Raw genomic sequence first — 461,229 nt, forward strand, 5'->3', positions numbered from 1 at the left:
TACACGTAATTCAACACAGACGAACATCTCGTGGCAAGCTCGAGAAATACAGATAAATGCAGGGGAATTTCTGGGGTGTTACTTGTTGGCCAATCTCGCTATCATCCTTTTTTCCTTTCAAATTTAGGGGCCGGGGTCAGGCAGGGACCTCCCGGTGTATGCCCACTCTGCCATTTGAAAACAAGAGCCCTCTCACCCATCGTCCATCAGGTTGCAAATCTGGGGTGTGGGCAACTACCACCCATGGACCAAAGGTGACCTCCCCCTGTATTCTGTAAACAAAGCGTGGCTGGAACACAGCCACACACATTAGTTATGTGCGGTCTGTGGCTGCTTTCGAGCCACAGTGCGAGAGTGGAGTCGTTGTCCGAGAGACCACATGGATTGCAACACCTAACAGAAAATCTTTACAGAAGACGTTACAGAAAACTCTGTGCCGATCCCTGTTCTAAAGATGATATTATCACGTCACTCCTTTGAATAGAACGTAGAGCCTTCTGGGTTAAATCTCATTTCTTTAAGCCCATAGGCAAGGACTTCCATCATTTTAGCCAGACCTCCATATCCATCCCCCTCTGTTTATACCTTTAACGGCACATCTACATGTCTGCAGCACAGTGGGAATTCGCTGTAGTTTACATGGTAGTGATGGTCAGAGACGGAGGTGTGAGTGTGAGCGTGTGAGTGTGAGCACGTGTTCACTGTTTGCTAGCCACGGTATGCAAGTAGAATACAATACAGTAGCAGGCTTTCTGTCTCACAGTAACGGCCACGTTATGTGGTTACGTAATGATATCAGAAGGAATCCACCTTCACAGAACAAACTTCATGTGGGAGGACTCTCAAATCCCTTGTCCTGGGCACCATGCTCCACCGAGGCTGGGGGCACACAGAGGGACAGAGACTCACCCTGCCCATCAGGGTTTTGAAGGATGCCTGCTGTTCCAGGACAAAAGATCCCAAAACCATTCATCTACCTGTCATCCAGCCAGGCAGCTGCGAGTACTCCCAGCAGAAAGGACAGACCGAGAGACAACGAATGACAGCATGGTGTGAAAATGCCACTACAGGGGGTGCTCAGGAGGACTGGGGGTGTGCAGGGTCGGCAGAGCAGGGGGCAGGGGGACCAGGAATGTTCCAGGAGGATGGTCACAGCTGTGTCACTACAGGGGGTGCTCAGGAGGACTGAGGGTATGCAGGGTCGGCAGAGCAAGGGGCAGGGGGACCGGGAACGCTCCAGGAGGATGGTCACAGTTATATCTTTGTGTGGTTACATGTGTCAGTGTGACCGCGCATTGGCCAGACTGGAAATGACAAGGCCAGAGAGGGCGGTGTCACTGAAGAGTTGAACAGGCACCAGGAAAAAGCAACTGCTGTCCTGGCCCAAGACTTCAGCCAGCACCTTGGGATCACCCAGGTCTGCTCTGGCCCTCTGTTCCCCCTGTACCACCATCCGCCATGACAGCTCTGGGCAAAACTGTGTCACCAACCTCCCACCCTCTGCCCCACTCACCTCAGGCCTGGCCAGACCCAGACCACCAGGGACGCCTACCATCCTTGCAGTGAGAGACCAAAGGCTGTAAGTCCCTCCGAGCTGGCCAGCCCTCTGGGGTTCCCCACACACACCCCTGATGGTGGTGAAGGAAGTACGGCTGGAATCTGCTCATCTCACCTTCACTGAGAAGAAACGGATCCTACCCACGAGACATACTTTACATTTACACTCTAAAAAACACGTTTTCTTAGGCACTTTCACGCCAAACTGTCTGCTGCAAGGCAAAAGGTCAGTGACGAGATTTCCTTCAGTACGCTTTCATTGTACATGCTTATATGAGTCCCTAAAGCTGGGTGTGTGTGACATGAGGTATGCAGTTTCCCATTTCCTTCAAGTCTGAGCTACCGAGGGCTGAGCACACTTAGTATGTATTTTTGTTGCTTTCACAGTATGATGACTTTTCTCACCTTTATCTCCGGACCCAAGGACAGGGAACAAAGGCAACACAGATCTGCACACTTTGACATGTCATCAGAACCCTGAAAACCCAGGTTCTCACAGGAGCTGAAGGTTAAGGACCACGGTGACAGAAAGGGGAGGCAGATAGCAAGTAACCAAAAGAAAATGTCATGTGTCCACAAGTGGCCACCTTCTCTACCTGTCGGAAGCAAGCCATGCCTGACAGGAGGGAGCCACAGCTGGACCTGGTCCCTCCGTGTGGGCTGCCCTTGAGCACAGCAGAGGACGTGCTGAGCTGGGTGTGGGTGCATCAGGGAGATGGGCAGCTGGCCACAGAGGCCACCTGCCAAGTACCCATAGGACAAGCTCCCGGTCCTCAGCTAAGGCTAAACAATAATTATGTTTATTTACATATTTACTGAGACAGGTAAGGTGCTCAGTGCTTTGAGTGACTATATTCTCTCCCATTTTATTTTCTAAAAATACACTTTATAGAGGTATGATTGACATACAAAAAGCTTTAATTAATGCATGCAACTTGACCCGAACCCTAATATCTAGTTAAGATATATTCTGATTTAGAATACGGCTCATAAATTATTTGATGGTTTTTAGGAGTTAGGGGATCCAGGGACCAAACTTATTCTATCTTACTCTCCCTTGAATTTGACAGGTTGAAACACCCTCTGCCACATGCAATCTGGAGAGTGGCTCACGGGGACAACAGTGAATACACATTAGCGCAAACAGCGCTCAGAAAGAGGAATGCGCCCCGAATCGCCAAGGAACTGTTGAAAAGGAAAAACAAAGCTGGGGGCATCATGATGCTGGATTTCGAGCTGTACTACAAAGCTGTGATCACAAAGACAGCATGGTACTGGCACAAAAACAGACACATAGACCAATGGAACAGAATAGAGAACCCAGAAATGGACCCTCGGCTCTTTGGGCAACTAATCTTTGATAAAGCAGGAAAAAACAGTCAGTGGAAAAAAGACAGTCTCTTCAATAAATGGTGCTGGAAAATTGGACAGCTACATGCAAAAGAGTGAAACTTGACCACTATCTCACACCATACACAAAAATAAACTCCAAATGGATGAAAGACCTCGATGTGAGACAGGAATCCATCAAAATCCTAGAGGAGAACATAGGCAGCAACCTCTACAACATCGGCCAAAGCAACCTTTTTCATGACACATCCCCAAAGGCAAGAGAAACAAAAGATAAAATGAACTTATGGGACTTCATCAAGATTAAAAGCTTCTGCATGGCCAAGGAAACAGTCAAAAAAACTAAGGGGAATGGGAGAATATATTTGCAAATGATGCTACAGATAAAAGGCTGTTATCCAAGATCTACAAAGAACTTCTCAAACTCAATACGTGAGAAACAAACAAATCATAAAATGGGCAGAAGATATGAACAGACACTTTTCCAATGAAGACATACAAATGGCTAATAGACACATGAAAAAATGTTCAAAATCATTAGCCATCAGGGAAATTCAAATGAAAACCACACTAAGATACCACCTTATGCCAGTTAGAATGGCAAAAATTGACAAAGCAAGAAACAACAATTGCTGGAGAGGATGTGGAGAAAGGGGATCCCTCCTGCATTGTTGGTGGGAATGCAAGTTGGTACAGCCACTCTGGAAAACAGTGTGGAGGTCCCTTAAAAAGTTAAAAATTGAGCTACCCTATGACCCAGCCATTGCACTACTGGGTATTTACCCCAAAGATACAGACGTAGTGAAGGGAAGGGCCATATGCACCCCGATGTTCATAGCAGCATTGTCCACAATAGCTAAATCGTGGAAGGAGCCGAGATGCCCTTCAACAGATGACTGGATTAAGAAGATGTGGTCCATATATACAATGGAATATTACTCAGCTATCAGAAAGAACGATTTCTCAACATTTGCTGCAACATGGATGGCACTGGAGGAGATAATGCTAAGTGAAATAAGTCAAGCAGAGAAAGACAACTATCATATGATTTCTCTCATCTATGGAACATAAGAACTAGGATGATCGGTAGGGGAAGAAAGGGATAAAGAAAGGGGGGTAATCAGAAGGGGGAATGAAGCATGAGAGACTATGGAGTATGAGAAACAAACTGAGGGCTTCAGAGGGGAGGGGGTGGGGGAATGGGATAGACCGGTGATGGGTAGTAAGGAGGGCACGTATTGCATGGTGCACTGGGTGTTATACGCAACTAATGAATCATCGAGCCTTACATCGGAAACCGGGGATGTACTGTATGGTGACTAACAAAATATAATAAAAAATCATTAAAAAAAAAAAAAAAAGAAAAGAAAGAAAGAGGAATGGGAGTTCGGAGCAGCCGGCCGGAGTAGTCGGGGCTCGGGGTGTCTCGTGGAGGAAGTGACCAGGAGACTCGTCACTGGTTACTACAGTGCAGCATCAGCGTATGCGCTCTGCCTGACCCGCGACCCCAGGGGCATTGGGGGCGTTCTAGCTCCAGACGATCTACAGCCTGCAAATCAGCCCGAGCTCAGCCTCCGCGGTCTGTGTTCTTTGCCCCTGGGTGTGGCTCTTTCTCTGATTCTTGTTTTGTTTTCCTCTGAACTGCACTATTTTGTGTGGCTTCGGTCCTGTTAACTGACACAAATTCTTTCTGAAAATAAGTGGAATATCAGTCATACTTGTTTCCCAGGTTATTCAATAGTAACAGCCTTTTCCGGACCCCCTGGGCCTTCATCTGCTCTCCCTAACACCAACTCCGAGAATTTTAAAAACAAATTATACTTTCAACAGTTTAAAAGAATTTGTTTTTTTAAAAATTCAACGAAGTCACACTTTAATCTATAAAATGGTCTATAAACATTGAATGAGCAAGGTTTTACAGGATGAAGGAACAAGTCAAGGTCAGGGATGGGATTAGGGTGTGTGAGGCTGAGGCTCAGGGTTAAGTGTGCAGGGTCATGGTCAAGGTGAGGGTCAAGAGCAGTGTCAGCGGGGGGTTGGTCAGCGTCCCTGCTGCACCCCCCAGCGCCAGGTGCAGCTTGGGCAGGCACCACCTCCTGAAACGCTCTCGCGCGCTGGGCTGGAGGTCTAGCTCCCTCACCTCTTGGAGTCGTCGGTGCTGCCTAGCCCTCCCTGCCCACTCCACGGGCATGCACCTGTCACCAAGGCAGCGCCCTTGGAACAGAATGTTCTGTACGCCGATGGGCTCCAAGCGCTCAGAACATCTGTGGCACAGAGTAGTGCTCAATCGAAAGCTTGTTTCATAAGCAACGAGTATCCCCTAAGGTATTTCTGGAGGGAAAAAGTACATCTGGAAATAAACTGTTCACAGTAGTTCTCTCCGTGGAAGAATTACAAGAGTCTTTCATGGTTGACTTGACACATGTCCATTTGTTTCAAATTTTAAAAATTAATGTTGATTATTTTATAATGACCAAAAACGGATTTTTCCACTCTGAGAGAAAACAAAGAACTCCAGGTAAAGTTCCTGATAAGGTGACAAGACACTCATTGCACTGGAGCTATTACCCAAGGCTCAAACAACTGGCAGCCTTTTGGGAGCCTTGGAGCACCCTCGAAGAAACCCTACTCTAGTTCTCTTCTCTAAGGAGGAAAGACAAACCAAGGGGCAAGACAGCACGGAAGGTCTATTTACTCAACAGCAGCTTTGAAAAGGAATCCTCTTGGGGCGCCTGGGTGGCACAGCGGTTAAGCGCCTGCCTTCGGCTCAGGGCGTGATCCCAGCGTTATGGGATCGAGCCCCACATTAGGCTCTTCCGCTATGAGCCTGCTTCTTCCTCTCCCGCTCCCCCTGCTTGTGTTCCTTCTCTCGCTGGCTGTCTCTATCTCTGTCAAATAAATAAATAAAATCTTTAAAAAAAAAAAAAGGAATCCTCGTGAGACAGTGAGGGGATGTATTTCCTCATTCTACTTCACTCCTTTCCCACACGTTTCTGTCCTTCCCAGGCTAGAGCCTGATGCAAAAAACTGTCTTAGGTGTACTTATACACGACCTTGGAGGGCACAGTCTGGAGGTGCAGACAGACGGGACGTTTGTAACAGGGGGACAGCAGAGTCTCACTGTAGCCCACCAGCAAGTGGAACTTGTGTGCAGGCAGCTGCCTCAGGACCAGGGCAGAGACCTCCAACTGGTGAGCCCGGCGCTTTAGGATCCGCGGGTCGGACAGACACACTGGGAAGGTGCCCAGCATGAACTTTTGAAGGAAAACATCCTCCACCGTTTGCTCTGCAGCATGGTCCTCCCCGTACAGGTTACCTGAAAGGAGAAGGGCACCTCGAAGACTTAGCAGAAACTCCAGAGGTAACATCCAAGAGCACTGGGCACTCAATTCCGCCCCCACCCTGGCTGCTTCTCTCTTCTTCTACAGGTGGAATAAAAAGAACAACACTTTGAAGTTCAAAGTACATTATTTCATTACATTCGCAAACAAATCCTGTGAAGTAGGTATTCTCAATTATCCTGGTTTTACACAAGGGAAGACTGGGGCCTTAGCAGGGCATAGAACTCAGATGATCCTTTCCTGTCTAGCCCTTTCCCACTTTTTCTGGACCACTTATAGAAGCACTGGCCATCCTTTGGCCCAGAGAGATGAGGCCACCAGCTACTTCTGAGACTAGGGACACGAGCTTTCTCACCGACCAGGGCCGTGGCCTCAACCAGTGGATCTTCAGTGTAGATGCTGAAACTCCCACAGCAGAGCCTCCGCTCCCATCCCCAGATCCCCGGATCCTGAAACTCCCACAGCTCGCACAGTGTGCGTGAAGAGCCTCCGCTCCCATCCCCAGACCTTAGAACCAGAACCTGAAAAGGGTGGGGGACAGGAATCTGTATTTTAAGGTCTCTAGACAGATGGATCTCAAAACACCGAGGTTGAGAAGCCTCATACTGAACAAAACACAGCTGATTCTCACTAGTTCCCGGTAGTTATGCTCTATGACGTCACCATGGACAATGAGGGACACTCACCCCTCGCTCCTAGGGGAAACACAGGGTTAAGTTTCTGCATGCCCTGGGTTAAGACAGTTTGATCAACACATCAATATATAACTGTTTCATGTGTGTTTCTGCTTAAAGACCCCTTGTTTGATACACATGGCCGCTGAGCGCTGAGCTCTGCCAGCAGCACTGTACCTCGTGCCTGAAGGAAGCTCACCTAACACGCACTTTCTCCCCAGTGTACGTCACACCCTTCTGGTGCCTCACACTCCAGCATTAGGGCCATTTTAAGGCAGCGAAGTCACTGACAAAAAGCACAAAACTGTAAACATGGGGCACTAGTGGATCTTGAAAAGAACACTCCTTTACAATCTGAGCAGAAACAAGAAGCCAGTGTCCTCTGCAGGGAAGGGTGTGGGGGATGGCTGCTCACCCACGTCCCACAGTGATTCCCGAATATGAAATCCATGAATGAAAACCTTGAATACGCAGTTGAATCAAGCCCCTCATACGTGTTTATCTGGTGTTTGTGTGATAGCCATGGCTGAGAACTTCATCTTCAGGGCCCCCTGCACCGCAGCCCCTCACCTGTGTGCAGAGACAGCCGGCCCTTGTGGTGGGCAATGTAGCGTGGCCCGTGAGCCTCCTCATAGGTCACTGACTTGTCCCCCTTGCCCACTCTGACTCCGAGGAGCCCAGTTCTAGGAGCAGAAAGGGGCCGTGACTCTGCATGCCCACCGACCCAAGCCAAGGTCCCCTCACGCCCCTGGCCCCTGCACCTTCTGCCCTGGGACATCCATACCCAGCCCATGATCCTGGCCCATCCACCCTGGATTCTCCAACCCCCATCCCCTCCCACCCTGTTCCCCAGGCCTCATGTCCAGGGTTCCTGCCCCCAAACCTCAGACCCTAAGGTCCCCCGCCCCTGGGCCCCCGGGTCCCTACACTCTCGGTCCTCAGCACTGGGACCCTAACCCACACATTCAGTGCCCCCCTGAACACAGACCCTAAGACTGATCCTCGCCCTATCCCTCCCCATCTAATCAGCCCTCTGGGGAGGACTCAACACTGCTGCCAGATAGGACTCTCCAAGCTCCTAGGCCCTAACCCTAACTCTAGTCAAGGCTCTGGCACTACCAGTTCCAAAGCCTACTTCTGAAAAACAGAGGATTGGGGACACCAGACCAACACCAGAATATTCAGCCAAGCACATAGAAGGATATTGTGCCATTTCAAAGACAGGAATGGAGCTACCGTAGAAGGATTCTGAATGAAAACCTAAGTCAACCCACATATTCAACCCCTCCCTGAACAAAATCCCTAAGCTTGACCCTCACCCTAACCCTCACCCTCAACTCAGCCCTCTGGGAAGGTCTCCACACTGCCAGCAGATAGGGCCCTCCAACTCCTGGGGTCTAACCCAAACCCTAGTCATGGCTCTGGCACAACCCAGGGCCAAACCATAGGTCTGAAAAACAAGGGATTTGACACCTGACCAACTCCAGAAAAAGCAGCCATTAGCATAGGAAGAAATTGTGCCAACAGAAGACCAGATGGGACTACAGCAGGATGATTCTGAATGAAACCCTAAGCCAACCCACACTATTAGCCCCTGCCTGAACACTAACTCTAACCCTAACCCTCACCCTAACCATTGCCCTCAACTCAGGCCTCCTGGCAACATCCTAACTGCTGGCAGATAGGACGCTCCAGCTCCTGGAGCCTAACCCAGTCATGGCTCTGACACAATAAGGAAATTATACCATTGGAAATACCAAATGAGACTAGTGCAAAGGATACTGAATGAAAACTGAGGCCAAATGACACATGCAGCCCCCTCCTGACACAAAACCTTAACCTGACCCTAACCCTAACCCACGCCCAAAATTTAGACCTCCAGGGAGGTCTCCACACAACCGAGAGATTGAACCCTCCATGCTCCTGGATCCTAACCCTATGCCCAAGCCTAACACTAACATTAACTACCCCTACCCCTAATCCTCATCCTAGTCTGTAACCTGTAACCGCTAACCCTCACCCGTAAACCTCATGATCACCCCTAACCCTCACTATTACTCTAACCCCTAACCTCTAACCCCTCGCTCTCACCTTAACCCTAACCCTAACCTCCAATTCTAACCCCCAACCCTAACTCCCAATTCTAACCCCTAACCCTAACCCTAACCCCCAATTCTAACCCCTAACCCTAACCCTAACCCCCAATTCTAACCCCTAACCCTAACCCCCAATTCTAACCCCTAACCCTAACCCTAGCCCCAATACAGCTGCATTTCTCAAGCTTCTATCATTCCCATCCCTGGGATCCGCACTGCTGCAGCCATGAGATGGGTGACAATAAGTCCCCACGTGTGTTTACTCCATGCTGAAGTCCTGAGCTCCTGCAGCAACAAAGGCTCCCAGGTCTTATTGAAGGTACCATGATCAGCATGCTGGAATTAGTCTTTGCAAGGCTTCAGATTCCTCCAGCTCTGTCTTCAATGAGTTCACACATATTTTTGTAGATTTGTGCTGGAAATAGGCAGTTGTCGTGTACCCCAGTAACCCATTCCTGTGAAACAGCCTCTCTAGACATTTGCCTTGAACCGGGCGGGGTGTGTGTGTGTGTGTGCGCGCGCGTGCGCACAGTGGGTATCCTCCAGGCCTGTGGAGCTTCGGTTGGTTCCAAACTATCTGCATAGCCTCCAGGCCAGTGGGAAATCACCACCCAAAAATCTTTCTGAGACCCATCTTTCAATGGTCCAAGCTCAGTCCTGGTCCAGGGTTTACCAGTAATTAAAGCTCCCAGGTGTCTTAGTGAGGGTTACTCATGCAGCCCAACAGGCTGTGTCCTCACAAAGCAGTCCAACCTCCTCCAGCTGTACCTTTGAGAGAATATGCATTTTGTGTAAGGCAGGGTTTGGAATAGGCAGGTGTCTTGTACCCCCAACAGCCCACTCCTGAGACCCAGCTTCTCAAGATACTTGCCCCATTCCAGGTTGCTACCTGGACCTCTGTAGCTTGTGTATACGCAGTATGCATCTCATCAGCCTGCCACGGGCAGCTGAGGCCTTCCAGGCCTGTGGAGGGCCAGTAGGTCCCAAAACAACCTGCCTAGCCACCTGACCATAGGGATCAAAACCCTGCAAATATTTCTGTGGCAGCAGCTTTAAACTCATGAAAATCAGTCCCAATTTGGCCTGGCTGCCTGTTTAAATCCCCAGCGTCTTCAGCGCTCAAGGCTCCCACCCCACCCCCACCCCCGGGTGTCTCTCAGGAAGTTAACAAAACCAGTCAATCCAGCTGCACCCCAGCAAGGAGGTCCACTCTCCTCCAGCTCAGCTTCAAAGGAAATAGGTATATTTGTGTTGGTTCAGGCTTGAAAATGGGTGGACTCTGCATACCCTCAGCAGTCTGCTCCTGAGACCAGGCTTCTCCTGAACTTCTCGCTCTAAGGATTCCTGGCTAAATCAAACTGTGTGGGACGTGCGTGTGTGCAGTATGCACTGACCAACCAGCCTTGCGTGCCCAGGGCCCTACAAGCCAATGGAGTTTGGTCTATCACAACAAAGTGTATGACCTTTTGAAAGTAGGGAGCGCACCCTGAAAATCACTCTACGGTGGCACATTTGGACTGACTGCATGCTGGGGATCCTGACTTGCACAGAAATCAATACTCCCAGCAGTTCTATTGGAAGATACCCCAGCAAGTCTAAGGAGCCCCATAATGGCAAGGCCATGCAGTTTCCTCTGGCTCTTCCTTCAGAGACAATATGTACTATTTGAGTAGGTGAGTCTGGAATTAGGCAGACAGCAGGTGTACCAAATAGCCTGTTCCTGGAATATGGCCTCTCCCTACCGCTGCCCTGTTCCAGGTCCATTGATCTCTTACACATCTCTACAAACTGCTTTGGCTCACTAAGGGTACCCAGCAGCCTACAAGTATGTGGAACCAGGGCTAGTCTCAAACCAACCTGTATATACCCCAGAGGGTCGAGGTATATGCCCCAGCGACTACAGACTTACAAGGTCAGACTATATTTGGACTGGCAGCCTCATGGGGTCCCCAGCTGCTACAGCAATCAATAACCCTGGATTTCTCTTCTTGAAAGATAGTCTGGATTCCCTAACCCTAGCTGTAAACCTAACCCTAACCCTGGCCCTGCACCCAACCCTGAACTTGACCCTGATCCCAATCCTAAGCCCTAACCCTAACCCTAACCCTTGCCCTCAGCCTCACCCTCTCCTGTAGCTTACCACCACACCAACAGGGCTCCAATATACTAACAGTGGATTGCAAATAAAATAGCTCTAGGACACACACTCTAGAAAAACCTATAAACAAGGGACAAAAATAAGGACACCACAGACATGCCAAAAGGTAAAAACACACTGTGAAGGGACAAGGCACTAAAAGAACCAGACGCAGATAAAAAGCAGATATTGCCATTATCAGAAAGGAAATTTAAAATAACTAAGATTAATATGTTAAGAGCTCTGCTGGAAAAATTAATGTGCAAGAAAAGATGGGTACTGTAAATAGAGTCCTGCAACCTCTGAAAAATATCAAAAATATTTGCTAGAAATGAAAAAATGCACTAACAGAAATGAAGACATCTTGCAACAGGCTCATCAGGATACTCAACTTGGCCAAGGAAAGAATCAAAACAGTTGGAAAATATGTCAACAGAAATTCCCAAGCTGAAATACAATGAGAAATAAAAAAAGAAATCCAGAACGCCCAAAAACTGTGGACCAACATGAAAAAATTAACTATACATGGACTTGGAATAGCAGGAGAAAGAGAAAACGGAACAGAATAAATATTTGAAGTAATAATAGCTAAGAACTTTCCAAGACGAACAACAAACACCAAACCATATGTCCAGGAAACTCAGAGAATGAGGATAAACACCAAGCACAACAATTATAGGTATATCATAATAATATTTTAAAAAGACAAAGAGAAAATCTTGAAAGAAGCCAGAGAAATACAACACACCTATGCAGGAATAAAGACAAGAATTACAGTGGACTTCTCATCAGAAACCATGCAAGTGAGCAAGAAGATAGTGGAATGAAATATGTAATGTGTTGAAAGGAAAACCATATACAGTGAAATTATCCTTCAAAAGTGATCGAGAAACACTGTCTCAGACAAAAACTGATGTCATTAGTTGCCAGCAGACCTGTCCTAAAAAGTATTAAAAGAGTTCTTATTTACTTCAGAAATTTAGATCTCCCTAAGAAATGAAGAACACCAATGCAGAAACTAAGTGAAGGTAAAAGAATCTGTTATTTGTTGGTGTTAATCTCAAACTGCTTATTTGTAGGGTCAGTGACAGCAATAAGTTGGGTGATTACAGCATCTGTAAAATGCAGGAGAGCAATGCCACAAGGGGTGGAAAACTCTGGTATAAGGTACCTGCACTCCATGTCACATAGTATCGTTTCATTTAAAGGTGGGCTTCGTTTAAAATGTATATTGCAAGTTCACAGGCAACCACTAAAATATTTTTTAAAGACATTTAAAGGGAAAGAATGCCTGGGTGACTCATTTGGCTGGGCGGCCAACTCTTGATTTTGGCTCAGGTCATGATCTTAGGGTCCTGGGATCAAGCCCCGTGTCAGGCTCCAGGCTCAGCGTGGAGTCTGCTCAAGAGTCTCTCTCTGTCCCTTCCCCTCCCCCATCCCGGCTCACACTCCCTCTCTCTTAAAATAAGTAAATGTTTAAAAATAAAATAAAAGACATTTAAGGGAGGGATAAAATGGACTCATTAAATGCTCAATTAAAACTAGAGAAGGCAGAGGCACCTGGGTGGCTCAGTTGGTTAAGTGTCTGCCTTTGGCTCAGGTCATGATCCCAGGGTTCTGGGATCGAGCCCCACATCGGGCTCCCTGCTTGGTGGGAAGCCTGCTTCTTTCTCTCCCCACCCCCCGCTTGTGCTCTCTCTCACTATCTTTCTCTCTCTTTCAAATAAATAAAATCTTAAAAAAAAAAAAAACTAGAGAAGGCAAAAAAAAGATGGAATCACAGAACTGCAAAGAATGGACATCAGTAACAAATATGATACATATTAATCTGATTAGATCAATAATATCTTTAAATACACCAATTAAAAAACAGAGATTGTGAAAATGGATAAAGGAATACGATCCAACATCGTGAACTACAAGGAATCCACATTAAACACAACAATTCATAGTTATAAGTAAAGGGATGGAGAAAGATCTACCATGCTAACACTAACCAAAAAATAAGCTGGCATAAATCTATTAATTTCAGACAAAGCAGATATTCAGAACAAGGAAGACATTAAGAGATAAGGGGCACTAAATAATAAGAGGGTCAGTCTTCCAAGAAGGCATAACAATCTAAATGTATATGTGTGTAACAAAACTGTCAAACCGTATGAGACAGAAACTCCCAGAACTGAAAGGAGAAATATATAAATCAATGATTACAATTGGAGACATCAACATTCCTTTGTCAGTAATGACAATATACCATAGAGAGAAGGGAGAATATTGAGAATGGAAAAGAGAGAGATCAGTTGATATTCTGGATCTAGACTAGGACACAGATCAGTCACCAAGAAGGTATACAGGGTCCAAACAAGACAAGCTGATAATTCCTATGGAATGGGCACTGTGCTGAGTTCTTTAAATGCATTACTTCATGTAATACAATCCTATAAGGTATATACAGTTATCCCAATTACATAAATCAGGAAACCAAAGTGTAAGGAAGTACCATGAGCCACCTGTAAATGCCAGCAATGAGCCTCAGACCTCACCATTTTGACTTCAGACCCCAAGCTCTGAACCATTGTATTATACTACTGCACACTGACGTATCTCATAGACATACCATACAAAGTACGCACAGACAGCCAAGATATGCACAGACACGTGGCCCAAGGAGCTTCTACAACATCAGAACTTTCCAGTAAAAATGTGTTCATTTGGGTTGTGGAAATGGTGACTAGGAATGTATATCATATATTCAAAAAGGTTTTATTGAGCAGCAACTCTGGGTCATTCAGGCTGCTGGAGCCCAGATACAAAGATGAATTAAACCAGGTCCCTGCCCTTCAAAGGGGCTTACAGTCTACTAAGACAGGCACCCAACTCTAATACAATGTAACAAGGACTATAATCGAGGTATAGTGTTGAGGAATCATAAGGGCAAACTAGGGCAATAAAAAAAACACTAAGAAGGAGTCATGTTGAAAATATTAACGGTTAGAGGCCAGAGAATAGCTAGAAATCTAATAGCAATATCTACTGGGAACACACCTAAGATTAAGACTTAGTTAATTTCCATTAACTAAGAATGGAAAATCAATAGGAGGAACCAGACACAAAATGACCAGAAAGTAAGACTGAAGTAGAAGTGGTAAATACCAAATGAGGATACAGTCAAGCAAAACAGGTTCCCAAAGTACAAAATAGGTCAGCACAACTAGTTTAGGTAGCAACTGCCCCAACAGTGAGTCTAAAGGCCTAATGATATTTTGAAGGTAGCTAGTTCCCAGTTCCACTTGGGCTTTTTCTGCTCATGCTGAGGAACAATGGTTTTTAATGCCATTTCTACCTTGAATTCTGCCCCAAGAATGTACCAAGGCAGAGGGTAGGTTGATTACCAGTGATGAAAAGCCACTATGAGTTACAGAGTCTAGAAGTGGGAAACTAGATCCCAGGTTTGAGCTTTGGACCCAGTCTAACAAGAATCCAAGTCAGCCAACTTGATGCTGAGTTGAAATGTGTATGAATGATAAATTTCTTAATCTCTGACTAATGCATGATGGCAGGATTGAACATAAATGAATGGTAAGGTCACCCTTGAACAGAAAGGCATGTATGGAAAATACAGTGGATTCTGGAAGACTGGAAGATGCAGGCAGTCGTTAAGACTTGTTTTGGAGTCCTAAAAGACCAATGAACTTTCTCAGTGGTCCAATCTTTTAGATGATCAGGGTGAAAGAACGGTGGATAAATAAACCAAATTGCCACTGTGGAACAATTCCCATGACACTGTATTCTGTTATTCATATTTCATCTCGGACTGACGAACCAATGGCACTTTGGGCCAGTGTATCTGGGAAATATGGCTGAATATATTAAAGACTCCCATAATTGTTTTAACATTGAGGAATCCCTGAAATAAAAGATAAATTAGGACCTGAATTTGATTCGGAAGCCTCTGGTGACAGAAAACAGCCTTTCATTTTAGGTGTTTTATAAAATGGATTAAGACTTAGAGGAGACTCCCAGGGAGATGGCAGTATCAACCACACAGCTCCCAGACAGATATATGGAAGTTGCTATACTCTATTGAAACTGCTGTTTACAACAGCTTTGGTGTGAGGACTGAAATTAGAAATAGTATGTAATGTTTTACTTTCTCCCAGGAGTACAACCTTCCTATACATTATAACTTTAAACAGAGGAGTGGGCAACATGGTAAGAGACCTATGATCAAAAAGTAAGAGTAGGTCATGAAAGGATGAAGTAGTCTATGAAATTATAACATCATTAGCATAACTCTAAAATGTGGAGCTGCTGGTGTCTGATCAGGACTGAGCTGTTACCAAATGCTTTTCCACATTTATTACATTTAAAGGGCTTCTCTCCAGTATGAATTTTCTGATGTTGAATAACATGAATGCTCTGGCTAAAAGCTTTACCACATTCATTACATTCATAGGGTTTCTCTCCAGTATGAATTTGCTGATGTTTAGTAAGGGATGAGTTTCCAGGGAAGCCTTTCCCACATTCACAGCATGTATACGGTTTTTCCCAGTGTGAATCCTTTGATGTTGGGTAAAAGTTGGTTGGGCAGTGAAAGCTTTTCCACATTCATTACATTTATAAGGCTTTTCCCCAGTATGAGTTCTCTGATGCTGGGTAAGGTGTGTACTTCTTCTGAATGCCTTCCCACAATCCTTACATTTATAGGGTTTCACTCCAGTGTGAATTCTCTGATGTTGTGTAAGAGATGAGGTATCAGTGAAGGACTTCCCACAAACAATACATTCATAGGGTTTCTCTCCACTATGAATTCTTTGATGTTGAATAAATGATGAGTAGTCACTGAAGGCTTTCCCACATTCATCACATTTATAAGGTTTTTCCCCAGTATGAATTCTCTGGTGTTGAGTAAGAGATGAATTTACAGTGAACGCTTTTCCACAGACTTTACATTTATAGGGTTTTTCTCCAGTATGAGTTCTCTGATGTTCAGTAAGAGATGAACTCTGACTAAATGCTTTTCCACAGACGTCACATTTATAAGGTTTCTCACCAGTATGAATTCTCTGATGACGGAAAAAGTTTGAACGGTCACTGAAATTTTTTCCACATTCACTACAGTTATAAGTTTTCTTTTTAGAATTTCTTTTGTCTTTTCACTGAAGACAAGTTCCATTTGATACTTTTCCCAAATGGATCAAATATAAGTGATTTTTCTTCTAAATGAGTAATAGGCTGTGGAATAAGTTTAGACTTTAGATCAAATCTTCTCCCAAATTCACTGAAATTATGCCCAATTTCCTGAAAGGCTATTTCCTCATGGGCAACTACCACTTGCTGAAAAACAGTATTTTCAGCAAGGCATTTGTTTGAAAGGTTGCTTACAGACTCTTCCCTTTGCTTTTCTACTCTGGCCCCACATTCACAGACTTCTTCAAATAAATATTCTTGGGACGCATCCCTTCTGAGGCTTTCCATGATGACAGTGATGGAGCTGCCCACTCATAAGTATATTCTAATGGTCTTCTCTGTGGTAACTGCTCTGGCCTTCAAATCTGAAAAGAATAAAAATTACAATATGTTGTCTGTGTTGGGATAAGGGAAACACCACTCAGGAGAAAGAAAACAACTTTACTAAAACAAATGCATATTAGAATACACACTCTCATAATCTGGGAAAATAATAAGAGTCAGTGGAGTAGAGATAAGTAGAGGTAGGAGTGGTAGGAAAGAGAATGGCCCGACTGGAATTGTTACAAAGACTCTTAAAGCTGGAAAAAATGCTTTAAGGATATAAAGGTTTAACCTCATTTCAAAGATGAACAAGTTTAGAACTGCAGAGATTATGTCATTTAAAGATACAGAGATTATTAATAGGACAGTGAGAAATAGAACTTAGGCTTTGCCCACTACACTACCAGAGTAATCTAGAGGCTAAACAGAACTTAAATGACAGAATGGACAAGTACCCAGTCATACCCAAATAATGAAGGTGACACACAGCAATAGCAGAAAAATGAGCAACAAGAAGAAATGCCAGAGTGACAGGCCATAGAGAGAAGCTACTGAGGAATGTAAAAACAGCACCTGGAAAAGCAATGCAGAAAGGAGTAGCCAATGAATAGGTCGAAAAGCTGAACACCGGAATAGCGGAATTTAAGGCATTAAGGAGAGCTCCCTGGACAACACTGTGAAGATTCCACTCCTCCTGAACGATCACCCTTAAGTCGCACATACAGATTTATCCCTCACCCGAACGAGCGCCCCAGAGACCTCAATATCTCACAGGATCTCCAAAACACTGTCCTGGGCAAAGACTAATTTTAGAAACTGAGAGTCTTGCTCATGGGAGGGGGGGGGTGGAATATACAACAAAGTCAATACTGTTGTTACTTAAATGTAATATTTTGACATTTCTAGAGCCCAGTACTACCAACTTTTAAAGCATTTAATCTGAGTCTCCCAACAGTCCTTCTGTTGGAGGGCAAAGACTTACCGAATGCTCCAGGCAACAGAGAAGAAAAAACAGACACCAGAGAAGACACACCGGGAGACTTGGAGAGAGGTGTTACTGGAGTGTCTGGGAAAGGCAGCGCGGTCTTCTAAAGTGGTCTCAGATCAGAGTCAACGTTTGGGTGGAAATACTAACAAGCCGGAGATGTTCTGGTACAAAGAGAAATGCTGAGGGAAGGCAATGCAGAACGTTCCTCTTTCCTTTTTAACAAATAGAAGAACCCTCTCAGAATCGCAAATGAGCAGTCACTTAAATTGCGGAAGCCACTACTTCGCTTCCTTAACTAAACAAACATCTACCTACTCCAATTTTCAGCAAGTGTTAAGAAAACCTTGCAAAGGTGTGAGTTACCGGGTAAGGAGAAAGGCAAGTCCTCCACAAACCCTCCACAGACACAACGGTTTCAAGTCAAATTTGGGGTCTCCAAGCAAACATTTTAGCAGAGATTCGCCAGCTGGGGGCCGCGGGGGGCAGGCCCTAGATTTAAATCTGGCCCGCCGCACCCAAGCTGCCGTCGCGGACAGCACGGAGACGCGGGCTCCGTTCAGGCGCCCCTCTAAGAGCTCTTTTCTCCTTCCGCCTCCCACTTCCTCCGCGCTGGGGGTGCTGCGGCCCTTCGCGGCCTCCGAGGGACGCGGGGGTCCCGCTCCCGACCGGCCACAGCTCGGAGAGCCCGCGGCTCCCGGCCGGAGCGCAGGTACGAGAGCAGGGCCGGGCTCTCTGCGCTGCGTCCCCGTGCCGCACCGACCTCACGAGAAACCAGGTTCCACTCAGCCCTCCCGGGACGGCGGCGACCAACCCGCAACTCCCGGGCTACTGGGCCGCAGTATCCGAAAGCACCCGACGACGAACTGCCACTCCCAGAATGCCTCGGGGTGCGTCACTTCCGCTTCCTTTCTCAAGGACTTTCCTTTTCCCAGAAGTCCCCGGGAAATCTCGGCCTCTCCGTACCCCTCCCGCTGGGCTGAACGGAAGAGGTGGGGCCCGGAGTGTCTCAGCCAATCAGGACCGCACACCGGAATCTCCATGGTTACCGCCGCCGCCGGTTACCTCGTCCCGCGCCAGTAGTCGCTGCGGAAGCGTGGGTCCTGGGTTCGGGGTGCCGGCAGCTTTCTGCTTCGGAACACAGGCGTGCTCAGCCTGCGGCCTCGCGGCGCCGGACCGCACAGGCCCTGGGGGGAAGGACAGTATAAAAAATGTACAGACGGTAGAGGACTCTACGGTCCTTCGGTAACAAGCAATATGAGACCATCGGGCAGAGTAGATAACACTAAGGAATTATTGTGATTGCACGTCACACGTGACATTTCTCAGCAGAAATTGCAAAAACCATCTAGAGGTCGGCTGTGCACGTATCATAAATGCACAGCTTGGTGAATTATCTCAAAATGAACACACCTCTATTCACTACCACCTGAATCAAAAAATGGAATATTACCATAGCTCCAAAAGACTCCTTCCTAATTACCACCCCAATCAAAGGTAACCATTCTGCCTTCCAACTCCGTGGGTTCATTTCGCCTGCTTTTGAACTTTGTGGAGATGGAATCGTAACGTGCTTTGTTTGTTTGTTTGACTTCTTTCACTCAACACAACTATTAGACTCATTAGGATATATGTTGTTGTATATATCAGTTTGGCCCTTTGTGTTGCAGAGCTGTGTTCTATTGTAAAAATATGCCACAATATTTTTAAGCATTTTATGTTCGTGGACATTTGCATGATAGGTTTTTGGTTATTCCAAGTAGTGATGCCTTGAACATTCTTGAACGCGCTTTTGGGTGTACATATGTAAGCATTTTCACTGGGCATGTATCTAGGAGTGGAATTGCTGGATGATAGCATGTGCCTTCTCACTAACACTTGGGCTTCTCAGTCTTTCCAATAGTAGTCATTCTGAGAGGTGTGTAATGCTATATCATTTGGGTTTTTATTTTCGTTTCCCTGATAACAAAGCTGAACACTTTTTCATGTATTTTCTGACCATTTGGATTTCTGACTTGATTTATAGGGGTTCTTTATATATTCTGGATATGAGCCCTATCATTTGCTTTGCAAATATTTTTTCCCACAGTGTGACTTGACTTCTCACTGTCCTTATGGTGTGTTTTGGTGGATTAGAGTTCTCAGTGTTAATGGAATCTATTGATTCATCTTTTACTTTACGAGTAGTGATTTCTATGCCCTATATAAGACATCTTTTTCTAATCCAAGATGATGAAGATTTTATCCTATATCATCTACTAGAAGTTTCATTGTTTTACCCTTTACATTTAGATTTTAAATCCCACTAAAAAATAACTTTTTTGTGCATATGTTGTGAGGTAAAGATCAGGTTTCTTTGTGGAGATACAACTTAACTAGGATTGTGTGTTACAATGTTAATCTTTCCAATGCCATCTTTGTCATAAGGCAGGTTTCTTGATTCTGTTTCATTGGTCTCTTTCGGGAGTCAGCAAACTTCTTCTGAAAGGGCCAGATGTGAATTATTTCAGACTTTGCAGACCACACGGTCTCTAACACAGCTACTCCACTCTGCCACTGAGCGTGAAAGCAGCCGTAGGAAGTACATAAGCAAGTGGACATGGCTTCCTTAACAGTCCACTCAGTAAGACTACTTATGGCCACTGACATTTGAATGTCGTGTAATTTTCATGTGTCATGAAATATTCTTCTTTTTATTATTTTCAACCATTTAAAAATGTAAAAACCAGTCTTGGTTTGTGACCCACAGAAAGGCAGAGAGTAGGCCAGACTCAGTCCGTGGGCAGGCCAATGTTTGCTGACCCTTGGTCTCTTTATTTCTCCATGAACCAATAAGATACTGTCTTTATCAGGCTTTACCAAAAGTCCTGATATCTGATAGGGTAATTTCTCCCATTCTTGTTCCTTTTAAAACATATCATGGCCTTTCTTAGCCCTTTGCCTTTCCATATGCATGTTAGAATTAGTTTGCTGATTTCCACCCCCAAAAAAGCCTAGTATAATTTTAGTGAGGTAACGAGGGCTGAAGGAGGAATTAGAGGAGAAACAAAGCTTGAAAACTGGTTTTCAGAAGGGATTGCAATGCAATATATCCCATTTTATCATCTCACAAAACCTTCTCTCACATAAAAAACCACCTGGACTCTTAGAGATAAGTTCCCTTTAAGGCTAAGAGGAGGACAGGAGCCAGGTGCAAGGGTGGGGGAGAGAGCCACGTTCTGACTGTGTGCAGGGGCAGGACAGAGATGTCACCGTCCACTTTGCTGCAGGGTTGGGGGATACCCCGGATGGTGTCAGCCACATTATGGGTGGGAGTGTTCCTCTCTCGTGTACCATAGTCATGCTTAGTGTGGCATATACCTCCCCTCTCTGATGGTGGAGAAGCAAAAAACTGATGGAGACGGGGCTGGTGTTATTTGCCCTACCAGCCCTCTTGGCCTCTGTAACCATTCGTTCCTCCAACAGCCTCATAAAATCATATAATTTGAGTCCCCATAGCTCCAAAACGGGTAGGAATGCTAGCAGACATGGTCATCAGTTGTCACCCCTCCTGCCAAATAGCCACACAGATGTCACTGCCTTCACTCCCACCTCTCCAGGGACAGCTCCTGCCAGGAGTTCTCTCCCTGCATCCTAGGCAGGGACACACGACTGGAACCAATCATACACTCACACTGCAGCCCTTCCTCTGTAACCTCCGACCTGTGGGCAGTCTCCACACCCAGGCAGCACAGCATGGGGAACCAACCCTCCCCCCTCCCCCCGGAAATATATTCTACACTACCATTCACTGCTCCCCCAACTCTGCCAAACAAGGGACAGATGGGGTCCAGAAAAGACTTCAGATTTTGAAGTGAGACCAAATCCCGTTTGAATGTTGGTTCTGCACTTCCCTTCTGTAGAACCGTGGCTCCTCAGAAATTTTCTCTGAACCTCGACCTTCTTATCTACAACAGACAGAACAGCAATTACCGGCAGCCATGAGGATACACAGTTGGCCTACAGGCACTGTGGCAGGACAGGTCAGCAGGTGCAAGGACCAGGAGCCTCCAGATCCAGAAGGGAGTCCCAGGACCCTTGAATTTCCTGGTGGGTACACACTTCCTGCCATCCTCCCAAACTTCAGTTAAAGTTTGTTGTGTGCTGTAGCAAGAGCACAGATGCCCTGGGGAGGTAAGTGGAGGCATGCAGAAAGAGAGTCACAAACCCAGAAAAGAGGACTCCCAGGGAAGACTGCCCCACACCCTACTTTCCTGGCGAATTGGTTATAGGATCCAATTACAATGTGGGGGAATTTCTCCCACACATCCACCAAGCAATTCTCTGTGGTACCAGCTGGGTGTCCTACAATTTAACTCAATTCTGACACTATCTACCTAGAGATAGCGGTCAGATACCACAGGTTAAGGGCTCCATCCTACAAGAGTGCTCCCACCCTCCTCCAGACACCAATGGCAAGTAGTAGGTCCCCAGGTTACCACAACCTTCTGTCTGCTTTGCTACAAATCAGAGGTTCCCATAGCCCTTCTTGTCAGGTATGATTACTTTGTTAGAGCAGATCACAGAACTTAGGGAAACACTTACTTAAATTTACCAGTTTATTTAAGGATATGATACAGGGTATAGATGAACACCCAGAAGAAGAGATACACATTGCAAGATCTGGGAGGATCCTGAGCTCAGAAGCTTCTGTCCCTGTGAAGGTGGGACATGTTACCCTCCCAGTGTGGATGTGCTCACCAACATGGAAGCTCTCAGAACCCTGCGCTTTTAGCATTTTACTGAGGCTTTGTCAAGTAGGCATGCTTGATCATTAACTCCAGTTTTAGCCTTCTCAAGAGAATGGGGGGTGAGGCTAAAACTTCTAAGCTTCCAATCATGGCTTGGTCTTTCTGGTGGCCAGCCACCATCTAGGAGCCACCAGGAACTGCCTCATTAGGACAAAGGATACTCTCATCCTTCAGGAAATTCTAAGGGATTGAGGACCTTATGGTCAGGAACCAGGGATAGAGACCAACACATATTTTTGTTATTATTTCACGCCCACTGACAGTGTCCCAACCAGCTCTAATCAGCAGTTCCTTCCTTCTCAACAGTAGGTTGCTCCTGGGCCCCTTCTCTTCTTTGTCCACCTCATTCTCCTGGGCTCTATCCAGCCTATGGCTTCATCTGTAAGTTAACAACCCCAACTTTACATCCCCAGGCTGATCTCTCCCCTGACCTCAGCTCGTGGGTCCACTTGCCACTCAATATGTCCTCTTGAACATTCATGGGCAGAACTGAGCTCCTGACGATCTCCATGAGCTACTCCTCTGATCTTACATCTCATGGAGGGCAGCTGCATCCTTTCAGGAGCTCAGGCCACAATCCTGGAGCTACCTGCTCTTTCTCTCCACCCCACACCTAGTCTATCAGGAAGTCCTGCCATGTGAGCCCTGATCCACATCCTGCTGGATCACTTTGTTCTATCTCCTCCACCACCCCCAGGGCCCACTTCCCTTCTCCAGGGTGGTTGCAGAAGCCTCTTGCTGGCACCTCAGTCCATTCTCACACACAGCTGGGACGATCTGCTCACACTCAAGTCACCCGCTCCCCTTCTATTCCCACAGTACTCAGTGGAGGAGCCAACGTGCTCCTGTGAGCCCTCCAGTCCTGCAGAGACCTCACCACCCCATCTCCTCTGGACTCCTCCCAACTGAATTAGCTGCCCCTGGGGAGCCCCTCAGGCTCTGGCTGTTCCCTCTGCCTGGGAACCGCTCTCCACACACAGCTGCCCAGCTGGCTCTGCTCTTCCAGGCCTTTGCACAAATGCCTACTTCTCAGTGGGGGCTCCAGAGACTAGGCTGTGTCTGGCATATAGTAGGTGCTCAACAAACATTAGATGAAGGAGTGAACCTGCAGGTTGGACCAAGGAGACCTCTGTCCCCCAGAGGAACCTGGTTTGGAGTCCCAACAATCCTGGGCACCACCATTCATAGGTAATAACAACAAGAGCAAAACTCTGCCAGTTCAGTCAGTGAAAATGCAGTCTTGTTGCTATAATTTGTCTTTACTTTTTTTCTTTAAGTACAAGTTATTTGAACATATTTTCACATGTCGTTGGCTGCTTATTCATTTAGAGAACATACAAAGTGCCAGCAATGGTTTTCTGGGTCCCTCATCAAATTTGGACCATGTCACCTGCCATCTCTTTAGGGCACAAACCCTTACATACAAAGGGTTTAGACTTTTCATTCTGGGACAAATATTGCAAATAATTTTGCAATTTACATTTTGACTTTTAATTTTGTTCATGAATAATTTAAATTGTTATGAATGTGTGTCAAAAATAACTTTTTCTTTATGGTTTCTGACTTTAATTTTGTGCCACAAGGGCCTTTTCTCCTCCAATGGCAGAGAAATATTGACCAATACAGTCACAGTCTTATTTTTTATATTTAAACTTTACTCCAACTGGGGGTACATTTTAGTGAATGCCCTATTTGAGGCAAGTTTCTAAAGTAATTCCTTTCTCAAAAGGCTAGGTGGGTAGATGGCAAAAAATATATGCCCACAAATTGTTCCCAAACCTCTCATGTACCTTTTCCCTCCTCTCCTGAAGAGATGGGGTCCATATTTCCACCCCTGAATCTGGGCTAAGCCATGCGACTTGCTTTGGCCAATGAGATATTACAAATGTGATGGACTGAGGCTGAAAAGTGTTTGTTCATAAAAACTTGATCTCTCTTGCTGCTTTTAGAGACCAGCTATCATTTGAAGGAGCCAGAACCAAGCTGCTGCATGCTGGAGAAATGTGAGTCAACCTACCACTTGCTGGGGCAATGTGATCATGTTGCCGTTGTCATTTAGCCAACTAACAGATAGGTGAGCTCAGGTGAAACCACAAAATCACTGTCCTATTGAGCCAGACCAAATTGTCCACCCACAGATCCATGAGCACCTAAATGACTGTGTTAAGCCCATAAGCTTCGGAGTGTTTTGTTAAAGAGCAAAAGCTGAAGTAGCAATCATTTCTCCCAAAGCTGTTTATCAAGCCTTAGGCCCCTTCTCCCATAGATATGAAATGACCCCACTATATCTCTTCTGTTTTTATAGAATCAAGAATCTGTGCTTGGATTTCTGTTCTGGTCCCACCCAGGCAGCTTTGTAACCCTCTGGCCACATCCCAGCTGCAGGAGCCTTCAGTAGGGAAGTGTTTGCCCCTCACCCTTGAGCCTCAGGAATTCAAGGCTTGGAGTGCAGACACCACTCCCGATCTAAAACTTAGGTTCCTCGGTCTTCTGAAAAGAGGGTCTTTCCTGGAACTTGTCATGGCTGCTTTCAAAAACTTGGGCCACATTTAAGCAGATGCCCAAAGGGTTACTTGACACCAAAAATGTGAGCTGAGGCTGAAAGAAACTGATGCAGTTCTGGTCAGACTCTCCGTAGGGCGCTGGGTGGCAGCAGAGGAGAGCAAATTAACTCTTCCTTCTGTGCGTCTCTTCTGTGTTTCAGCAAATTAACTCTGGGTTCTGTGTGTTGCTGTGATTTACTGGCTTGCGCTGTTCTGTTTCTCGTGCTAGAAGCTTCATCAGGGAAGGCTTTGGACCAGAACTCTTGGCCTCAAAGGGGATCAGGATCCCTGACAGGCAAAAACATTAACACATACAGCGCCTAGCGCACAGTGGGCGATGGGCCAGAAATAGGAGTCCCTTTCTTTCCCCGCACCACACCCCTCCTGGAACTGTGCCCATCACACAGCAAAAAGAACAAACTCCCTGGCAGACTCCTGCTCCACAAAGTTGTCACTTGGGGGTGTAGTGGGGGGACAATCATGAAATGCCTAGTTGTACCGTTTGTGCAGAAGCAACACAGCTAGCCCCAGCGGCCTGGACAGTGCCTGTCTCAGGGCTACAGAAATCTGCTCACCGCACTCAGGCATGCAGGCACCAGGCTGGCAGGAGCAACCCCTCAGCACACACTGTCCACACTTGCAGCAGAGGAAAGTTTTGCTCTCTGCACAATTCCAGCAAGTCACACAGCAAGTCACCAGGGCAGAGGTGGGGAACTGAACACCTGAGGGCAGTCATTCCCATGGGGGGGAGGTTGCACCTCCCACAGTGAGGCCCAGGCAGATGAGGGAATTTGTTGCTACCTGATCGAGGCCCCCCCCCAGCATGTGTAGGGGAGCCAGGTGCAGCAGGGAAGACCCCTTCCTTTTTTCTTTTGTTTTGTTTTTTTGGTTTTTGTCTTAAACAGTGTTTTCTTTAATATCTGTTATTCGTTACAAATTAATAGTAAAGTTATTTAAAAGAATTAAGGGTCTGGGGTGTATTTAATGTCAATTTTGGAGGTTTTAGAATTAAATTGAGAAAGTATTTAACATATCACTTGTGACTAATTTTCAGACCTACTTAGTTATTTAAAATGACCAATTATGGTTAGGATTAACATATACAAGTGCAACCAAAAATTCGAATGTGCAACAAAAGATTTCCTATAAAAAAAAGGACAAAACTAAATACATAAAATTGTATTATAAATATCAGGAAACTTCAACCATCCACAGTGATTATCTTTTTCACATAGAAAAGTAGCAATCTCTTCCCCACACACACTTTCGGAAAAGAGCGCCAGTGCGTGGAACTCTACCCCGAACTGCTGGTCTAACACCAGCTTCTTTGCAGAGCTGCCCAGTCCTTCCTTCCAGACACAGCGTGTTGCAGGAGCCTCTGGCCAAGGGCCTTGCTGGGGCATGCCTGGACCATGAAGGGCACCTTGCCATGAGGTCAAAGAGGGATTTGAGTGAAAGAAAAGAGGGTCTGTGAAGAGGGCAGGTGGGGCTTCATGTACAAAGGTCTGGTTCCTGAGGGAGCAGCCGGGTGGCCTGTGCAGAACAGAGGGTTAGGGACACAGGCTCCTAACTTTGAGGCTGGCAGCATCTCCACCCTGAGGTCCTGGCCATTCACTAATTTATTCATAACTCATGTTACTGAGCACCACCTGTGTGCTAACCACCACTCCAGGTGCTGGGAAGACAAGGCCCCTGTGTCCCAAGAGCTTTGGTTTTTGCAGAGACAGATCATGGACAAGAGAATGAGACGCGAGCAGAGGTGTGAATGAAGTGAGGGCCGGCTACGCCCGTGCCGGGGGAAGAGCGTTCCAGCAGATGAACAGGGTGTACAAAGGTCCTGAGGTAGGGGTGCATGGTTGAGGGGAGCCAGAGCCCAGAGTATCTGGAGGACAGCAAGGATGGTGAGGACAAAGGGCCACTGCACATGGGGAAGCACGGTGAAGACTTTGGGTTTCATTAGAAACGAGATATGAGAGAGGAACACCATGACCTGGTCTTTTCAAAATAATCTTTTTGGCTGGTTGGAGAAGAAAAGACCGTGGGCAGGCAGGAGGACAGCAGGGACTGTTGGGAGACTACGGTAATGCCGGTCCCGGTGACGTGGCTTCCACCAGCAGAGGGCAGGTGGTGGATTGGGAATATGCTGTAAACTCCGGGCCATCAGGAATTCAAGGGTGGATGTGGGGCTCCTGAGGAAAAGCTGCATTGAGATGATGCCGGGATTTTGCCCTAAGCATCTGGAAAACAGAGATTTCAGGGGTGGCTGGAGGGCTTTGTTTTGGATGTCCTGGGAGAGGAGCTGGGGGTGGGGGAGACCACCCAAGGCAGCGAGCCTGGGGACACCTCAACATCCAGAAGTGGGGGAGTGGGTACCTGTGGTACAGGAGACTGAGGAGGAGCCAAGAGACCCTGTGAGGAAGCATTGGGAGCCTGGTGCTGGGCTGTCCTGCTCAAGGCACAGAGCTGAAGCTTGTCCTGCCTCCTCTTGTCTGCTCCCCGCCCCCGTGTCTCTGCCCCTGAGGGCCTCAGAGAATGGTACCCTGTGGGGTCTACTGCCTCCCTTCTCCCCTTTGCCCGCCCTGGCCCTCCCCGCTCTGACATACTGAGTTTCTGGCTGCCTCCTGGGCCACCCAAACGGGACAAGCAGGAAAAACTGGCTTGGTCCTGAGGCACAGTTCCAGCTTTGCTTCTGGCCTGTAAGGGGGGTTCACAGGCCTTCCCTCGGGGGGCTTTCCTCCAGGAAACTGTCCCCCACCTGTTATCTGAGAGCTTCTGTCTGCAGTGCCTTGCAGGGCTCAGCCTCCTCCAGGAACACTTTTCTGTGGAAAGATTCCAGTAGGACACAATCCGTGAAGGGCAAATTAATTTGTTGTCTGGATTCTCCTGTTGAGAAAGAAGACAAGATGTAGCCTGGTGCTCACGTCCTTCAGAAGCAAGCACACGTGGACCATATGTGTGTTCTACAATGCCGCACAACCTGACCAATAGATCTGTTCGGGGCTGCGGTCCGTCAGGGCAGAGGGGACTCGGGCGGGAGCTCTGTGCTGGAACAGGAAGGGGGGCAGAAAAGAAGGCATTGGCAGAGAGGGGGTATAGAAGACAGTAGCTCACATGCCCCCCAAGTAGCAGAGCAGGGGCCAGAGATGGGGAGACAGGGCTCAGGATGGAGGAAGTCGGAGAGACTGAGGCACCAAGCCACACACACAGGACACGGCATGTCCTCTGTGGCAGGTTCCTTGACCTGTCTTAGGGGGGAAAAAAGCGCTAAAAAAAAAAAGCATAAAGCATAAAGTTGAACCAAATTCCAATGGCTGCGCTAACCCTTCAACAAGGCTCGATTTTAAAGTAACCTTTTTTGTCCTTTCCACAAACCTCCCCTCTTCCCTTCTTAGCTTTTGTTTCAGGAACCTGGTAGCACCCTGAAAACAACTAACGAAGAGGGCAGCTCATACACAATTGCTGGATCTCCCTGTAAAGCCCCCAGCCCCTTCCTCAGGGCGGGCGGGGTGGTGGTGCAGTCCTTTGGAGGCCGGAGTCCGCTGCAGCCTCCTTTGCCTGGCGGAGCGATGAAGCTCCTGGTCCTCTTTATCCCAAACTCTGTCTTCGTATTGTATTTTGGCTCCAAAGCACAGAGGTCTGTTTTTGACAGTAGTTACCTATTTAATCAGTTACCTCCACTTAACTCCCTATAAAACAGGTCACTGTGTGGGTGACAAGGGTGCCCTCTTGGGGCAAGGGCCAAACTCTGGTCAGGCTCTCTCGCACTCTCTTCCTACCTAGGCCACATTCTCGGTCTGCTGAGCTGTCTTAGCAAGGAATCCGCCACCCCAACCCTGACCAACCTCCTCTCCCTAATTCTCCATTCCCATCCTCTCCTGCCCATTGGGTATGAATCCCCACTGCTCCCTGTTATTTCAGGGCTTGAATTCAGTCTCTCCCCACTATTGCCAAAGTCTTGAATAAAGTCTTTCTTGCACTTTCCAGCAAGTGTTTGGTGAATAATTTCCTTACCAAGGGCTGCGAGGGAAAGTGCCATGAGTGCCCGGCCGTGCAGGAGAACACCCAGCCCCTGTCTGCTTGCTGCTCTCAATGACTGGCACTCCAGTGGTGCGTCTGGCCCCAAGAGGGCCACAGACACATGCACGAACCTTGAAACAAAGGGCTGATGTCCCCGGACAGACACCCTCCGGTGGCAGCAGCGTGAAGGACTTCCGTGGGGTAGCAGCAGGCAAAGTCCTTAGATGCCAGGTGTGCTTTTTGAACTTTAGGCAAATGTGGAAATATCACCTCTTGGTACAAGTCCCATGGAAAAATAAGTGGAGGGTCAGATCTCCCACCTCTGATGCAGAAAGAGGGGACTCATGGCAACTGACGTGTGCAAAGGCAAAAGGCTGCTCTCCTCTTGAGGCCTCTTAGCACAGGCATTGTTAGGTCTTGTGAACGTCCCAAGCCTCCAATTTCAGCGGCCTGTTGGGCAGCGGTCAGGGGTTGCAAGAGCATTTACACCCTGGCCCACCCAGCTAACCTACTCTCACAAGAAAAGAATGCAGATTAATCATTAGGAATCACGATAGAAGCAAATATCTGGTGACTTGTGTATTTATCGACTTGTAGAATAAGGGTCTGGATACCTGCTGGGCCTTGTAGCACGCTCAGACCTAAAGTGTAGGTGTCGGAAACTCCAGGCCTAAAGTCCAGACGGTAGAAAGACGATTCTTCATGCTGCAGGTCGCTGAGAACCCTGCGGCTGAGGGTGATGGAGCCAACCTGGCGATCTGTGTTTACAGAGCAGGGACAGCAGCCGCTGACAGCCCCGATGGGGTCGCAGCTCCTGCCTGAAACTGGAAAGCCGTGTGCACACACTCACACACACAAACCATCGCTTGTCCAGGTGCATGCAGCGGTCGGAATCCCCGGAGGACGTCTAATAGCAGCCCCGAGTAGGTGCCAGGAAGTGCTGTTTGAGTTAATGAACACTGCACTTTACTCACGTAAGTTGCCCTGAGGGACTTAGCAATGAAAAGACAAGGGAATAGTCCCTAAATGTCCACAAGAAAGAAAGGACTTGCCCGTTTAAGTCAGCACCCCTAGTGTGCTCCTAAGGAAACTTACTCAATGAGTGATGAGCAGAGAACCCTTGCATCCCACAGGCTGCAGTCCTCACCAGCCAGGACAGCCAGAGCTGAGCTTCCCTTGCCCACTCGGAAGTGGGGTGACCCCCAGAAGGGCTCTGTCAGATGCAAGTGCAAGACAGTTTTCAAAACAGTTTTCTGTTCAGAGTGTGGTTTAACCGTTCAGGGAGAGAGTTCAAAGGAGAACGACTGTGAGGAAGCCGGTGAGGAAGACGCATGAGGGGTCGGGGCGCCCTTTCACACCAGCCTCAGGTCTGACTCAGGAGGGGATAGTGGGTCTCTCCTCCCACGTTCTGCAGGGAGGACCAGGGCAGCTCAGCGAACCACAAACAGAAGGGCACCTGGAGCTGCAAGCTGCCAGCTTCCCAAGTAAGTGATGAGGTAGGCTAAAGGCAAACAGCCTCACGAGGACGGAAGCAGGGCAGCCTACGGTTGGTGTTTGGACAGGAAGGGACAGGGCCGCCCTCTCCCACCCTCCCCTCTCTGGCCGTAGCTCCCAGACGTGTGCACGCACTCACACACACACGCCCATCGATCTACTCCACGTGTGACGTGACACAGAGGCACGGAAACAGCAGCACAAGGAGAGAAGACGAAAGGAACAAGAACGAGCCAGCCAGCAGATCCCCTAACAAACGTGAGAGAGGGCCAGGGAGCAGCAGCGTCTACTGCACACCGTTGGCGCCACCTGCTTGCAGAGACACAGCTAGTGGCCAAGCGGAAGGAGCGTTTCAATCACCCCAGACTCCTATATCGAGTGGCACAAATCCCGAGGAAGGGTGGACGCCAACAAGGTGGGAGCGAGTCGGCCTGTTAAGAAAATGCTGCGACATCTGTTTCTGCATTAAAATATCAATTTCAAATAAAGACGTTAGATTATGCCATTACTACAATCAAAAGTAGAAAATGTACAAAGAGTTCAGTAATGTAGGTTGTTTAAAAATAGGACATTCCACCTCTTTCTAGAATTTGTGAGGTTAGTACGGTGGCATGTAAAAGCCATGTCTGTGTAGAGCCCACAGAAAGGGCCAAACGGCAAGGAGCCCGCAAAGGAGGAGGGGGTGAGGCCCACTGTCACACAGATGCTGGCATCGCGCGTCTGGAGGCTGAGACGCAGCTCCCAGGAAGGAGTGCAGAGACGCCCAGGGACAAGGTGGAGCCTTGTAGAGGGACACACCGCTCCAAGAGCTTCCCACCAGCAGCTATTGTTTTCTGATGTGGTGTTTCACTACTGAATTATTTTATAGGAAAAAGCCATTCTAAAGATTCGGATATGTGTTTGCCCTTAGCGCCATCTGGAGCAAGCCCCCTGCTCATGCACCAAGGCCAGGCTCAGCGCTGCAGGAGCGGGGAGCTCGGAGCCCCTGGCTGGAGAGCTTCACACGGCGGGACTCACTGCCACCGGATGTCCGCACTGCTTCTCGCAGCGGAACAGGAGCTGAGAACCAGGAACCTGGCGAGCATGAGGGAGCCAGGAGTCAGGATGCACAGAGCAGTGGCATCTAAACGCGGTGACCACGACCCCGGTCAGAAAGGGTCCACGCACGCACAAGCACACGTACACCTGCACGCAACACTCGCACACGGGAACACATACATATGCACGCACAACACACGCAAGTGCACACATGTGCCTGCCCAAGTAACAGAATGGCTCATCCTTGCTACCAGAGGCAGGTGCCATCTAATAACTGATGGGAATGTTCCCTCTGATGTGCTCTGTGCGTTTTGGTGAGAACAGGCGTCGCGTGCAGGTGTGGGCAGCTCTCCCACGCATCTTCATGGAGTGAGGGTCAATGATGTCAGCTCCTTCACGAGCACCCACCTGTACCTGGTGCCAGGCCCTTCGCCGAGCTGAGCTCACCTGCTCCTGACTTACAGAGGATGAAGCCCAGGCTCAGAGAGACAGCCCTGGCTGCCTCCACGTTCCTGAATCTCTGTGCAGTGTTGGATTGCCTTGGAGTAGGACACGGTCCTGGGGTGTGCCATGACTTATTCAATAAGCCTTTTGCTTCACATAAACAGAAGTTATCGTGCCCAACTTTTTCTTTATCGTAAAGAATGTTAAAGGAAGTACCTCTGCCCAACTCTTTCCATACACATTAGAATCCTTCAGATAAAGCCCCAGAAGTGGAGGGGCTCCATCGAAGGGTAGGTGTTTCTGATTCCCTTGCAGTGTGTTGCTGACTTGCTCTCCAGAACGCCTGGGCCCATTCACCTTCCAGTGGCAGGTGGGATTGGCCATCCCACCCACCTTTGCAGCCCGGGGTCCTGACATCCTCTCTATCTCTGCCATTGCTCAACCCACATTCAAAGCTGAGCCAGGTCAGTTCAGGCAGTGTAAAGGCAGCCCGGGCCTTGGCATCAGGCACGTCTGGAACTGAGGCCAACTGACCTTCCCCTCAGTTTTCTTATGTGGAAACAGGTGGAGGTTTGGAGCTGAGCACGGCCAGCACTAAGCTCACGTCAACCGTGGCTGTTGTGCAGACCCCCCTATGGCTCAGCTGGGCTTGTTGCTGCTGAGGCCCACCAGATGGGAGCCCTGGGAGGGCAGACACCTCCCAGACGCCTGGTGCTCCTCAGAGTACCTCATGCGGGAGGCTTGGTTAAAACAAAGCCACACTTTCATTCTTGGATGCTGGGCTGCTGTAGGCACGTGAGGGTGTGAGTGTGCACAGGTCACTGCTGGTGTGCCTGCACCCTGGGGCAGGGGCCCTAAGTGGAAGGCTGTTGTCGAATTCCCCAGCTGCCTCCACTGGGTGCTGCAGGGCAGGGGTGGGTGGGGAGGGGCATCACTGGTGCTGAGCTGGGGGGTGTGGCATGGCCAGTGCCAGCTGCACAGATGTTGCTCTAAGGACGCCCTGCAGAGCCTCAGATGCACTCCAGAGAAGAGTGGGGTGCCTGTGCGGCCATGGAGCTTGATTTGCAGACGAGTTGCTGAAGGAGACCTGGGGTGTGGGGACAAAAAACTGACCCTCTAGTGTCCACACATTGGGAAGGACTCTAGGCTCCAACAGCCATCCTCTCCTCCTTCCTCCAAATTCAACAAACATTCTGAATTCCAAAATGCCTCTGTTCCCAAGGGTTTTGCAGGAAGGACTGTGGCCCTCAGTAACATCGGGTAGTGGAAGGGCTATGGTTCTGAGGCGAGGCTTCGCAGGTGAGAAAGGGGGCAGCGTCCTCGAGGCCCCTCAGAGTCCTCTTGGCCAGCACAGAGGTGGTCCACATCTGCCCAGTGTGGGCTGGGAATTGGTCACTGCAGCTGGAGGCACTCTGACAAATGAGCTCTGCCCACGCCACACAATTCCGCAGTAAGGCACACCCCAGGCACTCCCTAGCCTGCTGAACTGGTCACCAGGGTGAGGAGGGTTTAGCGTTCATAAACTGAAATGGGTCACTGGAATTACTGGGGCTTTGAGTCTATATCAGCCTTACAATCTGGCTGCCACGCATCTCTTAACGCACTGGCACACACAAATCACACACGCTTATGCACGCCCACATGCCCAGCTCCACACACAGAGGCGCACACTCACACATGCGTACACAGCCCTCACACACAGGACGCAGTGACGCTAACAGGCGTAGGACACAATGTTTCCTGGAGCCCTCGCGTCCATTCCTCCTTCAGTCTGTGACCGTCTCTCATTCTTTCTTGGTTTTTCAACCTTTGACAACTTTGAAGAGAACTGCTCAGGTACTTTGTGGAAATACCTGATGTTTTCTCCTGTTTCGATTGGGATTATGGATTTGGGGAAGAATACCGCAGAGACGAAGGGCCCTTCTCATACATCGCGCCGGGACGTGTGATACTATCACGACTTACCACAGAGATGCTGACCTTTGCCGCCTGGCTCCCCACCGAGAAGCCGCTCTGCTGTTCCCGTTCCGTCCGTCAGAAGCAAGTCACGAAGTGTAGCGCACACACATGTGGGCAGTGGTGACTGGGCTCTGTCCCCTAGAGGAGGACCATCAGGGGGGCTCAGTCGGTTAAGGGTCAGAGTTGGGCTCAGGTCATGATCTCAGGGTCCTGGGATCGAGCCCCGCGTAGGACAACCTGCTCAGCGGGGAGTCTGCTTCTTCCTCTGCCTCTGTCCCTCCGCCTGCTCATGGGCTCCCTCTCTCTCAAATAAATAAATAAAATCTTTTTTAAAAATTAAAAAAGAAATCCTTCTACATAAATTAATGATATTTAGGGGAGATTCTTTGAGCCTATGCAAATATCCGGTTTCTCCTAAAGTTTTGCAAACTAATTTTAACATTCATTTGTGGATCTGTGGCATTATTACGACAGGGGTCTGACGGTCGTTTTCTGTTTCCCTTCTACATTGCTGTTCTACTTTACAGGATTTCTATTTCCCCTCTACATTTTTCGTTTCTTTCAACACTTATTATTTGCAATCTGTCTGTAAGAAAGATGAGCCCCTTTCTCCTAGTTTCTATTTGTCCAACCATGTATTTGTAGTGGCACAAATAAAATAAATGTATTGTATTTTTTGGGTTATAGTCCAGTACTTTTTAATCTTTTTATTATTATTTTTTGGCATGTCCTTACTTTCTAGGCCTGCGAGACCCTCCAGGCTCACCCTCATTTTCTCTGCCTCAGCCCTAGTGTCAGGCATTTCTCCGAGGAACCTGTGTCCTTCTACTGAAGGTGCTGTTTAGAAACTAAGTTCTGGGCATAAAGTATTCTTGCTGCCAGTGGGGTGTTTTGTGCTTCCAGGCATCTCAGAGGGCAAAGCTAGAAAATTCGGGTATGGTACTAACCCACGTGCACACGCACATCGACGTTGACTTTTTATCTCTCGGCCTCTCTGTGAGGAAAGCGTGAGTCCATACTGACCTGAGCAATTACAGCTGAGTGCCCGAGTGTTCCTTCTGGCCTTCTCCCCACACTTACCCGAAACCCCCTCGTCCAGCTGTGAGAAGCCCGCTCCTGTTCTCTCCAGTGTGTTTACTTGTGAGACCCTCACTACATGTGAAGTGGTTCAGAGCTGCCAACCTGTGGGACATAAATTTACCCACCAGAGTTCAGTGTTTGTGTACAGGTGTTCTGCGAAGTTGCCCAGGTCAGCTCCTTTATGTTGGCTCTCTCCACGAGGGTGGGTCCTCCACCTAATACTCCAGGCCCCACTCAGCCTGCACTTGCCTGGGGAACCCCCACACCTCAGCTGCCCTTGGTCTTGTTCACATATGCAGGGTTACCCTTTGTGGTGTCCTTTGGGGTTTCTCAAGTGTGTGGAGTCATGTACCGCCATCACAGAACCACACAGAACAATTTCATGACCCTAAAACTTCCCTTCGTCAACCCCTGACAACCACTGTTCTGTTTTCTGTCCTTATAATTATGCCTAACCCAGAAAAAAAAAAAAGAATCAGTTAAAACCGCACATGTGGTAGTGAGGCGCATCTCCCTACTGACCCTAGAAAGTGGCACAAGCTGGGGAGGCGGACAATAGGGGCCCAGAGGGAAGACGTCCACACTGCCCACACAGCTGAGATCCAGTGGGTGAACCCCCAGGACAGGCAGCACACCGCAGCAATGGCAGACATCCAGAAACACCGTCGGCTAGACGTGGAAGCAGCGAGAGGCAGCACCAGGCCGGGTCGGGACAAGCCCATCTGGACAGGAGGAGTAGCTCCCCAGGCAGGGTTGTGCTGGGTGAAGCCTGGGGTCCCTTAGGACCCACCACCGGCCCCAGTTCCCGGAAGGGCTTGCTCAGCCTCTCTCCCCTCCACCTCTCCCGTTTTCCTTGCTTCCCTCTCACTGTTGCAGCAGGGACCAGGCTGTTTTTCCTTTGCTGGGGTTTATCCAGTTCCGGGTTCTAGACTTTAAAAGCAGATGCAGGAAATCTGTGGCTTGTGTCACTCAGAAATGTGACTGACACAAATTACTTTTCACTGATGTGGCCTCTGGTGTTTTCCGCTGGGTTTCTGGACCTTGTAGACAAAGCCAGCCCCTCACCTGACTGACCTCTGATGTGTTTCTGCGGCACACAGACCCAGGGAAGGTGTTTAAGGTCTGAAGCACGGGCTCACCAATCCCTCAACGTCCCTCTGAAACAGTGCAGTGGAGCCATCAGTCATGGCGGCTGAACTGGCCCTGCCTCCAGGAGTGAGCTCTGGTTGAGTGAGGTGGATGGAGCTGCCCTGGCCTTGGGTCCTCCACCCCCCTGCTCTGGCCCAGCGCCTCGTGGCAAGAGCCTATGGTCTCGTGGGAGTCACTGTTGAGCGTTGGGGCTTGGGGTGCCCATCGGCCCAGTTCACAAGGGAGAAACAGAGTGGTTTCTGCTGCCCCGTGGAGTCTGAAGTCTGGCCTGGAAAGGAGAACGGAGCAGACCAGAGCGACGGGGAAAGGGGCAAGGTGGGGGTGGGGAGGCAAGGAAGACAGAGAAAAGAGGGAGGGGCGGCAGACAGAGCCTCTTGAGGTCACTCTCTGTGCCTCAGCTGTGCTCACATGCTGACCCTTCACCCCAGCCACCCCGGCCCCCACAGAGGGTCATCAGCCACCCACCCCTTCAAGGTCATCCCCATCTTGCGCCTCCTTTCTCCCTTCCATGACTTCATCCTCTGTCCTGCTCCTACTGACCCCCTTCCGCCTACCTTGCCTCTCCAATCCCACGCCAGCGCTGGCAAAAATAACCTGGAAAAATATTCACACTGGCCCACCTTTTCCCCTTCCCCTCAGTCAGGATGCAGTCTGGTAGTGGAGCCCCAGACCCCCTCAGTCCACCCTGCACACTCCCCTCGCCTTAGATGCTGGGAAGTCCTCACTAACCCTCCGGCAACAGTATTTGTGAGAGCAAACAGCAGGCGTCCCTTGCTTCATGGGTTAGACCCTAGTGAGAGTGACTGGCAGGGGGCAGCCGGGCAGAGGCCGGTCTGTACAGAAAGCACAGTTTGAAGAGGCTGGGCCCTGCACAAGAGACAGGCTGGGGTCTGCGCCTGAGCAGGGAGGGGAGCTCTCGGAGGAGGCGGAGCCCGACCTTGCAGGTGAGGACTCTCGTCTAGAGCACCTGGAACGCCACTGGGGGTTTTAAATAGGGGAAGCCATTAACTACTGTCTGTATCTCTCAATGATAAGAGAAAAAACCGGACATCAACATGCAAAAAATGAACCTTGACTTAAACCTCACACTTTACATGAGAATTGGGGGCAAAATGGATCAGAGATTTAAATGTAAAGTGATAAAACCTTTAGAAGAAAACAGAAAATCTTCACGAACTCGGGTTAGGCGGAGTTCCTAGCCGTGACATCGAAAGCACAATCCATAAATGAAGTCGCAGACTGATTTCATCAAAATTACAAACTTTACAAAAGACAATGTGAAGAGAATGGAAACAGAAGACAAAAACTAGGAGAAAATATTTCCAAATTACATATCTGACAAAGGAATTGTACCCAGAATACATAAGGAACTCTCAGAAACCAATAGTAAAAAGACAAATCACCCAGTTAGGACCTGGGGCAAGGCCTTGAGCAGGTGGAAGAGGCTTCCAGTCACCACCCACCCACGTGGCTGCAGCGACCCGTGGTCGCACTGAGCGCCGGCAGGAGCACGGCACAGGAATTCTCGTTCACAGCTGGGGAGAACGCAGAGTGCCCGGCCGCCTTCGCAGACAGCTCAGCGCTCCCGCTTCTGCGTGTGGACCCACGTTCACACAGAAATCTGCACACAAACGTCCGTGGATCCGATACACCCAGAACTGGAGACAACCCAAATACCCTTCAGTCAAGTCAGCGCATAAACCAACGGGGGTGCTTGCCTCGAATCACGGGCTGAGCAGTTGGTACGCCCCAGCACCCTGAGGGTCTCCGTCCCGACCAGTGGCTGGGGCCCATCACAAAGGTCCAACGCCGTGTGAGTCCATGTGCAGAAAAAACACCGTGGGGATGTTGCCAAGGGTTAGGTGGGGGATGGTGTGACTCTACAAATTATTTTTGAGGAGAGGCAGCTGTTTTGTACCCAAAATGTTGTTACATGAATCTCTCACTGTGTTGAATTCACAGAACTTTACACCAAAGGACTGTGATTTGACTGAATGTTAATTAAACAACTAATTTCTAAAATGACAACAGCAACTTTATGGTAAAGCCCAACCTCGTTCCCCACAGAACACCCTGGTCAGGGGCACCGAGGGTGTGTTCACGACAGCCCAGGGCACGCTCCCAGAGGGTTCCACTCAGGCCGCTCTGCCAGGGCTGGCTGGCAGCGGGGGAGAGCTGGGTGCTCCTGGGGGGCCTGCCCCAGGGCAGCCTCCTCTGACCCCCCCAGCGAAGGTTTGGGATGCATTTGGAACACTTCCTTCCAGGACTCTCTATGGAGAGTAAAAGAACTCAAGGCTTTGGATAGAAAAGTCCTGGGTCAGAGGCTGAGGGAGGGCACGTTATGGAGACAGAAAGGCTCTCCCAGGGCACACAGCCCACTTATGGAAAATCCTGGTCCTGACTCAGTGATTCCCACAAGAGGGGTCAACTGGAGACTTGTTTCCTTGTGCCACGTCAGGCCGGCAGGACTGAGCCACGCTGCCCAGAGTCAGATTTTCCTGGGCATCAGGGGAGCAGCCTGTGGTTTAGGACTGGCTTCTGGCGGGATCTATCTTTCATAAGGCTGTGAAGGGTGATAGGCAGGGTGAGGAGGAGGGATCTGGGTGAATTTGCAGGACAAAGGATTGGAGCCTGGAAGGGACAAAGTCAGTGAGGGCTGGGAAGTGGGAAATGAGGGTTTCAAAGACCTCACATGCTCACCTGGAAGAAAGAAAGGGAAGTACAAGAGAACACCCGCATCCTTGGAGCCTCCCACCCCTTGTGAACACAGGGAGAGAATGGGGAGCGGCCCCCTGCGTCTGCTTCAGGCATCAACTGCTCCAGGCTCCCTCGAGGGACGTCCAGCCCCAGGCTCTCCTGGGATGAGAAGGCCCTGACAGAAGAGCTCAGGGCAGCCTTGCACCCCCTCAGAGACCATGAAGCCTTGGCAGGGCTGGGGCCCTGGCTGCCTAAGCACTTCCCGCCCCGTGCCAGATCCCCCGGGAAAGCCTCCTGGTGGGGGCTGCATACCAGGCAGGTGACCCAAACCAGAGATAGCATCTCTCGAAAATCCTGCTACAATCCAGTACTCAATACCAGAGACACCCAGCTCGTCAAGAGTTCCTTGTAGCACGTGGTGTCAGTACTGGTGTACGAGATTTACTTTACTGTGTTCTTTATCTTATCTCTCTTGCAGATTGAGAAAGGTTGGGGAAGAGCTCGGGAAGGAGAGTGAAGCAGGCAGATGCTGACAAAAGGGAGTTAATTCTGAAAGAGGAGGAGAGGGAGGGGTGGAGGGGGAAGGAGGAGACACTCTTCCTTGCAGGTGGGTGTGTGGGGGCCACATGGGGCGTCCACAGAACCATCAGAATAACGTTTGTTTTGTTCAGGCCCCAGCAGCTGTCAGCCACAAAAGAGGCACCAAAGTGCCTCCTCTTTCTCCTCCTGGGCCCTCATCTCAGGGAAAAGGGCGCTGTCGGCTCTCAGGCCCAACACCCTGTTTACTGGGGGTGAGTTCAAGGACTTGTGGGGCCCTCACATCTGTCCCCATTCCCACACTACAGGTTCAGGCCTGGCTCAGCGGCCAATGATCTCTATCCGCCCGTCTATCTGTCATCTATCTGTCCTCTATCTATCCATCTATTATCTGTCTGTCCTCTATCTGTCATCTATCCATCCATCTATTATCTATCCATCTGTCTGTCCTCTATCCATCCATCTATTATCTATCATCAAACATCATCCATCCATCCATCCATCCATCCATCCATCCATCCATCCATCTATCTCTGTATCAATCGGGTATCTATCACGTGTCTGTGAGCATGGCTAAGCCAACAGGCTTTAAAGTCACATCGTCACATGGCATGTTTTGTAGTCGTGGGCATGTGAGTGAGTGAGAGAGAGGAGGGGAGCTGGAAGAGAAAAGACAAAGGAACTGTGTTAGATGGGGCTTTGTCTTGCCCGCTCCAAGGGCTTCTGTTCCCTCTGCTCTACAACAGAGTGCTTCCAGGAGTAGGAGGCACCTCCTGGCCTTCCGGGGGTGGGTGAGGGGGCTCTCTCTGGGAGACCAGCTGGCAAGAGAGGCTTATACACCAACCACTGACCTGAGTAACCAGCAAGTGTCAGAGCAAAGAAGCCAGTCTGCAGCAGAGAGTGAAATTTGGGATTTTTTACCTCCAAGAGGAATTCCAGGTAAGGGGGAAACGCTCTCGCTGGGGCTGGGTTGAGGAAGTAAGTGGCTAAAGTAAGGGGTAGAAACCGACTCTGCAGACTGTCCACTTGTGGCAGAGACCTGGAGGTCGGAGATCAGGCTCAAATGTCTGTATTTTTTTAGGTGAAGTGTTACTTTCACACTGTTGGTTTCAGTTAGAGTTAGCTTTTCTAGACAACTACACCAAGCTCCTGAAGAACAGGATGAAGGAGCAAGACCCAGGAAGGCCCCCAGTGCAGGGGTGGCCACTGTCACCCGGGTCTGAGGGGGCTTGTGGAGCAGGCGGGGATGCAGGGAGTGACAGGGGTCCAGGCAGAAAGGCCAGAAAAGATCAGAGGCAGAGACACTGAGCAGCTTGGTGAAAAAGAAATGCACCGACTTGAGTGGTCGTCAAAGCCTACACTTAGAAACCACACAAATTTGTAACAGTTTCCTCAAAGTATTTATTTTCCATGCTCTGCAGCCTGGTCACTGAAGGTCCTACTGAGGGTCACTCCATGAGACTGGAGCTCAGGCCACTCACCCCTTCCTCTGAGCTCCTGGAGTGTCTGTAGCATTGACTGGACCACCCGGTGGGAACCTATGTGTCATGGCTCACAAAACCCATAGGAGGATGCTTCCTGCAAAGGGAAGGGGCTAGGGGAGGGCAGATGGAGAGCTGGACAGGTCACCAGGGCTCAGCATCCAGCTCTCCAGCACCTGTCCACTTGCAAAAGTAGGTTTGGGATGGAGCCCAGCACCTGGCACCAAACCTTTGCTTCTGTCTTTCCTGACTCTCTAGAAATTGGTGGCCAGATTCCTGGCCTTGGCAGCCTACACCCGACCTGGACCTGTCGTCTGAACCCATCCTGGGGATTTGCAAGCCCTGGGTCTGGGGAGCCACCCAGGGCTGGTGCCTGGCCACACCGAGGCTCCCCACAGCCAGCAGGCGGCACTGCAGTAGTGATCAAGAGGCAGCAGCCTGGGCGTTCAACCAGTGGGACCCCCACCCACACAGCCCTGGCTGGAGCCCCTTGCAAGCGAAATTCCTCCCCTCCCCTCTGCTTTCAGAAGCAGCAGTAACTTTGCTCACATTCAGCAGAAAGCCAAGCTGCCTCAGTTTGGAGGTCATGTGGCCAGGCTTCCTGGAGCCAGAGCGTGACTCAGCTCCAGAAAGCTCTGAGTTGTACCCCACCCACCCACAGCCCCTGGAGGCCAGACATGCTGCGGGTGTGCCTGGCCCAGCACGCACATTCTGTTCCTTAGCTGCCTCGCCTGACCTCCCCAGGACACGTTGCCACCAGCTGCCCTTACCAGGGTGCTCCCAGCACCTCGCAGCCTTTGAGAAACACAGGGAATGGAGGATGGAGCCTGCAAAGCACCCCCACAGGTGATTAGGACAAGATGGGCACTAGCAGCAGCTGACTCAGCCTCCCTCCCTAAGGAGCCAGACAGACAATACCATATTCTGACACACCAAACCCTCCGGGCGTCTCTTGGTAAAGCACAGGAGCGGTGGGCACTTGCCTCTCAAGGGATGAGAGAGAAGGAGCTGGAGGCCACAGACACAAGATCAAGGGGCCATGGAGCCCAACAAGGCGGCTGGCCTCTCCTGGGATTCCTGATACCCTAACACACAGATGGTGTCCCTGCAAACTGTGTAGGACAGCAGATCAGAGCTGCAGGCACTGGTCAGCCTGTAATGAGAGATGTTTGAAAATATAGAACGGAAGAAAGGTGAGGGAAAGAAGTTCCAGGTAGACCCTGCTATGAGAGAGGACCCTGGATGTGTGTTCACAGAACCAGGCTTGATGAGGATAGGCCAAGAGCAGAAACCTGAGCAAGACCGAGTCCTGCCAGCACGCCCAGAAAGTGAAACTTGAGGGTGGCCCAGGCCGCCCCCAAATGTGCCTGGTGGGTAGCAAGGAGGCCGTGGGCACCCCGTATGCCCACAATGGGACTGCCTCCTCAGATCTCAGACTTCATCTGCTCTCAGGACAGGGCTGAGCCCAAACTTGCCTGTCTGGTCATTCCAGGAGAGGGTCCAGAGCTCTGCGCAGAACGTGAGTGGGAGAACAGCACCCACCCCCCCAGACCTCCACCCAACCCGGATCCCCTCACTCACACCTCTCCCTGCCCAGACCCTTGCCCTGCCTAGACCATCACCTATACCCTCTTGGGGGGGGGGGTTCTCTCCAGTGGCTCCGGCTACACATCCTGCCTGCCAGCCCAGCTCGAGGTACCTCACCTCAACCAGGTGGCATTGGGGAAGCTGCTCTCTGGGGAATGCAGGAAGGAGTGTTTGAGCCCACAGTGCACCCCCTCCTCTGTACTGATGAGAAAACTGCTGCCCCATTGGAACAGGGCTCTGTGTTCCCAGGACCTAGGAAGCCACCCCTGGCCTATGGGAAGATCTACCTTCCCCTCCGCCTCACACCGCCCCCGCCCCCAGCCAGTGTCTGCTCAGGGAGCCCAAAATGACGCCCAGCACGGACACCATCTCCATCAGGCCAACAGAAGTCAGTGCTGCGGGCCTACCCCTTCTTACAGGAGCACGGGTGGGGATATTGGTGAGAAATGCACCCTCTGCTTTCTAGTCAATGCCATCGCTCCACGAGAACTCAGCAGGAACAAGCTGCACCCTGTTGAAGACAGAATGAGATGTCCAGGTGTACCCTGCAGACCCTACACCAAGAGCTTCTAGCCCCCTGTGCTGAAAGCAGGATACCACCCCCACGCCCAGGCTGCTCTGGCTTTGGGGGTCCCTGGCTACCCTCCAGGCGTCTAGGGCCCTGCAGAGGAAGCTGGGGTCAGCACAGTGAGCCCTGCTCCTTCTGGGCTGTGAAGTTCCCGAGAGCTCTGCGATAGCAGGGGAGGGGCCGGCCACCCCCCCTGCAGCCTCCCTACCAGCACTGCCTTGACCTGCCACTGCCCTGAGTCCAAGCCCTCTTTGCTGACAAATAGCCATTCCCATGCCCAGCCCTAATCTAGCTCCAGCTAAAGAGACTAGAGGAAGAACGTGTGCTTTGACTGAATGGCCCTGTTGGTGGCAGGGCCCAAAGGCATGCTCACTTGTGGGCCACCCAGGGGCCCTTCCTCAATTTGCAAAAGGTGCCTCTGAGAGTTGCAGCCACTCCATACAGAAACAGAACACCTACAGGTCACCTCTGCAGGCTCCAGTCACTGCCCTCCTGCACAGCCAGAGAGAAGATGCTGGAAGCAGCAAGTACTGCCAGAGGGATGGAGGAGGGGCAAGGGGAGGGATGGGGAGGGATGGAGGGGGCAGTGGGGGAGATGGAGGAAGGGCAGGAGGAGGGATAGGGGAGGGATGGAGGGGGCAGCGGGGGAGATGGAGGAAGGGCAGGAGGAGGGATAGGGGAGGGATGGAGGGGGCAGCGGGGGAGATGGAGGAAGGGCAGGAGGAGGGATGGGGAGGGATGGAGGGGGCAGCGGGGGAGATGGAGGAAGGGCAGGAGGAGGGATAGGGGAGGGATGGAGGGGGCAGCGGGGGAGATGGAGGAAGGGCAGGAGGAGGGATGGGGAGGGATGGAGGGGGCAGCGGGGGAGATGGAGGAAGGGCAGGAGGAGGGATAGGGGAGGGATGGAGGGGGCAGCGGGGGAGATGGAGGAAGGGCAGGAGGAGGGATAGGGGAGGGATGGAGGGGGCAGCGGGGGAGATGGAGGAAGGGCAGGAGGAGGGATAGGGGAGGGATGGAGGGGGCAGCGGGGGAGATGGAGGAAGGGCAGGAGGAGGGATGGGGAGGGATGGAGGGGGCAGCGGGGGAGATGGAGGAAGGGCAGGAGGAGGGATAGGGGAGGGATGGAGGGGGGCAGCGGGGGAGATGGAGGAAGGGCAGGAGGAGGGATGGGGAGGGATGGAGGGGGCAGCGGGGGAGATGGAGGAAGGGCAGGAGGAGGGATAGGGGAGGGATGGAGGGGACAGCGGGGGAGATGGAGGAAGGGCAGGAGGAGGGATAGGGGAGGGATGGAGGGGGCAGCGGGGGAGATGGAGGAAGGGCAGGAGGAGGGATGGGGAGGGATGGAGGGGGCAGCGGGGGAGATGGAGGAAGGGCAGGAGGAGGGATGGGGAGGGATGGAGGGGGCAGCGGGGGAGATGGAGGAAGGGCAGAAGGAGGGATAGGGGAGGGATGGAGGGGGCAGCGGGGGAGATGGAGGAAGGGCAGGAGGAGGGATGGGGAGGGATGGAGGGGGCAGCGGGGGAGATGGAGGAAGGGCAGGAGGAGGGATAGGGGAGAGGTGGAGGAGGGGCAGCATTCTCCTAAGAGGTTGAGGGTTGGGGGTCTGCCCAGGTAGCCTGGAGAGGATCTCTTCCATCAGGAAAACCGTCTCTCGGTGGAGTTCCAGCTTCTGGAGGCAACAGTGGGGGAGTTACAGTTGGGGCAAGGGTCATCCCAGCCTTGCCCATCCACTTCACCTACTGTGATGCTCCTGGCCACTCTGGGTGGGCTGGGGACCGTGATGCTATCTCATAGCCCCTAACCAGGAGCCAGGCGGGTCCTGCCCTTATAGGATGGTCAGGCAGCATGAGCAGTGCCAAGCTTACTTTGGCTGGGCCTGTCCTGACTCTGAAGGCTTCTGTGCCATCGTATTCCCTGCTGTGCGGCCTTAGACGAGTTCCTCCACTTCTATTCCTGTTTCTTCAGCTGCAGGATGGGTGCCTTCAGAGGATCGGACACGATGCCCCAGGACCTGTCAAATGCGCAGCACAGGGCCTGGTGTGAGCTCGTCCTTCCTGGAGCCGGGCAGGGTTGTACACCCTAAGAAGTCTCTGCCCTGAACTTTCGTCCTTTTGTGCATCTGCAGATTGGCACAGAAACAGTCAGTGCTGCAAGGATCTAGGTGATAAAGGTTTGACTTTGGGGCAGCGACCGAGCTGGTCCCTGAGGACACACAGGAAGAGGCCCACCTGGCATGGGCAGGTGTGGGTCTGGCAATCTGGAAACTATGGAGGAATAGATGCCAAGGAAGAAAGGGCCCCCCTTGCTCTCTCATGACTGTGCAGCCTGCAGTCTCATTTTACCAAGCAAAGTTGGTGCTGCTTAAAAACCCTCCCCAGGTGGTGGTGCCTGGGACTGGGTTCTGAGCTGCGAGGCCTCTCCGTGAGCTGTCGGCTGGGAGCCAAAAGCCTGGGGAAGCATTCCATGGTTGATAAGTGTGCTCAGATGCTGTGCTATGCCATTAAGACTTTTTAAAAAGAAAGCCATCCATCCATATACTTACCATATGGTGAAGTCCACGGCCAGACGGGCATCATGGACAAGCAGGGACAGGAGAGAGCTGTGAAGTATGGGGCAGGAGTGGATGACATTTACATGCTTCATGAAGCTCCGTGCTCATTTGCAGTTTAGTCAAAGATTTGAAAAGAGCAAGCCACTTTGCCAAGCTCAAACACACATTTCCATTGCCAGGTCAGAAAGGCTCTTTGCTGACACCAGGCCCAGGAGGGGCCTAACAAGTATGCAATAGGGAGAGCTTGCCAGGAGCAGGTCCCGGCACTTGCCCTGCCCAACACTACACAGCAGGAGGGACTGGAGGAGATGTGACCCCCTCGCAATGCTTTTCAACCCATCACAGATGCTGGGGGGACAGTGGCACCATCCAAACGCCAACTGACCAAGGGATTGTCCCCAGTCAGCCAAACTGTGTGTGTACCCCAAAAGCCCTCACTCATCCAGAGTCTCTGGGTAGATGCAGCTACCTGGGCTTGGAATATTTAGAGCAGTAACACCCTATGTCCCTGAAGATGCCCTCTACATCCAGGGGCCAAGCACAGGTGCCCTTCCCTGAGCTCAGACCATTCAAGATGTTTGCACTCAAAGACCCAGGGAGGAGCGTGAGAGGAGATCAAGGGTGAGAAACTGGACATCGGCAACCCATCCAATGGATCCAGTTCTGGGTACTGGGGAGGGTGCCTCATGGCACAAGGGGTGAGAGGACAGAAAGAAGTCTGCACCTGGAGGTGGGGGCAGAGGAGAAGGGTCTGACTGACTCAGGACCAGCTGCCCGCTGACGGGCATACCCTGCCTCGCCCCGGGGGGGCCACAGCCGGCCTGGACCCCAGGGAGCACTGGGAGCAGGAGCGGTGGGATGGGGTGGGGGACCCCAGGAGCGGGAGCTGGAGGCACAGCCGTCACTCCTCCCAGGGAGACCCCGCTGTGTGTGCCCACACACGTGCCCTAGGCAAGGCTGTGCGTGTACACGTGTGTGCAGACCCGCAGATGTGCGTATGTGCACACAGGTGGGTGTGCATGTGTACACACGCGTGTGCTCATGTGTAAGAGCGATTGTGCTGAGCATGCAGAGCCTGGGCTGCTCTTTCTCCTGGTTCACGTCCAGGCCAGGCCAAGCAAACAAGGGCAGGCTCTTCTCCCTCGCTCTGAGGACCTCTCTCCAGGAGGGCAGGTCTGGATATTCCTTGTTCCTTTAGCCATCAGACCCTAAAGTCAGAGCACAAAGCTCTCAAGGTTTTTGCTTTTTTAAGGATCTATGAAAATGTTGAAACTGGGGGGGGGTGCGGGGAATACCTTTTATTAGATCCAAAATATGAAAAGAAAATTGCTTTTGAGTCTCTAGGCTACTTTCTAAGGACACCCCAAGGTGTTTTTTTTAGGGATTTCTTGGGAAGGGCATGTTCCCAAACACGCTTCCGCCACAGCCAAGGATTCTTCTCCTCGCCCCCCCTTCCCCAGGCAGAGTGGCCCAACTCGGGCTGGCCCACCTCCTCTGCGCCTTCCCACTGAGCTGACCCGGATGTCCGGGAGAGATGCCTGGGATGAGCTGGACCCCCACCAGCCTCCACAGCCAAGGGCCTCAGACTGAGAGGCCAGCAGGGAGCCTCATCCTTCCTGTTCAGGCTGGGGCTTGGGAGGAGGTCCAGCCCAGCTTATGTCCTCCAGGCAGGTGCCCCACCCCAGGCAACGGGGGGTGGGGGGGGTGGCAAGGGTGGAAAATAGTCGGACTTCATCAGTGCTTGCTGGCCTGGTTTATGTGTCCCCTTAGGGACCTTTTAGTCCACTCTGAGCTGAGTTTTTCTGAGGTTCACATTCAACACTGACTTAGACTCTTGAGACAGTGATTGCCTGCCTGCCCTGCAGCTAACCGGCTGCTGTTGGGTGGCCTTAACCCTCCCTGGGCTCGCCCACCTTGACCCCCCCACCCAACACGGGAGGGACCTGTGGTCAGTTGGTGCTAAGGGCCCTTGGGCTTGTGCTGTGACAATACTCACCAGCCTCGTCCCTAGTGCCCCTTGAGGACCCTGGCGCACACCCTGTAGTGTTCCTCCTGGTAACCTGGGACCACGTTCTGGGTCACCCGGCCTCCAGAGGCTACCACGGCCTCAGCCCCTGCTTCTCTGCAGCTTCCGGTGCTGCAGTGGGGGCTCTGAGGGGCTCGGATAGTGCTTTGCCATCGGCAGTGCCGACACCCTGGGTCTCCAGTGTCTCCATAGGACGGGTGTGAAATTTCCGTGTGGCACTAGCGTGGCCACATGGGTGTTCACCTTCACCAGGAAGCCAGAGGCCTTGCTGTGCCCAAGGTGATGGCCCGGCAGGCGTGGGCCCCACAGCTGTTAACAGCCCACCGGGAGGACCAGCCTGAATGTCCACCAGCTGCGCTGGGTCCCCAGGGAGGGGTGTCCCTGGGCCGGGTGGACTGGCAAGGCCCTTGTACGTGCGTCTTAGGGCTGCTCCTATGGTTGGTAAGGAGGTCCAAACCAGGAAATAAGCACCCAGCAAGGAGCTATGCAGGTAGGAGCACAGCCGGCCAGGTTTGTGCCATCCTTCTGGCGGCCCCTGCCTGGGCCAGGTGCGAGGTGGAGCCAGAGGGCCTCCCTGAGTCCCCTGAGGAGGGGCCCAAAGACATGGACTCTGCCTCCACTTTCCTGTTCGTGGGGATGAGCCTGATTCATGTGCTTCCTGTGACAGCCACGACATCATCACATCCGCTCAGGGAACTATTTTTAACTGATTTATGTATTTCATATATGAGGAAGACATCAACTTCTGTTTTAGTTCGTTTTACAGGAAAGTGTTGCAACCGTGCTCAGCTCAGCACTATTAATCACCACAGAGCAGCAGGGGAAGCCCATCTCAGCAACACAGTGTGACAAAAATTAATAAAGTTGGAAATGTCAGGCAGGCTCGAGGCCACTCATTTCGTAAAGGGGGAAACTCAGTATTACCTCCTTCTGGGGGACCCAACAAGCCCATTTGGAGAAAGAGCATTCCCTCTGCTGCTGCTGCCAGCCTTCCAGCACTGACCGTGACGTTTCTGCACTTTGGAACCCTGGCCGTGGGGACTGGCAGGGCTGCTGGGTAACCACGGGGCCAAGGGCCACCTTTAGTGCCCCTCCTTGAGGCAAGGGTCTCTTCAGGACCCTCTGGGCAGCCAGCCCATCTCCCCTCTTTCACACAAGGAGAGGCTCAGGGAAGGGGTCCCGCCAGGTGGTTTGGATCTGTGGCTCCTGCTTCGTGATCAAGCTCTGTCCCCCAGCAGCCCAGGTCGACCTGGCTCCAAGCAATGGTGGCCTGTGAGGGTCCTCACTCAGTCCCTACAACTCACGCATGCTTAGCTCCCACTTTTTTTTTTTAGAGACAGCCAGCGAGAGAGGGAACACAGCAGGGGGAGTGGGAGATGAAGAAGCAGGCTCATAGCGGAGGAGCCTGATGTGGGGCTCGATCCCATAACGCTGGGATCACGCCCTGAGCCGAAGGCAGACGCTTAACCGCTGTGCCACCCAGGCGCCCCTTAGCTCCCACTCTTAGTCTGGACTCCACTTCTCTTACTTTTCTTAACCTCTCCCCTTACTCATTTGAGCCCAAATTAACAACCACTTTTTTTCTTTTTCTTTTTCTTTTTTTTTTTTTTTTTTTTTACCACTTTCTTAGCCCCAGACTTCCTTACACAGTCTTTCACCAGCAAGTGCCGGGCCGCTGGGCAGCTCTGAGCAGGGAAATGGCAAGCAGCTGAAGCAGCAGGGGAAGAGGAGATGGAGGGAGGCAGAGAGGCACAGGGGCCAGTCCCAGAGTCTGTCTGGAGAGCAAAGAGCATGTTCTCAGGGAAAGAGGCAAGATGCAAAATGTGGAGGATTAGGGTTAGGGTCACAAAGGTCAGCCCCAGGGCAGCCCCAGTGGACCTGGGCTAGAGGCTGCCACATAGCTGGGAGTCAGGCCAGACTGTGAGGGGCCAGAGCCCAGGGGAGTGTGCTTCCAGCCCCCAGAGCTTCTCCCCCAAGGGCTAGCGATTACCTGTGCCAGCCTGTGGGACGCTTTCCCCTCTCGGTGCATGCCTGTGCTGCCTGCCCCGGCTTTCACAGATGAGAAGGCTTGACCCTGGGGTATCAGTCGAAGGACACCTAGCAGCCCCGTTTCTTCTCCTAGCTCCATGCTCTCTCCTCAGCAGACGCATGAACTAACACGCACTTCCAGATCTCAGGACCTCTCCAGACTTGTCAGAACATGGCTGGGCACGACCACATTGCGACTGTTTTCTCCTCAGAAGCCACCAGCAGTGGGGATGTCTCTATCCCGAGGTCAACAGGGCACACAGGAGTTTGTCTCACTCACCTGGAGGTTGCCGATCTTCTTCCCTTCCAAGCAGTACCCCACCCTCCTCCTCTCTTCTGAAGGAAGCAGGAAGAGGTGCGACTCCAGGGTCTGGGAATTGCTTGGAGGCTGGGAAGACCCCAGGAGCTGATGCAGGCTCTGTCAGACCACCTGACTCTTTCCCAAGTGGTTTACACAAAAGTGCGTGTTCCCGCTGCACACGAACCCTTTTGGAGAAGAGGAAACTGAGGCTGGAACAGTCTCAGTAAGTGGCCAGCACCCCCGCTGTGTGGGGCAGGGCATGGATTCCAGCCCAGGAAGCCCGGCTCCAGAGCCTGTGCTCCAAGCCCCTACGCTATAATTTGTGTCCTCCAGGGCTCCTGATATCTCGGATTTAATGTGGAAAAATGGTTCCACTCTGTCTCACCCCATACCCAAAATAAACTCAGATAGATTAAAGACAAAAAGTATAATTATAAAAGAACTGGAAGAGAAGAGAAAAGTGCACACTCCCAGAAAAACAGGCAAGATGCAAAATCTAAGCCTTAAGGAAACAACTGACAGATTTGACTATAAGAAATCCAAGGACTTGTATGTGATGGAGAAAATACCACTAGAAAGCTAAAATGTTAAGCAAGAGACTGGGAGCAAGTATCTGCAAGGTAAGCATAAGTGTTGAGATTTATCATATGTAAAGAGCACCCACAAGTCAGTAAGAAGAAACGAACAACCCAATACAAAAGCAGCAAAGGAAAACAAAAGATACATAAAATGTCTTAATAAACACAACAAATTATTCAGTCTCCATTAATCACAGAAATGAGGAGTTGAAAAACATTTGATGACCAGATCCAGTGTTGGTAAGGTGAGGAAAAGGGGCATATTCACAAACCATGTGCAAGGGTATAAAGCAGTGATTTGGAACCTCTACTGGAAATTTAAATGCACATATCCTGAGACCCCAGCCCCATGTAAAGATGTCTGTGTTGGGATGTTTTAAGGCATACTTCTGGACACAGCAAAGTCCTGAGAACAGCCCCTTGGGGACAAGCCCCAAGCTTTCACCTTCTGGGAAAACCAGGTATCATGGAGAACTCAGAGCTTGTCTGAGAGCCTGGAGGTCCACCTTGGGCTGGGCACCTGGGAGGGGGTGTCGTCCCCACCTGCAGACCCCATATTCAGCTGCCCTGAGGGGCTATGGAGGCATGCCTGGGATGTGGTGGCCTGCCCTGGACTCTAAGGGACCACTGTTGAGTCTGGAGACGGAAGTTGGGCAGCAGGGACAAGTTCCTGCAGACAGGGCAGTAGGACCTGACCATCCTGGTCTTGGGGAGCTGTGTGTCCCTCTGTAGCACCCCACTATCAGGGCAGGCGTCCCTTTCTGTTTTGTTTCAAGGTCCCCCACCCTACCTGGCCCCTCCAGGCCTGGCTCCCATCCTAGTCCTTCACTGATGGGCCTCACTCTATCTCCTCCCCCCAGCCTTCCTGTGACCACCCATCTGGCCACTGTGTGTCCTCTGTCCCTGATGTCCTGGACCTTCCCAGAGAGCTGCCCTCTCCTCACTGCCCCAGCCAGGGCCTCCGTGCGGTCTCTGCTCAGCTCTCACAAGGACCTGACAAGGAGATGGAGGCCCAGAGAGGGTAAGAGACTCGGTGAGCTCACACAGTGAGGAGGCGACAGATGAAGAGACACACCCGCCTGGCCACGCGGGCAGCAGACTCTTAGGGGTTGGCTTGGAGCCCGGCCACAGTGAGGGCTCAGGGTGCTGGCTCGGCTGTGCTCTGCAAGCAGGTCCCCCATCCCCCACACCCTGGCACTCTGAGGTCTGTCACTTGCTCCTCCCTCTACGGGCAGGGCTCTGTGGCCACTGGGCCAGAGCTTGCGTGGGCAGCTTCATGACCCTTCTCTCTGGGCTGATTTTAAATCTCAGGGAGCCATGGCTCCTGCTGCATGCATCACATTGGAATGAACTGCGGTGGCTCTGCCTTCCGGAGACTTCCGTCTCTGATTTATACACGCTATCAGGCAGTTATCCGATCCAGATGCCTGAAATGCGCTTTGCACTCTGACCATCCTGGACAGGGGTGGGCGGCCTGGGCAGGGTTCCCGTCTCATGAATCAGGGAGCAGGGTCTGGGGAGGGGCAGCCCCCCTTCCCTGGGAAATAGTGTGGGACTTGTTCCAGGTGCTTTTCCAGCCCCGGTGCCTCTGGGCCCCAGGGAAGGCGTGTGGAGCTAGTGGTGGGGTGTGGGGGCGGGGCCGCCGTCCAGCCTCCCTCCAGCCTCAGGTTCCTGACCTACACACGGGTACTGCCTGTCCCTCCTCACTCACCCAAGTACCATGGGGCCCAATCAGCCCAGAAAGGACCCTCTGCCCACCAAGAGCTTATGAGGCCATGGGCCAAGTACTCAGTGGTGGGTGGATATGGGACGGTCTTGGGACAATTGGCCACATTGGGCCCTCCTGCTGAGACCACCCCTGTGTGGGGCCCTGGTGTGTGACATGGTGCTACAGGGCCACCCTGTACTCCTGTTCCCTCTATTTCCAACCTGGACCTCTGAACACTTCCAGAAGCTGCCCCTTCCCTCCACCCTTACCTATCGTCTCTCTCCTGGCGGCCCCCATAAGGTACTCTCCATGGGGAAGCCACAGGGACACTGTGAACACCTGGGCCAGATGGCATCTCCTGTGTTGGCTTCTTCCCAAGGCACCCAGTTCAGGGTCAAAGCCACACCCTCTACGGCCCAGCACCTCGCCAGATCGCACACATCCCCCATGGGCCTACAGCACCCCACACATCCCCCTGGGGCTCAGGGGCCTACATGACTACCCCTCTCACGGCATTGACCAGGCCTGGTCTTCATGGCACAGCCAGGTTTGAGAAGGACAAACGGAGGCTACTTCCCTCTGGCCGTCATGGAAGCTGACCGGGACCATCATGGTGCCGCCACAACTTGGTGGCCTGGGAACCTGCCCCCTGCACACACTCATCAGCTGGAGGCCCCAAGGGTGCCAGTGCCCTGATGGCCTGGGCCTCCCTCATCCAGGACCCACCCACCTGAGCCTCCCTCCCTCCCTTTCTCCCACTGTGGGTCTACTGCCTGGCCTGCTCCTGCTCACCGGGCAGATGAGACTGCCCCCACCCCGCCCCTCACAAGCAGCCCTGGGCCAGTCCTTGAATGACACCACCACTGCCCGGATCATGGAATCGTGGCGTGAATTCCTGGATGGGCTGCCGAAGAGCCCACTGTGTGCCCACACCTGGTCAGACAAAGATGGAGGGGGATCCCCAAGGGGAGGGAGGGTGTCAGAAGAGGTGACCCAGCAGGCAGGGACATAGAGTGGGGCACTCGCCCACCCACATGCCCACCCCAGCCCTGCCCAGCAGAAGGCACAGTCCTTCCCACTGGGTGATGCCAGGTGCCCACCCCTCTGCAGAGCAGCCTCAGTGAGTGAGGGGTACCTGGCCTCCCGTCCACCCCCAAGTCAGGGCACCCCAGGCGACCTTACCTGGTGTTCTCAGATGAGCCAAATCTCAGAGCCTCCAAGGGCAGGCAGGATTTGGCCGGGCCTCAGATACGGTCCCGGAACTTCAAGAGTAAAATACCATTTAGGTTAACACAGACCAGAGCCCATTTCCCACCCCAAACCAAGGTTGAAGGCGACCTCTCATCCCCAGCTAGGAGTGTGTCTGCAAAGAATGACCACAAACTGCGGTCATGTCCCAAAGACATAGGCCCCAGTTTCCTCCAATGGCGTGACCACAGGGCCTGGGGGAGGGGCTGGGAGGACTCCCCAGGCCGGGGGCGGGGGGGTGTCCTGCTGGGAATGAGGCAGGGTCTGGGTGTTGGGGGACCTGGCCACCGAGATCCCTTTCTGAGGCCGCGTGGGTCCCTCCATATTCACCAGCTGCTGGAGCTTCTGCAGCTTCAGTCCTCCTTCCTCACGGGCTCGGACCAGCCCTGCCCTGTGGGAGGAGCCCGCACTGGCAGACTGCCCTGCCAGGCCAGGCAACACTGGCCCACGGTCCTGAATTCCATCAAAGAACAACAAACTGACATTCCAGCTGAACCCAAACTTGCCTAAATTCCAACCCTGGAGCCCATCTCAGGTTCCCTGTCCCTAGAGGAAGGTGCCGGCCTCCACGCAGAAACAAAGACCCCTGACTGGCAGGGTCTCTGTCCTGAGGCCATACCTGGCCCCCACCCAGGACCCCAGCCCATGCCCTAACCCTCCACCCAGGCTCTTCCTGCACCTCACAAGGGCCTCACCATCCTCCCTGGGCTTGTGACCCACAATCAGGCAAGTTTTTCAGCAGCCCTGACACAATCTATAGTAGGGCTGGGGTCTCCCAACCCTGCCCCACCCAGGAAGCAGGTGTTTCCCCAACTTGCCTAGCCATTCTTGCAAACCTTGCTTCTCATGCCCAAGGTGAATGACCCCCTGAAATTTAGAGGGTCTTTCGGGATTTGTGCCCTGACCTTGACCTCAAATCTCATACCGCAGCCAGAAAACCCCCTCCTCTCCCATGCCCTGCCCAGCCCCAGAAGGCCTCCAGCCTCACCTGAGTCAGATCTCTTCCTGGCTCAATGGAATGGTGGTCATGCCCAGCTCATCCGAGAGGTGCCCAGGCTGAGAGGGGTGCAGGCTTACTGGGAAGTGGCTTTTAACCTCATCCCAAAGGGTGTGCCCTTGGATCTGCTGGACCTGGCCACACTGTCATGTCCATCACCTGGGTTGGGCGGGGCAGATACTGGACTCTGCCAATGTTTGAAAGCAGCTGAGGCCTCAGGAGGCCACGGGGCCCCCAGGCCCTGCTTGGGAACCTTGCCAGGCCTACCCAGGCCCCAGGGATGGGCGTGGTGCCAGAGAAGGTACCCCTTGTCACCATGGCAGTGCCCACGCACAGTGTGCTGACTCCAGAATGCCCTTGGGGGTGAGGCACAACCCGGCCCCCTGCCCCAACTTCTACCGTTGTAGCTGCAGCCCTGCCCACCTACCCTGCACCTGTGGGCCATGCTCTGCCACCCCTGCTCTGAGGCCCTCAAGTGCACCGTGGGCCTCCTCATTCTTTGGCCTCTACTCCGTCCTGAACTCAGAAGCCCCCAGCTCCAGCCGAGGCCATGCTCCAGGCAGAAACTGATCCTCCCAGCATTACGTGGGGGTTTGGGGACGTGCACAGACAGAGCTCACAGGGGGCCTCAGGTCCTTCCCATCTGTGCAGGAGCCAGGGTCTGAATGCCAATTGCCAGAGCACAGAGCAAGGCCTGGCTGACAAGGAGCCAGCTGGAGCTCCAGTGCTGTCTTTGGAACCTCTGAGGAGAGTATCTATCCTCAGGACTCCTCCAAGGGTGATGTTGGTCAAGAAATCCAATCCTAAAGCATGAGGGCCTCTGTTGCCACCCTTTGCCTCCTGACTTGGGTAGCACCAAGTCCCGGGCTCCCGGGGCAGCTCCTCCAGAGGTCCTGAGAAGACGTTCAGGGAACCAGACAGCGAGGAGGCCAAGTGAGCCTGGGATCTGGGCACTTTGCAGGGGGCTGCTAGGGAAAGACCCTCGTCAGAGTCTCCACCCCCCGAGGCAGGGCTGACAGAGGATGGGCTGTCCGGACTGGACCATGAAGGGCAGACAGGGAAGGACGCAGTCACATGGCTGGGGGAGCACCCCTGTTTCCAGGACAAGAAGATGGTTTCAATCCCGGCAATCCTGTTCACTCTCATGGGGACCTCACAGTTTTTTATTTCAGGACATTCACATGTGTTAAAACAGGAAATAAAGTATGTGAGAAACAGCATCCCCCACACACTCCCGGGGCCGTAGGCTCTTCCTGCAGCCTCAGCCCCACCCGCCTCCACACAGCCCTGGGGAGGGACCCCCAGGCATAGCCCACGTCCTGTCCAACCCCTGCATTCCTGGGCTGCTTGTTCTCTGAAGCATTTTAACACGTGCACAGACGCACACATACGCACACACACGTATGGGCACACACATACATGCTTGCATACACGCACCAGGGCTGGGCTCCGAGGTCCTGTGTAGCAGCCGGCACTGTGTGGGCTCACAGGGCACAGTGGTAAAGGTGGGGGGTTGTGGTTGGAGTTTTGAGCAATTCTGGCCAGGGCTCGTGTGCAGTGCATGACGCTTCCCAGGCCGGGATCCCACCCATAGCTGCCATCCCGACACACAGAGGGGCAGAGGTCTGCCCAGGGTCCCACAGCTGGTGAGCACAGGTCTGTCCCACTCTGCAGCTGGGTGTCTGGGACCAGCCTGGTGGAGAAATGTGATCCATAAGTTTCCATCTTTCTTAGACCCACTCAGGCCTGGGTGTGACTGTACAGTTGAGGTCGGTCACAAATGTTGGGGGTCTGTCGTCACCCTCTGTGGAGCTGACCCTAGTCGTCTCACCTCCCCTTCTATTTGGGAAACACAGTCATAAGTGCCACTTGCCTCTTTCCGGGACCATGTTGTTGAAGCAGCTGGCATGGCCACAGTGCTGTCCGAAACCCACACTGACCACGGTGTCTGTCCCAGAGAGGGCTCCGGTCCCCCCTGACGCTCCAAGTGGCCGGTGTGATGGGCCAGGGTGTCGCAGGCCTCAGGAGGCAGTATGTTTTGACTACCTGTTCCAATTCCAACTCGATCATCCTGGAGGCTCTGAGGCCTCTGACTGAGGTCAGGCTGCCCAGGAACTCTTGGGCACTGGTGGACTTGGGTAGGTGGCTTTTGTGGACTCACCTCCCTGGCAGCTGCCCTGTGTTATGCCCCCACTGCCCACCACCCTTGCCACATGGAAGTGCCCCAGCCGGCTTATGGCCCCAGGAATGGCTATCCCTGGAGCCTGTCCTCTCCTCTTCCTGTCCCAGCAGGGCCTGGTTTTCCCCCCTTGCGGCCTCAGCATCTGGCACCTCCATGCGCCTCTGTAGGTGGAAGAGATTTTAAGGAGGATGGACAGGGAGGGAAATGACCAGAGGTGGGGGGACATCCCTCGGTCACAGGACCCCCCCGTCCCCCTAGCCCACTGTTGAGGACCTCTCTCCAGAAAGCGTACTGCTTCAGGAACACCCTGTCAAGGCCAGCTAGAGTAAGGAGGACAGAAGCTCCCCCAGACCAGAAGCTCACCTTAAGGCCTTAACATCAAACACACAAAATGGCTTTATTTGTGCTTTCCACAAAGGCTGTTTCTGCACCAGAAAAGGAATGAGGTTGACTTCAGAAGTTCAGTACAACTCAAATACGTGACAGAAGTCACGTGCCAATGTTTTAATCCATTCAAAGGAGCCCCCCCCTCCGCCGTGGCTGCCCTTGGAAGACCCCTGTCCCCCAAGTGCCACCATGTCGGCCAGCTAGCTGTTCCAGGACTCACAACCAGCTGGTGCTATGCAAGTGAGTCGGGACCCGGGATCAGGGCCCAATGCTTTCATCCCAAGAGAGACAAAGAGAGGCCCCACAGAGGGCTGTGGCAAACACAGCGAGGCCGAGATGCAAACTCCTCTCTTCTGTTACTGCCACCTTCAACCTTGCCGTGCACGGAAGTTATCAGAAGGGTCTCATCCTCTTCAGTTACATCCATCCACCCCTTGCAGATAAGTGGCCACCTTCAGCAGGGTCGTGAAGGGGCCTTACGGGTTGGTGTATTTTATATGGCTCGGGGGGACCATCTCTGGGATGGTGACCCGCAGGGATGGGCTCCAAAGTGAAATTCTCATCCTCCTGGCACTGAGTGAGTGGAGCCATCAAAAAGGGAACACGAGAAGGAGCCGGAAGGCATGGCAGACAGGGATGGCCATCCCGAGGGCTCGAGCAGACATGGGGGCAGGGGCAGCTTAGGACAGGTGGAAGCAAGCACCTTCAAGGACTGAGGGGTGTGTGTGTATGTCTATGTACCTCATTGTATGGTAGATGGGTGGACAGATCATAGGGTAGATAGATGATAGTTTGAGAGATGTGTAGGTATGGGTGTAGACGTCGTGGATGGCTGGACAGACAGACAGACAGAAAGACAGAGAAGTTGAGATAGATAGTGTATGGGTTGTGTTGTGTGTGTGTTAGGGTTCCATAGTGGTTGAAACCATGGGCTTTGAAACCCAACAGACCTGCGTTTGAGTGTCAGACCTACTGATCACTGTCCATAGGACCATGAACGCTCATGCAGACTTAGTTTCCTTACTTCCCAAGTGACCCACGTGTGTAGTGTGTATGCATGTTTATAATGCCATGACCCATTTGTCAGTGAGGAGCCAAGTTTGCTATGTGACTTCTTATTATTATCTGTGGGCCAGGCACCGTTCTAGTGCCTAATCCATAAAACAGACACAGACCCCTGTCCATAAGGACACCTTCCAGCAGGGAGACAACAGCACGATCAAGAGGCCGTTCACAGATTGTCCTGTCGAACTCAGGCCAGGGCAGGTTGGGCCAGCAGGTGCCAAGTGGCCTCAGTGACAAGGATACCATGGAAGAGCATTCCAGGTTCCTGGCCCTAGCAAGGAAGAGGAGAAGGAAGGAGGCCAGGGTAGGGAAGACACAGAATCCAAAATTTCCTCAAGACCAGGCAGGGGCACCCCAAGTGCCTGAAATACACTTTTATACTATCTCAGGGGAAACAGGGCTCCAAATTGGAGTCAGCTTCATAAAAAAACAAACACACAAAAAGCTATGCCCTGTCTTGGTCGCTGGAGATGCAGTGAGAGAGGCACGGCATGTGGAAGGGTCTGCTCTGATGAGAAGCAACGAGAGAAACCAGAAGACCCACCCAAGGGCTCTCAAAGGCAGACAGACAGAGGGACAAAGGAAGGCTCGGGGGCTTCTGGTCTCCAAACATCTGAACACACAGAGAACACAGACACCGACACAACTTACCAAGGACATGACAGAAGGGAATGGAGCTACTGGTTCCTGGGATTTCTGTCTGAGGAGCGAGGGATCGCAGAGTGGCAGGTGGAAGCCTGTTTACAGCCGTCAGCCCCAGGGCTGCTGCCCCTGAGTCAAAGTGTGAAATACCCATCACCAATGCTTTAAAAACACAGCACTGTGGCAGCTTGCGTGGGCTGTGACCAAACAATCCCAACCTTATTTTCCACAAGCACCAACAGATGTTTAAACTTGGGGTGGAATGTCTAGGACCGAAACATTTCTCAAGCGGGGCCCCTGGAGCAGCTCCAGGGGGCTCAGGCCCATCGGCCTGCGCTGCTGTTCTAAGCCCGCCCTTCACACGTCAGGAATGTCAAACAGAGCTGACCTCAGCGCTGTGGAGAGCCCCACTCCAAACAGCCCTCGGCCGGCCCTCCAGCAGCAGGCAGGCTCGGGGTGTTTGTCTAATTCAAAGCAAACTAGTTGGGCGGTATATTATTTCTCCAACCCAACAGGATCGAAGCTGCATGTACCGTGTGTTACTATTGCTTCCTGCCGAGCTCTGGGGCTCGGCCGAGCGCACGCCTTCCTCAAGCCCGCTCAGCACATTTAACAAGTGAAAACGAGAGGGTTGTTTCCGCTGTCGCTCAGGCAATCAGCGGACAGCTTCCGCGAGTAACTCTGCCACACGCCACCCCCGCCAGCAACCACCGCAGCCGGCCCTGCCGTGCCCGCGAGGCCCTCCGTCTCTTGAGGACGAGACCCCGGTAATTCTCCCCTGCTCCCCTCCACTGGGCCACTTAGCAGCGCTTGCCCCGGCCCACCCCCACAGCCCCGCGGCCACGACGACGGACTTACAGTCCTAACCATGAGCCCCTCGGAGCTGTCCTGCCAGCTCCATTTCCTCTCCTCCTGACCTCTCCGGAGTACTCTCCGGCCGGGCCTTTATCTCCCCTGGCCCACCAAAAATGCTCTTACTCAGTCAACGACCGTCACTGTGCTAAATCCAGGGGGTCAATCTCCAGCCCTCGTCCTGGAGGGTCAGCAGCATGGGTACAGAGTGGCACCCCCCATTCAGGAGCCGTGCTGGTCCTGGGGCTCCTGCGACACCCACTTCCCGGCCCCCGGCCCCCCCCCCCCAGCTGTCGTGCTGCCTCACTGTTGCCTTGGCTGGTCTCCCCATCAGCATGGCTCCTGTATTAGTTTCCTATTGCTGCTGTAATCAATTACCACAATTTTCATGCTTTAAAACAACACAATTTCATCATCGTACAGTTCTGGAGATCAGAAGTCCAAAATGGGTTTCACGGGCTACATCAGGTGTCAACAAGATGGCCTCCTTCCGGAGACCACAGTGCACTCCCTTGCCTTTCCCAGCTTGCATTGACCCGGTCCCCCTCCCCTCCCTCACCTTCGAATCCGCCATCTTGTCCCTGGCGTTGCTTGCGTCCTCACATCTCCCCTCCCTCTTATGCGGACTCTCAGACTGCATTGGGCCCACCTGGGTAATCAGGCAGTCTCGCAGTCTCAAAGTCCTTCATTTCATCACAGCTGCACAACTCCCTCTGACACAGACTACAGAAGCAGATTCACAGGTTTGGGGGACGAAGACGTGGACATCTGTGGTAGCTATTTTTCTCCTGACCGCAGTCTCCCCTCTGGCCTCCAAAGATTCCCATGCAAACCCTCACATGTAAAATACATTCACCCCATCCCACTATCCCTAGAAGTCTTACACGTTACAATATCAAGTTGAAATCCCCCCAAAAAAACCCCAAAACCTCATTTGAATCTAATCAATTCAAAAGTCCCAAATCCCAAATAAGAAATCCCTTCTGATACATACTTCCTCTCCATCTATAAACATGTACAAGTCAAGAACAAGTTATCCGCTCCCAAAATACAGTGTTGGAACAGGCATATGTTGACGATTAGAGACATTCCCATTCAAAAAGGGAGAAAACAAAGAGAAAAGGGAGCCACCAGTTCCAAACAATTTCAAAACCCGGCAGGCAAATATTACATTTCCAGGCCTGAGTGTATTCATGTCTTTGGTTCCTGCTCTGCCCTCTGGGCTCACGGCCCCCCTCTTGGATTACCCTTCCTCTTTTCATGAAGGGGAGCATGTCTGCAGCTAAGCAGTTTTTTTTTTGTTTTTTTTTTTTTGTTTTTTTTTTTTAATAATTTTTTATTATATTATGTTAGTCACCATACAGTACATCCCCGGTTTCCGATGTAAGGCTCGATGATTCATTAGTTGTGTATAACACCCAGTGCACCATGCAATACGTGCCCTCCTTACTAGCCATCACCAGTCTATCCCAGTCCCCCACCCCCCTCCCCTCTGAAGTCCTCAGTTTGTTTCTCATAGTCCATAGTCTCTCATGTTTCATTCCCCCTTCTGATTATCCCCCCCCTTTCTTTATCCCTTTCTTCCCCTACTGATCATCCTAGTTCTTATGTTCCATAGATGAGAGAAATCATATGATAGTTGTCTTTCTCTGCTTGACTTATTTCACTTAGCATTATCTCCTCCAGTGCTGTCCATGTTGTAGCAAATATTGAGAACTCGTTCTTTCTGATAGCTGAGTAATATTCCATCGTATATATGGACCACAGCTTCTTAATCCAGTCATCTGTTGAAGGGCATCTCGGCTCCTTCCACGATTTAGCTATTGTGGACATTGTGCAGCTAAGCAGTTTTATCTGCCTGCTTCCTGCCTGCAGAATTATGAGAAGTTCAAAAATCTGCTTTCACCTTTCATGTTATCGTCTCAGTTCCAAATGCTGTGTTCCTGCTGACGTCACCTTCTCAAGAACTCTGTGAGCCTCCCGTCTATGTCACAGGGCCTCGCACCACCTGACGCGAGCGTCCGCTATGGGTCTTTCCTGGACAACCCCGTTTCCGCTGTGGGCTTCTGCTGAGATTGCTGCGGGTCCTGGAGTCATGCACTCGTCTCTCCAGAGAGGCTCTGTGGTCGAATATTCTGCTGGTTCCTTCCAACGTACCAGCATAGGGCTGTCCAGCCACACCCTTGGCTTTCATTCTGGAGCTCAAAGACACACATCCTGCACACATATATACACACGGCCACAGCACACACACGCACACGCATGCACACACGTACACGGTACTGTCTGTGATCACACACGCACACACACACTGCTCCTTGTGCACACACAAGCCTCAGAACACGCGTGGACACACAGCATTGCAAGCACACATCCTGCACACATATACATACATGGCTACAGCACACACACGCACACGCATGCACACACGTACACGGTACTGTCTGTGATCACACACGCACACACACACTGCTGCATGTGCGCACACAAGCCTCAGAACACACATGGACACACAGCATTGCAAGCACACATCCTGCACACATATACATACATGGCCACAGCACACACACGCACACGCATGCACACACGTACACGGTACTGTCTGTGATCACACACGCACACACACACTGCTCCTTGTGCACACACAAGCCTCAGAACACGCGTGGACATACAGCATTGCAAGCACACATCCTGCACACATATACATACATGGCTACAGCACACACACGCACACGCATGCACACACATACACGGTACTGTCTGTGATCACACACGCACACACACACTGCTGCATGTGCACACACAAGCCTCAGAACACGCGTGGACACACAGCATTGCAAGCACACATCCTGCACACATATACATACATGGCCACAGCACACACACGCACACAGGTTGCCCAACCAATGGTGCACTCCGTGGCTTGTGGCTGCACCCCCCCACCCCTGCTCTGCCTCCATGTGGCTTCTCCTATCTGAAATCTCCTCCCCTCTTTTGTAAGGACACATGCCACTGACTCAGATAATCCAGGATGTTCTCATCTCCAGACCCTTAACTTCATTACACCTGCAAAGACCCATTTGCTAAGTAAGGTCCCATCCAGATTCTGGGAATTAAGAAAGGGTTGCATCTTTCTGGGGCCAAGTCAGCCTACCACAGACAGTGTGCTGAATGCTGCTTATGGAAATGTCCAGCACAACAAGCAAGGACATGAGAAGGCAGCTGCAGGTGTAGTAATAAGAGCTGTTGGTTGTTTCTAGAGCCTGTGAGCTCCACAGGGCAGGGATATGTCCTGCCATCATTGACACCCAGACCCCAGCCTGCCTGGGGGTGGCTAGCTGGACGCTTCTCTGGCTCCCTGAGGCTGGGTTGCTCAGGCTGCAGCCTTCCACCTGCACCTCTGCTTGCCCAGATCCAGTGTCTCCCTTGAGATGTGCGATGCGAGGGACATGAGAGTGCGTCCATGACTAGCACTCAGTACCGAGGACCGTGCTGGATTCAGTGCCCCTGCACCCACCCAGATGGAGGGGCAACAAAGGCTTGAGATGTGGTGTCTGTCAGTGTCTCTCTCAAGGCAAGCACTTCGAGGACAGGCCATCTGTCTATCCTGGGTGCCCGAGGGGGATGCCCCCCTCCCATGCCACAGCAGAGAGAGATGCAGCTCGGGGCCTCTGAGGAGCAGCCTGCCGGGACAGTTCATGAGAGCAGGTAAGTGGTGATGCCAGGCTGGCCCAGCCCTGCACTCCATCCTTCCACCTGGGCTCTGCAAACCAAGGGCTTCAGGACCAGAGGGACAGGGCCACCTTGAGGCCATGGCTTTGGAAAACCTCATCTCGAGCTAAGCCTTCGCCCTTTAGCCCATCCTGCAGCCCATCCTGCGGCAGATGGCTTCCCCCCTGGCTGCCCCACTGCCCCGGCTTGTGGAGTGTCGGCAGAAGGCTGGTGAAGCAGTTCTGAACACAGGTTTCAGATGCAAGACGTGCTTCTGCTCATCCTCTTGTACCCCTGGCCTGCTCCACGAGAAGGACATGTCAAGGGGAGCTGGTGGCTCTCCATCCGGGTCCCGGAGAGACAAGGAGCAGACCTGAACCCCACCTGTGGCCTGAGGCAGACTCTGCCCGTCGATACAAACGTGTAATTGAGAAACAAACATTTCTTCTAAACCACTGGCATTGGTGGGTCCTTCACCACACAGAGCTAGGTACCAAAATGCTGCCACGATAAAGCCTGAAACATATGGGCGTGGCTGACGGGCTCATGGAGAAGAAGGTGTTTTAGGAAGCTGCAAAACGACAACTCTGTGTTACGTAATTGTGACAAAACCAGGGAGACTGGTTCCTGCAATAAACCCAGGAAACAGGAAACACACCTAACACAATCCTGCTTCGGGCAAAGAGCTTTCCAAGCAAAATATCACCAGGGTAAATTAGTTGTTACCACTGCATTTGATAAAGTATCTCAAGAGAAAAATGAGCTCAGAAAGGAATGGGCAAACTTACAGCAGAATTGAGAGGAAATGCAGGGAGCCCAGAAATCCTGGCACTTGCAAGATTAAACATCGAGGCTGTTTTTCAACCAATTATGAATAAAATGGAGACTGGAGACTCAGCATCGGGGGTGGGGGAACCCGGCACAGACCCCGGCCTCTAGGCCAGTCTGCTCTGGATGACATTCCCAAACGGCTGCTGGCTGCTGTCCAAGGCGCCTGAAAACAGGGGCCACTCTGATGAGTGGGTGCCTCTGCCACCCGGGGGTTTTGCCATCAGGGCTCCTCTCTGTGTTTTCGGCAACTGGAACAGCCCTGAGCCGCGGCCGTGTCCGCCATCCTGTTATGAAGGAAATACGCCCAGGGGAAGGGGTGTGAGCTGATGCAGAGACAATAAACAGAGGTGTGCCAAGAGGGCAGCGGGATGCACAGGGCGGGGAAAGTCGCTGCCCACAGACACCAGCATCTCTGTCAGCGAGGGCTTTCATTCCACGCCCACCTTAGCCAGGCCACGGGAAGCAGGATGGGGCAGGAGGGTGTCCACCCTGGATCCAGGAGCCTTCTGCCCCTACTCTTGTCAGGAGACCTTCTGTGGCCTCCGCCCCCTAGACCTGCCAGGAACCCGGCGTCCCACACATATGCTGAGCCAGCCCTGTGAACAGGGCTCATCCTAGGAAGGGAGGCGCTTCTGGGAGCCGTGGCCACCACTTCCAGTCTGAGGAAGGCTTCGTGGAAAGCAAAAGAAAGTCTGGGATTTGGAACCAGATCTGGTTCAAATCCTGCTCAGTCCCTTCCTAACTGTGTGGCCCTGGGCCAGTCACTTCACTCTGAGCCTCGATACCGCGGGAGAGAACCAGAAACGCTAGGACGGCGAGGCTCAGAACGCCACGGAGGCGGAGAGGAGCGCACGCTTGCTGGCAGACGGCCTGAACGGCAGTGGCTCCTGAGAAGCCTCCGGAGGTGGCGGTGGGCGGCGAAGAGCGGTGGGAGGCAGACGGCGCCTTCGTTGCTAGCGGGGAGGCCGGTGCCCGTGGGCGTGACCACGTGCGGGCGGGCGTGTCACACTCCGTCCTGGCCGGAGCCAGCCGGGATGCTGGGGAGCCTGCGCAGCCCCGGGTGTCGCCACAGCGGCGCTTTGCTGAAAGAAGGGGAGACCCCGGAAGCCAGCGCCGCCCAGGCCGACCCGAGATGGAGCGCGAGCTCGCCCAGGAGCTGAATGCGGACACGACAGCCCTGAAACACGAGGAGGCCGAGTGTCAGGACATGTGTGAGGAGACCCAGCCCTTGACCTCAAATGAGCAACAGCAGCGTCGATTACCATTTGGAGAAACACGAAACTTCTCTTTTCCAGCATATGGTGCTCACCGCTGAGCCAGCATTTCTCTCTGCTTGGAAAACAAGCTTTTAATCAGTTTTGATGTCAGCAACACAATTTTAATATTCATATTTTGCATAGCAAATCAGTCCCTCTGCTTCTAATGCCTAACACAAAAGATAAACTCCAATTCACTTTTGTCCAAATTATCATAAATTCAAGGGGAAGCAGATAGGATTTAGATTTATAGGCTTTTCCTTTTCCCGGGGTTCCCATGCCCAAATGGTGGACGAACACCCCCCACCTCTCTCACCATGGCACTTCCCTGAGGGCCCGGCCTGGGGCCTTCCCAGAGGGCAGGGTCGCTTCGCCAAGCACAGCGGCCCACCTGGTCCTGCCTGGAGCCGGTGTCCTTGCTCCCTGTGTGCACAAGGGGGCTGGATGGCAAGGGACCACGTGCTGTGAGACTCTTCCCAGCGGAAGTGCAAAGCCATTCCCACGGGACTCACACTCCCTGCGCAGCTTGGGGTGGCTTGTCTCTGCCTGGATGGACCAAGGCCCTCAAACTGAATGGACTTCCGTTGGGGCCACACAGGCCTTGTGCATTTCTTCCTGATGTTTTTTGTCAACAACCACTTCTTGGAGGGACCCACATCTTGAAATCATCCCGGTGCAGGAAAGGCTAGAATGCCATGTTGGCCCTGGGGCACGGGGCAGATGATGACAACCGCCACTGGGAGATGTGCAGGTCAGGGCAGCTCTCCACACCTTCAGGTGACCCCCAAGTGTCCTCCAGGGATGCCATAAAGGTCACATCACACAGGAAACCAGGCCCACTCCCCACACCCAGGTTAACCCTCCTCAGCACAGGTCAGCTCGAGAGGCTAGTTTGTCTTCAAGCGACCCTGCAGGGCAAGAGTCTGGGCTCTGATGCCAAAAAGGGTAAAGGCTGCATGCACATTGGGGTGCCTGAAGAAGGGAGGGGCCCCACTGGGCTGGGATGTTTGGGGCCCCAAGGGGGCATCTGCACACAGGCCTAGGGAAGTGGAGGCTTGGCATCCTGGCTCCAGAATCTCAAAAAAGCCCCAAGCCTTGGTGTGGCATGAGCGAAGTAAGGACGGGTGACCAGTGGGGGTCGACAGGACCCACAGCTGTCAGAGACAAGACCAGGGGCCTCCCCATGCTTTAGGGTTTGCAGCGACCCCCAGCGATATCTCCCAGCACACAAATGAGACCCATCTCTGTCCTTTGGAAACTGACCCCTCGCAGTGTCATCCAGTTATGTGAATAAGAACTTCAGAGACCAAGGGCATCCCTCTACTCTCTGTACCCCACATGGACCAGCCCCAAGCCAGTCCCACCCCAGTCCCTCTTGAAAGTGCTCCAGTTCCCCACCTCCCCTGCCCGGGGCACCACAGGCTAAGCACTGTGCCACGGCCAGCACTGACTGCGTTCACCTCTGCCCTCCACTCAGGGACAGGCCAGATCCATCTACATGCCTCCTAAGACCTTAACCTCATGGCCCAATTTCCTGTCTCAGTACCGACTCTGGCCCCTTTCCATGTCAGTGTCTAAGTTCCAGACTCTCAGAAACACAGGAGGTCCCTGTCACTCATCCTGCCTCTGCCGTTCGCACCAGGACAGGCACTTCCCCCCTCTCTCTTTTTTCTGCGGGGCAGGGGTACCCAAGCTCACCATGCTTGGTTCTAGACAAGGTGGTCAGCACTGGCCTCTCTACTGCATAGGCCCTTTAGTCCCACTGCCCAGGCCCATTGCTCTTTCCTGCCCAAAGTCAACTGCTCTGACGTGCTTGCTGCAAAATGTGGACAGCCGTTGTGAATGCACATTTTTAACTAAGAGAAGCAGAGTCGTGCTATCTGTGCTCCTGCTGTTTTCTGCTTCCCCGCAGATGCTGTGGGAGGCCTGCACTGACACCCTAGCTGCCCAATGTGCTCCTTCCTGCAAACTTCGGCCTGGTCTTGCTGGACCCTCCTGCTTGGGCTGGACCAACACAGGGCTCAACTGCACTGTCACTCTCTCAGGAGGGGAGTAAACCCAGCCCTGCTCTTCACCTTGGGCAGAAATGGGGGCTTTGGCTCTCTGTGGTGTGTAACTCTGGGTCTGGCAGAGCCACATCCCTCGCTGGCGGACCATTCTCACAGCGCACGCGCTCCCGCCACAGGGGTCACACACCCGCCCTGCGCCCTAGTTCAAAGCCCTGGATAACCGCCGTGTCTGAGGCTCAGTCATTGCTTTCGGCCCTTCTGCAAACTGCCTGTTTATGCCATTTGCCCATTTTCCATTGGAGTTTCCGTCTTTTTCTTGCGGACAAGAAGGAGTTTCTTGTGCGTTCACTGTATCAGCCCCTAACTGGTGTCAGAAGCTGTAGACTCCTTGTCCTGCTCTGTCTCATCAGTTAATTCTGTGGCAACACCTCCACAACCACCCTATTGGATCCCAATGAGTAAATAAAGGAGGCGCCATCCCTAAGTTCACTTTGCAAATGAAAACCTGAAGACCGGAGATCTGAACACCTGCTCCAGGCTCCAGGCCCATCGGGGGGGAGGCAGGGTTCAGACTCAGGCCTTCTGGTGCAACTCTGCGGGTCCCAGCTCTGGCCTGTCTCTATGGGACATGACTGCATGTCTGTCTCCCTAACAGCGAGTACCCCGGAGCTCTGGGGCCACGCTGGTGTCTCCACGTGAGGTCTCTGCAGGAGATGTCAGTGTTTGTTGAATCCGGTTTCTGGCATTATGAAAGAGGCCTTGCGTTCACTGAAATGACAAAACGGTTAAATTCAGTCAAACCGCTTCAAAAGGTTCTATCTGGTGTCATGGGACTGGCAAACCAAGGCATTCTGCCACGGCAGCCTCAGTGACCTGTCAAGCAGGCTGAAGTCACCCTGTGGCCTGTCCCAGGGTCTGTGCCCCCTACCCTTCCCTGGGGAGCCTGGGCAGACCCAAGTGCGAAGGAGCCCTCCCCAGGCAGAAGGACAGAGTCTGCCTGGTCTGACCTCCAGCCGTTCGGGCAAGGCATTGGAGCAAGCTGCTTTGCACTGGAGCGTTGCTTCCCTGTGTCCCCTTGCCCACGGTCCAGTCATCAGGGTGGGTCCTGACCCCGGGCCCCTGGGGGGAAGCCATGCCAGGCAGTGACCTACAGTGTGTGCAGGGGGCAGTCAGCTCAGACTCATCGCGTTCAGTGGCCAGTTGGGCGTGGCTCTTACGGAAGAAAGGGAACCTCTGGATGAACTTGAGCCCCGTGGGGCTCCTGAGCCAGATGGATCCACAAGCTGCAAGTGAGGACACAGGCCTGTCTGGGCCTCAAAGCCAAGACCAGCTTTCATGTCCTGTTTTCTCCAAAGGTTGGCGCTTGAAAGTAGGGTCACCTCCCAGAAAGCAAATGTTTTCCACGATGCTGACAAAATGAAATAATGAGCCTGGCACTCGGGCCTGCGCCCGGCCTGGTTGCTGGCTGCCGGAACCGAGGGCGGGCTGGGGAACCAGGGTGGAGAGCAGGGCCGAGCACCAGGCACCAGCAGGCTGCGTGAGGCACTTGTCAGACTGTTGCTAAACATGTTTAAATAATAATAATAATTAAAAGCCTTGCAAGAAGGAGACGAAGAGAGCTGCACCGGAAGAATCTGGAAAATTCCACCTCGTCTCTCCTTGGCCATTTAGAGAAAGAGAAACAAGAAATCCAAGGGTCCAACAATAAAAATACTTCCGAGTCAGCATAGCTGTGTTAAGGGTTTCTGTCAGGAAACAGCATACACACGTGGACAGAAGGGGCAGGCAGAAGCCTCCTCTCAGCCCCCACCCCGAGCCCCGCTCAGCCTTCCCGGCGTGGACCTGAGGGCAGTCACCCCTGGCCATCCAGCCTGGAAGCAGTGCTGTAGCAGAGAGGAGGCCGGGGCTGGAGCTCCTGGCTGAGTCCTGCCTGTCTGAGGCCATAATAATCCGAGGTGGCCTGGAGGGGCACAAGGCTGTGAGCGCTGCCGGGGCGACGCCAGGCCCTCCCGTGTGGTGTGCTGCCCCCTCTCCCTGAGACATGTGCGTCTCCTGTCCGATGGGTCCTGCCCCATCCCTGGACTGTCGGTCACTCCAGGGACAACCTGATCCAGGCGGCAAATGTTGACACAAGGCTGCTTACCATGGGCCAGGCTCTGTTCTAAGCTCTTCACATTTGTCTGCTAACCTAATTCCCACCAAAGCTCCATGAGGCGTGGCCAGGCTGAGTAGAGGACCCAGGGTCTGCACCGCAGCTCAGCCCTGGGACCCACAAATGGACACCACATCTGGGCAGGCACAAGGAATTCTGGGCAAACCAGAGCCCCCAGCCCATTCCTTTCCCACCAGGGACTCCAGCAACTGGGTGACACCACAGCTGAAACCCAAGGTCCCAAAGGGGAGGTGGGGGGTAAGGCCATAGCTCTGAGCATGGGGATGACTTGGGAGCGTGTAAAGGGTCCCTCCACTAAGAGATGAACTGCCTAAGGGTAGCTGTGAGCTCTTCCCCAGGGGAGGGTCTAAGGCCAGCGCAGTCTTGGCCTCTAGGGTCCCATCTATGCTGGTGTCCTAGCAGCCAGGAGCCCAGAGCCCAACTGGGGGCCTCAGTTATATCCTTCTCAGCCCACCTTCTCCACAGAGCACTTCCTCTTAAACAAAGTACATCTTTACTTCACTCAGAGTGTACATGCTACATACTGCATTTGGAATTGGGCAAATAGCTATTATAAATTCTATCAAAAAAGGGGCCAAGTGGAAAATAAGCCAGGTCCAGCACCTGCCAAGTCACTCCTGTGCCCAGTCCTGCAAAGCTGAAAAGCAATCCCACCCAGACCCTCCGTGCCTGCTGTCCTGTGCTGCAGGAGCAGAGTTCCCTCCACACCTGGGATTCTGTGCTCACGTGCAGGCTTTCGGCAGGCTCCTGCTGCACTTGCATCCTGGGCAGCCGGCCTGGGCCCTGCTGCCCAACCTCCGCCCCACCACGCAGTGACCCGGAGAAGCCCCGGTTTCCTCATCTGTGCCCCTGAAGCCTGGAGCACGGTGACCAACGGAGCTCCTGTCCTCCACAGACATCTCAGGAGTGGGGACTCAGAGTCGGAGCCCCGAAGGAAACGGTCCCTCCTTATGCCACGAAGTGTCCCGCGTGTGTCCCGGAGGTCTGGGTTGTCCTGTACCACAGCACACAGGCCTTTGTTCTCAAAAGTGGGTCCACGGAGGGACGGGCTAGATAGGCTGAAAGGGCCAGGGGCCACGGAGGATGCGAAGGCAGTGCCTCTGGGAGTTCCTGGAGGCCCCATGGTGATGGCTGACATCCAGAGTGACCGGGAAAAATCAAGACCCGTGACTTTGCCACACGCCTGAACTCACGGAGTTACTGCCTCAGGAGTGAGAAGCAGCAGGGAACTTCCAGCTGCTGGCCCCGGTGAGGCTGGATGGGGCCCTCCGTGTCCCCCAGACCCGTCCCTGTTTTCCTGTGAACTGGGCAGGGCACTGGGCGGCCTGCTGTCACAGCTGCCGGTTTTGCTAGAGCAGCCCCCCACCAAGGGGATTTTCCAGTCTTGACAGTGGGCTGCAGGCTGTACCAGGAGCCGTAGCAGACTCCTCCCCGGACATGATGACGGGTGAGGTCTTTCCCAAACACGGAGGACAGAGACCACTTGGCAGGAGCGTCCTAAGCCTTCACGTCACTGTCTAGCCAAAGGAGACTTTTCTGATGAGCCACCTACATGGAAAGACCAGTCCTTGGCTGCTCTGTAAATATATTCTCTCTGGATATGGACCCCAGCCCTGGCCCTATGTGAGATTTGATATCTTCTTCGATAGAAGGGTCTGCATTCAGAAATGTCCCCTCTCACAAGCTGGTATTTCACCATTAGAGATTCATTCCTTTGTCAGAATTATGTCAATATTTCCTATGAAATTCAGGTATCTGGACATAGAGGGCACTGGTGTGTTATCAAGCACCAGCCCTTCTGTGGGCTTCGTTTGGCTGATTCCATGCCATGGCGAGGGGACCCACGGGCAGAGGCAGATAGAGTGGTATGGCGGCTGGGAGGAAGCCCAATACTCCATGCAGAAAATAGTGACAGTAATAGACACCTTTCAGGTCAATAGAGAGACCCTCACCACGTAGGAGAGAGGCAGGAGTCAGCTGTGGTCCCACCAGGCAGGGAAGGCAGGCAGAGCTGACAGAGCCCCACGCACCCCCGTCCCCCAGCCTTCGCTCCAAGGCATCTGTGCGGCCCAAAGCTGCCAAGACTCCCCAGGGACCCTCGCTCAGCTGACAGGAGGTCACAGCCCACGTGGCACGGCCACAGAGGCATCCAGCCGCAGCTGTGTCTTTCAGCACCGTCTCCATGAGCACATCTGCGGAGCCAACAGGGAGGGTTTCCAATGGCCAGAGGAGGGCGGGCCGTTTGCACAGGGTTTAGGGTTTTAAGCAGCCAAAGTAAACCCACGTGTGAGCTGTTATGTAACCTGCTCAGCCAGCCTGACTGCCCTCCCTCCCTCCCCTCCTGGACAGCGGGAGACGAGCCTGGGCACCGCGTGCACCTTTACCTGCCCTCGTAGGCCGAGTGGTGGGAGGTTGCCCCTCCTGACCCTCTTGTGTGGAAGAGTTAGGTCCTCCTCTGGGTTTGGTGCGAGGACGCCGAGGCTGCTGGGATTCACAGGTGTCTAGAGAGGGCAAACCCCGCCCGCGAGCAAAGGCCAGTGATGCTCCAGTGGGAGCTGCTGCGGGAGACGTTGTCAGGCACCTGAGTGCGGGGCTGAGGGACCAGCACAGAAGGCCTGAGCCCACGCCAACCAGGCGAAACTTGAGACAGGGTCCTGGTTTGCACACTCTAAACCCTGGTGAGACCTGAGTGCACACCCACGCCAGACGAGACACACAGACAGAGAACCGGACACCTAGCCAGAGCTGGTCCCCCTCTGGGCCCTGACCCACTGTTCTAAAACCATTTTTTCATTTCAGGTAAATAGGACTCCTGGCTCGCAAAGGACAAATTCGGGACCCTTTCTGCCTACTCACTGAAGCTCCGACCCCCCACCCCCACCCCCACACGGTCCAGGAACCAGCGTGGTTCCACCAACCTGGCTCCCTGGGTCTGTCCATGTCAGCCTCATGTGGACACAGTGTGGCAGAGGAAGACCTGTGTGATGGAAGATGCCCCCCAGCCCCTCCCAGCCCCTAACAGCGCCTCCCAGCACCCAGCAGGAAGGGCCTCAATGCTTTCAACCATCTGGGGGCTTCAACTCTAAGAGTTTGGTCTGTCCTGCCTGAGGATTCCCTGAATTCTTCCTTCTTCATTTCTTCTGCGGGTACTTCCAGAGCCTCCAGCTAAGGCAGGCCTGCAGCGTCTGGATGAAGCCTGTGCCCATAGGGTTAATGAGGTTGAGGCAGAGGGGGATGGGCAGACCCTGCTCTCCCAGCCTTCTTCACTGCAGGCCTAGAGCACAGCAGGCAGTGTATTGGGCAGAGGGCCCATCCCACCCAGAAGGCACCTCAGCCCTGGCCTGGCCCAGTGTCCACCCTAGTCCATCTGTCTCTGACGGCACAGGTGTATTTGAGAGCTCATGGTGCGCCCTAGGCTGTAAGTAAATACAGAGAGGTATTAACACAAAAACCTCCATTCTGAAAAAAAACACCCTCCCCCCTTGGCATAACACAAGATGACCATGGGCCAGCATATCTTCTTGGAGGCCCTGTGTCTACCTTGAACTGGGTCCCCAGCAGACAGAGAAACCCAACAGAACCTCAGCCTCTGACTCAGAGAGCCACCCGCAGCGAAGTCCACCGTACTCGGCCTGACCCGCAGGCATCACGGGCTCCCTGCTGCTCCCGCTGTCCACCGTGTGCACCCATCTTGAGTCTCAGGCCAGAGGAGCTGAGGCAGAGACACCATCTCATCCGAGTGGGGAGAGCGAGGCCCTAGCAGGAAGGCCAGGAGGTGACATTGGGGGAACGGGTAAATGGCCTGTGGGCCATCCCTCCCTCCCCCTGTGGTCCAGCCCTTCTAACCCTCCTGATATCACCTCCTTCGCGGCCTCCCCAGCATTCACAAAGAAACTGGTGTTGTTCCGCTTAGTACCAAAGAGCAAACATTTATTCAACAAACATTAAATACTTAACACGTGAGAAAACAAAACAGTAACACCCTTGGTGGTAAGAGCTCATGTGTGCTGAGCTGGGCACCCTGAGGAAAGACCTTAACCCAGGTCGGCCCAACCCCAACTGGGCCGCAGGAGGTGCAGGGCACTAGGGGCCTGGAGCATCTGAGGGCAAGATTTGAGGGGAGCCCACGGGCTCCATGGTCTGGCTCTGGCCTGGAGGTGGGTGGGCACTGGAGGGACAGATGGGAGCAGACCGAGAAGCCAGTATGCTGGTCAGGGTCAGAGCAGGCAGCATTCAGCTTGGGAAACAAGGGAGTGAGGCTGTTAGGTGGGGATCAGGAGTGGGGACATTCAGGGAATGGGGAGGGGATGGGTTTCGGTGGTTTGCGTAGGCGAGAAGTAAATGAGGGTTCAGGGATCTCGGGAACATGTGTTGGAATCAGTGATTACCAGGATATGGAGCTGGGCTTCAATCCCACAGACAGGAGCAGTCAGAGATCCTTGGGAAAAGCAGTTGCAGGAAGAAAACGGTCCCTGAAGCCAGTTGTCTTCATTGGAGGGTGGAGGCTGCACCAGAGGGCCAGGCCCGGTGGGTGGGGCCAGGAGGAGAGATGTGGCCAAGGTCGGAAGTGCAGACAAGGGAAGCAGAGGTCAGAGCAACTTTAAAACCAAGACTGAGGCACACAAATTGTCCTTCATTTTACCTTAAAGCTAATCTTACTCTGTATCATAATCTGTTAAGAGAAAGCAGACAAAAGGAAGGAAGACAGGGAGAAAGACAGCAGGGGTTGGGAAGACACGGGGAACCAAGGAGGGATGCAGGGCAGGAGCCCAGGAGGTAGGGCCAGCTCAGGGTAGGGGGGACGGCGTCCGCCCACTCAGCCAGGCAGCAGCCCCAGGTGCTCTGACCCCTGGAACACGGCATGGCTTATCCTCTGTAGAGTTTTCTACTTTTCATTATTTTAGGTAAACGTTTTTTTCTGGGCGTAGAGGTTTTCCATGCCTGTATTCATTTCCTAGGGTTGTTCTAACAGCTGACCACAAACCGGAGAGGCTTAAGACAACTGAAATCATCCTCTCCCAGGTTTGGAGACCAGAAGCCTGACATGAAGGTGTTGGCAGGACCCCCCTCCGTCCAGATGCTCTAGGGAAGGGCTTTTCTGTGATTCTCCCGGCTACTGGGGACTCCAGGCGTCCCTGGGCTGAATCACTGCATCTCCGTCTTCTTCATCACATGGCTTCCCCTCTGTGTCTCTCCTCTTCTGTCCCTTATGAGGACACTCGTTATCCGGTTTAGGACCCACCCAGTGGCCCAAGATGTTCTCATCTTAAGATCTTATTTACTCCTGCAAAGATCCTTTTCCAAATAAGGTCACAGTCACAGGCCTAGGTGTTAGAACATGGACATGTCTGGAAGGAGATGCATTATTCAACCCACAACAATGCAGAAAACTGAAGTCTGAAGAAGAAAATACCCACTTCCCCAGGCCCCACCATCCCCAAAGGACCATTAGGGTATTTAGGGATATTTCCTTTGCCTTTTTCCTATGTTTTATAATGTGGGGGGAAGTTCCACATGGAATTTTACACTACATATTTTGAATTGACTTTGGTAAGGCATAATTAACATACGTAACACAGATACATAATAATACATAATACATAATACAATGTACAGATCTTAAGTGCAGTTCTGTGAATTTTGATGAATGCATGCGCTCTGGCCACCACCCCATCAACATACAGATGCTTCCCTCCTGCCCTTGGCAACGCTCTCCAACGCAGGCAGGATTTTCCCATCATGCTTTTTATTGTCACGGCCACCTCCCTAATCTTCGGACTGCATCCCACCTGTTGTTATGTGCTGCCTATGTTCCATCATTCATAGACACGCCGTCTGCTCCCTTGCAGCTGAAACCATGGCCAGAGGCATAGGAACCGACTCGGCTGTGCTTCTGGCACTGGGCACACTAACTCGTATCTCTCTCCTTATAAACAAGGCTGTGAGAACATGTTGGTGCCTAAGTTTTGTCCACTTCTGTTTTCTTCGAGATGGCTTATCCAGAGTAGAAGGCACAGGTCCAAAGGTGTGCACTTTCTCAAGGACACGGGCAGACTTCTTCCCTGAAAATGGCACAGGACCAGACTCTCAGTGACCACAACCTCCAGCACACAGTATAAGATGAAAGGCCTTGGGGCGCCTGAGGGGCTCAGTCGGTGACGCGTCTGCCTTCGGCTCAGGTCCTGATCCCGGGGTCCTGGGTTCGAGCCCCACAGCGGGCTCCCTGCTCGGTAGGGAGTCTGCTTCTCCCTCTCCCTCTGCTGCTCCCCCTGCTTGTGTGCACGCTCTCTTGCTCTCTCTCAAATAAATAACATTTTTAAAGGTGTAAAGGCCTAGCTGGTTTGCTCTGTGGCTCTTTGATCACAGGTGAGACCATTTTTTCCATATACTTATTAGCCTTTTGGATTCTCACAATTCTGAACTACCTGCTTATGACCTTGACCCATTCGTCTATTGGGAAAACACTGTGATCAAGGGGAAAGCAGCTTTGCTCCCAGGAAGGGAAACTGTCTCTGGGCTGTGTCCCCAAGGCCCCAGGCGAGGCCGGGTGCCCGCTAGGCCTGGGCCTCCTTCATCCCCGGCACCACTGACGGGTCGCTGAGGAAACAGCACTTGGCTCTGCTTCCCAGGGGCCACCCACTGAGAACATTTCTTCCTGCAGTAGCAACCTTGCGTGCAAAGGAACAAGGAGTGTGGTGCAGATCTGCTGTCAGTAGGACAATGCGAACGCTGAGAAGTGCACTGACTGAGCTGAAGGCCCAGCCTTTGGGTCCCAAGAACCCTCGCTCCCAGTCTTAGGAGCGTTGCAGCCACGGGGAGGCTTCTGCTGCAGGGCTAGCAGCTGGCAGGGTCTGGCCCTCACCGCCCAGAGAACTGCAGATTGGAGAATCCACACGTGGAATAAACAGACGAGTGATCAGAACCCGAACGGGGAAAAGGAAGAGAAGGGAGAGCCGCTCCTGGATCTGGCGTTGAGCTGGCAGAGCTGCGGGCTGAGGCTGGGCCCGACTCTCGCCCTCGGGCGCAGGACACCAGACACCCCGCTTGCACAGCAGTTCCCAGGCTCACGGGCGGCTGCTGAGCCCAAGGGAGCATTGCAGGTGCAATCCACACCCCAACAGTGTGGATCTGGGCAACCCCCTCTGACAGAGGCAGAATCGTGGAAAGTGGTGGGTTTGGAGACACCAGGGTAAGTGCACCGTGGGCCCTGAGAACAGAGAGCGGCTAGAACCACCCAGCACACAGTGGTGCTTACTAAGTGTTAACACACTGGAGGGGGCTGGGGTCATTGGGGCCAGAATGGGAAGCTCGGAGGAGGTGTAGTGCTCTCAGGACCGCCCTCCGGCCTCTGCAGCACAGGGAGAAGGGGAGGCTGAGTGAGAGGCACGCATCCCTGCCAGAGTCAGCGGGAAAGCTGTGCAGAGATGGCCCCTCTGCTGGCTCTGTCCCTTTCAACCGCAGCCTCCACCCCCACCCCTCTTCATGCGCCTGATTCTTTCTTCCCCAGAACCTTCTATCACTAAGCTTATAGCCCACCCCTCCCCAATATTACAACCCATTCAAATGTAGGCTTAAAGAAGGTAGATGTTTTTCAAGGACATTTTTCCAGCACCTAGAAACTTCCGGACACGTACTAGATGCTCGATAAATGTGTACTGAGTGAGTGAAACACAAGGCAGGGAAGCTTGCCCTACAGGGCGTCAGACCTATAACCAAGCTGTAGAGACCAGGGTGCCGTGGCACTGGCCACCGGGGCGAACACAGAGCCCAGAAGCAGCCCCACGAGCAGATGGAACCCTGGCGCCTGACGGGGCTCAAGTGCACGTCAGCAAACGGTGCCGGGGAGCTGGTCACGCACATTAAAAAGTGAAACTGGATCCCTACCTTGAACCAAACACAAAGAAGATTGCTTCCAGATGGATAAGCGCTCGTATGTGAAAAGCAAGATTTTGAATATCTTTACACATTCAAGCCCAGGAAGGGTTGGTTAGGGCACACACGGGGACATCATAAAGGGAAAAAGGCAGGCGAATTCCACTGCATTCCAATTAAGAACTTCATCAAAGACAAGAGACAGGTCCCGAACTCAGAGAAAAATACCACACAGACGAGGCAGGGTCCCCACAGAGAAATCGCCGGGCATTGGCTCAGGCACCACAGGACACCCGCTCAAGGTGGGTAGAGGCTGGCGCACGCCGAAGGGAGCTGGCATGGCCGGGAAGTGTGCGGGAAGACAGCACTTTCATTAATAATCAGGGAAACTAAAAATAAAACCACAGCCAGAGACCATGTTAGACTCACCAGATCCACAAACAGGAAGGGTCCGGAGCACGTGGAGCACCGTGCAGGGCGGTCCAGGGTCCGTTCACACCGCCTCCCCGCCGTGCCAGTGGGTGGGAGCACAGGGGGCGTTCCAGTCTTCTTCGAACTCTGTGTGCCTGGGGGAATGCGCTATCTTGCATATATGACAAATTTTTAATAAATAGCAAATTTCATTCTTCTGATTAAAGAAAAATGAGCTGTAAAAAGGGTTCAGATCTCTAATCTCTGTAGTTTTAAAGTATTTTATGTTCTGTTTTGCTTTTCCTTAAAGATGAGGATTATGTCTTATTTATATATTTATTCTCAGTACTTGCTGCGTGATAGAGACACTGAAAAGAATGGAGAATAAATTCCCCAAAAGCCAAGGATCTGAAGGGAATGGAGGCTGGGGCCACACTGTCACTAGGTGTCTGAGGGGGCCTCTAACATAAGGGCAGATCTGGGTACCAAAATGTTTGCAACATGGGTGCTCCTGGGGATTGGGGGGGCTCTGAGAGTGTTGGGGTAAGAAAGGCATTTTCCTTAAGCAGCAGGGGTGAGCCTTGGGGATATGTCAAGGATGGTGAGGAGCCAATATTCTTCTTTGCAAACAAGAGGAGGGTGTGAAAAACCTGCCCAGCCCCTGCCCAGTGCAGAGGGTGCCACCTGGACCCCATGGTTCCCATTGCTCCTGGGGAGAGGACAAACTCCAGGGACTCTAGTTGGTGATTCTCTGAGAACAAGTCTCTGGACTGAGTCCCAAAGGCTCTGGAAGGCTCCTTCACACATCCTAAATCCTGGGACTCCCAGCAACATAGGGGCACAGGGGACCCCACTCTTGCCCCAGGGTAGAGACCACTCTTGACCCTTTGGAGAGCAGAGTGGGTACTGGCCAGCAAATGGTGAGGCCCATGACCGCCTTGTGGCAGGTACAGGAGTAGGGAGCCCATGGAGGGTGTATGGGGGAGTTGACAGAGACAGGGTGAGGGTCAGGTCCTGCCAGGCCCACTGATATCCCCAGTCCCCACGGGAGGACAATGGGCACACATAGGCAGGGACCTGACAGGCACTGGACCGCATCCAGCCTTGCCTCTCGTGGGCCTCTTCTTGACCCAGGCCTCGGCAGGCAGTGCCCCCAGAGCCACAAAGCCATCCAGGTCCAACATCCCGGGAAGAAGGCAGGACAAGCAGGGCGGTCACGGGAAGGGCGGGGGTGGAATGGGAAGTAGGGGAGAAGCAGCAGGACAGCATGTCCCCTCCATGCCCATGGGTCTCCCAGGGCAGTGCCGCAGGCAGGTATGGGGACCCCACAGCCTCAACCCCCGAGACTGAGGACAGGAGTGCCGGTTGCTGATGTCGCCCGGCAACAGGGCCAGCTGCTCGCACGCATACTTGTGAAATGAGGTATTTAATAACTGAAGCAGCGCAGCCAGAATCAAGGGCATAAGAAGGGGTAAGAGGAAGAAGCAAACCCAAAGTTAACAAGAAGTGGTGAGAAAAGAGGGAACAGAGAAAGTGGGGGTGCAGCTGAACATCTAAGTCTCCAATTAGCCTTTGGTGGCAACACTTTGGGGAACGTGACAGTGACAGAGAGCGTAGTGCGGCTAGAAAAGGAGCCAACGGGGTAGTGAGCAAATGTGTCTTGTAAACATAATGATTTGCTTCTAACATTTTAAAAGAGCTCTTATTTTAGATCATAATGGAGAAAACCCTTTTGAAAGTGCCCACCCCATGAAGGCATCAGGGGCACGGGGACAGAGTGCAGAAAATCCCCAGGATTCACTCAGCCAGCACCTGAGTGTGGGGTGTCTGCCTCCTTCTCCCCACGTGGACCTCAGCCGAACTCAGAGCAGCCAGGCCTCCTCTGTGGAGCAGAGTCCCGACTGGGCCTCAGTCCCACCCTGAGACCGAGTCCACTTTCCCACACCCCATGGTCTTGGTGTGCTGGGGGTCCCCGGGATGCAGCCCCTAGCAGTCTCTTGCTCTGGGCCGACCCCCTGAAAACACCAGGTTCCTGCCCCTCAGCGCACAGCTGTCCAGCTGGGGCTTTCCTCTTCCAGACGTGAGATGTCTCCTCATTTGGCCATCGGCTTCCCCCCATGTTGCCAGCCCATGGGTGCCTCCCTCGCCCTCGCCTGATCCCCTGCTGGGCCCAAGGGCACCCTCCCCAGGCACAGCCCCCAAAACACGTGCCTGCTTCCTGAGCCAAACCCAATTGCTCTGACCATACCCATCTGGGCCCCACGTCACACTGACTTCAAGGTTGACCCTGCTGGTTTTGCTCTGAGTTCCATGCCCCAAATTGCATCCTGACACACCAGGGAGCTCCTTCCAGCACCAGGTGTCCCACCTGCCTGCCCCTCCCCACTGTGCACCCTCCCCAGGGACCTGCTTGGAGCCTCACCACCCAATAAAAATTCATGCACACAAATGAGGTCAGACTTGCCTGGGTATAAGGGAAACCCAGTAGCCGAGCTTCATCTGTCTGCCATTTGTAAAGGCCTGGGGAGCCTGGCCCACCTCCTCCTTACCCCTCTCTTGCTCACCCTCCAGACAGAGTCCACAATCCCCTCCTGTGTTTGCCGCACCCTGACCCTCATCTGCTGGCTTCTCTCTCCCTCCTTTCCCATCTGGCTGCTCCCCCCTTTACCTTTCTCAGCTGGCAGTTTCCTGACCTTGCTGAATAGCCAAACACTCTCTCAGATGCTTTCCAGGCAGAGCTCCCTGAGTCCCTCCTCCTGAGGCCCCTTCACCCAGAGTGGGAGACATCCAGGACCGAGACAGAGTGTGTCCCCTGTCCCGTGCCCAGAGGGACCAGGAGAGGAAAATGGAACCAGCCTCCCACACCCTGGTTCTCACCCACGAGTCCATGGAGGTGTGTTGACCATCTGGATATCCCAGGCCTGTCAGCCCTGCAGGCCAGCCCTGCAGACACCTCCCCTCAACCCTCCAGGACCCACGGTCCCAGTTTTGCATGGGAGGGCGGGACACCCCATCTCTAAGGTCAGCCAATGCCTTCTGCACCCTTTGTTCCATCCACCCTCCTGCACGAAGCCCCCAGTCCAAGGCCGACGGTGGCTGCATGGACGGTGCAGGGCGGGGGTGGGGGTGGGGGATGTCTGAACTTCATGTGGGTCTCTGCTCCCAAGTTTCCAACAATTTAAGGAATGTTGGAGGCCTGGGGTCAGAATGTAAACAAGGCTTCTCACAGAATCAGTGAGGGCAGTGACCTCACCATGAACGGCAGGGTGTCCCTGACGCCTCAGACGACCCACCACGTGTGTGTCTTTTTGGTCTCATGGAAACACGACAGCTTGGCTCTTACAAATGTGAAGTTTGTGCCTTAAGCCAACAGCTTTTAAACTCCAGAAAAATTGCCTATTTATCATTTTTCTCATTGTGTTTCTTCTCCCCTTATGAGCGTAGCTTGGACGACATGGACCACCTCTGCCTCACGGCCTCGGTTGTGTGAGGGTCAACGACCCCGCTGTGACTTCCTTCTCTGTCCCGGATGGAGGGACAGCAGCCCCGCACCAGGGCACGCAGGACTGGTGTCTGCCCCGGAAGAACTGCGCTCCCCGGCCTCAGCCCAGAGGCAGAGAGAGACGGCAACGTCGCACAGGGGCTGCTCTCGTAGCAGGGCCCACCGCGGGGAGAGGCGTGCACATCGCCAGGGCGGAGAAGAAGTGGGCTGTGTAGGAAGACATTCCCTAGAAGACAGGGGGATTATTTGAGATCTGGGATGAGAAACAGAAGCTCGGATAGAAAAATATATACATAAGGGCATGCAGAGTGCTCACTGAAGATATGGCACGGGGAAGGGGAGAGCAGACTCTACCCCCCAGGGACTCTCAGACTGCTCCCATTTTTTTTGGAGCCCCACTCGGGGCTTGAACTCACGACCCTGAGACAGAGAACCAAGCTGAGATCAAGAGTCGAATGCTTAACTGACTGAGCCCCCCAGGCGCCCCTAGACTGCTTTCACTTTTTTTTTTTTTTTTTTAGCATACTTACGTATTCTTCATAGAAACACCTGATACAGGAAGGGAGCAATGCCATGCCTGAGGGCTGAGCGTGAAAGCTGAGAGCGCGTGGGGCAGCTTGTCGCGCTGCAGGTCCCAATGCTACCCGGAGCACCATTGCTCAGGCCGTGGGCGGAGACCACAGTGACCATCTTGTTTCACCTCCTGGCTGCGGCTGTCCCCACCCGCCCTCCTCAGGGAAGCCCTCCCTTCCATAGCCCCCCGGGGGAGGGAGGGGCCTGGGGTTGGGGCCTCAGAGGCTGTGTCCGTCCATGTGGGGTGCAGTACCCACACCTTTATCAGAGGGGCTGCCCTGATCACAGAGCCGGGTTTGATGAGAGAGAAGAAAGGGAGTAGAGTGAATTCTAGAACAGGGGTAATGGCTCCAAGGGAAACGAGCGCTCAGGGTCCAGGCCTGCTGAGGAGGACTCCATCCCTGTCCTTGAGGGAGGGTGGTTCGGGGCCATTCGGTGGGTGTTCCGGGGTGTCCGACTGCTCACGCCTGCACTTCTGGGCAGCGCTCTGTGCAGGGACCCATGTCAGAGTGGAGGCCTGACTTCCTGTGCAGGCCCCCAGGGTGGGGCCACAACGTCCCTGTGCGAAAGCCACCCTCCCAGGGAGGAAGGACCGAGCAGGCGGCCTGCTTGAGGCTGGCTGGACAGCCAACGGGCCACATCATTGTGTGAGGGATAGAGGGGAAGCTCCGCCTGGTCCCCCCAGAGGCCACGGAAGCAGCCGCGTGAGCCGAGAGGGGAACGCAATGCTACCTGCCCTGCTGGGGTCCCGGAGCCCAGAGCACGTGGGACCCAGGGAGGGTGGGGGAACCAGAACGGCCCCCACTCGCTGCTGACCCCACCTGGGCCACCCAGAAAGGTGTCCCTGGGCTGCAGTGGGCTCCAGGAGGACAGGACCTGGACGGCTGGGGTCAGTAACCCTTTGGGAGCATCGCTTCAGCTCTGTGGGGCTCCAAGCAAGACTCTGGGTGGGATGTAACAGAGGTAAGAGCCCCGAATACTTCCAGAGCAGCTCTCCAAAGGCAGGGTACCTGAGAGCTCTGGTCCTGCGTCTGTCTCTGTCCTCCTCCGTGTGTCAGATGACCCTGTTTCTTACCTGGACCCATGATGTAATCCGTGCACGCAGCAACAGTGCCAAACCCAGGGGTCAAGAGACTTCAGCCTGTGACTATAACAGCTTCTACTTTTTTATAGTTTATTATAATTAATTTATGAAGTTAATAGGAAACACTCTATGAGACGCTGCGTAGGTGGTATGGAAACCAGGGATCTGGATGGGGGTTGAGGGGTGGACACAAGACCAGTCTCCAGTCTCTGAGTCTGGGACCCTCGCCTGAGGACCCAGCAAGGCTCAGGGAGCATGACACCCTAGCTGTGTTCGGACAGCAGCTGACATGCAAGCCGGAACCTGTGGGTAGCCAGCCTCCTCCCCTGTTCATACCCTCTCCTCCTCCAGCCTCCGGAAGAGCCTCTGACCACCACAGCTCCAGGCTCACTTCCCTCTCCAGCCGGCTGGTCCCATGTCCACCACTGCCGGGATCACCCCTCTACCCCAGGGCCCCACCCCTGCCTGGGACCCTCCCCTGTACCACACAACTTCCTGGGGCCTCTCTGCATGGGGTGGAGGTGGGGGAGTATGTTGAACCCAGGCTCCGGGTAATAGTGTTTGTTGACTGAGTGGACAAGACCACCACAGGCAGCCCAGTTCCTTGGGCCCCTCAGGAGGAGCCGTGGGGTCCAAGTAAAGGGGAGGGAACGCCACTCTCCAGTCACATGAGGAGGGAGGAGAGAGTGATTCTAGAACAGTGTCCGTGAGGCATCAGGGCCCTTCAGCATCCCAGACTAATGTCGCGTTTGTCTGGCTCTGCCTCGACATTCTTAGGGCGTAAGTCATCCGACAGAGCACCGGTCACCAGGAAGAGTGCGCCCTGCTCGGGGTGGCTGCACTGCCCCCCAACCCCTGTGAGTCCTTGGCTCTTCAACCACACAAGTCACAGAAGGGGAGTGTGAGTGAGGGGTAGGGTGGGGGGCTTCCCGCCCTGTGTGGACCCTCCCCCTGCCCAGGCAAATTCCCACTCTGTCCTCCGGCCAAAACCCCACCAGCACAGATGAAAACTTACGGATCTTAAGCTTGGTGTTTTCCTTTTCAAGGAATTGTCGTCACGACCGAGTTCTCCCTGCCCGACAACGGAGAAGTGAGACAAGATCAGTTCTACACGAAGCAAGGAGTGCGATGGCCCGTCTTTCCATCTCAAATCACTGTCGCTTCGGGCGTCCCGGGCTGACACAGCGCAGCTACGATACTCAGGCATCCCCGTTCTGACAGAAATCACAGCACACGTAGGACAGGCAGGAGTCTCTGTTTATTAAACGTGTATTTTCGGGGAGTAACTTAAATGGAGTGACGTGTTTCTGGAGAGAGACCCTCTCAGGCCATACGTGCTGGAATGCGGCTCCGTCCAAGGCTCTGTGCGTTACCCTGGTGACGCGTGCACGTCAGCGCTTCCCGGGACGGCTTGCAGGACCAGCTTGCTGAGGAGGGCCTCCGCTGACTTAACAGGCTTGCTCTCACTGACCCCACATGACCCAGCCCCCCAGCCCCCCCAGCGGGCGTCCCACAGCCTCGACCGAAGACCACAGGCAAACTTCAGACACCGGGGTGGGTGGTTTGCCTGGACTGCACCATGAGGAGATGGCGCTTTTGGCCGCCGTGGCACATTGAGTCCAGCAGGGACATGGGTTTGCTCTGTCCCACCTGGACCTGTGCCCGTCTGGGTAGAAGGTGGGGATGCAGAGAACTCATGGCCCCCACAGCTGCTGCAGGCCCACATACCTGCTCACCTAAGCAATGTCGGAAGCCGGCTGGGGAAACGGGGCAGGGTGGGAGCGCTTGCTGGCTTTCTAGAGTCCCCTAGCAGAAGACCAATACCCCGAGCAGGAAAAGCGACGAGCCACTAACATATCCAAGGGGTTTGTTGACCAGGAGTTGGGGAAAGGGAAGGAGAGAGATTCTGAGAGGTGCCAGGAGGAGAGGGACTTTGGAGAGAATGACCAATCTCACCTGCTCCACATTTTGCTCAGCAGGGGCCCTGGTGAGCAGAGTGTGGGACGTTGAGGGTGCCGGGAGAATGGGTCGAGGACTAGGGAGGGCCCCACGGACACTTCCCAGTGCCAGGAGATGGCAGGACTGTCGCCAGCACACCTCTGGGCTATAGCTACCTGCAAGGTGGACTCCCAGAGAAGCAAAAGGAGGTACTGGCAAGACACGACGTCACAAGCCAGCTGGTCTAGGGATTAGACGAAGCTGTGTGAGCACGCAGCTCGCCTTGGATGAGTGTTAGTGATGCACGGACGCTTCCAGAATCCACAACGCCCCTCAACTCAGTTGCGGAGCCTGGGGACCCAAGAAGCAGCACCAGTTCTGCCTCCTGGTGCTCAGAGCTCCGTTGGGCAGATAAGGATACAAAATGCTTCACTGCAGCTCATTACAGATGCTTGAGAAGGCAGAGTGGTCTGCCCGGGGTCAGGAAGGTCTCAGGCAGAGTGACACAAGCAGGTGATACGTGCTCCCAGGTGAGAAACAGCAGGACATACCCGGGCAACGAAGAGGCAAGGAGCAACCCCATTTCTGCCAAGCACTGGGCGCTGCGGTGGAGCGGGGAAGGACCAGGAACTTCATCTCAGGTCAAAGACCAACCTAGCAAAACTCTAACGAAAAACTTGCTCCTCGCCAAGGTGAGTATCTCAGCCAGTGCTGCCGCACGGTGCCCCTGTGAGCCCCGGATAACGTGGTAGCTCTCGAGATTTGAGCACACACATAAGTCTTGGACATCTTGTCCTCTAGACATTCCTGCTCAGCTCGCCCAGGGAGGAAGAGGGGACACTGACAGGTGGTCGCAGAGGTGGTAGTTGTGGGCAGAGCCATCTGGCGACGGGACTTGGGGGGAGAGCAGCTCTCCAAAACTTGATCTGCAGCACGGGGATGCGACAGGCACGAGGGGCCTACATCCCGGCACATGCGTCACCAGATGCACGGGACAGATCCCAGTCCAGAACACACCCACACACACGGGGTGCTGGGGCATGGGAAAGGCATCACACTACAGATAGCAGCATTCAAACGACCAGTCAAGCACCGTAGTTCAGGCACACAGCTCACCAGACACCAGCACGGTCCTACAAGGGTTGGAAGCGTAAATGGTAAGGGGCAAGACCCTAACAGCACTGGAAGAACATACAGGAAAGCCTTTTATAGCCTACAAATTCCAGAGGCCATAAAAGAAAAGACGAACATTTTTCCTTAAAAATTCATGGCCAAAACAACTACCGCACAAACAAAAAGACAGACGACACACAGACTACTCACACCACAGTTGAAGGGCTGGTCCTTACACACGAGCTCTGGACCATCAGTGAACAAACAGGCCACTGAAGAAGGAAATGCCAGGTCCTTGATCATAGGAGATGCTTAAACTCATCCGGAAAAAGAGATGAGTGTCAAAACTACACCGAGAAACTGTCATTGTTCATAGATCTGCTTAGCAAAAGCCAAGAGTTTGGCAATGCTCTGGTGGGCAAGGCTGGGGCACCCCACTCACTGCTGGCGGGCACAGGAAGTGGCATGAACTCTGACCTGACAATTCCACTTCTAACAACTTGTCAACCAGTGTAAGAACTAATGCTTAGAAAGTATGTATGTTCAATTCTATCTACACCCTAAATGCATATCAAGGAGAAAACTGGTCAAATCCCTTATGCCAGGGACAAGGGACAGAATACCACCCTGGTACAAAAAGAATCCCAAGCTCTTTTTGTACCAACGTGAACAGATGCCCAGGAAACAGCATTAGCCTAAAAGGAAACATGCATCCTTTTTACGTCTAAGTTTTTTAATTTAAATCATCTCTACACTCAACGTGGGGCTCAACTCACGACCCTGAGGACCAGACTGAGCCAGCCAGGCGCCCCAAGAAATGTGCACCCTTAAGAGTGGGCTGTGCGTAGTGATTTCTTCCCAAAGGGAGCAGGGTGGAAAGGGGAGAAAACGTAACTCCACAGCAGAAACACCTGGCCTCCACTCGCTGGGGGGCCTCACGGGGCCGGCAGCCAACTGACGCTCCGGGCACCCTGTGCCATTGCCCACGACTCTTTGCAGTGACCCAGGTCCAAGAACCCAGCGTCTGGGGAGCAGGTCAGGAAGCTGGACAAGAGTAGCTGAGCGGAGTGCACGGCCACAGGCCAACACACAGGCACCAGGATGCACTCCTCACAGGTCCCCTCGCTGCCGGATGCTGGGATCCAGAAAACCACAGCATAGCGTCCTTGGAAAACTCTCACAACTGTTGGTCAATTCTAATGCAACTGTGGTCACCATAGCAGAATTCTGAGGCTTCGGAGGTGAAGGGACCCTCCCTCCACTCCCCTCAGGTCCCGGATCTCCTCCTTTGCACTGTGGCACCTCTTCCCTGAAGTGGCCTAAGACACAGCATGCAAGGTTGTTGGGAAACTGGAGAAAGCTTCAGTTGATGGTGTCAGTCTTACAAGATGAATAATACCACAACTAGGGTTAGTCAACGGTGACCCTGAAGCTCCTCACTAGGGTGTCCACTTCCCAGAAACACGTGTTCGACCAGCACGTGGCCAGCATGTTCCATTTAAGAGTATCAACAATAATAGTAAGACTTAACAAATATGGGTCATACAGCTGTTCTGGAACCCTGGAACACCTCCAGGGCCTTGGTGGTCAGCTGTGGGACCACCCTTAGGAGGGTCACCCCCAGACCTCACCCTTCTAGGGCAGCAGAGACCCCTGCCCCAGACAGCTGCAGGGGACAGTCTCACTGAGAGAAGGGTGGGGGCCAGAGTGACTGCCCCCAGCAGGAGCTTGGGCTCCTCTACCATGACAGAGGCCTGGCCCCGACCCACCCCAGAGGACAGTGGGCAGGCCACGACCCACCGTGGAGCAGCTTTCAGGAGCAGGCCCCTGAGTGAGCAATGACAGGAGTGACAGGGTCTTGCCCGGGAGCGACCCAGCAACCCTGTCATTGCAGGCAGCTCCTTGGACGACACAGAGCATGTGCTGAGCATCCTTCCCTCAGGCCTTTCTCACTGTGAGGACAAAGGGTCTGCAAGGAGCTTCCAGGCCTCATGCCTAAACATGCTACGGACCAGCACCCACACTCAGGGCCTGGCCACTGTCCACTGCTGTCCAGGGACAAAGGGCAGAGCCATACGTCCCTGCCAGTGAGGGCTGCTGGCAGCCTCGGTGGGCAGCACCCTTTATTCGCAGACATTTTCCTCCCTCATTTCGTTCACTTCTCTTACGTGATGATAATGGTAGTGTTTGCCATTGCTTGCTTTATTTTTTTTTTAAAGATTTATTTATTTATTCGACAGAGAGAGAGACAGCCAGCGAGAGAGGGAACACAAGCAGGGGGAGTGGGAGAGGAAGAAGCAGGCTCATAGTGGAGGAGCCTGATGTGGGGCTCGATCCCATAACGCCGGGATCACGCCCTGAGCTGAAGGCAGACGCTTAACCACTGTGCCACCCAGGCGCCCCTGCTTTGCTTTATTTTTTAATTTTTTGGGAAAATTAAAAGTCAATAAGCTTCAATTAGTCTTCAGGTTGTGGGGGGAACATTTTACTGGCTGATGAAACTCAAAGCCAAAGAGTTGGTTTTCTGGATTTCTGGTCGAAGCTTATTCCCCTCAAGGACCTGGTTCTCATGTGTGCATCTGCGAAGCAGACCCAGTGATAAGCCCAGAGCATCAATATCTGAGAACCAGGCCATTTCCATAGGAATCGAGGCCCAGACATCCATCATAACCAGGGCAGTGTTACTTGGAAGAGAACAGGCCCTGGGAAGCTGGCCGTTTCCACGAGGCTAGAACCCTCTACTTTCTTTTTACAAATGCCCGAAACAGTAAATCTCACTGTTTTGTGTTCCGAGAGATGAACTGGGGTGAGCCACAAACTTCTATGTGATTGACTAAACCCAAGCCAGCTGGCTGCAGTCATACCTGGTCCTGAACTCTGACCCACATACTCCACCACTGAGTTCCTGGAGGTGACACGAGCTCCCAACGACCGTCCATGGCAAGGGTTGTGGATAAGGGGACATGCATGGAGTCCGATGGCCATCAGCTTGGCTCCGAGACCTGAGGTCAGATGTGGGTGCGGGTCCAGCTGAATCACACAGCCCTGAGTGGCCCCAGCCACATCAGTCACTTCATCATCTAGCCCTCAGTTTCTGATCTGTGAAATGGGAGCAAGGGGTTGTTTCGAGGAGTAGATCTTCCCTGGCCACACTGCTCAGGCCTGACTGTCTCCTATAGCTATGGGGTCAACATGTTGGCCAGAGTTGCCTCAGTTATCCCCAGTGTCCAGCAGAACATGGGGTGGAAAGTGGGAACCTAAGGAGCTCATTTTGCATAAACAGATGAATCCATCTGGAGACCTAAGGAAGCCCTTCTCAAACTGCGCAGAGTCGAGCGTAACCCTTACTTACCATTCACAGGGTAGGGAGCCTCTGACCACAGCCCAAAACTCCTTGAGAGATGGAGCTTCCTGCAGGAGCCTCAGCCCACTTGCCCCTGAGTGAGAGGACTGGGATCAGATCCTGTGTGGCCCACAGGGTAGCCTCCTGGCCCGCCCCTCTCAGGTTCCACTGCAGGGAACCCTCCCCAGAGGACCCACCTGTTGCGGGTGCTGGGGCAAGGAGCACAGGCACAGATCTGGCTCTCCCGGTGCGGCCTGTGCTGCCCACCCCACCCAGATGTTTCCTGCTGATGCCTGCACATTTCTGCTTTAATGCAATGCCTTCATGGCACTGAGCACAAGCTGAAAATATGCCGACACAGCCCATGTACCTCACTGTGTTGCAATTTATTCTCTCAGCAAATTTCCAGCTAAGGCCTCCAGAGCCACCGAGACTGAGCTAGATTCAGTTCTCCAAGGTCCTGGGCTGCCCGGAACCCAGGGGTGCGGCAGGAAAAGCGGCTGGGAGTGACGCATCGAGGGCCCAGGGGAGCCGTCTGCTAGCAAGTGGTCTGACCGCAGTCATTCAGATGTGAAATTGTCTTTGCACAGAAATATTCCTGGGCTTGTTCAGGAAGCCAACGAGCTGCGGCTGCCTCTTCTCAGACTGCTCTTTCCGCAGCCCTGTTCCTGCACAGGTGGGAAGGAGCTAAAGGCCCTGTGCCGTTGGCTTTATCCTGCCCTGGGCATTGTGGGAGGGGAGCGCGTGCTGGTCACAGGCCCAGAAGAGGACACTGCCACAGTGGGGGTCGTCAGGGGGACCCAGAGAGGCAGGCGGGGACACTTTGTAGGCTGGTTCCCCTGAGTATGACCCCGAGGGTCCCCAGCAGCTTCCAAATGAGGCCCATCTTCCTTGGACTTCCCCAAATTAGCTCCAAACACACACCTGCCACCATCAGCTCTGCCTGGTTCACTGGCTGAACTCTGGTCAGCTGGTCTTCCTTGGCCTTGATCAAAACCCCCAGAGGTGTCACGCCTGCCCACGCACGCCGGGGGCTCCACGTCCCACCCACCTGAAGGCTGAGGTCTCTCCAGGAGCAGCACACGGCTCCCCTAGGCCCTGGGCCACTCCGGTCCCAGCCCCCGCCCCTGGAGGCCCAGCTCCTCAGCCAGACTGCTTCTCAGCCCCCACCCCGCATGTCTCAGCAAGAAACCCCCTAGAAATCCCCTACATACCTCCCTTGTTTTCATCGACTACACTGTTTTCTTATTGGCCTCACAAACATGCACAGAACACTGGAATGTAAGCTCCATGGGGGCATCCACGTTTGAATGTTTTTATTATGGAAAATTTCCAGCAAAAGCTGAGAAAACAGTGTCATGAACCCCAACATTCCCATTACCCAATGTCAATAATTACCAGTTTGCGGCCTGTCCCCTGTCTACGCCCCCTCCCTCCCCGTGCTGTGAAGCGAAGCCCACATATCACGTAATGCGTCTGTAAAGCTGTTAAGGTCAGGACTCGTGAGGACTTGAAGCGCAGAACCGTTATCACCAAAACGTTCAGCAGCCCTAAAGCCGGTGGGTCAATGTCCAGAGTTCCCAGGTGTCTAACCCTCACGAGGTCTATAAACAGCAATTTGTTAACACGTCCCAACCATATGAATAACACTCTCCTCCCTCTTTTTTCTTTTTCTTGCTGAAGGAGCTGGGCTGCTTGCCCTGCAGACTTCCCCACACCCTGGCTTCGGCCAGCTGCCTGAGAGACCCCAGTCGGCTTTGTGTTTCGGCAAAAGCATGTCCTCAGCGGGCTGTGGGCTTCCCGGCCTTGCCGCCCTCGCGCTGTCTGCTGCCGGATCTCCCTCTAGGAAGCACCTTCTTGGCAACCGTTTGATTACAACTCACCCAGGAAAGGCAGGATAAATACCTGCTTTTTACTTTATTGGCCCATTTCTTGAATAACGAGAACAGTGCCATCTTCCAGAGGTGACTGGGAGCTTTTTTCCGTTTTGTTTTTTGGATGTTTGAGGACTCATGAAATGTAACTCATTTAACATGTTCCAGCCCATTTCAGTCGTTAGTCTCTCTGATGGTCAGCCAGGGGCGCCAACTGACCAGGACCCTGGAGGCAAGTCAGGAAGGTCTGGGCTCTCGAGGAAGGCTGCAGGTGTGTGTCCCGCACAGCCAGAACACCGGGTGACAGGAGTCAATACACACATCGGAATTCTGTTTCCAGACAAGACTGCCCAGCCACCTCCCAGCTTCTCCCTCTGCAGAGTCCGGGACTTCCCATCAGGGGCCCGCGGGCGCCCTTCCATCCAGGTTAACAGTGCACGTGCCGCAGCCTCAGCACCTTCTTCCTTCCTTTGCAGCAGGTGCCGGAGCCCAGTCCCGTTTCTCTGGTTGTTACAGGGGTTTCCGCCCCGAGGGTCCACGGCCTCTAACCCTGGATCAAGCAAGCGCCTACACACTGCCCTCCCATACCAGCCCCAAAGCACGCACTCCACACTCAGTGTGTCCAGGCTCCTGAAATTCTTCTACGATTACAGCAGTCCCTGAATCAGCGATTCTCCCTTGATGCTGTCACGATGTGTCTACTGCCCTGGCATTAACTTCTCCCGCGTGCGCCACGATTCCACGTTCCTCCACCCTCCCCTCTCGGTCCTTCTTGATTCCTTTCTGGGCTCAGCCCTCCAAGAGCACTGGGGTGTGCTGGGGGCCATGTGGCTCAGAACAATCCCTTGCTTCTTTTCCTTCCTGTTCCCCGTTGACTCCCGTACTTTCTGTATCTGAGTGTGCTCTGGCCACCACCCACCCACGGTCAGTGACAGACCTTGCCCTCCCTCCTATTCCCATCCCCCTCCCCAAAGCAAAATAACATCTTCCCATCACCTGCCACACCACCTCGGACAGGGAGGAGTGCCTCATCCGAGTCCTTACACTACGTCCCCCGTTTGCTTTGTGGGAAGGCCACACACAGTCAGAAAGAGAACTTTCCACCTCCTCTTTTAAATCCAAAATAGTCCAAGAGCTGGGATATATGGGATAGCTTTGGAGCACCATCATCGCTTTGGTCAAACAAAATGCCCCAACACATGTGCATGGGCGTGGCTTCCTTATCTGCTGACTGGTGGGGAGAGCCCCAAACCTGTCCTGCACGCAGAGGCAGGCTTCCGCTGTCCCCTGAGTGGGGCTGCCCAGGCCGTGGCCGCCCATCTGCACCCCTCCTCTGTGCTGTTTGTGTCACATGTTCCTGTTTTCAGTTGCAGGTCTACCTGGACTCCGGCTCAGCAAAAGCTTCCTCTTCCTCTTTTCCTTCCCTTTTGACATCTGCCTCTCTCTTTGTGAAACAGCTCCATTGAGAAAATTCACACACCGTAGAATCCACTCATCGGAAGCGTAAGACTCAGTGGTCTCTAGTGCACTCACAGAGGGTGCAGCCATCACCGCTAACTCTAGAGCATTTCATCCCACGAAAGGGAAACCCTGTACCACCAGCGTCGCTCCCCAGCCCGCCCCCAGCCCCCTGAAACCACGCGTCTACTTTCCTCTCCCGTGGATTCACCTGTCCTGGACACATAGGAACAGAGCCCCAAGTATGTGGTCCTTTGCGTCTGGCCTCTCCCACCCAGCACATTTTTCAGGGTTCACCCACATAGTCACGCCTGACAGCACCTCATTTCTTTGCTGAATAATCTTCCATGGTGTGCATGGGCCATGTTTTGTCTGTCTCACTACAGATGCACGTTGGGGTTGTTCCTACTTTTTGGCAATTATGAATAATGCGATGTACAAGTTTCTGTGTGGACATATGTTTTCATTTCTCTTGGGTTCATGCTTAGGGGTGGAATTGCTGTGCTGTACGTGAGTCTGTGTTTAATATTCTGAGGAACCGCCAGGTTTCCACAGTGGCACACCGTGTTACAGCCCAGCAGCGGTGCTGAGAGCTCCAGTCTCCTCGCTCACCGGCACTTGTCAGTATGTGTTACAGCCATCCACGTGGTTCAGCATCTGTCTGTGCTACAGCCGTCCACGTGGTTCAGTGTCTGTCTGTTACAGCCATCCATGTAGTTCAGCGTCTGTCTGTCTGTGCTACAGCCGTCCACATGGTTCAGCGTCTGTCTGTGCTACAGCCGTCCATGTAGTTCAGCGTCTGTCTGTGTTACAGCCGTCCATGTGGTTCAGCATCTGTCTGTCTGTGTTACAGCCGTCCATGTGGTTCAGCATCTGTCTGTCTGTGATACAGCCATCCACGTGGTTCAGTGTCTGTCTGTGCTACAGCCGTCCATGTAGTTCAGCGTCTGTCTGTCTGTGATACAGCCGTCCACATGGTTCAGCGTCTGTCTGTGCTACAGCCGTCCATGTGGTTCAGCATCTGTCTGTGTTACAGCCGTCCACGTGGTTCAGCATCTGTCTGTCTGTGCTACAGCCGTCCACGTGGTTCAGCATCTGTCTGTCTGTGATACAGCCACCCACGTGGTTCAGCGTCTGTCTGTCTGTGCTACAGCCGTCCACGTGGTGAGCACTCGGGTGTGCTCTGCTCTTCTGGTGCTTTCTCTCCCAATGGACCTGTGCTCGGCTCTCCCGAGTTGGGGCTTCCTCCTCATTGGACCTGAGCATCTCTGCTTCTCTGACTTTCTGACCAGCATCCCTGCACTCTTTCTGCCCTTCTTACTCTGGGGTCTAGGGGAGCTGTTCTGCCAGTCCTGGGGCCTCCATACAATGGCAAACTTTTTCTCATCTCTTTGTTAAAATTTTTAGTAATAAATAGTAGGAACAAACTGAGGGCTTCAGAGGGGAGGGAGTGGGAGAATGGGATAGGCCGGTGATGGGTATTAAGGAGGGCACATATTGCATGGTGCACTGGGTGTTGTATGCAAGTAATGAATCATGGAACTTTACATCAAAAACTAGGGATGTACTGTATGGTGACTAACATAATATAATAAAAAAGTATTATAAAAAATAAAAAATAAAAATAAAGTTTTAAGTGCAAAAAAAGAATATTTACATCCATATCCATAAATGGATATAAATCCAAAATTTGTATTTTCCTGATGTGTACAAAATTATATTTGCTTCATAAAAAAGAAAAAAAATAGTAGGAACATGCTTTTATATTAAATGCACTGATGGTCGGCCACACAAGCATGAGCGAAGGTTAATGTCATCCATACGGAGCAGCACAGGGGGGCGAAGGTGTGAGCGGTTTGCAAGAGCACAGCTTACCCCCCCCAGCCCCGTCTGCCTGAACCCACACGTGACGAGCACCGTCTCAGCACAGCTGGGAGGACGGATGCGGTGAATCCTGGACACGAACTACTGTTCCAGCGCCCCATCTTACGCACTACCGCCTCCAGCCCTCACACCCTTGCTGTCGCGAGGCTCCTCCGATTCCTCACTGGCTCTTTGTCATCATGCCATGCCCGACAATCTCCTACACACACCCCCACCACTTCCACGGGAACAAAACCCAAACCTCTGTGCCAGGTCTGCAGGGTACGGCAGAGCAAGACAGTGACTTACAACAATAAAGAACATTCACTAGCCTCACGGTTTCCACGGGTCAGGAATTTGGGAGCTCAAGGCTCTTGTGAGGGTTAGGGCTGTGCTGTCAGTCCAGGCTGCCGAGGGGGGCGGGGGCTCCCCAGCCACAGCAGCTCTTCACGTGGCTGGGTGTTGGTGGGAGGCCTCGGGCCAACCCAATACGAGCCTCCCACAGGCTACCTGAGCCTTCTACGACGTGGCAGCTGATCCAAGAGGCAGGCGAAAGCTGCCCTTTCTCTGACCTAGCCCCAGCGGGCACAGAGCACCACATTCCACTCACTAGCACCGGATCACTAAGCCTAGCCCATATCCAGGGGAGGGGAATTAGGCTCCACTTTTCAGAGGGAGTGGTGTCAATCCGCAAAAATATTCTAAAACCATCGTGCCAGGCCTCACAGCCTGTCTCAGCCCAGCCTCCCTGTTGCTTAAGGGGACTCACAAAGAACATTTGCACGTTGAAGTCTCTGACAAGTCCTTCAGGTTAGAATCGGCTCAGTTTTGTTCAATCCCTATGAACACACGGAAGACACAGAGCCACATGTCAAGGGCCCGGGTTCTGTGGACAGTAGTTGAAGAAGCTGGTGGCAAGCACTTCAGGGGCAGAGCTGACATGGCACACGCAGAAACTCCTGATACGTATCCAGGGAGTAAACACGGCCTCGACAAGATGGTGCTTTCCCTCCGCACATCTAGGTCACATTTTAAATGGGGAGTGTCTTGTAGCAGAGATTCCGGGCCTCTCTTACACCAAGTCACATCGCCAGGTTTTCGTAGCTAGCTCTGACCCAGGTGTCACACAGGGCTTCCAAAAGAACATATGACCAGCTAAATGTGGGAAGTACCCACCTGCAGGCCCTTCCTGATTCCTCTTCCCCGTTGTTTGTGTCCTTTGTGGGCCAGGGTCACGTGGGCAGATACCCACATACCGGGTGAGGCTGTAAGACAGCTCACCGTCATAGTTCCTCAACCTTGGGCACTAGGAAAAGTGGGCCATCTTGCTGAGCGGTGCCAAGTGTGTTGGCCTTTCTGCTTAGTGAGCTCTTTTCCAGGCTGTGAGTCCTAGGTTTCTCTTTGTCACTCCTTTGGCATCATCCCATGACTTTTGAATGCTTTGCTTTCAATCTTCCAAGTCTAAGCCATCATCCCAGAAGACCCGTTGCCCACCAGACGAGGCCTGTTCCAGACAGCACCCCATGTCTGTGCAGGCCTTGACAGTGCCTTTACTATTTTCCTGTGTTGACATTCTCCCAGCCTGTCTTCTCTGGGACAAGCCCTCAGTTCCGGCCCAGGGTGACAACCATGACATCTGGCCCCTAGAATTACCCCCGGGGATGGCTGTGGCCTCCCGGAGAGAGTGCCCACTCACCGCTGTCCTCTCTGAGGTATGCAGAGTTGGGGTCTGAGGCTGGTGGAAGCAGGCCGATTGGGACTGCTATGGGACTAGTGCAGGAACCTTCAGCTTCCACAGGAGACAGTGCCCGTCCCGGATGGTGAGTGGTGCTGTTTCCAGCTGATTTCCCCCAGTCAGCGTGGGAAGCCCCAAGCCAGGGCCCAGCGAGAGCTGGGGTCAGCAGGCCTGCTGTTTGCCCTTTGTAGCCTTTTCTCAGGCTTGCTGCCTTTTTTTCCCCATTTGGTCAACAATCCTCTACCCCATCACAATTTTCTTGGTGTTTGCCCACTGGGGCTGCCTGTCAGCTGTAAGAGGGCCAACAAAGCCGCCCGGCCCCGTGAGGGCACAATCGTCCAGGGGTCCCGGCTGGCCTCTGCATCACACACTCATTCTTCACCCGCCTTTAATTTACTTCTGACACCAGGAGTCTGAAGTCTCTGGCCTCAGCCGCCTTGTGGGTCCAGCTCCACGGCAACCCCCAACAGTTCCCTCAAACTAATGAGGACTCTGAAGTGGCATCAGGAGGGGTCGCTGCCGTGGAGACAGCCCGCGGTCACCCAGTTACCACGGCACCGGGCAGAGTCCTGGGGTCGGCTGCAGGAGGCTTCCATCATCTGGAAATATCCTGTTTGCTAGACTCTCTGTCTTGTTGGCACAGAAGCTCTGGGCTGAGCCCCTTGGCTGGCTCCGCAGCCTCTGTCCAGCCTCACTGGATGTCCCCTGAGCACGACGACCCCACTGTGGGCTCCTAGCATCCTCCCGTCCACAGGGCCCACCCCAGCCAGCTCCTGAGGACGGCATCATTGTGCACATTGTGGCCCTCTCGGCACCCAGCCCCCCACAAGGACACTTTCAAACAAGGAGGGAGAGTGGCCAAAAGGAAGGTACAGGGGCTGCACAGTGAAGGGAGTGATGTGATGAAAGTCTACTGCACGCCAAACTCAGCTCCCTGAGGAGGAGGTCTCTTCACTGAGGCCCAGAGAAGCTGGGCGACTTGTCCACAGTCAAACAGCCTGTGAACGGCAGCCAAGAGGTGAGCTAGGAACCAGCCTTTCTGACTTGTCCCCATGGAGAGTGTTTAAGAAGGCCGGACGCTCACCTTGAAAACACGAACCTGCCAGGTGTCCCCACCACTTACACATGAGGGGTGTCAATTCTCTGAGACTTGCTGGGACAGGTGCCAGCAGCATCAGGCGATGCAACCCAGATTTGCTGGGCCTCAGAGCAGGTTGGCTGCACTCTACCACTGCCCCCCCTGGTCAAGATGCCATTTAGAATCAAAGACACTGCATTTTCAAAAGTATCCCACTGGAAGACAATATTTAGGTGCAAAGGCTTCAGGCCCCTTTGTGGCCTGTTGGAGCTGTGTCCAGGCTCTGTCACCATTGGAACTTTGGCAGTTTATCACTGAGCAGGGACAGAGCATGGGAGCCATGCCAGCCAGGGCCTTTTCACCCTTGAACTTCTAGCAAGTTCATAACACAGCTCATGACCCTGAAAGCTGTCCTCACCATTGGAAAGAAGAGAATTTCCAAAGCTGAAAAGATTTTCTTCACCATTCTCATACGTTTTGTGATTTCTAATTTCACTGTGCAAAAACTGAATGGGGTCTCAGGTCCAGGATAACCCAGCCCTGAGTAAGACTTGGACAAACTCACAGAAATGCAGATCCTTGAGTTGGCCTAAGCCTCCAGGGTCCTACAAAAGACACCAGGCTCCTACCTGTACTCAAGTCTCAGCTACTCAGGTGTTCAGACTGTGTCCAACTGGCCCCAGGGCCCCAGAAAACCAGCGTTGAAGGGCTGGGGCGAGTGGGAGGAGGCCGAGTAGGACCCTGGCCACCATCTCAGTAGGAGGGTCGTTTCCGATGAGCACACGCTGCTTGTCTCAAGTTCCTTAGGGAGGAAAGGGTGGTCTGGAGAAAGTGGCTGCAAGGAATTGGGGGAGGTACTGATTGAGGAGGGGACTCTTCCGTTTTGTTATCTCTTCCCTCCTCTAGCTCCCTCTGCAAGTCACGACACAGGAAAAATGTGAGTTTTCAGGTCAGAGTTCACAAGGGTGTGGCGTGTCACCTACAAGGCCATTTTGCAGAGTCCTGCTGAAGCCCACTGGTGCGCATGTCCCTGCAGCAATACAAGGCTGCCTGCACAGCCCTTCAGGATGGAGCCATGGGCTGTTGGTGGCCTTTCCCTGCACCTGCCACTCTTGCTTGTCCCTTGACACTGCAGCACCAGGGTGCCAAGAGTCCCCAACACTCATCAACTCTTCCTTTTCAAGCTGAAGGGACTCTTCTCCCATGGCAGGGTCATGGAGAGCCCTGGGCTCCTCGTGGACGACATCTGCGGAGGAGGAGAAGAAAAAGTCTCATGTGCTCGCAGAGCACTGGGGTCCTCGGTTCAGGGGCTGCGTGGAGAAAGGGGCGTTCTCTACCAGTACTGCTGGGAGTCTTGTGAGCACCAACATACAAATAACACAGTTGCTTATAATCGGTTGTTAAATGTCTGAAACGCAATCTGCCAGGTGTTGAAATCCAGCTTAGCCCAAAGTGTCTGACCTCCGGCTTAGCCAGGACGTGTGCACTCAACCTGTTTGGGTTCAAACCAGGGAAATGCCACAGTGGTTTGGCAACTGACCAGCTTCCAGTCTGGCTAAGCCTGCACCCTGCTGCCCGTTTCAGAGGTGAAAGCCCATTCACACAAGGCTGTGCAATCCAAAGGAGAAGAGGGAGCTGGAGGGATATTTGGCTGTCAAGCTGGATTATTTTTGCTCTGAGGAAAAGGGACTGGGACTCCCAGACTCTTCTAGAACTCTGCAGAAAGCTCCCTACAAACCAGGCAGGGATTGAAATATCACCCTATGCTTATCCGCCAGGGCTCCAAGTCCTTGTCACATAGCACCCAATGGCAAGGCAGTGAAATGGTTCTCACTATTTGCATTTGCAAGCTCAGAACAAAAGTCCTGATTTCTCCTGGGTACCTGGCCTGCAACAGAACAGGTGGTCATAGGGTGGATGGGGCTGCCAGGCTTGGCTTTGTGGCTCAAACAGCCAGGGCTCCCAAAGTTAGGGGCCATGCCCTGAAAAGGTAAACCAAGCCCCTTACATGACCTACTGAAGGAGAACTTTTGCTTCTGGGATGTGGGGCAGTGGAAGCTGTCATGCCCTGAGCTGTCCCTAGGCCCTGGAAGTGACTCAGGCTCACCCCCAGCTCTAACCCGTATGGTTCCCTCCCCTTTCCAAGCCTGACTACATTCCTATCTCTTCCGAAGACCTTGGAGGCAGCCCTAGTCCTCTTGGTCCTCCCATGACCCCCACCCCACACTTCAGACTTAACCACGTCCCATCAGGGTACATCTGGACGATTTAACTGGGTGGTCGTTTGAGTGAGAGCACTGTTGGTTCTGCCTGTGCCTCTCACAAGTCAGCTCCAGGTGGGAAGACAGAGCGCCGGACAAGGCAGCTGCAAGGGTGGGCACTCCAACGTGAGTGCAAATGAACGGACATGCTTTTGTAACTCAGGAAGAGCTGTTTATGAAAACAACATAGCATAATTTTTAGAAATGAAATAGTCACCTTAAACCTGGGAAATATTACAAGAAGATCCCTGATCAAAGCTCCATACCTTTCTCACTGTCTCAGCTCCTCCTCCCTCCTGGTTCCACCTCCTTCCTTCCTGACTCCACCCCCTCCTGTCCTGGTCCCGCCTCCTCCAAACGTGGTTCCACCTCCTCCCAACCTGGCTCCACCTCCTTTTGTCTTGGCTCCGCCCACTCCCCGCATGGCCCCACCCCCTTCCTTCCTGGCTCCACCTCTTCCCGTCCTGGTCCCGCCTCCTCCTTTCCTGGCCCCGCCCCCTCTTGTCCTGGCTCTGCCTCCTCGCGTCTGGGTCCACCTCTTGGGAGGGTCAGTGCCGGAGGGGAAAGGGTGTATTCCAATGTTGCAGCCTAAGCCTGAGGTTCTCTCTGGTGTCCAGCAAACAAAGGAGAGGTGGGCAGCCCTGGGGGCTTCGGAACTTTGGCCCCAGGGAACTCTGCAAACAGCTTTTCTTTCTAATTGAGGTAAAATCCACATATAAGATTAACTTTTAACCATTTAAAAGTGTACAATTCACGATGATGCGCAACCATCATCTTTCTAGTCCCAAAACTGTCATCACCCAAAAGGAAAGCCTATACTCATTAGCACTCAACCCTCATCCCCCACTCCCCAGCCCCAGGCAGCCACGGGCCTGCTTCCCTCTCCAGATGTCCCTGCTTTGGACCCTTCACATCAGTGGGATTGCGTGACATGTGGCCTTTCGTGTCTGGCTTCTACTTAACAGTGTATTTTCAAGGTTAACCGTGCTGTGACAGGTACCAGTGTGCCGCTCCTTCTTAGGGCCAGGCAGCGCTGTGTCCTGTGGAAGCCTCATGTTTTGTTTATGGGAGCAGCTGGTTTCACCCTGGGACAGCCCGCGGCCCACCTGTTTGGCTCTGCTGCGTGTCTGGCCCGTCAGGGAGGGAGCAGGGTCTGTGTGAACTGGGGCAGGCAGGGAGGGTCTGACCCTTAGGGTCTGGGCATCAGACTTCCATCATTTCGCCATGCAGCCACCGGCCACTCTGCCGAGGGATGCGATCCATCCTGAGAGAGCTCGAGAGCTGTTGTCTGGTGCTCATGACGATGTTATGGAGACCACTAGCTCTCAGGCACGGAATGGACTAGAATCTGTCCTTGGTTGTGCCCTTGGCCTGCTAATGAATAAAGGACAAAAAAACGTACATTTAATTGTGTGCGAAAAAAATCAGAGCAAAATCTTCCTAAAATAAGTGCACAAACACTAACGCCTTGAAAAGAAAACAACTTTGGAGGCTCTTCCAGACCCGTGGTTTCCAAGCGTGACTCACATGACGCGTTCATTTCTCGGGTATCCCTCAGCAGCCAGAGAGAAGGCTGGAGAAGGCATTTCCTCCCAGGAGCATGAGCAGACACTAGGGTCACACCACCTTCCTGGCCGCCCATCCAAGAGTCCTGTGCAGGGACCACGTGCCTCAGGCTCTGGAGGCTTCTCCTCCCCGCCGAAAACCCTGCCACGCGCCTAGGTCTTAGATGGGCGTGGGCCTGGACCGGCCCCCTCTCAAGGAGAATGAGCCTCTGTGCGTCTCACCCCCAGCTAGCCTCTCCCTCTGGAAGAAGCTCAGACACTCTGCCGGCAGCCTTCGTGGGGTCATGCTGCCCACGGGTGGGGGAGCTGCATTTGAGGTCACCCTGACCTGCATGAATAGCTTTTTATGCTCACCCCACGCCGGACTCAGCCAGAATGTCAGATGGTAATTAGCAGCAGACCTGGCTCTGTCCCTGGCGATATTATCATCAGACTTCTTGGGTTTCAAAGTGAGCAGCCGAATTGAAACGGCAGCAGATTGGCCTCTGTGATGGACCCGGTGGGGTCTGAACAGTCTGGGGCCCAGGATGCCCAGAGCTGGGGCAGCCAGGAGGGGAGAGGAGGCCCCTCGTGTGGAGCAGGCGAGGCTGAAGGGGCGCCACAGGGCTCTGGGGATCTGGAAGTGACCAGTGTGATGCCTCTGGGCCCTTAGTCTGGTTATGACCCAGCCCTCACCCCCTTTCAGTGGCCTGTCACACAGCAACCTCATGGCAGCTCTCCTTCCCCTCAGGCTGGCGGGGGGCAGGGACTCTGTGTGTGTTCCTCTGGTTCTAGTTTCCTTGTTATTAAGATAGCAGTGTCAGGAGCATCGGCTCATGCCCTCGCTCAGGCAGAGGCTGTGGCCATGACGTGGAAGAGGCTTTGGCAGAAAAGAAGCCAGAGCCACACTCCAGTGGGTGCATGGGGGAGAGCAGGCCCTGCCCGCATGCGTGGTGAGAGCGGGTGCGACCTGAGAGCCCATGTTCCCACCCCTTCCTCTCTAGACCCTTCCTGTAGACCAGGAAAGGGCCTTACATCTCAGAAGTGTTGCTACAAGTCCTGACCCCTTCGGGGGCCCAGAGCACCAGACCCCACCAGCCCCCGCCTTTGGGAGCCAGCAGACTGGGGCCACGTCCCTCCCCCTTGGGCACCAAGGGCTGACACTCTGGGGTCCGTACGAAGGAAGGGATGAGAAGAGCAAGACGTTCACAGTGGTATTATTTATAATTCAAGGAAAAGAGGAAATTTAAACTCTAAACGTCCATCAACTGTTTGGCAAAATAAAATCCCATGCAACCATTAGCCTTCATTCATGGTCATGGAAATCTGTTGAAAGAAATTAAATTTTAGGGACCCCTGCATGGTGCAGTTGGTTAAGCGTGTGTCCCTTGATTTCAGCTAGGTCATGATCTCAGGGTCGTGAGATCAAGCCCCATATCGGGCTCCACGCTAGGCAAGGAGCCTGCTTAAGGTTCTCTCTCCTTCTCCCTCTGCCCCTCCCTCTCTTGCTCTCTCTCTCTCTCTAAAATAAATAAATAATTTTTTTAAAAAAATTGCATTTCAGGGGGCGCCTGGGTGGCACAGTCGTTAAGCGTCTGCCTTCAGCTCAGGGCGTGATCGCAGTGTTCTGGGATCGACCCCACATCAGGCTCCTCTGCTGGGAACCTGCTTCCTCCTCTCCCACTCCCCCTGCTTGTGTTCCCTCTCTCGCTGGCTGTCTTTCTCTGTCAGATTAATAAATAAAATCCTTAAAAAAAAAATTAAATTTCAGAGATCAATCCAGATAACAGTATATATACTGTGATCCTAACTCTGAAAAGCCTGAAAACATAACTATATGTGTTTACGAGTAGAGAAAGTCATCTACACCAGAAGATTAAAATAGATCATCCCTGGGTCATGAACAATGGGTACTTTGATAAGCAGCACAACAATAGTCATTTTGTGATTTTAAAAACCAAGCTCCTCAAAATCTATTCTCAAAAGTGGTTTAAGGAGGGGTCTCCCACCCCCTAACCCAGGGCAGACCAAGCCACACCCTTCTGGAGACTCACAGGCCAGAGTCACATTCCAGCATCCCACAGGAGGCCCATCATGGGAGTGGGGAGAAGAGACCCTCTGAGGGTCCGCACAGGTTCCTCCAGGGCGCCTGCAGCTCTGGCAGCTCTCAGGGCCAGGTCTGGACTCCCTGGCTCCCCATTCCCGCCCTGCCAGGCACCAGCCCAGGTGCAGACCCCGTGGGCTTCTCCCCAGAGCCCCTGCTGCAAGCATCCTGGCCCTGTCCACCTTCAAAGCACAACTTGTTTTCCTGCTGGGTTAGACTTTGGAAACTTTGCTAATGCCTGGCTACTTGTACTTCTACCAGTTAGGAGAAGAAAGGGCAATCAATCCCCATCGAGAACTCACTGCTCCAAGAGTGCAGACCCCAAAGAAACAAACATGGCGCATGTGGTCGAGCCATGCTGGAGGGGTCAGAGGCCCTGGACCCTGGCCTGTGGCCCTGGAAAATAAGAGAAGCCCCGGCCTTGACTGACCCAGGAAGAGCCTCCTTCTCCCACAGGTCCCGGCTCAGTAGTGGAGCCTTTGCCTTCTCCTGCTCGCTCTCGTCAGGCCAGGAGAGGAAACTGCAGCACCTGTCTCTCTGTCAGGGGGGTCTGTGGGCCCAGAGCGCAAGTGGACGGAGGCGGCGTGCCCCCACGGAGGAGTGGGGTTTGCACTGACAGGACTGAGTGGTCGCTTGTTGTCAGAGAAAAGAAACTTGGACTCAGGGCGGCGAGGCTAGAGGGACCCTGGCCCTCCAAAGGTGAAGGCTTAAGGACCCTGGCACGCCTCTAGCTCTCCCAGATCCTGAGTCCATGGTATTCAACAGGAAAATGAGAACATTTTGGAAGAGAGCAAAGGTGTGCTGTTTTGTTTTGAACGAAACAATATGCGGTATTAGCACGTTTTTGCAGCACCGTTATTCACACTGGAAACAGCCCAGCGTCCGAACGAACGTGCGACTTCATTCTGTGCGGTATGACTCAGCCGTGACACGGGGGCGTTCTGACGCGCGCTGCCATGTGGGCGGACACGAGGGCGCGATGCGGAGGGCAGCGGCCAGCCACGGACGAGCACCCTGCGTGGCCCCCTCCCGTGAGGCCCCTCCAGGAGTCAGCCGGTCGACGGTGCGCACGCACCAGGGCGGGGGCGGGGGGGCCGGTGTTTAACGGGGAAGAGTTTCCATTTCACCAGATGAAGATTCTGGAGCTGTCGGTGCTGGCCGCACGGCAAGGCCAGCGAACTGTGCACTCAAACATGGTTAAAATGGTCCACTTTGTGTGACGTGCACTTCACCACAATGGAAGTTGTAGAATACAGACGTGGCCGCAGGTACGTGGGTGCGTGCACACATACAGGAGCACCGGCCTACGCGATTCTGGGAGAAACGCGCCCGGAGGTCGATGGTGTCGGCTCTGGGGCTGAGCTACTGCTCTCCCTGCTTGGCCGGGACCCCCAAGTTTTCTAACAGGGGCCGGCAGCGCTCTCACAGAGGAGCGCAAGTTCCGAGATGCACATCTCTCCCCTGGGCCTGCCGCGCTGCCCTTTCGGCCTGCTCCACACAGTGGGGTCATTCAGGCAGCGCCCTGCTTCCCTCTGCCATCAAGCAGCCTGCTGTTGAGCACCGCCCTGGGCCACCGCCTCCTTCCTCCTGTCACGCCCGCCCAGGCCCCTGGACGACAGTGACTGAATCAAGGCAGGGCTGGGGCCCAGCCCGAGACCCTCATCTCCGGAAGGGACGGCCGCTCTGCCAGCTGTGGTGCTTCGCTGCCGCCCCGGCGCTCAGTCAGGCAAACAGAATCGGTGGCATCCCCTGGCTCGATGACGCATATTCCCCAAACGCACAATTATCTCCCTGCAAGGCACATTCTTGGTGTCTGGCCATGCCTGTGTGCCAGAACCCCAGACCACCCTCCCGCATTCCTGGACTGTGACACCACCCCTTGCTGCCCGTGGCCAGATGTGTGCGGAGCTGCCCACCACACCCGGCCGGGCTTCGGGCAGGATGGGCGTTCAGGCGGGGACAGAAGCTGCAGGGGCAATGGGGTCCCCTAGTCCACCACCGGTTGGAGACTCCAGAGCCCAGGCTCGACCCTTCCTGCCTATGGCAGAACCAGGCCCCGTGGTGGTCACTGTCCCGAGGGCCCTGGGGTGACCGCCTTATTTCCTGTTCTGCAGAAGACAGGCCCCACTAGGCCTGGGGTCTGAGGGCAGCCAGCAGGGCTGAGGCAGTCCCCTCCTCCTGGCTCTGAGCTCTGTTGTGAAGGGCCATCCAAGGGCTCTGTGCGTGAAACCAGAAGGGTAAAAACGTACTCCCCTTCAGTCTGCTACGGCCCGTGGATCGGGGACCTCTGGGCAAAAGGCTATCGGGACCAGCTGTGTGGCCTTGGGCTGCCGGCACACCCCTACGGACGTGGCTTCTTGTCTCGTGGAACAAGGGTGCCGATGGCGCATGTCTCCTTGGCTGGTTGTGCTGCAGTCAGAATGGGGGTCTCCAGCGTGCACCCGGCATGACAGCAGCTCACGCAGAAATCCCCTTTGCACAAATGAAACTCCGGTGGTGGAGAAGAGGGCTGCCTTCCTCAACGACCCTGCTTGTGGGAGCATGGAGTCCCAGGCCCGCACCCCCAGGCCGCCATGCTGGCCTCGTCCTCCTTCCAGAACACCAGCTCCATCACTAAATTTACTGTCCAGAACTTCCCTAGGAAGCAAGAGAAGGCTCACATGGACTCGGGGTGCCCAGAGCCCTTGCTTCACCAAGGTGTAATCTCACGTCCATGTTTGTCTCACAGGGAGGGGTTATGGCTCATTTTCCTTTCTTTTATTTTTCAGTTTTCTGACCTTTGCAATTTTTCTCTCACAGCATATTTTCATATGTGGTTTCAGATGTGTCCTATTTAAAAACTGTCAGCACCCCCTATGCCCTCTCCTTAGCACATCTTCCTCTACTCTGGTCAGCCTGGCCCAGGCACTGCCCCCAACACTCAGTCCATGCCCCCACCTCTGCTTGGGCTGCCCACCGTCCCACCTTCCATCTTGCACCGACACTGCTCACCCCTCTGTCTGGGGGCTCTCCCTACACAGCTGAGCTCACCTGGAGCGTTCCTCAGTCTCCGTGGGGCTCCCTGGAGGGGCAACAGGTGACAGCAAAGGAAGAAAACCAGGGCTGAGTGAGAAATTTCATCCCACGATCTCCAGGCCTCCCCTCCTTTCTGACTTGGACATCCTTCATCACCCATCATTGGACCCTGAGTCTTCTGAGCCCTGCCCACAGGAGAAGCCCCCAGGAAAAGCCCCAGAAGGAGCTCCAAAGAGCAGAGTGAGAGAAGGCAGAGGGGACTGCAAGCAGCAAGCATTCAAGGAGGGAAGGAGGTGGCCACCGAGCCCCCTTCAGGCTCTCAGAGCTGTAAACCCATCCCTCAGTGGTTTCCATTTGGGCCAACATTCCTGTGGCTGTGACCCTGGGCCAGCGGTCAGTCATGCTCCCGCCCGGTCCAGTTTGCCAGGTCCCCCCGCAAGGGCTTTGAGTCCTGTGCCTGGTCCCCAAAGTGCCTCGTGCTGGGCCTCAGACATCAGTGCTCAGATGAGAGAGTAGGAGGTTATGCCTCCCAGCTGCACAGCATCTGGGTGTCTGGGGGTTGACCCATGTCCTACACCCCCACCACGTATCAGGGGTCCTCGCGTCTCCTGTGCCCCCCCACGCCTGGACCAGTGCACACCCCCCTTGATCTGCAGCTGGCGCCCATGGAGGCTCCTCTGGGGGGTGGCGGGCAGTTGCCAGTGCCCAGCTGCCAAGAAAAACAAGAAGACAGCAGAGCTCACCTCCCTGGCCCTGCCCCCGGCCTCCCCCAGAGGGCCAGGCACACGTGACAGGAAGCAGTGCATCTGATAGCTGGACCTGCTCACCCACAACTAGCCAGCCGCTGTCTCACCAGCAAACGCCAGCCAAGCCTTCTTCAATTTCAACTTCTTCTCCATGCGTGGAGGCAGAAACATGTCTCCTGGGCCCTGGAAAAGTGCTTCCACCTGGGGACTGGAAGGAGCGTCTGGCCAAGGGCTCCCCTGACTCTTCCTCTCACCCTTGGCTCAGGAGAGGCGCCAACTCTCACCTCACGGTGTGGAGTTTTATAAGCTCATAACCCGAGACGCCAACGGCTCACACATGTGTGGTCAGCATGCGTCCTGCTTTTTTTCCTTGACTCCCTGTCAAGTGGTAATATAGGTGGGTATTTGGTGGCTGGGAGCTGGAGAGGGACAGCTGTCCCCTCTGCACACCTAGTGGGGGGCGAGGGGGCAGAGGTCACATGGTTTTCATTAAGGATGGTTCCTTTGCGTGGCACAGAGGGGTCCATTGCCCTGAGGACAGACTGGCGGAAAGCATGGGATCTTTCCCTGTTTTCTTTTGCAAAGGCTGCCCTTCCAGACCCCCAGAAACCAGCCCTCCTGGGAGAGCCAGAGGGCAAACAGAAGAGACTGCCTGGGACCCAAGTGACCAGTGCTGATTCCTGCTCCCACCCACAAAAGTGGAGAGACTGAGGCACAGATGGGCAGGGATTCCCGGGCCATGAATAGCACCACAAGCAGAGCCTACCCTCCCCAGGTACCAGCCTCCCGCAGGCGTGGACGCTGCTTGGCTGCACTTGGGGTCCTTCAGGAGAGACCAGGGTGGGTGAAGGAGCTCCTGGAGGGGCACAGCCCTGAGGAGACCCCTAACCCCGCTGGAGGCAGCCAGTCTGGGGATTTCCTCCCTCCACTGCCTGCAGGAGGACCAGCCACAGCTGTCCCCAGCAGGACTTGTGGGGCCTGGATCTCATTCCGGACTTGGCATCTGTACGTGGCTCCCAAGTCCACAAGAGACCCCTGGATAGGCTGCAGGTTCAGCAAGTGCCTGCCCTCCCCTGAAGCTGGGCACGTGGCCACATTGGAAAGGGAACCATACAGTTCTCAGGGCGGGGGACTTCATCACCACCCCAAGGAGCCACAGGTGAAGGACCTCACAGGCCCTCCACCAGCCCAAATACTCCCCCAGTGGGCCTCCCAGGCTGCCTGGTGCTCGCAGGGCACGTCAGTGATATAGGCCCAGAGCCACACACAGACCACCCTCAGCAGGGATGGTCCTTTGTGTCTTGGCCCTGGTCCATCCTCAACACTGCCCCGCAGCACCACGGGCAAAGGCCACGCCACATTGTGGTCGTATTGGGCCACCTGCTCTGGGGGCTGCAGTGGCATTGCCCGGGGGTGGTCCTCTCACCACCGGGCCACTGGCCACTTGCCTTGGAAGTCCCCTTCTCTCGCTCTGGCTGCTCTGGCTGGGTGAGCGCCCACCGCTGGAGCCCCTTGAGCTGGCCAGGCCTGGAGACTGGATCTGAACTGCCAATCACATGGGAGAACCTTCGCAGAAACCCAGCCAGCAAAGGAGACACGTGGATACAAACAATGCGGCAGCAGAAAAATGGCACCCCCATTGAGGGCTTTTTATTTGGAGTGGCCATGGTGTCTGCAGGGGAAGCCCTGGGCAGGAGGGAATGACACCCACCCCACACCTTTCCCCTCCCCATGTGGCACCCCCATTGAGGGCTTTTTATTTGGAGTGGCCATGGTGTCTGCAGGGGAAGCCCTGGGCAGGAGGGAATGACACCCACCCCACACCTTTCCCCTCCCCATGTGGGTTTGTTCTCTAATTCTTTGTTATCCACACGAAGTCATAAGTACCTAATGAAAGTTTAAACCATAGACGGTTCTCAGGTCCTCCCGAGGGCCTGGGTCCAGCCATGCCAGGGGGCCTCTCATACCATGGGGCCAGCCCAGAGAGCCCTACGTGCGAGGCTGGCCGGCAGGTTCCTCTGGGAGCTGTCCTGAGGCCAGTGTGGCTTCATCCACCCCTCACCTTTGCTGGCATGAACTAGCCCATCCTAACTGGAGTGTGGCGGAAACGCCAGGGTCCAGACCACCCTCCCCCCACCAAGGCTACACCACCGCAGACCTACCCCTTTGACTTGGGCCTTCAGGTGATCACACTGCCAGACCCCGGAGGAGATGGGCACGCTGAACCGTGGGGCAACCAGCCGAGGAGGCGGGGGATGGGGAAGAGAGAGCAGCAGGCCCCCGAGGGAAGGCCGTGGGGTCCCAGGACAAAGCTTGGTGTGTCCCCAGTCAGACCTCATCTCCTTCCAGCCATCCCTCTTCCCGAGCTCCTGGGCCTAGATCAGGCCACAGAGAGGATTTTTGTCAGGTGGCTTCCCCTCTGACAGGTACCACAAGAGGGCAGGCCTCAGCGCCCCCCCCCTCCCCGCCCCGGCTGGAGACCCCTCCAAGGTGTAGGCACCAACCAGGAATCCCAGGACCCCAGCCCAGCGGCAAGCCAATGGAGCAGGACTGAGGACTGTAGGCCACGGCTTTGGAGGGCCAGACAAGACCCCCAGAGAGCTAGGACCAGGGCACCTTCCCAGCCGCCACACACCCTGTGGGAACAGAACCAAAGCAGCCCCTGCAAACGTCAAGAAGGAGGAGCCCAGCCCAGGATCAGGGGAAGCACAACCTGGGTGGGCTTTCACCGAGCCGCAGCTGGGGCTGAATGGGCACTGAGGAGGCCGTCGTGGAAGTGTGGGGTCCCCAACCTAAGCCCTTGCGGGTGGAGCCTTGCAGACACGGGGCCCTCGAGGCGGTCACAGGTGGCCACGCCTGCGTGCCTCTGGAAGCCAGGAGTGGTCAGCACAGAGGGTGCCGGCCGGGGCCTGTTTCCTTCCACCTGTGTCTGAGTTCCTGAGGCTGATGGAGATGATGCCCCTGGACAGGGGTGGGTGGGTGCTGCCCGCCAGACCCTGACTGGGCCCTGTCCGAACACCTCTCCCTCTTCATGAGCTTCTTCTCAGAGGGTCCTTCAAGCCCCCCGCCCACCCCAGACGCAATGGCCCTTGTCGGTCTTCCTGCCCTGACCCACTTCAGGCCCCAGTCACTGTCCCCGTGACTGCGGGAGCCTCAGGGCCAGAGAAGCCACACAGCCCATAGATGGACACACTGACCTGTGGCCAAATACCAGGTCTCTTGCCTATTTTTACACCATCTGTATTTTCATTTCCCTCTGTTTTCAATAGAGCCCCTTTTTGGACATTTTAGTCCACTCAGCAGTGTTAAAAGGGGAAAGCAAGGGGCCTTTGCTCTTTCTGAGCTGGAGCCGGGCAGAGGGCCCTGTGCTCTGTGCCAGGGTTGGGAGGGGCTTGGGGGCCATGAGGACCCCTCTCTCTCACTGCCCCCAGTCCTTGGTGCACAGGAGCATGGAGGACTTGGGCTAGGGGATCTGACACTTAGATCATGGAGGCCGCTGGGGGTTCGGGTGTGGGAGACGACACCGGACATGCACAGAATTCACAGACACGCAGGCACAGCCTCCTTGATGCCTACCGCCTTGCTGGCACAGAGATCCTGTTTCTCTGCCTCCCCCTCCCCACCCTTCACACACAGCCCTCGGGGGTGTTTTGTTTTTTGTTTTCTTAGCATTTTTTCTTCTTGCCCGTGATCGAATTGATGACCAGGAAGTGTGTGGCTTGGTTAGCAAAATGCTTCTGAAGACGGAATTCCAAAGCCCCCGGCAGCCGTGACCTCACCACAGGGATATGCACCAAACCACGGCTGTTTTTGTAAATCGCCACCCGCCCGGGGGCCGTGCACAATGGCCGGTGTTGACACTGAATTCCGCACGTTCTCCGTGGCCCCCACCCTCACGTGGCTCCTGCATGGGGTGCTGCGGTCCCTGAACAGCCTGGTTTCCACCCCTTGAAGCCCCTCACAGCCCCGTGTTGGCACACGTCTGTCCCCCACCCACAGACCTGAACCCCTCCCCTCTCTCACCTGTGACTGCGGTGCTGGCCCCAGCCCAGGCGGCTCTTCGGAGGGAACAGGACCCGAGCGTCTACTCTGTGCCAGGCCCTGCCTGCTGCACTGGGAACAGAGGCCCTGCCCTCCTCCCAAGACTCAAAGCATCCACATCCCACATCTAGGGTTGACGTTGTCCTGGTGGGAAGGTACCTGGGGGGGAGGGGGAGGGATGGGTGTTCATGGCCCAGGGCTTTGGCAGCTATCCCTCCCCTGGAGGACTCCCAGAACCCCTCGGGCCTGTTTCCCTTGGCCTGTGCTCAGGGCCGACCCCATAGGTACACACTCCCCGTTCACTTCTCTTCACAGCACTTCACCACCCACCATCCGGAGCCGAGTCTGTGAGCAGGCAGGGCCCCTGTGGGGCCACGCACAGTAGGCCGTCACCCAGCACGCATTCGAAGCGTTGTCAGTGCAGAACTCCAGGGTCTCAAAGCTCCCCTGGGATCTCCCCCGTTGCGACCGCACGAAGCAGCTGGAGAAGGGGCAGCATGACTGATCTCACTGATTAACGTGGTTCCCAGTCACATGACGCCTAGAGCGACTGCCGACGCAGAAAGCTGCCCCACATTTTACCCTGACAGCCTAGCTGGGCCAGTTCCCACCACACAGGCCTGAACTGAACAGTTTAATCAATTAGTGGGGTGGATGCCTCATGTCAGCTGCAGCTCTAATGAGGGGGTCCCAGCCCCCACCCGTGGGACACACCGCCTTCTCCCCAGGCCCCTCACCAGGGCCAGACTTGGCCCCTGTCTTCCCCACGAGGGTCTGGGAACCTGGCCCTCAGGTCCAGCTGGACACTCAGCCATGGGGTGCCAGGCCCTCCCTGCAGCCAGCTTTCCTTCCAAACCCAAGTGGCAGAGCCAGCAAGGGATGGAGGGCTTACATCACAGTTTCCGCTTACGGACAAGGATGAGGACACAGTACCCGTGAGGACACTGGACATGATCTGGCGGTAGTGAGGTCACAGAGACCCCATGCCCCTGGCCAACTTCCTCAGCCTTGCACAAACATGCACGCCCACAGATACACATACAGACCCCACACTTCAGTTTCTGTCTGGGGTGGGGGGGATGTTCATTCCCAAAGCACTGGCACCGGGAGGCACAGCTAAGGCCAAGGCCCAGCCTGCAGAGACTCAGAACTGGGGCCTCCCCTACTCTGTCCGGAGGGTCAGGGTCAGGGTCAGTGTGGTGCATGCGTGCATGTGTGCGAGTGTGTGCACAAGCATACGTGTGAGGGCAGTGCACGTCTGAGAGTACTGTGTGAGAACGTGTGTGTGAGCACTGTGCACGTGTGCAAGCGAGCACGTGTATGGGGGGGCCAGTACATGTGCACTGTGTGAGTGTGTGCATGTGTGTGCAAGCACATGTGTGTGGGTGTGAGCATGCATGCAAGCGAGCACATGTGTGTGGGTGTGAGCATGCGTGCACACGTGCAAGCGAGCACATGTATGTGTGTGAGTGTAGGCTGGCACATGGGCATGTGTGTAAGCATGTGTGTGCAAGTACATGTACACTTGAGAGTGTGAGTGTGTGGAAAGCGTGTGTGCAAACATGTGAGCAGGTGTGCAAGCATGTGTGTGCAAGCAGTGTGCGAGTATAGCGCGCGTGCGTGTGTGTGTCTGGGTTTGCGTGTCTGGGTTCCACGGTCTCTGCCCCCATTTCGCCCCCTTCGCAACGTCCAAAGTGTGAGTGACCCACTCCCTCTCTGCCATGGCCTCCCCTGAGTGGCTTTGGGCACAACCACACCAGCTCCGTGTGTCCTGACAATTGCCAGCCTGCCTGCAGTTAACGGCCCTTCTTCACAGCACGAGGAGACCCAGCCCCTGAGGGCAACCGGAAGGCTGCTCACATACTGACGGCCAGGAGCCTGGACATTTCAAAGCCGGGCTTCAGTGAGTGGGAAAGACCGGCTGGAAATAAAGCAAACCTTAGCCTGGCCTCATGTCCTCTGACCTTCTTTCTAAAAACGGATGGGGCTACAGGTAGGCAGCTTCAGACACTGATCCCAGCAGTCACGTGGTGTATCTTCTCAGTTCCACATGCTCTGGGGTGAAAACCTGCCAAGGGGGTCCACAAGCGTGGGGTCCACAAGCGTGGAGTCCAGAGTGGGCCCCGGCTGCGTGCTCACCCCGTGAGCCCCGGCGTCCCCTGACCCAGTGGGCAGACCCGCAGCACCGCAGGGCCCACAGCCTCCAAGCCCTGGGGTCTGCGAAGCATGTGACTCAGGAGAAAGCCCGCTAAATCGGGCAGGCAGGCTCCGCCCTCCGCGGAGGAAGGGCACGGCGGTCACGCGTGCAGAACATCGACCACGCTCCCCAGCGTGCTCCCATCTCCGTACGCGGCCCTTTATCCATGAAGGGGTTGTCTGCTCAGGTGGACAGTGGCCCTGACTGGGGGTCTAAGAAACCAAGGCTGCGGCACTGACATGTCTACCTCGTCCTCCAAAGCACAGAGGGCCATGGGGGCCGGGGTGTGGGTGTAGGCTGCCCTCAGCCTGCCTGCGCCCTGGGGACAGACCTGCAGGGGAGCCCTCGCCCAGCCTCCTGGGTCCTGAGCCCAGTAGACAGGAGGGACAGGAGGAGGACCCTCGTCTCCTTCCTTCGTGGGTGGTGGGGATGAAGGGCTGAGGGGCTACCAGAGGGGCGCTGTCCTGGAAAAGTCTCATCAGCACTTGGTGCACGTTGGCGAGGGGTTGCAGGGTTTGGGGAAAGTCCTGGGCTAGAGCTCCCCAACAGCCCTTCTGAATGGAGCTCTAACGGGGGGGGTGTTGACTCTGAGCCCCAGTGTCCTTGCTGTGTGGGGGAGCACTGCAGGAGCAAAACCAGCCAAGACCACAGCAAGCACCTCCCTTTGTGAGTGGTCCTTGTGGGCCAGCGAGGACCGAGGGAGCCCAGGCCCGGCACCCCAGGGCTGTGCCCACACCTGCCCCAGTGCGGCTGCTCGGGCCAGGCCTTCTCCCTCCGCTGGACACCTTCTGACATGTCTGTGTCAGGTGCCAGTGAGCAGAGCCCTGGCAGCCTGGGCATGGCCAAAATGCAGGGCAGGTGGGGCACCTCCTGGTGACAGGCAAGGTGCTGCTATCCAGCCACAGATGAAGAGGATCTGGGGACGGGGGTCCGCACATCTGGGGTGTGTCCTGCAGACCAGAGAGAATGACAGGAGGGCCCAGGAGCCTTTCGGCACACGTACAAGCCATGAGGTGCCACCAGGAAGAGGGTCTCGGGCACTGGAGGAGGAGGCCACAGCTGGGCTGGGGAGGGGTAGGGAGTCACTGAGGCTGGTGACAGTGAGTGCCAGAGGACTCCGCCCTCATGTCTGGACGGAGAAGGTGACTTACGACAGGTGAGCCCGGGTGTGGACTGGCACAGCTCCCCACAGAGCTGGCACCACACCTGGAAGCAGGCAGCTCCCAGCAGGCAGGCAGCAAGTTAGTCGGCAAAGGGGAAGAACTACCTGAGACAAGGGGAGGGACACAGAGAGACAGAGACAGAGGGAAAGACGGGGAGACCGGAGGGGTGGGGAAAGGGCACGATCCCCCAGAGATCAGTCAGAGAAACCACACGTGCCCCGTACTCTCCACCCATGTGGAGTCATATTCCTGACCTTGAGATTTTGATAAAAGTTGGGAGCCTGTTTTCTAAAAATGCAAGTAGACGTATAACACAGCATCTTATACACAACTTTAGGGGAGTCATGAGCACCCGGTGCCACCTGGGGACCGCAGGTAAGAGGGTACATAGCTGCTGGGACAAATCACGAACTTACCATGGCCTCAAACAACCCAAGTTTATTATCACACAGCTCTGCAGGCTTCGGTCCCACCAGACTCACACTGGCCTGAGGTCCAGGTGTGGGCAGGGCAGCGTCCCTCGGGAGGCCCCAGGGGGAGACCAGAGTCCTCACAGCCGGCAGCCTCGGGCCGAGTCCTCAAGCTGCGTCTCCTGGTTCTCTCTCTTCTGCATCCCTCTCCCACTTTTAAGGACCCCTGACGACATTAGGGCCAGCAGATGATCCAGAATAATCTCCCCGCCTTACCAGCAATTTGACTCTATGTACGGCTTTAGTCCCACTTTGCTGTGTGAGGGAGCATAGCTGTAGGTCAGGGTTAGGGTGAGGACGTCTTTGGAGGCCACTGTTCTGTTGACCACCACAGGTAAAGGGTGTAATCAATGACAGAACAGATAGGAGTGCATACATGGAAATAGAGCACATGCAACAAGGAATCAAAAATATATAAGCTGCCAACCCAAGATCCTTTTCCTCAGTCTCACGGGCCAAATGACAGGAGAAAGCAAGAGGGATTTGCTGAAAACTCTTTAAAAGTCATCTGGTGCTCTGTCCCTTCCACTGGCCTCCTACCCCTCCTACCCTGAGGCCATTGCACGCACATTTGACCCTCCCAGACTCCTGCCTCCCCAAGGCCCTGCCGCACAGACCAGAGTTGAAACTGCAGTTCAGCTGCCCCACCCACCCAACTCTCCACCCCCTTGGCACCGGCGGCCGCCTCACACCAGTATGACTCACAGCCACCCACTCCTCTGGAGGGCAGGGTCCCGGTGCTGGAGCTGGAAGGGCAGCCCTGCCGTGCAGCCGACTCCAGGCTCCATCCTCACCCGGAGCTGACAGGGCGTGTCAGGCCAGCCAGCCTGGTCTGGGGTGTCTGCTAGGGCCCCTCGCCTGGGGGTCCAGCTCACCACCAGAGGCCAGGGCAGGAGTACCCGCACATGGCAGTCGTGAGGTTCCCCTGGGTCTCAACGGGCCGCCTGGGCAGGTGTGAGCTGTGGCCAGACCCCGACTGAGCACATGACCCCCACAGCTACAGTCTGTCCCACCCCAGCTCCTCCAGACAGGTACCCCGATGCCTGAAACTAGGCCCAGGGCATTACCAGAGGCCTCCAGCTGGAGGCCACAGGGTCAGCCTGACTCCCCAAGCAGTCAACATGGGGTGGGTGGCTCGTGAGCATTGGAGTGCCAGGGCCCGAGCATTGGAGTGCCAGGGCCCGAGCCCTTGGGGAGCCCAAACCAGCAGGAGGACAGGTCTGAGGCCATCCCTGTGTGTCCCATCTGGGATGGCAGAGGAGAGAAGGAGAAAACACTGAGGCACAGCAGGGCAGTCTGTAAACACAAGAGCATGCCACCCACAGATACCGTGGTCTGCAGAGCAGCTCGGAAAGCATGTTTTTCTTATCTCGGTGTCATGAGACAGGCCCAGACCTTAGCTCCTGCCACCAGCACGTTCGAGAGAAGTGCTGAGAAAGGGTGTCCAACGTCACTGGGGCCAAGAGAGTAAGGATGTCCCTTGGGGCCTGCTAGGAGGAGGAGGAATGTCCGGGGCCAGGCCGGGGTCCTGGCTGACCCGGGGAGGGTGGGGGTCTGGGACCCGTGGCTCTCTGGGGAAACACACAAGGAGGAGGCGAAGGCTCCCTACAAGTCTAGCAGGGAGAGGAAGAGACAGGGGCAGGCAGAGCCTTTGTTGTGCTGGGAGGCCCTGGCTGCTTCTTAGAGAAGACCACACAATGGCAAGGGACATTGGGGGGTGAAGTTTGGCAGGGGGAAGGAGGGCTTGGGTCACACCTCCCCTTCAACCTCTGGACAGAGCCGAAGAAAGGTGCCCGCAGCTCCGTCCCGCACGGGGACCAGGACTGACCTCAGCCGAGACGGGGACATTAGGCAGCCAGAAGGACCCTCTGGAGACCCTCTGAGTGCCTCTCCCGGCCCCTCAGGGCTCCGTGGTGTGGGGACTTCCCTGAGGATGGATGTGGGAGAGCAACAATTCCAGTGTCACAGAGCGAGCTGGGCACATAGTGGCCTCAGGTGTCCACAGGCGGTTCTGGGCAGCAGGAGGGCAGGGCTCTCAGAAATGGTGACCCTTCCAGCCCCTCCCACCTCCAAGCAGCCTTGGACTGCCGGGGGCTGCTCTGTTTGGTATCCAGCTCACACGCCACGGAAAGCGAGGGTCATGTGTGCCGGCAGCAGGCACCCATCTCTAGGGCTGGACCCTCAGCACCAAACCCCACCCTCTCCCCCCACAACTGCAGCACCCTCGGAACAAAGGCAGACCCCGGGGGGGGTACCTCCCCACCTGCTGGCCCTGCTCTCTCTCCAGACTCCCACTAAGAAGACTTCTTCCCTGGGCCAGCTCTCACCAGCTGCCACGGCACTTCTTTGTAAAAAGCTGAAGCCATACGCGGAGTGGAAGCTGCTATCCAGCCCTGAGGTCGCACATGGGGTCAGGTGCCCGGCTCCTCCCAGGGTCCCTGTACTGCCAGCAGGAAGAAGGCCAGCCCTGAAACCGAAACCCAAACCCGACATTCTGGTTCTGCCGCATCTGCACGCCCTGTGGCATCCTCCCGCGTCAGAGTCAACACCCAGAGCACCGCGGAGCATGAACCCAGCAACAGGGTCGCGGGGTCCTGGCCCATCTGCTGCCCCAGCGCATCCTCCCGGCATAACATCGAAACTCTTAGCCACGGGAGGACCTGTCCCCGTCACCAACCCTGCTGCTTCAGGGGATCGCCCTGCTGCTTGCTGGGCAGGTGTGGAGCACCTGCTGCTTGCTGTGACCTGCAGGAGCCCACAGACCTGAGCCAGCACGTGCCTGAGCTGGGGCATGCCTGAGCCAGTCCACTCCTACCTGACGCAGGGCACACCTGAGCCAGCACACGGCACCTACCTGTGGCCACAGTGTGCCTGAGTCTTGGATGCAGCTGGTACAGTGCTCACTGACCAGTGTCCTCTCCTAGAGCCCCCTCCAGTCTCAGCAGCTGCTTGGGAGAAATCACCTGATCATAGATGTGGATGCAGGCTTACGTCTGATTCATGGCACCCAGTGACCCCTATAGTGGGATGACCAGTGTCCTCCCAAATTCCCATCTACTTAGAACCTGTGACGGTGAACTTATCTGGAAATAGGGTCTTTGCAGGTGTAATCAACCAAGATGAGGTTGTACTGGCCCTAACCCTGTAACTGGTGTCCGTGTAAGAGGAGGGATTCGAACACAGACACGCAGAGGGAAGAAGGTGGCAGAGTCTGGAATAACGCTTCTACGGCCAAGGACTGTCGGCAGCCACCAGAAGCTGGAAGAGCCGGGAAACCTCCCCTAGCACCTCCAGAGCGAGGCTGGGCCTGCCCACACCTTGATTTGTACTCTGGCCTCCAGAATAACGGGATTGTATGTTGTTGAAGCCGCCAGCCTGTGGTCGTTCGTTACAGCAGCTGCGGGGTGCTTGCTCACCCTCGAGGGAGTGGAGGTCACCAGCCCAGGGCAGACCAGCCCCCCGGCTGTCCAGACCTGCCGTGGCCTGGGGCATTTTGGGGAAGCTGGGGTCAAAGGGCAGGATCTGGGTTAACAGGAAGGGGAGGGCAGATGCTAAAGAGGACAGAGGTGGAAGGAGGAGGCGCAGTCTGACTGAGGCCGAGCGGTGTGAGCATAACAGCTGCACTTATAGCTGGGCCCAGAGGGAAAGGCCCGGAGCAGGGCTGTGGGGCTCCCTCAGGTGTGCCGACCTCAGGAGAGGCCCTGCCACCAGCGAAGCGCCATGCACGCACGACCGGGGCTGCAGACAGAGGTGCCACCGTTCTATCAGATGCTGGTCTTTATTCTCTGGAACGGAAGCAGCCTGCAGCCCAAAAATGGCCACGGCCAGCAAGCATATTCTTTGAAAAGCAAAAGCAAAACAAAAGTAAGTATTTGGCTCCCTAAATTTCCGTCATAAGAAACAACTCTGAATGGTACCCAAGCTTCGTACAAAGCCTGGTGCCCTCCGTGGGCTACGGCCCCAGCATGTCACCCAACACACCAGCCGAGCACAAGGACGTCAGGTGCTTTTGAAAAACAGTATGAAATGGCACACAAGGCATTTAAGACACTGGAGTTTGTTTCCTATGGACTTTTCTTTTTTAAAAAAAAAATATAATAACTTAGTTTGCATTGTACAACATTTCCCACCAGTCAGGGAGCCCTTGGCCAGGACCTCGCGGCGTGTGCCTCCATGGCTTGAGCACCAGGGAGCCCCCGATCCGAGCACACACTGTGGCAGCGGCGGGGTCACCCACAGTCACTCCGTGCCCATCTCGCAGGGGTTCAGGCCCCTCTCCTCGGCGTCCCTGTATGTCCTCTGGAAGTCCTTGAAGCGTGGGGCACAGCCAAGCCGGGCCTCCCCAAAGTGCATGTGGCCGGTGAAGAGAAACTCCCCACGCCCAGGCCTCACACCGCACTGCAGCAGCGTGGTAACGCGCCCCCGCCAGCCGCCGCCCTCTGGGGCCGGCCGGAAGACCCTGCTCTTCTGCCGGTAGAGCCGGCTTACGTGCAGGTGGATGGCGGACTCCTGCTGCTCTGGTGCGTGGGTGACGTTCTGGATGGAGCCTCGGACGACTGCGGAGGCAAGGAGATGGGGTCAGTGGGGTCGCCGGGGGCATCTGTGCCAGGTCGGACCCTGAATTCTGCATTCCAGAAATCCCATTAAAAATAACAATTCACATGCATGAGGCCTTCTGGGGATAAAGATAATTTTCTACAGCCATATAAGTGGGGAAAACAGGAGATAGAAACCACGCCGTGCATCAGCTTTTCAAGTTAGAACAAGACAAGTGACCATAGTTAGCGCACAAGACCTGCGGCAGGTCTGTACCAAGGGGGGACAGACACCGTGGGGCTCGGAGGGGAGGAGGCCCTGGGGGACAGCTCAGGCCCACACCCAGGATGCTGCCCAGCCCCCAGTCCTCGCTACGCAGCACCACTGCCCTCAGAGCCGGAGGCACTCAGAGCCGGGCGCAGCCGTGCTGGCTTCCTGTCCGGCACCAGCACCATGGCAGACTGCTTCCATCCTCTGCCTGAGAGTGTTGGTGCCAACGTCACGAGCAGGCCGGGGAGTCCCTGACCTCAGCCCCAGGCCCCCCGGGCTCCCTGGACCCTCGGACCAGGAGCTCCTGCTGTAGTATCCACAGGGGACCCAGATGACACAGGGCTCCGAGGTGAGGCAGCACCCGCGTTTGGAGGAAAATGCTCAGTGACCACCCTAAGCAGGATGCCTGACCCTCTCCCCACCTTCCAGACAGGTCCCTCCCCCGGGTAGAGGGACTGTCACTCTGCTGCACAGAAAGGGAAGCATTTTCCTGTTACTACAATTGGTGGCGGGGGGGCCCCAAGCCCCGTGTCCTCGGCAGTCTGCTCCCCAAGCTCAGTTCCAGCACTGGAAGGCCCTCCCAGGCCCCGTGGGGCTCCTGACACGTGGCAGGAACATGAGGACACTTACCGAAGTCGCTGGTGCAGACCGCCAGCAGCACTTCTGCGTCACTGCAAGGGCGGCATGGGGCTGCAGGGAGAGAACGGGTTAGGGGCGGGGTCTGCAGGACACAGGCCCACATCCACGCCCACCAGGTCCTGTAGAGCTCTGACCCTGGGAAGCAGGACAGAGAGCCCGACCTCGGCCGTGCAAGTGGGGGGCTGACCGATGCAGGGGACACCCCGAGCTCCAGATGTGGCTGTGAAGGGCACACACCCCGAGGGAGAGCTGGCCTTGGTGCTTGTCCCCACTTAGCTTGCCGGCCCAGCAAATCTCGCCCATGCCCGTCACCCATGCGAACCAACCCGAGCTGGTCTGAAGCTGCGTCCCCTACACCAGCCCGGCTGAGAGTCGCCTGCATTCCAACCTCCACACCTGCACCCCAAATGTTGTGACCGCCCACTCACACATCCCCTGCTCCCCAGGCCCCTGTCTGCTGCCAAGACTGGAGGGTCAGGGCACTGCCCAGGACCGCCAAGGCTGCTGAAGGTGCCTGCGAGCGTGCAGGAACGCAGCTGCATGCACAGCCCCTCCCCCAGACCCCGCCTGGACCTCAGACCGCGTCACTGCCTGCAAACACCAACCACAGCAAGCCCAGTTCACAGAAGCCCCAAACCCCCACAGCCTGGGTGGGGCTGGCTTCCTCCAGCCAAGCCAGGCCTCACCCGGTGAACTTCTGCCCCAGCCCGGCCCTCACCCCGCCCTTCACCCTCACTTCCTCAGATGGGGTGAAGCTCCAGAAAGATTGGGGGGGGCGGAACAGAGCCTCTGGTCCTGGCAACCCTCCCCCCCAGACCACGGCACCGCTCCTGACCCAGCACTGGATTTGGGAGAACACAACACTAGGCCCTCACTGCACCTTTCAAGGCCTCGGACTCTTGGATGCAGAGTCTCTAGGGTTTGGCACAAATTCTCCCAGGTCAGGGAAAGGTTAGTATAAAGTCTTGCTGGAACAAGGCCTTTCACTTTCTCAAGGCCCCAGAACATCCATAGTTTGGGCACCTGCTGGGCCTGGACAAAGCTAACCCTGTCTGCACACTGACCAGTCACCTTCCCAAACCCTGAACTGGGTGAGCAGTCAGGGGCAGGACCAGGTACCAAGGAGCAGGAGCTGGGAGAGGCCTTCTGGGGCCCAGGCCATGGGGCCAGCAGGGTCTGCGCCACCCGGAGCAGCACAGGGTCTCTGTGGACCCTGTGGGGTGGACATGAGTTTCCAAGCACTGGCCCTCGTCATCCTGCTTGGGCAGGGGTGGATGTTTGCGCCCCAGGCCAGCTCAGGAGGGCCTGACTCACTGGCCCTCCCACCACCTGCTGCTTCTATCAGGTCGTCAGGAAGCAGGAGACGCCGCAGGACAAGCACAGCCTGTTGGACGCGTCCCATCCGGCCCATTGGGAGATCGGGCACCCACCCAGCTCGAAATCCCAAAGACTGCTGCCCACCTGCGCCACTCAGGTTCCATGTGTAGACCCCCAGTCTCAAGGCCTTTCTTCAAAAAGAGGGTGGCCCACTGGGGGTCCCCTACCCTGCTCACCCATCGGGGACGTGCTGCCCCCACGGGGCCGGACAGGCCACACAGGTCAGGAGGGATGAGGCAGGGCACACAGCACTGCAGGGGCAGGGGTCTTCAGCTGCACTGAGCGGCAGCATTTTATTGTAGCCCTTATGGCAAGGGGCACGTGGCGGAGGTGGGACCTCCCATCCTAGCCGGCACTCCCTAGCGCCCAAGGGGTCAGAGGCCCCACCTGGGTGCCCTTGCGGGTGGGAGAAGGTGGGTCAGCAGTCCGTCCCGTGGTGGCCATGGCCCGCCTGTGGGTGCCCCTCCTGGAGCACTCACCCAGGGGGGAGGAGCCACAGCCGGGCCCCTGGGGCCCGGCCACGCAGTGTTCCAAGCAAGCGTGGGCGGGAGGCCCAGGTCCACACAAGCTCTCCAGAAGCACATCTCAGCTTCTGAGTCGGCTGAGCCAGGCCACAAAGGCAGCAGGGTGGCAGTGACTGGCCCAGGCCACACCCCGTGTTCAGAGCCCCGGCCTGGTGGCGCACGGTTCACCAAGTCCAAGAGCTTCGCCCTCCGTGTGGACATAGGCCCCGGGACCTCGGCTGACAGCTGAGGGGAAAGGTGGCAAGGAGCCGGCCCTGTGTGCCCGCCAGCTCCCACCCCACAGCACCGCAGGCGTGGGGATGCCGGGGACCGAGGGGAGGGCGGTCAGCAGCCTGCGGAACCCTCCTGCCAGAAGCCTCCACAAGCCGACACCACCACAGCCGGGCTACTAAAGTGCCGCCCTGGAGACTCTTCTCGTAATTCTGAGTTTTACGACGCGTAGGTCACCTTCTTGGAAAATCCGGTCTGTGGACGCCAAGAGAAGCAATCTGGAAACAATTATCAATCAGAGTTGGGCTCATAAAGGCTCTGGAACGCGCTGGTTTCGGACACATCGAATCTCGTTTCCTTGCAGGGGAAGATGAGGAGGGGGCGGCCAATAGGCCAGTTGGGACTATGGTTCTCGGAGAGGGGGTGGCTGAGGTATGGACATCCTAGGGAGATTACCCCGGAATGTGCATACGAGGAACTGAAGAAGGAAAACACAGGGTCAGGGAGACCAGAGGGGGCTACTGTGGGGACCCAGGTGAGGAGGGCAGGTGCAGGCCCTCGCCAGGGAGAGGTTCAAGATGGCCGCATACTGTTCTGATGGGCAGGGCAGCCTGGGTGAGGATGACCAGGTGGACGCATGCAATTCCAAAGGGAAAGCTGTGCATGAGGGCACCCGCCAGCGCCTTCACGGCGGCCAGTGCCGGGGGCAAGGGGACACAGCTGGAGCGGGGCTGGTGTGAGCTGAGGCCCACTTACGGTTCTGGAGCCTCCCTGGACTGTCACCACAGCCAGCCGCAGGCTGGTGTCGCCCCGAGATGGCCCCACGGGACGTGGCCCGGGCTGGTCGGCTGCCCCCAGGTCCCGTCTCTTATGCGCTGGGAACTCTCAAGCTCACCAGCTTCTCCTCCTCACCTGTTCCCATCCCTCCCTCTTCCTGGTGAGGACGCAGGTGGAGGCCACACCCTTCCACCCCAAAAGGCCAGAGATGGGCAAGATGAGAAATAATTACCCAGTAATTACAGTGGCCAGAGAAGCCAGGCAGGAAACAAAATGATCCATAGAAAAAAATTCAGTTCTCTCTCCTTCTCTGTCTCCAGGACATGATAAGGGTTCCTTTACTTTTTCTGAACTTTGCTAGTCATTCCCCACAGCCCAGCCCAGCCCCTCAGAGCCACCACCAAACTCTGAGCGGGAAAGGCTCCCCAGTGGAGGGCTCTGTACCCACCTGGCCCACCCCTTGGGCATCACTCACCCCCTAGCTCATCAAACAGGGCAGGTTTTAACAGGGTCGAGTGATGATGCCCATTGGAAACTGTGGGACCCAGGCGGCCCTCACCACAAGGTTCCCCGCGAGCAATGGGAGTAACTTTTATGTGTTCAGAGCCAGCACCCTCCCCTCTAGCTGTGGGCCTAAAATGCCACTGTCTTCCCCTTTTATCTGTTCAAGGAAGCCTGCTCTGGGCAGGCACTGCATGGAGCCCAAACCCCAAACCCCAGACACTGGATGTGGCCAAGCCAGTGAGCCCCTGCTGTTCAGCTCCCTGAGAAGTAAAAGAACAGACTGGAATCAGAAGCCCACCTGGGCTGCCCCAGCCAAACCAAGGAGAAGGAAGTCTGTCTCTGCCCCCTATTTTATTTTATTTTTTTTTAAAGATTTTATTTTTATTTTTTTGAAGAGATAGAGACAGCCAGCGAGAGAGGGAACACAAGCAGGGGGAGTGGGAGAGGAAGAAGCAGGCTCATAGTGGAGGAGCCTGACGTGGGGCCCGATCCCGTAACGCCGGGATCACACCCTGAGCCGAAGGCAGACGCTTAACCGCTGTGCCACCCAGGCGCCCCTGTCTCTGCCCCCTAGAACCAGACAGAGCAACCCCCAGCCACCCTTCCCTGGCCAGCGCCACACACCCCCAACCCTACTGGACAATGCGGGCTCCCGGTGGTGCCCGTTTTCCCAAGTATGCTGGGACTCTGGGGAGCATGGCCCCCAGACTGCCCGGCTGGGCTCCACTGGGAGACCTCAGCACATGCTCCAGGCGCGGCCCCAGACCTTCACCCATCAGTTCCCTAGATCTGGCCACTTGCCCACTGTTCGTGTCCTGCCAGATTTTTTCAGCACCAGAGGTGAACCTCATTACCCCACAGGGAAGGAGGAGGGCACGGGGCAGGGTGGGGGGAAGCGAGTCCCACCCTGCCAGCTGTGTGGCGGGTAGATCCTGAGTCCCTCAGCCCACAGGCTGGGGTCACCGCCCACCACCCATGCCTTGATCTGCACCTGGAGGAGCAGTCTGCCTCTCCATTCCGGCCTCTTCTTGGCTGTCCGAGCTTCTCGGTTCACACCAGGAAGCACACTAGATGACCACATCACGACAAACACTCCCAGAAACGTCCAGGGCCGCAAGGCTCACACACACATCGGCCGTCCGGGAGCCTCTCCTTTCTCAAGTCTGCACGAACTAGAACCTGTGACTCATCGGGGAGGGAGAAGGCTCGTGGAGCTCCCCGCCGCCAGGAGACATGGCCCAAGGGCATGTGCACACCTCCACACCACAGGTGCTCCCGCCTCATCGAGGCTCCTGCAGCCACGCCGGGGGCAGAGCAGGAGAAGCCGGGAGCCACGCGCTACCATCAGAGAGCCCGCCTGGCCTGGTGGACGTCACCGCCGCCAGATGGCTGGTGCTGACATTCCACATTACGTACCCATTCCTCTGGCATTAAGGGCTTAGGGGCCCATCCCCTGATGAAAGGCAAGCATCCTGGGGAGAAGGGACGCACTGGCGTCCCCGGGCCCCTGCTGCCCCTCGTCTCCCTCAAGATGTCAACAAGTCCCCAACGTCTCCTCCCCTCAGCCAGCTATCACCAGTCAGAAACACCAAATTCAGGGACTGGGTTTTTTCACACTTTGTTTTTATCGTGAGTTTATTTCTAGGTCCCCCAGCGTGAGGCTGGGGTCCCCTCCCCCAGCTCTCCCACCCACCCTATAGCTGGTGATCAAGATAAAGACTGTTGCGGTTAAAATTTCATTCAGGTCTGAGATTTACAGCAGCTTTCACTGTCACCTTCCTGAACGGGAGACCTGGCCGGGCGTCTGGACCGGGGGAGGGGGGTGCAGCAGGGAACCACCCGGGCAGTCAGGCACTTGGGGGGGTCCCACCTGGGCAATCCTACACAGAAGTTCTCTAAGAAACGAGCTGACTTCGAGAGACACTGAAGTTTTGCACACTGATCTGAGCCAAGAATGCAGAACAGTAAAATGTGGATTCCCATTCAGGAGGAAAGTCTGCATTTCAAAACCTAGCAGAGGTCTTTCCCCCGGTCCAATCTTTTATTTACTAAAGCGCGGAGCTGATACTATTCTTCAAACCGGTACTTCTGCCTTACACTGCTGACACCTGTTGGAACTGCCCTCGGCACTGTGGGATGTTAGCAGCATCCCTGCCTGGCCGGCACGCTCAGTGATTACCAGTGATTACGGCACCCCCACCGGACCATCATCCGGGCTGGCTGGTCTCCTGGGCAGTGGCCTTCCTGGAACTTGCTCACACTTCCCCCTCGCTGGAAGGCATCTTGCTACCAACCAGCTTTGGAATTGATACGGATGGTGTCCTCACACACTTGGACCCCATGAGATCATCTGTGTCTTGGAGCAAGGGGGAGACGCTTGGCCTGGGTGCCTCTAAAAGACAAGGACTTCTGCACCTGGGCAGTCAGGCAATGGGCTGGTGGGGGGGCACAAGGGGTGAGACCTGGCCATGTGAGAGCTCTGGAGGCCACTCACTTCTCCTTGGTCTCTGCCTCTGGAACTCTTTGGGGACCAACACTACCCTCCACACAGGGCCCTGCAAAGCTGTCTGTTTGCCTCAAAAGTAAAAACGAAGGACAATGTAAAGCCAACTTACGATCTCCCTGTGCACACACACACCCTCGGCTGCTGAGAACCTCCCTCCAGAACTATACCCTAGGAGGGCCCTGCAATGGAGGGGGCTCCTCGAGGGCTGGCCTCGTGGGACCCCCAGGTGAGTCCCTGCCCTGCCTGGTTCCTCTATCCACAGCCCCTCTCCTGGCACACGGCTGGTGTCTCCACTCCGCACGGGGTTATCCTTAGACCACCCACCCACAAAATACCTCCAGAACTGGGGACCAGCCCCACATTTCAGGTCATCAAGGCTCTGCACTACTCTGGAGTGTGCATCAGTCTTGGCTCCCACCCAAAACTTGCCATGTCAGATGTCGAAAACACTCAGCTAATCCATACATCAGGAGAAATGCCAGGGACACACATTTCCAGTTACAGCCCCAACGGCACACAGAAGACGAGCACGTCAGGGAGCTGGGACCACGGTCCATCCGGCCTGTGGCCATTCCCAGGGCACACTCGATCCTTGTGCTGAGACACAGTTCCTGAGAACTACTGGGGCACCACACGTCCAATACCCCCTACACCCAGGGGGCCGTCTGCTAGCGCCACCATGCCTGCGGCCGCCCACGAAACCACCCAGAAGTCCCCACCCTGCTGCCCTTCCCACCACCAGGGCACGCCACCCACCTGACAGAGCATGCAGGTCCGACCCCGCGTGCCGGCTGGTCAGCTCGTACTGGAAGCCCGTGGTCCTCCTGCTGATGTCCTGCTGGGGCGCAGCCTCCACGAAAAGGCCACCGTGCTCGAAGCCAAAGCAGAGCACCTGGCCAGGCCCGCGGTCCCCGTCCCGCACCAGCAGCTTCAGTTCTCCAGTTCTTTCCAAATAAATATTGGCCCCCGAGGAGTCCCTGAGGGGCTTGATGCAGAGAGTCAGGTGTCGAGACGGCGGGAAGGTGTTGGGCCGCACGTTGACGATGAGCGCCCCGGTCGGGTACATCCACTCCACGGAGCCCGCGGAGCATCGCAGGTACACCTGCTCCACCTCCTTCCTGTGGGCCTCGTGCGTCAGCCCGCTGCGGGGGGGGGGGGGGACACGCGTCAGCCAGGGCCCGCCCCACACGCGCCCCTGCCTGGGGGACACCCACCTACCACGCACTGGCTTCTGCAGCCCCTCACCCCCATGCGGGCTGCTCCCACCTCGGCCCTGCTGCAGGAGGCCGTTTCCAGGGAGGGGCAGCCACATGGCCCCGCATCCAGGCCCCTCTGACGGGCCTACCCCAGAGAGTCGCGGTGAGACAGGCTGTGACCTGCACAGGCAACGTGCGTCTCAGACCCTCTCAGCACCTCGAGGCTTGCATCTGCTGGCCTTCAAGGCTGCAGCCCTGGGCGCCCGTGTCCTTGAGGCTCCTTGCATCGGGGAGGCAATGGGTCCGTGGAGGCAAGGACCACGGAAGGGTAGATCTTCTGGAACATGGTCAAGGACACACCCACAGGACCCTGCCTCCAACCCAAGTTCCAGGTGACCTACTGAGGGCCGGGAATGATGGCAGAGTCCCTCTGTGTGTGAAAACGAGGAGAGAATCACTTGGTCCAGAGAGTAGCTTTTAAACCAATTAGGAATGTAAGCAATTTGGGGTGTTGGAGATTGTGGGTGAGTTTTGTCTTCCCGAGAGGCATTTTGTGTTTTCCTTAAAGTGATGACTTGATGGCTTTTTCATTTGCAAACCTTGGGACGCTTGGGTGGCTCCGTGGGTTGCTGAGTCTGCCCTTGGCTCAGGTCATGATCTCGGGGTCCTGGGATGGAGCCCCCCCCCCCCCCGCAGGCTCCCTGCTCAGTGGGGAGTCTGCTTCTCCCTCTCCCTCTCCCTCTGCCATTCCCCGGCTCTAAGATTTTATTTATTTATTTGAGAGAGTGAGCAAGAGAGAAAGCACCACACACAAGCAGGGGGAGCTGCAGAGGGAGAGGGAGAAGCGGACTCCCCCCGCCCCACCCCGCAGAGCAGGGAGCCTAATGAGGGGCTGGATCCCAGGACCCCAGAATCACGACCTGAGCCAAAGGCAGACGCTTACCTGAGCCACCCAGACTCCCTCAAATAAATAAATAAATAAGATTTAAAAATTAACCCTGAAGACTCTGCATTGCCAATTGTATTTTTAAAAATAAACTCAAATAACATCAAAGCAAGATAGAAAAGTAAGGTAAAGGTCCTCCACAGGGGAGAGACACGACAGGCAATGCGTGGAGAAGCCACAGGGACAGACAGACACAAGCAGTAAGTAGACACTTCATCTTCCCAAGGAGAAGTTTTGGAGCGCCAAGTTAGTCTCACCCCTAATAAAGACTAAATAGGAAAAAATGAAGTGGGCTACACTCTTGGTGAAACAGGTCTGGAGTAAAGTCACTTCGTTATGTTTTCAAGAGATTGAAACCACCAAAAATGGTGAAGCTTCCCCTACCCCAAATTTCCACGTGAATGTCAGCTTGTGCTAATGTTACGTCATAGCCACCAAGCAGCCTTGGGTCCCCACCAGTGACTCCGACCAAGTGCTCTATTACACGAAAGTTGGTTCTGATCAGATCTCAGACAGGTTCACCCACATTCTTAGGATTTTTCTGTGTAATAAACAATGCTATATTCAGTGCCCTGGCCTGAGTGAGTTACCAGAAACCCTTTCTACAGAGGAGAAAACACGTAACATATGGTTTGCATTTACTGGTGGTGACTCATGCTCCAGGCTCCAAAAAACCTCACTTTTCATACGACGGCCAGCTGCAGGCCGGGGCTGCACAGTCATCCTGCAGACCACATCAGAGGGAGGTGTCAAGGAGGTGACCCCCCTCCTAACCCCGCTCCCTGCCCCCGCAAGGCCCGGGGTCACTAGCAGCCAGCCCAGCCTCAGACGCCTACCAGGGCCGCACACGCAGAACAGACTTACAAATTACAGTCAAATAAAACTCGTATAAGCGCATCTGACACGTATGTGTGGACGCGCGTAATTACAGCGCTGTGGGAAAAATTAGACTAAATGGAGAGTGGCTGACACAGATGACTATAATCAGCTCTGCTCTTATGCAGCCAACACGAACTTTATCATAGTGTCCCTCCTCTCCTGTCTCCAGCCTCAAGGGGCAGCTGGACACTTGCCCCACACCCAGACACCAATCCTTAAAGCTCTCTCCCATAAAAACCATCCTGTCCAATTCTTCACTTTCCTCTCTGTGGAGGAAGGGGGAGGCTCAAGGGAAAGGAAAGCCCATACCAGAGGCTTTGGACCCCCTCACTAAGTCACCTAATCCAAACAGTGGAGGGAGACATGGGGAGGTCCACCCCTACCCACATCTGGGGCAGGGACAGAGGGAGCGTTTGTGGGGACATATCACCCCGGACACCTTGTGCAGTACACCTGGCTCCATTTATTCGTAAGTCACTCTACTGAAAGCGGGCCAGGAACAACGTGAAGGTGGGCATAGAAGAAACAGACACCCCGTTACCTCACCCATTACCTAATGTCTTCACTGGCCACCAGGAAAGGGTCTACACCCACCCCAGGGTCCACGGCCAGCATGCAGCTCTACTCTGCCTCTCCCCTCATATTCTCCTAAAGCATTGAGGCCACCAAGAGTCCAACCACGCGCTCAACACGGATGTTGACATGAAGGTCAGTAGCGCGTGCTATGCAAGACATCGACCCAGTCCAGCAGACCCACCAGTCTCCCAGCCTGGGACCCCGCTGGGTCTTTAATGAAGTCAAGGGCTCATAGTCTGTCTAGTTCTTACCAGAAAATCTGGCCAAATCTCTCACCTCTAAGTTTCCAGCACCACAGCAAACCTGAAAAAACTTCTGTTTATGCAAAATTGCTGGAGGTGCAAAAATGTGCCACATGCGTGACATCACTGATGGTGGCATTTGAGATTTTCACAGAGCGTGCAAGCAACATGCTTATCAGACAAACATAAAATAACTTGTCTCTGATGTGATTAAGCTAAAGGGTACAGAGGAAACTGTGGCTTCAGCCAGCCGTGGGGGCTGAGGGCACCGACTGCTCTGGGGATTACGTAACTGGGCTCACGCATCGTTCCAGAAAAAAGAGTCTGCAAGCATCGCTCCCCCGGTGGACACACCTAAGGAGCACCTTCATGGAAAGGACAGCAAATTCCCAATGGAAAGGGGACTTTCTGAAGGGGTCAGTGTGGTGGCAGCAGGGCCCATACCCGTCACACTCACAGCCTGGCTCACCCGAGGCACCAGAAGTAAATGATGGTCTTTTGTTCACTAAAGTCAGGAAGAGAGTTCAGATCAAGGAAGAAACCAAAAGGCTCTGATAACTGGAGTTGGCTTTCATTTCCCCACCGAGCAGGAGATCTAGCCCAGGTGCGATGGACCCACAAACCCTGCCGATAGTAGTGGGAAAGTTCATGGTCCATCTTTATGACCACAGCCTAATAAAGATTGGGGCGCTGTCCTGCCCCTGCACACGGGACGGGGATTGCAAAACCTCCTGCTTCATTGCTTGGAAACACCCAGAAACGCATTTCAGCCTGTCAAATGTGAGTAGCCAGTGTCATAAAGAGCAACTCCCTTCCTATCAGGGGATCAGAATCCACCCAGGGTATCGGGACTCGCACCACCCCGTGCTGTCTTTAGAACAGCTCATAAAAAGTCATAAATGTTCTGGGGGTCAGCAGGCAAGTCAGCACACCCAGGTTCCCACAGCAAGGGTCTATCAGCTGAAGGCATATGGTAACTGGGGCGGCAATTATAATGCAAGGGGGCTTCTGTTCCAGGAATGTGGCCTGGCCCTGTCTTCTCTCCAGATCCCACTGTGGCAGCCCCTGCAGCCACCCTCTGCCAGCCTCTGCCTTTGGGCTGAGTGGAGGACAGCTGGAGGGAGTCCAAGACCAGGAGTATGTTAGCAGTGATGGAGACAGAGGGTGGCAGTCAAGTGTCCCTGCTTCTCCAGGTAGGTGAGAGGATGCAGACACCTGCTTGATGCAGGAGCTCGTTGGCCCTCTGACCAGCCCTCGCTCACACATCCCTCCCATCCCCAGGAGGCATCCCCTTCCAGGCATACAGTCCTCTGAGAGACTGAAAGGATGTCAGCTCCTCTGGAAATTCAGGCTCCCACTGTCGACTGGGTTTGTTTCTGATCTGCTGAAGGAGGACACCCTAGACCTCAGTTTAGGGGTGCACTGATTCATCCAGAAGCTGCAAAACAGGGAGTTTAATTACCAGCGTGGGGGAAAGGGCAGCCCTAGAAGAGTGTGTCAGAGTCAGAGGCTCCCAGCCAGCTCTGAGCTGGCGCCAGCATTCTCCAGGCCAACCCTCCCCCAGAGCTCCAAGCTCATGGCCCCCATCTCGCTCCTCCATCCCTGCTCTGGTGTGTGCAGGGAGAGTTTGTGCCGCAGGGAGGAAGGCCACCACAGACCCAACCTCTGGAGCCCAGGACCCTGGCTCTAGGAGGGGTGGAAAGTGGGGATGAGGGTAATTGCCAGTGTCCACAGAGAACTGGGTCTGTAAGTACCCAAGATGACCAGCGGCTGCCCTGCTGACGCAGAGCCCAGCACACTGGCACAACCCCCACCCTTCTCGGAAAAACTGTCTTCCCTCAAAATAACCCCGTGATACCCCCAGCATGAGGTGTGAGCCAGCGGGAGTCTTCCCATCAGACATCAAGGCCAAGGGGCTTGGGTGGAGGCCCTGTTCCCTGCAACACCCCGACACTGAGAGCCGCGGGCAGCCCCAGCCCACAGTTTCAGAGAAGGAGATGGGCATCTCCCTCTGCAAACTCCTTCACCGGCACAAAACCCGCTTTTCCAACTGCGAGCTGCCTGCCGCGGGGCCGAGGGCGCCCTTGGCGGATGGCGGTTTCTCACCCCAAGTAGCTGTGCCCTCAGGCGCCCCGCCCGCGCACACTTGTGACTTGCACTCCTTTCTGCTTGTCACACTTCAGTTTTAAAAAAAGTCCTCGGCTGCCACAGCGGAGGGGCGTGAAGGGGGGTCGCCGAGCCCAGCGCGCGCGCTGCCAAGGGCGGCCTGACCTTCACCGGGTCCCGGGCGGGGACGGCGGGGGGGGGGAGGCTCGGCGGGCCCCGCACTCGGCCCGCGCACAGGTGTCCGCCCGCGGGTCTCCGCGCGCACAGGCGTAGTCCGCGCCGCGGTCCGCGCCAGAGCCCCGCTCTGTCCACCGAAGCCCCCCGCTCCCTCCTGCGGACCCGCCGGCCCTTCCCGCTCGGCTCTGAGCGCAGGCCCGGCTCCTCCCGCCCGGGGCGCGCAAGTCCTCGCCGCGGGCAGAGCCGGGAAGGGCCGGAGGACCGACCCCCGCCCGCCTCCAGTGCCGGGTCGGAGCGGGGCGAGTGGGCTGCCCGGTCGGGACCGACCCCGCAGGGCGGCGGGCGCACCTCCCCCTGGGCGTCCTCCCGGCCAGGGCACCCGGACGCCGCGGGCTCTTTTGTTCTAGACCCGGGGGCGGGGGCGATGGGGACAGGACTCAGCCTGGAGAGCGGGCCCCCGAGTCCCCGCCCGGGGCCCGCCTGGGGCCGCGCCCCCGCACGCTTGGCCGGCCCGGGAGGGGAGGGGAGGGCACGCCAAGGGAGAGCAGTGGACCGAAGGGCCGGGGTCGCGGGGCGCGGACTCACCTCCCCTTCCAGCTGCACAGGTCGCTCGAGTATTGCGCGCCCGCGCCACCCAGCAGCGCGGCCAGCAGCAGCAGCAGCAGCGGCGGCGGCGGGCCAGGGCCCGGGGCGGGGGGCCGCGGCCACAGCTGCCCCGCGCGCCCCCCGGCCGCCCGCGCCGCGTCCCGCATGCTCTGGCTCCGGCTTGGCCGCCGACCCCGCGTCCGCGCCCAGCGAGCAGACCCTCCACCCGGCCCGGCCGGGAGGGCGGGCGGGGCTCCAAGTCCAGGCGAGTCACGTCGTGCGCCCCCCGCGCACCCGGCGCGGCCGCCCGCCCATCCCGGCCGCAGCCGGGGCCACCCGAGCCGCTGGAGCCGCGGGAGCTGCGCAAAGAACTCCGCACCCGGCGCCGCCACCCGAGCCTCTGAAGGAGGCGAGTCCACGGTCCGGGTCCAGGCTCAGCTGGGGGGCGGTCCGCCCGGCCGCTCCGCCCCCGCCCCGGGCCCGCCCCGCGCGCCGGAACTCCGCCCTGAGCGCGCGCTCGGAGCTCCGCGCCCTGCGTGCCCGGGCCGGGGGTCCCGGGACGGCTCCGCCGAGGGGAGGAGGCGGCTCGAGGGACCGGGAGAAGGGTCCGAGAGCGACTCCTCAGAGGGAGAAGGAGGGGGCAGCAGCACGTCCCGGCCGGTACAATGCGGGACGGGGAAGGAACCCGGGATCCCCAGTACATGCAGACCCGAGCCAGCGCCTGGCCAGCGGGTCCGTCCGCAGTGGCGGTGCCGTGACTCCGTCGTGCAGACTGAGCCCGGAACGGCCACTGGGCTGTAGTGGGGGCTCCTGGCCATGCCACTACTGTGTGACCAGCCTGATTCCATCAGGGATGTTCCTGGCATCCAAACCCACGCAGAATCTGGGTGTGCTTTGCAGAGGTTCCGACTCGGTCCGGGTCTGCGACCCACGTGGGAAGGGAGGCCCAGCTTCGGCTGATGATGGGGCTGCCTCACTGCTGAGCGCACCGTGGGCTCTGGAGTACCCGCTGCACAGAAGGGCTCTGGGTCACAGCTCCTGTACATCAGGCAGAGCTTTGCCCGCTCGTCCTCACCATCCCCACTCCGGAGCTGGTCTGGTACCTGCTTCACTAGCCTCACGCTCCATTCCTCCTGGGGACGGTCTGGTGCACTGCAGGATGTGAGCTGACTCCTGGCCCCTGTGCTCTAGATGTCACACACACCCCCCCCCGGTTTGGCAACCCGTACTGTCTCCAGATATTGCCAAATGCCCCCTGTGTGCAAAATCTCCCACCGAGACCCCTGTCCTAGCAGGACCCAGCGCGGTGAATTGGTGAGCACAGTGTGAGGAGAGTGGCTTCTTTACCAGGTAGTCACTGGAGCCACCATGTGTCTAACGTCGGGGGTGGGGGGGAGACAAGAGGAGCACAAGCAGCCCCAGCTCTGATGGGAAAGTTGTCCTCCTTTGGCTTGGGGGCCTGATGCCAGGACCAGGGGCTGGGTCTGGTTTGGATGGATGGGGGACTCCCAGGTCTACTGTCCTACCTAGTTATCATCCTGGAAGGATGAAGAGGGTCTACCAGGCAGAGGGAGGGAACCATGGTGCCCCGTGTAGCCACCTCTGTGCTCACAAAGGCAGGCTTTCTGCTTCCTCAGACTCTCTGGTGTTGGCCTGAGCTCCAGAGCCTCAAACAGCATCAAGTGGTGAAGAAACCGGACCTTGTTTTAGTATTTCTTTTCCAGACAAGATACATTTCAGGAGGAATTTCAAGTGACCTGTGGGGAGGGGAGTGACCCTTCCACCTGTTGGTTTGCACATTGTACCCTTCTTCTCTGGTCAGAGGGTTAAAAATGTCATTGGTTGTAGGGATGGAATTGTCACCCTCTGGAGAGGTCTCGTCTGCAGGTCCCCAAACAGCTGGAACTAAGAGCAACCAGGAACCCTGGGCTCAGGAGTCAGACCCCTTGCAAGTGGTTACAGTTGGAGGATCTGTTTAGAAAAGACTTGGACTGGGTAAGTCAACCCCCCTCCGCCGGGTCCTGCCCAGTCATAAGGAGGAATGTCACCCCAAGACCCATGGGCAGCTTTGAGTGAGGAGTACATGTGTGCATTCCAGGCTTGGGGGCCTCCTGCACCCCTCACCCTACCCTCTTTGAAGTGTGTGCCCCTGCCCCTTCCCTGCGGGTACCTGGGTGCAGAAGTGCTATGACAAGTGGGCGAAGTGAAACCACCACCCGGGCGCCTGGGGAGAGGAACCTGCTGGTTGTGAATCTGGAAACTGCAACCACCTCTAACCCACAGCCACGTCCACGCAGCTCAGCAGCACCTCACACCCAGAGCTCTGCCTGTGGTCAAGAAGCTGTCCCCAAAGGCTTGTCAGGATCCAGGACTTCACACCGGGGAAGGGGTAGGGGCAGCGTTAGGGCCCCCTCATGTTACAAATGTTGAGACGGGTGCTACTGGCCTGAGTGACGTTTCAGAAGGTTTCAGAACCCCGTAGTGACCATGGGACCAACAGGCAGAGGCCATCTCTGGGGCAGTGTGGAGCTGGTTCCCATCCTAGGTTCAGGGCTCTGTGACCTGGAGGACTGCCAAACCACCTGTGCCCGGGTCCACTTCCTTAAAACTAGGACAATAAGTGGTGCGTACAGGACGTGCAGTTGTCAAAATCCATAGAACATACAAGACTGAACAGTACAGCCTTTTGTTAATAATATGTCAATATCGGCTAATTGATTATAACAACCATACAGGCCAATGCAAGATGTTAATAATGGGGGAATGGGGGGAAGTACATCAGAGCTCTTTGCTCAGTTTTTCTGTAACCCTAAAATAGTAAGTCTACTAATTAAAAACAAGAGCTGAGGGAATCCTGCTGGCAGGAGCCTGGCAGTGTACTTAGACAAGTCCAGCAGGATGTCGGGAAGGGCCTGGCCTTGCTACTCTCTGACCTAAGGCTCTGTGACAGGCCCTCCCTTCTGGGGACACAGGTACCTCCAGATTCCTGAGGGTCTCTGAAGCAGGAATTTCCAGATTTCCCTCCTCCTGACAAGCCACCAGTCAGCTGTGGGGTGGGGCCATAGCAGCAGAACTGGTTCCTGGGGCTTCACTCAGCCGCCGAGGCCCGAGGAGGGTTACGTTTCAGGGATGCTCAGGGCCTCCTGGGCACCTGTGTGCCTGGCAAAGTGGGGCTGCTGACCCCTTCTGACCCTGAAGTGAAAGGTCCCCATAAATGGGTCTCTGGTACCCGTGGTGTCAGGCTCTTAGGGGGCATGTTATGTTTGGGCCTGGGGACAACAGGGTGAGGGGGGTCGTGGCTGTCTGAGGCTGCCCAGTGACCACCTGCCCCACTTCACCTGCTCAGGCCCGGTCAGGAGCAAAGAAACCCCTGTGGATTGATGATGAGCCAGAAGGGTCCTTGCCGGGTGGGCCTGTGGGTCCTCGCTGGCAGTGGGGGTGTCTTGGAGTGTGCTCACCCACGGATGGCTGGGGGCCACTTCCAGTGAGCACTTCTTCAGTTTAACCCAGCAAGAGGCCACAGTGGCACCTGACCCCCCCCCCCCCACAGTGGGAAGGAGCTGGCATCCTGGCATCCAGAGCAAGAGGCGAGGACTTCCTGCACACACGGTCCTCCCAACACCAGACGGAATGTCAGAAGGGGGAGTGCAAGACCAGGGCCTGCTGATGTCACAAAGCAGAGCTTCCTCTTCACACCTGCTGTGAAGGGACGCCGCCCCACCCCACTGACAGCAGCCAAGGAGGCGGGGCCCCCACCGTCCTGCCCCAGTACCTTCCATGACCAGAGGGGCAGGGCGCAGGCTCAGCGGTCACAGCAGCCCCCAGCACAACTCAGCATGCCCACGTAGCCACGGGCCTACGTAGCCACGCACCCCACTCTATGGGTCCACGCCAAAGCATGTGTGCGGTGGGGCAAGTCTGTGGCCCAAATTCAGGTTAGGATAAACAGTCACTCGTCACCTGTCGTTCACTCAAGAAATGTCTGCCAGATGCCTCCTGGGCATGTTTCTGTGATGAGTTCCAGCCTCAGAAGGCAGGTCACGGCCAGGCAGAGAGAGCCCCCCACACCCCACGGCAGCAGCAGCGGCCCCCAGTGTGACCAGGACCACGATTACGACTGGGGGTGGGGTCTGAGGGCTGGATGCCCTCTCCCAGCCTCCGAGTGTCAGAGTGGGTGCAGATCCTGTGGGTGGTGGGTGGATGGGCTCAGACATGGCCCCTCCCGGGTCCGGTTCACATGGGCTGTGTGGTTGGGGGTCTCCTTCTGAGTCTCAGTTACTTGCAAAGTGGGTAGTGTCTCAATTCCCAGGGTGATGTCAGCTCCACGCTATCGTCACGCGAAGCCTCACACCAGGTCGGCATCATAAGCCTGGCTCTGTAGGTCCCATTCAGGCATCAAGGTGCCGAGCTGGCTCCTGGCAGGGTTCGGGCCGTCATGTGGGGCCGGCTCCCCAGCGTGCTCCCCACAGCCTGAGTTCTTTGAGCCACTAACATGATCGAACCACTGTAAACACTTGTATTTTCTGCCCAGTCTTGAGGTTTTCGAGTGTGTATAGACAGTCATTCTGTTATTCAGAATGGCCTCCCACCTGAATCTGCCTACTGAAGACTCAGCTGCCTCCCCTAGAAACTGGACACTTCCAGAAACTTCTGCTGATCACCCTCTCCACCTTGCCCCTTGTCATCCGTATGAAAACCCCCAGCCCCCTACCTGCCTAGGGACGGTCAAGCATGGACCCAGTGCCTTCCCCGCTCAGACCCCTGGCCTCCCTCCCGGGTCACTGCTGCCTCGCTGCTTCCTCTCTGAGGTCGTTTTTGCTGACCTTCTCATAGGGACATAATTACTGTAATTGTGGTCAAACGCTTGTGATTTCTGTTTACCAACTGCAGCAAGCAACGTGTAATTAAACGTGAAGTGAGCTAGCCAGCCTCAACCCAGTAACCCTCACCTAAACACCTCCCTAACCTAATTTGCCAGCACGGTCTGCTGTCTGTGCAGAGAAACGTAGGAGCAAGAAAGTGGGCAGCCAACCGGGTGGGGAACTGAGGGTCTGCACCCCCGCCCATTTCCCATGGGGTCACGCGCTGGGCGTGGGCTTCAAGTCCAGGCCGACCGGCCGTGTGTGTGACTGTGGGTGGTGCCTGCCCAGGTCGATCTGGGGCTCAGAAGTGGGGCACGGCTGAAGTGATATGATTATCCCTGCACCCCGCCATCACTGTTGTTGACAACAGCCACTTTGGGCCTTCAGACCTTGAGAGCACCTCACTCGGCTGGCCCTGAACAGACCCTTGGCCCCAGGGTGGTGACCTGAGGTGATCCCACAACCGTCACAGCAGTGGAAATGCCTCTGCGTCCAGGTTCCCTCAAGGCAGCACCCCACAAGGAAGGAGGGCCCCTGGCCTCCACGAGGTGGACGCACGAGGAACCAACTACAGTGGAAGGTGAGTTTGTATGAGACGTGGACGTGATGGCTTGACAGCCCGGAGGACCCTAGTGTGGCCAGTCAGATACGTGCATAGGCTAGAACTTCAAGTGACCAGCTGCTGAGCCAGGTCTGGGCCAGTCTCAGCATCTGGGCTTCTGTCCTCAAGCAGGCACATACCCTAAGGGCTGCCTTTGGAGCTGGGAGCCAGGTTATTCCTCCCTGGGCCAGGAGAAGGTATAGGGAGGGAACAGCCAAGCACAGGAGCCGGAATTGAGGAGGGAGGAGGTGCCCCAGATAGCAGGAGCTTCCAGGTCCTGGAGAAGCCCAAGCGACCCCAGTCTGCTCTGCAGGGACGTGGGCACTAACAGCTGTCCGACAGCTCCTGGCTCTGCCCTGAGGGAGGGTGGTGTTGAGGTTCCCCCACCCCAAGCCCACCTGCCCTACTCCAGCCCAGCCTGGCCCACATCTGAGCCACATTCGGATCTTCCCAGCCCTGTGTGGATAGCAACACCACCTCTTTGCCCCAGGGTGCCAGCGCCCCACCCTTCTGAGTGAGCAAAATCCCAGGTGAAGGTGACAGGACGGCCCTGGACTCCTGGGCTGGGCTCAGACCTCAGCCAGGTACTCACAGCACCACACACACAAAACCCTTGCACCCCCGCTTGGTGAGCGGGTGCTGTCAGAGCTTAAGCCCCCTCTCCCGGCTCATGCAGCGCTGGGATTGTACCCAGACTTGTAGGCTCCGAGGTGTTAACCAGAGAGCAGGGTCCTGGCTGCCAAGGGCAGAGGCCTCACCCAGAGACCCGGCTTATATGCCAAAATGCCAGTTTCAGCCTCCACATCCTGCACCAAGTTTGGCACTTACAGTAAGGGTCCCTGTTCTCCTAGTAGGTACTCCCGTATGGTCCCCGCAGGTGCTCCCAGACCAGTCACCTGGGTGAACCAGCCTGAGGAAAGGACCCAGATCCTGCTACCTTCAGGGCAGCGGAGTGTCTGACACAGTAGTTACTGTCTTATGTCCCTGCTGCGCAGTGGAAAGTCTGAGGCTGCGCTGAGTGTTCAGGTGCAGGGTGCCCCGCGCTGTAGACCCTCTGATTCAGCGGCTGATAGTGTTGGCGCATCTCGTGTATTTTGTGTGCATACATTTGTACTGTTTCTTCTTTTTAAATAATTTTTTAAAAGATTATTTATTTTAGAGGGAAAAATCACGCGCAAGTCGGGGGCGGGGCAGAGGGAGAGAATCTTCGGCAGACTCCACCCTGAGCACAGAGCCTGAGGCAGGGCTCGATCTCATGACCCTGGGATCATGACCTGAGCCAAAATCAAGAGTTGGCCACTTAACCGACTGAGCCACCCAGATGCCCCACAGTTGGACCATTTGAAAGTTGCAGAAGCTATGACCCTTTGTCCTTATACACCTGGGACAATGTATAACGTGAGACGCTGTCCTGGCACCATAAGCACACCCTGGGAGACAGGATCCCTCAGCACCCTGAGGTGAGAGTTTGCATTTTCCCTATTGTCCCCCAAACATGCAGTGTAAGAAACACGGCCCTCCGCTGGGGACTCGCTGGTAGTGCCAGTGACCACCATCTCAGGCGGGGGCCTGGAGGGTGCTGAGCTGGCCAACCCCTCTGCACTGGAGTTCCCAGCCAGTGTCACTGATGCTGGGGGGGGGGGGTAGGATCCCATCTGCCCCTCTGTGCCTCTGTGCCCGCACACCATGGCCTGTCAAGAGCGTGAGTCCGGGAACCCGGGCATCCAGAGCAGAAACAGGAATGGGGGGCACTCCGGGCCTTCAAGCAAAGGAGGTGTGAAATCCCCTTCCCTGCACCGACAAAAGGAGAGGGTGGGCCTGCTGAGGCTCTGGGGACTATGTGGCCAGGCACATTGGGTGATGCCCACACAAGCTCTCCCCTCTCAGGCCCCACAGGTGTTGGACATGCCTCAGCCCTGGGGGAGGCTGTGCACTCCAGGGATGGGGGTGGGAGATGCTGTGGACGGGGCACAGGCCCTCCCTGGGTCAGTTCTGAGCCACACCTCAGTGACTCAGCCCAGGCGAGCAGGCGGGGACAGCTGTAGAAAACCCTCGTTCCGGGCTTGTCAGGTGTGGCCTGGTTCCCACCCGTGCAGTCAGCCTGTCTCCCAGACACCCAGCTCTGGAGAGAGGCCACAGTGGGCTGGGCAGTCCAGGGCTGCCTCCTGCTGGATGGGCTGAGCGCAGGCCCCAGGCCATTGTCCCTTGACGGTAGGGGCTCCATTTAGATGGGCAGCCCCACCCAGAACCAGGAGATGCCAGGAAAGCCAGCCCTGGAAGACAGGAGTCCTCCTGTCCCCTCAAGGAGTCTGCAGTCCATCTGGACGTGGTGGTGGGAAGTCCAGGTTGGCCTCACCTTCCCTGGGCCTGAGGTTCAGGGAAGCATGGCTCACAGGCTGGACAGGGAAGGGTACCCAGAGCCCCACATGGGACTGATGTGGAGTGGGGGTCCTGGGGACCTGGGGGAGGCTCCGGGGGGTTGATCACATGTGCTTGGCAAACCATAGAGACGGTGGTGAGGGGACTCAAGCAGGGGCCAGGGGAGGATCAGACGCTGGGACCTGTGCAGGGTGAGGGCAGAGGAGGGTCAGACCACCGGTGTGGCTTCCAGATCTTTGCACCTAGGGTCACCAAATGCCATAGGCAAGGTCAACCAGGAGGTGACCTGATGTCATTACAGACTCATTCTTCTGGCCTGAGAAGTCATCGCGTGATTTGTGCACCCCTTACAGAACCTAGGAAGTACTTATTCAAGAAGCCCTAGCGAGTGGGCTCTGGGAGCACGGCCGGGGTGATGAGTTTGGCGCTGAGGAAGAGTCCTGTGCCCCTCACACTTAGCTCCCACCCAACAGAACACCCCAATCCCTGCATTGCCTGAGGGCCATATGGCCCCTCTGAGGCAGCTGTCCTGCAAGACTATGTTCAGGACCCTGCCTACAGCCCCTCGGCTTCTAGACCTGTGATCAGAGGTCTCAGCGGGCCCTGAAGATGGGGCACAGAGTGTGACCCATAAGGAAGTGGGCTACATTCCAAAAAGAACTACTTGAGTTTTCTAGTTTATACACAGAAATGTGTAGGAATGGATATGAAGGCTGTGGGATAACAGTGGAAGGAAAATAACATTGGATCAGGCCAAATCCAAAACAGTTGACATGGGCTCACCAAGCAGATACTCTGTGTTAATGTTGCAACTCGAGGTTAGGGGCAGTTCTGACAGCCTGAGTGGTTGAAATGTGGACCAAAAGGTGCCCGTGGTGAGCGAGTTAGAAACGCCTGTGCTGCCTTGGTCCAATGTAAAGAAAGAGATTCAAAGGGTTGGGGATATTGGGGTGACTCTGTCATTTAAGACCCATTCATCTACACAGAAGAGTGTCCATCCAAAAGATGCACCTTCCAGAGACTGTGGGGACCCAGCCCCGGAAGAGCTCCGTGGTCCCTCTTTTCAGGCCAGACCCTACAGAAGGGACCGTAGCAACTCAACTGGAAAAACTCAATACAATGGAGTACTTGGATCCTAGGGTGGCAGGGGCCGGGTGAGGGCAGTCACCTGCCAAAAGCAAGGTGGGCGTGGCTCCTGGGGTGGCCAGCAGAGTCGAAACAGTAGTCAGAATCGTCTGACTCACAGGGACCCATGGCGTTGGCTGGTTGATCATGGCATTGCTGGATGTGAAACACGTAGGTTGTGCAATGAATTGTCATTTGATCTGCCTCAGCAGAAATGTTCTAGGTCAGGTGAGGAAAAGTCTGATCTGAATTATAAAAACAGAGTCATGGCCCCTCCATCAATTCCAGACCTGAGCCAGTTAGAGACCCAAAACACCTTGAAGTGGGGGCAGCAGGGTCCGCTTGAGGAAGGGCCCTGGTACACCACTGAAAATTTATACTGTTCATCTTTCTCCCCGTCTTCCCCAAAGGAATCTGTGGGCTCTCATCTGGGTAATTGTGCACTGGGGAGAAGAGAATAATCAGAGCTTTGAGGGACTACCAGGTACAGATTTTGAGCAGACACTGACTCCCAGAGACCCAAATCCATCGTGGTGGTCCAGTCAGAATAAAGGCTCGAGGAGGCCAGAAGGTCCATGGGTTTTAGCCCATGTCTGTCTCTCCACAGGTCTGGTGTGGCCCTGAAGCCACCCTGGGTTTACCTCCCCAGTTCCAGAATGCTTCATTAGAACCAACACACCCAGTAGCTGGCTGAATCCCCACGGTGGTCCCCAGACCTGTGGAGTGAGGGCTGTTTGGGCAGGAAAGGCCAAGTAGGGCCCACCAGAACTGCCTCTACTGCCCAAAGCAGCACCACACTCCTGGAGGGATTGCGGAGATCAGCGCCACCATCAAGGACATGGCAGGTGCGGGAGCAGTGACTCCCAGCACACCCTGTCTGGCTCCCCTATTTGGCCTGAGTGGGTGGGCCGTGGAGCGTGACCGTGGGCCACCGTTAGGTTAATCGGGCTGTGGCTCCAGTGGCAGCCGCTGGCCTGGCTGTGGTTTCATTGCTTGAGCAAATTAATGCAAGCTTGGTACCCGGAATGCAGCTATTGCCTGGAAGATGCCTGTTTCTGCACCCCTGTCTGCGAGGCCCCCAAGCAGCGTGCTCTCAGCTGCAAGGCCAGAGACGCAGCTTCACTGCCCTACCTCAGGGGGACACGGACTCTCCAGCCTGACATCGTGATTTATTCCACGGGGACCTTGACCACCATTCCGTGCCACAAGATTTCGTATTTGTCCATGATGTGGGTGACATTGCCAGCAGCTGGTCTAGACGTACTAGTAAGACACCTGCCCGTCAGAGGCAGGAAGTAGACCCAACGATAGTTCAGAGACCTCCTTCTCAGTGGCATTTCTAGGGGCCCAGTGTGTGGGGTGTGGAGATGTTTCTTCTGAGGTGAAGGGTTAGCTGGCGCCCCCTACAACCAAAGAAGAGGCACAACATTCGTGGGTCTCTGGCTCCTGGAGGCGGCCTATTCCTGCTTTGAGTGCGTTACTCCAGCCGATCTGCTGAATGACCTAAAAAGCCGCTAGTTTTGAGTGGGGCCCGGAACAGGAGAAGGTCCGGGCCGCTGTGTGAGCTGCTCTGTCACTTGGAACTGTGCACACAGAATCTGTGGGTCTGTGCAGGTGACCCAGCGGGTCCAATGATGCCTGAAGGGTCCGGAGCAGATGGAGTTGCAGCGCCCACCGTCACCTCCAGCACGTTCTCTGTGCGCTGTTTGAGGAAGACCACCCTTGCTTCCACCCGTCTGTTTCCCATCCGTAAATGGACTTGATGAAGTCATGGTGTGGACCCCGCAGGGGCGTGGGTGGCCCAGGTGAAGCAGGCAGGACCTCAGCGGTGCGTGAGGTTCCCATTTTCCTTTGTGATTTGGGAGTGCAGACCCTTCCGTCCCTCCCTCTGTCCCCTCCATTGACTGTCCACCCTCATCACCCCAAACAGCAGCGGCAGCCACAGGAGCTGTTGGTGTTTGTTGTACTCGGAGCACGGAGGGCGCCTGTGTCCTGTTGGTCATGCCTATGGGTGCGTCACCTTCCCCCGTCCCTGTGGCTCTGACCAGCCACCTGCCTGCCAGCCTTGTGTGTGTCGTTGAGAAAGTGACGTGGGAAAGCCGAGAGGGCTCATGAACATGTTGTCAGTCATATTCTTTAACCATGAAAGGAAGTACACTTATTGGGAAAAAAGTCAATTGTGCCAAAGGAACTGAGAGAAAGAAGAGAGATTCCCCCTTCCCCCGGCCCCTGTCCCGTAAGCGTGTGTCTCCGCATTTTCCCATTGGCGTTGTAGGTGCACGTGTGCACGTGTGTACGCACATGAGCACTGTGTGTGTGTGTGCATGAGTGAGCGTGTGCGTGGTGTGTTCGCATGTGCGTGCACACGTGTTGTGTGTATGTGTATGGAGTTCTGTGTGGGACTCCGTTCACTAAGGGGGAACGTCCACAGAGTGTCCCCTTAGCCACAGCCAGAAGTTTGTGGGGTGCTTGCGGGGCTCTCCAGGCTGGCACTGGTGCCTGGGAGGCAGGATCTAGATTTCAAACCCAGTTTTTTAAAAAAACAAGTGGTAGGGGCGCCTGGGTGGCTCAGTCGTTAAGCGTCTGCCTTCGGCTCAGGGCGTGATCCCGGCGTTACGGGATCGAGCCCCACATCAGGCTCCTCGGCTATGAGCCTGCTTCTTCATCTCCCACTCCCCCTGCTTGTGTTCCCTCTCTCGCTGGCTGTCTCTGTCTCTGTCAAATAAATAAAATCTTTAAAATAAATAAATAAATAAATAAATAAATAAATAAATAAATAAATAAAATAAAAAATAAAAAAACAAATGGTAGGGTTGGGGGCCGGTGGGTCAACTTTCTTTCCGTGGCCTGGCTGTCACCCTGGGGGATGCAGCACGGCCAAGGCGCCAGCACTGGGGGGCAGAGGAGAAAGGAGTCGAAGACTGTTGGTGTCGACAGGAAGCCCTTTTGTGGGTATCTTTGAATTCCGTCTGTTCTCACTTCTTTCAAGCCCAGCTGAGGGCGGGCGGAGCGGCTGCCATCTCCCTGGGTGACCAGCTCTGAATGTCCACAGTCTCCTGTCCTGGCAACCACCCAGCCTGCCCACCCACAGTCCTTCCTGACCCCTTCTAGGGTCTCGGGCCCCCAGAGCCCTGCAGCCACAGACAGAGTGCAGGCAGGGGCGTGAGGGGCCGTCTGTGTGCAGGACTTGCTGGGCCCTCCCCAGCCCCACCACCTCCTCCCTGCGAAGATCCCGTTTCTGTCCAGCCCACCGCATGAGGGAGGCCACTCTGCCATCCTCAGGGTGCTGGTCAGGGAGGCACTGACTGGCGGGGCTGGTGGGAGCTGGGCAGCACCTGCCATGCCCCAGGCTGCAACGCCTGGAGACAGATGTGTCTTGCTCACCTTTGGATCCCCAAAACCTGCTACAACACTGCACATAGTAGGTGCTCAACAGGACTTCGAAACCGACAAAGGGCTTTATCTCCAGCAGGCCACGACGTGGAAGGCTGCCCCGGGTGATTGGCATTCCAAGATGTCCTCGGGGGAGGGCGTCCTGCACAGCGTTCCCGGGGCGTTGGGAGTCTGCTCCTCACCTCTGACGTGGGGCCATGTCCTGGGCCGCTCCCATCCCCATATTCCGTGCACTGTCTCCTAGGAGTGTGAACCCTTCCTGCAGCCCGACGAGAGGCCACCTCCAGCCTCAGTCACCTTCCCAGACCCCGACAACAGGGGAGAAGCCACTATCCTGACCGGTGTGTATCACTGGGAGGTGGGAAGAGGGGCGGGCCTTTGTCTGGCTCCCAGTTCACGCGCCATTGCCCCGGGATGCAAGTCGGCACTCACGTTAGTTTTTCAGGAGGGAGCGGCACCACAGCTACCACATGCTGTTTCCAGCACCTTCCAAGGAACGGTCTTCTCTAGTTCTCAGGAGAACCCAAGGCAGGATCCCATCACCAGAGCCCACTGAGGGCCTGCTGCAGGCGGTGTGGTGGGCAGGCCGGGCTCACGCCCTGGCTCCCAACCCCACGGTGGGGAGTGAGGCCCTGTGCCCCAGCCCGTGTCCTGGGGCTGACAGTGATGGCGCCTGCTCTCCATCACCCATGTGGAAAGGCTGGTCCCCACAGGCACACTCCCCGTGGAAGGAGAGGGTTTGGAAGCTCTTTGCTTTCTTTAGTTAAACCCCATGAGTTTCCGGTGCTTCCAAAACTGTCCAAGCAGGAAGTACAAAACCTCAAACAGCAAAAATAACTGTCCCCCAGATGGCCCTGAGGAGGCCACACTCCTAGGTCTTGGGTCCGTTTCTTGTCATTTTAAATCTGAGCTGAGCTGACCTAACCTAACCCTACCCACTCCCAAAAGGACCAAAGTTACGGTCTTCCGAGCTGGCTTGAGGCCTTCTCTACGCCTGTTTCACAGAGAAGCAGTCTGGGTAGTGACGTGAATGCCTGCCGGGCAACACGACAAAACATGACTTAGAATGTGTGGAACAGGGCGCCTGGGGGTGCGGTCGGGTGAGCGTCTGACTCTCGGTTCCAGCTCGGGTCGTGATCTCAGGGTTGTGAGTTCAAGCATCAGGTTAAGATTCTCTTTCCCTCTGCCCCTCCCCCAACTCGAGCACCCTCTCTCTCCCACTCTCTCTCTCTAATATAAATAAATACATCTTTTTTTTTAAGATTTTATTTATTTATTCGACAGAGAGAGACAGCCAGCAAGAGAGGGAACACAAGCAGGGGGAGTGGGAGAGGAAGAAGCAGGCTCATAGCGGAAGAGCCTGATGTGGGACTCGATCCCATAATGCCGGGATCACGCCCTGAGCCGAAGGCAGACGCTTAACCGCTGTGCCACCCAGGCGCCCCATAAATACATCTTTTTAAAAAACATGTGCAACAAAGGGGCAGGTGGGGGGCTAGGCCTGGCTGGCATGTGGTGAGGGGGCTCTGAGGAACCCCCTCCAATCCTGGGGCCAGGAGTGGCCAGTGTGGTCAAAGAGGCTCACAGTGTCCACTGGGTGGAAACAGCCGCCCCAGCAGAGGGGGGAGATCCTGAGAGGGCCCTGTGGTGAGCGTACCGGACACCTGCGACCCCATTCTAGCAGACGTGGCGTTCTGCCACTTTTTGTCACGTTTCTCCAACGCATCATCCAGGGAGAGAGAACAGGTGACCACACCGGAGCTCAGTGTCACCCCTTCTCCTGGGCCCCTGGGGTTGGTGCCCTCACCACCACCTCCCTCCATGCGCCGGGACCTGGGGAAGCCAGCTGCATGCTGCAGCTCCAGGGGTCCCCTGACCCAGGTGCTTTGAGCTTGTCTGTCTCTCCAGGCAGCAGAAGGGCACCAGAGAGACGGCCAGAACTAAGCCAGAGAAACATCCCCAGCTCTATCAACGACATTCGCATTACCAGAGAATGCCTCTCATTATAGATTTATAGATAACACAGAGGAGGAAATCTGCCAGCCACAGGAAGGAGCAGTGTGGTGACATTTCAGGGTGTCCTCACCGGGGTGGGGGGTTGCTAAGACTGTGGGGGAAAAGGCTGGGCCTGGACTTGGGGGCTTCCCACACTGGATACAGTCTGTGCTCGCTCAGGATGGAGACTGTGTTTGTCCCTGATTCTGTGGTTGGCAAAGCCAAGCATCTACACTTTGGGGTGCAGGCCAGCCCCGCGGAGGTGATGACAGCCACAGTCGGGAGTCTATGGCTCACGACTGCCCACAGTTACCCAGGGGCAGCCTGAGACAGGAAACTCCCAGGTGAGCCGACCAGAAGAGGCCAGGGGCCCCCCCGTATCCCGGGGTGTCAGAGCGCCCTCATCCTCACCTGCTGGGGGCCTGTGCAGGCTTAGTCCTGTCTGCTCAGCCCCTCCCTCTCTGTGGGGTTCCCTTGCTCTCCATGAGGCCATCAAACAGTCACATGCCCCTAACCCCCACCCCTACCCCAAGCCCTGGCCACTGGGTTTTGCTGGGGCTTAGTGACCAACTGTCCCAGTTTTCTGGGACTGAGGGGCTTTCAGGACTCAGGACTTCCAGGGCTAGGACCAGGAAAGTTTTTGGTGCACCATGATGAATTGGTTAAGGTAGGTTCCACTGAAGCCCGAGGGAGGAGGCCGCTGACCTTGGGCAGCCATGCCGGCAGGAAGCTCTACTGCTCGCAGCCAGTCAGGCCTCCAGGGCAGAGAGGGGCCCCTGCCTGCCCAGAGGCTGGCACCAGCAGGGACGGCGCTCTGTTCCCTGACAACACAAGCAGGGCCATGGGCACCAGCCACCAGCCTGTCCCCCCCCCCAACAAATAAATATTAAAATAAATAAATAAATAAAATAAAATACTCTTGTACTTGAGCGTTTGATTTAAAAAAAAATTAACTTGGTCCCATTTGCTCAGGGCTCTGTCCATTTAAAGTACATTCAGAGGTGCAGTCAAGCTCCCTTACAGAGATGTGGCTTGGCACAGGCACGCGGGGACGGTGGCCACAGGGGGCACAGGCTCCAGGGCCTCTCTGAGGAGCAAAAGGCAAACTGCATTAGTTTGTCCAGGATCCGGTGGGGCCTGGGCTGGAGAGGACAGCCCTCAGTCAACCCCAGAGAGGTCCCCGGGAGGGCACGGCATGAGCTCAGAGTTACCACGTGGTCCAGTTCCAAGAGAAGCCAGAATCCATACACTTTGTGGAATCACCTGCTGTCTAAAGTGCTCTGCAGCCTGCAACAAACATGGGAGAGGCTGGGTATGGCCAGGGCAGAGTGGGGGCGCTGGGGCATAGCCCGTCCCATGGGCCAGAGAACTGGACAATGTCATTCTGGGAAAGCCTGAGTTATTACCTGACTTTACTGTCCACACTCATCAAAATCACCAGCTACTCCAGACCCAGTCTATCTCAGATAGCATAGACCCGCCGGTCGGTGATTCCTGTGTCTACACGTGAAACCGAGTTAAAGCGCATTTTGAGTCATTGTGACCCTGTTATTATTACCTAGACCTACGTGTAGACGCATAGATCACACTGAGCCCTGCTGCCTGTGGGAACTCTCCTGTCTGACCGCGGGTTATGGGCTAAGGGGCGGAACAGCCCAGACCCAAAGCCCGCTTGGACCCCGTGGGCTTGGAGAGCCAGCCTCGGCCCTCATTCCCCAGCCTCCCTGTCCTGGCCTTGCATCAGCAGCCGGCTCACGTGGTCACTGGACTCTGCCAGCCGCAGGGAGTTGGCAGTGGACAAAAAGACCCTGTCCCTGCCCCCACGGACGAGGCAACTTAGAGGAGAGACAGTGCTGGGGGCAGAGCGGTGGGGTCTCGGGCCATGAGCTGGGGGGCTGAAATGTGAAAAGATAAAAACGTGTCAGTGTTTGGACACATCCTTTTCTGTGCTGATTTTCCGTGTTGCTTTCCCAGCTTAGGCCTCCTCAAGCTAGAAGGGACCGAAGGCCAGGTCCCTGCCTGGGGGGAGGCAGTCGGTAGCAGCCACAGCCCAGCGGTGGTGAGGACAGGCCCCGGTCCCGATGGCGTCCACAGGACCCTGTGCAGAACTGTGCAGGGGTGGGAGGGCTCACTGCACTTGGAGCTGAGGAGATGGCCTGCTGCATTCTCACAGTGCTGACAGAAGACACAGGCTCCGGGTCAGAGATAAAGGACTTTGTCACTCACAGCAGAAGCAGTGACCAGAAGGTCAGCGTGCATGCATGGGCTTCCGGAACCCCATTCCCCAGGGGCCACGTGAGGAGGCCCAAGAGACGCCTCATGGGCAGAGGGTCTGTGACAGGAGAGGGCCTCTCTTTACAGCAGACAGCAAGTAACCTCCCTCCCTCCCAGACGGCAACATCGCCTCACGCCTCAAGGCTGCTCATAGAACGGCCCAGGTAACCAGCACCCAGGGCATTCTCGACGTGCCCAGCTGGGCAGAGACAAGCCCAAGAGATCCATGCAGGAGTGTCTCCCAACAAAATCCAGTTAAAGAGCTTTGAGTCCCAGCCTCAGAACTCAAGGTTCAGGGAGGCAGGCCTGGGGGACCAGTGACAGCTGTCCCCATCGGGAAATTCAAATACAGGTCACTTCCCACTTGCAGCGTGTCCCGGGGACCTGCGTGTGCAGAGCACCACTGTACGCGGCTGGCCTGGGAAGCAGGAGGCCTGGATGTGAGCTGATGGAGTCGCAGCGCCTCACAGGGGCTGCCCGGGGTTCCCTCCGCACCTTCCCCAAACTCCCCTCTGCCCCATGAAAGGGGAGAGCATCAGAGCAGGGTCCCGCTGCCAGCCACCCCCCCCACCCCCCAACCCCCGCTTCACCCCGGCCCTGGCACACTCTCCCCAGGAGACCGACGGCGGAAGGAGGCGTCACCCCTCCTCCTGCTCTAGTCCCACCAAGCGAGGCAGCAGGTGTTTGCACGGAGCCTTTACCAGGAAAACGTGAGAAGGGCACTAAAACGACAGCTTGCTGGGTGCCCTTCCAGTGGAAAGCTGGCTCCACGCTGGGCTCCCGGCTCTGCGGCGGTCAGGTCCTCGCATCGTCTTTGACACAGTGATTTAACAGCTCCCTAACCCTAAGAGAAAATGGTGCAAAGGGTCTTGTCTGCGGAGAGACAGCTGATTTCCACCCTGTGGGAGAGGTCATTGCAGACACGGTCTGTGCCCGGGGGTGCGTTCGCTTCTACGTTCCCCATTGCCTCTGCATGTGACCGTGTTCAGGCTTTTCCTTCCAATCAGGCTTAACATCTTACTGGTTTCCCCGTTAATCAACAAGTTAAAATCTTTGACACATGTTCATTTTATATTTGGATGAGTCATGATTTTACTTCCTTGAAAAGTATCTTTTTTTTTTTTAAAGATTTTATTTATTTATTTGACAGAGATAGAGACAGCCAGTGAGAGAGGGAACACAAGCAGGGGGAGTGGGAGAGGAAGAAGCAGGCTCATAGCAGAGGAGCCTGATGTGGGGCTCGATCCCATAACGCCAGGATCACACCCTGAGCCGAAGGCAGACGCTTAACCGCTGTGCCACCCAGGTGCCCCGAAAAGTATCTTTTAATACTTTTTTGTGTGTAAAAAGAACAGACGCTTGGGGCGCCTGGGTGGCACAGTCGTTAAGCGTCTGCCTTCAGCTCAGGGCGTGATCCCAGCATTCTGGGATCGAGCCCCACATCAGGATCCTCCGCTGGGAGCCTGCTTCTTCCTCTCCCACTCCCCCTGCTTGTGTTCCCTCTCTCGCTCTCTCTCTCTCTGTCAAATAAATAAATAAAATCTTTAAAAAAATAAAAAATAAAAAGAACAGACTCTCACCTGTTAAACACCGAAGAGATTATAAATGAAGGCCCAGTCCTTGTTCATATGGGTGTCATGGAACATCCGGTCCTTCAATATTTAAGAGCATCTGCCGGCTGCTGGCACAGGACACATTGGGGATTTGAAGCCAGAGACCTGCCCTCTCCCCAGAAGCCTACAGTCCCCAGAAATGAAAGGAGGGCTCTGTGATGTGTTATGATGGTCGCATCTGTTCAGGGGCCGTAAAGCACTGGAGAAGGACACGGGGAGGTGATACCAAGCTCAGCTTTGAGGGACAAGTAGGAATTAGCTTCAGAGGGGGAAGGAAGTGGATCAGGGTGGGACCGGCTGGTGGTGGCACTGGTGGGACCAGCTCACGAAAGGGCAGGAAAAGGGCTCCATGGAGGAGGGGCAGGAAGCAGAAGACCCAGAGAAGGATATGCCCAACGGCCGACGAGGCCATGAGCTGGATTGGAGGAGGGTTATGTTGGGAAGTGGTGGGGTGCACAGTAGGCATGGAGCTCGGCGAGGTTCTGCAGGTGTGGGTCCACAGGTGGGGTTTCTGCGAGGCTGCCAGGGCTGGTGTGGGACACCCAGGAGGCATGGCAGGTGTGCAGGGCAGGTGTTGGCTCTGTTGGCCACTCTGAGCCTGAGACCACAGCCTAGGCCTGCCTCGCACCAAGCGTGGACTAGAACAAGGTAATGAGAAGTGGCTGCTCACACAGGCATAGTGGCTGAGATGTGCTGGGGGCCACTCGGCCAGGAAGCAGCAGAACCCAGAAACAGTCCCGCTGTGGCCCCAAACTTCTGGCTTCGCTCCACATGCCCGGCCACCGTGTGAGCATGCCCTCTCCCATGGGCCGGAGCGGCTTTTGACAGAAGAACATTGCAATAGTGCCCCGAGCTTTGCTGTAGCTGAAAGGACTTGATGGGTGTCAGAGCCGTGCAGCCCTCACCTACATGAGCTGCTGGGGACAGGTGCTGAGGCGACGGAGGGAGGCTCCTGGCTAACACCGTGCCAGGCCCCCAGCGGTCCCCGGCTTTGTCAGTGACATCAGCAGCTTTCCATAAGGCCTCACTCGATATGCTGAGGTCACCCCGAAACCTCTGGCTTCCCTGCTGCTCCAAGTTCTATGAATTTAACTAAACCCTTTCTCCCACAGATGACATCCTCCTATTAAACCTTAGAAGGAAGATGTCTAAGTGGCCTCTCCTGGCCTTCCACTGGACACTGTCCGAGTCTTGGCCTCGGGTGTTCGAGCTCTGACACCCGAGCTGTACACGCACCTCCCCTCCACCTGGAGTTATCCAGAACCTGGAGAGCAGGTGGCTGAAATCCCTCCAGAACCACTGCTGGTGGCAGGTGGAGGCCCTATTTTAAGTTTCCCTCTGCCTTTCCAACATTGCATCACTTCTTCTTGCCTTTCGCTCAGTCCTTGTCATCCTCTGGGTCCTGACTCTGGTTGCAGCCAGGCCCACTTCACACAGTTCTGGGCAGGCCCCACCTGGCCTACTGTGTGCTGAGCACCTCAGGGGACAGCTGTGGGATCAGCACTACCATCCAAAAATGCCACCAAGGGGCGACCCCAGATGACAAGACCAAGGGTAAAGGCTTCTCCCCTTCACTCTCTGATGGACACTTCTCCAGAGCTCTGGGAAGGTTCAGGGGTCCAGCTCCAGCTGCTCATAGTGGGGACCCCATCAACAGAGCACACTGGTCCTGGCCCCCTCTCCTTCCCTGCCTCAATCCCCTGCTCCCAGCTTCCTGGGAACAAAACCCTCACTGCAAAGGCCCCAACTCAGGCTCTGCTCTCTGGGCACCCAGGCCAAGACAAGCATTCTATGTGCTGCTCAAGGTTTGCATCAAATCCAGTCCAGATGTTTGCTCAGCTGTTAATCGAATGCAACCTCTAATGGGAACCTCATTGCTTCCTGCGGCCAGTCCAGTGAATGAGTCCAGACTCTGGCTTCAGGTCAATCATGTATGCCAGGCTTTTATGAGATACTATTCTTACAGTGCCTGGCACTTGGGAAATGCTTAGTTAATGGGATTCTCCTTCTCTCTCCAGAGTTCCTGATAACCTGGTCCATTTTAGAACAATGCAGACTGGTAGAAAATGGTTTCCACCCACAAATTATTCCTCAGGAAACATTCATTGTGTGCTTTATGGGCAAGGTGCTAAGTGGGCCCTTGATCCCCCCTACGCGCCATAGAGGGCTGTCCAATCCCTCCTTCACAGGACGTGATTTCAGTTCTCTGTGGAACACGGAGTCCAGCCCAGTTCCACCAGCGATCCTCCTTGTGACAGCACTTTGCCCCGTCGCCCAGTAGGGGTGGGGTCACTCCCAGAGAGAATGTCTGAGCTGGGGGTCAGTGCTCCAAGGGAGAACTGAGAGCCCTTGCAGGAGAAGGGAAAGATGGCACTACTGGGCTCTCCCCTCAGGGTGCTGTTTTGGATTTCACAGTCCCCCACTGGCCCACCCCTGCTTGTGGCTGTGCGGGACAGCAATGGGGTCTGGGGCACCCTGACCCTGTACCTAGTGGCCAACCAGCTGGAGGGGATGAAAGAATGAGCCAGAGTCCCTGCTGTGGCTAGAACCTCAACAGGTCTGAATTCCGGGAACTTAGGCTGCTGAAAACGGAACTGACATGATCACATCCACACCAGGCCTATGTCCTGTAGGTTACTTTGTTTAGAAAGTATGGGCTGTAACCCCTCGATGAGCCATTAAACCAACACAGCGAGTCCCAAGCCACCTTAAAACGCGAGAAGAGACCATACCAGCTCATGCCACACATTGTCAGGCAGCTGGTGGCTCCCTCGAAAACATGTTTACTATCCAGGGGCTCTGACCACCACGGGCAGCCAATCTCCTGCAGGCTGCGTGCACTGTCTTCCCCAGTGCCTGGCAGCCCCTGGCCTCTGGGCAGGTCCACCGTCCCGGCAGGTCCAGCTGGAGCTCTGTTCATCCCACCGGGAAACTGTAAAGCACGTTCGGAGGTCTTGCAGTGCAGGCTGTCTTGCAGGGGACGCCCGGTTGTTGTTAGGGCTCAAACTCACCCTTTCCCATCACACTCGAAGAAGACTCATTGTGAGTCTGGGGCCCAGCACCCAGACCTCACTATATCTTTGCCCCCACACCAGCGTCTTAAGAGCCTGTCTGGCAGTTTCTAAATTCGGAGGCCCTGGAAATTGGCACCAAGTCTTCTGAATACAACTGTTATCCACCAATTAATCTGCACAAATAGCAACTATAACAGAAAAAAATATCATTCGGTGAGCCAGATGCTGGAGGACTTTTCTGTGCCTCCCCTCATGTGCCCTGTGACTTCATTCATATTTTCAATCCACCCCAAGTCCTCCCTCTGTCCCTCCAGTGGGGGCAGGGGTCAGTCCCCAGGGCCTGGTCTCTCTCTCTGTTGAGAATCTTCTCACCTGTGAAGAAGGGATTAATCTCAGGCCCTCACCCAGCCTCAACCCTGCATTTCTGAAGTGACTCTTGGCCCTCTGAATGTTTGCAAAAGACAGATAATAGCCAAACTTTTATTAGGGGAAAGGCAGTAAAAAGCAAGTTTCTGGCAGCAAGAGAAGTACAGGAAGCGGGACAGGGCAGCCAAGCCCAGTTCTGATACCATGTGCTATGGGGGCGCGAGGCAACGTGTGTGACCCTTGCCTCTTCCTCCCACCACTAACTGAGGTGGTACTGGCTCTAAAGCCTACAGGTGTTCTGGTAGCTACATGAGACTTCTTACCAACGTGTTTAAAATGAACTATTCCTAATATGCCAGCCTTTGGAGAACATTAGGTCCTCGGGAACAAATTCTCAGACTGCCTTTATCCCACTGTAAATAAGGTAGCATTTTTACTCATCTGACCTAAGAGTTTCAACCTGTACAACAGGTTTGGCAAATACAGGTGCAGGTTTAGGAAAAATTACGTTTGAAGTGATGCTTAAAAAATCTAAAACAGAAGCTTGGCTTTGCTCTCATTGTTAGTTTGCAGAATGATTTGCATTTCATCTTAGTTTGGGGCAGTGAAGACTCTGTCCCAGCAGGGATGGCTGTAAACCTGGTCACTGATTCGCACCTGCTGGGACAAACCCCAGGCGGGGACCATCTGGGTGTGTGCTGGCACTTGTCCACTAGCTCCAGGCAGGACTCAGTGGGCTCCCCGGGCCGGTCCCACTGGGAGGGGCAGAAGTTCCCATGAGTCACCCGGCTGACGGGACACAGTCGGGTAAGGGTGCAGAGCTGGAGGGGCCCCATGTGGGGAGGTGTTCTAAGGACCCACACTGCGGACCCGCCGCCTGGGCAGCCCTTCTCCTGCTGGGGACACAGAAATGAGGGGTGGATGCCAGCGGGAAGAGCCAGACCGCCACCCCCGGCACCCTTCCTTGCTGGGGACAGCTCAGGCGTCCTTGTCTCCCCCCCCCCCAGGCTTCTCCTTGTCCTCTGTTGGGTAGATGAGATGACACGTCACCTACTTGCTTTCTTTTAAAAAACGGTTGTGAAAGGTCATCTGCTTTGGATTTTAAGTTGTAACCAACGGTGGAGCGTGGGTCCTTCCTCACGAACCCCACCTTCTCCACAACCAAAGTACTTTTATACATTTCATTTCACCGAGGACCGCGGAGGGATTAATTCCCTTAGGTGAGAGCAGAAGGGCTGCAGGTCCAAGGAGAGAGCAGAGAGGAAGCCACGCGGGACCCAGGAGTCGCCCAGGCCCCGAAGCACGAGACGCCACCTTCAGGAACCGGGGGACAGCGCCGCCCGCCCGGGCCCTCCCTCTCCCCTCCCCCAGCCTCCCCCTGCACCCCCCTCCGCCCTCCCCCTACCGTCACCCTACCGTCCCCCGCCTCCCTGCTCTCCCCCCACGGGCCCGCCCCCTGCCCTGCCGCCCTCGTCCTCCCTCTCTCCCTGTGCCCCTCCCCCACCGACCCCCACCGAGAGGCATGCCCCTCCCCTACCGACCCGCCTCCTCCCCGCCCCCACGGACTCGCCCCTCCCCTTTCCACCCCGACCCTCCCCTGGCCCCCCTTCCTCCGGGCCCGCCCCCCCGCCCTTCCCCTATCCCTCCCCGGGCCCACCCCTGCCACTCCTCCTCGGGGAGCCCGCCCCTCTCCGTGCGCTCTATCCTCTTCTGCCCCCCCCCCCACCCCCCCCCGGTCCCACCCGCCCGACTCCTCCCCTCCCCGCCCGTCTCCCGGGTCCGCCCCCTCAGGCCCGCCCCCTCCCCCGCCCCAGGCACGGGCTTCCGGCCTCTCTAGGCCGCTCCTCTCCACTCCCCGCCGATCGATGGCTCTCCGCGCCAATCGGATGAGCCCCGGCCTCGGCTGGCCGCCCGCGCACGCGCCGCAGGCCGACGTGGGCGGTGGAGCGCCACGGGCTCAAAGGGCGGGGTGGCTGGAGGAGCGCGTGGCCATGCGGGCCAGCGGGGACCCCGCCGCCGCCGCCGCCGCGCCCCACGTGGTAGGTGCCGGGGCCGCGGGGGCCGCCTCCGCCCCTCCTCCCTTGCCCTCCCCCCGCTCTCGCCGCGGCGGGTCAGCACTGCACGGGGGCGTGCGTGGGAGGGTCTTGGCCCGAAGCAACCTGCAGCCCAGGAAGTTAATCAAGGCCCACCTGGGGCGGAGATTCGCGTTATGTTTTATTATGTTGTAGATCTTGAGAACAGTAAAAAATTCTTTTTCTTTTCTTTTAAAGAATAATGTTTCCTTTAAAATAAATAGGTAGCCACTTTTTTGGTAACATAAATTCGAGAAGGGTTATCACTGTTGAATCAGATCCTAGAATAAAGAACTTGATTGAATCTATGAGCTTTCGAAACCGTATTCGGTATTTTTATCATCCTGCCCGCTCTCGAATACACACACACGTACGTGCATGTAGGCGCCACGCGTGCGTGTCTGCATCTGTACTGTACACACCGGGATGATGGATGCTTCTGTTTTCTTGTCGAGGCATTTGTCCACCCCCAGTAGGGTGTCGTCTCAAGGGTTTCTATCTGGGTATTCTGTAATTGCTTGACGTGGTGAGGGACGGAATTAAGACAATTCCTGGGATCGGTCCTTTTGTTGGCTGTCAGGTTTCCCTGGTTTTACTCCATACGCTTTAGACATTTTTGTTTTACCCGGGCTATAGGAGAGAAGGCGCGCGGCGAACTCCCAAATAAGGAGAGCAGAGGACAGAGGGGAGATGGAGGCCACCCGCCTTTTCCCAGCGCCCACCCCATGCTCGGTTAAAGCACGTGTCCAGGGACTTAAAAAGAGTTGTGTTGCAGTTTCCCTAACTTCATAGTTTACCGAAAGTGCTTATTCCACCGAGAAAAGGACCAATAGGTTATTTTCATGAGTGGGTTGGAAGATACACAGATGCTTGTTTCAACGAAAATGACGTTTCCGACCAGTGACTGGAAAACACTTCGAACTGGGAAAATTTTTGGTGCCTTTCAGATTCTCGTTTGCTTTTCGAAAGTATCCAGGAGACCAATTCAGGGAAATCTGAGACAATACATCTTGCGGAGCGCAAGAACTTACGCGCTTGGAGAGAAGGAATGGGCACCTTCTGTTCTGGGGGCACGTTCCTTCTCTGCAAGCCTTGCTCCAGGCTCTTCTGTGAGTCAGGCTCGGCCTTCGGAGAGGAGCCCGGGGTCGTGCCCAGTGGTGATGGGGGAGGAAACGGGAGCGGAGGAAAAGGCGTTCGCTTGCACGGTGTGGATGCGAACCCGTTCCTCTTGACTTGCAGTCCGTCATCCTCCCGGTCCACAACGCAGAGCTGTGGTTGGATGAGTGCTTGGAGTCTGTTTTGCAGCAGGACTTCGAAGGCGCCATGGAGCTCTCGGTTTTCAATGATGCCAGTAAGGTATTTGGGAACTCCCCGTTGGTGCCTGAGCCCTAGCATGACTCACAGCCGACCGTTGTGAGCAAGTTTCCTGAACCGCCAATGTCCTCGTGCTTTCAGGATAAGTCTGCGGCTATCATTGACAAATGGAAGGTGAAGCTGGAAGGTTCTGGCATCCCCGTCGTCATTGGAGGGCACGATTCTGCTTCACCCCAAGGAGGTTAGTGACCCTGTTTGGTTCATTGTTTAGCTGTAAGGAACGGTTTCTTGTGACTTGGGTACCGAAACACCGTTAACCTTAAAAGGAACACTGCCAACTATTTTACCAGGAAAGGGGGGGTGCTCAGGCATTAGGAAAGAATCCCACCCCAGGACACGCAAGTTCTACCAGAACCACAGGCAGGTCGGGAGAGTAAGAGAGGAGGCGGCTTTTGGCGGGGGGGGGGGGGGGGGGGGGCGGGAAGGCTGTTGTAAACAGAAAGTCTATTGGAGAAAACTGGGAGCTGGAAGTATGGTGGCTTGTCATTGGCTGGGCTGTGGCCGCCTCCCATTGGCTGGGCTGTTGCTGGGGCAGCGGGAAACCTTCCGTCCAGGAGCTGGGTTAGTAAAGCGGTACCCACCTGTAAGGTGCCTCTCTTCCTGTTGGGTCTGTAATTGATAATCAGTGCTGGGCGCAGAGCTTCCCTTGGCGGCCTCCTGACTCTGCTCCAAATAAGGTTTTCTTTTATTAACTTTCATAATAATTTCATTTTCAAATCCTGGTGAAAAGTATCCTGAATAATGAAGTTTATCACTTATTAAAAATCCAGGACACCGAAATTGCTTATTCTTTGGTAACGATTTGTATGAGACCACCACGCGTACTTTATATTTATTCAACCTAAGAAAAACCTGTTGGGTGTTTTTATTTTTAGTGTGATTGATCTTAGTATTAGTCACGTCTACTTCTTAAAATTCTTTTCTTGTGACATTAGATTTTTGTCCAGTTTTTAAAAAGTCTTACTAAGAACTAGTTTTGGTTTCATTGATTTTCTATACTGTTTTTCTTTTTTCTATTTTGTCTGGTTTCTATTTCCACTCTGATCTGTATTTTCTTTCTTCTGCTTACTTTGGGTTTAATCTATTCTTTTCCTAATTTTTTTTTTAAAGATCTTATTTATTTTTTTATTTTAGAGGGAGCTGCACACGTGTGAGCATATTCAAGTGGGGGGGGGACAGGCTGGAGACGGGGGGGGGGGGGTGGGCAGAGGAGGAGAGAATCTCAAGCAGAGTCCCCACTGAGCCCAGAGCCCCAATGACCCTGAGATCAGGACCTGAGCTGAAACTTAAGAGTCTGTTGCTCAACTGACTGAGCCACCCAGGCACCCCTGTTCTTTTCCTAATTCTCAAGGTGGAACTAAAGTCATTGATTTGAGACCTTTCTTCTTTTCTAATAAGGGCATTTTGTGATATGAAGTCCCCTCTCGCTATCACTTTAGCAACATTGATCTGTTCTTTTCATTTTCATTCAGTTTCAAAACACCTTCTAATTTTCTTTGGAAAATTTTTTCTTATTTATGGATTGTTTTGAAGTATGTTATTTAGTTTCCAAATACTCGAGAGGGTTTCCAGATTTATTCTGTTATGGATTTCTAATGTAACTCCTCTGTGTAAGAGAGCATGCTTTGTTGGTCTTGAATGCGTGGCCTGTCTTGGCAGATGTTCTGTGTGCCCTTGAGAAGGTCGTGTAGCTGATGGTGTTGGATGGAGTTTTCTAAAAACGTGAATCAGCTCAAGCTGAGGACAGTCTGGTTTAAATCTGCCATGTTGCTGATTTGGGGTCTGCTTGTTCTGTCAGTTATTGAAAGAGGGCATTGAAATCTCTAACTCTGTACAGTTGTCTGTTCCTCTCTGTAGTTTTGTCAGTTTGGGTTAACAATATTTTGAAACTCTGTTATCACTTAGGGTTTTTATGAAGAATTGACCCTTCATCATTGTGAAATAACCCTCTTGATCTTGCTGATTTTCTTTGCTCTGAAGTCTACATTGTTCTGGCTTTGTTTGGCTAGTGTTAACATAATGTATGTCTTCCATCTGTTTAAACCGGTAACCCATTTGTTGAAGGGTACCTCCTTTAACGGGTAGTGCCTCCTGGTAGAGTCTTGTACACAGCACATCGAATCCGACACTCTTCACCTTTGACCTGGTCTCTACACTAGTTATGTTTACTGTAACAGCTTTATTCGTGTCCTACACAGTTCACCCATCAAAGTATAGAGTCCTGTGGTTTTTAATGTATTCACAGATCTGTGCAGCCACCCCACATCGGTTTGAGAACATTGTCATCACTTGAGACAGGGACCTGGTGTTCCATACCCTGCACCCGCCAGCCCTGCACCACCACTAATCGAAGTTTCATGTATAAATTTGTCTGTTGTGGAGATTTCTGCATATATATTTGTAAGGGATGTTGGTGTGTGGTTTTCCTTTCCTGTGATGCCTTTGGCTATGGAACAGTGATGCTGGCCTCACAGAGTGAGTTAGGTGTGTCCTCCTTTTCTGTTTTTTTGGAAGAGTGGGAAGGATTGGTGTGATTCTCTAAATGTTTGGTAGAATTCATCAGTGAAGCCATCTGGTTGGAAGGTTTTTTGTTGGAAGGTTTCTTTTTTGTTGTTTTTTGTTTGTTTTTCTTAAAGGTTTTATTTGTTTGAGAGAGTGGAGAGAGAGAGAGCATGAGTAGCGGGGAGGGGCAGAGGGAGAGACAGAGGGACAAGCAGGCTCCCCGCTGAGCAGGGAGCCGGATGCAGGACCCCATCCCAGGACCCTGAGAACATGACCTGAGCCAAAGGCAGACACTTAACCGACTGAGTCACCCAGGCGCCCCAAAACTATCTTTTTCTCTCTTTCATTCTGTCAGTTTTTGCTTCACTTATTTTGGGGCTCTCTTGTTAGATGTCTATAGTTTTATAATTGTTGTGTCTTCTTGATTGACCCTTTTATCAATATAGAACGTTCTTTGTTTTTAGTAGCACTTTTGATTTAGGGTTTATTTTGCCTGGTCTCAGAATAACCAACCACTCCAGTACTCTTTGGGTTACTAGTTGAATGGAATATATTTTTCCATCCTTTCACTTTTAACTCCTGTCTGCCTTTGGATCTAAGGTGAATCACTTACAGACAGTATTTAAGTGGATCGTGTGTTTTCAAAATCCATTCTCCCGGTCTTTGCCTTTTAATTGGAGCATTTAATCCATTTACGTTTAAAGTCATTAGTGACAAAGAAGGCCTTTTACCATCTTGTTGTTTTTATCTGTACGTCTTACATCTTTTTTTTTCCATAGCCCTCCGTTAGTGCTTTCTTTTGTGCTTAATTATTTCTAGTGTGCGTTTCCTATCATGTGTATTTGTAAGTTATTTTCTTAGAGCTTACTGCGGAGATTACTAGGTTGTAACAACCTAGTTTGAATTAACACCAGTTTAGCTTCAGTAGTGTATAAAGCCCTGTCCCACACAGTTCTGTACCTCCCACTGTAGGTTGTCGTCACGGTTTACATCAATATCGTGCAGCTGTTGACATAGATTTATAATCATTGCTCAATGCATTTGTCTTTTAAGTCAGATAGGAAAAAATTCAAAGTAAAAATAGAACAATACTGGCTTCTCTATTTATCTGTGTAGGAAACTTTATTAGCATCTTTGACTCCTTTGTGTGGCTTCAGGTTCTCGTCCAGCGCACTTTCGTTACAGCCCGTTAGCATTTCTTGCAAGGGCCGGCCTACTAGTAAGAGCTCCCTCAGCCCTTGTTTATCTGGGAATGTCTTAATTTCTCCTTCATTTTTGAAGGATTATGTTGCCAGATAAAGAATTTCTGTATGTTACAGACCTAACCGTACATTACTTACATATTGTTTTATACAATTGTTTTTTAAATCAGTTAAAAGAGGGAAGGAGAGATATATATTTATATTGTCTTTTATAATTGATAATTACCTTTGTTGTTTTTTGTTCTTGTTTTTGTTTTTGTAATGGATTTGAAGTACTCCCTGGAGTTCCTTGAGGTCAATCTTTTTAGCCTAAAGAACTTCCTTTAGTATTCTTTGTAAGGCAGATCTGCTAGCTAGAAAGTCACTCAGTTTTTGTTTATCTGGGAATGTCTTAATTTCTCCTTATTTTTGAAAGATAGCTTTTCTGGATATAGGGTTCTTGGTTAACAGCTTTTCTCTTTGAGTGCTTTGAATATGTCACCCCACTGCCCTGTGGCCTTGACTGCCATGTCTCCCATCCCGTCTACCAGCTGCCTCTCTCCAGAGCTTGACGGTGCCCTTGCACATAGACTTCTCCACACCCTATCGCAAAGGGCATGGGGAGTGGGCAGGAACCCTTCCCCACGAACCAGGGCAAGGGCATTGGGGGTCCCAGTATTCTTGGTGATACCACAGCCAAGGTAGACGGTGCCCGTGCCAGGGTGGGGGCTGGGTGAAGAAGGGAGCCCTACTTTTCAATGTCACGTGCCTGGGCCTCAGCCTCAGCACCAGGTGCCTGCAGTCAGGATGAGAAGTGCTGATGTCCTGTGGCTCCCGGGACAGTGTGGGTACCCCAGCCTCCAGCTGGGGAAGGGGGAGGGGATTGCTCCTTGAGGAGGGGTGGAGCAGGTCTTGGTTCAAGTACCACAGACTCTCACTGTTCTTACTGAGTTTTAGTCATTTTCTTCAGCAAATATTTCTTCAACTGCTGTATATCCTTGGGGCCATTTTTCGAGATTATAAATGGTGGTCATTTTTTTTATGATGTCCACCGGTTTCTGTTTAGGCCGTTGAGCCAGTCTGTGGGGCTCTGCGTACTGTCATTCTGGAAGCCTAACTCCAGTCACGTTCTTGATGGTTCTATTTTGTCTCCTATCAGCTTAGTAGCTATAATTCTCTGTTCTGCTATTTTAGTGGTTGATTTGGGGTTATAGCTTACGTCTTCAGTTTACTGAGTTCAGCCTTTCAGATGTCCACCTGTATCTTCACGTGTAGTGTGAGGGTCTTACAACGGTATTTGTGCATTTCTCCCCTCTGCTCTCTCTGCTACTATTGTCCTGCACTTTACTTTACCTGCACTGTAAACCCCACAGGACACCAGTGTTAACTTTAAAGAGACATACGCAGTGAGAAGGAGAATCACACGTTCACCCATATAGTTACTATTTCCACGGCTCTTTGTCTAGATCCAGAATTTCCTTTGCTGTCTTTTCCTTCTGCCCGAAGGACTTTCCACGTTTCTTGTGGTGATGAGTTCCTTCACCATTTGCGTGTCTGCATCTGGCACAGTTGTGTGTGGGCCAGTGGCCCCTGTGATGAAGAAATGTCATCACAAGGTGCACAGCCGTTCCTTTAGCCCCTGTCTGCTGCCCCCAGCCCCCTCCCGGACAGGTGAGCTTGCCCCTCAGGTAACCTTCCCGTACGGCTTCTGCTCTCCTGCTCTCTCTCTTGCTTTCCTTGCTCCCTTCTTTCTCCCTTTCCATCTTCCTTTGCTCCATGAGGTTCCTTCCCTTTTCAGAGTGGGTGTGGAGAAGAGAAGGAGAAGGCCTGAGACAGCTGGTCTTCTCTGTTTGTGGGAACAGCCCCTCCCCACCCTGATGGTGCCTCTTGAACCTGATGTTCTTCTGTTTCGCAGTAATGGCGGGGGGGATGGGCAGTCGGCTCACCTGAACAGTGGTGGCTGGAGAAAAGAACAGAACCCCGAAGTTCTTCCCAAGTGAGTCCCTGGACTGTGGTGTTTGGGTTTCCTTCCATGCCAGGGTACAGCCTCCTCCTGTCTCCTGTAGAGGTGCCTGTAGTTTTTAAATCAGGTGTTCAGAGACTTAGGGTTTTCTTCTGTTTCACAGGCACTTCTGGTGCTGGCACTAGGCGGGTGGGGTGGACTACTGGTTTGTTCGTGCACTGTCTTATCCAACTCAGTTTCTTATGTTATCTCAGTGTATGTAAGCAGTCTAATCCTCAATACATGTTTTGTTTTGTTTTTTTAAGATTTTATTTATGTATTTGACTGAGAGAGAGGCAGCAAGAGAGAAAGCAGGAGCAGGGGGAGTGGGAGAGGGAGAAGCAGGCTCCCCGCTGAGCAGGGAGCCCGATACAGGGCTCAATCCCAGGACTCTGGGATCATGACCTGAGCCGAAGGCAGACGCTTAACAACTGAGCCACCCGGGCACCCCCATTATTGTTCTGTTTCTTTTTTCTAATTTATACTTTACTTTTCATATTTTTTATTGGGATAAGAAGTCTAGAACACTGTGGAATCCTATTATTGTGGAATCCTTGTATTGTTCCTGACATAGAGGGAATGTTCCTAGTGTTTCAATGTTAAGTCTGATATTTACTATTGCTTCCCTTTTTTTTTTTTTTTAAGATTTTATTTATTTATTCGACAGAGATAGAGACAGCCAGCGAGAGAGGGAACACAAGCAGGGGGAGTGGGAGAGGAAGAAGCAGGCTCATAGTGGAGGAGCCTGACGTGGGGCTCCATCCCAGAACGCCGGGATCACAGCCTGAGCCGAAGGCAGACGCTCAACGACTGCGCCCCCCAGGCGCCCCGACTATTGCTTTCTGACAGATGCCTTTCTTGAGTTAAGCTGTGATTCCTAACTTAGTAAGCCTTCAGGAAATGAGGGATCAGTATAGAATTTTATTAAATATCTCTTAGGTGCCTGTTAAGGTGATTGCTTATTTTTTTTCTCCTAACATATTTATCATAGTAAGTTATTCTAGTATTTTTCTTAACAATTAGCAGTGTTAGAACTATCAGCAAGGACATGATAGTATTTTTATACAGTACAATTACTGAGTTTCCTTTAGGATTTTTGTATCTATGGACATACGGAAAATTGATCTGTAGCTTTTTGGTGCTTGGTTGGCGTCTGGCTCAGGGACTTGCTGATGGAGCGTCTTGTAAGCAGTAATCGTGCGTAGCAGCTCAGCGGCCTTTGTCTCAAACTCCCGTATAAACCAGCCCTACAGCCTGTGTACGTGACAGAAAAAAAGCATTTACTCATTCTCACAAATGTCTGCTTTGAGTAATGACGATTTTTTGGAATGCCAGCATGTGATAACAAGAAATTCAGACAGAATGGTCTCCAGTGAAACACAGAAGCACCACACCCTAGACACAACCAGTGTTTTTTGGTTCTTAGTTGGTTTTATTCACATAGTGTCGGTTAGTACTCACTGTGAACGAGGAAATGTTTGGCCACTGAAGTGTCCTGCACCGCACTTCTCATTTCCCTGCAGGGCTTTTGTTTGTTATAACACAGTCTTATTGTCAGGGTGCATAATCTCCACACTCGGTTCAATAACTCATTGTTTTACGTGCTTTACTGTTAAGTTGGTCCTGACAGTTGCTGCTCACTGCAGACCGCGGGGTGGGTTAGACTCAGAGAACTGAAGCCCTCTGCTTCCGGCTCCGTGCTGTGCCTGGGAGCTCCCAGCTGTCAGGATCTGTGGGGCCTTTAAAGACCTTCTGCCTTATTCTGTTTTACTTTCTACATACCTGCTGTTGGTAGGGTTTTTCCCCTTCTCTTTTTCCTTTACTTAGTTTTCATTTTACATGTTCCTTTTTTGTGTTGCTGGAGTACTCCCTAAAGTACATTTTCTATATCTGGTATGTAGATGGTAAAATATTTTGAGTTTTTACATATATGAAAATGTCTTCCTTTTGTACTTAGGCTCAACTGACAGTTTGGCTGGGTATAGAACTCTAGGTTCAAAATCATTTCCCCTAGAATTTTGAAGGATTGCCTTGTTATCTTCTGGTGTCCTCTGGTTTTGATAAGAAATTTTATGTCAGTCTGACTCTTCAAAGGTTTCTTTTTTGAAAGTTTTTAAGATTTTTCTCTTTATGTTTTGAGTTTTGAAATTTTATAATCCTGGGTCAGGGTGTACTTGCTTTTCACGCACCCTCTGTTTTTATACTGAATGATTAGCTTGCATTCTTAGCTTTTGTTGTAATATATTGGGCTTCCTTTAGCTTCACTCAAAGTTTTTGTGTAAGACTTGGCATGCCTGCATACACTGCTGGGTTGAAGGAGGAGGTAGGCCAGATGGTGAGGCTGGAGCTGGTGGACAGGCCCCTCCAGGCTGTAGGAGTCTGTCCTTCTTTAAATAGCGGGCCTCAACTTTGGTTGCATGTTAGAAGTGCCTGTGAAGTTTTGGGAGTCCTGATGCCTGAGCCCGAGTCCCACCCTAAGATACTCTTGAGTAGTCAGTTTGGGTGCAGCCTCTGCACTGGATTGTGGATGCCTCCTGAGAGATGCTGGGTGCATCCACAGTTGAGAACCACTGCTTTATTTATTTTTTTGAAGATTTTATTTATTTGTTTGACAGAGACAGCGAGAGAGAGCACAAGCAGGGGGAGTGTGAGAGGGAGAAGCAGGCTTCCTGATGAGCGGGGAGCCTGATTCGGGGCTGGATCCCAGAACCCTCGGATCATGACCTGAGCAGAAGGCAGACGCTTAACCGCTGAGCCACCCAGGCACCCCGGAACCACTGCTTTAAAATAGCCTCAGGAGTGGCGTGGCGTCGGTCCCACACCATCATGGGCGCGGTCCTCAGGGAGTCTTGTAGCTCTCATCCCATTTCAAGGGTGGGCAGGGTGGAGGTTTGGGATCCCTCTGGGTCCCCTGCTGTAGAGCCAGGGCTCTGTTGGCTCTGCTGTGAGTCCTGTTCAGACTGGCGTGTGACTTTCCTTTCAGGGTGAGCAGGTGGTGGGTCAGGGCGTGGGGTAGGGTTTATGCTTCAGCAGGGCTCGTGGGAGAGGTGTGAGCAGGACAGACACCCACTCTTCCCAGATGCTTCTTGCCCCCAAAGTCCCTTCATCCTGTTTCCTCTCTCTGCTCTTTTCTGCCAGTTTTGGTGGTCAGGTGGCTCCCCTGGCCTCACTTCTGATTCTCGCGAGCGTGCCCCCAGCATGACCTCACTTGAGTTTGCGCCTGGTCCTATGGGGCAGGTGCTGGTGGCCCTGGAGGACTCGCTGGTTTACTCAGGGTTCACAGAGGGCAAATGAGCCCAGGCTGTCTCTTCCTGAGCTCCTGGGGGTCCACCCTCGAACAGCACACTGTCTGAACACTGGCTCCCCACAAAGCAGTGCGCTGCTCCGTGGCGGTGGCCCAGATGCTTGTCCTCCCAGCACTCTTGCCTTCAGCTCCTGCAGCTTCCTGCCAGCACTGAGTCTGTCTTTATGTTCCTGGGCCAAGGAGAGGGCGGGTGTTGGTGGAGGTGAGTTAAGCAGTTGAGTTCACAGAATGAAACAGACACTTCTCTCGCAGAGAGTGCCCCCGACCCCACACCACGTCCCTCACAAACAGCACCCCGTGTCCTACTTAGGAGAGCGGCAGAGTGTAAACATTTTAGATAAAATTTAAAACTAGAAATAGTTGGTCACTTAAAAGAAAGCTTTTTCTAAGTTTATATTGAAAGACCACAGTCTTTGGCATTGCCTCTCGGTGGCCCTGCTTCCTGGGGCAGAGGACCAGGCCGCGGGCCCCACCCTCCACCTCTCTGTGCCTCGGTTTCCTTTGCGGGCAGCAGGTGCCCGTGCCCGTTGTTGAGAAGGCGTGGGCGCTAGAGCCGCTCGGTAGCTGCCGCTTTCTTGGCATCTTGATCTTCACCGTTACGTCATGCATCTGGAAGACACTCCGTTTTTTCCCAAATTACTTCTTGTTTTCATTGAAATAGAAAACTTGAGAGAAGTCAGTTATTGTAGAACATCTGTTTCAACTTGATTCTGAGATATGTGTCAACAAATGGTAGTTTCTGAAACTAGTTTGAATGTCGTTTTAAAATATTCTTCAGTTAAGATGTTTTGCATCTTCTGTAGCTGATGAAGGAAGTCGGGGGCATTTTGGTGATGGTGTGTCTTTGCTTGTCTAATCTCCATTCTAAACACAAGTCTGTTTTTCGTAAAATACTCTTCGTAGGTGAGATACGACTCGAGTCGTATCACATTCGTATGCATTTTGTCATAACAAGAGAGTCAGTTGTCATTGTGTGAGGAAATGAAGCCATCGTGCTGTCATTTTGAAGGGGGCAAGGTGAATCCAGGGCCCCTCTGTTACAGTTATGGAATGGAGTTAACTTGACGACGTCCAGAGGAGCGTATTTTCCTACAGTGATGTTTCGTGATGTAGGAAAGGTTATGTCAACCATTGGGTGACGTAAATCCAGTGTTTCCTTTTTCAGGAGTGCTGAGTTATTTCTTCATTTCTTATTATTTCATATCGTAACAGAGCAAAACATTTCTTGAAAATGCAGTCACTTGCTGAAATGAAAACACAACACAGTTCTTTCCTCTTCTCTCCAGGAGTGAGGCTGGCTGCGTTTTTCCTGCTGTGACCGTGACAACCGGCTCCGTCACAAAGGGACAGCCTCCCTAGACATCAGGCCCTGGCACGAACATTTGACTTTCTTCAAGGCAGTAATATTAAAGCAAATTCCTTGTCTTTGCCAAACATAGGACTCATTGTGAGGAACTTCCAGCTTCCTTAGTGAGACACGTTTTCCTTCCATTATCCAAATTCTGGTTCAGTTTTTCCCCTTCTGAAACCTGACTCTACTAAGCAGCTTTTCAAACAGAGCTCCTGCCCATTTAAATGTGATTGTGGACTGTCTCTTCCCATTTTCGTCTTCTTCGTGCAGCGCTTTGGGTTTTTTGTTTTTGTTTTTGTTTTAAAGATTTTGTTTATTTATTTGACAGAGAGAAGCCAGCGAGAGAGGGAACACAAGCAGGGGGAGTGGGAGAGGAAGAAGCAGGCCCACAGCGGAGGAGCCTGATGTGGGGCTCGATCCCATAACGCCGGGATCACGCCCTGAGCCGAAGGCAGACGCTTAACCGCTGTGCCACCCAGGCGCCCCTTGCGCTTTGGTTTTGCTCCCGTGAGGCCGTTCCCTGGGCCTGCCATGCCTGGTGGTAATGCCGGAGCTCTAGCTAGAGCTGTGTCCGCGCGGCCGCCGATCCATCCCCGGGCCCTCACCTTGCCTGTTACACCTGTGGTTCTTGGAGACCTGGGACCGCTCTGCTAACTGATTTGGGTTGGCTAAACTCTGGGATTAATGCTAGAGACTGAGCTGCTACCTTGCGTGAAAACAGCCTCCACAAGGGCACTGCTCTGGGTCGCAGCCTGGGTGACCTAGGCCAGGGCGAGCTCCTGTTCCTCTGTCCCAGCGGGACTGGTAGTGGTGCTGGAGTTGGCTGGAGCAGCAGCCTTCTCTCCCTGCCTCAGAGAGGCGCTGTCCTTGGCGTGGAAAACCAGGGAGGGCTCCAGCGTGGCCCAAGGCAACGTGGTACTGTGTCCCTGGCACCACCGAGACGTTCTTCAGGTCGCCTGAGCGTGACTACTGGAGGGATTTATTGCTTTATGTCTGCACACATCTGTTTCACTTTGTGTGACTTTGCTCCGTGGCCCCAAATCTGTAACTGGCCGGCTAACTCGATTCAGGTGTTGGTAACCGCTTTTCTAGGGAGAGTGTATCTTGTGCCCCTTGAGGTCCCCTCGGCCTCTCTAAATACCTCCTGTAACCTGCCCCCGGCCTCAGCGCCCAGACTCAGCGGCCTCAGTGTTAATTTCTGCGGCCGCGCCTTCCTCAGAAGGCTTACTGGGCTGGGCCTGCCCTCCGACCTGGCCCCGTGGCTGCCGCTCCCCACACTGCTGGGTGTGCTCTGGCGTCTGCTCTTTATCAAGTTCTAGCGGCCCCAGGCCCCCTTCACCCCCTTCTCTTCATAAGCCTCCTGGTGCTTCTCCCAGCACCGTTCATTTGGCACAGAGCCAGAGGTCATCATTTAACTTTTTCCAACTCAGTTGTAATCTCTTTGAAGGCAGAGTGTTTTTAAAACATTATTAAAACATAGCATCCATACAAAAAAGTGCACTTACCCTAAATGCCAGCTCAGTTAACGTTCTCAAACTGAGCCGGCCGTGTAACCGGCGCCCCGATGAAGAGCTGACATCTCCAACCCCAGGGGCCCCCTGTGTCCCTTCCGGTCCCTGCCCACTTCCCAAGGCAACCACCCGATTCCAGATGAATTTGCTGCCCTTGAACACCGTGTGGATAGCACCCATGTGTGTGGTTCATTCTCACCGTGGTATGTTCTCAGCTTTTCCATTCTACGTTGAGGACCGTCACATCTTGGTGAACGTGCAGGGCTGTTCTGTGGGGTCTGCACCTGGCGAGGGAGCCGCCGGGTCACAGGGTACGTGAGTGTTCAGACATGGTGAACACTGGCAGTGCTGTAGCTGCCACCGAGAGATGTGCTCAGACAACTGCTCGGTGTCCAGTTCAATGAGCTTTTACCAACCGATCACACACACCTGTTACCCCCTCCCCAGGTAACCATATCTTGACTTACCAGCATTCCCGCCAGCACTACTCAAGCACTTCCATTCAGGGACACTTTTCCAATATGCCGCATGGCTTAGCTTAGTGTTATACTCAGTAGATGGTTGCTGAACCTGTTTTCCTCCAGTGAGCAATCCCTCCTTAATACGCTGGTCCCGGGTGGGCTCTTTCCGTCTCAGCCCCTAAAGATGGAGCACTGTTTTCCGTTTGCTTCCTTTTCGCTCCGTCTAAAGCTGACCTCGTGTTTCACCTGGTAGTGTGCACCGTTCTTAGCTCCCTTGTGGCACCATTACCCTAAGTTCTAGGAAAGAGAAGACTGCTGAAAATTGAATTACAGAAGAGCTTTTCTCTTTCTTCTTTTCAAACAGTTGGATATTCTAAAAATCAAGCAATAGCACAGAGCTCGGGATCGTACCTTTGCTTTTTGGATTCAGTAAGTAACTTTTTGTTTTCTTTAAAGTGTGTGTATATGTAGTGATTGCATAATTAAATAACCTGACATTTTAGTGTGGTTTTTGAAAAACATTATTCTAATATATAATAATCAGACTTAAAAGTTAAGGCTCATGAGCTCTTGCTGTTAAATTGCCGTAGCACTTAATGAGTTCATTAATTTTTAATAAATAGGATAATATAAAAATGCAGAATTGCACAGCAGAATCACATAAACTGGGAAGACGTGGACAGACACTTACATGAAGATCACCCTTCGATGAAATAGTGCCCATGAGTGACAAGAAAGCACAGAGAAGGGCTGGTGGTGGGTGTGTCGGGAAGGACGGAAGGACAGGAGTGGGGAGGGCAGAACAGCCGACTGCAGGTGGGCTCTAACATACCTTTCGGTCGCTTGTGACCAAGGAAACACAAGTTACGTTAGTGAGACACGAGGGTTTTCTGAAGTGCAGATACTCCATATTTGGAAACCGTGAATTGGGGGTGTCGGCAGCATAATTATGCATTTTGTATCAAGAACTTAAAAAATGCTCATGCCCTCGACTCCTAGACTTCACTTGTAGGGATCTCAAATTCTGAAAATGATTTATGTGTGGTTGGTATACGGGAATGACTACAACGTTTAGGAAGCATCTTCAGTCACATGGTGAAGGATGACGGCAGGTGAAAAGAAGCATAATTGCTTAGATAGCGTGTGTTCAGCTGTGGGTATTCCTTTCACTTACTTTAAAACACGCTTTAAGAATGTCTGTCTGTATGTGGTCTCCCCTCCAGTGCCTCTGGGTCTGGGGGTGCAGGGCACCCACGCCTTCACGGCATTGCTTGGGCGGCTGCTGTTGGCCTTCGCGAGGTCAGCCATGGCTCACCTACAAACCTTCTTGTCATCTCATGTCAGCTCAGCCTTTTTCTTGATACCAGGAACTTCTGTACAAGATCTGGGTCCATGGGGAGGTCTGGGGAGATCGTGTGCCTGTGCGAGCAAGTGGTGAAAAGTTACCTGTTAGTCAGCCCTGCTCTTGGAGACAAACCCCGGGGCTGCAGTGCCTGTCCTGCTGCTTTGGCGTCTCCTGTCTCTTCTGCCTGTTTTCTTAGATAAAACTCCCTCTTGTTCCCGCATCTCCTTGCAGACCCCGCTCCGGGGCCTGTTTTCACTCTCAGATGGTCCATCCAACATTTTCCTGAGCAAAGACAGTTTCCCGCCTCAGACAGCGAAACCCAGCACACTGCAGTGTGCTTCCTACGGCCTGGGGGTGAAGGGAGGTGGCGATTTTCTGTTTCTCCTTTAGCGCTGCTCTTTCTGAAGCGCCGTACTCAGGGAGCTCCCAGTGTGACAGCCCCAGGTAAACACTGGTGGGACTCGGGAGACGGAGAGAGGAGGGCTGAAGACGCCCTTTCCTCTCCGGTATCCTCCCAGGCTTTCTCTGTGTTTGCTGGAGGGCAGGAAAGAAAATGGAGGAAGGCCAAGTTGGACCGGGTGGAGCCTGGTTTAGAATGGCGAGAACCGCAGACCAGGGAGGCTCCCAGTAAAGCTGCTGATGGCCGTCAGCACAGTCGCCACCGAGCTGGCAGAGGGCAAGGTAGACAACCAGGTCGCTGAAAGTGTCCTTCATGGTGGGCAGGTCGGATGCCTGGCCTGGTCAGACCCGGAAACCGTGGGGAGGGAGGCGGGGGGGGGGGGCACAGAGCCACGTGGCCCATGCTGCCAAGAGAGGAAGGTTGCCAGATTGGGCATCGCCGTGCCTCCGTTCTGGGCGTGGGCGTCAGAGAAAGATGGTGTTGCCGAAGTCTGACCAGGAAGACTTGCCCCCGCTCTAGAAACGTGAATTGTTCTCAGGGTTTAGTCGAAATAAATCAGTGAGGTAGATTTTGGTGAGCTTTGCCCTGGGATTGGCGTGACCACCTCGCTAACCAGGGCAGGGGTGGCACACAGTCCGTCCACCTTCCTGGGGGCTGATGGGCACATCTGCCTGCGAGGGGGTTGGGGGCACAGATGGGCAGGCGCCTCTGGTTCTTTTAGGACCTGGTAGTTCCTGGCCATGGGATGCAGTAAGATAAGCAAACAAAAAGTCTCGCTTTTGAAGAAGGTAGCCTTTACTATGTGCATCATGACAGGGACTGGAGTTCCAGGCCCCTTGAGGTGAGCAGATATGGCGTCTGTGGAAAGGAGGGCTTAGAACAGGGCTTCGTCTGGGGGCCCTGATTTTCCGAGAGCGTCCCTTCCAAGGGGCACCCCTGCCAGGTGCCACCACAGCAGAGAGCCTCTGTCTGCACCCGCTTCCCTTGGGACCGTGGCAGCGTGGTCTCTGCATCGGGAGCCCCATTAGCCACCACGGAGCAGGCTGTCCTGAATGGCCACAGCGCCTGGCAGGGGCTGCAGGCCCAAGGGTTCACCAGGGGACCACCCGGGAGGGAGACTGGGCCCATGGCCCATGCGGGGACGGCCAAGGGGACCACCAGGAGGATGCCCCATCTTCCAGGAGGTGGGTTGGCGTCCTCAGTAAAGGACAGAGACAGGCCGCGCACCTGTGCTGCCCTTGGGTGTGGGGCCGCGCCCTTGTCTGACCGCTGCCTGTGGCACCTTTGCTCTGTTTGTTTAGTTTCTGATCTTTGTGGGTTTGGTTCATTTCTAATGCTCACTCATTACTTTTCAGCCTTTCTTTCTGCTTTCTCGCCTGAGGGTTAAGACGGTTCCTTCTCTTCTGGGGCCTGCGTGGTTGTCCCTAAGTACTGAATGTTGTGACTCAGGTGTTGTCACCTTTCCTAGCTTCCGGTCTGATTTCTTCATCTTTTTCAATGTGGACCTCAGGATCTCGGGCAGAAAACTGAGTCAGTCATGAGCCTCAGTTCAGGACGCTCGCTCACGTGTCGAGTGGGGTCTGTTTGGTCTTTCTGCCATCGCTCTACCTGTGTCTTGGGGGAGGCACCGTATAAGTGCCCGTGAACCTGCCATCTAGGACTAGAGCCGGCCCAGCCCTCTGACCACCTCCCCCGGCACGTCCGCCCCCTGCCACACACCGTGTCATAACCCTGCTGAACTCTGGTATTTGTACAGATCTGAAAAAGTCAATTAAAAAAATCTCAGTTTTTTTATCTTTATACAAAGAGTATCGGGCTGTGTGATATTTTAAAGCTTGGCGTTGTTAAGATCCATCCATATTGTTGTTATAGATATTTATAGATCAGCTTTTAAAAATGGAGGTAAAACTTACATACAGTGAAATCCAAGATTTCAGTGTGGAAGTTATATACAAAGTGAGCAGTTTGGTGAGTTCTGACGACTGTGTAGCCACAGTCAAGATACCGAGCATTTCTGGCGCTCGGAACGTCCGCGGCGCTTCCGCCAGCCGGCACACCCAGGTCTCAGATCTGCAGGTGAGATCACACCGGGTGCCCTCTGGTGTGCAGCTTTGCACCCCGCGGTTCTCCGTGGTGTTCTCTGTGTCGGTGGCTTGTTCTTTTTTTATTATCTATGTGTGAATTTGCCACGATTTGTTTCTGCACAGTGCTGTTTATTGGCATTTGGGCAGTTTCCTGTCTGGGTTATTTTAGTGGAAGCACCACAGACGTTCTTATGTGAGTCCTTCTGTGGGTGTGTATTTCCGTTTCTCTTGGGAAGATCCCAAAGGGTGGAGTTGACTGGTCACAGGTAGAGGTGTGCTTCTCCCGAAGAGAACGTTCTGAACACAGAGGCCGCTCTGTGTCTGGGTGGAGGCCGCGGCCGCTCCACCTTCTCGCCGACGAGGACGCTGTTGGTCTCGGTCTTAACTATTGAACAGGGCAGAGTGTGTCTCGTTGCAGCTTTGATTTGCATTTCTCTGGTGACTGGTGATGTTGAGCGCCTTTCACGTGTTTAATGGCCGTTCATTTCTTTTGTGAAATGTCTGTTCAAACCTTTTGACGTTTTAGAAGGTTCCAGGGCCCTTCTCTTGTAGACGCCCCCTTAAACACGCAGCTCGTTGGGTTTCTTCACGACGGCGTTCGGCATGCGCCTTCGTGTGGAACATCTTATTGGCCGTGATTTTGATCGTCCCTGCTCCTGACAGTGCTGCCTCTGGTCACCCAGCGCAGGGGGCCTCTGGGCAGGGGGCTGTGGCAAGCCCTCCCCAGCTCTCTGGATCGCCTTTTCTTTGGCAGGCCTTTCCTGGTGAGCACGTCAGGGGAGCGGGCGCCTGGTCGGGAGAAGATGGTTGCGGTCTGCGGTGAAGACGGTACTGACGATACATCAGAATAAAGTGTTTTGCGTGAAGAAGGCTTCTGAAGCCTCTTTGCTGGGTTGCATTTTGACTTGTTGGCCCCTGGGACGCAGGCGGCTTGCCGCGTTTAGAGCTTCGAGTGTTTGTCACTAGGAGCAGCTCTCAGGCTGCCGGAGCTCGTCCATTCATGTGCCTGGTGGTGGTGGGGGCGGGTGCAGCAGTCAACCAAACAGACCAGAGAGCAAAAGCCAGCGTGTCCACGGCAATGTCGGCCCCCCACCCCTGCGGGCCCTTGCGCACTTTCTCACACGCCAGCCAGGCCCACGTCCCCTGCAGCTTCTCAGCGATGCCCTCGCCTCTGAGTGTTGCCAGCACATGAGGGGCCTCACCCCTCGGCCTGCGCGTGGGATGCCCTGCTCGCAGCACCCACCAGTTAGCACACGCCTGCCTGGACGGTGTGCTGTGGCCTCGGCCTTCGAGGTTCAGGAATCTCCTGCCTAGAAGAGGGTGTCGTGGCAGCGCCTAAACAAAAGTGTGTCAGGAAGCTCGAGGAGCGTGGCTTCCGCGTACGTAGCTGTTCCTGGCGTCTTTCGTCAGCACCGTGTGCTTCTCAGGGCGCCACTGTCATGCACATGTGCTCTCAGGTTCTTGCCGACATGCCCCTTTCTTTGAAGCAGGTGCAAACAGACACTGCAGCCTTAATTTCTACGTTCACTTGTTCATTGTTGGGGTAAAGAAATAGGGTCATTTTTATGTGCTGCTCCTGCAGAACTCCCTTGGAGCTCCGCGTTTCGGGGCAGATCCCTGAGGACTTCCTAGACAGACAGTCATGTCATCTGCACAGACGGCAGTTTTATTTCTTCCTCTCCGATCTTGTGCCTTTCGCGCCGCTCCTGCCGCCCTGCACCCAACAGAACTTGTGCTGCGCTGGGTGAGAGCAGCGCCCTTGCCTCCCGGGGCCTGCGGGGTCCGCTCCGTCCTGGCTGGCTGACAGCTTTCCTCGTGCACAGGTGCTGGGTTCTGTCAGATACTCTTTCTGTGTCAGCTGGGATTTGTTGGTTTTTAAAATATGTTTGTTACTAAAGATTTATAAAATTTTTTCCCATAGTTTTGGAATTTGGTATTTTTCTGATTGTCAAGAATCATTCCTGGAATCTGGTGAGCTCTCTTCCAAAGCGCAGCCTCAAGGTTTTTTTCAAATAAGAAGAATTTTTCAATATTAGCTCATAATTTTTTTTTCTGTCTTGTTTTTTCCTCTCGGGTCTCTCGTGTGTGAATGTCCGTTCTTACAGTTTGCTCATTTCTCTGTGATTTCTGTTTCTTGTAATTGTGCGTGTTACAGTCTGACCTTCCTGTTGGGCTGTGGCCATACACTTCATGCTCACGATTGCTTTTAGGGTTAGAGCTTAGGGTTTCGGCTCCCAGGAGCCTTTCCTCCCGTGTCCTGGGGCACCTCTGGGAGTCCCCCTGTTGTGTTTGTTCCCCCAGCAGCTCCGGGGGCGGCTGCTTCTCTCTGCTGCCCAGGTCCTCGGAGACTCGGTAATGGGTGATTTTGTTTGTTAGCCCGGGAGGGCAGGCCAAACTGGGGCCAAGGCGGCCGGTGTGCGGGGAGGTGTGGGGTCTGCGCTCCGGGGGCCTAGTCCTTCTGTCCACGCATGGGTGGCCTCTGCTGGGCCCCAGGGCAGGTCTGTGTTGCGGGTGTCCTCAGTTGGTGGCCATTTCTCTCCCAGCTTCCCCCTTTTGTCCGTCCTCCTGACAGAAGATCGGGGATCTTCCCGGTGCACACGCCTCAGGCTCCTAGAGCATGAAGTCTGGCCCAGGACTGCCGGCTGCCTTCTGTCCTTGAGACCCTGCATGGCCGTGGCCTTTTGCTGCTCTCTGGATGGCCAGCATGGTCAGTAAAGGTGTTGGTGGTGCTGGAGGGGACAAGCAGCTCAGACCCTGGACCCGCTTGTGTTAGCATGATGGTATCTGCTCGTCTAGCTGCAGGGACTGGCTAGGTCATGCTTCGGCCATCAGAGAGCAGCGCAGGGCCTTGCCCACGTCACCCAGGGCACGGACCCACATCAAGTCCGAGAGGTCTTCCATCAACACACTTAGATTCTCCAGAGTTGTTCTCCTTTCACGGGGGGTCACTCCCTGGACTGTCCCCACCTTTTCCCTCCACACAGGTAGCCCCACCTGTACCCACTGAATAGACGTTTATACCGAGTGGGTTCCGTCATCCTGTGAAACCTGCCTGGCTCAGCGATGTGGGGAAGGTGGCCGTGGGGGCTCCTCCGTCCACACCTGCCCCACGTCTCGGGTGTCCTGCACTCTGCTGGTGGTTCCCTATGGTCTTGCTGCTGTTCAGAAACATGCCTCCTTTGGGGCGCCTGGGTGGCACAGCGGTTAAGCGTCTGCCTTCGGCTCAGGGCGTGATCCCGGCGTTATGGGATCAAGCCCCACATCAGGCTCTTCCACTATGAGCCTGCTTCTTCCTCTCCCACTCCCCCTGCTTGTGTTCCCTCTCTCGCTGGCTGTCTCTATCTCTGTCGAATAAATAAATAAAATCTTTTAAAAAAAAGAAAGAAACATGCCTCCTTTAACAGGGCTCTGCGTTTAGGTGAAAAGCAGGGATGGCGGCCGTTACTGAGTCAGCCGGAGCAGGACTGGTGTGCGGGAGACTCTCCAAAATACAGTGTCGCAGGCTCGCAGGGACTTTGAATTGGTTGGTCTTTTCTGAGTGAATTTCCCCAGGAAGAAAGCAGAAGTGTTTGGACACCTGACTTGGAGCCGTCGGGGCACGCGAGGACATGGGGCTGCCGTGGACAGGGGGCTGCTGTCGCTGGAGTGCCCGCAGGCTGCCTGCCTGGGGCCAACGTGAGGCCTCACTGCATGGAGACCGCGGGAGCCCTCACTTCCAGAGCTGGACGTTTGTGCTCACCCCTTCACCTTGGAGTCCCGGCAGACACGTGGGACCCAGCAGGGCCTTGCCTCAGTGGCCTGATGGTGCTGCGCCCCCCACCCCCCCAGCTTCTCCAGGGTTTGATGCACGGTCTGGCTCTTCTCTGACAGAGAGGAAGGTCCTGTAAGCAACCTGTTTGCAAGTGAATGAAAAAGTGATTTCAACCACTTTTGCCATTAAGTGTTTTGTCCAAACTGCTAGAAAGTAGGAATACGGACTGATTTAGATACTCTTGGTTTGCGTTTCTGTTTCCCCTCCAGCTCTGTCCTGTGCGTTTGGGGAGGGTGGAAGGTTGAGGCAGAAGGAAGGGGACTGAGTACCTCCCAGGAGTGGGACACAAAAGGCTTTTGAGGGCAGCGCACTTGAGCCCGGGTGTGGCGGTCACCGGTCACCGAGAGGCCTGGGGTGGTGGTGTTTTGCTCTACGGAGAGCGGCTGCGCCAGTAGCTGGTTAAACACACCTGTCACCCGCAGGGAAGGAGGCTCGCTTTTCTCCTCTCTGCATCCCACACCCACTGATTTTTGTGTCTGACCTGTGAGCTGCATGTGGGGTCATTCAGAACAGAGTGTTGGTATCGCTGCAACGTTAGGACACCGTTGAGAAATGTCAGGGGTTCGGGTGTGCACCATGTGGAGCTAGCCATCCACGGGGCCTGCAGATGTCTGCTTTTCCAACCGAGTGTCAGCTAGAAATCTCGGCTCCAGGGGCGCCTGGGTGGCACAGCGGTTAAGCGTCTGCCTTCGGCTCAGGGCGTGATCCCGGCGTTGTGGGATCGAGCCCCACATCAGGCTCCTCCGCTATGAGCCTGCTTCTTCCTCTCCCACTCCCCCTGCTGTGTTCCCTCTCTTGCTGGCTGTCTCCATCTCTGTCGAATAAATAAATAAAATCTTTAAAAAAAAAAAAAAAAAAAGAAGAAATCTCGGCTCCACAGACAAGGGGCCAGAAGGAAGCCCCGGGGAGAGGAGAGGTGCAGGAGGGAGCGGTGCTGGGCCTCTGGGCTGGTGCCTCGCTGCCTCTGAGTCATGGCTCTGGTCTCATCGGTACCGGTGTGCTGGGAGCTACAGGGGCTTTCCTGTGATTCTCTTCATAACTGGGGTGAGCTTCGGCGGTTGGCAAATCAGAAGTACTTTTACCATGCTTTAAGAAGTCACACTTTCTGTTCTGTCTTGAACAAAGTGTCATGGTAAATAAACACCCCCCTCCATTAAAATAAACAAGGGACAAAAAACTCCAAGTTTTGTTTGGAAATTGTTTTACAGACTTCATCAACCCTTGTGAGTGTGTTGATGCCCGTGTGCTGCCCCACACTTGGGGGTGTTCGCTGGGACCTGGGTGGGGGCAGCGCCGGGGGCATTCAGGGTGGCCTCCCCCCGCCTCTGCTTCTCCGGACACACCACAACCCCTCCCCCTCTTTCCTGAGAGATAAATTATGGGCTCTGTGTTAGACCGAGACCGGGAGGGCGTTAGCTGGGTCAGGAGGAGGGCCATGTGATCTTAGTGGTGACTGTTCCCAAAAAAGGCTCAAGTAGATCTGCCAAGAAGCAGAGGGTACCCGTAACTGAGGAGGAGAGGACGGGGGCTCCTGTGGGGCAGCTGCTAATCGGTGCTGATCGGTGCGTGTGGGCTCCTACTTTTGTTCCTGGGGGAGAGGGATTCCTTCTGCTCGACACTCATGAAAGAGAGAACAGCCGCGGAGAGGGCCGCGTGAGCCCCAGAAGTCTCCACACGCGGCTGCTCACGTGGCTTCACGGGAGCTGCGCTCGGCTGTTTTTGTTGGCTCCGGGCGTTTGTTCTTGGCAGGCTCTAGCTCTCGCCGAGTGCCACTAACTTTCATTTCTTTGGAGACACGAACGCCCCAGACAGCAGTGAGCTTTTGAAATATTTTCTGTTTGTGTAGAGTGTTTTCATTTTAAGGCCTAGGAAAGGGGGATGAGCTGGGTGTTTGTTCAGCTGCTCCCTCCGAGTGCTGGTCCCGAAACCCGCTGGCCAGGGAGAGAGCTTGCTGCAGACGTGGATTTGGGCCACTGTAGACGGACAGACTCCAGACCCCGCAGGCTGACTCTGCTCTCACAAGCTTCAAAGCAGTTCCTTTGCAGCCAGCCCTGGTGGCCTCCACCCGAGAAGGAGAAAGGAGAAGGTGGCGCACCTCCTGTCCCGCCTCCAACAGCACTGACTTCTGCTCATCTCTCTGCCCTCTCTGTCCCTCTGTGCCACGAGCCCCTGCTATTTCCTACACTCACGCTGGGCCCTGGCAGACGAGAGGGGCCACTATGTCCCAGCTGGCAGGGGCGCACACACCAGCCTTCCCTGGGGAACAGGAGGGCAGGAGGTAGAAGGCAAGGGTGTCTGCTGTGGGCTGCGTGAGCCCTGGGCAGCACCCCCACCCTGCCCCTGCAGCCCACATCCCCTGCGCTCCTCCTCCTTCCTGCTGAATCTCTTCCTGATCCGAGGAATTCTTGTCTTCTCTCCCAGTTACAGGGATTTCCTTTCTCGGAGGAGCAGGGAGCCAGGGATGCGCGTTGGCCGTAGGGTCTCGGACTTGTCAGCAGAGGAGACTGCACAGCTTGAGTGTGTGTGTTTTTAGTGAATCCGCATGTTTGATCCCGAGCTACTTTTGTGTGCTTCTGCTAGAATTATGGCCACAGAAGAGTCGTGTGTGTGTGTGGATGGGGACTGGAACTTCAGAGTGGCAGAACAGTGCATTTGGGCTGCTGCCGTGTCCTCCTGTGAATGCCTGTGCTGTAACCCAGCACTTAATATGTTTTTAAGAAAGCATCATGGAGTCAACTCAGATTAAACTTTCTTCCTAAATACCAGGCATGCTTTATTGGAGACAGATTTAAAAATCAACCACCTAATAAAAGACACCCGTTGAAAGTGCCCATTCCGTGGGTCTGACGCACTTCAGTCCAGCTTAATGTGTCCTCACACCACTTAGCACTCACACCCTCGAAGCCACTACCGACCTGATTTCTTTAGATTTGTGACGTAGTTATCCAGTCCGTTCTTTGCCCTCGTGAGGGTTTTTTCCTGTTCCAGAACCTCGTATAGATGGAATCATAGTACGCGCTCTTGTGGTTGGCCTTTTTTGCTCAGCATACTGTTCGTGAGATCAACCCGGGTTAGTGCTGACGTCAGTACGTCGTCTTCACTGCGGCTGAGCCAGGCGCTCCAGGGGACGCCTGCTGTAGGCGCCCGTCGGTGGGTGCTGCGTCAGCTCCCGTGTCTAGCTGCCGTGAGTACGGACGCCGTCACGTTTGTGCAGGTCTGACCGTGTATGTGCAGTCGTTTCTCCTGGTACATCTCTAGGGACAGAGCTGATGGGTGATAGAAACATGCACGTTTGCCTTCGTAAGAGGCTTCAGAACTCTTTCCAAAGGGCTGAACCATGTTAGGGTGCCGGCGATTGGAGAGAGCGTGTCCGGAGTTCCTCCCAACACTTGGAGTTGTCTGTCTCTGAGGTTTGAGCCTCGGGGTGCCTGGGGGACTGTCTCCTGTGGTTTTGGGTTGCACCTGCCCCGTGACTAAAGATGCCGAGCCTTCCTTTGGGCGCTCTCTGGTCACGCGTGTGTCTTCCTGTACGAAGAGTCTTTCAAGTCTTTGACTCTTTTACTAAGATTCAGGTCCTTTCTCCCAGTCTCTGGCTTGCCTTTGTTTTCATTTCTCAGAAGCGTCTGAATGAACAGAAGTTATGAATTATGGTTAAGTCCATCTTACCATTTTTTTCTGTCAAGATTTGTGCTTTTCTGTCCTATCTAAGAACCTAAGAAATCTTTGTCTACCCCAAGACTTTCTCCCTGTTTTTCCCAGAGGTTTTATGGTTTTGTCTTCTGCACGTAGGTGAGTTACCTGTCCTGGTTCCTCTGAGTGTGGTGTGAAGGGGGAGTGTGGGTGACGGTCTCCGTCTGCGCACCCAGCGCCAGCACCTGAGCCACCTGGGCGCCTGTGCTGAAGGTCGGCGGCCAGACGCAGCGCACACCCGTTGTCTCTGTCCTTGAGCCACTTCCACGCTGCCTCTGTTCCCGTGGCAGCAGCAGGAATGAAGCTGCCGTGGGGTCGTACTGAAAAGTCAGGGATGGCTAGGTCCTCCAGCTGTGTTCGTCCTTTTCAGAATTGCTTTGGTTTTCTTAGGTCTTTTGAATTTCTGTAGACACTTAGATTCAGCTGTCGAGTCTGCTTGGGTTTTTACTGGAATTGCATTGAATTTATAGACCCATTTGGGGGTCTTACCAACACGAATGTTCTAATCCATAAACATCTCTCCATTTATTTAGGCTTCTTGAATTTCTCTCAGAAACGTTTTATAGTTTTCAGTATACAGGTGTTGCATAAATTTAACAAAATACATCACTAAGTATTTTATGGGCTTGGGGGCTATCAGAAAGTTAAATCCCCTGTTTTATTGCTGCAAATCTGCTAAGTTACCATATGAGTTATACTAGGGTTTTTGTTTGTTTTAAATTTAGAATTCCCTGTGAAGTGATGAGTAGACCTCTGCGTGTTTCTCTCTGGCCGAGAGCTTGTAGCCCCTGGTCTTGGCTCGCCGTGTGGGCCAAGCCTTCAGGGCAGAGTCACACAGAAGCGGTTCTGCCGACAATGTCACTCTCAGAGTAGTGTTTGTGTCATCCTTACACTGTGAAGAACACACACAGAGAAGGGCACCAGACGTCGACGTACAGCCCAGGGGATCCTCGTGAAGCACATACGTGTGAAGCCACCCAGGCCCTCTCCTGCTCCTTTCCGATTACGTAACTTATCCTCCCCAAAGTTAAACACTGTCCTGTTGGCTGACGTGACCGTCCTGCCTGGTTTTGAACTTTGTGTAAGTGCCATCACATACACCTTTCGTGTCCGGCCTCTCTCGCTCTGCGGCTCTCCTTTTCACTCTCTGAAACCTACCAGTTGATGAACAGAGTTCTTACTTTTAAGGCAGGTCAATTACCTAATCTTTTCCTTTACAGTCAGTGCGTTGTGCCTTCTTGAGGTATTTTTTCCTACTTTTAGGCCCTCAAGTTATTCTCTTAGTTTCAGATGCTTTGTTTCTTTTTTACCTTTTATATTTTGATCCAAACTCCACTTGGAGTTGTTTTTGCTCATTTGTATCTAACATACACATGGGTCAGGGTGCTGGTCGTAAATGTACAGTTTGTGGACTTATGGGAAACTGAGGTGTCCTGTGTAGCCGTCCATAGGTGCCAGCATCCCACATGCCATTCCACTTCCTCCCCAGAAACCCCGTTCCCTTCTCTGCAGCATGACTGGAATGCAAACACCCAGAGTTAGTTTTGTCTTATTTTGACCTTTATGTAATTCCTCACATACTCTTTTGTGTCTGGCTTATCTTGCCCAATGTTGCATTTTGGAGATTAGTGCTGAGTTTTGCATATTCACTAACTTTTATTGCCGTGTGATAGTCCAGTGTATGGAGATGCCCAGCTCCACCCTTCTGCTGGGCCGATATTTGGGTCTTTGAGCAGTGTTGCCAGGAAATGCTTGTACATTCCCTTTGGCGCATGCGCGACTGTGGTTCTGCTTCTCACGTACATGAGGAGGGACTGTGTGCCCGCGGTGCTGTGCTCATCCACGGCGGGTGCTTGTCACATATGTGAGGAGGGACTGTGTGCCCGCGGTGCTGTGCTCATCCACGGCGGGTGCTTGTCACATATGTGAGGAGGGACTGTGTGCCCGCGGTGCTGTGCTGACTCGTGGCAGGTGCTTGTCTGCGGTGTGAGGAGGGACTGTGTGCCCGCGGTGCTGTGCTGACTCGTGGCAGGTGCTTGTCTGCAGTGTGAGGAGGGACTGTGTGCCCGCGGTGCTGTGCTGACTCGTGGCAGGTGCTTGTCTGCGGTGTGAGGAGGGACTGTGTGCCCGCGGTGCTGTGCTGACTCGTGGCAGGTGCTTGTCTGCGGTGTGAGGAGGGACTGTGTGCCCGCGGTGCTGTGCTCACTCGTGGCGGGTGCTTGTCCGCGGTGTGAGGAGGGACTGTGTGCCCGCGGTGCTGTGCTGACTCGTGGCAGGTGCTTGTCTGCGGTGTGAGGAGGGACCGTGTGCCTGCGGTGCTGTGCTCACTCGTGGCAGGTGCTTGTCTGCGGTGTGAGGAGGGACCGTGTGCCCGCGGTGCTGTGCTCACTCGCGGCAGGTGCTTGTCCGCGGTGTGAGGAGGGACTGTGTGCCCGCGGTGCTGTGCTCACCCACGGCGGGTGCTTGTCACGTACGTGAGGAGGGACTGTGTGCCCGCGGTGCTGTGCTCACTCGTGGCAGGTGCTTGTCTGCGGTGTGAGGAGGGACTGTGTGCCCGCAGTGCTGTGCTCACTCGCGGCGGGTGCTTGTCCGCGGTGTGAGGAGGGACTGTGTGCCCGCGGTGCTGTGCTCACCCACGGCGGGTGCTTGTCTGCGGTGTGAGGAGGGACTGTGTGCCCGCGGTGCTGTGCTCACTCGCGGCGGGTGCTTGTCACATATGTGAGGAGGGACTGTGTGCCCGCGGTGCTGTGCTCACCTGCGGTGGGTGCTTGTCCACTCTGTGAAGGTGGCTCGCGGGCCTGTGTCCTGGGCCTTCCTGTGTCTGGTCTCCTTCATGTGACTCATCTGGTCATCACAGGGTGGTGCCTGTGTGTGGTTTTAAATTCTCTTCCCTGATGCCTGATGAGGTTGCAGGTGGATATTTGGATATTTTCTTCACGTACTGCCCGCTCATGTCTCTTGTCCATTTTTTATGACGTTGCCTCTGTTTCTTCAGTAAGGAGATAATTAGATGTGTGGGATACAAGTCCTTCATTGAATGTATGAATTACAAAGAGCTTCTCCCGCTGTGTGGCTTTAGTTTTTATTCTTTTTTTTTTTAATTTTGTTTGTTTATTTCTTACTTATTTATTAGTAATCTCTATATCCAATGTGGGGCTCAAACTCACAACCCCGAGATTAAGAGTCCCAGGTTCTTTTTATTTTTTAAATAGTGTTTTGGATGAATAGAAGTTTCTAATTTACTGCAGTCCTGTTTATCAGTCTTTTCCTTATTGTTAGTGCTTTTTTCCCCAGTTGTGAAATTTTTGTTTACCTCACTCTCACGAAGATGTTTTTCTATAGCATTCTCTAGAAGCTTTATTGTTACTTTCCACATTCAGACCTACAGTCAGTCTGGAAATTCCTTCTATCTGCGTGTGGGGTAGAGGTCCTGAATGACTCCTTCCCGTGGGGATTTCCAGTGGGTGTAGCCTTGTTGATTGGAAGAACGGCCCTTGCTCATAGCTTTCTGAGCTGTCTGTAGTCCAGGGCTGATGTGTGTAGGGCCTGTTGATGGCCTCTGTGTCCTGTCCGTTTGGGCTGTTGGTCTGTCCCTCATTTGCCACATGCAGCTTTACAGAACATGGTGTAGTTTAATTCTGGAAGTCCTCTTGTTCGTCCACTTCCATATTTTTGGCTATTTTTTTAAAAATCTTTTTGCTTTGTGGCAGCTGGGTGGCTCAGTCAGTTAAGCGTCCGACTCTATCTCAGCTCAGGTCTTTTTTATTTAAATTCTAGTTAGTTGACATACAGTTCAGTATTGGTTTCAGGAGGAGAATTCAGTGGTTCTTCACTTACATACAACACTCAGTGCTCATCGTAACAAGTGCCCTCCTTAATCCCCATCCCCCATCTGTCCCATCCCCCACTCACCTCCCTCCGTCGACCCTCCGTATGTTCTTTATAGTTAAGAATCTCTCATGATTTGTTTCTCTCTCTGTTTCTCTCTCTCTTTTTCCCCCTCCTGTATGTTCATTCACTTGTTTTGTATCTTAAATTTCACATGAGTGAAATCATACGGTATTTGTCTTCCTCTGACTTATTTCACTTAGCATCATACACTCTAGCTCCATGCGCGCTGTTGCAAATGGCTTTTGTTCTTTCTGATGGCTGAGTCATATTCCACTGTGTGTGTGTACACACCACATCTTCTTTATCCGTTCATCTGGCAGTGGACATCTGGGCTCTTTCCATAGTTGGCTATTGTTGATAATGCTGCTAAAACATTGGGGTTCATGTACACCTTCGAATGTGTATTTTTGTACCCTTTGGGTAAATAGCTAGTAGTGCAATGGCTGGATTGTAGGGTAGTTCTATTTTTAGCTTTTTGAGGATCTGCCATACTGTTCTCCAGAGTGTCTGCACCAGTTTGCATTCCCACCAACAGTGCACGAGGGTTCCCCTTTCTCCGCATCCTTGCCAACATCTATCATTTCCTGAGTTGTTGATTTTAGCCGTTCTGACTGGTGTGAGGCGGTATCTCATTGTGGTTTTGATCTGTATCTCTGAGGATGAGTGATGTTGGGCATCTTTTCATGTGTCTGTTGGCCGTCTGGATGTCTTCTTTGGAGAAACGCCTATTCATGTCTTCTGCCCATTTCTTAACTGGATTATTTGGTTTTTGGGTGTTGAGTTTAATAGGTTCTTTATAGGTTTTGTATACTAACCCTTTATCAGATATGTTGTTTGCAAATATCTTCTCTCATTCTCTAGGCTGCCTTTTAGTTTTGTTGATTGTTTCCTTTGCTGTGCGGAAGCTTTTTATCCTGATGAAGTCCCAGTAGTTCATTTTTGCTTTTGTTTCCCTTGTCCCTAGCAGTGTGTCTAGTAAGAAATTGCTACAGCTGATATCAAAGAGGTTGCTGCCTGTGTTCTCTAAGATTTGGATGGATTCCTGTCTCACATTTAGGTCTTTCATCCATTTTGAATTTATGTTTGTGTATGGTGTAAGAAAATGGTCCAGTTTCATTCCTCTGCATATTGCTGTCCGGTTTTCCCAACACCATTTGTTGAAGAGACTAGACTGTCTTTTTTCCATTGGAAAAAGTTATTGCCCATAGAGTTGAGGGTCCATTTCTCAGTTTTCTATCTGTTCCATTGATCTATGTGTCTGTTTTTGTGCCAGGACCATGCCGTCTTGATGATTACAACTTTGTAACATAACTTGAAGTCTGAAATCATGATGCCTCCAGCTTTGCTCCCTCCGCCCCCGACAGGATTGCTTGGCCATTTGGGGTCTTTTATGGTTTCACACAAATTTTAGGGTTGTTTGTTCGAGCTTTGTAAAAAACACTGGTGTTATTTTGATAGGGATTGCATTAGATGTGTAGGTTGCTTTGGGTAGTATGGATATTTTCATAATATTTGTTCTTCCAATCCATGAGTATGGAATGTTTTTCCATTTCTTTATGTCCTCTTCAATTTCTTTCGTAAGTATTGTATAGTTTTCAGAGTACAGATCTTTTACCTATTTGGTTAGGTTTATTCCTGGGTATCTTAGGGTTTTTGGTACAATTGTAAATGGGATCAATTCCTTGATTTCGGTTTCTCTTCATTATTGATAATATAGAAATTGCAACAGATTTCTGTTCATTGATTTTATATCCTGCGTGTATCAGTTCTAGCAATTTTTTGGTAGATTCTTAGGGGTTTTCCACACAGAGTATCATGTCATCTGCAAAGGCTGAGAGTTTGACTTCTTTGCCTGTTTGGATGCCTTTTCTTTTTGTGTCTGATTGCTGAGGCCAGGACTTCCAGTATGTGTTGAATAGTAATGGTGAGAGTGGACGTCCCTGTCTTGTTCCTGACCGTGGGGAAAAGCTCAGTTTTTCCCCGTTGAGGATGATATTAGTGTGGGTCTTTCATCTATAGCTTTTATGATGTTGAGCTGTGTTCCCTCTATCCCTACTTTGTTGAGGGTTTTTATCAAGAGTGGATGCCGTATTTTTGTCAAATGCTTTTTCTGCATCCATCGAGAGGATCATATGGTTCTCACCCTTTCTTTTCTTAGTGTGCTGTATTACACTGATTTACAGATGATGAACCACCCCTGAAGCCCAGGATACATCCCACTTGGTCATGGTGAATAATTCTTTCAACGTACTGTTGAATTTGATTTGCTGGTATTTTATTGAGAATGTTTTCATCCATATTCATTAAGGTTATCGGCCTGTAAGTCTTCTTTTTACTGGAGTCTTTGTGTGGTTTTGGTATCAAGGCAATGCTATCCTCATAGAAAGAGTTTGGGAGTTTTCTTTCCATTTCTATTTTTTGGAACAGTTTGAGAAGAATAGGTGTTAATTCTTCTTTGAATGTCTGATGGAATTCTGCTGGGAAGCCTTCTGGCCCTGGATTTTGTTCGTTGGGAGATTTTTGATTTGAGTTTGCTCAAATTCTCTCTCTCCTCCTGTTTCAGTTGAGGTAGTTTCTATGTTTCTAGGAATGCATCCATTTCTTCCAGATTGCCCAGTTTGTTGGTATATACTTGCTCATAATATTCTCTTATAATTGTATTTCTGCAGTGTTAGTTGTGATCTCTCTTCTTTCGTTCATGATTTTATTTATTTGGGTCCTTTCTCTTTTCTTTTTGAAGAGTCTGGTTAGGGGTTTATCAGCTTCACTGATTCTTTCAAAGAACCAGCTCTTAGTTTTGTTGATCTGTTCTACAGGGTTTTTTAAATTTCAGTATCATTTATTTGAGTTCTAATCTTTATTATTTGTTTTCTTCTGCTGCCGTTAGGCTTTATTTGCTATTCCTTTTCCAGCTCCTTTAGGTGTAAAGTTCCGCGTTGTATTTGAGACTTTTCTTGCTTCTCGAGGAAGGTCTGTACTGCTGTATACTTCCCTCTTCAGACCGCCCTTGCCGCATCCCAGAGGTTCTTTTGAACTGTCGTGCTTTCATTTTCATTTGTTTCCGTGTACTTTTTAACTTCTTTAGTTTTCTGGTTAACCCATTCATTATTTGTAAGATGTTCTTTAACCTCCATGTATCTGTGGTCTTCCCCAATTTTTTCTGTGGTTGACTTCAAGTTTCGTAGCACTGTGGTCTGAAAGTATGCGTGGTGTGACCTCGGTCTTTGTGTACTTGTCGAGGGCTGATTTGTGACCCATTGTGTGATCTGTCCTGGAGAATGTTCCATGTGCACTTGAGAAGAACGTGTATTCTGCTATTTTAGAATGAAATGTTCTGAATATACCTGTTAAGTCCATCGGTCCAGCGTGTTAAACAAAGCTGTTGTTTCCTTGTTGATCTTCTGCTTCGATCATCTGTCCATCGCTGTGAGTGGGGTGTTGAAGTCCCTACTATTACTGTGTTATCATCAACGAGTTTCTTTATGTTTTTTATTAATTGATTCATATATTTGGGGCCCCCAGGTTGGGGGCATAAATATTTATAATTGTTAGCTCTTCTTGATGGATAGACCCCTTAATTATGATATAATGCCCTTCTTCATCTCTTGTTACAATCTTTGGTTTAAAATCTAGTTTGTCTGATATAAGGATGGCTACCCCAGCTTTCTTTTGATGTCCATTAGCATGATAGGTGGTTCTCCACCCCCTCACTTTCAATCTGCAGGTGTCTTTGGGTCTAAAATGGGTCTCTTGTGGGCAACATATAGATGGATGTTATTTTTTTTTCAGCTCAGGTCTTGATCTCAGGGTTGTGAGTTCAGGCCCTGCATTGGGCTCCATGCTGGGCATGGAGCCTACCTTTAAAATCTTTCGTGGGGTGCCTGGGTGGCTCAGTCGGTTAAGCGTCTGCCTTCAGCTCAGGGTCCTGGGATCGAGCCCCGCATTGGGCTTTCTGCTCAGCGGAGACCCTGTTTCTTCCTCTCTCTCTGCCTGCTGCTCTGCCTGCTTGTGCTCACTTTCTCTCTCTCTAAAATAAATATATAAAATATTTTTTAAAAATCTTTTGTGTTTTTTTTTTTTTTTTAAAGATTTTATTTATTTATGTGACAGAGAGACAGCCAGCGAGAGAGGGAACACAGCAGGGGGAGTGGGAGAGGAAGAAGCAGGCTCACAGCGGAAGAGCCTGATGTGGGACTCGATCCCGGATCGCCAGGATCACGCCCTGAGCCGAAGGCAGACGCTTTAACGACTGCGCCACCCAGGCGCCCCAAAAATCTTTTGTGTTTTTATATAAATGTCAGAGTCATTTGTTAATTTTCACAGAATCTTCAGTGAGGCTTTGGTTGGAATTATGTTGAATCCATAGAGCAGTTATGGGAGGACTGACTTTTTTACGGTATTCAGTTTTCCTAACAGTGAACATACGTCCATTTGTTTCTTTATCTCAGTAGCCATGCATGGTTTTCATACTAGAGGGCTTGCAGTCATTTAGTAAATTAGTTCCTTGGTATTTGGTTTCCAAAACACATTTTTATCAGCTTTACTGAACTATAATTCACATGAAATCCACCCGCTCAAAGTATACAATTCAGTGGTTTTTAGTACGTTCACAATGTTGTGCAATCACCACCACTGTCTAACTTGGGGACATTGCCATCACCACAGGATAGCCCCCGGTTAGCTCTCACTCCTGATCCCCCAGCTCCCAGCCAGGCCCACCGGCCCCCTGTCTGTCTCTGTGGGCTTGCCTGTTCTGGACATCTCCTGTAAGTGGCACTGACGTGGTTTGGTCTCTATGACCGGCCTCCTCTGCTTTCTCATCACGTTGCGGCCTGTGTCAGAGCTCTGTTTCTTCCTAATGTGGTGCCATGGTCTGCTGTATGCAGGGACCCCGTCTTGTTCATCCGTATACCCCTGAATGAGCATTGGGGTTGTTTCTCCTTTTAGCTGTTGTGCGAAACGTGGCCATGAACATTCCTGTACAAGTTTCTGTGTGGACACATGTGTTCGGTCTCGTGGGTATAGACTCAGGATGGCATTGCTGGGCCACAGGGTTACTCCATGGTTAGTGTTTTAAGGAATTGCCAGACTGTTTTCCAAAGTAGCTGTACCACTTTACACTCTTACCAGTGGTATAGGAGAAGAGTCTGATGGTTTTCGGTATTACTGTAAATGGCATCATGTAAAAAATTTTGTAGGTTTACATACATTAATCTGTATTCAGGAACCCTGCTAAATTTACTTTTAATTCCAGTATTTCTCTGCTGATATTTTGGGTTGTTTATGTATAGAATCATTTTTTTCTCTTTCTTTTTTTTTTTTTTTCAAAGATTTTATTTATTTATTTGACAGAGATAGAGACAGCCAGCGAGAGAGGGAACACAAGCAGGGGAAGTGAGAGAGGAAGAAGCAGGCTCATAGTGGAGGAGCCCGATGTGGGGCTCGATCCCAGAACGCCGGGATCACGCCCTGAGCCGAAGGCAGACGCTTAACCGCTGTGCCACCCAGGCGCCCCTTTTTTTCTCTTTCTAAGCCTTGTGCTTTTTATTTCTTTTTCTTGACTTGAGTCTCTAGTCAGATGCTAACCAGAAGGCGCGATAATGGGCATCCTCATCTCCGCTCCAATCTCAAAGAGCCCGCTGGACCCTTTCACTGTTGAGTGTGCTGTTTGCTGTAGATATTTCTCCAGTGTGCCCTTAATAAAGTCAGGGAAGTTCTCTTAAACAGCTGGAGCAGGAGCGGACGGCCCAGGCGGAGGAAGGGCTCTTGCCTCTGCGCCCGCTGGGGGCCCCTGCTCAGGGCCTGCCCCGCCGGCAAGAAAACTCCCAGCATCACCGCACCTGTGGCCTCTGCACCTGTTTTCTCCCAGCCTGGGGCACTCTGTTCACTTTCTTTTCAAATCTGCACAAAAAATTTAAATTTTGATGAAGCCCCGTTTGTCAGAGTTTTCTTTGAGGGTTCTTTGCTTCACTCAGGGTCACCAAGATTTCTGTAAGAGTTTCCGGTTTTAGCTCTCACATTGAGGCCTGTGACCTGCTTTGGATTCGTTTTGTGTGTGGTGGGGTCTATGTTCATTTTTCCCTTCTGGTCCCGGCTCCAGCCTCTGCCTTGCTGGTCTTCGGCTTGCAGTCGGCCTGTGGGTCTGCGCACACATCTCCCACCAGTGGCTCTGTGGCCGTGAATTTCGAATCAGAAAGTGTAAGCTCTCCACCGTGTTTTTCTGTTGTCAACATTGCCATTCTGGGTCTTTATATCTCCATGGGAATTTCAGGGGCAGCTTGTCAGTTTCTGTAAAAAACACGAATTTGAGATTTGGATTTAGGTTGTAGTGAATCTGTAGGTCAATTTGGGGACAATTGTTTTGTAGTATTGGCTCTTCTGATCCATGAATGTGGGATGTCTCTGTTCATTTAGATCTTTCACTTCTTTCAACAATGTTTCCTATTTCCACTGTACAAGTTCTAGCACTTCTGTTGTTAAATGTATAGCTAACGGTTTTATTCGTTGATGTGTTTGTGAATGTATTATTTTCTTTTTCTTTTTTTTAATGATTTTTTATTATATTATGTTAGTCACCATACAGTACCTCCCCGGTTTCCGATGTAAGGCTCGATGATTCATTAGTTGCGTATAACACCCAGTGCACCATGCAATACGTGCCCTCCTTACTACCCATCACCAGTCTATCCCATTCCCCCACCCCCCTCCCCTCTGAGGCCTTCAGTTTGTTTCTCATAGTCCATAGTCTCTCGTGCTTCATTCCTGCTTCTGATTACCCCCCTTTTTCTTTATCCCTTTCTTCCCCTACCGATCATCCTAGTTCTTATGTTCCACAGATGAGAGAAATCATATGATAGTTGTCTTTCTCTGCTTGACTTATTTCACTTAGCATTATCTCCTCCAGTGCCGTCCATTTTGCAGCAAATGTTGAGAATTCGTTCTTTCTGATAGCTGAGTAATATTCCATTGTATATATGGACCACATCTTCTTAATCCAGTCATCTGTTGAAGGGCATCTCAGCTCCTTCCACGATTTAGCTATCGTGGACACTGCTACTATGAACATTGGGGTGCATATGGCCCTTCTCTTCACTACGTCTGTGTCTTTGGGGTAAACACCCAGTAGTGCAATGGCTGGATCATAAGGTAGCTCAATTTTTAATTTTTTAAGGGACCTCCACACTGTTTTCCCGAGTGGCTGTACCAACATGCATTCCCACCAACAATGTAGGAGGGATCTCCTTTCTCCACATCCTCTCCAACAATTGTTGTCTCTTGCCTTGTCTATTTTTGCCATTCTAACTGGCGTAAGGTGGTATCTCAGTGTGGTTTTGATTTGAATTTCCTTGATGGCTAATGATTTTGAACATTTTTTCATGTGTCTGTTAGCCATTTGTATGTCTTCATTGGAAAAGTGTCTGTTCATATCTTCTGCCCATTTTTTGATTTGTTTATTTTTTTCTCGTGTATTGAGTTTGAGAAGTTCTTTGTAGATCTTGGATACCAGTCCTTTATCTGTAGTGTCCTTTGCAAATATATTCTCCCATTCCATGGGCTGCCTCTTAGTTTTTCTGACTGTTTCCTTGGCTGTGCAGAAACTTTTAATCTTGATGAAGTCCCATAAGTTCATTTTATCTTTTGTTTCTCTTGCCTTTGGGGATGTGTCATGAAAAAGGTTGCTTTGGCCAATGTCGTAGAGGTTGCTGCCTATGTTCTCCTCTAGAATTTTGATGGATTCCTGTCTCACATCGAGGTCTTTCATCCATTTGGAGTTTATTTTTGTGTATGGTGTGAGAGAGTGGTCAAGTTTCACTCTTTTGCATGTAACTGTCCAATTTTCCAGCACCATTTATTGAAGAGACTGTCTTTTTCCCACCGGATGTTTTTTCCTGCTTTATCAAAGATTAGTTGCCCAAAGAGCCGAGAGTCCATTTCTGGGCTCTCTATTCCGTTCCATTGGTCTGTGTGTCTGTTTTTGTGCCAGTACCATGCTGTCTTTGTGATCACAGCTTTGTAGTACAGCTCGAAATCTGGTAACGTGATGCCCCCAGCTTTGTTTTTCCTTTTCAACAGTTCCTTGGAGATTCGGGGCCTTTTCTGTTTCCATACAAATTTAAGGACTATTTGTTCCAGTTCTTTGAAAAATGTCCTCGGTATTTTGATCGGGATAGCATTGAAAGTGTAGATTGCTCTGGGTAGCATGGACATTTTAACTACGTTAATTCTTCTGATCTATGAGCATGGAATATTTTTCCATCCTTTTATGTCTTCCTCAATGTCTTTCAAGAGTGATTTATAGTTTCTAGAATATAGGTCCTTTACATCTCTGGTTAAGTTAATTCCGAGGTAACGTATGGTTTTTGGTGCTATTGTAAATGGGATGGATTCCCTAATTTCTCTTTCTTCGTTCTCGTTATTCATGTACAGAAATGCAACTGATTTCTGAGCATTGATTTTGTATCCCGCCACGTTACTGAATTGCTCTATAACTTCTAATAGTTTGGGAGTGGCTTCTTTTGGGTTTTCCAGATAGAGTATCATGTCATCTGCGAAGAGAGACAGTTTGACTTCTTCTTTGCCGATTTGAATACCTTTGATCCCTTTTTGTCGTCTGATTGCTGTTGCAAGGACTTCTAGTACTATGTTGAATAATAGCGGCAAGAGTGGGCATCCTTGTCGTGTTCCTGATCTTAAGGGAAAGGCTTCCAGCTTTTCCCCATTGAGAATGATATTTGCAGTAGGCTTTTCACAGATGGCTTTTATGAGATTGAGAAATGTACCTTCTATTCCTACACTCTGAAGGGTTTTAATCAGGAAAGGATGCTATATTTTGTCAAATGCTTTTTCGGCATCAATTGAGAGGATCATATGGTTCCTGAGTCTTTTCTTGTTGATATGATGTATCACGCTGATTGATTTGCGAATGTTGAACCACGCTTGCATCCCAGGAATGAATCCCACTTGATCATGATGGATAATCCTTTTAATGAACTGTTGGATTCTATTAGCAAGTATCTTGTTGAGGATTTTGGCGTCCATATTCATTAGGGAAATCGGTCTGTAATTCTCCTTTTTGATGGGGTCTTTGCCTGGTTTGGGGATCAAGGTAATATTGGCCTCATAGAATGAGTTTGGTAGCTTTCCTTCTGTTTCTATTTTTCGAAATAGCTTTAGGAGAATAGGTATTATTTCTTCTTTGAATGTTTGGTAGAATTCCCCAGGAAAACCGTCCAGGCCTGGAGTTCTGTTATTTGGAAGGTTGTTTATCACTGACTCAATTTCTTCATAATTAATTGGCCTGTTTAAGAAATCAATTTCTTCCTGTTTCAATCTTGGTAGTTTATAGGTTTCCAGGAAGGATTCCATCTCTTCCAGATTGCTTAGTTTATTGGCATAAAGCTGTTGATAAAAATTTCTAATAATCCTTCCAATTTCAATGGTGTTCGTCGTGACCTCTCCTTTTTCATTCATAATTTTAATAATCTGGGTCCTTTCTCTTTTCTTTTGGATAAGTCTTGCCAGTGGTCTGTCAATTTTATTGATTCTCTCAAAGAACCAGCTTCTAGTCCTGTTGATCTGCTCTACTGTACTTCTGGTTTCTACTTGATTGATTTCAGCTCTAATTTTGGTCAACTGCTTCCTCGTGCGTGGATTAGGCCTGTCCCTCTGTTGCTGTTCCAGCTTCTTGAGGTGAGAATATAAAAACTGCATTTTAGATTTTTCTATTCTTTTGAGTGAGGCTTGGATGGCTTTGTGTTTCCCCCTTAGGACTGCCTTTGCAGTATCCCATAGGTTTTGGACCGTTGTATTTTCATTCTCATTGGTCTCCATAAATTGTTTAAGTTGATTTTTGATTTCCTGGTTTATTGAATCATTCCTGAGCAGGATGGTTCTTAGTCTCCAAGTGTTTGAGTTTCTTCCAAATTTTTCCTTGTGGTTGAGTTCCAATTTCAGAGCGTTGTGGTCTGAGAATATGCAGGGGATAATTTCAATCTTTTGGTATCGGTTGAGACCTGTTTTGTGTCCCAGAACATGGTCTATTCTTGAGAATGTTCCATGGGCATTAGAATAGAATGAGTATTCTTTGGTTCTGGGGTGTAGTGTTCTATATATATTTATGAGGTCCAACTCGTCGAGTATGGCATTCAAAGCCTTTGATTCTTTGCTTAGTTTTTACCAGGGTGTTCTATTTCTGATAGTGGAGTGTTGAGGTCCCCTACTATTAATGTATTTTTATCTATATGTCTCTTTATTCTGGTTAAGAGTTGGCTTGTGTATCTTGCTGCTCCCCTGTTGGGGGCATATATATTTATAATTGTCATATCCACTTGTTGAATACTTCCTTTAAGAATAACATAGTCCCCTTCTGCGTCTCTAACTATAGTCTGTAGTTTAAAATCCAATCTATCTGATATGACAATTGCTACCCCAGCTTTCTTTTGAGGTCCATTTGCGTGAAAGATGGTACTCCATTCCCTTACTCTCAGTCTGAATGCATCTTTGGATTCGAAATGAGTCTCTTGTAGACAGCAAATGGATGGGTCATGTCTTTTTATCCAATCTGCAACCCTGTGGCGTTTATGGGAGCATTTAAGCCATTCTCATTGAGACTGAATACTGAGAGATATGATTTTAATGATGCCATGTTGCCGGTAAAGTCTTTGTTTGTATTGGCTGTGACTTTCTGTTCTGTATCACTCTTGGGGCCTTTTTACTTTTATAGAACCCCCCTTAATATCTCCTGTAGGGCTGGTTTTGTGGTTAGGAAATTGGTTAATGACTGGCGATTCTGAAATGTCTTTATTTCTCCATCAATTCTGAATGACAGCCTTGCTGGATAAAGGATCCTTGGCTGCATGTTTTTCTCTGAAAGAGCTTTAAATATGCTCCCCCAACCCTTTCTCTCATTCCAGGTCTGTGTAGACAGGTCTGACGTAATTCTGATGCCTTTGCCTTGGTAGGTGAGGAATTTCTTTGCCCTGGCAGCTTTCAATACTGTATCCTTGGATCTAAAATTTGCGAATTGCACTATGACGTGACGTGACGTGGCGTAGGTTTGTCGTGGTTGAGCTTGGGAGGGGTCCTCTCTGCCTCTTGGACACGAATGTTTGTTTCCCTCGCTAGATTAGGGAAGTTTTCAGCTACAATTTGTTCAAATATCTCTTCTAGACCTCTGTTTTTCTCCACCCCCTCGGGGATGCCGATGATTCTAACATTGGATCGTTTCATTGAGTCAGTAATCTCCCGTAGCCAACATTCGTGGGCGTGGATTTTTTTAAGAGCAGCTTCTATTTTCATTTTTTCCTCTATTAACCCATCCTCCAATTCACTAACCCGTTCCTCTGCTTCGGTGACCCTGGCCGTCAGAGCCTCTAGTTTTGCCTGCATTTGGCTCATAGAATTTTTAATTTCTGTCACATTCGCTCTCATTTCTGTCCTTAGGGATTCTATATTCTCAGTAACCTTTCGTTAATAGTTTTTTCAATTCTACTCATCATTTTGACCATCGTTATTCTGAATTCCATTTCTGATAATTTGGTTACATCCATATCCGTTATTTCTGTGGCAGAGGCCACAGACTCACTGTCTTTTCTTTGCTGGGGGGGGCTTCTCCTTCTTGTCATTCTGATGAGGATAGGCTGCGGGGTTGTCCAGAGCCCAAATTATTGACTGGGTCCCAGGCCGTGCCTCTTGTTTTATAGGGATCTTAGGGATGTGGGCTTCTTCTTTAAAGATTTTATTTATTTATTTATTTATCTGAGAGAGAGAGACAGACAGTCAGCAAGAACGGGAACAGAAGCAGGGGAGTGGGAGAGGAAGAAGCAGGCTCCCAGCGGAGGAGCCCGATGAAGGACTCCTTTCCGGAACACCAGGATCACGCCCTAAGCCGAAGACAGGCGCTCAGTGAGACTGCGCCACCCAGGCACCCCAGGTTGTGGGCTTCTTGATTTTTCAGCCTGCCTTCTGTGTTCTGGGGGAGGGGCCTGCCGTGCCGATACTCAGGCAACCCTGTTTGGGTAGAGTCTCTGTGTCCCCTGCGAGGGGGGATGGGGATGGGCACGCTGTGAGCTGGTATTTCCAGGCTTTTGTTCTCTGGCGGCTTTCCCTGGCGGTTTGCTGTGCCTCTTCTGAGAGTCAGAGCAGCAGCGGCCGAATTGTCACAGAACAGAGGGATTGCGGCCCGTTCTCCACTGATGTTCTGGCCACTTTAACTCCGTTACTGTTGGTGCTGCTCAACCCTGCAGCGTCCCGGGATGTGCGCCCCACACCCGGCGTCCCTGCCCTCACTTCCAGGGCCGGCGCGTCTCTGTCCTTTGTGTTTCTAATGCCGCCAGCCGCCAGCCGCCAGCCGCCCCGCACGCTCCCAGGTCTCCCGGTCTCAGTCTATGCCCGGTGAGCACACCGCGATTCCGGAGTTCCGTGAGAAGCCTGGTGGCGCGTGCACCCGGTTCAGGGTCTCAGTCTGCTGTTTCGCGGGTGCCGACTGCGAGTCCGCCCGCTCCCCCGTGCAGGTGGCCCGCCAGCCGCCAGCCGCCCCACGTGCTCCAGGAGCTCCCGGTCTCAGTCTGGATCCCGTGAGCACACCGGGATTCCGGTGTTCCGCGAGATGCCTGGTGGCGCGAGCTCCCGGCTCACCGGTCTCAGTCCGCTCTCTCGCGGGTGCCGTCCGTGAGTCTGCCCGCTCCCCCGTGCAGGTGGCTGCCGCTTCCCGGCGCACGAACGTGGCGGCTCCCTCCCTCTTCCATTTATCTTCCCATATCTGTGCGCGGTTTCACGGCTCCCCACTTCGTACCTCAATACTCAGCGCTGGAGATGTTCATTTGTAGAGATCCAGATGTATCTTCCTGCTTCTCAGGCTGATTCCGTGGTTGTTTAGGCTGGTCTGGTACCTATCCAGCTCGACTCAGGGGACCAGCTGAAAAAGGGGTCCCCTACTCCTCCGCCATCTTAACTCTCTCCCGAATGTATTATTTTCTTAGTTTTATTTTCAGATTGTTTAATGCTAGTGTATAGAAATAAAATTGAATTGTTTAGCTGTAATTTGTGTTTATGTTTTTATCGTTGTATTTTATTTTGTTTCATCACAGGTGCACTCCTTAATCCCCATCACCTGTTTCACCCACCCCCTCAACCTCTCCTCTGGTGACGGTCAGTGTGTTCTGTACTTCAGAGTGTGTTTTTCGGTTTGTTTCTCTCTCTCTTTTTCCCTTTGTTCATTTGTTTTATTTCTTAAATTCCACATATGAGTAAAAGCATATGGTGTCTTTCTCTGACTGACTTATTTCACTTGGCATTATATTTTCATTGTTGCAGATAGCAAGATTTCATCTTTTTGATGGCTGAGTAATATTCCATTGTATATATAGACCACGTCTTCTTTATCCCTTCAGCTGTTGGTGGACAGCTGGGCTCGTTCCATAGTTTGGCTACTGTGGACATTGCTGTTATAAACACTGCGGTGCAGGTGCCCCTTCGGATCACTACATCTGTATCTTTGGGGTAAATACCTAATAGTGCAATTGCTGGGCTATAGGGTGGCTCTATTTTCAGTGTTCGAGGAACCTCCATACTGTTCTCCAGAGTGTCTGCACCAGTTTGCATTCCCACCAGCAGTGCACGAGGGCTCCCCTTTCTCTGCATCCTTGCCAACGTCTGTTGTTTCCTGACTCGTGAATTTTAGCCATTCTGACTGGTGTGAGGTGGGATCTCATTGTGATGTGTATTTCCCTGATGTCGAATGAGGTTGAGCAATTTTTCATGTGTCTGTTGACCATCTATGTGTTTTCTGTAGAAGAATGTCTATTCATGTCTTCTGCCCATTTTTAATCAGATTATTCATTTAATTGGATTATTCGTTTCAGGGGTGTTGAATTTTATAAGTTCTTTACGTATTTGGGATTGTAGCCCTTTATTTGCTATGTTGTTTGCAAATATCTTCTCCCATTCGATAGGTTACCTTTTTTTTCATAGTGAAGCTTCTTCTTCCATGTGGCCTCTTCTCTCTCTGTGTCAGTCTTCAGATCCATTTCTGGGGTATTTGGGGTGATTTGAGGTTGTCTAATTGTGTTCATGGTGTGAGGTGTGCCTAGGGTCCTCCTACTCTCCCCCCATCTTCCTGCTCCTAGTAAGTTGACTTTTACTTTTGTGGATGAAGGACCTAAAGTGAGACCGTAAAAATCCTGGAGGAGAACACAGGGAGTAATATCTTTGATATCATGTGTCTCCTGAGACACGGGAAACAAAAACAAACTATTGGGACTTCATCAAAATAAAAAGTTTCTGCATGGTGAAGGAGACGGTCGACAGAAATACAGTTGATTGTTGTGTTTCGATCTTGTGTTCGGTGACCTTGCTGAGCCCCTTTATTAGCTTAGTGTCTTTGTGTGGATAGTTAGGGTTTTCTAAATAAAAAATCGTGCCGTCTGCAAATCAAGACAGTTTCATGTCTTCCTTTCCCATCCGGATGCCTTTTATCCTCCCTCCTTGCCTGGTTCCACTGACCGCAGCTCCGTGCAGGGCTCTGAGTGCAAGGGCAGGCATGTTCCCTCGTTCCCCGTCGCAGGGAACGCCTTCCATTGCTCACCTTTGAGGCGTTAACCTAGGGTTTTGTGGGTGCCTTTTATCAAGATGGGGAAGTTCCTTTCTACTCCTATTTTGTTGAGAATTTTTATCCTGAATGACCATTAGATTTTGTGAAACCCTTGTTCTGCGTTTATTGTGATTGTCCTGTAGCAATTGTTCTTTTTCCTGTCCATTTAATGTATGCCATTAACTGGCTTTCAGGTGGTGAGGCAGCCTTCACTCCTGGGGAAATCCCACTTGGTCACAGACTCGTCCTTTGTGTATGTTGCTGATTGGTTTGCCAGTATTTGGTCCAGCACTCCTTCCATCTGTGTTCTTGCGCGGTCTTGCTCTCTAGCTTTCTTATGGGGTCCTTGTCTAGCGTTGGTACCGGCTAATGCCAGCCGCTTAGAGGGAAGTGGGACGTATCCCTACCGCCTCCATTTCTGGACACTTTGTGAAGGCAACATACCACTTCTTCTTCTTTTCTTTTTTCAGATTTTATTTCTAAATAATCTCTACACCCAACATGGGTCTCAAACTTACAACCCTGAGATCAAGAGTCACATGTGCCACCGACTGAGCCAGCCAGGTGTCCCCTTTTCTTCTTTAAATGTCTGTAGAATTCACTCTCCATGCCATCTGAACTTGGACTTTCTTGTAGGGAGAGATTTTTAATTCTTAATTATATATATTCTTAATTCTTAATTTCATATATATATATAATTCTTATATGTATTTTTTTTTACTTACTATAGATCTATTCAGATTTTATATTTCTTCTTCAGTCAATTTCAGAAACGCACATCTTTCTAGGAATTGTCTGTTTCGTCTGAATTGTCTGATTTACGGGCATGTGCTTGATTTGGGCTCTCCTGTAGTTCTCTTACCTTCTCTGAGGCCAGCCCTGCTGTCTTCCTTTTCATTCCTGAATTTACATGCTTGTGTCCTCTCTTTTTCTCTGTCTAGCTCAGGAGTCAACAGATGACAGCTCACAGGCCAAACCCACTGACAGCCTGTTTTTTATGGTCTCTAAGCTAAAAATGGTCTTTTTTTTTTTAAGTGTTACAAAAACAAAACAAAACAAGAATAATATTGGCAGAAACCACATATGGCCACAAAGACTAAAATATCTAGTATCTGGCCCTTTATAGAAAAAGTTTGCTGGTTTCCAGTGTAGCCAAAGGTTTGTTAAGTTTCTTGTTGTTTTCAAAGAACCCATCATGGTCTCAACTGATTTTCTCTCGCGTGTTCCTTTTCTCTATTTCTATTTCTGCTCAAATCTTTAGTATTTTCTTCTGTTTACTTTTGGTTTAGTTTGCTCTTTTTCGTTGCTGTTTCCTAAGAAACCTGTCTTTGTTGGCACAGGCGTGGCCGTCGCTGTGTCACGTTTTCACTTCCCTTCGGCTTGGAAAGTATCATGGTTTCTTCTTGCACTCGCTGGCTGTCTACGAGTGCCTTGTTCCTCTCCACGTGTTGGTGGTAGATTTCCACAGTATCCTCCTGTTTTTGATTTCTTAATTTCGTTGTGGTCAGAGAACACACCTTGCGTGATCTCGGTGTTTTAACACTGTGGCCCCTGCTGTGTGACAAACCTGCCCGGGCGGGCTGAACGCTGGTCAGTGGCACGCCCCCCGCCCCCTCGTCTGCAGGAGCCCGTCCAGCGGTCCTATCAGGTGTGTACAGCGAGCGTCAAGTCCCCAGCCCTTGCTCTTGTCCGTTTCTCTCTTCAGGTCTGTGCATTTCTGTTTCTTTCTCCGGTGTTGCAGGCATGCAGGTATACTCACAGCCGTCCTCTTTCTGTTAGGTTGGCCTTCTGTCCACACGTGGCCTCCCTCTGTGTCTCCCGTGGCGTCCTGTTGCCTTAGGGCCGTCATCTTTTGTGGCTTCAGTTTGCGTGGGCATCTTCCATCCTCCCACATTCCGTCGTTCTGTCTTTGAGCCTGAAGTCTGTGTCTCGCGAATAGTGCATGGGTGAATCTTGTTTTGTTTCTGTGTTTGTCTTTTAAAATGCAGTCTGACCGTCTTTACTTCTGGTTAAGGATTGAGTTTATTCACATCTGCTGTTTCTCACTTGGCTGTGTGCGTGCCTGCCATTCCGTTGAGTTTCCATTTCACGCACTCATTCATTCATTTCATTCCTCTGTTCTTCCCCTGCTGCCTCCGCTTTTTTACTGAACAATATTTTCTATGGTCCTACTTAAGATTATTCATTTTTAACTCTTTTGAATTATTTCCTTAATGGTTGCTTCCTGGGAGTCTTACTGTGTATTGTTTTGTATGTCGTACTCACATGCCGGGTTATCCCTGTGTCCAAACACCTCCCTGTGCAGTTTGAGGCCTCGGACGAGAGTTCACTCCTTCCAAGGTTCTCCTGCTTCTTCCGGGCACCTGGGAGAGCCGCCACGCTGGGACCACCAGGGTGGTGCACCTCAGACCCCTCTCCCGCTGGGGAGGTCGGGGCTGCGGCCTGAGCAGCACCCGCCCCCTCCCTAGTCACGAGCAGCCTGGGCTCTGACTTCCCTCCTCCCAGAACCAGGGTCAGTGAGGCCTTCAGGGCAAAAGTAGCTTGTGTTTTCTGGGTTCATGCCGTCTTGTGGATCTGGGCCCTGTGCCTGCCAGCGCTTCTCCTTAACTCCGTTACTGTTACAAACTTTTAAACTCTTTGGTAGAGCTCTCGTAGCTGAACAGAGCTGGAGTTTAGTTAGCGTCTCACTTCTGCTGGTGGAATTTGGAGGCACCTGAACTCCGGTCATGACCCTGTCCTGGCACTCAAGCTGTGCAGCAAACCATGAGCAGGAAGCGGACACACAGGAGACTAGCATACGTCAGTCCCTTGACCTCGGGCTTTGGAAGCAGGCTGTCCACCTGTTGGTTGGTCCACTGTCTCCTCCCCTTTTTCAGGGCCCTCCCTTTGCAGTGTGGGTCCTGAGCCTGGAAGCCTGACCGTGTAACTTCTGTCTGTCTTCCAGTCTACGTGTCTGAAAACCAAGCATAAGGACACTTCACCAAAAAAAAAAAAAATCAACTTCTCATTCTGCCATAGAGGGACATCTTCTTGTGGCTGAGGGTGACTTTCCTCTGCAGGCAGCCCATCCCACACGCCGTGTGTCCCAGGCTTTTGTCCGCCTCTAGCTTTTGCCTGATGGTGGTGGTCCCCGAGAGCCCACAGCTATGCTCTCCCTGGACCATTCTCACTCAGAAGCTACTTGACTTGATTCTCTAGGTTTCTTTTAACTACAAAATTCTTTGACTAGATGTACTTTTTTCTGCCCATTATTTTTATGGTCAAAAAGGAAACAGCATTTCATTCTGAATTAATGTTGTATTTATAAAACATCAAAACCTTCACCCTCGGCTGCCAGGAACGTAGTTTCTTAACTGGGTATGACTGTGGGATTCCAGCCAGTCTGGGGATCTTGCACGCTCGCAGGCAAACAAGAGTGGAGGCTTCTGAGCCTGCCCTCCTGTGCTCCGTGGGGTCAGGACTGTAGACCCACCCCTCGGGCTCCTCTCCTGTGCATTTCAAATACCAGCTGACTTCAGTTAAAACCAGCTCCTGGTGTTTGGCACCAGCGGTGAGCCCTGTGGACCTGGACCAGAGCTGCCCCCTTTCCAGGAGGGGTGCTGGCATGAAAGGTGGTGCAGATCACGGCCCCCAGCAGACACACATCTGGGCTGGTTATGAAAATACCACGTGGTTTTCATGTGTAATAAAGACCTTTTCGTCTTCCCATCTTTTCAGCCAGTTTCTCTTCTCTCAGGATGGTCTCGGAGAACAAGGAGCTTCTCTGTGAACCACGGGGCCACTCTGCACTCACATAGTGTGTGTGCCTGTCCTGCTGTTTGGTTTTTAGCTTCAGTGTTTGCTCATTGCATTCCTCCTTGAATTTCTCAGCTTCCATCAGTGAGCGTGTCAGCCACCCCCGGGACACTCTGCGTGAGCGTGTTACTGCCCCCAGGACACTATGTGGACCTCAGGTGTTGATATGCGATGCCCAGGAGCGATTCTGGTTCAGGAGGTGGTGGAAACTTACACTGGAATGTTCTCGAGAGCTGAGAATTTCTGGGCAGTTTTGTTGTTAACATAGATTGGTTTCTTAGTTAATCCCGTGTTCAAATCTTAACCCCGGCATGTAATTGCTGTGAGATCTTTCCAAGCCTTGTTTCCTTTGGCTACAAAACAGGCATAATTCTAGCTCCTCTGTCTCCATCTGTAGAAGATCGTGATAAATATCCAAAAAAAGAATATATGAGTGTTTTGTAAATGGCGGAGTAATTGAAAACACTATTCAGCCTGGAGTGGACACTTCATTTGTCCTGCAAGTATTTCTGAGGGCCAACCAAATAAAGGACTGGGCTGGCCCACATTCTAGAAAGGCACACGAGGTGCCCCTCCCCCGTGCTGATGAGGTGTGGGGACGGGAGGTCAGCACCCTGGGGCAGATCTCTGGGTGCTCACCAGGGTTCGCTGCCAGCCGTGCTGGTGCACTGTGCTGCGAACCCTTCTTATGTGACCTCTTGTGCCCCCTTACAGCCCCACCTGCCCCTCTGTTCTGCTGCAGCTCCCCAGTTCTCCTGTTTCTCTTTCAATGTTCCCAGCCTGGTCGACCACGCACGCAACAGTAAGTGTGTTCCAGGCTGCAGCCAGGGAGGAATTCGGGGATTGGAAAAGCCTGAAGTTTGCTCAAGGTTTCCTTTTCTGCTCCTGTTCTGACAGTCTTTCACCCTGGGTTCCTTCTATCCATTTTCACACCTGCGCTCCCCACCTGCCTGCTCAGCTGTGTCTGGTGCAGGACCTGCCCTCCATCCCTGTCTCTTCTGCACCTCCTGTGTCCCTCCTCCTCCTCTTCCCCTTCCTCCTCCTCCTCCTCCTCTCCTTCCTCCTCCTCCTACTCTTCCCCTTCCTCCTCCTCCATCTTCGTCTCCCCCTCCCCTTTCTCCTCTTCCTCCCCTTCTTTCTGTCTTTCCTCCACCTCCTCCTCCTTCTCATCTTCCTCCTCCCCCTCCTGCCCCATCCTCCTCCTCCCCCTCTCCCCTTCTTCCCCTTTCCCCTCCTCCTTCTCCTCCCCCATCTTCCTCCGCCCCCACCCTCCTCCTCCTCTTTCCTTCCTCTTCCTCCCTTCCTCTCCATCTTCCTCCTCCTCCCTCCTCCTCCTCCTTTCCTGCCTTAGCCACAGGCCTCCGCAGTTCCATTTATCATAAGTAATTTGATGAGCACAGTGCTCATGAGGCCACTTGCAGGAATATGAATACAAATACAGGTCTTTTAGTTTATTGCTCAGTTTAAAGATAATATCTTCCCAACGGCAATATTTGTAGTTCTTGTATTGGGTACATTTATACCTTTAAACAAAACACTGAAATGCTTTTTTATTGTGAAATAGAATATACCTAAAGAAGAGTGCAGTAAGCATTCGTGTACTTTGAGGATTGATTAGGAAGCAAACACATGCATGAGCAGCTCCTGGTCAGGAAGTAGCCACATGGCCAGTACCCCAGAGGTGCACTTGCCTCTCCATCCCCTTGCATAGTGACCATTATTCTAACTAAGGGATTGTAATTTTCTTGCTTTTCTCTATAGTTTGCATTGTGTGTGCATTTCTTAAATAATGTGGTTAATTTTGCTTGATTTTGAGTTTTAAGTAAATGGCATAATCTCTGTATCTTCTCTTACCTTGGATCTTTCACTCAGCATGTGTCTGTGAAAGTTATCTGTGTCGGTGTTGCTGCGCCTTAGTTCCACTGGTGACTGGCACTTTCCGTAGTGACTTAGACGATTTATCCATCCTGGCGTCTCCAGATGTTGGCTGGTTCTGTGTTTGAATGTTGCTGCCATGAGCATTTCTGTATGTCTTTGGATGCACATGTGCAGAACTCTTTTCCCCAGCGGGTGAAATCACTGCATCTTAGGGATGTGTCCTCAGACTGCTGGATGATGCCCAGCGCCCTCTGGAGTACATGGGCAGATGGCAGAGTGCACGCCCTTGTGGGGATTGCCAGCATCTCCCCACTGACCAGTGGGGTTCCTGGGCCTACATGTAGCATCTGTGTTGCCTGTTCCCATCTCTTGCCCATTTCAATGTTAGATGTTCTTTTTTTTTTTTTCTTTCTTGTTTGTGGGAGTTGCTTTATGTGAGTTTAAACTGTGTTCTTTGCTTCAGGACGACGTGATGATGCCTCAGAGGGTGAGGCTACAACTGGAAGCTGCAGCCCAGCACCCGACAAGTGTGAGTCCTGCATCTGGCCCCGGCGTGTGAGTCCTGTGTCTGGCCCCGGCGTGTGAGTCCTGTGTCTGGCCCCGGCGTGTGAGTCCTGTGTCTGGCCCCGGCGTGTGAGTCCTGTGTCTGGCCCTGGCGTGTGAGTCCTATGTCTGGCCCCAGCATGTTGAGGCCTGCGTCTGTCCCTGGCATGTGAGTCCTGCACTTGTCCCCAGTGTGCGTGAGTCCTGCGTCTGTCCCCAGTGTGCATGAGTCCTGCGTCTGTCTCTGAGATGTCATCCCCTTTGTGGAAGCACCGTTGCTGCTGTCTGTGTTCAGGCTCTTCTGTAGGGTACGACCACCCCATCAGAGCATGAGCAGTGGCCCTGCGTCTCTAGACACTCCCGCTGCTCCTGAGAAGGAAAACGTGCCTCTTATTTTGGGCAGCATGCTTTGCGTCCAAACGGGCACAGAGGGCTTCTTGGTTTAGTTTTTTCCATCAGCATCTCAGAGGCTGTGTGCCTAGGGTGTGGAAACACAGGCTGAGCACTCTCGTGTGTCAGCAGATTGAAGGGTCATCTCATTACCTGGAAAACCTCATACTGTAGCTCTCAACTTCGGACTGGCTCCCCAGTTGGCCCGGTGAGCCAGGCTTCCCCAGGACCGTCTCCCGACAAGGAGGCCCACGTGGACCTGGAGGGCATCGCGGGCCCAGGGTCACTCACCCGCAGGGAGCTCCACGTCTGGAGCAGCCCAGGTGGCTGACCTCCGGAGCCTGGGTCTGACCCCGGCACCCACTGCTCAGACATCTGTCTGAAGTTATAGTGAAAATGTCTGAATTACTGTGATGATCACTGATTTTAGAAAGTGTGAAACAGAAGGGTCTGCAGGACTACTTCAGACAACCACAGTGCCAGCTTTCCAGTGGATGGCCTCTCTGTCGCGTGCACACCAACTCCTGGGGATCTGAATCTGAGCATCAGGTGGGGGCTGAGCTCAGCATTTCTCACATGCTCTGGGTGCCAGAGGGTTCGGGCCATCCCCAGACCGTCCCCGGACTGTCCCCAGGCCATCCCCAGACCGTCCCCCAGACCATTCTCAGACCATCCCCAGACCATCCCCAGGCTATCCCCAGGCCGTCCCCAGACTGTCCCCAGGCTGTCCCCCAGCCCATCCTCAGACTGTCTCCAGACTGCCCCAGGCCATCCCCCAGACTGTCCCCAGGCTGTCCCCCAGCCCATTCTCAGACTGTCCCCAGACTGTCCCCGGGCATGTGTAGAGCCCATTCCTGGGAAAGGGTGGGGCTCAGCAGGCCACCCTCAGGAAACCTGCACGGTGTGAGGTGCTCAAGGAGGGGAGGCTCAGAAGTGCACAACATGACAATTTCCAAGGAGCTTGAATGACTTTTGTTCATGCAGATGAATTCGTTCTCTCCAATGGCCCTTTGTTTTGGAGCTTTGTATTTAGTGCACTGACTTTCTGCTCCTTTCTCCAGCTGCCCAGCCCCACACACACACGACGCTGTGACTCGGGGTCTTTGGCTGTGGGCACCTAGTCTGCCCTTTGTAAACACATGCACGCACTCCCCTGCAAGGGGCTCTTGTCCTCAGGGAACGCAAGGTATGTTAGTGTTAAGTTACATGCTGAAGGTTACTAGTCCCCGAATTGCAACCACACTTATGTTGCTGAAAGTCACACATTTTTAATGTAAACATGTCCTTGAAATATGCCTGTAAGAAAATAAAAAACGGCCCTCAGCTGCATCTTGAGACGCTACTATACTGCTCTTTGGGCTGGAAGCTTCCAGAAGGCAGGCCACGTGGGAGGGTCAGAAATGCCCAGTCGCACTCCGTTGAGAAGCGGCCCCTTGGCTGAGGTCGTGTCATGGGGGCCAGTGTGTGTCCTGGGGTCCTGATGGCAGGGGTCTGATGTCACCATCAGCTGAACCCCTCGAGCCGGTGGGAAGCGGCCCTCACAGCTTCCTTGTGAGTGCTCTCCGCTGGAATGGGACCGGCCACGTTGTCCGGGAAGTCAGCTGGTCACGGGCCTGAGTCACGGCTGCAAAACCCCTTCCCGGCAGCACACAGCTGAGCGTTTGAGGCTCCCAAGTGGGCACAAAACTGACCATGACAGACGGAAGGCAGCACGTGGCCAGCGCTGCCGAGGTCCGAGCCAGAGCCCAGAGCGTGAAGGACGTGGGAGACAGTGCGGCGTCTGAGCGTGTGAACGCCAGGGAACGCGAGGGGCGCCTTCATAGGAGCTGCGGGGCCCACGTGCAGCTCTGTGGCGTTCTCCAGATCCTGACAAGAGGTGGGAGTGGCAAAGCTTAAGAACCACAGATCTGTGCAAATACGTGTATCCGTAGCACTCGGCCAGCACCGAGTCCGGGAGATGCTCATTAGACATCCGCGGTCAGAGACCCTGGACTCTAGCACTTTCCCGCGGGCAGTGGAAGGGTGTCAGAAAGATGGCAACCGGTCAGCAGCTCCTCCCGGGAGCCGCCAGGGGAGGTCGTCCAGTCCTGGGCTGCCCCGGTGCCCTGCAGGGATTCCCACCCTGCCTCCAAAGGGGCTGACAGGAGTTCTCAGCCACATGGCAGGAGAGACCAGATGCACAAACAGTATCGTCGGCCCTGTTTCCTTGTTGGGAAGAGGAAAAAGAATGGAAAGAAGTGCGTCTGGGTGGGCTTCTGTTCACAGTTAATGTCTGCAAGGAAGGTGGAGAGACTGGGGTTTCCAGAAGTTTCTTTCACTGGCTCTGAGCTGTGATGGCGAGATCTCAGACAAGCACCCCAGTTTTCCCCACTATGCGACTGTGCTCCCCGTGACTGACTGCCCGTGCCAGATCTCCTTGCGTGGTCCACTTGGCACGGAGCATGTGACCCCACGAAGCTGCAGCCGGTGCTCGTGCCCTGTGGGCACACAGCGGGGCCTGAGATGCTGCGTCTTTTGGGCAGAGTGATGCTCGTACCACAGGCGTTTAAAATGTGCTGTGCGTTGAACCTTCTGAAGACTTCGTCACCAGGGTTGACAGTTTAGAGAGTGAGAGATGTTCAGATATGTTGTTTTCCATATTGGAAAAAAACACAATTTGCTTCTTTAATGGAATTGTTCTGGGTGGTTCTTAGTGTTTAGGTGCAAATGGACCGCCGAGTCTAGGGATGCATGAGGGATTTGGGGATGATGCAGACTGTGTCATTCTCTTAATCTTAATTGAAACAACGTTGGTTTGCAGTTTTATAAGTTTTATAAAGTTTTAGGTTAGAGTTTTTCTTGCTAACCTTATAATTAAATTCAGTTGATGTTCTGTTGCCAAGCTCAGGAGAAGCTGCCTGCTCGTGCCATACTTTTGTCCCAGCCCTGCAGAGAGAGTGGGTGACCCGTGCCGTTGCTCCTGCGTGAAGCCTAGACCGGGGATGTCACAAGTCTTGTTGACCCAGAGCAAAATCAGCAGGGCTGTTGCTGCAGGGCTGGGTTTTTTTGTGGTGTTGTTTTTTTAAATCATGACCTACAAAAATCTTAATTTGCAGTTGCTGGTGGGTTATGTCAATTATGTTGTGGGTTGTTTGGAAAGAATGAAATGAATGCTAAATGTATGCTTGTCCTTAGTCATTATTTTTTAAGGCCATTTACAAGGAAACCATATAATTTTGAAGGAAAGACCCTTGGTGATGCTTCCATAAATTGGGCCATTGCCTATTTACTGCAGAACTTTTGGGGTGTCTGATGTTGGGTGCCACGAGGCAGCTCCCAGCATAACATTTATCCAGCCACTGACTGAACATTGCCGAGTGGAGGTCAGCTCTGGGACAAGCGTTGGGGTGAGTCGGGAGCTGCCGTCCCTGGCCTGGGCCTTCCCTGTGGGGGTCTCGTGCGCAGAGGCGCAGAGGGGGAGAGCTGTGGGTGTGTGGTTTCAGGAAGGCAGGAAGAAGGGGGGGGTGCCCCACAGGAGATGTGGGAGCACCTTGCACAGGGGTACGCACCCTACAGCTTTTCCGGCATGGTTGATGGCTCCTCGCTATGGCCTCGGACATCGGGCCCTTGTAGGCTGATGGTGGGACTTCTACGTCCCTGACGTCACTGAGTCTCCAGGGGGCTCGGGAGGGTGCGGCAGTGACCTGGCCTTGCCTATGTCAGCAACAAGCTCGTGAACACCCTGCCTGGTGGGCACCAAGTTGTGGGAAGCTGGATGGGGCTGGCAGGCACCTCCCCTTCCAGGTGAGGGGACCAAGAGGGCCATCGCCTCTGTCCTTCCGGCACGGGTACCTGTGCTCAGCGCGCCCTCACCGCACCCGAGAGGAGCGGCTGCGACCGGCGCCCACAGTAACGGTTCCCTGAGCGACACCCCGTCTCAGCAGGGCCAGCTCAGCTGTGTCGGGGGAGCTGTGTGAGCACCTGAAGAGCAAGCACGGTCACTTCGAAGGGGGCAGGAGGGGTTTGCCCCGACCCATGGGTTGAGAGATGGTAGACCCACCGTTGGCATCTGCGTAGCCCATTCAGAGCTCGCGGTGGGCGGCACCCTTGCTTCTCGGTTGGCCTCTCGGGAGCAGGTGCCCCCTGATGCCCAGTGGTGGCTGAGAGGAGGGTTTGCTCAGGCTGGCCCCACGGTCCACCCTCTGCCTCACGGTGCAGGGGACTGGCTGGAGGCCCCTGGTCTGCAGTGCCTGGGTGGTGCCGCAGATGGGGCGAGGGCCTCGGCATCTGCAGCTGGCCCTGGGCGATATCCATGGGGAATGGTGTGCTGCCGGTCAGGGACAGGCCTTCAGACTGATCTGGTGTGTGGGCTTTCAGCAGAACCCACTGATGGGCGGGGAGGTGAGAGAGCGGAGACGGTTGAGAGCTGGAGGCAAGGGAGCTCACCTCCCACAGTCGGGGCTCCACAGGTTAAAACTCACACAGCAGAGCATGCGTTTCTCCACGCCCACTGCAGGTTTGTGTGACCGTCACACGTACGTCTTGTGAGTGTGCCCTCTGCACACCCCCGGCCGCAGCCGGTATTCAGTGCTCCTGAGGAGTCGGCCCAGGTGTGTTTGTGGCTCAGCGGGCCCCCAGCCAGGGGTCCGCGTGTCAGCCTCACGGGCCTTAAGTGTGTTCGACTGGCCTGGTTTCCTAGTTGTGAGTGTCGGCAGGAAATTAGAATTGATGTACAAGTTAATTTGGTATTTTTGTGAATAGTCCAGAGATCTTTTACTCTTTCACGCCTGTTGTGCCATGAGTGCAGGGAGTGGGTTCCAGCACCAAGCCCCCCATCTCTAGGCTCCCCACAGCGCGCGTCTCTGGGCGGAGCAGGCTGGGCCACCGTGGGGCCCAGTAGCTTGCTGCTTTTCTGACCGCTTTTCTTCACACGCTTCAGGAAGCCATGTCGGCTCTGAGAGGCCTAATATGCTCAGTACGTCCATTAATTCTCTGGGCAAGAACCTTGCCCTTGACTTGCGTGTTGACGACAGTGCCGACTCTTCCAGCTTTGCCATGGTGACGTTTGAGGGTCTTCCTTTCTGAACAGGGCCCATCCCCTCGACGCCTGCCTCACCTCTCTTGGAGACCTGATGCCTGTGGCCAACGGGACCGCCCTGTTTCCAGAAGGCCTCTCGTCTTCCCTCCGTGCTGGTCGTTCTGCCGCGTCCCTGGAAGGTGGCGGCTCCAGCCAGAGGAGGGACGGTGAAGTGAGCGCTTCTACCAGACGCTATTTTATCTTTGTTGGAGCGTAGCTGGCGCTCAGGGTTACCTTCGTTTCAGCTGCTCAGCGGAGTCACACGTCTGCGCTGTGCGTGACCCGCATCTGTCCCAACACAACGTTCTCGCCACGCCGCCGGCGCCATCCCTGACGCACACCCTCCATCACCGGAGCCTGTGCCTCCCTCCCCCACCCCCGGCAACCACCAGTTTGTTCTCTTGAAGTCTTTTTTAAAAAAAGGTTTTTGATGACAAGAATTTGGGAGCATAAAATAAGGAAAACAGTTCACCGAAGTGACATTGTTAAAACATTGTTTCCATTCCTGAAAGTGCCCATTTTAAGGCCCGGTTCCATAAAACCCGCGGAGTCCTTAGTGAAGTGTGACCTTGTGACAGCACAAGTCTAGTTCACTGATGAGATCGGTTCCTGTTCCCCTTGTGTCCATCTGGGCCGCAGTCCTCCACGTCGGGAGTGCCCTGAGCCGCTCCGCTGCTCTCCCGCATCTTGGCGCTGTGGGCCTGTGCTGAGGGTTTGCGTTCAGCCTGCGGCTAGCGAAGAGTGAGACATGCCACTTGCCCCAGGGCACCAGTAGAGCGGGGCTCAACCTGGCACCGCCCTCTCCCCACGCCCCCCCCCCCCGGGGCGGCGGGCTATCTGTGAGCTGGCGGTGGTTCTGCCGACCCTTGCGTTTTACTGCCTAATCCTCTGCGTCTTGTTAAGTATCCGTCTCCCGCTTCCTCTGACCGCCACCTATTGGGTTTTTCGTTTTAAGGTTCCATTTGATCTCTCCGGTGGTCTGCTAGCTCTCCCTCTGTTTTCCCACCTTCTTGTGGCTGGCCGGGCTTTGTAGATGTGTCCTCGGTGCATCCCCTGGCCCGGGCTGTGACGACACGGCAGGCCCCCACCCCGGGCGTGTGTTGTGTGCGCGTGCCCTCGGCCCGCAGAGTCTGCCACCTCACAGAGAGGCTGCGCGAGGGACGTCCGCCTTCATGCATCTCTCCGCCACTGCTGCCACTCACCGCCTTTCTGTAAGGGGGAGGAGGGTGTCGCCCCTTCAGACTGGCGGGTTTCGTTCTCCTAACCATCTGCAGCCTGGCCGCCGGTCCCCGAGTCCGTTTGTGACCCACGCAGCTCCAGGATCTGGGCAGCTGGGTGCAGGAGGCACTTCTGGGGTGCTTTGCCTCAGTTTGGCCTCACCTCTTCCTCACCACCCAGCTGCCCGGCGATGGGCTTGAAAAGATGTTTCTAGAGAGCCATCATTTCAGTGGTGTTCCTTGTGATTTTCAGTTTTCAAAATGGCCAGGCGTCTCGCCGATTGGTAACGAACAGAAGCAGCGCCCGTATGGTTGTGCCACTGCACGCAGACCTGGGTGGGCCCCGTGTGGACTGCAGGGAAGCCGTGTGGCCTGCGGCGTGGGGGCCAGCGTGGAGGGGAGGCAGCACAGCCGTGCTCCCCTGCGCTCTGTCCTTTGACTGAGCAGGCATATGCCTTCTGTTCTCACGTTTCCACAAAGTGTCCACCCTCTTTCCCATTTGCTCAGTGGCCAGGGTGAGGGGCCTGACCCACCTGGGCGCTAAGACCCCCAGTGGGTTCTGTGTTTCCTCCTCTCCAGGTGCGGCCCCTGCAGGGGTGGGTGTGACAGACGTCCAGGAATTTAAAACCAGCACGGGCGCCCCAGGTTCTTTGGGCCACCGTTACCCCTGCCGAGGGCAGGGTCACAGACTGGACAGGCAGAGGGAGGTCCCTCACAGGGGCATTGCGGCCGTGGCCGTGGTGCTCGGGGCAGGCGGCAGTCCCACCCCCGCGTGGGGACACTGCAGTATGTCAGTGGGGAAGTCTGGTTAAATTGGACTAGACCTGCTCTCTTGTTTCCGTTGTCATTGACAGGACTGAGAGCTTGCTGCTCTCAGATTCACCCTCCCGTGCAGAGGCCAGATCAGGGCGGGGCGCGTGCCGGCTGCGCTCCCCAGCAGTGCGCCCAGCCACCCACCGGTGTAATGTGTCAGGCCCTGCAGGGGGAGATCCCGTGGGAAGAGCTGAGAGTAAGCCGAGGCATCCCGGGCTTTACCTCTGCGGGGTGGGAGACACCAGCCTTTCCCAAGCGTCCTCCCCAGGGTGGCCCCAGGACGGCTGAAGTGGGTGAGCTGTGGGAGGCCCCGTGGGCTACTGAAGGCGTGGCCGCAGAGTGTGGGCTCTGCTGGGGGCTGCCCGGCTGCACCCCCGCTGCCTCCTCTCCTGCAGGCTGGCACACACATGCATACCGTCCTGCGTTCCTGCACGAGTGCGTGCAGATCACACACGCACGCACACCCCAGCTGCGGCCGTCCGCGGGACGGGAGCTTTCGTTTCCGTCACATCTCACCCTCGGACCAGAGTTTGCCTTGATGACTGGTGTGTGTGGCGCTTTACAGTTTGTACGTGGCCCTGTTTCTTCCTCAGTCCTCCTGGTGTTCCTGGAAATACAGCAGTGACCCTCCTGACCGACTGTGTTCTGGGCCACGTGTGTGACTGTGAACTTCACACTGTGATCAGGCTTTTCCGGGACGTTTAATTAGTGAGAAAGGAATATGATGAAAGCACACAAGGTGCCGGGCCCGGGTCACAGCAGCCTCTGCCCTAGAGCGAGTGTAGAGTGGGGCGAGACCTTGAGAGGACAGGGTGAGTGGTCTGCGCTGGACCCCTGCGTGGGCCGGCCGGCAGGGGTGGCACCGCAGACAACTCTTCAGGAGGGAAAGGTGTCTTGTGGTGTCTGCCCCGTGGCCAGGCCACTATCTTCTCACACAGTTTAAGCCTCACACACAAGTACCTTCCTCCTCGTGTGTGGGCCAGTGCCCCTCACAGTGAGCAGAGGCTCAAAGCAGTGCCTGCCCCGGGAGTTTCCATGTCACGCCATCTCCCACCTGCCGTTTCTCCTTGTGAGAACCCCCCATACCACGTGGCTCTGGCTTTCATCAGAAGCCAGCAAGCCGGAGGGGGGCGCCCTGGGCACTCACCATGGGAGCAGCGTGAACATCTCAGATCTGGGCCTGGGCAGGGGCGCCCTGGGCGGGGGTCCCCGGCCGAGGTGGGGTGTGCCCAGGGCGGGGCCGGCACTCACCGTGGGAGCAGCAGGCCCCCTCTGGATGAGACAGGCACGGGCAGCGGGCGTCTGGTGCCCCCAGTGGCGGCTCAGGGCATGGCATGCTGGGGTGGGGGCCATGGGGCGTGAGCAGTTCAGCCCCTCGGTCAGCCTGTGAGCAGGCCTCTGACCGTGAAGCCAGATGTCTGCCTCCCAGCTCTTGGTCGTTTTCCTGTTTTCTCTCAGAATGCTTTCTGTCCAACAAGTGTCAGTTTGACAAGACTGGAAAGGAAGGGTAGTGGACACCCCTAGGAGTGTGTTCCTCAGGGCGGGCGCCCGGGAGGCTTGACCCCTGGCAGGGCGCTAACCCGGGGCTGCTCTCATCCACAGGCTCACGGAGGGGACCCAGCAGCATGTCACAGTGGCCAAGCGTGCTTTTATCCCAGTCAGAAAACGGGACATTTCACCAAGGAGGAGAGACGGGGGGCAGATAAGCCCATGGAAAGAGGGTCAGCACCGCAAGCCCAGGGAACCCAAGTTAGAGCGGTGGTGGGGCGTCAGCACAGACCTGTCAGAAGGGCCAAAATAGAAAACATGGCCATGCCAGATGCTGGCGAGGGTGCAGAAAAACCGGGTCACTCACTTGGCTGGTGGTAGTGTGAGTGGGTGTAGCCACTCTGGAAGACAGGTGGGCAGCTCTTACAAAAGTGAACGTGAAACCACCGTACGACCCAGGGGCTGCAGTCCTGGACGTCTGCCCCAGAGAGATGAGGCAAATGACACAAAAGCCTGTGCGTGAAGTTCACATGGAGCGCTGAGCTGAGGGTCTGTGCTGGGCAGTATTTTTCAGCCAAACGAGGAAAACGTGCTGTTACGCACAACAGCCTGGACAAGTCTCCGGGCAATTAGAGCGTGGAGAAGAAAGCAGTCGCAGAGAGCTGCAGACTGGATGGCCGTTGACACAACATTCTTGAAAAGACAGATGGGCGGATGCCGGTCAGGGAGGGCTGGGTGTGGCCACAAAGGCGCTATGAGGGGTCCTGAGCTGGGGTGACATCCTTGGTTTCTCAAGATGTTACTACTGGAGAAACCGTGTAAAAGGTACACGCAATCTCTGTGTGTTATTTCTACTGCATGAAAATGTACTGTCTTCTCCCCCAAAAAGTTTAATTAAAAGAACCCAACAACAACAAAATGCAGACCAGCAAAAACTTTCTTAGCTCCTCATTAGCATTCCTGCATTAAATTAATCACGACGCATAAGTGCTGTAGAGAGCAAGACTTAAGATTCAGGGTTTGATCATTGCTGTGTGTTTATTTACTGGAGAGAGAGAGAGAGGGGGCACAGCAGGAGGGCAGGAGAGGGAGAGAAACCATACATCCTGCTTCGGCAGCCCTGGCCACCTCTCCAGCACAGCCCAGAATCTAGGGACAGCATCTGCACTCCGGCTCAAGTGTCTGCGTGCAGCATGTTTGGGTTGTCCAAGATGGCTCGGAGGTGAAGGGTCGCGTCACAGAGTCCGCGTGAGGTGTGGAAAGAGGCCGGTCCCCACAGCAGGTATCTGGGCCTGTTGCTGCAGAAGGAGCCGCTCCCGTGGGGGGACACCCAGCAGCACAGGACCTGTACCCCCCACCCAGGTGAGGCTCACAGAGGTCCCGTAAGGGCCGGGACGTGCCTTACAGCCGACCCTGCACTGTGCTCTCTCCGCCTCAGAGGGGTCGGTAAGACCTATATCACCGAATCAGTCTCCTTTTTAAGAAATTATCGGGGCACCTGCGTGGTACTTGGTAAGCCTCTGACTCCTGGTTTTGGCGCAGGTCGTGATCTCTGGGTGATGAGATCGAGTCCCATATCAGGCTCTGCACTCAGCGGGGAGTCTGCTTGAAATTCTTTCTCCCTCTCCCTCTGCTCCTCGTGTCTGCTGAGTCACGGTTCAGAAAGAGTGCTGCTGAGGTAGCCGCATGTTTGACCTTGTGTACAGATCACTGTGATTTGAACGCATCAAGGGGGAGCATTAACCCAGGGTAATGTCACGGGTGCTGCTGGGACTGGCACGTCAGGACCGCGCAGTGTGGGGTCCACTCAGAACCCTGCACTGTGTGGGTGCCCTCCGTCTTCCACTTTCCTCCTGGAAGTTTTCCCCAGCCCGATCGGATGCAGGTGTCTGTTAGTTCCCTGCTGGATGTGCCAGCTTATACCAGGTGGGATGTATGTGGACATGTGTGTGCCCATGTGAGCTCACAGTGACTCTCTCCTGTTAAGTTCTGTTTTGTTGTTTCACAGATTATAGGTTGCCAAGTAAGGAGAGAGCCCCCGGACTCCACTGAGCGATACACACGGTGGATCAACCAGCTAGCGCCGGACCAGCTTCTTACTCAGGTACCCCTGCCCCGTCTGGGAGCCCACCCAGGACGTCCTGAGAGCTGTTAGTCCCTGGTGCCCACCCCCTGGGTCTGGCCTGGGAAGGAGCCAGAGCCAGCAGGCAGGTGCAGAAGGCCTGACTGGAAGCGGGGAAGGGAAGAGGTGTCCAGGAAAGGCTCAGGTTTCCGGCAGGACTGGGGGCCGTCCCCAAGGCAGGCCGCCTCGGAGCTGGCCATCTGAGGGAGGGAGCTGAGATGCGCCTTCTGGGTGTGGCTGGCCCAGAAACCACCTGTGAGGGGCGCGACCTGCACAGGAAGCAGGACTAGGTGCTCTGGTCCCAGCTTCAGGTTTGCCAGGGGCTGGCGTCTGCAGTTTGCTTCTGTAAGTGAACCTGCTTCAGTAGCTTTTAAACTCTGTTCCCCCACGCGCGCGCGCACACACACACACGGAAAGTGCTTCTGCGTTTGGACTTGTCCCATCTTGAGACGATGAAGACCCCATGAATGGTCTTCTGTAGACACCAGTGGTTAAAGGCACGGAGAAGCTGGTTTGTTTTCCAGCTCCTCCAAAGCCGAACAGGCAGGAGAACAGCCAGCGTGCGGGCCCCACGTAGCCTGCACGCTCCCCTCACGGGACGCGGGAGCCTTGAGGTGGGAGCTCGTGGACGTTTGCATGGAGGTGCCTGCGGAGGCGGCTCTCGGCCACAGGTCGGGGGCAGGCGGTACCGCTCCTTCCTGCCTGTGCCGGCAGTGGCCAGCAGAATCGCACCGGGTCTGCACTGTCTCTCGTGGCCTCCCAGCTGGAGCAGAGAATGTCCCTCCCCTCCCGTGTGGGGCGCCCCTGCCCTGAGCCTGGCGCTGCAAACAGCCTTCTTCCCTGCAGCTGGTCCAGTTGCCCAGGGCTGCAGTGCGGCTTCGAAATGTCAGACTTCCACGATCCAGAGTCTCAGACACTGCGGAGGGTCTGCTTGTGAACATCGTTACATGCGTGGAGAAGCAGCACACGGTCCTCGGCCCCTGCTGCCACGCTTCTCCTGGTCCGTCCCTCCGTAGAGGGGCCGGCCTGTGGGGTTCACGGTTCTACAGACACTTTGTCGGGACACGCACTCGTGTTTCCTTTTTACATTTTTCTTACCCAGGATCACGACTGACTCAATGGAGACCTAGTAAGAGCTTTCATATTCCTAACCGGGGAATTAAAATTTCATGTTCAGTGTGAAAGCTTCTGGCCTCCAGTCGGTGCAGAGGTCCCCCTGATTTGGGGCACCCAGAGGCTCCTTGGACAGGGCCAGGCTCCGCCCGGCACAAGCGAGGGTTTGGAGACACTCAGCTCTGTGAACGTGGGAGCACTGACAGCTGTGTGGAGCCGGACTCCTGCCTGTGTGTGTGGTTCTCTGGTAGAATGTGAGTCACGCAGGGACTATGTAACCACACACTGAGGGTGTAATTCAAATGCAGTGGGCACATTTTCAGCCAGAAATTCGAGTTCTGAGTCGAGGGCTAACAAGACTTAACTATTGAGCAGCATAGAAATAATTAAGGCAGGGTCCTCTTGAATAGTGTTTTTCTTTATCAGGTTAGGGGAAATTAGAGTCTGAAGTTTTTCAAAATAATCTGAAAGAAGCTGTGTGTTATTTAAGCCACTTGTTAGCTGCCACAGGTACAGAAACCACGACACGTTAGTAAGTGGACAGGCCACCATGTGAGCTCTGTGTTCGTCCTCTGAGCCGGTCTCGTTTTTGAGGTGGGAAGCAGCATGATGTGGTATTTGGTGCCCACTCTGTGCCTTCAGCGAGGTGCCGTTCCCAAGGGACCTGTATCTCCTGAATCAGGGAGACCAAAGGGGAGGCAAAGCCAGACTCCGCCCGGCCGCCCGGCCCCCCGCCCCGGGGTTCTGGCAGCAAGGGCTGGAGGGGAGCAGAGGCAGCTGGCCCCTGAGGCTGGAGGTTCAGGCGACACTGCGGGTCAGCAGCAGGCCTGGTGACGAGTGCTGTGTCATGATCCTGCCGGGGCCCCTCCTGGTCCATCACAGCCCAGAGGCCAGTGGCCTCCAGCAGCTGCCTAACCTCAGTTTTGTTCGTAGAATTCAGGGGTTTAAGCATCACATCCAGACTCATTCTTTGACCCACTCATTTGAAGATATCTGGCAACACGAAGTCAGGGTCGCCTTTGGCCAATTTAGAAGACGGTGGGGGGGGCTCTGGGTGACGCTGTTGCTCTCCCGTCGTGGGCGGACACTTGGTCTTGCTCCTGGTGACCTGCTTTTCCTTTTCCGTGGAAGCAGCTTCGGCAGCAAGACTGTTAGAACTCACCTGCTTGTGTAAAAAGACTAACTTTCACCCTCGTCTGCCTCAGTGTGTCTTTCCCTTGAGAGTTTGTCCTTGATAGTGCAATGATTTTATCCAATTCTAACCAGCACTCGGGCACCTAAAAACTTCCGTACTTTGAGACAGACTAGCCTGTACCGCTTTTCTTCATTTTCTCATTTAAAGGGAGCATCGTAAAGCCTGTCTGCCGTACAGATCCACATAAACTACACTTTCCCCGTGGTAGAGAAGTGGTTCCTTCGCACGTTTCTCTTAGACTACGGAGAGAGGAAACTTTTTATTAATGTCTGTTTCTCTGTTAAACCCAGAAGCCACAGATCTTGGATTTAACATCAAAGTTTATTCTTGTTGCTATGTGGGTGTTAAAATGTCAGAATACTGGAACATTTGTTATCTGTCTAAAGATAGTCTTCCAACAAATTAGAAATAAGGATAATAAACCACAAGAATCTGGAAATGAGTCACACAAAGTCTGCTCTTCTTCTCTGAGAATTCATATCACTTCCTGGTAAGATACCACTAATGAGGTCTGCGAGTTTCATTAAATGCTTCATTCTCTTTTAACTGCAAGGCTTTTCCTTTCTGAATAAAAAACTGAGCTCCTTTCAAGTCTGTAACCCATACTTTTGTCTTTTTCGAGTACCGAAAGCATCTGCAAGGATCCATCTGTAAGCCTGTGTTCGTCCTGCGCCTTTCCCGTGAGGGCAGACCCTGCTCAGGACGAGGTAGCCGGGGGGCACACTGACAGGGGCTAGCGAGAGTTTATTTTTGCAAGGTGCAGTTCCTGTTGGTGGCAAGACAAGGGAAGAGGCAAAAGCAAACCCCCAGGTCCCCAGAACAGCAGCATGGGCCCCCGAGCCTCGCCTGGGAACCCCTTTTTTTTTTTTACAAAGTTCTAAGAAACTGGATTATCTGATTTTTCGGTTGCTGACACATCAGAACCACAGGATATAAAATCAAAAGGGAATCAGAGTGAGAGCCAGGAGCTTCTGTGATTTCCTCCCTGTGACAGCACCTCAGCCCCCCACACCCCCTGCGCGCGCTGCCGCGTTACCTGCGTGTGCCCCTCCCCCGTGCGCGCGCTGCCCCCTTACCTGCGTGTGCCCCTCCCCCGTGCGCGCGCTGCCGCGTTACCTGCGTGTGCCCCTCCCCCGTGCGCGCGCTGCCCCCTTACCTGTGTGCGCACCTCCCTCCGTGCGCGCGCTGCCGCGTTACCTGTGTGCGCACCTCCCTCCGTGCGCGCGCTGCCCCCTTACCTGTGTGCGCACCTCCCTCCGTGCGCGCGCCCCTCCTGTGGTCGTCCCTTACTGGTCCTGGTGGATTTGGAAAGCCGGGCTCCGCGGAGGGAAGGGGGCCTGGGTTGGGGCGAGGACTCCGCATGGATCGCCAGGTGCGCACTTGCGGCTCTGGCATCTCGGGGAGGAAGGGCTCGTCGGCCTGCGTCCGGGTCAGGCTCGGCCATCAGCAGTTGCACCTCCTGGTGCGCGCAACCCGGGCGCCCTCTGCCGGGACCTGTGCCTAAGCTTCGATGATCCGCAGTTTACCTACGGAGCAGGTTAATGTACAAAATAGCCCGGAGGGGTTGTTAGGCCTCGTTTGCTTCCAAGAATTCTAAGTGTGTTGGGGGCTGCCTCTGTAGTTTTCTGTACCTCGTTTAATCGTAGACCCTACGACTGGGGGAGACATGAACGGGAGACACTAGCCTATTCCAGGCATAAGTAATCAAAGAAACAGTTTTGTTTAAATTGAAGCCACAGCTGCATCCTTACCAGTTAGACCAGGGGTGGCACACTGTGGCTCGGGGGCCAGATCTGTTCCGCTGCCTCTTTGTAAGTAAAGTTTTATCGGCACAGAGCCTTGCCCATTTGTTTATGGATGGTCGGGGCTGTTTTTGCACAGGGTGGCGGAGCTGAGGCTGTGGCCGGGAAGCCTGAAATAGTAGTATCTGGCCCTTTAGAGAAAAGGCTTCCTACCCTGAGTTAGGCAGTACCTGGCTGTCACGTCAGCGGCGTTTGTCAGCGTTGTGCGTGCCAGCAAGCCGCCTGGGTGCAGACACTGAGCTCTCAGGTAGACATCCCCACAAGGGGAGCTTGAGGCCTGGCAGGGGCGGAGAGCCGGGCAGGAAGGCAGTGTCGGCTTGTTTTCACCACCTTGGCATCTGGCCCTTATGCGTGTCTTCAAGCAGGAACAACTTCTGAGAGCGTTTTAGATGTGTGCCCTTCTCGTGAGGCATGCTCGCGCTTTCACAAGAAACAGGCCCGGCGGCTTGGGTGGCTGGTTCATTCTGTCTTCCTTCTCTCGCAGTGTGGCGCCCCTGGAGCAGTGGCTCTCGTCTCGCAGAGCCCCAGTCAGCAGGTGAGGTCAGGGTGTGCCTATGGGACGTGCACCTTGGGGGCCCCCGAGAGAGGACAGGGCAGTGGTCACTGCCGGACATGGCTGCCCCCTGCCGTCCTCGCTCTTTGGGTGCTGGCCTTTGGAACCCCTGGGAGCCTGCTGCAGTAATCTGTGACTTGCGTTCAAGTTGCGTGGCAGGGGTGGGTAGAAATATCTCCTACGAAAACTCTTTTTCTCGAAATTTTAAGATTTCATTACCTCTTCCCACCCCTTACTTGGCCTTTCAAGAAAAACAAGTTTACTCAGCAAACCTGTTTCTCTTCTTCACGTGGTTGAATTTAAGGTGTTTTAATGATGTGGCCGGCCAGGTCTTCCCGGGGTCAACAGATAAATGTGGTCACCGGCCATCCTGCTCTCTGGCACGTGACCCCATGGTAAACTGTAGCTGAGGCGAGAGCACGTTAGTCGTTACAGAATTGTAAAAAGGACCATCCCGGTGGAAGAGAAACCCAGGCAGCTGTCTGTTGTGAGTCATTCAGATGATTTTAAGGAGAGAACATGCAGTGAGCCAGCCTCTGCCTTCCTCCAGGGGGAGATAGATCCATCATGGTGAACGTCTTCCCTCCAGAAGAAGGAGAAATGTACCTGTTAGAAGCCCCAGTCCCACGGGTTTGTTGTTCATTCTTGTCCTGGGCCTTCTCGTTAAGAGGCTTTCCTGGGTATCAGCTGTGTGTTGTGGGATGGCCCTTTGCAGTTCAGTGGAGGTAAAGAATGAGCATGGACCGTTTCATGAGGAGTTAGGTGTGTCCGGTCTGGAGAATTGCGGCAGACAGGGCCCTTGAAATAAAGGGGGAGACTCTCCTGGTAGCTTGTTTGCTGTTGCGTGGTCAGACTGCTCAAATCTGGTGGAAAGCCAGCGTCCTGTGTTCTCAAGTATATCTGAGCATTCACTGAGTATGGAACCCAAGGAAAAATGCAGTCTCTCAGATGTGGGCTGCAGGAGACCCCAGAGCCTTTGACAAGTAGGAATGGTTGCTGGAAGCAAGACCAAGGAAGAGCGCAATGAGGCAGTTTGTCCTTTGGATTTTGAAAGTAAATGGCTTGCCCTGACGGGACCAAAAGAAATGTGCCTTCTTGACTCTTTCTGTCCCATTTTTGTTCTTTGTCCCATCGTTCTTTCAGAAGGGGATGAAAGGTTGTGGAAAAGAGCTTGGGTCAGGCTTGCCTGGTGCGGCCCTGAGCCCTGGGCACCCTCTGCGGACACGGGGGCCCTTCCCAGGCTCCTGGCAAGAACAAGACCGTTTCCCTGAGTCCACCTGCTCGCGGCTCCCCACCCCCAGGAGTCCATGTGTCCTGAGTGTGCAGCCCGCAGCCACCCGTGAGCCGCACAGAGCTGTCAGACTGCAGAGACTGGTGCCGTGGCCGAGGCAGGGACTCGCTTTGTCAGCGTCTCCCTTCCCGGCGGCTAGCGGCTGGGTGCCCAGAGTTCACATGAGCTCCGCACAGGGACAGTTCCTGGCTCGGACCGCACTGCTGTGGCATGCTGAATGTTGTTGGGTTTTTTTTTTAAATAACACAGATTTATTCACACACAGTTCTGGAGGTTAGAAGTCTGATATCAAGGTGTGGGCAGGGCTGGTTCCTCCCGTTTTCTCTGTTTCCAGCCTCCCCACTGAGCTGCCGGCCACTTCACTCTGACCTGTTTTGATGGTCCCCTCTCCTTATTAAACTGTGGTCAGACGTACACAACACAACTTGTCATTTCAGGAATTTCACAGTTCAGTGGCCATACCAGGGACTGTCCCCACCCAATGCTGACTCCCCATTAGCCCTCCCCCAGGCCCAGTAACCTAGCCTGCTTTCCCTCTCTACGAATGTGCCTCTTTCAGATACTTCACGTTAAGTGCAATAGTACGGTCTTTGTCCTTGTGCGTCTGACTTTCATAATGTTTTCAGGTTCACCCATGTTATGAAGTGTGAGATTCTTGTTCTTTTTATAGGTGAACGATATTCATTGTGCAACATACTGTCGGTCCCACGTTGTGCTTATCCACTTGTACTGTGATATCACTAGGTTACTTCCACCTTCTGGCTGTTGTGAACGTTGCCCTGCATTGTCTGTCTGAGTCCCTGTTTCAATTCCCGTGGGCAGACCTAGGCGTGGAATCGCAGGCTCGTGTGACAATTCCGTGTTTAACGTTTGAGGAACTTCCGAGCTGTTTTCCACAGCAGCTGCACCATTTTACGTTCCCACCAGCAGGGCACGAGGCTTGCTGTTCTGCTAAATCTTGTCAACACTTTCTTTTTTCTGGTTTTTCTAGTTGCCATGCAAATGGGTGTGAAGTGCTATCTCATGGTTTGGTTTGCATTTCTCTAACGATTAATGACGTGGAGCATCTCTTCATGTACTTCTGAGCCATCTGTGTATCTTCTTTGGGAAATGTGTTTTCGAGTCTTTTGCCCATTTTTTAAGGTTGGGTATTTGTCATTGAATTCTAGGCACTCTTTATATATTGTGGATGCTAGACCATTATCAGATGTGTGACTTGCAGATATTTTCTTTTATACTGCGAGGCATCTTTTCACTCTCTCCATAGTGTCCTTTGAAGTAGAAAAGGTTTTAATTTTGATGAAGTCCAATTTACATAGATTTTTTTTCTTGGATTGTGTATGCTTTTCATGTCACACCAAGAAACCCTTGCCTAATCAAGGTCACAAAATGTTTCCTTCTTAGAGTGTTATAGTTTCAGCTCTTATATTTGGATCTTTACTCCATTTTGAGTAAATTTTTGTAGATGATATTAGGGAAAGGTCCAGCTTTATCCTTTGCATGTGAACATCCAGCTCTCCCAACACTGAATGGTCTTGGCACCCTTGCTGAAAATCAGTGGACCATTTGCAAGGGTCTTTTTCTAGGCTCTGTTTTGTTCCGCTCATCTTCTGTCTGTCTGCATGGCAATACCACACTGTTCTGATTACCGCAGCTTTGTGGTAAGTTTTAAAGCTTACTCCACGGGAGCTTACTTCATGGGAAGTGTGAGTCCTCCAACCCTGTCCTTGCTTTTTAACATTGTTCTGGCTATTTTGGGTCCCTTTGAATTTCATGACTTTTACAATGGGTGTTTTCTTTCCTACAGAAAAGAAAAATGTTTAATGATTTAGGATAAATACATTAGATGAAAACAGGCATGACTTAGGCAAAGCTGTGTCTTCTAGACTCTCATGTTAGGGAAGGCCTTCTGACCTGACTTTTGTTTCTTAAGTCTGCCTCTAATTGGTTTTGTAAAAATCTCCACTCCCAGGGAGTTCGTTAGAAAAGGTGTTCGGTGAAGAATTGCATTGAGTTCACTGGGAGCTGGTGTTGGGAGGAGAGGAACTCGAGAGACAGCCTGCAGTCCCTTCACCTGTGTGCCGGCACCGAGTCAGAGCCCCCTTCCTCAGGAGGGCACAGCCCAGCCACAGCAAGGAGCACCCCGAAACTTCCCCAAAAGTGCTGAAGACCTACCTCAGGCTGGGTTGCATTCGGACAGGATGCCAGTTCCTGGGAGAGGTGACGGGGGGGGGAGTGCAGCCCCAGTTACAGGAGCCCCTAGGTCTGCTTATGCCCCCCCAAAACTTGTGAGGAGAACCCCCCAAAACTGGTAAGGTGAGAGGGCCCCCCAAAACTGGTAAGGTGCGAGGGGCCCCCCAAAACTTGTAAGGTGAGGAGGGCCCAGGAGTGATGGGCAGGATGAAGGGCATCTCTCTCTTTGTCCCTTTTACAGTGAGACAAATATTACAAAACCCTTTAGAGACTGCTGTCTGGTTCACATAGGATTGGGGTGCAAGGGGTCAGTAAGACGGAGAAGGTGTGACGCTTTAAGAAGTGCCTGGAAAGACACAGCCCTGAAAAATTGCGCGTGTTCCGCCCTCGGCGGTTCCACGGAGCCTGAAATCACCGGTGTCAGCGAGGCCTTGAGAAGATCTTGTGTCGCTGGAGGCTGCAGTGTGTGAGACGTGAGATTTGTTCAGGCTTTTGCTGCAGGTTCAGAGAAAACATTCCTTCTTCCCTCCCCCAAAGGGAAGTTGGAAAGGTGAATTTGAAGGTCAAAGCACAGAGCAGAGGCAACCATTATGCAGAGGACAGGAGGAACTAAAAGCCTGAGTGGGAGAGCGGGGGCAGGACTCCTGAGCCCCGCCTGCTGGCTTCCTCCTTGTTCTGGGCACATGCAGCGGGAGGGACCCCCAGCGGCCCCAGAGAGCGGTGGAAGGAAGCCTGTTCTTGGCACAAGCCTCGTGGGGCGAGGACGCAGACGCCTCTGCCGGTGCTCTCTGGTTCCCTTTGGGCAGTAATGACCAGAGAGCTTCGGCATCACCGCGTTCCTGCCATAGGGGTTCTGTGCGCACACCCTGAAGTTCCTACCCACACGTGCGCCTTGCCGCTGGTGCCCGCGCGCGCGCTGGGGCCCGTACCTGCGCTGGGGCCCGTACCTGCGGGTGTGTGCGCGTGCTGGGGCTCGTATCTGCAGGTGTGCGTGCGCGCTGGGGCTCGTTCCTGCGGGTGTGTGCGCGCGCGCTGGGGCTTGTACGTGCGTGTGTGCGCACGCGCTGGGGCTCGTACCTGCATGTGTGCACGCGCACTGGGGCTCGTACCTGCGTGTGTGCACGCGCACTGGGGCTCGTACCTGCGTGTGTGCGCGCGCTGGGGCTCGTACCTGCGGGTGTGTGCGCGCGCGCGCTGGGGCCGTACCTTCGTGTGTGCGCACGCGCAGGGGCTCGTACCTGTGGGTGTGCGGGCGCGCTGGGGCTCGTACCTGCGGGTGTGTGCGTGCGCTCTGCGGCTCCTACCCGCGGGTGTGTGCCAAGCACTGGAAGGTTGTGTTTCCCTCTGGGTCAGACCCTCTGCACCTGTCTGGCCAAAGGGGCTATTCCCACTCATTGAACATTCGTGGGGCGCAGTGGTCAGAGCAGAGTGCAGGACGGATGTGCCCTGCTGGCTGTGGGGCATGAGCATGCCAGCACTGAAGGTGAACCACGAGGATGCTCTGGAAAGCACTGAGAAGGATGAAAAGGGCCCAGCACACTGCCCACTTCACAGGTGACCTGGGGGTGTGCAAGGGTCTGGGCCAGATGTGGCCTGCATGGCTAGACCCCCAGGGAAGTGCAAGACTGCCTGAAGGCTATGTGCCCAAACAGGACGCCTGAGCCATGCATTCTCAGGAATCTCTGCCTTGTTGGGCTGGGGCGTTTTCTTGCTGTCTTCTCCGGAGTAACTCAGCCTTCAGTGCTCTGGGCGACGCTGATGAGCACATCCCTGAGTGAAGACTCTCATCAGTTCCCTGAGAGCTCTCTTCTCGTACTGATGAGGACTTGGGATCTCACGGCCCATCTGAAATTTTATAAATGTCTTACCCCATCCATTTGGGAGCAGTATTTCAAATCCTGGTGTTCACCTTTTCATCCATGAAGGAATATCATGTTAAAACATAAGTTTAGTGTGTGCCCTTTCCTGTAGCCTGGGGTGGCCCTCTTCCCCCCCAGCCCTGCACAGCTGCCTGTCAGGGGAGAGCCAGACCCACTGCTGTGGCAGGATTATCAGATGGGGTTGCGACACCTTCATCCACCGACTCTTCTAGACAACCCCTTGGGGCTGGCGCTGTCCCTCATACCCACAACCATGCCTAGACAGTGAGGCTCCGTGCGGCTCCTGGACTCCCCAGATGGCCCAGCGATCAACAGTGCAGCCTGGAGCCCCGCTCAGAGGGGACACCAACCCCCAGGGCCTCCCCACCCAGACCTGGGGTATCTCCTCAGAGGTCACGCCACATGGGGACTCAGGAAAGGTCACCACGTGCACACGGGCTCTCGGTATTGGGCCACACAGCTCTCCAGGGAAGGCCCTCCCTTAATGGGTCCTTGGTGTGACTGCTGTTCAGACCACCACCTTGGGCAAGCTGCCACTCTGAACCCCACCTCCTCGTCTTCAAAACAGAAAGCATAACCACACCTGCCTCTCAGGGCTGTAGTGCCCTGGTGCCTGGAAAGCCAGCTAGCCATCCTGGGACAGGCGTGCCTACCCTTGGGAAGAAGACTGCCCTGGAGTCCCTGCACCTGTGTTTGGGCCTCTGGGAAGGGCCCTGGTTGGGGCAAGAAGCAGGCCAGCAGACAGCCCAGAATTTCAGGAGATGATCTGCAAACTGGACCTCTGAGGGGTCTTCGGTATTCTCTCTACCCGGCCATGCAGGAGAGACTGAGACTGCCCCAAGAGCACAGGTGTGCTCAAGGAAGTCATGGGAGCCGCACAGAAAGTAAGACCTAGAGCAAGGCCCCACAGTATACACACAGCGTCACCGGCTGAGGCACGCGGAGTGTCCGGGTGCCACTCTCGCTCGGGGGAGGAAGAGCCATCAGTGGACTTTGCCACCGAGTGGACACAGACGGTGGGTGCAGCGGACCCCAAGGCAGCTGCCTCTCTGTCGGTATCTTTAAGAACTAAGGGAAGCAGCGTGTTTCGGAGTTTGAAGGGAAGTATGATGAGAACGACATGCAGGTGGTATCTCAGCAAAGGTAGAAAGTATTTTAAAACAGAAGGAAATTCTAGAGTTGGAAAGTGCATACTTGTAACTGAAATGAAAAGCTCATCGAAGGGGCCTAAGCGCGCACGTGAGATTGGAGGCGACCCCACATGCAGCCGCAGGGCTTTCTGAACGAATTGTGATGTGTCTGAAATCCTCTCTCTCTAGGTGGACGGGTGATTGAGGCTGCTGGCACATCAGCGTCCAGAGCTTAATTTGGAAATAATTGCTAGTTTCTCGATCTGAATCTGTCTGAACTTGGTGGTTGAACACCAGACGCCTGCCAACATGGCCTCCAGGGGAGTGGAGCCCCAGGGGAGTGCAGCAGGGGTGGAGGCGCTCCAGGTGCAGGGATGGAGGTGTGCATGCATCAGGGGTGAGGCATGGGGGCACAGCAGGGGTGGAGATGTGCGTGTAGCAGGGATGAAGGTGCTCCCACAGCAGGGGTGGAGGTGTGCATGCAGCAGGGGTGAGGCATGGGCACACAGCAGGGGTGGAGGCGTGCATGCAGCCATGCAGCAGGGGTGAGGCATGGGCACACAGCAGGGGTGGAGGCGTGCATGCAGCCATGCAGCAGGGGTGAGGCATGGGTGCACAGCAGGGGTGGAGGTGTGCGTGCAGCAGGGATGGAGGCATGCATGCAGCAGGAGTGAGGCATGGGGGCACAGCAGGGGTGGAGATGTGCGCGTAGCAGGGATGAAGGTGCTCCCACAGCAGGGATGGAGGCGTGCATGCAGCAGGGGTGAGGCATGGGCGCACAGCAGGGGTGGAGGTGTACCTGTAGCAGGGATGGAGGTGTGCATGCAGCAGGGGTGAGGCATGGGCGCACAGCAGGGGTGGAGGTGTGCATGCAGCAGGGATGGAGGTGTGCATGCAGCAGGGGTGGAGATGTGCGCGTAGCAGGGATGAAGGTGCTCCCACAGCAGGGATGGAGGCGTGCATGCAGCAGGGGTGAGGCATGGGCGCACAGCAGGGGTGGAGGTGTACCTGTAGCAGGGATGGAGGTGTGCGTGCAGTGGCGCGAGGCATGGGCATGCAACAGGGGCGAAGGCGCTCCCAGTGCAGGGTTGGAGGTGTGCATGCGGCAGGGGTGAGACGTGCACACAGCAGGGGTAGAGGGGCTCCCTCAGCAGCTGTGAAGGTGTTGTGTTTGCAGCAGGGGTGAAGGTGGTGGGGCTCAGGCAGGGTCTGGAGGTAGACCCACAGGAGGCGGGGCTTGGGGCCTGTGCTACCCACCTCATGCCAGGCTCGCTGCTCCCGCCATCAGCCTTCCTGCTGGCAGACCCCTCCCCCCTGCCCCGGGAACCAAGCCTTGCTCTTCCCTGGGCCTGCTTTACCACCTGGCGGACAAGGCACCAGGGGCTGAATTGCAAGAAAATGTGGGAGCTGTGCACTTACGCAAATTTCCCTGCTCCTGCCTTATCTTGGAGAGCAGTGGCCAGGTCCCAGTAGGATGTGTGGCTCAGAACCATGACCGGCTCCGAGAGGCAAAGGCCAGGCTGCTGGCACAGTGCTTCCCACGCACGCCCAGACCCACGCCGGGCACGAAGGGCTGAGAGGGGTGTCTGAGGTCAGGCCCTCAGGGAGTTTGCTGTAAGCACAAAGTAGGAAATGGTGTTTACCTTACACCAAATTAGTTCATGTTGTAATGTGTCGAGCTTGCTTGAACCGGGCAGGAAAACACCTACAGATTTCTCTAATGTGCAGAGTGGATTTTAGAGCTAAGGCTGGTAACTCTCATGTTATCTTGAGCACTCATATTTTCTGGATTAAAAAATGCAGGGCTGTTGTTAAGAAGTTTCCAGGATATTCTTGTCGCCCAGATGCACCTGCGACCTCCAGCACCACCCTTGTCAGTTCGTGGAGCTGCAGGGCCGGCAGGGTGGGGAGGAGCGGGCTGACCGTGACTATCAGGAGCTGCCCATCGACTGTGGCGAAGACCTGATGTCCGGCTGGGAGGAGCCGGTCCTGGGTCACCCTGCGGTGGGTAGAAAGCTCCTGAAACGCGTGGGAGCACAGCATTTGGAGAGGCATTGTCAGCAGGACTCCCTTCTCTCTTTTTTTTTTTTTTAAAGATTTTTTTATTTATTTATTTATTCGACAGAGATAGAGACAGCCAGCAAGAGAGGGAACACAAGCAGGGGGAGTGGGAGAGGAAGAAGCAGGCTCATAGCCGAGGAGCCTGACGTGGGGCTCGATCCCATAACGCCGGGATCACGCCCTGAGCCGAAGGCAGACGCTTAACCGCTGTGCCACCCAGGCGCCCCCTGGACTCCCTTCTCTCTTACACAGCCCCCCAGGAAGGCTCACACCCACCCGGCCCGTGCAGTGTCGGATCCACTGTGCACGTCTGAATTAGCCGAGTCTCATTCCCCTGCGGGTGTGCACACTCGCACTCCCTGCCCCTCTCCTCGCAGACACGCACATACTCCAGTGCGCACAGCCTGCCATGGCAAAGCGCAGAGGTGGCCTCCAGACCACAGCGCCTGGAGCCGGCCCGGCACGTCCAGGCCGCACACGGACAGGCCCACCAGTGCACGCATGTGGCACATGTGCCCTCCGCAGCCGTCACCTCTGCAGGATGTGTCAGAGCGGGTGACCCAGAAGGACTCACGGGCCTGGGAGCCGAGAGGGGTCTTTGCCCACACGTAGAGTTTGGGGGTCCAGCTCCGAGGAGAAGCCACTGTTACAGAGAGAGGACCCTTCACCCACAGTCCGTGAGCTGTGGGCCAGTCTCTTCGTGGGCACCGCACTGTCCGCGGCTCACGCCCAGTGCATCTCAGGCCATCTCCGGGCCCGTGTCACATGCATCCTGCAAGCAAAGCGATTGCTACTCAGCCAGGTTGGCAGAGACATTCTGAAGTCTGAACCACCATTTTCAAACTCACTCCCTCCAGTTAAAGCAGGAATGTTTGGTTTGGAAGCAGACGTTTCTGGGAGTCAGACAAGTGGGGTTGCTGAACGCTGCCCCTCTCTGTGCCCACAGACAGCCTCTGGGGTCACTGGCCTTCACCCCTTCTGCTCTGCTTCCTGACGGTGAATAAACACAAGGGCCAGGAGCATTGGGTCCACGGAGGACAAAGTCATCTCAGAGGCACAGCTGGCAGAGCCGAGCGCCCTGACCCTCCTCTCCTACGGTGGCTGTGGCCGGCGGCCCTGCTCTGCGTGGGAAAGCTGCCCGGGTGGTGCCCGTGAGCCTCGGGCCGTTGTCATGGCAGGCCTGGCTCGGCCACACGGGGCGGGGGCAGCCACTGAGCCCTTCTGATTTAGAGCCAGGTCTGTCCTCCCGGGATCCTGAATCTGGAGGCTGGCAGGGGATCGCACACCACACGGGAGTGTTGTCAGCGTCAGTGGCTGGCCTCAAGCGTCTCACACCTGGGCTGTGTTTGGGAATGGTGCACTGGAAGCATCGGGGGGTGGGGCGGGGGGAGCACGTGTGCAGGAGGCCAAGACCTAGCCAGCATGGGACAGAGGTCAGAGGGCATGTGGGGGTCGTGTGGAGAGCTGGAGGATGTCAGGCGTGAGAACGCTGGTCCAGGCACTAGAGGCTGTCTGGGGGTGCAGCCAGGGAGGCCACGGCCTGAGTGGATGGAGGGATGGAGGGAGACGCTGGTGTGATGCCCAGGGCCTGCTTGGCCATTCAGGGGTTAGTGGGGACCTGTGAGGAGTGGTGCGTCCGGGGTGTCCTTTTCATCAGCTCTGACTCGCTGTCGGCACACTCGCACCGTCAGTGCAGGCTGTGGACTTCTTAGCACACTCCGGAAGGTTCTCTCAGGACTGCCGGGCCCCATCCGAGCCTGGGCCCCATCCTGGGCCGCGGTGAGCCTACCCGTGTCTGTGCCAGCGCCTGGTGTCCTGGGTTCCTCTTCGTGTCCCCTGCGGAGCATGTTGTCGCCGCTACCCTCGCAGCTCTGTGGGGCGTCTGCACGAGCCCCGTGCTTACTGCTGCTCTTTTTGCCTTTTTACTGAGTTGTGAGAGTTCTTTCAAACTCCAGAAACACGTCCCTCACCAGATCTGTGTGCCTGACAGACACACTGTGAGCGTTTCCTCTTAGTTCCTGGTTAGTCCCTTCATTTTCTTATCTGATCTTTCAAAGAGGTGACTTTTTCAATTTTGATGAAATCCGCTGAATTAATATTTCCTTTTTATTTTGCAGATTTTTGCTCTGTTTTATAAAACTTGCCTGTCCTCCGCTTGCAAGCATTTTCCTACGTGTGTCTTCTAGAAGTTTTGTAATTCTGGCTCTTACGTTTAGGTCCGTCATGTACTTGGTGTGAGGTCAGGGTTGGTCTGTTGGCCTGAGACCCTGGGGCCTCGCCAGACCCTATGTGTGGAGTCCAACGTTTGCAAATACTCTTCCATCCGTGTGTCTGTCGTCCTGGGTGGAATTGCACGGTGCCGAGCCGTCACGGGAACGGGCTCTGCGGTCGCGATCCCGATCCAGAGTCAGGCTCTCGGGCTTTCACCCGCAAACAGGATGTCGGCCCTTAGCAGCCTGAGTTCATTCCCTCCTGTTCTTGGCGTTCTGGGATGTCGTACCCTGACTGGGTGTTGGATTTCGTCAAACGCTTCTTCTGCATCTATTAAAATGATCATGTGATTTTTTTCCCCTGATTTTTAAATGTTAAACCAGCTCAAACGTGCAGCATAAACGCCTCGTGGTCAAGATGTGTGTGTGTCTGGATCGGATCGTTAATAATCCAGTCTCTGTCCACAAGGGGCCTTGCTCTGTGGTTTGCTTGTGGGTTTTCTGTTGGTTTTGGCATCAAGTTAAAGCTGACCTTTTAAGGTGGGTTGGAATATTCTCCCCCTCCTTTATTTTATGAAGGAGTTTAGTGAGACCGGTGTTCGTTCTTACCTTAATGGTTGGCAGTATAGACCAATGACAGTTTAATTATGAACTCCAGTGTTTGATTGGAGATGCTTGGGTTTCTGTTCTTGATTGGTACCTCTCAAGGGATTTGTCCGTTTTCTCTGAGTCACTGAACTTATTGGCATAAACATGTTAATAATCCCCTTTCCCCCTCATTAACTTCTGTGACGGACATTCGGCCCGTTCTGCTGGGGGCCTGGGGTCTCTTTGCTGCCAGATGCCCTCCCTCTCTTCAGAGGTGACCGCAGTCCCAAATCAGCCTTTGCTGTGTGTTTCCTCCTCCTTATCTCATGGGTCTGCATCACTAAAGGACGGATTGGATGGCTTTGCCAACAGACGCTTAGCTCCAGCCAACAGAAGTATACCATGAGCCTTCAATGCAAGCCAGAATACAGTTGGGAATGTTTTAGTAGTTGTAGTAAAAAGGTGTAGAGAAGTGGATGAATTTAATTATAATAGTATATTTTATTTAATCCAACATACACAAAATATTATTTCAACATGTGATTAGTAGAAAAATATCAGTGAGCTGTTATAACATTCTTTTTTCATACCAAGTCTTCAGAATCCAGTGTGTATGTCCACCAGGCCCAGCTCCCGCACCCATAGCCCGCGACTTGGGGCCTGGGCATCGGGTGTTCAGCTGCAGCTACCAGAAGATGCCTCTGCGAAGTAGGAGGTGAAGACAGGAAGCTCAGGTTTTGCTTTGCAGAAGTTCCCAATTAGCATTATGAAACCGGTTTTTTCTGACAGTCAAGGAAGTAATGGAGCACACTGGTGGGGACTGGTGTGTCGGGTTTGCTAGAAAATGCTGGCGTTCAGGGGCCCTTCTGTGGTGTCTGGGGCGGGGAGCCCCTGGATTCCAGGACCCTCAGAGCCCCTCCCAAAGCACCGAAACCCTGATGTGCAGAAAGCAAGGCACGTGGTCCCTGATCCCGAGAGCCGGACGGGCCACCTCGGGGTGTTGCTGCAGCCGTGGCCTCGGGTTTGTGTCTCAGCCGCCCGCTGGTCCAGTTTCTGTCTCTAGAGATGAGAATGCCTGTCTTTAGGATTTTGTGTAGCTGCCTTCTTTCCGTGAAAGCCACCAGTGTCTGTCAGCGTCGAGGCTGTACGTGAGTGGCTGGGGAGAGGCCCCCTGCGCTCCGTTCCACGGTGTCTGTCACTTGTGTGGGATAACTTTTGGGTGGCTTGCAGTTTTCTCTCTTGAGCATAAGGCTGCTTTAATGTTCACAATCAGGTTTTGCGTGGACGTACGTTTTAATTTTCCCGGGACACCTGGGATGGAAAGTCTGAGCACCTGCTCCGCTGTTTGCAAGGTGGGTGGGTGTTCACTGTCCCTTCCATGGTGTCTAAGATTTCATTCAGTTGGTGTCAGTTTTAATTTCAGCATTCTTGAGGCTGTATTGTGTCTCATTACAAATTTCCCTGCCCCTGGCGTCCACTTCACTGCACGCCAGTAGCACCCACCCCAAGTGTAGGACTACCAGGAATGCCTAAACATTTCCAGACATCCCCCTAGAAGTATTACCTTATGTGGGAAAGGGGTCTTCGTAGATGGGGCTAAGGATCTCGTGAGAGGAGACTATCCTGGGTGGTGCAGGCAGGCCCTAAGAGGGAGGCAGAGGCAGGAGGCACCAGGCCACGCTAGGAAGAGGTAGAAGGGGCCAGAGTGGAGGCATGCAGGCCACGCAGCTGTTGGGAAGATGTAAGTTCTCCCCAGACCGACCCACCTGATCGTTAACACAAGCCCAGTCAGCACCATAGCAGGCTTTGTAGAGAAATTGACCAACGCATTCCGAAACGTGTTGGAAATGCGAAGATTCAGAGCAGCCAAAGTGCATCTGGACAAGAGCAGACTCCAAGGCCGCGCGGTGTCGGCACGGGGACAGACACACAGACCACTGATCTTTTACAGAAGTGCTCAGTGGGGAGACGGTACTGGGACACCCGCACGTCCATCCCCGTGCAGTAAAACAGAACTTGAAAAACCTCACCGTTTATAAAAAGTTAATTCAAAATGGACCCTAGAACTAAATGGGAAACTTAAAACTATAAAACTTATGGAAGAAAACAGAAAAAAATCTTTGTGACCTTGGGTTAGGGAAAAGCCGTGGGGTAAGACACACTAGAATCACAGACCCTGAGAAGAACGGTGGAGCCGTTGGGCTTCATCAGCCTTGCGGATGTCCGCGAAAGATGAACCGGGAGGAGACTGGGAGTCCTGTTTGCAGATCACATCCAGTGAAGGCCTCGTGCAGCGGGAGAGCTCCGTGGAGCTTTCCAGAGTCTCAGAAAACAAACATCCCAGTAAAAGGGGGACTGGTGACTTGAACACACGCTTCATCGGGTCAGGTGTCTGGATGTCAAATTAGCACAGCCTTATGGGCCATTAGAAAGATGGGAAGTGCACGGTGAGACACACAGCTGTTCGCACGTCCGAAATGAAAAAGGCCACGGTGCTCAGTGTTTGCGGGGACGTGGCCAGCCGGAGCGCAGAAAGAACCACCGTGGGAGACAGTGGAGCCATTCTGTAGAGGCTGCTGTGCGCCTGCTGTTACCAGACCCCGTCCCCGCAGGGGTGCTCACCGCAGAGACGGCGCGCGCACTGGGCCCCCCGCAGGCGCGTGGAAGAGCAAGGGTGGTTTTACCGAGTGCAGGAAACAGAGGAGGAGCACATGCTGTGTGACCCTGTTTGCGGAGAATCTAGGAAATGCAGACCGGCATTTGTGACAGAAAGCAAACCAGCGGTGCCTGGGATGGAGGCGGGGAGGTGGCCAGGGCACAAGGGAGCCTGCAGCTGCGGCTGCTCAGAACCTGAGTGTGGTGTGTGGCTCGGGGGGCAACGTAGGTGGAGTTTATCGACCTGTGTAAATTTGTGCAGCTGGAGGCGTGGCGTACTTCACTAAAAAAGTCTCGTAACCAAGGGGAGACGTCAGTGGGCAGCCAGATGCATGGCCTGGAGCTTGGGGGCAGTTCAGGATCTGGGGGTGGCCTGTGGAGCAGAGCTCGGAGCGCCCCACACTGGAGATGAAGTATGTGCCTGTCATGGTGGCATGTTTGTGTCCCAGTGTGACAGAGTTGGGGGACCTTTGGGAGGCGACTGGATTAGAGGAGGTCATGAGGGTGAGGCCCCTGTGATAGGACCAGTGCCCTCGTCAGACAAGACACCAGGGCTCACGGAAGAAGGAGGCTCCCTGAGCTCGGATGCCAGCCTCCAGAGCCGTGTGCGTCTGCCGTCCCAGCCCTGTCTGTGGTGCCATCACAGCAGCCCGTGCCCACAGAGATGGTGCCGACGAGCGGGGTTCATGTGTATCAACCACACAAAACGCTGAGCCTCCAAGCCTGGGAGCCACGTGTATGGTGGTTGTTAAAATCGGTGGACGTCATTAGCGCACGTCCTGGTCATTTGACAGGGGGATCTGGTCTGGGTAGCACCTTGGGCCTTCCTGTGGCCCCTGGGCTTGGAGGTGTGGGGGGTCCTGGGTGTGCAGGCAGGAGGCTGTGACCACGTCCCAGTGTGGGGACCTCAGCCCCTAGGGCTCCTCAGACCTGGCCCGGCTTCTCCCAGGGGCTCTGCCTGCCGAGGGTCTGCACGGGAGGCTACTCTGCTGGGCCTGCCCTTGAGGTTGCCTGCCTGGGCCCAGTGAGAGTCGGGGTGTGCACATGTGTGTGGTGCAGGGACTGTCAGGGTGGAAGGCTCTGCCCGCTGTGCCTGGGGCTGGGAGAGGCAGGAGTGTTTGGGGCTCCCTGTGGACCCCTTCCATCCTAGGTGCTGCCACCCTTCTCCCCCTTCCCTGCCTCAGTCTGACCCAGACGGTCAGTGCAGGAGTTGTGATGGCTGAGGGGAGGAGGCCTGGTCCTATCTGTCGTCTTCCCAAATCCCTCCCACCCCCAGAATGTCAAGGGAAAGAGCCCTGCTTCCTGGTTTCCAGCTGTGGCCACCAGCAGCAAGAGCCTCTTCAGCCCAGACCAGGCGCTGTGGCCACCAGCAGCACTGACACCAGAGAAGCTGGGAGGCCCTCTCTGCCCGTCACGGGGCTAGCCTGGCGGCCTCGGCCCGTGGGGGCAGCAGAGGCAGAAAAGCGGCCTTGCCCGGGAACCAGCCCCCGAGTCCTGCTGACCAGCCGATGCAGGGCCTGGCGTGGTTGAATCAGGGGTTGGGCTGGGTGGTCTGCCCTGGCCTCTCAGGCACATGATGTGAGCGCTGAGAACAGCCCAGACCGGCCATCCGTGGAGGAAAGGCTGGTTTTCTTCCAAGACCACTTTGGTCAAGACGTCCTATAATGAGTCCCAGGAAACTTCAGAGGCAGGATATGCTCACAAAGCCTAGGTCACCTCCTCCCTGTGCTGTGGCACGGGGCACCAAAGGGAGACCCAGTTGACGGCCTCTGCTAGCTTCCTGCTCACCCGCTGGGTTCTGGGAGACAAGGAGGGGACACCAGTGCCGAGGGAATGGTCACTGGCCTTCCTTGTCCCCCACGGTCCCCGCTCACTGCCCGCTGGGGCCCCTTCCCTGTACACTCCACACAGCATCAAATTAAAACACGGGATTCGTTCTCAGTCTAAAGGGCGTCTAGAACTGAAGACGGGTGGATTTCTAAAAGGCTGTGGAACACTCAAGCTCTGTCCTGCCGGCCTAACTGCCTCCTGACCTCTGGTCTCCCGTGGGCTGCGTGGCGGGTCAGCAGTGCCAGGAACAGTGCCCATGTACACATCCTCATCCCTGTTCTGGCCTCGTTTCTTCACAAGTTGCCAAAGAGAAAACTCCACAAGTGGGTTTCACCTGTGGCCAGAATCGTCCCCACGGAGAGACGTGAGGCTTGCAAGGGAGCAGGGGACGTGTCGGCGGGGAGCTTGTGCCTCGAGGCAGAACCGCAGGTGGGTCTCTCCGCACTGGCTGGTCTGCCCTGTTGGGTCTTCACGTTGGGCAGAGCGGCTGGAGGCGTGCAGGGGCTGCCGCCACTTGCGGTGTGTGCACATGTGCGTGAACCGCACCGCTGTGTCTCCATCCAGGAAATGTGTGCCTTCGAGTTTGTTTTGTAAACAGATGCCCTCTCCCAGGCTTCATTAAGCCTGGAAAAAAAATCTAAAATTGAGAACATTTAGTTGTCCAAAAATTAACATACCATGAAATTGACTGTTTTTCCCTTTTTGGGGTACAGCTGTGAGTTACTGCACGTGCACAGATTTGTGTAACCAGCCCAACCTGACTCGTTTTGTGTACATGGTGATAAATGTCTGGATGCGTGCTTCACTCTGCTTGCCCCTCCTCCCCGGGAAAATGCAAATTATGAAACTGTCAGGCAACCCCTGGTGTGTCCCACGAAGAGGAAGCCCAGTGACCTACGTGATGGACATTTAGTTCGCAAGAACTGCCAACAGCCCCCGATGTGGCGTGGACGTCTGTGGGCTGAAGTGAGGGGTCTCAGAACCATGGAGCCTCAAGGCAAACACAGGTGACACCTTTCTCACTGGTCATCACGCAAGCTGAGGGCTCTGTGGGGGAAACGGTATCGAAGCAGAAGCGTGGGAGAGAGGGATGCTGCTCTGTGGCCGTGTGTGAGGAGGCGGGCCTGTCCTCTGTGGCACTGTGGCACTGGACCATTGAAACCACACCCAGATACACTTGATGCTTGGACAACATGGGGTTTCGGGGTGCCGACCCTCTGCAGAAAAATCCATGGGTGACTTTTGACTCCCCAAAAACTTAACTGCTAATAGTCTACTCTTGACCAGAAGCCTTATCAACAGCATAATTTCAATTAACACATGTATTATCTACTGTATTCCTCCAATAAAATAAGCCAGAGAAAAGACAACGTTGCTAAGAAAATCATAAGGAAACACGTTTATGGCACTGTCTTGTATTGATTTATAAAAATCCATATGTAAGTAGAGCTACGCAGTTCACACCCGTGTTGTGCGATCTAGCTGTGCTCAGAACTCGAAGACATGCTTCCCAGGCACAGGGGATGAGGGGCGCATTCGCACTTTGCTCCAAGCTGCAGCGTTCCATCCACCAGCTTCCAGGCGCCAGGTCCTGTGATGCGCTCATAGCCACACAGTGAGGGAGAAACTGTCCGAGATTCTGGATCCAGCTTGGAACTGAGTATCTGGCATCTTCTCGCGGACATCACATGCTCATGCCCTGCCCACCACCTGCCACTGGCATAGGTCCAGATTTTATCATTTAGGAGGAATAAACCAAGTAAAGAAATGCCTGGGTGTGGAGCCCCTGGGCCCAGCTCTCCACTAGCCAGGCTTGTTGACATGTAACACCTTTCTATCACCATCTGTTTTCATTAGGGAGACGGAGCTCCCTCTCCACCCTCTGGCCTCAAGTTGTCGGCATAGCCCACTGTCGCTCAGACAGAAACCCCTGGCTCCCATGGACCAGATCGGGGCCCGTCCGAGGCGGGGTAGCCCTGCTTGGTGGGGAGACTGCTATGGGTGCCATCACTGCACATATAGGACCTTCTAAGTCCTGTGGGAGCAGGTGGTCCCCGGGGAGCAGGAGACAGGAGCATTCTAGGGTGTGACTTGGGACGCTCAAGGTAAAAGAAGTCCCTGAAGAAGGAGCAACTGGAGGTCAGGGAAGACCGTGGGAGGAGAGATCCGGAGAGGACATCCTGCGCCTGTGCGTGCCGAGCACGGAGATGCTGCCCCCAAGAAGCCCTAACACAGACGTGTGAGGATTGCGGGTGGCAGAGCGGCTCATGGTTTGTGTGGACACACCATGGTACACATCGTGCAATGTTTTTCCCAAAGGAAAAAGCCTGGAGGGAACACACCATAAATGTAATAGTTTCTTATCTGGGCGGTACAATTACGGATGGTTTTAGTTTTTTCTGCATGATGTTCTGTATTTTATATCAGTGAACATGTATTAATCTTGTACACAGAAAACATTTTCAGAAAACAATTAATGATTCCATTCATAAAACTTTTTGAGTGTTTTCTTTATAAAGAAATTGCACTGATTATAAAAGTATAAATATATACATACATTTTTCTCAAATTTTTTTCCTTAAAATGGTTTCTCAAGGTGGAGCTACCTTTTTCTCCGACTGTAATCTTGCTTTTTTGTTGATGTTTAAGAAATCCAGACGATGCAGCAAATAAATCCTGTATAATCTCAGCAGTCATTGGAGCTGGTACATTCCCTCCGCACGTGTTCTATGGAATCGTTGTATTTCTAAGTGTACCTCACTCTAGGTGGGGTAGGGCCCGGCAGGTGGCGCTCTGCGCCCAGCAGTGCTTATCGGCTACAGACCCAACAGGAAGAGAGGCACCTTGCAGGTGGTTACTGTTTTACTAACCCAGCTCCTAGACGGAAGGTTTCCTGCAGCCCTGGCAACAGCCCAGCCAATGAGAGACAGCCATAGCTCAGCCAATGAGAGACGGCCACAGCCCAGCCAATGAGAGGAGGCCACAGCCTAGCCAATGGGAAGTGACCACAGCTCAGCCAACGAGAAGCCACTATACTTCCAGCTCCCGCTTTACCCCAATGGACTTTCTGTTTACAACGGTCCCGCCCACCCACGCCGCCTATAAAAGGAGCCTCGCCGCTTAGTCCCAAGATCGGCCTTTGCTGATGGCGGATCATGTGTTGGGGCTTGGCGATCTCGGCTAACCCCCTCTCTGCTGGTAAAATAGCTGATAGTTTTCATTTTTTTTTTTTAAGATTTTATTTATTTATTCAACAGAGAGAGACAGCCAGCGAGAGAGGGAACACAAGCAGGGGGAGTGGGAGAGAGGAAGAAGCAGGCTCATAGCGGAGGAGCCTGATGTGGGGTTCGATCCCATAACGCCGGGATCACGCCCTGAGCCGAAGGCAGATGCTCAACTGCTGTGCCACCCAGGCGCCCGGATAGTTTTCATTTTTAACGTGAACACGGTCTGCTTGCTAAAGTAACCTTCATTTTACCTCCTGCTTCGGATTCTGATTTTGACATTTGTTGTACACATGGTGGTGTTTTGTTTCGTTTGTTTAGAGAGAGAGAGAATCTTGAGGCTCCACGCCCAGCGTGGGGCCCCACCGGGGGGAGGGGGCTGGGCTCAGTGTCACGACCTTGAAATACGGACCTGAGCTGAAATCAAGACTCAGACTTGATTAACTTAGTGTAATTGATTAACTGAGCTTAACTCACTGAGCCGCCCAGGTGCCCTGGACAGCATAGTGTTTTTAGCTGACATTATTGAGCTGGAATCATACGCCACAGAATTCATGCAGCTAACACATATAAGTCAGTGTTTCTAGCAGGTTCGCAAAGTTGTGCAATTTATCTGTTTTTTTTTCTTCCATTGCCTGTGCTTTGGGTGTCCTAGGAAACTGCCTAATCCAAGGTCATGAAGACTCACACTTGTGTTTCCTTCTACACGTTTTATAGGTTGAGGTCTCACATTTCGGTCTGTGATGCACTTTGTGTTAATTTTGCATATCGTGTGAGGTAAGGTTACAACTTTATGCTTTTGCATGTGGATGTCCAGTTGTTCCAGCACTGCTGGTTCAAAGACTTCTCTCCTTGTCAAGTTGTCTTGGCGCCCTTGTTAAAAATTGTTCCTAAACGTAATGGGTTGATTTTGAATTCTCAGTTCTAATCCATTGATTTCTGTCTTATGCCAGTACCACAGTGTCAAAATTACTGTACCTTTGTAGTCAGTTCTGAAATTGGAAAGTGCGAGTCCTTCACCTTTGTTCAGGTGGTTTGATTAGTCTAAGTCCTCTGCATTTCCTTGTGAATTTCAGGATCAGTTTATCAGTTTTTGCAACAACAACAAAAAACAGCTGAGATTTTGATAGGAATTATGTTGATTTTGTAGATTAATTGGAAAGTATTGACATCTTAATATTTAATCTTTCAGTCCGTGAAAATGGGATGTCCTTCCATGTATTTAGGTCTTTAATTTGTTTCAAAGATGTTTTATGATTTTCAGTGTGAAGTCTTGCACTCTTGTTACATTTATTCCTGAGTATCTTTCGTGCTGTTGTAAATCAAAGTGTTTTCTTAGTTTCATTTTTGGGTTGTTCATTAGGAGTATATAGAAATAGAACTGAGTGTTGTATGTGCGTCTCCTATCCTGAACTTTGCTGAACTCATTCGTTAGTGCAGGTGTGTGTGTGGGGGGGGGTATGGGTGTGGGTGTGTGTTCCTCTGGGTTTTCTACTTACAGGATTGTGTCATCTGCAAATTGAGACCGTTTTACTTCATTTCCAAAGTATTATAAAATGCCTCTTATTTTTCTTGTTTCCTAATTGTTCTGGTAGAACTTCCAGCACAATGTTGAAGAGAAGTGGTGAGAGCATATATCCATGTATTAGTTCTGATATTAGGAGAAAAGCGTTTAGTGTCACCATTTTAAGTATGATATCAACTGTGGAGCTTTGCAAATGCCCTTTAACAGGTTAAGAGGGTCCCTTCTATTACTAGGTTGACTAGGTTTGTCATGAAAACTCGATGCATGAAAACTCATGGATCTTGTCAAGTGCTTTTTCTGCGTCTGTCGAGATGATTGTGTGGTTTCATCCTTTGTTCTATGAATGTGGTGTATCACATCACCTGTGTTTTCATATGTTGAACCAACCTTGCAATCCTGCATAAATTCCACTTGGTCTGGTGTAGAGCCCTTTTTATATAATGATGGACTCGGTTCACTGTTCGTTGTTGGAGATTTTTGCACCTGTATCCCTAAGGGATCTTGACGTAGTTTTGTGATATTCCTGACCGGCTTTGGTATCAGAGTAGTGCTGGTCTCACAGAATGAGTCAGGATGTGTTCCCTGCCGTCTCCTGGTTTTTTTTGGAAGACTTCGTGAATGATTGCTGTTAATTCGTTAAACGTTGGGTGGAATTCACTGGTGCGGTCCTCTGGACCTGGGCTTTTCATTGTGGGAAGTTGTGGGTTGTTTTGCTGCTCTCTTCATCTCTCGTTATAGATCTATACGTAGTTTCTGTTTCTTCTTCAGTTTCAATGGTTTGTGTCTTTAGAGGAATCCTTCCGTTTCATCTAAGCTACCTTTTTATGCCGTTTCAGTTTTTTCTTGTCCAGATTAAAAGCTGCATGTTTTGTTTTTTGTTTTCACGTGAAACTTTACCATTAGTCAAAAGCAGGGGGCCTCCTTCTTGAACACAGTGAGCGTTCACCTGGGTACAGGACCCAGGTGGAGCCACTGATTCTCTTGGCCCTTCTCCCCCATCTGTTGGCCTTGGGCACCAGACACTGTGGATCTGGCTGTAAAATCCCCTGAACTCCTGTTCCTACAAAGAAGGGTAAATTCTCATTTGTCACTTTCTTATTATACTTTGTGGAAAATAAATTGTAAGTTGTTGGTGACAAGCTGTTCTTTTCTGATAATTATGTCGGTGTCAATTGCTTCTAGGTGTTTACCTCCAACGGCCCAACCGTGATCATGCCCACCTGGTTCTGCTCTCGAGCGTGGTTTTCCCACGTGGGCCCATTTGACGAGGGCGGGCAGGTAAGTGTGGGCCCTTGTGGACCCCCTTCTCTGGGGTCAGGAGAGGCACTGTCATCCCCTGGGTGTGAATCCCCCAGCCCTACCCACTGGTGGGTGCTGTGCTCCCTCTGGAGATCCAGGGATTTGGAGAACATCTTCTGTGAAGGCCTTTCCAGCACTTCGCCTGCTGGCTGGGCTGAGCGTCCCAGAGAGCGTCTGGAGCCCTGGCACCAAGGGATTTGCACCTGAAGGCTGCGGGTGCCCAGGGCATCTGTGCCTGACTCACATCGGCCTAGCTCAGGCCCCAGGCTTCCTCATCCTTGTTTAAAAGCTGTTTTTGGCAAGGTACGGGAGGTGGACAGTGTCAGCTATGCTGCCTCTGGGATAACTGCAAGAGAGGGGCAGGTGCCCCTGGGCATTCTGTCCAAACTGGGCTGGGCTCTTCCTCTAAATCCTCTCCTACCTATGGGGCCCCACCTGGGGAGCTCAGCCCACACTGGTCTCTAGTGTGTGCCCCAGAAATGGGGAGCCGGCCTCTAGCCTGCCCTCCGCCCCAGCCCTCCACCCCACAAACAGTCTTACAGTTAATGCTCCTACACCCAGTTAAAAAGGAAACCTTAGGGTCCGTTTATTTTCCCTTAAACTTCCCTTAAATTAGGCTAAATGATATAGCAGGTGAGCAAAGGTGCAGACTGGGGTGGCAGCAAGACTCAACTTTGTAAAGGGGAGTCTGGTGGGAGGGGGTGGATTGGCCTTCACCGTTGGACCTTTGATGAGGCCCCACACCACCACGCCTACCAACTGCTGGGTGGGGGCAGGAGGGAGCCTGGACACACAGAGACTGGCAGAGGGTCTGGGCCACAGGGTTCTTGGGGGTCTGGAGACCCCAGGCTGGGAGGCAGGGGTGGCTATTTAGGCCCAGGCTCCACTGCCTGCCCTGGGACTGTGGCCACTGTCCGTCTGCTCCGAGACTATTTCCCTCCTGTCGACAACAGGGTCAGCCGCATGGACCCTCAGCTCAGGACCAACCCCAACCCTTATCCCACCCAGCCTCCCTCCTTGCCTGTCGTTTCGGAGGGAGAGGCCTCCCCTGCCCCACACACTGGACCCTGTCTCCCACAGCCACCCAGACACACCCTCCAGGAACAGTGCCATTCTCACACATTTACCAACCAGAGCCCCTGAGGGACCAGCCAGCAGCGTCTGCACCAGGACGTAAACCAGGGGCCTGCCCCAAGCAGGTCTCCCCACCGTACCAGGCTGCCACCAGCACCACCACATGTCCCTAGGATTGGCCCGAGCAGGGAGCACGTGTGCCTCCACCTGACCATGCTTCTCCTGTCCCTGGCCTGGGCCACACCTCGCAGACACGTGGATCACGCTGCTATGCACTCACTGACCTTCCCCTCACCGCCCTGATGGGTCGGGAGACCAGGTCACTTTGTCGTGGAGGTGTGCTGATGCGTGATTTTAGGGTGTTGGGTACCATCCCAGTGTTCCTGTTTCTCCTCCAAATTCTTACTGGCAGAACTTACACATGTGTGGCATGACCCTGCCTGGGGCCCCCAGTGTCGGGGACGTCAGCTCCACTAGGGGCAGCAGAAATGGCAGGGCTGTCTTCGTAGGCAGGGGGGCCTCCCAGCTAGCAGGTGCTCCCTGACAGTACAACAGGGTTGGGGCAGGGAAGCCCCGGCAAGTCCCCCCCATCTAGCAGATGCCACAAAAAGCCGCTGTTCTTGTTGGAGCGGGTGCTTTCCTGTTCTGCAGAAAATAGCCCAGAAACAGCCATCGGGAGACGTTCCCTGGGAACATTGATAAAAAGATCTGACACGTGCTTAACTCATAGCCCTGAGCAGTCTCAGGATTCAAAGTACATCAAGCCTTTTAGCTCAACGTAATTTTTCCTGGAGAAGAAGCACCTGGGGGAGAAGAACGCCCATCCATCCCTTTGTGTGGGGGGCTCAGGAACCGGAGACCAGAGACCAGGCACCAAGGTTCAGATATAAGGGGTCAGAGATCAGAGTTCAGGAACCAGAGATCAGATTTCAGAGACCAGGGATCAGAGATCAGAGTTCAGGGAGCAGAAATGGGGGACCAAAGATTAGAAATCATGCACTGGGGGTCAGAGACCAGGATGAGAGGTCAGGCACCAGATATCAGAGATCAAGGACCAGGGACTGGAGATTAGGGGCCAGAGATAAGGGATCAGAGACCAAGGACCAGGGACCAACGATCAGAGATTGGGGACCAAGGATCAGAGATCAGAGTTAAGAGACTATGGATCAGGGACCAGAGACTGGGGACCAGAGATCAGATTTCAGGCAGTGAGGATCAGTGACCAGAGGGCAGGGATCAAGGACTAGAGATCAGGCATCGGAGGTCAGGAATCAGGAAGTAGGGACCAGGGGTCAGGGTCCAGGACTAGATCTGTGATGGGGCTGTGGCTGGAGCAAGTGGGGAGTCTAGGGCATAAGGAGGCAGATCACAAATGGCAGCAGAGCCCACCACCAGGACAAGGACATCAAGTGTTTCCATCATTCATTTATGCCATTCCCAGAGAAACAGGTTGAGCTGAAGTTATTCGTGGAGTGTGCTCCAAGGGGAACACAGATACCCTGAGAGCTGGACATGGGTTTGGGGAGTGATCCTCGTAATTCTCCATGGGCCTTGGTGAAGAGCCAAGGTCTACCCAGGGCCAAGAGCTTGTGGTTCCTACTCTGTGGAGAGAAGGGCAAGTGGCCGAAGCAGCAGGAAACAGTTCAGGTGCTGAATGATATAGCAGGTGATCAAAGGTGCAGACTGGGGTGGCAGCAAGACTCAGCAAGTGAGCTGGGACCCAAGGGGGGCATGGAAGCACTGGTTGTGAGCTGGAACGTGCCAGGTGGACAGGTTTTTAATTGGGAAATGCACTTGCAGAGGCAGGCTAGGAGGGAGACATGAGTCTGAGATTTGGAGGCGGGTACGATCATGGCCCGGCATGGCATTCAGCCGCGGTAAGCAGCCTTGGCTGCCAGGCTAAGGAATTTGAATGCTTCCAGCAGGCAACCAGTTCAGGCCCTTACACAAAAAGAAAAGTAACAAAAGGGCCTCTTGTTGGTTCTGAACATGCCTTCTGAGAGCAGGTTGGCCTGGGTGGGAAGGCTGGAGAAGGCTCGTCACTGCCACGGGGAGGAGTGGAGGCTCGGAGAGGCTGGCCACACAGCAGACACTTCCGATGTGCTTTTTTTTTTCTGATGGTAAGAGGCCAGGCTGGAGTTGCTGTGTGAGCGGGGAGGCCACCCACCGTCCTCCACCTCATGCAGCCCCCAGAGGCCCTGCCAGCAGCTGAGGGTTCCCGTGTTTATTTGCATTTCCAAGATGACTGTAGGGTGTTGAACAATTTTTATGTGCTGATTGGCCATTTTATGACGTGTCCACATTTGCCCACTTTGCAGTGGGTGGTCTCACGGTTGTCAGGTTGGTGGTACTCGCTAGCGGTACCTGCTGGTGGCTGCCTCCTCCCGTCTTGGTTTCTGTGTCCTGGGATTTCCTCACTTCCACTTGCCTGCTCCTCCCGAGTTCTGTCCTGTGGACTTTGGGGCAGTGAGGCTGTGGCTTCCGTGCCTGGCTTGTCTGCTTTGTCCGTGCCCCGTGGTGCCACTCAAGCTGTTCCGCCCACGGCCTCCACGGTGGCCATGGGCCATCACTGCTGCAGGAGGACAGCTACTCAGCCAGCCGGACGCAGGAGCCGTCACCCACTCTTGGGTTATTTAAATTTCTCTTGGTATTGAAGGTTTATATTTTGTGGTTATTTCTGTATTTCTCTCTTTTTATTTTTATTTTTTTAAGATTTAATTATTTGAGAAAGAAGGAATGAGTGGTGGGGAGGGGCAGAGGGAGAGAGAGAGAGACAGAGAGAAGCAGACTCCCTACTGAACAGGGAGCCCTACACGGGGCTTGATCTCAGGACCCGGGGATCATGACCTGAGTCAAGGGCAGACGTTTAACCAACTGAGCCACCCAGGCGCCCCTATTTCTCTCTTTTTAGATGCCCTTAATCCTTTGTGTTCTTAAACTTTTTCTGGTCTGTTTTTTAAAAGCTTCTAAAGGTATTTTGACCCCCACCTGCTTCCTGGACAACCAGCAGTGAGACCCTCTCTTTTCTTTCTCCTCCACATTTTGTTTTGTGATTTCTGCTAATGTTGGAAGATGCACACACGGATGAGTCTCCCGCCCCAACCCTGGGTCCACGGTCGTACAGGTCACGCTCAGAACTGTGATCCTGCCGTCCTGATACTTGCAGACACGGACCATACGGAGCAGCCTCTGCTCCTCTTCATTCCTTGAGTGTCTTGAAAATTCTGTTGACTTGGTTTGTTGCTTTTTTGAGAGTCTGATGCTCGCCTACTTGTCTTTACTCCGCGAGGTACGTGGTCTTCTTGCCCGGGTGCTCTGACGGTTGTTGATGGTGAAAAGCTCCTAGTTTCACAGGGATTTACGTATCTGCTGGGCCTTTTCAGTTCATGGAACCAGGTCTGCTTGTGTGTCTGGGAGTTTTCCTCGGCGTGTAGTTTTCAGCACGGGCTCTGTTCTGTTGTTTTTTCTGTTCTGCGGACTCCAGTTACACATCAGCCGGATGTTCCCTGACTTTGATCTCAGCAACCTTCCCTCCAGCTCTTTTACTTTTTTCAGTACATAGTTTTCATTTCTTGCTTATTTTCCTGCATTTTTAATGCCCATTATTAAATTTTTTTCAATTGCGTTCTCCCTTGAGAACCTTGTAATACAGTCTTCATTTCTCAGATGATTTTATCTTTTCCTTCAATTTTTTTTAAGATTTTATTTATTTATTTATTTGACAGAACATGTGAGCATGGGGAGGAATAGAGGGAGAGGGACAAGTGGACTGCACTGAGCCGGGAGCCTGACCCGGGGCTCAATCCCACGACCCGAGATCATGACCTGAGTCGAAATCAAGAGTCAGGCGCTCCCTTTCTATTTCTTTTTAAATTCAGTCCACCCTCTTTTACTCTGGAGGCTTATTGAGGTGTAATTCCCATACCGTACGTTTCATCTGTTAAAAGGTGCAGTTTGATGTATTCTGGCAAACGCACAGGCACGCTCCATCGCCACAGTGTGTGCGATGCCAAGAGCGGCCATGGGCCCATGAGCAGCACACCTTGGCCAGCTGGGCCCGCACCCGTCTGCCCCCACCCTCCTCCCAAGACCCCTTTGTGTATCTGGCCTTCTGACTTGAGGTGGTCCCGTCACGCTCTCAGTGCTGGGAGGGTTCAGTGTTGATCTGTCTCAAGGCTCGGGTCGTCTTTGTTGTGGCTACGTCAGCGGGTTGAGTTTTGTCTGTGGGAGTGTTTGGTTTTCTGCTTCCACCTCACACCAGCTCCGTCCAGATGAAGACTTTCTGCGTCCCCGCATTCTCAGGAGTTCCCGCGATCTGCCCCCTCCTGCCACTGCAGTGAAGTGCAGCAGCTTTCCTGGGGTGTGCGGGGGGCTGGCGTGAGGGGCCGGTGGCCTGTTCTGTGCTTCCTTCTGTCCCACGAGATCCCAGTCCCCTCTCACCACATCTCCGGGTGTGCCTGCGCTGCCCACCACATCCCCACCCACAGGACCATTCAGTGCGCCTGGGCACCCCCCCGCATGGGCTCAGCTACCCCAGCTCCCTTGGCTCCCCAGGCTCACAGCCTCTGTGCAGAGTTTTCAGCTGGCCAGAGGAGCCTGAGCTCTTGGCGAACAGGTGCCCAGCAGGGGGGGAGGAGTGAGAACCGAGGAACCGTGAGCGGAGGACCAGTGGCACAGACCCCCTGTCTCGCTGGGAGCAGTGGTGCCCCAGCGCTGCCTCCAAGTAAATCCTCTCTTCTTGCCAGAAATAATGAAACACTGAGGGAGGTTCTTCCAGATCATCGGAAGAAAGAGCACCTTTTCTCTTTTTCCTAAAGCTGTAAAGTGCACAGAGGTACAGTTTGCTCTTTACCTTTGGGACGTCTGGGGGGCTCTGTCAGTGAAGCGTCTGCCTTCAGCTCGGGTCATGATCTCAGGGTCCTGGGATCGAGCCCCACGTCGGGCTCCCTGCTCGGCGGGGAGCATGTGCTCTCTCTCTCTCTCAAATAAAAAAGTCTTTTTTAAAAAAATAAAGGTGCCTTTGAAAATGCAGAGAACTAGAAAAAGGGAACGTGCACAAATCACCTGGGACCCTGTCACCGCATAGCTGATCTGAGCGTGTGCGTGTGGCTCCTTTGTGTTCAGTTTTCTGTGGACAGACTTTCAGCAGAGCTGGAAACGGTTGTGAAACTTGAGTTTTAACTTTTTATTTTACATCTTGCGTATTATCCGTCTTTGTGGGGCCTGGTCCTTCACGTCACATACGCTGATGGGCTTGTCCGCCCCCACCGCGGAAACGAGGGTGTTCGTGACTTTTCCACACCATTGGCCAGACCCCTGTGGGATGTTGCAGGGTCCGCTCCCATCGCTTCCTGGCCGAGCCTGCTTTGTCATTCTGTGCACATGTGGGGTCTTTGGGCCCCAGCTCGGGGTCTGCCCACGATAAAACCAAGTGTGTCTCAGACTCCTTGGCCAGGACTCCCAGGTCAGTGGTGGCTTTACAGAGCACGCCAGGTGGACAGGTGTGGGCAGCGTTGCGGTGCTGGCTTCGGGAACAGGAGCCGAGTCAGGAAGTGCACCCAGTCCAGCTGACTTCCAGGTGTGGCTCACATCTTTCCGGCCGTGTCCAGCAACCGCACTCCTATTCAACCAGCAGACAAGGCATGCAGGTGTATTGCCGACTCTGCTGAGACCTGTGCAGACAGCCATTCTGGGGACAGCCTTGCCCTGTGCAGCTGGTAAGGTGGCCTCTCCCCCCGGGGTTCCATCTCCCCGAGGGCACCTGGCCGCCAGGCTCTGCAGGGCCAGCTGTGCGACCTTCCTCTCGAGGAGATAGGCAAACCAGGGAACGGCCTGGAGGCCCTGGAGTGGCCAGAGTTCAGTGCCGTGAGCTTTACTGGAAGCAGTAGGCTCGGCTGTGGCCCAGCACTAAGCTAAACCAAACCTGGGGCTTGCAAGCTGGCCCAGAGGTGTGACAGGCTGCTGCACAGTCAGAAACCAGCCTTTGCCTGGAGCCACGTCTCCTGGCGGCATCAGTGACCAGGCCTCAGCATCACTGGGCTCTGCTCACTGGCACACCTCTAATGCCGTGCCGTCGACAGCCAGGAGGGTGAGCAAGGTCCAGAGCCCTGGGCTCACTTGACTTTCACTCTTGACTTTAGGAAAGTCAAGGCAGCAGACCAGCGTCTGGCTTCCAGCTTCCGTTGTCAGGGCTCAGCTTGACCGCCTGACTGGCTGGCAGGGGGGTGGGGGCTGAGTTCTCGCAAGCCGGGGAAACCCAGAAGAAAGCTCTCGGGTCCCTGCAGAGCGGAGACCCCGTCCGTGGGGAGGGCTGTTTCTCAGGTTGGAGGCCGTATGCGAGGGTGACGCTGGGGGCTTTGGTCTGCCCTCCGGCCCCGCTTTCCCTGCCAGCACCTCCTCGTCTTGAGATGACATCTGCGTGCTCGGCGGCTGGGCGCGTTGGTCGCTCGCTGGAACCTCGCACCTGAGGCCGGGCGTGACGCCCCGTGTCCAGTTGCCTGAATGAATGCGCGCGCGGGAAGCAGTGGGCCCAGGTGTGCTTCTGCGTGGGCAGAACCTGGCAATGGCTGACGCTTCTCTTGTGCCCCACAGGGTGTGCCCGAGGACCTGCTCTTCTTCCACAACCACCTCAGAAAGGGCGGCGGGGTCATCCGCGTGGACCAGAGCCTTCTCCTCTACCGCTACCACCCGAATGCAGCCACACGCTCGGTCCTCGAGTATGTGGGCCCAAGGCTCCAGACTCAGTTTGGGGGCCGGTGAGGGGCCGAGGTGGAGGGCGCGGGGCTGCCAAGGTCCAGGGTCGAGGATGCAGACACAGGTCACCTGGGTCAGGTCCCTACCACGAGGCAAGAAGTCTGGGAGCACGGCAGGCACGGTGTGCAGAGCCCGTGGCCTTCATGGGGGAAGGCTGTGTCAGGGCCCACGGACGAGGGTTCCCAGGGCGAAGGCTGTGTGTCTGCTTTTCTACAGCGAGGCGGAACTCACGTGCAGATGTTCCTTTGGGGTCTCGCTCTCCACCGCTGTGAGATGGTTGGAGCCTCCGAGCGGCCGGGTGCGCGTCTGACTTGGCTGCTGGTGGCTCAGTGTGCCCTCTCTGGCCGCACCACGGGGCCTGCCCGCTCCCTCTCCCTCCTGTGCCACCTGCCGGCCCCCATGTCCCCAGTGGCCTGGGGCAGCAGGTGTGGAACACGGAGGTAGGGGTGTGTTCTGACTCCTTCCGTTTGAACCCTGTGTGCGTGTGACGTGTTTCTCACCTGTACAGGCGTGTGTGCCCTTGGTGCCTTGCTGCTGTGACACTGCTTGCTTTCGGGAGCGGGGAGGAAGGGTGCACATGCGTCTCTCGGAGGTGGGTTGGCTCTGCTGCCCTGGAGGGTGTGAGACCCTCCGAGGTCGTGGCTTCTCAGCTGGGCAGCCTCTGTCTGGGGAGGTCTGACGTCCACCTGCACTGAGGGGCGGGTGCCGATTTGTGCCACGTCATCTGGGGGTCCCAGGCTGACTCAGGAGTCCTCGGACATGGACATGTATGAAGTTCAGCTTCGTTTTCCAGCTTTTGGCAAAAGAACTTGATTTTGGTGATTTGCTGTTAAATCTGAACTTTCACATAGTGGCTTTAGTAGAGTGCCATCGTTTGGGGTTTGCTGTGCTGAAGCCAACTCCCTGCGAGTGTGGTTTGCACCGTGGGGTAAAGGTCACGTCACGGGGGGACAAAGCAGCCCCAGATGTGTGCGCGTACGTCTCATCAGTCTCCAAGCACGTGAACAAAACTGGACAGAAGCAGACAAACCCACGATTACAGTGGAGGTTTTTCGGGCCCGTCTCGGTGGCCGAGAGAAGCAGGGCGTTCTGCAAGGCGCAGAGGCCTGGAATCGCACTGTTAACCCCTGACCCGGTCGGCGTGTACAGACCACTACACTCAGCCGCAGACTCCATCCCTTTAAGGTGCACGACAGACCACTCTGATCCCATTTCAAACAGTTAGAATCATACACGGTATGTTTTATAACCACATAGAAGGAACTTAGAAGTCAGGAACACATCGTAAAAACCCAAAATTAAGCAACCAAGGGAAAAAATCACAAAGGAAATCAGAAAAAAATTTAATTTGGTGAAATTAAACTGGGATGTCAAAATCTGCAGAATTCACTAAAGCACACAGTCTACACTCCCAGTGAACAACTGAAAAGACCCAGTTAAGAAACATGCATGATGGCATCAAAAGTGAAATACTTGTGAGTGAACCTGACAAGGTGTGTGTGTCCTTTTTGGAAACTACAAGAAAGTGTGCAGGAAAATTAAAACTCATAACAGGGACGGAGGGATGCCACCTTCATGGGTTGGAATATTGGTGACGTTGACACTAGTTCTCCCCAAACTGAGCTGTGGATTGAACTTCTTTGCAGAAATTGATAACCTGATTCTAAAAATCACTTGGAAAATTAAAGGACCCAGAATGGCCTCAACAGCCTTGAAGAGAGTGAAATTTGAGGACTCACAGTGCCCAGCAAACACAGCAACAGCATCAAGAGAGACCAGGGAAATAGAGAATCCAGAAATACATTGAAAATTGTACAATAGATTGATTTTCAACAGTCTCCAAAGGCATTTAATGGAAAAGGAAGATATTTTGAACAAGTGGAACCGCTGGATATCGACGTGGGACAAGAAGGAAAGAACAAGAGTTTCGTGCCATATGGAAACACTCATTCTAGTTGGATCTTAGATACAAACTTAGAAACAGCGGAATAGAAGCTTCTAGAGGGAAACAGGCAACACCTTCACAAGTTCAGGGTCAGCAAACACTTACCAGAGAGGACAGGAGAATCACTAACCATTTAAAAAGTGGTAAAGTGGACTTTATCAAAATTAAACACATTTGTTCATAAAAAGACACCATCAGGAACGTGAGCGGCAAACGGCCGACTGAGCGGGAACATTTACGATCCGTGGGAGGCACGTAAAGAACCCCAGCAACAAAGAGTGTGTCGTGAAAGTGGGCAAGTACTTGAACAAAGACATTTCACAAAACAAGAATATGTAGTACATAGCGTAAGCCCACGACACACCCAACAGGAGGGCTGAATTAGCATCCGCCAGTTCCAAATGGCGGCCAGGGTGTGGATCTAGCAGAAGAGTCACTCTTCTCAGGAGTTGAAGGGTACATCCTCTCTGGAAAACTGCCACTTTTCATTAAATAAATGAATATCCCTGTGACCTAGCAATTCCATGTCTAGGTGCCTCATGCAAGAGAAGCGAAAGCCCTGTTCAACGTACCACCGATAATATTGCCGAGAAATGTCTATCAGCAAGTGAACGGAGGTTGTAATGGAATGCTGCTCAGCGCTGAGAGGAAACCCGCTGCTGATCTGTGCGGGAACGGGGATTAACGTCAAAACAATATGCTCACTAGAGAAGCAAGGCACATGGGCACGCGTACTGTGGGGTTCCGCGTCCACGCACCCCAACAGGCAGGACGAGTCTCTGCTGTTCATAATGACAACTAGTCCACAGTGAGAGGAGCTCCTGCTAGCGTGTGCTGGTAGAAATTAGAACCAGTGTTTGGTGATAGTGATTAGAACTGGGTAGACCTTAGACCTGTGAGGTGTGGGCCTGCGGGGCTCTCCTCTGTCGTCACCATCACGCGCGTTCCTGTCTGTGTGTTCTCCTGTCAGAGTCTCTGAAGACAGAGGCATCTCTCTGTAGGACCCGGTGGTGCCCATGGTGCGGCAGGAGCCTGCGTGTCCAGGAAGAGCCAGGCCACAGGCAACTGGGCTTTGTCCCCACAAGTCCTCATCTTGTTTGCACGGGGTCGATCTCTTTTATGTTGAGAAGTTTCTTTCTTTTTTGCGACGTGAGGTTTTGCCACCCACAAGACAAAAGAGGTGATCTCATGCAGTTTCTGTATTGGATTAAAATCTTCGCGCTGTGAGTGGCAAAACCTCAGAGTAATGAGCTTTAATTACACCCTCAGGCTTGCTGAGAATTGAATTTCTTCAGACTCTCTGCCCAGAGCCCTCCTCTGACAGCACTCCCTGGTTGTTTATTTTAAACCAAGAATGGTCAGCATTCACATCATTCATTATGAGGTTCTTTAGACAGCCAGGGACACCGAGGACCGACCCTCCTGCGCCCGGCCGCCTTCCCCAGCCCCGCCGCCGAGGCCAGCGCTGTCTCGTGCGTGCCATTCATCGCCACACCGGTTTCTTGAGCCCTTCACTGCGTGTAATGTCTCCCTGAACAATATGTGTTACCTGTTTAAAACGTCATGTCCCTTGTAGCTTTCTGCCGTTCTCCCTGAAAACTGCGTTTCTGTTCTGCCTCACGGTTGCCCCGTCCCGTGTGACCTCAGGGTGCCGCCTGTCTCCAGCGCCACCTCCTCCCATGGCCTCTCTGCCGCCCTGCCTGTCCTGCCTGCCGCCGAGCTGACTCCACCTGGGCCAGCACCGCGCCCTCCTTATTCCGCTGCCGGGGGGCGGGGGGGGGCAGGGGACCAGGCCGCAGGGGGTGCGTTTGGAGAGGCTCGTCTGTGGGTTGGGGGAAACCGCTCCGCTCGCCGCCGCCCCTGCTGGGGGACACTGCTGCCCTGCAGCAAGTGGGGAGACTCTCGAGGATTCTTCCCGTCATGGGCGTTTCCTTGAATCTACTATGAGAAGGAATTAAGTCGCAGAAGTGACACGACCCTGTGCTGACAGGACTACGTCACGGGCTGGGGACAGGAGAGGAAGCCGCTGCTGAGAGCCGCGTGTGCGTCACGCATCCCCTCTCCTGGTGGGGACCCCGGCCTGACCCCACACACAGTGCTGCCTGACACCAGGCTGTCCCGCCACGTCCTCCACTTGAAAGGTGAACAGCGTTCGAAGTGGCTTTTCCCTGTACCTTCCTCATCCTCAGGGTTTCTCACTCCGCAGAACGCACGCGCACGGTCACCGGTCCTTTGTTCTTGCACTTCCGCTGCTCGGATGTTGCCAGAGCTGCGTGTGCCTGGCCATGCGGGCGGCGTCTGACGTGGGCTGGAGTGTCTGGAGCTCATGTGGTGTTCTGGAAGAGCTAGGGTCTAGGATCAGGGAGCTGCCCACCACCAGCCCTGGCACGCCCATGGCGCAGCTGTCAGGACGCCTGGCGGTCACTTGCCTGGCGCCACTGCGTCCGTGGATCCCAGGTGCCCCGCCAGGCCCAAGCCCCAGGAGGAACAGCTCCCTGAGATGCCTGGGAATGGCCCTGGGTCGCTGGGTTCAGCATGGCTGAGGACCCGCGGAAGAGTGCTCCCAGGTGTGACTGTGATTTAGGGATGGTGTGCACCCTCCCTTACGTACTGAGATTTCTCTGGGAAACAAGACTCTGGGTCAGGTTTGGGCCGTTGCACCCCGAGAAGTTCCACCCTAACCCTCTAATCGTAAAGATTTCTTTGGGGTACAGCACAAGTGAGCAGAGGGAGAGGGAAAAAGAAACCCGTAAGCAGACTCCCCACTGAGCGTGGAGCCCCACGCAGGGCTCGATCTCATGACCCTGAGATCATGACCTGAGCTGAAGCCAGGAGTCATGCTCAATCGACTGAGCCCCCCAGATCCCCAACCTTCCAGATTCTTAGGTGATGCTTTCATGCCTGCAGTTTAGGCCCTTTTCCTAAACAGGAAAACAGCTGAGGGTACTGGTCTGTGTGGGGCTCGCAGCTGCAGACCCCAGTGGCCAGGCCTCCGGGTCTGCTCATAGCAAGGGGCCCATAGAGGGGTCCCCACCTGGGGAAGACCACCTGGCAGTCTGGGCAGCTTCTGCGGGAAGCAGAGCCACGAGACGGCTCACCCGAGCTCAGCCGACACCGGCGTAGCTGCATCTCCCCCAGGCTCCCCAGGGTCTGGGCCTGGCGTCCCTCAAGGCCCCCAGCTACATGGACGTGAGGTCCTAGGGTCCACGTGGGGCTGTGAGGGTGGGTGAGGCAGTGTCCCCGGTTTGTTGGTTCATTCATTTTTCCAGCCAGAACCTCGTGAGCTCTGCAGAGAGGAGATCCCCAGAACATGCCCTGCTGTGCCCAGGGCTGGGGAGGGAGGGAAGGTCTGGGAGCAGCTAGAGGCCCCGCCCACCTGGCTCACTGCCCATTCCTCCCCCAGGACCACCATCTGGACCCACCGTGTCCGCTTCCTGGAAGAACGGGTCCTGCCGCACTGGGCAGCTTTCACCATCTGGAACGCGGGCAGGCAGGGCCGCCGGCTTTATCGCAGCCTGACACCCGAGGCACGACGCAAGGTGGGCCCCCATCCCCCCCTGCCCCCTTCATCCCACCCAGCAGCTCTGACCCCCGTCCCTGAGGCTGGTGTCCTGTGCCCCCCCCAGGTGGTTGCCTTCTGTGACGTGGACGAGAAGAAGATCAGGAAAGGCTTCTATTGTTACGAGGACTCTCAGGTGTGGGGGCCCAGGGCCCCAGGGAGGGCCTCAGTCCCACATGGGTTGCCTACACCACCCCTAGCTCTGTCCCGGGGGACACGGAGCAGCCCCTGCCCAGAACCTTCCTCCTTGGGGAAGGCCTCCTGTGCCTAGACAGCTGCCAGGCCCAGCAGCGGTGGCCCCCATCTCCTGGGGGTCTCGGGCCCCAGAGTGGCCTGTGTCCCCACCTGGCCCAGGTCTGTGTGTCTGCCATGCACCGTGGAGCTGGGCAGGGGTGAGGGGTGCGGCCCAGCTGCCCGGTCAGCATCTGCAGGCCCAGCACGGTAGGGCGTCCGTGGGATAAGCACGGACCCCAGCCTGAAACACCTCTTGTTTCTCAGGAAAGGCCTAAGCCTCGGGTTCCAATCCTGCACTTCCGAGCTGCCCGACCACCCTTCGTCATCTGCGTGAAGCTGGTAAGTGTCAGGTGCAGCCACAGCAGAGGTCACGCGAGCACCGTGCGGCTGGTACAGGCGCCTGTTGTGGGATCGCAGACGTCCGACATGCAGCCAGACATCCATGCCCTTGGTTTGGGCCGCCTGCGTGGAGCCGCGGGCTACGGTGAGAGGTGGTCACCACTCTCGGGAGGCCGCCCAGGGTGCCGGAGGAGGCCGCCGTGGCGCCCTCATAAAATGGGCTGCACTTCTGTAAAGTGACGCTCTGGCAGACGAGGGGCTGTGGGCGGTGAAGTGTCGCTGAGCAGCACCTCTGCCCAGGCACCACGGCCCCTGCCCCCAGGGCCATCCGGAGACTTCACCCCCACATCCTCGTCTTTTCCCGTGAGGTCACGGGCACGGGGCCCGGGCTGCGCCAGCTTCTCAGCTCCGTTGGGGTCACACAGCACGGGCCTGGGAGCCCCGGTCCGCTTGCCCGTGTCAGGCTGGCCTGTGTGGCCGGGTGACTGAACTCACTCGTTCCCGGGTAGCGTCCCACTGTCCCGCAGCGGGACATCCGACCGTGAGCCCTGGTCGTTTCCAGCCCCGCAGGGAGAGCCCAGCTGCGGCGTTCCCGTGAATTTGGAGGTGTAGAGGGTATTGGAAGGTGCCCTCCATGCACACACCTTCGTGAGGCCACGTGAGGGCTTGTCCCAGCCGCTCCCGCCAGACAAGGGCTCAGTCGAGAGGTGCCCTTGGGCCGCCTCTGGCCTTGCTGGTTCCCAGGAGCTCGGCACGCTCTGGTGCCGGTCCTGCCTCGCTTAGAGTGGCAACTGTTCTCCCACGTGAGACTTGCCTTTTCACAGGTTCTTCCAGAAAAAGTTATTTTCTTTTTAAAGATTTTATTTATTTGCCAGAGAGAGATCGTGAGAGCGCAAGCAGAGAGCCCGACACGGGACTCGATCCCAGGACCTTGGAGATCATGACTCGAGCTGAAGGCAGACCCTTAACCGACCAAGCCACCCAGACGTCCCTAGAAAGTGTTACTTTTAATGCAGCGGCATTCGTCAACCTTTCCCTTACGACGGACACTTGTAGTGCCCTGTTTAGGAAATCATTCTTCGTGGTCAGAAGGGTACATTCTCGCGCACACACGCAGATGTGAAGTGTCATCTTTTACTTTGCAGTCCCAACTATGGGGCCAGTTTGGCTCAGGTGGGGCAGGGCTGCCCCAGTGGGCCCCCAAGAGGGGGTGGTGGCCGACGGGTGGGAAAGGGCCCTGTGCCTGCTGCTGGGGCTTGTGGGAAGACACACCGATGGGGACCCCCGGGGGGCTGGGCTGGGACCTCAGTCACCAGGACACCAGGAGCTTCCTGGAGGCGGCAGCTTTTGCAGAAGGGAGGCAGGGTCCGTCAACATCAGGGAGCAGACCCGCAGGACACGCCCACGCACCCCTGCGTCAAGCCTTGGGCTCAGGGGTGTAGGCCTACACACGGTGGGACGAGAGCAGACCTGTGGAGGGGCAGGGAGGGGGCATCCTTCTTCTTTGTGGCAGGTTTAAGACCCCAACCTCTTTGGCCTTGACTGGACTTTACTGAGCTGCCAGCTGTGTCTGTGCGGGCGCCAGGCAGGATGGTGTCCCCACGGAGGGCTTCGCCTCCCTAGGCCGTTCCCAAAAGACACCTCGGAAGGAGGACGTTGGCTGGGCAGGGGCGGTGGCTCGATAAGGGCCCCAGGCGGGGCAGCAGGCGCAGTTGAGAGGCTGGCCTCTGCCCTTTGCTGAAGGGGCCACTTCGGGGAAGTCCCCCAACTGTGGGAGAGCAGGGGTGAGCACAGCTTGCCCAGGGGGCCGTCAGGCACTCGCTCAGGGCCCCTGGGCCACGGCCAGTCCCACGTTCCAACCCCGTGGAAACCGCGAGAGGCAGCCACGTGTTGTCCCAGGCTGCTCTGCTGTGGGGTCTCATTCCACAGCAACAGGTGGCTGACTTACAAGGCCCAGGGCGGTGACACTGTCAGAAAAGAGCAAGCCCGCCGGCGGTTAGAGCGGCACAGCCATGAGCGTCCGTGTGTAGCTCCACGTGAACCTGTGTGCCAGGAGAGGAAGTGCAGGGTCACAGGGTAACCATGTTTTGGGAGCCGCCAGTTTTGCACAACGGTCGCACCATTTTACGCTCCCGCCGACAGTGCAAGGGCGCCAGGGTCTCCACGCGTGCGCACTCGTGGTGCTGTTACGGGTGCCCCGGTGGGTGCCAAGTGTTCTCGCGTGGAGGTGATGATGTTGCGTTTCCCTAACGTCCACTGGTGCTGACAGAGCCCTTTCATCTGCTTGTTGGCCGTGTGTGTCGTCTCCGGAGAAGTGTCTGTTTGGGTCCTTTGCCCATTTTTTACCTGGGTTTTGTCTTATGGAGCCCTAAGAGTTCCTTGTATCTTCTAGACGCAGGTGCCCAGTCAGATATATTTGGAAACATCTCCGGTTCCACAGGTCCTCTTCTTACTTTCTTGATTGGGTCCTTTGATGTACAAAAGTATTTGATTTTGATAAAGCCCAGTTTATCTGGTTTTAACTTGGTTGCTCATGTTTTCGGTGTCCTAGCCAAGACACCGTCGCCAAATCCAGGACTGCGAAGGTTCTACCCCCATGCTTCCTCCGCAGATCTCGTGGTCCCGGCTCTGGTCTAGTGTGCGGCCTGCGGGAGGCGGCCAGCCCCATTCTCGAGCACGTAGGTGTCCGGGCACCACGCAGCCGGGGCAGCTCCTGCCCCGACTGTCGCCCTGAAGTTTGTTCCGCTTGCCAGCTTGAACCTGTATTGTTTATTGTTGAACCACTGCTACATAGTAAATTACCATAAGCTAGTCTCCTACAATACACGTTGTTTTAGAGTTTTAAATTTGAGAGAGAGAGCGTGCGCACGTGGTTGGGGCCGGAGGGGGAGAATCTCAGACTCCCCCGCTGAGCAGGGAGCCCTACACAGGGCTCAGTCCCACAACCCTGCGACCATGACCTGAGCCAAAACCAAGAGGACTCTTAACCGACTGAGCCACCCAGGCGTGCTCACAGTTTCTGTGGTTCAGAAATCCAGGTGCCACAGGCAGGTCCTCACGGCCCCTCACGAGGCAGCCGGTGAGGTACCAGCCAAGAGGCGGTCGCATGGGGAGGCTCGCCGGAGCAGGGTCTGCCTCCGTGTCGTCATGGCAGGTGGCTGAAGCCAGACCCTTGAGGGTGTTGGACCAAGGGCTTTAGTTCTTTGCTGGCTGTTCCTTGCCATGTGGCCCCCTCGGCGTGGCAGCATATTCTCTTGAAACTGGCAAGGGGCAGGGTCTGCTAGCGAGACAGAAGTCACGATAATGTGTCACCAGATCACAGAAGTGCCGTGTGCAGTGGCCAGTCCACCTGCGCTCCAGGGGAGGGGGCGACACGGACCCACCTCTGTCTGCCTTTCTGCAGCATGTGCCCACCTGCCTGGGTTTTCTGGTGTGAAAGCAGTTTCCTAAAAGGGACGAGCCTGTTTAAAGCCAAGATAAGCAAGGTTCCAAGCTGCCAGGGAAACTGGACGGTAACTATGAGGTGAGGCCGCAAACAGCAGCCGTAAAATGAAAATTTAAATTCTGCACAAACTATACACAATTTCTCAGAGATGAGCTCAGTTAAGGGTCTCTTTCTCTGAGACCAAAAATTGCCAGGAACTAGAACCCCTGCCCCCAGTGAAAACCCTTCCCGGAGGGCAGGCTTTGGGTAGGAAGTGAGCTTCCTTTCTATCCCCAGGGAGGCACCCACAGGCGCCTGTTTTTTGTATATTCTGCCAAAATTAGCCAACATAAACACGCTTGTGTGGTTTTTTAAACCAATGGCAGCATGTTATACATATTTCTGTATTTTGCTTTTTTTTTTTTTATTTAATATAATACGTCTTACAGATTATTCCCTGTGAACCACCTGGTGCTGACTCTGCGGTTGTCTTTTAACTGAGCTGGAAGCTAGCCCCGTGTGGCCGTCCCCGTGCTGCGTGTCCCCGTGCAGCCGTCCCCATGCAGCATGTCCCCGTGCTCCGTGTCCCCATGTGGTGTGTCCCCCTGCAGTGTCCCCGTGCGGCATGTCCCCGTGCTGCGTGTCCCCATGTGGTGTGTCCCCCTGCAGTGTCCCCGTGTGGCATGTCCCCGTGCTGCGTGTCCCCATGTGGTGTGTCCCCCTGCAGTGTCCCCGTGCGGCGTGTCCCCATGTGGTGTGTCCCCCTGCAGTGTCCCCGTGCGGCATGTCCCCGTGCTGCGTGTCCCCATGTGGTGTGTCCCCCTGCAGTGTCCCCGTGCGGCATGTCCCCGTGCTGCGTGTCCCCATGTGGTGTGTCCCCCTGCAGTGTCCCCGTGCAGCATGTCCCCGTGCTGCGTGTCCCCATGTGGCTGTCACCATGGAGCGTGTCCTCATGTGTCCGTCCCTGTGCATAGTGTCCCCGTGCAGCTATCCCCATGCAGCGTGTTTCCGTGCTCTTCCCAGTGCAGGGATGGAACCAAGCAAGAGGCAGGAAGGGATCTGTTGACATCTCTTCGAGTCAGGGTTCAGGCCCCCTGTAAAGGGGGCCATGGTTGTCATGGGGGCCCCGGGACGAGGCACGAAGAGGAAAGCCGGCATGCCCTGGACAAGTGGGTGAAGCAGAGCTGCCCGTGGGGGTCATTTCCTTCCCTTAGTGCAGGGAGGAACCAAGTTCGAGCTGGGGAGAGTGTGTATGCCTCAGGGGACTCCCCCCACCCCCACCTCCCTCCCACCTCCCGCAGGACATTGTGGCCAACTTCTCGCAACGTCCCCACCCCCCCCCCATCTCCAGCCCCTCTTCTCTTAACGGAGAAGTTCGTAGTAAACCACCTGACCGGTGGCCACAGGTGATTCCAACCCAGGCCCCCTTGGGAGGGCCTCTGGGGGTCCCAGTGCAGGCTTAGGGAGGCTTGGATCAAGCCAGACCTGCTGTCCCTCCCACAGGACCTCACCGGGGGTGCATTTGAGGACAACCTGAGGTCACTGCACCTGCAGGAAGGCCGGGACTTCCTTCACTTCAGCTGACGGGCCCATGGCAGCTGCTCAGGTATGTGGGATTGCGGGCACTAGGGAGGGGAGTCCCGTGGCCCTGAGGGGGAACACACAAGGTGGGAGGTGGTACCAAGTGCATGGCAAGCCCCCCTCCTTGTGGGGCTGGCACTTCACCTACAGGGCTTGTGTCTGAGTGTGTTCTTAACCAGGACGTGGCTTTCATGCGGCAAAATGTGCAGCTGTGAGCCCACGGCCTGAGGGGCATGTGTCCGACGGTGTGTGCAAGCGCGTACACTCCCCTGCCCCTGGGGGCACCGCCGTCACCGTCTGTCTCACCAGCAGCTCGTTAGCTCATGGTCCTGATAGACACCTGTGCTGCGAGGACAGCAGCTGCTGGGTGCTCTGGTCCCACCATGATGGACGTTTGATTCTGTCGACGTTGGGCAAAGCCGGGGCATAGTTCCTGGGAAGTCTGACTTGGTTAGAGATGTGGAAATACAGACCAGCGACTGAGAACAGAGGCTGTGTGCTCTGAGCTCACAGGGTAGGCATCAGTCCCATGAGGATGGCAGAGACTTGAGGGCATGGGAAAGGGGGCTCTGGTGGCCCAGTGCCGTCCTCGAGGTTGGTCAGGGGAGCATGTCTGGCTTTCTGTGGCGGGTCCTCGGTTGCAGGAGGGTGAAGGCAGGAGGCCAGCGGTAATCGAGTGTCCTGGCTGTTCCGGGCTGCTGGCTTCAGGGTTACTGTTCGGTTCCCTGAACTGGCTGCTGTGGGTCGTGGGCGTTGTGCTCATGGCTTTTCTAGCACCTTGAGTCTCCCAGGCCTGGGAGCCCCAGCGCTCAGCCCAGCCGAGAGCAAACGCCATCAGCCGCAACTGCGGGGATGTGGAGCCGGCTCCCCTTTGCCTGTCTCAGGACCCAAACAGCAAGGCCACGGATAGGCTGTGTCATTAGTGACTTGTGGCAGAGGCAGGGGTGACCCTGCTGGTGGGAAGCCTGCAGTAAGGGCTCGTACGAACAAGGCGAGAATCCCGAGGGGGCTTGAGTAATCAGGAGCGGCCTCGTGTGAGGCTCGCGGGAGTCGGGATGAGAAGCAGGTGTGCCTTTGGAGTACAAAGCGCAGGAGGACCAGGCACCCTGCCTCGGCGCTCAGTGTCTCTTAGAAACAGGTTTGGTTTTATGCCGAGTACTGTCTGCCGCTCTTGTCCGTCCTTCAGATTCTGCTCGCTTTAAACGCTCTTCACCTTGTGTACCCCCTACTTGCTCACGGTTTGCTCAGCATACCCCCCTGCACTGGAGATGCGCAGCTGGGACCATTTCCCCACCCGCAGTTCATTCACCAGAGCGGTGGTTCCCAGTGGGGCTGAATCCGCCCCCCAAAAATCTAGCAACACCTGGAGGTAGTTTTGTTGTGAGAGTGGGGAAGGGGTTTGCTGCTGGCATCTGGGATGTTGGTACAGACTTATTGGTCAGTTGTGTGCTCGGATGAGCGTCCGACTCTCGGCTTGGCTCAGGTTGTGCTCTCAGGGTGGTGAGATGGAGCCCACGTGGGGCTCCGCTCAGCATGAGATTTCCTCCCCCTCCACCCTTCCCTCCAGAAAAACCCAGAAGTATTCAGCCCCAAGTGCCAAGAGTGCCAAGGCTAAAAACCTAGCTATGCATTCAAGGCTTGCACCACCGGATGGGACTTTCTTCAGTGACGGTTTCCCACGTACACCGTTCTGCCACGTGGACCGCTCCTTTCTCTCGCACAGCGGGGGGCCCTGTGCTTAGGGGGTGGGCAGCACTGTGGCTGTGTGCACAGTGTGCTCCTGCCCCTGCCCGGGGTCTGCAGGCTCCAGCATCTGGGGACAAGCCCCCATGAGGCCTCTGTACACACCGGGCAGATTCTTTCTGGGGTGTCTTTTCTATCTTGATAATTTCTTCAGCTGTGTCTAGCTGGTTAAATCCATCCAGGGAGCTTCCCCCCCAATCTCTTAATAATTTCTAGCTCTTTCAGAAGCAAATGTTATATTTTGTGGCTGATATCACCAATATCTGTCTTTTGGGGTCTACTTCTAGTAAGTCTCGCTGATGATTCCCTGTGTATTTTGTGACATTTCTGGAACGCGAGTTTGGGTTCTTTCCGTTCTCTCTAGAGAGGAGCCTGTACACTTCCAGAGAGGGTTCCGTCTGCCTCTTCTGCCCACTGTCTGGGGGCGCCACTGGTTGGGGGGCAGTTTGATCACATTTTCTGGGTTAGTTTTGAGAACATTCCTCCAGGAGACACCTCCCCCACCCAGCTCCAGGGGAAGGCGGTGATGGGCGGTGACAGGGTGCCGTCCCCTCATTCTCATCCATGCTCCTGCTGAGGCTGCTGCCACCCCGGGTCCCAGCTCTGCCTGGGCCTTCTGTCCTACCTCCCACGCTGCACCGAGATGAGACTTCCCCACCTGTCTCAGGCTCGGCAGACACAGGTGCTCGGGACCCAGTGCCCGCTCAGGCGGAGGCTTGGTTTTGCGTCTGGAACGTGGCTGTGGTGTACACGTGGCCCCTCGCAGCTCCCTGTGCACATTCTGTTCCAGGCACACCGGCTTCTTGCTGCTCCTCAACTCACCGAGCTCTTTCCCTTCTGGGGCCACAAGGTGCTCTTCTGTCTCCGGTGCCCGCCTGCTGCACGGCCGCTCCACGGCAGCCCACGTTCGGCCCGCTGCGTGTTGCTCCCGGGCACCGGTTTGCTAACAGGACGGTCCACGTCTGCTCCTGCTACACTCTAAGCTGTGAGCGCATGGGGCTCCCCCTCCTAGATCTGTCACCTGGCCCCGGGGTGGGGGGGGGGCTCCGGAAACCACAGCTGCGTGACCTGGTCAGAGCGAGGGTGATCCACAGGAGCTGGTGTGGCTGAGGGCAAGAGGGGCACTGGGCCGGTGCGGCCCGCGGGTCTGGGTGGTTTCCCTCAGGCTGCCGTCGGGCCCGCCCTGGCGAGGAGGAGCTCTGCAGGAGAGTTGTGGCGAAGTGGCCTGTCTCCGGGTCTCCGGAAGGGCTTCTCTTTGGAATCTCGTGGATTTTTTAAATGGTGCTAAAAACACTTCATTGTATTGCTTGTCTCGGCTTTCTGCAGCCGAGGTCCAGACGCCGCTCGGTGGGTACCGTCTACCCCACACCGTCCTCTGGGACCCTGGTGTGTGATCCCCGCCAGCTGAGGGGTCTCTGGCTAGTCTTCCATCTAAAATGGACAGCTCCCTACTAATTGAGAGGGAAGTATGTTTTAAGGCTTGAATAAAATACAAATTAACCCACAAAGTAACACGAGACTTTCTCTTCCAGGGGGTCCAAGAGGGTGTGGCATCAGGTGCGGCCCACGAAGGTAAACGCTCCCACAAGTCGGCAGCTTAGCCCAGGCAAGAAAGCAGCACCCAGCGCCTGCCAGGACCCCTCAGGCCCCTTGGCCCCCGTCGCCACACACGCCCGCGAGGGCAGCTCAGTCCCCGGCACAGACACCATCCGTCCTCAGTTCATGGCCCGAGCACAGCACAGCCACCACCTTCGTCTCAGGTATGGGTGGGAGCTCCTGAGTTCTGCGTTTACCACCCGTGACGCTGCGTCCAGGCCTCAGCCCGTGAGACAGCAGACGAGGCGCGGCCACGCGGGCCCTGAGGGGACGAACCTTCGTGCACGTCAGCCTTACCAGCCTCGAGGCTAGGTCTGCTCGGCCACTAGAGAGAGGCACTTTCTCAGAACAGACGAATCAGCTGTGGTACTTCCCACACGTCACCAGAGAACCTGACAGCCCAGAAGAACACACATTTGGTGAGTTGTCCGCCCGCGGCAGGTGCTGTCGGAACCACGCGCCTACCTCTCTGTCGGGTCCCTAACTAGCGACCACAGCGCCTCTCCTGTGGGGTCACAGCCTGTCTCAGGCAGGATTCTTTGGTTGCACAAAACTGTGAGGGGTCGGTGCCCACGTGCAATGCCCACATCACCGGGCAGACCACAGTGGGGGACAGGAGAGAAGGCAGCGCGCCGGCCACCTGGCGGTTCCTCTGGCCCAGCTGGGCCTGGCCACCCTGCACCCCGCAGCCGCCCACATCAGTGTCAGACACGGAGACACAGAACTGCTTAGGACATGATTTTATAGACGGGGGTTCCCACGGACATGAAGACAAAAACACATGAGAAAAAGCGACCGCTGTGGTGACGAACTCCAAGTCCCTCGGCGCCACGTCCAGGTGTCCGTGCTGACCGTCATCGGACTCCTCCTCCCTCCCGGGTGGGCAGGGGGCCTCAGCGGGTACCAGGCTGTGGGGGACACAGCACAGGGTCAGACCGTCAGCACTGTCCCCCCCCCTTCCCCCGCCGGGCCCTGGGTGGCAGCGGGAGGTCCCTGGTACTCTGCCCCCCACCTTCATCCACCCGTGCGTCAGATTTTCCTGATAAAAGCATAAACGGCACGTTTACTTGGAAAGCAACGCTATGCTTGGCCTGCCGTCCCCACCCCTCACGGTGCCACCCGGGGGCCCGAGAGAAAGGCACAGCCCCCACACCGAGTGGCACCGGAAAGGAGGCAGGAAAACCATCCCAGAAATAACAGCATGATTCCGGGGGCCCAGAGAAAGAGAGAGTGAACAGCTGACAGGACACAGCGAGGAAAGAGGCTTCTCGGAATGCCAGCAGGGGGTCACGTGCTGGGACAGCGCCTGGTGCCACCCTCCCTTCACACAGCCCTCCTCGCGGTCCTCACTGGCAGACTCGCAGGAAAACTATAAACACTTCTTAAATCCACGTGAAGACAAGAGGAGAAAACCATGAAATCAGACAAGAATCAAAGATGGCAGACGTAAACCCGACTGAATCCCTAATCACACATTAAACAGGACACAAAACACTCCGACTAATTAGATTAAAAACAGGTAAGACCTAAGATCCACTTAAATGGATGGAAGCACAGAAAGGAAAAGGTGTAAACGGCAACCGAAAGTCCAGTGTGGCCCATTACCATCAGACAAAGGAGACTCGAGGGCACGGAGCATTCTTACAGATAAAGAACATTTCCAAGTGGTGGTCAGGTCACCAGCACGGTGGCACAAACTTAAGCCCACAGGCATCCAGTGCCATTGCTTGCCACACGGAGAAGACAGAATGAGGAGCAGGCAGGTAGGTTTGGGAAGCCCTGAGGGCATTCGAGGAACCACTGCATAGTCTCAGCCTCATCAGAGAATGGGGGCCCCCCAACACGGAGATGGACAAATGCAGACTCTGCCTGGAGCAGAGGCCACCGGAACTCCCCACAGAGCGGAAGGCACGCCTGAGTGCCGATTCAGCAAGCTGCTGGAGGTGGGTGTGAGCTAGCAGGAGGGCGAGACTGTGGAGGTGCCATCTTGGGGGGACCCTCCAGGAACCTGCAGGTTCACCTGGTCACAAACCTGGAAAGCCCCCTGTACTCTGGCGGGTAACTGCTATGAGTCACACCCAGGCGTCTCCAGCACAAGGGTCTCCTCTCCGGGGGACAGACGTGCCTGAGCCCATGTCACCTGCCCGGGGATGGCAGGGAGCCCAACTTAGGTTTGCTCAGATGACTGCAAACTCCCGCAGGACTCCAGGGTCATGGCCATGGGTTCTCTCTCAAAGAGCACCCAGACACCAAAGCGCAGAGGGGGACAGTGCAGGGACGCCCCAGGCAAGAGCACAACGTGCTAGAGAAATTCAGAGCTCTGGGGGCTGCGGCGGTACCGAACACACGGGTCCCCGCCGGACACACACAGACCTTCACACCTGAGGCCCATTTGCCTCAGTTCCTGTGACCAGCACAACATATCTGGCTTTCAACAAAAACTCACAAAACATGCCAGAGGCAAGAAAAAGCAATTGGGAGAGAGACGGCACCGAGACCAAGACCAGACTCAGACACAGCAGAGTTGGAACGGTCAGATGGGGTTCACAACAAGTATCATTAATGTATCAGGAGCTCTGATGGGGAAAGTGGGTGCCACCAAGGACAGATGGACAGAGAAAGCAGGACCAGAAAGTCCTAAGAATCAAAGGAAACGCCAGAAATCAGAAACACGGTAACAGAAATGAAGACTGGACACGGGGAAAGAATCTGAAGATTGGTCAATAGAAACTTCCCAAATTGAAATGCCAAGAGAGAAAAGAATGGAGAAACAGAAGAATTCCAAGAGCTGTGGGACAGCTACAGAAAGAAGTGTGGCATCCCTTCTCCAAGCCGTAAAGCACAGAGTGCTCCTTTGTGCTCGAGGCTGCAAGACTCAGCATCACAGACGTCGGTCCTTGCCACGTAGACCCAGAGGCTGCAAGCCACCCTCAGCCAAATGCCTGGCTGGTTCTGTGGTGCAAACTGACGAGACTGTCCTGCAGGGGTTTCTGAAACCCAAAGGGCCAAGAGTCAAGATGGTCTTAGAAAAATAAAACTGGAGACGGAGACATGTGAGCGCCACAATATCCCACAAGACCCACACCCGTGTCTGTGGCTTACAGACAGGACAGAGGACCCAAGAGGAGAGCCACACATGTGGCCCAACTTTGGCCGTGGTGACATTGTGGCCAGAATGGAGCTGCATGGACTGCACACAGAAGACACGCCTGCGGGCCTCTCCCCGGCACCACACGCAAACACCAGTCCAGAGTGGCCTCAAATCTTAATGTAGGCAATGAAACAATAAAGCTTTTAAGAAACACCCAGGAGACACAACCCTGGAATCGGTGAAGACCTTAAACAGGCCCTTAATTATACAGAATAGAAAGGGTAAGTTGGAACATACGAGACCTAAGGATGACAGAGCTGCCCCCAGAGAGGGAGATCCTGGCAGATACAGTCCAGAGCCCATATGCCTCAGACAGCCCAGAAAAAGCACAGAAGGGGACGCACATAGCACACGCAACGCAAGCACGTTCTGGACTCTGCTTGCCAGCATCTGGGGCTGCAGCCCTCTAGCCCAGCAGGAGCAAGCGCTGCCAGCAGCCCGCCTGGGAGGCTCCACCCTTGAGCCACGTGCTCATCCCGCATGTGCACAAAGCTGGACGGCACACACTCCTGTGTGTTCTTGCTTGGTTAAAGTTCAGAAGCAGTCAGGGATCAAACTGGGTCCAGGGGAACAGGGCCACAACAGGGCAGGATCAGGAACGTGGGGCCGAGGAACTGCCTCTGTGCCCAGCCGTCACAGAACATGCTGCCGTGCTCTGTGCTTGAGGTCCAGTGGAGCCCACAGCCTGAGTCCATCCTGATCCCCTGCAAGCGCACACGCAAGAGCCGAAAATGTCCGGACGGCCACGCAGAGCCTGGAGGGACAGCCAGGGGCCCTGCGATCTCAGAAAACCGCAGCTACAGTGTGCACACTAATGCCGTGGAAAAGACTGACACCTCACTGGGCAGCCCCAGAGACCCCGGGGGTGACAGCGTCCCCAGACAGGACGAGCGTCCAGGGAGGTGGTGATGGTGGAAACCAGACAGCAGCACCAAGGACCTCAGTGAAAGGAGCGAGCTGCGTCACTGCCAAGGGCAGGCAGCATAGGACGGCCACCCGCCAGGCAGAGGGCCTGTCCTGGACATCCTGCCCACAGGACACACCTGACACGTGTCCGGTGGGGACAAGGCACGCAGGAGCCTGTGGGGAGGAGCCGGCAAAGCACACGAGGGGCAGGCAGGGTGGGGAAAAGCACCAGCCGCCGGGTACAACCGGAATGTTCCAGACTCAAGCTCAGAATGGTGGCTCACGGGAGCTGCACTTGGAAAGGGCCCCCAGGTCTCATGTAGCCACGGGCCATGCAGTTACCTTGGGGACCAGCTGAGGTCTGGGCACGCCGAGGAGGTCACACAGGCGGTTCCTCTGGCCTCTCACGAGCGGGAGCTCTGCGTCCCTGGGGGAAGAGAGGGCAAGAGCAGCTTCAGCGGCAGGGACGGCTGGCTCGCGGTTAAACCTGTTGCAAGCTACAGGCTCTCAGGCAACTCCGTGCTGGGTGCGCAGAACCCCAGCATGTTAGCTTCGGGGGAGACCACGGAAAACGGCACCAGGCAAACCCGGGCATGAGTGCTGCACACAGCCCTTGCTCCTGGCATCCTTCTGGGGAAACTATGGAGGAGGAGCCCCCAAAAGAGCGGCGCCCCAGGGGAGGTGTGGCCCCAGATGGGCGGCCCCCAGACTGACAGGAAACGCTGAGACTCGGAAAGGTGGGGTAGGTGGGTTTTCAAAGTTTTGACTTTGAAAGCTGTTTATCACTTTCATAAAAATAAATATTGTTACCTTTTTCTTTTAGAATAAGAAAACAAATTATTGTAAAATCCTTTGGAATTTCTTTCAAGAGAAAGGGACTGGGTTGTGGGGAAGAGCCCTGTGCGCCCCACGTGGGGAGGGAGGAGGGCCTCAGCCCCAGGTGCTTCAGCGCCAGGCCCTCCCTTCCAGGCTGCTTTAGAATCTCATCTGCAAGGTGCCTGTGTGTCCGTGCAGCTGACCACACGGCAGCACGCTCCGCAGGGAGAACCGTGGCTCTCTCCACAGACGCTGAAGAGCGGGCCCTGGGGAACGGGGTCAGTGACCGAGAGCAGGGGCACCCACGTTTTCTGTTCTGGAACTTTCATGAGCGGCTCCCACAAAGACGTTCACTGAACTCCCTCATCCCCGAGATAAATGTGTCCCCGAGAACCTCGAGGAAGCCCTGAAACCAGGGCTTTTCTGCCCTTCACGCCCCAGCAGGGGAGCCGGCACCTGGGGCTCTGTGGACGGCTCGGCCCTCTTAGGAGTGTCTCAATCTCGAGGGAAACACACAGACACGTTTCGCGTGTCCTCTCCTGCTGATGTAAGCGCGTGGACGCTAACAGAGCCCAGTCCACCATCGGCACGAAGGCCCCTTATCACTGGTGCCTCCAGGGGCTGCTGCCTGACCTCTCCCAGATGGGTGGGGAGGGGAGGGGTCACCTTGCAGGGGTGCACACGTGGCTGAGCGTGTGCACACGTGAGCATGCGTGGTGCCTGGACCACAGCAGGTATCCCCCATGTGTCTGTTAGGACTCGTTATCCAGTGTGTCCTGTTGAACCTGCACCCCAGGCTGTACCCTCCGGCTCTCCACGCTGCCCACATGCCCTCCTCCCATTAGCCCTGGCCCGCACTCCTCACATGTCCTCCACCCTGCTGCCCCAACGCATCGAGTCAGAAAGCCGACAGACACCGTAGGACATTGCACCGGTAACAAGCCCTGGGGCCCAGCTCTGCCTTGAGGGACCCAAGAGAAGCCAATGGCCCCGAATGCCCTGGGAAAGAACCGGATTATCTGGGACGGGGGACACCTATTCCACTCTTTCTGATGTTTGAACATGTCCTTATAGGGCTTTTCCACCATGGCCGAGCAAAGGCCCAGGGGCCGCCTCAGGAGAGCACGGGCACCTGCGTCAGGCACTCAGACCCTCTGCTCCCTTGGAGGCCATGGCCAGCATGTGAGCACGTCCCCGCAGAGGGTAAACCGCCTCCTGTGCCACTCCCTTCTTGGCATTCCGGACACTGCCACTCAGGGGCAGGAGGAGCCATTCCTGAAGTGACCCCATCAGCCGAGAGCCCGTGACGCTGTTATCAACGAAAGCAGCCCCACCAGAAATAAACAATTAGTGGTCAGAACCACCCACCTTCGCACTTTGAACATCTTTCCACCTGAACAGGAGTCGCCCCCTCCCCCCCCCCCGTGCCCAGGGGACCCCCCAACCCCTGGGGTATGAGTGGGGACCCGTGGGCAGACACAGGGTCACCACCTCCTCGGAGCAGAGGCGTCGAGAGCTGGGACCCGTCTTTCCCTGTCCCTTCAGAGGGTTTGTTGGGGGGCCTCGGGGACAGGAAGAAGGTTCTAGACAGCCCCACTGACCAAGGAGCCACCCCTGACCCGGTGGGAGGATGGGAAGGGGCCTCGCACTCACCAGGCCGTAGTGCCCAGCACAGCCATGACCTCATCAAGGACGTCCTCGCCCATGATGTCACCGTAGGTGAGGAGCATCTCATACACCTGGCTAGCCGTGGTCTTCCGGATCTGGGCAGGACGGAGCACGTCAGCAGGAGGGGAAGGCCCACGAGAACCCAAGCAGAGTGACAGGACCCTGCCCACGGAGCAGGGACGTGGGGCCAGGCACGACCCCGGGTCCGAATGGAACCCAAGACCTGCTTGGGCACCATGCAAGTTGTTAGAAGGAGGTGACCTGGGATCCTGCCTCAGGAGACCCTGGCCACAGCTGGACAGGTGACCGCGCAGGCTGTGGCAGGGCCACCCCGTTCCCCTGCTGCCCCACGGCAACCTCATCAAGGAGAAGCCAGGCCGCCTTTGAAGGAAATGCTTCATGGAAAACCTGCCCCTTGTCAGGGAAACTGCCCCACCTGCTTTGTTCCCGAGCTGCCCACCGGCAACACCGCTCACGGGGCAGATGGTCTCAGACCCCCCAGGCCCACCCCAGGGGAACTCAGTCAGCACGCTGGGCAGCCTGAGAACCTGAGTTTCTGATGGGGGGTTGCTGCAGCCGGGTCCAGTGACCCCCCTTCGAGAATCAACGTGTTAGGTATAAACGTCACTGGTACCTTTTAGGAAAATGGCCTCGCAGGACACCTGACCTGGGTAGGTGGTGTCTGGGCGAGGGTGCCGGTCAGGCATGGGCCAGGCTGACGGGCCTGCTGCAGGGCCCGCCCACACACCCGGCAGGGGTCAGGGCCCCAGGCGCCACGACGGGAAGAGCCTGGGAGCGGCCGTGTGCACACTCACCACGGGGAACGGGTGGCAGAGCAGAAGGCACAGCTGCAGAAGGACCTTCCTCCTCACGTCGCCCGGGAACTGCACCATCCCACAGAACCTGCAGGACGACAGGCTTCAGCACCCACTGCAACACGTCGGACCTCCAGTGTCAGGGGGTCGGCTGTGTCACGAAAGCCTGCCTCCCACAAGGACGCTCCCCGAGATGAGGCACAGCCCCTCCTGGGAGGCCGTCTGAGCTGACCCTGCAACAGACACAGGCTGTTCTCCACCCAGACCGACTGAGAGTAAAATTAACTCTGCGTCTCTCCCGCCTGACCGGCCCTTCTTTCACCATCACAGCGAGCGCTCGGAACTTACACCGCGACACTCGACCGCAGTTTCTGCACGTCCTTGGACTTCTTGATTTCCTCCTTACAAAGCGCGAGCAGCTTCACACTGAAGGGGTGGCTAGAAGGGAAGCACACGATGCCAGAGACGCGCTTTCAGCAAGCACATGCCGCCCAGACACGCTGTGGCATCCGGTGGCGGCACTGCCACCAGATGATCAGAGGGCCACGTCCCCCAGGGATGCACCCCACGCAGCTACGTTAAGTGGCTCCTTTGCCGGTGCCTGTCCCGTGCACGCGCCTCTCCACCCTCTCACCAATAGGAGGGGCACCCAGACAACCCGTCCCTGGGAAGTGCCAGTGAATGCAGGCTCAGCCCGGGACCAAAGGAAGGGATGACCAGCTTGTAGCCAGGCCCCGCTCCTGGGTCCAAGGAGAACCAGGGAGTGGCCGAGCATGGACACACGTCCTCCTCCACTCTGCACAGCTGAGGACAACGCGGGGCCAGGCCAGCAAGGGTCCCTACGACACACAGTGCTCCTCCTCTCCGGTGCCACTGCTGGGGGTTCCACTGCCGCTACTCCCTCTTCAGGGAAAGTGGCTCTCGGTCTCTCTCCAGCGGCTGGCACCCCCGCCCACCTCCTCCAGGTCCTTGTCACCCAGAGCTGTCGGTGTGCACCTCCAGCCCCCTCCCCTCTGCAGGCTTCTCCCCACGGCTCACTGAAACACTTGCTGGGGACCAAGTGACCACCATGTCCTCCACCTACATGACCATATGGCTCACACCACCGATGACCCTACTATGAGGTGCTCTTCCAACTTCACCACCTTCCCAGTGGCTCCGCTGCCCCCTCTGCTCGCCGTCCTCTTAACAACGGGACACCCCACAGCTCCATCGGGGCCCTTCCTGGTCTACACCCGCTCCCTTGCTGACCTCATGGGTTCATACACCACCCACCCTCTGAGGACTTTCCTCTGGGATCTAATGAGCGTCTCAGACCAAACATTTATGCTACGGACTGAATGTTTATGTCCCCCAAATTCACATGTTGAAGCCCTGATCCCCAACGTGAAGGTATTACCAGTAGGGCCTCAGAGGCGATTAGGACATGAAACTGAGTCCCCACGATGGCATGAGTGCCATCATGAGAAGAGACAAGATGCATTTCCGTCTGTCAGGTGAAGAGTGAGAAGGTCCCTCTGCAAACCAGGGCCTGAATTGCTGGCACCCTGACCCCAGACCTCTTGCCTTCAGAACTGTGGACTAAGTTTCTGCTCTATAAGCTGCTCTGTGGTGTTCTCGCAGAACGTGAGCTGGACAGTGTCTGGCCCGCACCCGCCACACTGGCTCTCCTGTCCTGGAGACAACCCCGCCTCCTGGCTGCAGTCTGCTCCCCTACACCCACATCTAGGCCACTAGTGGGTCTGCTGGCTTACAGTTACCTGCACTGAGAACCCACGCACCCAGTGTCTCTGCTGCCACTTCTCCCTGCCTGGACCCCAAGGCCCTTCTCCGTGCAGCAGGTGGAATGCCTGCTGTCTCCACTCCCAGAGGAGAGGCTGCACCCGGGGGTGCCTCAGAACGAGGGTGTAGCAACTGCCAGAGGACCCGAGCATGCTGTCCCCAGCCTCCAGCCACAACAAGACCCAAAGCTTGGTCCTAACAAAGGTATGCACCTGACGGACCTGGAAGGCTGCCCCCAGAGGGAGAGAGCACCTCTTGCAGGCAGTCCAGAGACCCCCCAGGTAGATGTGGGTCAGGGAGGTTCCAGATTGCTACCACCTGCCTGCAGTGCCAAAAACATGCTAGGAGGGAGTCGGCAGGTGGAGGACAGGTCAGAAGTACGAGGCACAGGGAGAAACGTGGGATACAGCACGGCCTCAGGGGGGACCATGGTCTGGGGGGAAGAAGGGAAGGGGGGGTCAAGAATTTTCTCGAATAAATGAAAACAAAGCCACATCTTCAAGTTTAACAAATCCTGGTAGGGTAGAGGAGTATATAATCGACAACTAGAGTGGTAGAAATGTTGAGATTTCTCAAAGAGAAAAATCTTCAAAGGAGGCAGAAGAAAACCCAGGCTGCCTGAGACTCCAGACTCACAGGCAACGTCTCAAAAGCAAGAGAAGTCAGAAAAAGAAAGATGTTTAGGTCCCAAAATAAAATGTCTGCCTAGAATTCTACACCCTCTGAAAGTAACTTGCAAATAAAATCAGAAAGCATTTACTGCCAGCAGACATCACCAGAGGAACTTCAAAAGGCTGTTCTTTAGACAGAAAAGCATGACCCCAAATTTGGGGTGGGGCCTGGGGTTGCAGGGTAGGAAGGAGACAGCAAACGTGGACAATTTAAACACTAACTGCACAGAGCAACACCAAGTGAAAATGTACGTGTAACACAACACGACAATGATGATGAGCTCACGTAAATGGAACATGTTAGCATCCTTGGTTTTGTCCAGGAAGAGGGCAAAACACAGAATGACAGGGTGGCCATTAAAAGAGCAGAAAGGAGTGAAAAGTTCCGCCAGAATGAGAAACGTTCTTAATTAATCAGACAAAAAAGGAGGAAGGGAGACAGGCAGCAGACCGGACCGACGGAAGATGCACACAGACGCAGGTCTGAGACCCAGCGGGTTCCTTGCAAATGAGATTAAATGATCCAGTTAGAGGTCAGAGGCAGTCAGACCGGGTCTCACCCTGCTCGTAAGAGACACACCAAACAGCCGTGCGCGAAAATGCCGGGTCAGAGAACACAGCAGGGTGCCGGTTCAAAGTCCAAAGAAGCCGGTGCAAACAGCAGTGAGGAAGTGGGTCACCTAATACCAACATTCAGTCCTAAACTTGCATGTACCCAAACAGAAGACCTTTGAGTACATAAAGCAGAAACTGACAAAACGAGAGAGAAATAAAAAGAGCTACGTTTGTAGCAAGACACTGTGTCCTACCGTTTTATTTTGAAATTTTCAAACCAGGAAAATGTATGTTTAGGTCTTCAGACAGAATGTTTAGCAAGCCAGGGGACACCATCCCGCACACAGGGTGGTGTGTCCTTCGAGCAGACGGTGCCCTGATGCCAGAGAATCAGGGACACAGCGGAGACGCGGTAACAGGCACCATACTCACCCTCTGACACTAAAAACCAAACAAAATTCACAGGACAGCAGGCTGCCAAGGACAGTGACCACTGAGGCAAAGGAGAGGAGCATGGGGGGGGACACAGGTGGTGGCAGTGCCACTGGGGAGCAGGGCCGAGCACCACTCAGACACGGCAGAAAGACTCCGGCCCACAGAGAGACCTCCAGAGCGGGAGACAGTTAACATGGGAAAACACCACTCGGGGCCCACCTGGCACAGCTCTTTCTGAGTCCCTGAAACGTGCCCAGAAGGGAGGTCCAGCCCCCACAGGGCACAGGATGCCCAGCCCAGAGGCAAAGCCCTCAAGGTCTGGGATCCAGGGAAAGTCATCAGGCTCCTAACAAGATAAAGCAGCCACTGTGAGCCCGGACACCAGAGCTCACTGGCCAGGAGCTGACTCGCGGCCGCCGCGTGTCCCCACGTGCAGGTGGGGGAGGAGCTCTGCACACACCCGCCTTCTGTGCCCACCCCCGGCCCGTCCCCACAGCCCCGGTCCTCCTGGGACGGCTCTGCACTGCCCTGCCTGGGCCTCTTCCCACCTGAGCGGCAGGCACTACATTGGAAGCCTGGCCCGAGGCGCAGCCCACCCTCACTGGGGGCAGCCAGAGCCTCTTGCTGGCAGGGACCAGCCCTGAACGTGCTGGAAACCACCTCCTAGATTCTCACCTCCACCTCTCACGGCTTCGTCTCTACAAGGCGAGCTGTGAGGCTAGCCCGGCAGAGGGGCACCAAATGGGGCACACTTACTCCTGCTCCGAGGTGAAGAGGTCGAAGCAGCCGTTGGCCAGCATCTGGTCCAGTGTCTTCAGCAGCGGCACAGACACCCTGAGGGGAGAAGGCGAATGCTGAGGCCCAGGTGCCAACCCCGGAACCACGAAGATGCGGACTCTCCCCAGTCGACACCATCCCAATCCAAATCCAGACAAGACACCGTGTAGAAAATGACACTTGTACAATTCACGTGGAAACACGAAGGGTCAAGAAAAGCCAAACAACTAAGGGCCAAGAGAGCGAGCTGGCACCGGTTTTCAGCCGCAAAGCTTGAGGGAACACAACAGCACAGACTAAGGGGTAGAAAAGCCCAGAAATGAGCTTCCATATCCACAACTGATGAAAAAGTAGAAAAGCAACATTGTGGAAGGGACGGTTTTTCAACACACTGGACACCCACACACAGACACAACACAGACATGGATCTCACGTCACACACAGAAAATAACCCAAGACAGACCTTAGGTCTAAATATAAAACCTAACACTGGAGATCTTCTAGAAAACGTCAAGAGAAAACCTTCGTGACTCGAAGTCAGGCCAAGACTCTTCCCTCTGACACAACAATCACACCCGTAGAAACCAAGGGGAGGCGCCAGAGCGCGTGGGCATGTAGCTGACCGCTCAGAGTTCGCCAAGGGCGTAAAGGACAGGTCACCGCCTGGAAGACGGTGTCTGCAGGCCACTGTCTGACAAAGGCTTTGCACAGCTCACACAAGAAATCTCAGAACTCAGCAGTGAGGGAAACCACAACCACCCAGCTAAAAAACAGGCAGAAAGTATGAACAGACCCTCATCGGGGAGGAAATCCACGCCAGGCAGGAAGGAAGCCCCGAAGCCATGAGGACAGGCCACAGCCGTCAGAACGCACGGATCCGGCGCCTTGACCCTCCAGACGTCCCAGCAGAGCACAAAACAGCGCCAGTGCTTCGCAAAACATTGTGGCAGTTCTTTAAAAGCTGAACACCCACCTGCCACGCAACGCAGCTCGCCGGCTGCTCAGCTGACCCAGGAGCAAAGTGGGGACGTGTCCGTACAGACATGTCTGCGAACGTCCCCCTCAGCTTAATCTTTAACTCCGGCCACAAACCCCCCGGCGACCATCAACAGAGAAACCAAGTGTGGTCTGACCGCACAACGGAAGCCAGACACGCTGCAGATTGCACTGAAATGCACGCGGAGAAGATCCCACTGAGCCCCAGTGACAGCAAATTAGCGAGAGCAGCTGCCTCGGGCTGGGGGTGGGAGGGGTGACAGGTGTACTCAGTGTCCTGACTGGTGATAGTTTCCGGGATGCTGACAGAGTCAGTCTACCAAACTGTACCCTTCACTCACACTCAGCGCTCTCCCGGAGAAGAGAAAAGACCACCCGCTGAGCTCCCATTTGCTTTCCACAGACAGGACAGGCCAACAAGGGCCTGTGTTCGTACCGTTGTAACTGGGGCCCGGCTGCCCAGGACAGCAGAGATCTAAGTCCAGGATAAACCCTCTCAGAGAACTTTGGGAAACACCCCCAATTCCAAGGTCAGGACCCATGGGGTCTACACACCGCCTTCACGGAAAAGCAGTTAGCACAAACAACGCAGCAAAGATGCTCGGAAAACAAGTCCTATCTCTTGCTGCAACATTCCAATCCTGGCCTGCAGAGATCTTGACTATACAATGGACATGTCTGTGCACAGACCAGGAAGACGTCACCTCAGGGAAGAGCCACGTTTACCCTCCCAGGCTCATAGCCTCGGTCATCTTCACGCCCGACATGTACCGAAGTCCTAATCTGGCTGCCCACAGTGCAGGCTGGCAGCAGCTCCACAATGATGTGGCCAGTGGAGTGCCGTGAGCCGTGGGCACGCCCTCGCCTGGCTGCAGTCAGGTCCCCACCTGGGCCTACCTCACTGCCCCCTTGAAAATCCTGGTGGTACAAGTGAGACCATGGAGGTCTGAAAACCGTGATGAAAGTGCCATCCCTTACCTGTCATTCAGAAGGTTGTCCTCGAAGACCTGCAGGAGGGTCCCCCCGAAGCCCTCCAGGGCCTGCGAATCATTCTGAATCCCCTTCATGTACTCAAGGAGGCTCTGAGTCGAGCACCTGACCTGCAACACAGACGCACTCTGGTAACGACGACAAGACCGCCGCCCCCTTGCCACCTGCCCCAGAGTCCACCTCGATGGCTCCACTCCAACATCCATGACGGAGCCCAGGAGACAGAGCGACACAGCACGGCCATCTCGGCAACGTCCCACCAGATGGGGCATAAGCACAAAGACATGGAATGAGCACTGACCCGGAAATGCTTCTCCTGGGGCAGCACAGACCAAGCACCACAACGACCCCTAAGTTGACCTCAGTGGGGGCTGCACACAGTCTCCCCGAGAAGCAGGTCAGGGGCCAGATGCTCTGACACCTTCTATTCCAAACTCAACCTATAACCCCCAAGGCACTGCTGGGCTCAGAGACCCTCCCCACAGACCCCAACGGATGAGCAGAAGGAATTGACAGAGTGACCCGTGCAGTGACCACATGGATGCGGGCACAGCTGGTAGTGGGGGCAGCAGGAATCCAGGTGCCCTGAAGCAGGACCGGCAGCTGGGGGCTGGCACCGAAGAAACCCGCTCCCACTAACCCGTGCGGTGCCACCCACAGCTGCCTGCAGGAGCAAAGGCAGCGCCCCCAGACCAGAGTCGCCTGCCTCCCTGTCACAGACCCAGGACGGGGAGTGACCAGGAATGAGTCAACAAGAGGAAGTGAGCCAAAGCAGACCCCCTCCACCGAGAGCACAGGTACGAGCATTACAAGACATGGCACAGAGGACAGGGCTGCAGGTTAATTTTTAGAGGAGCCTGCAGGGCGCCTGGGTGGTGCCATCGGTTGAGCGTCGGCCTCTCGATTTGGCTCAGGTCATGATCTCGGGGTCGTGAGATCGTCAGGCTCTGCACTCAATGGGGAATCTGCTTAAGGTTCTCTCTCCCTCTGCCCCTCCCCCCCATTCACTCTCTTAAAAACAAACAAAAAACACAAAAACAAAACCCAGATGAGCCTGCAATGAAAAAGCACAAGAGAGATTTCAAAACAAAGTGAATGTCTGGTAATAAAAAACAGAATTACGGAAACCAAAAATTCAGCAGGCGGAGGGGATAAACAGCACCTCGTACGAAGCTGCAAAACAAAGCAGTACTGGAAAAGAAGTCTGAAAACCAGAAAGGACGGAGCACAGGTGGAAACGTGGGATCATAAGGGGTACGCAGGAGGAGGAGATCCTGAACGAGAATGAGGAGGGCAGAGAAGGGTCCAGAAGAGATAGGAACCATGAACGCACTGATGAACACAGACAACAAATCCCAGCAGGTCACAGGCTGGAGCATCAGAGGGAAGCTGCAGAGCGCCAAGCTAGGGCTGAGGGGGGGCAACCCCACAGCCGAACCAGGAGCAGCAGCCCCACCAGACAGGGCTCCCGCTCCAGCAATATCAGCACCCAAGAGCACAGGCAGGTAAGTGAAAACGCATCTGCCGTCCCCAAGAAGCCCACGTGTGACCACGCAGAGGAGCAGGACACAGCCTCCCCACCCTCGACGGCTCCAAAGTTGGGTGCACGCGACACTGTTTCTGGGTTCAGTGAAGAGCAGGTAAAAGGAATGTGTGGCCACCACATCAGCAGAATGGACACGAGAAAACAAACACATACAACAGACCAAACTTATCCAGAAAATGACAGCACAAAGAGGAGAAAAGAAAAGTGGGCAAAGAGGGTGAAGCAGCAGCTAGCAGGTGAAGTCCAAACGTGCCGCTGAGCCCGGTGCACACAAGAGAACCAGGCTGTTCCGTGCTGTGTGTGGTGGGACACCGTCCACACAGGAGCTCGCCACAACATTCCTGGTAGTTCTGTGTGCTTCAATTTTCCTAAATAAAAAGTCCTGCCACTGAGCTTCCCACTAGGAACGCCAGCCCACTCTCATGAGAGTAACACCGTCTTTGGGCGTCCTGCCCTGCAAACCCAAGGCCAGCGGAAGGAGCGCACCCTTGACCCCACTTTGACCCCCAAAGCAGAGAAAAAACCAGCACCGCAAGGAGACAACTGCAGTCCCAGAGCGTGCCTCTCAGCCTCTGGCTGCCCCGCACTTGTGCCCCCTCGAACCTCCCACACCGCCCCAGCCCTGGGCCAGATGCCACCCACCACCGTGGGCTTGGGAAGAGACCTCCTCACCGTGGACTCGGTCAAGCCGCCCACGGACACGGCCAGCCCCAGTAGGACGTGGTAGCGGTAGGCGGGCAGCCCCAGGAGCTGGGTGATGCGAGGGAAGGCCTGGGACGGTGCATTCCAGTTCATGGAGGCCATGTCGGATCTGCAGAGAGTGAGTCAACAAGCTGGAGTGGGGGCCCGCGCCCACTGGGGGTCGGGGACCCTGGCCTCCCGTACCTGGGAAAGAGCTTTTCCAGCTCTCCTCGGTGGGGCACGTGAGGGACAGGGGAGCCGTCAGAGTGCAGCAGCGTCATGAAAACGCGGGCGGCGTGTGCACGGACCCGGTCAATCTTCTCACTCGCCTGCTGGGCCACACAACACATGACCTGCTGACAGCTACAAACCAAGAGCGAGGCCGTTAGCCCAGCTTGAACCCAGGGCCCCAGCCAGAGTGGCCCCGCGAGCACAGCAGCCACCCCAGCTGCTGCAGGGGGATGGGATGCTGCCACAGTGGACCTGACACCTCAGAGGCCTGAGCACCAGGTCTTGGGTGGAAGAGGTGCAGATGGGTGGGGTCAGGTGGGTGACAGGGGAGAAGGGGACACAGGAAGGGACTGAAGGCGGGAGGGAGGGGAGAGAGACCCCGGCAGTGACAGCGGACTGGACACAGAGACCCCGGCCTTGACCCCAATGCTGGCGTCCTCCCGCAGACCAGGCCAGACCCCCACACAAGAGCTACTCACACACTGGCCTCGATCAGCTCTGGCTGCTCCCTCCCCAGCAGGAGCGTCAGGTCCATCAGACTGGTCATGGCGGCCTCACGGACCCTGTAGGGACAAGGAGGCGATGAAGAGCCCCAGGTGCCACGTGACCCCTCAGTCATACTCAGGAGGCTCAGACACCCTCAACCAGGGTGAGTTCCAGAGACTGACTGTCACTTTAGTAGGAAACGCCCACCGAACGCAGTACACGCAGCTAGCAAGAGCACTTTCTCCTGTGCTCCGTTAGCAAGGACACATGCCTGACGCCCGCAGGCAGATGCCAGGTCCCAAGGGCACACAAACAGCACTGATGTGCCCACAAACCCTCCAGATGCAGAACGGCCTGGTCCACAAAGCTTTCTCCTGGCAGAGAAACCGAGGGACAGAGGCTTGCTGAGAGCTCACGTCTGCCCCTGCTACCGTCCTTCTAGACCAGGACGTCGCTCTCCACCCTGACTCACTCCACATTCACTCACACTGAAGAAGACGAAGCTTCCACACCGTGAAAACCTGAGCCCGCACCAAGACTGGCCGACCCAGCGGGGACAGAGCTGGGCAGGAGGGACCACAGACCCGCCCCGCACCACCAAGGCTGGCAGGTCCCACGGGCCAGGGATCAGTCCTCCCACCGACAGACAGAGGCCCCAGCCCACAGGAGCCTGGCAGGTGAAGTACTGAGCACGGGTGTGGGGGTGCTGGAGGCACAAGACAGACACGGGCCAGGGTTCATGGGAGCAAGGGAGCCTGTCCCCAGGGCATGGCCACCAACCAGATGCTGCTGAAGACCCGACACATAGTATGCCTGTGCATCTGCAGGCACCAGGGCCACGCACGGCGTGGCAGACAGGAGGGCCATGTGGCCCCGGCGCCCCGTGTCTACAGCACTCACGGGAGAGGTGGTAGAGGACAACCCAAGCCTGCACATGCCCTCGGGGCCTCCCCAGCTCCTGACAGGACAGACACGGGCCAGGGTCCCAAATGCCAGGTGCTGGCAGCAGGGAGGCCCCTCGGGCAGGGCTGTGGGTACAGGTGGCACATAGCCCGACCCCACACCGAAAGCATCGGGTGGCCTGCACCCACACCGCAGGCCTGCCCTTCGTGCTCCCTGCAAGGACGTGCACACCCAGAGCCTCCGCAATTCTGAATGTACAGTTTCTGGATTTAGTTAGCGCTACAAGGAATGGTTTTAAAAAAAAAAAAAAAAAAAAAAGACCAAGTGTTAAAATGCTAGGAAAGGACAGAAGCAGACACGGGGCTCCCACACATCCCGGAACAAATAGGCAGAGTCTTTAAACAACTGTGAGGAACATGCAGACGGAAAACAGGTGCAAAAATAAGTAACTGGAGACCTTCCACAGAGAGTGAGGTTCTCTGAAAAAGGACCGACCATCACCGGGCTCCCACCCCGTGCTGCGTAGGCAGGCCTCTGGGAGGAGCGGTGGCACCGGCACCCCTGTGCACGGCGCTGCCCGAGCTTCCTCCTCACAGGGCTCAGCGTCTGCGCTGCTGAGGGACCCGAGACCCACCGTCCTTCTGGCTTGAACTGTAAGAGTCAGGACAACCAGGGCCCCCAAGAGCACAGGAGCCCCCTCGCAGGGGTGCACCCCACAGGGGGACCCCACGCCCGCATAGGAGGGCTGCCCACCCAACAGAACGTGGGGGGCCGCTCACATCAGGCGAGGCGGAGACGGCAGCTCTGTACTGAACCCAAGCCCACTGGCCACTGGAAAGCCACCGGCACCCTCCGGAGGAATGAGGGAACCCGTCTCCACAACAAACCTCCAGTAGCCAGGATCCGCTCCAGAACCGCATGCCCCACAAAGAACCAGGAAGAACGACCCGCTCTCCAGGGCACACGACTGAGCCCAGGCTGGAGTTCAACTGTCATCACTGACACAGACCCCGATGGGTGCAGCCCCCTCAGCCTGCATCCCGCGGGGACAGGGAAGCGCAGGGGTTGGGGCTGTGCTGTTGCAGGGCCACCAGGCAGCTGTCAGGGCGGATGCCCCAGGGACTCAGGGACACTCCTCGAGGGCCCCCCACGCTCCCACCAATGAGCCCTGTCCGTGTCTACAAGGACACGCCAAGGCCATCAGGGCCCCACGCGCCCGTGTCCCCAGCACCATGTGGGACTGAGCAGAAGGGAAGGAAAGCAAGCCAGTGAGGTGAGGGAACATCCTGATGGAGGAAAAGGTGCAAAGCCAGCGGACACAGAAAGTGGGAAAAGCCCCAGACGGGAACTGTAATGGAGCGACACCATGAAATTAGAACTTTCTCAGGCGACCTTGATGGCAGCGTAGAGGTAACCCAGGGAAGAGACAGTGAACTTGAACGTAAATTAGAATTTACACAACTGAAGAAAAAAAAACTGGAAGAAAAAAAAAAGGGAGTAGAGCCCCAGGGTTTGCAGGAAGGGGCGGCCCCACAGGGGACGGGGCACGGGAGGTCCAAGATGGGGGTGGGGCAGAGGAGATTTAAAGAAACGTGGCCAAAAACTTGCCACATATGGAAAACCATGCGCATTTCTTTCTTCTCTCTTTTGAGGCGTCACGTGAAGCTCAGCTCTGTTTCCGCTGTAATAACGATTCCGCTCAAGGTCAGTGACGCCGTACCCCACGCAGCCTCTTGGCACAACGCCCATCACAGCATGTACAGAACGAGAGACAGAAGTCATGAGAGCAGCTCTCAGTTCCTCCAATAAAAGGGTAACTTGGTCTGCTATTTACAGTCAACTGAAACGTTGTAAAGATGATAGCTGCCGACGCAGAACAAAAAAATGACACACCTCGAGCCGCGGGAACAGCCTCCTCGCGGCTCGGGCTATAACGAATTGTCAGGGCGTCCTCGCGAGAACAGTCAAGCCGAGGTTGCTCCCAAGACTGAGATCTGGCCACCTGGTTTCCCGTCACAGGGGCCACAGTTCACTGTGCAGCTGAATCTCCAGAGAAGTACCCTTTCCTCCTCCTCCAAAGTGGTCTGACCCCCTTCTTGCCCTAAGCGCCCAAACTGGGGCCTTTGTCTGCTTGAACTCTCTCAAAAGAACTGGAAAGCCAACCGCGGGGGCTGGGACGAGGGAGTGACAAGTGTGTGTGTTGTAGAATTTAGTATATTTGAGAGAAGAGTCGAACGCAACCATGAGCCAGGCCTGAGGACACTCTGCTGTCCCGAGAATACAGGCCCAGGAAGGACAGCGCAGCTCAAGGACCATGAGCAAGAGACCGCCTGCCACCTTACCACGCGCCCACGTCCCCACGGCTGTCGGTAGTGTAGTCGCGCAGACAGCCCAGCAGCGTGCGATAAATCTGGGAGACGTTCTCTTCACACACAACCTCGTCTGGGGCGCCTCCTGCTCTCACGCCAACCGTCTGGCAAACCCTGAAATTATTAAAAATGCGTGAAATATGGCAAGTGTCTGTGAACCCCATCTTTCCCACCATCTTGGCCTGATGGGACATGCTGGAACAGGCCAACAACCTCAGGGACAGATTCAGAACTCCAGAGCTCCTTCCACGCGGACACATGCTGAATGACGCTTTTCCCCAAAATCACATTTCCTAGTGTCTGCAGCTTAAAAGGTGTGCAGGAGGCCACCTGTGCTGGCCCCTCCTGCCCTCCATCCTGGCAGAAAGGGGTGGTGTCGCCGCAGAGCAGAAGAGGGGCACGGGTGAGGGACAAAGCAAAGTGTGTCCTGGCGCGCATGCTGTGTGTGGTAGCACCACAGGCCGCTCCACACGGACTTCCAGACTTGAGCAAGGTTCACGCCGCAGTTCGCAAGGTGGGCTGCCATTCCTAAAGCAAAGAAGTCTAATATTCACTATAGCGACAATGAATAAACAGTGTCAATGAGCCTCTGAGTTGCAAATATTCTTTGACAACCCTCTGAAAAGAGAAGAAATGAGAAAATAAAAAGTGACACTTGCTTCAAAGTAGATTCATCATGTGAGACTGGGCTCTGGCCCACACCAACAGGGACCACCCTCAGTGGTCGCTGGCCCCTGGGAGAGCAAGGACTGGGGGAACAGCCGGGAGACCCACCTTGAGATAGCCTTCAAAGCATCCCGCCTGGACTCGGCAAAGCTCACATCCTCAGGACAAATGACTGTCACGGCGCCCAGGCCTGCCAACACCTGAAAGGCAGTAATGCGTCCTCAACAGAACGTGCACCTGGCAGGCCGCACGCCCTGCTGCAGCCCCCAGCTCATCTCCGCGGGGCATCCCCAACGCCAGCTGCCCCCTTTCTGTCCTGTGGCCCAGAGCTGGAAACTGTGACAAATGATCAGCTGACCCTGGATATCAAGATCCGCTACTTCTTGAAGGGCCATTTGGTCCTGAGAGTCGCATGTTCCAAACGGATAAGCCGCAGAGTTGAGTTTGAGGCGGTCTGTCCAGTGCCTCTGACCCCAAGATGTCCCGGGCAGGAGGAAGGGGACACGACACGGCTGTCTAAAGGCGAGTGTGTTTCCACAGAGGCAGCAACAGCTTCCCTCTGTCAGACTAGAACTCAGCCCAAGTCCCTCCTGTCACATGAGAGTGTTCACCGGGCCCCTTCAGGAGCACCCCGTTCCCTTCCTCACGGCCACACACCCGGACAGGTGTGGACCCGTGGTCTGAGCCCTCCCGAACCTTCCCCCACCGGGCTCACACACAGCGCCCGAACCCAACAGGGGGCCCTTTCCTCAGGGTGCAGGGCACTCACCTGCTGCAGCCTGCCTTTCAGGAGGAAGCGCGGGAGGGCGCCCAGGGCCAGCGAGAAGCCACAGCGAGCCATCTCCTCTGGGCTCTGCAGGTCAGCAAGATACTGCCGTATCAGCTCCTCTGAAAGGAAGCAACGAGAGGGCCACTGCCTTCCTTCCCGCACAGCACGCACTCTTTATGACATCTCAGAAATGCGTGAGTAGGCGGCGAGGGAAAGGCAGGAAGCGTGCCAGCTTCTGAAGCAGGTATGCCTTGAAATGGCTCCGATCAAGACGGATTTAAGAAGTTTTATAGGTGGTTTTGAGGTTTTCATAGGTGATTTTAATACATGATTTCACTCTTAGGAGAATAAATCCAGGAGGGGTTAAGAATGCATGAGGTGGTCCTATTCACCAGGAACACAAACGCATGATGGACACGATGCCCTCCCAGGGTGAGCACGAAGGGGCAGAAGCAGCCAGTCGGGCTGAGAGCACACTGCGCGCAGACCGATGCTCCCCGAGACGGGAAGGCCGTCGACAGGGATGAAACAGGGACAGGAACAGAGGGTGCAGGGCAGACTCAAGGGACAGTCTGGGCGGGAAGGGCAGTTGGGTTGCCAGGCTGTCCTCGACCCACACAGCTCGGGAGGGGCCGGGAGGCTGCACACGCCGACCTGTCTGACCATTGTGACTGATTCTTATCCTTCCTGCTTGGACGTCAACAAAGCACCACCGTGGCGACACGTGCACAGAAACCTCAAGGGCCTACGTTAGGCCAGCGAACAAACATCAAACACCCGCGTGCACCCTGTCCGCAGCGCTGGCTGGGGTCTCTGCACGCCGCAGGGGACGCCGGAACACCGCTCACTGTTCCCACGTGCACAGTGACGCCACGTTCTCTTCTCAGGCAAAACTGAAACATGACCTTATCATCCCAATTTTTAAAAACAAACTAAATACAAAATGATATTACTACCTCTCTAGGTAACACTGCCTACGGTCAAGGGAAAAACGTTATAAATTTGGAAAGTCTGTCAGAAGATCACATTACAGGGGCGCCTGGGTGGCGCAGTCGTTAAGCGTCTGCCTTCGGCTCAGGGCGTGATCCTGGAGTTGTGGGATCGAGCCCCACATCAGGCTCCTCCGCTATGAGCCTGCTTCTTCTCTCCCACTCCCCCTGCTTGTGTTCCCTCTCTCGCTGGCTGTCTCTATCTCTGTCGAATAAGTAAATAAATAAATCTTTACCAAAAAAAAAAAAAAAGAAGAAGATCACATTACAGGATATGTTCTTAGTTTTGAAAAAATCACAGAAAGTAGATTCAGACTATTGCACACATGATTTTTACCATTTAAAATCATTTAAAAGTGTTTCACATGCTTCTGAGGTGACTGTCAGGCAAGAGAACGCTGCAGGGCACCACAGTGGACGGACAAGAAGCTTCTCTGCGCAGGCCCATCACGGGTCGGCCGAACCACCACAAGGGGGTTCCGGAAAACCCAACTGAAGCAACACTGTGCAGCGAGGCTTCTGTGAACAGGGAAAGGGCAAAGTACACGCACATGCCGAGGATCCGCACCAGGAAACTGGCACGGTGAATAAGGAAACCCTAAAACCGCATTTTGCCGTAAGGTAAAAAGTCACTGAAGCAATCGGGAACAGGGATCGGGACATGCCAGCACAGCAGAGGCAGACCCTCTGAGCCAACGGAACCCAGGAAACAAGGACCAGAAAGAAGAGGAAGGGGCCAAGGAGCAACACCAAGGGAAACACAGGAACAAAATGGAACAGGAAACAGGAGGCTCCCTGGGAGGCCAGATAAGGAAGGCGCTCCATCCACGTACACTGGGAATCTCCAAAGCACAAAGTGGGGGAAGTTTACTTGAAAGCGTCATTCGGGCGAATGCTGCTGACATAAGCACGGGTTCGGCACAGTGAGCACCATGCCTGTTCTCGCCTTTTCGGGGGAATGCCAAGGCTCCAGAGAAGCACCTGTCTAGAGCTCAAAAGGGACGAACACCTCCGGCAGCTACACGAACCCGGCGGATCCGAGAGCATCACGTCCCTATGTCGCTCATCCCCCATCCCCATCCCTGCTCAACTCCCAGCTCGGGCCCCTCCCTCCCACACCCTGTCCACCTGCAGCAGGAGGCAACGCTCGGAGACCCAGACCCTGCACGCCCACTTCCTGATGGAAGCCCCTGCGGCCCACTCACCCTGCCTAGCGGGATCCGCCTCCCCGGTCTCCAGGGCGTAGTACTCGCTGCAGAGAGCAGCCAGGGCCAAGACGGCCGCTTCCTGCAACAAAGCGGGACATGAGTGCACTGTGCAGCCTCCCGGGCGCCTCAGCCTTCAGGCTGCTCTGCTGTCAGGCCCGTGATTAAGTGTGAGACAAACAGAAACTGAACCATATGCTCCTTTCCAGCGCTTCTGTTGACAGTCGTCAGATACGCTTATAACTTCAGTATTCTCTGCAACTAACAATATGAATGGAAAATATAACTTCTTCCATTCGATGCAAATGTTTTCTAATAAAACAGTTAATAATAAAATGGGGCATTTTTTTCTTTCCCCACAGAATTAGTGAAGGGCAAAGTGTGTGTTGTACCCACAAAAGTAACATACAGCCTTCATTTAGAGGGGAGCTGCGGGGCCAGGGTCAGAGGAGGAGAGCGGGAACTGATGTGGCAGCAGCCGTGGGCCCCCAGGACCCCCCCCAGAACACCTCTACTGCCAAGAGGAAGAGCCTGAGCTCAAGGTGAGCCTCTCAGGGTCACACAGACAGGGAAGGGCAAATGCTGGATTCCTAAGTTCTTTCCACTACTTCCCCAAATTAGACAGAGCAGCCCTGGAGAGAGGTTCCGGAGGCTGCACAGGGAAGGCCACCGGCACGCGGTGGGGGGCCCACACTACGCAACATCACACCGACGTGTCACCTGTGCAAACTACCACAACCCTGCTGGTGTGGATCAATTATGGGAACGCTCTTAAAAGGAAATTCTGAGGCCTGACCATGAAACATTCAGATTCAACTAGTAAAACCGTACTTGGATTCTACAGAATGATAAAGTTCCTTTAAACAAAAACATACGCAGGAGGCTGGAGAATTAATCGTATGGGAAACCAACACGGACTCCTATTTCTCCACCCTCAGTACCAAAGCCCAACACATCCTGCCTGCACACCTCTGTCACAGCTCCGCTAGCCAGTCCCCCGTCCCAGGACAGGACAACAGCACATCGGCCAGCAGACACACTCGCTCAAGAGAGCCAGCACTCTCGGGCCAGGACCCTGGACCCCGGCTTCCACCCGCACCTAAGCATCACGGCAGAGTCTCCAACCCCACCATTCTGCAACTCAATAAATAATCACTATGGACATACAGATGTTCAGAAGTAAATTAATTAAACAAAAAACTGTCATATAAAATTTAATTATTCTGGTCATCATTGGCTGCATTAGTTTTCCTGAATATAAATTACATAGATAATACCATCTAGAATTCCAAATATAATTATGGCATTTATCAATGATCACATTCATGTATAAAAGGGACCCATAACACACACAGTCCTTTGAAACAAACACTAACAAAAAAAATAGATTAAGGTCACTTTTTTTTAAAATTTTATTTACTTACTTCAGAGAAAGAGAGAGAGAGAGAGCATGTTCATGAGAAGGGGACAGGGCAGAGGGACAGAGAAAGAATCTTGAGCAGACTCTGCACTGAGTGCAGAGCCCAACATGGGGCTCGATCCCAGGACCCTGAGATCATGACCTGAGCTGAAATCGAGAGTTGGATGCCCAACCAACTGAGCCCCCAGGCACCCCAAATGGTCCTTTCTAGACAGTGCAACAGCCAGAAGAATCTTGCTTACCATACCTTGATCTGTTGTCTAGAATGACTTGAAATAAGGTGGAGATTTCTCAACGTGTCATTTATCAGCCACTGCCAACCATCTGTCAAAGGAAAAAAAGACATTCATTTACCCAACTAAGAACATGTAGATGAAATTAAAAACAACAGATCTTCTACCTCTTAAAGTGGGTAACCTTTGAGATGAATCTGGAGAAAATCTAAGGTAAACATTACACAGGTTATACAAAAATCCAAGGGCCCTCTCCATTCAGAGAGAGAAAGCCTTCTTTTGGCTGCTGAAACGTTAAACGGTTACTGTGAGAAATTTTTGCTCTTTTAACACTGCAAGCTTCAGGGGGCCACTTCCAGAAGCACCTCTCTCACAATGCCCCTGGGCCCCCACCAATAAAAATCTAAACATCTAACTCAATGAGATCCCACACAGAGCAAAGAATGCTACATTTATCCAATTTCTTTTTTTCTTTTTGGTTTCCTGGTCCCAGAACTTCTGAGGCTGCAAAAGCAAAGAATAAAGTTGACCGGGGGATAAAGGTGACCCCAAGGCCCCTTTGTTACTGCCTCTCTGTGGCCATGTGCCATAGAAGGTGGAGGGCTCCAGGCCTGCAGAGGGGCCGGGCCACTGCTCCACAAGAGCTGGTCCTCACATATCCCGCCTGTACCCCAAGTCCTGCAGGACTGCACCATGCGTCTGCCGGGGCGAGGGATGGCCAAGACTGCCCGGCACTGGGGGCAGGTGCCACAGGCAGAGTGGCAGCCAGGAGCTCTGAGGAAGGAGCCTGACTTCTCATTAGACAAGGGACAGATTCTCTCTCTCTCTGAGGAGGACAGTGGGGGGATGCTCATTATTTACAATGGGTTATCATTTACCCTAGCTGTTCATTTTTACTTTTTGATTTGAAATAGTTCTGGGAGGAAATGCTACAATGTGAGTCTACAATAAAGAAAAGCACTTACCAATTACGACATCACCTCTAAAAGGCATCTTGGAAAGGGACAAGTTTTCTATTAAAACGCACACTAGGAAGACAAAGGATAAATGTGGTGTCATTTCTCCAGAAGTGCCCATTGCAGCTCCCACCCTGCCTTGTCTGAGAGCTGAGTTGCTGGGACCAAGTCCCTCCCACCACTCTGGACACATCCGTGCTGGTCTCTGGCCAGCCCCTGAGCAGCCCCAGCACCTCCATAGCTGTGCAGGAGAACCTGCCCCACACCTGGCCCAGGTAGAGACAGCCCCAGGGCCACACGGAGCAACACAGCCCACAGCTACAGATGTGACCCCAACACGAATCCTCAGGGACGCATGTGCTAACAAGGTCACTGACACCTACAAGTGACCAGGAGCTGTGGCACCTGCCTGAGAAGAGGACCACAGAGAGGCAGCCACGCAGGAGGAAAGGGGGTCTCCAAGGTCAGCGGAAGCAGTCCTGTCACAGGTGAGCACTCCCAGTCCACCTAGGTCAGGACCGGTGAGCACCCAGGAGTCCACTGAGGGGTGGGACAGGCGAGCACTGGCCGGGGGGGGGGGGGGTCTACTGAGGGCAGGTGAGCACCAGAGCATCCACTGAGGGGCCAAAATGAGGACAGATCAACAAACAAGAGAAAGTAATGCTATCATCCTTGACAGGACGGTTCCGGGACAAGTCATGGTGTTAAAATCTTGGGTAAATTCCTGACCTCTGTGAATAATTAGTGTCAGTTTTTTAAATAAAGAAACGATTACCACACCCATGGGCAGAAACTAGTCCAATATGATCAACAGGTTAAAGACACCACCCACCGCAGGGAAAACAACCCAAGTGTGGGATGGAATCCACGAGCTATGAGCGTCCATCTGGCGGCCCTCCTGCAGGCACTCTCCCACTGCACTGCCCGCCAGCCCTGCACAGGCCCAACCCTCCAGCAAGCTGTCCTGCACCCCAGCACGCCACACACCCCCAGCACAACCATGCCGGAGTCCTCTCCCCGATCGCCCACACAAGAGAGGGTGGCCCTGTACCCACCACGTCTGTCACACTGAACTGGACACAGCTTTAGTGGTTTTTTTCTTGATGGTACAAATACTGTATTTGCTGAAAAAAATTCAACACTACAGAAAAACATCAGAGAAAACACTGCCACTGGCCTTTTGGTGACCACCCCTGGGTGCCTGGCATGGCCACACCCACCCTCATGCTTCTACAGAAGCAGGAAGGAAAGGTGCCGCTTCCCCAAGGACACCCCCTTTCTAGGGTCTCTCTACTCCCCCCTTTTTGTCCCTAAGCTCTCACCCTGACCCCAGCAACTAGGCCTGAGCTGGAGTGTGACAGCAGTCAGGCAGCCTGGCTGGACGCAGGGCAAGCGCCTCCAGACCCTGGCACTGACAACAGCTCCCCCGAGTTCATGCTGTGCTGGGGTGCTTACTGCTGTCACGCGGGGACCCCAAGTAAGAGCACAGCCGTGCAGTCTGCACGCACCCGGGGTGCTGCGGACCAAAGGCGAGCAGGTCCCCGTCCTCGCAGCTCCTGACTCCCGGTGCCCATGACCAGGAACGAGGTCCCGCCTCGCGCCAGCACAGACTCCAGCCACCACCCTGCTTTTCTCTCTAACAACGTAACCAACTTCTGGAGACCTCACGCCATTGTGAGCGGTCTGTGATACTCCGTGCTCTGGATGCAAAACAACTCATTCAGTATCTCTCCTGAAGGACTGAATGCTGCCTCCAGCTCCGTGTCACTGCACCGGCAGGGCCACACGTGCCTGTGGATGCAGACTGCCCATCTGCCCTTACACGGCTCTGTGTGCTGAGCCTCGGCACTGGCACCCAGGACGGTGGGCAAACTGGACAGCCTGTGACAGCACACGCTCTGGGGCTGGAGCCAGGGCTGCTGAGCTCTGACTGCAGCCAACCTGAGAGAGAACGCCGTTGTTCTCTCTGGTTAAGGGAACCGGCATCCCCCTGCCTGCTGGGGGAGGCTGAACACCGGTCGGCAATGCAGAGGCTCTCTGGGTTTGTGCTCACACGGAATCTCCGTGTATCTGCTCTGGCAAGTTTAAGGGCTCTGTGCAGCCTGTAAACAATCACCTTTTCGTTCACCGCAGTACAAGGATTTCCTCTCTGTGTTGTGCCTACTGGTTTTATACATGGGTGTATTCCCCCACCCAAAAGTTTTCAATACTTATGTAGACAAACATACGACTTTCTACTGCTTGTTTCCTCTGTGGAACTACTGCTAATTCTGTTGGACGGCTATGTGCCAGAAGCCAAAAACAAAACAAAACAGAACCGTGGTCCTCACCAGTAGGAACTGTCGGAGCAAGTGTTACGAGGGGTGTCTGGATCTGCTTACGACGCAGGGCAGACAGACGAGCAGCAAACAACGAGACTTGCTGGAGCAGGAGCACAGATAGCACAGGGCTCCACAAGCTATTTTTCTGTGCTTTTGTGTAGATTTGAAATTTTCCAAATTAAGATTTTTAAGGACCGATGCTATCCTACAATGTCTCCTAAAATTTTTTTGAGGCTTTTTAAATTATATTTTTTGTATTTAAGTTTTTAGTTAATCAGAAATTTAGTTCTGAATATGTATGAGGTGGGGACATGATTTTATTTTCTTTCACACGGCCCTTCGTGACATCATTATTCCTCAATAAGCCACCTTCCACACCAACGTTGGAAGTACCTTCTGTGTTGTCACATATCAAACCTCATACGTGTCATTACATCAGCATCTATTTCGGGTCCTGTCTTCTGCTCTACCAGCCTGTTTGCCTGCTCCTAAGAAAATGCCACTCTGCTTTGGTTTTACAGGATGTTTTAAGGGCTGGAAAATGCAAGTCCTCAATATTTTATTTTTTTAAAAGATTTTGTTTGAGAGAGAGGGAGAGAGAGAGAAAGAAAGCACAAGCCGGGGGGAGGGACAGAGGGAGAGAGAGAAGTAGGCTCTCGCCAGCACCCCACTGAGCAGGGAGCTCCCCCACGGGGCTCCATCCCAGGACCCTGCGATCATGACCTGAGCCAAAGGCAGATGCTTCACCGACAGAGCCACCCAGGCGCCCCCAAGTCCTCAATATTTAAAAAATAATAATTTTCTTGGAGATTTGCCCTGCACATGAACTTTAAATGTATTCTATCAAGTTAAAAAAAACGGGGGGGGGGGGGTGCCTATCTGGCTCAGTCGGAAGAGAGTGCAACTCTCAATCTCAGGGTTGTGAGTTCAAGCCCCATATTGGGTATAAAGATTATTTAAAAATAAAATCTTTAAAAAACAAAAAAACACAGGGCTTTATAACTCCCTGTGAGTTTACAACCATTTCAAAATAAAAAGTTAAAAAAATGTTACAGACTACGTCATTCCGATCAACTCACTGGCTAAGACAACATTTATAAAAAGCTGGACAAAAGTAAACTGTGTATGCTTAAGTCACTGGGGAGCTGCCAAGGAAACGGAGAGCCGCAAGCAGAGACTGGGGGCCACAGCCCTGAGCTGAGCCGCTTCTGCCAGAGCAGCTGTGGTGACTCGAGAAGGCAGGCACTGGAAAACCCAGGAAGACGGCCAGAGTGTCCAGAGCCCCTACGGGCCACTGGGACAGAACGTGGAGTCCAGAGCACCTGAGAGAAACCAGGAAACCCTCACCTGGGGGCCTTGAATCCAAAGGACCACATCCTAGACAAAACCAGATGCAGGTCAGCTGGCTCCAGCCAGCGCGGAACCTCTCAAGCCCTGACAGGGACGGAGGCGCCCCAGGCTGCTCGCACACCCAGCCTCCAGCCAGAAGCTGAGGGAAAGACCCTCTTGGGGAAGAAACAGTGCTGAGCCTCAAAGTACTTCTCTAACTTTTCACACCCAGTGTCCATGCCTACACAAGCACAACCACGCCAGCTCTAGACAACGGCGCTACACGACGTAGATTTTAAATGCTCACTTTGTTCAAAAAGATAAAAGAAATCATTAAAAACTGTGACAGTAATATAGAAACTACTAAAAAAATAGAGATTATGAAACACATAATCACGAGAATTGGGGGGCCCACAGGAGGCTCAGTGGGTTGAGCGTCTGTCCAACTCTTGATCTCAGCTCAGGTCTTGATCTCAGGGTTGTTGAGTTCAAGCCCCATGTTCGGCGTGAAGCCTACTTAAAAATACATACACACATACACACACACGCATACACACATACACGCACACATGCGTACATACACGTACACACGTACATACACACACACATACACATGCATGCATACATATGCATACACGCATATATACGCACATACGCACACGTATACACGCATACACACATACATACACACATACATACACGAGCATGCGCGCACACACATACATACATACGCACGCATACATACACGCACACACATACACACGCGTACGTACACACACGCATAGATACCCACAGATACATACACATACATATATACGCACATACACATACACACACGTATACACGCATACACACGTACATATACACATTCATACACATACACATGCATATATGCATACAAACACACATACATACACGTGCATGCATACACGCGTACATATATATGCACGCATATACACACACATACATACACGCACACACATACACACACGTACGTACACACACGCATACATACCCAGAGATACATACACATACATATATACGCACATACACACACGTATACACACATACACACGTACATATACACATTCATACACATACACATATGCATACAAACACACATACATACACGTGCATACGCACACACGCATACATATATACGCACGCATATGCACACACATACATACGCACGCCTACAAACACACACATACACACACGTACGTACGCACACACATACACACGCGTACATACCCACAGATACATACACATACATATACGCGCATATGCACACATCCACGCATATACACACATACACAGGAATTTGGGATTCAACGGATGGGTTTAATAACAAATAAGACACAGCTGAAGGCAGAGCCTGTGACATGGACCAGGGGGACAGACCCCACACCGAAACGGATAGGCAGGGGGAGGCAGCAGGAGAGACGTGAAGGGTGAAGACGCAGGTCTACCTTGCAGAGCCTGGAGTGCCAGATGCAGTGGGACAAAGAAGAGAAGAGCAAAATCTGGAGAAATAATGGCTGAGTTCTTCCAAAAGTGACCAAAACAACCTGCTGACACACGGGTTACGGAGTCCCTGTCACCCACCCGCACGCTGTGTGCTGTGTGAGCCGTGAAAACCAGACACAAAGGGGCCCAAGAAAATTAACAGACTGCCTCCAACAGAGGAGTGAGGAACAGGTAAGTTCTCAACAAAGAGGAAAGAAACTGAGAAAACACAAAGGTGTCTTTAAAGTACAAAATAATCAATCAATCAATGTGGAACTTAAGTACTACACCCAGGAACAATACCCTTTAGGAATGAAGGTGAAAAAAGACATTTTCAGACAAATCAGAGGGCTTACTACCAGCAGACACACGCCATGAAAAACACAAGAGCATGGAACACAAAGGAAAAGGACCCCTTCGGAAGCTCAGAAATGCAGAAAAGAATAAAGACTTCTTAAAAAGCAGGCATGTGGGTACATTTAAATGAGTTTTAACTACAAAAAAAATAACGTGTGACTGAAAACATGTATGATTGGAAGACACGACAAGAGTTGCATGTGTCAGGAAGGTCGTGTCTGGGTCCTCATCTCCCACACTAGGAATCAAATTAGTAATATTAGTAATATTCAAGAAAATGCTCTGGCTTACTTCTTCCTGGTAACTAAGTGACAATCTTCTACATGCCGTGGCGGACCTCACCTTCCTCCGTCCCCCTGTACCGACCTGGCAACAGCTGACCCAACAGCGTGGAAGCCAGTGCCCCCACCCAAGAGCAGCAACACCACCGCCCCCAGTATGTGCCCCCCTATGACGCCCAAGGCACACCCCTTCCACACAGCCCCCCAGAACAGAGAGCAGGGTGGGAAAGCAGGAGGGGTGGATGGAGGGCACCCCCCACACACAGCCTCCCCCACAAGAGACCACAAGCCACAGCAATCCTCTGGGGTGGCATGAAAACACCAGAACAGCAGTAGCGGTGCTTTTTTTTTTTTTTTTCCATCTTTGCACTAAACAAAGCAGTTTCTCTATGTCATCATCACTCAGGCATGGCTGAGTGGTGGGTGTGGCAGGTGAACGAGGAGGGGGGAAGGCCGCCTCTCCTCAAGTCTTTCCAAATACCACCACCAGGAAGCAACTGAGAACTGGCGGTGATTCCCTGCTCCCCCACTTATCACGGCTGGGCGGGCCCAGGTGAGAAGCCCAGCACCATGTGCTGCCCGGGACAAGCCACGTGGTGGGGACTCCAGAGTGCACCTCGCCAGCAGGTGAGGAAGGGCCTGATGGTACACATGTTCCGCTGCCGGTCATTTCCTGTCTTGAGAAGCCACTTCTCCTGAGCTGCTGACAGTGATCTGTGACCGTGGGCAATACACATCCGACAGCGGCCCAGGTGTGCGCCCCAGTAGCTGCCGAGATAAAGCTGAATGAAGCAGCTCACCCGCTAGCATGGGAAGCTGCGATCACATATCAGCAAGGGTATACACAACAGGATCCCAAATGGACAAGCTTAACTCTGCAAGGAAAGAACAGCTACCTTGATGGAACCCTAATACACAGATCATGGCGCAGCAGGAGAGCCCGTGGTCGACAGGGACCGTGGCTCCAGCGGCCCGCCCTGCAAGCAGCACAGCATTGCTCTGGCTGCGAGCTGGAGAGCCTGCACCCACCCCACACAAGCCAGGCCACGAGACCCAGGAACGGACTGCAGATCATGAGCTGTGGACGGTGTGCAGGGGAGTCTAAATGGCTCTACACCGGGGGGGGGGGGGGGGGCATGACCAAGTCCTCATCCAAGGGCCACACACTGATCTTGGCCAAATGGCAGCCCCTCAGCAGTTCCAGGTGTCAGCTCTTAGGAACCAGTTCTCATGTCTGGAGTTTATTCTCCAGTGACATCAGTCGAACCCATGGGAACATGGGAGCTGACACAGAGAGAGGCTCCTACAGGCCAGGCAGGAGGCATGGACAGAAATCCCAGAGGTCGGGGCGCCTGGGTGGCACAGCGGTTAAGCGTCTGCCTTCAGCTCAGGGCGTGATCCCGGCGTTATGGGATCAAGCCCCACATCAGGCTCCTCCGCTATGAGCCTGCTTCTTCCTCTCCCACTCCCCCTGCTTGTGTTCCCTCTCTCGCTGGCTGTCTCTCTCGGTCAAATAAATAAATAAAATCTTTAAAAAAAAAAAAAAAGAAAGAAAAGAAATCCCAGAGCTCGACTCAGGCCCTGCCTAACAGCCAAGGGCTGCAGGGTCGCGGGCCTTTTCCCCGCGCTCGACCACACGGACCTCAGCAACCCTGCAGTGAGGCTCACTCAGCGCTTCGGGAACTTGGTCTCCAGCAGCCCATCTGTAAGGAGGTGAGGCCCTCGGGGCAACTGGGGTCAGCGAGGACACAGCTCTCCAGGTCCTCACGACAGGCTATCTTCATCAGGAACAGACTTAGAAAGTCAAGTCAGGATTTCCTCCTGTCACTGTGTGGAACGGTCTACGACACGTCTGTGCTTCCTTCCTTACGTTCGTAAAGAGAAACACTGAAAATAAAACAACTTCCTTGGAAAAAGCCTCAGGGAGACCTGTGCCTTGTAACAAATCGCAGGGGATCTGAGAGGACCCCACCGGCCTCATCTAGGACTGAGAATCTGGGCGCCACTTTTGCAACAGACTCAGATTAGCAAGGAGCTCTGTTCAGCTTTCCTGCTGCTGCTGTCTGTCTGAGTCCCTCCCTCCGCACCCCAGCATTGACTTTGCCCTTCGCTGCTCCCCTGATGTGTTTCCTCAGAGAGCGGCTTCGTTTCTCTTTCTCATGGACCAGCACCGACGTGATGTGCGGCATACTCTGGTTTTCTCGGCTACAGTCATCACCTCTCCCTGTTACGCTGCTCCTCCCCTGCATGCCACACAGGCATGGGTATGTGCATGCCGCCCCTTGGGACGCGTGTGTCCTGGTAAGGTCAGCTGTGCCTCTGAGCACGGCTGAGCTGCAGAGTTAGCAAAGGCACAAACTCACATACTGATGATGTTGCTTTTCAAATAGATTCCAGGAGCCCGTGACTTCTTCCCGGTTTCAGGCCAGGCAAGTGCTGTCCTGTACGGTCTGACTCAGAGACTTGGGGCAATCCTGAGGGTACAGCTCCCTGCCAGGCCACCACACCAGTGCAATTCAAGATCTCTGCTATGACCAGCTGTGGCCCCAAGGTCCTGCCCACACCCCCTCACTGTGCCCTTTGCTCCTCAGGCCCTACTGCGCCTGTCCTACCCAGGCCCTACCCCATACACTTCCTGCTCACTGCCCAAGGGACCACCTTGTCCTCCAGGAGCCCAGCACACGTCAGCCTGGTGGCTGCTTGGGACTCCCGGCACCCTCCCACTGGCCAGGACCATCCCCTTCTCTGCTGCTCCTGTGACAGAGGGATACATGCCAGTCTTGCATGAAGTCCCTGCTGCCATCTTGGGCTGCACATGGAGGTCAGAGCAGCACAGATGCTAGGCACAGCTTGGCAGATCAGAGGCCTGCAGACCAGCTCTGAGGTCGCAGTATAGGGAGTACAAGAAGCTCAGGGAGACCCTCTTTGCAGCCACTCAAGGATTTGCACATGATCACTGCTCCTTAATAAAACTGAGAATCCCCAACGAGGACTGAGCAGAAGTAGGAAACCAGCAGTTGTTTGTGAAGAAAAGGATTTGGGGCACATGAGAGCAGCAAGGCACACTGCAACCCCCGTCCTGGGCTAGGTGGCTGCTGGCAGGCATAGACGGCCCTGTGGGGGGGCGGGGAGAGGAAGGGGACAGGGACAGTTCTGGGGGTGCCAACTGGCCGGGGCAGGGCACATGGGAGGAAGGACACAGAAGGACAGTGAGGACCACTGCAGTGGATTGTTCCAGAAGCAAGGGGACAAGAGTTCCAGGAAGAAAAGGACCCACCAAGCACATATACCAAAGGGTCCAGTCCAGAGGTCCGGCCTGGGGGCTGCATAGAGTACTCAGGGAGCCTGGGAGGGACGTAGGATTACCATCCCTCCTTCACCAGTCCAGCCCCGGACATGTGCCGATGAGCCCCCACCCTATGGGCGTCCCCACAGGGGCCTGCCCTCAGAGCCTGCAGGCCCTCCATGACCTCAATGCTCCCTGGTGAGGGGCTCCCTGCATCCGGGCCCACCCGCCTGCGCACAGCCAGGTGCCTGACAAACGACCCCAGACAAGTGGAGGAGTGCTGGGGTTTCTCGTGGGATTAGCTGGGAAGGCTCCAGGAAAGCTAGGTCCTTGCACACTGGCATCATCTGAGTTCCCTGTGGACGTTCAAATATAATCTGAAAAACTACCCTTTGAGGTACAGTTACACACACATAGTGCACTGAAGCGGGAAAGACGGTGACATCCCTCCTTGAAAGACAAATCACACCTCCGTTCACCCACCCTAGCCGCCGACCCTGTAAACACACGGGAACGCCAAGAGCCTGCAGTGAATGTGCAGGAGTGGAGACAGCGGACGGCCGACAGTCACAGGAGCCACGGTGTGCAGCCACGCATGCCACAGCAGAAATTCTGACCCAGAACACCACGAAGACCACGCAGTACTGGTGAGAGTGAAGCAAACACCCTTGGGACTTTGTCATCTGCAAGCTCATGGCTCAGACCTACCTGCCTGTCTCATGAGTTCTCCTCCGAGACCCCTGAAAATTAATGAAAACATTCAGAATTAAAATCTTTCTTATACATCACAACATAAAATATCCTAAGTGACAGATGTACCTTCGGGCTCCCAACCGTGAAATGCTGCTCAGCAGCATTTCTCACTGCCGGTAAACACGGCCTTTACACAAAGAAACGGAAAATGTGCTGTGACCATCCCCCAGATGAGGGCATTCTGATTCTCGGGTTTTACTGGACGTGACAACCCTTACTGGCACTAACCACATCGTACAGTCACACAGCAGAGATTCCAAATACTGCTCAACTCTTACTCTGTAAGAAGAAAGAACACCGGGAAGTTACCAACATCCAGCCCGAGGAAGCAATCCACCAATGTCCATTAGAGAAGAAACGCAGCCCATTCTGGACACCTAATACCGGACACGAAGCACAGGCAAGTGGCGGATGTGAACGTAAGCACACTCCACAAGACAGAAGTTCATTTATGAGACTGCGGCTTCTGGCCCAGAGTAACAGGACTCCCTCCCTTCTGCCCTAAGCAATTCGGAAACTAGATGAAATCTAGGAAAGGAAGGCTCCCAATGTAGAGAACAGAGTCTGGCGCGGGAGGGAAGCAGGCAAGCCAAGGGCACTCCCAGGCTCAGGGTGGGGAGCCAAGCCCAGGGGTCGCCTGCCCACTGAGTCCAGGAGAAATTTAAACCAAATTTAACAACAGCACAGATGTATTTAGAACTTGTAAAATGCTACTGGACACAATATAAGCCATCAGCTATCAGACAAAAATGCGTGCACGAGGGCATTCCCTCGTCCTGCGGTGTCTGCCCGAGGCTCCCTGCCTGCTCTGGACCGCGGTTTCAGTCCAGGGGGTTGAAGCATTTCACCAGAAAGCAATAAGCATGTTCTCTACTTGAGGGTGAGTTGCTCCTCTTTGCTGTTAGAACAGGTGGAAAGGCAGCAGGGGTGGCGTCAGTGGAACAGTCGAGAGCCCAAAGGGAGCTCCCCAGGTGCTGACCCCTCCTCCCCAGCCATCAAGGAAAGCGTGAAGCCAGAGCAGTCACGTCCATGCTGGAAGGCACAGCCATGCCACCCTCCTTCCCTGGGATCAAGTCACACTGTGCAGCTGCTGTCTGTCAAGGTGCACACAAGGCTCCACCAGGTACTTCTGGCGAAACGTCCATGTACCCACACGGGGGAAGAAAGCAGCATCCCTGTGAGTCACTCAGGAGGTGCGCGCCGTCTACAGGGCAACACAAACATCATGCCCCAAGGGCAAATGGAGTGTCCTTCCCCGAGTGGAAGGACAGTTAAAGGTGACAATACTACGGAAGCACCCCAAGACCTCAGACACATCTCCGCACCAACGATGGGGCCCGTGGAGCCACAGAAGTCCTGCCACGGGCCCAGCCATGTCCCACCCGTGCTCATGGGATGCGGATGAGCCCCACTCACACTTACACATTGGCTCAAGCCCCGGCCTGGGAGAAAATTCTGGGCTATCACATCTATAAAGAGCTCACATCTAGAATACGTGGAGTGTTAACAGCTCAGTGAGAAGATAGACCATGAAATTTTTTTAATAAGCAAAAGATCTGAAAGGTCACTTCATGGAAGAAGACAGAAGATGGCCAGTCACACAGGAGAAGACACCAAGGTCACTAGCCTGCAGGGAGATGTGACTCAGGGCCATGCTGGACAGCATCCGCACACCCACAGGGCAGGTCCCGGTGAAGACTGCCCACCACGTGTGATGAGGACAGGGAATGTTCCCAAACACCGCTGGTGGAAGCAAAGGAGCACAGCCCTTTGGACAAGTCTGTCGGAGCCTTAAAAATACACACACACACCCCCAGGGATTTACCCAAGAAAAGTGGAAACACACGTCCACACCAGGACTTGACTGCCAATGTTCACAGCACACATATTCCAAGTAGCCAAAAGCTGGAACAACCCCCACCCCCCCCCCCCGCCGAACACACAGTGATACAAAGACAACACCGTGGTGCCCACCACAACACGGGCAAACCTCTGCAACCCCACCCTGAGTGAGGGCAGCCAGACCGCAAGCACGTCCCAGCGGGACTCCAGCTGCACGAAATTCACAAGAGGCAGCACTACAGAGAAAGAACACAGAAGGGGACCCTGGGGTCGGGCTGGGAACCACTGCAAAGGGCAGGAGGAAAGTGTCAGGGTGACACCAGCTGCTCGGCATGGCGGCTACTGCCACACGGCCATCTGCAGTGATCAGCACTCATCGGACCACACACTTACACAAGCAAACTTTATTACAGGACACGAAAACCTCAATAAAGCTTAAAACCACCAACGAGGCTAGTTCGACCTTCACATCTTCTGACCGAGGGTGACACCCCTTCAAATAAAGTAACACAGGCCAGGCATCTGTGGGGGCGACTGGACAGAAGCCCTAACAGGCCAACCCAACCTTTACTGACAGAACATTCTTTTCTGTAAGTCACAAAACACAAGAATGTGGGGTTTGTGAAGCTTACCTGTATAACTGACGATCATAAAGCTAAAATGAAGAAGTGAAAGTTAGGTGTTTAAATTAGTTCATTTTTTTTAAATGACACAGTAGGTACAGAACATTACTGAGCACTGAACAGCAGTGATGAGGGCAGAGCAAGCATTTCTCAGGCTGGGTGTCCTCAGACAGCTGACGGCGGGGTCCTCACGACGGAGCCCACTCTACTCCCAGCAAGCACCTCATGACAGCCTGCTTTCCTGTGCCCCCCACGTGGAAGGGGAAACCAAGGCACAGGGAGGGGAGCCAGGACCAACCTGTGTCCTGGTTCCAGGGTCTCCAGACAACCCCCGGGCAGCCTCACCACCAGCTACCCCTCTCCCCAAGACGGCACTGAGCTTGGCCAACGCCTTCTTCGTGTCCCACAAAACTCAAGGGGGCAGTCTCTGCTGCTTCCTGCACCCCACAAGGGACCCCAGCTCAGGGATGTCCCGCCTGGCCGCCGACTCTCCACACTGCACCCTCTTGGCATGCCCACACCCCACTGAATGGATGTGCCAAAATCATAAAGCCAGTGGCATATGCAGGAGGGTCTGATATCAAAATGGCGTATTACACGTACAGAGACAAATCTTAAAGAATACACTCTATTCGGAACAACAAACACTCAACCCATCGAAGTCCTCACGAGTGACTGTGATGTTATCCAGTAACACTAGGCTTACGGTTCACACTTCACCTCTCCTGAATCGCAGAGCTTTGGAAAATCTCAAAAACTCACAGAAATGGACACACTCTCCTCTGCCCCTCCCCCGCCCCCCGCCGCCAAGATGTGCAACCACAGACTCTGGGCGTAATTTCAGACTGCAGCCCCACCGTGGAGGCACAGGTGGGAGTCAAAGCCATCACGCTCATTCTATGTGCCGCCTCCACAGGAACAGGCCACGTCCCTGACAGAGGCGTGGCACGCGCCTGCGTCGCTGGGCTCCCAGCGGACAAGTGTGGCCAGGCAGCACAGAAAGACGAGCACCAGATAGGAGAGGCCATGTCACCTGCACGGGCCCCATTCAGTGGCCGGAGAAGAGCGTGTGCACCTGCTCCAGGAGGCCCCTCCCACCCCAGATGAGCCACCAGAGAGGCCAAAGAAGAGCCCTGCTTCCGAGTAATGGGCCCCAGGAACGATGTCAGCAGGACCTGTCCTGTCATCAGGCTCTGGGGCATCGATCAGGGCTGAGGAGAGGGGAGAGAGCTTGTAAGGGCAGGGGTCACTCCCAGGCACCAGGAGACCTGGAGAAAGGGACCCTCCGGCGGGTTGACACAAACCTCCTGGTGAATGTGCTTCAGGCCCTGCACTGCTGCTTCATCCAGGTAGTCTGCGACAGGCCTGCATGGGTTCAAACACAACAGCTGAGATCCTGAGGACAACAGCACCAAGGGAGCCTGGGGCTCAGAAAGTGCTGCATTTTACTCACGTGCCCAACCAGCCCCCGCAAACACCTGTAGAGGGCAATCCCCTAAAGCAGCACCTACTCAAAGAGGATGGTTGTATGACCCTCCCGTAAGAGCCGGGACCCCCAAGGCCACAGAGCAGCCAATATGACTGTCTGCGAAAAGAGACACAAACCCCCGATGCTGAGCTGAGGACCTTGGGACCAGATGAGAGTTCACACAGTGGCCTCACTGTTGGCCCTCAGCTCACATCCAAGAACCTGATCTTAGGAGGCTTCCCATCCTTCCCTAACTGTGAAGGGGGACTCTCTGTGCCTAGACATTTGCTACAAACCAGGTGCCTTTTGCTGAAACCTGCTTTCCTTCTGGGAGTCTGGGAGTGGGTCCATACCAGGCAGAGGCCACCAAGAAAACCCCGGGCACTGGTCTCTCTGACCTACCCTGGTGGACAACCTCCCAGGCTGTCACACCCTGCTGCATCCCATGCCGCTGCCCTGGGCAAGACTCTGGCTCTCTCGTGGTCTCTGCTCAACCTCAGAGAGCTCTGCCATCGACACCAAGTCCTCCGCCTGGCCCGCAGGTGCCATTTCACCCCCATGTGGACGTCCTTAAGGCTGCACGACAGTGTGCATCTGGGGGGGGGGAACCAGACCAAAGCTCCTGGGCTTGTTGCCAGCACCCTGCCTCAGTTGGCCCCAGGGAATCATCCAGAGTGATCTGATGGATTAAAACACAGTGTCCCTCAAAGTGCAGTCCAAAATCCAGGTTACAGACTCTGTAGTGTGTTGTGAGCTTTTCCTTTTGTGGAAAAGTCGGTTGGAAAGAAGTAGAAACCCAAATGGTAGCCCTACAAACTTACAAAACATGGCAGGTTTAGAGCTGCTCCAATGGCCCCACACCACGTGCTCCCCCATTCTTCGTTAGAACTCTGCTGGTTAGAAGAGTTCTCAGGGGGGGGCGCCTGGGTGGCACAGCGGTTAAGCGTCTGCCTTCGGCTCAGGGCGTGATCCCGGTGTTATGGGATCGAGCCCCACATCAGGCCCCTCCACTATGAGCCTGCTTCTTCCTCTCCCACTCCCCCTGCTTGTGTTCCCTCTCTCGCTGGCTGTCTCTATCTCTGTCAAATAAATAAATAAATAAAAATCTTAAAAAAAAAAAAAAGAAAAGTTCTCAGGGGAAGTGTTACCATTTATATTCTCTGGTATTCTAAATTATGAAAAGTAATAATGAGCAAAGAATACTGAGTATACGGCCCACTCACTACCCTCTCTGAAAACATATCTTGCTTTTATAACCTAACTCAATACCCAGAAAGACAAGGAGATGTAGGGAAACAGCTACTTGACGTCTAAGGCCATCGGTGGCCCCAGCTGGCCAGGAGCTCGCAGGCTCCCGTTAGAGAGGCAGAGGTCCATCAACGGACACGACTCGTGAGAGGAGAGAGAACAATGAAAAACTGTGCCAAATAAAACACAAGAATCTGACAACTCAGAGACGCCATCACAAATAAACAAGCATGAAGGTGCATGGGGTTCCCACCTTGCAACCACAGTGGTTCCATGGGACCGCGGGAGCTTCTCCTACCTGTCCTCTTGTACCGCGAGTCTGTACAGGCCACGGGTGACCTCTGCGCAGGCAAGCACAGCTCCGTGCCGCGTGTGCAGGTCCAGACTCCGCGTCATCGACAGCAGACGCGGGAGAACTGCAAAGGACAGGGGCCGGACGACAAATCAGTGAGTGCAGAGGGATAATGTGTCAGACTCACAGACTCAGGATTCAAAGGGGGAGACATACCCATGGAAAGGGACTTCTGTAAGGGCCATTAATGCCACACCCAGGACTTAACCCAAGTCAACACGCCAAACCCTCCTCGGTACCCAGAGAAGTGAGCAGAATGGGGGGGGAGGGGGGCTTCCCGATCCCCAGGTCCCCAAGACACAGGGCAGGGACACAGAGTGAAGAGAGAGAACCAGGTGTTTGCTGTGGCTGCATGGCCAACAGGGACTCTGCCTTGAGCACAGAGCAAGATGGAGGCTGGGCAGCAGGACCCTGCAGTTGTGCATGACGCACCTCAGTGTGGATGCCTGCTGCCCTGCTCAGAGCCAAGGAAGCTTCTATGACCTTGGTGCTCTGGGGACAGAAAGCTGCCCTGCTCAGAGCCAAGGAAGCTTCTATGACCTTGGTGCTCTGGGGACAAAAAGCAGAGTCACAAAACCCTTCCGGGCTGGTGGAGTGCAGACTAGGAGCCATGTCCACAGCAGCTCTGCCCCACCAAGCAGGGAAATCACACCCTCTGAGCTTCCACTTCCCTGGACGCACAAATGCCCCGCTGCAGACGCAGACAGCGTCCAAGCCAGAAGCGTCCCACACAGGTGCTCAAGCACAGCAGCTGGCAACGGTCAGTGTTCAAGAACTGGGGAGATCCCTCATCCTGTTAACGCTCTCCGACTGGGAAGAAAGGACGAGGTTGAGCGCCCCTTCATTCAGGCCATGAAGATGATCGATTATAGGTCAACAAGAGACTTCTGACATCACATTTCATGAGCAGACCATGACACTGAAGACCTTTAGGAACTAACGCCCCAGAGTGTGTTGAGAGGCACACATAAGTAAGATTGGTAACTCCAAACGATGAGCCATGATGTGACCACTAGTTACCCTAATAAAAGTCCGTGAGAATAAGCATAATTTAAAGAAATTTGAGTATGGTTCCCTATACTGAAATCAGGTGTATGTTCACTCTGGAATACGGTTCTTTCCTTCACGATAATAGGTGTGATCACTTTGGACCTGGCAGTTCTTCTCTCCTGCAGAGCCTGGCAAACAGCACAGCAGGCCACCCCCACAGCCAGGAGCTGCCAGGAAGAAGCTCCTTCTTTAACGTCTTACATCGAGAACTACTTCACTAAAAAAGAAAGAAAGAACTACTTCTGAAATACACGAGATACCTAACGGAACCCATCCGCTCCCTGCGGTAACTGGCACCTGCACTCAGGGCACACACCACACCATTCATGACGTCTGGTTGTATTCTGTCCCCTGACCCAGCGCAGACCAGTTCCTCAGTCACACGCTTCTCAGCAAGAGAGAAACACCACGTTATTCTTAGCCTTTCAGGCCTGGACGTCAGCACAGGGCCTGTCCTCACCCTCTGCTGTGTGGACCACGGATACACAGGAGCACACACACACGTGTGTGTTGCACTAGCGGGACGGCCGGGGCACACCTACCGTGGGCGGCGCTGTACTCAGGAGCTCGCTGTGCCAGGTTATGCAGAGCCTTCGCAGACAGCTCCCTGATGACCCTGGGGGGAGGGATGGAGACAACGGTCAGTTCCTTCCTTCTGATGATTCGAGCTTGAGTCCACTCATGAAGAGAGAGGACAGACAGAACACAGAAGTGCCAACTGACTCAAAACCACCAATAAAAATAAACATAAATGAACAAATAAGCACCTGTGATTGTAACAAACAAGGACAAGCAAATTCACCAAACTGAGGGCCTGAGCTGGGCCTGCACAGGGCACAGCCTCCTCCTCTGGGTGTCTCTAACCTCCCACACCCCAAGGGATTCAGAAGATAGGCTACTGGGCAGAGCCAGGTGAAATCCTCACTGTGAGGACCACAGGGGTTGCACAGGACAAATGTTGTATGGCTCAGGCTTAATAGATGGGAGGCACATATCACAGCAGTACAGATATTTCCAATAAAGACACATCAGACATCTCAACACATCAAACAGCAGAAGGAAGCCCCCAGGGCTGGTAAGTGAGACCCTGAGGCCCTCTGAGCCCCTGGGGCCAGAGGCGACTGACCAAACCCACCTTCCCCAACCCCACCCTACCCACCCCACCCCACCCCACCCCTGGGCACTAGGCGCCAGGAGGGCAGAGCGAAACAGCAGTCATCACCAAACAACAATGCTTTGGGTGATGACAACAGGACAACACAGAAACAGGATAAAAACATTAAGGTGGAAACAAACATGCAAAAGAGGGCTATCTGTATTTTGACAATTAAACATCTGAAATACATCAGCACTGAGTGAACACAGAAACATGAAAACAGGATGACACACACACACACACACCCCGCGCCTCGTATCCAGGCAGGACCACGTCCCACCCCTCCTGTGCCCCCGGGTCCTGCTTAAGGGGTCCACTTCTGACAGCAAACCACAAGTTCTTGGAGGTAGGGATGTCTCAGCACCAGGAAACTCAACACCACACACCCATGACCACCATTCCCAACACTAAACCATTCAGCAACTAAAACCAACCACAGTGCTGCACCCCCAAAGCCTCCATAAATGGTCAGCATTCAGGAAGCTGTTTCTGAAGAACGAGGGATGAATGGGTCTCAGAGCAGAGAACCATTTATTTCAGCAGGAATAAGTCCCAAGGAGGCAAAGGGGGCGGCCACTCCAACAGGCACGGTTACATGCATCTTTCCCAATTACGGCCACTTTGAGCACAACCTTTCTCTACTTAAAACCGTTGTATTTATCGCCTAAACAGAAGACCTAAAACTATAAACTCTTAGAAGAGAAGAGAGGGGAAAAGCTTCATGATGTTAGATCTGATGATGCCTTCTTGGATATAACACTAAAAGCACAGGCAATAAAAGTAAAAATGGGTAAATGGATAATAGATAAATAGTCTGCATTAAAATTTACAACTTCTGTTTATCAAAGGACATCGTCAACAGAGTGATAAGGCAACCTACAGGATGGGAGAAAATACTTGCAAATCATGTGTCTGATAATTGATTAATATCAGAATATATGAAAAACTTCTACAGCTCAACAACAAAAAACAAGTAACTGGATTAAAAAATGGGCAAAGGACCTGAGATGTCTCTCCAAAGACAATACACAAATAGCCAACTAACAAGAGAAGGTGCTCGAGGTCAACAATCATCAGGGGAATGCAAATGAAAACCACAAGGTGCCACCTCACATCCACGAAGACGGCCACGGTCGGGAAAGCAGAAGTCAAGGAATGGTGAGATATGGGGGGTGGGAATGTAAGATGGCACAGCCATTGTGAAAACCAGCATGGTTCTGGGGACTCCCCCAAAACATTAAAGATAGAACTCCCACATGATCCGGTAATCCCACTTCTGGGTATTTACCGGAAAGAGCTGAAAGTGGGGTCTTGAGGAGCCATTTGCACACCTACATTCACAGCAGCATTTTTCACAACAGCCAAGAGATGGAGGCAGCCCTGGGGTCCACCAACAGATGAATGGGTGAAGAATGTGTGGTCTATACACACAGTGGAGTGTTACTTAAAATGGAAGGAAATCCTGTCACCTGCTACAACACGGATGCAAGTGAAGGAGATTATACTCGGTGACATCAGCCAGTCACAGACGGACAAATATCGTATGACTCCACTTACATCGGGACCCTGGAGGGATCGAACTCGTAGGGAAAGACAGTAGGATGATGGATGCCAGGGGCTAAGGGAGGGAGTGAGGACGACAAGTCCCTGTTCAATGGGGACAGAGTTTCCGTTTTTCAGTTGAAAAAGTTCCGGAGGCGAATGGTAGTAACGGGTGCACAACAAGGCAACCCTATGGAACACTACTGACCGTACACAAAAAGTAGTTAAGATGGTAGATACTATGTATATTTTCCCATAATCAAAAAAAATTTTAAGTTATGTTTATCTTGATATGTAAATTATGTTGGGTGTCAGAAAACTTTCAAAAAGAAACCCAAGGCAATGGACCAATACCTCTTAAAAGTGGTACTATTTAAGGCAAAACAGAATCCCTGTACCAGTCAAGGTACACCACACAACAGTGTTTATTAAGAATTCTGCAAGGGGGGGCACCTGGGTGGCGCAGTCGTTAAGCGTCTGCCTCCGGCTCAGGGCGTGATCCCGGCGATCTGGGATCGAGCCCCACATCAGGCTCCTCCGCTGGGAGCCTGCTTCTTCCTCTCCCACTCCCCCTGCTTGTGTTCCCTCTCTCGCTGGCTGTCTCTATCTCTGTCGAATAAATAAATAAAATCTTTAAAAAAAAGAGAAAAAAAAAAGAATTCTGCAAGGGGCTCCCCATTTTCCATAAGCAAGGCATGTGTTAACCAGAGAACCGAAAAGTCCCTATTTGTGAACTTCTACCTGCTATCTCACTAACAGAATCCAGGCCAAAGACAGACAGACACAGAAACATCTCCACCTTTAAAGAATCCTAAAATAACAAGGCCACATCATGCTTTGTAAAGCCCCACGTGCTAGAAGAGTGTTCGCTGATTTATCCCGAGGGTCTCCAAACCTGACAGAGAAAGTAGGACCAGACAACATTTCCCTCCATGCTGTGGCTCACACACCCTGAAAACTTTCAGGTTTTCAGAGCTTATTCTAAAAAGAAAATGTCCACAAAGAATCTTTTCTTAAATTAAATTAACAAACCAAAAGCCATGAGAAAAAAACAGAAAACAAACAGCAAGATGACAAGTGAACCGTGCTGACGATTACATTAAATGTGCATGGACTGAAGGCCTCACACAAAAGGCAGACTTTGTCAGAAAGGGTATAAAAGCAAGACCCTACAAGACACACACAGGCTGAGAGCAAAGGGCAGCAGGCGGGCAGCTGCTACAAGGGCTCCATCGGGGCCTCTTTTGGTAAGGCCCCAAGCTAAGAATGGTTTTTACATCTTAAAAGGTCATATAAAGAAAAAACAATAAAATATACGGAACGGTGACCTAAAATATTTACTGTCTGGCCCTTTAAAGAAAGAATGCCTACCCTTATGCTATAATTGTATCAAATCCCACTTTAAGACAAGAAATCTAATATGAAACAGAGAAGGACATGTCATAATGATGAAGGGCCAACCCACTGGGAAGACAAAAATTATAAATGCAAATGCACCTAACGAGAGAGGCCCACCCAAAATATGTGAAAGGTAAGTGTCAGAACTAAAGGAAGTGAATGTTCTGACATCAGCTGGAGATTTCAACAGCTCAAGAGTTTGGTCCAACACCACGGGTAATAACACATGTACAATTCTGGTCTTAAATACCCTACTGACTGACAGGCTAATTAACTAATTTCTCACAGGTTCAGTGCGTGGAATCTTTGTCCTAATTATGAGAATCTTTGCAGTTATGCCTCAAGTGTCAGAAACCAGCACAACTCTCAGGAAGATTCCCAGCAAGGAAACGGAGAAAGGGGCCTCCTGGTGGGCGGGCTGTACCCACGCAAGCGGCACACGGAGGCGCCGCACTCCCGAGAAGAGCCCTGCCTTCCTGCATGTGCAGCACACACGCCGATGCCTCGCCACACGTGGCACTGGTCCTGGCAGAAGCTGGAACACATTCCCCAGCAGATCAGAAAGCACTTTCTGCAAGTGACGCCCACCCAAAAGCTGGGGTTCTAGACGTACAACCCAATGAGCTACTTATATCTGCGGGCACTTACCGCCCTCGAGATCTCCTGTCTGCACCAGCAGCCACACCAAGCCCTCCTACGACGAAGCAATCTCGTCTTCCCAGGGGCGGTAACAGCAGCTGGCGGCACAGACACTCCCCTGTGTTCTGGATCACACAGGGAGCCCTCCCTGTGAAGGGACGGTGAACTAGTGAACCGCTCAGAGGCCCTGAGACTGCTACATAATCAGGAAAAGCCGCCAAAGCCTGCTAGCTTCCAGGAGACAACGGAGAAGACCGCCAGCCAGAGCAGCCACGCAGGGCAGCGCTGGAGGAAGGGGCCACAGAGGGAGTGCCTGGGGAGGCTGCTCCTGCCCTCCATCACACGCCATCACGACAGTATCCACACGGGAACATTTCACACCTGGCACACCTAATGTCTCCAGAGGTAAAACTGGACACAGACCATTAACCAGCACATCAGGCATGAAAACTGGAACTCCTATCACTTCTCAAAAGTCATCTTAAAATATGAAATCTACAATGAGAAGATATACTCAAGGCTTAGCTCAATTTAACCTCTCCTCTGGGAAAAAAACATAAGAATTCTTATTTGACAGATAATCTGATAAAATACATCACTAATGAGACAAGCACAAAAACACAAAACTTACCCATCCCAATGGCTGATCTTCATGGTCACCAGGTGGTCTATCATTGGCTGTGTGTACTCAGGAAAGCCAGCAATAAACATGCTGAAAAAGACAGTATTCAGAAGCGGTGAGGATGGGAAGGAGCAGGAACTCCTGCACACCTGCTTGTGAGAGGTGAAATCGCACAGCCACATTCAAAACCTTTGGTAGTTCCTTATAAAGTTAGATATACAGAAATCCCCTTGTTAAGTATTTACCTAGGAGAAATAAGCTAAAGGTCCACATGAAGACCTGCAAATAAAAGCCCACAGCAGCTTTATTCATCAGAGCCACAACCTCACAACAGCCTAAACACCTAGAACAGGTGAGCTAAGAGGTACCCTGCAGCAGCCACGCACGGAGGCCGCTCACAACACACAGCACGCACAACGCTCCAAACCAGCTCGCCGAGCGAAGAAGCCCAAAGCGCGAGCACATCCTTTCTGATTCCACTTATGTGACGTTCTGCAAACGGCATCAGCGACCCACAGTGGCGGGCTGAGGCCACGCGCCCGCGGCATCTCGATGGAGGTGCTGGCCGCCCAGGTGTGTACACTGTCAGCTCTCGCTGAACTGTTACCCTCACCCCAGGACAGCTGACGGAATGTAAATTATGCCTCAAAAATAAAAGTTACGTCCAGTGAAAATACTGTAGGACAATTAAGACAAAAAATCTCCACGTAGGACACACCTCTCTACTTACATCTCAAAACCCATTAAAGATTGGTACATTCAAATATGTAACCAAAAAGAAAAATGTCTGTCAGGAAAAACGCACCATAAACAAAGTCAAAAGATAATAACAAACTCAAAAACAAAATACCAGCAACTGTTATCACAGATAAAAGACTTCTTTAAAATAAAGTTGTTCCAAATCCATAAGAAAATGCCATCACCTCATAGGAAAATCCTCAAAGACAGTCTACAGAGAAGAAAATGGACACAGCTCAGGTTCAGCCTCCTCCTCGTGGGAGACAGAAAGAAAGCCTCCGTCCGTCTGTCAGATCGCCAAAGTCGGGGGCGAGGGGTGTCACAGCCATTGTTGGAAGGATCTAGAGACACCCAGAAACACCGCTGGGAGCACCCCTACAGTGCAGCCTCTACGGACAGTGACTGGCATCAAACAGGAAATTGAAAACATAAAGATCCAGCAAGCCCACTTTTGTTAATTCACTGAGACACAACCACAGAGTGAGAAATACCATGAGCAACAATGTTCCCTTCACATCACATATAACAGCAAAAGACGAGACAGAAGCCACAGGCCAGCAAATTACACTCTATGTCCACACAGGAGACACAGGACATGGAGAGATGTGCCGCAGGAGTGCTGCCCATCGGCACAGGGAGCGCACCCTCTGCCACGCAGGACAGTAAACCCCAGCCGTCTCCTGATCTCCCACAGCTGGACGGTCGTCCTCCGCTGACGAGCACGTAAGCCGTGACAACCTTGTGCACTGGGCGCCATCGCTCGGCGTGCCCAGAAGGAAGACAACATGCCCATCTGTGCGACACAAACTGACCCTCTCTAGAAGACGACCCAGGGAACTGAGGACGAGGACCCCCGGGATGGAACCAGGACACAAGAGCAGCCCTGAAAGACCCACGCCCTTGCGTTTCCTACTCCACAAACACACACTTGTACGTGTCGTTCCTCTAAAACCCTCCACTGCTTACACATACTGTCTGCACCGGCCATGCCATCCACACATCCCCGCCACAGACTGAGCCATCGGCCACATGCGTTACATGGTGGCTGAGAGACAAAGTGGATGGCACAGAGGGCTTAGAAAGGGGGAAACACACGGATGTTCCTGAATCCTGGGTAGGCACACATGTGCACATGCACGGGGTGAACACGGGTGCTGTGTGGACAGGCATGTGCTACAAGGTGCCAGACAGAGGAGGTGTTTGTTCTGGATGTGAAAGAAAGAAAAGCAGAGGCTTCTCCAGAGGTGAGTGAGACTGAGAGACCCTCTAACCCTGTGATGAAACAAATAAAGTCAGAAGGAAAAACAGAAAAACCAGGACAGTGCACAAGCTGTCAGAAAAGGAGCCAAGATGTGACCACAGGATCCCCATCACCAAAGGGCCCCGGGAACTGCCAGACCGGACTGCCCCAGGCAAGCATCCATGAACAGTGGCCTCACGGGAAGAAATGGACAGAGGCCAGCCACCTGAGTTCTAGTCGACCTCTGGCACCAACTGACAGCTGACCATGGGGAAGACACACGCCCGGAACCACCCCCCGGTGTACAGCACTCCCTGAGTGCTCAGGGTCTGCACGGAGACCAAGTGCAGAGCTAAAGAGGGTGTCAGCAGAGGGTAGCAGGCGAGGACCTGGCCAGTGTCGGGACAGTAAGAGCTGGGCCGCAGGGACAGCTGAGGGGATCGACAGCATGAGGAGTATTTGAAGGCTATTAGGGACACAGAAGTGACAGAACTAGGTCACCAAGCGGATGTGGGGAAGGAGACAGCAAGAGAAGCAAAACGGAGCTGACCGTGCGGGTGGCGTGCCATTCGCTGAGCTAGGAGGCAGGGAAGGAGACAGTTTGCTCCAAGGGCTCCTTAGTTCGAAGAACTTGTATGACAGGAATGTGCAAATTACTGGAAAGCAAAATACAACAAAATGTATTTCAAGAAGCATGCACAGGACTACAGATGTCAGAAATCTGCTAAGGAAACTTCCAGCAACAGGACACCCACAACAGAAAGTGCCAACGACCACTGGTTGTGTCCCAACAGGAACAGCCCTGTGTTCACATGTTGACGTCAAAGGGGCTCGAGTGACCACCAGCTGGTGAACGAGGGACAGGGCAGGGGAAAGCAGAACTCAGTAACACGGTGAAGCCAGGACACAAAAGCAAACGCACCTTGTGACTCCGTTCACACCAATTCCAAAGAAGGCAGACTCTGGGCACAGGAGGCGGCTCAGAGCTGCCAGGGCCCGGGATTGAGTGACTTTCTGGAGGGAAGCGCGCCCCTCGTTGACCGCAGTGGTGGCCACCCATCAGCCAAAACCCACATTTTAAATTGGTGAATCTTCCTATATGGAAATTATATGTAATAAAATAGGTGTACAGAAATAAACACGACTTTTCTAGAGGTTTAGTCTCAGGAATACACAGGATACTGAAAGGACAAATCACAGGCAAAAAGAAAACGTTTGCAGATTGTTTACCTGAAAAAGGACTTGTATCCAGACTATATAAAGAATTCTCAAATTCTCAGTAAGAAGAAAACTAACCCAATAAATAGGTAAAAGATTGATCAAAGAAGCTCCCGAGAGATGCTCAAAGCCGTAGGTCATTAGGAAAACACAGATGAAGGAGCTGCTCCTGGCCACAATTAGAAAGATGGGCCACAGCGAAGGGTGGCTGCCGGGGCCGTGTGAAACCGAGCCACTGCCTGGAAGTCTGTCTGGCGGTTTCTTAAAAAGTTAGGGTCCAGCTGTTCCATCCCTAGGCCCTCAACAAGCGAAAGCACCTGCCCACAGACAGGTGTGGACATGGGCGTTCACTGCTGCTTTATCTGTAGCTGCCCCAAACTGGAGACACCCAGGTGTGCCTCAACTGGGACAGACAAGCGTGGAACACTGGTCAGCAACCAAGGAATGAATGAATCATTAGCACACGACGAGTGAAAGAACCAGCACAAATACAGGGTGCACACCGTGTGATTCCATTCGCACCACTTAAGAAAGTGCAAACGAACTCAGGGAGCAGCAGACCGGAGCCACCCGGGGAGGGGGCCTGGGGGAACTCTGGTGGCAGCTCTTCCACCACCTGGGCGTGGCGACAGATCAGAACATACGTGTGAGACGGGCAGTGTCCTCGTGCTCTCAGAACTTTAACAGAGCTGTCGGAGTAAAAACAAAGCTGAGGCACCTGCTGGTACGCCCCACCTGACTGTCTTCACCTGCTGCTTTCAACTTGCTTCCATTCCTGTGTGTGCCAGAAACTCTGATCTCCAGAAGAATCAACTTGTCAGGGGTCCTGACCGACCTCCGCACTTCCAGTTGCCAAAACGCAGACCTCTCGAGCCGCGTCCCGTGACTCAGGATGATGCACAGCCCTCACTATGGCTCAGAAGCCCCCCACTACAGCGAGCTGGGCCCCACTGACACTGGACCATTCCTCCTGGGCTGTCCCCCTCAGCACGGTTCCCTCTCCTCCTCCCATCCCACCCCCACAGTAAACGTGCCACATTAAAACATATGTTCCAATGTTAACAAAGAAAACAGAACAAAAGCAGGAAAGAACTGATAAGGCACAGAAAGCTAGTAGATGTTCAGAAAAGATGGAAAGGGTGCTAAAAACACAGTGTGTTAGTCAGACTCTTTGAGAAAGGGGCCAAATGTTATGTTTTTAAAAAAAAATCTATGCGTGCTGGTCATGGAGAAGAGTAACTCCCGCACGTCCTGCACAGGTGGGGAGTCTCTCCTTAGGGTGCAGAACGGTTAACGCACGTCCACGGCGACGCGGCACGGATGATACAGCGGGCCCTTCCCGTGCTGGCGCCGCAGCGAGGAGCTAATAACGCAGCACGATGCCTCCCAGCACCCAAGTCGGGCAGGTGCACGTCTGACTCGGGTCCTGCAGCGCTGCTGGAGATATTACACATTCACCCCTGACCTGATTTCTCAAGTACCTCTTCTTTTTTTTTTTTTTTTTTTTAAGATTTTATTTATTCATTTGACAGAGAGAGAGACAGCCAGCGAGAGAGGGAACACAAGCAGGGGGAGTGGGAGAGGGAGAAGCAGGCTCCCAGCACAGGAGCCTGATGTGGGGCTCGATCCCAGAACGCCGGGATCACGCCCTGAGCCGAAGGCAGATGCTTAACGACTGAGCCACCCAGGCGCCCCTCAAATACCTCTTCTTATTCGCATCTCATAAACAACCCAGAGACCCCTTCAACTTGGGAAGCACTATTTTACTGGAAAGAAAAAACAAACGAACGATCCCTTCTAAGCCACCTTTGTGGGTCTGCGGCAGCCGGAGGAAGCGTGGGGCGCGAAGGCGGCACAGAGGCAGCACCCACACAACAGGGAGGGCTGGGAGGAGGGGACGCCCAGAGACAGCACTTATTCTGGTTATCACGCTTGAAACTGTTAGCGCCCTTTAAAAAGCAAGCAGATCCCACACCCCTCCCCAGGCCACCCAGACCCGCCGTTGTCCCTTTGGATTAATTTGCATTTTCTAGAGTCTATGTAAACAGAATCCCACACTAGGCACCTGGTCCAATCACCGGGAAACACAAATTTCGGTCATGTAAATTATGTCTACTCTTAGTGACCTTTTCAGGGGAAAAGGAAAATTGTGGAGAATTTTCTGACATCTGCATCACAGGGAGTATCGTATTTTGTGACAAATTAACAACTTACCTTATAACCAGGAAACAGTTAGCTCTGTTGCCGACAGCAAAGTAGTCCGCTGCAGTCAAAATATCGATTCCGTGAGGGAAAGTGCCCTAGTCGCAGAGTCAAGAGGGAGAAGACAAATGGCACAGGTGAGGGGAGGCATTTGCAGAAGGTCAACGGCCACGTTCATACCCACTCACACCTACGACAGAGGCACGCGGACAACTCACTGGCTGTCCATCTCACGCTGGACACTGTGTTAGTAGGATACGAACCACTTAAAAATATTTCATTATTTTTTTCAAACAACTCAAACATTTTCAATTTTAAAATGTTACCTTCTTCACACCCACACCATAAAAACAAACAAAACCCGGTCTCAACAGTACAGGCACACCTGATCCCATGCACATCCCAGATACCGCATGTGTTGTACACAGAAGGTCTGTGGCCATCCTGTGAGCCATTCTCCCAGCACCATTTGCACACTTCAAGTCTGTGTGTCACATTTGGGGAATTCTCACAAACATGCAAACATCACTAATCACCTCATCCCAAGTCAGGGAGTTTATACGCCCTCCCCAGAGTGTGTCCCTGTTTACTTTGGCAAGTTCACATCCTTCTTCTCCAACGTTCCCACCAAACCGTAGGACACTGCCGTGTGCAGGGCTGGGGGGCACCCTGGGCCCACACAGACTCCACTTCCTTCCAAGTCTGTGTCTCTTAAACAGCTGCAAGGCTCCCCCGCGCCCTGTGCCATGTGGACACTGGTTTCACGGGAAACATCAGTACAGGGGAGGTGGGGTGGATGAGGGGACACCCCCAGGAACACCAGCTCCGGCTGATCCCCTGAACCTAGACCATGGTTAAAGGCCTTTCCTCTCTCTGAAAGTCCACCCAACCCGAGTGTCCCCACAAAATGGGACACGGTGACAGCCAGGAACCAAAAGCACCCCTGGTCCAGACCACCTTGTGTCTGGAACAGGGCTCGGCCCAAAGCAGACTGGAAGCCGGGGTGGGGAGACACCTCTTTCTCCTGGACTCTGACTTCGGGGTGCCCAGAGCCCCTCAGTTCAGCTTCCAGCAGGTTCCTTCCCTGTCCAACCCCTTCCTTCGCCAGAGCAGCACTGCCTTCTGGAGCTCCCCACACTTGCGGCCCCGACACACTGAAGTTTTTCCCCTTCAGAGGTCAGCTGTCTTCTCCTAGGGAGCCGCTGTCTCCTAAGTTTCCAGGGCCCCAGGTGGACGTGGACTAAGGGACATCCACGGACACTGGCCCCAACCACCTCCGAGCCAGGGAAGAAGGGGAGAGACCCCGAGGGGCAGAGGTGCTAGAGGAGAATGAAGCACAAAGCAGCATGTGCCCTGCAGCCAGCTGTGGGAGCAGGACTCGATGGCCCTCCTGGGCCGATTCTGGGAGAACGTCCCACCAAGAACCAAAGGTCGCCTCCCCTGTGGAAGCAGAAGGGTCAGCCCTCATCCTGGCCTCTGGCAGCCCGGGAGAACGGCAACTAAACCGGGAGACCATGGACCCAGCGTGCAGAATCCAGGCCCCCGGGTCTGCAACGAGGGCCCTCATGGACACAGGGGGCACTTTCCCCACATAGGGGGCATTTTCCCCCCCAAACACCCCAACACCAAGTCAAAATGTTTGTGTTTTACCTGAGGCTTCCCTCCCTGAGACCTGCCTCTCCCACTGCTGAGTGAGACTTCTACATGAGGCTCCCCTTAGGCCCTGCAGCCTGACTTCTGACCCCCAAGTCCCAGATGCCCATCACTGTCTCCTCTTGTCCCCCAGCACCATCTGCTGATGCCCTCACCCACAATACACTCTTCAGCCCAGATCTTCCTCCTGGGGCGCTCACCAGAGCTCAGCTCAGTGTTCCCCCAACATGACCTGCCTCAGTGTTCCCCCAACATGATATGATTCTTCCCCAGGCTGGCCACATGTCCCAGTGTGGCCACCGGCACACGCAGTGTGAATGACTCGGTGATAAGAGCCACACCACCCAGCCAAGGCTGACCAGTCATGAGAGGTTCAGGACTAGGGGGCACAATGGGGTTGGTGGGTACAGAGAGAGGCCACAGGGTCAATGGCTTCCAGAAGCTGGCTCCTACCACACGTAGGATGGGCAGTGATCACATCTCTGTCCCTGAGAAGCCGGGCTCCTCCACCCACATCCCTCCCTCACCCACAGGCAGCTGCTAAAATCGGGTGGCAATGCGTAAGGCACTGACCTCTGACGTGTGTGTATGTGTGAAATACTTACACATTCGGGTTTCCCATAAAACACAATACTAACTGTTTAAAATTTGTGTCGACTCTCCCCTGGATAACATCATGAGTGGGTCTGTGACCACACATCACTGAGTTAAATATTAGCTTATTCTAGGTAAATTCTTTACCCTCATCTAACAATGCGAGGAGATAACAAGTTTGTAGCTTTCGGTATTTCTACTGCTAAAACTACAGGAAGTTTTAGGAATGAAGACTTCAAGAAGTAGCCATACCTGTCTTCCCACATTCTCCTGGAAAGCAGCCTAAGGAGAAGAAGAACAAACAGAGCAGGTGAGTTAGGTCTGCGCTTTGCTAAACACCAGGAGAGAAATTCAAAACCAACGCTGTGCCGCACAAATGACCCATGGCTTTATTTTTTTAAATAAAAGTCCTCATTGTTGGCAGATCAGAGCCTCCAGGGTAGTTGTCATTCTGTCTCTAGGTCCTGGTGCTTTTTTAAACCACAATTCAGTTTATAAAATCAGACACATCCTGAAACGTGTCCTTCGGATGTGGATGCCAAGCTTCTCACTGACGCCTAATTCAAGGCCCTAGATAGAGGCCTGAGAACAGAGTCAAATCAGTTAAATCAAATCCAACGCGAGACCCTCTTCCTGGGAACTCTGTGACAGCAGCTTCCAATGATGAACATAATGGCCCACCTCCTCCCGTTGCCTTCCCCAGGGGCTGTCATGGACAAGCCCTGAGCCTCCAACACAGGACCAGAGCTCAAAATATTTACTTAAACAGAATGAAGTGTCTTTAGGTGCTTTCTTTAAAATGCCTGCTCCCCGTCCCCGCTGGCCCCCGTCCCCGCTGGCCCCCTTCCCCACTGGCCCGTCCCCACTGGCCTGTCCCCACTGGCCCCCTTCCCCGCTGGCCCCCTTCCCCGCTGGCCCTTCCCCGCTGGCCCTTCCCCGCTGGCCCTTCCCCGCTGGCCCCCTTCCCCGCTGGCCCCCTTCCCCGCTGGCCCTTCCCCGCTGGCCCGTCCCCGCTGGCCCCCGTCCCCGCTGGCCCCCTTCCCCGCTGGCCCTTCCCCGCTGGCCCCCTTCCCCGCTGGCCCCCTTCCCCGCTGGCCCGTCCCCGCCGGCCCGTCCCCGCTGGCCCTTCCCCGCTGGCCCCCTTCCCCGCTGGCCCTTCCCTGCTGGCCCCCATCCCCGCTGGCCCTTCCCCACTGGCCCCACATCCTGCACCCCCACCTGCTCTGCAGAGGGGTGACGGGCAGGCCATCTGCACAGTGACAACAGCAGGGCCTGTGCACACGGGCAGTGCCTCCTTTCCCATCTACTACCCAGCTGGTGCCCCCAACTCCACTCTGCCCAAAGCAGCAGGGCTCAGAGTTCCCCAACAGAGCAGGACATCGAGCACAGCAGCACAGGCCACCACCTCACAGCCATGTGGTCAGCGTGCGACAGGTCTGAAGTCAGGGCAGCCTGGGAGGGCTCCCTGCCCATGGACGCAGCCCCTTCCCGTGGAGAGGAGCCTGTGGGGGCAGTTCACTGCGTACCTACAGGGCGTGAGAGGGAGCATACGCAGGTGTGCAGAAAGGAACTTGAGAAACCAAAGCACAGAGACTCGAGTCTGCCCCTTGCCAGCATCTCAAGCAGGTCCCACAGAAAACCAGAACCAGGGTGGTCTCCAGGCACAAGCAGACGGGCATTTCTCCCATGGCCCTCCCACAGCTTTCAAACTGGAAGGAGGGAGACTCAATTTTCACTACATACCATTTTGAACCTTTTGCTATAAATTCATTAAAGAAAATAAGAAACCAACCAAAAGGCAATGGAAATATGACAGAATGTCAATTTACATAACAACAAAATTTAGGAACCCATTTACCACTCTGATGACATCAAAAAGGTAAAAAGTAATACAAGATTTATGTGGAAAAACGAAGCCCTGGAACAGGTAAAGCAGTCCTGAAGAAGAGAGGGAAGGAATGGCTGTCCTCAGCATGGCGGCTGACTGCACGTGGACAGAGGACAGACACGGAGAGGGGTGGAACAGAATGGAAAAACAGAGAACGCCTTTACGACCGAGGGCCAGGCCAGAATTCTGAGAATGGACACTGAAAACACAATCCACATAAGAAAAACTGAAAAACTGGTCACGTCAAACTTTAAAACTCCTGCTCTGCGAAACGCCTTGTCAGGAGGCCAGAAGCCACAGCCTGGGAGCAGGCCCGGGAGCCATACGCCGATGAGGGAGCACCTCGCATCTGGAGCGTAACAAGCTCCACACTCGAGCACACACAGCGGCCAACGAGCAGGCAGAAGGCTCGAACAGACGCTTTACCAAAGGGGAGGCTCGGGAGCAACAACAATGGAGAGGTGCTCACCATCAAAGGGAGGCAACTTAAAAGCACAACGAGGGATCACTACACGCCTGATAGGACCATGTAACAAACACAGAATGCTGGCGAAGCTGCAGGAAGACGGGATCCCGGACAGACTGCCGGTGGGAAGGTGAAACGGCACAGCGCCTCGGAACGCTGGGCTAAACAGGCAACCACCATCAGCTTGCCACGGTCCTGCTGCATTCATCCAGAAAGAGAAGTCACAGTCCCACAAACACCCGCACACGAATGTTCACAGCAGCTTAATTCTTAAAACAGCACAAAACCAGACACAACCCAGAGCTCCCACAACATGCCAACGGTTCGAGGGACTGCGGCTCTGCCACCACCAGGAGCTGACCAGCAAGGGGCAGGACGGACCTGCGAGGAACACAGCGGTCCTAAGAGTCCCACGCTGCACGACTCCATCCATGCAACAGCAACACAGAAAGTCAGAAAGTAGCAACACAGAGGGTTAGACACCAAACATCTTTTAGCTAAATGTGGCCTTTAAGGAGACTTAGTGTAACTGCGGATGAAGCACGGCTCGCAGGCTCCGTCTCCCTCCTCACCCTGACCCTCGCATGAGGAAGCACGGGGCCACCCATCTGCACCACTCCTTCCTTCCCAGCTCGGGACAAGTCTTCTCAAAATGTCGACACATTTGCAGGCCAGGTGGGTACCTTCCAACGTGGAGAGTAATGAACACTAAACAGCTACATAACTAAGTGTTCACGAATGTGTTTACCCTAATCAACCAGTCAGGCCTCCGTTCGCCACCCCACTCAGATCCTCACGAGGTTGCTGTGAAGACTGAACACAGCACTCATCAACGCCCCACAGTGCCTGGCAAACTCACATTTCTACCATCACCAGCACAGACCTGGAGGCACGTCGCGACACTGCAGGCAGGAACTGGTGACACAGGAACCGCAGGACGCAGAGGAAGGTCCAAAGGGACACAGCAGCTCAAACCCTCTCTGTGCCCACGCCCTCTGCGTGGCCCTGTGGTCCCTGGGTGAGCAGGGTAACCTCGTCCTCGGGCGAGCGCATGGGCCCAGGGCCTCCTAACCTCAGCAGGGAATGACCCACCACAGAGAGCATGAAACATGGGCACAAGCAGGAGCCAGAAAGGGCAAAACATGCCTTTATCTGTGGAGGCAGCGCCGGGGAAGGGAATTCATTCCGAGTTACCACCTACTCAGTCCTCAGCTTTTCAAGTGAGCTTTAAACAAATGCCTCTCTTACCCTCACTTCTAATCTTACAGCTGCTAGGTAAGCAGCTGTATATAGATGATGTCCTATGCAAAGAATCTCCTGCTAATTTTGAAGGATTTTAATTCCAACTTGAAAAACAAACAAAATGATTTCTGGTTTTTTTCACCCTTTCCTCAGGGTTTATAAACGTATCAGTGCTTTGATCTCACTGCTGCTTCCCATTAAAATGTTTGACTTTACAGTAAACAAAAGAAATGTACTACTTCTTAAGTCCAGACTTAACAAAAAATGATCATGGTGTTTGAAAGTGTCTTACGATTATGGCCAGCAGGTAAATGTCAGGGCAGCGATGCGAAGGCCTCTCAAGGAATCATGGGGCTTCCTACTGACACTCCAGACAACAGAAACAAAACTGCATGAACACAGAAGAGACTGACTTTGCTGGCAAACTCTCTCTTGAGACAAAATTTTGAAGGGCCCAAGGCCCAGCACCTCTTATGTCAGACCTATTTTGGGTACAGAGAGCAGGCAGTCAGGCAGGCACTGTCCAGGGTCACAGGAGACTCTCCAACCGAGCTCCCGCACACAAGGGAGGCCCACGCTCCGCCGGCATCATCCCAAGCAAAGGAAGCAGGTGCCATGCTGGTCCCCGGGTCCACAGTCACCCACTCAGGAAACATGCATCTGTGGAGCACCTACCACGTGTCAACAGCAGTGCCAACCATCCTCATGGTGACATGGGACGGAGCACAGCATGAGAAGTGGCAGAGGGAGTGCTGCCCCCCACCCCCCCGTGTCCTGTCGCTGCATCTGACAGCTTAGATGGACAGAGAAGTTCCTTCACTAGAAAGAACAGACAAGCTAAACAAACTGAATTAATAACAAAATACTTCCAAAGAAACAAGAAACTAAAAACAGAACAGGCCCAGATGGGTTCACTGATGATTTCCACCAAACATTTAAAGTAGAAACAAAGACAGGGCACCTGGGTGGCTCAGTGGGTTAAGCATCTGCCTTCGGCTTGGGTCATATCTCAGGGTCCTGGGATCAAGCCCCACATTGGGCACCCTGCTCAGCAGGGAGCCTGCTTCTCCCTCTCCCTCTGCCGCTCCCCCTGCTTGTGTGCTGTCAATCAAGTAAATAAATAAATAAAATAAAGTAGAAATAAAGTAATAGCAATCTTTTTTTTTTTTTTAATTTTATTTATTCATTTGAGAGAGCATGAGATAAGCAGCAGAGGGAGCAGCAGAGGGAGAGGGACAAGCAGACTCCCCGCTGAGCAGAGAGCCCGGCGCAGGGCTCGATTTCAGGATCCTGAGATCAGGACCTAAGCCAAAGGCAGACACTTAACCGACTGAGCCACCCAGGTGCTCCACGGCAAGCTTTTAAAACTACTTCTACAAAATACAAGAGGAAGAGCTTGTATTCCCAATTCCTTCCATGAGGCCAGATTACCCTAATTCCAAAGCCAGAGAAAAACATCACAACAAACGGAAACGACAGTCCAATATCCCTTACGAATACAGACTCAAAACTCTCAACAAAACTTTGGCAAACTGAATCCAGCAACATAAGAAAAAGGATGATACCAAGACAAATGGGACTTAACCTGGGAATGTAAGGTTGGTTTAATACCTGCAAAATCAATTAATAGGACACATCATATTAACAGAATACAGCACAGAACCACTTGACCATGTCAAAAGCAAACATCCATTCATGATTAAAACAAAAAACAAAACAAACAAAAAAAAAAAAACCCTCACAACAAACTAGCAGCACTTCCTCAACCTGCTAAAGCGTATTTACAAAACCCTGAGAGCAACCACCACACCCGACGGTGAAAGCTGGCCTGTCCCTGAGACTGACAGCAAGGCAGGGTGTCCCTTGTCCCCACCTCTGCTCAGCACGGTACCTGCAGCCCCTCTTACCAGCACACTTAGGCAAGAAAAAGAAAAGCCATCAAGACTGGAAAGCACCAGTAAGCTTCTCTTTTACTCACAGATGACAAGAGTCTGTATGCAGAGCCATAAGGAGCACATACACCCCAGACCTGAGCTCACACACACCAGTAAGAGGGAGGTGAAGGCCCTGCCATTTCCCACACCTTCCTCCCAACAGAGCCAGCCACGGGTGCAGACCCCACTGGCCATTCCCGCCTCGGAGCCGCCAGCCCCACAGGAACCCCAAGACAAGACCCGGAAACTGGGTCCACACCCCACGGCCCATGTGTGGTGCCAGGTGCCCTGGAAAGGATGCCCTTGAGAGCTGAAGCCCTGGCCTGGGAATGGCAGGACAGAAAAAGAGAGCTGTGGCCGAGTGCTGCCTGGCCTGGCTTCCTCCCTGTGGGAAAGAAACTGCTGGCATTTCTGCAGGAGCAGCAGGAACCAACTGCAATTGATCCAGCAGGGCCCACCCCTCAAGAACTATGCACGTGGGTACCTTACCTGTGTAGCCATGCCACTGCCTACTACCCATCCTTTCCCACCTAATCCAGGTACTTCCCTGGCCCCCAGCCACTCCAGCCTGCACTGTCCCAGCTTGAGTGTGACACTAACAATCCCAAAACGTGTTCCCAGAGCACATGGGAGCATGCCCAGCATGGCACTGATTCTCCCAAACCCCCCATCCCAGGGCAGGGCACCACGTGCCGAAGGCAGTCTGAGCGCACTTATGTGTCCTACCATCGAGTCCTACCTTTCACCTCCGACCCAGCCAGGCACAAGCCCAACTGCTGGCCTGCGCCCTCTCCCACCAGCCGGAATCTCCTCCACGGTATCTTTTTCCGTTAATTGTTAATAACCTTACTGAAGCGAATGTTCAAACCCTGAATGTGGATTTCGGCGAGCGGCTCTCAGTCTCTCCTAGCAGACACCTTCTTCTCCTCATCCGTCTCACAAACTCGCACAACCTCTCCCTGGACCAGCCCGTGGGGTACAGATGCCTCGTCCACCCTCTCTCTACCACCAGTCGCTAACAGCATGTGTCTGCTCCCCTCTGGACACCTAAAATCAGCTTCGGCCCCCCTGTCTGTGGGCAGAGCCCTCCGGATCAAGGCCCTCCCATGGTTACCTGCCCGTCTCCCTGGGGCTCGCCCATTTCTGAGCCAGGAAGGCCACCTCCCCATGATGCAGTGAGGCCCCCCAGGGCAAGGTGGGTAGCTCTCTCCACGTCCCAGCTGGGGGCCCTCAATCCAACCCCTCAGTCCAACCACCCACAGAACACATTTATGTCCCCTACACCCCCATTTCTGACAACACAGAGTGCTCACAGAAAACCCTCTCAGGCCCCAGTGCCTCTCAGGCTGGACCCTTCTCCTGCAGGTCTCCCATTAAAGTGAACCATAAGGAGACCAAACCTTGGCCATCACCAGGGTCCTCCTGGCTTCACCTCCCCCACCAGCCACAACCAGCTACACCCCCACATTTTTCTCAAAGCACAGCCTTTCTGTCCATGTCCATTCTTCACCTCTTAAATCTTGGGGAGCTGCTTGTCTGTACCTGAAACTAAGGCTCCTGTCTCCAGACGGTCTGTCGCCTCAGCTACCAGGCTCTGCTGCTGAAGGGACTCTTGGCTCTGGCTTCTGGTCCCTCAGCACCTACACCAGCCCATGTCTGAGCCTGATCTAAGTGACTGACCATCAGTAAGACAGCCCTGTGTGAAGCCCGGGCACAGCCATGACGTCACCAGCGAGCATCCCAGGGACAAGGCCTGGCAGCCATCATCTCTAACAGCATCCACAGGAACCCCCGAAGCAGAGCTTGGGGCCACAGCCCAGCTCTGTCGGAGGAGCAGTGGGATGTTCAAGCAGACTCCTGGTCAGTGTTGCCTGCTGAAAGTGCTTTGCACACAGAATGCACCCCAAACATGACCAGGCTCGGGGGGGGGGGGGGGGGGGGCAGGCACTGGTGTTCAAACACAGGAAGGCCCACTGGGACTGCCAGGCACGTCCAGTGAGGCTCCAGGCCCAGCGCGACTGCGTGAAGCTGAGCTGACCTCTGCTTGGCATCGACTCCTGAGGCTCAAAGCCACCTGCTCTGCCGTCACACTCAGGTCACACACCCGGAACCCACTTTCTTCTCCTTCCCCGGAGCACAGGCTACCTTGAGCTGAGTCTGGTCATCAGGCACTACGTCATCCACTCACAACGCTCGAGATGGCTGCATTTCTCGGTGTGCTGGAGGTGGGGCATTTAATCCTGACCCCGCTTCACAGGCTAAAGACCACTCCCTTCCCCCTGAAACTGGGAGGAAATGTGAGCTGGCACTCTGCTGAGTGGCTGCCTAGGCACTGTACATGGGCAGCGTCCACGAGTGCGTGGCCTGCTCAGCAGAGCAGGGCACGGTTCAGAGCCCATCCACACCGTCAGGAAAAGGAACAGAATAAGAGAACTCACAGAGGCCGCTCTCCTGCAGTTTATGTTTCGGTCAAACACTGTGGCAATCACCAGAGCGCTGTGAAAAAGAGGAAAAACGGTTAAAAGGAAATCTGTGAAGAACAGAGACCCTGCCGCATGACTTGGGAGCCTCTTCCATTTGCTCAGTGCATGCTGTGTGCGAGCTCCCAGCACCACAGGCGGCTGACCCTGGTCCACCAAGCCACGTGAGGCACGCACACCTGAGTGCCAGGGAAGTCACAGGGAGAAGAGCTGCCGGACACAGGGGCCTGGAAGGCAGATTGTGCTCAGCCTGCTCTGGGGGAGCCCAGAGGATGAGAACCAGCCACGCTTGGGGGGAGGGGAGAAGCAAACAGGCAGGGCTGACGTGGACACGGATGCTCGGGACCAGGCAAGAGCTCCCCAAGATGGACAGTGAGCACACAGGGTCGTCCACAGGCAGCCAGTGGAGCCTCTGGGCCCTGCCCCTGCTGAGAAACCCAACCAAGTGCAAAAATCAGCTATCAGGGTCACACAAAGTCCTCCAGATGGCCATGCCCCCACCCCCAAGCCAACCACAACCGTGCTCTGAGAAAAGGAAGCCTTTTCCAAGCTCATAACATTCATCAGACTTCATTTAAACCCCTCTTCGTTAGGTCATCACACTTAATTATTACTGATAAAACAGAAACCACTCATTTGACTTTGTGAAGTTTTAGCAATGAAAACAAAGGATTTGGGGCAGGAGTGGAGACAGTGTTCGTTCTAAGGATGACGCGAGAACTCGCATCCCCTGCCAGCCCAGAGAAAATGCTTTTAAAAAGGGGTATTTCAGACACACGGAGGCCACCTCAAAGCAACATCACCCGTCCTCCCCGATAGCTGAGGGCCTGACACGACCCACTCCTATTTCTACATCTCAATCCTCTTCCTCCCTCCAAATCCCTGGGACATCTCTTCGGCACATCCACACTTCCCAGCTCTCCCAGCCTAAACAACGACCTCCTGAACCCGACCAATCCCTCGAGCTGCAGCACGTCCGTCAATACCGAGTGGCAGCACATCAACGCCCCCTGGCACAGATCTCCAGGCGGTGACCCCAGAATCTGTGAACATGTGGCATTACCAGGCAGAGGGCAGTTAAGGCTGCAGGGGCCGGTCAGGGAGGCTATGTCAATAGACCCCACACAGTCACAAAGGCCCTGGGACTGGAAGCAGGAGGCAGAGGAGACCCAAGAGACACAGCCTGAGGACTTGGCCTGAAGCTACCATCTCTGAAGATGGAGAAAGGGCCACAAGCCAAGGAACACGGCAGCCTCTAGAAGCTGGAAGAGGAATGGATTCTCCCCCAGAGCCTCCAGAGGGAACCCACCCTGCCGATACCTTGGTTCTAGCCCACTGAGACCTGAATCAGACAAGTTACCTCCATGCCCACACTGCGAAACCCTCCTGCGTAGTAAGAATGAATAAAGCATCAACTCACGAGAAAACCCAGGTGAAGCTACGTGCGTTCTGCTAAACGGAAAGTCCACATATTCTATGTGTCCATACAGAAGACATTCTAGAAAGGGCAAAACTATACGGCCCAAAGCCAGTGTGGCCAGGGGGCCAGGGTGGCCGACTACCAAGGGCAGAGGGGGGGACCCAGGGAAGACAGAACTACTGTTTGGGACCATAGTTGTGGTACCCAACTCTGAATCTCTCAAAACCCACAGAACGGTAAACAGCAGGAGGGAACTTTATTGCAGCAAATGTAAAAGATCCATCAGGAAGTGGGGGACCCCGACAGTCAAGGGCATGCGTCTGTTACACAGAGCAGCACCACAGCAAGGGCCAGCTTGTGTGACCCTTGACAGGGCAGGAGAGATGTGCCCCTCGTAGGCTGTGGGCTAGCAGATCTGGAGACACTGCATGCGGACAAGTAAACACACAGCCACGAACGAGAGCCAGGAAGAGAGAGGGAGAGGGAAGAGAAGAGAAAGCTAGGACAACGGGGTGCTGGGCTGTCGTCGCACAGTCCGCACGGACGCAGGGACTCTGGCTGGAGGCACGCTTGGTGGGCACTTGTGCATCGGAGAGTAAGCAGAGTCCGGATCTCAGATCCCAACACAAACCCTTGGAAGCAGCTGATTTCTGGGCTGGGCCAAGGGAACAAAAGATAAGCCTGGAGAATCTTGTCATGCTAGAAAACCAGAAGGTATTCAAAAAGATGAAAGTCCCAGTCCCACTGAAACGACACAGCAGCCAACATGAAACTACTCCCAAAGGCCAACGGCAGAGCCATCTGAACAGCATAACCAGCAAGGGTTAGACGACAGGCCCAGGGGCAAATGAAACCTCCAGGAGCCCACACAGACATCCACAGATCATGCAGTGGGTAAAAGGGGAGAAGAACGCCTTTTCCTTATGAGAGAACAGCCAAGAGAGTCCCTGGGAATACATGTCACGCATAAAGGAAGACAATCCCAGTAGCTTGACAGACCCCACCTCAACCAGAGGACCAAGGGCCGCATCCCCCACACTGAGTCTGGGGTGGGCCCCAGCCAAGACGCCACCAAGGCCACCACCACAGACTGGCTGCAAGCGAGAAACTATGGGGCGTGCATTTCCCACTGTGGGTGCACTTGGTGACAACACGAGGGGAGCTGGTGAAGGGCCCACGGGAGACTTTCCTACTCTTCTTATAACTCTCCTTTAAGTCTCAAGTTGGTTCAAAATTAAAATTCTGAAAAGCAACTAAACATCTGAAGATTTCAGTGTCTTGGGTCCTTTCACTGGCGAAGCCAAAAGTTCAGCAAAACTCTCTCACCAGAGCTTATTCCCTTTCTCCTCTAAACTCCTGACCACAAACTACAGACGAAATGAGATTTAAAAAACACTGGGCTTAAAAGAAAAGTCACCTATTGCAACATCACACTGGCTTTTGTTAATAAAATCGTAGAAATCATTAAACTCATGGAGATGTGTTAATGTGATCTCTCAATAACTAAAACTTACATAACTGCTGTTCTTTACAAAAACATGTGTGGTATGCGTTCCTAAACATATTCTCAGAATTAATGGAAATTTCACTACTACTGTTTACGTTTAACAAGAGCTGCTTTATCATAATCCATAAGATCATATGTATTCCAGGAAAAAATATTCACAAGATTTTCTGCTTCAACATCTGACACAAGAAAAATGGAAACTTACAACTTCACTGACTCTGGGTCCAGGCAATACTACCAAAAGTTTGCATTTTATATTGAATTCTTAAAATTTCCTATCAATCTATTTGTCCTAAATCATAATTTTCAAATTATGGAACACTGATTAACGAGAGAAAGGCACAAATGTCGAGAAGAACTGTGAAACCACCCCATAAGCCAGCCAGAACCCCTTTAAGGTTACTCCTAAGTGATGGGTCCATTTCAACAATTCCGGGCCCTTCCCACCCGTCTGTGGACATGCTGGCCCCACTCAGGGCAGGCTGAGTCCACTTCCAACCAGGCTCCTGTTGGTGCAGCCAAGGCCCCTGAGACAACTCGCAGGTTTGCTGTGAGTGTTCTCACAAGGCCAGCGCGGCGGACAATGAGTCTGCTCTGAGGGGCTGGTGGGGGAAGGGGCCCCATGAAGACAGCTCAGCTTCAAGCCTTCAAGTTCGTGTTGCGACCGAGCCAAAGTATTAACAGATGGCTCTGGAAGGTGGCTTCTTGTTTTGCCATGTATGTTAGCTACTTCCCTCCCTTCCAGCCGGCTCCGAAATAACCACAGCAGGCAGCCACCGGGGCTGGGTGTCCACGTGGTGGCCTGAGGGCCCCTGCAGAACAACAAGACACGGGCTTACACTGGCCCGAGCTCAGCCTCACATGGGTCAGTAGGACCCAGAGCCTCCAGCTAGGAGGGGAGTTGTGACGAGGCCCAGCGCACACCATGCAGCTCCTGTCTTAACTGGCCACAGAGTGACAACGTATCGAGACCATGCATCACAGGAGCCCCAGAAGGTTCCATCTCTAAGTAACCCTGAGCAGAACCAACTGTGCGTGGCACATGTGCCCGGCTCTGGGCATGAGATCCCCTGCGTCCTGTTGGTGAGCACACACTACGGTGTGGAAAGAAGGAAGGAAGGAAGGAAGGAAGGAAGGAAGGAAGGAAGGAAGGAAGGAAGGAAGGAAGGAAGGAAGGAAGGAAGCTGGCCTCCCACACAGCTGGCCTCCGAGGGGCTGTGTTGGCTGCAGTCTGGGAGCCTGGCCGTGGGGCCTTGCACACGGCCTCAACTTTAGTCACGTTACCTTCTGCATTCACAAGTAAACGGCTGAAAACACTCCCTGATTTATCAACATTCTACCAAACTTAACAAAACAGAGTAGGAAAAATATAGCAGTACCCCTTAAAAACACAACTTTTAGCCGTATACAGGCTCTGAGGTTAATTCAAGACATCAACTGTGTGGGTAGCTATGTATATAACCAGATTCTAATACCATTCTGACTAAAATTCTATACACTTTCAGAACAAAATTTCACACTTTCAGAACAAAACCGGCTTATCGAGAAATACTAGCATGTTTCAAACAAACACAGGTCTGATAATATTGACCAAATATAATTATGGAAGCTCCCACAGGCCTGAGGTCCCCTTTCCTCAGCTGGACAAAGCCGAATACATGAGTCACCAGCCCTCCTTCCACACTCAGAAAGGGGACGTGAAGAGTGGCCCCAGGCCAGCCACGCACGCTGCCTGCCGGGCCTCAGTCGGGCTGGAACGCGTCGCCAGTGTCTTCACCTGTTTGCTTTCGCTGGAGGAGCGTATATGATACTTCACCAGGATTTCCCAACACAGAGAAATGGTCCGTGTCAAACAGAAAGGGACTTTTCTTTCTTGTCCGCGCCAGGGGGAAGCTGCATGCCTCTACCTGCCCTGAGCTCCAGGCACCTGGTTTTCAACGGGTACAGCAAAGAGCAGATCTCACCCCAAACTCAGTTAACCTGTAGAATGTTTTATAGTAAAAAAAAAAAAAAAAAGGCAAAATACACTGTTTTTACCCTAAGTAACACACTGATCCTGTCATTCTGAAGTAAAGGAACTTTATAGATAAACACCAGACTAATTATTTATTATCCAGCCACACTGTTTGAAAGTGCAAATCACATCGTTTTTTGAGTAAAACGCAGGACCTGCCCATGACTCAATCTTCCTTCCCTGAGTCGTAAGAAGCAATGCTCACACCGGTTAACAAGGTGGTAAAACACAAGAAACTTCTGAGGCACTTTTATGTCCCCGCAGAGCCACAGTGGAGGCTGAGTGGCGTTTACCGGGAGGACAGGAGAGCGCACTCTGGTCACTAACCACCATTTAACTTTTCTTGAAGAACAAAAGGGTTATCTTCCCTCTGGAAGTCTGCCATTAAGAATCGCTGAGTGAGAACAAGACGTAGCTTTGAGCAATGCTTGCCATTTCCTGATTTTTCAGGACAATCTTGCCCTCGAGGAAGAGATCTGGGACTCTCAATCCCCAGGCCCTGCCCACGCTGCGAGCCGCTTGCCGGGCCTGCTCCGCAGGCTGAGTGGGCGCTGCCGCTGGCGCAGGAGGGCCCTGCGGGGCTGATGTCAACAGGGGCTTGGCTTACAAAGGAGTTTCAGGTGAGGAAATCACTAGAAGGTGACAACCAACGCACACGCTAGCAACAGCCGGCTCCTTTTTCTTCTTCTTCTTGCAAATTAGCTCCTGATGACCAGTGAGAAGGCATTTTATGGGTAACGCACAACCATTCGGGGCCATTTTAACTTTGTGTTTCACTGTTCCTAAATTACAAGTGGCTTTTCAGGAAGGCCTATTTACTTTTCCCCAAAATAATTATTCAGTCTCTTAATCTGCGTATAATGCTTAAGAAATACGGGTTTTTTAAACTGACCATTTCAAAACATGATTGAATCTACCTAAAAAACTGCCTTTCTGATATTTGTAAGACCGAGAGGGTCAGTGCATATTCACCAGGAGGGAGAGAAGCTCCACATTCCTTCGGGAGGTGAGCCTGTCTCACAGCCGTCCGAGGAGGTGAGGGCCACAGACTGACCCTCTACCTGGGCTCCTGCCCTGAACCCAGGCCCCTCTCACTGTCACTACCACCCCAGTTCCTTTCATTAGGCGTTGCTACTTCATTTCCACAAGTACATTCTGATCTCAACCGTCTACTTTTGCAGGATCCACTGGAGAGTTTGTGAAAGTACAATTAAAGATATCATGGTTTTATCATGAGCCAGGATTAATGGGTTTAAAAGCTGACAATTAAAATGTGGTCACTTATTACAAACTGAGGGAGGCAGGTCTCGAAGGACACACCCCAACCGATACTCCTGGGGCAGGGAGGCGCATGCCGGCAGCGTCCGCCAGGCTCCCCAGCACCATGACTCACCTCCCAGCCCGCCCTCCCGCCCCCGGATGCCCACAGTCCAGATGGACGGGAAGAGCTAGAGCACAGGTTCCCTCAGAACCTGACAAACTAGCCTGAAAGCCTGCTGGGCGCAGCTCCAAAGGGCACCGGCTCATCTAATCCTGAGATGGGCACCGGGAGAGGGGACAAGAGGGGCCTTTCTCACAGAAACTCCCAGGTTAATTAGGAGAAATCAGGAAGGTAATGAACCAGGAGTCTTCAACCCCCCCACCCCCCTACCCCACCCCCGCCGCTAGCTACCGGTCTCCATGTGTGTGATCCCAGCAATTACTTGGGCATGCCCAGGGAGTGAGAGAACCCAACCTCCCCGAGATCGAAGAACACGCTGGAACCCAGGGAGCTTCTAAGGAGAGACGCTGGCCTCTGCCACAGTCACTGCTCTCAGGTCCTTCACGCTCAGTGAGTTGCTCAAAATGAGTCCCAGCTCAGAAAGGTCAGCGTTCTTAACACCCACCTTTACACCCTCCCAACACGTCCCAGACACATGGTGGGGCCCTGCAAGATCCTTCCCCAAGACTCCCAAAGAAGGGACTCCGCTCCACCCTCTCTGCCACAAGCAGTCTGCAAAGGCGCACTCACTCCAACGAAGGCAAACTGACCCGGGCAGACGGACCAGTGGTCCCTTCAAAGCCCTCCCGCCAAGTGTCACTTACCAGGAAGTGAGTCAAGAGACTGGGACCCTCCCGTGGTGCAGAGCCAGCTCACTGGGCCCCAAGCCTGTCTTTCCTTTTCTGAACAACGGATGGTGACCCTGGAGTAAGGTGTGCCGGTGCCCCTCCGCCTCTAAAAACGCAGAGGCTTTGTGTGGGAAGCACACTCTGGAGAAAGGAGCTCACTGGCTGCTGCGCAGGCCACTGGCAGGCTGGTCCAAGCATCTAGGGCCTGGGACCCACAGACTCAGGCTGACCCCCAACTTCTACACCCATGACACGCAAAGGCCACGCTTAACGTTTATCAACATCTTTCCATTCACTGATGTTTTTCTCTATGACATCAGAGACCAGTAGCAACAATAAGCTCTGAAGTCTCAGAAAGCAGACTTGCCTGCGGTTAGAAGAGCCTCCCTGCCAAAAGCCCAGAGCCCTGGCAGAGAACCCTGGGCCCACACATCAGAGGGGACATTAGAGTTGGGACCCCCTAGTGCCATAGGAAGCTTTCCCCAAAGTGCAGAACGGTGAGCGTGATGGCCCCTTGTCCTTCTGTATGGCTCTGGACGTGCAAGGCTCCTGCTCTCCAGGTGAGCAAAGCCTCACTCTGGTCCCATTTCCTTTGGCAACCACTTAGCCCTGGGCCCTGCTTCTCCCATCAGGCTGGACCAAAGAGGATCCCTGGAGAAAGCAGGGACACAGATTCCTGTGAAGCTTACAGTTCTCAGACAAATGTTACACTGAAAAACAAGTGTGTTAGGATTGTCTGCACCCTGAAATGGGAACAACCACGTAAGGAGCCAGGTCCCCCTGAAGCAGTGTGTGTCTGCTGCAGAGGAGACCGTCAGGACGTCTCAGCACAGAGGCAGGCCGCACCCTCGTGCAGCACTGGGCCTGGGCATCCGCCTCCGGCACAGGCCTGACCTAGCACCTGTCTGCTGTGAGACTCTGGGCAAGTGTCCTGAGCACTGTCCCTTGCTTGTCCTCAATGGAATGGGAAGAACCACAGCCCCTACCCACACCTCACAGCATGAGACAGTACCAACCTAAACAAGTCTGACTGCCCTGTGACTGACATTAATAATAAGTATGTTTTTTGCTTTCATTCTCTAGTTACAGAAGAACTTCCAAGAAGTTGAGGGGCAGGACAAGAAAGCAGCGGGCAGTGCCTTCCCTCAAGCCAGTTTACAGTGCAGCGGAGAGCAAATGCAGCAGGTGGCCAGTGGGGGACAAGGTGTAGGCAGGAACCAGGCGCTGGCAGTCTCCCCAGGCAGCCTGACCCTCGCTGCTCCTTGAGGATCACAAGCAGCCGAGGCTATGGGCAAGTGCGGGGCACAGGTGCACGCAGCCTTCCTCCACCCCCTGGGCCTCCTGGCCTCGGGCCGGCTGCTCCACAAGACAGCATCTCCTAGGCCACAGCCCTCTTGCTCCGCCCTGTACTTCCCCAGGTGGACACAGCTAGGAGGAGCCAGGCCTCTTTAGGACTTCCTCGGAAGCACTTTATCTCCCTGAACAGGAATCAGAGTCCTCAGGCTCCTCTGGAGGCTTCGCTTTGATGTGAGAGTCAAGACTGAGCGACAGAGGCCCCAGGCGCACGTCACAGGTGGTAAACAGGCCTGAGGCCCCTCTCCCAGCCCTCAAATCCTGGGGACATGGGACACCAGTGAGAACAGAGTGACGCTCCAGTCCCCAATCCCTCTGCACCCACAAGGAGGAGCTGCAGGAGCCGAGACCCTGGCTGCCCTCTGAGCTTGCTGCTTGCCAGGCAGGTCGGCAGCTCCTGCGGGCACCCGGGGCCGCCTGAGGCAGAGGGCCGGCTCCAGGTGTTAAGACCTGCAGGGTCTCACACACAAACCTCGGGGCGGCACCTCCTTAAGAGCTGTGGGAGGCAGTTTCCACGACACGAGCATCATTCTGAAATCCATTTCTTAGTAAAAGTTGCCAGGTAAGTATTTCGCCTGCGACTGACACAGAGGCTGCCACCGTGCTCAGTACCCCTCCCCTGGCCACCTAACCACAAGAAGTGGAGACCTGACATTCTTCAAATCAAAGAAACTTATTTTAGTCCAAAGACGGAGTAACAAGTCAGAGTACAAAAATTAACTTAAAAATCCACTCTACTGGGAATACATCTGTTTTGCACTTTTCCCAAGCAAAAAAACATCAGATCCTAAAAGTGGGGCATGACGTCACAGGTGCCGAGATGCCTTCGGGAGGCTCCAGCTGGGCATGCGCAGCGGAAGTCCAAGGACCTGCGCTCAGGAGCCCAGGAGTGCCGCAGTCCACACAGGGTTCTGATGGGCTCATGAGCCTGCCGGCTTCAGTTCTTTCACCAGGAAACCAGAGAAAATATATTGTTCCTGCCTCACAAACCTGTTCTTGAGAGTGTTGATTCTTGTTTCAAAGGCACTGACGACGAAGCAGGCTAATAAATGTTGCCTCAAGTGAATTTCAAGGGCAAGTCCATAAAAATTGGAATATTAAGGCTGGACAGAATGCAGCCCCCTTAACAAAAGCAGCTTTTTCTTCCCTCGCTCCTGAGCCTTCCCTAGGAACTCCTTCCAAGGTGAAGGCTATGATGGCAGAAGTTCCAGAATTTCTCTCAGTAGAACACGAATACACACTCAGAAGATCGAGTCACGAGCCCCCCACCTGTGCTTCTTCCACACCATCCAAAACACTAAGGATCTGCTAGCCACAGGCCAGCCAGAGCCTCTAGAACATTCCTCCTAAACACTCTGGTTTGAAACGCTCACCCACAAAAAAGGAGCTTCACTCTTAGAGCTGCTTCTTTTCTATAGGTCACCCTTAAAATTATCCTATTAGCTCATTAATACCTATTTCTTGCGGGAAAGGTGCCGCACCGGCTGCTTCCCGTGCGCAGTGTTGTCAGGAGGATATGATCCCACGGACAACCCCAGAGGCACATCCGACCCCGCCACATCTGACAGACTTTACCTGGAAATGGCGGCCACAAAGGGCTGCAGCTCCTGGGGCTCATAGGCACGCGCGAAGGCCCAGCACACATAGCAGGCAGCATCTCTAACGTTGGTGCCCACGCTGCAGGAACCCCGCTTCTCCTCGTAGGTCAGCGCCTTCAGGATCACGGGGACAACTGGGCACAGGAGACAAAACAGTGAGTACGGGGCAGCAGCGCACCTGCCACCTCCCCAGCACCAGAGGCAGGCACGGTCCAACCCAAAGCCACCTGGTCAGAAAGCAAGAGTTCGGAAGGAAAAGGGAAGTCCACCAGCTCAAATCAGGTGGAAAAGTTTTATAAAAGCTGCCCACAAATGACATGAACAAGTCAAAGTGGGTTCAGAACGGCACAGAGATGTCTGGGTTCTGCTGGCTGCGGGGACCACAGAAGCGAGACCACTTCTCCTCTGGCCAGAAGTTGGAGCCTCCTTGGGGAGGAGAACCCAGGAGTCCAGGGGTCCTAAATCACTCAGTTTCAGAATCGAGAACCACGATAATAAATTAAATCAAGCCCAGGGCTACTTCTGTGTTTCTTTAGGAATAATCAAGACAGATTTAATTATCTAAAATATCTGTAATATATGAAGTAATTTGAAGTCCATACAGATTATCCTTCTGGTTCCATTTGAAATGAGTAATTTAATACTGCAGGTGTGATTTCTGATATAAAGATACTAGAGAATTTTAAGATACACAGTAAATGTATTAGAATGTTTAAAGGAGCGAAAATTTTAGCATATTTATCTGTTACATTTGTTAGATTCATATATTTCAAGTACTTGGGAAGAGTGTGCTTATTAAGACGTAAACTACTTCAAAAGAAAGTAAAGTACACTGCATTCATGCACAGGACTTAAAAAACATCAGAGAATTTAATTAATGTTATGAATGAGCCAATTTTTTAAAAGTCTCTTAAATTATTATAATAGGAAAATGTGATAGGAAAAAAAAAACCCTAAGAAAAATTTTAATTTGCAATTCAAAGATAGAATACTAATTTTTTTTTTAGAAGTCACAGTAAATGGGATTTTCTGAAAGACCATGCTCTAAGTCCCAACTTACTAATCCAAAACCAAAATGATGCCACCATAAAGCCCACTGGCAGCTCACTCTGGTGCTCAGAAAGCAGTAAAAGCAGAAACCACCAAGTATGTGTTCTCAGAGATGGAGTGACTGCGTGTCCCCGCTCCCAGGCACTGGTGGCACCTGGGCATAACCACTTCCAGTGAACAACACCTGACCCCTAACACTGCAGGACAGACAGTGGAAGGGCAGAGGACACGGCCCCCGCCCCGAGGGGCGGTCAGCTGCACAGTCATTCTATCAGTGCACACGGCCAGAGCGTCCTGTGTTCCAGCAGCCTCCCGCGTCGCTGACGCTATAGTTTCCCACCCGGGGCGGGTGCTTGTGGCAGGAGCATCACACATTTGTCCAGTCAACGGGTACGGGACAACGACAGGGATCGACCACTGACAGAAGGGAGAATGAAGCTAAAAGCCAGTGCACCATGTGGCCCAAAGGCAGGACAAGAGGGGACCAGCCTCAGCCCCTTGCGCGTGCATGTGCCAGGGCCTGCCCAGGATTCCGGCACCATCGCAAGCCCCTCACTGTACACTTCACGCCGGCCCCTCTGTTTAACAAGAAGACTAGCGAGGCTACATGCACACAGGCTGAGAAGACGCTCCAGGCAGGGGTTTAAGAGAAGTGAAGCAGCAATTTCCTGAACATGCAACTATCATCCCAGACATTATCTTCCAGGAAAATGTACCTAGAAATAGCCTTGAGCAAAAAATCAAAAAAAACAATAGGACTGTGATTATCAAACACAATTTCCCCTCTGCCTTTCTGCAACTAAGGATATTTGATTCTATATAAATAACAACAAAAAGATTTGATTCCATACACTTTTTATATACATACGGTGATCATTTGCAATTTATTATAAAATATTAACATAAATTCACTTAAAATTACACAAATATACTCCGAAATAAATTATTAACAAATAAAAAGCTCAAAGACACGGTGTTACCAATTACCCCCAACTCAGCCAGGAGTGAGGATGGGACTAACCAAGGGCACCTGAACTAGCTGCCCCACGGAGCACAGGACACCGGGGCAACTGCACCGAGCAGGCCGGGGATCCCAGACCTGGAGCCCACCCTCTTACCGAGTTCTCATTTCCTCAACGGAGACGCAGCAGGGCAGTCCATGTGGGACGTACCCCTCAAACGCTACAAGGGCTGAAACTGGGTCTGTCTCCCCTGTGTGTCCCACCTCAGCCAGAGGCCACACACACCATTTTCTGGGGGGCACAATTCAGGGAGGGGTGGTCATCCCAGAGCCACCCCTCCTCACTCCGCCGAGGAGCCGAGGCCCACCCTACCCATAGCAGCCATGCCTCTAGCGAGGACCTGCCATTCCTCCCCCCATGCTTGCCCAGCCCCTCCATCACTGCCATACCACCACCTGCTCTCAGTGCCAGTCTGTCTGACGACTCACTTCACAACAGAGCACCCCCCCCCACTCCCGAGTTGCATCTCTCTAGGCCACACCAGAGTGCTGCCCCTCCCCCCTGCAAAGGCCCTGGAGCCATCTCCTCGCCAGGCGGTATTGCTGAGCAGGCTCCGCCTCCATCAGTCAGCACACCAGAAACTAAGCTCAGTTTTCTGAAAGAATACCTACTAGTCCTCATGAATGTCTACTGAAGATTACAACTTAGACTCCCGAAGCATGTACCAGTGCCAAAGCAAACGAGAGGGCACTATCACAGCTGCTGTAGATAAAGTAGTTAAATCCAACTAGTGATTTTTAAATTATTAACTTGAACTAAACCAACTCTGTAATGCTTAAAAATGGGTCTTCAGTGGTTCTACCTGGAAAAATTGCAGGTCACCTGGGACTACTCCTAGTTTGCTAACGTTGTTCACATGCACGTTCCATGCTAACGGGACAGCCCATTCGGGGTCCAACAGATGTCAACACTAATAGGCTGTGGCACCTTTAAGAGGCATCATATAAACGCAGTATCACTGCCACACCAGGGTCCCTAAGACCGGCACTGTCGCTCAGCCACTCAGATAGCTCTGGGTAAGACCGTTCAGCAATTCCATAGCCTCAGGGGAATCTGGATGCTAACTGCTGAGTCCCAACTAATCGGTCCACTGGACAAAATCAATTTCAAGACAGACAACTAGGAGTGACGGCGGCCAGCGCTGTGGGTGTCAACTTCAGGCAGGCATCACACCCACTACCACACTCGGGACTGCTCGGTGCCAACTGCGAGAAGCCCACCTCCACATGAACACGGCCCCCAGCACAGGTCTGCTCGACCTTAAGGTCACTCCCATCACATCCCTGAGCCTGACCCCAGGTCAGGGAACCCGGCGGTCTCTTCCCAAGTGAGAGTGCAATAGTTTTCCAAAGCATCACTTTGTTGGCCGATGAGGTCCGTCAGTCATAAGGAAAAGGACACAAATGGCTGGTTTATATTCCACTAACAGACCCCCACCACAACTCACACACAGACCATGTCACGTTCTGGCCAACACTGTTGGGCAAATCACCAGTCTAGTTAGTGGGTCCAACCTTGGTCCATCTGGCCCACTCTGTCTCCAGGAGTGGGAAAAGATCAGCCTGAGTGCTGGCACTCAGGCTCAGCCCTAGAGCACAGGGACAACAAACCAGTGGGGAACACAGGCCACAGGGACTCCCCCCCCCACACACACACACCCTGACTTTATCCCTGGCACCCATACATGCCCATGTGCCGTGTCTGACAACATGCAGGTACTGGACTCTCTGTCCTCCCGCAGAAATGGGTCAGAGGAGTAGAGGCCCGTGCTGCCTGGCTTGAGGGGCCTCTCACCAGCAGCACCTACCCATGTGGACACCTAGCCACGCTCCGCCCAAGCCCCTGGCACAAATGTCTTCGAAGCCTTGATTCTGTCATTCAGCTCAGAAGCCTCTGATGACCCCTCCCTAACACCGGCAACAGACATCAGCGGCTGACCCTCCAGAGCAGGTGAACTGGCTGCCGACAGCTGACAAGGGCCTCACTGCTGGACAGAGAAGACAGTGGGAACATTCCCCTCACGGTCGCTGGGAGGGGAATCTGATTTGCAGAAAGTAAAACAGCTCAGAGGAGAAAAAGTGAGATGGTGGATTTCTTTAACAAAATTGAAAACTTGGGCCTGTCAGCTCGGATTCATCGCAAGCTGGCACCAAGAGCACCGACCTCAGGATGCAGGGGGCTGGGCAGAGTCGTTTGCAGCCACCAGACTCCAGGCACCCTCCAGCCTCTTCTGTGCAAGAGGCCAGCCTCAGAGGCCATGCAGGGCACCCAAACAAGCTCCCACAAAGCCGGGGGATGTAGTGGCATATGGAGCAGAAACAGTCATTGCCCCAAACTTTAACAAGTCATTATCAGAAAAAGTTCAAAATCTAACCACTCTTTCCAGATTCAACAGGTTTAAAATAAGGAAACTCTTCAATAGCTTTGAACAAAAACCTTTCTCATGGTTCCAATTACACACTGCAAATGCGTGTCAAATATATAAGATTCCCCAGAGGGCTTCCTTTTGGCAACCCAGAGTCCTGCAATGTAATTTAAATACCCTTCTCTCTAGACAGCATGTCATTTGTCTAACGCCAACCGCCTAAGGACAAAGCAGCCTCCAGGTGAAAGAAACGACTTAACCCCCAGAGTGCCACAGGGACCCAGGCCTGCCTTGCAGAGGTAGAAACCATTCATCCATAAAAGAAATCATCACACAGCCAGAACAGAAGTTACATCTTTTGGTAAGTCACGAACTAAACTAATTTAAAAAGCAAACTCCTGGGGACGCCTGGGTGGCTCAGCGGTTAAGCATCTGCCTTCGGCTCAGGTCATGATCCCAGGGTTCTGGGATCAAGCCCCGCATCCGGCTCCCTGCTCAGCGGGAAGCCTGCTTCTCCCCCTCCCCTTGCTCGTGTTCCCTCTCTCACTGTCTCTATCAAATAAATAAATAAAATCTTTAATAAAATAATAAAAAGCAAACTCCTCACTGAAGGCATTCACTGCATGGAGCCGAGTCTCCGGGAGGCACCTGGATGACGCCTCCCAGGGACGCAGCGGGCCGTGCCGCCCCATCACACGCTGGGGCTGCATGTGGAGCCTCACGCAGACCCGGGGAGGGCACCGTCTTCCCAGGAGCAGGTGTGCACAACACCACAGACTTCCATTTCAGTCACCAGCACAAACAGCCATCGTACCTTCCTCAAAAATGCAGTCCAACTTGCTCAGAAAAAAAGCCAGTGTCGAATGTGCTAGGGGGCAAGAGGAAATGATGGACAGAATATCTAGTTCCATAGACATTTTGGTTTTCAGTTCCCACAGGACATTTCTGAAAAACTGTCCCAAAGGCCCTTAGCTGGCCTGCAGGCAGCAGTGACCACATTACCCAGAGGGGAGGTACAGGCTTGTGTGCTGGCCTTGCCTTGGCTGGTAAGGGACCCCAGCCCACTGATCCTGGGAGAGCTGCTAGGGGTCGGCACCTGGCCCATGCACCACCTGGGTCCACCCTCCCCTGCCCCAGTGGGAGTACCCATAGAGGCCACTCCCACTCCACCGGAAAGTCACAGGGCCATGCGGGCCCGCAAACCCTCCTTTGTACCTTCCCTGTAGACAAGACCCTGCCTACCATCACACTCGGAGCGCAGCTGAGAGCCAAGATGCGTCTGTCACGAGGCTGCGAACAGATGCTCTTTCAGTGGGCACCATGGGAAGCACACAGTCCAGGCTGGGTGGACACCACCGTCTTTGCAATGCACACTAGCCATAAGAGACACACATGGCAGAAGAGAAGGAATGCACTGTCTCAGGCCAAGAGCCCACAGTCTCACCTGGGGGCAAGAACTTCTCAAACGCTTAAAAGCAAGACCACGGCAAAGAACAAGCAGCCTCTACTCTTCCACAGGGCATGCCCTACACCCCTGCTGTCGAGGGCAGCTCCCGCTGCCCCACAGAGCCTAAACAACACCTGAGCCCACATCAGAACCGGGCTTCCCGAGAACAATGACAGTAAGCCAGTGAAAACCACTTACTACGTCAAACAGCTAGAGACTCAGATTAAATCCATGTCAGAGGTCGTAAGGAAGTTGGGGACACCGGGGCTGCCCCCAAGCTCTCCAGGACATGGCCAGCCCAGGTCTTCACTGTCCCCAAACCATCCAAACTGCCCACAGAATTGTTGCTCAGAAAGTGGGGACTATGTTTTCAGACTGAATCTTTCAAAATGACTTGTCCGAAAACATTAAAACAAAATACTTTCTCAACTCTCTGATTGTCTCCTTATCTGCTCCATTAAAAGTGAGTTTGCATAATGTGACCTTGTATGTCAACTATATTTCCATCATCACAAAAATAAATAAAATGGCAAAAAATGGACTTTCTGCATGGCCTGGCGAGTCCACTGTTCAGCATTTACCCCAGAGAGATGAAGACTCGCCTCACCTCCACACCGGCACCTGCACACCAGTGCTCGCGGCAGCTCCCCCACACACAGTCCCCAAACACCGGAAACCACACACACACGCACGCCCTTCAGCGGGCGAATGTTTCACGCACATCCTGCCACGGAGTCCTATCCGCCAGTGAAAAAGGAACCACCTGGAGATACACACAACCGCCCGATGAACCTCAAGAAACTTTGCCGAGAAGGCAACGGAGGCGGACTGCGAGCTCCCTGCAGGCGACACTGAAGGACCAGCAGCAGGCACAGCGGGCTCGGCGGGGAGGGCCTCTGCTGCTGGTCCCAGGTAGCTGGTGGGGGCAGCGGGCTAGGAAAGGCCTGACTCCCAACAGCACTGCCACCTGACAGGCACTACGGAAGTCGGGGCTTCACAGGAGGCGCCCTGCTCCAGGGCAGCACGCCACCTCCTCCGCACGTTATAACAAGGCTGCGAGGAGAAGTGGGGATGCCGACAAAGTAGTAAGAAAACCAGTGAGGTCAGATCACGAAAGCTCTGACAAGGAGGGCAGCAAGGGGGCTCAGCCGCTGTAACACGAACCACATGGTGCAAGGGTGGAGGGCAAGAATGGGGATCCACAAGCCCCCGTCAGCCCTGAAATCGGGCTGGTCTCTCGGCTCCACACACTCCCATGCCAACTGCACAACGAACACAGGTTGACCGGCGTTACCATGACACCTGTGACATGCAGAACTCGCTAATGAAAACAAGTCACCAGAGAAACCCAAATGGTGAGAGATCTCAAAATATTTCTAAAATGAAACCTTAAAATGACTAGAAGAAAAAAGGCAGGCAAATGTTATCTATTCTCAGGATGGGGAACAAATTTCTAACAATGAGGCAGATGTTACTGTTTAAGTGTTGTGACCTGAACAGATCAACACACCAAAGCAAGTAACAAACGTAAGTGTGCCAGCAGCGATCACATGTAAAGAGCACACATATACCCCAACTTAGAGAAGACGAAGCTGAAAACAAGGGTGGGCACACCTGATGGCCAACAACAATCCCAGACACACATGCTGATGCAGCAGGTGAGAGGCCGTGGGTGGAAAGTCTACAGGCAGACCCTGAACTAGCTACTCTGCTCCCAGGCCCTTGACCCCAAGGACACGGTACAGGGCCCCACTGTGTGTGCAAAGCCCCTCACACGGAGTCAGGGGCATGACCCAGTAGTGGGGGCATCCCTGCAGTCACATGGCCTCAGTGCACCCTCAGACCCCCACCTGGTGCCGTGCACTTCCTGGGAGGCGTCTCCAAGTTGTCCTGAGCGCCTGCACTGGCGCAGTCACGGTTTGTAGCAGCAGAAAGAGACCTCTGCTAATGAGAATGGAGGGTTAAACCGAACACAATTCATGCTGCCCTCCAAGACAGCGTCTCACACTCAGAGAGCACTCGTAACCTCGGTGAAACGCAGTGCTGTGACTCACATACTGAATCCTGATCATCGGTACTCTCAGCGCCAGGCCCTCGTCTAACTCACGGGAGGTAGGGGCACTTCACCCACCGCAAGGTGCAGGATGACGGCCCCCAGTGAGCCCAGGCCTGGACTGCAAGCATCACACCGAGGGACTGCTGCTCACTCAGGGCCCCTGTAAGCCAAAACAGCAACAGTGCTGACTTCCAGGTAGTGAGATTTCTGGCTCCTCACAGGCACCTCCCCCTGGTGACACTCCCACAAGGCCCTCTACATCCCAGAACTCCCCAGCCCACCCTTGGGGTAGAGGCAGGCACTAGGGAGGTGTGGCCAAGACACAGAATACACCATGAAGCCTGGATCACTGACCTTCAAGGCCGTGGGCTCCTTGTCACCTATGCCACGCAGCATCTTCTGGGTAAGATCTGGCACCTCTTCCCTCCCCCCCAATTCCCTGGTTGCCAGGAGGTTTAAGGAAGGGGCCAAATGTCAAAGCAGGTGCCACTCTGATCGCTGCGGTGGTTTCCACGAGGCGGGGCAGGCTGCAGGTGCACCTCCCACAGGAACACCTGCCTAGACTGTCTGTACTGAACATCTGCTGTCTATGTGGTTCCAAGTGACCCCTCAAGTAACCTTGGGCTCAACACATTCTACCATTTTCCCGTCACAACACTGAAAACACAAATTTCAGAGACTTAATTAAAGACATCAGAAGAGTACTTTTTTTAAAAAAGAATTTTTAAATGTCACTTTTTGTGGACTGTACTGTAAAATAACCTGAGGATCTTTTTCCTATTTTAAGAGATAATCCGACATTTTCCTTTTAAAAAAATCAATTGGGGGCACCTGGGTGGTTCAGTCAGTTAAGTGTCTGCCTTCAGCTCAGGTCATGATCTCAGAATCCCGGGATGGAGCCCCATGACAGGCTCCCTGCTCAGTGGGAAGTCTGCTTCTCCCTCTCCCTCTACCACCCCCCCAGCTCCTGCTCTCACTCGCTCTATAAAATAAAATAAAATAAAATAAAATAAAATAAAATAAAATAAAATAAAATAAAATAAAATAAAACTGAAACATACCAACACTCTGAGACAGAACATAAGCAAAATCCCCTCCCTGCTTCTGCACACTAACCCTTCAGAGTGTACAACTGCCGCTTCCTACCAGTCTGGCTCTGCCGGCAACACCGTCCGGCCACTTTACCCGGCAATGAGCTGCACAGAGGGGCCCAGGGCTGCCCACTGACACACACAAAGGCTTCACTGCCCAGGGCCCAGAACACACAGACTTGTTCCTGGCGTCCTCCTGTGCCAGGCTGTGCCCCTCTACAGATCCTCCCCACCCTCCTCCATGGCCACCTCCCACCTGCCCTCTGAGGTTCACACTGGAAGGACGTGCTACCCACTGAAGGGCTCCCTGGATGCAGGCTGGGTGAGTCCATGCCATCTAAGCCCCAGAGGGTCCAGAGGTCCCATGTGGTCTGAGCCCTCTCCCCAGACTGTGCACGATTTCAGAGCAGGGCACCGCTCAGTCCATAACCTCAGGGTGGAAAACATCACCTCTAGGAGCACAACTTTTTTTTTTTTTAAGATTTTATTTATTTATTTATTTGAAAGAAAGCAAAAGCGAGAGAGATCACAGAGGGAGAGGGAGAAGCAGACTCACCGCTGAGCAGAGAACCCGATGTGGGGCTCGATCACAGGACTCTGAGATCATGACCTGAGCCAAAGGCAGATGCTTCACCAACTGAGCCACCCAGGTGCCCCACAACTTATTTTTTTTTTTTAAGATTTATTTATTTATTTGAGAGAAAGAGCACAAGCGGGAAGGGCAGAGGGAGTAGGAGACAGAATCTCAAACATATTCCACGCTGAGTGCAGAGCCTGACACGGGGCTCGATCTCACGATCCCAAGATCACAACCTGAACAGAAACCAAGAGTCAGATGCCTGACCAACTGCGCCACCCAGGCACCCCTAGGAGCACAGCTTTTTATGATAAAGACTGAGGTGTCCACGGTGCTCCTCTCTCCCTGCAAATACCTCATATCATTCTGTCAGTTCAACACTGCCAGTAGGTTCTCAGGTGGTAGTTCCAGCCCTGGCTATCATCAGAATGACCTCTGGTGCTCCAGAATGTAAACATGGCTGCTCGGGCCCCTCCCCAGAGACACTGGTCCAGGACCAGCCACAGCTATGGCGAGAAGTCTGGGTCACAGGCAGCCCCCCACCTTCTAGCATCAGGCTGGGATCCTCCACTGGCAGAACCTTCCACAGAGGCTTAATACCCACAGCTTGAGAAGCCAAACCACATAAAGTAAAAAAAAAAAAAAAACATATACATACATATGTATATATATATGAAATCTGCGCTCAGATTAACAAAGTAAATAAAAACCAGAAACGAGCCTTACTCTTTATAATGAAAAGGTCCTTTTCAAATATGTGAAAGGCAGAGCATCAGTCAGTTAAGTGTGATACCCTTGATCTCAGCTCAGGTCTTGATCTCAGGGTCGTGAGTTCAAGCCCTGCATTGGGCTCTACGCTGGGCATGGAGCCTACGTTTTAAAAATAAATAAATAAACAATTTAAATGAATAAATTAAATAAAACATGTGAAAGGCCAGTCTGACAGTTGAGAACAAGGTGTTAATGCCAAACGCTGACGTACACGCACCCACACGCACCCACACGCATCCACACACAAACAACAAATACAGGTAATACTGTGAGTCACGATGTCACTCTGGACCCACTGTGGCTGGGACCCCTGCCCTGGTGACCCGGCCACCAACCTGCAGGTACCCTGGGTTCCTAGCTCCCCACCAAGGGGCTCTCCCCATCTCTTTACTCAGAGCTCCTTTGTAGGCACCCTTTTAAGGCTTCGCATCTCTGGGTAGCATTTAGATACCTGCACCTGCCCAAGAGCCCAATTCTCAAGTGTCTCAATGACAGGAGACCATCCCACACCTGTCTGCAGACCTGGGGCCTCATTCTCCAAGTCCAGGCCCCTGCACGCTCACGTGCCCAGCCTTTCCCCCACACACTCTGCTGCCAACACCTTGTTGTGTCCATCCTGGAGGGATCACATCTCGCCCCGCAAGTGTCAAATTAGGGACTGGGCTCTACCAGGAAGTGCTTCTCACAAAGCAATGGATGATCCAAGGATTTCCATTTCTAAATGCCTAGAACACAAGAAACAGCACGACCCCCTCAAGGAAAAGAGTGTCCGTGACCACCACTGCCACACCCACAAGCACAAGAAGAGCGTTCACGGCTGCTCTTATTGTATTCCCACGACCTGTTGATGGGGCTGCAGGGGTCATGAGGTAGAAATGTCTGTGTATTAGAGTATAAACATTCAAGGCCCACATGTTCAAAAGGCCATGGATACAAAAGAAGTTGAGTGAAAGGCTGAAGAAGTAAAAGTGGACACCGTATCCTGCTGGCCTGTGACACCCGCAAACTTCCTCAAAGAGCCCAATGGCACCCTCCGGAGAGACGTTAGCATCCTTCATTCACCACAGCTGCAGACACCGACTCACATGCTGGCCAACCTCTGTGTCCTGGCAGCTGCCTCCCTCCCGGTTCAGGGTCTGTGCCACCGTTCAGGGCTCTGCAAGCACGCCCACCTCCCACACCAAGCCTCACCCCCTTGAAACTTGACTATGGTCATTGCCAAGGGGACAGCATGACAGACTTGCACACCGTTTAAGACCAGGGTTACGTACCGGCTGACCCTCTTGGCAAAGTGGTGAGGCCAGCTCGGAATAAAGAAATCACTTCCACAGAGTCCTAGTTACTTGGCGCAGGGAAAATGACGTGAAACGCAATCTCTGAGCACTACGAGGATGACACTGAGCACAAGGCCAGTGCAGGGTAAGCAACTGAGCCCTCGGGAGCTGGCAAAGAGCCTCCAGGGGGCAGGGGCATGCTCCTGCAGCAGAGCCTGCTCCACCTGCACCAGCCTGCAACCATCCCAGAAACAGGATGAACTGAACCCTGCATCACCACCAACTGAGGAAGAACCAAGTAAGTAGACAAAAATCCCAGTAGCAACCCGCTAGGACCAGTGAATTCTGGAGCTGGAAGACCCACCATGTGGCCTGCAGTCCTGCTAAAGGTGACTTCAGTCAGGCCAATAACTGGACCAATAACAGGAACCTAACTGGTCCCCCGTGGGAAGAGTCAACAGGGCCACTTGCCATATCACCCACACGGTGGGAAGGCCTGCACAGAAGCACAAAACCAGGAAGCCCTACTCACCATATTCTGGTGTTTGCAGAATTCTTTAAAAAAAAAAAAAAAAAAAGTGTGAACAGGGCGCCTGGGTGGTTCCGTCAGTTAAGTGTCCGACTCCGGCTCAGGTCATGATCTCAGGGTCCTGCGATCGAGCCCCGCATCCGGCTCCTTGCTCCTCAGGAGAGTCTGCTTCTCCCTCTGCCTCTCCCCCCAGCTTATGCTCTCTCTCAAATATATTTAAAAAATCTTAAAAAAAAAAGAAGTGTGAAGTGTATCTGTTGCAAAAGATTAGGGTTAGTCCTGCAAGAACAAGGCCTGCTGAGTGCCCATCCGGGTGACGGCAACAACAGAACACATTTCACCTGGCGGTTCTATACTCCATGGATGAACTTCACCTCTGCATGAAATCCAGAAGTCAGACACCTTCACAGCGACCCACAAGAGCAAGTGAGGGTAAGCAGCACGGGGCACAGGGAAGGCCCCTCATCCCGCATCCACTCTCTCAAACTAAGAGCCACTAAGACAACTTCCTGGGGAAGAGGAGGGACATCCACACAGCATTTGCTTCATTTCTGAGAACACTCCTAAGAACAGATCCATCAAAAACTTTCCGTATGAAGGGACGCCTGGGTAGTTCAGCCGGTTAAGCATCTGCCTTTGGCTCAGATCATGATCCCAGGGCCCTGGGATGGAGCCCAACATCGGGCTCCCTGCTCAGCGGAGGGCCTGCTTCTCCCTCTGCCTCCCTCTCCCCCCGCTTGTGCTCTCTCTCTCTCTCTCTGTGTCAAATAAATAAAATCTTTAAAAAATTTTTTTTTCAGTATGAAGAATTGTGAAAACTACATGACGCACATGTTTCTAGGTTTAATCCTGACAGTGTTACAGTTAATTCACTTACGAGCGGTCCCTGAACATGCATCAGACAGCACACTTTGTCAGACGTTCAAAAGGCTTGAGAACCACACCTCTGTACGTGCAGTGGCATGAGAAGTAGATAGGGTGACTCCAGTGGCCTGCTGTCCCTCTCCTCCATCACCCACCTCAGGCATCAGGAAGCAGCTCTTTCCCAGACCCTCAGCAACCCTGCTCTCGAGACAGGACCTGGAGTCGGCTGGCTTCAGCAGGCCCTGTGCGGCTTCCTGAGTATGAGCGGAGTGTGAGCCATGGGGCAGCGTCCTGACCACATGACATGGAGTTACAGGTGGAGGTTCCTTCCCTCCAACTCACAGCTGCACCCCACCATCTAGCACACAGTAGGTACAGAATTGTTTTGAGTGTTTCTCATTTTTTCTCCAAAAATGCACATCCTCTGCAATTTTCTAACACTGCTTAAGCCATTCCTCTTGGAATTATTTCCCTAATGTTTCACTGAAGTATAACCTTCTTGCACATTTCTGTGTAATGGAGGATAACAGAGAGACACCTCTCTACCCCCTTTAAAATATACTGAACATCTGCAATGCTTCTCCAAATTTATGTACACAGACAACACAGAGTTTGAAGCTTTGGAGGAAAAACATCTCCCTCCCTTGCCTACCTGTCATTCAGCCTAAGGTAAATGTGACCAAGTGTTTGGTCTGGACCAAGGCCAGTGCCCTGAATACTTGGTGGATGCCACAAGAAGGAAGGAGACAGACATGACACCAGTATGGTTCCCTCACCACTAGATCCTGGGCTATTGGAAATTCATATAAAGAAATTAAGATCTAATCCTCAAGTCTTCAAGTTACCACATAGTTAATGCTTCCCAAAGAGGGATCCACAGAGAGGGAGGAGCTATTTTCCATTCAGGTGACCTGACCCTCCCCCAGCCACACCGAGGAGCAGAAAGAGCCTCACCAGACACTCCCGGCTGCCTTCCCCTCGACAAGTGGATGCATCATTCCAGCCCTCCCACCGAATAAAGGTCCCAGGTCTGGAGCAGCACCGTGGACGTTCAGAGTCTCCACAGGTAACTGATTCCTCTGCTACAGTGTGAAGCAACTGCTTTTAAATGCTGCACATAAGAAATTACTCTAACCCTCGGCTCACCCCACTGCAATAAAAGTAAAATTAAAACGTTGGCTTAGAAATAATCCTCAAATAGAAAACACAACCTTCTTGGCATACACTCCTTTTAATTTTTTCAGCACTGAACACCCATACTCCCAGACATTTCCTGTAAGATCAAACACCCCACTCTTTGTGAGTGTCCTCACAGGCCTCATGCAGACCTCAAGGGGAGTGACAGCTGCACTTGTGGCCAGCCCTCCAGAAGGAAAGAGCAGGAGCCCTGGCCGACCAGGGGCCAGCCCTGCTCCACAGTGCACCCAGGGGGCCTGAGGCACACAATCCTGCTGAGTCAGGGCTGTGGGTGAGCAGCTGTCACCTCGTCAGCAACAGGTGACAAGCAGCGCCACAGTGCCTGGAGCAACACCACCGAGCAGCCAAACTCTCCCCACACAGCCCTGATTTATTAAATTCAAACAGAAGAATGCCAACGGTACCCAGGGGAAGCCGTCACATATGAAAAGTCACGAGCATGAAGCCCCTGCATGGGAGCTGCCCTCCCCCCACCCATGTCCCTGACACCTTGTGCTGGTGCCCAGGTTCAGAAGCACATCCATGTCACATGTCAGAGCCCAGGGACTCAGGGACCTACACAGACCCTGCAACATGGGACCCCCAGAGCGCGTGAACATCACAACAAAACAAGGTTCCTGAGGTGGAAATGGGAACTCCCGTGGGAGGCACGCTGAACCCTCGGAAGGAGACCACCCACGGGGCCCGGCCCACGGCATTCCTCCATGCTCTTGAAGCCAGTGGCATCTCCTGGCTCTCAGCTGCCACACTAGGTTGCTGGCTTCCCAGTGAGACTGGCCCAGCCTGAATCCAGATTCTGTGTTAAAACTATTTCTTTTCAGGACACCTGGGTGGCTCAGTCGGTGAAGCATCTGCCTTTGGCTCAGGTCATGATCCCAGGGTCCTGGGATTGAGTCCCGCATCGGGCTCTAGTCCCGCACTGGGCTCTAGTCCCGCATTGGGCTCCTTGCTCAGTGGGGAGTCTGCTCCTCCCTCTGTCTGCCAACCCCCCTGCTTGTGCGCGCTCTCTCTCTGACAAATAAATAAAATCTTTAAAAAAACAAACTTTCTTTTCAAGCAATCTAAGCAATGGTTCTTTGCAAATCAAACACTGTTGTGACCTAGGAATGATCCCCCTTCTCAGTAAGAGACAACAAAGGCTCTTCCTCTCTCTGCTGCCTGGCGATCAGCACAGAGCCAACCGCCTGTCCATCCTGTCCTTTTGCCAAAGGCCCTGGAGGGCACGGGGGAGGGGACGTGAGCACTGGCGGATGAAACACCCACAGATGATGACAGAGTGGCCCAAGTACATCAACTTGAAAGAAGCAAAAACAAGTGTTCAGGAGAATTAAAGGCTTAACCCGGAAGTGAGAGACCAGTTCTGCCGCTGAGTCACGGACTTACATTCCCAGCCCCAGAGTGCAGACCTCCACGGGCCTCACGATGTCTACGGCAGGACACTTCAGAGCTGGCGGGCCTAGAGGAGCGTCCTGCTCGAGACCCCACCCCTACCAGGCTGAGTGGCATGGGCCCTGACATACAGGACGCACAAAGCCCGAGGGGGAACACACTGCCCAGAGTCCGACGGCCAACAGTAGAGAGAAGGATCAGAGAGAAGGCCATTAGGGTTTTGGTTAATGGCAAGCCTGCCACTGTCCTGAACCAAGTTACCAGAAGAGTTCTCTTTTCCTGTCTCACCACCCACCACGGGCAGCTAGGCCAGCTGAGTGTGGACAGCATTCTTCCAATTACACTGCCTGGAGGTCAAGCCTTAGCCACCGTCCAACCTCCACTGTGACCTCCCCCTGCCCCACTGACCTCCTTTCCCCACTGACCTCTGGCCCCTGTGAGCACCCCCCAGGTGACACAGAGACAGCAAGTATGGTGAGGATGGCTGCAAATTCACTTCATCTCCACAAGTCCAGTCACAAGATCAGCCCCAAAGCACTTCCCTGCTGCCACTACAGCCCCACAAGACCCTAGTTTCTATCAACTCTCGTCAGATTTCTAACATGTGTACCCACTTCAGGGCTTACACTGACTCCACACCCAGACCACAAGGCAACTCTGAGAACTCTGACACAGCGGCCTTGCCCGGGGGAGAAAAACCAAAGCCTTTGCATTTTCTTACGCTGTAGACCACTGGGGCCACTTCTCAGGACACTGCCTTAAGATGCACTTCCCTGGAAGGCCAGCGAGCCAGCGCTGGGGGGCCTGCAAGGGAAACACTCTCCACAACCTATGGCGTCCGCAGGCATCCGCTTGCCATGAGCAAAAGGCAGCCCGTTCACCGCCAGTTTCAAGGTCCCAAGTGACCCATGGCTTCCACGGGATGCAAGCAGGGATTCCTGCAAGACCACTGGGAGGCAAAGGCAGGCAAGCACCTGCAGCATGGGGTGGCCACAGGGTAGCCATGCACCGAGCCATCTGCCCGCCCCAAGGAGGCTCCCAACAGAGCAAGAGCCTCACACATGCATCACGTGCTGGACAGTCTTCATCCACAGAGGGGTCAGGAACTGTGAAGGTAGGTACAACGAAAGCATGGTACTCTCAGCCTAGGCACGTTAAAAACCAACCCACATCATGTCCTGCATCCACACACTGCAGCTAACTAACCAGACAGTCCTTAGGGCAGTGTCACAGGAGCAATGCTGGTGCACTAGTTTCACAAACAAATCTGAAATTCAAGTAAACAGGGACCATCCAGATACCTTACCTGTGCAACCCCCAATCAAATCAGCCAGTCTGTGCTGTGTTTTAAACATCAAATGGGCCACAGCTAGCATGGCAGAAAGAGACAACAAAATCTGGAAGATGTGGAAGTCAGTTTAGTAGGTGAAGCATTTTTCCCAGGTAATAAGACTTCTCATCAGAAGATTCATAAAGGGGCGCCTGGGTGGCTCAGTTGTTGAGCGTCTGCCTTTGGCTCAGGGCGTGATCCCAGGGTCCTGGGATCAAGCCCCACATCAGGCTCCCTGTTCTGCTGGAGCCTGCGTCTTCCTCTCCCACTTCCCCTGCTTGTGTTCCCTCTCTCACTGGCTGTCTCTCTCTGTTAAATAAATAAATAAAATATTTTAAAAAAAAAAGATTCATAAAAATATTTTCCATTAAAATAACAAATGATATCAAAGTGTCTAAAATAAACTACACAGACATTCCTTTCCGAGTACACCGTATGTAAGTAACACACACACAACCACACCGTTCCGTGTTCCGTAAACATTCACAACCTTAGTTTGACCCAAACTATGAATTTCAATTCTCAAAAGTAACAGGTACAACTACAGGACATAGAGATTTTATAATTTACGTGGCTCTGGCACATATGACAAGTACGAATTCTAACACATACTGCTTTGCTGCACTCTCAACCTCCCTCCACTAAACTATAAATTCTCTCGTAAGAATCTCAATGGTAATTAAATAAGTACCAAATATTTAAAAACAAAAACATTAAAGATGCCCTTTATTTTTTATTTATTTTGGGGGAAAGGGGCAATTCCACTCCAAGATATATACCCAAGACACATGAAAACAGGTGTGCAAACACTTATACACAATTGTTCGCAGCAGCTCTGTTCACAACAGCCAGGGTGGAAACAAACCATGCCTATCGACTTGTGAATGCGAAGCAAAGAATGGCCCATCCACACAATGGAGTATTATTCAATCATAAAAAGGAATGAGGCTCTGACACACGCTCCACCACGGGTGCACCTCAAAGACACGCTCCGTCAAAGTACCAGACACAAAAAGGCCACATGTCATTATGATCCCACTGATGTGAGATTTCCAGAGTAAGTAAATGTGCAAAGATGGAATGCAGATGAGTACTTGCTAGGGGCTGGGGAGGCACAATGAGAGCGAGTGGGAATGGGCACCAGGATTCTTCTTAGGGTGATGAAAAGGTCTTAGAACTAAGGGCACCTGCGTGGCTGAGTAGGTTAAGTGTCTGACTTGTGATTTTGGCTTGGGTCATGATCTCATGGGTTATGGGACTGAGGCCCCCGTTAGGCTCTGTGCTCGACAGGGAGTCTACCCCAGATTCTCTCTCTCCCTCTCCCTCTGTCCCTCCTTCCTCTCTCTCTCTCTCTCAAATGAATAAATAAATCTAAAAAAAAAGAAAAAGAAAAGAAAAAGTCTTGGACTAGACAGAACAACTGTTCAACACTGAATGTACCAAATGCTACCAAATTGTTCACTTTAAAATGGATAGTAGTGAATTTTATGATGTGAACTTTACCTCAATTAAAACAACAACACAATAGGGGCGCCTGGGTGGCACAGCGGTTAAGCATCTGCCTTTGGCTCAGGGCACGATCCCAGCGTTATGGGATCGAGCCCCACATCAGGCTCCTCTGCTATGAGCCTGCTTCTTCCTCTCCCACTCCCCCTGCTTGTGTTCCCTCTCTCGCTGGCTGTCTCTATCTCTGTTGAATAAATAAATAAAATCTTTAAAAAAAAAACAAAAAAAAACAACAACACAATAAGAATTTTTTTTTTTTTTTAAGAGCAAACACCTTTGCCTTCTTCCGCTGATAATTCAGTCCTGAAGCCATCAACCAGAGCAGGGAAGGGTGGGGATGGCATCAGAGCCTATGGGGGGGTGAGGAGGGGTCCATGAGGCAGGCAACCTGACAAAGGTGCCAGGATGAAGGGCACCCCCGTAGAGGGGCAGCCGAGCACAAGAATTAGGAACCTGAATGGAAATGGAAAGGGGTTCCCCAAAGCACCTGGCCAGCAGGGCATCCAGGTGGAAGGCGGCCTGGCAGGGTGTCAGAGGCCAAGCATAGCAGATAACAGCGTCCACACGGGAGTAGCCTGGCCAGCAATGTCAGTATAAAAAAAAAAAAAAAAAATCACCTGATTTAAACCAAAAGCTTAGATATCTGGACTTTACACATAATAGTTTTATAAAATTCTACATGAGCTGTTTAATAAAAGAGGAAATGAGAGGGGAGATAGCTACAAATAAGACCTTATTGGAAATTAGCAGGCAATTTTAGACAGCTGTTTAGATACAGATAATGTGCACAGTGCATGTATATAAATCTAATGTACATATGGGTATGACTGCTGGAACAAAAGACACGATGTCCGCCTTTGACAGAGATGGGAGGGCCCGATGAAGCGAAAACCTGAAGACATTACCAATAATGCACCCAGAGAGGAAAGGAGATAGAAAATACAAAGGACAAGAACGCTGAAAACAGAATGAGGTTGACAAAGTTCTAATCAGAGTCTGGAAGGAAAAAATAGAAAAAGAGAACTGCAAAGAATGAGAGTTTTCCAGAAGTAACAACAGAAAAGAGTCAGATGTAGGAAACAAAGCTACATAAAACAAGATCAACAAAAAGAAGTCCACGCCTGACACACCATGATACAAGCGAGAACGTGGAAAACAGAGAAATCCTAAAAGAAGCCGTAGAGAAGAGGGACCTCACCTGCAGGAACCACCATTCAACTGGCCCCAGGCGACCGAGGGCACAGGCGCCAGAGGAGACAGTGTGCACTGCAAGAAGACCGCCTCCCAGCTGGGATGGCACACAACAAAATCACCATCAAGAATGAGGGTCAAAAAGAAATTTCAGACAAATAACCAAGATGTAATTGCTACTAAAACACCTTTATGGGAGGAACTTCTAAAAATACTGAAAGAAGTAAAATTATCCCTAAGGGTAGGTGGTCGGAGATACAAAAAGGAGTAGTCAGGGGCAGCTGGGTGGCTCAGTCCGTTGAGCATCGGTCTTCAGCTCAGGTCATGATCCCAGTGCTCTGGGGACCGAGCTTCGCATCCGGCTCCCAGCTCAGCAGGGAGTCTGCTTCTCCCTCTCCCTCTGCTCCTCCCCTTTGCTCATGCTCTCTCGCTCTCTCTCGCCCTCTCACACTCCCTTGCAAATAAATAAAATCTTTAAAAAAGAAAAAGTAATAGTTAGCAGAAGAAATTCTATACACATACAGGAACGTCCACACAAACACTGTCTTTAAGATAATAATGTATAATGTTCAAGAGAAGGACGGAATGCAAACCTGACAATCACAACATGTCAGGCGAGAAGTGGTCAGCATTGGGGTACGCTGTGTATGACATATGGTGGGTTAAGAAACTAACTTTTGACTTTAAATATTCATGATACAAATCTGTAGACTATCATTAAAGAAGAGAAATAGGGGAGGGCGCCTGGGTGGCTCAGTGGGTTAAGCAGCTGCCTTCAGCTCAGATCATGATCTCGGGGTCCTGGGATCAAGCCCCATGTCAGGCTTTCTGCTCAACGGGGACTCTGCTTCTCCCTCTCCCTCGGCCCCTCCCCCAGCTCATGCACACAGGCACGCTCTCTCTCTCTCAAACAAATAAATAAAATATTTTTTAAAAAGTAAAGAAAGAAGAGAAATAGAATATATAACTTCTAACTCAAGAGACAGGGAAATTGTGGAACAGGATTGGGGGAGGATATAAGAAAAAACATATTCTGAAAAAGGCAAAAATTAAGGTGAGATGAGGCCACACAGGTGGAGCCTAATCCATTATGACTGGCGTCCTTAAAAAGAGATCAGAACACAGAGACAGACACAGACTGAGGGGTGACCACGTGAGGACACGGGGAGAAGGCGGCCATCTGCAAGTCAAGGAGAGGCCTCAGGAGAAACGAGCCCTGCCAGCACCCTGATCCCAGATTTCCAGCCTCCAGGACCTTGAGAGAGGCCCCCAGTCCAGGTATTTTGTCATGGCGGCCCAAGCAAACGAATACTCCAAACGACGGAATATTCTTCAGCACTAAAAGAAATGAAGCACGGGCACAAGCTACAAGATGGAGGAACCCTGGGAACGTTATGCTGAGTGAAAGGAGCCAGTCACAAAGGGCCACACCCTGTACGATCCTAACTACAAGAAATACCCTGAATGGGCAAATCCAGAGAAAAAGGAAACAGATCAGTGTCGCGTAGGGCTGAGGAGGATGGGGGCTTCGGGGTAATAGCAAAGAGGCATGGGACTCCTTTTTGGGGTGAAGAAAATTCTAGAACTGATAGTGGTGATGGTTGCACAGCTCAGGCAGACTAATGTCACTGATTTGTACACTTTAAATGGGTGAACTGTATAAAATGTAAGTTATATCTCAACAGAAGTATTTTTAAAAGACCCCTAAAAGGTCAATATCTATTATCCCGATTATATTTATATTTATATTCATAAATATACTAAAGCACAGACAAGTCACCTTTCTACTTGGTTAATTTTGATAAATTGCATTTTTCTAGGGACATCTACTTTGTCTAAGCTACCAAACGTATCAGCAAAAATGTTCTTATGGTGTCATTTCTAGTCCCCAGAGTGCACACATCACAGCTCCCCCCCTCCCCAACACAGTTTGGTCACTCTGCCTCTCGACCCCTAAACAAGCCAGAAGCTTATGCTCTTTGGGTCCTGCCTTCTCTGCATCTCCAGCACTGCCTGGCTGTCTGCTCCCGTCCCGTCCGGTCCCATCCCTTCTGCCCCGACTGAGGACCTTCCTTGTTTGCTGTTACAGCTTTTAAGGCATGGTCAGCCAGAGCGTGAGCATTCCAGCTCTGTAGGCCCCACAGCAATCTCCCTTTTTATTTTTTTTTTTTTAATAACAACGTATAAAAAAGGAAAAGCCACTGTTGTTGGCTCCAAGGCCATACAAAAGCAGACCAAGGCCAGACTGGGCCCGTGGGCCACAGTTTCATAACTCCTGCTCAACGTTTTAAACTCCCCTTCAAACACACAGCAGCCACATCTCGAAAGTTTTGATAGGTAATAATTTTGTTACTGTTCATTTCTACCTTTCCTACTGTAAAATCACTACTGGGGGTGCCTGAGTGGCTCAGTCTGTTAAAACGTCCCACTCTTAATCTCAGGGTCATGAGTTCAAGCCTCACACTGGGCTCCAGGATGGGTGTGGAGTCTACTTAAGGAAGAAAAAAAAATTACCACTGGGATTTCTTCTTTGACTCACGTTTAGAAATCTGTATGTTTTCAAACTAAAAATTCATGTCTTACTCTATCTTCTGCATCTGAATTTTAATGTCCCTGTTTTGTGGTCAAAGAATGCAGTCTGCGCACTACAGAGTCTTTGAAATTTCCCGAGACTTGTGTTTTAGGGCCCAGTAACTGTGCAATATTTTCAGTTTAAGAACTGTGTACTCCCCAGGGGCCGGCCCCCAGCCTGGGCCATCCACGCACATCGTCTGGAGTGGGGGAAGGCCAGGCTGAGGGACAGGCATGAAGCCTGTCCGCTGGGTGCCCTGGGAAGCAGCACAGAGCCGCACTGCAGCATACCCCGCGGGGTGTGGAGAGCTCACACCCGCTGAAAAAGAGCCAATTAGGAATCACCTTTTATCACACGAGAAAACCACGAGGGAAGGACCAGAAGCCCAAGAACTTGAGGGAAGGACCAGAAGCCCAAGAACTTGAGGCAACAGAACCTAAAGGCTACTACCAAGAACACAGGTTTGTTGTATTAGAGACATAAAAGCAGGAATGGAAGCCAGAGAGAAGGAACAGGAAGATCATAAAAAGAACCAGACAAATGTCTGGAAAAAAAGGAGAAAAAGACTCACTGCCACGTTTAAAACCCGACTGACTCGGGACTCAGCCAAGAGGAGCCATAGCCATGAGGGCCAAGCCTAGGGCGGACAGGGAGCACGAGGTGGGGGGAGAGGGTGTCCCGAGTCACCAGGTATGGGTGGGACAGAGGCAAAGCCCGAGAAGCTCCAGGAGCACCTCCCTCACCCGCCTGCTGTCATTCACTGATGTTGTCTGCATCAGGAGAAAAAAAGAAAAAAGGAAATCTGTGTGATCATTTCTTTCTACTCATCCTTATTTGACTGAACTACGGGACTCCTGTATGTGGTGGTCAACAGACCCAGAGATCCATACACAAAAAGCAACCTCTCGAACACAAACAGGACAAAGGAGGTAAAGAGCCTCCGGAAAACTGCAAGGAGCCTAGGCGAGAACACCGAAACACTGCTTTACTGCCGGGGTGGGGAGAGGACAGGAGGTGAGGAAAACTGTGGGAATCCTCAAAACTTGGCCCAAGTTCACAAACCTGAATCAGTTTCCCGATCCAAGACAAAACAAGCCCATAGCTCATGGTTTCAGGTTTCACTTCAGATGCGGAAGCCATAACACAGATCACACACTGCAGGAGGCACGAGGGGGGCAGAGCTGCCACAGCACAGGGTTCCAAGACCCCATCTAAACAAAAGGAACCCAGAGCTTTCCGCCTCCACCCTGGCTCAGGACCATTCCACATCCCATTTCCACCCTGCTTCACGCACTCCTTGGAAGAAGGCACCAGAAGGGAGGAGCCTGGGGAGCTACGTGCCCGGTACCCAGAGACTGCCAGCCCCACCTGCAGCCAGACCGCCCTCCCTGCTGAGCACCTCTCTCCGGCAGGCCCCGCCCCTGCCCCAGGCGGAGGGCACTGCCCACCATTCGCCAGGCAGCCTGGCAGGAAAAGGGGCCTGGGTGCGCCCCTCCAAAACCAAAGTAGCCCCAGTTCCACAAAAATCCACACAGTGGTATTACTGGAATAAGTAGCAAATTAAAATTCGGGGCAGTACGTTACACATCTCAGACTTACTCATCAAAGGAAAATAAATGTCTGACAACAGAACTTTCCCGACACTCCTACCTGCCTTGGCCTACCTCATGAGATAGCCAAACTAACTTGACTTTCATTTCTTCTATTAGCCAACTATCTGACGAAGTAAAACTCCACTGACATTCTCAGTATTTTGTTACAGTGAGAACTCAAGTGCCCAGAAGATGAGTACGGTCTGAGCCCTAGCGAGCACTCCATGCTCCCCAGCACTCAGCGTCGCAGGGCCAAGCCCTCGCACCGGGGAAAGGCAAGGACCCTGAGAGCTGCTGGACTCCCCCCAAGGGCCCTGGCATCCACCGCTTGCTCGGCTCCCAGGGGCAGATCCTGGCACACACAGGCCCAGGCCAGGGTGCCAGGCCGGGAGCATCCATGGTTGGTGGCAACTTCTTCCTAGGTTCCTGATCCCAGAAGATAGGGCAGGCCTAACTGGTGGCTTCCACGCAGGAGGGCAGCACCTAAACTCCTATCCCAGACTGTCAGGCTTTTGAAGACCCCCAGAGAGCCTAGGAAAGACACTGGATCTGGGGGGACAAGAGCCTGTCCCTCAGTCTACAGAAAGAAAGCAGCATAAAACCCAGACCCAGAGGGGGTGCCGGCAGCAGAGCTCAGCAACGCAGGGAAGGGCCTCCTCAGCACCAAAACTCTGGCAGCAAAGGAGGACACATCAGTGCCCCCAAGAGGAGACCTGAGAGGAGGGACAGAGGGCCCCCACATGTTCCGTAGGTGCCCATCTGCAGTGCGGGCCATGGGCAGCCCCCTAGACAAGCAGAACCAAGGCTTCAGGAGCCTGGAGAAGTCACACAAGGTTCCTTGGATGGGCTTCTCACTATGGGCTTCCAACTGGAAACAAGTGACAGTCGAGAACCCTGAGAAGCACACCTGTGTGCTTCTGTGAAAGACACAAAGTGCCCTGCCCTCCAGGAACCCGGAGTCAGCCAGGAAGGGCCCCCAGTCTCACTACCCTGTACACTACCATGTGCTGGCCTGAGCCCTGTCACTTCTCACACGGCCCTGAGATACAGCCTGGGCAGTGAGGCACCCCAGCCTGGGAACCACCCCTGATCCCCTTCTCATGGGAACCCCCAGGGCTGGGCCACCAGGACCAGATATGACAAAGCATCTGCTAACCTGGAGACCTAACAAATGTCATCTTGCCGGTAGGTCAGCGCTTACTTCCTCTAACAACAACGGAATTAAAGAAATGGAATCACACCTCCACAGAGCTCTCGTTTCCTTTTTCCTTCCCCCCTGGACGCAGCGCCCCAAAAGGAGCGAAAAATGAAAACCGTCTCCTATTTACTTACAAGGTCAAATATAGAAGCCATGTGTTTCCTTCACCAGAGAGGTTTTGTTTGTGCAGTAGCAGTGGGCTGCCGCGGGCACCTCATCGGATCCTACAGCAGCCCATGAGCTGCAGCCTCCCGCACGTCATCCTACAGAAGGGAGGACTGAGGTCCAGGTCAAATAACTGCCTGAGCACAGGGGGAGCAAACAGGGGAGCCACAGAGGGCAGACGTGCAGACCGTGCTGCTGAATGGGGAACAGGGGGGACGCGGGACAGGGATGGTGCCTGGGAAAGACCACTGCCCAGAGCTGAGAGCAGGGGCGAACAAGTGGGAGGAGCCCAGCACAGCAGCTGCTGGCCCTCAGCATGGCTCACCTTTTGAGCAGGAGAGCTAGACCCACACCCCATGGGGGTGAAGTTCAGACTCTGCCTGAGTCCGGTCGTGACACCCACCCCACAGCAGGCACCACTGCTGCTCCCCACAAGAGCAGCTGTAGCCTGGCACCGGTCCCTCCGACGCTCAGACCCAGCAAGGCCCAGCAAGGCCCAGAGCCTGACCGCCAGCCACCCCACCCGAAGCTGTGAGCACATGGGCCCATGGGCCGCTGAGCCAACTCACAGACATTAACATCTCACAGAGAGGTACTTCCTCCCCTGCCTGTGCAGCCCTCCCCCGCCTGCTCTGATTCTGCTCTGTCGGCCTTCAGGCTGGGTCACCCCAGCCAGATCGCTTACCCTCTCTGTGCAAACCAGACTCACAACAGCTTGCACAGAATTGCCGCAGTGATTAAATGAATGAACGCAGGTAGAGTGCCCAGGGCAGGACCTCACACCGGGTGAATGCTCAGTACGTGCTGGCTGCCACCCCCATGCTCTTCCCGAAGATTTGACCCTGGTCAGAAACTTGGTCACAAGATTTCTGGGTAACGGAGGAGACTGAACACACATAATAGCTGGTGGAAACCCACCAGCGACTACACAGAGCACTTTCCCTTTTTAAGGCATAAGCGACAGGGTGAATGAAGGAAGACGGGGAAGGCCCAGCGGGGATGACACTCAGGAGGCTGGAGGCCACACCTGAGCACAAGTGAGGCAACCCAGAACCTCCCTGGTCAACACGCAGGATCCCTGAAAGGCTCAAGATAACTTGGCGCGGGGCGGGGGGGGGGGGGGAGGCGCCAGTGTGAAGGTCACCAAAGAAGCAGACCCCAGAAGCCCCCACTCCCAGCAAAGGCAGCAGTTAATTCTCTGGATGTGATGAGAAGCAAAGGAGGGGCCACAGTAAAAACACAGAACCTCTGTAAGAGGGCGGGAGATGCCCACCACCTGCCTGAACCATCATTAAAACCCTCAGAGAGGGGCGCCTGGGTGGCGCAGTCGTTAAGCGTCTGCCTTCGGCTCAGGGCGTGATCCCGGCATTCTGGGATCAAGCCCCACATCAGGCTTCTCCGCTAGAGTCCTGCTTCTTCCTCTCCCACTCCCCCTGCTTGTGTTCCCTCTCTTGCTGGCTGTCTCTCTCTGTCAAATAAATAAATAAAATCTTTAAAAATAAATAAATAAATAAAACCCTCCGAGAAACAAGAGAAGCCACTGCAACTACTGTCCAAGAATAAGATTCTATGGAGGGAGCACTGGAGAATAAAAGAGAGCTCCCGGAAAATGGAAAGTATAGCAGCAGAGAAGAAGCACCTACCTAACGGCTGGCAGAAAACACTTTGGAAACTGAGAAAAAGAGGGTCAGGAGGAGGGTCAGGAGTCACCGCCTGCATAAAATTCTAGAATAGGACACACTTGGCTCTGATGGGAGAAATCCCACCAGCGCTGCCCCAAACACATCAGCAGGCTTGTCATTAACTGCATATAGTTCTTCTTTTAAAGGTAAAAATTGCACAGGTCTTAAGAGCTTTGAGAAGCATTTTCCCCACCAAGATGTGGAGCGTTGGAATTACCCGACCCAGACAGGCACCACCTGGAGACCTCCATGATAAAGCAAATAGAGTAAAACATTCATCACATTGGATTCTTATAACTTACCCGTATGTTTGAGATCATTCATATTAGGGGCGCCTGGGTGACTCAGTCGGTTAAGCATCCAACTCTTGGTTTCGGCTCAGGTCATGATCTCAGGGTCATGAATGGAGCCCCACATTGAGCTCTGTGTTCAGTGAGGGGTCCGCTTAAGATTCTCTCTCTCCTCTCCTCCATCTGCCCCTCCCCCCCTGCCCACGTGCTCTCTCTAAATATCGTTCATATTAAAATGTTGGAGGGAAAGAGTCAGGCAATCAGAATGGGCAGGTACTTCTGGACAGCAATACTGAGAGAGCTGCATGCTGAGGAGAGCACTTTCAAACCCAAGGGTGAACAATCTCTGGCCCAGGATTCTATACCCAGCCAGACCATCAACCAGGCAGAATAAAGACACCATCAACCATTCAACATCTCCACAAATCTGCCTGTCCTGTACTCTTTCCCAGGAGCCTACAAACAGGATATGCTCCATATCGATGAAAAGAGCCAACCCAAGAGAGAAGACATGGGATCCAAGAAGCGGGCTTTTGATACAGGAGAGGAGGAAAGGCGACCCCAGGATGATAGGGAAGCAAGCATGAGGGCAGGGGAGACAGAGGGCAAAACTCTCACTTTGCACCAAGGGAAGTCAGCAGAAAACACCCAAACTGGGAGTTGGAAGCGGGTAGAAGGAACAGAAGTAGCAACAGAGTAATGCTATTTAGAATCAAGGAAGTAAACACCAAAATACTCAGCTAAGAAAAGGTCCCAATGCTGCTCCTGGGCAGAGATGGGAGGGACAGCCATCTGGCAGCGTCCCACTGAGACACGGGGCCTGCTGTCCTCCCCTCCAATCTGGGCAGATGAAGCAGGACACAAGAGATGCCTCACCAGCCACAATCTTGGAGAGGCCTGGGAAGTGACACCACATGGAGAAGAGGGCTCAGCCGTCCCCTCCAGGACACAAGGTGGACGACAGCATGGTGGACCCTCCAGACCAGCTCAGTACCACCAGGGCCCCACCAATGGAGCATGCCGTGCCCGCGGAGGCTGGCCCACACTCCTGACGCACAAAGAGAGTCACGAGAGAGAATAAAACGGTGGTTCTTTAAGCCACCGAGTTTTGGTGGCTCATTACACAGCCATAGGTAAGAGAGACAGCAATGAACTACTGTTTTGTGATGAAACTTAACAGAACTATTTTTTTGCCCTTTAAATTATATGGACGCCTAATTTGGACAAAAGTAACTAAAAACTTTTTTTTCAACAATTCAATATAAAGATAAAGCAAAGTAAAATCCTAAGCCTTAAATTAAAATTTAAAAAAAAAAAAAAAAAAACCAGCATCTGGCCTGGCAAGCCTGACCCTGCCCCACCATGCCAGATGTACCATGCATGACGGGAGGCCTGACCCCAGTTCACACCAGCTCTTCTCCCTGTCCCCAAGCCAACACCACATTCCAGCCTCATTGACAGCCACAGATTAAAGACCAAGCAGTTTAAGCAGGGAAAGATATAAACTTTCTCAAAAACTCAGCATCTCAGTTATACAGAAGAACAGGGGCAGCGAGAGGCACACAGCCCCCACCTGGCAGCGGTGCACAGCCGCCCTGCAGCGAGCTCGGTGCTCAATGCCGGTCCCGGGCATGCACTGGCAGGCCCCTGCGGCAAGGCGGCTGAGGTCCCCCCAACCCCCCACGAGGAGGACAGCAGGCAAAGATTCCCCGGCACAAGGGTGAGGAGAGAAAGGCAACAAGAGAAAAGGCTCACTCGGACCTTTCAGGGAGAGGACACCCGTGAGTGTGGCCTCCGAGGGGAGATGCATTTAAGACTAAATCTCAGGGTCTACCTGCTGCTACTACACGTGCTGCAGGTTCTGAAGAAGATCTCACACATGGTGTCTTGGTTACAACATCGAACACTGGTCAGAGTCCCACCTACACCCAGTCAATCGCTATTCTAGCCGCAAACACATCTAACCCTCCAGCCCAGGAACGTCTGGGCAGCACTGAAATGGCGCTCTCGAAACCGAAGCAGGGAGCTTCCATGAGGCACACAGGTGGTGCCTGGCTGGCCAACCCGCTGGTGACGCTGCTCCTGAGCAGCTCGGTGGGTGCAAACACATGAATCGTAGCTGCGGGCAGGAGGAATATCAGGTGCATCTCTACGCCCCGAGGGCTCAACTCCTACACTTAAACCCCTCCCACTGGAACAGCCGGCTCCAGTTTCAGCCAGCGAGCGAGCGTGAGAACAGGTCCTGCTCTTGGGCACCGTCAGCCACCGACTCCCGACCTAACCGCTCCCAGCGCTGCCCGTCTCTGGTAAGTACCCATTTCTTCTCAAATTCACGTTTTCTTTCCAAACTGCTCTCAGATGTATCTTGAACTAACTATCTGGCTCAGTGAGCCACCTGCCTGGTCTCCGCTCTGTCTTGCTCTATTCTCGGAGGATTACTCAGGACCCAGCAGGTGCACCGCTGGAAAGGAGACCATTATTACAAAACTTTTAATAAGGCTTACACTTTATTCTAAGAGTACGAACAAGTTTACTTGGAAATTAAGTCCTCCTTTCTACATAAAATTTAAACTAAAACTCAAACGTATGTAAGTGTTTATCTGTTCCTTACCTTAAAACTACAGTAAATTTCAACATCAAAGTCATGTATATACAAACACATGTAAACATATATACATATGTGTTTAGACAATTGCTGAACTTATAGGTTAATTTTAAAACTTTCTGAAGTTTAAAGTAAGCACTGTCTTTTTTTTTTTAAGACTTTACTTATTTGACACACAGAGAGAGAGAGAGAGAGAGAGAGAGAGGGCACAAGAGCTGTAGAGGGAGAGGGAGAAGCAGGCTCCCCAATGAGCAGGGAGCCCAATGCAGGGCTCGATCCCTGGGATCATGACCTGAGCCGAAGGCAGACACTTCACCAACTGAGCCACCCAGGAGACCCTAAAATAAGTACTGTCTTGACATGTGCTTACCAAAACAAAAAGAACAAAACCAAAGAGGATACCTAAGTATACAGAAAGAGGTTTTTTTCCCTTACAAAGTTTCTCATAAACCTGTAATGACAACAATTATTGACCAAATGGCCAAGTCTGACCAAAGCCACACTTTACTTAAGCAAATTCTGTCTACATTTATTATCTTTATTTTGCATTAACAAAGTCCTCCCCGTGCCTCAAACTGGTATTGTTCGGGATAAACGAGGCAGGGACGCTGAGGGGCACTGGCTCTAGTGACAGGCTGTCTAACGTTAAAGCTGCGTACGTTTACTAGTAAGAGCGTGTGTCTGTAACTTGGGATCTCTGGCTGAAACCAGAAAGAGCCCTAGTTGTTTTTCCAGATCCAATCTTCCTAACTACCTTCTAGAAAACTGTCTTTCTCCCTAGGTCATGGTTGTCCTGAAGTTTATCCTTCATTTTAAAGAACCAAGAGTCTGGGAGGGAGTGGCGGTTAATCACTGGAAAAGCTCAATTGGAGTAAAACTCACAAATCTTGTTCTTGCGACACCCCAGTGGGTAGGCGACAATGGCGTGTCCTTGGGTTATGCAATAACGCCACATCACAATATTGTAATTATAGCATGCCCTTCAAAACGCTCTACCTGACGAGGCTCCCTGCCAGACAGCCGGACAGCACAGAAGGGACCATTACAGCCTTAAGTTCAGTTCACAGGGTAACACGCATGACAAGCATACTTGGCCAGTCCGTCACAGCAGTGTCCTATAAAGCTAAGCTATAATTACCTCTATTGTGTCCTATCAAAGTTCAAAAAAAAAATCTTTTTCTACTGTCTGTTTTTTGGATTTCAAACTCCTTAGAAACTTTTTAAACATGCCAGCCACTCACTATTATCTTAACAACTGGCAACGACATTAATTGTCCACACTTACAAACCTATCGAAAGACAGTGCATTGGCAATTCAGAACTTCAAAAACAAGCAAACAAAACCCTGTGGCCAACCGAAACCACAGGCTGCTCAAAGTGCTGTGTGGGCAGTTATGCCCAGACGCCGGGCGGGCCTGTGAACAGGAGCCCAGCAAGAGGAGAAAGGCGGCAGCAGGGCCGGCTCACCGCACTTTCTAAGGCAAAAAAGTACATCAGTTCAACACAAGCAGAAGTTTAAAATGCTTGATGTCATAAAAGGACCATCTTTAAATAAAATAGGAAAACCTCTGGAAGCTCACACAGGGCCCTGTGTGTGGCTTTAAGTCACCACCCCCCCCAGGGACCCGCCCCCCAGTGTGGATGCTGTGTACACGGGTAGCCTAGTCTGACAGGACTCCGAGAGGGAGGTCACAGAGGCAGGCGGAGGACAGACCCGACCAGCATTTCAGTGACAGCCACTCTGACCCTGACGGAGGGAGGGACGGTGCGTGAGGAGCAGCTCCCAGCACTTCCTGCTGCTCAAGAGTAAACATCATTGTGACACACAAACCTCCTTTGAGGACCAAGCTAACATCTGAACTTTAAAACGTGCTAACGCTGCGGTTCTGTAACAAAGGCCAAATCAAAGGGTCCTGCATGGTTAGCAGCTCTCCAGATACAGATTAACTAAGACAGACGCATGCCGTCTCCAGGAAAAGGCTGTGTGAAACACTTCTCCGCACTTTAGAAAAACCTCACTCTCAATGCAAACCCAAACTTACTACAAACGGTTAAAGCTCTCGATTGTGTTGTTTAGGCAACAATACCCTTTTTTCGGAATATTTAACACCAGCAGCTGCCAGCAAGCACCAAGCCCAGCGGATATAAACTGGCCTGGCAGAGACTGTCACAAACCGCGTCCCTACAGAGGGCGAGACCGACGAGGTCCGGCAGTCAGGTTGAGTTCCTTCACCCTGGTAAACCCTCACAGAACTTGCAGACTGACATCATGCTAGATAGGCTCTACCCTTCGAAAGCTTACAATAGCCTCAATTTTAACCCACTTCTTTCTCTGACATTACTGCCTTTTTATGACCAAGTGAATACACCCATCTCCTTCGGCATCTGAAGCAGCTGTTTTAATTAGTGAATTGTGCAACCCTGAGAGGTCAGTTTACCCAAAGTTACTAACACTACTGCACCTGTGAGTCCATCACAGGCTTCCCTTCCCACAGGTCAGCCCTGGAATACTCTCACCTCGTAGGGCACTGGCACGATCCCCAGAGAACCCGTTTACTGTTCTTGGGTGCTAACTGAACAAAGAACAAAAATGCAGACCAGAACTTTACACATGACATCATCTGACTGAAAAAGTGTATACTAATATTAACATAAAACCAATTATTACCCAAATTATTCTTCTGGGTAACACTAAGATAACTTAAATATAACTTGCCTCCTATAAATATTTGATAAATTTAACATAGGTTTATTTATGTGTTTGCCTAAAAGGACCAGCAGTGCTAAACAAAACTGCTTCTAAAACGAACACAGCATTATCTAACACATCTGAATCATTCTCCTAAGTCCTGAGGGAATTTCTCATTCATCTGCGCTCCGGGGTTTTGGACGCGGGCGGCGTACCTGTGCCCACTCTCGGTACCAGCGTCTGGGGTTTTGGACGCCGGCGGCGGCGTACCTGTGCCCACTCTCGGTACCAGCGTCTGGGGTTTTGGACGCGGGCGGCGTAACTGTGCCCACTCTCGGTACCAGCGTCTGGGGTTTTGGACGCGGGCGGCGTACCTGTGCCCACTCTCGGCACCAGCGTCTGGGGTTTTGGACGCCGGCGGCGTACCTGTGCCCACTCTCGGTACCAGTGTCTGGGATTGTGGACGCCGGCGGCGTACCTGTGCCCACTCTCGGTACCAGCGTCTGGGGTTTTGGACACTGGCGGCGTACCTGTGCCCACTCTCGGCACCGCTGGACTCCGGGCTCACACCTGATAAAGTTTTGCAACTGCCATCATTTTAATCACGGTGCTTCCAGCTAGTGATGAAATCACTTTTCGGATCTTTGCCATGACATATCCTATACAATCATGGGAACCTGACTTGCAGAGGTTCTCACGCCTTCAGAACCAGGGAGCATGGTGAGACGTGCCGGCACACGCCCGCTGACTTATCTAGCTGGCCCAGGTTGGCTGGAATCACTTCCTGACAGGCAGCAAGGAAACTGTGCTTTTATAGCCCAGAGCATACCTACCCCCCAAGGTATGGGCTGAACTCATAAAGAGTTATTTCACGTTTTTCCCTTTAATAAGAGGGGAAGTTTAGAAAGACACAAAGCTATGCTTACAAGTTTAACATGCTGGGCTCTGACACTGCCACACTGTGCGAGAGGATGGGGCAGGGTGAGCCAATGAACCCTCCCCAGGGCTCTGGGACGCCCCCCCCCCCCCAGTCACGGTCACGGGGCAGCCAAAAATCTCATTTCTCACCCAAAATATATGCCTCACCACTACTGCTCTACAAAACTCCTCCCAACAGAAGGGCCACAGACATCAGCAGAAACCACTTCTTAGTAAACATACATCTTTGGAAACAATGGATGAGGATAAAGCAGTTTCTTGGGGTGGGGGGAGTGCTTCTTTGTGTTTTTAAGGAATATGAATAAATGAGCAGAGAAACCAGTTTGCAGAGAATAAAATCAGAGCACTTTCTCAGAAATTTAAGGTAGCCGAGTGAAAACCCAAACTCCACCTGCTTCCACCCCTCCTGCACACCACCGATGACCTCATCGCAGTGTGTGGGATGACAAGGAGAGGCATTTCAGAGAAACTACATTTTATTTTGTGAAAACAAGTCTCTTCAATTTCCCATATGTATTTCTCTATTTTTAAAAGGCTGTTTTCCAGATGAACATTCTAACCACCCAATGTCTAGAAGGTGATGCTTTATCCACAAAATCCCACGAGACTCAGGACTGACCTCACTTGCCTATTCCTTAAAGCAAAACGACATCTGAAAACCGTTTCGTTAAATCATTTCCTTTTAACTTTACTTTTAAGCTGTTTGAAAACATTTAGAAGCTGAAGCTCTTGAGTGAAAGAGCGGGCCCTGACTCCTCCCGCTGCCCTCCAGCCTCCCCACCCACACGCTTACTGCTAGACACAGTCACTCCATGGGCTGGTCCGGGGCACTCAGCCGCGCCGCCGGGGCCATGCGAGATCCTCCCAGAACTCACGTCTTTGTTCTCGGTTTCGGGTTATGAGGCAGAGAGAGTGCCCCAGGGATGTACGGAGCAGCCTCTGAAGGAAACCAGGCTGAGACCTCTGGTTAAGCCTGGGAGGGGGTAGGCATCAGGGAGAGGAGAGCCCTGGGGGAAGGTATAAAAGGCCAGAGACACCTGCAGCCCAGGACTTTGCCAAGGATGGCCCAGGGCCCACTTCCCAAAGGGTAAAGGCTACCACGATCCAACCATCTCTCAAACAGGCACCACCATTTGGAGGTAAGGCCAGGAAAGGCAGACAGGTGCCCTGGACCGGACATGCTCTCAGCTGTCCACACACATCTGTGTTTGCTGGCCGGGCAGGCGCGGGGTGAGCACAAGAACTTATTCCACAGTGAGCATGAGGTGGGCGGTGGAAACAGCAGCGAAGGAGAACGTTCAGTCCCTCACAGGGATCAGAAACTCAACTTGATAGCATCTCAAAACCATCTGAGTCAACATAAACACAGCACTTACATCTGTATTTGAGACAGCATAAATGCAACTAACTGATAAAGCTGACTTTTCATTTGATTTTGGAAGCAGTAGGGTGGGACCGTATATCTAAATATTCTTTTCTAAGTACACACACGTAGAACACAACATGATTAAATAGGACAGGACAGTCAAGGAACACTGACCACATGTCACACTCAGACCTTCCCGGCTCTAAGTAAGCAATGTGAGTGTCACACGCAGGCCGGGCCCCTATAGTCATGGTCAGCGCAGTCAGACCAGCACTACAGACTCCATGGACATGGGTTGGGGGGAGGGGGTTCCAACAGTCACTTGGCCTCAGTCTACAACCTTCGTGGCATCAGAGGCCTCAGGTCACAGGATAAAGATTCCCAAAACTCAAAGAACTACAGGTGATCTCAGAGCTGACACTAACACACCATACTCTTCTTGGCCCCAAGACAACTCTTTCAGGTCAGACTTGAGAAAACAGGAACATCATGGGGGCGGGCGGCCAGGTTACAGGTAGGGGGCAGTTGCTCATCTCATCCTTGCACCGACGAGGGTGGTGACCGCTCCGTATCTCTAGGTGATCTATTACGAAGCTGGGCTAATAGGCTCTGCTCCTCTGTTGCAGCACCCAGCCCCAATGAGCAAGACTTCCCCTGTCAGACCCACGGCACGTGGAGCTGTCTGCAAATAGAAGCACTTGGAAAGGAAGCAAAGGAGAAGCAGCAACCGCCAGATCTTAATTAGACAGGAGCCAGTAGTGTTCGGACCAGAGAGAACACCAACGCCTATACCACAAGAAAGAACATGAGTCTTCTCAAAGAGCGAAAACCAAAAAAACCGCATTACATCCCAAGGCCTCCAGGAAAGCCCTTCAAGTATAAGTGTTTCCAGTGTCCTTTCACGTGCAATGAAAAATCACACCTTTTCAACCACATGAAGTACGGTCTCTGCAAAAACTCCATCACTTTAGTGTCAGAGCAGGACCGCATCCCTAAGTGCCCCAAATCTAACTCTCTGGACCCTAAGCAACCCAATCAGCCAGATGCGGCAGCAAAGCCCACCTCCACCAAGCCCGTTGCAAACGGGCTCCCACACTTTGATGCCAAGCTCCAGCAAAGCCTCGCCAAGGATGACGTGAAGGAAAACCTGGAACTGCACGCACGTGGGCCCCACAGGTGCCCAGGACAGAAGCCTGCTCTCCATGAGGAAGCAGCACCCCTGAGTCCAGCCCCAGAAGCCAGCAGGGGTACCCAGCCCGTTCTGGAAGGCATTGTGCGGCCCTCGGCATTTGTCCCAGTGGGAGAGCACAGACTAAAAGGGCCAGAACACACTGAGGCCCCGGAACTGCTGGCACTGCCCAACCCCTCGGCCAAAGCCACCTCCTTCCACACCAAGTCTGCATTCCACGCTCCCAGCTACCCATGGAAAGCTGGCTCACCTTTCCTCCCGCCTGAGTTCCCACACAAAATCCCTTCTACAAAAGGGTTTAGTGCCATTTCCCCTTATGTGCACCCTGCGATCCCAGAGTACTCGCCGCACTTTTACACAGAGCATGGACTGGCTACCATCTATTCACCCTACCTACTTGCTGGGAACTCACCTGAGTGTGAGGCCCCCCTGCTGTCCGTCTACGGGGCCCAAGACCAGAGGCACTTGCTGCCTCCCCCGGGGCCAGTCCCGAAGCACTTGAATCCCCCCTCGGCATATGACCATTATAGGTTCTTTCAGCAGTATCATTCCAACCTGCCAATTCCTTATGGGTTTTACAGACCAGAGTCTGCGTTCTCCTCCTACGGTCTCAGACTTCCACCTGTCGCGGGTATTTCCAGAGATCAAAGCTCCCACCTACTGGATGAGGCTGCCCTGCTCTACCCGGCCTTGAGTCCCTCCAAGTCAAGTCCTTCCAGCACGCACAAAAAACACACCGAGTTTGAGAAGGAGAGCCCAACTCCCGAGGCTAAAGATTCCTCCAAAGATGAGCAAAGGGACACAGAGGGAACCAAAATGAGCCCTCGAGCAGGAAGCGCAGCCACAGGGTCCCCAGGAAGGCCAAGTCCCACCAACTTCACACAGACAAGTCAGCCGTGTGCCGGGCTGTGCAGCCTCTCAGACAAGCCAGCCTCCAGCGCCCTGGGAAGACTCCATCAGCCCGAACACAGCCTCACAGCCTTCAAGCCTGTCAAGAAAAGCACAGAGTGCCCACATTCCCAAGCTCTGGAAAACAGAGACGAGTCTGCAAAAAGGTAAGAAAATTTCATTTTCAAAATCTCCAAAGCATGTCTCTGGTTGTGCTCAATTAGCCAGGCTTATACATGCTCAAGATGCTTCAGACAAGTAGCTTTTTTTTTTTTTTTTAAGATTTTATTTATTTATTCGACAGAGATAGAGACAGCCAGCGAGAGAGGGAACACAAGCAGGGGGGAGTGGGAGAGGAAGAAGCAGGCTCATAGCAGAGGAGCCTGATGTGGGGCTCGATCCCATAACACCGGGATCACGCCCTGAGCCGAAGGCAGACGCTTAACCGCTGTGCCACCCAGGCGCCCCTAGACAGTAGCTTTTCTAAGCAAGGTTCCTATTAAGACCTCTCTTTGCCTCTTCCAGCCTTGACACTATGAACGGAGATGCTCCAGGTGAGACAGGAAGTGCCTCTCATGGTACAGAGGCCACACCTTCCAGCCCAGAGGATGGCTCCAGGACAGCTCCACTGAACCTCTCCAAGAAACCAGAGGCTAAACCAGCCACTCACAGCCCTGTGTACAAGGACTTTGCAGAGCTGCAGGACATGCCTCTTAACCTCTCGGTGAAAGATCCCTGCAATGCCCTGACTCCAAGACCTTCCTTCCGCAGCCCATCGCAAGAGGCAGAACCTGCCACCACAGCTGCTCAAAACACGGAGAGGGAAAGTTCTGAAGACGGGCCAGACCACACTCAGACAAATCAAAACGGCCTTGACGCTGCTGCAGTGCCATCAACAACCCCTACTGTGAGGGCCCAGGACACAAGAGCGGTGGACAGCAGCGATGAGCAGAAGCAGACGGCGGCCGTGGCCCTCTGCCAACTGGCAGCCTACAGCCCGGGGAATGTCCGGGTGGGCGATGCAGAGCCCACGGCCCCGGAATCCACCTGCCAACAAGACGGACCCACTCTCAGCGCCACGGAAAGCCAGGAGGCTCAGTGTGACCTCAGACCCAGAGGGCAAAAGAGGACAAGCCCAAGGGATACAGGGAAGTCCCCGCAAGGGACTAAGAAGGCGAAGCAGAGCGACACAGCCAGAGTGCTCACTCTTCGGAAAAGAACACGGGTGTCTTAGCGCCCAGCTCTCGCGGGTGCAGACACGCCTTCCAAAGTCGGTTGCACAGCAGCAAAGCTCATCTGGCGCCTTTGCTTTATCTGGTCAATTTTTACAACACAGTTTCTTTTTTCTTCTAAAAAAAAAAAAAGAAGAAGAAGAAGAAGAAGAAGAAAGAAAAAAAAGAAAAGAAAGAAAAGCTGCAACTTCAGTTTCTGTAAATATTAAGCATGAATATTCAAAGGTGCTTCTACTCTTGGTTGTAAAAATATTTAAATAACTCATACCCTTAAGACTGAGCAGTTAAACACTGCCTTTTGTTTTTGTAAATGTCACACTGAGTACACAGACTAAAAGACAGCTTTTAGGTACATGCCGTCTTATAGGAAAGCTTTTAAAAATACTTTTCTTATAAATACCTTAGCACTAAAACAAACTGCTTTAGCTGTTTTGCTGTCGAATCTACTGTGTGTTTTCAAGTAAATAACAATTACTGAAAAAAACGCCAGGAGAAAACATTTCCAGCACTGTCATTAAAGTGCCCTATGTAAAAACTATGTGATTTGTTATGAGTGAATAACACGCAAACATCAAGAGGCTATTTATACACATAATTTATTTCCAGCAGGGAAAAGCGTATTGCTGGTGCAGCTACTGCTAGCGTGTCCTACTTCCTCATGATGCTACAGTGAACTTCCCGACTCATTCAGCCTCATTTTCCACTTTCTAAAATGATGTATATATTGCTAATTTTCCAATAAACTCATAGGTGACTTAAAGAATCCATGAACTCTGTGTGATGCTTTAGTCTGCCATACCAAACAAACGCGATGAGGAGGGGAATGAGCTGAGGCAGCAGTTCAACAGAAAAAGGGCACCTGCCTGCGCGTGTGCGTGTGTGAGCACACCTGCATGTGCGGTGCCGCAACTGGCAGCCACCAAGTCTGGGCACGCACACCCACCTGGGGCTCCCCAGGCTCAGTTCCTACAACTGCCACCTGAGAAAAGGCCATCAGCACCGGTACGCCCCACCCCATGGGCCTTCACAGGACCCCTTCCTCCCACTTTTCAGGAGAGCCCCTGTCCTCTGACACATCACCTGCGGTATCAACAAAGGGCCGGTGCGCACAGCAGTGCAGTGCTGAGATGTGACTTCAGACAACCACACGCCGTTAACCCAAAACACCTACTCTTACAACACAAACCTGAGGAACACGCGCCCTCCCTTCACTAGCATGCCAGGGCTCTTTCGTCTTCGTACACCAAAATGTTTTGACAAAGAACAAAAATAAGATACCCCTACTTTCCAGCAAGTCAACGCTCTGCAGAAAGCAAAACCACACATCAGAGGTTGTGTTCCAGGCTCAGGACCCAAAGCCTGGCACCCTACAGACAAGCTCTCACCTTGTGCTTTACGCACAACAACACAGACCTTCCACGTCAAGAGCCCAAAGATTCTGAGACCACTATGTTTTACAGCTCACCCCAAAGTGTCAGGAATCATCTTAAGTGTAAGAAGAGGAACAAGGACAGTTAACTATCCAGCCCTCCTGCAACAGTGCATCATGGGAGGAGATGCACACCTCAGAGCTCTTGGGGAAGGCAGAGGCCATCACTACTTGCAGATTTTCACTGGGGAGCTTTGTATGCCTGCAGCATCATGACTGATCCCTCCTCACATAATTCCCCCAAAGGTCACATATCACAGACACAGCCATGGAGACCCCAACAGGCCCTTCAGATCTGTCTCTAAAAGCACAATGGAGGCGCCTAGGTGGCTCAGTTGGTTAAGCATCAGACTCTTGATTTCGGCTCAGGTCATCATCTCAGGGTCATGGGATCCAGCCCTGTGTCAGGCTCCACACTCAGCAAGCAGTCTGCTTGAGATTCTCTCTCTCCCTCCCCCTCTGCTTCTCCCCTCTCCCCACACTCTCTCTCCTCTCTCTCTAAATAATAATAATTTTAAAAGTACAATGGAGTCCTAGATCTTTGTAACAAAAAACAGTCTTGCTGATTTTTTTAACTATTCTACCCTCTGTATTCACTCGTGACCCAACTTAAGAGCTCAAAGTTTTTAATCTTTACATATAAAAAGTAATAAGCCCTCAAAAAGTTAAATACAGAATTATTTCCCTATGACCCAGCAATTCCACTTCTACGTAGTGGAAGTACCCCAAAGAAGTAAAAACAAAAACTCAAACAGGTATGTGTACACCAATATTCACAACATTATTCACAAATTAAAAGATAAAAGCAACACAAGCATCCACTGACAGATGAACAGACACATGAAATGTAGATTACCCATACGATGGAGTATTACTCAGCCACACAAAGGAATAAAGTTCTGATGCGTGCTACAGCATGAATTAACCTTGAAGACCTCTCGCTCAGTGAAAGAAGCCAGACACAAAAGGACAAATGTACAACTCCACCTGTGCGAGGCACCTACAATGGGCAAATTCATAGAGGCAGACAGACGAATGGTTACCAGGGGCTGCAGGGGAGGGGAGAGGGGAACTTAATGGGGACACAATTTCTGTTCAGAATGATGAAAAGTTTTCAGAAATAGTGATATTGGTTGTACAAACTGTAAATCTGATTGATACCACTGAATTGTACACTTAAAAATAGTCAGCAAGGCAAGTATTTATGTTACATACATTCTATAATGTTTTTTAAAAAGAATACACCAAAACCATTAAATCACGTATCTTCAATAGGTAAACTGCATGTTAAGTGAACTGTATCTCAATAAAGCTAAAGGGGTCCTTGAATTCATACTGAAGAGGAAAACAAAATGCTGACAACAACCCTTCTGAGGAGGCTTCCCAGCAGCCCGTGGCAGTCTGCCCCCACCACTAGCTCTACCCTGCACCACACGCCACACTCCATGGGGAAAGAGGGCATGTGTGGGTATGAAATGAAGCGCACACACATTCATCAAGGAGAAAAGCACTTTAATTCAGAAAGGCAGAACAACTACTTCACATACTAAGTCAAACAGGTCTCACAGTATTCAATTCTCTCTCTTTTTTTTTTAATTTTTTATTTATTTTTAAGCAATCTCTATATCCAATGTGAGGCTCGAACTCACAACCCCAAGATCAAGAGTTGCATGTTCTTCTGAGACATCTCAGCTCCCTTCATACACTTTTCTTAAAGACTGGAGTGTCCAACAGTTGAAAATGCACAAAGGTTAAAAATCAGTGAGGCACGTGGTCCTCAGAACAGGAAGGTGCCAGAACTGTGTCAGGAACACTGGAAAATGCAACCCCTCCCAGGGCCCAGCTGCTCCCTTGAGATCTGAGGTACACAGGCTTATGGGGAGTGACAAGGTCAGGAGAGGCTGGCACTCTGCAGCCACAGAGCTGCAGTCACAGCCAGGCCCCACCCACCAAAGCAGGCTGACTCCAGGCCCCACGGCACCTCTGCCAGGGAGAGAGTTCAGCAGCAACACCAGCACAGTCCCTTCTGGGGACACAGGACCGCCTCTGTGGCCGACTTCGGCTTGAGGACCCCAGCCCCACCGCTGCCCCACAGCACTTGGGCCAGACAGTGGCTCTGCCAGCCTTCCTGTTTTCTCTCACTGGCACTTCCCTAATAAAATCTCTGCACATTTAATCCTGTCTCAGCATCTGCTTCTGCTCAGAGGACCCACGCTAATGCTGGAAAGCTAGTCAAATGCTAATTTTTGGATGATGTCACAGAACATGGCAAAGTAGGGAACTCCACAAATCGGTCCCTCCACCAAAACAACCATTAGGCCAGCAAAACTGACAGACTCAACTTGTTCAGAACTCTGAAATCTCATCAAAAACTTACAGAAACCAAGAGAGTGCTTAGTGAAGAAAGAACCTACAAAATTTCAGCACTTAAGGAAACCTGTTGGGTCACTGGCTGTCTGCACACATAATGGAACCAAGACTTCAGTGACCAGACACAACAAGGAATACAGTCATTGCAAAGAGACTGGAAGAAGTCACTAAATGGACAGGATCACCTTATAATAAGTAATAACAGCAAACCCCTGGGGGCAGGGGAGAACCTAATTTCCAGAATTACTACATTATAGTATTCAAAACATCCAGTTTCCAACAAAAAAACTACAAAGCACATAAAGAAACAGAAAAGTACACATATATTTCAAAAGAAAAAGCAGAGAAATTTCCCAGAGGAAGCCCAGACATTGCACTAAAATCAAAGGCTTTAAATCAACTCTTTCAGATACGCTCAAAGACCTAAAGGAAACCAAGAAAACAATGTCCAAACAAACACGGAATATCAATAAAAAAAAAACTATAAAAAGACACCATATAGAAATTCTAAAACTGAAAAACACAGTAGCAGACATGAAAACTTCAGGCAAGCTGCACAACAGCAGATTTGAGCAAGCGGAAGAAAGAATCAGTGAACTTGAAGATAGGGCAACTGGCATTATCCAGTCTGAGGAGCAAGAGAAGAAGAAGGAGCAAATGTTAGCCCCAGTCACCTCCGGAGCCTGCGCCAAGACAAAATCACTGTTCCCCAGGCTGGCACTATCCTTCTCAGGGAGGAGACAGCACAGCTCCCTAAGACCCCACCAGACACAGCAAGGGCCTGCAAGAGGGTTCAGCGCACATGGATGATGTCGCCAGTCTGGAAGCAGCCAGCCAGTCAAGGGAAGACCACACCTTACATCTTCTAGATTTTAAGCAACAGCTTGACACTTCTCATTCATGACACCATCACCCACATTCTCTCACTCCAGCAGCTAGTGACAGGTGGGCACCTCAACATCATAAGGTATGATAGGCACATGCACACCAGCCAGTCTCATGCACAAAAAGCAGAGAAAAGGCTCTATGTCCTTCAAGTTAAACTGGAGTTGGAACCACCCAGACAGGGATTTCACCTTGTCTGTGACACAGACACAGAAGACTGGTGAGCTGGACTTAATCAAAATGCAGGACTTTGGTGCAAATGACACCAACCAGAAAGTGAAAGAACAACTATGGAATGGGGAGAAGTACTACAGGTCCTTTATCTGGTGAGAGACGTAAATCCAGAATACGTAAAGAACTCACAGCAACGACAAAAAGACAGCCCAGTTTTTTAAATGAGCAAAGGATCTGAACAGATGTTTATCCAACAAGATATCCAAATGGCCAACAAGCACATGAAAATATGCTCAAAGTCATTAGTCAGTCATGCAAATGCAAATTAGAGACACAATGAGATACCACTTCACACCCACTAAGAGAAAAATAAGCGTTGGGAAGGATGTGGAGAGACTGGAACCCACATACATGCTGCTGGTGGAAAACAATTTGGCAGCTCCTCAAAAAATTAAAGATGGAGTTACCACATGACCCAGCAATTCCACTCCTAGACAGATACCCAAGAGAACTAGAATCATATGTCCACACAAAAACTTGCACACAAGTGTTCGTAGCAGTGTTATTCATAATAGCCAAAAGATGAAAAATCCAAATGTCCATCAACTGATGAACAGATAAACAGTGTGGTGTATCCATACAATGGAATATTACTCATCCATAAAAAGGAACAAAGTATTGTTGCATGCTATAATACAGATGAACCTTGAAAACATCACGCTAAGTGGAAGAAGTCAGGCAGAAGACCATTATCATAGATTCCATTTATAAGAAATGATCAGCAAAGGCAAATTTGACCAGCAAAGGCAAATTTAGAGAAACAGCAGATTATTTGTTGTCTGAGGCTGGGTGTGTTCAGGAGAAATGGGTAATCGCTGCCCCTGAGCACAGGGTTTACTTTGTGCGACAATAAAAACGTTCAGAAATTAGATTACGATAATGGTTGCACAGCTCTGTAAATACACTATACACCACTAAACTGTACACTCTAAATGGGTGAACGTCACAGTATATAAATTTTATCTCAGTAGAGCTGAAAGATGAAGTAGAATCTTGAGGGTCTGAGAGCCCTCCTCACGCTTCACAACTCGAAGTGCAAAGCCATTACTTCTGACACCCCACAGCTCAGGTGCTACTGAGTAAGATGTCTCTGCACAGATGTCTTTATTCTGGACAGAATTCAACTCCCGTGGTACACAGCATCTGTGGTGACACAGCCCAGGATGGGGCCTTCTCCATCCTTCGCAGGTATCCTTCCCTTCTGTCCAAAGAGGCACCACCAGCTACACCCAGAGCTGATCTCCACCAGTCAGACAGGGCTTCACGTCGCCACAGCCCCATGCTGCACCTCCCCATGTCTAGGCCCAACAGCCGGGACATGCAGGCTTGGAGCTCAGTGGTCCCTCTACATCTGCTGCACTGTGCCCCTGTCCCCCTGCTCAGGCCTGCTACCACGCTTCCTCCAGCCCTCCACCCCCTCCCCATGCTGGTATGAGCCCTGTTCCCAGGGGACCATGATGTCACTCCACATGATAAACACAGCAGCAGTGCACAACTTAATAGGCAACAGCACCCCCACAGGGGTGAAAACCCCTCCTGAGGGACAAGAAAATCTCAGATATTAGAATGGTTCGTGGCTTTCCAAATCAAAACACATAGTATTATCTGTGGTAGTAAAACTTCACGGCAGGGAGAAGAGGCAGTCAGAAAATCAGAAACGTCAATACAAGAAGGCAGGCCGAAAAACACAGGTCTATTCTGCTCTCTCCTGCACACAAATGCACTAGGCAGTGAGGGCAGAGGCCTGGTTGTACTCACGGCAGGCCACGCTGAAATCACAGGGTGAAGTGAAGAACCAACATGCTACAAACAGTCCTGACAATGCAGAGCAAACGTGTGCAGTACTCACCATCCTCGAGTCGAGAAGGGAGCAACAGGCCTCTTCTGCCCAGTTCTGCCAACGCCAGACAGCCACCATGCCAGGCATTGTCCGTCTCCTGAAAACTGAGACACACAGAAAGCCTGAGACTGCAGGGCTCATGCCAGCTTCTCCCACCGTGTACACAGACTGCAGATGCACATCCTGTGCCCAGGAGCCTCCCTAAAACCCGCTCGTGAGTTTTCCAACTGTCGGGTGGCTAAAGAAATAACATACTGCAATTTAACTGAAGGTAAGCACTGTGTTCAGTATTTCTCTTCAGATCTCCCAATGACAAACACAGGTCCTAGGTGGGCTCCACATGCTGCCAGCAGAGAAAGCAGTCCATAGAGGTGTGTCAGCAAGACACCCAGGCTGTACACAGGCTTCCTGCCACAGCAGCGTGTGCCGGCTGACTACACACAGCCGGCGACTCACCCCATTCAAGGCACTAAAACCTGGGGACAGGTGAGTCTATCAAATTAAGGCTAGACTAGATTAGCAGAAAGGGGCAAGGAGACCTCCTTTCCTCTTTTCCTGGCTTAAAGTAAAGATTAAAAAGTTAGAATGAAATGCCATTTAGAGAACTGCTTTGCACTATTTGAAACACGGGCTTTTAATAAACAATTATGCCAATTAATCAAGTCATAATAAAATGTTATATCTAATAAAATTTTTCCTGAAGTGGTTTGGAAGCTCTCTTGTTTACAACTGTACCCCTGGCATCATGATTAGTGAGAAGCATTTCTCAGACTGATAAGAGCTGTCCTGAGAGTTTCTACATCTGGCTGCCAATATAAACATGGAAATTCACTTCACCAAAAAGCAAGACACATTGTAGGGCTCTTTCTTATTCTAAATCCATCAATCTGATGCAAAGAAATGTTTAAGAAAACCAACTGAATTGCATTCCTCACTAGCAACAAGCACAAGAACATTCAGAAAGGAGAGAATGTAGGCTTATCTGTTCACTCAACAGATACTTAGCAAGTCCCACCCATGTGCCAGGGCCTGCAGACATGGACTCCCTGAGACAGAGTTGCTGCCCTGTGGACCTCGCCATCAACCAGTGCCAATTTCTACTTCCAATTATAAATTTTTAAGTTCCAGGTATTTTTTTAAATGTCTGTCCCAAATGCTATTTGACCGTATCAAAATTTAATATTGTACTTTGTGTATTTTAGGATTTTAACTGGAAAGAGATGCTTTATGCTTTTCATAAGATTTGATAACATTTTAAAGAAACTTATAAAAGATCGGCATTATGATGACTCAATTATCAATAAAACAATCACCAGCTACACCAATGTCTGTTTCCAAACTAAATGGACTGCTGCTTGACAACAACTATGGAAAAGTGGCATGACCTTCTGTCAGGCCTGTGGCCTCAGGGGGAACAAGGAAGACCATTACCCTGCTGGCCCCTACTCCGCCCACTCCAGGGGGAACTCAGGAACAGTGCCTCCCCCGCACCGCACCTGGCTTGTGGCCAGACTTCTGCCCCATGCACTCTCCCCAAGGCCCAACACACACAAGCAGACGTGGACACAATCATGCAAAATAACAACATTAATAACACCACATCGGCTGAGCCAGGGCACACCAGTGCTCTGCCAAGTGGCTGAGGGCAAGTTCTGCCCCAGACCCAAGCACAGGGCAACCCTGGGAGGGTACAGGGTCACAGATGAGTGGAGACCAGCAAACAGCAAAGCCAAGAGCAGGTAGATTCAAGAGAGAAAAGCCAAGAAGGGCTCAGGGACCCTAGCCTCAGACCGCCAAGGGCAGTAGGAAGCACAAAGCAGAATGACCTCAGAGGTGACCAAGCGGAGCAAGTAGAGGGCAAGCGACCGTCAGCGTAGAAGGGATGGTAAAGACATTCTCATTCATCTGTTCCCCTGGGCGTCCAACGCCCCGGAAGGACACTGGAAAAATGGTGCCCCTAGGGTACTAGGGGGAGGGGACACTGTGTGCAGGGGAGGGTCACAGAGAGGCACTTCACCATCTTTCCTTTCATTTTGAATTTTTAAGTAAAATATTGCCCAATTAAAAACACAGACAAAACTAAGAGAAGAATGGAAAGGAGCCATGTGGTGCATCCTGCTGAGACGGTGGGCTGCTCCCTGGGGCCACAAGGGTACCACCAAATGTTTCTCAATGTGCACCCACAGCACACCCGGGACCTGGGACCCGGGGCTGCAATCCATCTGCCAACTGGAGACCCCCTGTGCAGCTGAGTTCAGATGGCAAACACAAGGACCCTGGCCAGGCCAATGGGGCCTTGCTCTCCTCTTCCTGCAGGCACTCTACTTCTGCCGTGGACCAGACTGCTGGGTCTAGCATACACTATCTCTGGGGTCCTGCCCTGAGGTAATGCTGCTGGGGCCTGCAAGGGGCTAAACCACTGTTTTCTAAGGAAGGGGGGCAGGTAGGGCACAGGTACTAATGGATAGCTGCATACCCAGGGGGCGGGACATCGGGAAGGGAGCCGCAGCTAATGGATGATGGCCATGCTGCTCACACTGGTCCTGTGCGGCTCACTGTAAAGCCCCCCGGGGACATGTGTAGCTTCATTCCACATAACCTGGCCTGGAAACAGAGCAGGGAGTGAAGGGGCAGTCCCGGGAGTGGGGTATGCTCAGTTAATGGAATTAATGTTCTGTGCTGAGCTTTTCAGGAGAACACAAAAGGAGGGACAAGAATCATAGCAGCAAACTGTGCCAGGTCACCAGCCAGTCCGACAGTCCCGCATGCCCCCTCCACCCAACAGGCTCCTGCTTCTCAGGGTCTTCAAACATTCTGGTCTGGGGGTGACTCCTTTCTGTGCCAGGTTCTGCAATCAGGCACTTCGCACCCATCCAGGGAGAGGCTGCCTCTGCACTCAGGTCCTTTTCCCCATCATCCTGCTTGTCACTTTAGGCTGCCAGCCCTGGGAAGCAAGAGCGGTAAGATAGTTTCTATCCTCCACAACCTAAATACAAAAATCGGAGGAGCTCATTAAAATGACAAGACAAAGGCAGAGAAGTGTCTGCACATTAAACTAACAAGAATGAGTGAAGCAGACCACGGGTGCAGGCCGGGACAAACGACCATATGTCTGGCCAGTAGAAACCACGTTCTTGGAGTTTGATGGAGACGCCCAAGGTCAAGGGCCCCAGGCCCCCAGGCAGAGGTGCAGTGGCCAGAGGAGTGAGGGGGGCACAGGAGCACTGGAACAGCCACCACCAGGAAAGCTGGTACTGGGGATGCTGCCAACAGGGGGCCGGAGAGGGCAGGTGGGAAAGGAAGGAAGGAGGCTGGGCAAGGAAGAGCCTAAGGGAGGGCTGGGTAAAGAGACGCATTAAACCATCAGAGGCCCCATGCAGAAATGCTCTCAGGAAGGAAAAAGAGAAAAAGACTTGAGGCCAACCTGCAGTGCCCTGGGCAAAGGGGAGAGGAAAGGCTGGGGGTGGAGGACGCTGGCCCTTTCCACCCCCCCCCAAGGCCTGGCTCAAAACGCTGCCCTCTCCCAAGAACAGGAGGGGTCCAGCACAAGCATGCAAGAGCCACCACCAGTCGCCACCCAGGGACTCACACCTCCGCGCTCAGGACCAGCCGGATCCAGCTTCACCAGCACACCCATCACCACGCCACCAGCAAAGTCCCAAGAGGATACCCTAAAATAAGCCAGCAGAATCCTCACGTGGACAGGGAGCACTTTCCTTCCCCAACACAGGCGTTCCAGAGTCACAGCAGGAACGCAGGCTGCCTACGAGGCAGACAACGGTGAAATGTTTCCACTGAAGAAACACTGGCCACACAAGCAGCATCACTCTGAAAAAGGTGACACCTGACATCCTGTTCCCTGCACTCCTCCAACTGTCGCTGAGCAGGCTGGAGACAGTGCCAGAGAAAGTCTGCCCCAGAGGAAGCGCACGTGCTCTGGGTGCTCCCAGAGCAGCCTCGGCAACTAAGGCACAAGACTGAGCAACCAGAAGTGCAGACAGCTCCTCTCCCTACATGCACGCATGGGCGGCCCAGGAAAAAAAGCACTGGGGCCCAAAGAACAACACCCCTCTTAGAAACACCTGCTTCCAAAACCCAGAGAGAGGTTTCCACAGGCAAAGTTAAGAGGCCTCTGGGACAAACTGTACCAAACATGCCTTGCACCCAAGAGTGCACCTGAGAGCACACCTATGTTACCTGGATCTCTTCCCTGCCCCCTGGCCTACAGGACCCAAGCTGAGATCCCAAGGACCCGCAATCCCCACCCACGCCCACACCATGGGCCGGCCAAGGGCCACCCAGCCGCCTCTGGAAAGGCTAAGCCAGATGCAACACAACAATTTCCATTTGTGACTATTGTCTTTGTTTTGTTAAGGGGGGGTGGGGGAGGGGCAAAGGGAGAGAGAGAATCCCAAGCAGGCTCCATGCCCAGCACAGAGCCTAACTCGGGGCTCAACCTCACAACCTCAACCGGGATCATGACCTGAGCTGAAATCAAGAGCCAGAGGCCACCCAGGCGCTCCACCACACACGGCTGTTTGAATTTAAATCCGATAAAACTAAACAAAATGTAGAATTAAAAAAACAAAAGTAGAATTCAGACCTGGGTGATGCTAGCCTCTTTATAAGGTCAACAGCCACATGTGGCTGGCAGCTACCACAGATCCAGAACATGCCTCACCACAGACGTTCTCCTGGATGTCACCTCAGGGACTCCAGGCTTCTTCGAAGGATGATATCGACATATGTACAAGTTCAAAACCACTTTTTTCTTAAGGTTTTTAAACATAGTGGGATCTAAGCTGATAAAAGAAACATAACAGAAATAACTAGAGTTCTCAAATTTAACTTCAAAAGGAAAACAAAAAGGTTTTGGAGGCTCTGACAAATAGCTCAGCTGAAAGAAAATGGAAAAGGATAGAGTGAAAGAACAGCCACTGCTTTTCTTCCCCCCAAAGATTTTATTTATTTATGTGACAGAGAGAGACAGCCAGCGAGAGAGGGAACACAAGCAGGGGGAGTGGGAGAGGAAGAAGCAGGCTCCCAGCGGAGGAGCCTGATGTGGGGCTCCATCCCAGGACCCCAGGATCACGCCCCGAGCTGAAGGCAGATGCTTAACAACTGAGCCACCCAGGTGCCCCAGCCACTGCTTTTAACCAGAAACGGGTCTCCCTTTGATCTTCTCACATACCTGAAACAATCTAACACGGACCCAACCACGTCATCCGCCAGCTCTTTGGGAAGCCTTGCAGCCATCCTACCAATTCTGAAAAAGAGAGGCAGCACTCCGTCAGCATCACCCGCCCGTTGTGAGGGGCACAATCAACGAGGAACCATCCCCAGCAAATTCCCCTCCCTCCGAGAATGGGAAAGAGAGGCAGACCCAGAGTGGGCCTCACACACACTCTGCTCTACAGGAGGCCTCATCCTAGTGACATAAACAGACCCGACACAGGCATCTCCTGAGGGGAGGGAGACAAGGGGGGGGTGTCCACAGCGCAGCAGCCTGCCGCTGATGGTCAGTGGCACCCAGCACCAGGCCTGACCCCTCCAGACCACCCCCCACCTGGCGGGCTACCCCACATCCACACTAGACATCCCCTGACTGGATCAGCATCCCTCCCAGCCCATCCCACTCCAACCACATGTGACTCTGGGTTCAGAGGTTGCCTGCTGCCAAAGTGAACGCCTTCCCCATGAGGGCACCTCTCCGCAGGCCGTTCCCTCAGGCATAACAGAAGACGAACACCACTTCCCCTCTCAGGGGCTCTAGGGTTAGATAAGGCTGGGCTAGCACCTGCTCGCTACGTGGGGGCTGTGCCTGCCTGGGCAGGGCACGGAATAGGGGCTGCACTGATGAGGACATGGAAGAGCAAGAAAAGGAACATCTGAAAGGTAAAAAAAGGCAAATCGGGCATGCTTATAATTCTGCCCGCTCCAGCCAGAAAGGCAAGAAAATGAAGAAGCCTCATTCCCCAGTAATGATTTTTAAAATTAGAACATAAAGCAATAAACGTTTATTAGAAAAAAACATTCCACCTTCTAAAAACCTCTAAGCTGTTCACAGCTCTCAATCGCACCTGAAGTGCTAAACGACAGAAAGTGCTCCGCAGAGCATGGGGTGTTTCACTGATAAGCCATCAGCCCCGGGCCCAGCTCCCCCCAGTGGGACAGCAGGCACCTACCCTTTGGCCGCAGACCACCGCACAATGGTGTCCTGGTCCTTCAGCCCAACCAGCAGCTGCTCTGTAAGAACACAGGAAGGCCGGGACCATGAGCTCCATGTACTCACCCCTGTTCAAGGTAAGTTCTTCGTTTCCCAGATTGAAGGTGTCACTCATGAGCACCATGAAGGGAATCACATTAAAAAATCTTAATTCTAATTACAAGGAAAAAACATTTCCTTTTCTCTGTTTTTAAACAATCATTTAAAACCAACACTTGCCATAATTGCTAAAAAGTAGATCCAGCCAACCGGGCGGAAAGCACCAGTGAGAAGACTTCCCAGAGATCAGTGTCTGCAAGAGGGTGCAGAAAAGGGGCGCTTACTGGGGTCTCAAGCGCAGGCCAGACTCACGGAAGAGCCACACAGTGTGCCCCAAAGGAAGTGGGGAGATGTCAGAGGCCTCTCGGGAAGGGCCTGGCAAGTCCCAGTCGACGGAAACCTTGACCAACAGCACCCAGGCAGCCTGGGAAGGCCCAACACGGAGGAAGGACAGGAGCCTGTGAAGGGCTCAAGTTCACTGTGACCAGTGCACTACAGGACCCGAGGGGTGGGGGGAGCAGCAGGTGTAGACAACTCTGGCAAGAAGCTCACTGTGAAGGGGGGAGAATGGACGTGAGAAGCAGCGAGACGGCACCAGAGGAGGTGCAATGCTGTCCCTCATGGACACAGAGGCTGGAGCTAAATGACAGTGGGAGATCCCACAGTGGAGGCAGGGGGACCCGGACAAGGAGGGGTGTGGCAGAAGGCTGGCAGGGTACGTGAGGCTGCTGCAGTGGGGCTCTGCCCCACTCTGTGAGCAGGAAACACTCCCTCGGGTAAGAGTAGGGCAGGGCCCAGAGCTCTTCAGGTCTGCAGTGGGAGGGACATGGCAGGTGTGTGTGGCACGGGGCCAGGAAAGCCACCACTCCATCTCTCCAGGAGAAGGCCTGAGGCCATGGGCCAGACCCACCCAGGTAAGGCATGGAGGGGCTGAGGGCAGTGTACTGAGGTAGAAATACAAGGGCTCACACATGAGAAGCAAACAGTAAACAGAATGACAGGGCCCAGGGCCCAAATGGTCGTGGACAACAGGACCACAGGCCAACAGCCACAAGCTCCATGAAACGTGAGAGTGGGGAAGATCACAGAAGGCCACGTGATGCCAGCACAAAGAGGGGACGAAGGCATGCAGCCATTTAAATGCACCTCAGAGAAGCCTTGCCAGCACCCCCAGGACCAGAGGGCAGCAGGCCCACTGCAGGCTCACCAGGAGGCTGCAGGGACCTCACCCACCTATCACGCTCTCCACCTCCTCGGGGATGTCATAGTCTCCATCGCTGTCGGGAGTCTCCACGTGCATCTTTGACGCTTTCTGACTCTGGGCACAGAGCTGCAGGTTAGCAGCCAACGAGCGGCAGCCACGCTGGTACCTGCACAAACACACATTACCTCAGACCTGCTGCCACTTCTGCTGGAGCCTCAAAGAGAAATTATCTTGACGACTGAAATCAGTAATTTGGTGTCCCTTAGAATCTTAAAGAATGCCTGTGAAAATTCCGTGTGTTTTAGAGACAGGATGGAAAGAACATGGAGTCACAGCTAGCGTCCACAAGGGCTGCCAAGAAAGACGATGACCAATCTGAGCCACAGAACAGAGACCGCGCCACTCAGAGACCCTCGAGTGCTGGGTAGTGTCAGGTAGAAAGGTGGGGGAAAGAGCAGGACTGCAGGAGCACGCCCAACAGAAGCAGCAGGGAGGGCACTCATGGGTCCCGTGGGCGTCAGCCTTATTTACGAGGCGCTCTGCCTCCTGTCCCTACTGCCCCCCAGGCCCTTCGCCACCCTGGACTCTTCAGCTCACTCACCGCTAGCTCCTGCAGACAGTCTCCAGAGCCTCCCTCTCAAGCCCCAGCAGCCACAGCCCTCCTCCCCACAACCTGAGGCCACAGGCATCATCCATGTGCCATGAGGGCACCAGCACAGGCCGGCTCCAGCATCTGACTCTGCACAACTCCTGAACCTCTGGCCACCACAGTTTCCCCATCTGTCAAAGGAGGCCCTACCCAGAGGCTTGTGACGGGACAGATGCAAGGATGTGCAAAAGGCCCTTCATCACCACCTTTCCACCTGGAAGGTGGGCACCAGTGCGCCACACTGAGGCAAGCACGCATGGGCCAGACTGGAAGGTCGCCCTGGATCAGGACACTGCCTGAAGCACAGAAGGTGCCCAAGTCAAGGTACATTTTTCATCTGGGGGCTGCGGCCTGAAGCTGACTCCCAAACGCAGACAACTGGAGCTTCATAGACAGAGCACAGAACCTGGCCCCAGGAGGCCCACCTTCTGATGTTCATGCAATCCTCTCCCCTTGGTGCAGCCCAGACCCAGTGACTCCTTCTGATGAGAAAGTCACAGCAGCAAGGGGATGTTCCTCTCAAGAAGGCTCAGGAAGACTGTGGCCTCTGTCTTGCCACCCCTCTCAGAAGCCACCCCCACACTGTGCACTGCACTATGGAAAGCCCCACAGCAAGACCTTTGGGAGGCCCCCACCAGACAGCCCACAAGGAATGGAGTCCTACCAACAATGACCTGAGCATGCTAGGGTGAGCCAACCCCCCCCCCCCCGCCACCAAGTGGAGCCTTGAAATGGCAGCAGCGCTAGCCAACACCTTCGTGAAGCCTTAGACAGATCCTGACCACAGGACCCAGCTAGGTGACAGCCATTCCCAATCCACAGAAATGGGGACATTAAAAATGCAGTATTTTAAGCTGCTAAATTTTGGGATACTGTTACATAACTGTGATGTTATCATTTACAGTAAGAAATATATATTGGGTCTTTCTCCATTTCTGGATTAAGGTGTTTTCAGTTATGTTAATGAAGTGACTTTTGGAAAGCCCCTAGGTCACGTAAGGATGGGGACTGGTCACCATGGGGGGGGCACACCCAAGTGCTCAAATCAGTACACAGGTTGATTATTTCATAGGAAAAGTACATACCCTAATACTCAGTAACCAGAAACTACAAAGATGATAGACTTTAGGCTGCCATTGGATTTACCCTTCTGCCATTAACTACAAAACCTGGATGAAAGTCTTAAACCAGCCACTGGCACACAAGAGATGACAATCAAGACCGGGATACCATTCCTTACAGCAGGGAGGTGCCCAGGGGCACCCCAACTTCACAGATCTCTTCCTCCCCAAAGGTACTTTCTAAATCGCAGCACAAGAAGACAGCCTAAGCAGAGAGCAGCAGTCTTGCCTGGTGGATGAAAAAAATTCAAACTACAGAGATGGTGAGTATCCAGGGACAGATGTTGGAGAAAAAGTAGTTGCTACAAAGGAAACCCAAAATCATGCATAGACATCTCCTTAGATCCTTGGATAACCCCTAAGATGTGCGAGTACAGGGCAAGACCCAGAAGCGCCATGTGAGCAGCTGGGAGGCTGAGAGCTGAGCTGAGCCCAGAGGTCATGTAATGCTGGGGAGTCACTGGGACATGGGCCCAGCAAGGGAGACCAAACAGCCGTTTACTAGAAGCAAGGAGCATGCTGTAGGAGCAAGGGCTATGCTCCAGGGAAAAGGAACAGAAACAAGACCACCCTAACAGGTCCTTGGGAAGAGGGAGCGGCCTCAGTGAGTTACCAGCCTGCCGGACAGGCTTACTCCTCATTAAGGGAAGATAGGCAACAGAAGGAGGACACTGAAGATAGAAGAAAAATATAACAGAGATAAAATGGAAAAATAAAAAATGAAGACAGAAGAGACAAAAAAATAGTAAGAGGATAGACTTCCACTAAATGTACATGGAAATGCAAACCGAACAAAGTAATTATGGTACTGAGTTATTCCCCTTCGCACATCAACATTTATAGTCCCTATGATGACTGATTTTATGTGTCAACTCAATTGAGCTACAGAGTACCCAGATATTCAGTCAAACATTATTCTGTCTGTGCCTCTGAGTATTTTTGGATGAGATAAACATTTAAATTGGCAGACTGAATAAACCAGATTGCTCTTCCCAGGATGGGTGGGGCTCGTCCAATCAGTTGAAGACCTGAACAGAACAAAGAGGCCAACTCTCCCCTGGGTTAAGAAGGAATTCTTCCTGCCTTTAGACTCAAATGCCACCGTCACCTCTCCTGGGTCTCCAGCTTTCTTACTCACCCTGCAGATGTCGGGACTTGCCAGCCTCCACAATCACATGAGCCAATTCTTTAGAAGTGTCTGTGCACACACATGCACACATCCTCTCAGCCTATTGGTTCTGTGTCCCTGGAGAACACTAATATGGTACTGAACAATAATTTTCCTTTTTTTTAAAGATTTTATTTATTTATTTGTCAGAGAGAGGGGGAGAGAGAGAGCACAAGCAGGAAGAGCAGCAGGCAGAGGGAGAAGCAGACTCCCCACTGAGCAAGGAGCCCAATATGGGACTCGAACCCAGGACCCTGGGACCATGACGGGAGCCAAAGGCAGATGCTTAACTGTCTGAGCCACCCAGGAGCCCCTGAATATTAATTTTCCATGGCATTTTGGAAACTAACCACTAACATTTAGTCTCATAAACAACTTCTTACAGAATAAGCTGTATGACCCAAAAGCTAATTTCAGTAAAACATCACTAAAACAACACACTTCTCTTGAATTTGCTGGAATTTGAGACAAAGGCTGAGCTGAAAACTTTACCAAACAACTCCTCCCAAACCACCCACATCAATACTTGAAATAAAACTGAAGACTCTTAGCGCTTTCCCTGCCACCACTGAGTCGCACGAGGGCGGAGGCTTGGATACACTCAAGATTTGGCTCCACCCATAACCCGCCACCACGGCCGAGGAAGGCCCTGCTGCTGGAGGTGTCATGGACATTAACACTGCTTTACAAGAGGGGCTGGAGACCACCCTCATCCACGGTGGCCTAGGACGTGGAATTCACAAAGCTGCCGCAGCCTTAGACATGCGCCAAACCCGTGTCTGTGCATCTGCAGAGACTGTGAGGAGCCTGTGTGTCAAGCTGGGGGAGGTGCTCTGTGCTGGGCACCAGATCAACCTAATGAAGGCTGACGACAACGAGAAACGGGGGGAATGGACGGGCCTCTGTAAACCTAACATGAGAAGGAAGACCCCATAAAGCAGCTGGCTGTAGTTCTGTGGTGGTTAAGGACTATGGCAAAGAGTCTCAGGCCAACGATGTCATCGAGGAATACTCCAAATGCGAGAAATGAACAAATACAAAACTTGGTTCTTGTTCCTCACAAAAATACAAAAACAAAAAAAAATAAAAAACCCGAAGACTGTTAAAAACACAGTACTCCAAGCACAGCAGAGAAGTCTGTTTCTGTGGAAGCCACTAATTCAAAAGCAATCTGTGAATTAATGTCAGCCTGTGAGTTAAGACAGTGTCCATCCACAGGCAGACAGCTTGGCTTCCTGAACCAACCCTGAGTGACAGCCTGCTTTCTCTAAAAGAAGCTAGTATTCAGCTTTATGGAGCTGAACGGAACTTTCCCTATAGCGAGCCCAAACTGGCAAAGTCATATTGCACCTGAACAATGTCACAGAAAATGCAAAACCAAACTTTCCTTGTTACCACTCCAGCTCCAATTACCCTAACTGTAAGATGTAGGGACAGAAAAAAAACTAAAAGGAAAACTCTTCCTTTCAAAATCAGAAACACTGTTGAAACTAAGGAAATGAAGTGGAAGCAGAAGATAATCAGGGTTCTCTGTCATGGCCCCCTCAAGCCAGGCAATCACCACTCCAGCCTCCCCGACAGACACGCAGGCCGCGCACAGCACGGCCTGGTCTACCAACCTCCACTTCGCCACCCTGGGCTTCAGGAACGTCAGTCCTAGACGCTGCACAAGCTTCACCCCAAGTTTCCGGAGCAGGGTCTGGTTGCTGTTGGGAAGCCTGCAGCCCTCCAGGCACTCGAGAACAGTGGCAGCTGCAAACAACAGCACATTCGGCTCAGACTGGTGGGAAGGATCTGCTGTGAACTCCCAAACTGTGCTGTTTGGCACCCACAACATTAAAACCACAGATGACTCTGCAGGTCCCCCAGGTGCAATGTGAAGGTCCAAATGTACACTAGACCCCTGAATCTCTGTCTCATAAAGAACCCCTCATCCCACGTCGATTACCAAGTGTAGTGAGAGTTGAACCTGCTCAACTTTCTCACTGTGAAGCCACAAATGTCCAGGTTGGAGGAGGGGGAGGAGGAGGAGGACGGAGGAGGAGGAGGAGGAGGGGGAGGACGGAGGAGGGGGAGGAGGAGGGAGGAGGGGGAGGAGGAGGGAGGAGGGGGAGGAGGAGGGAGGAGGGGGAGGAGGAGGAGGGAGGAGGGGGAGGGAGGAGGGGGAGGAGGGGGAGTAGAGGTAGTAGTAATAGTCGTCATCTCCACAAACAGGGAAATGGGTGGTCAGGCCCCTATGCTGCCAAGGCTGTTGGGGAGGGGAGGGGGGGACGTAGCATCACAGGGAAGCCAGGGCCAGGAGAGCGCACAGGATGGCATTTTGTATGAGAGACAAGGAGGACAAGATTTCAAGACAAGTTGTCACAGCAATTTCCCCAAAGACCCAAACAACATGCAGTGATGACCTGGGTACGAGTGACAGTAGCATAAAACAGACCCCGCGTCTGTGTGTGCAAGTCCACTGAGGAGGATTGAGAAGATGCTGAACAACAACTGCTCGTGTTTTCAGGTGTGACAGTAACATCAACCTGTGTTTCCAAACGTGTCCTACCTATCTTTTGGGGACACACACTAGAACAGACGCAGGTAAGACGGCAGGGTGTCTGGGTGTGCTAAGGAGGAGGCACAGGGAAACAAAACGTCCATAAATTAAAAATGTGAAGCCTGTGACAGAAATGCGGGAGTTCGCTATACCACTCTCTCTTCCTTTATACATGTTTGAAATTTTCCATAATGAAAATTTCTTTCAAAAGTAGGCTCTACTATTCAAAATTTATTCACATATCTTCTAAAATATATAACTCCAAGAAGTTTCTCTTGGTCCAGGTAGTAAACGTCTCTGCAGCAAGAATCACAGAGCTTATGATCATAAACTGAGGCTCTGTCCAAAATTTAAAAAATGGGGCAAAAGGTCAAAAGGTGTGACCGTGGCTGCAGGAAGAATGCAGCTGTGACTGGGGTCCCAGGAGGTGAGCCAAAGACCTCAGGGTGTGTCCACATCACCAAGTCCCCCAGAATCAAAACCTGGCAGACACGGCATCAAGAACCCTGACCTCCCATACCAGGCCTAAAAAACCAGATTAAGGCACACATACACACAAAAAACAAACAAAAACACAAAGAACTATGATAGTGTCCAAATACAGCAACTTACAGACAAATAGAATGTGAAAGAGACATACTTGATCACATACAGGCAAATTCACATCGCACACACCCTCTTACAAATAAACCTTACCATAGGGTAAACAGTCCTCACGTTTTCCATGCTTAAATATTTGCGCCTAAAAAAAAAAAAAAAAAAAAATCTGTTAAATGTTACATATCTGTATATTAACAAGTTTAGAACATAAATCACCAAAACAGTTCACTGCACTTCCATAATTTTTATTCTAAATACCACAAAATAACAAACAGTTTCCATACATGATAAAGGAATTACAAGAGGCAGGAGAGGCAATGTCCTGAAAGGACTTTGTGAACAAGCAATGCAACCATACGGCCAGTGCACTTAGCGGGGGCAAGGCATCACCGCTGGCATGTACCCAAGCTGCTGCTGAGGGCATTAGCCATAAGGAGAGTAAAGAACCTCACTGAGTTTTCTTTAATGACCTGTGTAGGGTGCCTGAGTGGCTCAGTCAGTTAAGCATCTGTCTCCAACTCCGGTAATGATCCCAGCATCCTGGGATCAAGTCCCACATCGGGCTCCCTGCCCAGCGGAGAGTCTGCTTCTCCCTCGGCTGTCCCCCCCCACTCGTGTTCTCTCTCGCTCACTCCACTCTCTCTCTCCCTCAAATAAATAAATTTTTTAAAAAAATCTTTAATGACCTGTGTATAAGAAAAGGCATCAAAGGGTAGAAGTTACGGGCCCAAGCAGCTCTCACAATGGTCAGGAACCCAAGTATGCATTCTTGGAGTGTCATTCATGCTCAGTCAACAATGAGAAAGGGCTCCCCGTGCTTCTCACACACTTGCTCGTCCTTTGGGGCCCTGGCAAGGTGTCTCCCACCCCCTCTCCCATAACCAGGGACTATGTCCAAATTCACAGACCTCACAAGCTCCAGAATGCTCAACCTGTAACTTTACCCTCCACTTTCAGGTCTGGAAGAAAAAATGGGATAATTCACACAAGCATCCAAGCCCCTTAAACAAAGAATCCTAGCACTGAGCACTTTTAAGAATTTCTTACAAGAACTTCCTCTCCTTTAGAAACAGTATTTAACCAGCAAAGTGAGACCTACTTCTGTTTTAGATGTGAAGGTACATAAGCCCATGTGCACTAGACTCCTGTCCCCCCGACACGAGGTCCTGACAGTCAAGGAGTTGCTCAGCCCTTCGTGCTGCCCCCACTGTGTGGGCTTCCCAGACATGGTATACTCTCCCCCGCCACCTGGCCGGAAGGGACAGACAAGCTACCCTGTGCCCAGACTATCAGAACCCACAGAATCCTCACAATGGCTGCAGTTTCAAGCCACAGGCTTTGGGGTGGGTTGTTACCCAACAGAGAACTCCCAACTTAGGAAATTGACCCTGTAGGTAAGGACGCTACTATCTAAGCCTGGACAGCAGACACCACCCTGACAGCAGGATGAGGACACGTGGCAGCGACATAAAGAGAACCCACACCAGTGCAGAAAGTCTGCAGGGAAGGAGGGAAGGACTGTGAGCCGCCAGGAACAGAGCTGACAGCACTTGGCAGTTGGTTAAAGTGTTCTTTAGGGGACGCCTGGGTGGCTCAGTTGGTTAAGCATCTGCCTTCGGCTCAGGTCATGATCTCGGGGTCCTGGGATCGAGCCCCATGTTGGGCTCCCTGCTTCTCCCTCTCCCTCTGACCTCCTCCCTGCTCATGCTCTCTCTCACTCTCTCGTTCTCCCTCTCTCAAATAAATAAAATCTTTTTTTTTTAAAGTGGTTTTTGGGTTCATTCACCAGCTATACTAGAAAGAATTTAAAATATCATGACATGCCAGAAGTGGTCTTTCATGTGAACACTCTTTATTTGCCAAATTCTTTACAAAGTCTCAATAAGAGAACAGAACAAAAGTGGTGAACACTGGCGCCGACACGGCCCCACCACTGGGCTCGGGCAGACGGTGACAGGCCCCTGCCTGGACACGCCTGGCTTGGACCCTAGCAGTCCCCACCCCACACAGAAGGGGCCAGCACTGAGGCCCAGCCACAGCCACTGTCTGGACTAATGGGAACCAATACCACATCCCTCATGGATACAAATGGAGTTCTATCCCTCTGCTCTTCCCAACCTTGAACCCCACAGGATAACGCAAGCGCTCTGTACACATGAAGAGAAGGGTCACCGAGTCCAAACCCCCTTGTGAACAGACTCAGGAGGGCAAAGGGATGAAAAGGAACAAAAACAAACAAAATCAACGAAGAAAAGGGCTTTGTTTTATTAGTCTGTTCTTTTTCTAAGATTTTATATTTATGCATTTAATTTTTTTCCAAAGATTTTATTTACTTGAGAGGGAGAGACTGAGCGAGAGAGAGCACGAGCAGAGGGAGGGGAGGGACACGCGGAGAGAGGAGAAGTAGACTCCTTGCCGAGCACGGATCCCAACCTCAATCCCAGGACCCCGGGATCATGACTTGAGCCACAGGCAGACGTCTCACCAACTGAGCCACCCAGGTGTCCCAGTCTGTTTGAACACATAAAAGTGGGGCACCCTCACTGCCACTCACTCTTGAGGGCGTGTGGCTGTGCAGGCACACACGGGGGACGGTGAAGCTCAGCAGTGGGAGGAAGCGGCCAGGTAAACATGCTCCCGCCTTCTGACGGTCTGAAGTATTCATGAGCCAGACCATGAAATGGGAGGTGCAGTCTTCTCACAGAAGCATGAAACATGAACCACCTGCACACGCCTGTGAAAGCGCCCACTCGGCATAAGCAATTACGCCTCCTCAAGATCAGAGAGAACACCACCATGCAGCCCAGGAGAAGTGACCGTCAGGTCTGTTTCTGTTGTTCTAGAAACCGGCACAGCGCAAGGTGCAAACAAAAGGAGTCTCTTAGTCATCATTCTAAACTACCACACCTTTCCATTGCTACCCACCCAAGCCTGCTTTTCTGCAATGTGCAAACCAGCTTCCCCTCCCCGGGGCATGTTCTCTGAGCCTGTGAATCACAGGCCGCCAGGGGCTCGGGAGCCAGTCCACCCTGCTGCCGAGCAGGAGACACTGGTCTAAGGCTCCCTGAAGCACCACCAAGTCAAGGCCAAGAAAAGCAGCTCCACCCAGGACCTGGGAAAAAGGTCCCCCACACCATGCCGGCTCAGGGGTGCCCCTCACCGGCACCTGTGAAGTCTCCTATGGGCTAGTGAGCGTACCGTGAACCAGCACAGCACCTGCTGGGCACCTCGGTGTGTGGTCCCGTCCCACATGACATCATAAACACACCAACAAACAGGATGGAGCTCAGGCAACGTGGGCTCTCCCTTTCTGCACTCCAGACTCTCGTCCCGGTGCTAAGGAGCGTACCGTCCCTGCTCATGGCAGTTGTGCCACACACAAATGGGGATAAAAGTAAACACCATCAAGCGCTGACACAACCAGTTCCAGGACGGACAGCACTTAAGAGTTTGGCCCACGATCCTCCGCTGCACCACAGCAAGCCCACCCAGGGCCACACCTTTCGTGGAAGGCAGCAAAGCCCAAACGGCTCTGCATCTTTATATAACACCAAAAGGCACTTTACAGAGGAATTCTGACACATACTCCATAGTTTGGAGGAAAATAACCCTCCTACCACCACCGGCTGGAACCCACTGCATCTGCTGGCTTACAAAGATCAAAGAGAGGGGCATTTGAAGGAAGGCTGCCACCTCCCCCAAAAATAACAGTAAGCTGAAACTGGTCAGAGAAGCACTGAGAAATACAGAAGCAGATGTGTCCTGAGAGCAGTGCCCATCCAGGCTGCACTCCAGGACCAGGCCCTGGCCAGGCGCAGGTCCACTCTGCAAAGGGGACAAGCCAGCCAGACCACAGGCACCTCCAGCCCCCAGAACAAGCAAGACATCTCCTCTCTTCTCTCAAGGGTGACCACTCTGGGTATGGCCCTTGGGGCCCCCACTGCCCACCTCATGGGAGCCTGTCAGACTCCATAAACTAACCTGACACACAGAAGAATTTCAAACGCTGCAAAGCTGAAAGATCTGAAAGCTCTCCATTAAAAGGGTTGGAATCAATCCATAAGAGCAACAGACATGGTCCTGCTGCAGCCTCCACGAGGTGAGGAGGGAAGGAGACATACCAGACAGACCCAGGGTTAGTCCCTCCGAGAGGTCTTTGCTATTCCCACTGGCTCCAAGAGCTAATAACTCTAGATAAAAATAATAATAATAATTATTATTTCTCAATCAATTGAAAAGTACCAAAAATACTGATTACGCATCTCCTACTTGCCTCACGCAGGGTATATGGAAGATGCAAAAGACACAATTCCTGCCCCAGAGAGTTCACTTAGTAACCAGCTGGCCAGTGCAGCCACAGGCTCAGAGGAGGGACAACGTCCCAAGCCATGCTGGCATCTGGGCAGGGAGGGGCTGTGAGCCCAGCGGGAGGAGAGGGCCCCCCCAGCCAGGAGGCCCACAAGAGGCCCCCTCCCCCCAAGTGGAAGTGAGGAGAGAAGATCCAAAGAGGAGCAGGAGGAAAAGCAGGTGGTATGCCTCGCCCACAGCTGAGAAGGGCACAGAGTCAAGCCCACTGAAGGACTTTGACAGGGCCAGTGACTTGAGCAAGAATACCCATGGCAGGAACCACTGAGAAGAGTCTGCCATTTTTGACCCACACCTCCATGCTCATGCCTCTCCTAACCCAAGGCACACATGAGGGAGCTGCCAGCACAGGGCCCAAAACCCTGGGGGAAACCAGCACAACCAGCCTGCTTGGCCTGTCCCTGCCCGGACCTGGCCCCCTGCCAGAGGGGCCTGGAGCACAGACCTCTGCAGGCTATCCACTCTCTGGCTCCCCCACCCCATTCCTGGGCCCTTTGCCACTGGTTCTCCAGAGTGGCACCACTGAAGGCTGTACAGACAAAGCACAGCTGCGGTCCACTGCCACCGGGGGAGGACTCCACAGACTGAGCCAGCTCCTGTCTGGAGAGAGTGCCAGAGCAGAGAGTCGTGTTCTAGGCCAAGGACAGACTCCTGGCCCAGGGTGGGGGATGGACCATGGAGGGGTTGGCCAGCACACCAGGAACGGAGGGCCAGGCCAGGGACACATCCCAAAGCCTCATCCACATGCCAGATGAGACTGGACCTGGGCCCTGCCTGAACATTCTCGTTTGTTGCTGGGCCGACAGAATAACAGCCACAATCTTGGACTCATGGAATCTGAAGCACAACAGATGCACAGAACTAGGGCTCTGGGACCAAGGAGAGGAACCAAGAACTAAAGGTCAAGGGTGAATCAGGAGAAACATCAGCCGCCCTCGAACAGCAAGGACAAAGCCTTGAGAAACACCTGCTTAGAGGGAGGGGTAAGGGGGGCCAGGTCCCGTTCACCTGAGAACCCAACCACCGAGAAGGTGGGAGCTACAAGGCCCTCGAATGGCTTGCAGTGGAGGCCACAGGCCAGGCTGGACAGAGGGCACCAGCCAGGAGGCCCACAGCTCTCGGCCAGCTCCACACCAGCCAGCCGCACCGCCGTGTGCTCCTCCTCTCATCTAAGCAGCAGGGAGAGCCTGTGACCGACAAGGCCCCCTCCCCTCTAAGCGTGGGCTCAGCTGGGCTGCACCTGTCCAGCAGGACACGTCACGTCCTCACACAGCAGGTGTACAAACCAGGCCCGCCAATGAAATTAAAGGCGTGCCACACACCATGCATGTTTCAACAAGACTCATGCCACCATGCTGCCTGCCCCACATAAAATGCTGAGTTGCATAAAATTAAAACAGTATCAGAGTTGGCTGCTCCATGGATTTAAATCCACAAGGAAACTGAAGGTACTCATTTCACCTGAATTCTGCAAGAATACATGAACGCTACAGAAATGCACATACATAACTGAAACACACACATATTCAAATGGCTCTTACCCTATCTTCCTCCACCCAAAACCCTGCCCCAGCAAGGGCTACGACTAAAAAGCTCAGTTTGGACCATTTGTCCTCTGGCCACACTGAACCCTAAATGAAACCACAGAGTGTTACTCTCCAAAGAACCCTAAAAGGAAAGAAATCAAAGCCTACGTGACAAGTGTTTTGGATGATCAGGTGACTTCCTTTCATCTTCAAAGAGCATGACAGGCACTAATTAGCCCCCACACCACCCTCTGGGGTAAGAGGTTTGTTATCTCCCTTCTACAGACAGGGAGCATGGAGCAAGGCGTTCACCTCTGCCTGGGGTCACAGGAGCTGCTACAGGGCGTCCCGAGGCTCAGGACTGGCCCACAGCAGATTGGCTTCCCTCAGGGCAGCAAAGCACCCAAGGGCAGAGCCAACACACCCTGGAGCCTGGGACGTGCATTTCTGGTACACCCTGCCCTTGTGGCGTCGACAGCCACTCTACCCGGGCTGGAGACTCCTTTTATTTACTTAGACTCTAGGCAAAACCAAAAAGGCTTCAGTATTTGTCCTCACACATGCACTCAGGCACTGGGGATAGGATCACCTGGTTTTTAGTGTTTGCAACAAAACATTCTATCCTTTCACTAGAGCTAGGCTTTTATCAATGATAAACTGAAACAAACTTCATTGAGAAGGGGGGTCACGACCACAACTGGCAAAGAGGAGAGTGTTTTACTGCCACTCATCACACCTGCAGCATTTTTGTGTAAGACTCCCGTCTTCAGCAATAAAAATTCCCCCACCCCCCAGCCATTACAGGGAACACACGAAGAGAAACCCCACATCACCAGTCAGTCGTTAGGCTCTTCAATCTGAGTAGTGAAAGCCAAGATGGCACAACCATCAATAAGGAAGCAGAAGGTACGCATATTCAAATGATGACCATTTCCAATTTTTAATATTGGGTTTTCCTTCTTTGAATTTCCTCAATTTGCAATAATCCTAATGCTTAAAGCACGACTAAACCAGAGGGCCTTCCAGTGACAGGAAGCTACCGGACTCCTACTTCCCTAAACACAAGAGTTAAAATTCATTGCTGCAAGAGGAACATGCTTCCAGGAAAATAAAATCAAACCCTAGTTTCGATGGTGCTTGTTACAAGTTCACCTGTTTTGCCTAACTCACACTAATGAACAGGTGGACAGAAATGAAGCCAAGTGCATCAAAGGAGACAGATGAAATCCGAAAGCACAATACACCTGCAAGTTTCATCATGCACAGCGGACGCCCAACCTCTGCTGTTCAGGTCTGACGAGCTCATGGTGAAACCCGCTCCCTGCTTGGGAGAACCCAACACCCCACACCACTTCCTCCTGCCCAGGCAGCATCAGCAGTAATTAGACCAAATCACTGCTTTGAAAAGGAAAAGAGAAAAGGAAACAAGGCGTGTGACTCCAGAAAGACCCCAGGTTTTCCAAAGGAAACACAGGGTCTTCAGAAGGCTCCAGAAGGGATGTGCTGAGCCCTGCAGGCTGCCACTTCCCAGCAGTTTCATTTACTCACTTCCCTAGGATTTGGGTTGCCCTGTCAGCCAACTGCCCACCTCGCTGAGGGCGTACTTCTCCAGACAGCTCTGAGATATGGCTGCCATGCTGCTTCAGTGCCCTGCTGGGGGAGGGAGCAGAAGCTTTTGGGAAAATCCCTCTATTCCTCAGGAGAAAGAGAAAAAGAGAACTACTCCTAAGAGTGGAGCCTGGAGACGTCCCCACTCCTGGCTGGCTCTCTGCACTGACAGGAATGCTGACCTGCTCCCATAGCTGGCAGGACAACACTCAGCGGCCTTTCCCACCCCAGCACTGGGTTTTGCCATCAAAGGTATGTGTCTCCCACTTAGGAAGAAGAAACAGAAAGCCTGGGAACAATGTAGAGACAAGCAATGAGATGATCAAAAATGTTTTAAAAAATAAATAAAAGGACCTAGGGCAAAGCAACTACAGGACTGGACAAAAAGGGGTCCCTATGCCCTTTTCAAGCCTTCAAGAAGAGCATCAGAACCCCAAGGACCTGAGCCCAGGGACAAGGGAGTCATCAGAAACTCTCGCAGGGCACTTAAGTGCACAGGCCCATCGCTGTCTCTTCCGGGAAAACTGCGTCCTTGCCACCAGCCCAGACAGAAGCCACACAGGCCTCACCTGCCCACAGGTCCCTAGGGCAGTCACAGCAGGCTCCAGCCCTACAGCCTAGACACCCTGCTGGCCAGCTGCCCCTATGTGTATGAACATAGCTGTGGCTCCTGGAGGGGTGGCTTCCAGGCAAAGGCTACAGGAGACCCCAAGAGCCCGTCCCAGATGCAAATCCCTGACTGGGCAAAGGTCTAAAATAGGACCATAACCACAAAAGCAAGTTAGGTCAGAGGTGCCTGATCCCCCACGCCCATACTCAGATGGATCTAGCATTTTGCCCTGCAGGCCACAGCAGACTGACAGGCTCCAGTTATATTCTGTCAGACCTTCCAGTTGTTTCTCTATGACCTAAGACTTCTCAATGCAATTCATGGCAAAAAATTAAGAATCCCCTTACACCCAAACCTTCAAATAAAGCATCTCTGCCCCATTCACCCATCCTTTACCAGAATTACCTAAACCATAAATGCACTTCCCAGGATTCAAGCAATGACAGCCTGGTGGGCACATGTCTGTGCTCCGCACCTCCCCCCCCATTCACATCCACACTAGGTGCCCTTCCAGGCCAGCCTCACCCTGCACTGACTCCCATCATGGCAATTACACTGAAAATCCCAATAAAACCCTCTTTAAGCACCACCTCCACACACAGCTGGAATAAGAGCCACCTGAGGGCACAGGCTGTGCGTCTACACAAGCTGATACCCCATGTTTCATCAGTATGACAGGTGTGAGGCCATGAGAAAAAATTAAGATTTCAAAAACATAGAAAATATTTGAATTGTTAAATTAAAAAACTATTATTACATACCCAAGGCAACTAAAATGTATGTTCAAATAAAAATGTACACACAGTTCAGGTTAGCACTATTCATAAGAGGTAAGAATACCCAAACAGTGGAATATTACGTGGCCTTAAAAAAGAATGAATTACTGACCTAAGCTACACTGTGGATGAACCTTGAAACCTGATGCTAAATGAAAGAAGCCACTGACAAAGGTCACGTGTTGTACAATTCCATGTATAGGAAGTATTCAGAACGAGCAAATCCAGAGACAAACGAAATTAATGGCTGCAGAGGGGAATGGGGAGTGACTGCTAATAGACGTGGGGTTTCCTTCAGGGACGATGAGAATATTCCGGAAGTAGTGGTGAGCAACCTTGTGCATATACAAAATAATCACTGAATTATACACTTCAAAAAAGCAGATTACTTAAGGTATGTGAATTATCTCTCAATTTTTTTTTAAAGATGTTGAGAGAGAGCACAAGCATGCATGTGCACACACACATGCCCGAGCAGGGAGAGGGGCAAAGAGAGAGGGAGAAAGAGAGCAGCAGACTCCCTGCGGAGCGTGGGCCCCAAGACGGGTTCGATCCCACAACCCATGAGATCATGACCTGAGCCACAATCAAGAGTTGGACACTCAAACGACTAAAGCACCACTTCTCAATATTTTTTAAAAACTAATGCACAACATACCACATTCATTTACAGAATAGAAGAAAGCAGGGGGGGAAAACAGCACCTCAACAGACCACAGGAATTCAGAAAATGTTCTACTTTTCCAGGTTTCTTTAGAAAATGTCTTGAAATAGTCTCATCATTTGAAAGGCTGTCCCTCCTAAAGACAACAGCAACATGAATGGAAAGAAACAGATGCCGAGAACATTCCTGAGAGAGGCCAGGCAGTCTGGGCCCTAAGTGCCCAGGACAGGGTGTGCAGTGAGAAAGGGCTTTCCCTGGGCCCGTATGGTAGCCCCAGCTGTCTGTCATCTTCTCTCCTCCCACATCCTGTGCCCACTGCCCTGGGTGATAACACCATCATCCCCACTTTTCACTGGCCCTCATGGCTTCCTACACCTCATCCCACCTGTCAATAGTCAGCACACAGGACAACACCCAAGAAAATGATGTCACACTGAGTCATGGGTCCAAATGTCTCCATTTAAACGTAGTCCAAAATGCCCTGCTCTCCAGAAAGTGGGCCACGGGCCTCAACAGCTTCAGAAACAAGGCTAAGAACCAAGTCTCATCTGTGCAATTAAAGGGCAGAGCGGAGGAACCATGCCCACAACACCCAAGGACCATGAGGGCCTCAGCAGCCTCCCCTCTTCTGGCAACTATCCTCCTCATTAGCACTAGAAAAGGCAACATAACAGACAGATGAAACAGGAAGTGGGAAAGGGTGGGAGGTAGGGCACCAACCACTGCACTCCGGGCAGGTGCCTTTGTGTGTTTAATACACTTGTTACTGACACCCTAACCCGAGTAGCTGAACAAAATCAAATTTCGAATCACCTGCCTTATTTTATCATAGCTCATTCTGATAACTATACTCTGTAACACAATTACGCAGCAGGAAACCCAAGGAGGACACGCCCTGCCTGCCTGCCCAGCCCAGCTCTGTGGACACCACTGCCACCTGGTGGCGATGCACCAGGCTGGCTCAGGCCATCTCCTTCACTGGACTAGAAAGCCCAACGCTGACAATCCAAGGACAACCCTGGGTTTTAAGGTGCAGTGCTGTGCTGTTGGGGTTAATGGTCTCTATGTTCCAGCTACTTCAGAATGGACTCAAAGGCGAACAGAACTTGTCCCCTGCCCTGGGGCAGTGTTTACCAGGGCTTGCAGCGTGCCATCCATGGCAATGACCCCCTCAATGGTCTGGAAGGAGGAGCGGGCCAAGGTGTGCAGGCTCCAGTCCAAGAAACCTGCCATCTTCTTCTGCTTGACATCAGGCCGTGTGACAAACCTGCCGGAAGGAAACAAAAAGGCAGGTTGATAGCTCCACCAAGGCCCCAACTGAAGAGAGCTCACCCCCTCCTGGCCCACCACATATTCCATCAAGAGGAGTCTCCATGCCAGGACGTCTGTCCTCTGCATTATGAATTATGTCCTCCCTTCAAGACAGACATTCTAGGACACTCTCCAATCTAAAACACCAAGACCATAGCCCTCAGGTGGTCATTCCCCAGTATGACCTGAGGTCATACGCAGGCCCCACCACCCGTCTCCTCCCTCCTGCACTCCCACTCATCCTGAGGCCCCATATAATGCAGGACCACCTTTACCTGTCCCCACCACTGCCCAGGAACCCCACCAACACCTACTATTCAGCCCTTCCCTTTCCTTGGCCCAAATTCAACTCTGACTCAGGACACTGTACCACCTCATATGGCAAGGCCTGGCGCAGCAGCAGGCCCCAGGACCTGTCTCCTTGTATCTGTTATGGGTCTTCTTTCCCCCGACCCCCTCCGCCCAGTGCTACACAGACCCATGCAGGGCCCACAGGACCGCTCTCCCTCCATCTGCCGTGGGTCTTCCTTCCCCCCCACCCCCTCCACGCAGCACTGCACAGCCCCATGCAGGGCCCACATATGCTCAGCTCTGTACTCCGGAAGCTCGGATGGCACATACTGGATCCTGCCCACTTTCTTACACGTCTGGTCTAAGCTGGCAGCCATCCCCAAGCCCCCACACCAGAGCCTGGGCCCCCTTTATGCCTCTCTAGCCAGTCTACATGCCAGGCCCTCAGCTATCCAACTCGGTCTCAGGTTGAGCCCATCCTCTCCTAGGAAAGCTTCCATTCTGGGGGCAGAAATGGGAAACAAGCAAAGAACATGAAGACACGGAGGGTGGTGGATGTGCGGCCTCCAAGAGAGGCCTAGGGACACCCTCCCAAGGAGACATGGGACCAGAGAGTGTCAGGAGACAGGACCTCACACTCCTTCAGCTGCCCCCGAACAGAACACACGTGGTGGGACTCTGCACTTAATGCTGCAGAAGCCCGTTTTACGACGTGCTGGCCCACTTCTTCCTTGTGTTTGCACCACGGATGTTATGGCTCGCTCCAGAGCACCGCTCAGTGCGGTTCTGGCACCTGCCTCAGCAACCCTGCGGGAAACTCATCCCAACCACAAGCCCTCCCACCTCAGAGCCCTCTCTTCCCTCGGAGCAGCCACCACCCAGTGTATCAGCAGATGCTCAGCCAGTGCAGTTACAGCACCGCCCATTCTGGAACACTGTGAGAGGCCGGCTACACAGCACCAGGATGCATCTACAGCCTGGCAGACTGGCTGGAGCATTTACCCGTCCAGCCTCAACCATGCAAAATGCTTACTCGTCCCAACCACCAGATGGTGCAGGAGAGTCCTGCCAAGTGGTTGGCTCTGTTCCCAGGTCACCTTTCCTGGAGGACATCAGGGAAGGAACGAAGGTTTAGGGCTTCACCTCCCCAGCCCCCAAAGACACAGTGCTCCACAAAGTCCAACTCAGCATAACTCTACCAAACCCGCAGTACTGCTGGTAATAAAAAATAATAAAAATTTTTCATTTAATAAATTTGGCAAACACATTAGGATCGCACACAGTACTGGTAAATACGGAGAAAAGATAACCTTTCCAGTAATTGCATGTAAAACCCCTAAAATGTCCATTCCACTTCCAGGAATTCATCTCTAAGAATCAATCAGAACGGTACAAAGTTTTACGTAAAACGTTCACGAGGACACTGACTTCACTAACAAGTTGCAGGGCAGCAGTCTATGTGTCCAAAAGGGGACTGGAGAAACAATAAAATATTCACACCATAATCATGTTTTAGAAAAAGACTGAATACAGCTCCAGGCCATCTGCTGGCACCTGGTATGACAAGCACGTGCACCAACACGCCCGCGGACAGCGCGCGCCCACAGACAGTGGCGCACCCGCAGACGGCGCGCACCTGCGGACAGCGGCAGGACAAAAGGCAGGAGCAGTTACATCTCTGGGGGATGAAGGTACATGTGGATTTTGTACTTTATACTTTTCTTTATTTTCCAAAACATATCATTACTCTTATAATTAAAAAGAAACTCATTTTTTTAAATCACAAGAAACCTCTGTCCAGTGAGTATCTCCCTCCCCCTGGTGAAGCAATGCTCTCGTGTTCCCCCTCACTCCTGAAGTCAGCTCTCCCATTCCAGCTCCACCCTATGGAGCAGCGAGGGCCTGCACGAACGCCTCGTCCAGTGCCCACTGCCCTACAAATTAAGGGCTTCTCTTACCACTTTGTGGAAGGTCATGGCTGCACACCTAAGTATAAGGGGACCCTGAACAAGGTGTTGCCCATTTTCCCAATCAAAATATCCAAAAGTTTTTACGGCCCATTTTCAACTTTCACAAATGTAGAGTGGGGGAAAACCAAATTTTCTAATTTATTTACTCTACACACTTATTTTAAGTTACATGTCCTACAAAAGATTAATGTAGAAGAACTGCTTCCTTCCGTTCTCTCATTTCATGAAACAAGTACACACAGCTCTCACGCACGTCTTCGGCATTTTTCAGACACCAGGGCCACTGTTTGGGTCAGCTCCCAAGCTCATCAGACAAAGCCCTGTTGACGTGTTTGAGGCACAGCCTGTTTTTCAGTCAACAGAGAATGTTTGGGGATTTTTATCCCAAGCCACAATGACCCAATCAAGCTCATGATCTGCATAAACCACAGCGTCAACGGCTATCGAAGTGACCTTTAAAGACTCATCTAACTGCCACCACCCCAAAGGTGAGGTCTTGCCCCAGGTATAACTATTACACCTGTTCTAAATCTGCGCTCTGATGGGCCCGTCAGGGGACCTCCATGAGCCCCTAGCCCAGCACTCTAAGCTTCAGAGGCCTCCTGAAGCCAAACAGAGCCGATGCTCCCTCAAAGAAAGACACAAGTACTGGGCAGTAGGAAAGACCTCCCCAGGCCCATCAGCCCAGTGTCCTCCTCCAAGGTAACAGAAACACAGGGAATGCAAAAAAATATGTAAGACAAACCCTCTGGGAACACACCAGTCACACAGCAACCAACACAGCTGTGAGGGGGCCAACAGGTACTTACTTGGACACAAGGACAGCAGCTGCATCTCGGGCCTTGTCACTGACAACCAAGTAGGCCTAGAAGAAAAGATCAAGGACAGGCACTGTTACACACACCATATAAATTTCTGGGACCCACTCACCAGCCAGTTCCGCACGCAGCAGCTCCCGGAGAAGCCAGCCCATGAAGCTTCCAGGCAGAAGCCAAATTCCAAAGCGGCACAAACCATCCCTAAACTCGACCTGCAGTTGCCAGCAGCTGCTGAATGCTGTGCTCACCACCTGGCAGGTGCCCCGTTGCACATGGCATGTGCCCGGACCCCCTGAATTAGACATGCGTAAAAACAGCAGAAAAATGAAACACAAATGTGTCACCCAACTGTAACACAGAATCGCAGGGGCACCTGGTGGCTCAGTCCTGAGTGTCTGACTCAGCAGGGAGTCGGCTTGAGATTCTCTCCCTCTGCCTCTGCTCCTCCTCCCGCTCATCCTCCCCCGCCCTGCTCTCGCTCTCTAAAATAAATCAATCAATCTTTAAAAAGGGACCTGTCAACATGTTAGTGTGCAGAACACTTAGGAGGCCCCACTCAAACAGAAAAGGACCCAGGGTTAAAACAAATGACTAGCTTTTCTTTGGAGGCTTGCCTTAAGAAGTTTCCAATTCACATCTTCACTAACTTTTTTCCAAATGATACATATACGAAAGATCTTTTCTCTGGGGGACAATCATATATCCAGTGCCAAACCTTTAGAAATGTACAGCCACTCACCTGGCAGTCCCATTTACAAGACAAATACACAAAGGGTATGTAAAGGTGGTTCATCACCGTACTACTTCTCATAGAACACAACCAGAACAAAACTAAATGTCTATCTATAAGAGAATTTTTTTTAAAGATTTATTTATTTGAGAGAGAGTGCGTGCATGTGACCCGTGCATGGGCGGGGGGCGCGGCAGAGGGAGAGAGAGAATCTCAAGCAGACAGCACAGAGCCCAACATGGGGCTGGATCCCACGACCGTGAGCTCACAACCTGAGCCAAAACCAAGAGTCAGACACTCACCAACTATGCCACCCAGGTGCCCCAAGAGAATATTTTTAAAATTGGGGTTCAGATGGAGCACCTTGTCTCTTAAAGATTTTGAGAAGACATGCACTCACTGACATAATAAGACATTCAGCATACACTGCCAGGGAAAAAGCAGCTCCCAGAGCAGCAGGACACCAAGGGCGCATGCGCATGGGCAGCAGGGAGTGTGGTGAGCACCACAGGAACAGGACCCAAACTGCCGGGCTTCAAATTTGGCTCTACCATTTATGATAAAGTGAACCAGCTATGTTACTTTTTCTTTCTTTTTGACTATCGTCCCCTCAGTAAAATGAGGATAAAAAGAGTTAACTCTCAGGGCACCTAGCTGGCTCAGTTGGTGGAACGTGGTGGGGTTGTGTGTTCGAGCCCCACACTGGCTGTAGACATTACTTAAAAAAAATTTTTTTAATATTTCTTAATTATTAAAAAAAAAAGTCTTTAAGGGGCGCCCAGGTGGCTCCATCAGTTGAGTGTCCAACTCTTGATTTCAGCTCAGGTCATGATCTCAGGGTCGTGAGCACTGACTGGGCCTGGAGTCTGCTTGAGATTCTCTCTCTCCTTTGCCCCCCACTGCCACGTACACGCGCATTCTAATAAATAAATCTTAAAAAAAAAAAATTTATTTAAAAAACAGGCGCCTGGGTGGCTCAAGTGGTTAAGCGTCTGCCTTTGGCTCAGGTCATGATCCCAGGGTCCCAGGATCAAGCCCCACATCGGGGTCCTTGCTCAGTGGAAAGTCTGTTTCTCCCTTTCCCCACCCCCCACCCTGGCTCATGCACTCTCTCTCTCTCACTCTAAAATAAATAAAATTTTTGAGTTAACTGCCTCATTAAGTAGGATTATGTGAGTCACTACACAGAAGATGATTAGAATAGTGTCTGGCACAGAGCAAGTACTCGATGAATGCCTGATCGCTGCTCACATCCTGTGTAATCCCTCCTGTCTGGGTTGGACACAGTGACAGGCTTCTAACCAAGAGAATTTGGCAAGGGCTGGGAGGTCACTTCTGTGATCTGGTGACACATTATTGTGACTTCTGTCTCGCTAGCAGACCCTGCCCCTTGCCAGTTTCAAGAGAATATGCTGCCACGCCGAGGGGGCCACATGGCAAGGAACAGCCAACAAAGAACTAAAGCCCTTGGTCCAACACCCTCAAGGGTCTGGCTTCAGCCAACTGCCATGACGACACGGAGGCAGAACCTGTTCCGGTGAGCCTTGACTACAGCCAGGGAGACTGTGATGCAGATTGCCCTGCAAAGTCACACCGAGATTCCTGACCCACAGAAACCGTGAGATGATAAATGTGTGTTGTGTTAAACCACTCAAGTTTGGGGTAATGCAAATATTATGCATATAAACAAATTATAGCATCACAAAAAGTTTGAAAAAATATACAAGTGTTATTATTTCTTGGCACTAGAATTTGAGGGACTTCGATTTAATATCATTCTTGCTTTGCTTTACTTTCTAATTTTTCTATGCTGATCATGTATTATTTACATAACATTAAAAATTAAAAATCAAATTTAAGATGGACCTTTATTTTCTCTTACAACTGCCCCCCTAAAATCTCTTATAGGTCATTATGATGCTTAACAGAGTATTTGCACTACCTACAAAGAAAGGAGATTTGCTAAGTAATTCATCCTTTCCCTTATATGAATCATCACATTTTCAAAACAGGTCGTGAAATGAAATTTTACCCTACTGAAAATCAGTAACAGCAGTTGAAGAAACATTAATGTCAAAGGCGTACCTGACTGAACTCTAACATAAAGACAGCGTGAGAATGAAAGAGAATGCTAGTTAGCAGCTACTGATCTGCATGACCACACCTACCTCTGCTATTTGGAGAATACGGTCCATTATGGACATTCGCGTCTGCCCAGGTTGAGTGAGGAGGCTCCCGTCGAGGCGTGAAAAATCAAAAGGGATCAGGCAGGTCACAGAGAGCCACAGTAAAAGCATGTAGCGGGTCTCCCAAGTCTAGGAAGTTAAATCAGAGTAAAATGACTCCAGTATAAAGGACAGAGGTAACCCGCATGCCCCACTCACAGTCCTCCCTGCCCTCCCTGCCCACTCAATCCCCACCACAGGCCCTTCGGATGCCATCCACCTCAGAGCCTGGAGTACAGACCATCATGAGCCCCTCCTGTGTCTCTACTGTACCCCACCACACACACCCCTGTCATAGACAGCTAGCAACCCTGTCAAATGAAAGAAACAGCAAAACAAAGAAAAAATCACCATATATCAGTATAATGGCTTCTCTTTACTGGCACCCTTCAACACACAATCGGCATTTTGAGAAAGTGAAAAACAGATAATAAGACAGAAAACAGAAGACTTAAGAATAAAAAAAATATTCTCAATGTCCAGTCAAAGAGAAGTGTCCTTATTTTAGGTAGTCACAAAACAAGACTCTACTTTGGCCCTGGAATCACCCATCAGGGGCACGAGAAGCAGAGGAGAGCTAGGGAAATAATCCCCCACGTCTTCAACTGAAATTGGGCACATTCACAGAGACAACTCACTGGTGGTGCAGTAATGATCTGTGTGCTCCTCTGAACCCACACTGTGCAAAAGAATACTCCCGCAGCAATCTGACTCCTGGGAAAGGCCTGCTAACAAGGCTGGCCAGCAGTGGGCATCTGCGAACTTAGATTTCAGGAGGCTTCCCACCATTCCCTGAGAAGGGGGACTCTATGCCTGGACTATTTGTACAAACCATGTCGCTTATGTCAAAACCTGCTTTCCTTCTGGGCGTATGGCATTTCAGTCCATGCTCGGCAAAGTACCCACGTGACCAGTCCCCAAGAAACTCCTGCACACTGGTCTCTATGATCTTCCCTGGTAGACAACACTTCGTATGTGTCATCATAACTCAGTGCCAGGGAGACTTACAAGTGCCCTGTGTGACCCAACTGGGAGAAGACCCTGGAAGCTTACTTCTGGTGTCCTCCAAACTTCACCCCACATGCCTTTTCCCTTTGCTGATTTTGCTACTAATGAGTCACAACCATAAGAACAACTACATGCAGAGTCTTACAGTCATCCCAGAGAATCATCAAACCTGGGGGTGATCCTGGAGACCCCCAAAATAGTTATATTTCAATTTTTAAAAATCTGGAAGATTATCACCACACCGTATGTAGGCATATTTTTTTTCTTTATAAAGAGCATATTTTAAAGGGAAATAAAGTAACATAATAACAGAAAAAGCCAAAAGAATAAAAGAAAAGAGAGAGAGGGATATAAAACAGCATAAGATAAAATTGAAGGAAACAGGAAGATAAAACTGCCAGTCAGGAGTGAAGCAAACAAGGGAAGAAAGAAGGAGAGATGAGGCTGGGACTGAAAAGGAGAAAAAAGACACTCACTTCATGGTCTCTAGGATTCTGATTTGTAAACATATCCAACACAGGCTGCACGTCAGCTACTTCATGAGGAAACAAACGAAGAAACGTTTTATATCCTCGAACCTATCAGATTAAAGAGACACTGAATTATTACATAATTAGAAAACACAGAAAGTAGCAAAATTATCTTTTTCCTCTACCATCAAAGATCACCACCTATTGCACCCAATGATCAGAAGAGAATTATGCCGTATTGCTGTGATACAACTTGTTAAGAATAAATAGGAAAGCTATCTTTGCTTCTTACATCTTTTCATAAATATGTTCTGTCCCAACTTAACACATATTATATATACTTCATCAGAAATATAGATATGTTACAAACTAAAAAGTTTTCCTTCTACCTTGTTTATACAATTGCCCTCTGACACTCAGGAGGGAATGAGTCCTCAAAAACCTCAAAGGCCCCCAAATTCATTACGGCTTCCATAAATGCAGTGGTACTACGCCTTCAGGAGAGGCCCTGCACTCATTCAACTGAGCCACAGAGAAGTATGCACATGGGCAGCCCACCCATGGGGCCCTCTCTCTGACCAAGGTCCTCTCTTCACCACACAGCAGGCACCACTATATTGCGTAGCGCCACAAACCCACCCAGAGATGGCTCTGAGTCACGCCCATGGTCAAAACTGCAATTGGTTACGTTTGTAGCCAGCACAGGGATATCACCTGGGAGTCTCTAAGAATGCAGAATATCAGGTCCCACCCCAAACCCACTTACTCAGAATCTGCCTTGTGAACAAGATCCCCAGGAAATTCACCTGCACATTAAAGTTTGAAAAGCCGTATAACTTCCATTTTCACCAAGCTTGTCCATTTTTTCCTTGAAAAAAGCTCTTCTGAATTAGTCATCTATCTCTCTCCCTCTCTCTCCTCCCTTTCCCTCCTCCACTTCCTTTCTAGCTAGGTGCTACTTGATCTATTCAAATGCAAGATGCTAAATATCTCAGACAGGGTTTCAGCCAAAGGACCCACGGATCACTATCACTAACATCTGATCCCCAACATATGGTAGAAAGAGAAAGAATGAAACCCACAACTTCTGTGTGAGAACCATCTTTCCTGAAAAATGACATTTGGACAGTAATTTCTGGACCTGGTCTTTAAGAAAGTGCTATGTAAATGTTACCTTGGTGATGATGTAAAGAAACTTGAAAGCTAGATGTATGAGGTCAGCTGGAGAGGTCTTATCTTGTACTATATCCAACAACAAGTTCATCATCCACTCTAGACAAAAACATGTGTAAAACATTTAGTACAAATTAAACATTAATATATTAAAACAAAATGCCAAAAAATAAACTTTATTTATAAATGTAAATGATTCAATATTAGTAAGCCTATATGCTCCAAGTATCAATAGAGCAAAAGAAGAAAAACATTTTCACCATAACAGTTTCTAAAAGAACAAAATTAATACAACATCCATCCTCGCTTCTAAAACACAGGAGAGGATACATGGGTGGCTCAGTCAGTTAAGCATCCGACTCTTAATTTCAGCTCAAATCATGGTTTTAAGATCCAGCACAATGTTGGGCTCCGCACTGGCAGGGAATCTGCTTAAGATTCTCTTTCTCGGGGCGCCTGAGTGGCTCAGTCGTTAAGCGTCTGCCTTCAGCTCAGGGCGTGATCCCGGCATCCCGGCATTCTGGGTTCGAGCCCCACATCCGGCTCCTCCGCTGAAAGCCTGCTTCTTCCTCTCCCACTCCCCCTGCTTGTGTTCCCTCTCTCTCTGGCTGTCTCTATCTCTGTCAAATAAATAAATAAAATCTTTAAAAAAAAAAAAAAAAAAGATTCTCTTTCTCCCTCTCCCACTGCCCCTCCCCCCACTATTCATGCACATGCAATCTCTCTCTCTCTAAAATAAAGTGAAATAAAATAAAATGCAGGAAAAATATTCTTATTTTTTAAAATTATTCTAATGCCTAATATCCAATACCATGCTTTACAGAAGATACCTCCTACAATTACTGTGATTTAGTGATGAGCGCATTCTAACCAACGTAATAAGGCAGAAAAAAAGGGTTTCCACCTCCAGTTATAAAGGAATAACTTATATGGAATTGCTCTATCACCAAAAATTAGAGAACGAGACAAATATGTTACAAATATATTTTCAGGGGCGCCTGGGTGGCGCAGTCGTTAAGCGTCTGCCTTCGGCTTAGGGCGTGATCCCAGCGTTATGGGATCGAGCCCCACATCAGGCTCCTCCGCTGTGAGCCTGCTTCTTCCTCTCCCACTCCCCCTGCTTGTGTTCCCTCTCTCACTGGCTGTCTCTATCTCTGTCAAATAAATAAATAGTCTTTTTTAAAAAATCAATAAATTTTAAAAAATATATATGTTACAAATATATTTTCAGACACTGGAACAACAGGCATTGCAAGGTAACAAACCGACGGGGGGAGGGGGGAACAACTGGGATCTACAGCTGCCCAGGCTGTTTGCAGGGAGGTAATTTTTAGAACTCAGCACAGGGAGGGGAGGACTCAAAGAGAGCAGAGACTGAGGTTCAAGAAGGCTAAGTCAGCTGAAATCTGCAGGGCAGAGTAATAAAGAGGAAGGTATGCAGAGAAGGAGCTCCAGAAGTCTACAGAGGTCCCCTTAAGTCGTTGGCTGAATGTTCACAAGCATGGGAGGAGTCCACAAGGCCAGGTAAGAACAACTACCAAAAAGCACTGAGGCCGAGTTTCCAGCAGACATGGGACCAACATTCAAATTCCATCAAGCCAGAGTAGAGTCCTTGCTGAGCACCCAGAGCAACCAGCAGACACTCCAGAGCAGTATTTCCTTAAGTAGTAAGGCTAAATTAGAGAAAAACTAGAGAAAAAGCAAGACCTGCGCTAACAAGGCTTTAATAGGATCGAAAGGATACAAATGATTTACAACTAACCACGCAGCCTAGCAAATTTGAGCACTCTTTTACAGACAGAAAATTTAAGACCACCAACACAGTAATAATCACAGTGCCCATCATCCACTCAAAACTTACAAGACATACAGCTGTCTAAAGTTACTGAGACCCCTAACGGGGAAAATCAGTTCATAGAAATTCCCCAAAGAAGATATAAGCTTTAGAGCAAGCATCATAAATACTATAAACACTAAAACACGCTCAAGGATGTAAACGAAAACATGAACAATAGGAGGCAAGGAATGAAGCTACTAACACAATCAACTTCAAGAGCTGGAAAAATAAGATCTGAAGTGAAAAAGCAACGAAATGAGATTAACAGATTACATACTGCAGAAGAGAAGATCAGAGACCTTAAAGACGCAGTAACTACACTTCTACACTATGGGGGGGGGGGGGTGGGGAGGGCTAAAACACCAAGCAGCCTCAGCACCACGTGCAGCAGTGTCAAGTGAGCAACACATGGGTAACCTGTGTCCCAAGGGGAGAGGAATGAGGCAAGGGCAGAGAAATATGTATAGAAATAGTAGCCAAAATTATTCCAAATTTGATGAAAATTGTAAACCTATTAATCCAAAAGGTTCAACAAACTCAAGCAGGATAAATGGAAAGAAAATTACACCATGGCATGTCATAATCAAATTGCTGAAAACCAGCAATAAAAAGAAAATTCTACCAACTGCCAGAGAAAAAAGCCCACATTACATGGAGAAACAAAGAGAAGAATAAAGACAGACCTCTTGTCAAAACAAACACAAGCCAAAGGCGATAGGACCATAGCTTTTAAAATGCTGAAAGAGGGGCGCCTGGGTGGCACAGCGGTTAAGCGTCTGCCTTCGGCTCAGGGCGTGATCCCGGCGTTACGGGATCGAGCCCCACATCAGGCTCCTCCGCTATGAGCCTGCTTCTTCCTCTCCCACTCCCCCTGCTTGTGTTCCCTCTCTCGCTGGCTGTCTCTATCTCTGTCATATAAATAAATAAAATCTTTAAAAAAATAAAAATAAAAAATAAAATGCTGAAAGAAAACACTGTCACCCTAGAGTTCTATAATCAGTAAAATCTCTCAAAAGCGACGTGAAACAAAATATCAAAAGCTGAAAGAATTCATCACCAGTAAATCTGCACTAAAAAAAATGGTAAGTTCTTCAAGCAAAAAACAAATGAGACCAGAAAGAAACTACAATCTATAGAAAGCAAAGAATAAAGATGGAAATGGTAAATACATGAATATTAGACTTGGGTGCCTGAGTGGCTCAGTCAGTGAAGCATCCGACTCTTGATTTCCGCTCAAGTCATGATCTCTGGGTGGTGAGATCGAGCCCCGCGACCAGTTCCAAGCTCAGCATGAAGTCTGCTTGAGCTTCTCTCTCCCTCTGCCCCTCCCCCTATTTTTTTTTTTTTTAAGATTTACTTATTTATCTTCAGAAAGACAGCATACAAGAGAGAGCCCAAGCGGGAGGGGCAGAGGGAGAGGGACAGAGAAACTCAAGCAGACTCCCCGCTGAGTGTGGAGCCCAACACAGAGCTTGATCTCACAACTCTGAGATTAAGACCTGAGCGGAAACCAACAGTTGGTCACTTACCCAAATGTACCACTCAGGTGCCCCTCAACAAAGGTAACTTTGAACTTTTTTTTTTTTTTAAAATAGGCTCCACCCAGCGTGGAGCCCAACATGGGACTTGACCTCACAACCCTGAGATCAAGACCTGAGGTGAGATCAAGAGTTGGACACTTAACCAACTGAGCCACCCAGGCACCCTGAACATTTTTTAAAGAATGAAAATGTATAACCACAGATAAAGAGATCGAGCTAGCATTATTTACAAAATATATATTTACTGCTTTGAAAACCCAAAAGAAACTGAAAAGCTAGTGAAGTATTTTATTACACAACAAACTTTAAACATTACACCCAGTTAAAGAAGCCGGTCACAAAAGTCCACATATTGTCCGACTCCATTACGTGAAATGCTCAGAATACACAAACCCAGAGACAGAAAGCAGATTAGTGGTTGCCAGGAACTGGAGGGAGAGTGGGGGTGACTGCTGAGGGATATGGGCTTCTTCTAGGGGTGATAAAATGTTCGGAAATTAGTGGTGATGGCTGCACAACTCTGTGATATACTAAAAACCAATTAAGTATATACATAAAAGGGTGAACTTTGTAGATCTTGGATACCAGTCTTTTATCTGTAGTGTATCCAAGATCTACAAAAAACTTCTCAAACTCAATACATGAGAAACAAATAATCAAACCAAAAAATGGGCAGAAGAGGGGCGCCTGGGTGGCTCAGTCGTTAAGCGTCTGCCTTTGGCTCAGGGCATGATCCCAGCATTCTGGGATCAAGCCCCACATCAGGCTCCTCCGCTGGGAGCCTGCTTCTTCCTCTCCCACTCCCCCTGCTTGTGTTACCTCTCTTGCTGGCTGTCTCTATCTCTGTCAAATAAATAAAATCTTAAAAAAAAAAAAATGGGCAGAAGATATGAACAGACACTTTTCCCATGAAGACATACAAATGGCTAACAGACACATGAAAAAATGTTCAAAATCATTAGCCATCAGGGAAATTCAAATCAAAACCACATTGAGATACCACCTTACTCCAGTTAGAATGGCAAAAATTGACAAGGCAGGAAACAACAAATGTTGGAGAGGATGTGGTGAAAGGGGATCCCTCTTACATTGTTGGTGGGAATGCAAGTTGGTACAGCCACTTTGGATAACAGTGTGGAGGTACCTTAAAAAGTTAAAAATTGAGCTACCCTATGATCCAGCCATTGCACTGCTGGGTGTTTACCCCAAAGATACAGACGTAGTGAAGAGAAGGGCCATATGCACCCCAATGTTCATAGCAGCACTGTCCATAATAGCTAAATCATGGAAGGAGCCAATATGCCCTTCAACAGATGACTGGATTAAGAAGATGTGGTCCAGGGGCGCCTGGGTGGCACAGCGGTTAAGCGTTTGCCTTCGGCTCAGGGCGTGATCCCGGCGTTATGGGATCGAGCCCCACATCAGGCTCCTCTGCTGTGAGCCTGCTTCTTCCTCTCCCACTCCCCCTGCTTGTGTTCCCTCTCTCGCTGGCTGTCTCTATCTCTGTCGAATAAATAAATAAAATCTTTAAAAAAAAAAAAAAAAAGAAGATGTGGTCCATATATACAATGGAATATTACTCAGCTATCAGAAAGAACGAGTTCTCAACATTTGCTGCAACATGGACGGGAGTGTAGGAGATAATGCTAAGCGAAATAAGTCAAGCAGAGAAAGATAATTATCTTATGGTTTCACTCATTTATGGAACATAAGAAGTAGGAAGATCAGTAGAAGAAGAAAGGGAAGAAGAAGGGGGGGTAAACAGAAGGGGGAATGAAACATGAGAGACTATGGACTCTGAGAAACAAACTGAGGGCCTCAGAGGGGAGGGGGGTGGGGGAATGGGATAGGCCGGTGATGGGCATTAAGGACGGCACGTATTGCATGGTGCACTGGGTGTTATACGCAACTAATGAATCATGGAACTTTACATCAAAAACTAGGGATGTACTGTATGGTGACTAACATAATATAATAAAAAAGTATTATTAAAAAAAAAAAAAAAGGGTGAACTCTATGGCATGTAAGTTATACCTCACCACATGAGCACAAGCAGCTTTCATCCCAGAGCAAAACTCTAAACAGACCACTCAGGGCAAGTAAAGCATTCCCCGGAGACATGAGCACCCCAGATAAAGGAAAGGCTTCATTCTGCCATTTGGAACATCCCCCCATGCTCAATGTGGTGGAGAAATCAACCAACTCACCTGCTCGCAGAGAAAATCTGCCCACCCATTCACCACACTGCCTGACAGAATCCTCTCAGGAGAGGTTTAGCCGGAAACACTCCAACTTATAAAATAGAAGCAGAGGAGCCCTCATCTACATCCATTTGGTCTCAAATATGGGCAGAACCAGTAACATGAAAAGACCAAATTACACAGAAACGCTGATGCCAGAGGAAAGAGGTGAACTGGGGGAAGAGCAGAGAACAGCCAGAACAGGACCAAGAGATTCAGAAAGATGGCACAGCCATTCCACAAGAATAGAGACCAGAAAAGCAGATTATTCCACATGCTTATCTCAGTAACCCTCACCACCACCACCCCAGATGCAGTAAAACGGAAATAAAGTGACACAAATCCACAGAGAAGAAAAAACAACAGTCAGCTGTGACTTGGAAACTGGACAACTGCAGGGAAAGCCACGGTAACTGGAGCAGCCCAGCAAGGAGTCAGAGCTGAGGGCCAGGAACAGCCCAGGGCAGGGCAGGGCACAGGGAGGGCTGAAAACAGGAGGAGTCCTCTAGGGTCTCCCAGGCACAGCCCATTTTAGGCAGACCAGAGGTTTACCTCTCTAGAGTGGTGAACACCATAGCCATTAGCCACATTTGGGTTTTTTTTTTTTTTAATTTAAGTCAAATAAAATTTTTAATTCAGTTCTTTAGTCATACTAGCCATATTTCAAGTGCTCAGCAATCCCATGTGGCTAGTGGTGACCTTATCAGACAGCACAGATCTAGAACATTCCGTCATCACACAAAGTGTTACTGGACAGAGGTGCTCTGGAGAGAGTAAGTCCGAGAGGAAGCCAGGATGCAGCTAACAACAGCCATGCAATCAACGCCTGACCCAACAAGGAGTAGGCACTCCAGGCTAGGAGGCCCACAGCAGGACGCTCCCCAACAGGGCTCCAGGACCCAGCAGCCAGCCATGTGCTCCCCAGACACGAACATCCGACCCATAAGATGACTTTGAAAAATACCAAATCAAGGAAAAGAGAACTTAACGTAGTAAAAACAATGGACAAAACAAATTCAAAAACATCTTCCATGTGCAAAACAAAGATCAAAAAACAAAACGGTGTGGGAAAAGCTAAGCGACCCAGGGATCACTCCTGGAAACTTAACAACCAATTCACAGGAACACCAGAAAGAGAAAGCAGAAGTCGAGAAATGACCAATAACACACCGAAGTTCCCTATGCCAAAGGATATCAGTCTTCAGGCTAAAATTGTCCAGCTAATGCCCAGCATAAGAGAAAAAGCAAAAAAAGGTCTCCTGAAAAAGAAACTTGGACTTGGTAACAGTGGATGAGGGAACCATGCCCTCCGTCTTCAGCCAGCCAAGCTATCAACCACATACGGAATGCATTTATTCTGCCTGAGACAGGTGAAAATTCAGAAAGCTTACCTTCTACAAAACCTGCTGGTTACCTGAAGGAAAAAAAACAGCACACACGACACCAGCCCACTTTTTAAAAGGCACATATGTGTATGCTAAAGCTAATCCCTAATGCCTCGTATGGTAACGTTTGAAGTTTCAACAGCCCTGTGGGGCGGGTAGTGCTAATAATCCCCATTTTACAGGTGAGGAAACTCAGGCCAGAGCAGCTGAGTGGTGGCACTGGGATGCAAATCCAGGCAGTCTGGCCTGGGGCTCATGCACCTAACCCCCACCCTGTGCTGCCTTTCAATTTAAGTTACTCTCACTACCTTCCTCCTTCCTAAGTTCACTGCCAGGAGTGTTACTTTTGCAGACAGAGAAAAGAAAAAAAATTATCAGTATGAAACAGGTCAAAAATAAACAATGAGAAACAAAAGAACCAAAAAGCCACTTCCCTTATGCTAAGAAAACCTAAGCCTGTCTCCATCTATAAACACGGATGACCATAGATCATATATTTACACAGCATCCTCAGACACTGAGGATTAAATGGTGACCCCCCCTCCCCCCCGTAAAGCACTCGGTTCTAACAAAATGTGCCTGGAAAACAAACAGATTAAAACACACACGATGAGGGTGCCTGGATGGCTCAGTTGGTTAACTGTCTACCTTTGGCTCACGTCAGGATCCCAGAGTCCTGGGATCGAGCCCCGCATCGGGCTCCCTGCTCGACAGAGAGTCTGCTACTCCCTCTACCCCTGCCCCTGCTCGTGCTCTCTCTAATAAATAAATAAAATCTTTAAAAAATAAATAAAATAAAATAAAAAAGTAAAATACACAGGAGCAAAGAAGAGGCTCTTAAGTAACAGCAAGGAAGACAGAAGCTCAAATACATCTGCCCACAGCCTAGGGCAACATCTGGAACTCCTAGGACTATCACAGTCCACTAGCATTAACTGGCCTAACAAATAAGGCCAGGGCACTTCATCCCTATACCCTCTGCTGGCAAACACAAACACAAACACACACACACAGCATACACCAAGGCCTTTGTGATCATCTGTAACTGAAGGATCAAAACACAAATCATCAGCCTCTGTTCTTACCAAGGTGTGGATCCAACAGATGAGGCTGCTCCTGGTATCTGTCCATTATTACTAAAAAGAAAAACACAGAAATAACATCACTGAGGCAAATATGCACACAAGGCCCAGGAATCCTCACTTTCCCCCTGACTGCTATTTCGAGGCTCTTAAGAGCACAGGCCACCTGGAGCAGCCCCCCACCACCCCCGCTGCCAGCCCCACGCCCTCCGCTTCCTCAGCACACCTTCCTCTCCCCCCACCATCAATCACACACAGACACCTTCCACTCCTTCACTCCTCCCTCTGCAGAGCATACTAGGCACTGAGACCTCCCCGGCCCCAACTCTTCAGAGCACACGCTCCTCCATCCCAGGCAGCCTGGTTTCTGCTCCTTGCAGCAGCTGGCGCTGCTCCTATCAGATGCAAAGACCACTCCACCTGGGGCAGATATTCTGTGCCACACACCTCCACACCTGCCAGCTTCCCTGGAATGGGAAGACAGGCTCTCCCTGGCCCCTGGATACCCCCCTCACCCCACAACAGTTCTGTGCACAAGATACTGGCTTGCTAACCCCAGTCCACAACCAAAGAAACAGACCCAGAAGGGCAATGAAGCACTTAGCCCAAATGGCAAGTGAGAATTAACCCCGGGTGTGTCAGCAAAGCACATGCTGTGTCCCGTCTGCCGCCACAGTGCCCCTCCCCTAAAGTCAGAGGGTCGTCACCCCAAACCTAGGAAGGCAAAACTCGGCGAGAATTTCCTCAGCAGAAAGGGCCCACAAAGATGGTTTTAATGAGTCACAAAACGCTTCCGATCCCACTCTGGGATCCGGGGGAGTCGCTCCCTCATCAGTCATTAGAGACAAGTGCCCAGGGCGCCGCCCGCCGCTGACTCTCCGGGGGCTGGAGTCGGAGAACGGACACTGGCCAGTAACTAGTCCCGCGCGCTCCCCGCCGGTCCCCTCGCAGGGCCCAGGGCGCCGGGGGTCATGTCCCCGGACTGCACGGCCATCTGCTCCCCCGCCCTCTCCGCGCCTTTGTCTGCGGCACGCGGGTTCGCGGCGACTCCTCCTCTCGCCGCCTCCCGGTCCACACAGCCGTCTCGGAGGAGCCGTGCTTCGCTGGCTCTCGCAACCCGGCGGGGCAGAACTGGAAGTCCCGGCCGCCCCGCGGAGGTTCACACCGGGGTCCCCACGCCCAACCCTCCGCACCCCTCCTCCAAAGCCAGGGAGAGGGAGCGCCCACCGCCCCTCCGCCGCCAGGTGAGGCCGCCCGCGCACGAGGGCACGGCTCCCACAGGTGCGCTCCAGGTGCAAGCTCTCGGGCAGAGCAGCAGCTCCAGCCCGACAGCATGCACACACGGCAACCGTGCCGGGGCCCCGCGCGCACCTCGGAACCGCTCCAAGGCGCCCTCCCGGGCCGCACGGTCGCCGAGCACCGCCCGCAGGCGGCCGAGCAGCGCGCGAGTCTCCGCGCTCTCGCCGAACACCTCGAGGGCGCCGCCGCGGGCCAGCGCCTCGTCCTCCGCCCCGTCCTCCGGCGCGCCCGTGGCCGGCTCCTCGCCCAGGGCCATCCTCGGCGTCCCAGACCGCGCCCGTGGACTCGAAGCCCGGCCACGCCCGAGTACGGGGACAGGGAACGCCGGCTGATGCAGGCTGAGGGACAACGGCTCGGGCAGAGGCGGCGGCTACCGACACTGGCCCCGCCCCGCGACCTCCGACCTCGCGCCTCGGACCCGCTACGGAGCGCGCCGGCTGCCAAAATAATGAGCGCAGAGGCGGTACCGAGCCCTGTGGGGCGGGGCCCGGGTAAATAGAGCCTGGATCTGGCGAAGCCCGGGACGCGGGAGGGCGGAGCCTGCTGCGCGGACTGGGGGCGGGGCCATGGCGCCGGCGGGGTGGGCGGGGTCTGAGCTCGTGGGTGGAGCCCAGGTGGGGTGCGGAACTGCGCCCGTGGGGGGCAAGGCGGGGAGGGGCGGGGGAGCGGGAAGGGGTGTCTAAGCCTGTGGATAGGGCCGGAGGGGGACGGCCCTGAGCTCACGGGTGAGGTGGGGTGGGGACGGAGCCTGGGGGCGGGGCGGGGGCGGGCGCGGGCCTGAGCCAGGGTAGGTGGGGCCCGCGCTGGGAGCGGTGTCGCGGCCGGAGTCCCGGGAGGAGACCCGGGCCCCGACCCCCTGCACGCTCGAGCTGCTGCGCCAGTCGCACCGCACATCCCACAAACATTGGTGCTGCGACGCTGGCAGCTTCTGGGTTGAAAGGTCACATGTCTGGAAGGGTGCGTCTGGGGTGGAGTTCTTTCTGGAAAGTCTGAACAGGCTCACCCGTCGCGGTGGGACCAGCCTCCTGACCGCGAGGCCCGCTGGGCAGTCGTACTCTCAGAAGAGAGAAATTTGGGCGCCGCTCCCACCGCGAAACGGGTAACTTTGCGGCGGGTAATGAAGGCGTGGCCACGTCTTCCGCCTCGCACGGTGGTCGGCCAGCGCCCCACAGACCCCGCCCCAGGGCCGCCTGCCCCGCCCCCCTTCAAGGACGTCAGCCCCGACGTCCCCAGCCAACCGGCCGACGCGGCCACCAGACCGCAGGGGGCACCCCACTGCCCGAGGCTCTCCCCCATCCTCAGCCTCTCGTAATCCAGCCGCAAACACCCGCCGGAAACTGGAGCGCGGAGCTGGCCGGGCAGTGGCCGCAGCCGCTGTCCGTCCCTCACTACGGGGAGCGCCTATCCTTCCATCTGCCGCACCTGGGCAGGGGTGGACTCGCAGCTCCACTCAGCCCAGAGATGCCGCTCAAGAGAGGAGACCCACCAACTGGTCTCCAGTTCTGCTTGAGACCGAGTCCACCGCGAGGTGTGACCCCAACTTCCACCGACACAAATCCCAGATCTGTGTGGATTTCTATAACCATTATCATGAAAATACCCCAATTCCCCCCAGATCACGATACATAATAAGCCTGTTGGAAAGCTGTCAGGTGCCCTGGGCCCTCTGCACATGAGCCCAACCGCGGGGGGGGGGGGGGGAGACAACTAACACAGTCTTTGGTCCCGAACCCCCGACTTTATTAGTCCGGTGCTGCCAGCCCTAGTTACCTGCCAAGCGGGGAGGCAGGGACGCAGGCCGGCTGTTACTTGAGGAGCTTCCTCATGGTGCCCAGGGAAGGGCTCCTGTACCCCTGCCCAAAGTGGTTCCAGTGGTTTAGGTAGTTAAAGAGCTGGTACAGCAGCAGGCGCCTGTCGAACCCTGGAGCCTTGGGGATCTTCCGGTGGTAGGCAGTGAAGAAGGATCTGGGAAACCCCCCAAACATCAAAGCAATTGCCAGTTCAAACTCAGAGTGTCCATAGAAGGAAGCTGGGTCATAAATCACGGGCCCCGAGTCGTCCTCAGCCACATTTCCCGACCAGAGATCCCCATGAAGAAGGGCAGGGACGATCTCTAGACCACAAAACAGATCCGGGATCTTCACCTAAGAAAAGTAATCATTGCACACACAGTTACCATGGGACTATGAGCCACGGTCTCCTCGTCCAATACTTGGAAATAAGCAAAGACGACCTCATGTTTGTTCAGGGTCCAACCGCAGCCTGGTCTATGAAGCCCAGAGATAAGGATCCCCTGAGTCCAGGAGACTGCAGCGTTATCTCACTAATTCAGGTCTGCACGCTCCACAGCACTAATGACGTCCATACAGTAGGGACCTCAGTGGATGTGGCCCAGTAGATTACGGGCCAAATAACCTGAGTGGAGGGTTTTCTTAGGCAACTTGGCAAACTTTCTCTACTCTCCTTTTATTTCAGCACATATACGCCCGCACCTCTTCTGTATACTACTGGTTACTTCATCAGTGAGCTAAATAAAATTTCTTTGCTGTATGTTCACCCTGGGTTGGCACGCAAATTCTGTTTTTAACATTTTGAGAGCTACATTTTCAAACTAGTCACTCTGGGGCATCTGCTGCCCACATCTCTAAGAGGTGAGACATTTGTGCTTTGGAAAAGAAACAAGAACGGGGTAACAGTGGGTCAGAAAGCAATAGTAAATGCCACCATTTATGAGTCAAGCACCTGCGTTTCACGTGAGCAAAGCTTGAGGTTAAGTACTTAGTGACCCAGCCAGTGAGAGTTGCACTCAGGGGCCAAGTATGTCCTCAGGTACCATCCCCTTCCCAGGTTCCCCAGGCCAATAGTCAGGCACTTATGTGTCCACACTCGAGCAGCTCTGCTCCAGGCTCCATCTCCCAGAGGACCCCACACAAATGTGGAGGCTCATAAAAGGACAGCCCCTGTCCCAAAGAGTAAGCTCCGCGCCCACCTGTAGCTGTGACCAGAGTTCCCGTGCCTCTCGGTCAGCATAGTCCTTCTCAATGAGGTCCAGCTGCGCTTGGAGACGGTGCCGGGCAAAGAAGGTCGGCCAGTCATCCTGCCACTCATTCACCTGCATGACGAGGAGATGGGACTGAGGCCGCAGCTGGTGCCCCCAAGACAGAGCTACCAATGGAAACTGCCCAAACCCTAGCACAACCGCTAACAGACACAACAACTAGTACAGCTAGCCAACAGAGCAGATAGGACGGAGCCATTAAAAATAGTCCAAAAGCGGGCAGATAAACAGGAAAAAGGGAAACAAAGAACAGAGAAAACAAAGAGCAAGATGACAGATTCAGCCCTAACCATATCGATAAGCACATCACATGCAAAGGGTCTAAGCACCCCAGTTAAAAGACTTGATTCCAGGCTGTGTACAAAAAAATGCACTTTACATATAAAAACAGAAATAGGTTAAAGGGATAGAAAAGATACGCCATGCTAACACTAGTCAAAAGAAAGCTAGAATGGCTGTAGTAATGACAGCGGATTTCAGAGATAAGAATATCCTAAGAATAAAGAAAGTCATTTCATAACGGCGAGCGGGTCAATTGATGAATAGAACATAATAACCCTCAATGTCTGTGCCATGATATATGGCAAATAGGCACATGAGTAGATGTTCCACGTCACCGGCCCTCAGTGGGCACCACAGCACACTCGCCAGCATGACTATAATTTTTAAAAATGGAAACTACCAAGAGCGGCCAGGACGTGGAGGAACTGGAACCCTCATCCACTGCTGGTAGGAATGTAAAATGGTACAACCACTTGGGGAAATATTTTTGCAGTTTCTTAAAAAGTTAGGGGCGCCTGGGCGGCTCTGCCAATTAAGCGTCCGACTCTTGATTTTGGCTCAGGTCATGATCTCAGCATCGTGAGATTAAGCCCACGTCGGGCTCCATACTCAGCGGGGATTCTGCTCGAGTTTCTTTCCCTCTCCCTCTGCCCCTCCTCCCGCTCACTCTCTCTCACTCTAAAATAAGTAAATAAATAATTTTTTAAGTTAAATCCGAACCTACCATATGACCCAGCCATTTCCCTCCCAGGTATTTACTCAGGATAAGTGGGAGCATTTGTCTCCACAAACTCTTGTCCACAAAGGTTCATAGCGGCTTATTTGTGAAAGCAAAACCTGGAAAGTACTCGGATGCCCAGCAGCAGGTGAACGGGTAAACAGACTGTGGCTCGTCCTACAAAGGGACGGACTGTAAGCACAAGCAACGGCAGAGATGAAGACCTCAAGATGCTGAAGCGGAGTGCGCGTAGCCAGAAAAGGGCACAGACCGTACGATTCCACTTGTGTTAAATTCTACGAAATACAAACTATCTGCAGTGACAGTGGTTGCTGGGGCAGGGAAGAGCAAGAGGACACTTGGGGGTGACAGACAGACTCGTCCCAACTGTGGTGACTGGTTCACGGGTATGTATGTCAATATGTCAAAACTTGCCAAATTGTACGCTTTAAATGTGCGGCTTATTTTGTGCCAATCATACCTCAATAGAATTTTTTTTTAAAAGATGCAAAGCTGATTTCATACAAAGTGTTACCTTGGGAAACCTTTCAGGGGAAGGACTCTCCAAAGAGCATGCCTCGCAGTGACCTGCAGACCCATGTCCCTGGTCAGTGCTCTCAGCATGGACTCCCTGTGCTGGGTGCTGTGGTCCCTCAGCCCAGGGTCCACCCCTTTAGTGCTGGGTGTGCCTCAAAAGCAGGTGGGGAGGCCGTCTCCCCAACAGCCTGAGGCACAGGGAGTGGCAGCCCCTCCTGCCCCATCTGTCTGCACAGTCTCCCAGTGTCCAAGGCTCCATCTTCCTTCTGGATGACCAGGTTATAAAAGACACGACTGAGTATCAGAAGCTAGATACCAGCACTGGCTAGCCCAGTCCCTCCTCCAGAACACAGGGACTGTGATCCTCTGACCCAGAAAAGGCAGGACTTTCCCTGAGCTGCCAAAGGCAGGGCCCCCAGAGTGCACTGCTGGTGGGACCCAGCCTTCACTTTGTCAGAGGGGCAAAGCAACGAGGGGCTTCAGGCCCACCCTCTGAAGCCAGACTGTGAGTCAAATCCTGGCCCTCCACTCACTAGCCACATGGCCTCAGGGCACCGCTTTGCTTCTCTGCACATCTGTTTCCTCATCTGTAAAATGAGTCCAATGACACCTGCTTCCTAAGGTTGCTATGGCAACTGGGGGACTGGTGTTGGATAAAGCCCTTAGAGATGTGCCCAGGGAGTGGCTGTGCACAAAATGCCAGTGGTCCCAAGGGGGCTTAGAAACCAGGTGTCTGAGAAGCCCGCAGCCACCACTCAGCGTCACCCCAACAATGGCTGCAAGCCCCTGAAGGCCCACGCATCCCTCCCAAGGAGCAGGACCCTCCTGGAACTTCCGGGCTTGTCCAGGCACTCCATGCAGGACCCTCTGTCCCAGCTCAAGGTGGACTAAGTGTCCACCCAGGTCCCTCACCCCTTCCTGGTCAGGTGCAGCTGAGCTAAATAGGTTCACTGATTCCAGAGTCTAGAGAGGCACCAAGGGCTGCCTGTGTTCCTAATGGACCAGCCCCATTCTTGTCGACTTCACAGATCGGGGTTTTGTGTGTGACTTCATTTCTTTGTTCTTGAAAAGTCACTGTGCAACGTCTTTGGAGAGCCCACAGCCCTAAACTAACATCTGAGGCAGGACACCAAGCCCCGTTCAGCACACTGGCCACCAGCTCCAGGCAGATGCATGACCCTGGGGGACCCGGCTTCAGCGGAGATTTACGGAGTCCTCACAAGTCTGGGAAACCACTGTGTGTAGAGCTTGAGGGACCCCAGATGCGAGGACTGCCCAGTGGCCGGGCTCCCTAAGTCTGGCTCACGCTTCATAAGGATCTTACTCCAAGTGCCATCCACCTGGGAGACTCGCCCTCCGCCCACACAGGAGAGACAGGGGGAGACAAAAGGTTATCTAGTATATGCTTCCATTTACACGAAATGCCTAGAATGGGCAAATCCGTAGAGACAGGAAGAGGTGAGTTGTTACCAGGGCTGGAGGCAGGGGAATGGGGAGTGACTGCTAATGGTATGTGATTTCTTTTGGAGGTGAGGAAAATGTTCTGTAATTAGACAGTGGCAATGGGTGCACAACATAGGCAATATACTAAAAACCACTGAACTATACACGTTTTTCTGGGGTTTAAGTAGGCTCCATGCCTAGTGGAGCCCAATGCGGGGCCTGAACTCACGACCCTGAGATCAAGACCTGAGCTGAGATCAAGAGTCAGATGCTTAACCGACTGAGCCTCCCAGGTGTCGCTGTACACTTTGAAAAAAATGGAGTTTATGTCACGAGAATTACAAGACTTGACCCCTGACATCAAATGACCTCACCTCCACCCACTTCAGTGCCCTACATTCATCGCACGACCCACCCCCCCCAGTAAGGCCTCTTCCCTCTGCTCGGATGGTCTTCCGCCTGCCTCACAGCTTCCCGCCTCCTCCGAGCTCAACTCCGTGAACTTCTGCCTCTGTTCTCCCATCCCAGGTATCACGGCTCACACTCTGAGCTCAGAAATCGGGCCGTCGTCCTGGTGCCCAGAGGACTGGCGCTCTGGCACCTACGAGGGATGGGGCGACCAGCACTGGGGCCCCGGGAGCAGTCATCAGCTCAGCAGGGACATCCTGACGCGGGCACTCACCTGAGGGATGAAGCCACAGCACGTCACCGTGTGGAAGCCAAACTTGGTCACATACTGGGGCTCGGCACCCTCAGCCCTCCGGCCTGTCAACAGAAAGAGCTGCTGTTTTTCTCTTCAAGGCCAGAGCGCAGCAGAGCGCCAGGACAGGCCTGGGCTGCACTGCTGGGACGTGGCTGGTCTGAGGGTGTATTACACATTATGCCGCGAGTCAGCACGGGGATCGGCAGGACCCTCCTGCCTCAGGCACACTGGCCAGCAGGGCTGGGCCTAAATGGCGTCGTGAGCCAGTCCTACCCACCTGTGGGCGCCACGAGACTTCTCACTTAACAATCTCACCTGCACGCCGCAGCGTAAAGGAAGACGGTATGCAATTCGACCTACCGTGAAAACACCACCGTGAGCACCAACCCAGGTAGACACACCTGGGCCAAGGGCGCGCAGAAGCAGCGTGAACGTACCCACTGTGTTCTCCTCCGCCTTCGACTTATCCCTGAGCTTCTGGTTGTAAAGGTGCAGGTCCGCCATCTGGTCTCCGAGTTTTGATGCCTGACTGAGGAAAGAGGAGAGGCCGCCGCTGCACCCAGGAAATCACCACAAGCAGCACAAATGCTCTGCATGGAGAAACGTTCTAAATACCTTACAAACTACTCTCCATGCTTTAAAAAGTGAAAAATGACCTGCAGGCCGTGACCCTTTCTGAAAAACAAAATAGTATAAAATCACCCAGTGGGAGTGGGCTGGTGGCCTTCAACACAAGCCCTGGAAGGTGCAGGGAAGTAAGGAGCAGAGGCTTAACAGCTAAGGAAAAACCAGCTCCGAAGTTCTGTAAAAACGAATGTAAATCACATATTAAAAAAAGACTGAGAGGATATTCACGCACCATGTTGGCATTGGCCATTCTTTGCTGATGGAATTACAGGCGGCTTTACGTCTTCTGTACATGAATTCATGGTTTCCACCTTTTTTAAACATTGAATATACATAACTCTAATAATTAAATAAAAATTTAAGGACCTCCGATACTTACTAGGTCAACCTCACTCTGCCCAATTTGCACTAACGTGCCCTCTCCTTCTGGCTCTTCCCTCTGCCCGTGCTCTCTCTCTCAAATAAATAAATAATCTTTAAAAAATAATAATAATAATCCGGGGGTGGGGGTAGGATCCTGGCCCTGCTTCTGGTAACTGGATGGAGGCACACACGGGCAATCAGCAAGAGCCTGCTCCCTTTGTCTCTCTCAGTCTCCCTTCCCCTCCCTCTCTCTCTCTCTCTCTCTCTCACACACACACACACACACACACACTCACTCACTCACTCAGGCACCCTCACCTGCTCAAGCTTCTCATCTTCAGATGCTCCATCACAAAGGCGGCCCCACCTCCAGGCAGGTCAATCACCTTGATGGGCCGAGGTACCCGCACCAGGCCTGTGGTCTGGAGGGCTTCCAGGCTCGCCATCTCTCCCTCAAACATCTGCCGGGCCTGCACCCAGAATACGGCCATGAGCTCCAACTCCCAACAGGGACCTCTGTTGCCCCGGACAGGAGCAACCACGTGGGATCCCCAGGACCTTCAGTCACTGAAAACTAGCTGGAGAGCAAGACATCAGCTCCTCAGAGAGTGGGGTGCAAAGTGGCCCCTTTCGGATGGGAAGAGGCTGCAAGGATGAGGCTGTACCTGGGACCTGGGGTGGGCAGGATGCTGATGCCTGTGCCCCAAGTGCTTTCTCTGAGAGGTGAGGAAGCACAGGTGCAGGGGCGGTGCTGGGGGTGCTGGGAAGGCCATGGGAGTGGTGAGCGTGCCTGGGGGGACAGTGGGGTACTGCAGGATGCTGCAGGGGGCCAGGGGGCCACAGGTGCCATGGGGAGCCATGGAGGTTGCGAGGTACCTTGGGGTGCTGCGGGGGTGCCAGGCGTGCCAGGAAATAGAGTGGGTGCCTCAGAGTGTGGGTTTGTGGAGGGTCTGGAGCTGGACCTGGGTCCCCTTCCAGGTTACCTGCCCACCTCACTGCCTCAAGCAATCACAGCACAGGGACGCATGGGGCCGCATGCCAAAGTGACTGGGACAAACGTCTGGGGCAAGGGAAGGCAGAGCAGGGAGGTCAGCAGGGCCTGGCTCGGGTCCAGGGCCTGTCCCCAGAGATAAGCACCCAGCAGCGCTTGGGGGTTGGGAAGAAGCCTCACACCCCACCCAGGAAGAAGACGGAACAGCCTCCACTGGGACCCAACAGCCGTCTTATTTCTAAAACATTTCCCACAAATACCCCAATTTTAAACTAGGTGAACTCTCACCCCAGGTACACTATTACTTGGTTAAAAGTGTGCTTATTAATAGGGCCTGTGAACACCTCTGGCTATGGAATTATTTCTCATGAGCCTGAAGCATCTACTTCCACACAGGCAAAGAATCCCATCCTTTAATTCAAAGTACTCCAGGGGAAAATGAGGCAAGGCATCCTCCAAACTGCCAGCCCACCCCTGGGATTGTGAAGCAAGGGGTGGCGAGTGTCAGTCAGGGAGCACCCAGCAATCCCCAGCAATCCCCGGCTGTGCTCCCAGGGCAAGCGAGCCCCCAAACATACAGGGGCAGAGAACACCTGGGCTTCAGACTGCCTGTGTCCTGAGGGCCTCACCTGTCATCTGCTCACCTACTGTGTGCCAGCACCCAGGATTTCAAGGGCAAATGGTGGGATCCCGGCCTGGGGGAGCATTCAGCGAGGAGGGTTCCAGAGCCTGCATGAACCCTGAACCCAAAACTGCTTCCAAGTAGGTGGGGCCTATTTTGAGGGATTTTGGTTCTGAAATGAAGTTCTCGGATGATTCCCTGTGCCAACAAAGCAGGGATGCTGGACCAGCCCCTCCCCCTCTCCACCCCAGGTGCGTAGTGCTGCGGGAGGACAGGGAGAAGCCTCTCTGGGAGTCCTTCAGCCCATAGCCAGCACCCCCCCCAACTCCTACACAGGGGCCTGGCCCACTGGGAACGGGGGGCCTCTGGGGAGTCCCCCACCAGGTCATCCCCAGCACCCGGGGTGCACTTACCAAGACTACCTTTCTCCGTTTGTAAAGTGTTAATATTTCCCACACAGTATATTTAACAGCAAATTTTAAGCAGGCGTTACCCAGGTGCAAACAGGAGCACAGGCCTGTGAGTAGAGGGGCACGAGCCGGGCCCTTGTGGTCCCTCGGCCTTCTTCCCGCCTCTTCCCACCTGGTGAAATGGACCCACGGGCTGTGGAAGAGGGAGCCCAGGGCGGGGCCCGGGGGGGGGGGTGGCAGACGCAGCCCAGGACTCCAAGCCTCCCTTCCCCCATGCCTGATGGGCGCAGAAATTAAGGCAGACGCAGGATTATATATCCTGCAGCTGACAAAAGCCCCTAACCCTTAGAAAATGCTTGAGTCCTGCCGGCCCCGCAGGTGCCAGCTCCGCGAGAGCCCGGCTGACTCCCGCCAGGGACGCCGAGCCGCACCCGCGCCCCCTCCACCCCCACCCCTTCCCCTCTCCAGCCTCCAGCTCAGGCCGCGGGGGCTTGTTGGGGGACCACCTGCGTCCGGCGGTTGACCTTGACGAACACGGGGCCCGCGTCCGTGTCGTAGGCGCGCCCCTCGCTGATGCAGCCGGCCCCGGGGCTCCCGAAGGCCCGCAGGGTCGCGGTGCGCAGCTCGGCGCGCAGCAGCTGCTCCATGGGGGCGGGGGACACGGGGGCCGGGGAGGGCCCGGGACCGCGCAGAGGCCGACCGGGGCGGAGTCCGCCGCTGCCGAGGCCGCTGACCGCCGGGGGAGGCGCCGGGTCTGCGCGGCCTGCGGGCTCCGGGCCGTCCGCCCCGATACGCGCAGCGTCAGGTCCCCGCGCTCCCCGCCCGCGCGCGCCGCGGCGGACGGACGCAGCCGGAGGGCGAGGGCCGGAGGAGGGTTTCCGTAGGGGGACCGGGGTGGGGCGGTGCCCTCCACCTGTGTCCGCACGGGGTGCCCTGACAATTTCGTGGTGGGGCCCACCCATGGGGCGCCCTGCCAGAACGTCCCTGCAGAGGCTCCACGAACCCTTGCTGGACCTCGGCCCGGGCCCCAGCAGGACTCAGGACACAGTTTAGGGTAGAGCCCGCTGTCCCTGGGACACAGGTCACCGGCCCAGCTAGGCTCACACTGTCCAGACAAGGCTGGGGGTCTGGACCACATCGTGCCTGGCCCCAGACCCTGCCCAGTGAAGCCCGCTGCGGGGGCTGGGCTTGTTCGTCAGGGCACTTGGTGGCCCTCAGAGATAGGGGCTGCTCCCGGGTTCTGATAGCAAGTGCCAACCCCGCCCAGAATGGGACCCCTGATAAGAGACCTGCTGCCCTCAAAGGGAACTTCAAAACACACACGCCTGGGTGGCTCAGTGGGTGAAGCATCAGCCTTCGGCTCAGGTCATGATCCCAGGGTCCTGGCATCGGGCTCCCTGCTCAGCGAGGAGGCTGCTTCTCCCTCTCCCTCTGCCTGCTGCTCCCCCTGCTTGTGCTCACTCTCTCTCTGTGTGTCAAATAAACAAATAAAATCTCAAAAAAATACACATGCCCATGTGCACACAGCCATGCACACACCTATGCACAAGGTCACTGCAGAACAGCAGGTGGGATGGGAGAGACTTGTGGCCTTCTGTGGAAAAGGCATCTGCCCCTCCGTGTCTTCCTCCTCCTAGACTTTTTCTCTCAGCCTCGTGAAGCCCACCTTCCTATCGCATCTTGAGGAAGGATTCCCGACAGGTGGATTTGAGCTCCTGAACATCTGCAAATGTCTTTATTCTTGATTGACAGTTTGGCTGGGTATGGAATTTCAGGTTGGAAATGAGGTCCTGTTCCGTCATAAACAAGAAGGTCCTGCTCCATTACTTTCCAGCTCATTTGGTGTTGAGATGTTTGAGGCCACTTTGACTCTTCCTCTTTGTGTGGAAACTCTTCTCTCTCTGGAGGCTTTTAGGGTCCTCTTGGTGTCACCAGGACCTGACAATTTCCCAGGGAGGTGACTGGGTTGAGTTTCCTGCCACCCCCAAGGCAGGTCAGGTGAGCTGTTTCAAGATGGAAACTTGGTCCTTCTGCCCTGTGAAGTTGTCCTCAGCTCTTTATGAGTTCCTCCCTGCTTTCTCTATTCTCTTTTTCAGAATTACAAATATTTGCTCTAAAGTGGGTCCCAAAGCTGCCAGAGTTAGGCACCCATGACCCTCCAGGCACCATATGGGAGACGCTGGTCTTCACTGAGCCTCATCCCGGGCCATGGGCATGGTTTGCTCAGCAGGGTCTGAACGTGGCCGGTGGCAGCCGGGCAGTGGCACAGCATCTTACTGGTCCTGAAACCCAGGCACTTGGGGTCCCTTCCCAGACCCCCCAGCTCCCATCTGAGCCACCGAATCCTCAGTGTGAAGACCATGCCAAAGAGAGCACTGTCACTTTGCGAAAGGGTCCCACCCTCCTCTCAAAGCTGCATTTGAATTTGAGGTTTGGTCAGAAGCTCAGCTGGGAGATGTGATCAGGTACACCCAAGTGCCACCTGAGCTGAGTCTTTCTCCCCACAGCCAGCCTCCTGGTTCTCCTGGCTCCCCCAGAGCCAGAATTAAGGTTGCAAAGGTGCAGAAGACACCTCTCAGCCCCAGCTGGAATCCAGACTCAGAGAGCTGTGGTAGTTCTTGGAACTCAGAGTGGATCTGCGGGGTGGGACAGACTGAGATAATGATGGGGTCGTGTGCATACAAGGGACTCCGCTGCTTGATTACATCCCTCACTGTGACAGGGAGTCCAGTGGCACCAAGAAGGAAAACAGCCCACGGCCGGGTGGGGTATCTGCAATGCTGCTCAGAAAAGGGGCCCCAGGAAGACAGCAGGGTGGGGGGTTGGAGTCCCTAGGCCCTGGCTGCACCCTCAGCCGGACACCGTCCCGGTGTCCCCGCTAGTCCATCACCCCGGCCTCTATCAGGAATTTGCTGGGGCCATGCCCCTCAGGCAGATGACTGTTCTCAGAAAGGGAGGGGAATCCTGCCACCTCTTCGCAATTCGGATGCCTTGATCACTCTGATGGCTGTTTCTGCACACATTACAGTGTGTCTGCATACTTCTGCCCAAATCCACGCAGACTGGCTAGTCTCACCCAAGATGGCTTTGGAAGCCAGTTCCACGGGGAAGACAGAGAAGATGTCCCCCGCGAGCGGGGAACCGGGCACCAGATGCACTTACAGGCAGGCACTCGGACAGCCCGTGGGGGTCATCATCAGCCCCATATGAAAGAGGGGTCCAGTGCTCAGGTGACTCACCTAAGAGCCTCCTGTGCTGGTCCTCTGACTCCGAGTGCAGTGTGGTTCCCATCATGCCAGAGGTGGAGGGCTGAGAGGCTTCGAAGAGGGTCCTTCTAGTTCCGAACCCCTACACTGGGACCCGTCCCAGGGATATGCAAGTCTCCTGAGACTCAGCGTACCAATTGCTAATTTCACATCTGTTTGGAGCAAAGTGCTACCGTCTTCCAGGGGCTGGGTGCACTGCTCCCTGCAGCAACGGGAACTTCTTTCCAAACTTCTTTTCCTCCCTTATTTGGCTGTAATTCTGATTCCCTCTGAATCCCAAAGTGTGCCAAACACCATCCCATCACAGAGTCGCACCTGCCTCCAGACAGTGCAGGCGTCCCACCAGCACTGTCCTGCGGCAAACAGGAGGCCCCCTCGGCTGCCTGGACCCCCTGGCATGGGAGCTCTGCCCAGCAAGATGCAGCCCGTTCCAAACGCACAAGGAACGCCCACCCTGCTGTTTGGGGCAGCCCAGGGTCAGACCCTCTTCTACAGGAGTTCCCTCCCCGATCTCTGCCCTGCAGTTGGAGCCTAGACGAGATCTCAAAACCCAAGCCCTGGACATACACACTAGACTATGCTGGTTGTAGGATTTCCCTGCGCTTCAGCTAGACTTAAGGAGGGAAGGTGAGCAGGATGTGGGGACAAAGGGAGGTGAAAACCTGAGACATGGGAACTGCGGTAATGGCAAACTGAGGGGGTCACACAGCCCTGCACTCAGATCCCACACAGGCCAAAATCTGGGAGGGCTCAGCCCGCTGAGGCCCCCAGATACGAGCACTGGGCCTGAAACCAGTCGTGCGCACAGAGGGTGCAGTGAGGTCTCTGACCCTGAGGGCACTGGAGTCCTGTTTCAGGTGGAGACACCAAGGTTTCGGGGCCACTCTCATCAGAAGGACACGCTAAGCTCTGGGGTGGGAAAGTAAAGCTCGTTTTCTGAGGACTTCCTTCCGTGGCCAGGTGGTACTCTGGCAGGGGCAGACCATGAGGCATTTGGGTACAGTACAACCGCCCCAGAGGTGACCCCCTCCCCCGCCTCTGGCAGCTCTTGGGGTGCTCGCAGCTGCCCTGAAGGGCTCAAACGTCTCGCAGCCAAGGGGTCGAGGAGCTGAATCCAGAGCTCAACCTGTGTGTCTAGCCAAATCTTCCTGATATTCCAGAGGCCAGCAGGCCACCCTGCAAGGACAGGAGGCAGGCTGCCGCCAGGACGCCATCCCCCAGCCGCCCTCTAAGTATGGCTCTAAATCGGAATTCATCCCGTTTCCCAGTCAGCCCAGACACCCAGAAAACAGTGTGATTTCTGTACTGGGATGACATGTGCAGAGAGGGGCTTTCGCGAACACTGCAACCCACCAGCAGCTCTGGGCAGGTTCCTGGGCCTCTGGGTTTGCAGGTTATGCCATCTTGACCACTCGTTTTTTTTTTAAGATTTTATTCATTTTTAAGATTTTATTTATTTGACAGGGAGAGCACGAGCAGCGGGGAGGGGTAGAGAGAGAAGCAGGCTCCCCACTGAGCAGGGAGCCCGATGCAGGACTCGATCCCAGGACCCTGGGATCATGACCTGAGCCAACTGAGCCACCCAGGCGCCCCTGGACAACTCTTTATATAAAAATATATACACGTGTAAAAAATTCTGGATACAGAATTAGGTACGAAAGTGGGTATTTTAGAACGAGCAATCATACAAACTGCCAAGTTAGGAAGCTGACAAGTCCTGCACCACCACCAAAGCCAGGAGACACCAACATACCACGTATCCGCCAAGCACCCACCACACGCTGTGATACTGCGTCTTGCATGGGGGCCCTGGCCACACACGCGCTGATGGCACAGCTGCCAGGAGGAGCCTCTCGGGCCTCTCTCTACTGTCCACTGTTTACCAGGCCTCCCGCAGCAGCCCGCAGTAGCAGTCCAGCCTCCCTGAGTCAGACAGGAGAAGCAGTCCTCGGGCTCCATCTGTCCTTCTCTGGAAGCTCTGCACTGTCCTCTTACTGAACAGTCAAGAAAGAAAACTGCTCTTAAGAAACAACAGTTGCACCTGTTGGTTGTCACGACACATTACAAAGGTTCCTTGGCAAACACCTAAGATAAACGTTGAGTCACAAATGAAGGAAACACACAGTCGTGTGCGTCATTGCAATCCATGAAAGTTTATTCAAATGTTCATGCAAAAGACTTTCTCAGCGTCCATGCCATTCACGAATCCTCCCCAGCACTGTGAGACGAGGAAGGCAGAGCCGCTGGTTTAGCACTTTTTTATACAAAGGAGCAACTCACAAGCTTTCAAACGGCAAAGACGGGCGCTAACAGGAGGGCTGCACTGGCTCCACATCTACCCAAGATGAGCGGTTGGTCCCTCCCAGAATCGCATTCCAGACCGCGTGGCCTGTGGCAGGACGCAGAGGGGGCACAAGACTAGCGGTTGGTCCCTCCCAGAATCGCATTCCAGACCGCGTGGCCTGTGGCAGGACGCAGAGGGGGCACAAGACTAGCGGTTTGGTCCCTCCCAGAATCGCATTCCAGACCGCGCGGCCTGTGGCAGGACACAGAGGGGGCACAAGACTAGCGGTTTGGTCCCTCCCAGAATCGCATTCCAGACCGCGCGGCCTGTGGCAGGACGCAGAGGGGGCACAAGACTAGCGGTTTGGTCCCTCCCAGAATCGCATTCCAGACCGCGTGGCCTGTGGCAGGACGCAGAGGGGGCACAAGACTAGCGGTTTGGTCCCTCCCAGAATCGCATTCCAGACCGCGCGGCCTGTGGCAGGACACAGAGGGGGCACAAGACTAGCGGTTGGTCCCTCCCCGAATCACATTCCAGACTGCGTGGCCTGTGGCAGGACGCAAAGGGGGCAGAAAGAAAGGGAATGTGCTCAGCTGAGATTGGCCGTTAGACACTGTCCTCACTACCGGTTTCACATCCACACCCGCGTCTAACCCACTGAGAAGCACCTTCCTGAACATCAGTCGCTCTGGAGATGAGACGGGAGGAACCGCTGGGGGAACGTGTCCTCAGCAGCGCCTGGCGCAGCGGCCACTTCCCTGCTCGGCCTCCGGGCAGCAGTTTCAACGGGGCCCACACTCCATGGGTCCTTCTGGTCACATCACATCTCCAGTGAGGTTTTACCCAGCCAGGAAGTCTAAGGAAATGTACAACCTCGGGAGGACGAAGTTAGTGTGAAGACTCGGGGAAGACGCCCTGATGGACAGGACTGTGGGGACAGGAGGCGCCGGCCGCAGGTGTCGGCTGGGACCTGGTGCACCTGAACCTGAGGCCCCTCCCCAGCAGGGAGGCTCATTTGATGAGATTCCTCATGATATTCAGGGAGGACCCTCTATACCCTGATCCGAAATGGTTCCAGTGGTTCAAGTAGTGGAAGAGCTGATAGAGCTGCAGGCGCGCCTCGAAGCCCGGGGCCTCGGGGATCGCGCTGTGGTAGGCGGAGTAGAAGGAGTGGCTGAAGCCCCCAAACATGCCGGCTATCGCCAGCTCATACTCCGAGTGGCCGTAGAAAGAAGCCGGATCAAAAATGATGGGCCCAGACGCGTCCTCTGCTACGTTCCCTCCCCAGAGGTCTCCATGGAGCAGGGCTGGGACAATGTCCAGGTCACGAAACAGGTCAGGGATCTTTAGCTGCAAGGAGGAAACACATTCTCGGCAAAGTGACCAACACGTGCGGGAAAGATGCAGATGCTTTTCTGAGCGTGGCCCAACCACCCTGGAGGAGCGTGGCACACAGATGTGCACGGACACACACAGTTCAGGCAGGGAGGAGGGACACCGACAGCCACCCCACCGGCTGGCCCAGCCCACCTCCTGTCCAGACCTGGGCCACAGGTGGCCACACCTGCCACAGGGCTTCCCCTGCCGGGCTTGCAGGGCCTGGCGAGGCTCCTCTCACCTGCAGAGCAGACCAGAGCTCCCGGGCCTCCCTGTCCCCAGACCCCTTCTCCACCATGTCCATCTGGGGCTGAATGCGCTGCCGGGCATAGAAGGTGACCCAGTCCTCCTGCCAGTCGTTCACCTGTGTGGACAGAGGAAAATGCCAGAGCCAAAGGAAGACGCCCAAGGCGGCGGGGCACCACTGCAAGGGTAGGTTGTAGAAGGCGTGGCGGCTGACCAGGCAGATGGTGTCTTGTGGACAAGCTGGGACCCCAGGCCCTGTCCCAGAAGCAGGGGCCCTCCCAGTGCACAGCACCAGAGGCCACTCTGAAGAGCTCTAGGACACATTCTTTCAACCTGTACTCATGTGGGAGCACAGAGCTCAGAGCTGGCTGGCCTTCCCCAACCGTGGCTCATTTCTGACCATCCGCCTGGCCCCGAGGACAAGCAGCCAGCACTGCCCTCCCCAGAGTGATAACATGAGGAGTCATGTGAAGCCCGGTTCAAGGAGACCGTCGAGATGCTGACCAGCAGGAGGGAAGCAAGAGACGCACGCAGGAGCACAGGGGCAGTGGACACCGCCCGACGACACAGAACCCATCCCACAGGCGTGCACGCACATGCACGGGCCTCTGTATGCACACGGGGTGAGCTACAGGCAGGTAAGGAAGGAGCAGAGCCAGCCCAACGCCCCCAGAGCTGCATGGAGCAGGTGGGACTGGGGAACCCCAGCTTTCAGCCACCCACCACCCCAAGCAGGTTCCTGACAACCTCTCCCACATTCCAAAACCCGAACAGTGTCTACTCAGGCCCTGTGCCCACAGGCGTCCCTGAAAGTTCCTGCTCACTCAGGATGCCTCTTCTGAGCAGCCGCTGCGGCCTCCGAGAGCGCAGCCGCCATCGTCCCGCTCCGCATCTGCCGGGCATCGGACAGGGCCCCGGGGCCCGGATTCCCAGGGAGCCAACCACAAAACCGTAAAGCTGAAGGTACAATCCCCTTGCATCGTGCTACCCTGGAGGATTTAGTAGGAAGTACATTTTTCTTAACTCTAATTTTTACACAGCTTCAAATCCAACATCCTGACTTGCTGGTCCTGTTTCTCTGAGCTTGTCTAGCATGTGAGCTGGGTAAACCTCACATCAGCCTCTTAAAAACCAGCCAAGAGAAGGGAGCAAAGACTTTTACTAAATTTCATAAAGAGGGGAGAGGCTGTTCCGTCCCTGAGCAGCCGACCTGACTGGAAGGCAGAAGCAAAGCGCTGGTGTTGCTCACCTGGGGGAGGTATCCACAGCACGTCACCACGTCAAACCCAAACTGGTCCACGAAGGGCCGTTCCACCTGCCCGCCTCCTTTCCCTTGCAAGCAAAGGAAAACAAGGGAGACAACTAATTCCCACATGCCCTCGGGCTGCTCTTGGAGATGAGGGCAGCTTCAAGGTCTGTCCTTGGTGTGCCCTTCACTCGTGTCCTCATCCAGACATAAACAAGGGCCCTGGGCTCCACAGACCCTCAGGCCCCGGGAACAGAGCCTGTACACTCAACGATGCAGGACACCCACACTGCCCAGGACAGGCACCAGAGGACGCTCAGAGGAGCGACAACACTGCGTCCAAAACAGCCACCCACAACCCATCAGGAAAGGATGGCTCTCGGGGGCCAGCCTGGCCCTGGAGTCCCCCCCCCCAACTCAGCAGATGCCGAAGGCCTAAACCCCATGGGCTTGGAAGGGGGAGACGGAGCCGGACCGGCTCTGTCTGGCGCACTGGAGTCTCGGTCGTCTGCTCCTGGAGGGTCAGCTATCCCACTAGCACAGTGACCCAGGGCTGCACACGGATTATCAAACACGAGAAGATGAAAATACCAGAAGGCACTCTCAATGTCAACACCACACTAAGCTCTACCAAGGTTAGACATGAGGGCCACCATGCTGTGCCTCACGTGGGGCTGTTCTCAGGAGAAAAGGCACCACTCAGAAAGCCAGAGTAACTCTGACAGGCTTTCTTCTGGGGAAGGAGGGGTTAAAGGAACCATAACAGGACAGGGTTTCGAGTCCAGGAAGCACTTCTTCCAAATGCGCTGCGTTACGGCACAGAGTCCGCTGTACCCCAGCCTTGGGGCTGACACTCCTTTCCTTGGGCATCAACAACACAGACCCCACCCACATGCCACGCCGGCCAGACATGTTCGAGGGGCCCTCGCGCCCACACGGCCGCATACCCACAGTGCCAGCCTCCTTCTGGAGTGTCTCCCCGAGCCTCTTGTTCTCTAGGTGCAGGTCTGCGAGCTGGGTTCCAAGCTTGGCGGCATGGCTGTGAAATAAATAGCGTCAGCCGAGTGTGTGGCACATAATCGCGGGGTCACAGCCTCCCGCACAGTCTCAGGCCACGGAGAACAGGTCAAGGGGATACAAAGTCCGCTTCGGTGAAGCAAAGGGGAGATGATGGGCCCTGGTTGTCTGATGCTCTTTCCCTGGCAACCGGGTTCCTGTCAGCACCTCACCTTGGGAGATTCCTTTCCTGTCTGCCTTCGGCGTGTGGAGTACGTGTCACTCGTCTGCAGAACCCATGATGCATGGGGTCCCGGGTCCCTCAAACTTACACCCCAGAGGCAAGCTCTCAGATATGAAGGAAACACTCGGAAGAAAAACAAAGCCATGAGGCGCCTGGGGGGCACTCAGTGGGTTAAGTGTCTGCCTTCGGCTCAGGTCATGATCTCAGGGTCCTGGGATCGAGCCCCGCATTGGGCTCCCTGCTCAGTGGGGAGTCTGCTTCTCCCTCAGCCTCTGTCCCTCCCCCCGTGCTCTCTCTTTCAAATAAATAAATAAAATCTTAAAAAAAAAAAAGTCTGAAGGCTCGGAAAATGCTTTAGAACAAAAGCAAACAACAAAGAAAGGAAAACAAAGCCAAGCAAAGGAGGAGGAGGAGAAGGTGCCCAGACAGACCTGCTCAGATACCGCATGTCCAAGTGCTCCATCACCAGCATGCTGCCCCCTCCCGGGGCGTCAAGGACCTTGATGGGCTTGGGCACCTTCACGGTGTCTGTTCTCAGGATGGCAGTTAGACTTGCCATCTCACCTTCGAACATTCTTTTGGCCTTTCCGAAAAACAATGGAGGAGGGGGAAGAGAAGGGAGAGCAAGGTTACTTCTGGAAAGTGTCTGTGCAGACCTGTTCCCTCAAGCACCACAATCTCAAGGCGCGGCTGTGACGACGGTGGACCACCAGCTGTGTCTCCTGCTCCGGCAGAGTAGGCTATGCATGAAGCCGCAGAGTAAGAGGGACGCCACTTTCTCGTTCCGGCCCCTCTTCGACACTCTGCTTGACTCTCTCCAGAGAGGGAAGTGCAAGGCCTCTAACTGCCCACCACATGTCAGGTGCACAGCTGGACTGCGCACGTGGGCCATCCTCAGACGGCACCTCGGCCACAGTCCTGTCCCACCTGGCCCTCCACCTGCACATGCCAGGCATCTGGACTCACCTCTCACCTGGTTTGAGGGCACCTCCAATCTCGCACGGGAAACCATCCCATCTTACCCGCCATTTCCAACCTCCCCCTTGAAGTCCTTGCTCCCCCAGGTGGCAGTGACTGTCCTTCACCTCATCTCCTTGCTCACCACGACAGGGACCCTCACCGAAGGCAAACCCCAGCCCACAACACACCCCGAGCTAGCAACCTGTGTGACAGCCCCACAGGGTCTGGCCCTGCCCACTTTCTACGCTCACCTGGGGTCCCTGCCCTGGGCTCCAGCCCTACACCTCCACGCACACGTGTGCACACACCAGCACACACATACACGTCCCTGTGCTCCTGGGCTCCAGCCCTACACCTCCACGCACGCGTGTGCACACACCAGCACACACATACACGTCCCTGTGCTCCTGGGCTCCAGCCCTACACCTCCACGCACGCGTGTGCACACACCAGCACACACATACACGTCCCTGTGCTCCTGGGCTCCAGCCCTACACCTCCACGCACGCGTGTGCACACACCAGCACACACATACACGTCCCTGTGCTCCTGGGCTCCAGCCCTACACCTCCACGCACGCGTGTGCACACACCAGCACACACATACACGTCCCTGTGCTCCTGGGCTCCAGCCCTACACCTCCACGCACACGTGTGCACACACCAGCACACACATACACGTCCCTGTGCTCCTGGGCTCCAGCCCTACACCTCCACGCACGCGTGTGCACACACCAGCACACACATACACGTCCCTGTGCTCCTGGGCTCCAGCCCTACACCTCCACGCACGCGTGTGCACACACCAGCACACACATACACGTCCCTGTGCTCCTGGGCTCCAGCCCTACACCTCCACGCACGCGTGTGCACACACCAGCACACACATACACGTCCCTGTGCTCCTGGGCTCCAGCCCTACACCTCCACGCACACGTGTGCACACACCAGCACACACATACACGTCCCTGTGCTCCTGGACTACAGCCCTACACCTCCACGCACGCGTGTGCACACACCAGCACACACATACACGTCCCTGTGCTCCTGGACTACAGCCCTACACCTCCACGCACGCGTGTGCACACACCAGCACACACATACACGTCCCTGTGCTCCTGGGCTCCAGCCCTACACCTCCACGCACGCGTGTGCACACACCAGCACACACATACACGTCCCTGTGCTCCTGGGCTCCAGCCCTACACCTCCACGCACGCGTGTGCACACACCAGCACACACATACACGTCCCTGTGCTCCTGGACTACAGCCTTTTTTTAGCCCCTCACAGACCGAAGCCCCCATGTGCAGGGGTGCCTCTGCTTGGAACACCACCTCCACCTTTCGCCAAGTAAGACCCTTCCTCAATCATGCTTCAGACTTCGTATGCTCTGACTTCTCAGACAAATCTCAAACTTCCCAAAGTAACTGCTCCCTTTAAAGTAGCTTTTTCATTTTTCTTTTTTTTTCAGTCAAAACACTATAGGAGTATGAGCAGAAAAGGGCACAAGTGGGAGCATCTGACTCCAATTTTCACGAAGTCTGCACACTGCGTGACTGCCCCCCCGGACACAGACAGAACACTGTTGCCCGGAAGCCCCGGAGGCGCCTCTGTTCCCCAGCCATTCGCGCCCTCCCCTCCCCCCACAGATCTGTCCGGTCCACTTTGTCCTTCTGCGTGCTGACACAGACAGTCTGGCTTCTTTGTCCCGCTGCCTTTGTTATGCTGGTGCATCAACAGTCAAGAGTTTACTCTCCCTGCTGCACAGAGCTCCCCGTGAGAGTGTTCCAGAATGGGCTCGCCCAGTGTACTAACAGCTTGGCTTCCAGCGTGGGGCTTCTACAAAGTGCTGCCAGCGACGTCTCTCCACATACTCTCAGGACGGACTCTATGACCTCAGGCAAGCTGCTTAACTTTCTGTGCCTCTCCCTCTCCCGTAAAAACGGGGTTAGTAACAGCACCGCGCTCACCGGCTCGCTGCCACGAGTAACTGAGCTAGCAGCTAACACTTACCTAGCCCATTCTGAGCACTTCAAAACATCACTATTATTACACTACCTTGGAGAGCTAAGGTCATTGAGGAAGAAGATAAGAACGGCGCCTCGAGCATTTTCGGAGCATTCTCTTTAGGAGATGCAGGGAAAACAACTACGCTCCAGCTACACTTTGTACCAGAGCACTGGTCGTGAAAAGGAAAGTAAGGGGTAGAATAAGATCAATAATCATGGGGGAAGAGGTGGAGAGGGATCTGTGAACCCAGCCAGAGGTGAAGCCTCTCTCGCAGAAGTGTCTGCTGCTCCGTGAGAAGAGAGGGAGGAAGAAGCAGGCAGCAGGTGGGGCACAGTGCTACAAAAAAGATCTGGAGCTTAAGGGAGGAGGAGGAGAGGAACCAACGGCAAGTATGCAAGACAGATAAGAACAATCTTATTTAGGGGCACCTGGGTGGCTCAGTCATTAAGCATCTGCCTTCGGCTCAGGGCGTGATCCCAGCGTTATGGGATCGAGCCCCGCATCGGGCTCCTCCACTGGGAGCCTGCTTCTTCCTCTCCCACTCCCCCTGCTTGTGTTCCCTCTCTCCCTGGCTGTCTCTCTCTCTGTCAACTAAATAAATAAAATCTTAAGAAAAAAAAAAAAAGAACAATCTTATTTAGAGCAGGTCAAGTCAAGCGGGGTGAGAGGGAAAAGAGAAGAGCAATCAGGTAGTCTTCTAGAAGTGTGGAAGGTACTTTCACTTCCTACAAGGTAAAGCGTAAAAGAAAGCCCTGTTTTCATACAACCAGCAAACGTGTAGGTACAGCTAGTTGTCTGCATGACTCACACAGTATTTTCCACAGAAAGCTAAGAAATTACATGTTCAGAACTATCTGCCAAAGGAGCAGAAGGAACTTAGGGGAGAAAGATTAGCAAAAAGAAAATGGACTTTGGGGCACCTGGCCAGCTCAGTCGGTAACGGGCAGCTCCTGATCTCGGGGTTGTGAGTTCCAGCCCTAGGTTGGGTGTAGAGATGACTTAAAAATTAAATCTTAATTAAAAAAAAAAGAAGAAAATTGACTTTGATGACAAAAGAAGAAGAACCTGAGGACACAGCAGTGCAAGAACAATGCTCAGAAAGCATCACTACGTGGGCCCATTTTAATCCCTGGAAAGTATTTGCTTCCCCTGTAATTAACACCCATTCTGAATTATAACAAAAGCCAGTGAAGGTGGAAATACAAACAGGAAAAGGATAGATGCCACATAAGTGGGAAAACAAAACCAGAAACAGAGAAGCCCTGCAGAAGAATGTAAGAGCTGCCTGAGGAAACTCCAAGCACGAATGCGGGCAGTTTCCTATAAAAGGGTGGGGCGGCAGGACGTGCCACTGATCTCTGCAGAACAGAGCACTAAAGTGTGTCTTGAGAGAACAGCCACGACTCAGAAAGAGATCGTCCCCATCACGGAAGGTGGGATTCACATCTGGGAAGAAAATGAAAACAACCGCAAAAACGCCTTCTAGGGAAAGAATAACAGCACGCCAGGCGTGTGACATGAGGACTTGGTACTGGGGTCAGTCCCCTCAGCCCCATCTGAAACAACGCATTGTCAACTGCTCACTGCCTCCTGGAGCCAGCCTGGGCCTTCTGGCTAACAGTACTGGGTGACCCAGCCAAATTGGGCACAGAAGCGACACCAGCAACCAGGAGGAAGTACGGCTTCAGCAGTGAGGTTCACCTGTTTTCTACAGGGCCCTCTCGAAAAGGTTCATGTACAAACAGAATTTTCTGGAGCAGGTGACTACAGTGGGCTGAAGCTGGTGCCCCCTCCCCAGTTCCTCTGTCGAAACCTGTCCCCCTCCCCCGTGTGACCCTGCTGGGAGGTGATTAGGCTCCACAGGCTGGAGCCCTCTTAATGGGATTGGTGCTCTGACAGATGAGACCCGAGGGAGCTCCCTCCCCCTCTGACACTGAAAACACAGGGAGAAGTCGCCTTCCCATCATGGAAGTGGGCTCTCCCCAGACACCTGCCAGCTCCCAGAACTGAGCTGCCCGGTCTGTGGTACTCTGATCCCGCGGCCCAAACTCACAAAGGCAGTGGCTAAATGTTTGCAATAATCCAGAGAGGATTTTGATCTCTGCAAGTTCAAATAAATCCCAGAACAAGAAGCTGCTACTGCCAGTCCCTGTTCAAAACTCCTCCAGCAAGGGATTTCTCAAAGTAGCGGCCCGCCACACCCCCCACTGCAAAGCCCCCCAGAACCACCGTCCACACTGCAGCGGGGAGCATAGTTGGGCGCAGGGGTCCCCAGACGGCCGCCCAGAGTGTCCGCTCCGCCCCCCCCCCCGGGTTTATATGGCTCACCCTGGGCACGCGACCCCAGGAACGCCCAGACACGGCCGGAGGAGCAAGGGGGTCAGCAAGTGCCAAGGCCCTGTGGCCCTGCTGTGCGGACCCCCACCCGGGCCTTGAGCACCTCCACCCCCCCCCACCCCAGACCCGGAATCCTGGCCCTCGGACCCTCCAGACTCCACACCAGGACCCCAGACCCCGTCCTGAATCTCGACCCCCACGCCGGTTCCGGACCCCGAATCCCGGACCTCCGACCCCCCAGACTCCCCACCAGGACCCCAGACCCGGGCCTGAAGCCCCACCCAGACCCCAAACGCCGACCACCACCCACCCCGCCCTGGCCCGGCCTACGGCGGCCCTGACCTCCGCCTTGGAGTTCACTTTCACGAACACCCGTCCTCTGTCCGTGTCGTAACTCTGGCCCTGGCTAATGCACCCGCCCCCCGAGTGACCCGTAGCCTTGACGAAGTCGCAGCCCAGCTCCCGCTTCAGCAGAGCCTCCATGTTCAAGCCGGCACGTCCGCGGACTGCCTCAAGCCAGGGAAAAGCCACCCGCGGAGACGCACCGTGATTGGGTGAGGCGAGGGGGGGCGGGACCTAGTCACGGGAACACACGGGGATTGGGTGAGACGCTGAGGGGCGGGACCGGGCCCCCAGGACATCCTGGGATTGGGTGAGGGGATCAGGTCCCTTGGGTTGGTTCTGAAATTCATACACAGCGGGAGGGCGAGAGAGCTCCCCCTTCTGGCCTCCGTCTCCATTTCAAGTGAGGCTTGCTTTTATTAATTTTCATACACGTGATTATCAATTGGCATCCGCCTCCCCTAGTGATTTGAGTCTGCTTTGCTCCCTGTATTAGTTGGAGTTCCCCCAGGGAGGAGATGACAGGATTCATAGGAGAGAGATTTATTTCAAGGAAGGGCTCTGTTAACCTTAAAAATAAAACTGTCAGTTAATTTACCAGCAAAGATGGGGTTATTTAGGAACAGCAGAGAATTGCAACCCAGGAAGAGCAGGCTTGGCAGAACCAGGGGCAAGTCTGGAGAACAGGGAGAGGAGGCTCTCTTTTAGAGGAAAGGGGTTATAAACATGACACCTGGATAACATCCGTTATTGAAAACAGGTGCAATAATTGATTATTCACATCAACAATGAGCTAAATAAAAGTTGCGTAAACAACAGAAGATTCGACATATTTGCAGAAGTGACACCAAAATCTACAACGTTTGTCAACAGTAATGGCTCTGAATGAACAAGAATGGTTACAGTCCCGTGCGTACGCCCTTGTGTCTTAAATACTGTTTTCTACTTGAGATTATCAAACTAAGAATTATTTCAGGTTTAGTCTGTTATTTGTTGATCAACTAAATGCGAGTCAACTCAGCTGATGTACAGAAACAACCTATTTAATTAGTATGCGTTTACATTTTATGCCCACGTCTTACACTTTAGTATTAAATATAAATGAATAGCAGAGGGAGGGGACTGCGTTGGTCTCTCATTGGCTGGGCTGTGGCCGTCTCTCATTGGCTGGGCTTTGACAATCTCTCATTGGCTGGGCTGTGACCACCTCTCATTGGCTGAGCTATGGCCGTCTCTCATTGGCTGGGCTTTGACAATCTCTCATTGGCTGGGCTGTGACCACCTCTCATTGGCTGAGCTATGGCCGTCTCTCATTGGCTGGGCTGTTGCTAGGGCAGTGGGAAACCTTCCGTCCAGGAGCTGGGTTAGTAAAGCAGTACCACCTGCAAGGTGCCTCTCTTTCTGTTGGGTTTGTAACTGATAACCAGTGCTGGGCGCAGAGCTCCACCTGTCGGCCCCCAGACACCATTTGGTGAGACTTTCCTTGATTAATTTTCACAGCTGACTGTAGGACGTAACTAAGCAGATTCTGTAAACAACAAAAGGAGATTTTATAAATTAAAAACATTAATTAATCAAATTAATCAATTACATGAACTACATTAAAAATTAAAATGTAGAGTCTACTTGGATGATTTAACAGCTTGGATGAGAGAATTAGCAAACTGGAAGCAGAGAAATGAAGAGGGGTACTTGGGTGGCTCAGTTGGTTAAGTGTATGCCTTTGGCTCAGGTCATGATCCTGGCATACCAGGTTCGAGCCCCACACCTGGCTCTCTGTATTTCCCTCTGTGCTTTGCTCTACCTCAAATAAATAAAATGTTATAAAATTCTTTTTAAAAATAGAAGTCATGAAGAATGTGGCACAAGGAGACAAACGGAAATTACAGGCAAGGTAAGGCACATGAAAATAGTAGACATTTAGCTGGAGTTCCAGGAAAGGAAGAGGCTATAATTGAACAGAAAATGGCTGAGAATTTTCTAGAACTGATGAAATACACCAACCCTCAGATCCAAGTTCTCCCCAAATCTTAAGCTAGATAAACTAAAATTTCACACTTAGGCAAGTAACAGTAAAATTTCAGGTCACCAAAGGCACAGGAAATCTCTAATGTAGCCAGCAAGGAAAGTCAGATTGCTTTGAAAACATTAACATCTGGTTTCCCAACACTAATACTGGAAGCCAAAAAATAGTGGAATGATTGTCACCAAAAGAAGATGACTGCCCAGGGAAACTAAGTTTTTAAGAATGAAAATGAGATAAAGACCTTATTCAGGAAGATGGTGGAGTAGGACGACCTTAGGCTCACCTCATCCCACAGATACAGCTAAATAACACCCACATCAGTGTAAACAACCCAGAAAATGACCTGAAGACTGGCAGAACAGACTCTTCACAGCTAAATGTAGAGAAGAGGCCACATAGAAGAAAGTAGGAAGGGCAGAGACACAGTAGGGAGCCAAACAGAATAAGAGACTGTCCTTAGCAGGGAGGGATGCAGGTGCTCGGAAAGGGGAGAGGGCCAGACCCTCACACCAGCCACCCAGGCATGGGGAACTGGCATGAAAACCAGAGGGTCACAATTTCACAGGTTCATACAGGCTTAACACTTGGAACTTTTAAGACATTATTCAGACTGAAGACCATTTTCTTTTATTTCCAGTGATGAAATTTTCTGCCAGCAGACCCTCCCAGAGGAAAACCAAAAGGATGCTTTACAACCAACAGAAAAGTGATCACAGGTTGTAAAGCTGAAATACAAGAAGGAGCAAAGAACAAAGAAAGCAGTACATAACTTGAGAAAATCTAATCAAATAGATTGTACAAAATAACGGTAAGCCTTGTATGATAAAGAGAATTTGAAAAATAATTTACTTTTTAACTTAAGAGTAAATTGTCCTAAGGTGTTGTGTTGTTTGTTCAAGAGTAAAGGTAAACATGGTGATTACCTTTAGTCTTTGATAAATTAAGCGTGCAAGTTGTAATTTCTAGAGTAAGTACTGAAAAATAGAGAATTTATAATTTTCCTATTAGTAGAAGGAAAAAATAATCCCAAAGAAGACGAGAGTAAAGAACATGGACAAGGTGGAACAATAAAAGCACACATAATAAGAGGGTAGATTTAAAGCCAAGTATATCAGCAATTACATTAAGTATAAATGAACAAAATACCCCAGTTCAGAAACAAAGAATATAAGACTTGAAAAAAGTGAAACACAACTGGTTATTTATTCTCTGTAAGAGTCAAAAGTAAAGCATAAAAATAAGAAAGGATCCAGCACTCGGCTGGTTCAATCGGGGGAACATCCAACTCTTGATCTCAGCATCATGAGTTCATGCTAAACATCGGTTGTAGAAATTACTAAAAAATAGTAATAAACTTAATAAAAATAGGAAAGGTTAAAAGAAGTGCCATACAATACTAGCCAAGAGAAAGCTATAAATACAACTACATTGATAAAAGACAAGTAGATTTTTTAAAAAGATTTTATTTATTTATCAGAGAGAGGGAGCACAAGCAGGGGTAGCTGCAGGCAGAGGGAGAAGCAGGCTCCCCGCTTAATGGGGAGCCCAATGCGGGGCTCAATCCCAGGACCCCGGTATCATGACCTGAGCCGAAGGCAGACGCTTCACCGACTGAGCCCCCCAGGAGTCCCTAGACAAGTAAATTTTAAGGCAGGGGTGTCAGCTGCTGCACAGACCGTGACATAAACTCCCTGTGGTGGTGCAATTGGCAGAACTGGCAAAATGCATTAGTGACAAAGATGGTCATTTCATAATGCTGAAAGGTTTAACACATTGGGAAGGAAAAACACGTTCAAAGGTAGACATAGCATCACACACAGTCAATGGCACTCTATGAGCTGTGCAGTGCACAACTTGCATAACCGTATTCGGTGTCTCTGCCTAAAATGAGAGACAAAACTATAGCTCTTTCAGAAAAATAAAATCTAAGAGAGGAATAAAACAAGACACAGAGACTCAGCCATAAACTACATTAAAGTCATTAAAACGAAGACTTTCTTTTCATTTAAAGATAACTTAGAGAGAATGAGAAGACAAACCACGAAGTGGGAAAGGAGATTTTTCAATACATATAAGTCACGAAGAGCTAGAATCCCTATTTTTAATCCCTAAAATGTAAAAACCTACACATTAATAAGAAAAAGGCAAACACTGCAAGGAAAATCCAAATGCTGTTACCTTCAGGTCATCAGGGGGAAAAATTAAAAATACAGTTAGATACTTTTATACACAACCTCCGACGGCTAAAATTAAAACCTGGCAACGTCAAGTGCTGGTGAGGGTGTAGAACAGCTAGAGTTCCATACCCTGCGGTGGGAGTGAACTTGTCCAACCATGTAGAGCTCTTTTATTTTTTTTTTTTTAAGATTTTATTTAATTTTTTTGTCAGAGAGAGAGCAAGGAAGCACAAGCAGGGGGAGGGGAAGATAGGGGGAGACGCAGGCTTCCTGCCAAACAAGAAGCCCAATGTGGGACCCCATCCCAGGCCCCCAGGATCATGACCCGAGCCGAAGGCAGACGCTTCACGGACTGAGTCACCCCGGCATCCCTGTAGAGCTCATTTTGGACAAATGAACTACTAAAGCTGAACATTCTGTATCCTGTGAGCCAGAAATTGTACTCCAAGGTATAACCCCCCCGCCAGAAATTCCTGGGTATGTGCACCAAGAAATACGTACAAGGATGTTTGGAGTAGAATGACTTATAATAGCCCAAAACATAAATAGCCTGGGGTGAACACACCCTTCAGTGACCCTCAGGAGTCATGCCCTGTTTAACCCCCTCCTGAGTGCACACAGAATCTGTGACTTGCTTCTGACCAAAGGAGTACGACAGAGGTCACGGGATGTCGCTCTTGTGATTATGTTATATTACGCGGCTCAGGTCGTGGCCTTGTGCTCGCAACGTGTGCACACGCGGTGGCTCCCCGGTGGCAAGCCGAGGCCCATTCCCGTCGCACTGCGCATTTGTGCTGCCCCTCCCCCGGGGACAGCCCGGAGGCACTGAAGCGCTGAACGAGGACCCCCGTGTGTGTGGACGGGTGGAGGGTGCCCAGCAGAGGCTCCCTAGTGCTCCACAGGGACATCAGCACATGGCCCAGCCGAGCACTTCCCCAAACCCTAGTGACGTGTGCTGCTCCCGCACTTCTCGCAAGGAGCCCTCCTCGCTGAAGAAACGGGGGCACTGAGGCCCAGGGACGGCGGTTGCTGGCCTGAGGCCATCCAGGCGGGAAACCGTGGAGTCAGGATCCATCTCTGGCAAACCTCTGACTCCCTCTGACCTAAAATCTGCAAAACCAAACTCACAACACTCCCCAGGTGGGTGTACGGGCCACTTCGGCGGTGACACAAAGGAGCATTCCCAAGAGCGGGGTCGGTTCTCGGGGGCACCTCGCGGGTCCTCCAGGTCGCGCCTGTCCTGTGGGGGTCCCGCCGCCCACCTCCCGGCTTCCCGCGGTCCTGACCCAGCGTTCGCTGGGTCCCAAAGCTCGGGGGGGGGGGCCTCATTCCCTGGGACCCCACCACGCAGCCCCTCCTGCGAGCCCCTCCTCTGTCCCCCGCCAGCAGGCCCGAGTCCGGCGCAGCTGGGACCCTCCCGCCCCGGCGGGCAGGGGTCGGGCCGGGCGGGGGGCAGCGCGCTGAGGGACTCGCGCCGCCCCTCGGTGCGGCCCGGAACGGCGGCTCACCGGGCTCCTGCCTTCCGTCCCGAGCGCTTCCGCCTGGCCCCCTAGCTTCGCACCCAATCCCTTCCCGACAGCAAGGGCCGGGGAGCGGGCCTGGGGAGGGGGCGGGGGGGACGCGGAAGATCCCCTCCCATCTCCTCCCGGGTGGGCTGCTATGAGCCGTCCCAAGCAGGATCACCACAGGCCAGCGTCGGGACTCGGAGGCGTGAGCCTGGCTGGGACGTGGAGGGTGGCGTGCGAAGGACCGGGCCTCCCGGGCGCGACAGGGGCGGGGGCGAGGGGCGAGGGGCGAGGGGCGAGGGGCGAGGGGCGAGGGGCTGGGGGCGGGGGCAGCGGGTGGGCGGGGTCCGGGCGGAGCCGTGGGCGGGCGGGCTTGGACGGAGTGGGCGGGGCATAGGGCGGGGTCTGGGCGGGGCAGCGGGTGGGCGGGGTCTGAGGGGCCGCTGGTAGGCGGGGTCTGGGCGGGGCAAATCGCTGACAGAAAACCTACGTTAAATTCATTGTCCAGCGACTCTCGGTACTTTCTGGAGCATCCATGAGGCTACAGTTTCGCCTAAAATAGGTTTTCTTTCTATGGCAGAAGAACAACTGGCCCTTGGCTGTGACGTCGTGGTGAGTCATCAGCAAACATGCGCTCAGTGTGAGGCGGGGCTCAGCTGTTGCTTGCTATTTACTTCTTGTCAGCAGGGGAGAGAAATAAGACGAGTGAAATGGCTTTGGAGAAAATACGGTCAGCCCCCTTGTGGTTCTTCGGTCTATTTTTATTTAAGCATCAGAGAAAGAAACTTAAGAAATGCTTTTCCATAGTCAAATGGGGGAAACATTTCACGTTATGTAAAGAGATTCTTTGCATGTCATCCAGAGATGACAGATGCTCCTTCTTTCCTTCGCCTTCCATAGTGAAGGACCCCTCGATGGCGCTCTAGACCAGAGGCCACCGCACAGTGTCACGCAGAAACCAGCCGTGTGGCGTGACCTCCGTGCTTCAGAATCAAGACAGGTGACTGGCAATTCCAGGGACAAACATAGTTACTGCGGGACCCGGCCATTCCACGCCGACAGAGGGGACATAGAAGCATACGTCCACAGAAGCTTGTACACAGCTGTTCAAAGCAACTCTGTTCTCAGAGTCAAAGGGTGGAAACAACCCAAACGTCCAACCACAGATTAATAGATAAGCAACATGTGGTCCATCCCCTCTGTGCAATATTATTCACCTTTAAAAAGGAAGGGAATTGGGACACTTGCCACAACATGGGTGAACAGTGAAGGCACGCTAAGTGAAATAACCCAGTCACAAAAGGATGGAAATTGTATGATTCTATTTATACGAGGTTCCTAGAGCCGTCAGATTCATAGACAGAAGGTAGAATGATGGTTTCCAGGGGCTGGGGAGGCGGATGGGGAGTTAGTGTTTAATGGGGACAGAGTTTCTGCTGGAGAAAGACAAAAACGCTCTGCAGGTGGGTGGTGATGGTTGCACCATGTGAATGTGCTTCACGCCACGGAGCTGCACACCTAAACACGGGTAGAATGGTAAATTTTATGTTGTATATATCTTACCACAATTTTTTAAAAGATTTATTTATTCGACAGAGAGAAAGACAGCCAGCGAGAGAGGGAACACCAGCAGGGGGAGTGGGAGAGAGAGAAGCAGGCTCCCAGCGGAGCAGGGAGCCCAACATGGGGCTCGATCCCAGGACCCTGGGATCACGACCACAGCTGAAGGCAGATGCTTAACGATTGAGCCACCCAGGCACCCCTATATTTTACCACAATTTAAAAATAAAAACAAAACAAAACTGGGGCTGTGTTGCTGTACTGACCAGCTCCAACATTGGAAGCTGTGGTCATGGCCTCTGGTCCTCCCAGTTTCTCTGAGCCCCCCTTTCCTCAGTATGGTAGTAACGACAAGCTCCACCTCTCTGGGTTGCCACGAGGTTAACATGGGCAACCACAGACGTCCCGGGGCTCTCACCATAGGCCTGGACCACTCTACACCCTTGCCCCTGGCCCCAGGGTACAGCATGGGAAGATTCTCCTCCCCTTTACCCTGGAGTCACATATGACCTGCACCTACCACTAAATGTCACAGTCGGAGGAAACTGAGATCAGTCACAATCAGCTAAAAGGTGTTCATGGGCGCTGCCGGGAGTTGGGGGGGAGACCTACCTGTTCTCATCTCAGGGTAAGGGATTGCCATGTGCAATTCTGGAGACATTTTTAGTGGTTACAACTGGGAGAGAAGTGCAATGGCCTCTAATGGATAGGGGTCAGGGACGCTGCTCAGCATCCAGCAATGCACAGGACAACCCACCACAGAGAATAATCCAGACCCCTGGAGCTGGTTCAGACCTCCTGCTCTGGACCCCGAGACCATCCAACGGCACCGGGAAAGGTTAGCTGAGGGATTGGTGGGCACAAACTTCCCAGCCCCGGCTCTCAGTGGGCAGAACTTCACACTCCAGAACTCGTTCCTGCTCTGCGTGGGCCCAGGGCCCCTCCCCACCATGGGCCCTGTTGGGGACTGAATATGCCCGCCCAATCCATATATTGAAGCCCTAAATCCCAGTGTGATAATACTGGGGCCTTTGGAAGGTAATTAGAGCTAGATAATATTGTCAGAGTGGGGCCTTTGGAAGGTAATTAGAGCTAGATAATATTGTCAGAGTGGAGCCTTTGTGATGGGATTAGTGTCCTTAGAAGACAAACACCAGAAAGCTTGCTCTCTCTCTCTCCCCACTGTGTGAGGGCATAGGAGGAAGGCAGCCATCTGCAAGCCAGGAAGAGAGTCTCACCAGGAACCAAAACAGACAGCACCTTGGTCATGGACTTCTAACCTGCAGAACGGTGAGAAGTAAATGTCTGTGGGTTAAGCCCCCAGCCTGGGATATTTTGTCATGGCAGCCCAAGCTGATGAAGACAGGCCCCTTCTGCTTATGAATGGCAGGGCTTCTCATGTTTGCATGTGTTTGTGAAATCTGCACCTACTGCTTGTGACAAGGGAGCACATTTTCGAGTCTCTGTGCCTTTCCCAGAGCTGCAGATAGCCCAGAATGTGCAGATGGCAGGTGTGCAAGTGGGTCATTTTAATTAGATGGGAGGCACAAGGGTGCACCCAGACCCCACTCTGCCCAGCACTGAGTGCACCACCAGGCTCACCCACATCTCAAGGGTGGAGCCCCGGGGGTCCTCTGGTGGGGACCTTGATTATGCGTATTCGGAGAATATTCTAAGATGAATGCATACAAGGTTGCCAAGCATGAAGAGATCTTCCCTGTGGGTTGCGGTGGATCTGAGAGCCAGTCAGGCCAATCTCCCTCGACCGCCCATTACTCCCTAGATGGGGAGAGAAGTCTGGGGACTGGAGGGTCCCCACCTTGTCCTCTCCCCCAGCTCCCGC

At 53.1% G+C, this 461,229-nt stretch overlaps 8 protein-coding genes, 3 long non-coding RNA genes and 1 pseudogene across 34 annotated transcripts; 5 read left to right on the top strand and 7 right to left on the bottom strand.

Moving 5' to 3' along the window:
• Positions 1 to 5,438: 5,438 nt before the first annotated feature.
• LOC123793040 (small ribosomal subunit protein uS3m-like) lies at positions 5,439 to 7,700 on the bottom strand. Its single transcript, XM_045798608.2, has 2 exons — positions 7,493 to 7,700; positions 5,439 to 6,223 (listed from the first exon to the last, which is right to left on the bottom strand). The coding sequence occupies exons 1-2, from the start codon at positions 7,698 to 7,700 to the stop codon at positions 5,940 to 5,942; spliced, it is 492 nt and encodes a 163-aa protein (XP_045654564.2). The 3' UTR covers positions 5,439 to 5,939.
• Positions 7,701 to 13,899: 6,199 nt separating this feature from the next.
• LOC123793051 (uncharacterized) lies at positions 13,900 to 18,527 on the bottom strand. The gene is given in 4 exon segments (XM_087853952.1): positions 13,900 to 15,702; positions 15,705 to 16,311; positions 16,313 to 16,710; positions 18,418 to 18,527. Coding segments are annotated over 3 exon segments (1,191 nt in total). The 5' UTR covers positions 16,634 to 16,710; positions 18,418 to 18,527; the 3' UTR covers positions 13,900 to 15,439.
• Positions 18,528 to 49,266: 30,739 nt separating this feature from the next.
• Positions 49,267 to 53,857, bottom strand: LOC148107911 (uncharacterized). The gene is made up of 3 exons (XR_015721386.1): positions 53,809 to 53,857; positions 53,413 to 53,492; positions 49,267 to 50,129 (listed from the first exon to the last, which is right to left on the bottom strand). It is a non-coding gene; the product is annotated as an uncharacterized LOC148107911 (long non-coding RNA).
• Positions 53,858 to 81,987: 28,130 nt separating this feature from the next.
• LOC123793073 (uncharacterized) lies at positions 81,988 to 84,905 on the top strand. The gene is made up of 3 exons (XR_006779846.2): positions 81,988 to 82,904; positions 83,803 to 83,926; positions 84,072 to 84,905. It is a non-coding gene; the product is annotated as an uncharacterized LOC123793073 (long non-coding RNA).
• A 34,119-nt stretch (positions 84,906 to 119,024) lies between these two features.
• On the bottom strand, positions 119,025 to 133,417 carry METRNL (meteorin like, glial cell differentiation regulator). Its single transcript, XM_045798617.2, has 4 exons — positions 133,019 to 133,417; positions 127,068 to 127,453; positions 120,405 to 120,464; positions 119,025 to 119,524 (listed from the first exon to the last, which is right to left on the bottom strand). Exons 1-4 carry the CDS (start codon positions 133,183 to 133,185, stop codon positions 119,208 to 119,210), a joined length of 930 nt encoding a protein of 309 aa, XP_045654573.2. The 5' UTR covers positions 133,186 to 133,417; the 3' UTR covers positions 119,025 to 119,207.
• A 23,131-nt stretch (positions 133,418 to 156,548) lies between these two features.
• On the top strand, positions 156,549 to 288,768 carry QTGAL (queuosine-tRNA galactosyltransferase). Of its 15 annotated transcripts, none has more exons than XR_015721206.1 (15): positions 156,549 to 156,679; positions 157,952 to 158,068; positions 158,168 to 158,267; positions 170,763 to 170,827; positions 206,346 to 206,411; positions 217,398 to 217,493; positions 243,944 to 244,039; positions 251,726 to 251,850; positions 257,236 to 257,371; positions 257,459 to 257,527; positions 257,890 to 257,964; positions 260,576 to 260,642; positions 262,892 to 262,994; positions 265,503 to 265,697; positions 266,245 to 288,768. XR_015721206.1 is itself a non-coding variant. In XM_087853959.1 (13 exons), exons 1-12 carry the CDS (start codon positions 156,632 to 156,634, stop codon positions 262,970 to 262,972), a joined length of 1,074 nt encoding a protein of 357 aa, XP_087710085.1. In that variant the 5' UTR covers positions 156,549 to 156,631; the 3' UTR covers positions 262,973 to 262,994; positions 266,245 to 288,768. The 15 variants fall into 15 exon arrangements, 10 of the variants coding, with proteins under 10 accessions (XP_087710085.1, XP_087710084.1, XP_087710086.1 ...); XR_015721207.1 differs by lacking the exon at positions 265,503 to 265,697 and having other exon boundaries at positions 266,245 to 266,727; positions 272,256 to 288,768; XR_015721205.1 differs by lacking the exon at positions 265,503 to 265,697.
• Positions 267,034 to 427,454, bottom strand: TBCD (tubulin folding cofactor D). 2 transcript variants are annotated; one of them, XM_045774877.2, is made up of 39 exons: positions 427,128 to 427,453; positions 425,760 to 425,810; positions 417,673 to 417,770; positions 416,505 to 416,606; positions 414,964 to 415,110; positions 412,057 to 412,112; positions 408,810 to 408,942; positions 398,223 to 398,268; positions 396,604 to 396,736; positions 392,076 to 392,212; positions 390,763 to 390,823; positions 389,769 to 389,843; positions 384,587 to 384,681; positions 339,731 to 339,887; positions 329,711 to 329,768; positions 321,995 to 322,024; positions 319,508 to 319,593; positions 314,107 to 314,187; positions 309,283 to 309,356; positions 307,637 to 307,754; positions 305,927 to 305,987; positions 304,632 to 304,654; positions 302,113 to 302,144; positions 292,334 to 292,396; positions 291,383 to 291,459; positions 289,716 to 289,797; positions 287,522 to 287,640; positions 286,861 to 286,952; positions 286,060 to 286,200; positions 282,808 to 282,891; positions 282,302 to 282,460; positions 282,089 to 282,227; positions 279,859 to 279,980; positions 277,864 to 277,941; positions 274,013 to 274,102; positions 273,665 to 273,752; positions 272,835 to 272,944; positions 270,708 to 270,792; positions 267,034 to 267,216 (listed from the first exon to the last, which is right to left on the bottom strand). In XM_045774877.2, exons 1-39 carry the CDS (start codon positions 427,309 to 427,311, stop codon positions 267,202 to 267,204), a joined length of 3,582 nt encoding a protein of 1,193 aa, XP_045630833.2. In that variant the 5' UTR covers positions 427,312 to 427,453; the 3' UTR covers positions 267,034 to 267,201. The 2 variants fall into 2 exon arrangements, with proteins under 2 accessions (XP_045630833.2, XP_045630831.2); XM_045774875.2 differs by lacking the exon at positions 267,034 to 267,216 and having other exon boundaries at positions 270,546 to 270,792; positions 427,128 to 427,454.
• Positions 369,098 to 378,589, top strand: ZNF750 (zinc finger protein 750). The gene is made up of 3 exons (XM_045774879.2): positions 369,098 to 369,217; positions 375,137 to 376,754; positions 377,113 to 378,589. Exons 2-3 carry the CDS (start codon positions 375,316 to 375,318, stop codon positions 377,819 to 377,821), a joined length of 2,148 nt encoding a protein of 715 aa, XP_045630835.1. The 5' UTR covers positions 369,098 to 369,217; positions 375,137 to 375,315; the 3' UTR covers positions 377,822 to 378,589.
• Positions 395,627 to 396,014, top strand: LOC123777905 (small ribosomal subunit protein eS12 pseudogene; annotated as a pseudogene).
• Positions 427,455 to 428,773: 1,319 nt separating the features above from the next.
• Positions 428,774 to 437,911, bottom strand: FN3K (fructosamine 3 kinase). Of its 5 annotated transcripts, none has more exons than XM_045775006.2 (6): positions 437,334 to 437,635; positions 435,105 to 435,256; positions 434,234 to 434,325; positions 433,776 to 433,858; positions 430,045 to 430,167; positions 428,774 to 429,199 (listed from the first exon to the last, which is right to left on the bottom strand). In XM_045775006.2, the coding sequence occupies exons 1-6, from the start codon at positions 437,454 to 437,456 to the stop codon at positions 428,861 to 428,863; spliced, it is 912 nt and encodes a 303-aa protein (XP_045630962.1). In that variant the 5' UTR covers positions 437,457 to 437,635; the 3' UTR covers positions 428,774 to 428,860. The 5 variants fall into 5 exon arrangements, with proteins under 5 accessions (XP_045630962.1, XP_045630961.1, XP_045630963.1 ...); XM_045775005.2 differs by having other exon boundaries at positions 437,316 to 437,630; XM_045775007.2 differs by lacking the exon at positions 437,334 to 437,635 and adding an exon at positions 436,407 to 436,799.
• Positions 437,912 to 443,230: 5,319 nt separating this feature from the next.
• FN3KRP (fructosamine 3 kinase related protein) lies at positions 443,231 to 452,298 on the bottom strand. The gene is made up of 6 exons (XM_045775000.2): positions 452,119 to 452,298; positions 446,900 to 447,051; positions 446,176 to 446,267; positions 445,232 to 445,314; positions 443,978 to 444,100; positions 443,231 to 443,709 (listed from the first exon to the last, which is right to left on the bottom strand). The coding sequence occupies exons 1-6, from the start codon at positions 452,257 to 452,259 to the stop codon at positions 443,371 to 443,373; spliced, it is 930 nt and encodes a 309-aa protein (XP_045630956.2). The 5' UTR covers positions 452,260 to 452,298; the 3' UTR covers positions 443,231 to 443,370.
• Positions 452,299 to 457,257: 4,959 nt separating this feature from the next.
• LOC123777938 (uncharacterized) lies at positions 457,258 to 459,631 on the top strand. Of its 5 annotated transcripts, none has more exons than XR_015721212.1 (4): positions 457,258 to 457,461; positions 458,407 to 458,556; positions 458,727 to 458,826; positions 459,423 to 459,631. It is a non-coding gene; the product is annotated as an uncharacterized LOC123777938 (long non-coding RNA). The 5 variants fall into 5 exon arrangements; XR_015721213.1 differs by having other exon boundaries at positions 458,407 to 458,438; XR_015721210.1 differs by having other exon boundaries at positions 458,727 to 459,631.
• The last annotated feature ends 1,598 nt before the right edge of the window (positions 459,632 to 461,229 follow it).

The sequence above is a fragment of the Ursus americanus genome, chromosome 23, assembly GCF_024610735.1.
Source record: "Ursus americanus isolate L20-20 chromosome 23, mUrsAme1.1.p, whole genome shotgun sequence".
Classification (NCBI taxonomy): domain Eukaryota; kingdom Metazoa; phylum Chordata; class Mammalia; order Carnivora; family Ursidae; genus Ursus; species Ursus americanus.

Excerpts from the sequence above, each read along its gene's own strand:
- FN3K (XM_045775005.2), bottom strand. The coding sequence starts at position 437,456 with ATGGAGCAGCTGCTGCGCGCCGAGCTGCGCACCGCGACCCTGCGGGCC. Across the intron at positions 434,326-435,104 it reads AAGATGAGAAGCTTGAGCAG|TCAGGCATCAAAACTCGGAG; the intron begins GTGAGGGTGCCT and ends CTCTTTCCTCAG. Across the intron at positions 430,168-433,775 it reads GCTGTGGCTTCATCCCTCAG|GTGAATGAGTGGCAGGATGA; the intron begins GTGAGTGCCCGC and ends CTCGTCATGCAG.
- TBCD (XM_045774875.2), bottom strand. The coding sequence starts at position 427,311 with ATGGCCCTGGGCGAGGAGCCGGCCACGGGCGCGCCGGAGGACGGGGCG. Across the intron at positions 425,811-427,127 it reads CGCCTTGGAGCGGTTCCGAG|TAATAATGGACAGATACCAG; the intron begins GTGCGCGCGGGG and ends TTTTCTTTTTAG. Across the intron at positions 307,755-309,282 it reads TGAGTACAGCGCCGCCCACG|TTCTCCCGCGTCTGCTGTCG; the intron begins GTAGGTGTGCCC and ends TGTCCTTTGCAG.
- QTGAL (XM_087853953.1), top strand. The coding sequence starts at position 156,632 with ATGCGGGCCAGCGGGGACCCCGCCGCCGCCGCCGCCGCGCCCCACGTG. Across the intron at positions 170,828-206,345 it reads ACCTTTGCTTTTTGGATTCA|GACGACGTGATGATGCCTCA; the intron begins GTAAGTAACTTT and ends TCTTTGCTTCAG. Across the intron at positions 257,372-257,458 it reads CACCCGAGGCACGACGCAAG|GTGGTTGCCTTCTGTGACGT; the intron begins GTGGGCCCCCAT and ends TGCCCCCCCCAG.
- LOC123793040 (XM_045798608.2), bottom strand. The coding sequence starts at position 7,700 with ATGTCCCAGGGCAGAAGGTGCAGGGGCCAGGGGCGTGAGGGGACCTTG. Across the intron at positions 6,224-7,492 it reads CCGGCTGTCTCTGCACACAG|GTAACCTGTACGGGGAGGAC; the intron begins GTGAGGGGCTGC and ends TTCTCCTTTCAG.
- ZNF750 (XM_045774879.2), top strand. The coding sequence starts at position 375,316 with ATGAGTCTTCTCAAAGAGCGAAAACCAAAAAAACCGCATTACATCCCA. Across the intron at positions 376,755-377,112 it reads AGAGACGAGTCTGCAAAAAG|CCTTGACACTATGAACGGAG; the intron begins GTAAGAAAATTT and ends TGCCTCTTCCAG.
- FN3KRP (XM_045775000.2), bottom strand. The coding sequence starts at position 452,259 with ATGGAGGCTCTGCTGAAGCGGGAGCTGGGCTGCGACTTCGTCAAGGCT. Across the intron at positions 447,052-452,118 it reads AAGTGAACTCCAAGGCGGAG|GCCAAAAGAATGTTCGAAGG; the intron begins GTCAGGGCCGCC and ends TTTTTCGGAAAG. Across the intron at positions 444,101-445,231 it reads GCTGTGGATACCTCCCCCAG|GTGAACGACTGGCAGGAGGA; the intron begins GTGAGCAACACC and ends CTGTCCACACAG.
- METRNL (XM_045798617.2), bottom strand. The coding sequence starts at position 133,185 with ATGCGGGACGCGGCGCGGGCGGCCGGGGGGCGCGCGGGGCAGCTGTGG. Across the intron at positions 127,454-133,018 it reads CTGTGCAGCTGGAAGGGGAG|CGGGCTGACGCACGAGGCCC; the intron begins GTGAGTCCGCGC and ends CCCCCCCCGCAG. Across the intron at positions 120,465-127,067 it reads GGACCTGCATGCTCTGTCAG|CCCCATGCCGCCCTTGCAGT; the intron begins GTGGGTGGCGTG and ends CTCTCCCTGCAG.